The sequence below is a fragment of the Cnephaeus nilssonii genome (assembly GCF_951640355.1).
Source record: "Cnephaeus nilssonii genome assembly, chromosome: 6".
Lineage (NCBI taxonomy): Eukaryota > Metazoa > Chordata > Mammalia > Chiroptera > Vespertilionidae > Cnephaeus > Cnephaeus nilssonii.
In genome coordinates this window covers 809,542-1,358,328 of record NC_137077.1, presented here as the reverse complement: position 1 = coordinate 1,358,328, position 548,787 = coordinate 809,542, and the positions used below count along the sequence as shown (strand labels likewise).

At 64.5% G+C, this 548,787-nt stretch overlaps 10 protein-coding genes across 28 annotated transcripts in view; 6 read left to right on the top strand and 4 right to left on the bottom strand.

The window, feature by feature from the left end:
- The first annotated feature begins 81,183 nt into the window (after nucleotides 1-81,183).
- Nucleotides 81,184-151,083, top strand: PPARA (peroxisome proliferator activated receptor alpha). 8 transcript variants are annotated; one of them, XM_079774517.1, is made up of 8 exons: nucleotides 81,184-81,277; nucleotides 82,174-82,338; nucleotides 106,504-106,761; nucleotides 114,120-114,277; nucleotides 117,805-117,943; nucleotides 119,327-119,529; nucleotides 121,367-121,814; nucleotides 125,627-126,031. In XM_079774517.1, exons 3-8 carry the CDS (start codon nucleotides 106,554-106,556, stop codon nucleotides 125,872-125,874), a joined length of 1,404 nt encoding a protein of 467 aa, XP_079630643.1. In that variant the 5' UTR covers nucleotides 81,184-81,277; nucleotides 82,174-82,338; nucleotides 106,504-106,553; the 3' UTR covers nucleotides 125,875-126,031. The 8 variants fall into 8 exon arrangements, with proteins under 8 accessions (XP_079630643.1, XP_079630645.1, XP_079630644.1 ...); XM_079774519.1 differs by lacking the exon at nucleotides 81,184-81,277 and adding an exon at nucleotides 81,375-81,947; XM_079774518.1 differs by lacking the exon at nucleotides 81,184-81,277 and adding an exon at nucleotides 81,375-81,953.
- On the bottom strand, nucleotides 131,415-136,967 carry CDPF1 (cysteine rich DPF motif domain containing 1). Of its 2 annotated transcripts, none has more exons than XM_079775247.1 (4): nucleotides 136,930-136,967; nucleotides 134,222-134,334; nucleotides 133,520-133,635; nucleotides 131,415-132,318 (listed from the first exon to the last, which is right to left on the bottom strand). In XM_079775247.1, exons 2-4 carry the CDS (start codon nucleotides 134,332-134,334, stop codon nucleotides 132,101-132,103), a joined length of 447 nt encoding a protein of 148 aa, XP_079631373.1. In that variant the 5' UTR covers nucleotides 136,930-136,967; the 3' UTR covers nucleotides 131,415-132,100. The 2 variants fall into 2 exon arrangements, with proteins under 2 accessions (XP_079631373.1, XP_079631374.1); XM_079775248.1 differs by having other exon boundaries at nucleotides 133,524-133,635.
- PKDREJ (polycystin family receptor for egg jelly) lies at nucleotides 137,093-153,322 on the bottom strand. 6 transcript variants are annotated; one of them, XM_079774514.1, is made up of 2 exons: nucleotides 153,196-153,322; nucleotides 137,093-148,016 (listed from the first exon to the last, which is right to left on the bottom strand). In XM_079774514.1, the coding sequence occupies exon 2, from the start codon at nucleotides 146,834-146,836 to the stop codon at nucleotides 140,015-140,017; it is 6,822 nt and encodes a 2,273-aa protein (XP_079630640.1). In that variant the 5' UTR covers nucleotides 146,837-148,016; nucleotides 153,196-153,322; the 3' UTR covers nucleotides 137,093-140,014. The 6 variants fall into 6 exon arrangements, with proteins under 6 accessions (XP_079630640.1, XP_079630636.1, XP_079630635.1 ...); XM_079774510.1 differs by lacking the exon at nucleotides 153,196-153,322 and adding an exon at nucleotides 151,091-151,679; XM_079774509.1 differs by lacking the exon at nucleotides 153,196-153,322 and adding an exon at nucleotides 151,167-151,679.
- Nucleotides 152,614-173,449, top strand: TTC38 (tetratricopeptide repeat domain 38). Its single transcript, XM_079774524.1, has 14 exons — nucleotides 152,614-153,083; nucleotides 154,090-154,167; nucleotides 156,935-157,016; nucleotides 157,990-158,161; nucleotides 159,478-159,651; nucleotides 162,012-162,087; nucleotides 164,210-164,329; nucleotides 167,140-167,199; nucleotides 168,202-168,240; nucleotides 169,343-169,424; nucleotides 171,307-171,472; nucleotides 172,165-172,324; nucleotides 172,475-172,548; nucleotides 173,102-173,449. Exons 1-14 carry the CDS (start codon nucleotides 153,051-153,053, stop codon nucleotides 173,190-173,192), a joined length of 1,407 nt encoding a protein of 468 aa, XP_079630650.1. The 5' UTR covers nucleotides 152,614-153,050; the 3' UTR covers nucleotides 173,193-173,449.
- Nucleotides 173,450-175,359: 1,910 nt separating this feature from the next.
- Nucleotides 175,360-192,948, top strand: GTSE1 (G2 and S-phase expressed 1). Of its 3 annotated transcripts, none has more exons than XM_079774929.1 (12): nucleotides 175,360-175,826; nucleotides 176,863-176,964; nucleotides 180,300-180,357; nucleotides 180,457-181,057; nucleotides 182,088-182,258; nucleotides 183,345-183,459; nucleotides 187,503-187,814; nucleotides 189,149-189,212; nucleotides 190,922-191,137; nucleotides 191,369-191,564; nucleotides 191,863-192,069; nucleotides 192,556-192,948. In XM_079774929.1, exons 2-12 carry the CDS (start codon nucleotides 176,889-176,891, stop codon nucleotides 192,637-192,639), a joined length of 2,100 nt encoding a protein of 699 aa, XP_079631055.1. In that variant the 5' UTR covers nucleotides 175,360-175,826; nucleotides 176,863-176,888; the 3' UTR covers nucleotides 192,640-192,948. The 3 variants fall into 3 exon arrangements, with proteins under 3 accessions (XP_079631055.1, XP_079631054.1, XP_079631056.1); XM_079774928.1 differs by having other exon boundaries at nucleotides 175,422-175,493; XM_079774930.1 differs by lacking the exon at nucleotides 175,360-175,826 and adding an exon at nucleotides 175,888-176,024.
- Nucleotides 192,949-194,297: 1,349 nt separating this feature from the next.
- Nucleotides 194,298-211,268, top strand: TRMU (tRNA mitochondrial 2-thiouridylase). Of its 2 annotated transcripts, XM_079774582.1 has the most exons (11): nucleotides 194,305-195,645; nucleotides 199,654-199,819; nucleotides 202,698-202,804; nucleotides 205,590-205,712; nucleotides 206,846-207,018; nucleotides 208,235-208,288; nucleotides 208,404-208,470; nucleotides 209,214-209,314; nucleotides 209,858-210,002; nucleotides 210,291-210,373; nucleotides 210,763-211,068. In XM_079774582.1, the coding sequence occupies exons 1-11, from the start codon at nucleotides 195,564-195,566 to the stop codon at nucleotides 210,925-210,927; spliced, it is 1,266 nt and encodes a 421-aa protein (XP_079630708.1). In that variant the 5' UTR covers nucleotides 194,305-195,563; the 3' UTR covers nucleotides 210,928-211,068. The 2 variants fall into 2 exon arrangements, with proteins under 2 accessions (XP_079630709.1, XP_079630708.1); XM_079774583.1 differs by lacking the exon at nucleotides 210,291-210,373 and having other exon boundaries at nucleotides 194,298-195,645; nucleotides 210,763-211,268.
- Nucleotides 211,269-214,427: 3,159 nt separating this feature from the next.
- On the bottom strand, nucleotides 214,428-318,028 carry CELSR1 (cadherin EGF LAG seven-pass G-type receptor 1). The gene is given in 36 exon segments (XM_079774575.1): nucleotides 214,428-216,263; nucleotides 216,861-217,122; nucleotides 217,526-217,762; nucleotides 218,032-218,181; nucleotides 218,418-218,521; nucleotides 218,765-218,859; nucleotides 219,290-219,415; nucleotides 220,039-220,165; nucleotides 220,263-220,342; nucleotides 220,635-220,747; nucleotides 221,158-221,332; nucleotides 222,626-222,826; nucleotides 224,951-225,077; nucleotides 226,351-226,518; nucleotides 228,048-228,252; nucleotides 229,087-229,230; nucleotides 230,031-230,214; nucleotides 230,511-230,720; nucleotides 231,329-231,423; nucleotides 232,090-232,191; nucleotides 232,522-232,705; nucleotides 233,517-233,637; nucleotides 234,352-234,493; nucleotides 235,340-235,514; nucleotides 236,593-236,706; nucleotides 237,900-238,085; nucleotides 241,432-241,598; nucleotides 243,549-243,674; nucleotides 244,019-244,182; nucleotides 245,362-245,519; nucleotides 262,895-262,983; nucleotides 263,495-263,567; nucleotides 263,569-263,611; nucleotides 268,920-269,142; nucleotides 280,496-281,140; nucleotides 314,289-318,028. Coding segments are annotated over 36 exon segments (9,150 nt in total). The 5' UTR covers nucleotides 317,899-318,028; the 3' UTR covers nucleotides 214,428-216,238.
- Nucleotides 318,029-353,054: 35,026 nt separating this feature from the next.
- Nucleotides 353,055-400,875, top strand: GRAMD4 (GRAM domain containing 4). Its single transcript, XM_079774576.1, is given in 20 exon segments — nucleotides 353,055-353,237; nucleotides 370,368-370,578; nucleotides 372,611-372,731; nucleotides 383,991-384,111; nucleotides 385,542-385,615; nucleotides 387,512-387,644; nucleotides 388,589-388,614; nucleotides 388,935-389,026; nucleotides 389,526-389,617; nucleotides 390,695-390,743; nucleotides 391,814-391,885; nucleotides 392,245-392,288; nucleotides 392,356-392,465; nucleotides 393,611-393,768; nucleotides 395,059-395,203; nucleotides 396,099-396,192; nucleotides 396,707-396,791; nucleotides 397,400-397,468; nucleotides 397,989-398,066; nucleotides 398,068-400,875. Coding segments are annotated over 20 exon segments (1,842 nt in total). The 5' UTR covers nucleotides 353,055-353,196; the 3' UTR covers nucleotides 398,095-400,875.
- Nucleotides 400,876-400,997: 122 nt separating this feature from the next.
- Nucleotides 400,998-424,437, bottom strand: CERK (ceramide kinase). Of its 2 annotated transcripts, none has more exons than XM_079774577.1 (13): nucleotides 424,152-424,437; nucleotides 419,987-420,100; nucleotides 419,566-419,688; nucleotides 417,522-417,647; nucleotides 416,181-416,244; nucleotides 414,952-415,097; nucleotides 411,578-411,652; nucleotides 409,903-410,055; nucleotides 408,990-409,095; nucleotides 408,305-408,381; nucleotides 407,582-407,787; nucleotides 404,934-405,142; nucleotides 400,998-403,869 (listed from the first exon to the last, which is right to left on the bottom strand). In XM_079774577.1, the coding sequence occupies exons 1-13, from the start codon at nucleotides 424,282-424,284 to the stop codon at nucleotides 403,815-403,817; spliced, it is 1,587 nt and encodes a 528-aa protein (XP_079630703.1). In that variant the 5' UTR covers nucleotides 424,285-424,437; the 3' UTR covers nucleotides 400,998-403,814. The 2 variants fall into 2 exon arrangements, with proteins under 2 accessions (XP_079630703.1, XP_079630704.1); XM_079774578.1 differs by lacking the exon at nucleotides 424,152-424,437 and adding an exon at nucleotides 420,495-422,999 and having other exon boundaries at nucleotides 400,999-403,869.
- Nucleotides 424,438-443,518: 19,081 nt separating this feature from the next.
- Nucleotides 443,519-548,787, top strand: part of TBC1D22A (TBC1 domain family member 22A) — a 127,662-nt gene continuing 22,393 nt past the window's right edge. The window contains exons 1-12 of one of the 2 annotated variants that reach the window (XM_079774580.1): nucleotides 443,519-443,726; nucleotides 459,877-459,933; nucleotides 460,626-460,966; nucleotides 464,580-464,756; nucleotides 506,248-506,318; nucleotides 508,675-508,803; nucleotides 510,395-510,457; nucleotides 513,637-513,751; nucleotides 532,608-532,717; nucleotides 537,346-537,421; nucleotides 541,798-541,925; nucleotides 548,000-548,258. In XM_079774580.1, the coding sequence (XP_079630706.1) occupies nucleotides 443,665-443,726; nucleotides 459,877-459,933; nucleotides 460,626-460,966; nucleotides 464,580-464,756; nucleotides 506,248-506,318; nucleotides 508,675-508,803; nucleotides 510,395-510,457; nucleotides 513,637-513,751; nucleotides 532,608-532,717; nucleotides 537,346-537,421; nucleotides 541,798-541,925; nucleotides 548,000-548,155 (1,485 nt within the window). In that variant the 5' untranslated portion in view covers nucleotides 443,519-443,664 and the 3' untranslated portion in view covers nucleotides 548,156-548,258. Of the gene's footprint in view, nucleotides 443,727-459,876; nucleotides 459,934-460,625; nucleotides 460,967-464,579; nucleotides 464,757-506,247; nucleotides 506,319-508,674; nucleotides 508,804-510,394; nucleotides 510,458-513,636; nucleotides 513,752-532,607; nucleotides 532,718-537,345; nucleotides 537,422-541,797; nucleotides 541,926-547,999; nucleotides 548,259-548,787 lie in introns of those variants that run through there. The other variant, XM_079774581.1, reaches the window with a different exon arrangement.

Here is a 548,787-nt window from a genome sequence, read left to right as displayed (position 1 = left end):
ATTAGAGGAGAAGGCCCCTGCCGGGCTGCCTCCCAAAGGAAGAGAGCACATGTGCAGAGGGAACACGCCTTTTGAGGGGAGGAGAGGGAAGGGATGGGGCTTAGGGGACTCGGCACGCGCTGACTGGTGGTTTCAGATAAGGCACATGACTAGGCACTCAGGTACTTGGGAATCGAGGGCTTAGGGTATTTGGCAGGTGCTGATTGGCGGTTCCATGTACAGTCCATATAAGGTGCCTGGTTAGGTGCTCAGGAATGTCCAGGCTGCAGGTACAGTTTACGTCATACTCCGCCCACCAGTTGGGGGAAGGGAGGACCTATCATTGCTCAGGTGCTCACTCAGTAGCTTTAGCTGCTGCTGTTATAGACAGTAGGAGTAAGAAAGGGGAGGACCTGGCGGGGGGGCATTGTGGGGGAAGAACATCCGTTTCAGAGGGAACGCATGTGCTTGGAGAGATGGGAGGCCGGGGTGGAGGAAGGCTGGGGGGTGGGGCTGCAGAGCCTAGCAGGGGACCCCCCTGGGGTGGTGGGAGCACCAGAGGTTTGAAGCCGGTGGGGCAGGCAGCAGTTAGGGGGTGACTGACCGGAGGAGGGGAGGCTGTGGCCCGGGGCAGGAGGAGAGCTGCTTCTGAGATGGGCCTTGGAGGAAGGTTGCCGGAACTTTGAGTCTCCGTGCCCCTGGAGGCCGTGCCAGAAACCAAGATGGATGAATGTGGAGAGGGTGCCCCAGCCGGCCCCAGGTTTGGGGTTGAGCCCCTGTATGACTGGGCCAAGAGCTGTGGCCACCGAGGGTCATACAAGACACCCTGAGCTGCGGTGGGGGAGGGGGGCTGCATGAGGGAGGCTTGCGGGGTGGGGGTCCTGGGGTGCCTGCTTGATGCAGGATTCCTGCTTCACAGCAACGTGACCCCACCGTGGTGCAACCGCCCGCCCTCCCAGCCGGGTGCAGAGCCGGGGGCGCCTGGTGGGAAGCTGGGGGGCCTTTCCCACCCTGCCCCCGGGAAATGGGCCCAGCAGCCCTGCCAGCGCCAGCTGACAAACAGTGGGAGGTACTCAGGGCCTCCAGGGGCAGGTAGGGGTCAGCCTTCCCCAGGGGCAGGGACCATGGGGCGGGGCCATTGCCCCAGCAGAGCTCAGAGCCGGGCCCTCCCTGCCCGGGCTCCTTGGGGGTGCTGAGCAAAGGTGAAACAGGGGCCCACGGAGGGGCCCCCAGGGACAGGGGGGCCCCCAGGAGCAGCGGGCCCTGCCGGGACAGGCCTCCTGCAGGTGGAGCTCAGACACCTCCGTGTAAGCCACACCACCCCCCCATGCTGCTGGGCTGAAGGGGTGGTGCCCCTCCTGGAGGGCCGGTTGGTCATCGCGTCCCGCGCCGTTAGAAAGCAAATGCTCTGCCTCGCAGCCCTCTCCAGGGGGCTCCCGGGGGAATGACTCGCGGGCGGGGTGCTCACAGCCGCAGGTTGGCGTTCTGGAAGCCAGCGAGGAGCGGCGTCACAGAGGGAGCAGCTGAGCCAGGTCCTCCTGCCGTTATCCGAAAGCAGGCGATGCAGCCGAGCCGGCTGGGCTCACAGCGCCTCGGCCTGTGGGCGGAAGGGTCTCGGGTTCGATTCCGGTCAAGGGCACACGCCTTGGTTGCAGGTCCCCTGGCCCTGGTCAGGGCGTGTGCAGGAGGTAACCAGTGGATGTATCTCTCTCACATCGATGTTCCTCTCCCTCTCCTCCTCCCTCTCCCTTCCACTCTCTAAAAATCAATGGAGCCCTGACCGGTGTGGCTCAGTGGCTGGAGCGTCGGCCTGCGGACTCAGGCGTCCCAGGTTCGATTCCGGTCAAGGGCATGTACCTTGGTTGCGGGCACATCCCCAGTGGGGTGTGCAGGAGGCAGCTGATCGATGTTTCTCTCTCATCTATGTTTCTAGCTCTCTATCCCTCTCCCTTCCTCTCTGTAAAAAATCAATAAAATATATTTTAAAATTAATGGAAAAATATCCCCAGGTGAGGATTAACAAAACAAACACACAAAAAAGTAGGCTATAGAGCCCTGGCCGGTTTTGCTGTACCTCGGTTGCAGGCTCCTCCCTGGCCCCGGGCCCTGGTCGGGGCTCGTGCAGGAGGCAACCAATCGATGTGTTTCTCTCACATCAATATTTCTCTCTGTCTTTCCCTCTCTCTTCTCCTCTCACCAAAAATTAATGGAAAAATCTCCTCGGGTAAGGATTTAAAAAAAAAAAAAAAAGGAGGCTATAGAAACATATTCATTAAGGCAGGGTGAACTGTTCGCTGCCTGTTAGTGAGAATGCAGATTATAGGCGGGAGGGAGGGCCGCAGGATTGAAGGAAGTTTTACATAGAGAAGAAAGGCGGGGCGAATGTATCCCGCGTGGCAACAAAGAGTTGGGATTCTCTGTATTTTCTCCTGGGTGCCTTTCTGTATTTGCAACATTGTTAACAGTGAGCGTGTATTATGTCTGCAATTAAGAAAAAGAGAGTCAAGTGTTTGTGTGTTTCAATGGCCCAGAGAGAAAAGACCAAGTTCAGATAAAAGACCCGTAGTGACTCACTGCTTCCTCCAAGCAGGTTTCTCCCTCGCAGCTTGGGAATTATTAGGGAAAATACTGGATATATAAGACCTAGCCCAGCCTCCGTTTTTTTCCAGAGCAGGCCCCGCCCCCCAAGAGTTGTCCCTGACCGCCTGGGCAGGGTCACCCCCCCCCCCCCCGACCCCACTCCCCAGCTTGCTACATGTGCAGGCCTTGTCCCACCCAGGCATTTTTGGAAAAGGCATCTAAGAGATCTTTTCCCCCCACAGAAATGTCTTTTTGTGAGAGTGGCAAAATGTACATAACATAACATTTACCATTTCAGCAGCATTAAATACATTTAAATACGTTCTCATACTTGCCGTCATCACAAATATCCTCCCCAGCGTTCCCATCATCTCAAACGGAAACTCTGTACCCATTAAACACTAGCTCCCCATCCTCCCCTCCCTCCTGCCCCTGGCAACCACCATTCCACTTTCTGTCTCTATGAATGTGAATTACACTAATCTCGGTACTTCATATAAGTGGGATCATGTGACATTCATCCTTTTGTGCCTGGCTTATTTCACTGAGCATGTTTCCAGGATTCATCCATGTTGTCCCATGTATCAGAATTTCATTCCTTTCAAAAGACTGAATAATACTCCATTTTATGTATAAACCACATTTTGTTGATCTCCTCACCTGTTGATGGACATTTGAGCTGTTCCCACCTTTTGTGAATAATTCTACTATGAACATGGATGCATAAACTATCTGTTAAAGTTCCTGCCTTAGCTGGGTTGGCTCAGTGGATAGAGCGTCGGCTTGGGGACTGAAGGGTCCCGGGTTCGATTCCGCTCAAGGGCACATGCCTGGGTTGCAGGCTCCATCCCCAGTGTGGGGCGTGCAGGAGGCAGACGATCCATGATTCTCTCTCATCACTGATGTTTCTATCTCTCTCTCCCTCTTCCTTCCTCTCTGAAATCAATAACAATGTATTTAAAAGAAAAAGTTCCTGCTTCCATTTCTTTTGGATGCACAGCTGGGAGTGAAATTGTTGAGTCATGTGATAATTCTATGTTTAATTTTCAAGGAACCGCCATGATGTCTCAGTCCACAGCAGCTGCACCATTTCCATGCCCACCAGCAATGCATGCGGGTTCCGATTTCTTTACATACTCACCAGTGCATCTTATTTTGTTTATTGTTAATAGTCTTCTTAATAGGTGTGAGGTGGTATTTCATGTTGGTTTTGATTTGCATTTCCCTAATGATTAATGATGTTGAGCATCTTTTCTTGTGATTATTGGCTAGTTGTATATCATCTTTGGAGCAATGTCTATTGTCCACTTTTTAATTGGGTTTGTTAAGTTGTAGGAATCCTTTATATATTTTGCATCTGAAAGATACTTTTTAAAAAAAATATACAGCCCTAGCCGGTTTGGCTCTGTGGATAGAGCCTCGGACTGCGGACTGAAAGGTCCCAGGTTTGATTCCAGCCAAGGGCACATGCCTGGGTTTTGGGCTTGATCCCAAGTGGGGGACCTGCAGGAGGCAGCCAATCAATGATTCTCTCTCATCATTGATGTTTCTATCTCCCTCTCCCTTCCTCTCTGAAATCAGTAAAAATATATTTAAAAAATATATACAGTATTCTTGGGTGATATCATTTGTTAAAACATTTATTACTTTTTAAATTTGGAAAACATAAAAAAGAGGGGTACAAGAAGCATTCGTGATGATATTGACTCAGCAATTCCACACCTACAGTGTATAAGGAATTTTCGTGAACACGCACAAAGGTTTAGCTATCAGGATATTCGTCATAAAGGAAGGATGGACGAGATGGAAACTGTGAACCTCAATGTCCAATCATAGCAAATATGTTAAATAAAATACGGACCAACCGACACAGCGCTGTGTGATAGCAAATGGCGTTAGGTGAGCACGGGTGACGTGGGAGCATTTAGAATACAGCCACGCGTGGAAGGAGAATGTTGCGTAACAGCAGGCCCAGTACCATACCGGTTTTGTTTCAAAGATCTGCATAATTGCGTGAAAAAGAAGGAAAAATCTACAGAGTTAGAAAGAAAGAAAAATAAAAAAGACTCAAGGCCAGAGCCCATGCTGAGCTGTGGCCTGCACTTGCTCTGTGAGATTCTGAAAGATTTCTCACTTCTATTTGTCCATTCCTAGGTTTTCCAAATTGCCTGCTGTCTGGTTATCTGGTTGGGAAGGAGGAAAAAATGAAATTATCAAACCTTAAAACACGACAGTTTAATGAAGATTTGCACTAGATTAAATTTAGCTCAAATATCTCCGGTTCGCGAGCAAAGGGCGGGAGGCCAGGAGGGCGGGGCACGGAAACTGAAGTCCGCCACGCGGGAGCGGGAGCACCGAGGCCCCGCCCAGGCCCCCGCAAGGCCCGCTCCCTGCACCCGCCGCAGCGGTGCCTTCCAGAGGCTTCGGAGCCACCTGCGCGGAGGCCCCGCCTATGGCCCCCGTCAGGCTCCGCTCAGGCCCCGCCCCCTGCACTGCGCCGCCACGTCAGCACGGCCCGCCGCCCTGGCAATTGGACACGGCCGCCAGAGGTCCCGCCCCCAGCGCGCGGAGACCACGCCCCGATAGAAGCCACGCCCCCTCGGATGCGCCGCCGCGTTCGACCGGCCCACCCACGGCGCCCCCGCGCGGGCTTCCGGAGCGGGCTTCGCAGAGGCCCCGCCCCCGGGCACGTAAGCCCCCGCAGGCTCCGCCCCCCGTCGCCACGCAGCGTCCGCGCCGCCCGGCTTCCGGAGCGGGACGGAAGGGCGGGCGGCCTGCAAGGTCAAGGCTGCCGAGTGCTGCCGCGGAAGGGCGCGGCTCCCCGCGGAGGTCCTGCGCGCACTTCCTCCGGTCCTCCTCGTCCCCGTCCCCGCCCGCCCCCAGGTGCGCGGGCCGCGGAGGCCGCAGCGGAGACCTCACAGCCGGGGGACAGAGATCAAAGAGGGGCGCCCTCCCCTCCCCCCGGACGCGCGCTGCTGGCCCGCTCCGCCCCGCGAGCCCGGGGGCGGATCAAAGCGCGCCTGCGGGGCTGGCCCTCCCCAGGGGCTGCCCGGGACGCAGCGCCCTTGGGAAGGACGCGAGGCTCCCTTTGAGCCCCATGTCTGCTGTCACCCACTCTGCAGGGAGGAAGCGGGCCCAGCGGGCTCCTCTGCCCCAGGCTCTGCCCCCATTCCTGCCGGCTGGGCCTGGGGCCTAAGCCGGAGAACAGGCTGGAGTTAGTCCTGTTTCAAAGAAGTTTGAAGTCCCGGAAATCATAATAGCAGCTGCCGTTTATTGAAAACCAGTGCCAGGCAGGCCCGGGACGTATGCCCTGTGTCATCTCATTGCTCAGAGCAGCTCTGTGAAGGGCTGGTCCTGCCTGTCACCTCATTTCACAGGGGAGCGGCTGAGGTCACAGCCAGCTCGTCCAAGGCCGCCTAGGAGAAGGGGCGCAGCCTGCCCTTGGACCCACATCCCCAGTTCTGCGTCTCAGCCTTTACGCTCAGCGCTAGCCTGGCTCTGTGGTCATAGTTTCCTTTCAGTGGGCGCAGCTGGCCGCCAGCTCGGTTACTGCCCTTCGCTCATGCTGCCTCCTCCGCAGAGCTGACCCCCTCTCCTCACTGAAGGTGCCCAGCGCCATGAGCTCTACCCCCAGAAGCCTGGAGACCTGTGCCAGGTTAGCACCCACCTGCTTGTTGCACAGGGTCCCTTTGCTCCAGCGATGGGAAAAGATGCCCTCTGTGCAGCACCCGACAAGAGGGAATAGCGGGTCATTCCTGGAAGGCGGGGGCGCTGGACCAAGCCGGCCATGCCAGGGACGCCAGGCCAGGAAGTGTGCAAGGGAGCCCCCAGGATACACACACAGGCTCAGTGTTGAGGAACCCGAACCCCAGCCACACCGAGGCTCCCTGCCTCTCACCTCCACCCACTGCCTCCCTGGGAGGCTGCCCACGTGGCTTTCGAGGTTGGCATAGGAAGGTCGGGGGATGCTGGATCTCGGCAGCAGGCAGGGTTGGGGCCCCGGCCCAGGCCAGCTCGAGGCCTAGTGCGGTGTGCCCACAACAGTCCACATTTTTCAGCCTCCAAACGGGCCTCGGAGAGGAAGCTGCGCCTGGCTTTTTTTTCTTGGCTCCGGAGAAGAGAACAAAGCGCGGGGCCGGGTAGGCCCCTCTGTAAACAGAAAGCACATGTTTCTGCGAGGAGGGCTCTTCCTTCCCTGGTTTCTCCTCCCGCGGACAAAGGCCGCCTGGCTTCGAGAGCAGCAGGCCTCCGACCCAGGGCTGAGGGGGGATTCTTCCTAGCTCAGACTCGGGGAGGGGGGCGGGGGGGCACCGCCTTTTTAAATGGAGGAACAAGGGACTGCTAGGTCCGCTCAGCAGTGGGTGGGCCTGGGGATGGTCCCAGGAGGGAGGCCCCCCAGGGACCCGGCAGGATTTGGGCAGGAGGGAGGGAGGGTCGGGACTGCCTTTGTCTTCCAAGCACTTGAGCTCTCGCTGAACTAGCTTCCTCGGGGCCTGCTGGCCACACACGGGGCAGAGACCTCTAACTCGGAAGAGAGGCTGGGCCTGATGTCTGCAAAGAGCAGGCACACTGAGATTGAGCGAGTGCCCACTGCTGTGTGATCTCGGGAAGTTTCTTAACCTCTCTGAGCCTTCGGTGTCTCATCTGTAAAAATGGGAATACCAATGTTTGCTGGTGGAGGATTAATAAGGCGATGGGCGTAGGCCTGTCAGACACACAGGAGCCGATTAATAAGTGAATGCAATCCAGCCTTGGCTCAGCTTCCATGCTGAGCTGTTTCTGCAGCCCAGAGGGGTCTCTGCAAACACCCGGCCTCCCCGGCCTCTGGGCACGGGACCCGCGCCAGGTCAGCCACCCCGGCTGGCTGCGACTCTTCTTTGAGAGCTGCCGTCTCGGGACGGATCCTCTCGTGTGTCACCCAGCAGCCTGATCTTTGTCCTCGGGGGAGATTGGGTTTGGGGAAATAAGATGTCCTTCGGGCCAAGCCTGCTGAGTTGGTGTGTGGAAGCCAAGCCCCCCGTGGCTCCTGGCTCAGCTCCGAGGGGGGTTTGGAGGGAGAATGTGGCCCGGATGGGCTGGACTGGCCTCCGCTGGCGTTGGTGGGTGCGTATGGAAACACAGGTACAGTCACGCACGCCCAGGCGCGGCGGCTGAACCGAAGAAAGCCAGGCTCACGAACACGAGGCTGCTTCCTGCTGGCGCCCACAGTGGGCTTCTTTAAGGAAGTCTGTGGGGACGCCCGAGCGTTTCTGATGCAGATTGGGGGGCAGGAAGCGGACCTGGAAGAGGGACGGAGATGGGGGTTCCTCCTCACGGCCCCTGGCTGGGCCCTTGCGCCTCGGCTTTCCGTCTGAACAGTGGGGGTCGCAATGCCTGTCCTTAACAGGAGAAGCACATACCGGAAAGGGGGTGCGCACGTCCCTAAAAGCCTCGGCCTCGAGTGGAAGCGCCTTACGAACACGGACGCCTCCGCTCTGGGAATCCCTCAGGAAGGCCGCTCGGCCACGCACAACAGTGTAGGCAGCCGAGCGGCGTCATTTTTCACAGCAAAACCTCTGAAGAGACTGCATGTCCGACAAGAGTGACCAGTTTGTGTGTGTGTGTGTTTTTTTAAATATATTTTATTGATTTTTTACAGAGAGGAAGGGAGAGGGATAGAGAGTTAGAAACATCGATGAGAGAGAAACATCCATGAGCCGCCTCCTGCACACCCCCCACTGGGGATCGAGCCCGCAACCAAGGCACATAACCTTGACCGGAATCGAACCCGGGACCCCTCAGTCCGCAGGCCGACGCTCTATCCACTGAGCCACACCGGCTAGGGCAATAGTGACCAGTTTTAACCCGTCCCCAGGATGGCCTGCTCACAGCTCCCGGCTGCTCCGGGCAGGAAACACACAGGCCGTGCCCACGGGCTGGCTGCCCCCAACCTTTGCCAGTGACATTGCTGGTTAAACATTTTTTTTTTTAAATTAGCTTTCACAAACCTCTATTCACAAGAGCCAAACGCCAGAAACCATCCAATTGTCTGCCAACAGACGAGCAGGCAAACTGTGATGGGCACGCGAGGTTCTCTCACCAATCAATGCAAAGGAACCTATTGGTAGGCGCGGCCACGTGGCTGAGTGTCGACGCCGCCGAGCAGGCGTTCATGCTCCGGGACCCCATGTGTAGGGCGTGAAACAAAGGTAGAGCCGTAGAGATAGGCCTCCGATGGCTGAGCCGGGCCTGGGCCTGGGCCTGGGCGGGCGCTGCCTGCTGGGCCCTGGGGGCCGCGAGGGATGCCGGATGTTTCCTTCCTGATTGGAGCGGTTACAGGGAGTATTCATTCCTCAGAACTCACCGAGCAGCAGCACAAGGGAGGGATCTTACTATGTGGAAATTATTCCTCAATAAAGTTGATTATAAAAATTCATTAGTATTTAAATTTTATTTTTCAAACCCTACAGAGAATAATATTTAATGACATAAAATTCTCCCAGCATATTAAACAGAAAGATTCTGAAATAACCTAGAGTGTGATCACACACACACACACACACACACACACACACACACGGTACCTACACCCACGTGATTTGGAAATTATACCAGAAGGACTTTCAACAAAATGGATCCAGTAATTATCTCCCGGGTGACTGTTTTCTGGGGTATGCTTTTCTGCATTTCCCAATGTTTGTAACAAACGCTTTTCTTTTTATAAACAAGGACAAACATCTCTCTTCCTTCCTCCCAGCAGGCCAGAGGCGGGCTGCGCTCCAGGACACCCCGGTCCCACGAGAGCAAGCCGCCTGGCAGGCGGGGCGGCCGAGCAGGCAGTGGGGTGCGAGGGGTGGGCTCCCCTCCCTGGCCCTTGGGCCTGGTCCTGTGGTTTCTGTGCAGAGTGAGCCTCCAGGGCCGCTATGCCCACTGGGCCAAGGAGCCCTGCCCCTGGGCCAGCTCGGGTGGCCCCATTTGGAGTGTTGGGACCTTGTGTGCCAGTCTCCGTGCCGCCCGGGGCCAGGGGCGGGTGGGGCATCTTTCCCTGCCGGAGGAGGCCTCCTCCTGGGCGGGGAGACCAGCAGGCCCTGGCCGGGGGCGGACAGACCTGGGCCACGGCTGAGCTGTCACGCATCTCCCACTCAGCATGGTCCTGGGAGGGGCGGCCACTGTTGCCACCGCCACGCTGTCCACACGGGGGGCGGGGGGGAGCTGAGAGGAGTGCCTTGCTCAGCCACGCAGCTGGGAGCCGGTGAAGCTCAGACTCGACTCCAGGCCTGGATTCTCCTCCTGAGCTGCCGTTCCTGGGCTTCCGGACCCACACAGCGCACGGACGCACGCGGACGGGGCCGGCTGTGCTGCGGGGCTGCCTGCTGCCTGCGTGGGTTCCGGTGCGATTCCCCACCCACTGCACGTGCCGGGGACCCGGCCGCTGGGCTCGGCGGGTAAAGTGAGTGAGCCTCTGAGAACAGGGCTTTGCCTGCGCTTGGGGCTGTGGGCCCCCACCAGCGGCCCCTCCCGTTGGGCGTCCCCTCCCCCCCCCCCCCCCCCCCCCGGCCGGCTGGCCTGGACAGGGTGCCTGGAGGAGACCTGAGGGGTATGGTTGCTTTCTCCTCCCTGACTGAGCAGATTCTACAACAGAATTCGGACATTAAGCATGGGAGCTCCAAACGGTTAGGACCTGTTTTTTAAACAAGACCCAAATGGGAAGGACGGGGCAGCAGCATGTGATGGAGAGCTTGCAGCACCGGCACTTTGTGATGGTCAATGTCATGACCTCATGGTCCTTGCGAACTGGCAGCGAAGGCTGTGGGTGACACCCGCGTGTGACGCTGCAGGCCACGTACGGTCGCTGGGAACCAGCTCACCACCTTGGTCTTTAGGCCTCAGAGGCTCCTGTGGGCCTCACCAGGTTTCCATTTCAAAACAAGTCGATGAGCCCAGCCAGTGTGGCTCCGTGGTTGAGCATCCACCTAGGAACCAGGAGGTCACGGTTCGATTCCCGGTCAGGGCACAGGCCCGGGTTGCGGGCTCCATCCCCAGTGTGGGGCGTGCAGGAGGCAGCCATCCATGATTTTCTCTCATCATTGATGATTCTCCCTCTCTCCCTCTCCTTTCCTCTCTGAAATCAATAAAAATATTAAAAAATAAAATTAAAATAAGTCAATGATGTAAAAGAAAACAGTTTTTAAAATATAATGTATTTGAAGGCCTGTTTCTCTGGCTGTAGAAACAGGAGTGGGACTGGCGGACGGCTTTGGAGTGCAGGGAGAAGAGGGAAACGCTTGCTTCCTCCCTCTGGACGCTCTGACTGTGGCGTGACGGCGCGTAGGACTTCCGTGATGAGGAGAGACACGGTGAACTGACACACAGTGGTCCATCTGCCCTGGAGCCTCCACAGCAAACCGTCACCGTGACCGTCAGGGCACTTTTTATTGAGCCCCTGGGATGAGCCAGACCTGCTAACTGCCTGCCAGCCTGGCTCCTCCGAGGACCCCCAGGTGGGAGCTGTGGCCCCTGCCCCTGGGAGCCCAGGCCCCGAGCCGGCCCGTGGCGCCCACGCGGCGGAGCTGGGGACGGAGCCTGGAGGGTTCCGACTCCGAACTGTGCTATTTCCTAACAACGCCCTGCCTCTTCAAGGTGAACACTTCCTATAAGCAGTGATCTTTGATTAAAACATGTTTATCTTGTTTACATAGAAGCTGGGTTGTGACCCTGTTAACCAATGGCCAAAGTCAGGTTCAGGTTCAGGACCTAACGATTTCCTCGCTCGGGAAGGGAAGGTACACGTTTTAAGACAAGGCCAGCAGGGCACCGGGCAGGAGCGGGGGCGGCTGCCCAGGCCGGACAGGGTCTTGATGATTTTTGATAGAGTGAGGGTGACACCCGCTCTGGGACCGACTGAGCACCGGTGACCAGGGGCCAGAAAGACCCGGGTTCGAGCTGTGGGAGGAGGTGCAGCTCCCGTGTATCTTCCAGCCCCGAAAGTGGTTGCGGCTCAGGAGGGGAGGCCCCGGGAGAATGCGCTGGGGAGCAGGCAGGCCTCCTTCCGGGAAAGGCCAGGCCGCGGTGCCGAGCTCCCCTGCACCCGAGGGATGCTCACCCCTGGCCCCCAGCCCCAGCCCAGGCCCCGGGAGGAAGGAGAGGAGCCGGCACCAGGCCTCCTCCTGCGCAGCCGCAGCCACGCGCTCTGGGAACGCACGGGGACATCGCGGCAGCTGGCTCTCCTGCCAGGTGCGCCCGCTGGGCCCCCGGGCGCTGTCGCCTGTGTGCGCGGTGAGCTGACCAGTGTCTGAGGCTCCACAGACCAGCTCTACAGGACGCTCCAGCCAGCCCGTCTCTATGTCCTCAGCCCCATGTCAAGTTCCAGAAGTTTCCAGGTTGATGAGCGGGACCAACTCGGGAAGGGGGCCCATTCGGGAAGCCATTTGAAGAGAAAATTCATTTCCCCTTCAGCCCTTTGAGGCATCACCCACTTTCTGGGACAAGAAGCGACATGTCCCCCACCCCAGCCCCACCCCGGCCTCCCAGCCCTGCTGCTCATTTTTCTGTCTGAAACAGCCCGAGGCAGGCCTGGCTCCAGTGTTCTCTCGTGAACACATCGTGCCGGGAAGGATGGACAGACAGACACACACACAGGCCAGTGCAGGAGCCGCCCTAGGCCGCGGGGCGCCCTGTGCCCCTCAGCTCCGGGTCTGCAGTTCCCAGGGTCCTCAGAGTCCTGGGCTGGGCTGTCCCCCCAGACGTGTTCCAGGGAACTTGCCCGGGAGGCTGGAACCACAGGGCAGACAGGGAGGAAGCAGCCAGGGAGCTCCCAGGCCCCGCCAGGCCGCCAACCCTCCTGCCTCGGCCATGGACGTCCCTGCCCTGCAGGGGGAGAGCAGGGTCCCACGTGCACCGCCCACGCGGGCTGGAGGCAGGCGGGCCTGGCCCGGGACCCAGGAGGGACCCCGGAGTCCCAGCGGCCCCTCACCCTCGGACAGGAACACTGGGTAGTCCCTCCTCCAGGCGCGACCCGAGCCCCCGGTGTGCGGAGGGGATGGAGGGGGAAGCCCGGGCCTGCTGCGCCCCGAGTGCCAGCCGCCTTTCAGGGCGCACCTTGTGCCCACCTTCCCCCCAAGATTGCCCAGGGCTCTGCGTGGGCGCGGAGGAGCGGCCTCGGGCGGGCAGAGCCGGGACAGTGCGGTCCGGAGTGGGTGGCTGTTTGCTCCTTAAGGAAACACCGGCCCGGCCCGGCTCCGGGTGGAATTTCCAGTTCTGGGGCCACGGGAGCGGCGGCCTGGCCCCCGCTCTCTGCTCCCCGCGCCGGCCGCGCTCTCTCTTTGTTGCCAAAAGCCCAGACGTCGCCGCCGAGACCCAGCCCGGCGCCCGCGAAGCCCGGAAACTTCCCGCTCCGCGGCCGGCGGAAAGTTGGGGTCGCGAGGCCGGGGTGACGGCGGAGCTCGGCCGGGCCGCGCGCGAACCCCGGACGGTCCGCCGGCCGGACGTGACCTTGACCCGCGCGCGCCGGACGCCCCGGGACGACCTGGTAAGCGGCGCGCCTTCCCGCCCGCGCCCCGGGCGCCCGCTGCGGCCGCGGGCCGGGGTCCGGGCGGGGCCGGGGTGCGGGCTGCGGCCGGGAGGGGGCGCCCGGGGCGAGCGCGCAGGCCGCGTGGAGCGCACGGCTGAGCCCGCGCCCCCGCCCTCCAGGCGCCCTCCCGCCTCCTCCGAACAAAGACTCGGGAAGTTGGGGAGGGAGTCCGCCCGCATTCTCCCGCCCCCGCGGCCGGCTGGGCGGCGGCCATCGGGGCCCTTAAAGGGGAAAGAAGCGCGCTTTCTTCTCGCCCCTTGTCTGCGCGCACCCGCTTTGGCTAGAGGGGAGGAGGGCACCGGTGCCGATGGGCTTCAGGCGTGACCCTCGGAGGCCGGGGGTCCTGGCAGGAGAGGGACCCCCCCCCCCCGACACACACCCACAGAGGGGGTCCTGGGGCCTCCATGCACTTTGCTCCTGACCTGCCCACCTGCCTGCGGGGCTCCCCGGGGCCGTCCTGGGTGACCCCCATCACTGCCTGGGGCGGGCGTGCCCACCAGCGGCGGTGCCCAGCCCCTGAGGGTGCTTGGGGCACAGCAGGGCGCTGTGGTCAGGGCCTGGGAGGAGGGGAGCCCAGCCCTGTGGGCCTTGTCCCCGGGAGCAGCCAGGGGGACATGGGTGCCTCCCCTGTCTCCTGAGTGGTCTGTGCCTCCACCCCTCCCTCTGCCCTGTGTGTGGCCTGACCCCTAGGGGACACCCCACCACGATGGGGGCAGAGCCGCGGAGCTCTCAGAAGGCCGCCCTGGGCCGGGGCCGGGGCATTTGGGTTTAACTGGGCGGCCCCCACACAGAGCAGGGACCGCCTGGCTGGCAGGGGCCGGGTCTCCAGCCTCGCCAAGGCCATCCCTAACCCTCGTGCTCAGAGTCCTCCTCAGTCCGGGGCTGCAGGGCAGGGGGTGCAGGCCCACGCGGAGTGGGAAGGCATGGGCCAGGCGGGCCTGCGCAGGGCACCGCCTCTGCCCCTTGGCCACTCCGGCAGGGCCTTGCCGGCAGCCTGGGGGGCCAGCCAGCCCGTGGGCCACGTGGAGAGAGGGCGGACTGCGGGACAGCCAGCCAGTCCCTGCGGGGAGGCCACACGCCAGCTGCTGCCAGCTGCTGCCAGGAGGGTGAAGGCCTAGGGTCCCAGAGCTCGGTTCCAGAAGGAAGTCCGGATTTGTGCCCGGGTGTCCCCAAACCGGAAGCCCCGCAGCCACCCAGGAGACACATCCTGGGGTTGAACCCAGCCCGTGGCCGCCAGGTTACACCCCTGTACACAGGTTAGTGTGGAAAGAGAGGCAGGCTTCGGGGTGACCCTGCTCCAGCTCTGAGGAGGAAGCCCCGTAGATGGGCGGGGGGGGGGGGGGTGGTCACAGGGAGCAGGCAGAGCTTACACCTCTGCTCCCACAATGGCGGGGGGGGGGGGGGTGTTCGCTTCCGCACAGGTCGCTGAAGCCCTAGGTGGCGGGAGCTGGCTGCCTCTTCAGACCAGACCCGCGTGATTAAGCTGATGGGAAGTTAGACTCTCCCTGAAGTGAGGGGTCCAAATCCTCCGGGGAGCCCGCATCGGCGAGTGGACCTGAACTCGGACTTTCTTCCCCTCCCAGGAAGCGGAGGTGCTGCTAGTTATGAATTGTTGCGCCGAAGGCCGCTCGGCAGGGAGCCGGACCCGTGCCCAAACCCTCTCACGGCCTCCTGCCGGCGGGGGCCCTGGGTGAGCGCCCTCACCTGCCGCACTCATCAATGGGCTTAATGATAGTTCTGACTCCGTCAGATGGTGAGATCTGCGTGAACCCTTCGTGTGGCACTAGCTCCCCGTAGGCACTCAGTGTGGCACCAGCACCCCGTAGGCACTCAGTTAGTGTGGCACTAGCACCCAGTAGGCACTCAGTGTGGCACTAGCACCCAGTAGGCACTCAGTGTGGCACTAGCACCCAGTAGGCACTCAGTTAGTGTGGCACTAGCTCCCCGTAGGCACTCAGTCAGTGTGGCACTAGCTCCCCGTAGGCACTCAGTGTGGCACTAGCGCCCAGTAGGCACTCAGTCAGTGTGGCACTAGCACCCAGTAGGCACTCAGTGTGGCACTAGCACCCAGTAGGCACTCAGTGTGGCACTAGCACCCAGTAGGCACTCAGTTAGGTGGCACTAGCACCCCGTAGGCACTCAGTGTGGCACTAGCACCCAGTAGGCACTCAGTGTGGCACTAGCACCCCGTAGGCACTCAGTGTGGCACTAGCACCCAGTAGGCACTCAGTCAGTGTGGCACCAGCACCCAGTAGGCACTCAGTGTGGCACTAGCACCCAGTAGGCACTCAGTGTGGCACTAGCACCCAGTAGGCACTCAGTGTGGCAATAGCACCCAGTAGGCACTCAGTTAGGTGGCACTAGCACCCCGTAGGCACTCAGTGTGGCACTAGCACCCAGTAGGCACTCAGTGTGGCACTAGCACCCCGTAGGCACTCAGTGTGGCACCAGCACCCAGTAGGCACTCAGTCAGTGTGGCACTAGCTCCCAGTAGGCACTCAGTTAGTGTGGCACTAGCGCCCAGTAGGCACTCAGTTAGTGTGGCACTAGCACCCAGTAGGCACTCAGTGTGGCACTAGCGCCCAGTAGGCACTCAGTCACTGTGGCACTAGCACCCAGTAGGCGCTCAATGGATGCTGGCTGCTGCCCGTTTACCGTAATCTGGGTGGCGGAGGCTCCTCTAACACGTCACCTGCTTCTGGGGCGCTCAGGAATTTCTCCCTCTCCCCTCACGCCATTCCAGTTGCTTGCCTCTCCCCACGTTTGTGTCCTTCTCTTCTCCTAAAAGCAACATCCCCCCCCCCCCCCCCGGCCTGCCGCCTGTGCGGAGCGCGGGGCTGGAGCCGCGTCTGCCACGGCCTTCCACGGGAGGCTGCCGCTGCCCGGGCCCTCTCTCGCCGGGACCGGGTTCTCCGAAGGCCCTTTCCACTCAGGGAGGGTGTCTCCTGCCGAGCGCTCCCGGGCGGGCCCTGCCGTCTGCCGAGGGTCCCCGGACAGAGCAGCTCACCCCCTCTCTGGCGGCGGGCTGCGGAAGCTGAAGGAGGAGGCCCCCAGGTGTGCCCGGCCTCACTGGTAGCCCGGATGTGGGCACGCAGGTCCACGCGGGGCCTGAAGCCCCTGGCTTTCCCGGGGACCCCACACGCCGGGTCAGAAGGTCCCGAGAACGGGGCGCGTGCCGGTATCAGACGCCAGGAGAGGTGCTGCGCGTGGCCGAAGCGTGTTCTCCCGGAACAGGCCCCTGCCCCGTGTGTGCCGGCAGCTCACGCAGCAGGAGAAGAGCGGGGATCTGAATGGGAGGTGAAACGCTGGCGTTGCATGCAGGAAGCTGGGAGCCAAGGCATCCAGAGCCGAGGCTCTGGGCTGGACCAGCGACGGGTCTGCAGGGCCCGTGCAATGGAAAAGTACGGAACCTTTCTGATTCTCCGTCAAAAATGATCAAGAATTTCAGGACGGTCACAGCGAAGCGCTGAGCCCAGCTCGGGCGCGCTGAGCGCAGGGACGTGCTGCGGGCAGGCCCGTGGGGCGGGCAGGTCACGGAGCCAGCCCGCGGGCCCTGCCCTCGCACGTGTTCCTGCTGCGTGCGGCCCGAGCACCACAGGCAGCTCCGCGGAGGACGCGTGACTCTGCTTTCTCAGGGATTTTTCTTCCCCGTCGCTGATGTCACATGCTAATTTTAGAACATTCTCAATCCTCCTAAAAGAAGGAAAAAAGTTTCCAATCACCTGTGTAACCTCCCTCGGAAATCGCCGGTGCCAACATTTCCCTCAGCTCCTAGGAAGAGCATGATTTGAAACAAGATGAGCATCTTAGCATCTTATTATAGGCATCATTCTGTCTCCTGCTGGTCCCACTAAATGCTTTCTCACGACTCATTCCCCGAGTCCGAAGATACTGATTTTTAATGACTCTTTAGTATTCCATCGGATGGACTTCCTTAAGTCTCTCCCTACTATGGGACCCCGGTTACTTCCAGTGCCTTCCGGTTCTCCCTGTTGTAAAGAGCGCTTGGAAGGACCTGTGTGTACACGTTTCTGCTTCTTTCCTCCGGAGGGAAGGCTGTCAGGGAGACCTGTGGGTTCCAGAGGCTTCCGGGGTCGGTTCTGAATCCCACCTGGGCCAGCGGCTCAGCCCCAGCCCCCCTGCAGCCACAGTGCTGAACGAATCGCCCCGCCTGGCATCCTCTGTTTTAGAGAGAAAATCCATCCCTCCCCGAGCTGCCTGAGCTGGGACGTAGTGAGTCCTTACCACGTGAACACCTCCCGCTCGCCACGCCACAGCCACCCTGTGTGGGCTGGTCCCCAGCCCCCTTTACACACCAGGGGCAGAGGCCCTGGCCCAAGGACCTCCGGCCGGTCCTACCGTGGGAAGGACACATTCAAGGTGACGAGGCAGACAACGGCCCTGCGTCCCACCAAACTAGAGGCAGGATTTGGGGACCTGGCTGCCTCGACCCGTCAGGCTGGGGATGGGATGAGATCATGCTTAGCTGGCTGCCACTCATGGGGACACGCGGTAGTGGTGGCGAATAGAAGGGGGAGGAGGAGAGAAAAGACGAGGGGCAGCCAGGGGGTGAGATCAGGATTGGTCCCCTTGGGAGAGGAGGGTGAGGCGGGGCATCTGGCCCCCTGGTCGCAGGCTCCCCGATGGCAGGGATGAGGGCTGCTGCCCCCAGCTCAGTGCCACCCACGGCGGACGGACGAGCAGCGTGTGTGGGGCCAAGCGGTCTCAGGCCGCGTCCCACAGCCGCCCTCGGAGGCCTCCGGCACGCTGGGGCTGGGGCTGGGGAGGTGGAGTGCTGGTTTGCAGCTGCTACCTTAACCAAGTCCGCTGATGGAGTGCCTCAAAGGTGCGGGTTTATGAGCCTGCGTTCACGGAGGTTGGGCGTCTGAAGTGTCTTGTGGCTAAAATCAAGGTGTTGGCCGATTCCTCCTGGAGGCTCCAGGGTGGAATCCGCTTTCTGGCCTTTTCCAGTGTCTAGAGGCGCCTGCATTCCTTGGCTCGTGGCCCCTTCCTCCATCCTCAGAGAGGTGTTGCGCCTCTGACCACAGCTGGGGACGGTTCTCCACTTTCAAAGGTTCGTGTGATTAGATGGGACCCACCTGCATAACCCCGGATGCTCTCGCAGCTCCAGGCCCTTAACTTCATCCGCCTGCAAAATCGAGGAGGACCGATCTGAGGAACTTCCTGCCGGAGGCCCCGGGGCCCCGCCCTCTGCTCACCTGAAGGCCAGAGGTTCTGGGAACTCAGGCAGGTTCTCTGCTCAACCAGGAGCTGCTCTTCCTCACCTCAACCCCACGGGGTAGGCACGGTGGGCGCTGTTATCCCCATTTTACAGGTGGGCAAACTGAGGCCCAGAAAGGCCGGGTCATTTGCTCAAGGCCACACAGCTGGCAAGGGGCAGGGCTGAGCCTTGGCGGTAGCTGGACCCTAAATCCAGGGCTCCACGGTGCCACTGACTGCCTCTAGCAATACCAGAGCCCCTGGCTCCCCCTGGGCCCAGGCCTCGCTTCTTTCCGGAAGGCAGGCAGGCCTCCCTGCCCTGTTCCCCGAGCAGCCCGTGAGCTCAGGCAGAGGCCGCAGGCAGCCCGTGGCGGGGACTTGCTTCATGGGGGGGTCTGGGCGCCTCCCCGGGCAGGGCCTCCCTGCAGCCCGCACCCGGGGTGTGTGAAGGGGAGGCTGCAGGGCCAGTCGGTGCCCGCTGGAGGGGCAGTGGCTCTCCTCAGCCCAGCCCCCAGTGGGAACTTTGGGGCGTCTCTCCCGGCACCGGCACGGCGCCCTCGGGCCTCTGAATCAGAAACGAGGATGCGAGCGTCCTTGGGGCAGCGCTGGAAGCTGGGGTGGCACCCGATACACACGAAAGCGGGTGAGGGTGTGCACCCCGAGGCTGGGGCAGGGTGAGTGCTCCCCCCAAGCTGCCCCACGCAGCCCCACTCCCGCCCGGCCTGCGCGCCCGGCAGGGGAGGAGTTAAGCTGTGCGGGCACCTTGGCACATCACGCTGCCCAGCACATCCGGCTCCCGCCCCCACCGCTCCTCTTCCTTTTTGCCTTTTTCCTCCTTAATTAATCATACGCCGCCGCCCGACTGAAATATGGAAATGCGCGGCCGGAGACACGCTCTCCCTGCGCGGGGCGGCCGTCCGGGCTGCGGGGTGGGGGCGTCGTGGCATCGCCCGCCTCCTTTCTGTGTGTGTGAAATTACGTGCACAAAGGCGGCTGCTTATCTGAGTGTGTGAACTAAATAAATAAATACGGGCTTTTGTTGGGGCTCGGGCTCCGGCACATGACTGTTTTCACTAAACCGCCCGTGTTGTCTGTGTCTTTATGGGACTCAGGAGACGGGGGAGGCCCCGTGGGCCGGCCGGGCATCTGGGCCTCTCCCTCCCCTGGCACCGCCGCACCCCTCCCTCCTGCCCGGGCTGGGCTCCCAGGCAGCCTGGCACGGTGCCAGGCTCGCCGCGCGGGCAGCAGGGTGGGGCAAGCGGCGGCAGCGGAGGACGTGGCCGGGCGCCCTGGGCTCAAGCAGCACCCCGGCCGGGAGGCCGGGGCCCAGAAGGTGAGGGCACCCGGGTGGGCACCCGGGTGGGCACAGGGTGGGCGCCGGGCAGGCAGCAGGCGGCGAGGCGGGCCGGGCGGGCCTGCCGGGGGAGAGCGCTGGGAGAGCTGGGCACAAAGCAGGTCAGTGCCAGGCCTGGCTGCTGCCTCCCGGCCGGCCTCCCTCCCGCCCGCCCTCTGGGCCCCCCGGGTCCAAGGGGAGGCCAGCGAGCGTGCATGGGGCCCAGGCAGGAGGGCGCGAGCTGTGGCCGCGGGCAGAGGAAAGCCGGGCGAGGCGGGGCGCGGGGCTGTCAAGGAGAAAAACATCCCAAGGCCTGCAAATTGCTGCTCTCAGCTTTTTTTTTTTTTTTTTTTTTAACTCCTCCTGCTTGGGAGGAAAAAAAAAGCAGCGCTTCCTCTGGGGGCGGATGCAAAGAGGATGCAGAGTTTTAACCATCTCCTGCACGGGGCCTCCCCACGCGGCCCGGGCCTGGCCTGCTGGCACACGGCTCGGCTGGCCTGGGGCCTCTCTCCGGGGCCTGCTGCAAAGCCGAGCCCACCCACTGCCCTGTCCAGAGGCAGGGCGGCTGCAGGGGTGTGAGGGCCGGGGTCGGGGCGCCCAGGCCTGCGCAGAGCTGCCACGTGGTGGGCCCCTGGGCCTGTCACCGTCACCTCTCGTGTCACCTTCAGGCGTGCTTGACCGTTTGGTCTTTTGGTGTTGACTGTGGTGCCGGGGCGTCTGGTGGGGGACCCCAGCGCTGTGCCTGGGGGGGGGGGGGGTCCCGGTGCCGCTGACTCGGAGCCTCGGCCACGCTGGGACCCTGGGCCTTTCTCGTGACCGGTGTTGGTGTTTCAACAATCGTGGGGAAAGTGGTCCGGCGTCCGGCGGAGGCTCCACGCTGTGTATTCAGGGCAGGGCTTACGGATGAGTTCCAGGGGGAGGGAGGCCATCAGGTCACCGGAGAGAAGATGGACGAGCCCCAAATACAGATGGGGGGGTGGGCCGGGCCTCCCTGGGTTAGGGTGCAGAGCAGGCGGGAGTGCGGGCCCTGGCAGGATGGTCCAGGGAGGCACGGCGCCCCGGGGCTCACAAATATGTTTTCATTTTAATGTCTCTTCATGTCAGAAGAAAAAACGGACTGTAATCATAACGAACACATAATGGTGAACTCTGCCTGGATCACACCCATCTGTGGGCCAGGGCAGCCGTAGATGTTGTTAATACAGTGGCGGGCGGGCCCGGGCCGGGTAAATGCTGAGTCTACAAAAGTCCTGATGGGGTCTCGGGCTGGTCCGGTCTGTCCCGGGACCAGGGGTCAGATCTGGGGGCCATCTGGGGGCCCTGTGCATGTGGCTTCTCCGAAGGCCGGCCAGGACAGGCGGACACAGGGCCCTCTCCTGTGTGTTTCTGTGCACACATGTGTTTTCCAAAGCTCCCCAGACACGTGTGTGCGAGACCCAATTCCCGAGAGAAGGCTGTGGGCTGCCTGGCCGCCGCGGCCCTGGACTCCTGGCGCTGGGTGAGGGCCGTCACTGAGCGGGGAGACAGGGTGACAGCTTCCAGCTCCTGTCCCCTGGGAGACAGCAGGCGGCCAGGCCCATCCCCACCCCCGCACCCACGTCCAGCTCAGCTCTAATAGCAGCAACGTGAGCCGCAAGCACAGCCGCGGCCGGATTTCATGTGCCAGATGCTGCCTTTTTAAAAAAGTAAAAATAGGTGAAATTCACGGCCCTCATGCCATTTATTTAGTCTAATACACATCCAAAATAGTATATTTCGGTGTGTAATTAATACCAAATTGTTGATGAGATGGTTGACTTTTTTTCCATGTCACGTCTTTGAAATCCAGGGTGTATTTTACCCCCACATCCCAGGTCCACGCCGACTCCGCATTTCAAAGGCCCAGCCGCCTCGTGCTGTGGAGGGGGCTGCGGACTGGGCCGTGCGGGTTCAGCCGGTCCCCACGGCCCCCTGAGCTGGGAGACTGCTTTTCCTGCTCTTTTTTAAAATTATTTCTTTTGCTGGCGGCCCTTCAGGGTAAAGGATGCTTCCCCGGGCGGGCGTGTGCGCCTGCCCCCCTCAGCCGAATGGGTGGGCGTTGAGGCTGCACGTTTCCAGGGCGAGGGGGGCTGCTGCGGAGGGTGCTTTGCGGGGCTCCCAGACGCCGGGGGGGGGGGGGGGTGACGGGCACAAAGGGCTGGCTCCAGGGTACAATAGTGGGGCGGTTAGTCACAGTGCGGGCAGCGGCCAGGCAGACAGAGCGCCCTGTGTCTGCGCCGGGCCGGCTGGGCCCTGCAGCCCGCTTCCCCAGCGGCTTCTCCTCCCCGGTGCGGCCTTTTGTCTGCACCCCTCCCCACTGGCCCATTAACCCCCTGCTGCCCACTGCCTACCTGGCCCTCCCTCGGGCTGGGGCACCCTTCCCGGGCTGCGGTTGCCCTTGGCCACGCCGGCGAGAGGCGGGCTCCTCGGGCGGGAGAAGCCGGGCTCAGGCCTGCGGGGCGTCCCTGGCGTCCTGGGGAGGGAGGCTTTGGGGCAGGTCGGCCCGGCGCTATTTGTGCGGCTCCGGGGAGGGTTTTCGGGGAGGGTTTTCGGAGGAGCGCGGGCTCCGCACGGTCTCACCGGCGGCGCCTGCGAGCGAGGGTTCGCCATGCGCGGGCCCAGCGCGTCTGGAAACAATGAGAAGCCCAAACTGAGGGCGAAGGAGGGGCCGGCAGGGGTGCCCGCGCTGCGGGTTTTAAAGCGAACAGACTGATATAAATATTTGAATCCTGTGCCTAGATAGACGGGGAAGAGAAAATGAATTAGTCATGTCCCAGGCCCGTCTGGGGACAGGGAAAGCAGGCTTCGGCCGCGTTTGCTAGTTAGCAGTTACAATTAAAACCTCCGCCGGCCTAGAGTCTCAGAGACGGAATTAGCTGTTTGTTGTGATTTGACAGTTAAATTATTAACACGTGGAGAAGGTAACTGCCCTCCGAAAGGTATAAAACACGGCGCACAGTCTCTCTCCTTAATTTAAAAATTATCTGTGCCGAGATTCTGCACTTCGGCTCGCCTCTGCTAAATTAGAGTGACATGTGGTTTTATTTTAGGAGGCAGGGATGGTTTGCTGTGCCCTGTGTGAGGAGGGCAAGTAAAATAGAGGTTGTTTTTTTTTTTTTTTTAATGTGACCATCTACTTAACGACTTAAAAATTCCAGATGCCAGACATTTTTTCTGGGAGGAAATAAATGTCTCCTATTTATCCATCTTACCTGTTGATTACATTTTATCATTCTTTAGTTTATAATCTAATCCTTGTTTAAAACTGGGGATGTCTTTGGAATCTAAAAAGCGTAGGTCTGTTTGCTCCGGGGACCTCGGTGCCTCCCTGCTCAGAATCCCGGCCCCGAGCCCGTCCCGTCCCGGGGCGAGGCGGCGTGGGTCTGTCTGCAGACGCGCGTGATGGGAGACATATGCTGAGCTCACACCGTTTTGCTCTGATTTATTTTAACCAGCCAAGATGGTTTTAGCACAAACAGGGGTGTCTCTATGACTTGCATTCTGCAAGCCCTGGCGTTTTCAAGCCGGGGCAATTCTTTTTTCTTCCCCCAAGCCCAAATTTAGAAATTGCCTTTTAGAGTAGAAGACTGGCCGGCCTGGTAACTCACTTTACAAGGAAGAGGCTTGGGATCAAATGCATTTGATTTGTAGATTTCTCCCCATCTGCTGTTCTCCTGGGGCTGTAAATGGCCCACTTAAAAAAAATAAGATAAGGCAAGCATGTTCGCTCGGGGCCACCCTGTCCTGCTGGGGACGTGAGCCTCAGAGGCCCGCATGAGATGAGTCACCGGCCCCTGCATGCCTGGCATTCGGCTCTCCTGTCTGAAAAAAGACAGACCCTGCCCGGCAGAGGTACCCGCACCCCTCTGCCGGGCCACTCCCCAGGGCCACCAAACGCGGGGGCATACTTCGCTGTATGTGAAACCGGGACCCGGTATAAAGAGCATTATTTTAAAGCAAACCCCACAAAATCCCCACTAATTGCAATTCCACCCTGGCTGCAGGCACCACCTCCAGTAATGGGGGAAAAAACAAACCCTGGAATGCAGGAAGCACACTCGATCCCCCGGGGAAGGTGCCTGGACTGCAGGTCTAGAAGCTGCCACGGGGCCACCCGAGACACAAAGCCTTCGGTCAGGTCCGGGGCTCGGAGCTTAGACTCCCGGATTCCAAACGAGGGGGAAGGGGTGTGTCGGGCCCCACGTCGGGGTCCCTGCAGGAGCACCGGGGCGGCCGGCGGCCAGTGTTTGCTCAGCGGTGCTGCCCAGTTTCATTTTCCGTCCGAAAGTGTTTCTCTAAAAAGGGGAACGCGCTAGAGGCACGCGAACTCCCGTAATCGTCTTTACAACTTTCCTGGCAACACAGGATTGTAATTATTTATGTAAACTCATTAACAGCAATTCACTTTATTCTCAGAACGGATCACATCTATCTGACGGCTAAGAAATACAGTTGTATCAGCCATACGACTGTTTCCCAATTGTAAAAGCAGTGCAGGCTCCTTGTAGAAAATTCGGACGAGGCCGGAGAGGCACGGAAGGGGGGATTGCTCCTCCTCCTCCCGGGAGCGTGCCGGCCACATTTGCACGTCTGGCCTCCCCTCTGCCCTGGAGTCCCTCAGCCTCTGGTTTCGGATGCCTCCACGGTGCTTTCTGCTCGGACCCCCTTCCCTCCTTGTGCTTCTGTTCTTCCGTGCCAGCTGCTCCTCTCGGCCCTCAGCCGCCTCCCTCGGCGGGCAGGCGCAGGCCCCGGTGTTTGTGGGGAGGACCGGACCGGCGGCAGCTTGGCCCTGAGGCGGACCCAGCCCGCGGGCTGAGCAGGGCGCGGACGGGAAGGGCGCGCTGCACATGCCAGGCGCCAAGGCTCCCAGCGTGGAGCGGGAGGAGGGTGCGGCGAGGCCTTCTCCACGCAGGACAGAGCAGGGAAGGGGAGGACAGCGTGGAGGTCGGGCCTGAGGTTTGCAGTGTCAGCAAAGAGAGAGGCTTGGGCCAAATCGAAAGGACCGCTCCGTAGGCGAGCCAAGTCTCCCCCGCACGGCGGAGGGAATGTTCCAGGCGCGGGGCCTTAGGCCCTGACCTAAACCCACCGAGCCCGGCCGGTGCCAAGGGACTCGGAGGCCCGGAACGGCCAGCGCCGAATCCCAAAAGCGCGCTGCAATCAGGCATGTGCCTCCGCTGGTCCCACAAATCTGTCAGGCGGACGTTGCCGGCCTCTGGGGGGGCTGGGAGGGAAGCAAGCTGATTTCCATACCGCTTCCTGGACTGAGTGCGATCCGAAGGGAATTCTAGAATTTCCAAGTTCATTCTTGGTCGGATAAGTGGAGCCTACAGGGATCTGCCTCATCCCCCTTAGAATAACGCAATGGCTCCGACATCCTAGCAACAGATAGCGCCGCAGACACAGTTTACGGGCAAAACCGTGGTTGTCAAGTTAGTTATAGCGGGGGAAAATATTTCCGCGAAATGAAACCTGGAAGAATAGGGAAAGCCCGGTGAATTTCGTGTAACAAAGGAATGGAATATTGTGTCGCTGTTAAAATGCTATTGACAAAGCATTTGTAACAACATGGGGACACAACACTTCGCGGACTGTAAACGCAGGTGTGAATTATGTAATTGAATGCCCAGATCAACTGTGGGGAAGGCGTTACAATGGAATATTATTTCTGGGTAACGGCATGTAGGTGCATTTTTCTTTTTTCATGTATTTTACACTTGAATTATTTATATTTTACACTCACTACTTAAATGGTCTCTATCTTAAATATCTATCTTTATATTTTACCCCTAAATTACTTATACTTTAGACTTAGCTATGCCTCCTCTAAACACATGGTGTTTTTATAAGCGGGCGGGGGGGGGGGGAATCCTCTTTAAAGGCTTGTGAGTAGAAATAGAGACAAATGGCATATTTTCCGTCAGAAGTTGGGGCTAGATGGTGCTGAGCAGAAATATTCATTGGGCCCACCAATAGGTATAGGAAGTAACTATCATACGTTCCCTTAAAAAGATTTGCATATAGGTGGCTTGTTAATCAAACACGACATGGATTCCCTAACCAAACATACCTGTTTGCACAGCCATAGCGTAAAAAAAAAAACTCAAGATATTTTGTGAACGTAGGAGAAATATTTTTGTCCCTGAACAACAGCATCGAGAAAGGAAAAAAGAAAAAAAAGAAAACGCTCTCTGCTTCTTGGCCCCTCGGCGGGACTTTGCTTGAATGTGAGTTTGTACTTTCCGTGCGACTGCTTGGCTTTTAGGGGCAATTTAAAAGTTCCTGCCGGAGAAGTAGATAGAACTTGAACTCATAACGCCAGATGATAAACTGGAGTCTTTGGGTGGACATCGTAGTGGTTTATTTATGTGTTCATCATTTGCTTTCTTAAAAAGAAGGAAGGAAGGAAGGAAGGAAGGAAGGAAGGAAGGAAATGAAAGAAAGAAAGAGAGAGAGAGAAAGAGAGAAAGAAAGAAAAGAAAAGAAAGAAGAAAGCAAACATTTTTTCCCAGCGGCACTTACTTCTGAGGACTTTTGTAACACGAAATGCTATTCCGCACCTTAAGTCCCTCGCGGGCGCACAGGGTGCCTGGCTGTGTGGGGACAGAAGGCGGGCCTTTTCTAACCGTGCCGCCCCAGGACTTTGTGATGGGGAAAATCTGTTTCCGTGCACAGTATCAGCCTGCAAGCCAATGGCCTTTGCTTCCCCGTCAGACGGAGGCCCAGGACCGGCAGTGGGGGGGGGGGGGGGTGCAATCTTTAAAAAACGGGGGTCAGAACCACCACCGCGTCCCCGGCGGCCTCAAAGGCCCGGCGGGGGCTGCTCTGCGCTACCTGCCCGGCCGCCGCGTGGCGCAGGCGAGCGGGGCGGGGGCCCGGGCGGCCCCCCAGTTTCCCCGCGGCCCCGGGGTGCGGGGTCTGCACCGGCAGGCCAGCCCGCCCGGGAGGCGCCAGGCTGGGAGGTCCCTCGGCCTCCGGGGCGCGACCCTCTAATCCGCTTTAGTCACTATATTGTGCGCTCCGCTCGGCAGAGTAAACACCGCGGCGGACAAAGCGGCGGGCGCTGCCCCCGACTCCCTGACCCCGGGTCGTGCCCTTTGTCCGCCCTCAATGGGGCCGCCCGCCCGCAGCTAATTGGGGCGCGTGCTGCCTCCGCGGACGGGGACCGGGACACTGACTGGGTCCGACACGGGCTCGGATTCGGACTCGAAGGCGGACCGCGGCTCGGACCGCGGCGCGGACACGGACACGGACTCGGGCCCCAACCACGGACACGGACACGGACACGGACTCAGACCCCGAGCTCGGCCGGCGGCCAACTGCGGCGCGTGCCGCGGCGGACGGGGCGGCGGAGGCGGAGGCGGAGGCGGAGGCGGACAAGGGCGGCGGCTTCCGCCGAGGCTCTCCGCGGGAAGCGGGCCCGGCCCCGGGTTCGGACGTGGACACCGTCAGACCCGGACCCGAGCTCGGACCCCAAGCGTGGTCGGCGGCCAACGGCGGCGCAGACACGGACTGGGACTCGGATGCCGAGCGCGGCTCCGACCGAGGCTCCGACAAGCACGTGGACTCGGATACAGGCGGACGCGGACCCCAACCCCGGGCTCGGACGCGGACCCCAACTCCAAACTCGGACGCGGACCCCAACTCCAAACTCGGACGCGGACCCCAACTCCGGACTCGGACGCGGACCCCAACCCCGGGCTCGGGCGGGGACTCCGAGCCTGGAATGCGGCTGATCGCAGCGCGCGCCCCCGCCACCGCGGATGCGGACTCGGATACAGACGGCGGCTCCGACCGCAGGTCTGCCTGGACGCAGACGTGGACCCGGACTCAGACGCGGACCCCAACCCCGGAATCGGACTCAGACGCGGACCCCAACCCCGGACTCGGACTCAGATGCGGACCCCAACCCCAGACTCGGACTCGGACCCGGACCCCAACCCCGGACTCGGACTCGGACGCGGACCCCATCCCCGGGCTCAGATGCCAGCCCCGGCCCCGGCCCCGGGCACGGACCCCGAAAGCTCGGATTGCGGCTAATCGCAGCGCGCGCACCCGCCGCTGCAGACGCGGACGCGGACTCGGACTCAGACTGAAGCTCTACCCGGAACACGGACACGGACTCACAGAACCCACACCTGGACTCGGACGCGGGCCCAGGGTCGGACACGGACCGAACCACAGACACGGACTCCAGGCTGGAGCTGTGGCTAACTGTGGTGCGCACGCGCGCGCGCCCCCGCCGCTGCAGACGCGGACGCGGACAGCCGCTCCGACCGAGGCTGAACCCGGGACCGGGACGTGGACTCGGGTACAGACCCCAGATCCGGCCTCGGACGCGGACCCCAGCCACGGACACGCCCTCGGGCCCGGACCCGAAACTCGAACTGCGGGTAATCGCAGCGCGCGCGCCCGCCGCCAACACCGCCTGGGACCCGGGTCCGGGCAGCGGCTCCGACTGAGGCTGAACCCGGGACAGGGACGTGGACTCGGATTCAGACCCCAAATCCGGCCTCGGACGCGGACACAGTGTGTGACAGGGACCGGGACACGGACCCCAGCCGCGTCCACGGACTCGGGCGCGGACCCCAAGCCCGGACTGCGCTCGTGGCGGCACGTGCCGCGGCCGCCGGCGGACTCGGGCGCGGATCAAACGGCGGCTACGACCGCAGCTCTGCCCGGAGCGCGGACACGGACTTGGACGCCGACACGGACCACAGCCTCGGGCGGCGATCCCGGCTTTGGCTCCGGGAGACGTCAGACCCCAAGACCGCGGCTCCGACCGCGGCTGATCCGAGCGCGTGCCGCGGCCGCCGCCACTGCTGCCGCGGACTCCGGCCTCGGGCTCGGCCTCGGGCTCGGCCTCGGGCTCGGCCTCGGGCTCGGACGCGAGCCCCAGCCGCGGACTCGGACACCGACGCGGGCCCGGACCGCAAGCCCCGACCGCGGCCAGGTGGGGGCGCGCGCTGCCGCCGTCCTGACTGCGCGTCCCGGCTCGACCCCGGACACGTTGTCGGACCCCGTGCCCGCGTCAGACCGTGGCTAATTGGGGCGCGTGCCGCGGCCGCCGCTGCCTCCGAGGACTCGGACTCCAACACGGACCGCGGCTTGGACCGGGCTCTGCTCTGCCCGGAACACGGACTCGGACACTGATCCGGACGCCGACTCACCCCGTCCCTGGCCCCGGGCCCGGCTCCGGATTCGGACTCGGGTCCCGGCTGGGAACCGCGATCTCCGCCCGCCGCGCCCCAGCCTCGGACTCCCCCGCGGTGCGCGCTCGGCCCCTCCCGGCTGCGCAGCCGACCCGACTCCCGACGCGGACGAGGACCCGGGCCGCCTCCTACCCCAGAGCCTGGCTCTGCCCGGGGCTCGGGCTCGGACCCGGACCCCCAGCCCGGACCGCGGCTCTCCCTCGGATGCGGACAGCGATGCGGACTGGGACGCGGAGCCGAACCTCCGCCTCGTCCCGCTGCGTAGAGCCTGACGCGGGCGCGGACTCATCCCGACCCGGGCCCGGGCTCGCCTCGCCTCGGGATCGGATTCGGACTCGGCCCCCGCCTGGCCACCGCCGCGGACACGGCACCGACACGGTCCCACGTGGGTCGAGCCACACGCTCGCGCTGCAGGCCACGCCCCCCGCCAGCCCCAGACTCCGGGCCCGACGCCCACCCGGCCCGCCCCGGGCTCCGTGTCCGCCGGCCCCGCGGGCTCAGCCCGCCGCCCTGCACGCGAGCCCGGGGCTGCCTGGAGGAGGCGCGGAGTCCGCCCGCCTGCAGAGCCGGAGCGAACCCGTCCCGCCTGCTGCCCGGCGGCCGCGCAGCCAGAACAGGGCTGCTGTGCCGCGTTTCTTTCTCTGGGAAACAAAGTTCTTTATTTCTGCGGGGAATCCTGCAAACGGCAAAGGAGAGCTGACCCAGCACCGCAGGCCCCATCGACCCTGTGGGGAAACCGGGGCCCCGCAGGCCCTCTGCAGCGGCTCTCGCCCCGCTATCCCAGTCTTCCCAGCATCCCGGGCGTCCTAGGCACCCTGCGAGGCCCAGGGGTGCCCAGGGCAGCGGGCCCTGAATCCAGGCCTGGACCACTCCGTGCCCTGTGTTCTGCGCTTTTGCCTCAGACGCTGGACAAAGTTATGCTTTTTATCCCCAGAAGCTTTTGAGACTTAGCTTGTGTAACTTTTAATTTACTTGAAAGGTTTTGTCTGTTTTTTAGAAAGCTTTTGAGACTTAGCTTTTGTAACTTTTTTTTTTAATTTTTAAAGGTTTTTGTCTTTTTTAGAAAGCTTTTGAGACTTAGCTTTTGTAACTTTTTTTTTTAATTTTAAAGGTTTTTGTCTGTCTTTTTCGAAAGCACTTTCTCATGTAATTAGGCTCAAAAAAGAAGCCAGAGAAAAGAGCCTGGGAGGCCTGGGCCTTGGGCGGCGGAACAGAGCGGCTCCTTCGTCCTTGGCCACGCCAGCCAGGCCTCTGCGCTGCCGCTCGCTTTTTTTCAGAGTTTTGTTCGCCTCGCTTTTCCAGGGAGACTTTTTAAAATGTTAAGTTTGTTTCTGAGCTCGTCCTTTGTGGAGTGGAATGTTCTGACGAGGAGCCCGGCCTGGGGAAGACGGGTGTTGTGTGGGGCCGGGCCCTGCAGTAATGAGGATGGAGCTGGAGTGGGGAGCTGCGTGTAGGGGGCAGGGCTGGTGGGGTGCAGACCTCCGCTGCTGGGGAAGCGGTGGGGCCCTGCTCTGCGGTGGTCACCTGCACAGAACTAGCTCCCTCTCTCCTCACGTCCTTCCTCTCGTCCTTCCTCCAGCGGCTGCCAGCACCCACCTCCCTTCCCCTTTTCTGAGGACCAGTAACTTGATGTGATGGGCACGTGGTTGCCCCTGCAGCATGCTGGTGCCCAGGCCACCCGCCTAGTGAGCCGCTCCCCGTCCCGGCTGGCGGGAGGCTGCGATTTCCCAGGCCATTTTGGTAACCCGCTCGGCCTTTTGTGTTGCGAGCACAGGCGGGGGCTCCCGGGTTCCCTGAGCCGCCCGCCTGCGTGGCCGGGCAGCCCTGCGCAGGGTGCTGGCTCCGGGGAAGGGCGGCGGCCGGGGCTGCTGACCCCTCCGCTCAGGTGAGCGGCTTTGTGGGGAGGCCCCGCCGGCCCCGAGGGAGCTGTGTCTGCGATTTCACACCGGAGGTCCATTCTTCCCCGGGCTGGGGGGGCGATCAGGATGCACCTGGCAGGGAAGGGTGGACGCCTCGGATGACCGAAGCCGGCTGTGGGGGAGGGAGGTCACAGAGCTGGCCGGCTTTCGGCTGTTCTGGGGCCCAGATTTCAATGAGGCTGTTTTTCTTGGGAGCTGCGCTCACCTATAAAATACGCCTATGTGTGAGGGAGTGCGCCGAGGGGGATGGTGATGTTTTTCTTTAAAAAAAAGCAAATATAAAAAATAACAGTGCTGTGTGTGCCTGCGGCGGCTGGAGGCCCAGGTCTGGGCAACCTCGGCCAAGTCCCTGCTCCATCCGTGGGCCTCCTCCCCCCGGTCCTGAGGAAGGCACTTAGGGGTGACAAGGGTGCCCCCTCTTCCTCTCAGGCTGTGGGGATCCCGGAGACGGTGGGGTGGGGGGGGGAGAAGCCCTCACGTGCACACGCAAGGTGCTCTCCTGACCACCTAGACCCCCCCCCTGCCCCCGGGCGGCTGTTTTCTGACTCAAACTCAGCAGCTCCCGGGGTACCTGGCACTTCCTGGCGTGTGGGGTGTTTTTGCTGAGCTGCACTGTTGAACACCCCCCCTGCCCTCCTCCCGCAGTGGCTGTGAGGAGGGCGTGGGCCATGCCTGGTGAGAAACTGCAAGATAGAGAGGCTCTGGGCCTTTGAACGGGACCACAAGATGGACTCTCGTTGGGGGATTGGATTTGAGGCTTTGGAGGCCCTCGCCCTCCTCAGATATGCCGGAGAGCCCCGGGTCCAAGGCCAGACTCCGTGCGCAGCGGGCCCCGCTGGCTTGGGGCAGGATCTGTGGGACCCAAACCCAAGCCCAGTCCACCCGGTTTGCTGTCCCCTCCCGAGGGAGCCCCCGGCCTCACCCCTCCGGCCTGCCTGCTTTTGTCCTAATGATGGGGAATGAGGCCAGCATGCTGGCCACGCAGTAAACACCATTTTTTTTTTTGTCTTGCGGGGAAAGGTTTGCTCTATCTGAGATCGGATCTTGTTATCTCCAGCAGGTTACGTGTTTGCTGGCTTTGGGCGTTTGCATGTGTGGGATGGAAAAGGGGGTGACCCCAAGAGCACAGGTAGGGCCTGCCCTGAACCTGGCTTGGGGCTCCCCAGCACCTCACGTCGGCCCCACACCCAGAAGGGCAGCAAAAACTTTTATTTCTACACACACACAGCCACACGTGTGTGTACACACAGCACATACACACGTGCATGCACATACATGTGCACACACTTACATTTTTGAGTGCGTGTGTGTGCACACACACACACACCCCGGGATGTTTCTCGTGTCGCTAACATTTAATGTTCTAATATTAAAGTTGGAGGCACCAAGGGGCTGTCTTAAAAGGCTCATTCAGCCTGTCTGCCTCCGAGCGGTTTTATTTATGTCTTCTTGTCACGCACGTCAAAGAGCTCTGTGTTCCTCGCAGACTGTTGGGGTGGCTGAGTGTTTTGCTTTTTGGCTACAGCTGGTTAATTTTTCCGAGTCTGTAGATCCAGGTGTGCGCTGCGAAGTTTTTCCCAGCATGAGGAGTTCCCCAGTGAGGCTTAGAGGCCTCCTAGAAATTTCCGGCGTCCTACGTGCAAGAGACGGCTAATTTCAGAGAAGTTATGAGTGTGCGGGACAGAGGCGCCGGTTTCTGTGTCCAGAGCCTCCCCCTGGACGAGGGGGCTGGGCAGGGCCGCCGGGAAGCCGGATATTTAGAAGGCAGAGTTGAAAAACTGGTTACCAGATAAGATATCAGCAAAAGCACAAGCGCTCGGTGATAGTTTAAAAAATTCCTGCCTGTGAGCATCCTCCCAGCGAGCCCGGGAGGGAAAGTGCCCGCCACGTTGCTCTGGGTTTTGAAAGACATTTTAAAAATACATGTTCGTCCTGTATTTTTATTTTCTGCTCATTCGATGACTTCTTACTTTCAAAATTAGTGGCACCCCTTGTCAGATTGTTTGTATTATCATCGTCTTTTGGTTAAAAAAACAAAACAAAGCACAAAACTTCAAGTTTTTTGAAAATTAGGAAATACACCAAAAGTTGCTCTATGCACAGCAAGGAACAAGGCAGAACAAAGCACTGCTTGCTTTTTTAGGATTTTTTTTTTTTTGCAGCCATTAAACAGGATCCTGTCTCGCAGCCATAAATTCAGTTAAGACATTCTTCACTTTTTGTGGAAAGGGAATGTATGAAAAATCTGACCTTAACCTTGCCTTTTTGTTCGGGACCTAAAAGCCGCGCTGTTTAGACCGCGTCTGGAAAATGAAACTCATTATGTAGAAAGCAAAGTACTTACCTGTGCTGTCTGGAAATTGTATTAGATTAGAAAAAATAAAATGGGAGTATTTAAATAAATAAGACCCGTGTGGTCAAATTTCAAACAACTTATCCTCGGCGCCCCCATCCCTCATTCCTCCCGTGTCCCTTCTGCAGGCGGCGGAGGTTTGCTGCAATCATTCTAAAGAAGTGACCTGTGAAGCCTTGGTTTTTTTTAAAAAAGTTCTTGCTGTCCCTTGCAATTTAACAATGCACCGTTTGAGCTCCAACTCTGGGTTTATTTTCTTTCCTGCCCCCCCCCTTTTTTTTCCTACAGGGCTCATACTTTACCTAGATCGCCGAAGAGCCGAGCGGCTAAGAAAGGATCCTAAAATTCTCATTCCATTTGTGGGGAAGAAAAAAAAAAAATGTAACTGACGTTCACGAGCCTTTCAGCATTGTTTAAAAATTTTTAAATAAACATTTGACAGTTTTTAAAGTTTAAAATTGCTTTAAGTTTTTAATAGCTAAATTCTCCTTAGATGTGATTTAAAAAGCATATGTGGTCATTAAAATAACGACTCTTTCAGACCCCTATAAAGGATTAATAAGATCTAAAAATACTTCAAATAAATCACGGCTTTCCACTGCGGGAGAGAGGAAGGCATTCCTGAGACATTCGGGGAGTGAAATTCCTTTCCCGTTTTCTGATGTCCTTTCACTTTTGTGGAAATCCGTACCTTCTCCCCGCAACAAACTCCACACTCTAACTTATTTTTAATTGCTCATAAAAATTGGCTGTAAGTGGCACAATGAATCCTTTAGAAGAATGTTAATTTCCCAACTTGTGATCACTCCATTTTAGAAATTGCAGGACTGAGAGACTAAAATAAATTCAGCCCCCACTTCTCTTTGGAAGGTAACTTGGAGTTTTCAGGCGTGCTTTTTGCTCTTTCCCTGTACAAATCCGAGGCCCTAGCGTGGCCCTTTGTGGTGCGTGCGGTGTTCTCCTGAGGACACCGGCCCGGCACCCTTAACGCCTGTTTTCTGATCTGTGCTGTTACTACTTTGGAATGCAAATATTAATTGCAATCCCTCATCTGTGAGGGAGGATTTTCACACGAGCATCTGTGTTTCATCTACGGCCGGCTCCCACATTTATACATGTGTGTGATTGAACACACATTTATTGAGACTCCTCGTTGTTTTATGTTCTTTTATTTGAAAAATAATAATTAACTTCTTAGGAATGCTCCCAGGGTTGTTAGACTTTTTTATATACACACGTAGGTAACACATCGTGGAAAGTGAGCGCGTGGACTTCCGAGGTGTGTGAACTACGACAAAACAGCTGCTCGAAGAAGGTTCCTAAACAGACACGGGCTGCAGGGCGCCGAGTGGCCGCTGTCCGTCGGGAGAGCGGAGGACGTGCCACTGATCACTGTCAGCTGCGGGCCCCAGAGTCTGTTCTTTATATTTTTTAAAAAATGAAAGGACATCCAGAAACGGCCTGCCAGCGTCTGGGTTTTATTGGGGCGTGGGGGGGGGGGGGCTGCCGAGGCAGAGCCCCGCTCTGTGCTTTATTCCCCAAACATGCTTGCTCCACGGCCAGGGCTTCATTTCTGTTGCTCTAGTTGTCACGCCAAGTTTGACATAAAACTGAGTGAGCGAAAGCAAAAGATTTTGAAAATTGCTTCATTATGCTCAGAAGGAAAGACCCTCTCCTCACGCAGCGCCAGGTCCCGCAAAGGGCTGTGCTCCGTGCGCGGTTTTGCTTCTAGCTAAACTAGCAGGCGCCCCCGCCGCCTCCCGCCGCCGCCTCCACGCGCGGGGAACGCGGGCCCCGGTCGTCGGTGCTGATCGGCTCGCGTGTAAATCACGGGGAGTCGAAATGAAGCTTCCACAAAGCGGGACAAGTTATTACAAAACCGGCCGATGGAGACGGAACCCCAGGCCTGCAAACACAAAGACGGAAGGACAATTCCTCGGCCGGGCTTGCCTCTCTGCCCAGCACCCCAGGCTTCGGAGCCGCCAAAGGACACGAGGGGTCGCGGAGGAAGCTCCCAGCCTGGAGCTGATGGGGCCGGCTGGAAAATCCGCGTTTTTTCCGGGGTGCGCGGGTTGCATGTCCAAAACCCAAGTGAAAAATGTGAGTTTCCACTCACACCCGCCCGACCGCCTGAATTAGATTAAATGCATCTGTTCGCTCGCTCGCCCCGAGAATGCCTGGGACACAGAACACGGTGAACTGGTGCAGGGCCCTGCGCTGGGAAAAGGGAAACTAAACTGAGGCGCCCGGACCCGCTGGGGCTGGCGGGGGCTGAGCCGGGACCCTGGGGCCGCGCGGCCGGCCGAGCAGGAAGTCCGGGCTGCATTCCCAATAGACAGATCTTGGGAGAAATCAGGGAGAAATAGCCGCATGAGGCCGATACTGTAAACATCCTGGTCTAGCGAGAGGCCCCGGTGCCTGAGTTTTCACATGTCTGACCTCCGGTCCGCGTGGGCCACGGGCACGGCCGGCTCCTCGGAAACCGTCCGTCATAACGCAGAACGCTCGTCGGCAAAGCAGGTATGTGCGTTCTCCCCGGGCCGATCCCAGCACACTCTCCCACGCCGTTTACCTAGAATCGTGTGAAATGATAGCGGGTTAGGAAAAGACTTTAAAAACCAGCCCAAATCACCCCCAACAGAATCACCCGAGGGCTGGTATTTGATTTCCGAATTTGCCACCAAGTTCTCTCTCAGTCCATGCCAAGTAAGAGGGGATTTTTAAAAGGAGTGTGTGTTCGCGACTATTGCTCTGACTCACCCAGTTTCTTGTTTTATCAAATAATAATTGGGAGGAGAGAAAGAGCATTAAGTTAACTTACGACTGTGTGAGCGTGAGGGAAAAAAAATGAGCTAATAAAAAGGTTAGCCGGCGGCCCCATTATACCATGATTTCAGGTGGAAATTACCAAGCTGGTGCCCTGGCACCTCGTCACCGCCTTCCGTAATGACACAGTTGTCGGGTGTGTGTGTGTGCCCACGGAGCCAAAGTTGGAAGTGGCATAATGGGAGATAATCTCTTTTTCTTTGTGGCTTTTTAAATTCAATGTTTTAATCCACCCATTTAATCACAAAACATATATCACATTAGTTATAATATTTCGAGTGCTTAGCAAAGTGATTATAAATAGATTGCAGTGTGGTTGTTGGATGCGGAGTGTGTGTGTGAGTGCGCGCGTGCGATGCAGCATTGCTAGGCTCTGCGTTTGGGGACGGCTTGACGGGAGGATAGGAGCCATGGATTTATTTGTAAAATTCCCGTTCGGTTGTTACCCAGCTTGCTCATTATTTCGGGAAAACGAGATTTGGTATTAAAAGGCCTGGCATCTACCATGTCTCCACCTCTGCGTCCAGTCCACTCTTTAAAGCGTTTTTTGGTTTTTTTTTTGGTGGCTCTGCAGCCCCCAAAGTTGCTAAACCACAAAATGTCTTTAATCTGTGTGTGTGTGTGTGTTGTTTTTTTTAAGTAGTTGAACCATCCAGGAGAAAGATGGGGCAGAGGGGGTTATAATGGCCGGGAGGGTTGGGTTCTTCCTGGGTGTGGCTGGAGCAGGAGGGGACACGCACAGGGACCTGTGGCTTTGGAACTGCCCGGGCAGACTTGTCTTAAGGGGACGTGTTTCCTCGCTCCACGCACCCTGTCCAGCGGGGGTTAGGGCAGTGAAGAAAATGATAGAGGTCTGGGCCAGACACGAGAGGTCGTGTGTCCCCACGGTGCTGCTAGAACGGGGGCGGCATTCCGAGTCTCCGAGTCTCGGCTGGGAGAGCCGGCCTTCTGGGAGGAGGGGGCGCAGAATGCCTGCACTTCCAGCTCCCCCGGCCTGGCCCTCGACTGGGCGCGAGAGGCGCCTGCATCGGCTGCAGGAGGAGGGGTGCACACCCCCGGTGAAATCGCCGGGGCTCCGCGGGTTGTCAGCAGCCGTGGAAAGTGAAAGTCGGTCAGGACTGGGATGGAAAGATGAACTGGAAGACATTTCTGCTCCATTTTCCGCAAGCTGCCTTTTCTCTCCGGAAAAAGAGAAAATTCGTCCGTAGGAAGAAGAGGCCACAGCCGGGCCTCACCCCGGGAAAGCCCTCTCAGAGGATTTCTGGAGGTGGCCTAGCGCTTGCCCGCCGCCCTTCCTCCCCCGGCATGTGTGTGTCACAGAGTGGGGGGCAGCACAATTCAAGGCCAAGGTCATGGGGGTCTAGGGCGCCTCAGAGGTGGTCAGTGGGCAGCAGAGGTCCTTGGGGAACTCCTCCAGCGCCCCCCCCCCCGGCCTTGGCCAGGGCGGCCTGTCCCCCTTTCCTGGACAGTCCAACCCAGCCTGGATGGAGTTTCCTGGGAGGGGGGCACGCGAGGAACTTTTGAATTTACCAATAGCATAAAAAGTGTATATATATTTATGACAGCAGGCAAGTTTCCATTGGTTCACAGAAATGGCGAGATGTGACGTCAAGGGACACTAGTGAGAATGCCAAGGCCGGTTGGGGCGGTGGTGGTGGTGGTGGGGGGGGACAGAGCCATTGGGATGGGGCCGAGGAGGCCTCCTTTCTCTGGGGCAGTCGTCATGGGCGCTTGAGGACAGCCAGGCCCATCTGGCTCTGAGCGGGGGCATGCCCTGGCAGGAAGATGGGGTTACGAGCACAGTGACCCCGTGTCGGGGTCTCCTAGTGCCATAAGCTCAAGCTGACCCCTCTGGGGGGGGGTAACACTCAGGCGCCCCCGCAGAGCCGGCAACAAAAGCTGCTGTGGCCTCGCGGGCGTTCTGACCCCGCCTGGACCCTCTGCCTGGACCCTGGAGCCTGGCCAGGGGCGAGCCCCTGCAGGGGCGCGGGAAGGAGCCCCGCAGCAGTGAGGGCCTCCGGCTCCGAGAGCGGAGCGCGGAGCCGCGGCCTGGGACTTCTCCCGCAGCTCTGCGCCCTGGGCCGGAGCAGGAAGTGTTTCTGGGGGGAAGGAAGAGAGTGAGCTCGGAGCCGGGCAGCGGCTCGGGCACGGTGCCCACGCCCATCCCACGCCTCCCCGGGCACGGTGAGGATTCTCTCCCCTCCGCAAGGCGCCTCGGACACCCCCTCCACCTCTGGGCGCAGGGCGCTTCTCCCTGCACTTCACCAGATCCCGTGCGCCCCACCCCCCGCCCCCTGCGCCAGGCGCCGCTCGCTGCGCCGGGCCGCGGGGTCTGGGAAGACCCGCGGAGTCCCCCTGGCACGCGCCTTGCCCTGGCGGGACCCGTTTGCCACCGATGACCCTGAACTCTGTGCCGGAGCCTCGTCTAGAGCTCCAGGGGGCACACTGGCCCCCGCAAGGACCAGCCCGGCGACCCCGGTGGCTGCCCGCGGCGCGCACAGGGCCGCGGTCAGACCGGGGACTGTCGGTCGGCCGGGGGTCCCCAAGCTGGGCCCGAGCGTGCGCGCGCGCCCCACGGCCCGCAATCATGGCAGCCGGGACCTCGAAGCGCAGCCGCTGAACGCGCTCCTGCAGCCGCCTTGGTGCCAGGGCGGCGGGCGGGCTGGGCTGGCCGCCCCTCCCCCACCCCCGCCCCCTGGGTGCGCGGGCTCCAGGGCTCAAAGCAAAAAGCGCCCGGGTTCCCGCAGCGCGGTACCCCCTGCCCAGCGCGCGCAGGCGGGCGGGGCCGCGGGTCGGGGGCGCGCTGGCGGGGAGCGTCCAGGGCGGCGTGCCCGCGGGGGCGCGCACGCGGGGCTGCGGGGCGAGGCGCGGGGCCCGGGCGGCGAATCCGCTGCTCGCGCCGCCGGCCCCGCCCGCGCGCTCGGGCCCTGGGAGGAGGGTGCACGGCGGAGGGGGGAGTCGGGAGGGGCCGCGCCCTGTCCTCGCCTGCAGTGGGCATGGCGGGGGCCCCGGAGGCCTCGTTGGTATTCCGGGCACAGCCGAAGCTCTGACCTCTCTGCGGAACAGGGGCGCCGGGCTCGCGGGCACGGCCGTCGCCCCCAGGCGGTCTCTCGGGGCTGCGGGGCCCTAGGCGCCCTGCTTTTCCCCCATCCTCCTTCCCCTCCTCTCCGGGTCCCCCCCTTCCCCCTCCCCCGCCCCGATCCGGCGGCGAAGGGGTGGGCAGGGAAACGCGCTCTCTGGGACAGGTGCCAACTCCGAGACAAAAGACATAAAATAGGCGGCAACGGGGGAAGCGCGGCTGGCGCGCTCAGGCGGGGACGGAGGAGCCGTGGGGGCCTCGGCCTCGGTGCCGACCGGGCAAAGTTTGGGAAGTCGCCGGGCAGCTTCGCGGCGGCGGGGGAAGCGCGGGCCGGGCCGCCCTCCGCGCCGCGCTCGCCCTCTCCGAGCCGCTGCTGAATAATTCATGGCGCGGCCGCCGGCCATTAGCATGCACCGGGCGCGCGGCGCGTCTGTGCCCGGCCGCCGCCACCGCATTCGGCGCCCGGGCCGCGCCAGGCGAGCGGCCGCGCTGCAGCCAGGCCCGTGCCGTCCCCGCGCCCGCCCGCCGCCCGCCCGCCCGGCGGCGCCCATTGTGCCTCGGGCCCGCGCCGCCGGCCGCCCCCGCCCGCCCGCCCCCGAGAAAGCCGCAGCGCGCCCGGCGGCCCGGCGCTGCAAGTTCGGGCCCTCGGCGCCCGCCCGGCCGCCCGGGGATGCACGTGAACTTGGAGAAAGTCGCGAGGCGTGCGGCCGGCACCTCCGCGGCAGGGCGTGGGCGCCCCTGGCCCGGCGCGCTTTCGTTTTTGGCCAGGACAAAGGTCCCGCGCGGCGCGGGGCGCGGGCGCGAGGAGACCGGGTCCCGCGGACCCCTCTTGGGCGGGGGTCGGGGTCTCCCTGTCGGGAAGCCGAGGCCGGGAGGGAACGCGGCGCGGGGCCGGGAAGTGCGGCCTGGCCGTGCGCTCCGCCCGCGCCGTCCCGGAGCCGACCCGCCGGGGAGAGTTTGGGGAGGGGGCACCGCTTTGCTCCCCGCGGTGAGGGGCGGCGCGGGGGGAAGGGAAGCGTTCGGAGCCCCGAACTCGGGCCGGCGGCCCCGGGCCTTGCAGCCGCGGGCGGGATCGCGCGGCGCGGGCTGCGTCCGGCAAGGGCAAGGCTGCCGACCTGCGCGCCGCGGGGCGCCGAGGGGTTCGGGGCGGCTCCTGAGGACGGTAAGTGCCTTTCTCACTTTGGCTAGTTAGTGACTAATTAAATATTAATGAAGAGATTTCTAGGGAGAGCCCTTCCCCGGGGCAGGCCTTCCGCAGAGGGCGTGGGGGGAGGTCTGCGCTCGCCTCGGCAGCCCGGGCCGCGGGCGGAACTCGGCGCCTTCGCTCACGTTCTGCGCTGGGACTTGGTGAGCCGGGCGCCCGGCCTCAGGTGTGCGGGCCGTTGGCCGGAGAGAAAGGTGCCGGAGGCCCGAAGCAGCCTCCGCAGGGCGGGCGGAGAGAGGAGGCTCTCGGTAGAGGGTAGACGTGCTGGGAGCGGGGAGTCGGGAGCCACCACCCTTTCTCACAGCGTTTTCCCTGCTCCCTGGCCCGGCGGGCGGCCGGCCCTGCGCTGACGGAGAGTCCATGGAGGGGCCCCTGGTCCGGGCCGGCCGCGCGAAAGGCCCTCGTGGGAGCTGTTGTTTATGGTGGCATAAAATGAAAAACAACTCATAACTTTGCGTAATAAATCCCCCTTTATAGGTGGCTCACACGCAGGCCTGAACCCGGCTCTGGCCAGTTTGTGGGGAGCAAGAAAGGGGTGAAGGAATGCACGTTTGCCGTAGTGACGGGGGTTTAAGGTAACGCTGGGATTCGTTTCTTTAAAGTTGGGTTTCCGAAGCCACGGCGGTCTCCGCAGGCCAGCGCTGCCCTGATTGTATTTTAGCTCGCCGGCCCTCGCCGTGGGGGACTTCAAAATGCATGTCGGTACGCGTGCGTGCCTTCCCTGCTAGGATGAAGCCCGTACCTGTGGGGATGGAGCCTGCTTTTTATTACGGTCACATCACAGGTGCGATTTCCCCGCACTCTCCCCCAGCTTGTGATGTGGTTTGGAGAATCTTCCTGGGTGCTCAGACAACAGCATAGGGGGGGGGGGAGGGGCGGCCTGTTGCCGTAACACCCCGGACTTGTGAGCTGGCACTGGGAGGCCCTGTTTCCGGGGAACTTGGACAGAGGCCCGAGTAGCCCCGGCCTGCCCTGTGCCTCCCTCTCTGGGGCTGCCTGGCTCCCCAGCCCCAGGAAGGACCCCGGCGAAGGAGAGCGTGGCCGGAGAGCGTGGCCGTGAGGTCTGGCCCACCTGGCCTCGGAGGCTGTAAGTTTGCAGGCAGACCTGGCCGGCTGTTGGGCTAGGCTGTCACCCCCCCCCCATCCCCCACCTCTCATTTTGAATTTTTATTTATGACTGTATCCGAGGCAGTTAGCAGACACGAAACCTGGGGTGGAACATTTGGGAGTGATCTCAGAATGGGGTGCCGCTGCCGAAAGCGTGTGCTCCGGCTCAGAGCTGTGCCCGGCGTGGCGATGGCGGTGACGAGGTTGGTAATTATAGGAAGCTCAAGTGCTGGGGGTGGGGGGGGCTCCCCTGAAAAATGTGGGAGGCTTTTTCTCTGGGTCCACAGAGGACCTGGAGCAGGGCCTGAGGGGTGGAAATGGGTGGCATTGTGCGGAGGCCGTGGGGCGTCCCCCAGGATGAAAACATCCCCGCACATGGGCACCCTCTGCTCCTCCACGCGCCAGACACAGGGACAGGTCTGAGCACCCCAGGATGCACCCCCCCCCCCAGCCACTTTGTGGGGGGTTGCTATTTGGCAAAGCCCCAGAGGCCCACCTCCTGCCCTAGAGGGTGCCCTGGGCATGTGGGACGTGACAAAGTTGAGTCTCCGGAGACCGCGGGCTGCCTGCAGGCCCTGCCTTTGTCCTGTTCCCTCGGGCAGCTCTGTTCCCGCGGCGGCTCGTCCCGCGGGGCCTGCGGGGCTGGCACATCCCATCCAGGCGCAGTTCTATTTCTGATGGCGCGGCGCGCACACAAAGACCAGGTCCCGAAAACGAAACTACGCCCGTCTTTTTTTTTTTTTTTTTTTTTTAATCACTTCTGGATTCAATAGACGGTGCTAAGCGAGGGGAGAGGTTCCCACAGCCGGCGGGCTGCTGGGAAGAGGGCCCGGGAGTCTTGGGGTGTTTTTTTAAACCAGGGCGGCTCCTTGCCTGCACGGCGGCCCCCGTGCCCAGCCTCTGGCCTCTTGCGGTCCCAGATCCTGGATGAGGGGCCTCCGGGGGTGCGAGGGGGGGGGGGGCGGCTGCTCGCAGGGGCGGGGGGGGGGGGAGGTTATGGGCCTCCACCATGCCCGGCCTTGAGCGTGCCACGTGGACAGGCACACGGCGTTTGCTTTGCTCGGCCGGAGGGGGGAGCTCTGCAGGAGGTCACTTCTGTGTCCGCGGGGTCCACTCCCGCCCCACGGGCTTCCATCCTCAGGCCCGGGGCCTGTTCCGTCCTGCCCTGAGCCAGGTCGGACTCCACGGCAGCCCACGGGGCCCGGCAGGCACCCCGTGTCTGGGGAAACCTCTTGTAAGAGAGCGGTGTGCGCCCCCACTGAGGGCCAGTGTTCTGGAAGCTGGGGAGGCCCTTCAAGGCCAGGCGGGAAACATCCGGGAACCCCCATGCGTGGCCATTGTTGGGCTTGGGGGTAGATCTGCACGTTTAGGGGAAAGGGAGAATTCTCTTGCAGAAGTCCCGTTGAGCCGGGAGGCGGGGGGGGGGGGGGGTTGGGGGGGGCTAGCTCACATTGGGGCAGCTCCAAGCTGACCCCTGGCTCAGCGTGTGACCCTAGACAAGTCCCGTCACCTCCCAGGGCCCGGGCCCTGAGCTTGGGAGCGGGACCAGGAATGCTGACCCCAGAGGGTCGCTCCGAGGGCCGGGCCGGCTCCAGTCGCACAAAGCGCAGGTCCTGGCACGTGGCAGGGCGCCGTAAATGGCTGCCCCTGTTGTAATTGTCATTGTGGTAAATGGCAATCGTCGTTTTATGGCCAGTTATTATATTTTTGAGTTTGTGAGAAACCGGGAGCCCAGTTTTGGTTTCGCTAGAAAGGCCCCTGGAATGCACACCCCCCCCCCCCCCCCCGCCCCACAGGTGGCAGGACGGGGAACCTCAGCCATGTTTTCAAGGGAGCCGTCCGGAGCTCACAAAGCCTGGGCTCTCCTGGTCACGGGGACTTGGCGGGAGGCACCGGGCACGCCAGACGCGGCCACGTCCCCCGGGGGTCCCTGGATGTGCCCACGGAAGCGGGGCCCCTTCCTCTGAGCACCGCGCCCGCCTGTGGTGAGGGCTTCGGGCCGGGGCGAGCGCCGCCTTCCTGGGCCCGGTCCGCAGGACGCTGAGCAGACGCCGCCTCTGCCCGGGGAGGAATTTGCCTCCGACGGTCAGGGCGCCCCGCGAGGTGGCCCCCCTCCGCAGGTCTTGTTGGAACGAGGACGAGCCCTAAAAGGCACCGGCCGTGCTTTCTGATGTTCTGGGGCCAAAGAGGAAGAAAAAGCAACAATTGTCTCCGCGCGAAGACAATGGACCTTTCATGGGAAATATTTATTTTCAGGGCCGACCAGGGCCCGGCTGCTGGGACGCGGCGCTCAAGTGTCTGGGCCGCGCGGGCCCTGGGCGCTCCGTCAGGGATGGAGATTTATAGAAAAGGAAGAAAGACAGGCCCCCAGCCACGGGCCGGGGAAGTTTCGGTGGGAACGCCTGGCTTTCTTTGTTCCGTGGAGTTTAAAACTTTCACGAGTTTATTTTGTTTTCTTCTGTGGCTTTTCTTCAGAAAGGCTGCAGGGGCCCGAGGCACCGGCAAGGTAGCCAGGGTTGGGGTCGTGGCCTGGAGGGGGCCTCCCTCTCGCCAGGCCCTGCTGGCCTTTGTCTGCTGGGGGGGGGGGGTGTTGGGGGGGAGGTGTCGCCGAGTGGACGTGAGGAACAGGGAGTGGAGGAGAAAGGATCTGTCCCTGGGTTGGGGGTGACCGCAGAGAGCGAGTTTCGGACAGCATTTGTGATTCTCTGGTATTCTCTGCTCCTCCCCCAATCCCATTCTCTGATGAACTTGGGAGTGGCCTGCAGGTTACCGGAGAGTCTAGCCTGACCCCGTGAAGCCCCACGCAGCCCCTCAGACCCGCTGCCCTGCTGGAGAGGCTGTGTAACCCCGGAGAAGCCTGGCCAGAGTTAGCGCCGGACGGAAGTTTGCCGCATTCATAGAATGAACAGAATTTCTCTCTGAGGCCTGCTCGCCGGCAGGCCACCTCCCCACTCCTGGCTTGGCCCCTGGGGATGGTGCCGAAGCAGCTCGGCCAGGTTCCTGCTAAATCCACAGCCTCCACGCAGCCGGGAAGGCGCCCTGGGGAGGTGCGGGGAGGGGGGGGGACCCCAGGCTCACGTTAGGGCCTCTGGCAGGAATTCATCCAGATGGGGCTTGTAAGGAGAGCATGGTGGGGTCGGGGGGCGGGGGGGGGGGAAGGCCACAGTGGACAATGGGGCCAGACCCCAGCCAGCTTAGAGGGCCCTCAGTCTGGAGGTCCCTGCAAAGGTGGGTAGAGGGTAGGAGAGGGCGCGTGCCCGATGGGACGGGGGTCAGAGTCACCTCCCTGCAAGGTTCTTTCTCGCCCCAAAAGATTTTGTTGGCAAATGCTAATATTTGTCTTCAAAACGGGGTTGTATTTTTTTAAAAAACCTTCGGTTGCATCGTGTTTTTTTTTTTTAAAAAAATCCTGGAACCTCTAAGCTGCGGTGTGTTCCACCTTCTGCCCTCTCCCCCCCCCCCCCCGCTGCCCCCACATACTATGAAGAGAGCTGTCTTTTGTGGGGGTGGTCACAGCGGCCTCTGAGGCTGGGGCAGGGCCAGTAAGATTGAAATGGAAAGACTGAAATGTCGTGACACGGGACAGAGCAACCCTAAAACATAAGCTTTTATTCACCTTTTCTTTTTTTTTGGGGGGGGGTGTAGTTCAAAAGTAAAATTCAGAATTTTGGTTGGAGACTTGTTTGAGTCGGGGTCCTGGAGCCTGGCCTGTCGGGGCAGCGGCAGACGGGCCTCCGTCTGGTTAATCGGCGGCCGGAGAGGCCTTCGGAGCCGAGCCGGGACCCGCGGGCAGCGGCGGCCACTCTTGTCGTCAGCGAGGCTGGTCGTGTGGTCAGAACACATGTGCCGGAGACGTACCGAGGAAAAAGGCCATTTTTTTCCCCCCCGGAGTAGCAGATTTCCCCCTGAAGATTAATCAGGAATGCGGCCGGGCTCCGTGCGGGGCTGGGTTTCCCGGGTCGGGCCCCGCAGACCTGGGATTCCAGAGGGCGGGAGGGCGTTGGCTGAGATCTCCACCTGCCGCTTTGGGCTCTTACGTCTCCGTTCGCCTTTCACGTGTTTAAGGGCGATCCGTACCTCCAGGCCAGCCGTGTATCATTACGTTTTAAGTGATAACAAAACGACGGTGCAGCTGCGCGTGGTTTGACGGCAAGAGAAGCTGCAGCACGTGGCACGGGGTTGCACATCCGTCACCCAGACGCGCCTGGCTCCGGGCCGGCCCTGGCCATGCAGGTTTGGGCCTGCGGGGACACACGTGTGTCCTGCGTGCATGTCATGTGCGGAGCCCGCCCTGCCCTGCCAGGGGGAGATGGGCTGGTGGATGGGGACTCTGTTCCCAGCACCGCGGAGGTACTGCCCGTGGGAGGGAGAGGGACCCGCTGCGGGCCGGGCTGCTGTGCCGTGTCCTGAACCCCACGCCGGCCTGCAGGGCACCGTGGCGATGTGCGTGTCGGGGTGCGGGTGCCACCTCCTCCTGCAGCGGAAACCCCGGCCCTGAGACGGCCACCTGGAGTGCAGGGGCGCCCCCCGCGGAGCACGGGAGCCCTCTCCTCCCGGGGCCCGGCTGCTGGCAGCCCGGCCAGGCCCTGGCTGGAATGGCATTCCCGGCGTTCCTGGCGGGGTGCGTGGCATCGGAATCCTACCTGCTTTGTCTCTGTCATCAGCTGGCGGGCTGGTCACGTGGCTGTGCGTGAGGGCAGAGTCCTCGCTCACTCCCTCTCCCCACCACCCGCACTCGGCACGACCGGCCCTGCCCGGGCATAAGGCGTATTCAGACCTTCCCCCGGCGGCCTGGCCTGGCCTGGGCTGGCCCTCCGTTTGTCACGGACAGGAAGGCCACGGTCCGGGGAGGCAGGCGCAGCCACGGCCCCTCCACGCCATCCCTCTGCCCCGCACAGAGCCAGCGGTGGCCCCGCCTCGGCTCCTGGCCACAGAAGGGCCAGAGGAGAGATGTGGGCCAACGGGTTGGCCCTGAGGATGCCGATCCGGTGCCCACGGCTGGTAAACCTCCAATAGGAGTGCCCACCTTGAAACCCCAGTTCACGGACCCGGGTCCGAGGGCCGGACGCAGCGGCCACCTTTCCCCGCTGTGGTGGCCGGTGTTGGTCTTGGTGAAACTGAGCGGTGGGTGTCTGTGAGAGGCTGTGGGGACCAGCTAGTGAGCGCCCGGGGGTACCGGCCCCCCGTCCGCACCCTGCGTGCATTGTTCGTCCTGTTAGCACAGCGGCCTGGGGTTGGAGCCAGCCGCCCCGGTCCTTACACAGACGGGAAACGGAGGCGAGGAGAGGCGGGCGGCTCGCCCAGAGTCAGGTGGCTGATGGGACAGAAGGCCAGAACCAAACTCGTGGCCGCAGCCGCCCCGGGCGTTGGTTAGGTGGGCTCCCTTGGAGGGCCGGGGGCTGCTGGGGTGGGCTGGCTGGGGTGCCCAGTCCTGGGAGCACCCCGGCAGTCGGCCCCTGCTGCCCTGCAGGGCCACGCGTGGGAACAATGCGGCCTCTATTCCGAGCAGCCGGCCGCCTGGACTCCCCGGGCAGCCTGGCCCCGAGGCCGCCCTAACATGGCGCGAGCCTGGCCACGGGGAGGGCCCGCCGGGCCGGGCCGGGCTCCCGGCGTCCTCCTCGGTGGCCGCTGAGTGGCCAGACGCTGCAGCTTCCTCCTCCCGCCCCCCCCCAGGCCAGCCCCCCCCCGCCTCGTTTGGGGGTCCGGCCCACCCGCCTCTGCCACGTCTGCCTGACACCCATGAGCATCTTTCAAAAATTCCCGGTGGGCGGGGCCGAGCGCACGCCCCGGCCCCCTCCCCGCAGCCAGTGCCAGACGAGCGAGCGAGCGCAGGAGACAAAAGTAGCATTTTCTCCTCCCGGGCTGCCAGCCGGGCTCCCAGCGCCATCGGCTCCTGGCAGCCCTGCCTCCGGTGGCCGAGGCCCAGGCCACGCCAGCCAGGATCGGGGACGGACGGAAGACGGTGGCCAGAGACCAGGACACCCGAGGGCCCGTCTGACCGGGGCTGGCACCTGGGCACGGCCTGGCCGGCGGGACCCGTGCTCAGCTGCCGCCGCCGTGACCAGCGGGCACGGGCACGGGCACGGCGGTTCACGTCCTCACGTTGGAGAGAGAGCTCATCCCCCCGCGGCTGGGTAAGTCGCCTCTTCCTTCTCTTTTCTGGAGACGAGCCGAGCTCTGCCATCTTGTGTTTGTGCCGTTACGTTCCCTCCCTCTAATTGGTTCTCCGGAATTCAAATTCTATCCCCGAGCCCCCCCCCCCCCCCCCCCAGCTTTAGTGAAGTCAGTCCTTCCAGAAACGGCAGGGAAATGCGGAAGCCAAGCCCGTTTCTCCCCGAGACCCACAGCCACGGGCTCTGAGCTCACAATGAGCGAGAGCTCCTGGCACAGCAGCCGAGCTCAGGCGCGGAGCGGATGTGCCAGGAGGCGTTCCAGGCACGGCCTGCCTCCCGTGCTCGCGGTCCGCGCGCCCCGTTGCCGTGATCACCAGCATTTTAATCTCCGGCAGCGTCAGGCGTGGCCCGGGGACAAACACCCGAGGCGCCCAGGCCCCTCCCGGCGGCTCCGCGGGCCGGCAGGCCCGGCTGGCACTCCGGGGTGGACTCGGCGGGAACAGAGGCCCTTTATGCTGCCCGGCATCCTCAGCGCTGCCGCGGCCGCAGTGCGGGGACCCGGTGCCCTTTCCCTTGCGTTTATTTTATTTTTTGAAAAAAAGAAAGGAAAGAACGCTGTTTGGGGCTCTCAGCTCCGTGTGGGGAAATCTGTTAGGTTTGGGGGGCTTTTATTTCTGAAGCCCTCGTTTAAGCACCAACAGTGCTGGGCCGGCTCACAGCCACCCTGCCCTCCGCCTGCCTGTGGGGTGCACCTGGGCTGGACAGACCCTGGGGGGCCCTTCGCGGTGGCCGGCAGGGGTGGGAGGTCCCTTAAGGACCTGCATGCCCCCGGGGCCCCCCAAGGCTCTGGGAGAGCTGAGGCCGGGGCTGCCTGAGTGTCTCTGTTGGTCCCTGACCCCTCGGAGCGGCTGGACCCTTTCGCTTAAAAGGGGGGCTTTGCAGAGTGCAGCCGCCAGCTCACCTCCGCCCTCGGGCAGGCTGACGGAGCCCGGCTTCCCCGCGCCTCAGGGCAGCCAGGGTCTTGGCTTACGGAAAATGGAAAGCTAGGTCCAGAAAGTTCTAGATCGCAGCTCACGGGCAAATCCTCGTGTGCGTGCGTCTTTGTTTTTCTAATTCGGAGCCGTGGGGGCCTGAGCAGCCACCAGACAGGAGAACGGAGCAGCAGCCCACACGAGGAACACGGGCGGCTGCTTTGTTCTGAGGCCAGACAGCAGCCGATCCTGGAGGACGTGGGCTGCGGGGCCGGGCGCACGCCGCGGGGAAAATTAAAACATCGCCGTGGCTGTGACAGCCACGGCCGCTCACGGCTGCAGCGGCAGGCGCGTGCCACCCAAATATTTAGCAAGCACCCAGTGAAACACCAGCGGGAAAATAGAAGACAGGAAGAAACGGCGTGTAATACATTTCAGAGGCAAGTGAGCGAGAGCAGAGCGAGGCGTTTGGAGGTGGGGGGGGGGTGCTCATCATTTTTAAAAGCACTTATACTTTTAATAGCTGCCCACTGCTCCTCTTTTTTTAATTTTTCTTTTTTGGTGTAATTAACGTAGGTGAAAGAGACTTTTAATCCTAAATCCTGGAAGGATAGGCAGTCACATTTCCTGAGCATTAACTCATCTTCTTTTTGGACAAGGTAGGGCACGTAGTAGCATAAAGTCAATTAATTTCCATAAGTGAGCGCTTTCCTTCTCAATCAGTATTTTCCACCGAGATTAGGTCCACCTAATGGTTTTAACGTACATGGATACCACCTCACCCAGGGTCAGTTATCATCGTGGTTTTTAACTTGGGCAAGATCAGTAAACTAGACCTCGTCCCCAAATCAGTAAAATTCCATAGACTTTTTAAATTTTTTTATTTTTATTTTTGTAAATCAGGCAAAATCTCACCATTCTCCACGGCACCCCGTGCTTCTCAGCAGGGTTTTTTTTTGTGTGTGCGTGTTTTTTTTTTAAGAAAGCAGCATGCATAGCAGCGTTCACAGCGTCGCTTCTATACAAACTCCACTCGAGACTGGAGTTGCCCGTCCTCCCCGCACAGAGGGGCTGGGCTGCCGGGCTCCGGGCCTCGGCCACGCAGCGTGTTTCGACTGCGGAGCCGACGGTTCTGAAGGACGGAGGTCAGAATAAACAAGTGGCCCCTGCGTAGAGAAGCAGCCTGACCCGGTGACCTTCCCCTTCCCGAAAAATTCCGTAGGGGAACACGATCCCCTTCATTAAATTTTAATTTAAATTTTGGTCTTTATCTCTCTGCCTTTTGAGACAGCACATGACCTCGGTCCAAGGACCGTCCATGTTTTAATGAGTTACCAGTTTTTATCTTGTTTTGCAGCACGGGCAGCGTTAGCACTAGACTTACACGCCGCGCTGTGGGGTGGGGGCCATGTTAGATTGTGCTATCTTCCTAATGCTGTAAGATGGACATTGGATGTCTGGGTGTTTCGTATACAGCCTCCCATAAAGTTATTTTGAGACTTTTATGAAAAACCCAGCTGGTTAAATATTTGGCATGGTCTAAAGGTACTTTAAAATCCAAACTAAAAAAAAAAAAAAAAAAAAAAATCAAAAAAATTCAACAGGTAAACTACAAAGAGTAGCCATAAACTTTAAAAAAAATTTATCTTGCCAAGATAAAGTGCGCCATTTAATGGTCCCTATTGCCACCCAGGAGGGCAGAGCCCTTTTACAGCCACAATCATTTGCAAACGATGGGGACTGTTTATTCTGTGAATTTGCTCACATTACGGTGTTGTAATCGGCTCCCCGGGTGCTTCTCCCCCCTCCTCCTCATCTTCAAGTGTTTGCTTCTGCATCTCTAAATTCTGGATTCCTCTCTGTTCCCTGTTCCCAGCCCCCAGCCCCCGAGGCCCCTTCCCGGGGCGGGGGGGGGGGGGCGGGCGGGGGGGGGGGGGGAGGAGGTGCGGGCAGCTGTCCGTGCCTCCAGCAGGCGGGAGGGCTCATCCCGGGCTGCTCCTGCAGAGGAACTCCCAGCTGGGCTGTGGCCTTTTTTAAGGCCTGTTTTGGGGAACCTGCCTGCTGGTGGAGAAGTTGGGAATGGAAGGAAAAGTTGATGGCATTTGCCAGCCCCGCTGGGGAGCCACCTTCCCGGGTTTTTAAAAACCCCTTTGTCCTTTCCGATGGGCGTCCTTCAGCCCGTGGCCGCCCCTGTCTCGGCATCTGAGTTATTTCTTGTCCGTGCCGGGCTCTCAGAGACTCGGGTCAGTCCCGGAGCGATGTCCTCTCCTCCCTGGTCAAGGGCGAGCTTCGCCTCGCTGTGCCTCTGCTTCCTCATCTGTGCAATGGGACCGTACATGTCCCTGCCTCACAGGGACACGTGGACGGCACCTAGCGCATGCTCGGTCCCCACAGAGCCCCTCAGAAACCTGGGCGCCAGGGCGGCCCTCAGGGCCCTTCTCGGGGGGCGGCACCAAGCTCAGGCGAGTGTGTTCCCCAGAATCAGCCCGCCGCCGAGGGCTGGCACGGGGTCCGAACTCGGGCCTGCCGTCCTGCAGAGCCCGTGTTCATTCTGCGTTAACTGAGCGTGCACACGGGTGTCCACGTGGCGGCCGGAGGTGGATGGCTTGCTCTCTCCGCACCGTGGCCTGTGTGTGGAGCACGCGTGCGTGGACACACAGGTGTCCTGTCCTCGGGGCACGTGGGGAAACTTGGGTGCAAGAGACACGGGGTGGGTTTGAGCCGTCACGGCCTCCAGAGGTGGACGGGCGCTTGGAGGCCACGTGTCTGCCTGGGGCTGGCCGTGGGCCACCCGACAGCCAGTGGGTGGACAGCCGCCCCGGTGCCGAGCTGCTGGGGGGGGGGAAGAAGGGCCCGTGCCCGGCCCGCTGCACTCTGGGCTCTGGCAGGCCGGGCCCTGTCCCCTCGGGGCCAGGCGGGGCCGGGCCGGCCATTTGCAGACTGAAGCGAGGCTGGGGCCCGGGAGAGGAAATGGCGGCCGGGCAGGCGGTGGGAGCGGCCAGAGCCTGGGTGGGCAGGCCGTGTGCCTGTGTGCACGTGCGCCTACGTGCTGGGCCCCTGGGGAGGGGGAGGGGGAGCGGGGGAGTGGGACGTGGTGGTGGGGGGAGGGCTGATGAGCCAGCGCGATTGCCCAGCGGCCTTGGACAGGAGGCCTGATAAGAACTACCCGCGTCACGTAGGCCCACGTCTCCAGTTGACATGGGGGCGATGGTATTGGCCTCGGGGAAGGGCCCCGTGCGCCGGGGAGGCCTGCTGGAGCCGCGGTTGGGTTCCCCGCCCTGCGGCCTCCTGGGGAGAGGCCTGGGCTGGCAGTTGACCTACCTGCCCAACCCCACCTGGGCTCCCCATGTGGAGAGGGAGGGAGAGGTTGCAGCCACGGGTTCCGGGGAATTCCATGTGGCCCCGGTTGGACAGTGTGGGTGGGCTGGGGAGAAGGACCTCGACCTCTGGCCTCTGGGATTCTGGCCTCTGAGTGCGGGGGTGGGGGTGGGGGTGGGGGTGGGGGAGAAGGGGATCTGGATGGGAGGTTGGAGGCAGGGCTTGCAAGCCCCCATGAGGGTTGGGGGTGGGGCCACCTCTGGCCCAGTTTCCTGGGAGCCCAGCCCAGCCCCGAGATTCCTGCGATGGGTGTGCCCAACTTCCGGCCGGGGCGTGGACGGGGAGGGCTCCTGGAGCCAAAAGGGAGTTCCCGCCCGCCCGGCCCGCCAGAACCCGCTGGTGTGCGCCACGGTCAACTTGCTGGGACGAGGACTCCCTCCCAGCGCCATGTGCGAGGTCCAGGTGAGCAGCCACTGCCCAGCGGCCGGGCCCCGGGGTGGGGGACGGTCATGGAGAGGTGCCCTCGGCTCGAGCCTTTTTTGTGCACAAACTGAGCCGCCCGACACCAGCCCCTGCGCAGGCTCCCCGCCCGGACGGCTGGGCCCGGGCCTGGGCCGCAGTCCTGGGAGCCCCAGCACCCGAGGCGAGCTCTGCCCTCAGAGGGAGTCGCACTCGGGCGGCCGACCCACCGGGCTCCCCGGCCTTCGGGACCCAGGCTGGCGGGCGGCCGGTGGAAGCAGCCTTCATCCGGGCGCCCCTGGGCCGGGGGCGAGCAGGCCACCACGGCCCACGCCCGGGGAAAGGTGTGCATCCAGCTGCCGGGGAGGGGGAGTGGGACCAGCTGGGGCCGGGCTGAGGGCTGCAGGCCTGTGGCTCCGAGTGCCTGCCTGCGGCGGCGGCGGGACCATGGACAGCGCATAGTGTGGCCGCAGGGCGGGAAGGAGGGAGGGGCTGACCTGTTCTCCTTGCTCGCAGGGCCCCGGCGGGATGTTCGAGGTGGTGCCCCGCTGCTCTCGGAAGCTCCGCAGAGGAAAACCCCAGAGGCCGGAGGACACGGACGCTGGACCCCTCGGCAGGCTGCAGTGTCTCAGAGTGAACGGGAAGGGCAGAGCCTGCGGGGGGGGGGGGGGGTCTTCCAGATTCTTCCTGTGGGTCTCGGGTCTCCTGGCAGAGGTCCACCCCTCCCCTGGAGACGCTTATCTGGGGGGTGGGCGGGGGGGTCATGCCTGGGCCCAAAGCCGGGTCCTTGAGCCTGCAGATATCTGGGGTCTCAGAGTGAGGGGGTTCCTTCAGATGGGGCAGAAGGAGGTGTTGGTGGCCATGGCCGTGGCCAGGCTAAGCTCCTGCGAAACCAGCTCTCCGTGGGCACTCGGGGGCCCTGTCGCTCACTGTGAGACCACTATGGGGCTCACGTCCCTGGTCCCCGAGTTCCCTGTGCCTCAGAGGCGCTCGGCGCTCCCAGGATTCTCTGGGGGGGCTCTCGGGGAGGCTGGGGGCCCCCTCCGGGCAGGCCTGGCTGGGGAGCAGGAGGAGAGCGCAGGGACTCGACAAGCAGACCTGTGGGGCCCGGGCCTGGGCTGGAGCGGCCGAGGCGGGAGGGTTAGGACACTCAGGGGCGAGGGGCCTCCCTCTGCAAACACGGGGTCCTCAAGGAGGCCCGGGCCAAGATGGCGCCGGCAGGGCTGGGCCAGCACGTGGGGAGCAGACATGTAGCCTGGAGCCGTCCGGGGCCCGGGGAACTTCCTGGGGGGGGGGCGCTCCTGCATCCAGCCCCAGGCCTGCCACGTCCCAGCAAGGGCGCGGCACCGCCCCTCCCCCTCCCCCACCCCCACCCCCCACCCCCACCCCCACGCCAGCCCTGCACAGGCCACATCTGCTGGCCTCGCCAGAGCTCTGCCTCCAGCCCCGTCCCCATGGAAACCATGGGGGCCCCCTGCTGCCGCGGCCGGGGACTGGTTTCCATCGGAGCCAGCCTGCTTCCCCCGAGCCCTGCCCCCCAAGTTCGAGGCTCCCCCCAGGTCTGTTCCCGTTGGCAGAGCGGCCGCCTCTGAGCTCACCCAGCCTGGCCCACACCCTCCGTGCCCGTCCCCGGGCCGTGCCCTCCCAGGTCTGGGCTCCGGGCTCAGCCCGGCCCCGCTCGCCCGCCAGCAGCCGCGGAGGCTCCCGCGCTGGACAGAGGCAGGCCGCTCCCGCCCCTGCTGGGCGCAGCCGCTCAGGACGGCCCACAAGCCCCTGCTCTCGGCCTCAGTTTACCATCTGCAAGGCGAGAGGGTGGCGCTTGCCTCCCGCTCCTGGCCGCGGTGCCAGAAAGGAGGGAGCAGGAGGATGAGAGCAAGGCCGGCTCCTCCGTTCGGGGTTTTGTGTTTAGTTTTTTGTTTGGTTTTTTGGAGAGGGAAGGAGTCCTAGAGTTTGACCAGAGATGGTGGTTGGCGAGGCCGAGCCGGTCGGAGTGCGCAGACCCGCGGCTCAGCTGTGGGCAGCGGTACCGCCAGGCCCTGCTGGGCATCTGTGGTGCCCAGTGACCGGCTCTGACTGGTGAGCGGAGGCGTGGAACGTGCCCGTGAGGACCCACAGGGCCCCGAAACTCCCGGAGAGGTCTCCGGAGGTCAGAGGTCGGGAGTGCGGGCAGAACAGGAGGTCCCGCTTTAAGCCCCCCTCCCCGGGGCCTGGGCGGCTGCTGTCCCACGGCGGGTGGCAGCCCACACCCAGCCTGGCCCCTCCCCCTCAGTGCGGAGCCCGGCCTTCGGGACTTAGGTCCCACCTGCCAAGTGGCTCCTCCCCCGGCAAACTCCTCCCGCTCGCCGATTGCGAAACGCCCCAGATGCCGCTGCCTGGCCGCCCGCCCCGGGCTCCAGTTTACAGACAAGGAGCGTCGGAGGCCACAGCCTCGTGGCGCCAGGAGCGAGCCGCACGTGGTCGGGGCGGGCAGCTTTCCTTCTGGGCCTCAGTCTCCTCATCTGTAAAGTGGGGTCGTAACGCCGGGGGGTGTGGGAACTAGAGGGGCGGCGGCATCAGAGCGGTGCCCACCAGCTCCCTCATCACCGAGACCCACCGTGGGGATCGCATCCCCCGGCCCGGCCCCCACTCGGCTCCCGCAGACCCCGGCGGAGCGGCAGGCGAAGGACCCTGGGCACGCGGTTGCCGCAGCCCAAAGGAGAGGTGAGGGGGCGCCCGCAGTTAGTGTTCTGTCCTGGGCCGGAGAGACCTGGTGGGTGTGAGCCATCACCTCCGGGCGCCCACCACCCTGCACCCAGCCCCCCGCCCAGGCTGGCGAGGGAGTCGGCGCGGAGGAGTGGGCAGTGGTCGGGGTTGATGGAGACGTTCGGGGAGAGGGGATAATGTAGGAAATGAAGGAAATTTCCCCAGGGGGAGAGGGAAGAGAGAGGAGCTTAGTGCCCAGATAATTACAGCCTGGCGGTGATTTACGGCGGCGGCGGGCTCCTCCGGCTGCCTCCCCGTGCCCTCCCGGCTCAGCCCCCGCGTGAGACCGGCCGGTGGGGGTGGCCGCGGGCGGGCCACACCCAGACCCCCCACCCCCTGAGTCCTGCCAGCTCTGATGGCATCTCCCCGCCCTTGATCGGCCCCAGGGTGGTGCCCATGTCGCCCACCCTGCAGGGTGCCGGCCAGGTCCCCTTCTTGGGACTCTGGGAGCCTGAGCCCCTCGGGCAGGGCAGGCTCGACTGTGAGATGGGAGACGGGACGGCCTCGCCGTGCTCCGTGCTGTCGCTGAGAGGAGGCTCCGAGGAGCCGGCAGACAATTTCCCACCGAGTACAGTCCCAGGGCCCCGTCCTTCCCGGGTGCCGGGTCTCCGGAGAAGGGGGAGACGTACGCAGAGAGAGAGGGGCGTCCACCAAGTGCCTCCTACAGCGTGAGGACTGGACGCAGCCCGCCTTCTGCGGGTTCAGTGGTCGAGACCAGTCACCCGGTGGGGCGCTCCAGGCCGGGTGGTTACCCTGGTTTGATGAGGATCTGTTTCTTTAGCAATGACAAAAATCCTTTTAATTTACAGAACCAGCCACGTGGCGAGAGAAGCTGACCTGCCCGCCAGACCATCACTGCCTGTTCCCCCAAAGCCAGCCGTCCACCGAGGGGCGACCGTCGCGCTCGATGGCCCGTGGTTTTGCTGGTGCAGATCCTGCCGTTGTTTGTGACCAGACCGACCCGGCGGAGCCCGAGGTGGGTGTGCGGACATGCGGCGGGGGGACGGGGTGGGGGGCTGCTTTTCGGGAGGCAAATCGGTAATGAGCCTGGTGCCCGCCGAGCCGCTGGGGTTCGCATTCGCTCGTCCTCTCTGACTGGGTGTAAGTGGCTCCTTTTTAAGAGACCAGACGGGGGCCACGCGGCCTGGAAGGTTCTGGCAGCTCTGCCCCGTGCCTGTCCTTGGGGACTTAGCTCGCTCTGACCCACCGGCTGCGTGGGAGCCGTCGGCCCCCCAAGTCCCTGCTGGAGCCATTCGGGCCCAGGCCACGCGGCCGAGACAGACTCATGCCTGGTCTGTGTGTCTGGCCAACCCCGGCCACAGGGTGTGGCCGCCCACCAGCTCACAGGCCGGCTCCTGCCCTTGGGTGCCTGAGGCCTTGGGGCCCGCATGGGGCCAGGGGACCCGCATGTGGTCAGGCCTGTCAGCCCCTCCCCTGGCATTCCTCACTGGCCGGCTCCTGCCCTTGGGTGCCTGAGGCCTTAGAGCCCGCATGGAGCCAGGGGACCCGCATGGGGCCAGGCACGTCAGCCCCTCCCCTGACATTCCTCACAGGCCGGCTCCCGCCCTTGGGTGCCTGAGGCCTTAGAGCCCGCATGGAGCCAGGGGACCCGCATGGGGCCAGGCACGTCAGCCCCTCCCCTGACATTCCTCACAGGCCGGCTCCCGCCCTTGGGTGCCTGAGGCCTTAGAGCCCGCATGGAGCCAGGGGACCCACATGGGGCCAGGCACGTCAGCCCCCCCCCCCCCCCCCCCCCCCCCGACATTCCTCACAGGCCGGCTCCCGCCCTTGGGTGCCTGAGGCCTTAGAGCCCGCATGGGGCCAGGCACGTCAGCCCCTCCCCTGGCATTCCTCACTGGCCGGCTCCTGCCCTTAGGTGCCTGAGGCCTTAGAGCCCGCATGGAGCCAGGGAGCCCGCATGGGGTCAGGCCCGTCAGCCCCTCCCCTGGCATTCCTCACCGGTCAGGCCCGCTCTGTGCTGGCTGCGGGCTGCGGGCTGTGGCGGGAAGGGTGTGTCTCATGCCTCGTGACCTTGGAGAGAGGCCACGTGGCATACCAAGGACAAGTGCGGGCAGGTCGGGGCCTGGAGTTCCTGCCCGGGGCTCAGCTCCCGCCCAGCGGCGTCCACTCTGGCCCCGGGCTGGCGGCAGGCTGGAGGCTGGCAAGGAGCCCCATACTCCAGGTGAGGAGACTGAGGCCCCGACAGGAGAAGGGGCTTGTCCAGGGCCACGGGGCGGAGCTGAGAAGGGAACACAGGAATGTTCCGGACGCTCGCGGGCTCGGGAAGTCCGAGGAAGGACTGGGCCGGGCTCCTCACCCCGCCTGCGGGCGGCCTGGCTGGGTTTGTGCGTGTCACCGCTCCGTGGGTCCCGGGGCCCCCGCCCTGGCTCGCTCGGGAAAGACCCCATCCCAGGTCCCGGGCCTTGTTCCGAGGGTGAGTGGGGGTATTTCCTGTCGTCCTGGGTGTGAGGGGTGCGGGCACCTCGAGCCCCGCCAGCCCCCCCGCCGACACTGGAGATGGCGGGCTGGACTGCAGGGAGCGGGCGGGGGTTGGGGTGTTCAAGTGAAGTTCCTGAGCTCAGGCACTTCGGCGCCTCAGCCCAGGGCGGCTGGGCCCCCTGCGGGGGTTCTGGGGTCCCTGGGAGGCTGGGGGCACTCAGCTGACCCCGTGGTCACCTTGTGTCTTGCAGGGTGTGGCTCGTCCCAGAGCCCCCCACGAAGGGGGACCCTGCGGCGCTGCCCGGCCAGGTGAGAAGGTCTTTGGGAGGCGGGTGGCCTGGCCAGGGGGGGCGTGTGGGCTCGTCTGTCAGGGACCCCAACACCAGGCCCCCCGCAGCCGCCAGCCTGCAGCCGAGCCCAGGGTGCCCGAGGGCCCCGCCTGCCCCTCTCTCGCCAGGGTGGACACTGCCCTCTGCAACCGGGACCCCCCCCCTCTTCCCCGCGGCCTTTGTTTCCCGGGGGCGCCGCGAAATGGCCGCCTCAGCCCCGCGCCATTTTGTGTCTGGGCGGCGGCCGGGGAGGAGGGGGCCCCGCTGCCCGCCATCCCGCCCACCGCCTTGGCCTGGCCGCCCTGGGCTTGGCACCAGCCAGCGCCTTGGAGGGCGGCCCGGAGCCGGCCCCTCGCCCAGCCCTGCCCAGCCTCGTGCGCCCCAGGACCCCCGTGCCCGGCACACGGGTGCTGCCACCCGGGTGCTGCCACCCGGGGCCATGGAGCTGGGGTTGAAGCCCTGCTCCCGGGGTCCTCGGCCACCTCGAGCCCACTGGCCCCGCACACCCTTCACCTGCCAGGAGCCCGCGTCCTCAGGGAGCAGGGCGGGGGGCTCCCTGGAGGAGGTGAGTGCCATGTGGACGGCGGTGGGGCCGGGGCGGGAGTGGGCGTGCGAGGAGCAGGCGCGTGTCCAGGGCCCCGGGCAGCGGGGTTCCGCCGGCTCTTTATGATGCGCCCCCCCCCCCCCCCCCCCCGCCTTGTGACCCAGCCCACGGCCGCGTCGGGAGTATTTTCAGACAGAGGCATGCCTCTGGGGTTAAACCATTGCCTCGTGGTCGAATGCCAGCTGGAGACGCCCTCTCCCTTTGGGCTCCTTTGCCCTGAAGGCAGCTGCTCCCTCGCTGCCACCTCTGGGCACGCGGGCGGCTGCGGGCGGCGGAGGCCATGGCGCCGAGTAACCTCCCCGAGGGCCTGGCTGTCCCTGAACCAGCGCCCCCGCCCCCGCCGTGCCCCCCACGGATGCGGGTAGGTGTGTCTGCAGACAGGACCCCCGTTTCTCAGATGCTACTCCTGTTCGCTCCCAAACTCGGCACCCCGCCGGCCCTGCCCTGGCCGAGGGGTGTCGGACCCGGCCCGGGAGCTCGGAGGCTCCTGGAGATGGGGAACGGAGCCAGGGTGGGGCACCCACTCCCACCAAGGGGGACCCGGCTGGAGCACGCGGGCATCCGCTCGGGGACCTGCACAGGGAGGGGCGTCAGGGGGACCCGAGAAGGAAGGGGGCTGGGTCTGTCCCTGAGCCACGGCTGGACTCTGCCCTGTCCCCAGGGCGTGGTCTCGGGGCTTCAAGCCCCTGGGGCCCTGCCGTCACCCAGCGGCTGGAGCCTGAGGCCCAGGAGGAGCCGTGACCGCGTCCACGCTGCCTTGAGGGCTGCCTGAGGGCTGAGTTAGGTAACTTTTAGTTAAATTTCTCCTTAGTTTTGGTACTGACTTGGCTCCGTAAATCCAGTGCCTGGCTGGCCTCCCCCGTCCGGCCCCGCCCGGCCCGTCGGCCACGCGCTGTCCGGCACCGCGTCTCGCTCCTGCGGCGGTGCCGGCGGGGACCTGCCCCCGATGCCGTCCGTGTCTTTTTCCCGACCGACTCCATTGTCGGCCTGACGGCGGGAACACTGGCTGCTTTATGGGAGAAACCTAATCGGGGGACAGTGGTGGGGCCCAGCTCCCGGTGGCCCCGAGCCAAGCCCGAGGTGACTGCGGGGTGACACCGTCTGTCTGCCTCGCTCCCTCCAGACATCCGCCTGCCTCTGAGCGCCACCTGCCCACCGAGCCGCCCACACACCTGTCCCCGCGCCTGGCTCCCCCCGCCGGGCCGCCCAGCCCCCCACCCCTGGCCGCGAGGGCGGGCGGGGCCTCGCGGCAGCTGGCAGGTGACTGTGGACTGCTCAGTCCCCGGCAGCCCGCTCGGGAGTCCCCTTCCCCCGCCCTGCCGGCCCTGCCGAGGCCCCTCCAGGCTGCCTGGGGCGGGCTCCGGGGTCGTCCAGGACCCGCGCTGTCCCCCCCCCCCCAGGCCTGAGGCCGTGGTCGCTGCAGGAGGCAGGCCAGTGACCCCGCCTCTCCCGTGGGTGCCCGGTGACTCGCAGGATGGCCGGACATGGGCACCGCCGCCCGCCCCTCCACCGCCCTTACACGGTTTATTGATTTCCAGAGAGAGGAAAGAAGGAGAAACATGGACCGGCTGCCTCCCGCACGCCCTGCCTGGATGGAGCCCGAAACCTGGCCATTGCCCTGACCCGGAACGGAACCAGCCACCTGCTGCATGGACGCCGCCCCGGCCCAGCCACTCCCGCCTTTGCCACCTGTTGGCCTCCCTGTGCTCAGTCCTGGGGGGCGTTATGGCCGCTCCTGTCCTGATGGGGTGACCCAGTGCCCAGATGAGTCCCCCAAACACCACTCTGCACTCTCCTCTCTCAGTCCAACCCCCTACCCTCCTCTCCCTTCTCCCCTCCCCCTCCTCCTCCCCCCTCATCTCCCCCCTCCCCTTCCACCTCTCTTCCTCCTCTTCTCCCCTCCCTCCCCCCTCTCTCCTTCCCCTCCTCCTCCCTCATCTCCTCCCTCTCCCCTTCCATCTCTCTTCTCCCTCTTCTCCCCTCCCCCCCTCTTCCCCCTCCCCCCTCTCCTTCCACCTCTCTTCTCCCCTCTCCCTCTCCCCTCTCCCACCTTCCCCCTCCCCGCCCCTCCCCCTCTGGCAGGTGGTTTTCTCCTTGGGCTCCTCCCTGTGGAGGTGCTGCTCCCAGGAGCTGACCCACCAGCAGAGTCGGGAGCCCTCCGCCCCAGCCCCGCCCCCATCCTGTCTCCTGCAGCCCCCCCCCCCCCACCCCGCCAGGAAGAAGCTCTGAAGCTCTCGCTGAGACGACAGCCCTTTGGGGTGAGGTAGTAGGTTGTATAGTTTGGGGCGCGGCCCTGCTGTGGGATAACTATACAACCTACTGTCTTTCCTGAAGCGGCTGTAATATCGCCGGTGGACAGCGCCCAGGAGCCGGGCTGGGGTGCGAGGGGGCAGCTCGCAGGGCGGGGGGAGACGGGCGCGGAGAAAGGGGGTCCTCCCCCCACCTCGCGTGGGCTGCACCGCGAGTGGGCCAGTGAGACCCCCACACACTTCTCCTGCCCTGCACCGCCAGCCCTCTGCTCGGCCCGGGCCATGGCCACGGCCACGGGCGGGGCGAGGCTGGCGTGGGGCAGCGGCGGGGCGGGCCCCCAGCACCAGGGTGCCAGCGGGGTGAGGTAGTAGGTTGTGTGGTTTCAGGGCAGTGATGTCGCCCCTGGGAAGATAACTATACAACCTACTGCCTTCCCTGAGGAGCCCAGAGGCACCGGAGGGCCCGCCCCCCCCCAACCGGGACTCAGACGGGTGGGCGGGGGGCCGGGTGGGCGGGCTGGCTGGGTGGGGGGACTGGCCGGGTGGGCGGGCTGGCCGGGTGGGGGGACTGGCCGGGAGGCTGCGTGTGGTGTGTACACTTCTCAATAAAAGCTGTTCTGCTGAGAGTCTGGAATTGGCCCCTTTCATTCTGGGAGCCCAGGCCGGGTGATGGGGGGGCATGGGAGCGAGCTCGGGGCGCGTCTTTGTGGGGGGCGTGTGCGTGGCCGGAGCGGGAGCCGTGCCCAGCTGTGGGGGTCACCAGGTTTGCCCGTCTGAGCCCTGGACCCCAGCCCGTTCTCCCCCGCTTGTGCCGCCTCTGAGCACAGTGTCCCTGAGCCCCCGCCTGGTGGAGGGGCCCCCACAGGCAGGAGCCGAGGCCCGGTGAGCAGCTCCAGGCCTGGCCCTGGCTGCCCAGCTCCCGGGGCTTGACCGTGGGCCGGAAGTCCGTCTTCACCGCGGCCCCCAGGACGGTGCCAGGGCAGCCCTGTTGGGGTCCCGCCTTGGGCTGGCTGCCCCCCACGTGCTCACCATGTTCCCCTGGAGGCCACCACCGTAGCCCCTGTCAGAAGACCCCGGCCTGGCCAGGTGCCCGAGAGCACCCCCAGTGCCCGTGGTGCCTGGCACAGACCCCGTAAGACACCCCCACGAACCAGGAGGTCGCGGTTCCATTCCCGGTCAGGGCACACGCCCAGGTTGCAGGCTCCATCCCCAGGGTCGGGTGTGCAGGAGGCAGCCGATCCGTGATTCTCACCATTGATGTTTCCCTCCCTCTCTGAAAACAATAAAAATATATTTTTTAAAAGACACCCCCTTCCCCAGCCAGGGCCAGCCCCCAGGTTACCCCACTCCCTCCCACGGAAGACACTGGACAATCCGGGCTGCTGCTTGCTGACCTCATGGGCACCGAGCCGGACACACTGCACCCCCCCGGGCTCCGGCCCCACAGGAGGACAGGCGGACACAGTCCTCAGATGTGGCCTGGGGGAGGGACCCTGGGACGGACCAGAGGGGGCTCCTGACCCAGGCAGAGGGACCCCACGAGAGGCACCCCTCAGGCCTTGGCCACCCTCCTCCCAGCTCCCGGCCTCTCCCACCACCATGAGGACTGTCTGTCCCTGAGCCACCGTCTTGGAGCGGCTGCGGGAAGGGCTTCTCAATCGGGCCATACAAGCTGGGTCCTGGCGGTTGTGTAGGAGTTTGCAGCTGGAGAAACAGGAGAGGCCTTCCCAGGGGAGCCCCTCGTCCCCTCACCCCCCTCTGGGCTCAGGCTGGGGCCAGACTTGGGCCCCGTCCACCTCCCCTTCACTCGCCCCGCCCCGCAGTCAGGGGCAGTCTGGCCCCTTCACCCCCCGAACCTCATCTCTGTCCCTCCCCTCGCTCCACCCTGGCCGCCACCAGGCCTCCGACCTCTCCGAGCGGCCCCTCTGCCCTTCCTCTGGGCACAGCCCCTGCCCCGGGCCGGTGCACCCCTCCCCAAAGCCCCCTGTGCCTCCCCCTCATCCGGGCCCTGATGCACAGCCCCACCTTCTTCCTGCTGTGGCTCGGGCGCTGCCTCGGACCAGGGTAGCTCCTATCTGCCTGCGCCGTGCCCGTGTCTGAGCCGGGCCCGTGTCTGAGCCGTGCCCGTGTCTGAGCCGGGCCCGTGTCTGAGCCGGGCCCGTGTCTGAGCCGGGCCCGTGTCTGAGCCGGCCCGTGTCTGAGCCGGCCCGTGCCCGCCTGTGAACTCCCGAGGAGTCAGGCCAGTCTTTCCTCCTGGCACCTCTGCGGTGCCCGCCCTGCGGAGCTCATGGCCTGGCGGGGCAGCAGGGACACAGCAGCCATGTGGTCAGCACCGTGGCGGGGACAGGCAGGGACTCGGCGCCTGGACCGGCCCTGCAGTCAGGGGGGGCTTCCTGGAGGGGGTGGCACCTGGCTCTCTTGTGTCTGTCCCTACTGTCCAGCCACCCAGTCCCAGGCTCTCCACGGCCAACCGTTGGTGCCTAGAGATGGGGATGTGGGAACGCTCCCCAAAGGTGGGCGGGTGACGGGGGGGGGGGGGGCAGGGGCTCCCCACCATCTGGTCATCAGCCATCTGGATGGAGCCGTGTGGTCAAAGCCGCCCGTTTTCGTCCCCTCCCCCGCTCCAGGAGGCCCGTAGGGAGGGCCTAGCTTCTGGGCCAGAGGCCACGGGCAGCTGCTCTACCCCCTGAGCCTCAGTTTCCCCACCCTCCTCCGTGGGTGCTGCGGGGATGCCAGGAGATGCCAGTCAGAGCTTAGTCCGCTGGGGGGTTGGGGGGTGGGAGCGGGAAAAGGCAGGGACCGGGGCGGGACCGAGCTCCCTCCACAGCTGGAGGCCTGGCGCCACCTGCTGCCGGGCTGGGGGAGTGGCTCCCGGGCTCAGGGAGGCTGCGGCCCCTGCTCCTCCTGGGAGACCCAAGAGGCTTCTGGGGTGTCCCGTGGGCCCTACCGTCTACAAGAGCCACCTCTGACCTCTGACCCCTCAAGAGCTGGCCCACAGCCAGTCCTGCCGCCCCCAGCTGAGCCGGGCCGCGCGGCACCACGGCACCCGGCTGCCCCCCAGGGCCAGGACCAGGGTGGGGTGGCCAAGGCCAGCATCTCAGGTGCCCTCACTCTCGGGGACCCACGGCAGGACCAGCCTGTCCATCAGCACGGTGGGCACAGAGCCCAGGGCCACGTCGTGTTTGGGCCCACGACGCGCTTCCGTTTAAATTCCTTTTAAAATCCGGCCGAAACCAGTTTGGCTCAGTGGATAGAGCGTCAGCCTGCGGACTGAAGGGTCCCAGGTTTGATTCCGGTCAAGGGCATGTACCTTGGTTGCGGGCACATCCCCAGTAGGAGGCATGCAAGAGGCAGCTGATCGATGTTTCTCTCTCATCGATGTTTCTAGCTCTCTATCCCTCTCTCTTCCTCTCTGTAAAGAATCAATAAAATATATTTAAATTCCTTTTAAAATCCGTGGGAAGCCCTGGCCAGGGCGGCTCCGCTGGCTGAGCGTCGTCCCCGCCCGGAGATGGGGCCGGTTCGGTTCCGGGTCCGGGCACAGGCCCCGGTTGCAGGTTCCACACCCCGCTGCGATGCCTGCGGGAGGCAACCGGTCATTGTTTCTCTCTCACATCGATGTTCCTCCCGCTCCCCTCCTCGCTCTCTACCATAACACATACATGTAAAACCCCAAAGGCAAACGCACAGCGTGACAGCGAATACACGTCGCCATGGCTCCACGGGGAGTAGACCATAGGCCGTGAGTGCACGCATAACCCAGGCGGGATCGACGCGTCTCAGTAAGAGCGGTTCCGCCTGGATTGTACGCGCCTTTGTCCCACCCAATCGCAAAATCCGTGTGTGATGTTTTATGGAGGAAGGACCCGCTGCCTGCCCCCCGCCCCCCAACCCCAGCGGGTGCACGGCCAGCCCTGCTCTCACCGTGGCCCCCACTCCGCCGGCGGGAGGGAGGCCTGGGCCACAGCCCCCAGGCTTTCGGCCGTTGATGGTGCACTTCCCCACAGCGACACCAGGTGGCGGCACGCGCCTCTCCACGCCCAGGCCAGCAGAGCTGACGGGCATCAGGCCTGTCCCCGGGCCTGCGGCTGCCCGCCTCCCCTGGCTGCCCGGGCGCGGGGAGGGGGCTGCAGAGGAGGGCCAGGTGGAGTCTGGGTCCCTTTCCTGTGGCCAGGGAAGCAGCCAGGCCCAAGGCCCCCTGGGCGCCTGAGCCGCCCGCTCTGCTCCGGAGGGGCCACCTCAGCCAGAGAAACGCAGCCGCCGCACGCCACAGGGCCGGGCCCTCCCCCAGAAGAGCGTGGCCTGGCTGGGCTCAGAGGTGGGGTCTGTCCCCCGTGGCCTGGACCCCAACCCACACCTCCTCCTGGGCATCAGAGCGGTGGGGGAGCAGGCACGGGGAGCGGGGGGCAGTTCCAGGAGTGAGGAAACCCACGTCCACAGAGGTCCCCGTGGGCCCACCATCGTCCTGCAGAGGGAGCTGTGGCTCCGAGCAGCCCCCAGCAGGCCCGTGGGGCTCGGGATGGGGGGAGACATCCTGCAGGCGGCCTGTGGTCACCCCGATGGAGGCCCCGGGGCCTGTGCGGCACAGGAAGGCCGGCAGTCAGGCAGGCCCTCTGGCTCCCGGGTGTTCACCCCCGCGGCTCCTGAAAGGCCATGGAGGGGCCCCGGGGGGCAGCGGGAACACAGGGTCGGGAGGCCGCCCCACAGGAAGGGCTGTGTGGCCTGGGGCACCCCCGGGCCCTCTCTGAGCCCATCCCCTCCCAGGCTGAGCATGAGAAGATGGGCTCCCCGGTGCTGTGGGCCCCTGGATGGCACAGCTGGCAGGGCAGGCAGCGCGGGCCGGGGCCGGGGCCGGGGACAGAGCCCCCCGCAGCCCTTCAGGACACACCACAGCCGCCATGGCCCCGCCCTGGTGGTGCTGCTCAGTGGATAGAGCGTCCGCCTGCGGACTGAAGGGTCCCGGGTTCAATTCTGGTCAGGGCACAGGCCCGGGTTGCAGGCTCGATCCGCAGTGGGGGGCGTGCAGGAGGCAGCCGATCCATGATTCTCTCTCATCACTGATGTTTCTCTCTCTCTCCCTCTCCCTTCCTCTCTGACCTCAATAAAAATATATTAAAAAAGAAGAAGGGAGACAGCCCACGGAGGCGGAGAGCCGGAGGCGATGACCACGGCGTGGGCCAAAGTGGGCGTGCCTGGTCATGGGGGAGCCGGGAGGGCAGTGCAGTGGCCGGGGGAGAATATTGGGAGGTGACACTGGAGGGCCTGGGACTGGCCGGAGCAGAGGGGGCTGGGGGGAGCCCAGGCCTCGGGGGGTGGCTGGTGGACAGCCACGGAAGCAGGGGAGCCGGGGGCTGAACTTGGGGGCTCCAGTGGCCTGGAGTCCGGGCCTTTGTCCCCAGAGGAGCCACTTGGGCCCGCGGTCTAGGAGGCCAGCCCCACACCGTGTCCCCCTTCCTGCAGCCCTGCCCGTGGGACACCCCGGGCTGCCCTGCCCCCTCGGCCTGGCCCTCGGGCCCAGGAGCGCCGTGCCCTGCCCCGTGGCCTGGCGTGGGAGCACTCGCGCACCTCGGTGGGAGGCAGGCGCCGGAGCGAGCTGGGCCTCAGGGGGGCAGAGCGTGGCTCTGGTAGGAGCCTAGTCCCAGGGACTGGGGGTCAGGGAGAGGGGCCATCTCCCCCGGGGGGTCAGCAGCTCCGAGGCAGGTTTGGAGACAGCACGGCTGGGCTGGGTCCCCACGCGCCCTAAGCCGCCTGAGGGACATGGAGCTGCTCACCCCTCTGCGTGCCCCCGTTTCCACAGGGGCGCAACGAGGGGGTCCGAATGTGAGGGGCCACTGCAACTGCCGGCTCAGGGTGCCCCAGCTCGGGTGCAGCCTCTGCGGCGAGGCCGGGAGTGGCCACCAGATGGCGCCTGGCGCTCGCTAAAAGGGCCGCAGCAGGCTGGACCACGGGGCCCCTCCATCCCTCACAGCACCCCCTGGGGGGGGACCGTGCTTTAGTGGCCGGGGGACGGGGGACAGCCACCTTCCAGCCACCCAGGGAGCCTGCCGGCCCTGTCCCCCGACTGGTTATTGGGTCACGTCTGTCCGCACGCGCCCTCACTGCGGCATTTGGCCACGTTGCCCCTCCTTCCTGAGCCTCCGCTCCTCCATCTGTAAGTCAGAAAGCGCCCCAGGGCAGGTGCCACCCTGTGTGTGTTAGGGGGCGCTGACAAGAGCCGGTACACGTAGGTGTGGGAGCCACAGACCTCCCCGGCCTGCTGACCGCGCCCCAGTGAGGGGCAGGCACCCCGGCGGGTGAGAGTGCCCCATTGCGGCGGGTGGGGCGGCTGCCAGCGGCTCCGAGGGAGCCCGTGGGCGTGTGGGGAGCGGTGGGCAGGCCAGGGCCCGGCGGGGCAGCGTGGCTGGGAGGCCTGGGCCTGCAGGATCCCTGGGCTTGAGCGAGGCCGCTGTCCTGCCAGCCCGGGCCCGGCCCCGGCAGGGTCCACCGCCCAGAGCGCCCGGGCCAGGCGCCACCTGGTCCCTACGCCTGTTCACATCCTCGACTTCATCTCCCCAGCTCCAGGCTCACCTGCAGCAGAGTTGACCCTCGTCCCCTCCAGCCACTGGAGGTCACGCCACCCCCCCCCCCCCGAGCACGTGGCACCTGCCTCTGTGGGCCTCCTGCTGCCCCCTCTCCCCGTCCCCTCCACCCAGGCCTGTCACTGGCAGCACCCCGCTCCTATGACCACTGTGTGGGCAGGTCATGCCACGTGACCCTCCTGTGGGGTCACTTCATTGTCCCCATCGCAACGAGGAGAAACCCGCCTGGCCCGCAGCCGGGAAGGGGCCTGTCGGGCGCCCGGGGCCGGGCACTCGCACAAACGCCGCGCCCGGCCTCGCCTCCTCCCCGGCCTCGCCTCCTCCCCGGCCTCACCTCCTCCCCAGCGCGGTCCTTCCTCAGCCCCACACGTGTCCTCCACCTTCCCGAGTCCTGGCCTCGGGCACTATGGCCTCGGGCTGGTGTGGGGGGCAGTGCACAGTCCTGAGCCGCCTCCACTCCGGACCGGCCAGGACAGGATGGCCAGCACCGGGGTCAGAACTCTCCACCCTTCACACGTTCCAGCCGGAGGCCGGGCCGATGGGCGATGGCTGTGCCGACGGGTGTGGGGCTGCTGCCTGGGCCTGGAGGCAGGGGTCAGGAGAGAGGGCCCCCCCCCCCCCCCGCAGCAGGGTGGTGTGAGGAGGAGTTCATGGAGAGCTTCAGAGGACAAGCCCTGAGTTGGGTTTTGTAGGATGAGTAGGAGTTTGCCAGCTACGGAGTGAGAAGAGGAAGGTGGCGCTCCCACACTCGCACTCCATGATGTGTGTGTGTGTTAGGGGGCGCTGGGGGGGGGGCAAGAGGCCCGTGTGGCCACCAGGGACCACCGCACCCACAAGGGCAGGCCGATTCCAGAGTCAGCCTCAGGACGAACGGGAAGCTTGGCTGCAGGTGACAGAAACCTGAGCCAAACCCGCTGAGGCCCGGAGGGTTTATCGGCTTATGCAACAAAAACAAAAAATCAGGACTTGGACCAGTGTCAGGCCTGGCTGGATCAAAGGTGTCCTCTGGACTCTGCCCCCCATTTCTGCTGACTGCTCTCCTCCTGTGACCCCCCTGCCCCCCAACTCAGGCTGGCTCCCCCAGTGCCGCAGAGACGGGCGCATCTCCCTCTCCCGCCCCCCGCTAGTCCTGCAAAGTTGTCAGTTACCTCTGGCCTCCACGCTGAGCCGCTGGCTGGGGGTGCAGTGACCAGCCCAGGGGAGCCTGGGGCGGGAGGGGGGGGGAGCTGGGACTGGCCCGCAGGACTGAGCTGCCCGGTGTGGCCTGGGCCTGGGCCTGCCGGGTTCCTGCCCCACCCCCTCCTTAGCCCCTTCCGGGAAGGGGACACCTTCCCCAGGGCCCATCCCGGGGGCCAAAGGGCGGCGGGATACCAGCTCCTCCACGCGGTCCGTGTGGGGAACGAGGCTCCTCGCCCGCCCCCACCAGGCCGAGTGCCAGGCGGAGGCCGCTGGCCCAACCCGGGGGGAGCCGGAGGCTGTGCACCCTGACTCTCACGCCGGGCCAGGCGGTCCCGCGGCCTCAGCCTGCCCACCTCCCAGCGGGGTGCTCGCTGCTGCCCCGGCAGCCTTCCTGGGGGCCACTCTCCCCCACGGAGCTCTGACCCCCCATCTGGCAGGGGCTGAGTCAGATGTGGGGCCCTGCCCCACCCCACAGGCTAGAGGAAGTGAACGCCCCAGGAGAAAGGTCAGGAGGTGCCCAGAGCCGCCTCGGGCTCCCCTCCCTGCCCAGGAGCCCCGCCCGTGCCCCCACCCCCACGCCTTCGGACGCGGCGTCCCAGCGAGTCCAGGAGAGCCCGTCCAGTGTGAGGCCCGCGCTGTGCAGGGGGCAGTCGCGTGGCAGCTGCTGGGACCCGCGCGGCAGGAGGAGGCGCCACGGGGGGCCCAGGGGAGCCCTGGTGCTTGTGCCTGTGTCCAGCGCAGAGCTGGTGCTTGAGCCTCTGTCAGACAGACAGTGAGGTCACGTTTGAGCTGGGCTTTGAAGGATGAATAGGAGTTCATCCAGGGGACGCAGAGAGGCCCATCCCAAGGGGAGGACACAGTGTGGGCCGTGGCCCGGAGGCGGCGAAGACCCAGTGTTTCCTGCTGCAGACCCCTTAGTCAGAGGGGCAGGTGGGCCCTGGCCCGTGTCCACTGCCCCCTGCCCCCTGCCCCCGGCCTTGCTGGTGCCCCGAGTCTTCCTCAGCCCCCGAGCCTGCCCCCCATGTCCCCTCTCTCCCAGCACGAGCCCCTCCTCCTAGAGCCCCCCCTGACCACCCCGAGCTCTGGCTGTCAGGACTTCCGGCCCCTCCCCCGCCCTGCCAGTCCATGTGACCCCCACAGCAGCCCGGACAGCACCCACTGGGCAGATGGGGACACTGAGGCCAGGGAGGGGGCCAGGGTGACCCAGAGTGACCTTGCAGCTGGGGTGGGTCCAGTCGGGGGCCCCTGCCCCAAACCTGAGACCAATGCTGAGATCAAGGCCCGGGGCCCGGCTGGCGCCTGCATCGCCACCAGAGGAGGCGCCTCCGCTCCAAACGCTGCCGTGCCGGCGCTCCGTGCAGACACGCCTGGCCCAGCGCCGCGTGCAGCGGGCCAGCAGCCGGGCGGCCCAGCCGCCCGCCGGGCCTGTGGCGGGGCCACGGAGGAGCGTCAGCTCAGGAAGCCGGTGACCTGCTCAAGGGCGGACAGGGCGAGGGCCGGAGGCACGTCCACTGTCCCCTGGCGGGGCCTCCCCTCCGTCCCTGGGCTGCACCTCGGACCAGCCTCCCGACGGGGTGCCGGGACCCTCCGGTAGGCAGAGGGTCACAGGCCGTGCCACCCCCTGGAGCCACCAGGCCAGAGGGCCACACTCGGTGGCTGTGTGACGTGGCCCAAGAGTCCGAAGGCCAGGCCAAGGTCACACCGCGGTCAGGACCCGCCGGGGCCGGAGCCAGGTCCCTGCTCCATGCCGAGCCGTCTGCCCGCGGGAGCCACGTGTCCCAGACGGTGGAGCAGGGACCCCAGGCCTGGCCGGGTGTGGAATGGCGGGCTTCACCCCGGCTCCCTGGGTGGGCAGGGTGGGGGTGGCAGGTGACCCGACTGCGGGCCTGCCGGGAGGGGGGGGAGGGTTTGGTGGGAGGCTGGGGTGTCTGAGCCTCCGGCCCCCGGGTGTGACTCCAGGCCACCCTCACAGGCCTCCTGCCCCCACAGCCCACGCGGCACCCCTCCTAGCCTGGCATCTGGGTCATGGGTCTCCCTGGGCCCTGAGGGCTGATGCCAGCCCAGCCCAGGCCCTGTCGCTGTGGGGGGCCCCCGGGCAGCTCACAGAGGGGCCCAGCTCCAGCTCCATTCCTCCTCCCACCGCCCCCCCAGCCATGCCCTCCTCCAACCCCGCCCTGCACCCTGATCAGGGGGGGCTGGTCCCTGATCCCCACCCCTGACGCCCTCCCTCCCGAGGGCACGACGGCAGGGGCCCGGGCGCCTGGCCTCCAGACCTGAGCCCCAGGTTCCACCCCGGCTCCCCCACCCTCGCTGCGCCGCCTCTGCTCAGTGTCCTCGCCTGCGGAGTGGGTCACCGGCAGCGGCAGGCGGGCGAGGGAGGAACCCGCTGCTTCTCCGAGCCTGCCCCGGGCTCCTCCCAGCCGCCGGGGCCTTCGCTGGCGAGACCGGCCTCTGCCACCGTGGCTTTGCGTGTCCCTGCCCCGCCCCTCCCTTCCCCACCCGCCCCGCCCCGCCTTGCCCTGCCCCGCCCCTCCCTTCCCCACCCGCCCCACCCTGCCCCTCCTTTCTCCACTCTGCCCCGCCCCGCCCCACCCCGTCCCACCCCACCCTGGCCTGCCCCACCCCGCCCTGCACCGCCCTGCCCTGCCCCGTCCCACCCCACCCCTCCCTGCCTGGCCCTGCCCCTCCCTTCCCCACCCCACCCTGCCCCTCCCTTCCCCACCCCGCCCTGCCTGGCCCTGCCCCGCCCCACCCCGCCCTGCCTCTCCCTTCCCCGCCCCGCCCCGCCCTGCCAGGCCCAGCTCCCCACGCTGTCCCACCGCCCACAGGACCCCAGCATCTGCTCCTCTTGTCCTCCCCGGCCACCCACACCGCCTGCCCAGCCCCCCGAGGCCGCTTCCGACCCCAGGCAGCTGGGCCTGTGAGAGGGCGGGGGGGGGGGGGGGGGGATAGTTCTCTGTGCCGCGTGCGGTGCCGGGTTCTCAGGGCCGGTACAATCCTGCCTTTGTTCCCCGCGAAGCAAGTGACCGAGGAGCCGACGCCGCTCCCCCCGCAGCCGGGAGAGAAAGGGGTCTGGGGCGGGCAGCAGGGCCAGGCGCAGTGGCCATGGTGGCGGGCAGCAGGACGGGGACAGGGGGCCCGAGGCCGGCCTGGGGCGGACCACAGGGTCACCGTCGGGTGGGGATGAGTCCGTGTGAGACGAGCTCCCGCTGCTGGCGCTGCCTCGGGCTCTCAGGTCAGAGGTCAGGCTCCGCGCCATCACCGGGCAGGACGCCCTGGAGGGAAAAGGTTGGAAACCAGCAGGGGAAAGGGTCAAAGGTGCTGGCAGGCATCCCGGGAAGCCCAGCCTGCTGACCTTGACCTTGTGGAGGGCAGGGTCCCAGGGCCTGAGGCGTCGGAGCAGACCGGGTGGGAGGAGGGCAGGTCCGGGCCGCACTGCCTCCCGCTCTCCTGCTACCTCAGTCCCCGTGGCCTCTGGGCTGCCGAGGACTCAACAAACTCACACGTGTGCGCGCACTCAGAAATGAGCACACGGAGACATGAGGCCATGCTCACACAGGCACACAGACATGCACGCACACACAAACACATGTACGTGTGCACATGCATTTATGAGCATGCATGTTTGCATGCAGCTGTGCACACACATGGGCATGCCTGCACGCAGTCACATGCATGCACACAGACATGCCTGCTCATGCACACGCATGCACAGCATACACACACATGCACAGCATACACACACACACCTGCCCAAGGTGCAGGTGCAGCCCTGAGCTGAAAGCCAGGGACGCGGCCTCCACTCCCCGTGCGCTGGGCTGTTGCGCCCTGGGCGCCCCTCCTGCCTCTGGGTGAGAAGCAGAGCCATGGGGGGGGCCCCCAGCTGCTCTCCTTCGCGCTCGAAGGCCAGACCTGCAGCGGGGGGCTAGCTCTGGGGCAGCGCCCAGGGAGGGACGCAGGCTGAGCCCTGGCAGGGCCGCCCCCCACCCTGGCACTGGCTGTGCCACCCTCACCCGTGGGCGGGACTCGCTCAAGGTCACGGCCTCTGAGACCAGCGTTCTTGCTCTGTTTTGAGATGAATGCCACTCACAGTGTCTGTTGGCAGAGCGATGGAGAAGTTGTGATTCTGTCTCTGCTCCGTGGCGGCCACTGGGGACTCATTGTCCCACTAGCGTGCACTCAGGCCCGCCACGCCCGGTGACATGGGAGGACTCGGCGCTGAAGGAAGCCCTTCCTTGTGAACGATGACATCAGGAGGCGGCCTTGTGTGGCCGAGGGGCCTGGGCCACCTTCTGCCCTCCCACGCCCACTGCCAGGGTGTGCCGGGGGTCTCCGAGTGTGCGGGCACTCAGGGAGGGCGACAGGCAGGTGGCTGGTGTCCGGCCTCTGATCCAAGCGGTCAGTCCCTCCTCAGCTCCGCCGGCCGTGGCCAGAAGGAGCTCCGAGACCGCGGTGAGCCAGGAGGCGGGAGCGGGAGCAGCTGGGCCCCGGGCTGGTCCTCGCGGCCTCCGGCTCCCCCTGCGCCGTGGACCCCTCCCCCGGGGACAGCTGTGGCGGTGCCGCCCCAGGAGCCTCCTGCAGATCGGGGTGGGAGATGGTGGCTGGGCCCACGCCCGCGGGAATGCACCGCTCGGAGCAGCCGGGCTGGCGTGGAGGAGGCCCATGACGGAGAGATGGGCTGAAGAGGGCTGAGGGCCCTATGAGAGGATGACGTTTAGCTCAGTGAGCACCCGCGGTAAAACGTGTGCTCAAGGAGAAAGGAGCGTCCAGCCGCTGGATTCGGGGGCCGTGACCCAAAACCACTCTGAATCACCCCTCCCCCCGCCTCCGCGTGGGAGGCTCCGTCGTCTCCGCGGACGCGGAGGAAAAGGATCGGCCGCTCCAAACCTCCCAGGAAACCTGGCCTCGGAGAGGTCACACACATGTGTTTCAACATCGAGGGGGCCTTTGCACGCTCCGCGCACGTTCATACATGTGATCTGGGTCAGCACCTGCGGACTGGCGGTGGCTGTTTCTGTTAAGAATGGACAAGTGTTGACATCGGCCGAGGGCACTGCGGAGCCGGCATCCGAGCTTCGGGGGCCGGGCGGGGAGCCCACGCGGATCCGGGCTCAGAGCGGATCCCTCGGCCCTGCCCTTCAGGACCCCCGGCCCGGAAAGTTCCAGTGGGACCTCAGGTCCTGCCGGGACCGGAAGCGCCTACGCCAGGAGGCCCCGTTCCGACTGGGAACCTGGGACCCCGCCTTCTGCCCCCCTAACCTCTCGGTGCGCGAGTGGAGGCCGCGTGGGCAGCCAGCCCGGGTTCCGTGAATCTGTCTCCCTCAGAGGGGCGGGCGGATCTGTCGCCTCTGCTGGCTTCCAGCGCGAAGCCCGAGGTATTTTTAGAGCCAAGCCGGGGGTGGGGCCGGGCGCCGCTGGGAGAGCCGGGGAGCGAGGGAAGGCCCGGCTCGCCTCCTCCCCAGATGCCAGCCACCTGCCTGCTGCACGCTCAGCGCCGCGGCGGGTGACCTTCAGCTGACCCGCGCGGCCCAGCGGGAGCTGCTGCCCAGAGGCCTTGAGCTGGGAGGCCATGCCAGCCCGGCCGCACCTCCGGCGCGGAGCACGGGACGCCGAGCGTCATCGCTGGGGAGCTCAGCCGGGAGTCACGTGTCTGCTGCCCCCGCGAGAGCGGCTCCCGGGCCCTGGCAGCGGCTCTGGGGCATGTCACAGCCACACCCGGCACCTCGGAGTCCGAGCTGGCAGGGGGCCGTCTGGGACCGCCAGCCCGCCTCTCAGCTTACAGTCGGAGAGGACACAGGGCGGTCAGGATGGCCCAAGGTCGCAGAGCCCGGGAGGAGCGGGGCACAGTGGAGAAAGGGCGGACGCCTGAGCCAGGCCGTCGGGCACCGGGCCGGGCCTGTGGCTCCCGGTATGCGGCCCGGCGCCACGGCCCAGCCTCCAGCCTCAGTTTCCACAGCCGGGGGCAGGGAGCGGCGCGGCGGCCTGGGGCGGCCCGGGGCGGCCCGGGGCTGAACAGTGCCCACACAGCGCCCCCCACCTCTCCGGCAGCCGCGCCAGCGGGAGCTCCGGGCACCGACCCTCTGCCCAGGAAGCAGGCAGGGACCTCTCCTCTCCTTTAAGGGGGGGGGGGGGTGTTGTGCTCCAGAATCCCTGTGCCAGGCAAGGGGGGCCCTCGGAGTAGGAGGGACGCCCGGTCAAGACTCTGAGCCGCTTAACCTCCGAACCCGGACATCAGCGCGGAGAAGGGCCAGGCCAGTGAGCGGAGGGCAGGCCCACGGCTCCGCCCCGCAGTGCGGGCTGGGTGCTCGGGACCGGCCTCTCCAAACCAGTGCGCTCTGGGGTTTGAAAATCATTCTAACAATCACTTGCAGAGCCCCGAGGAGTCGCCAGGGTCGTGGGGACCTGTGGGCCCGGTTCCCAGGGAGGTGGCGGGAGCCTGTGTTTGCCCGGGGGTCTTTGCCGTATCCAGGCCTCGGCCTGGGGGGTGGGGGGAGGACAGAAGTCAAGGTCTGAGGCGTTTATGGGGGGCTCTGCTTCCTGTCAGGCTGGAGGCCTCGAAGGCCACCCCAGGGAGGTGGGAACAGGGGTGCAGGAGCCGGCGCTGCCCTGCAGTCCTGGGCGAGTCAGCGCTGGGCGGCCGGCTGGGCGGGGCACTGGGGGTCGCGCCTGGGAAACACCAGCTCAGTCCTTGGCACCTACGTAGCCATCACTTGATTGGGGTGGGTTTTTTTTGGGGGGGGTGCTTTAAAGCTAAACTCAGGCCCCGTGGCGTGGCTCAGTGGTTGAGCATTAACCTTGAACCAGGAAGTCACGGTTTAATTCTTGGTCAGGGCACATGCCCGGGTGGCGGGCTCAATCCCCAGTGGGGGTGGGGGGGGCATGCAGGAGGCAGCCAATCAATGATTCTCTCTCATCCTCGATGTCTCTATCTCTCTCTCCCTTTCCCTTCCTCTCTGAAGTCAATAAAAATAAAACATTAAATTAAATTAACCTCGGCACTAACACGTACCTAGATGCATTGACTCAACCTCCTGCCCCACCCGGGGAAGGGAAGTGGCAGGCTCTCAGTCCCCTGTCCGTCTTTCCCACCTGCCACCACCACCCCCACCTTCCATGGAGCAGCCCCGGGTGCTCCTGTCCCAGGTCACCTCCCGAGGGCCCCTGTGTGGGTCGCCTTCCCGCGGAATCAGCGTGGGCCCCGCCCGCTCCCTCCCCTGCCCGCCCCGGGCTCGGGGCCCAGGGAACCTCCTCCCGGGCCAGGCTGTGAGGGGGCTCAGTGGCCCGTGAGCCAGGACCCCGAGTGGGTGTGGCCCCCGTGGCCCCCAGGCGGCGGCCCACACCTGGCTCCCTCGATGGGCAGAGATGACGATCAGGCCCCGGCTGGGCAGGATCTGTGCTCCACGCTGCAGGTCTCAACACGCGAGTGCTGGGAAGTAAACAGCGTGAGCAGGATGGGAGGGCGAGCCGGCCGCCAAGCTGGGGGCCGCCAGGAGGCCCCCGCGGCCGCGCGCTCAGCAGCCGGTCCGGGCCAGCGGGCGCTGGGCTGTGGCTTTAGAAACAGCACTGACAGGGGGTCTCCGAGTCGAAGCCCACCGACCCCCACACCTGTCACCAGCACGTGGGCTGCGGCATTTTTATTCAGAAAAGGCACTTTCAGCAACAAAAGACGCAGCGGGAGAAAGAGGCTGTTTCTTGAAATCGCCTACACGAAGCTTCACCGAAAACTCTCCAAGTTCTCACGTCTGGTCGGCGTGGCTCCGTGGTTGAGCGTCGACCTGTGAACCAGGAAGTCAGGGTCCATTCCTGGTCAGGGCACACGCCCGGGTTGTGGGCTCGATCCCCCGTGTGGGGCGTGCAGGAGGCAGCCGAGCCATGATTCTCTCTCAGCATGGATGTTTCTGCCTCTCTCTCCCTCTCCCTTCCTCTCTGAAATCAATAAAAATACATTTTTTAAAAAAGTTCTCGCTTCTTTCTCCCATTTTGCTGCAAAACAGGACATGTTGTCGAACATGGCCGGTCCCTCCAGGGAACCGGGGACCGCGCTCGCTCCAATTCCTCCTGCGAGCGGACACCGAGGCCTGGAGGTGCTGAGAGCCCCTGCCTGCTCGCCCCCACGATGGGGAGCCCCTGGGGCCCAGGCCCTGTGCCAGCTGCCTCGATGGCTGGCAGGATGCTTCTGAAAAAGGCAGCTACAGGGTCGGTCTGAAGGGAGAAAACTCACCACAGGCACCTCCCTGGCGTCGGAGAGGGTCCAGGGCTCAGGCACCGTCAGCCGTTTTGAGGGGCGAGCTGGGCAGGGGAGCAGCTGCCTGGACAAAGTCCCCCCGGAGGGTGGCCCGCGGGCGCCTTCTTGGGGGGATGCAGGCCAAGCAGGCTTCCTGGAGGGGGTGACCCTGGGCAGAGCCTCAGGCAGGTGGTCGCGGGTCTTGAATGCAGGCCCTATCCCTGCACTGCTCCCCACGCCCTCCTCGTTCTCGCCCAGGACCTGAGCATCGCTGGCCCCTTTCACAGGTGAGGAAGTGCGGGCAGGCGGTCACGTGCTTGTCCGAGGCTACGGTAGGCGTGAAAGCACAGCCGGGGTTCTGACTCCAGATCCCGAACTTCACGAAGGAACTGGGGCGAGTGCCCCGAGCAGAGCCGGGATGTGCACGGGACCTGCGTCTATTGGGCACTTGGGGGTCAATACACCGCATCTTCTCTCCGCACCCCACCCCGACCTCGCCCCCCACAACAGGGCAGCTGACATGAGGACCCCAGCCTGGGTCACGCCATTGCAGACCCCACCTCCACACAGCCGTGTCCCTCACGGACCGAATTCACTCACATGGCCTTTCAGTAACACTGTCCCCTCCCGGGCCACACGGGCCCCGACGCTGCTCCAAGCCCAGGCTCTGAACTGGACAAAAGACGTCACTGACCCAGCCCCTGCCCCCAACTGCGGATGGGACAGTGCGCGCTGACCAGGAGGGTGTCTGACTCCTGGAGGGACGGGGGAGGGGCTGGCGCCCGTCTGTGGCCTGGGCCAGGGCAGGGTGGGTATCAGAGGGGTCCAGTGTCGCCCGACCGGCGTGGCTCGGTGGTTGAGCGTCGACCTATGAACCAGGGGGTCACGGTTCGATTCCCGGTCAGGGCATGTGCCTGGGCTGAGGGCTCGATCCCCAGTGTGGGGCGTGCAGGAGGCAGCCAATCCATGATTCTCTCTCATCATTGATGTTTCTCTCACTCTCTCCCCATCCCTTCCTCTCTGACATCAATAAAAATATTTTTTTTCCCCAGAACTACAGGCTTTATTAGAGAAGGACCCTGCCGGGAATAAAAATATTTTTAAAAAGGGGGGTGGGGGAGTGTGTACGACGGTAGCAGGTGCTGGGCCTGCAGAAGGTTCCAGACCCCGCAGACCTGGAGTGAGCAGGTAGCTTTCCCCACAACCACCCGCTTCGGTCATGACGAGTTAGCGTGAGTCACTTAGGCTTTGCTTAGTGCTTGCTGCGATCTGACGGAGCCACGCCGCCCTCCCCACCAGGCCACCCATTGCTGCCTGGCCGGGGCCCTGCCTGCCGCCGCCCGCTCTGCCCGGGAGCGTGGCCCCTCCCTCAGGCCACAGGCTTCTGCACCTGCTGCCCCCTCCCCCCCGGAGGCAGGGCCAAGACTGACCTCAGCACCGGAGACCTCGGGGCTCAGGGCTCAGGGCTCAGGGCTCAGGCCGGGACAGGCTGAGCCTCTGCACCAGACGGCGACCTCGGGGGTACCCTGTGGCCAGCGGAAATGGGGGTGGGGGGGGTGGACTCCGGAGTCCAGTCCTGATCCCGCTGACACACCTCAGCCCACGACAGGACTTGGTGTCTTCGCCGGTAAAACGGGGATAACAGCTGCCTCGTGGGACTGCTGGGTTCATGGAAAGTGACAAGACCTTGATTCCCGGACCGGGAGGTGTTGCCCTCAGGACCAGGATGGCGCCACACACGTGCCCAGGCTCGGCCCCCGCCGAGGCCCGGCGTGGCCAGGGAGCAGCTCTGGGCCTGCCCACGGTGCACCGGCCCTTTTCAGCCGCGTCCCCTGCCCCCGAGGACTTCCACCCCCGGCCCGAGGGCACACTTCCAGGGAGCAGAGGCCGCCGCCCGGCCGGCGACCCCTGGGGCACACCCTCCATTTCATCAGGCGGCTTTGCAGCTCGGCGGAGGGCAAACACGTGGCCGGCGGGGGCCTTGGGTGTCCCTGGAACGGGCTTACCCAAGCCGGGCACACAGTCGGGCTTCGGGGCTCCCGGACCCCGGGAGACACCTCCCCCGGAGGCTGGGGGTCAGCAGCCGGTTCACACTCCCCGAGCACCGGCGACGGCCACCACCTGCTGCCGGCCGGGGTCTCACCTGCTGCCCAATGGCAAGTGGCAGGCCCCTCCCCCTCCGGGCCCTTCCCCTCCCTGAGTGTCCAGCTTCCTGTTCTTCCTGGGGGGCGGGGGTGCCAGGGGGAGCCTCGGCTGCTCTGGGGGGCCTGGGCAGGTGGGTCCGTACCGGGTGGCTCAGCAGGGCAGGGGCCTCCGCCTCAGCCGCCCCTTGGGAATGTGGGCACGTGACTAACGGTCTGTCCCAGCATCCTCAGGGTTAGAAAACGTGAAACGGGCCCCGCCCCCCCGGCGTGGCTCCGTGGTTGAGCGTCGACCTGTGAACCAGGAGGTCACGGTTCCATTCCCCGTCAGGGCACACGCCCGGGTTGCAGTCTTGACCCCACTGAGGCGGTCTTGCAGGAGGCAGCCGATCCATGATTCTCTCTCATCCTTGATGTTTCTATCTCTCGCTCCCTCCGTCTCTGAAATCGATAAAAATAAATTAAAAGGGAAAAAAGAAAACAGGAAACGGGGCCTGAAGCAGCTCAGACCGAGCGAACGGAAGCCGTGGACCGAGGCCCGTGGGCCCAGCGCTGCCCGGACTCCCGGAGGCTCGAGGAGGAACAGGTGCAGCACAGACATGCCGTCAAGGGCACCGCTTTGTCCCGGAAGTCACGGGGACACTCTGCCCGGCCCTGCTCTGTCGAGCTGCCGCCCCCATCATCGCTCGGGGAGGTCCGCAGGGCGGGGGCCGCCCGGAGCTGGGGGCAGGGCGGGCGTCCTTTGTGCCACTTCCTCCTGGGCAGACTGTGTGAGCGGTCTTGGTGGCCAACAGGACCGCAGCCCCCCGGGGGCAGGGACGGAGCGTTTCTGGCCAGGATTCTCCCACGAGAAAACTCTTGCCCTTCCTTCCACTTTCTACCTGGGGGAGGGGCGGGGGCGGGCTGAGCATTTATTCAAAAGTGACAAAGGTCAACACACACACGGACAACACGTGTCCACTCCCTGACACCCGGGAGCTCCACGCACGCAGGAACATCGTCCCCCTGTCTGCTGGGGGCGCCCCCCACCCTGCCGAGCCCTGGCCCGCGGGTTCCGTCCTCCATCAGCACCATGCCCACCGGGTCTGTCCAGCTGCCGGCTGAGCGGGGCGTACGGCCCTCGTGGTGCATCTGGGAAAAGACGCCCGCACCCCTGCGCTGGGCTCTGGGCCCCGCGGCCGGGTCTGGAGTCTGTCAGGGACTCGGAGCCTGGGTGTCACGCGCAGCTCCTTCGCGGCTCTGTCCACCCGCCCAGCACCCCGAGGCCCCTCCGTGGGTAAATGAGTCACACCGCGGCCCCCCCGCCTGCGCCAGGTCCAGCATGTCACGTCCACGGCTCACTTTGTAAACTCGGAGACTGAATATAAATATTGGCAAGCGCAATAAAATCTGGGCTTGTCAGTGTGGGTGTGGGTAGGTTCTGCGGGTGTCTGGGGGAGGGGGCAAAGTTCACAGGAAGGGTGCTAGTGCCCAAGGGGGAGTTTCAGACACCCGGGGAGGGCGGCGGGCCTGCTGGCCAGGGACCCCGCTAATGCAGGACTCTTAGAGGGGCGTTTCCTGCCGGAGTCCGTCTTCCTGGGAGCTCGCGGCTACAAATAGAACAGCGGGGGGCGGGGGGGTGGGGAGCAGGCTGGCACAGCTCACTGTGCTCCTGGGGCGCGGACAAAGCCCTGTGCATCCCCTCTGCCCCCCAGGGGCGGCCGGCCGCGACCTCCCCCTGCGGGCAAAGCCAGCCCCTCACCGGCCCGGGCGAGGCGGGTGGTCAGAGTTGACAGCGCGTCCCCCGCACCTCGGCCCCTCGCCCGCCGCCCCGGCACCTCCACCACCTCCACCTGTTGACGCGGGTCCCAGCTCGCGTTCCCTTTTCCTACATCTTCATCCTGGGGTCCCGGGGACCAGGTGCTTCCCCGCCCGCCCCGCACCCCGCGAACCCCCGAAGCTCGAGGGCACAGAACCCCGAGGAAGGGGGGGCCTCGCCAGCCGGGACTCCAGCCCCTCCGGGGGCGCGGGGGGGGGGACGCGCGCTCAGGCAGCTGCACGCGATGTCCCCTCGCGGCGCGTACTCGCCGTCCCGGTGACCTGGCCGTCCCTCCCTCGGCCTCCCGCCTCAGTTTCCCCACGCGTGCAGCCACGAGGGGCACGAGGGGAGCGCAGCCGAGAGCGGCCCCGCCCCCGCCTCGTGGGAGCCAATCGGGCGCCGCCATCCGGGGGGTGTGTCCCGCCCGGGGCCGCGGTCGGGGGCCCGGGGCGGGTCCAGAGGTCGGGGGGGGGGGGGGCGGGGGCGCAGTGGGGGCCTCGGGGCGGGGCTTCCGGGCCGGCCACCCGCGCGAGCCGCCGGCGCTGCGGGCCGGGCCCGGAGGCCGAGGGGCGGCGCGTGCCGCGGGGGCGCGGCTGGCACGGGCGCGGGAGGCGGCGCCGGGCATGGGCTGGGGACGCGGCGGCCCCACGGCGGGGGCAGCGGGCGGCGGGGGCGGAGGCGGCCGCTAGCGCCGGGCCCGGTGCCGCCTCCCAGGCGCGCTCGCCCGCAGACCGGCAGGCGGCGGACCCGGCCCCAGGTGCTCGCGGGTGCACGGGCGCGCGCGGGGTTGGCGGGCCGGGCCTCCCCGACCCCGGGACCCCGAGCGGCGGCGACGGGGGAGGGGCCGGGCCGGCGGCGCATGCGCGGGGCCCGGGGGCGCGGGTGTGTGCCGGGGAGCCCCGGGCCCGGGGGCCGCCCCCCGCCCCGCCTCCCTCCGGACCCCGGCGTCCCGGGCTCTCCCGGGGCCGGGGGCGCGCGGAGGTCGAGGCCGGGACCTCAGGGACCCCGTCCTGGGGTTGTTCCCCGTCGGGCGCGCCCTCCGCTGGGCTCGGTGGAGATTGGGCGTCACCGACGGGAGGGGGCGTTTCCCGAGGTCCCGGGGTCCCCGAAGCCAGGCAGCCCGAGGCCTCGACAGTCCGACCCTCAGGGCCGCGCGCAGCCGGGGGCCAGCGGCGCGGGCGGGCAGTGCGTGGCCCGGCGCCTCCCGGAGCGGTGCCCCTTTGCCCGCGGGACACCTCCCGGCCCGGCCCTGCCAGGCGTCCGCGCCCAGGTCTCCCGGCCCCGGCGGGCGGCTCCGGGGCGCCAGGTGGTGCTGGCGAAAGGGGAGGGTCGGGGTGCCCCGCGCCCACCCCACACCGAAGGGGACAGTCGCGCCTCGGCTTTCCTCGCCTCTGAGTTTCGGGGGGGACGGCGGCCCCCGTGCCAAGGTCCTTGTAAGAGAAGTCCGTGGCCGGACAATGTCGTGGGGCTCACGGGGCGCCCGGGGACCTCGGGGCTTCGCGCTCCCCCCAGCCCAGCCCGCTCCCCGAACCGGAGGCCCCTCCAATCCCAGGCTGCTTGGGGAGGGCGGGGGAGGGGCCCAGGGCTCCTGGGAGCGACCCCGCCACCCGCTGCCTTTGAAGAAGCGGGTCAGGGTGACATTCCTCCTCCAAGGTGGCGAGCCGCGCGCCGGGGAGACTGCAGAGGACACCTCGGAACCATTTCCTCCTCCGCCTCCTCGCCGCCCAGGCGCAGCCCAGGGCCCGGCCTCCTCCTCGGCGAAGGGACGGCTGGCGGCCAGACCTGCTGGGACCCAGACGCTGCCCTCCGGGTGACCAGGTTCGCTCCCCTCCTGTTCCCAGACCTGCGGGTTGGCTGTTGCCCGCCGGGCGGGGTTAGTGATCGCCGCCCTGGCTGTGTTGTGCGGGTTTGACAGGCGGGCAGGTGCGGGCACAGCCCCTTTCAGGCCGGAAACTTGCTGGAACTCCACTTCTGAGTGGCGGGCCGGAGGGTGTCCCTGGGAGACGGTGCTCACGGGCGGGCGGGCCGGAGGGTGTCCCTGGGAGACGGTGCTCACGGGCGGGCGGGCCGGAGGGTGTCCCTGGGAGACGGTGCTCACGGGCGGGCGGGCGGGAGGGTGTCCCTGGGAGACGGTGCTCACGGGCGGGCGGGCCGGAGGGTGTCCCTGGGAGACGGTGCTCACGGGCGGGCGGGCCTGCAGGCACGGAGCTGACAGGTGAGGAGCTGTTTGCATTCCCGTTTGCCGGGAGAGGGGACAGGCGGCCACGCTGAGAGCTGCCGGCGCTCGGGCAGCGGTGCCAGGGCCTGCAGGCCACTGCCCATCGGGCCCAGCAGTGAGCCTGGCAGCGCTCATACGTCTCTGAAGCAAAAGCCAATTCACGGGTGGTCTTTGCTCACATCATAGACGCACAGCAAGCTACTCCAGAATGGTAAAGCGTTCTTTTCACGAACTGTCATTTGTCAAGCTTGTAGTCAGACTTTTTAAAAAATATATTTTTATTGATTTCAAGAGAGGAAGGGGGAGGGAGAGAGAAATAGAAACATCAACGATGAGCGAGAATCATGGATAGGCTGCCTCCTGCACACCCCCTACTGGGGATCGCAACCCGGGCACGTGCCCCTGACCGGAATCAAACTCGGGACCCCTTCAGTCTATAGGCCGACGCTCTATCCACTGCGCCACACCAGCCAGGGCTGTAAACGGACCTTTAAACATTGTATGTGTGGAGGAGAGAGGACAGGGGGAAAAAACCACGCGTTTCTTCTATGTCAACTACTTTGTAATCTGCATTAACTATGAAGTTATGAAAAACATTTCCACATGAATACACGTAGTTGAGTTTCACCATTTAAAATGCCTGTATAATTTTCCATTGTGTTTAGATTAAGTATTTAGCCAATCCATATATATGGATATATAAAAATGTATGTTTTTAAGTTCATTTATTCCATGAATATAGGGTGTCCCAAAAAAGTATACACGTGCTTTGAATAATTATAAAGGCAGTGCTTATTAAAATACATTTAATTTTCAAAATGGAGCTATCAGCTGTGAAAGTGTGCATACGATTTCGGGGGACCCCCTGTATTTACTGAGTAGCTGCCATTGAGCAAGGCAGCCGTGGGTCTGCTCATGAAGTCAGTTTTTATTCCGGAATATAAAAAAGAGCGCGGCCCGGCCGCGTGGCTCAGCGGTGGAGCGTCGACCTATGAACCAGGAGGTCAGGGTTCCATCCCGCTCAGGGCACATGTCCGGGTTCTGGGCTCGATCCCCAGTAGCGGGTGTGCAGGAGGCGGCCGATCAGTGATTCTCTCTCGTCACTGATGTTTCTATCTCTCTCTCTCCCCCTCTCCTCTGTGAAATCCATAAAAATATTTAAAATAAGTAAAAAATTAAGAAGAGAGGTAAAGTTCGTCTTCATCATCATCTTGAAAGGTGCAGCTGGGGTGCGGAGGGGAGCTGGTGGCAGGCGCCCCGCGGCGGGTGCTGTTTCTGGCCTGCTGTCCGGGGGCCGCTGTGTTTCCTAATATCGCTTACGTGACCTCTGTATATGAAGGCCTAACCAGCCTTTACGACCCAGTGACCGGGACAATGGGAACGGCTGGTCAGCCAGTCGCTATGATGTGCACTGACCACCAGGGGGCAGACGCTCAACGCAAGAGCTGCCCCCTGGTGGTCAGTGCGCTCCCACAGCCAACTTCCCACGGCCAGCCAACTCCTCCCCCCCCCCCCCCCCCCCCGCGTCCCTCCCTCCGGCCGGCAAACCTCCCGCGGTCCCTTCCCATGTCCAGCAGGCCCCGGAGGGCAGCTGGCAGACCCTGGCTGGCAGCCCCTATAGGCCCTGATTGCCAGCCAGGCCTAGGGACCCCCACCCGTGCACGAATTTCGTGCACCAGGCCTCTAGTCTTTTTTTTTTCAATTTTTTATTAAGGTATTATATGTGTACATATCTTACCATTGCCCCCCCCACACCCCACTCCCATATATGCCCCCACCCCCGCCTCTAGTCTTTTTAATAATTGTGATTAAACCGTCTCTTCGCTTAGTGTCAACTCAGCACGCCCTGTGCTCCTCCCTCTGGCTCCGGTCTCACCGCCTCCGTACGGGAGGGTCTGTCCTTCACGGCAAAGGGGTCGGAGGGTCTTCACTTCCAAGTGGCTGTTGGTTGAGCGCTTGTGTGGGTCGGTTGCGCTGCAGTTCGAGGATCGGCGGTGTGGTGTCGGCTCTTGTGGGAGGTGAGGGCCTCTGTTTTTATTTTCGTTTCTCGGTGGCGCCGTCTAGAGTCCATTTTAAATGTTTCATAGACATTTCCAATAAAGGCGCGGCTTCTGCCTGGAGGGTGGACGCCTGCCCATCTCTTGTTCCTGCCCTATTGATTACACCTGCCCTATTGATTGCACCTGCCCTATTGATTACACCTGCCCTATTGATTACACCTGCCCTATTGATTGCACCTGCCCTATTGATTACACCTGCCCTATTGATTACACCTGCCTTATTGATTACAAGGGCGAGCTGGCCCGCCTCTAGGCCACGCGACTGGGGAAGATGAGGCAACGAATTTCCATTTCCAGCGTGGCGTTAGCTTGTTTGAAGGTAGGAAGCAAGCAGGAGGAGCCGGCGGCCCCTGGGCTGTCTGAACGCACTGGTCTCTTCCTCCTGGGCTGTCTGTCGCTGGCGGGCGGCGAGATTCTTAGGAAGGAAGAGTTTCCCACCTGTGCTGTGGGCCACACGGGCTGTCGATTTGCTCGCGGTCTGGCGGTGTGTGGGCGACGTGCCGCGGGAGTGTTAATGGCCGGCGCCTGTGGCAGGGCTGTGATGACCGGGAGTTTGCGCCCTTGGGGAAAGCGAAGCGTTTCGCAGTTGAGCGGCGCTGGTTGTGAGGTCGGCCTCCAGCACAAGCCAAAGGGGTGGCAAACCCTGGTTTGCGTCAGGGGAGCAGCTGACGCACGGGGAGGCGCCCGGCCACTCGCCAGAGACCAGGGTCCCTGCCCTTCGCTGCTGCCTGCCGGGCCTGGGCCGTCCGGGGCCACCTCTCTGAGCTGCCGTTTTCACATCAGAAAAGGGAGTTCGCCTCCGTTCCCCCGTCAGAAGGGTCTGGAGGCTCAAAGGTTGGGTCTCACAGGAAGATTCTTGTAAACGCGAAAGCCCTCGGGCAAAAGGCCCTGCCCCGCCCGCTGCCCCTCCCCCGTGGCCGCACCTGTCACCGCCTTGTGGTCGCGCTGACCGGTCTGCGGTGTCAGAGGCCCCGGAGAGAAGCACTCCTCCCGTGGACACACAGGACGCGTCCATTGTTGAACAGATAGGCAAACGGGAGCTTACACCTTCAGAACCACACCGTCACGCGTGGTTTGTGGTTTCCCTGAGCGTGGCCATGCCCTTGGGTTTTGGTGGCCAGACGCCTGGCGTGGCTCCTTCCTCGGCATCTCTGGTCCAGCAGACCACGCAGGGGACTGCCCCCGTCCTGGGAGGCCTGGGAATCGGGCTCGGTGCCGTCTCCCCGGGCGGGGGCCGATCCCAGGGAGTCCGGGTCCTGGTCCCTGTTCCTCTAACGGCCCCGCTGACTGGACTCGGCGCGGGCAGGCTCCCTCCGCCCGGCCGGTCCTGTACGCCGCGTAGGTGCTTCTGAACGTTCGTGGAGCAGGTCAGCGAGGAACAGAATTTAATTCAACGAGTATCTGTGGGTGGCCTCTGTTGGGGGCGGGGAGGGGAGGGGGGGCAAGAAGGACAGACAGCGGGCCGGCCCACAGCCAGAGCAGGTGCCCGAGGCATTTCCACTCCCGTCACCCCTCAGAGAGCGCGAGGGAGCGCGTTCTTCCGTCAGGACGGGGTGTCCGGCGCAGCAGGCCGGGCGTCCACACGTGGCCCCGGCGTGTCCATGTCACCCAGGCGGCAGCCGATGAAAGGATTCTATGCATGATCGTCGCCAGTCTGGGGTACGGTGTGCGTTCAGTGGGTTTCTTATGAGATGGCCCGAGGACCGAATAAATGCTCTTCCCGTGAGGTCATGGGTTCCATGTCCAGCAACCGACTCAGCGGGGAAGGGGTGTGTCTTAACCTTTGGGAGTTGGGGAGCACTTGTGTTCCACGGTGCAAGGGTCCTGCGAACACCTCCAAGCCCCCCCCGCCCCCCGCCCCCCGTCCCGGTGGAGATGAGGCCCCGCGCGGGAGAAGTCAGACTCGGGGGTGGCGTCTCCATGTCCGCTCTCCGGCTGCCTTGGTTCCGCCCTGTCTCCCGAGACCTGCAGACCCAGGAGGGCTGGCTTCCTTCCCGCCGACTTGCTTTGTACTTTGACCCTGGAGACCCCGCGTCAGCCCCCCAGCAAGCATCCCCCGGACCCGTAGCGTCGGGCACGCAACCGCAGACGGCCGCCGGCCCCCCGGGCCTGAAGCTGCCTCTGAGCGGCTTGAACTGGGCTGGGGAGGCGTCGGAGTCCCTCGCCCCCATTTCCCAGAGGGAGTGAGGCCCAGGCTTTCTTGCAGCCGCTGGTAACGGAACACGCCGGCGGTTATGCCATAACCACACCCGGCGACGCCGTGGCCACGCTCCAGCGAGGGGACCAGTGACAGAGAGGGACGTGTGGACGGGCCCCTTCCCTGCGTGCGGGGCTAAGCGCATGGACCCCGCGGGGCTGCGGCTGGTCAGGCCCGGGGCTGCGGGCCGGGCGGCTCCGAGGGGCGTGTTCTGTGACCCACGCGGTGGGTGGGATGTTTTCCATCAAAAGAACTTTTGGCAGCACCTCCCGGCAGCGGTCCTCTCGGACACGTTGACATCTGTTCACCGCCAGCTCGCGGCCGGTGTCCCCCTTCGTCCTGGATGTGAGCAAATTCGATAAATTCTCGACGGCCGCCTCGCGTTAGCCCACGCGGCAGCAGCCCGACCCGGCTCCTGTCTCCCTCGCTGTCCTCCCTCCCTGGCTTCCCGCCTGTGTCCGGGGCGGGGTCCAGGGGATGATGTTTCTCAGGGAATTCTCCGGGGAAACGTGCCGCAGAGAGCCAGCTCGGTAGCTCGGTGTGCGGAGCGCTTTGCCGCAGAGACACGTGGCGGGATGGATGTGCTCGCGGCCGCTGGGACGTTAGGGTTGGAGGGGGAGGGCTGCGCTGGATGATGGTGGCCTTTCTTCCCGTTTTGAAACGCGCCGGTCTGTCACCAGCTCTGCTTGGGGGGCTCGGCAGGCGGCAGGGCGCTGGGACCAGCAGGAAGGCCGCCCGCTCGCTCCTTCTCCCTCCCCGGGAACAGCTCGGTGGCGAGCACTTTGCCCAGCGGGAGGCGCTCTGGCTGCGGCCTCAGACCGTGACGGCGATCCGCAGCGGCGTGGTCAGCCAGGGCTCCCAGAGGCAGAAATGGTTGCAAAGTTCAGTTGTGCAAGGCTGTGCACAGACGCGTCCCGGGGCCAGCGCGGAGGAGGCGGGGCCGAGAGGCGAGGACAGGCTCCCTCGGGACTCGGTGCCGGGAAGCTGCGTTCCTTGAGCGGCGAGGCCCGCACCGACAGGTTGAAAGAACCTGTGTGACGAGTGAGAACAGGCGAAGTGGGGGCGGGAAAGCGGGCGCCTAGAGCGCTTGCCCAGTTCAGAGAAGAGGTTCTAGAAGCGGGAGAAGGTGGGGCAGGTGCGTGCTGGCAGCCAGGGTGCAGGCGGGAGTCTGCGAGGGCGAGTGGGGGGCGGGGTGAAGGGCTCCCCGCCCACCGCCCAGCACCCGAGCCCAGAGGTTGTCGCTGTCGCCAGGAGACAGGAAGGACGGACCGGCTGGGGTGCTGAGCGGGAGGCGGGAGAGGGGACGGGGGCCTGTACGTCTGTCCGACCCCCAGCCTGCGCGTGAGACGGAGCGGCAGCGCGCGCGGCCTTTCCTTCCCTCTGGAAATGGACGGTTATCGACCCTTCCCGCCGCCTCTGCCCGGTGAGGGATGAGCCCGGCCGCGCGCCTCGGCGTCCAGGCCCGAGCCCGAGTGGAGGCGGACGTTTAACCGCTTCCAGGCCGGCCTGGGACCTTGGACACCGCAGAGGCACAGACCGAGAGAAAGAAGGATCTGGAAGGGAAAGAGCAGATCCCCGCGCTGACCCGTGGACAGAGGAGAGGGCCCCGCACGGTTGGAATGAGTGAAGGCAGACGTGGGCTTTGTGGGCAGGCGCGCGCCGTCGAGCGGGGTCTGCGGGAGGCACGCGCCCGCTTGGCTGCGGGGCAGTCCCCGAGGACGACACCCTGGCAGGCAGGAGCGAGCAGCGGACCCGGAGCTCGGGGGGGGGGGGGGGGGAAATCAGCTTTAAGACGAAGAGAGGGGAGTCCCGCCTGCGGCCTGCGGCCTGGACACGCACTCCCTTCTCTCCGCTGCCCACCTCGCGTTGGTACACGCCGCGCAGCCTGGGCCAGGAGCGGGCGCCACTTCCGATGCGGGTGCCTCCCCGGCAGCACTGTCCACCGGAGCGGGATGAGGCCCCTTGCCGCCCCCGAGGCCCCCACGCTTGGTCGCGTTGTCCTGACCGCAGGCCCTACCTGCCTGACGTCGCCCTCTGACCTCGGGGGCTCGGATTCGTCACGTGTGGTCTGAGCTGCCCAGGGTTCCCCCCCCATCCCACCCCCCGTCTTCCTCTCTGTCCCGGGAGCGGCTTCTCGTGGGGGCAGAAGAGGTGGGACAAGTGCAGACGGGCGGCTGGTCTGGCCTGCGCCTCAGTTTCCCCATCTACAAGTGGGGTGAAGACCAGGCCCCGCGGTGGTTGTGCCTGGGCAGTAAGAGCCTCTAGCTGTTTCCTTGCTCACTGCTGACTCTCAGCCTGCGGGGCCTCGTCCGCCCTCGCCTCCCCGCGTCCCCGGGGGTGGGCAGGCACGGCCCTGAGCCTCGGGAGCCTCCATTCTTTCTACACCGTTCTTCCTCTCATCATCCAGGACTCTCCGAGCCCTGACCCTCAGCCCCCCTTCGCCCCATGATCTCCACCGCTGACTCTCAGCCTCAAGTGACTTTCTCAGGGAAACCTCCCTGGACTGCGAGGCAAACACCTAACCTCGGCCTCTTCGTCTGAAACCCGGTGCCTTGGGCTCATTTGCGTGGCGGCGGGTGCCAGTCCCTGTCCTGTGAGTCGCAGACCCCGGAGGTCGGAGGTCGGGAGTCGTCGCTGCCTGGCTCGCCCTCATCCCCAAGCGCACTGCCCGCAGGTGCCGCGGGACCGGCTTTGTGAGCTGCCCTCCATCTGAGATTTTTGTTTCTCACCCTCCATTTGAGATTTCTTCGAGGCTTCGTCAACCTCCTGCCCGGCCGGCGTGCTAAATGGTTAGAGCGTCGCCCGTGCACCGAAGGGCCGCGTGTTCACTTCCCGGTCGAGGGCACGTGCCTGGATTGCAGGTTCGATCCAGGCCCTGGCCAGGGCGCATGTGGGAGGCAACCAGCTGATGTGTCTTTCTCACATCAATGTTTCGCTCTCTCTCCCCCCCTGCCTTCCCTCCCTTCCGTTCTCTCTAAAAACCAACGGGGAAAATATCCTCCGATGAGGATTTATAAAAACAAACACAAAAACCCCACCTCCTTCAGGAAGCCTTCCGGGACCCTGCCCTAACCTGGATGGGGAGTGTTGTCCCTGGTTCTCCCGCCTTCGCTGGGCCGCTCTCCGCTGTACTTGGCCATTTATTCTGAGCCCTGCCTATCCCGCAGAGCGTTCCTGAGCACCGGCTGTGCGTGCCGGCGGCGTCTGAGAGCTGGGAGAGCCACGGGAAACGGTGGGCGCAGGCATTCCCGGGGCCGCTGCAGGCCCAGGCGTGGGGGCCCGGGCTGCGAGGCCGGCAGCGCTGTGGCGGGGCGGGCCGGGGCCGCGCGCGGGCGGGCGGCGCTTCCTGCCGCACACGGTGGCCAAGACCCGGACGTGCGGCTCGCTTGGGGTCTGCCTTTGAGTTCAGCACTTCCTCCCACGGAAGGAGCCGGGCCGGAGAGCGAACAGATTACACAAGACGTTTCGGAGCCCGTGTTCCCGCCGGCGCGTCTCGTCGGGGCGCTGAGTGCGCAGGGAGAGCCTCTGACCCACTTCGGGCCGCGGAATCAGGTCTTAGGTGGCGGCTCGCTCCCACATGCAGTGACCTGTTCCAGGACGCCCCGGGGGCCAGCGGCCGCGCCTGCCTTCTCTCTGCCGGGGCGGTCCCAGCCTTAGAGGCGGGGAGGCCGTGCCGCCTGAGTCTGTCCTAATCAGTGTGACGATCGCTCTCCGAAAGGCAAGCTTTGGGGGACCCCAGCTGGCTGGCGTGTCCTCAGCTGGGCTCCGTTTGGGGTGGGAGCGGGGGAGGAGGCAAGTGGACTCTGCAAGCTCCTTCCCTAGGATCGTAGACCGCGCGGGAGGTCGAGGCCGCAGGGGCAGGCAGGCTTTGCTCTGTGGCTGGGGAGGCGGGAGGAGGGCCGGCAGCTCTATGCTGCCCGGGGCGTCCGGGGCCCGGTAGGTCAGGTGGGGGCATGGCTGGCTGCCGAGGCGCCTGCGAAACCCTCCTGCCCTCCTCCGTGGGCAGGGCCGCCTCCCAGCCCCAGGCTCCCTCTCCCATTGGCTCCCTCAAACCAGGCGGGGGAGCGGGGTTGAGGGTTTTTTCAGTCACGTTTATGGAGTATTTTTTTTTCCTAGTTTTGTTTTTTCAGTATGTCTTTATTGAATTTAGAGAGAGGGAGGGAGAGAGGTAGAGAGATGGAAACATCGATGAGAGAGAAACATCGATCATGCCCTTGGCCAGGAATCGAACCCACGACCCTTTGGTACTAAGGCTGATGCTCTAACCACTGAGAACACCGGCCAGGACCGGCGTGTGGATTTTTTGGAAGAGCGCAGAAATGCCCTTTTTAGCTCTTTGTTTGTAGGAAGGAACAAGTACATAGAGAAAGAGCCATTGCCAACTGCAGAGCTGACACATACTCCGCGTGTGAGCAGTTTAGGCACAATGAGGTGGGAGCCCGCTTCTGACAAGGGCTTAGTAACGCGGACGCCGACTCGAAAACGTGGGGGGTCGTCAATGCGCGGAGGCACCGGCGAGCTCACGCGGCGGCGGGCAGGCACCGGGCTGCGGTCCGGAACGCGGAAACATGGCCTTCGGGGCTACGTTGTCCCTGGGATGTGGGCCGAAGCCATGCCCGGGGATGGGGCAGTTACCAGCCTAAGTACCCGTAGCACCTCTGTGGGGCCCGGAGCCAAACTCGGGGACAGGAACCTGTCAGCAGGGGAGGCCCCGGGAAACACCCCAGACTTTGGGTTGGAACCTCAAAACGCTGCCTCGAGGAAGGCAGGTGACCTGGGACTTGATCAGCTGCTCAAGGACCGAAGCCCAGACATCTCAGTCCTCGTGGTTGGATGAAGGTGACCCCAGATGGCTGAGACCTCGGGTGCCAGGCAGAGTCACCGTATCGAGGGACAGCACCACTCTCGGCCTCTGATTCTAAGAACAAACGCTCAAATACAGGCAGCCCTCACTTCGCTCAGTCCTGCGATGCACGAAGTTTCAATGCCGCGGAACGTTAAACTGTGTGAACCATGTCCCGTGTACAAACGCTCAAATACAGGCCGCCCTCACTTCGCTCAGTCCTGTGATGCACGAAGTTTCAATGCCGCGGAACGTTAAACTGTGTGAACCACGTCCCGTGTACAAACGCTCAAATACAGGCCGCCCTCACTTCGCTCAGTCCTGTGATGCACGAAGTTTCAATGCCGCGGAACGTTCAACTGTGTGAACCATGACCCGCGTGGTTCAGGGTCCGGGATCTGGAGAAGGGCCGCGTGCAAATGACAGAGACGAGACAAGAATAATAATTTGGAGATATCGGGGGCCAGGCGAGAGTCCAGCTCAAGGAGAAGGACTGGTGCCTAGGCCTTGCCCACCTTTTATTCAGTTTTGGATACACCTATAACCCTTAGTCAGGCAGGCAGTTCCGGTACCAGACAATCTTAAAGGCCAGTAAATATTAGTAAAGATTTGTTCTGAGACTATTTGGTCAGGAAATTGCTTGAGCCACCATTGTCTCGACTAAACAATCGGTGCATAGCTCTGGCCCTTGCCGGGGCTCAAGGTTCACCAGCGTTCCGGGCTCCTTGTTTACACTTCTCTGATAGTGAAGACAATGGGTGGCTTCCAACATTAAACAACAGCAGCCCCCCACCAACATGGTGGGGGGGGGGGGCTGTGTAAAGTACAGTTACCGTGAGCAGCTGTGTAAAGTACAGCCGGCTGCCCGCTCTCCAGCCCACAGATCACCGCATAGATACCAGTAGCACGTGCACAGGGACCGGTGACCAATCCCATCGCTGCTCTCAGAGTCAGGCTGTGACTGGTCCCGGTGCATCCGTCATTCAGGTCACAGCAACGCGGGTCGTCATCGCCTCCTTGTCTCCCAGTAAAAAACCCACCTGACGTTTTCTAGAAATGGGTGCGCGCAGGAGGAACGGGCCAGCAAAGATGAAAACGCAGAAAATAAGGGAGACGTGATGATGCTGGAAGTAAAATTCTAAACAAACTGAAGTGGAGTCATGGAAAAAATAGCTGCCCCGGGAACGTGGACGCTCCTGCCTGCGGGAGGCGCTGGGCCCAACGTGGAGGAACTTGGTAAAACGAGGGACGCGGAAAAGATGAAGGTGTCCTGGGGGAAGTGACCCCAGCAAAGGAACGCTGAGGTGCTTCACGGTGGGGATCCAGCCCCAACCGGGCATGAGCCCTGACCGGGGTTCCGCCCACCACTCTCGGTGCCAGGGCCAACGCCCAACCAACTGAGCCACAGCGGCCAGGGCCACGTGACACCTTCCATGGCCTGGCACTGCCATTCACATCCAGACTGTGCAGTAGGACACACAACACAACCAGCCAAGCCTATGAGGCGAGAAGACCTCACGAACCAGCAGAAATAACAGACGATAGAAACAGACCCTCATGACTCTCAGGAGGAGACTCACAAAGTGCAAACTTTAAAAGAAACGTGCTTACTATACTCAAGGAGAGGAACGATAAGGTTGGGAATTTGGTAGAGTACGAGAAATTGTATTTTTTTACAGAGGACATTGATTTGAAAAAGCAAGTAGAAATTATAAAACTGAAACAACACAGCTGGGGTCACGTACTCTGTAGAGAGATATAACAGCAGAGTAGACACAACTGGTGAGAGGATTGGTGAGCTATGGCAGGTCAGAAGGTACGATATAAAGTGATGCACAAAGACGAAGGCAGGACTGCGCTGACAGAGCCGCCAGTGAGCGGTTCTAATGTGCGTTGACTGGAGACCTAAAGGCACAAGAGAGCGAGCACGGGGCAGGAGCGGTATTTGAAGAGAAAGTGTTTGAAGGTTTTCCAACGTTGGTGACATCAGATCACAAGTTCAAGAATCCTGAAGAACTCCCAGCAGAATTAGAAAATCCAAACCTAGACACATCACTGTAAAACTGCTGGGGGGGTGGGAGGGGGGAGCAAAGGCAGAGAGAATCTTTAAAGAAGCTAAAGGTGAAAAACAAAACAAAAACACCCAATCCTTTCCAAGGAGCATCAGTTCCGAGAACCTTTCTCAGCCAGAAGAGCAGAAGCCGCAGGGGGAGGAGAGGACATCTCCATGTGCTGAAGGCTGGGTTTCTCCCAGGAATACAGGGTTCGCTCAGCATGTGAAAGTGACGGAGCATCAGTAACCATGACGTGCTTTGGGACAAAAATGCACGAGACCTGTACAGTGACATCTGCAAACATTGCTGAGAGAAATGTTCAAGACCCAAATCAAAGGCCGGCCATATACCACGCTCGCGAATCGGAAGACTCGGTATCATAAGCTGACAGTTCCTCCCAAGACGGTTTACGGATTCCACGCGATCAGGATCGTGCCTCAGTCTGCCTACCTGTAGCATTCTGCAAGCTAATTCTCACGTCACATGGAAACGGGAGGCTCTCGTGTGGCTAAAACAACTCGGAAAAAGAGCCTCGTTGGAGGACTTAGACTTCCTGATTTCAAGAATGACTGTAGAGCCCGCCGGCGTGGCTCAGTGGTTGAGTGTTGACCTAGGAACCAGGAGGTCACAGTTTGATTCCCGGTCAGGGCACAGGCCCGGGTTGCAGGCTCCGATCCCCAGTAGGGGTCGTGCAGGAGGCAGCGGATCGATAATTCTCTCTCATCATTGATGTTTCTTTCCCTCTCTCCCTCTCCCTTTCTCTCTGACATCAATAAAAATATATTTTTTTAAAAATTATTGTAGAGCTGCAATAATTAAGACCATGTGGTATTGGTGTGAAAGTAGTCAAGTAGACGAATGGAACAGAGTAGCACGTCCAGAAGTGGGCCTCGCACATACGGTCAGTTGGTTTTCTACAAAGTGACGAGTCAGAGCAGTGGGAAAAGGTAATCTTTTCAACAATCAGTGCTGGAATGATTGGATGGCAATATGCAAAACGGACCTCAACCCTCATCGCACACCATCCTGAAAAAGAAGAAGAAGGAGACCTTGCAGTGGGTCATACACCTCGTTGTAAGAGTTGAAACTATACCAGAAATCGTAGTGGTTTGAGGTTTGGCAAAGATTACTTCTATATGACCCAGAAAGCATGGACTATAAAAGAAAGTGGGGCTTCATCAAAACTATAAACCTAGCCCTGACCGGTTTGGCTCAGTGGATAGAGCGTTGACCTGCGGACTGGAGGGTCCCGGGTTCGATTCCGGTCAAGGGCATGTACCTTGGTTGCAGGCACATTCCCAGTAGGAGGTGTGCAGGAGGCAGCTGATTGATGTTTCTCTCTCATCAATGTTTCTAACTCTCTATTCCTATCCCTTCCTCTTTGTAAAAAAATCAATAAAATATATTTTTTAAAAAACTATAAACCTACTTACCCAAAGACACGTAAGAAAATAAACAGGCAAGCCGCAGACTTAGAGAAAACATTTGCAAACCGTATCTGACAAAGAACTTGTGGCTGGAACGTATAAAGATCCTCTTGGAATTCAATAAGGAGGAGATGACCCAATGAAGAATGAAAGCAAAGCTAGGGGGAAATGGGGATGGACTGTTTAACAAAGGGCATTGGCTGGCCAGGAAGCCCATGCAAAGATGGCCCACATGCCTGGTCAATGGAAAACGCACATTAATGGTACAGACCCGTGGTCGGCAAACTGCGGCTCGCGAGCCACATGCGGCTCCTTGGCCCCTTGAGTGTGGCTCTTCCACAAAATACCACGGCCTGGGCGAGTCTATTTTGAAGAAGTGGCGTTAGAAGAAGTTTAAGTTTAAAAAGTTTGGCTCTCAAAAGAAATTTCAATCGTTGTCCTGTTGATATTTGGCTCTGTTGACTAATGAGTTTGCCGACCACTGGTATAGACGCCACTGCTGGCCGAGAGAGCCCGCGGCACGCTGACCAGAACGGCTGACATTGAGGCGACCCACCAAGTGTGGCTGAGGAGGTGGGGCAGCAGGAACGCTCATGCGCCGACGGTGGGAATGGGAAAAGTACAGCCACTTGGGAAAACATTTTGGCAAATGGTACCGCTGATATTATGAGAAGTGTAATACCTGAAAGAAGCCATTCGGAAAAGGCTGTGCCGTATGATTCCAACTCTGACTCTCTGGAAAAGGCAGGACGATGGAGACGCAGAAAGATTTGTGGTTGCCAGGGGTTAGGTGGAGGGAGGAACAGGGGGAGCCCAGAGGGTTTTAGGGCAGGGAAGCGACTCGGCGTGACACGGTAGTGATGGGTGTGCGTCATTATACATTTGTCCAAACCCATAGGATATGCAACCCTGAGAGTGACCCTAATCCAAACTCTGGACTTTGGTTAATAACAATATTGACATTGGCTCATCAATAGTAACCAATGCCCCAAACTCTAACGCAAGTTGTTACTAATAGGAAAACTATGGAGCGGATGGAGGAGGGTCACAGCAACTTTTTGTACTTTCTACTCCATTTTTCTGGAAATCTACAAGTTCTCTAAATAACAGCCTCATCATTAAAAGTTAAAGTTAAGGTGTATGTATTACATGCCTCAGAATAAGTCTAAAGACCTCTCTACTCAGAAAACCGATTGCATTATCGAGAGGCGTGAAATAGAGCCCACATGGATGGATGGATGTACCATGTTCATGGAAGAGACAAGTTGGCACTGGAAAGGTACCTGTCCTCTTTAGAAAGGCCTCACGTGCCACACGGGGGATGCTGGCCCCTAACCCGGCGCGTGTCTAAGTGAAAGGTGTGGGCTCTCAGGCCGATGACAGAGGGTGTCGGTGACCCTGCAGCCCCCAAAGCACCCCTCCCAGAAGGCCTTAGGAGGTACTTGCTGAACTTCATAGCAGAAGCGCCCGTGTTTTTTAGATTGTTCCTGTTCCCTTAGCATCCCTGTCGCCGTACGTGGCGCTCATTCTTGCTTCTTTAGAAAGGCCTTTGTCCAGCCTTCGCCCTTCAAACCCTGGGGTCTCCTCCCTCTGGGCTCCTTGCTAAGGTTCGTTAATTAATTTATTTTTATTTTTTTGGTTAATCCTCACCCGAGGATATTTTCCCACTGATTTTAGGGAGAGTGGAAGAGAGAGGGAAAGACAGAGAGAAACATCGATGTGAGAGAAACACATCGATGGGTTGCCTCTTGCACGCGCCCCAACCAGGGTCCTGACCGTGGAGGAGCCTGCAGCCCAGGTACATGCCCTTGACTGGAATCGAACCCGGGACCCTTTGGTCTGCAGGCCCACGCTCTATCCACTGAGTGAAACCGGCTAGGGCTTAGGTCCATTAATTTAAGTATTACGAGTTTTTTTTGTGTGTGAGAAAGGGGATGTAACACGGTGTCAGACTCATTGGGTCGATGCTTACTGCACCCCACCCGTGGGGGAGAGGAGGCTGAGCGGGAATTCTTGCTAAGGGGTGAGAGGTCGTGGGCAGAAAGGCCTGGCGAACCCGGCCGTGAGCTGTGGGGACAGGTGCACAGGGTCCTTCCCGGGGGACCGGGCGGGCTTCTGGGCGGCAGTGTAGCGGAGCTTCCCTGGAACGTGTAGGAATGGAATGGGGTAAAGGGCGGAGGCCGGAGGCACGCGTGCGGTTGGCGGATGCCGAGTCTGTCCTTCTGGCCGGAACACGGGTCTGCCGGGAGGGAGAGACGGTGGGTCCCGCCGCCGTCAGACCCGGCGGGGCATTGATGGAGCCGGGCTCAGTGCCAGGCACTCGGGGCCACGAAGGGGGCACAGCACGGCATCCCTTTCCCACGGCGGGAGGGGCAGACGGGAGCCTGCTGGCCGGTCCGTGCGGGGTGTCACAGATGCGCAGGGTGGGGGTGTCCCGCGGAGGGTGGGGGAGCTCCAGGCTGCCTCCCGAGAAGGTGACACTGGAAGGCGGGAGCGTGGCTGCGACACCAGGTTGGAGCGCGTCCCGGCAGAGCCGGGCAGCCAGCCGCTCGGGGAGGCGGGCACGTGCCGGAGGAATGTCCCGGGAGGAGAGGACAGGAGGTCCCCGGAGAGGCGGCGGTCACGGCGGAGGCCTGGGGGCGTGGCACGGCTCCGGGTGTCCGTCCTCTGTGCGAGCCGCGCTGGGAGGCGGTGCTCCGTGGGGTGTGACACGCACGTGACACGCTGGATTTAGCTGGGAGTCCCCTCTGGCTGTTGTCGGGCCGGACAGAGCGGAGGGCGTCTCCAGGCTGACGGGCTGGTGGGGGGGACAGGAGGACCCCACTGCTCGGGGCAGGGCACCAACCAGGGTCCAGCCTGGCCTTCGTGGAGCCACGTGACCCGGATGGTGTCATCCCCGGTCTGTCTCCTTACCTGCGAGGCCAGGTATTTGGAACTGAGGTGGCTCAGGCCCCTAAGGAGGGTGCAAATGACTGTCCTTCAGGCTGCCCCCGGGGGGAGCTGGGGGGAGAGCAGGTGAGGCTGTGGCAGGGTCCAGGTGGGAGGGGGCAGGGGCCCAGGTGGGAGGGGGCAGGGGCCCAGGTGGGAGGGGCAGGGGTCCAGGGGGCAGGGGGCAGGGGCCCAGGTGGGAGGGGCAGGGGTCCAGGGGGCAGGGGGCAGGGGCCCAGGTGGGAGGGGCAGGGATCCAGGGGGCAGGGGGCAGGGGCCCAGGTGGGAGGGGTCCAGGTGGGAGGGAGAGGGGTCCAGGTGGGAGGGGTCCAGGTGGGAGGGGGAGGGGTCCAGGTGGGAGGGGGAGGGGTCCAGGTGGGAGGGGTCCAGGTGGGAGGGGTCCAGGTGGGAGGGAGAGGGGTCCAGGTGGGAGGGGTCCAGGTGGGAGGGGGCAGGGGCCCAGGTGGGAGGGGCAGGGGTCCAGGGGGCAGGGGGCAGGGGCCCAGGTGGGAGGGGCAGGGGTCCAGGGGGCAGGGGGCAGGGGCCCAGGTGGGAGGGGCAGGGGTCCAGGGGGCAGGGGGCAGGGGCCCAGGTGGGAGGGGTCCAGGTGGGAGGGAGAGGGGTCCAGGTGGGAGGGGTCCAGGTGGGAGGGGGAGGGGTCCAGGTGGGAGGGGGAGGGGTCCAGGTGGGAGGGGTCCAGGTGGGAGGGGTCCAGGTGGGAGGGAGAGGGGTCCAGGTGGGAGGGGTCCAGGTGGGAGGGAGAGGGGTCCAGGTGGGAGGGAGAGGGGTCCAGGTGGGAGGGGTCCAGGTGGGAGGGGGAGGGGTCCAGGTGGGAGGGAGAGGGGTCCAGGTGGGAGGCGGTGATGCCCTGTGCCAGGTGGAGACCGATGGATGCCAGTGACTTAAGAGGGAAACAGATTTTTTTTTTTTAAGAGGGAAACAGATTTATTCAGAACAAACTGACCTCCCGCAGGACCCTACACTGTCCCTCGGCAGCTGAGAGAGGCCAAGGTCACCCCAGGGCGTGCCGGGGACGAGGCGAGTGGACAGCTGCTCCCGCCTCCCGTGCGCTCCCGGCTGGCAGGGTGGCTGGGCGCCTGCTGCCCCGAAGCCCGTGGCGGCCACAGGCCCCTCCACGCTCCGCGCTCGGCCCAGGGGGAGCGCACGTCGGTCCCGGAAACGCGACGTCCTTCACCGCAGCGGCTCGGAGCAGAGCCCCCGGCCCCGCCTGGTCCCTGAGAGCGGGGAGCTCACTCCTTTTGTGACGGACGCTCCTGTGCCCCGTTTCTTTCAGAACGGGCTCGTCCCCCACGCGGAGCGGCTGCCGCAGAAGCCGCCCGGTGTGTTGTTAGCGACGGTCGAGCTGCTTGGCATCAGTGTCCGGGAGGTTTTGTTTCTGTTTGTTTTTTTAAAATATATTTTATTGCCCTGACCGGTGTGGTTCAGTGGATAGAGCGTCGGTCTGCGGACTGAAAGGTCCCGGGTTCGATTCCGGTCAAGGGCATGTACCTTGGTTGCGGGCACATCCCCAGTGGGGAGTGTGCAGGAGGCAGCTGATCGATGTTTCTAACTCTCTATCCCTCTCCCTTCCTCTCTGTAAAAAATCAGTAAAATATATTTTAAAAAATAAAAATAAAATAAAATATATTTTACTGATTACAGAGAGGGCGGGAGAGAGAGAGATAGAAACATCAATGAGAGAGAATCATGGATCGGCTGCCTCCTGCACGCCCCAAACTGGAGATGGAGCCCGCAACCCGGGCCTGTGCCCTGACTGCAAATTGAACTGTGACCTCCTGGTTCATAGGTCAATGCTCAACCACTGAGCCACGCCAGCCAGGCACACCTACTTTATTTTTAATTAAATGGATTGGGGTGACACCGGTCAACATGAACACAGGTTTCAGGGGGATTCTGCGACCAGCTCTGTGCATTGCACCGCGTGCCCACCACCCAGTCAGGTCTCCTCCCGTCACCACATCAGGACCCCTCCCCGCCTCCCCCTGGCAGCCCCCTGCTGTGTGTGCTCATAGGTTTCAGTGTCAGGTCCCACACATGCGTGAACTCCTAGGGTCCTTGGCTTCCTCTGACTGACGTACGTCACTTCGCATACTGTCCTCCAGGTCCGTCCACGTTGCTGCCAAAGGCGCCATTCCATCCTTCCTTGTGGCCGAGGGGCACCCACGGTGGGTTGTCCCCCATCTCCGGCCTCTGGTCCTCTCTCGCGGGCCACTGGCTGTCTCCATGGCGTGGCCGCCGTGAATAACGCCGCCACGCGCCTAGGGGCGCATCTGTGTTTGCGATACGTGACTTCAAGTGTTCCGGGTGTTAGGGTCCTGGGGTAGCCCTGAGGCCTGGCCCACGGCGGGGCTCACCCCTATATCCTGCCTCCCTCTCGGCCCTCTCTCCGTCTCCCACACCCACTGCCCTGGCCTATGGCCCCAAGGCCAAGGTGCCTCGGCAGGTGTGTGCCGGTGGTAGGCGCGGCCAGGGCTCAGGCGCCCACCCGTCTGTGCCCGGCGGAGGCAGGCACGCTGCTTTTGCCGCGAGCACAGGACGGCACCTTCCCGAGGAGACGGGTGCGTTCTGCTGGGCGGGGCTCTCCCTCCTGGACGTCGACGGTCCCGGCGGTGACCATCAGTTTAGCCTGAAACGAAGGCCCCGCCTGTGGCTCGTGTGATCTGTTCCCGCCAGAGTCCGTCGGGCCTTCCTCGTTCCGGGGTGTCTCCCGCCCGCCACGGGCCAGGCCCTGGTCCTCCCTCCGCTGCTTCTCCGCCACGTGCCTGGCAAACGCTCGGCGGCGTCCCCGTCGCTGGGTGCCGTCTATACGGGCCAGGCCCGCGTTAAATGTGAATTTCACTCCCCCCGACTTGACCTGGGACAAGCTTCGCGCACTCGCATTTCATCGGGACGGACGGGGCGGCTCCCTCTGGTTCCCCTGGCGCCGTCCGTCCGTCCGCAGAGCGATCGCGGCAGGATTTAGCGCACTGACCGCTCTCGGGAGGACGGAGGAGCGCGGCGGGGAGGAAGGAGCACACCCCAGGGCGGGGCCCAGGGCGGAGGCGGGGTGTCCCGGGAACTGGCTGGGCCCCACTTTGTGCACGTGTAGATAGAGGGACAGAGGCTGTTCACGCCCTCCTGTGCCATTCCGGCGTGCCACCCACGTCCACATGCCAGGTTCTTCCGACGACAGCATGTCAGCGCCGCGGGTGTTGCTGGGAAGGTTCTAGGTAGCGTGGCCCGGCCCTTGTGCCGGGCGCCGTGTCCACGATGCGCCTGGTGTGAGTCATGCAGTTCGGCGGGCCTGGTCCCGTGCCGTGCCACGCTCCGGTGCTGCCTTCTGTTTTCGGTGTCCCGCCGCCGTCCTCGGTAGCTGGTGAGCCTGTTAATCATTGGGCGGGATAATGATTAATCCGGTTCCGCGAATTCCTGCTGCCCGCGAGGGCACGGGGGCTGTTTGGCATTTTTGTTGTTGATGTTGAAATGTTACTTTAAACCCTGGATCAGCACATTAAGCTAAAAGGCTTCTACGTATCGAGCCTAATGCCTAAACCTACCCGGGGAAGCCTACGGACCGGGACACGGCCGAGGGTGAGAGCGGGCAGGAAGTGCTTCCGGCAGACCGTCCTGCCTGCCGCACACGCGTCCTCCCGCAGTCGCCCCGCCTCGGCCCCCATCAGCCGGCGAGGTCTCCCGGGCCCACGTGGCAAAGAAGAGGCAGCCGGTTCCTAGGAGACGGCACTGCCGAGCCTGCGAGGTGACAATCCGACAGGGTTTACAGGACAGGAAACGAGGGCTGGCGCCTGAGACACGGGAGCAGAGGGAGAGCTCACGACCGTGACCGTTGCCCAGCCTGAGAGCGCAGCGCGGGGTCTGAGCGTAAACCCGGCCCCGTGGCCGCTGTCCTTCCCGGGGTCGGATCGCCGGCGCAGAGCAGGGTTCGGCCGCCGGGACAGTGCCGAGCTGTCACTTAACGTTTCATTTCCGAAAAGCCTTCTGGGTCCCAGGAGCGCCCGTGGGGAGACAGCGCGGGCAGAGGCGGCGCCGCCCTTGGAGCCGGCCCTGGGGGCTCTCTCCGCCTTCTGTCTAGGGGTGGGGGGAGCCTTTTCAGCCAAGGACACGTGGGTATTTATACCATCACCCCGGGCCATACCCCGTTACCACCCTACCCGTGAGCCTGCTCTGTTTGGTCAGACAGCTCATTAACTCGCCCCTAATGCCGTGGCAGGGCCAGCCCCAATGAGGCCTGCGGGCCGCACGCTGCCCACCCTGGTCTGTTCCCATCAGAGGAGGAACCTGCCTTCCTCGCTCCCTTGACCAGCGAGCCGTCCCAACTCCTCCCTCTGCCGCCGCCACGTGGCGAGCCCGCCTGAGGCCCGTGCCCGCCTCTGTGCAGGTCTGTAGGGATGCCCGGGCCTGAGGTCCCGTGCCCCGGCCCTGGAACAGGCCTGTCCCGCGGAGAAAGGTGTTGATCAGCGTCACCTCTGTCCCCTTCCCGGACCTTCCTCACGGTGAGGCTTGGATCCCCGCCCTCCGCCCCCCTGAGCGCTTTGTCTTTAAATCCCTACCACGCTGAAGGGTCGCCCGCCAGTGTCTGAGCCCTTTCCCGAGCGGACGTGGCTTCTGCCCCAGACACCCGCTCGGTCTGCTGTCTTGGGAAGGCTGGCCGGGCCGCTCTGCCCTCAGGTGCCGGGCTGAGCCGGGCGAGTCCGGGGGAGTCACAGGCAGACCTTCGCCTGGTTCTGGTGGCGCAGGCACTGCGGGCGTCTCTGCCAGGCGCGGCCCAGTGCCAGGAGCCCAGCGCTTGCTGCCCCGCGGGGATTGTCCTGGACGTGAGCTGACACAATTCGCAAAACATTCCCGCCCCCGGGAACACGGTGCACGGCCCAGTGGAGACGGACGTGGACACGGGCCAATCAGGGCTCTCCCGGAGTGGAGATGCGTGGGAACCACAGGAGGGTGCCCCCAGCCCTCCTTGGCTGCACCCCATGGGCCTGATCTTCCCAAACAGCAGATGCCTCTGTGTGAAAGGTGACCCGTCGATGTTAACACGTCCGTGAGTTCACCTTCCCTGCGCGTAGGGAGCCGGGATCAGGAACCGAAGTCTGTCCTCTCTCTCTCTCTCTGTCCTTCTCTTTCTCTCTCTGTCTCTGTACTTCTCTCTCTCTCTCCCTTTCTTTTCTATTATTTCCCTTTTTTGCTTTGTTTGGTTAATCCTCACCCGAGGATATGTTTCCATTGAGTTTTAGGGAGAGTGGAAGAAAGGGGGAGAGACAGAGAGGAACATCAGTGAGAGAGAAACACATCGATGGGTTGCCTCCTGCAGGCGCCCTGACCAGGGCCTGGGCTGGGGAGGAGCCTGCAACCCAGGCATGTGCCCTTGACCAGACTCGAACCCAGGACCCTTCAGTCCGCAGCCTGATGCTCTGTCCACTGAGCCACACCGGCCAGGGCTGTTGCCTTTTTTTTTTAATGTCCTGTAGTTTTTGGGTGCCCTGCGTGGTGGTTCCCAAGGGAATGTTTGGTGGGTGAGTGTTGGTTACTGAGACCTACAGCAGCACCTCTGAGGTTCACACTCGCGTTTCTGAGGCGAGGAGGCGGCTCTGACATGGCCGCGGCGGCTCAGGACAGCAGGCGGAGGACCCGGGCCTCGGTTACGGGAGGCGTGCCGGGAGCACTACGCCACACCTTGGCCGGGACCAGGCTGCGGCCAGCTCTCCCGGCGCCCCCTTCTCGGCCCTCGGGCTGGGAAAGCTGCGTGCTGGGACTGAGGCCTGTGTAAGCCCCATTTGCATTCCAGATGCTTCCCCCGCCACTGGGTCTTGATCCGTGGCCAGCCCGGGCGCTGCTGAGAAACGCCGCCCTTTGTCACGCTGCTTTGTCCCTCCAGAGCGCTGGGCAGGGACCCGGGGCCGGGCCGGGGGTGCCCCCACGCACGGGCAGGGCACGCTCTGGATGTTAGACGCAGAGCTGGCGGCCCCTGGGATACTTCCGCGCCCCGAGGAGAAGCGAGAGCCCTCGGAGCGCCTGGGGCCCAGGACATGCCCGGGCCGCGGGGAGGCGGCGGCTGTGAGCCATGCTCTGCTCTCCGCCTGGGCCCCTACCTGCTCCCGCCGGAGCACGGGGACGGAGCAGAGGGCTCAGTGACGTGTGGAAAGCCGGCCGGTGGCCACTCTGCCTGGGTTTCATCCGCCTGCCCTTCTTCCGCAGCGAGGCCCATGCGTCTCTAGCAGAACCTCGGGTGTGCTTTCAAAGCAACGGAGCCCTGGCTGGTGTGGCTCAGTGGATAGAGCATCGGCCTGCAGACAGAAGGGTTCCAGGTTTGATTCTGGTCAAGGCCACATGCCCAGGCTGCGGGCTCGATCCCCAGTTGGTGTGCAGGAGGCAGCCGATCAATGATTCTCTCTCATCATTCACATTTCTCTCTCTCCCTCTCCTTTCCTCTCTGAAATCAATACAAATATATTTGTTAAAAAAGCACTTGGAAATGAAATGATGAGAACTCAGAACACCCGACCTCGCGTGCTGCAGGGCCCGGAGCCTCACGTTGTCCCGTTAGTCGAAGACCAGCTGCTGGTGGTCCTGTGCTCCCGGCTGGACAGCTGTCCGCCCTGGATGCTGCGAGGGCACAGGGGCGGGTGGAGCTGGCGAGGTCTGGGCCGTCCCCGGCCAGTGCGGCGGTGGCCGTGGGCACGGGGCGGGGGCCAGGCCGGAGACAGGTCATGCAGGCCCCAAGGTGCCGAGGTGAAGGGCCGTCGGTCTGGAGGGCACAGGGGGTGTTTGAGCAGAGGGCTGGCCGCCAGCTCGGGAGACACGCTGTTGGACTTTGTACCCGTGTTCCTGTGCTCGGCACCAAAACAGAGGACCACGGGCCGGCGGCTGGGACAGCAGGCAGTGCCTTCTTCACGGCCCGGAGGCCCGACGTCCGAGACCCACGAGTCAGCGGTCTGGTGTCTCCGGAGGCCGCTCCGTGGCCTGCAGGCGGCGACCTCGCTGTCCTCACACATCCCCGGGGTCTGTGAGTCCGAGCCTCTCTTCTCCCAAGGACACCAGTCGGATGGCTCAGGGTCCACCTGAACACCGTTAGTCTCGCCGCCTCCTCCTCCTCTCTGAGTCCGGCCGCGTCCTGGGGCCAGGCGGGACCCCCGCGCGTGGATCGGGGGGACACTGCCCGGCCCTCGCGGTGCTCACGGGAGACCCTTCTTTCGCTTGTGAGTGGAACCTGCCTGGCTTTGCCGGGGACTCGCCGACGTAGATTGTTTTAAACTCCGACGTGTCTGTTGCTGCACAAGCATTTCTTGGGCGTGCCCACGTGAGTGACCGAGGGTGCCGGGGGGCCTGTCCCCCCCGCTGTCCCCGGGCCCAGCCTCCGCCGCACGGGCCTGCCTGTGCCCAGCCGGCCCGACCCGCGCTCCCCTCCCGGGCCTGTGCGCTTGCTGTCGACTTGCTGGGACGCTGCCCCCCCCCCCCCCCCGGCCCCTGTACAGCTCCCCCTCCTTCCTCAGCTCTCACTGTCCCCATCGGGGCCGCCCGTGTGGGCCAGAGTCCATTTCCCGTCCACTCTCCTGCGTCACCGTGTCCCTCCGACCTGCCGAGCGTGGACGTGTTTATTTGCTCGCCGTCTGTTCCCCGAGAGCAGGGACTGTGTGTCGGCCGCGGCCCGGGCCGCCTCCGATCCGTGGCTTGAGCTCAGCACGCAGCGTGACTGGTGATGGATGGCTGATTCCCGGCTCGGTTGGCAAAGGCGCCTTAAACGTTTGGTTTAAAGATTTTCATTTTCTCAGTGAGCTTATCCAGACGCAAGCCCCGACCCAAGTGAGACACAGCCTCCCCCCACCCCACCCCCATAACTCTTTAGAAGGCTGGGAGAGCTTTTCCAGAAGGCGTGCCAAAAAGCCCACTCCCACCTGCCGGCGTGGCTCAGTGGTGGAGCGTCGACCTATGAACCAGGAGGTCACGGTTCGATTCCCGGCCAGGGTTGCGGGCTCGGTCAGGTGTGGGGCGTGCAGGAGGCAGCTGATCCACGAGTCTCTCTCATCATGGATGTTTCTATCTCTCCCTCTCCCTCCCCCTTCTCTCTCTAAAAAAAATCAATGAAAACATTAAAAAAAGAAAAAGACTCGCACAGAGGCAAGGGGGCGCCCCTGTCCGCGCTGGGGCACGGGTCCACGGCGTCTTCCCCGGTAAAGGACGTTTCCGGGAGTGGGGACCGGGTCCCTCCGGGTCGGCTTCACCGGCCGCTTCTCTCTCCTCCAGCTCCCGGCAGCGGGTGGGCGCGGGCCGGGCGGCCGGCGCCGCTGGGCAGGATGGTGGACACCGAGAGCCCGATCTGCTCCCTCTTCCCCCTCGAGGCCGACGACCTGGAGAGCCCGCTGTCCGAGGAGTTTCTCCAGGAAATGGGGAGCATCCAGGACATGTCCCAGCCCGTCGGCGAGGACAGCTCCGGCAGCTTCAGCTTCGCCGACTACCAGTACCTGGGGAGCGGCCCCGGGTCGGAGGGCTCCGCCATCACGGGTGAGTGCGGTCCCGGGGAGCCCGTTTCTCCCCCAGGAGAGGTGCCCTTTGGCGGGGGGGGGGGGGGGGTGGCATCTCCTGCAGCGACAGTGACATCTTTCAGGCGACGACCGTGGCCCTGCTTGCGCCCCTCCTGTACTCCTTGAAAACAGACACCCTGGTGTAATAGAAATGACTCCTTTTCAAAATATATGTATTTTTATCGATGTCAGAGAGGAAGGGGGAGGGAGAGAGAAACATCCATGATGAGGGAGAATCATTGTCTGGCTGCCTCCTGCACGCCCCGCACTGGGGTTCGAGCCCGCAACCCGGGCGTGTGTCCTGACCGGGACCCGACTGCGACCTCCTGGTTCCTCGGTTGACCCTGAGCCACGCCGGCCGGGCTGCTGCGTTTTAACCCTGGAAGGTGTGTGAGCCACCCCCCACTTCCTGCGTGAAGAGGGACGAGGCAGCCCGGCCAGCGGGACTCGGTGGTTAGAGTGTCGCCCAGCGGGCTGAGGAGTCTGGGGTTGACACATGATCTCTCTCTCCCCCCCTTCCCCTTCCCTCCCGCTCCCTTCCACTCTTCCTAAAAGTCAGTGGAAAAAATACCCCCCCCCCAGCACGTGCTGTGAGCGGCACCTGGTTTGAAGGACCGTCTGGACGGGGCGGGGCACGGGACTCCTTGGCGGAAGTGGTCTGGGGCGGGGACGGGAGCCGGTGACCAGATCAGCGAGGAGCGGCAGCTTGTGGCTGGGAACGAGGTCTGGGTGCGGTTTCCGGCTGAGCGGGGGGCACGGGGGCCCTGGGGGAGTCGCGAGAAGGGTCTCCGTGGCCACGTCTGGTGAAGGTCTGGGGCCTTGCCCTCCCCGGCTCCTCTCTGCCGCGTTCTCGCTCATTCCCGCCCCTGGAAGGTGGTCTCCGTGCCCTTACAGGCCGGAAGCTGTTCTCGGGTAAAACCTGCGGACAGACGGCAGTGGGAAGGGCGAGCTCCGAAGCTGGGGGACAGACGCTGCTGACAGGAGGCGCAGGAGGGGCGGTGGGCCAGCCAGGAGCAGGGGGGGGCGGGGGAGGAGGGAGAGCACCTTCTCCTTCACGCATTTGCCTTGATCTTCTTTGGTGAAGCTTCTGTGCAAACCTCCAGCCCGTCTTTGCGCTGAGCTTCTCGCTGCGGCTCAGGAACACCGCGAGCTGTGTGGCTTACGCTGCTCCTCCGGGTCCGGCTGCCCTTCCCTCCTCTGATTGGGGCCCTCCAGGAGCGTGGCGCCCTGGACGTGACGGCGTCCGACGACCAGAGCTGTTTCCTTCATGGACCGTGCCCGGCGTCAGACCCGAGAACCGTCCGTGTCTGACCCGCCGTCGCTTCCGGAAGTGTGCTCTCAGGGTTACCCTGACCTCACTGCTCTCCTGCCTTTTGCATCTGTCATCGCTCGGGCGGCGTCTGTTAAACCGGCGGCTGCCTCCACCCAGCGGCCTCCGCACCTTAGTCCAGAACCGCCGGCCGTGCGTGCGGGCGTCTATTTCTGATCTCCGTGCCGTTCCGTGGGCGCGTGGGTCTCATTTGACACCAAGGCCACAGCCTCCCGAGGTCGGGGGGCGTACGTCCTCAACCTGATGCTCCTTCCCTGAAGACGTTTGAGGGTCCTGGGCCCTTTCTATTCCCACCTTCACTCCGGAGTCAGCGTGTCCGCGTAGCCCCAAGCAGCCTGCCGAGGCTCTGACTGGGGTCGCGTGGAAGCCGTCGATCACTGTGGGGGGAGACGGACACCTTAAGAACGCCGAGTCTCCTGAGCCAAGACCGGGCTTCTCCATTGATGTTAGGCCTTTAACTGCCCTCGGCAATGTTTTGTCGTTTTCCGTGCTCCCGTCTTTCGCGCGTCTCGTCAGACTGATGGCCAGGTGTCTCATGCTTTTTTTGATGCGGTTGTAAATATTTTCCAAATTTCGATTTCTGATCATTCGTTGCTGTTGATAAAAATGCAGTTGATTGACCGTTGATCTTCTGGCCCACACTCTTGTTCAGCTGATTAATCCGTTCCGGGAGTTTTATGTACTTGCTTTAGGATTTCCCACACAGAGAGTTGTGTCACCTGTACTTAAAGACAGTTTCCCTTCTTCCTGTTCTAGCGGGATGCCTTTTATTTTTTTATTTTGTTATTTTTTAATATATTTTATTGATTTCTTACAGAGAGGAAGGGAGAGGGACAAAGAGTTAGAAACATTGATGAGAGAGAAACATTGATCAGCTGCCTCCTGCACACCCCCTACTGGGTATGTGCCTACAACCAAGGTACATGCCCTTGACCGGAATCGAATCTGGGACCCTTGAGTCCGCAGGTCGACCCTCTATCCACTGAGCCAAACCGGTTAGGGCTGGATGCCTTTTATTGATTGTTCTTGTCGGATTACGCTGGTCAGAACCTCCAGTACAATGAGGGGTGACACATTCCCGCCTTGTTCCTGCTCTGGGCGGGGAAGCAAGCATTCCTTCAGTCTCTCGCCGCTAAGTATGATGTTAGCTGTCATGTCTTATAACTGCTCTTCATTCTAATTCTAGCTCTTGGTGAGTTTTTATCAAGAATGGATGTTGGATTTTTTTCCCTGATACTTTTCCTGCATCAAGTAAGAGGATCAAATTGCTTTTCCTTCTTAGTTTGTTCATATAGTGAATCACATTGTTTGATGGTCACAGGTTGAGACAACCTTGCATTTCCGGGATAAATCCTACTTGGTCTTCGTGTATGGTTGGATTTCACTTGCTAACATTTTAGGAATCTTTGCATCCGTGTACATGCAGTGTATTGGTCCTGTTTTCTTTTCTTGTAGTCTTTGTCTGGTGTTGGTATTAGATTAGTGCTGGCCGCATGGGTGAGTTAGGGAGTGTTCCCTCCTCTTCCGTTTTTGTTTTTTTTTTTGGAAGTATTTCTGTAGAATTGATTTTACTTATTTATTTATTTAAATATATTTTATTGATTTTTTACAGAGAGGGAGAGAGAGAGAGTTAGAAACATCGATGAGAGAGAAACATCAATCAGCTGCCTCCTGCACACCCCCCACTGGGGATGTGCCCACAACCAAAGTACATGCCCTTGACCGGAATCGAACCTGGGACCCCTCAGTCCGCAGGCCGACGCTCTATCCACTGAGCCAAACCTGTTAGGGCTGATTTTATTTTTCAGATGCTTGGTAGATTTCACAGATGAAACTATGTTCTTCCTCCTCCTCCTCCTCCTCCTCCTCCTCCCCCTCTTTCCCCCTCCCCCCCGCCCCCCCGTCTTATTTCAGTCTGTGTTTCATTTTGGATAGTTTATTTTGCCATGTCTTTGAGTTTACTGATCTTCCTTCTGGCCTGTCTAATCTTCTCCCAGTCCCATTCAGTATGTTCTTCATACCAGGTATTATGAAATCATGGTTTGTTTTTTACCCCTCTCTCTACCGGACATGTCCGGTCTTTCATCGGCTTCTCGGACATTTAAAAAGGCCTCTTGTCTACAAAACCTCGCACCGGGTGGTTTCTGGGTCCGTTTCAGCACATTGATTTCCCTCCTTATTACGGGTCATATTTTCTGCTTCTTTGTGTGTGTGTGTCATTTTTGATTGGGTGTCATACGTTGTGTTGGTGACGGGCATTCTTGTCTTCCTGTGGACATTCTTGAGCTTTGTTCCAGGACGCAGTTAAATTGCTTGAAAAGTGTTTTACCCTTTTAGGCCTTGCTTTGACGCCAGAGGTGGTTTTGTCCGATACTGAGGCGAAGCCCTTTGCCAGATGGCCGTGAATCCGGGGGCTGCCCGCTGTGCGTGGTGGGACCAGCGCGTGTCCAGCTCCCGGGAGCCCCGGGGTGTCCCCTCGGGTCATTTCCGGTTGCCCCTGCGTCTCTTTTCTTTTCGTCTCTCTCCGCCGACAGAGCAAAGACGCAGTAACTCGCGTCTGCACACATCGCCGTCTGCAGCCGCCATCTCTGCGGGGCCATTCCGGCCTCCTCCTCCTCCTGTCCTACTCGCCAGGCTCCGCTCCGGCAGGAGAGCCCGGCCCGCCCTCCGCACGGCCCGCCCTCCGCACTCGCCCATCAGTTGTTGGTCCCCAGGGGTGTGTGCGGTGGTTTCATGTGGGCCCGGCCCCCGGCTGCTTCATCGGCAGCGTGGCCTTTCGCCTCCGACCCCACCATTCCCGGCTCCAGGTCAGCCTCTGCCCTCAGCGAGCTTCTTCCACACGTGGAGCCCCGTAGGTTCTTCGGGGGGCACCCCGCCTTCCATCCGGGCTCCCAGCCCTCCCGCGTTACGTTTGCTTTATCTGCAGCATTGAGGTCCGCTCGGTGCTGACAGTTCTGTGGGCTTTGACAAGCGCATAGCCTCACGCGTCCACGGTCACGTTTTTATACGAGTAGCTCCCCGACCGCCACGGAACCCCTGTGCCCGGTCCTCAGCCCGGCCTGCCCGGCCCCACCGCGCAACGCTGCTTTCCCCGGCCCCGCAGCCCTGCCTGTCCCCGCAGCCCTGCCTGTCCCCGCAGCCCTGTCTGTCCCTGTCCCCGCAGCCCTGCCTGTTCCCGCAGCCCTGCCTGTCCCCGCAGCCCTGCCTGTCCCCGCAGCCCTGCCTGTCCCCGCGGCCCTGTCTGTCCCCGCAGCCCTGCCTGTCCCTGTCCCCGCAGCCCTGTCTGTTCCCCCGCAGCCCTGCCTGTCCCCGCAGCCCTGTCTGTCCCTGTCCCCGCAGCCCTGCCTGTCCCCGCAGCCCTGTCTGTCCCTGTCCTCGCAGCCCTGCCTGTCCCCGCAGCCCTGCCTGTCCCCGCAGCCCTGTCTGTCCCTGTCCTCGCAGCCCTGCCTGTCCCCGCAGCCCTGCCTGTCCCCGCAGCCCTGCCTGTCCCCGCAGCCCTGCCTGTCCCTGCAGCCCTGTCTGTTCCCGCAGCCCTGCCTGTCCCCGCAGCCCTGCCTGTCCCCGCAGCCCTGTCTGTCCCTGCAGCCCTGCCTGTCCCCGCAGCCCTGCCTGTCCCCGCAGCCCTGCCTGTCCCCGCAGCCCTGCCTGTCCCCGTAGCCCTGTCTGTCCCCGCAGCCCTGCCTGTCCCTGCAGCCCTGCCTGTCCCCGCAGCCCTGCCTGTCCCCGTAGCCCTGTCTGTCCCCGCAGCCCTGCCTGTCCCTGTCCCCGCAGCCCTGCCTGTCCCCGCAGCCCTGTCTGTCCCCGCAGCCCTGCCTGTCCCTGTAGCCCTGTCTGTCCCCGCAGCCCTGCCTGTCCCTGTCCCCGCAGCCCTGCCTGTCCCCGCAGCCCTGTCTGTCCCCGCAGCCCTGCCTGTCCCTGTCCCCGCAGCCCTGCCTGTCCCCGCAGCCCTGCCTGTCCCCGCAGCCCTGTCTGTCCCTGTCCCCGCAGCCCTGTCTGTCCCTGTCCTCGCAGCCCTGCCTGTCCCCGCAGCCCTGCCTGTCCCCGCAGCCCTGCCTGTCCCCGCAGCCCTGCCTGTCCCTGCAGCCCTGTCTGTTCCCGCAGCCCTGCCTGTCCCCGCAGCCCTGCCTGTCCCCGCAGCCCTGTCTGTCCCTGCAGCCCTGCCTGTCCCCGCAGCCCTGCCTGTCCCCGCAGCCCTGCCTGTCCCCGCAGCCCTGCCTGTCCCCGTAGCCCTGTCTGTCCCCGCAGCCCTGCCTGTCCCTGCAGCCCTGCCTGTCCCCGCAGCCCTGCCTGTCCCCGTAGCCCTGTCTGTCCCCGCAGCCCTGCCTGTCCCTGTCCCCGCAGCCCTGCCTGTCCCCGCAGCCCTGTCTGTCCCCGCAGCCCTGCCTGTCCCTGTAGCCCTGTCTGTCCCCGCAGCCCTGCCTGTCCCTGTCCCCGCAGCCCTGCCTGTCCCCGCAGCCCTGTCTGTCCCCGCAGCCCTGCCTGTCCCTGTCCCCGCAGCCCTGCCTGTCCCCGCAGCCCTGCCTGTCCCCGCAGCCCTGTCTGTCCCTGTCCCCGCAGCCCTGCCTGTCCCCGCAGCCCTGCCTGTCCCCGCAGCCCTGCCTGTCCCCGTAGCCCTGTCTGTCCCCGCAGCCCTGCCTGTCCCTGTCCCCGCAGCCCTGCCTGTCCCCGCAGCCCTGCCTGTCCCCGCAGCCCTGCCTGTCCCTGTCCCCGCAGCCCTGCCTGTCCCCGTAGCCCTGTCTGTCCCCGCAGCCCTGCCTGTCCCTGTCCCCCGCAGCCCTGTCTGTCCCCGCAGCCCTGCCTGTCCCCGCAGCCCTGTCTGTCCCTGCAGCCCTGCCTGTCCCTGCAGCCCTGTCTGTCCCTGTAGCCCTGCCTGTCCCCGCAGCCCTGCCTGTCCCTGTAGCCCTGCCTGTCCCTGTCCCCGCAGCCCTGCCTGTCCCCGCAGCCCTGCCTGTCCCCGCGGCCCTGTCTGCCCCCGCGGCCCTGCCTGTCCCTGTAGCCCTGCCTGTCCCCGCAGCCCTGCCTGTCCCTGTAGCCCTGCCTGTCCCTGTCCCCGCAGCCCTGCCTGTCCCCGCAGCCCTGCCTGTCCCCGCGGCCCTGTCTGCCCCCGCGGCCCTGCCTGTCCCTGTAGCCCTGTCTGTCCCCGCAGCCCTGCCTGTCCCTGTAGCCCTGCCTGTCCCCGCAGCCCTGTCTGTCCCTGTAGCCCTGCCTGCCCCAGGGCCTTATGGCTGGAGTGCGGGCCGCTCCCTCTCCTTTGCGCCCCGGAGCTCCGGACCTTGGTCAGATGCATGTCCTGCCAATGTGCTCTGCTCCGTGCTGTCTCACTTTCTGAGCAGTGTGTCCTGCGAGCACACGTTTTCATTTTAAGAGAGTGCGGCTTAGCCCTGTCGGCTCCGGGCTGAGCGTCGACCTGTGAGCCAGGAGGTCACGGTTCGATTCCCGGTCGGGGCACAGGCCCGGGTTGCGGGCTCGATCCCCAGTGGGGGGTGTGCAGGAGGCAGCCGATCCATGATTCTCTCTCACCATTGATGTTTCTCTCTCTCTCTCCCTCTCCCTTCCTCTCTGAAGTCAGTAAAAAAATATTTTTAAAAAAGAGAGAGTCCAACTTGTTCTGTTCTCTCACGGGTCATGCTTTGGCGTTGCCCACGTGGGTTTTCATGCTGCCCCGGTGCCGTGCGCTGAGTTAATTGAGAAGAGCTGGGAGGGAGCAGACAAAGGAACGGGTTCTGTGGGGGAGCCCGTGGGTGGAGGGACCGGCGAGACAGCCGGGTCTGCAGGTCTAGGGCCCGGGCAGCTCGGCAGGCGTGTGGGCGATGCCAGTGGCGGGGGCACAGGAGGGGCTGGGACAGCCCAGGACAGGGGCGACTCGGGCTGGGAGCCCCGCCCACCGCGGACACTCCTCACTCAGCCTCTCCCTGTGAAGCCAGACTCTCACGAAGTTGACTGAGACACAGACGGGTTGGGGGGGGGGGTGCTGTGAAAACTCACCAGCGTCTCCTGTCTGTCCTCAGACACGCTGTCCCCGGCTTCGAGCCCCTCATCCGTCTCTTACCCCGTGGCCCCCGGCGCCGATGAGGCCTCCAGCACAGCGCTCAACATCGAATGCAGAATCTGTGGGGACAAAGCCTCGGGCTACCATTACGGGGTTCACGCGTGTGAAGGCTGCAAGGTACGTGGGCCCCCGAGGAGGAAGCAGGCGGCCTGCTCCAGGGACCACGTGTGGTTCATTTTATTTTATTTTATTATTTTATTTTATTATTTTATTTTATTTTATTTATTTTATTTTATTATTTTTATCCTCACCCAAGGACATTTTCCCATTGGTTTTTAGGGAGAGTGGAAGAGAGAGGGAGAGACAGAGAGAAACATCGATGTGAGAGAAACACATCGATGGGTCGCCTCCTGCACGTGTCCCGACCAGGGCCTGGGACGGGGAGGAGCCCGCAACCGAGGTCCATGCCCTTGACCGGAATCAAACCCGGGACCCTTCGGTCCGCAGGCCGACACTGTCCACGGAGCCGCCCCGGCCAGGGCCCTTCTGTTTCACACACGTGTTTGTCCGCACGGAAACGGATCTGCCCGCGGCAGGGGGGGGAGCTGAGCGAAGCGGCAGGGACGTCTCTCCGCGGAGAGTCTGCAGGCCCCGCTGCCTGTGAACGCCGCTCAGAGGCACGTGCGCCGCGCTCAGGGGCCCTGCCCGTGGATACGGTCCCCAGCTCCTCATCCTCACCCGCACGCCGGGGAGAGCAGTGGTCCCATGGCGACCGGGACGCACAGTCTTTCTCGCTCAGCGGCCCACAGCGCGGCAGCCAGCCTGCTGCTGCCCGGACGCCCCATGAGCACCCGGGGCGGCTCCTCGTCTCGGGCTCGCTCGGCCAGACCACCACACACACGTGACGCAGGGCCAGCGGCTCAGCGGGTCAGGCCGTGTCCCCGGCATTCTGCCCACGGGGTCACTGGCCCGGCGGTGGCTTTCCAGCGTGACAGTAAGGACCACGTGCCGACACCTGCAGCTCCCACGGCATCGCGTCCGCTTCCCATTACATGCACGTCAGGCGGCCTCACGCGTGACGCACGGCAGAGCTGGTCGTCTGAGTGCTGGTTACAGGGGACCACTTCCTTGTGCACGCTGGCGAGCTGACTCGCTTTGGGGGAATCCATGGCCTCCAATGGACGCCGCATGCTGCACGCTCCCAACCCCGGCACCTGCCCGAGCCAGCCTGGGGCGCGGGTAGGACGGCCACGTGAGGCAGCCTGGTGCGCGGGTAGGACGGCCACGTGAGGCAGCCTGGTGCGCAGGTAGGACGGCCACGTGAGGCAGCCTGGTGCGCAGGTAGGACGGCCACGTGAGGCAGCCTGGTGCGCAGGTAGGACGGCCACGTGAGGCAGCCTGGTGCGCAGGTAGGACGGCCACGTGAGGCAGCCTGGTGCGCAGGTAGGACGGCCACGTGAGGCAGCCTGGTGCGCAGGTAGGACGGCCACGTGAGGCAGCCTGGTGCGCAGGTAGGACGGCCACGTGAGGCAGCCTGGTGCGCAGGTAGGATGGCCACGTGAGGCAGCCTGGTGCGCAGGTAGGACGGCCACGTGAGGCAGCCTGGTGTGGAGGTAGGACGGCCACGTGAGGCAGCCTGGTGCGCAGGTAGGATGGCCACGTGAGGCAGCCTGGTGTGGAGGTAGGATGGCCACGTGAGGCACCTGGTGTGGAGGTAGGACGGCCACGTGAGGCAGCCTGGTGCGCAGGTAGGACGGCCACGTGAGGCAGCCTGGTGTGGAGGTAGGACGGCCACGTGAGGCACCTGGTGTGGAGGTAGGACGGCCACGTGAGGCAGCCTGGTGCGCAGGTAGGACGGCCACGTGAGGCAGCCTGGTGTGGAGGTAGGACGGCCACGTGAGGCACCTGGTGTGGAGGTAGGACGGCCACGTGAGGCAGCCTGGTGCGGAGGTAGGACGGCCACGTGAGGCAGCCTGGTGCGCAGGTAGGACGGCCACGTGAGGCAGCCTGGTGTGGAGGTAGGACGGCCACGTGAGGCAGCCTGGTGTGGAGGTAGGACGGCCACGTGAGGCAGCCTGGTGCGGAGGTAGGACGGCCACGTGAGGCACCTGGTGTGGAGGTAGGACGGCCACGTGAGGCAGCCTGGTGCGCAGGTAGGACGGCCACGTGAGGCAGCCTGGTGTGGAGGTAGGATGGCCACGTGAGGCAGCCTGGTGCGGAGGTAGGACGGCCACGTGAGGCAGCCTGGTGTGGAGGTAGGACGGCCACGTGAGGCACCTGGTGTGGAGGTAGGACGGCCACGTGAGGCAGCCTGGTGTGCAGATAGGACGGCCACGTGAGCCAGCCTGGTGCGCGGGTAGGACGGCCACGTGAAGCAGCCTGGTGTGCAGATAGGACGGCCACATGAGCCAGATTGTCTCTGCATCCTGACTTTTAAAAGTCTCTCTTCTCCCTTCCTCATAATCTCAGACGTACTTCGGCCATCCTACCTTACGAGCCTAGATGGCCGGGCAAACAGATATAGGAACCTCCCTCTCAGTCCCCTGTGGTCCTGTCAGGCCTCGGGCACAGCTGTGGGTGGGGGGGGGGGCGGAGAGCAGAGAAAAAGAGCCAAACACAGACATGAACCATGTCACAGCTGTCTGACCACGGGCCTTTGAGAAAGCTACCCGCCAGGGGGTCTTTTCGGCACGATTCGGTTACTTTGCTTAGAGTTTTAAAATGCAATTTTATTGTTAAGTATAAATAATAAAGTTGTTTCTTACTGATACAGTTCAAGCTGCTTTTATAAAGCAAAAATTGTTTGCATAAAGCTGGCTTCCTTTCATATTTTATTATAACTTTTGTCTCTTAGGGAGTTAACAGTCTCTTATAAAAATTCCTGTAGTTTTTAGTCACAAGCATAGATGTCACAAGAGAGGGAAAGCTGAGTTTGTGTGAAATGTGCCCGGCCGGCGTGGCTCAGTGATTGAGCATTAACCTGTGAACCAGGTCACAGTTTGATGCCCGGTCAGGGCACACGCCCAGAGTGCAGGCTCCATCCCCATAGGGGCGTGCAGGAGGCAGCTGATCCATGATTCTCTCTCATCACTGATGTTTCTCTCTCTCTCTCTCTCCCTCTCCCTTCCTCTCTGAAGTCAATAAAAATATATTTTAAAAAAATAATACACTTGCCGAAACCAGTTTGGCTCAGTGGATAGAGCGTCGGCCTGCGGACTGAAAGGTCCCAGGTTCGATTCCGGCCAAGGGCATGTACTTTGGTTGCGGGCACATCCCCAGTAGGGGGTGTGCAGGAGGCAGCTGATCGATGTTTCTCTCTCATCGATGTTTCTAACTCTCTCTCTCTCCCTTCCTCTCTGTAAAAAATCAATAAAATATATTTAAAAAATAAATAAATAAATAAATAAATAAATAAATAGAATACACTAAAAAAACTTGTGTAAATTATAGCAGCGCTGAGCAGCTCTTTGGGGGTTAGGATTGTGTCCCTCCAAGCCAGGTGAGGACACTGGAAACTATTTTGAATTTTGCCTCGTTTTCTTGTTTCTACTTTCCCCTGGAATGAAATTTAAATTTTTTTCAACTCGTCCCAATTGTGTCAGACTTCCCAGCACCATGTCTCTGAGTTCAGCTCATGCCCAGAGAGACACTGCATGAGCCAGGGGGTGGCTGAGGCCTTGCCCTCACGCCCGCGCCTCCCACAGGGGTTCTTCCGGCGAACCATCCGCCTGAAGCTGGCGTACGACAAGTGCGAGCGGAGCTGCAGGATCCAGAAGAAGAACCGCAACAAGTGCCAGTACTGCCGCTTCCACAAGTGCCTGTCGGTCGGGATGTCCCATAACGGTAGGTAAGGCTGCGTCGCCTCTCCCAGCCCGGCCGCGGCCCGTCGGCTCCGTCGGAAGGGCTATTTGGAAAGCACGTGCCGCGGCCGTGAATGCCCGGGTCATGCCGCGGCCGTTAATGCCCGATGCCCGGGTCATGCCGCGGTCGTTAATGCCCGGGTCATGCCATGGCCGTAAATGCCCGGGTCATGCCATGGCCGTTAATGCCCGGGTCATGCCGCAGCCGTAAATGCCCAGGTCATGCCATGGCCGTTAATGCCCAGGTCATGCCACGGCCGTAAGTGCCCGGGACAGGCAGCGCCTCGGGTGGCTGAGGCCAGCCCAGCGCGGAGTCCCTGTTAGAAGCGTCCGACGCTGAGACTCGGTGACTGAGACTGGAAGCCGATTGTAAGTGCCGATGGCAGACAGGGCCGTGGGTTCACACCACACACAGGAAGCACGCGCCGTTGTAAGCATCCTCCCCTGTGGTGAGTGTCATTGCATTAAAGCCTGTTCTCACTGTAGAACATGCCCGTTATTATGTGAAAGTGAATTTGAAATGAGTTCAGCCCTACCAGGGTGCGCAGAGATTGAGCGTCGACCTATGAACCAGGAAGTTACGATTCCATCCCCGGTCAGGGCACAGGCCCAGGTTTCGGGCTCGATCCCCAGTGGGGGGGTGTGCAGGAGGCAGCCGATCCATGATTCTCTCTCATCACTGATGTTTCTCTCTCTCTCTCTCTCTCTCTCTCTCTCTCTCTCTCTCTCCCCCTCCCTTCCTCTCTGAAATCAGTAAAAACGTTAAAAAAATTAAATAACGAGCTCATAAAAGTTGCCGTCTACCTTCTGGCAAAAGAAAAAGGTGCGAAGCTCACCTTCCTGTCCTTCATCACAGACTGATGGCGCGCCGTGGCAGCAGCCGGGAGCCCGTCCTGCCAAAGCAGCGATTCATGCTGCTGCCTTCTATTTTAACCTTAAAACGTTTTTTAAAATAGATATCTTTATTGAGTTCAGAGAGGAAGAGAGTTCAGGGAGAGAGAGAGAGAAACATCAGTGATGAGAGAGAATCATTGATCAGCTGCTTCCTGCACGCCCACAACCCAAGGCATGTGCCCCGACCGGGCATCTAACCGTGACGTCCGGGTTCACAGGTCGACGTTCAACCACTGAGCCACCCTGGCCGGGCTACTGTAACCTTTGAAAAGAGGCAGGATCAGTGGGGCCTGGGTTTCACTTTCGTCTCCAAAGCAGAAAGGGGCGTGGGGCTGAGGCAGCTCTGACCTGACCTGTCAGTTTCCATCCCGAGTTTCATTCCCGCGTGAACGTCGCGTGCCGCGGTCAGCACTCCCCTCGCCACGCTGCTCACTTCTGTGTGTTCCCCGCCATTCCATCCCCCCTCCCCCAGCAATCCGTTTTGGACGAATGCCAAGATCCGAGAAAGCGAAACTGAAAGCAGAAATCCTCACGTGTGACCACGACGTGGACGATTCGGAAACCGCGGACCTCAAGTCGCTGGCCAAGCAGATCTACGAGGCCTACCTGCGGAACTTCAACATGAACAAGGCCAAGGCCAGGGTCATCCTCGCGGGCAAGGCCAGCAACAACCCGGTGGGTGTCTGCCCTGTGGTCTCCGCGTCCGCGGTCCCCTCGGCCGGGGTCGGCCTGAGTTGGCCTGAGCGGGAGGACGGGCTGAGACACAGCCTTAGGTCGTGGGAAACACATTACCCCCGAGGCGGGGCAGGGCACGGGACGTTTCATTGGAGACGCTAATGTGTCGCTACACCCTATCCTCGGCTTTTATCGGCCGCAAAGCTCCAGCGACCACGTTCTTAGAATGACTGTGTAACTGGCACACTCACTCACAGCTCCCAGCGACCACGTTCTTAGAATGACACACTCACAGCTCCCAGTGACCACGTTCTTAGAATGACTGTGTAACTGGCACACTCACACACAGCTCCCAGCGACCACGTTCTTAGAATGACTGTGTAACTGGCACACTCACACACAGCTCCCAGCGACCATGTTCTTAGAATGACTGTGTAACTGGCACACTCACTCACAGCTCCCAGCGACCACGTTCTTAGAATGACTGTGTAATTGGCACACTCACTCACAGCTCCCAGCGGCCACGTTCTTAGAATGATTGTGTAATTGGCACACACACAGCTCCCAGTCTCACCACGAAGGTTGAAGTTGGGCAAATTTCCAGGTGTTTTAGCCCCAGTTTCTCTGTAGCTTTTTTAAAAAAAATCTATACTAATGCAAGTGTAATATGCTAATTAGACCAGGTCGACCGGCCATCTTCCAGACATCCAACTTCCTTCTGGACAAAGCTATGGTGGTGGGGGGCCGAGGCAGTTGGGGGCGAGATAAGGCCAGCCGGGGAGGGCAGTTAGGGGCAATCAGGCCGGCAGGGGAGAGCAGTTGGGGGGCGAGATCAGGCCAGCAGGGGAGGGCAGTTGGGGACGAGGTCAGGCTGGCAGGTGAGGGCAGTTAGGGGCGATCAGGCAGGCAGGCAGGTGAGCGGTTAGGAACCAGCGGTCCCAGATTACGAGAGGGATGTCCGATTGGAGAGGGTGCAGGCTGGGCTGTGGGACCCTCCCCACCCTTGTGCACGAATTTTGTGCACCGGCCACTAGTATAAATATATATATTTCTTGACTTCAGAGAGGAAGGGAGAGGAGAGAGAGAGAGAAACATCAATGATGAGAGAGAATCATGGATCGGCTGCCTCTTGCAAGACCGCCTCAGTGGGGTCAAGACCGCAACTCAGGCTTGCGCCCTGACTGGGAATCAAACTGTGACCTCCTGGTCAACCACGGAGCCAGGCCGGCCGGGCACCTCCACCAGGTCCTTAGAGAGTGCAGGCCCGGGGTTAGGAGGGGATGGCACGGGGACGTGTGGCCTGTGCCACGGGGCTTGTCACCGGCCCAGGATCGGGGCTCTGATGCTTCCCGTGACCCCAGAGCAGGCCCCGCTGGGCTTGTGTGCTTGTTTCCACACGGGCGCCAGCCTCCCGAGTTGTGGGCGCTTTGTGCCCCGTTTGCCCGCCCGCCGTCAGGCAGATGCGCGCTGTCTGTGCAGTGGCGGCACCAACGCTGGCGGGGCGGTGAGAGGCGGCTGCAGGAGCGCTCAGGGGCCTGGAGAACAGGACGCTTTGCCAATACTGTCTCGCTCGCTTCCTTGCCACGATCAGTCCCTCACTTTCTGAGCAGTGTCACCCCCTCCCCCAGGGTCAGGCGGTGACCGCGTGTCCCACTGACCCTGCTGCCGGCCTCCGTTGAGGTCCCCTCGTCCCGCCGATGCTGAGGTTCTTTAAGGACGAGGACCGCGCTCTGCACCCGCCGGGATCTGTCCCGGCCGCGGCCCTCCCGGCGATCAGGGTGCGCTGGCGCCAGGACGGGAGTCGCCGGTCGCTGACGGGGCCCGCTTTCCCTTGCAGCCCTTCGTCATCCACGACATGGAGACGCTGTGCATGGCCGAGAAGACGCTGGTGGCCAAGCTGGTGGCCAACGGCATCCAGAACAAGGAGGCCGAGGTGCGCATCTTCCACTGCTGCCAGTGCACGTCCGTGGAGACCGTCACGGAGCTCACGGAGTTCGCCAAGGCCATCCCCGGCTTCGCGGGCCTGGACCTCAACGACCAGGTCACGCTGCTCAAGTACGGCGTGTACGAGGCCATCTTCGCCATGCTGGCCTCCGTGATGAACAAGGACGGCATGCTGGTGGCCTGCGGCAATGGCTTCATCACCCGCGAGTTCCTCAAGAGCCTGCGGAAGCCCTTCTGCGACATCATGGAGCCCAAGTTCGACTTCGCCATGAAGTTCAACGCCCTGGAGCTGGACGACAGCGACATCGCCCTGTTCGTGGCGGCCATCATCTGCTGCGGAGGTGAGTGGGCGGCGCCATGGCTCCCTGTCACCTGTCACTCACAGACTCCTGTCGGCGGGGCGTGGGGGGTGGGGAGGGTCGGCAGCCGCGGTAGGACAGATGGGGTGGTGCCATCGTGGAGCGGGCACTGGCGGGGGAGGGGAGCGGCGGGGAGGGCTCTGGGCCCCCATATTGCCACCAACCAGAAGCAGGTGAGTTACACCAACACGGCATCACATGCTACTATGCATGAATACATGCTGTCCACTATGCATGTCCTGGTTATAGTTATGACATGTAAATATATGTTGTTTATAATTAGCACATCACACAATCCTGCAGTAGTATGTCAGTAGTATGTCAGGTCTGGTTGAGTCATGATGTCACACAGTGTGTGGTGTGTCACGTTATGACACAGGCACGTGCCGCCGCACATTTTAGCCAACAAGGACCCGCAGCGGGTGGGCCCGCAGGTCACGTGGGCTGGAAGCCTCCTGTCTCGGGGAGGCCCGGGGACTCGGCGCCGCACCCCTCGCGCTGTGGCCGCCGGTGGACACGCCCGCTGGCTGCCGCCGTGGCACGCGCAGGGTGGAGGGCAGAGCGCGTGATGTCACGCGGCGGGTCCCGGCTCCTGCACGTCTCACCGTCCTGTCAGTGAACCCCCGCGGCTTCCAGACTAACGTCTCTGGCAGCGGCCGTGCTCCGGGCAGGCCTCTCGCCTGTGTCTGTCTCCTCCTCCTGCCACTTCCTCCCGTGCGTGATGGAGCCTCTGGCGGTGGTTTTGTTTTTGGTTTTGTTTTATTAATCCTCACCGAGGATATTTTCCCATTGGTTTTAGGGAGAGTGGGAGAGGGGGAGACAGAGAGAAACATTGATGTGAGAGAAACACATTGATTGGTTGCCTCCTACACGCGCCCTGACCAGGGCCCGGGCCGGGGAGGAGCCTGCAACTGAGGTACCTGCCCTTGACTGGAATAGAACCTGGGACCCTTCCGTCTGCAGGCTGACGCTCTATCCCCTGAGCCACACCAGCTAGGGCAAACCTCCAGTTGTTTTGTACAGTAAGGTGCATGCAGGCTGGGAGCCCAGGGGCACTGGCCTGAGCCGTACAGCGAGGTGTGCAGGGGCCCAGGTGTGCAGGGGGCCCGGGTGTGCGGGGGCCCGGGTGTGCGGGGCCCGGGTGTGCGGGGGCCAGGTGTGCGGGGGCCCAGGTGTGCGGGGGCCCAGGTGTGCAGGGGCCCAGGTGTGCGGGGGCCCAGGTGTGCGGGAGACCCAGGTGTGCAGGGGGCCGTACCAACTGAGTGTCTGTATTGTACTCGGTGATGTTCTCATGATGATTAAATCACCTCAGGACTCACTTCTCAGAACGTAGCCGTGGTCAAGCAGTGCTGGACCGTCTATTACATTATAACTAGAGGCCTGGTGCACAAAATTCATGCACGGGAGGGGGGTCCCTCAGCCTGGCCTGCACCCTCTCCAATCCGGGACCCCTCGGGGGATGTCCAACTGCCTCCACAATCCGGGACTGCTGGCTTCTAACTGCTCGCCTGCCTGCCTGCCTGATCACCCCTAACCCGTCTGCCTCTGGCCGGCCGCAGGCACCCAGGACCCAGGCTGGCTTCACCCAGGCTGGCTGCAGTGGCAGGGGACCATGGGCGGGCGGCTTCGCCCGGGCTGCAGCTACAGGCGCCCAGGACCGCGGAGCATGCGGCTTGTCCCTCTCCCAGGCCGCAGCCTGGCTGGTCCCCATTCCTCTCTCCCCAGTGTTGAGTGTCTGAGCCATTATGGTATGACAGCGTGACAACCATTTGCATATTAGCTCTTTATTATATAGGATGTCCCCTCTGTATCACAGACAGCGTTCTGTGCGTGCCACGCACAGCTCAGACAGCTGCGGTCACGACTGGCATGTTCATGCCGTTTCACGCTGAAATGTGCCAGCAGCCAGCCTAGTTCGCTTTGCAGGAGGAAACGGTCCAAGGAGAGACCTAGGCCTCTGCGAAGCCCCAACCTCTGGCTCGGCATCGCGTTCCTTTAAATAGCCCGTCCCGGGTCTAAGGAGGTCAGCGCGCTGCTGTGAGGCCCGCCGATCCCGCCCAGCCTTGGGGGAGATGTGGGGCACCTGGGAGCTGTGTGGTCCCTGGGATGGACTCACTCGCAGAACTGAGGGGGGCCGGGTGGGGGCAGCCCAGCCCCATGAAGCTATGTCTGTACCACCCAGCTGGGCAGTCAGTGGACACGAGTGAAGTGGCCGCAGCTGTGCTGACCTGTCACGCCCTTCAGACGCTCAGGACGCGGGGACAGAGGGTTGGAGAACTGTGTAGAGTGACCACAGATTCATGAAGGAAACTCCAGTCACATATCAACCCGATGTAGGAAGATGGCTGATAGACAGACAGTGAGCCTGCAGGGCGGGGTTAACATGTCGAGGGGGTTCGCCTTATTTTTAAATTTCTGTTTAGTAAGTTACAACCGCGGCGACCCTGGACAGCGTGGCTTTGACTGTGGCGTGCGCTCCGCTCGGATTCCTTTCAGTAAATACACAGCTGGCCTCCCGCGCCCCCAGGCTCTGTATCCGGGGGTTCAACCAACCACGGACCGAGAGCAGCATTTTAAAGCTGTCGAATGCGTTTGTTGGGGTGACACTGGCTAGTGAACCTGTGTGGCTGAAACAGTGTGTCCGGTCTCCGGTCGGAGTCGGGGACGAGGAGGCCGACTTGTGGCACTGACCTGCCATCTGACATAAGGACGTGGGCCTCCGTGGATCCCGGTGTCCACGGGGGTCCCGGGACGGATCTCCCTCGGATACGCTGGGACTAGAGTGACGTTTGGGTGGGAGTCCAAAGTTAGACGTGTATTTCAGGCCACACGGGGGTCAGCACTCCTAACCCCCACATTCTTCAAGGATAAACTGTATATTTTATAACAACAACAAAAACACACAGAAAAAGAAAGAAAAACCATGAGCAACACTTTTGAAGGTCATAGCATTGGGGGGGTGCTTTGAGCTGCCTGTTGGCGATGGGTTGCTGGGCGGGTGTTTTCTGGACCAAGGCCGCCCCCTGGTCTGAGTCGGTGGGAAGTCTGTGCCCTCGGCTGAGCCCCCCGGGAGGTCACCTGGTGGGAACGCTGGCCCGTCCTGCACCGGCCCCCCTGCTCCCCCCCAGCCCCCCATCTCTGCGTCCTCTCCCATGGGCGTCAGCCCTCCATTCACATCTCACGCTGCCTCCTCCCACCGACTCCCGCCAGAAGGTGCTGTCACTGCGAAACCTGGGTCTCGCGCCATCGCTGTCCGAAGCATCCGTGACAAACTTGAGCCTGAGGATCTGCTTTTGGCTCGGGGAAGAATTTCACCTCCCCCATTAGGCCAAGCTGGTGCCGTCACCCCCGTCCGAGCGCGTGCTGGCCCTGACGTCTGGGGTCGTCACCTGACGGTGGTATCAGGCAAACGTGGGATCTGGTTGCTTTGCAGCCGGATGAGTGTTTAGGAGTTAGCCTGTGACTTTGGGAACATCTGGTTTCTTTTGCTGGTGTTACTCCTCACCTGAGGACATGTTCCCACTGATTTTAGGTAGAGTGGGAGAGAGCCGGAAAGACAGAGAGAAGCATCGATGTGAGAGAAACACAGCGATGGGTTGCCTCCTTCATGTGCCCCGACGCTCTATCCACTGAGCCACACAGGCCAGGGCCCACTCTGGTCTCTTGTGATTAGGTCTACAGTATCTGCAGCTCAGCGCTTCAGGGGAGAAAGGCCAGGCAGGATGGGAGCGTGGTGTCTTGGGCGTCGCCATGGTGACCGTCGACTCAGCCGTGTCTCTCTCCTTTGGGGACAGATCGCCCGGGCCTCCTGCACGTGGGACAGATCGAGAAGATGCAGGAGGGCATCGTGCACGTGCTCAGGCTGCACCTGCAGGGCAACCACCCGGACGCCGCCTTCCTCTTCCCCAAACTCCTGCAGAAGATGGCGGACCTGCGGCAGCTGGTCACGGAGCACGCGCAGCTGGTGCAGGTCATCAAGAGGACCGAGGCGGACGCCGCGCTGCACCCGCTGCTGCAGGAGATCTACCGCGACATGTACTGAGGCCCCGGGCGCAGGAGGAGCTGCACCGCGGGGAGCGAGGCCCGGCCGCCTCGCCCCGGGCCCCGGGCCCCGGGCCCCCATCCCTACCGCCTGCCGTCCTCGCCCGCCCGGCCGCAGCCCGGGAGCGTGCAGAGGCGGCTGGGAGAAGCCTGCCTGGCGTGAATCCATCAGATGGCCCCGACGAAAGCGCCTTCGCGGTCCCCACTGAATCCCCCGGACCGCACAGCGGCGCTGCCTTCCGGTCCCACGCGGACGGCTGGCTCCCGTGTGACTGGGGAAGCCGGCCGCACTTTGAGCCTTTGCGATCCTGTGCCTCTGGATGTAGCCAAAGGGCGGGGGTTCACAAGCAGCAATTTGTTCGAAGGCTTCGATTCTGTGTCCTGAATTCGAGGAGAGACGTGCTCCTTTTGGACCGTAGGTGAGCATTCCGGAGAGTTCTGATCAGCTACTGCGGGGCGCCCGCCGCGCTCGGTTCCCTGGTGACGGGCGGTCGCCGGGCCGCGGAGAAGCCCGTGTCCAGGTTTGGGAGGGGGGTCCCGGGAGCCGCGTCTGGGCCACAGGCCTGTGCGCAGCCGGCGGCCGTGGGCCGATTGACGGACTCAGAAGTGCCTCGGGGTCCCAGTAGCGTCTGCGGGGCGGCCTGGCCGGTTACCTGCAGGTGTTCCTCCGGGCCCCGCGCCTCGGGGCAGCTCCGTGGCTGCTCCCCGGAGTGGAGAAGACGAGGCACCGGTGACTCCGGGGGGCGGGTCACAGGAGCACAGCGGGGGAGCGGAGGGCCGCACCGGGAGCCAGGACTCGCCCAGGCGGCGGTTGTTACAGAGGCTGGCAGCCAAGTGTCCTCTCCAAACCCTCCGTCAGGCGGTTCCCCGACGTCTGAAAGGTCCGCCTCGGCCCTAACGGTCCCTTCTCAGCCTCGGTCCCGTGGGAGCGATGCCGACCGTGTCCAGAGCACGTGACCTGAAAGCACTCTCTCCCCGTCACCTTGGCGGACTCAGTGTCCCCTCATTTCAGCAGCCCGCCTGCCAGTGCATCACAGTAGGGTGTCGCCGGACGCCTCGCCCTCCCCATCCCTCCATCCCCCACCCGGGCCTTTGGAAAACCTGGCTCTTCAAGGTCATGACCATTTATGGTTAAAGGAGGATTCGGGTTGGTCCTGGCGAAGTTCCCACGGTCAGCACTGGGAAAACCCACAGTCAAACAGGCCTCCCGCAGAGGAGAGCGAGAGCCGCAGTTCGCCGTCCTGTTAGAGCCGCCGCGCGGGGCTGTGGCTTTTGAAGATCCCATCAGAGGGCCAGCTGGAAGCCAATGACAGCGTCGCCGCGGTGAGCCACCCAGCGAGGGTGGTCCAGGCCCGGTCCGGGTGGGGGCAGGGTCCTGGGCCGGACCTGTGGCCACTGACCTCTGGCCTCGGGGAGTGAGCCCGGAGACCGGCTTTCGGAAAGCCGTGCATTCCACACCGATGGTCAGTAGGCCGGCTGGGAGCACCTAGTAACCGGCCCCGCTTCCTGCAGCGGCCGGCGGAGGGCGCTGGTCCTCCGGGCCGCGTCCCTGGTGCAGCTACAGAGGCGGCTGCCCGTGGCCTCGGCTCGGAGGCACTCGGCGTGGCTCACGTAGCTGACGGAGACAGTGGCGCGTTCCCATCCGTGTTCGTAACAGCCTCACTCCGGCCTCTCAGACCTCACGGGTCCGCGCACCCCGTTCCCGGCGCTGACCAGCTCGGCGTCCTGCGGCATTTCACGCAGCGCTCGTGGAGGCAGCAGGCGTGCTTGCTGTGACTCACCCGCCTGCACAGAGGACAACCCGCGCAGCCTAGAAGGTTCCAGAAGCTGCCAACCAGAGTGTGAAGCCGCCTCCTCTGGGGGATGCCCCCCAGGACCCCGCCAGCAAGTCTGTTCAGCCTGCGCCTTCACGGCCTTGACTTGCCACCGCAGGGTGCCGGCCTCGGCCACAGGGTCACCGGCCGCCTGGGTCCCATGCCGAGGCCACGAAGGGCCGCCGGGCTCCCGAGACCGGCCTCCCCTCCTCCCAACTGTGGCAGCTCCGGCTCGGCCGCCCGGTCCTCTCCGCCCACCCCGCACCCCCTGGCATCTCTGGTTGGGGGTCCCACCCGCGGGTTCTGCACCTTGTGGGTGGGGCCCTGTGGGTGCTGCGACAGTGACTGCCGGGCCGGTCCTTCCTCCCGCCCCGCTCTCCGGATCCCCGAGACCTTCCCCGGCGGGTGTGCGGATGCGCAAGTCATGCCGGGGAGCCCCGAGCGCGCCCCCTATTCGACGGGGCCCTTGCTTTGCACTTCAGGGCCCAGGACGGCTTGGCCGGAGCTGCCGCGCTGCTTACGGGGCGTCGGAGCCCGAGGCACAGGCCCCCGTTGGCTGTGAGACAGAAGTAACCAGAGCCACCGCAACTCAGCTACCTCAACCGAGAGTCTGCAGGCGCTGCTCAGCCACGGTGCTCGAACCCCTGCGGCCCGACCTGCTGATGGGGCACAAGGCTGCAGCCCCCCCCCCCCCCCCCCCGGCACACACAGAGACGGAGGGTTACCTGTGGTTTAAGGAGCTCGTTGGAAGGGAGCATCAAAGACGCGCCCAGAAGCTGCTGTCGCAGTGAGGCTGAGCAGGAGGGGACGGGGCTGGAGAAGCAGGAAGGCCGGCCCGCGACACCCACGGAGGCCACCCGCAGCGCCGCCTGCCGCAGCCACGCAGAAGCCTGGGCGCGGGGCTCCTGCTGGGGCACCGCACAGACGCCTCCACCCCAGCCTCGCTCAGACGGCCTCCCCCGGGTCTGCCCTGTCTCACCTGCGCCTCCCTCTCACTTTGCAAACCAGCGACACTGGGCACACGGGCCCAGCAGCGGCGGAGGCCAGCGGCGTTTTTGGCCTTTGCCCGTGGTCCCCGCCCCTGGAAGGTCCCAGGAGCTCCTGTCTAAATGTGGGTCCATTGTTTCAACCAGCGAGGCCAGCACGCCCGGCTGAAACGGACTTGGCCAGTGGCCGGGCCTTCGGTCGGGGGCTTCCAGGGACCAGGGGAGCCAGCCCCCTTCCAATACCTCTCATCCCGCGTGGCCTTCCCCAGCGCACCCCACCAGGAAGGCGGCAGGCGCCGGCAGCTCCTGGCGTGGGCTGACTCGGGCTCCCCGGGGTGACCCCGTGGCCTTCGGACGGCCCTGCAGCAGGAGGCCCTAAGGACAGGCCGCCGGGGTGCTGGGAGGGGAGCAGGTGCCGGCGGTGACCAGCAGCGGCTCGGGCTGGCCAAGGGCTCTGAGGCTGGAGTCGGCGCTCTCCTCTCTCCAAGTCCAGGGCGTTTCCCAGGGGGGTCCTCGGAGGGACCTGCTCAGAAAGAGCGAAGCTCTGTGTTTCTGCTGAGGTTTATATGTGAATATTTTAAGTGCCATTTTAATCGAATTCAAGAAAATGGTCACCGAGCCCGCCTGTGGAGCGGAGCAGGAGACAAAGGCAGTGCATTTGGCCTGAATCAGGCGCTGTATTTCCCTGGAGCGACAATCTAACAACTAAAACGTGACATTGGAAGTTGTTTTTTTAAGAAAAAAAGACTTCTTGGTCTAGTTTTAATAATTCTGTCATGCTTTCCATTACGCTATTTTGGTGGAATGCAGCCATTTCTTAAACTTTACTTCAGTAGAGTGGGCTGCAGGCATATTAAAAATTAAAAACAAAAACAAAAAAGCCCACCGAGAGCAGGCGTGAGGCCGCCCAGCCCGACGCCGTCTCCCGTCTGGAGGGGGCTAGCCCCTGCCACGTGCTTCTCAAAATTTCAGCACGAGACACAGGAAGTATCACCTCTTACTCCTCCGAGCACCCCGAGCAAGGGGGTGGCACACCACATAGCGCGGCCCAGCTGAGATGCAGCTGCGTCCGTGGGAGTCCGCACCCCGGTCCGGGGCACTCGGTGCCTGCAGCACCTGGTAACACCGGGGACGTCGCTGGCCCTGGTGTGAGATGCATCGCCTGCAGAACACCGAGCAACATCCGTGTCTTACATCAGGGACAGCAAAGTCAGACCTGGGTCTGGTTCTGTCTTTGTTTCTTTCTCTCTCTCTCTCCCTCCCTCCCTCCTTCCTCTCTCTCTAGTTTGAGTCAAATGTGAGAAGGCTCCATGTTTTCCTCCGGCCTCCTCTCTGACCCACCCCCGCCCTACCACCCCTGGTCACCCTGCACTACAGTGTCCGCCTCCCGGGACAGGAGGAGCCGGGGGAGGGGCCTCGACTCGGCCCTGAAGACAGTGACTGACCCACCTTTTCAAGGTAAAACCACTCACTTTGCGGAAATGTCTTCTCTTTGCAAAAGCACAGCTGGTGTACGCCTCTTTCAGGCCTAAACCAGAATGCACCTCAGGACAGACGCCCGCCACGCCGCACTGGGCCCTGCTCGGTCCGACAGCAGTATTGGTGACCACGCGTCCCTGCCTTCCCTACACCGTCCGTGACGAGAACCATGTCCACAGCTGTGTCCTCAATACTGTGATTTGAGTTTTTTAAAAATCCTAATATAAGTATTTTACTAACTTACAATCATGTGTCTAATAAGAAACGTCCGGGCTTTTCGGAATCAGTGTTAATGGACGCATCCTCTTCCTAGCCTGGCTCGGGGCCTCCTGGGAACAGGAGCCGAAGCGTCAGGACCCAGACAGACCCGCACGCACACGCCCCGAGCCACGCACGGCTCAAGTCTGCGTGAGTCTCCCCTGCCGCACGGCACGCCTCGCCCCGGGCGCGACGCCACCCGTTCCCAGCCGGGGCTCGCCGGGCCGGGACTCCGCAGGGAGCTCGGGCTGAGGGTTGTTACCAAAGAACGGCGCCCCCGCCCGTGACCTGGTGGAACCTGCACCGGCTGGTTGCCTGGCAGCCTCAGGTGACCCAGCCCGAAGCAGGAAGCAGGAGCCGCAGGCCAGGAGCCTCCCACCCGTGTGCCCCGGCTCTTGGCAGAGTCCCCCTGGGCGTGCACCTGTCCCGCCCGGGGCCCAGTCAGGACGCAGATTCCCACAGCCGCTCCGGCGCAGACCCCACGTCCACCCACGGGTGCTCGCTCTCTGGCCTGGGTGGGCCCAGGGCCGCGGGCAGCCGGGTGCGGGGAGCAGCCGAGGGCGCAGGGCATCCTGCTCGTCGCGCCACCTGATCGTGGGGCCAGGCAACTAGGAAACGGCTAAAAAATAACTAATTTTTCAAAACCTTGGGTCTTACTCATTTTCCCACTAGGAAATTGAACTGGTCGTATCTATTGATTTAGATCCTGAATTTGTGGTAACTTACGTATTTGGAATGTCCTACTGTAAGACTGATGAATGTAAAGAGTTAATTTCAGGGTACCATTTTGCCTTAATGGTTTTAAAAAATAAACTATTTTTAAAAATTACTTGTTGCGTTGAGTGATGCTGTGAGACGAGGTGTTGGGTTTGAAACCAAACCCCGGCAGTGCAGCCTGCCCCCCGCCGGCCCGGCCCCTCACCGGTGTCACTGGGACAGAGTGCAGGACGCGTCTGGGACGGCGTGGCCCTGAGCAGGGCGTCCATTTGCGTAAAATGGCGTGAAGCAGGGAAAGCTTCTAAAAGCGTGGGCATCGGAGAATAAGACCCGGCGCACGGACCGATGGCAGGGCTCTTTATTCACACTTCTCCCCCGCGGGCTGTGGACGGTGGCCCCGCAGCAGCTGTAAGATGAGGCAGGGAGCAGCAGACAGGAGGTGAGCTCCGCACACAGCACCCGCGGCTGGGGCTCGGCCTCCGCAGGCCCCGAGCCGGAGTTCGCTGGGAGAGAGGCAGTCAGGCAGGCAGGGCGGAGGCGCGGGCCGAGGGAAGGGAGCCGAGGGGCTGGGGCCAGAACCAGAGCCAGAGGGAGCAGACGAGGCTGGGAGCACACACACCCCGCCCCGGAGGACTGCACACCGGGACAGCTGGGCGGCAGCGGCCGTGGCCCCGCACGGCTGTGTTCAGGGCCCAGCAGAGCAGCGTGGCGCGTGGAGACAACCCCCGGAGCCGATCCATCGTGGGAAGGACGCAGGGCCCTCCAGCCCAGCCATGTGGAGCGGGACACAGCCCGGAGGACCCGCAGCGGGTGGGCCCCCAGCCCCTCGAGAGCCTGGGCGCCTCCTGGCTCCTGCCCGCGCCCAGCACTGAGCAAGCCCTGGAGTCCAGGCGGGGTTCCCAGGTGCCTCCTCTGGGCGGCTCCATCCCTGGAGCTCCAGCCGCTGCTTCAGAACAAGGCCACACGGTGGCTCTCAGCTCAGCACCCGACTCAGGCCCCCACGCCGGCTCAGGCCCCCACGCCGGCTCAGGCCCCCACGCCGGCTCAGGCCTGCGAGCTGGGCTGGCCGGCCGGCCTCCTCGATGGGACCTTCCTTTTCTCCAGGTCTTGCCGGATCTCCTGCGGGAAGGCCTGGATGTTCTTCCGGACACAAGGGAGGCAGAACCGCTTGGAGTAGAACAGACTGCATTCCTGGAGGAGGAGGGCGGGCTGAGGGCCAGCGGCACGGGCGCAGGCGGGCAGGGGCTGGGCGGGCCCAGGATGCACCGGCAGCTGAGAGGAGGTGGGGAGGGTGCAGCTGGAGCCAGAACAGCAAGAAGGAGACCCAAGGGGGTGGCCCAGGGAAAAAAGAAATGGGGGGGGGGGCAGGGGTTTTCACACGTGGGAACCCACGAGACTCAGCGGAGGCCCCGTGGCAGTGGCCTTGTGCCTCTGAGGGACCGGGAGGCTGACTTTCAACACAGGTGACCCGCCCCCAGGCAGGACGCTCAGGGCCCCTCGGGCAGGCTCACTCGGATTACAGGGCCACACTCAGCTCCACCCCCACCACGCTGTCTTGGGTTCTCAAACACTAGGCTCAGCCGTGCTGGGCACTGGCCCGCAGCCTCTGGGACCCCGGCTCCCCACCTATAAAATGGGCGCAGTCCTGCTCCTCCGGACTAGGTCTGGGGAGAGGGACTGAGGGAGCCCCGTGGTAAGGCAGCCCCCGAGCACGGGCTGGCACACAGATGCTCGGGAGAGCACGGGCCCTTCGCTGCGGGCCCCCAAGGACCACCAGAAAGAAGGTCCCCGTCCCGCGGAGGGGGCGGGCCTGTTAGGGGCCACGGGGTGGTGCAGGACCTCCCAGAAGCTACTTGTACCCCTCGGACCCCACAGAGACCCGGACTGTGCCCTCTGCGTGTCTTCTGCCCTGTGCTGGCTGAGGGACCACCCACAGTGAGGTAGACCAGCCAAAACCGGTTTGGCTCGGTAGATAGAGCGTCGGCCTGCGGACTGAAAGGTCCCAGGTTCGATTCCGGTCAAGGGCATGTACCTTGGTTGCGGGCACATCCCCAGTAGGAGGTGTGCAGGAGGCAGCTGGTCGATGTTTCTCTCTCATCAATGTTTCTAGCTTTCTATCCCTCTCCCTTCCTCTCTGTAAAAATTCAATAAAATATATTTAAAAAAAAAAAAAAAGAAACAAAGTGAGGTAGACCAGCTGGCCTCTGAGAACCACCCTGGGCCCCTGGTGACTGAGGCTCGGGGACCCTGTGGAGAGGAAAGCTGGTGCGCACACCGCCCTTGGGAAAGGCTCACGGCTGCCTCTCCCAGGCCCGCGTGTGGGGTCCCAGCCCGGGGCGGGGGTGGGGGGTAGGGGTGGGGGGGAGGAGGGGAGGCAGTGGCGCTGGCTTACCCACCGGGCCCACACACACCAGCCGGCCGCAGACACTGCACCTGGAGCCCAGGACCAGGAACCTGTCCTTGTCGGGGGCGAAGGGGTCCTTCATGACGTAGCTCTCCTCCAGGAGGCTGTGGGACAGGGAGGGATGCCGCGTGGGATCTGATGGAAGCTCAGCGGGGGCGGGGCTGGCCCCTGCTCGGGGCTCTGGAACCACTGCGGGGGGGCCTCCACCCTCTCAGCCGACAGAGGGGCCCTGCCTGCCTCACAGGACGGAGCCGGGGCCACGAGGCCTCCCTCCCAGCCCTCTAAGCCCTGCCCTCACCCCAGGGTGATGCCCATCCCCAAACTGCCTGCTTCCACGCAGGGAAAACCAGGTGCATCGCACCTGTGTAGAGTGCGGCCTCACACCGCACACCAGGAGGGAGACCCCAGGGGTTCCGGGACGACACCCCTGCCCCGGCCAGCAGGGGAACCCCGCCCGCAGGAAGGAGCCTCGCCCTGCCCCTTGTCCTGTGGGAGGAACACAGTGGTCCACTCCCCCATGATGTGGCGTTGGATGAAGGACAACTTGAAGGTCAAGAATCAAGCGCTGGGACCCACTGGCTCTCCTCCAGGCCGTCGGGGCCGATGACAGGAAGCTGGTCCTCGGCACTCACTCCCGCCAGCGCGCGAGCTGTGTGTGCGGGACGCCTGGGCCCGGACACGGATACTCACACGACAGACTGGGTGTTGGGGGGCTTCTGCCCCACATAGCCGTATGGAGCTGCCAAGGCGCACAGCTGGCACTCAAACACACCCGGGGGACGGTGCTCGGCCTCGCACGCCATCTGCAAGATCAAGGTGGGGGCCCCCACCTTCAGAACCAAAACTCCCCACACCTCCGAGCCCTGGCCGCATGCCGCTCCCGGAGAAGACGGAGGGTGCCCCTCAGACCAGGAGCCTCAAGTTCAAAGTCCGAGACCTCCTCAAGGTCACACATTGTTTCCAAGTGCAGGTGAGACACTGACCAGGAGAGATTCTGTGCTGAGCCACACATAAGCCTCAGACAATAAAGAACAATTGAAATTGCAGAGTACGTTCTCCAACCCCAATTAAAACCTTAACAAAAAGATACCCTGAAAACCTCCAAATACTGGGAAATTAAACAATATAATTCTAACTGAATCATAGTTCCAAGAGGGAAATTAGAAAATATTTTGACTAAACGAAAACTGAAATACAGCATATCAAGATATGCAGCTTAGACAGTGCTCGCAGGGAAATTCACTGGTTTGAATGTTTAAATTGGGAAAGAAGGTTTAAAATCAACCATCTAAGTTTCTACTTTAAGAAGCTAGAAAAAAACTAAACCCAACGTAAATCAAAGAAGAAAATAATAAAGGACAGAAATCAAACATATAGAAAGTGATAAACAATAGGGGGGAAATCAGTACAACCAAAACTGGTTATTTCAAAACATCAGTAAAGTTGATAAGCTCTAACTAGACTGATCAAGAAAAAATGGGAAGATGCAAATTACCACAATCAGGAATAAGAGAGGGGACATCCCTAAGACTACAGACATTAAAAGGAAAATAAGGGGATATTGTGAACAACTTTTTACCAAATAAATTTGACAATTTAGCTGACATGGACAGATTTCTTGGGGGGAAAAAACACCAAACTACCAATTATCAAAAGTGACTCAAATAGACACAGAAAACCGGAATAGCTCTCTATCTATTCAGAAATTTCATAATTTAAAATTTTCCTAAAAACTGAAATAACCTCCCCCAACCCCAAAAAATATCATGCCAAAATGGCTTAACCTCAAATTGTTAAACATTTAAAGGAGAAATAGTACCAACATATAGAAGCTATTTCAGAATGCAAAGAAAGAAACAGCTTTTCAGTGATTTTATGAGGCCAGTATTACATGGCCACCAAAACTGCCTGGATTACCTTCACACCGTTAACCAGACAAAGCCATTGCACAAAAACTACAGCCCAATAGCCTTCATGAGCCCAGATACAAAAATATTTAGCAAAATATTAGCAAACCGAATTCAATGACAGATAGGAAGCCTAATGCATCATGCCTGAGTGGATTCAATTCCACTAGACTCGAGGAATGCAAGGTTGGTTTAACGTCCGGAAGCCAACGAATGGAGCTTTTGACAGTAACAGAAAAGAAACCAGTTCTCATCATTTCAAAAGATGTACAAAAAAAAACAGGATACATCATTTCAACAGCATGACAAAATTCAACAGGATTTTACAAAATTCAAGACTCAGAGTGGTGCATCCAACCCAAGGGGCTCCCCTCCTGACTACAGAATAAACTCCCTTCATTGACAGTGGAGACCCCTTTAAGACGGGCATTATCTTCTCCCCTCACTGCCCCGCACACACCAGGCTCACTTACTAACCTTCGGCTATCCCTGTGGTTTCTCCCAGCCGTGCCTCTGCTCTTGCTATTCCCTCCACCTACAAGGCTCCCCCACATCTGCCTATGGGGTTTCCCTCTGGCTGCCTTGAAGATATTTTGTCTTTGGCTTTCAGCAGTTTGGAAAAAGAATTAAATATAAATATAAATATAAATATATATATATATATATATATACACACATATATATATAATTTTTTCTTTTAAAGTGTTTCATCCTGCTTGTACTCCTTTAAGCAGTCCTTGGCCTGTGTTTTGATAACTTCCATTATTTTTGGAAATGTCTTAACCATGGTAGCCCCATTCTTTCTCCCTCTTCTTCTGTTGGGATTCCAAGTGCAAATGTAAGGTGTCCCCCCCAAAATGTATACACACACTTTGAAGCATTATCAGGGCGGTGTTTATTAAGATACATTTCCTTTGCAAAAGGGAGCTATCAGCTGTCAGCGTGTGTACATTTGTTGGGTCCCCGTATGTTGGGCTGCTCGCTATGCCCCACGTGCTTGCACCGCTCCTCGGGGCCTGTGCTTTCACTCCCTTCACGGCTTCCGCGTGGGGGTGTCTGTGGGTCTAGAATCGAGTTCACTCATTTTTTATTCCTTGGCCGTGCTGACCTGGGCCACCACCCTTCGGCGTGCCTCTCCAGGCCTTCTTCCTCTCTGCTGCTGCTTATTCCTAACCTTCCCATCGGACTCCTCCTCGTAGTCCCCTAAAGTGCCCCCTCGATGTCCGGGGGCCCCGCACCTCCAGGACCGGCCTCGGGGCTCTGAGCCCCCGGGCTCCGCAGCCCGCCGAGCCCCCGGGCTCCGCAGCCCGCCGTCACCCGGTGGCCTTCCCCTAGTCCTCCGTCCCGTCCCTGGCGCCGCGGGGCAGCGACTCCGACCACTGGCACTCGGAACCCCGCGGACCGCCACCGAGGCGCCGAGATGGGCCGGCGAGCATCCTGCGCTGGGCAGGACCGCACGCCCCCGCCACGCCGCCCGGCTGCTCCACTCACCTCCGCCGCCTCCCGCGGCCCCCGCCCACAGCGCCTGCGCGGCCCCGCCCCTAACTGCCCATAGCGCCTGCGCGGCCCCGCCCCAGCCCCGCCCCCGCTCTATGACCGCCCACAGCGCGTGCGCTGTTCCTCTCCCGGGCGCATGCGCAGCGCGGGAGGGCGCTTGGGTCGGACTTCCGCTCCCGCCCTGTCCTCTCGGTGCCTTGCTTGTGGGGGCTGCCTGGCCTTCCTGCGGCCCGGGGGCGCCTCCCGGGCCTGCTGTCTGGCTGCTCTAAGGTTCTCGGCTTCTTCCTGAGTTTGCACCGGGTTCTGCGGAGCCGAGGCCGCTGGTGCGCGGCTGGCACATAACCTGCCTGCGCGGAGGTCCACCGCCGCTTCCCTCGCGCCCGAGGCTGGAGCGGCCTGGTCTTGGCGCCCCAGCTTCCTGCACCCAGCCCGCCCCGGAGCCCCTGGGCCGCAGGCAGGGCCGCGTGTGCCCCGCAAGGCAGCTGAGAAGATGGGTCCTGCCCGAGCCTGTTGTTACCGGGGACCTTCATGAAGCCGGGTGCGCTTGCGCCCTGTCACCGTGCTCCCCCGAAACCCTCAAGTGGCCTGCGGAGCCCGTGGTGATCTGGGCCCCTCCCTCCTTCAGCTTCCGGGCCAGGCCTGGCCCCGTGCGCCACCAGCTTCCGAAGGTTCTCCTGGCTCCCAGGCCCCGCCTACCCCCAGCCTCAGACAGGCTCCCCTGACCCTGCGGCCGCACCCCCCACCTCACTCCTGGCCTCTAGTCCTGCGAGGCGCCAAGTTAGACCGCCTCTCCTGACTCATTCTAGTTTGTCGCTAGTTCTTATTACTTCACTTGGGAGGAACTTCACTCTGCTGAGTAGCAACTTGAATTGTCCATAAAGTCCTTAAAGCTTTAGGTTTAGAATTGAACCATGACTATTGGGCACGCACACCCACACTCACCCTGACTGGGACAGCGGAGACAGGCCCGGTCACCTACATGCACATTTTAGGCTCAGGGGGACACTGGAGAACCCCACCCAGCCCTGGAGAACACACACTCCGCAGACAGGGGCCCCCGCCGGGATTGACTTTTTTTCTTCTCATCAATGTTACAACAAAATGACGTTGGGCAGCACAATGTTATTTGAGGACCTACTGTGTTGTTGCCAGCGGATAAAGGGCCTTTAGCGTTGCATAGTTTCTAAGTAAGTGTCTAACAGTGTGACATACAGAAGCTGGCCTTAAAGCAAGTCTTCGTCATTAACACAAGATGAAGGGCAGCCTCCACTCCCTGAGCCACAGGGAGCTCTCTGCATAGACTTGTTCAGAGGGGGCTGGACTGAGAGTATTTGTCTTGTTTTCCTGTGCGATGCAGACTTGGGAAGGCGTTGGTTTAGAACTGTGGGCAACTTGTTCTGGAACATACCTACCCTCTTCCCGGAAATATGATGAGAAAAAGGGAGTCCCAAAAGACTCTTAGAAATTGTTGCAAGTCCTGTGAAAATGGCCTTCCAAGTTTTCATTTGTGTCCCTTGTCACCTTGTTTCCCTGATAACGCTGTAATCCCACGTCTGTTTCTCAAGGACAGGAAGTGCTGGTCCGGGCTCTACCCGGTCAGGGCCCCGCTGCTCCGCTCTGCAGGGTGTGGCACAGGCCCCCCACTGCCGGACTTGCCTGGAGACCTCACAGCACCTATGGCCGCCGTCCTGGAACTCACTCAGACCACGTGCTGGGACCGGCCCCGTTCCTGGACCCCAAGGACTCCCCAGCAGGGCTGTCGGCTTGGGCCTGTGTTTGTGACCCCGTAACTCCCTCTCCTCCTGCACAGCTCCGAGTCCCCGAGACACTATGCTGACCTGGGCGGGAGGGCCCTCCCACCCCTGGGGCTGTCTTCCTGGGAAGGGAGGCCAACGAGTGAGCCCCTGAGGCCCCCAGAGCCCGGAGAGAGGCCTTTAGTCTCGGAAGCCTCTCAGAGGGGCTGGCCCTGCGCGGCCCCCTCACCTGGGGCCGAACCCTCATCCTGCAGTTCAGTGGGCAAGTGCATCTCAGAGAGCGAAGCTGGCCCCCATCAGTAGAGTCGTTTGCCCCTCCCCCTTGGTTACTCTGTCTTCAAAGTAAAGGTGGTGAAGAGAGGAGCTGAGAGCTGACTGCAAACATGCCCGGCAGGCAGAAGCAGTGGGCAGTGTGAACCCCGTGGCCTCCCCAAAGGGCACTTAGAAAATCCAGATCTGACCTTCTGACCCTGACCGTGTGAGTGGCTGTGGTGGGGCCACCAAACCTCTCGGTTTCTCACCTGGCGGAGAAGACCGCAGCCGCCTTCCAGGGCAGGAGCCCCCACGCCTCCCGGAAGCCACACCTCATTCTGATGCAGGATCTGCACAAGGAACGCGCTCCTGAGGGAAATGCAGCCGCTGCCAGCCCGTCCTCTGAAACCAACCACATCTTTATTGTTCACTAACCACCCTCCGGGCCGTAGACAGCAGAAGGCCCGGACCTTGGTGTACACACCGCCACGTCCAAGCAGCACAGCGCCGCCGTCAGAGTGAGCCCACACACGCCCCTTGTTGTCTAATGAAAACTCGTCTCCTGGCCCGAAAATACCAGTTTTACATCTTTGGTTTGAAGGAGCCTTAGGGAGTAGGTGGGAAGCTTCAGACTTCTGACCACCCTCATCCCTGCACCCCCAACTCGGCGCCTCCAGAACTCCCCACAGGCCCCTCCGGCCCTGGCCCAGCTGGAAAGTGGGGGCTGCAGGGGACAAGGGTCAGGGGAGCTCTGATCTGTGAAAGAACTCGCAGTGAGGTGTGTGTGTGTGTGGGGGGGGATCTTTAGCTCCCTCCCCAAACTGCTATGGGCTCCAAAGACCCTCAGTGCCCCAAAGGGAGCTCATCCCGGGGTGTCTGGCAGCCCCCCACCCCTCTCCCCTGCCTGCGTGCTATACTCCCTCCTGTCATGTTCCTAAAAGGGGCGGCCGAGAGTGGGAACCCTAGCAAATGTAGGGGTGTGCGTCGTGCAGGACACGGGCCGACAGCGTGACGGAGCCTCTAAACTGAACGTTGGGTGGGAGAGGCCGCCTGCAGCCCTGGCAGCCGTCCGGTCACACCACCAGGTACACCATCTTCCTCTCGTTGATGTTCCTGGTCTTCAGCCCCAGGTAGTGGCGGCTGCGCTTCTCCGGCTTCCCGTACAGCATGTCCACGAAGAGCTCCTGCTCGCCCGGGGCCGCGGGCCGGGAGGGCAGGAAGCCGAACCCCGTCCTGAGCTTGCCGCACAGGTAGGCTATGGCTTCCGCCTCGACCGAGAGCTCCTCGTACACGGGCTGCCTCAGGGCCCTGTAGGCAGACAGGATCACAGCCGTGAACAAGTTGATCAGTACGCAGATCAGCAGCAGCACAAACGCCGCGAGGAGCAGGGCCCCGAGGGCCCTGTTGCTGGAAAATTCCGTGTCCCGGAGAGCTGCGGTGCAGTAGGAGAAGACTGTCTGCGTGGCGTGGACCAAGCTGCTGTAGCCCCATTCATGCTGACCGAACACCAGGTGGCCAAAAGCCACGAACAGAAAGAAATACACGCACACCAGGAGCGCCGCGTGGCAGATGCCGGGCAGGGCCGCCTGGACGACCCTCTCAGCCAGGCGCACGTGGTAGAAGCACCGGAGATACCTGAGGGTCCCCAGAACGGTCAGAAACAGCAGGAGGCCCAACACGACCCCCAGGGCGCGATCCACCTGCGAAACGGCGTGGAAGGGAATGAAGTCCACGGGGTTCGATGCGTAGAACTGAATGATGCCAGCGGCCAGGAAGTATTTCCTGAGAAACAGCACAATCAGCACGGCGAGGGTGCACGTGAGCGCCAAGCTGAACAAGTGGTTCGCACTGGCCAGGTAGGAGGCCCCCTTCTGCGTGATGATGTAGCCCTCGTACACGACGTAGGCCACGAAAAACACGAGAATGGCCACGTACAGGTAGATCTCCGCCGACGTCTCTCTGTTCAGATCAGCCAGGGAGAAGGAGTGCACGGAGACGCTCGTGTTCACGACTCCTAGCGGAGAGACCTCGAACAGGACGGCAGCGCTGCAGAGCAGCCCCGCATCTGGGTTCAGGGTGGTCAGCTCCAGGATCACAGCCCACGTCTTTTCGTCCAGCCAGCGGCCGCTCTGGAGGCCCCTGAGCCTCAGCGTGGAGTTAAACCGCTGCTGGTCTGGGAAAAAATAGAAAACATACCCCCCCGAGCCATAGGTATGCAGAAGTCCGTCAGAGTAGTACACCCAGCGCTTCTCCGGAGGCTTGTAGGTGAACCCGTTGGTGTTCCTGTCTGCCTCCCGCTTGTCCACTTTCCTCCAGAAGCCGGGGTGGTCAGTGGTGTCCTCCGGGTCGGCCCCGAATGTGGGATGGCAGCGAACCTCTCCTTCGATGCTGTTGGGCGGAAAGTGCTGGGCCGGCCGACAGGCCGTGGGGCCAGGCGTGGCCCTCACCTGCCTCATCAGTGGGAGGCCGAGGATCCTGGAGGAGCTGTCGGGAAGAAAGGTTGGGTGGCGGTCGTTGTGGAACAAAGGCAACAGCACGCTGTCGAGCCACGGGTAGAGGTCGTCCAGCTCGGTGACGGCAGCAAGACCCGCAGAGAAGCGGCTGCGGATGAACTGGTTGTAGCGGAAGCTGTCCGGGCGGCGGAGGAGGGCGACGAGGCCCAGCAGGAGGGCCAGCAAGAGGCAGTGAGTGAGAAAGCGGCCCAGGAAGAGCAGGGCTCTCCGCTTGGTCTCCCGCTTCCTTCGGAAGATGCCCACTTCGTCCGGCGTGAGGGGCTGGTACATCCTGCCGCCCCGGAGGCGGGACACGTCCCGGTGCCGCTGGCGCATCTCCTGGGGCCGCAGCCGGAGGTCCTGCAGCTGGATCTCCGTGTAGCGATAGTTGCTGACCCAGGGGAGGTTTTTGCAGTACTTGGGCCTGTTGGTTTGCATGCCTGTCAAGAGGATGATTTTCGCCGGCTGCACCAGGAAAACGGACTGGCAGAAGGAACAGAACGAAGCGAAGAGCCACTCAATCGACTTGTCATAGCCGTAGGTGAGGCCGTAAAACACAATGAAGAACGAGGACACCCCCGACGTGGCGAAAACCAAGAACCACGCGATCCACTTGCACCACTGAGGCAGCGTGGTCCTGGGCTTCGTGGGCGGCGGCGGAGTGGATGGCGCCTGGGGACCATTGTCCACATTTTCAGTGTTGGCGTTGGCGTTGGCGTTGGCCTTTGGGCGCAGGGGGGGTGGGCCCGGTGGGCCCTTGCTTTCTTCTTTCTTGAGTGGGTGCCCTGCCTTGGAGGTCCTCTGGGGAAGAGACTTCGGGCGTCCCTTACGCCTCCTGGAGCGGGACTGCTGGGCCTTGTGGGCGGGGGCCTCCTGGGAGCGCGCCTCTTGGGAGCGCGCCTCGGCGGCCGTCTCCTGGGCGTGCCACCTCTCCAGCCGCTCCTCCCAGTGGCCGCTCGCCTCCACCACCTCGGGGTGCTCTTGAGGTGCCACCTCGTCCAGGGTGGCCTGCGGTCTCCTCTGGGAGTAGACGAACAGCCCCGTGATGATGACCTGCACCGGGAGGGTGATCATGACGCTCTCCAGGCCGATGACCATCGATCTGATGTATCGGCTCCCTTGGGAACCGGGTTTCTCCTCCGTGTCCAGGTTGAAGAACATGATGTTGCACAAGAGGGTGGACAGCAGCATGGCCAGGCAGCAGGACAGCCGCTGCAGCCGATTGAAGCCGCGGGCGATGACGCTGGCAAACATGGAGAACCACATGTGATTCCTCCCCAGCTTGTCCGTCGCATCGATGAGCAGGAAGTCCATTCTCCGCAGGGGCGTATTGGGGTCGGTGACGGGAAACGTTCTGTCCAAAGAGGTCTCGATAGAAAGCCACTCGCGACACATGAACAGCCAGATGTGCCTGCTGAACAGGTTCTCCACTTTGATGCGACTCAAGTACCAGCCGGGGGCGTGGCCCTCGTTGTTGTGCCACACGCGGATGGACTGGATGTCCCCCAAGTCCCTGCTGGTCGTCAGGAGGAAAGTGTGGACGCTGCCCCGGTAGAGAGTTTTAAACTGGGGGTGACTTAAACAATGCACATCGCTGGTGCTCTGTGTCCCCCTAAGTTGGACAAAGACATTGGCCCTGGTCCCGGACCCACAGCGGCTTCCTGTGAAAACAGTGACGAGGTAGCACATGTTGTCGTAAGGGTCGTTGTCGGGGAGGACGATGGCGTGGTCCCGAAGAAACTGGTCCGTTTCGTCTCTGTGCAAGGCCCAGAAAGCGAGGACGATGTACGTGACCAGGATGAAAAGGACGACAAAGAGGGTCACGGGGTTGTGGGTGACATTCTTGATGACCTCCAACCGGAGGTCCACAGGGTTCGGGGGCACGATCACCTTGGCTGTCAGGTAGCGGAAGCGCAGGGGGACGTTGGCCAGCTGCCGCCGGGCCCTCCTGGCCTTCCCGCAGACACAGTGCACTCGGTCCCAGGTGGTCTTCTCCCCGAGGACACAGATGTCTTCTCTCCAGTCGCTCTGGGTCCCGTTCATGTCCAGGCAGCGGGCACTGAAGAGAGAAATCCTCACCAGCTTGTCACTGGGCTGCATGACAAAATGAGGTGCCTTCAAAGCCACGATGATGACACACTCAGGCGACTGGCCCCGCTGAGCTATGACCTGCAGCAGGGACAGCGGGAGACAAACCAGGCGGGCCACGCTCACGGCACAGGCCGGGTCAAACAGGCCACTCTGGTTGGCGATGGGAGGGATATCGTGGGGCACCAGGAAGGTGGCGACCAAGGCGGCGGGGGTGATCTGCCCGCCGGCGTACACCAGCACGGTGAACGGCACGGTCACCTCCGTCACGATGTGAACCAGCAGCTCCCGCACCGCGCGGCTGTCCACCTGGAAGCGGAACGCCCCTGTCGTCTTCCTGGAGGACTCGTCCGCGTTCTCAGGCTCCTGGTCGGGGCCCACCGTGAGGTTGAAGGCCGCAGAGCTCAAGTTCCTCCTACTGATGTACACGTCCACCACGTCGGGGGTGACCTCCAGCTCGTCTCCATTGGCCATGGTTCCCGTCAATCGGAATCCAACCACATCTGCCGAAAGGCTCTCCTGATAATTTAACCAAGGGAAGGGGTCATCTGCAAACTCACAGAACACCATGGAGACCGGAGCATTGGCAGGCAAACGGGGAATGCTGCTCACATTGAGTGTTGGCTGAAGACAATTTCGACAGTCTCTCTCGTCGCCCAGGATGTTGTTGGAAACGGCCCACTTTTCCAGTTTGCCGACGTACATGGTAAAGCTGGCGCTGCTCATCACCGTGGTCCCGTCATCCGGCACTTTGCCGGCCAGCACCGTCTCTGCCAGAGATTGTATGACACGGAAAGGGTTGACAAAAATCACATGAGGATCAGTCATTTTAAGGATATTCGACACGATTGTTAATATCCCGGTGCTCATGATTTCTATTTGTTCAGAGTGCAAGTCTTGACCTCTCTGTTGATGCTGCCGGAAGGCTTGATTTGCCTGCCAAACCCTCTCCGTGGCAGATTTCCGAGCAACTTGAGGAAATTCAGACGTCCTCTGGGTTACTTTGGCAAGAGCCGTGACCACCTGGTTAATGTCCATCAGAGTGTTTGTGGAGAGGAGGGAAGACTGACTGACCAGGTGTTCCCGGAGCACGGCTTTGTCCGCGTGCAGGGCTGGTTCGGGTTTCATGCTGTTCAGAACGGAGGCCACTACGTACATTAAGTAACCTGCGGGCAAAAACTCCTGCTTTTGAAGCAAAGTAGAGATCTCTGAATCTTGCCCCATGCTGAAATTGACTAACTGGTTCAGTATGGCCTGGGGTGAGGCCTGGCCAGTAGGAGCCTGTACGGTGGCGTACAGAGTCACCTGAGAAAAAGCGTCCAGAGCGTCATACACCTGCACAAAGATCTTCATGGCGTACTGACTGTCCTCCCCACCGACAGGGAGGAAGGAAGGGGGGCACGTGGGATCGTTGCCCACATACAGGATGGGCCCCAAGGTGTTCACTTTTAAAGAACTGATTTTGCCAAAACCATCGTACAAATCAGACACTATCATTTTATATACCAGAGGGATGTTCTGGTCCTTAAAATCATTACACTGGACAACAAACTTAGTAAAAAATGCAATCCCACTAGTTGGATTAATTTTGCAATCTCCGATTTGAGGGCCATAGTTAACAATAAAGGAATGCCTGAGGGTCAAGTTCACTCCACCCCAAGTTTCTAGACCTAAAGCAATCCAAAACTGAGCTTCAGAAAAATTCCTAAAAGCAAAAGCTTTTATAGACAAAGAATCGCTGTCCCTCCCCGTTGAAGTTTGGCCCAACCAATCAAATGGGACCTCATCCCCGGCAGCCCGCAGGATGGACCACTTGTACACGTCCCGGCTTCCGGCACAATTGGGACAATTTAGAAACAAAGAGAACCGATCTGACAGAACCAAAATCCTGCCACAGTTTTCAACACACGAAATACTTGCTGTCGGTGCTGGTGCTTGGAGCACGTGGACACTTTTATCAGCATACGCAGTCCTCCTGGTCTTCTGTATCACCATTCTGAAAAAATATGCCTGGCCTCCTCGGAGTGTCTCTGGGGAAATTGTCAGGACGGGGTCCGAGGCCCAGGTCAGCTTGAGATCCACCTGCTTCGGGAGACAGACTTCCTTGCTGATCACGTTTATCTTGTCTCCGTTGTAGTTCTTTGCGTTTGTGGTGCAGTACCAGGAGAACTGGACCCCCTCTAACGGGTCGTCCACATCTGGGTCCGAGGACGTCGATCCATTCAGAACCAGCTGGTCTGTGAACTTCATTGTCATGTTGGCATCCCCAAGAAGAACCGCCCGCAGGAAGTCACCAAGGACAGAGACGTAGACGCTATCTGAGCCTTTGACGGTAGTCACTTGTGGTAAGGAAGCGACCAGGCTCACTGAGAAATTGAACACATACACCCCCAAAGCTAACTTCCTCTTGGGGATGTGCATGAGCGTTGGATCATTCCCTATCTGGAGGTCCGGCACCACCAAAGGTTTCGACCAGTCCGGCTGGTGGCGGAGAGAGGGCACGGAGTAGATCCTCCATAGAAACTGAGGGTTCTGAGCCGACGGGCAGTTGTACTGAGCGGTGGCATTTAAGGAGATGTCCATCCCCCTGGTGAACAGCACGATGGGAAGGCCCGGCTTCCTGTTGATCTGCACCTTCGTGACAACGCAGGTGTCCTGCCTCGACAGCTGACAGGACACCGACAGCTCCCCCGCTTGCCAACTGCTGGAGTTGACTTCTGTTGGGCACCTGGTCTGGGCCACGAAGCCCGCGTAGGGGTGAAGGCCACTGGAGCGGGGGGTGACCCTGGAGGCTGAGGAGGCATCCGTGGGGCTGACCAGCCCGAGGTGCAAGGTCCGTTCCAGAGGCCCGAGCAGGCGGCGAAGGGGGGTGAGCCACTGCAGGGAGAGCTGGCCCCGGGGGGGCGCCAACAGGTGCCGGTCCATGTGGGTGGGCGCTGCGCGGCGGGCACGGAGCGCGCGGAGCAGGGCGCGCACGTGGAGGCAGTGCCAGCGCGGCCACCACGCGGGGCCGCGGGCGAAGCAGGGGCCGCGGCCACTACCACTCAGGACGCCGCCGCCGCGGAGGGCCCGGCGTGGCCGCAGGCTGAGGCGAGCATGGCCGCCAAGGCCCAGGGCGCGGGGGGCGACGGAGCGCAGCGTGGCCGCCTCTCCGGGAGCCGGGAGGCGGGGCCGGGCCGGCGGGGAGTCGCCTGGGGCCGCGGCAGGCGCTCCAGGAACCGGGGTGGGGGCGCCGCGAGTGGCGGGGGGCGGAGGGAGGCAGCCGCAGCGCAGGCCCAGGCCCAGGAGCAGGAGGAGCGCCGGCGCCGGCCGCATGGTCTGCGGGACCTGGAGGCGGCGGAGGCGGAGGCGGAGGCGCAGGCGCAGGCGAGGCCAGGGGTGCGCCAACGGCCAAGCGCGGGCCGCGGGGTCACGGGGCCGCGGGGTCACAGGTGGGGAGGGGGCGGCTGCAGCAGCCAAGGATCAGGGCCTGCTTGTGGGATGAATGTGGCCTCGTGTCTTGACCCCCTGAGATGGCCCCTTGGCGGCACTCCCACTGCCAGGAAAACGGGGGACAGTGGGGACCAGGGACTGTGCGCGCCTGCGCGCCCAAGGAGGGCGGACTTTGGGTTTCTTACTTCGCTTTTCTTTTTCAATGTTTTACTTTTTATTGACTTCAGAGAGGAAGGGAAAGAGAAGAGAGAGACAGAAACATCAGTGATGAGAGAGAATCATTGATCGGCTGCCTCCTGCACGCCCCCCACTGGGGATGAAGCCCACAACCGGGGCCTGTGCCCTTGACCTGAATCGAACCTGGACCCTTTGGTCCACAGGCGGATGCTCTATCCACCGAGCCACACCAGCCGGGCTTTCTTCTACTTTCTTCGTGTGAAAGCCCGAGTCTTTCATTCCAGATCTCTCCTCTTGCGACTACAAGTGTTTGCTGCTCTGAGTTTCTTCCGAACACTGCTCCCCGCCTCCGCAGGTGTTGTCTTTTATCGTTCACTTAAAAGTATCTTTAACGTCCCCTGTTTGGGTCTGACCCGTGAATTAAAAGTGCGCTGTTTAATTTCCACTCATTTGGAGTTTCTGTGAAACGTTTGGTCATTGGTTTCTGTTGTGGTCAGAGAGGATATTCTGTGGAATGTGTCATTCCTTGACGTTCATGGAGGCTTGCTGGAGAGCCCGGGGTGGGGTCTGTCCGGCTCTATGTTCCGTGTGCACGTGAGTGTGTGTGTTCTGCTGTTGCTGGGAGTGGGTGTTCCGGAAACGCCAGGGCGAGCCGAGCGCCTGTATGAGCGCCGTCTTCCTGGGCTTCCATGTCATTCTGTCAGGTGCTGAGGCGATGCTGGTCCCTCCTCTCGGCACTGGGCAATGATCCGTCCCGCGTCACGCACTGGGAGCTGGGTTCGTTAGGGCACACACATTGGCGGTCATGCTTCCTGATGAACCGCCCTCTTATCATTAGGAAACGTCTCTATTGCTGGTAATGATCCTTGTCTGAAGTCCATCTTACCTGATATTAAAGTAGTCACGTAACATGTCAATTATGCTTGAATAAAACGGGGTGGGTGGGGCGGGATGAAATAAAATAGCCACACGGGCTCTCTTACACGTACTGTCTATATGACAAATCTTTTTTTAAAAAATATATTTTATTGATTTTTTACAGAAAGGAAGGGAGAGGGATAGAGAGCTAGAAACATCGATGAGAGAAACATCGACCAGCTGCCTCTTGCACACCCCCTACCGGGGATGTGCCCACAACCAAGGTACATGCCCTTGACTGGTATCGAACCTGGGACCTTTCAGTCTGCAGACCAACGCTCTATCCACTGAGCCAAACCGGTTTCGGCTATATGACAAATCTTTTTAAATTAATTTCGTCTTCATATTTAAAGCGTTTTTTGGTAGGCAATATTTAAGAGGGTTGGTTTTGTTTTATCTGCTCAATCTATCTCTGCCTTTTAATTGAAATATTTAAACCATCAACATTTAATGTAATTATTGAAATGTTTAGATTTAGGCCTACCCCTTTATTATTTGTTTTTTTATTATGCCCTCTTTTTTCTTTCCTTCCTCATTAACTAATTAAGCATCAGTTCCTCCACATATATTTCTCGAGTATCCTATCTAATAAAAGAGTAATATGCAAATTGATGGTGCCTCCCCTGCATCCACAAGCCACGCCCACCAGCCAATTAGGAGCGGGTATGCAAATTAACCCAACCAAGATGGCTGCAGCCACGGAGCTGCAGCAAGCAGGAGGCTTGGGTTTTCCCAGCAATGGAGGAAGCCAAGCTTCTCTGCTGCCCTGGCCAGCCCAGGCCTCTGCTTAAGGCTACAAAAGTTTCAATTATAGAAGATAAATAAATCCCAACAAAAATGGTGGCAGCCACAGAGCTGGAGAGAGCAGGAGGCTTGGGTTGCCCCCAGCGATAGAGGAAGCCATGTTTCTGCAGCCCTGGCTGGCCTGCCTTGGCCTCCACTTAAGGCTACAAAATTTCAATTATAGAAGATAAATAAATCCCAGATACCAGGGCCTCAGCTTGGGTCACCGGGGGGCATAGCCTGCCTGCAAACCACCACAGGCCCCTCACCCAGGCCGCCCCATGCCCCAACCCCCACCCTGATCTGGGAAACCCTTCAGGGACAAACCAGCTGGCCCCCACCCGTGCACCAGGTCTCTATTCTAACTAATAAAAGGGTAATATGTAAATTGACCATCACTCCAACACACAAAGATGGCTACCCCCATGTGGTCAAAGATCCTGCCCCCATGTGGACACAAGATGGCCACCACAAGATGGCCATCAGGGGAGGGCAGTTGGGAGGGACCAGGCCTGCAAGGGAGGGCAGTTGGGGGCGACCAGGCCTGCAGGGAAGGGCAGTTGGGGGGGACCCAGGCCTGCAGGGGAGGGCAGTTAGGGGTGACCAGGCCTGCAGGGGAGGGCAGTAAGGGGCAATCAGGCTGGCAGGGGAGCAGTTAGGCATCAATCAGGCTGGCAGGGGAGTGGTTAGGGGGTGATCAGGCTGGCAGGCAGAAGCGGTTAGGGGCAATCAGGAAGGCAAGCAGGCAAGCAGTTGGGAGCCAGCAGTCCTACCTGGATCGGGCCTAAACGGGCAGTCAGACATCCCTTGAGGGGTCCCAGATTGGAGAGGGTGCAGGCTGGCCTGAGGGACACCCCCCCCCCGCCCCCGTGCACGAATTTTGTGCACCGGGCCTCTAGTCTATTATATGCAGGCATTTTTCTAGGCATCAGCCCTATTCCCAGTTCTCAAGGGGCTTCCATTACGACGGGGGTGAGAGACAACCAAAAATAACCAGGGCTTGTGCGGCTGACTTCAGGTGTGGTCAGCGGTGTGAAGGAAATAAAGCAGTCCAAGGGAGAAGGATTGGGGACAAGACAGGGGAGTCAGGGAAGGCCTCTTGGAGGAGGTGCCCTCGGAGCCAGCAGGTCTGCACGAAACGAGGGGAAAAGCCTCACAAAGAGACACTAGCAGAGGGACCAGTAAGTGCACAGGCAGGGAGGCGAAAGCGAGAAGTTCATGGTACGTTGGCTGTCTCCCCACCCAGCTCTGACCTTTGCCCCTCTCCCCAGGCCACCTCTGAGCCCGCCGGTGGGAGTGAAAGAGGCACCTGTGTGGAGGCTGTGGCCGGGCTGCAGCTGAGCTCACCGAGGGCGAGGGCGCACTGGGCTCCTCGGAGGGCCCTTTACCGCCCCCGCCCCCAACTGCCAGCCTCTCGCCTGGACCCTCCCTTAGGCAGGGTCTCCCCTGACCGACACCCTTCAGCCCAGGTGTGTGGACTTTGTTAACGAGCCCCCCACTCTTCCAGGTGCCGCTCTTGAGTAAAGGCCTGTTCCGGGCCCCCCTTCCCCATCCCCCCACCCTGACAAGCCCGCACCGGGCCGGCGGGAGGGATGCGGACTCCCTGTGCTCTGACCAGCTGGGCGTGGCCTTCCCAGCACTCAGCTCAGAGCTGCCCCAGCCAATGGCACCAGCTTCCGGGCCTCCAGGAAGGTCCCGCCACCTGCAAGGGGTGGGGTTGGGGGAGGGGGACACACCACATCACATTGGGGGTTTCCGAGGACACGCTCCCACCCACCTCCACCCTGGAGAGGGTGCAGGGCAAGGCTCACCCACAGGCCCTTAAGGGTGACCCAGCCGCCGCTGCCCGCCCCCTCAGTGCTGTCCTTGGCCTTGGGGCCTCCTGGTCGTGCCGGGGTGCCTGCCAGAGCCTCGGGGCCTGGTTATTTCACTTGTACCAGCCAGACCTTCTCCAACGTGGGCACCAGGTTCCAGTGGACTTGGGGGGGGGGGGCAGGGAGGCACTCACCTGGGGTGCAAAATTTAAGGGGGGGGGGCAACCAGAACCTCAGCAATCAAAGACAAATCTTAGTTTTCAGTGAGGTGAAGTTCACAGAAAATTAACCATTTTAAAGCGTACAATTCAGGGGCATTTAGCACACCCACAGTTCTGGGCACCTGTCACCACTAGGGGTTCTGAAACCGGTCCCCATGGCTGGCGCCCCCCTCCCCCGCCCCGCTCCTGCCTCCCCCGCCCTCAGCCACCCATCTGCTTTCTACCTGTGGCTGTGCCTGCTCCGGGCAGTCCCTGCGAGTGGACCCCACAGTGTGGCCTTCAGTGCCCGGACTCCCTCACCTTGGCATGCTTTGGGGGTCCATCCAGGTTGTAGCACGCGGCAGTACTTCACCCCTTGTTATGGCTGAGTAACACCCCTCACCTGCTGGCTGCCACACTTGTCTGTCCGTGGACATGGGGTGTCCCCACCTGGTGGGAATGGGGACTCCTGCTGGGGTGCACCGGGGTGGGCACGGGTCTGTCTAAGTTTTCAGCCCCTTTGGGGATGTACCTGCGGGGGGACTTGGGGACCTTCTGGGTCATTCTTTCCTTTTGGAGGAATCACCTGTTTTTCCCAGCAGCTGCTCCCCTCCCGATCCCACCAGCCGGGCATGAAGGTTTCAGTTTCTCCACGTCCTTGCCAACACCTTATTTCCTTTTTCTTTCTAGTCAGCCTACCGGATGTGAAGTGGCATTTCACTGTGGTTTTGATTTGCATTTCCCTGTTGACTAATAATGTTGAGCATTTTTTTAAATCTTCCCCTGAGGATATGTTTCCATTGATTTTACAGAGAGAGGCAGGGAGAGGGAGGGGGATGGAGAGGGGAAGGGGGAGGGAGAAGGAGAGGGAGGGGGAGGGGGAGGGGGAGAGGGAGAGAAACATCAGTGGGTTGCCTGCCGTGCGCACCCTGACCAGGGATGGAACCTGCAACCTGGGTGTGTGCCCTGAGCAGGAAGCAAACCCGAGACCTTTCCATGTCCAGACTCTGCTCCAAGCCACTGGGCCCCGCCGGCCAGGCCGGATGGGCATCTTTTCAGGGTTCATGGGCCATTTCTATGTTTTCTTTGGCGAGTGTCTCCTCACATTCTTTGCTTAATTTCAAGCCGGGAAGTTTGCGTTTGCGGTTGAGCGGTGAGAACTCCCCCGGTGTTGGGGGGGGGGGGGCTCTCGGCCAGGCTGTGATTGGCGGGAATTCTCCGTGTCCCACGGCTGCTTCACTCTCTGGATGCTGTCCCTGATGCAGGAAGGTTTTTCTCATTTTGGTGAAATCCAACTTTTCTGTTTCCTTTTGTTGCTTGTCCTTTGGTGTCGTATCTAAGAAACCATTGTCCCATCCGACGACACGAGGGGTTACCCCTCGGTTTCCTCCTAAGAGTTCTATGATTTCATCTCTTACAGAAGACAAGTAATACTTTATTTAATGCAGTATTTTTTGGAAATCAAAAAGTAAGGCAAAAAAAAGCATAGTGAACAAAAAGATCAACATTTTAACCTGCTCTTGAGCTACTTACTCCTGCCTCCTGCGCCCTGTGGAGAGGTGGGAGGGGTTAGATTACATTGGGAGAGGGGGGGTGGGGGTGGGGCAGTGGCTAGAGGTTTGGGGCTGAGGGCAGAGCTCAGGCTGCAAGTCCTTGAGAGGGAGGGGGAGAGGGAGGGGGAGAGGGAGGGGGAGAGGGAGGGGGAGGGGAAGAGAAGGGGGAGGGGGAGGGGGAGGGGGAGGGGGAGGAGGAGAGGGGGAGGGGGGACGGACCCTGGGGGGATGTTGGCCAAAATGACCTCCGTGGGTGGCTGTGCGCGCCTGGCTTCCCGGTGGAACTACCGCTGCCCAGGGCGCCTCTGCCGCCAGGGACTCCGCAGGCCCTCCGCAAGGGGGTCCCCGGCAGGGAGGGGCCCTTCGGTGGTTGTGGGGAGCGGGAGTTGGGGCGCAAGACCGGCGGCGGCCGGCGAACGCACGCCGCGGCTCACACCAAAGGTGCCCCCTGGGGCCGGCCCGCTCCCTCCAGCGCCCTCCCTGGGCGGACCGGTCCCGGGGCCTCCGATTGCCCCGAGAGGCGGGGCGTTGTCCGGGCGTCGGTCCCACAGCGCCCCGTGAGCCAGCGGGGAGCTCGGCCGCCGCGCCCGCCCCTCCCGCGCCCGGAAGGCCACCCGCAGAGCCGGACCCGCACCCGCCCGGAGCGCGCACCATGGCCGTGTGCCCGCCGCTGCGTGACTGCCAGGTACGGCGGGGCAGGACCCCTGGGCGCACGGCAGGGCCCGGAGGACCGCCCCCCCGCGGGGTCCCCCCCCAGGGAAACCGGGAGACCCCGGGACCTCCCAGAGAGCACCCACCCGCGTGGCACCGCAGGGCGCCCGGCGTCCGCGAGGGTCTCCCGGGCACCAGCCAGGCGGGGAGCCCGCCCCGTGCAGATGGGGAAGGCGGGGTTCGGAGGAGCCGGGACGGGACGCAATGTTCCCCTGGAGGGGCGGCCGGCGCGGGGGGGGGGGGGGCGGGAGGGGGAGGAGAGGACATGCCCCGCCCAGGGGGGGCGGACACCGCGGGGGCGGGTAGGTGAGCAGCGCAGATGGACGGAGTTTCCAGGGACGGAGCTGCGGCGGGCGGTGCCTGGGCGGGAGCGGAGGGCTGTTAGGGGTGAGCAGGCAGGACGCACCCCCCTGCCAGGCGGAGCCCACCCCACCCCGCCGTGCCCTCCCCGGGCACCCAGGCACCGGAGCCCATCCACAGAGGGCCGGCCCTCCCCGGGCACCCAGGCACCGGGAGCCCATCCACAGAGGGCCGGCCCTCCCCGGGCACCCAGGCACCGGGAGCCCATCCACAGAGGGCCGGCCCTCCCCGGGCACCCAGGCACCGGGAGCCCATCCACAGAGGGCCGGCCCTCCCCGGGCACCCAGGCACCGGGCGCCCATCCACAGAGGGCCGGCCCTCCCCGGGCACCCAGGCACCGGGAGCCCATCCACAGAGGGCCGGCCCTCCCCGGGCACCCAGGCACCGGGAGCCCATCCACAGAGGGCCGGCCGGGGTCAGAGGCCGCGGGGCCTGGAGGTCTGCCCCGCGCTCAGCGCTCAGCTCCGCCAGCTGTGAAGTCTGGAGGCCCCGCGGGGCCCTGACGGGGACCCTCCCCGCAGATGCCAGGCTGGGGTCTCCGTGCTGGGCGCTGGGTGGAGGGTTCCTGTTGGGAGGGCCTCGTGGAACAAGGCCTGACTCCATTCCCTCTGGCGGTGCAGGCGTGGAAGGATGCGGGTCTCCCACTCTCGACCCCCAGCAACGAGGCCTGCAAGCTGTTCGATGCCACCCTGACCCAGGTGATGCCCTCTGAGCGAAGCAGCCCCTTCCTAAAGGTCCAGGGCCGGGTTTCTGAAGTTGGTGAAGGCTTTTTAAAAAGATATGTTTTTATTAATTTCAGAGAGGAAGGGAGAGGAGGAGAGGGATAGAAACTTAAATGAGAGAGAATCATGGATCGGCTGCCTCCTGCACACCCATCGCCCTCCCTCCCCCCCACCCCCCCCACTGGGGATCAAGCCCACAACCCGGGCATGGGCCCTTGACCGGAATCGAACCATGACCTCCTGGTTCACATGACCTCCTGGTTCATGGGTCGCAGCTCAACCACGGAGCCACGCCGGCCGGGCTGGTGAATGCTTTTAATTAATTTTTCCCTGTTTACTTGTTGGGCGCGTCTCACAGCTACGTCCATTCCTGCCGCGAGAAGAAGGCTCCTTCCACGGGTCTGTGCTCTGTGCTCCCTTCTAACCGCTCGCTTCCGCGTGCACCCTGAGGGGGGTCCTCCCGGGGCCTCCAGGTGGGGTGGGGGATGGCCGTGGGCAGGCGAGGGACTCGCACTTCCGGAGCCTTCCGCCTTCCTCCGCGCTCCTGGCTTAACAAGTGGAGCCCACGGACCCTTCCTCCCAGGTCTCCTGGGAACTTGGGGAGAGCAGGGCTTCATGGGGACCCAGGCATTCTTCGTAACGCTTTTTAAAAAACTATTCTTGATTTTAGAGGGAGAGAGAGAGACAGCGATGTGAGAGAGAAACATCATTCAGTTGCCTCCCGTATGCACCCCAACCAGGGATCGAACCCACAACCTGGGCATGTGCCCTGACCGGGAATCAAACCAGTGACTTTTTGATGCATGGGACGATACGCAACCACTGAGCCACACTGGCCAGGGCTCGGCCTGACTTTCCACAATGCATGTTTACTACGGTTTTTCTTCTTTTTTTAAGCTATTTTATTTATTTATTTATTTACTAGAAGCCCAGTGCACGAAATTCGTGCACAGCAGGGGGTTGTCCCTCAGCCCAGCCTGTACCCTCTCCAATCTGGGACTCCTGGAGGGATGTCCGACTGCCCGTTTAGGCCCGATCCTGGTGGGATTGGGCCTAAACGGACAGTCGGATATCCCTCTCACAATCCAGGACTGCTGGCTCCCAACTGCTTGCCTGTCTGCCTTCCTGATTGCCCCTAACCACTTCTGCCTGCCAGCCTGATCACCCCCTAACCACTCTGCTGCCAGCCTGATTGATGCTTAACTGCTCCCCTGCCAGCCTGTTTGCCCCCAACTTCCCTTCTCTGCCAGCCTGGTCACCCCTAACTGCCCTCTCCTGCAGGGTTGATCACCTTCAACTGCCCTCCCTTGCAAGCCTGGTCCCTCTCAACTGCCCTCCCTTGCAGGCCTGGTCCCTCACCACTGCCCTCCCTTGCAGGCCGGGTGCCTCCCAACTGCCCTCTCCTGCTGGCCATCTTGTAGTGGCCATCTTGTGTCCACATGGGGGCAGGATCTTTGACCACATGGGGGCAGCTATATTGTGTGTTGCAGTGATGATCAATCTGCATATTACTCTTTTATTAATAGGATAGAGGCCTGGTGCACGGGTGGGGGCCAGCTGGTTTGCCCTGAAGGGTGTCCCAGATCAGGATGGGGTTCCCTTGGGGCGTGGGGCAGCCTGAGCGAGGGGCCTGTGGTGGTTTGCAGGCCGGCCACGCCCCCTGGCAACCCAAGTGGAGGCCTGGTACCTGGAATTTATTTTCCTTCTACAATTGAAACTTTGTAGCCTGGAGCGGAGCCAAGCCTGGGGCTCCCTCGGGGGTGGGGGCGGCAGCCATTTCTGTGGCAGTTAACTCACCTTCTACAATTGAAACTGTAGCCTTAAGCGGGTGAGCCCAGCCAGGGTGTAGGGAAAGCTTTGCTTCCCCTGTTGCCGCCGGCAACCCTGGCCTGCTCTCTCAAGCTCCATTCTGCCGCCATTTGTTTGAATTTGTTTACCTTCTATAATTGAAACTTTGTAGCTTGAGTGGAGGCTTAGGCCTGCAACGGCTATGGAAAGCTTGGCTTGCTCTGTTACCTGGGAAACCTTGCTCTCTGTGGCTGTAGCCATCTTGGATTGGGGTTAATTTGCATACTCGCCCTGATTGGCTGGTGGGCGTGGCTTGGCTGGTGGGTGTGGCTTATGTGGCGGAGTGATAGTTAATTTGCATATTACCATTTTATTAGAGAGGATTTTATTGTATAATCCTCACCCGAGGATATTTTTCCATTGATTTTAGAGAAAGTGGGAGAGAGAGGGAAAGACAGAGAGGAGAGAAACATCGATGTGAGAGAAACACATCGACTGGTTGCCTCCTGCACACGCCCCAACCAGGGCCCGGGCCAGGGAGGAGCCTACAACCAAGGTACGTGCCCTTGACCAGAATCGAACCTGGGACCTTTTGGTCCTCAGGCTGACGCTCTACCCACTGAGCAAACCGACCAGGGCTACGTTCTTCTTAAAGGTGTGAACAAGTCGCAGAAGGCGGCCCCTCGAGGCTGACGCTGAGTGGTGGGCAGGTGCCGCAGGCAGACTCCCTTTAGAGGCTGGGGGGTTGGAAACGGCGGCCTCACCCCCCACAGAACGTGCCTCGAGTGGCGCGTGTTCAGTCTCTTCTCTGAGATCCACCCAGTCCCGCTTTCCTTGAGCCCAGAAAGCACTGCGTGTCCCGGGAAGGAGCCGGTCAGGACCTAGGTCCGCGCCTTTGTCAGCGGGCGCCGGCCTCCCCGGGACGGGACGGCTCGGTGACGCTCTTGTGTTTCAGTACGTGACGTGGACCAACGACAAGGCTCTCGGGGGCATCGAGGGCTGCCTGGCGAAGCTGAAGGCAGCAGACCCGACCTTCGGTGAGTGACGCTCCCTGGGCTGGGCCCCGGGTCACGGCTGGCAGTGCCCGGGCGGGCATCTGCACGGAGGGGGAGGGAGGTGCCAGTCGGTGTTGTGGTTGGAACACCAGCTGCTCCCATAGCGATGCCGGGTTCTGGAGAGGCGTCTTCCCCCCTAATGGGATGCCCATCCTGCAAAAAAGACCCTGATCCCATTTCTCAGGTGAGAACAACGAGGTCTGGAGAAAGAAAGGTTCAGCTGCCCTGGCTGGGAAGCTCAGTGGTTAGAGCGTCGGCCTGCGGACCAAAGGGTTTTGGGTTCCATTCCCGGTCAAGGGCGCATACCTTGGTTGTGGGTTCAGTCCCCAGCCCCAGTCAGGATACATGCAGGAGGCAACCAATCAATGTGTCTCCCTCACCCCGATGTTCCTCTCTCTCTCCCCATCCCCCTCCTCTTACCCCCCCTTCCTCTCTCCCTTCCACTCTGTCTGAAAATCTATGGGAAAAATATCCTCAGCTGAGGATTAAATTTTATTTTATTTTATTATTACTATTTTTAAAAAATATATCTTATTGAGTTTTTACAGAGAGGAAGGGAGAGTGACAGAGAGCCAGAAACATCGATGAGAGAGAAACATCGACCAGCTGCCTCCTGCACACTCCCCACTGGGGATGTGCCCGCAACCAAGGCACATGCCCCCGACCAGAATCGAACCCGGGACCCTTCAGTCCGCAGGCCGACGCTCTATCCACTGAGCCAAACCAGCCAGGACGAGGGTTAAATTTTAGAAAAGGTTCAGCTGGTGATGAGGTGCCCCAGACACGGGCCCTGTGCAGGGTGCTTTCAGGGTGCGGCCTGCAGGTGGGGGCGAGGGCCCAGCTGAGCTCTGCACTCCGGTGGCGGCCCAGCCACAGCCACCTGCCGCCCGGGGGCCCCTCCTGGGACGAGGGGCGGGGGGCGGCATGTGACTCACCAGCTGCCCCCCTTCCCCAGCCATGGGCCACGCCATCTCCAATGGCCTCGTGCTGATTGGCACCGGGAGCTCCGTGCGGCTGGACCGGGAGCTGGCGCTCGCAGTGAAGGACATGGCGGAGATGTCCAGAGCCCAGCCGCTGACGCCGCGGGAGCGGCTGCACGTGTCCGCGGTGGAGGCCTTCGCCAAGGGGTGAGGAGCCCCGAGACCGGGGGGGAGCCACAGGCTGCCCAGTGCCCCGGGGAGGGAGGGGGCCGGGGTGGCTGCCCCCGCCGTCTGATCGGCACTCACGTGCTGCCCGCGGCCCTGCCCGGCTGACCGGGAAGGAGGAGGCGCTGGCCAGGGTCCCGGGGGAGCATTCAGTAAATTGGTTATTATTTTCTTACAAAAATCACAGGACCACGTTACAGAAACAAATAAAAGATGGAGGAGAAAACCCTCCCCTTTCCCCTTGCCCTACCCGCCCTTCGAGCACCTGCCCGTAGCACCCGCTTCCCTCCGCGGCCCTGCCGGTGGCCCGTCGGAGCCGGAGCCCGTGCCGGGCGGCCTGGTCGGCGGCTCAGGCCGGGGGGACGCCCACAGAGCGAGGCGACCTGAGCTGACGGGGAGGCTCTGGAGCAGCGACAGAGGAAGGCTGCGGCCCCCCGGGGGGGGGGCAGTGCCGGGCTTAGCGCTGGCCGGGCGTCTGCCCCAGGCCTCCCGCAGCGGAGCCCGGTCTCCGCGGAGATTCCTGGGGCCGCCTGTTCAGCCAGCGCGCCGTTTGGTTTGAGCTCAGGAGCACAGCTACCCTCTGGGGTATCGATTCTCTGAGCACAGCGGACACAGTACGTCCGCGTACAGCCGAGTCCTCACTAATGTGGCGGAACGTGCCGCGGCTTTACACAGAGCGACTGGTAACCGAGCCGGGTTCACCGCGGGCTTCCCGATAGGCAAGAGCCACCTCCCACAGCATCCCGTCACCGAGAGGAAGGACAGCGGCCCTGCGTGCGGCTCCGGGGCTGAGCGCCGGCCTGGGAACCAGGGGGTCACGGTTCGAAACCGGTCAGGGCACATGCCCGGGTCATGGGCTCGATCCCCAGTGTGGGGCGTGCAGGGGGCAGCTGATCAGTGATTCTCATCATGGATGTTTCTCTCCCTCCCTCCTTCTGAAATAAACAAAAATAATTTTTAAAAAGGACATCGAACAGAACAATGTCGTTGGAAGACCTGCCATGTGGGTGTGCATGTGTGTGTGCGCATGTGTGTGTGCATGCATGTATGCGTGTCTGTGTGTACACGTGTGTGTGTGCGCGTGTGTGTGCATGTGACCAGTGCAGGGCAGACCGTGGAGCTGGCAGGAAGCGCACATGTGTGTGCGTGTGTGCATGTGCGTGTGTGCACATGTGTATGTGCGTGTGCACGTGTGTGTGTGTGACCAGTGCAGGGCGGACCGTGGAGCGGCAGGAAGCGATGCCCTTCCCTCCCGCGGTGGGCCGTGTCCCTGTGGCTGAGAACCGCTCTCTCCTCAGGAACTTCCCCCACGCCTGCGAGCTGTGGGAGCAGGTCCTCCGGGACCACCCCACGGACATGCTGGCCCTCAAGTTCTCCCACGATGCCTACTTCTACCTGGGCTACCAGGAGCAGATGCGAGATTCCGCGGCCCGAGTCTACCCCTTCTGGACGCCGGGCGTCCCTCTGAGCAGGTACATGCCCGTTGGCACCCCCTCGTTCCAGTGCTGAGTCTCCCTCCCCTGCCCTGAAGGGGGCAAGGCTCCTGGGCCCTTCTGGTTTCCTCACGCGCCCGGCTCGCCATCCGGGAGCGAGGTGGCACATTGCGTCCCAGTCGGCTCGGGGGAGCTGGCTGCGGGAGCGAGCCTGCGCCGACTGGTCCTCCAGGGCGACGACAGCCAAGGTCGCTGCTCGTCCTGCCCCCGCCCAGCCCAGGCGGCCGGCGCGGTGCCCTGCGTGGCCTCCCTCCGGACCCCGGCTGGCGGAGCCCCTGCCCTCTGGTCACACCAGTTGCCAAGAGGGGAAAGAGCTCTCCTGAGGGACTCGCGAGGGACGCGCTCAGAGCAGGGGTCCCGCTGGGGCCCACACCCCACGGGCGGCAATGTGATTTTTAGGGGGGCAATTCGAGAATGGGTTATTCACAGTGATGTTTTTGCATTTCTTATGGTTCTAGGGGCCTCGTGTACAGCATATAAATACACACTGAGTGGCCAGATTATGATGATCTCTGAACGCATAATAATCTGGCCACTCAGTGTCTATCCTATAGAATAAAAGGCTAATATGCAAATTGTCCCCTCGACCAGGAGTTCGACCAGCAGGCAGGCCGGCCAACCACCCATGTCCCCTCCCCCTGGCCAGGCTGGCCGGATCCCACCATGCACGAATTCATGCACCGGGCCTCTAATATATATATATATATGTGTGTGTGTGTGTGTATATATATATATATATATATATATATATATATATATATATATATACATACACATACACACACACACACACACTGAGTGGCCAGATTATTATGTGTTCAGAAATCATAATAATCTGGCCACTCAGTGTATATTGTGACGTATTTATGCATTTCACTTCTCTATTATATGTTTTGAAACGTTATTTGCTATTTTTTCACATCACCTCATGTTGTTATAACAATTTCTTAGTGATTTCTTCCTAAGGACTTCAACTGTTCTTTCATTCTTTTATTTTTCTCTTTCATGGAAGCCATGTTCTTTGGAAGCCTGTTTAGACCAAGTTAATGGCCTTTCAGGCTTCCTCCACGTGAGTAGGAGTTCACTCTTTGAATAATAAGAATGTAGGTCATGGGGGCGGTGGGGGGGGGAGCATCAGGACTTAGAGATGCTTAGGTGGGGCACGGCCAAGAAAGGGTGGGGACCGCTGGCTCAGAGTCATTGGCCAGAGCCAGCCACCCCCTCCCAGGAGGCCAGCAAGCCCAGCTCTGCTGTGTGCTCGAGGGGAGGGGTTGGGGGTGGGGCTACGGACCTGTGAACAGCCCGAGGGACAGGGCACAGGGTCACCTCCATTGCAGCTTTTGTTGTTGTGTTTGTTAATCCTCACCCGAGGATATTTCTCCATTGATTTGTAGAGAGAGTGGAAGGGACAGAGGGAAGAAGAGAGAGAGAGAGACATGGATGTGAGAGACATCCATTGGTTGGTTGCCTTCTGCATGTGCCCCAACCAGGGCTGGGGATTGAGCCTGCCAGCCAGGTACATGCCCTCGACTGGGAATTGAACCTGCGGCCCTTCGGTGTGCAGGCCGACCCTCTCACCATGGGCCACACCGGCCAGGGCTCCGTCGCCTCTCAGTCAGAGGATTGGGTGAAGGTCGAACAGGTGAATGGATTGAAGAGCCGTGTGAGTGAGGGCTCTCCGGAGAAGCAGAGCCAGTACCACGCGTGTATCTAGATTCATGTTGTTTACATATACATGCAAACGTCAACCTCTATGTCTGCATACGTCTTAGGCTCTACAGCAGCGGTTCTCAACCTGTGGATCACGACCCACAGGTTGAGAACGCTAGCAGGGTCGCCTAAGACCATCGGAAAACACAGATATTTACATTACAATTCATAACAGTAGCAAAATGACAGTTATGAAGTAGCAACGAAAATAATTTTATGGTTGGGGGTCACCACAACATGAACTGTATTAAAGGGTCGTGGCGTTAGGAAGGTTGAGAACCACTGGTCTAGGGGAGGGTCCCGGCCTCTCCCAGCTCCGGCGGGGCTTCCTCGCGCCCCTGGCTCACGGCTGTGCTCCCCGTCTCTGCCGCGGTCCTCACGCGGCTGTCTGTCCGTGTGTGCCTGTGTCGCTGTGTCTAACCGCACTCTCCTTTCTCCTGCCATCAGAACACCGGCTGTCGGGTTTGGGACCCACCTGCTCTGGTTTGACCACATCCGCACACACCCGGCTCCACGTTAGGACACGTCTTCACACGGGTCGTTTGGGGGCACAGTGGCCCGTGCAGGTCGTGTTGAGGGTTGAGCGATCCCGGCCCCCTCTTTAAAAGAGGCTTTTGCTCTGTCTTTAGCTACGTGAAAGGCATCTACTCGTTCGGATTGATGGAAACCAACTTGTACGACCAGGCGGAGAAGCTTGCCAAAGAGGTGGGTGGCTCCCGAGGTGCCGGCCGCAGGGCTGGCGTCTGTGGGGCAGGGGCACGAGGACCCTGCTTGGGGGTGACCCCGGCCAAGTTCCCCACTCGAGGATGCGGGGAGGAAGGGCTCGTGGTAGCAGCAGCTGCCGCCTGTCACCAGCACCTCCCGGGTCCGGTCCACGGTGCCAAGATGCACAAACTACCTCCATAGGTGAGGAGGGCGAGCGAGGCCCAGGGAGGCCCCGTCCCCTTGCTCCGGTTGCATGGAGGGCGGCCCTGGGCACCCGCTCTGTCTGCCTCCAGAGCCCGCATGACCCTGTGGGAGCCAGAGCTTGGGAGGCAGGGAGCGTGTGAAAATGCAGGTCCTCCCACCTCGAACCTCACTACGTGTCACTAATGTCACTCAGCCTCGGGGAGTTGAGCCACAATTGCAGCAGAGGCTGCTCTGGTGGCCCTGGTTAGGGGGCAGGGTCCCGTGGCCAGCCCTTCCCTTGGCCACGCCCCCTCAGTGAGGAGCCGCTGGGCTTTGCAAGCCCTTCTGCAGGCCCAGACCCTCCGTGCGCCCCCCAGGCAGGCCTGGAGCAGAGGCTGGAGGGAGTCTGGGCTTGGTCCCAGGGAACCCCTTAGAGGGCGGGCCTTCATCTCGGCAGGGCTAGAGAGCGGACAGGCAACCAGCACAGCTAGAGGGTGGACAGGAGTTCTGAGTAGGGGTGACAGGGATTGAGAAAATGAAAGAGACAGACACAACGACAGTAGGGAAAGCTGGGACCGGGTGGGATAGCTGTCCTCTGATGGAGAGACAGTGACCCAGAGCCGATACAGCACGTTTATTTTATACAGTAAGATACCAGGAAGTTTTACTAAAGTTTAAGATAAAGAAAATGTGTGCATTCTTGCGGCTTCTTTGTAATTGTCACTTCTGGGTGGGCCTGGTGCCTGGCTGGATTTAGATAATGAAATCCACCCCTAGCGCCTGAGCTAAAGGTCAGACTGACAACACACCTGCCTCTGGCAAGGTATGTTTCCGGGGCATGGCTCTGCCAAGCGCCACTGGATTCAGATGACAGTCCGCTCAGGGGCCTTTCCCAGGTGCTCTCTACAGTTGACAGCTGCCCCAGAATCTGGAGTGAGAGCAGTGTGCTTAGGGGGTCCCTTAGGGCCCTGGCACCCAGCCTGCCCCACAGTGCCCCACCATCTCCCGAGTGTCCTGGCCCTTCAGGGCTGTGCCCTGGCTGCTACTGTCCCTCCAGACAGGCTCTTTCTTACAGTGCCCCCATGTGGACGGGGCGGGGCCCACACAAGCTGGGGCCGGAGCATGGGGCCAGGGGCAGGGGCATGGGGGCCGGGGCAGGGGCAGGGGTATGGGGGCAGGAGCAGGGCTAGCTGGGGATGACCTGTCAGCATAGACCCCTGCAGCGGGTGCCAGGCCAGGGGCAGAGGTGCCAGGCCTTCCAGACTCTGCCTCTGTGAGAGGCCTGGGGTCCAAGGTGGGGCTGGGGGAGACCGAGACCCGGTGTGGAGTCCTGGGCACTTGTCCACGGGGCGACTGGGAGCTTCAGCCTCCTGCTCCACGTCTGGCGCTTAGTAGGCGCTCAGTCAGCACGCGTGAAAGAACAAGGCCTCCGAGGTTACATCGCAGCCTCGGCACCTGCCTTGCTGTCTGTCGCAGGAGCAGCTGTTGTTATGAACAGTGGTGACGTCAGAACAGCCCAGGACCTTGGGCGTGTGGCCACCGCACGGTGTTGGTGGGAAGGGGCTGTGGGAGCCCTGGGCACGTGCAGTGGCACAGAGTTGGCACAGACTGTGTCCCAGGGTGAAACAGGCCCCCAGAGCCTGGAGGGCAGGGAGCAGGTGACGGCGTACGCAGGAGGCTGCGGGGCAGGGGGCGCCTGGCGTTGGGAAGACGGCTGTGTGGTCCCGGGCCGGCCGCTCAGTCCCATCTGTGAAATGGGTGTGACACCCCCTGGGAGCCTGCAGGTGGTCAGCAGGCTGGCCTTCGGGCCATTATTGTTTGAGGCTGAGCCCAGGCCCACGCTGGCCCCGCCCGATGCCCGGCCTCCAGCTCAGGCCGCGTGTGCGGAACTCAGAGCCGCCGCCTGACTGACCCGTCCCCTCTTTCCCGCCCCCCTCAGGCGTTGTCTGTGACCCCCACGGACGCGTGGTCGGTGCACACCGTGGCCCACATCCACGAGATGAAGGCGGAGGTCAAGGCCGGGCTGGACTTCATGCAGCGCTCGGAAGCCCACTGGAAGGTACGCGTCGCGGCCGTCACCTGCCCGGGCGGCCCGTCCCCCTCGAGCTGGGTCAGGCATCGTGGACAGAGGCTGCGGGTGCAGCGTGGTCGTGGGGAACTCGTGTTTGGGGCGGCGTTTCTGTCCAGCCACAGCGCGCCCCGGGCCAGTGTTTTGCGGGTGCCTCTAGCGTCGGTCCTGGCCCGAGGCATTTGGGGTAAAAGGAACGGACGAGAAAGCACCCCGGAAAGGAGCCTGGCACGGGGGGAACCGTGAGGGCGCGGGCTGCCCTGTGCCCCACTGGCCCGTGGGCTCCGCGTGGCACCCAGGAGTGGGCTCGGAGCGCCGGGCCGCGTGGCCGGGTGATGGCGAGGGAGGGTCTGCAGGGCTGGCCTGCGGGATGGGCGTCCTGGGGGGCAGGGAGCTGGACCTCCTGCCGCCCTCCTGGCGTCCCGGCCGTGGTGGCTCAGAGGTCGCCTTCCCCCTCTGTGTGCACCTGTTGCCCCGGGCTTGCGTCTGGCTCAGCCGGCCACCTGTCCAGGTGTGGGTGCTGCCCTGCCCTTCTCTGCCGTGTGGGTCCCCAGGGCGCCGCTGGCCGGGACAGAGGGTCTGCCCGGGCTGGACCGAGCGGCGGGTGCTCAGTGACCGAGCAAAGCGCGGAAGCACCAGGAACCAGGCAGGTGGCTGTGTCCGTAGCGGCTCCCTGGCCTGGGACATGCCTATGGGAAGTGCAGGTGGCCCTGACTCCTGGGATTAGGGTTAGGATTAGGGTTAGGGGGGGTGTGTTTTATGGGGCCGTGGAGCCTTATTTACTTACTCTTGTTGTTAATCCTCCCCCGAGGATATTTTCCCATCGGTTTTTAAAGCAAGGGGAGGGGAGGGGGAGAGACAGAGAGAGAGAGAGAAACATCGACGTGAGAGAAAGACATCGATTAGTTGCCTTCCGCACGCGCCCGACCAGGGCCGAGAGTCGAGCCTGCGACTGAGGTAGGTGCCCTTGCCCAGCATGGAGGCCGGACGCTGGGTGTGCGGGCTGGCACGCACCCACTGAGCACACATGATAAAGCCCGTGGGACACTGGGCACTTGACTGAGAGCAGGCCTGTGTCAGGCGGTCGCCCGAGCGTGGGCTGAGGCGGGCCCAGAGCGCGTTAAGGGTGGGCCGCGCTGAGCCGGAGGGTCGCGGGTCAGGGCGTGAAATACACGCATCCTGACGGCGGGTGTTTCCGGCGGTTGGTGTTTCCTGGTGTGACCCGCCGTCCGTCCGTCGGGGCCTCGGGAACTACAGGGAGCGGCCTGGCTTCTTGGCAGCGGCGCGGGCGGCAGGCAGACGGTGACCGGGAGCACGGTGACCCCCTGCGGCTCGCACTCAGGTCTTCCTCAGGGTCCCCAAGCTCTGGAGGCCCGTGGGGGACCGGCCTCGGGCTCCCCACACAGATACCGACTGCCGGTTCCTGGGGCACAGGGTCTGCGGGGGAGCAGCGTGCAGCCCCTCCCGGGTGGGGCCAGGGCTTGTCCAGGCAGAACGGAGGGAGGCGGGTGGAGGGCCCGGCCAGGGCGTCCAGCTCATCCGTGCACATCTCTCCCGAGACCCGGCTTTTCCTGGGCCTGGCTCTGTCCCGGGCGTGAATGTGACCACCCCCCCCGAGCCTCGGTGTCCTCCTCCTACGCCTGCTGTGGTGACAGCCCTGAAGCCCTGGGCCCCACACAGGCTCCCTTGGGTGTTGGTTCCAAACACAGAGGGTGAGGCGGCTCAGGCTGGTGGGGGTCGTCTCCCGCGGGCTCTCGCCACCTGCTGTCGGCGTCTGCCCCCTGCCGTGTCTGCTGGCTGCCTCCGGCCTGGCCGGACAGCTCTGGAGGGACCGTGTGGCCTGGGATGCGCTTTCCTCCTCCTCCAGCCACGGTCCCCGCTGTGTGCTCGGCCCTGGGACCCCGCTGAGAGCCCAGCCTGGGCTTCTCTGTCCTCAAAAGACCTGGTCAGGCACAGTGAGCAGGCTCCCGGCCGCCCCCGGGCCACCCCGGCCAGGGCACGCGGGGGCGTGGGCACCCAGAGGAGGCTGGAGGGGAAGTGGTCAGGGAAGGCTTCCTGGCGAAGGCAGCCTTTGAGCTGGGTGAGGAGGGATGTGTAGGAGTTGGCAGGTGACGGAGGGAGAGGTGGGTGGTACCCCAGCCAAGGGCAGCCTGAGCAAAGACACCGGTTGGTAACGGATGGAATTACACGTCTCGGTTGTCTCTGAAATCCCAGGGCCAGAGGGGGGCGGGCAGCTTGCGTGCTCAGCACAGGCGCAGAGCGGCCGGGGCCCTGGGGGGGCTGCCGGGCCCCTTTCCAGGAGACGGAGGTGGTGCCCGGCGAGGAGGTGGCGCCTGCCCAGCAGCCGGTAGAAGGAGGGCTGGCGTCCAGGTGTCCGCCCGGGGCCCCTCCTGCTGGGGCCCTGCCAGGACCTGGAGTGGCCGGCTCCCCGGCCCCGGCGGCTTTGTCAGGTCCCTGCGCGGGGGACACGGGCCCTGCAGGCGGTGATTTCCATTCACTTCACTCCACACTCAAGGCGGCGGGCGAGGAGCTGGGTGACCCTGCGGACCGGGTCCTCCTGCTTCCTGGCTCTGGGGCTGACGTGGCCGCCCGCCCCCGGCCTGTCTCCTCCGCGAGCGAGCGCGGCATCGACCCGCGTCTCTGGCGCTGAAGGAGGCGGCGTGGAAACGCCACTCAGCCCGCCTCGGAGGGCGCCCGGGGAGTGTTCCCACGCTCGAGGGCGTGGGTTCTGCAGAAGCCAGCACCCGGTCCCGTGTCCCCGGAGGCTGTCGGATGCTGCTGATCCTCTCCTCTCTCCCCAGGACTCGGACATGCTCGCCTGTCACAACTACTGGCACTGGGCCTTGTACCTGATTGAGAAGGTGAGGGGACGGGCCGCGTTCCCGTGAAATGTCCGCGGGACGTGCTTTCTACCCTCGGCGGCCCCTCACGTCCGTGGAACAGTAATGTGTGTGCACATGTATTTATCCTCCCCCGAGGATACTTTTCCCATTGATTTTTTTTTTTTTTTGAGAGTGGAAGGGAGGAAGGAGGGGGAGAGAGAGAGACACATCGATTGGTTGCCTCCCGTTTGCACCCTGACCGGGGCTGGGGATCGAGCCTGCAACTGAGGTACATGCTCTGGATGGGAATCGAACCCGCGCCCTGCGGTCGGCCCGGCCGGCTGTGTTTGCGCGTTGGAAGGGTGTCCTGGTGCGGGAGAGGCTGCGCGGTTCCCATGGCTTTTCAGGCCTAACCACCGCCGGCTCTGGCACCCGCACCGGCACCGTCTGCACTTGGAGGCCAGGGGTGTTGTGTGCACCGGCGGCGACACCTCAGACCAGTGTCCCTGTTGCTGGGGTGACCTGCTGAGCCCCAGGGTGCTCCCGATGCGTTGCCCCAGGGGAGCCAGATGGGGGGACACCTGGTCCCCACTACAAGGTGCTTCCCGCAGAGCGGCTCTCAGAGGCACTCCGGACGCTCCCTAATGTCCACGGAGGAATGCTGGGAAGACGGGGACCTGTAGGGACACCAAGGACGCGGTGACACGCTGCCCAGCCGGAAGCGGTGTTCGCAGCCGAGGGTGCAGGGAGGAGAGAGAGGAGGCGAGAGGGGTGCAGGGGGGAGCTCGCGGCAGGTGGACAGGCTCTTGTAGGAAGGATGTGCTTTGACCAGCGTTCCCCTAGCAGCGAGGCCGCGTCCTCCCCCGGGCCGGGCGCGAAGGCCAGGCCAGAAGTGGGCCGCGGCTCCCATCCCTGGATCCGCACTAGGCGCGCCCACCCCTCCGTAGTGCGTGGGGGCCTCGGTGTGGCGGCGTTCCCCGGTCACTTCTCCCATCACACCTCACCCTCTCGACAGTAACCGCGGGAACTTCACTTTTGCAGGGCGAGTATGAGGCCGCGCTGACCATTTACGACGACCACGTAAGTCCACGTTTGCACACGGTTCGGTTTATTGCGGCAATTTGGCTTTTAGTCTCTAGACCTTTGAGCCCATCGCCGCTGCCCGGCCGGAAATAGCCTGGAGCGGAGCACACGCTTGTGTAAGACTCGGTGAATCCCCCTCCACCCGCCCACGTGGTAACCAGCGGGATGAAGACGGTGGGTAGGCAGTGCCCCCTCGTGGGCATTGGTGGAACTACACTTTGGTTGTCTCTGAAATCCCAGCCTTGATCCTCCGATAGGAAATTTTTATTGTGGAAAAACGTACAGAACCCCAAACCCGCCATTTTAACCAGCGTTAGGTGTCCAGGTCTGTGGCATCGAGCCCGTTCGCATTGGTGTGCATCTGGCCCACCATCATCTCCAGAACTTTCTCGTCTTCCCAACTAACACCCTGTGCCCACTGAACACCAACTCCCCACTCCTCTCCCCGGCCCCTAGATGTGCTTTCAAAAAAAATACATCTTTCTATTGACTTCAGAGAGGAAGGGAGAGGGAGAGAGAGAGAAACCTCAATGATGAGAGAGAATCACAGATCGGCTGCCTCCTGCACGCCCCACACTGGGGATGGAGCCCGCAACCCGGCCATGTGCCCCGACCGGGAATTGAACTGTGACCTCCTGGTTCCTAGGTCGATGCTCAACCACTGAGCCACGCCGGCCGGGCTAGACATGCTTTTCAGAGGAAAAAAAAAAGCCTAACTCCCAGCTCCAGGCAGCCCGGGACAGGCCTCAGGACAGAGGCCTGAGGTCAGAGAAAGGCGTGGGGGTCTGAGCTCCAGGGAAGGCACTCAGGGACCTTTTCCCGAAGCGGTCCTTCGAGCTGTCAGGGTTTCGTGGAGGGAGTGGAAGGTGCCGAGCGCCGTGGGCCGTGAGGTGGAGACCAGCCTCCTAGAACCGCGGACGGCAGACGCGTGTCTGGGAGCAGGGTCCACGGCGGGGGTGGGAGGTGGCGGATGCCGGGCCTGCACATGCTCCCCCAGGTCTGCGCCTCGTGTGGATGGAGCCTCGGTGGGAAGCAGGGAGGGGACGGGGTGGGGTGGGGGGGCTTGCGCTGCTGAGGCCCCGCCCACCCTGCCTTCCAGATCCTCCCCAGCCTGCGGGCCAGCGGCGCCATGCTGGACGTGGTGGACAGCTGCTCCATGCTGTACCGGCTGCAGATGGAAGGTGCCAGCTCCCTGCTCTCCCCCTTGGTCCCACCCCCCCCCCCCCCCCCGCCGCATGGTGAGGGTACAGGCCTCGCCACCCTCCGGTCCCGCTGCAGGTCCTGGGACGCGCCCCCAGCCACGGCCTTGGGCCCGAGGGCTGTGCTGCCTCCCAGCCGCCAGAGCCCGGGACCAGGCGCCAGGCCCTTTCTCCCAGTCCCCACCGCCCCCGTGTGCAGGCCCCGGGCCCTGTGCCCAGGGTGGCACCTGCGCTCCCCATAGCCTGCCCACCAGCCTGCGGGCGCAGCTGGCACCTGGCTGCCTTTCAGAACAAGGAAGGGAGAGTTTCTCAACCCCTGGGCTTCAGAGCGGTTTCTCCACAGTCACCCACGCTCTGCAGGCCGCCTGGGCGAGGCTGACCCCAGCTCTGGGGTGACCGAGGCTCCCGGCCAGCTCTGCGCCCGCATGGTTCTCCTACCCCCAGGCCCAGCAGAGCCAGCCTGGACCCCTCCAGACCCCGGGTCAGCAGGACCGTGTGGGTGAGACCAGGCAGGCGGGCAGCCCCAGGGCCGCTCAGGAGGGCTCCCGGGAGGCTGCCCGGTGGAGGGTAACGTGACGGTGGGCGGGTGCGTAGGGCTCGCCAGGCAGAGTCGGGGAACGGTGTTCCACGCAGAGAGCAGCTCTCCAAAGCCCCCGACACGGAAACCACGGCCAAGGGCACGTGAGGAGCCGGCTCTCCTCGGCCTCGGGGGGCTGCGGGAGCAGGGATGGACGGCTCGGGCCCGCCTTTATTTAGTGATTTTTAATATGTTTTCATTGATTTTTAGAGAGAGGGAAGGGGCAAGGCATAGAGGGATAGAAACATGGATGAGAGAGAAACATCCTCCATCCTGCACGCCCCCTGCTGGCGATCCAGCCTGCAACCAGGGCATCTGCCCCGACTGGGAATCGAACATTGACCTCTTGGTTCCTGGGTTGGTGCTCAACCACTGAGCCACGCCAGCCGGGCTCCAGTCCGCCTTTGAGAAAGAACCTCTGAGCAGTGGGGGCTGAGCCAGGGGGAGCCGAGGCCAGAGGCTGAGGGATGGGGAGGAGGCGGAGGGACAGCGAGGTGGTGGGCGGTCCTTGAAGAGGCCTGGGGGTCGGGAGCGAGCCAGCTGTGCGGAGGCTGCCTCCTGGTTGTCCCGGGGCAAGGCTGGGACCCGGAGACCTGGGCTGGGGGAGGCCTGTGTCCCTCGTCACCAAAACCGGCCAGAACTGTCGGGGGCAGGGCGGGTGGCGGGAAGGCACGGCCGCTCGCTCCCTCACGCCGAGTGGAGACTCGGAGCCAGGTCCAGAGTTGCCCAGCCGGGAAACAGGCCGAGGGCAACGTCCTGGGCACGGAGGTGCCGGGGGTGGGGGCGGGGGGAGAAGTGGGAGAAGCCGGAGCGCCCTGGGTCGGAGGACAGGAGGGGCGGGGTGCTGGGAGAGGGTCAGAGCAGGGCCGGCTAGGCTGAGGAATGGGGACACCGAGGCGGAAGGAGGCTCCGGACTCGGCAGGTGTTCAGCGAGCACCTGTGACGTATCAGGCGCCGATGGCAGTGCCGTGGGAGGAGGTTACAAGGTGGTTTGGGGATTCGTTAAAGGGGCTGGAGACGACCCGAAACCCTCCCATCGTTTTTAAAATTAGCTTTCTAACGGAGCACTGACTGGTTTTACGATTGAACGGAGGGAACGTAAACTGCACCCCCCCCTCCCCCCGCAAAGCCTCAGCACGAGGCCGGGCTCTGCTTGCCAGCCCCGCTCGCCTCCAGCCTTCCTCCCTGGAGCAGGGTCCTAGGGCCCCCACGTGCGGGCGCGGGAGGCCCGGGCGCAGGACGAGGTGGGAGCCTCACGCCTGCAGGGGTTCCCTCCCCACGTCCTAGGGGTGCCTGTGGGCGAGCGGTGGCAGGACGTCCTGCCCGTGACCCGGAAGCACAGCCGCGACCACATCCTGCTGTTCAACGACGCCCACTTCCTGATGGCGTCCCTGGGCGCGCGGGACTCCCGGACCACGCAGGAGCTGCTGACCACCCTGCAGGAGGCCAGCGAGTACGCGGGGCCGGGGCCAGGCGCCTCTGTGCCGGGGCGGCTGGGGGGGCCGGTGGTGAGCTCAGCCGTGGGGATGCGTCCAGGGCTGCGCCCAGGTGTGCGCCCTCCGTCCTCCGGGGTGCCCTCCAGGTGGGCAGCCTGGGTGGGTGTGCCTGCAAGGGGGCCGTGCTCTCCCAGGACGCGGTTGCCTCTGCACCCCCAGAGTGGGTGGGAGAGCTCCTGTCCACGGGCAGCCTCCCTCAGGGGATGTGGTGGAGCCCCCGAAGCGCTTCTTTTCCACGAGCCTCAGTTTCCCCACGTGCAAGCCGGGGACAGTGCTGCTGAGGCAGCGGAGGGACAGCGACACGCCGGGGGCGGGTTCCTGGCACTGGTGGGGCCCCTGCCCGTCCCCGTGAGGCCAGAGGGAGCCTGGGAGGCGGGGCCTGGAGGTGCAGCCAGGCCTGGCCTCCACCTGGAGGCTCTAGGCGGGGGGGGGGGGGGGGGGGCGTGCCCCCTGTGGTTTGTCCTGAGGCCTGGTGGAGGGGACCTCTGTCGCAGCTTGAACTGGTCACCGCCACGGCCACTGGCCTGCCCCTCCCCCAGGCGAGGTGCCCAGCGACAGGGAGCTGCCTGGAAGCTCGGGCCGGGCCCCGGGCTGAGAGGGGCGCAGCTGCGCGCGACAGGCAGGCCCTGAGGGCACCTTCCCGCCGCAGGTCCCCCGGGGAGAACTGTCAGCACCGCCTGGCCCGCGACGTGGGGCTGCCCCTGTGCCAGGCCCTGGTGGAGGCCGAGCGCGGGAACCCCGAGCGCGTGCTGGAGCTGCTGCTGCCCATCCGCTACCGCGTGGTCCGGATCGGGGGCAGCAACGCGCAGGTGAGCCGCCCGGCTCTGGGGTGTGGAGCCCGCAGTGCGGGGTGTCCTTACCGCCCCCCCCAGTCCGTCCCTGAGAGCAGGTGGCCTTCCGGAGGCGGGGTGCCCCCCCTCGCCCAGTCCCGGGAGCCTGACCTGCTGGTGACCTTTCAGAGAGACGTCTTCAGCCAGCTGCTGATCCACGCGGCCCTGCAGTGCACCGCCGGCCCCCACAGGAACGTGGCCCGGTGAGTCCTCGCCCGCGCCCCCGGCGGCCGGGCTCTCAGGTCACGGCTCTCACACGGGGTCTCCCGTGGGGTCCAGCACGCTCAGCGGCCCCACCTCCCCGGGCCTGGGCGGTTCCCAGCTTTGAGGTCATGCAGACACGAGGCTCCGCCGCTCGGTCCTCCCTGGTTGCCATGCCAGCTTGTCCGCAGGGCACCGCCCCAGCCCAGCCCAGCCACGCGGAGCGTTACCCGGACGCCTGCCTCTGCGGGCCCTGGGCCTTGGCACGTGTGTGCCCTCCGCCTCGGATACGTCCTCCTTTCCCACCTGATGCACCTCCCAAGCCTCAGGCCTCAGTGCCGTTCCCCGCCCGACCCGGCTGGTGCCAGGAGGCGGTGGGCAGGCAGACCCAGGCCCCGGCTGCCCCTCCCGCAGCCTGGGAAGGGGGGCGTCTTGCTCTCGGACCACCTCAGCCCCAGCCCACGCTGCCTGGGTCCTGCCTCAGGGCTGAGCGACCCATCGGGCCCCCACCTCCTTCTAGAAGGTTCCACCACAGCCCCGTCTCTGTTTCTGCAGAAGCCTTCTGATGGAGCGGGACGCCTTGAAGCCCGGCTCGCCCCTGACGGAGCGGCTCATCCGCAAGGCAGCCGCCGTCCACCTCCTGTAGTGAGCAGGCGGCCCAGCGCAGATCCGCCGCCCAGCGAGCTTCCTAGCTTAGGAGCCACGCTCGACAGGCCTGAGGGGTGGTCTGCAGCTTTAAACCGAGCCCTGTGACCAGCGGCGTCACGGGAAGAGGGATGTGACTGTGTAGACATGATTCAGAATCTTCTAATCCTTGTTCACGGCCAAGGCGCCTGCTGTGTGGCCACTGGCCTTGCAAATTGTATTTCCCCAGGGACCTCGCTCCTCCTGTTGTTCAAGGGTTGGAAGCAGGGGTGGGATGGGGGTGGCTCAGCGGGGAGGAGAGGAGGGGGGAGTCTTCACAGCCCCAGGGGCACCCCACCCCAGGCTGCCCTTGGGGTAACCCTCATTGCCTTTGCAGCCTCCTCCCGGCAGGTTGGGGTGAGGGAACCAGTGGGGCAGTGACTTGCCCAGGCCACAGCGAGTGGAGGCCCTGGCCCTCCTGGGGGAGGGACCTCATCTCAGCCTCCCCCCCTCCGGGGCACAGCCCGCGGGTGCCCTCCTGTCGTGTCCCGGGGTGTTTGGTGACACTGTGAGGGCTTGCCTCTCTTTATTCTAAATTGCACGTTGTGATGGGCCCCCACATGGTTTCTTCCGTGGGCTGTGACCCGTCAGACGAGCGCAGCGCTGAGCTGCCTGCTTTCTGGGGTGTGAGGGCTGAGCTGGGGTTGCCCTGTTGGGGCAAACACCGAAGCACCGTGACGTGGCTTCCATAGCACCGTCGCGGCGTCTCGGCGCCTGCTTCCGGCGTTCACCGGCCCCACGGCCCTGAGCCAGGCTTCAAGTGCGGACAGAGCCGCCTCCTGAGGGGAGCAGGGCCCGAAAGGGGCTGGGAGATGGCGCACCCCTCCCCCCCCTTGGAGCCTCTCTCACCGGCCCCGAAGCAGGGCCATGCCTGGACTTCCCTGTCCCTTCAGCCAACACATCCTCCTCTTTCTAAAGCTGGTATGGCCCAGCAGCCATGGCTCAGTGGTTGAGTGTAGGAACCAGTTCACGGTCCCATTCCCGGTCAGGGGCACACGCCCGGGTTGTGGGCTTGGTCCCCAGTAGGGGGCGTGCAGGAGGCAGCCGATCCCTGATTCTCTCTCATCATGGATGTTTCTACCGCTCCCTCCCTCTCCCTTCCTCTCTGAAGTCAATAAAAACATATTAAAATAATAATAAAGCCCTTGTGACCCTGGTTAGGGTTTCCTACGCCCAAAGGCTCTTGGGTGTGGCTGGGATTTGCACCTGTCTGTCTGGCTCCATCTCTCTTCTCCCGTTAAGCAGGACCCTGAGCCAAAGATGACGGGACTCAGGAACCCAGGATCAGAGACTCGGGTGGGAGAGGCAGGGGCCAGGGGCCCAGCACATCGGAACCCGGTGAGGGTGACGAGAGGCGGCAGGGGAGCCCCTAGAGAGAAAAGAGGTGTCGGGGGCGCAGCGTGCAGGCCGGGTTCCTTCCAAGGTACTAAACTCCCCCTCCCCCATCGTGCCGAGCCCTCGCTCAGCTCCTGCCTGGCGCCCCGCGCTGGGCTGGGTGAGGCTGGAGGAGAGTGATGGCTGAGACCCACCTGCCCTGTAGGAGCTCAGAGTCTCTTGAGGAGCCCGACTTGGAATGAGAAGGGAAGCGGGACCACGGCCACACGGAGTGATGGGTGTGGATGGTGTGAAACCAGGGCCCAGGGGGTCCTGGGAGGCCTCTTAGTGGAAGTCGGGGCACAGGATGGCTTCCCCTGGACAGATCTCACCTGCCCTGCCCAGATCGATGGCTCGTCGTCGTCACCCCTGAAAACGGTGTCTCCCTCGAGAGTCCCATCTTTCCCGGAGCCGAGCCTGTGGGTCCCCCGGGCTCCTTCCTCCTGCCCGCTCCGCCACCCTTCAGTCCCTGTTCGTTAGAGCCAGAGCTTCCAGACACTGCCCTGGGCGGCGCCCCAAGGCTCACGTGTGGTGTCTAAGCTGCCTGGCCTGGCCTCAGTCAGCCCCTCTCTCAGGTCAGGGTCTCCTGCTGGCTCCAACACGTGCACGCCCCAAGCAGACCCTGTCACCTGGCCACCGGACCCTGCCTGGAGGTGCACCCCTCCAACCTGCACCCCCCGCCCCCCACCCCAACCAGTCCAGCTCCAGGAGACTGTAAAGCCCAGGACAGGCTCCTGCCCAGGCTCTGGTCACTGTCTCCTGCTCCAGGGGCACAAACCAGCGTGTCCAGTACCAAGTGACCAGGTCGTCTCGCTGGATTAGGCACCACGTGCAGCTTTACAAAGCAGGTGGATGAGCCGACCTCGTCTGGTCTTTACAACACTCTGCGGTAGGAATTTAACTGCCTCCATTTACAGCTGAAGAGCGGGGATCCGAACCCACATCCCAGGCCCGAGGCTAAACCTGCAGGGAGAAGGGCTCTGAGCAAACCCCGCCCAGGTCTGCACTGACCTCTGGCCTGCGCAGCACATCCGCGCGCTGAGGCAGTGCGCACGCGCGCCACGCGCCTCCTCCCGGGCGTGCGGACTACAACCCCCAGGATGCACCGGGCATGGCGACCGCGCAGAGCCCTTTTCAAACCGGCCAATCGCAGCGCGCGCCGCTCCCGCCGCGCCGTGTTTAAATCCGGGGCGGAGGCGTGTGGTTCGGGGCGTCGCAGCGGGTACGGTTGTGGGGCCCTGGGGGGGTCGGGGCCGGGGGGCGGGGGGGGGGTGGCCAGGTCCCCGCGCATGCTCCGTCGGGACTTTGGCAACCGAAGCCCCCAGCAGCCCTGTCCGACGGCTTCGGGGTTCCGTTGCCGCCGGCTGAGTGTCCGGGCCTGGCTCGGACCCGCGCCACCCCCGCAGCCGCCGGCGTGGAGGTGCGCGGCCCGGGGTGCGGGGTGCGTCGCGGAGGGTCCGGAGCTGCAGCCCAGGCGGCCTGTAGGCCCGCGTCCCTGTCCGCGCTGTGAGGCTCACGCTGCTGGGCGTCCCTGAGCGGAGGACCGGGGCCTGGGCCGGGCCCTGCTCACCTGTCCCCCTCCTCCCTGCTCACCTGTCCCCCTCCTCCTGCTCCCCTGTCCCCCTCCTCCTGCTCACCTGTCCCCCTCCTCCTGCTCCCCTGTCCCCCTCCTCCTGCTCCCCTGTCCCCCTCCTCCTGCTCACCTGTCCCCCTCCTCCCTGCTCACCTGTCCCCCTCCTCCTGCTCCCCTGTCCCCCTCCTCCTGCTCCCCTGTCCCCCTCCCTGCTCACCTGTCCCCCTCCTCCCTGCTCACCTGTCCCCCTCCTCCTGCTCACCTGTCCCCCTCCTCCCTCCTCACCTGTCCCCCTCTTCCTCCTCACCTGTCCCCCTCCTCCTGCTCACCTGCCCCCCTTCCCTCCTCACCTGCCCCCCTACTCCCTGCTCACCTGCCCCCCTTCCCTCCTCACCTGCCCCCCTACTCCCTGCTCACCTGTCCCCCTCCTCCTACTCCCCTGTCCCCCTCCTCCCTCTTCATCTGTCCCCTTCCTCCCTCCTCACCTGCCCCCTCCTCCCTCCTCACCTGCCCCCTCCTCCTGCTCACCTGTTCCCCTCCTCCCTCCTCACCTGTCCCCCTCATCCCTCCTCACCTGTCCCCCTCCTCCTTGCTCACCTGTCCCCCTCCTCCCTCCTCACCTGTCCCCCTCCTCCCTCCTCACCTGCCCCCTCCTCCCTCCTCACCTGCCCCCTCCTCCCTGCAGACACAGACTTGCTGGTAGCTCCGGGCATGGACGGAGGCGGCAGCGGCGGGCCCCCAGCCAGGCAGGCAGGAGGAGCGGAGACGGAGGTTCCCGGGAAGGATGGTACGTCCTGGTCCCTGCAGCGCGTGGCCTGGGGGGCTCAGTGGGAGTCGGTTGAAGAATCCTCCCGTGAGAACTGAATGTGTTCCTGAGGTGCTCACTCTGTGTCATCGAGAGTTCGCCTCTGTCCACCTTCTTCTTCTTTTTTTGAAACCTCCCCCCGAGGACCAGCGCGTGGTGCTGTTCTCTTCTGTGCTCCCTGTGGGGCTGTGCGGCTATGGGTCTCCCCTGCGGCGGGTCTCTGGTCCTGCTGTTGCCAATGCTGCGGCAACAGACACCAGCGGGCGGTCTGCGGGAGACGCTGAGGGAGGAGGCTCCTGGGCCAGAGGGCGAGCGCGTGCATTTTGGTAGGTGCTGCCAGGTGCCCCGGTGGTGCCGCTGGGACAAGTGACAGAACCCCCTTTCCCCACAGCCAGCCTGACGGGGGAAGTGGGATTCACGCTAGGTTTATTTTGCGTTACTTTAATTTTTGGAGGGAGGCTGAACTTCCTGGCATCGGTTTAAGAACACTCCTTTCATTCCCGTACATTTTACCTGTTCATGGTCTTTGTCCGTCCTCCCGCCCGTTGTGGATGTTTTCTTAGCGGGGTGCAGGTGTGCAGGGTGTGCAGGGGGTGCAGGGGGTGCAGGGTGTGCAGGGGTGCAGGGGTGCAGGGGGTGCGGGGGTGCAGGGGGTGCGGGTGCAGGTGTGCAGGGGGTGCAGGGTGTGCAGGCGCCCTTCAGGAGCTGGCCCTTCGTGACCGAGTGACGATGTGCTTGTCCCTGTTTGTTGTTTTCACGTGGCTCATGGCGGCGTGTGCCAGGCAGGGGTTAAGACACCTTTTACATGTTGGACCGGCAGCCTTTCCTGTGTGGCTTCCAGCTGGGTGTCACAGCCCGCCACACTTCGCTTATTAAATTATACCTTTGGCGGACTTGAAATTTATCCTGGTGTGGTGTGAAGTGTGGATCAAATGTTACATATATTTTTCCCCACAACTCAATATTTACCTACTAATTCATTTTCCCCTTTTATTTGATACTAGAGGCCTGGTGCACGAAATTCGTGCACGAGGAGGGGGTGTGTCCCTCAGCCCACCCTGCACCTTCTCCAATCTGGGACCCCTCAAGGGATGCCCGACTGCCCATTTAGGCCCGATCCCCTAAACGGGCAGCCGGACATCCCTCTCACAATCCAGGACTGCTGGCTCCCAGCTGCTTGCCTGCCTGCCTGCCAGCCTGATCACCCCCTAACCACTCCCCTGCAGGCCTGATAGATGCCTAACTGCTCCCCTGCCGGCCTGATTACCCCTAACTGCCTTCCCTTGCCGGGGTCTGGTCACCCCTAACTGCCCTCCCCTGCAGGCCTGGTTGCCCCCAACTGCCTTCCCCTGCTGGCCATCTTGTGGCAACCATGTTTGACCACACAGAGGCAGCCATCTTGTGTTGGAGTGATGGTCAATTTGCATATTACTTCTTTATTATATAGGATTATATAGGATGTTACTTTTATTATATACTAAACGTTTTTTATATTCATCTTGTCTATTTCTTGTTAGGTTTTTTTCATAGGTATTTTGTATTTTTTGCTGCTGCTATAAATGGGGTCTTTTCTCCCATGTATTTTCTTCTAAATATGAAAACTATTGATTGCTGTGTGGCTCAGTTGGTTGGAGCATTGTTCCCATACACCAACAAGGTCGCGGGTTCAATTCCCAGTCAGGGCACATGCCTAGGTTTCGGGTTTGATCCCCAGTCAGGGTGCATATGGGAGGCAACCAATAGATGTTTCTCTCTCACATCAGCAAAACATATCCTCAGGTGACGAGTGAAGAAAAAATGCTAAATAACGAAATACTAGTAAACTCTGTTTTCTAGAAAATTATCCATTTCAGTCAAATCTTTACTTATGTGCATGGAGTTGAGCAAATGAGTCTTTTAATATCCTCTCTCTGGTTCATTTTGTTTTTTTCTTTTGTGCATTTATGCTTTCTACCTTTCCCTTGATTGGGTGATTAGGACTAATTAAATGGACTAATTCGAGTCTAATTAGGATATTAGTATATTTTAGACTAGAGGCCCAGTGCACGGATTCGTGCACAGGTGGGGTCCCTCAGCCTGGCCTGCGCCCTCTTGCAATCTGGGACCCCGTCGGACTGGCCTGTGGGGATCAGGCGAAACCGGCAGTCTGACATCCCCCCGAGGGATGTAGCAGTGCCGAAGCAGCAGGCGGCACGGGAGGAGCCCTAGCCGGGCCGGGCGCCGCTGCCGCTCATCCCAGCCCTGCTGCACCTGCCGCCACCGCTGCCACTTGGTAACGCTGCCGCGGAGACAGGAGAGGCTCCCGCTGAGGGAGTGCACGGACCACCGGGGGCAGCTCCTGCGTTAAGCATCTGCCCCCTGGTCGTCAGTAAACGTCATAGCGACCGGTTGTTCGGTCCTAACGGTCACTTAGGCTTTTATAGAGAGAGGTTTTATGGTTTTGCTAAGCGTGCTGCATTGTTTATCAGGGACCAGTAGGACGTCCGTTGTGAAGTCCTGTGTGAATCTGACGGAAGCATCAGTTCCGTGCACTTGATGAGGGTCTAGCTGTGTGGTCAGGCCCTCGCGGGACAGTGGGGGACGCGGGAGAGTTGGACGTTTGTTGTCTTGGAGGAGCTCACAGTCTCGCTGGGGCCGCAGGAAGGAGGGTCTGGAGACGTTTACAGAACGGGGAGGCGGTGCAGGTGGAGTCAGCGCCTGGTGCTGCGGGAGCCCCGGGGAGAGGCGGGAGGGGAGGAGCAGGAGGTCCCCAGCAGAGGGACCCCGGCCCAGAGCCTGTGCTGTTAGGGGGAGTCGGCCTCAGAGACACAGCGGCTCTGGAGGCACCAGGTGGGAATGTGGGTGGGGCACAGTGCAGTGTGAGCTGGGGGTTCAGAGGGGCTCCGGGAAGAGGTGACAGCCGCAGATCTGTCCACTTTCGGAGTCCCTATGCGCTGGAATAACGCGGAACCTGTTTCCGAGGGGGAACAGCTGTTGGTGTTGGGAAGCGGGGGGTTATGGAAGATGGCCTGTACCTGACGCTGCCTGGCGAGCCAGGAGAGCCGCTGGGTGACGGGCGTGCAGGTCAGACATGCCTGTAAACCAGCCTGGGGCCTTTGGGACCGCTTAGCTAACACGGAAGAGCTGATGCTGTCTTTTAAAAAGAAAAGGGAAAAAAATAAGGTAACCTAGAGCCCCCTATGAGGATGTGACTGTTAAAAAGTGATGGTAAGTGACGCTTTGGGGGTGAAATTTCGTCCTCGTGTTGATAGCCATAGAGACGGGATGTTTTTCGGTTTCCCAGCCCACCCTAAAATAACGGTGACTTCTCCCCCCAGACGTCCTTCTTCTGGCCGACGAGAAGTTTGACTTCGATCTCTCGTTGTCTTCCTTAAGGTAAAGGCCGAGTCTTCCTCCCTTGCTGTGGGCACAGCCACATGCAGTGGAATCTCCCGTTAAAGGCAGCGTCACTAACGGCCTTCTCCTCCAAAACAGTGCAAACGAGGACGACGAGGTCTTCTTTGGGCCCGTCGGCCACAAGGAAAGGTGCGTCGCCGCCAGCCTGGAGCGCGGTGACCCGGGTCCGAGTCCCCCCCGGCCTCCTCTGCCGGCGTCAGAGAGTCTCTTCCGCTGGAGCCCCCTCGCCGGGGAGAAGTTCGTCGAAGTTTACAAGGAAGCGCGCCTGCTGGCCCTGCAGATAGAGAGCAGCAGCCGGAGCGCGCCGGCCCTGGCCGGGCCCGGGGACGCGGGGAGCCAGGGCGTGGAACGGTTCATACAGGAGTCGAGGTTAAAGATGCTCCTGTTCGAGAAAGAAAATGAAACCAAGAAAAGCCCCAACTCACTGAAAAGGGAGACGTACTGCCTGACAGACAGTCCCGCGGGGGGCCCGCAGCTGTCAGGAAGCCAGCCCCCCTCGGGCGTGGGCCCCGCCCGGACTCAGGGCCCCCCGCGCTCTTCGCGGCCTTCTTTGCCCGTGGAGCCCAGCCCCGCTCACCCTCCGCGCCTGGCGGGCCCTCAGAAGAAGGTCGTCAGCAGGTTGCCGCCGCCCCGCGCCGCCTCTGTCCGGGGAAGGAGCCTGCACGCGGCCGCGGAGAAGGTGGGCCCAGCCGCCGCCCGCACTGGTCTGGCGTGGCTTCCCAGCCTGTGCGGTGCAACCCTGGGGGGGGGGGGCGGGGGGGCTGCTCCGGGACGCACGGCAGTGGCTGCAGGGACTGGGCTTGGGGTGCACGTGGGCCCGGCCGCCTGGCTAAGGTGAGGCCCTAACACCTCCGAAGTTCTGGTTGACACCTTTTCTTTGATTTCCTTACAACACTGGACATTCACCCACTGGGGAATTCATTTACGTTAACAAGCAACTTCCAGAAACTTCCTCCTGGGATGGCCACGCGTCCTCCTCCTCATTGTGACTCCGTTTCGATGCGTTCCTCGGGGGAGTCAGCAGTGGGCTGTCGGGGAGGTGGCAGTGGACAGGGGTGCCTGTGGGTGCGGTCGGCCAGCGCCGGAGCTGCGGTCCTGGCGGCTTGAGGGGCGGCAGGGAAGGTGGGGTCAGGTGACACTGCTTCCAGGTCTAGCCTGCGGGGGCTGTGGGCGGGGGGGGGGGGGGGGGGGTTCTCTCTGAGGAGTGGCTGCAGCCGGCGCCTGGCCCTCCGCTCCCGCCCTGGGCAGGCCTCCGCGGGCCAGGCCCGGAGCACTGACGCTGTGGCGTGGTTAGCGGTTCCGGTGAAGCAGGCGCCTCACCAGGGCCTAGAGATCCCTTCTTCCCGCTCCAAGCACACCTCCTGCACCACACGACCCCCTGTCTGCAGCGCCCGCAGAGCCTGGACCGAGGGGCGAAGGGGGTGTCTGCAGCGGCGCTGAGCGAAGCCCTAGGGCAGTGATGGCGAACCTATGACACGCGTGTCAGCACTGACACGCGTAGCCATTTCTGATGCCACGCGGCCGCATGCCGAGGATGAAACGTTTGCGACTAGAGTCTTGGAGTTAGTTTTTTCCTCAAAGTGACACACTACCCGCGTTATGCTCAGTTTTTTGGTGAAGTTTGACACACCGAGCTCAAAAGGTTGCCCATCACTGATATAGGGTGTGCACTTCGTTAACCACCGGCATCTCATCCTGTGACCTTTCAGCCTCCGAAAGGGAAGCCAGCCAGTCCTTCCAGGATGAAAACCCCAGACGAGAAGGAACCCCACGGGGACAGGCCCCCCGACAAGGCCAGGGCTGCCCGGGATGCCACCACCCTGCCAGCCAGCGGAAGCCACTTGGTCCAGGGAAAGCGATCGCTCCCTGCTCCAAACAAGGTGGGTGGCAGGGGCTGCGGTGGCGGGGCCTGAGCGGGGCAGTGAGGGCATGTTGTGTGTGCGGGGCCTGAGCGGGGGGAGTGAGGGCATGTTGTGTATGCGGGCCTGAGCGGGGGCAGTGAGGGCATGTTGTGTGTGCGGGGCCTGAGCGGGGGGAGTGAGGGCATGTTGTGTACACGGGGCCTGAGCGGGGGGAGTGAGGGCATGTTGTGTACACGGGGCCTGAGCGGGGGAGTGAGGGCATGTTGTGTACACGGGGCCTGAGCGGGGGAGTGAGGGCATGTTGTGTATGCGGGGGAGTGAGGGCATGTTGTGTATGCGGGGGAGTGAGGGCATGTTGTGTATGCGGGGCTGAGCGGGGCAGTGAGGGCATGTTGTGTATGCGGGGCTGAGCGGGGCAGTGAGGGCATGTTGTGTATGCGGGGCCTGAGCGGGGGAGTGAGGGCATGTTGTGTATGCGGGGCCTGAGCGGGGCAGTGAGGGCATGTTGTGTATGCGGGGCCTGAGCGGGGGGAGTGAGGGCATGTTGTGTATGCGGGGCATGTCTCTGAATTACAATCAGGGGTAGGAGGTTGAAGGGGTGATGCCCGGGAGGCAGCGTGGTGAAATGCAAAGAGCAGGCCGGCGTGCCGTGGGGCCTGGCCTCTGCCCCCGGAGCTGTGCGGGGCAGGAAGTCACCTCCCTGGCACCGAGGGTCTGACCCGGGGCTGCTCCCGCGGCCCTCACAGGGCCCTGGCGGGATGGCGTGGGCGTCCGTGTCTGCAGCCTCGGCTCCTCGCAGGCCTGGGCCTCGCTGTCCCTCTGCTGTCTGCTGCTCAGCGCGGTGGCCACGCGGCTGTGTGTGCCCGTCAAGCTGCCCCACGCTGGGCCCACGGCAGCTGACCCCTGTGCCTGGGGGCCTCAAGTCCACGTCCCAGCCCGCTCCCCACGGCGGCTCAGGCCGGACCCGTGTGCTGCTGGGCCTTGCTCTTCTCTAATTGAAGATGATAATTATTCAGTGGTTAAAATTTAATTAAAACCCGACTTTCGCAGAAACAAGAACGGGTAGCTAATGAGATTGTTGATGATTTTAATGTTTCGTTCCAGCTGGGGCTGAAGAAGACGCAGCCGAGGCTGCCCGGCTGCGCTGGGGGTCCTGCACGACGGCCCTGCGCCCCGGGCATGAGCACCAGCCTGTGCGCCTCCCCGGCCGCCGGCAGAGGTAAGGCGGCAGGCGCTCTGTGCCGACCCACGGCTGGCCCGGCGAGGCCTTGAGTGCTGGCCATCCCTCTGAGACAGGTTTTCAGACCCGCTTAGGCTCAGCAGAAGGTTCTGGAAGGCTTGTGGTCTGAGGCGGGAGGCGGTCAGGGTCCCTGCCCTTGGGGTGCTTCCCCTGCCCAGGGAGAGGCTCGTGCAGAGGGCATTGCAGTTTGGGGTGCAGCCGTCCCAAAGGGGCAAGTGCCCGGTGCCTGAGAGCAGCCCAGTGGGAGGTCATGGGGCGAGGGTATTAGAATGGGCTGTGCCAGGGAGTTTAGTGCCGAGGACCCTCCCACTCCTGGAGGATGGTGGAGCCCCGGCTGCCAGGCCGGGCTGCCCTCTGGTGGTGAGGGCAGGCACCCTGGGAGGAGGTGGGAAAGGCTGGGTCTGCTTGGAGGACTGCACCCCTTTGGGGTCTGGCTGCTGTGCAGACTGCTGCTCGCCCAGGCACACGGTGGGACTGCGCTGAGTGTGGAAGTGGGAGCTCTGATTTGGAGCTGACCGGGGTGGGGATTTCGGGAACCTAAGTTGTTTCCCTATCTTGAGGGCTAAGGGGAGACCCCCCGCTGTTCTGTGGGCGTCAGCACGGAGGCACGTGGCGCGTGGCAGTTCTGTGACACGGGTTAGGGCGCCCGTCTGCCGAGCAGGGCCAGGTGTCTGCACTCCTCGCTCTGGGAAAGGTCGAGTGACTGCCTGGGGCTCTGTCCACAGCAGAATCCCTGCGGCCCGATCCAGGAGTGTGGGGGCGGCCGGATCTGGGATCCGGGAGTGTGGGGGCAGTTAGATATGGGATCCGGGAGTGTGGGGGCAGTTAGATATGGGATCCGGGAGTGTGGGGGCAGTTAGATATGGGATCCGGGGAGTGTGGGGGCAGTTGGATATGGGATCTGGGAGTGTGGGGGCAGTTGGATCTGGGATCCGGGAGTGTGGGGGCGGCCGGCTATGGGATCCGGGAGTGTGGGGGCGGCCGGCTATGGGATCCGGGAGTGTGGGGGCAGTTAGATATGGGATCCGGGAGTGTGGGGGCAGTTAGATATGGGATCCGGGAGTGTAGGGGCAGTTGGATATGGGATCTGGGAGTGTGGGGGCGGCCGGATATGGGATCCGGGAGTGTGGGGGCAGCCAGATATGGGATCCGGGAGTGTGGGGGCAGTTGGATATGGGATCTGGGAGTGTGGGGGCAGTTAGATATGGGATCCGGGAGTGTAGGGGCAGTTGGATATGGGATCTGGGAGTGTGGGGGCGGCCGGATATGGGATCCGGGAGTGTGGGGGCAGCCAGATATGGGATCCGGGAGTGTGGGGGCAGTTGGATATGGGATCTGGGAGTGTGGGGGCAGCCGGATATGGGATCTGGGAGTGTGGGGGCGGCCAGATGTGTGATCCGGGAGTGTGGAGGCGGCTGGATCTGGGAGTGTGGGAGTAGGAACATGGTATAATGTGAGCTATGGCACTAATCATGCTCTTAAAGGGCTTTTTTGGTTTGTTTTTTGTTAATCCTTACCCAAGGATAGTTTTCCCACTGATTTTTAGAGAGAGTGGAAAGGAGAGAGGGAGAGGGAAGGAGAGAGAGAGCGGAGAGGGAGGGAGAGAAACATCAATGAGAGACACATGAGCTGGTTGCCTGCCGCATGCACTGGGCAGGGGCCAGGGAGTGGACTTGCAACCCAGGTACAAGCCTCTGGACTGGGAATTGGACCTGAGACCCTGGGTCTGCGGGCCGGCGCTCTAACCACTGCACACCTGGCCGGGGCTTAGTTTTCTTTAGGAGCCTGTGCTAGAGCAGCCGAAGCAAGATGGGCCGAAGTCAGAGTGCGGCACGGCCCCAGGGGTGAGGCGGAGGACGCGGACTGGAAATGAGAACCTCCCCCGTGCCCGGGAGGGGAAGAGGAGAACACGGCCGGGCGCTGCCAGGAGCTGCCCCGGACACCGCCCTCCGTGCCGCTGACGAGTGGAGGGAGAGGGTTAGAGACCGTCTCCGGGGAGGGCGAGTGGCTGGAAATCGGGCACGGGAAGCTTCAGAAGAAAAGTGAGGGGCGGTCACGGCTGGGCAGCCGGAGGGCACCGGTGTTGTGGGAACGTGGAGGAGGCCGCTGAGGGCAGCTCTGCCACCGCCACGCCCGCGTCCGTGGCTCAGCACGTGCGGACCGCAGGCTTTCCTTCAGGCCGGGGCTGCGGCGGGCTGTCCGGTCCGGCTCAGCCGAGGTGCATGCCGGGATAGGGGTGCTAACAGCTGGCACTGGTGCCATGGTCTAGGGGTGAGGGTGCCCCCAGGCGTGTGGACAGCCAGGTCCGGGAGTTAAGGAATCGGGGGCTCCTCCCACTCACCCTGAGTGCTATGAGGAGATGGTCCCCCGGGCACAGGTCGAACTTCACTAGCCAGAGCGTGGCATCCAAACCCCAGCGCTGGCTCTGGGCGCACTCGGAAGCCCGGCGGGCCCACTCCTGTGGGATCGCTTCGAGCTGCTGAAGGACATGCCCTGTCCATCGCGTTTGCTGATGCAGCAGATGCCGTGGGGACACAGGACTCAACACTCCAGTGCGAGAGACGCAGCCAGCGAGGCGGACTGGGGAGCCAGGAGGGTGGGTCTGGTTCAAGGGGAGACGAGCGTTATTCTGACCACAAACCAGAGGGAACCTTTGGGTCCAGCACTCATCAGATCCGCTCGGTCCCCACAGAGGAGGCAGCTCACCCTCCAGCTCCCCCCTGGGCAGGCGGCGCCGGCCGCGATGTAACCCTGGACACCGGTCGGGCACGGTGACCTCAAGCCCACAGCAAGGCCACCTGTGCAGCCGCCGCCTCGGAGCGAAAGGAACACGAGAGAATGTTTATCAACAGGCGCCGAGGCCGCCATCGCTCGCACGCCAGCTGCCTTCAAGGATGCGGTTGGGGTGTCCTGACCCCTCGGAGGGATGAGGCTGGGAGGTGGCCCTGAGGCAGCCACGCTCCAGCTGACCTTCGGCAAACACCTGCTGTGGGCCTTTTGCCCGTGACGTGCGGGTGCTGCCTTCCGGCCACACGCAGCGCCCACTTCCCCGTGAAGCGGTGCTGTGTCCGTTAGAATGTCTCTGCCCAGGCTGCCCGGTGTGCTGGCTGTTGGCAGCCGAGGATCCGCACCCTGGTCTCTGCTGCTCGGGGCGAGAGTGCTCATCCTGCGGCGGGGGATGAGCGCAGGGGAGGCTCGGCCCCCACGGCGTTGGCAGGAACCCCCTCCGCAGCTGGGCTGCCACGTTGGGAGTGGGGAACCCAGGGTGTTCTGATGGAGGGCAGTTTCAATACCCTCACACAAAGAAGTCTCCAGATGTATTACTTACAATCCCAGAAATGGGGCAGTGAGCCGGAAAGGCAGCCCACCCCATGCCACGGGGAGCAGGAGACAGAGCGGGGGAGGCGTCTGGGGGAGGCCGCTAGCGTTGTGCAGGCGCAGGTCTACGTGATTATTTTTAAAGGTGACCGGGAAAAGCAAAGCAGGAACCTGGGGTGGCAGTGCTAAGCTCGGGTCCTGTGTAAGGGCCGGGCCCTGGGTGTGAGCGGGCCCTGGGTGTGAGCGTGCCCTGGGTGTGAGCGCGCCCTGGTGTGAGCGGGCCCTGGTGTGAGCGGGCCCTGGTGTGAGCGGGCCCTGGGTGTGAGCAGGGTCGTCATTCCGTAAAATGCCCGGCAGAACTCCCAGCCCTGCATCCTCACTGCTGCTCCCCAGGGCGGAGTCTCTGCCGACATGGCCCTCAGATGGAGTGGGGCCTGGTGAGCCCTGGCTGTCTGGGTGGCTGTGGAATGGCCCTCAGCACACGCGGCTGGGCCACGGGCAGCCTGGGTCGCCCTGCGTTTGAGGATGTTGCCTGAAGGACACAGAGGCTGTTCGCCGTGCCTTGTGTTTCCTTGTATGGAAACCGCCCCGTCGGTCAGTCCTCGCTGAGGACGGCGTGTGTCCCGCGTGTGAGCTGAGTAACTCCACGAATTACAAACAGCAGGAGCCCGAGTGCCATCCAGGCTGTGTGTCTCCTCTTCCAGCCAGATCCAGCGAGCGTCCCAGCGCCTCTGCAGACCGTGCCCGGCCTCCTCCAAACCCCGGCCAGTCGGGCCGCGCGGGAGCCCCTGCCGTCCGGCCGGCCCTGCAAGGCGCTGCTGCCGGGTGCGGGCAAAGCCGCTGCCCTGGGCCCCCGGCACCCACCGCCCGGACGCTCCCCCAGCCGCCGACGCTGGAACAGGGAGGCGGGCTCATGCGCGGCCCTGGGAGCGCCAGGCGGGGCTCTCTCCTGAACTCCCAGACGAAGGCCCCGCCCACCCCGACGAGTCAGTTTAAAGTCCCCACGTTTCCTGCTGGTGAGTAAGAGACATTTTAATGGGCTTTTAAAATCGTGAACAAGTTATATTTAAAGTTTGTAACATTGTATTGGAAGTTTGAAAGCCTTGGCGATGACGGCTTCTGCGGGCCTCCCCCTCCGGGCGCCTGAACGTGGCTCAGGCTCCTCTGGACGAGAAGCTGTGGGTGCGCGTCCTCCGTCCCTCCTCCGCAGCACGTGTTCTCTGCTGCTCTGGAGACGGTCTTTTGCTGTTTCAGCATTTTGGTTATTACAAGCTTTCTTTTTAATATGTTTTTATTGATTTCAGAGATGAAGGGAGAGGGAGATAGAAACATCAATGATGAGCCCTAGCTGGTTTGGCTCAGTGGATAGAGCGTTGGCCTGCGGACTAAAGGGTCCTGGGTTCGATTCCGGTCAAGGGCATGTACTTTGGTTGCAGGCTCCTTCCTGGCCCGGGCCCTGGTAAGGGCTTGGGCAGGAGGCAACCAATCAATGTGTTTCTCTCTGTCTTTCTCTCTCTCTTCCACTCTCTCTAAAAATCAATGGAAAAATATTCTCAGGTGAGGATTAACAAATAAATAAAACTTATTGAAAAAAAAAAGAAACATCAACGATGAGAGAGAATCATTGATTGGCTACCTCCTGCACACCCCACACTGGGGATCGAGCCTGGGCATGTGCCCTGACGGAATCGGACCGTGACCTCCTGGTTCACAGGTTGATGCTCAGCCCCTGAGCCACGCCGGCGGGCACAATAGGAGGGACCCTGCAGGGCACTGCCTCGCCCCCTCTTCCCCCGGGGGCTGGGGCTCTGGGCACAACCTCCTTGCCCGGCTTCTAAGATAGCTGGGGCCTGGCACCCCGGAGAGTGGGAGTCGGCGTTGTTAGGGTGACTCGTGGGGCTGCAGCCTGCGGGTCTCGCCCGGCCCCCCACCCGCCTGTCGTCACCTCGTGATGAGAAGAGCACCCAGAACACTCGTCAGCCGCAGGCCTCGCGGCAGCAGTGGGGCCTCCGAGGATGACTGTGGGGTGGCCTGGGTCAGGGAAATGAGGACGTTGGGCTCGCCTGGAGCCGGACCCCGTGAGCGCTGCTGCCGTGGGCGAGCGCCTGGGGAGCTCGAGCCGGGTCGAGTCGAGTCTGCCTCGTCTGCGTCCCGTTCCCAGGCCCCCCCTGCCTGCGGCGGCAGCCAGGCCGGGCGGGCGGCAGGGCCCCTCTCTGCACCAGCGCTGGGCCCGGAGCCCTGCCCGAGCGGTTCCCCCGGGGCTTGTCTGGGCGTCTTTCCGCGCCCCCGGCACCTTGGGAAAATGGCCGCCTGACGGGTCCGACTGACTGACGCCTCCTCTCTCCCTCAGGCGACATCGCGACGCCCAGGTCCTCTGGGGCACGGAGGCCGCAGTCCTGCACGTCGGCCGGGAGGTAATGACTGATGTGACTATAAGCGCGACCCCCGCTAACTGCTCACAGTGCCCGCCCGCGCTCTGCGCCTTCGCCCAGGCTCCCGGTGCCCTACATCCCAGGGTCATGGGCGCAGACTCGCCTCTGCGGTGGCACTCACCCGGCGCTGGCGGGCGGTCTCAGCCGGGCGCTCAGCGTAGCCACCTTCAGAGCGTTGGGGGTGCCCGTGCAGCCCCAGAAATTCCGACGGGCTCTGGGTGCAGCCCCGCCCTGCAGGGCTTCCCGGGTGACCCGTCTGTCCCGCAGTGGAGACCGCTGGTTGGTCCCCAGACGTGGTTGAGTCCCAGCTCCCCACTTCCTGATTAGAGCTGGTGTCAGTGACCCCCCTCCCGACGCGTTCCCTCAGCCGTCCGGGGTGGGGCTGAGCCCAGCACTGCAGATCCCGCGTAGGAACGTGTGCACAGCCCTGGAGGCCTGGCCCACATGGGAGGCGCTCCGACCGATGTCACCTTGACTGGCACAGCTATCCCCGAGGACATCAGGTTAAGGCCGCCAGAGCCAATGTGAGCACCCATGTGCCAGCAAGCCACCCTCCCGCGCCTTCTGATGACCGGGTCCCCACCGCTCGCCGAGGACGGGGTGACGGGAGGGACACAGCCCCAGCCCTGCTCAGTCCCGTGCCCATCCAGGGGGTGGGTCCTGGCCTGCGCCCGCGTGTGGCCAAGGTGGGAGCGCCGCTGGACCTCGGGGATGGCCGGGCCAGACAAGCCCTGGGCCGGGACACCGGAGAGGCCTGGTCCTGGCTCTGCCGGCCGCCTGGGCCGCCTGCACATTTGCACGGCCTGGCTCCCGCTTCTTGCGTGTGGACTTGGAGGCCCATCGTGGGCCGGTGCTTGCCGTCCCCTCCAGCGCAGCGGGAGCCCACCCAGCAGACGGCCGCCTGCCCGCCCACCGCCGTGCCTCCTTCCCGCGGCGAGGACAGCGCCCGCCTCCTGGGGTGACTGGATTCCCCTCGTTTGTGGCTTTGTTTTTACTTATTTCCCCCGAGTGTGTGGTGGAGCTGCCAGCGTCCAGGACACAGGGCAGGGGCGGGTTCGAGAGCCTCACAGGAGGTGGCAGCTGCGCTGTGGGCCTCCTGCCCGCCGGGAGGGCCCTCGGCCGGGAGGGTCCTTGGCCAGGGAAGTGCAGGTCTGTGTCCGGCTCCGGAAGCAGAGCCTCCTGGACAGATGGTGGGGCCGGGGGTGTCATCCCAGACTCCACGTGTCGGGGGCCCGGACTTTCAAACAACATCGACTTGACTCCACCTCGTCTTTATCCAAAACGACAAACCAGACCGGCAGCGCGGCCGGTTCCCGGGGAGCCACAGGCGCTGCAGGGTGGGGGGGAGGCGTGGGAACAGGTGCCCGGCGACGCCTCTGTTCACGTCGGCTCTGGTGGCCTCAGCCCGCGGTCCTGCGGGAACGTCTGCCAGTCAAGGCGGCGCGGCCTCCGGCACCTCCCGGGCCTTGTCCTCAGGCACCGCCACGTGCAGGCGCCTCTGACGGGCACCTGTGAGGGCAGCGGCGGCCTTGCCCGGGAGGCACCGGAGGCCGCGCCAGGGCACGGGCTGGCGGCCCGCAGGGACGGGTCCACACCGGCTGAGCTGCCGGAAACTGTTCTGTTGAAACAGGACTCCCCCTGCGTTAGCTCATCGGCCCGTGACGAGGTGCGTCCGCGGTCCTGTCTTCCAGGGTGGCCCACAGCACTCCTGCGCGGCAGCCCGCAGCGCCGGCCGCCAGGACCCCCGCCAGCACCACACGCGCGTCCGGCCTGCCCACGCCTGCCCGCCGTCGGCTCTCTAGCCTCCCGTTGGTGACCCCTCACACCGTGCCCAGGACCCTGGCTTCTCCCCTGTGCGTGTCCGCTCGGCGACTGCCGTCTGAGCCCCGGAGGACGTCTGCAGGGAGGTGAGAGGAGGCCGCGGGGAGGAGAGACGAGGCCGCGGGGAGGAGAGACGAGGCCACGGGGAGGAGAGACGAGGCCGCGGGGAGGAGAGACGAGGCTGCGGGGAGGCGAGACGAGGCCGCGGGGAGGAGAGACGAGGCTGCCAGGGGCGACGATGAACTGCCCCAGGGAGGGGCAGCAGGCCCAGCACCTGCCACACGGAGACTCCCACTCATGGGCTTTCCCTCCCGCAGAGCTGCGCCGGGGAGCGGGGGCAGCCAGGCCGCGGCCCCGGGCTCCGACGTGTCCTCGGACGGGAGTCTTTCTCCGGCTGTGCCGCAGGCTCTCAGCTTTTCCCCGGAGAAGAGGGAGGCCCCGGTTTCAGAAAGTGTCGCCACAGAACTAGCGCTGGACGCGGCCCGGCCCCCCGAGGAGGCGGCCCCCCGAGAGGTGAAGGAAACGGACTCCTTGTCGTGGGGCCCCAGAGCCTGCCTGGCCTCTGCAGGGCCCAGCCTCTACGTGTGACCGCGGGGCCGGGTTCAAAGGCCGGAGGGAAGCGGGGTGGGGAGGTCAGTGGGAGCTCCAGGGGTGGCCGCTGGCAGGAGGGAGGTGCACGGGGTGGGCAGCTCTCCCGGGCCCCATCCCGCCCTCCTCCCGGCGTCCCACACCGTGAGCACCTGACAGCCGGCCGGTTCCCAGGTGACAGGCGGGAAGCGCGAGCGCCGCCTCGAACCCTGTGCTCCCGCAGGCTGTCCTCGTGGACATCCCGCTGGACCCGCACGTCACTCCAAGCGCCGGGCGCCCCCTCGGCGACCCCCCTCTCATCGACCTGGGCGCCACCCCAGAGGCACCCGTGGCTTCGGGACCTGGAAGCCGGCCTCTGCTCGACCTCCTGGTGAACACCCCGGACACGGACAGGAAAACCACGGCCAAGCCGCTCCCCGGGGTGGGACAGGTGAGGCGGGTGGGACAGGTGAGGCGGGTGGGGAGGGTGAGGAGGATGGGGCAGCGGAGGGCCCGGCTTCGGCCCCAGGTGGTCTTGGTTCTGGGTTTGCTCCTTGATTTGCGCCTCGATTCCCAGAGATCACGTGACCCTGGAGTGGCCTTGGAGGCCTCGGAGGGCAGCAGGCCTAGGCCCACCTCATCCCTGGGCGCCAGGGCTCCAAGTTCACGCCCACGGAGGAATCCTGCGGAGCCCGGACCCGAGGGGGGCACAGTGTTTCCACTCCGGTCCCCGGGTCCTGGGGGGCGGGGGGCATAGCTGTTTGAGGGACCAGCGTGCTTCGGTGGGTGGCGTTTTCTCCCACTTCCCAGTGCCCCTCGGGAATCCGTGCTGTGGCCCGAGCACCGGACGGCTCCGGCCCAGGCTCCTTGCACAGTCGGGTGCACGGCTGGGGAGGGCTCCGCCGCAGGGATGCCTGCTCACCTCCTCCCTCCGCAGCTCATGGACCTGTGCTCGCCGCTGATCCAGCTGAGCCCCGAGGCCGACAAGGAGAACGTGGACTCGCCGCTCCTCAAGTTCTGAGGGCAGAGCCGCCTTGACCTGGCGTCGCCCTGTTGTGAGCACACACCGTCCTAGAGTGGTTCCAGCCCTCAGACGCCCGTTTTAGGAGAAATTACCGGGGAAAAGTTCCAAAACCTCAGGGAAACCCCCGGGGGGCGGGGCTACGGGATGGGGCATGGCCACCTGCCGTCACTGCTGCCACTCCCCGCGCCGTCCGGTCGGAAGTCCATGTGAACTTTTTGAATCTTTTTTATGTAAAATAGCAAACGACTATCTTAAGAACTAAGTTTGCATAAAAGTTAAGTATTCTAGGTTTAACTTAAATTATAAAATAAGTGAAAATATATTAAAGCATATCTTGGTTTCAAATATACATAACCACTTTTATCATTTTAATCCATATGCGCGATTTACATTGTCCAAACTTCGAAATGTAGTGTGGCTCCCGATGGGGCTGAGGGCGCGATGCTGGGTGAGGTCAGGCTGAGAACCACCGAGTGGTCTCACTGGTAATGGATCTTAAAGGAACCGCAGAGCAGACTGCTGGCTCCAGAGGCGGCGTGCGTGGTGGGATGGGTGAAGGCGGTCAGAGGTACAGACTTCAGTTATTAAGAACAGTCCCGGGGATGGAACCAAAACACAAGTGGATAAAATGGGTGTAAATGTGGCCGGGATCCGGGCAGGCAGAGCCGTCTGCGCTTCCAGTGGGTGCCAGACTCTGCTGAGCTGGCCGCAGACCTGAGGGGGTGGGGGTGCAGCACGGAGGGGGGCATCCTCCGTAATGAGGGAGGGCTGGGGGGGGGCCTGGCTGCGCTGGGGGCGGCAGCGGGAACCCTGGCAGCTAAGGGCCGCTGCTCAGCGTGTTCCCTGTGGAATGTTTCTCTGAAGCAGCTGGCCTGGAAGATGAATCTGTATAGATCTCTCCGTTTGTGAGGAGATTTCGGTCAGAAACGCTGCTAATTGGGAGCCTGGGGCCCCCAGGGCTGAGGGAGGGCGCTGGGATGTGAGTCCCCACCGGGGAGGCGACTGCTGTGGTCCCAGGAGGAGGACCACGAAGGCAGCAGGGTGGCATGGCGGTGCCGGAGGGGAAGCTGTGAAGATGCCCGAGCTGTGCGTTCCTGACTGGACTTGTCCTGCGTCACCAGACGAAGAAGCAGGACTGTGGAGGGGCACGCGGGGCCGCCGAGCCGAGGCCCCTGTGGGACAGCAGCCCTCTTCCCCGCCCTCTACTCTGGGGGTGGCAGAGGCTTCCAGGACAGTTAGTGCCTCGAGGGTCACCAGACGCCTGGCCTCTCTGTTCACAGGAGGAAACCGAGGCCTGGGACTGAATTCACTCGACGACAGTATTTATGGAGACTCGCTATGGGCAGGCTGCCTTTCTGCTGGATACAGTGGGGTGCAAAGCTCATGCCCCCTGTCTCCTGGGGGCCTATGTTTGGTGGGAGAGAGGGGCCATAGGGGGCTCGCGCCATCCTCTGCACCGGGGGCTGAGCTGCTGCTCCCTGCCCGCCCCCCCCCCCCGCCCCCCCGCCCCAGGCTGCCTGGGCGCAGACGTCGTTGGGCTTCATTCCTTCAAGCAGGTGGGAGAGGCCCCCACCCCAGTGTTAGGTAGAGCATCCCGCCCCTTCCCGCCTGCTCCCGCCAGCTGCCCGGCTCCCGGGCCGAACCCGCCGCACACAGGGCAGGAGAGGAGCGCTGAGCTCTGGGCAGCACTTTCCGTCCCGCAGTGGGAGCTCCCCGCTGCCACGGGGCGGCCGCCCTCCTGGGCTCCACAGGCCCCGTGTCACGTGACTATGGCATCTCTGAAATCCACGGAATTACAGCGCTGTGGGCAGGGGCACTGGGCTGGCATTGTCTTTGCCATGGCGGGTCCACCCATGCACCTGGATTTACACGAGGTTAAAGACTTGGCGCTACAAAGTAGCTAAGAGATTTAACAGAAAAGCAGCAGAAAACATGTGGCCAATGCATCCTGTTTCCTCCCCTTGGTGGGCGGGCTGCCGCATACCGAAACCCAGAGCCCCTCGCTTGGGCGGGAACTGGACTGCCGCCCCAGGAAGGACATGGTCCTCCAGGCTGGGCCCCCAAATCCAGCGACATCAGCAGGGCCACGGCCACAGACTCAGCTGAACGTGCCCTCCTGAGCCTGCCGAAGGCAGGGGTCCAGGTGCTGGGTCTACCCATCTCTCCTGGGAGAGGCAAGAAGAAATGGCTTCCCTGTAACTGTCGCCCACAGGGGCCCGGCCGCCCGGCCACCCTCCCGCCCTCCCTGGAGCTCACCCATGCCTGCTCTTGGCGCCAGGGCCATGACTCCTCAGCTGTCAGTTGTTAGGAATGGGGCCCTGGGGCCTTCCTCGTTTCACTCCATTCTCAAAACAATGGCTTGCCTTAGTAATTATCCACGTTTAAACACTACGTCCGCTGGGGACCTTGTAGACGGCCAAGAACTAACGAGATTTGCATGCCAAGCATTGGTGCCCACCTGTTGTACCATTTCCTCCCTGCATTTTTCAAACCATGGTTCAAATCCTACCTGAAATCACTTTAGTGGCCTGCACCCGCAGTTTTACAAAATGAAAAAGCGCCCTGGCTGATGTGGCTCGGTTGGACATCTTCCCACACAGCAAGAGGTTGCTGGTTCAAATCCAGGTCAGAGCACATGCCCAGGTTTCAGCCTAGATCCCAGATAGGGGACCTGCAGGAGGCAGCTGATCACTGTGACACACGCACGCACGCACGCATGCACACTGTCAGTACTGAGAGGGGGGCAGGGGTGCACACATACTCAGCCTGGGGAGAAGGAACTCCAGGAAGGGTCTGCAGGCGGAACGCGACTCTCTGGATCTCACGTTTCCGGCCGGGCCTCACTCGCGGAGCACCGCGTGGGGCGGGACTTCCGGCGCGGCGCGGAAGCGGCGGCGGCAGTGGCGGAGTAGGCGGCGCGGATGCTGGCGGCGCGGCACGTCGTGTGCGCCCTGTCCGGCGGCGTGGACAGCGCCGTGGCCGCGCTGCTGCTGCGGCGCAGAGGTGAGGGCGCCGCGTGGAGAGCCCGCTCGCGCCTGCGTGGCCGCGCTCCTCGCCGTCCGCCGGGCCGGGACCAGTCAGAACCCCCGTCCCCCCCGAGCGCGTCTCGCTGGTCCCAGCCCTGCGCTCGGTGACGGCGGCGCCCGCACCTCAGCCCGAGGCCGCGCGCAGTCGCCCCGAGAGGCGCCAGTCCGTGGGCGGTGGGCGACGGGAACCGACGGCCGTCCGCTTCTTGTCCTGCGGCCGCCGTTCAGCGGACGAACTCCTCCGGGGAAGCACCCGCGTGCAGTGCACAGGGGCCCGGGCTCGGGAGCGGAGGTCCCTCCCGCCCAGCTCTGCGGGGCCCTCCCCGTGGGGCCGGGCTAGGAGCGCAGAGTGAATGCGGGTCCCCGCCGGGGCAGGTTCCCTGAAATGGAGACGACGACCTCACAGGGTCACGGGGAGGACTGGTGACGTCACGCACGCCCGGGGGTCACCCCGCGTGGGGCACGCTTCAGGCTCTTCATTAGCGGCTGTGGGTGCACGTCATCAGTAGCCAGCCAGTGGGAGCGGTATAGGGACTTTTTAAAAAAAATTAAATCTTTATTCAGATTATTACAGTTGTTCCTCTTTTTTCCCCCCATAGCTCCCCTCCACCGGGTTCCCACCCCACCCCATGCCATTACCCCCCCCCCACTGTCCTCATCCATAGGTGTATGATTTTTGTCCAGTCTCTTCCCGCACCCCTCAGACCCCTTTCCCCCCAAGAATTGTCAGTCCACTCCCATTCTATGCCCCTGATTCTATTATATTCACCAGTTCATTCTGTTCATCAGATTTTTTATTCACTTGACTTTTAGATTCACTTGTTGATATGTATTTGTTGTTCATAATTTTTATCTTTACCTTTATCTTCTTCTTCCTCTTCTTGGAGAATACCTTTCAGCATTTCATATAATATTGGTTGGCGGTGATGAACTCCTTTAGCTTTTTCTTGTCTGTGAAGCTCTTTGACCTTCAATTCTGAATGATAGCTTTGCTGGGTAGAGTAATCTTGGTTGTAGGTTCTTGCTATTCATCACTTTGAATATTTCTTGCCACTCCCATCTGGCCTGCATAGTTTCTGTTGAGAAATCAGCTGACAATCTTATGGGTGCTCCCTTGTAGGTAACTGTTTTTCTCTTGCTGCTTTTAATATTCTCTCTCTGTCTTTTGCCCTTGACATTTTAATTATGATGTGTCTTCATGTGGTCCTCTTTGGATTCCTCTTGTTTGGGACTCTCTGTGCTTCCTGGACTTGTAAGTCTATTTCTTTCACCAGGTGGGGGAAGTTTTCAGTCATTATTTCTTCAAATAGGTTTTCAGTATCTTGCTCTCTCTCTTCTTCTGGCACCCCAATAACTGGGATATTGGTACACTTGAAGTTGTCCCAGAGGCTCCTTACACTACCTTCATATTTTGGATTCTTTTTTCTTTTTGCTTTTCCGGTTGGGTGTTTTTTGCTTCTTCGTATTTCAAATCTTTGACTTGATTCTTGCGATCCTCTAGTCTGCTGTTGGATCTCTGTATATATTTTTTTATTTCAGTCAGTGTATGCTTAATTTCTAGTTGGTCCTTTTTCATATCCTCGAGGGTCTCACTAAATTTATCGGCCTTTTCTAGAAAATTCTTGAAAAACCTTATAACCGTGGTTTTGAACTCTATATCCAGTCGTTTGCTTTCCTCCATTTCTTTCATTTGTGAACTGTTTCTTTGTCTCCACATTTGGCTGCTTCCCTGAGTTGATAGAGTGGCTTTGTGTGCTAGGTGTCCTATAGGGCCCAGTGGCTCAGCCTCCCCATTCACCTGGGGTGGACACCCTTGGTGCACCCCTTTGTGGGCTGTGTGCACAGTCTTGTTGTAGTTAAGCCTTGATTGTTGTTGGTATCACTGGGAGGAATTGACCTCCAGGCCTATTGGCTGTGAGGATCAGTTGTGTCTGCGAGGGGAGAACTTCTGTGCTGGAGACACCCTTATGAGGCAAGACTTGCTTCAGTGAGGCTTTGGTGCTCACTGAGTCTGCCCCCTGAGTGTGTCCCTTATGGATCTGAGGAGGTGTAATCTGGATGGTCCCACTCTGACGCCTGGGTACACTGGCTCTTGGATCTCCAAGGGGGTGCTAATTTAGCCTCTGCCTGAGGCCACCCAGCAGGAGCTACGGAGAGATCTGCAGATTCCTCTTCTTTGTTTGGTTTTGGAGGTGCCCAGATGAGGCCCGGCTGTGAAGCAGTGCAAGCTGCTGCGGGGCCTTGGGCCTTCTTTTGGATGTTCTGGGTCTCACTGACTCAGCTGCAGTCTGTTAGGTAAGTTTAGATTTCAAAGGACCAGGCCATTCATATGCAAAAGCCTCTGCGCACAGCTTGGGTGGGGCGGGGTCTGAGGGCGGAGCAAACAGCAATGGCTTCCCGTCAGCCCTGCCCTAAGAGGCCCCCGGGTCTCAGTGTCCCTTGGTAATCGCTGCAGGCACCTCTGCGAGAAAGCCGCCCTTGAGTTCCGCCCGCTGCCAGACAGTCCAGTTTCTCCCCGTATGAGTCTGGTCCCCAGAGTCTTGCCTGGAACTGGAGTTCAGAGCAGTTTGGAGCTTGTGTCTCCCTCCCGCTTGAAAAAGCCAGCCGCGTACTCAGTAGCCAGCCCTCTCCGTGCGCGCTTCCGTGTACCTCTGCCTTCCGCACCTCCTCTGAGTCTCCGTGTGCTCTTCTCTTTCCTTCTAGTTGTAGAATTTCCACTCAGCCAGCCTTCCTGTGGTTCTGGATGCTGTCCGTTTTGTCTTTTAGTTGTAGTTTCGAAGTGGTTGTGAGCGGCAGCAAGTTCAGGTGTTTACCTATGCCGCCATCTTGGTTTCTCTCTGCAAATTTGCTTCTTTGGCATAGGGACTTTAAATGCAAAACAGCGTGACAGCGAACTGGGCACCCACCGCAGCAGGCATGATGGCATCACAGAGGGGGGTGTGGCGAGACTGGAAGGAAGAGGCGGGTTTCACAGCCAGGACCTGCCGGCTGGAGGGGAGCAAAGGCAGGAGCGCATGGCGGGTCTGGCCGGAGCCAGTGGAGGGCGCAGCCTGAGCTCTGATTGGGGAGGCTGTTAGGTTAGCCCAGTGGTCGGCAAACTGCGGCTCGCGAGCCACATGCGGCTCTTTGGCCCCTTGAGTGTGGCTCTTTCACAAAATACCACATGCGGGCGCGCACGTACAGTGCGATTGAAACTTCGTGGCCCATGCGCAGAAGTCGGTTTTCGGCTCTCAAAAGAAATTTCAGTCGTTGTGCTGTTGATATTTGGCTCTGTTGACTAATGAGTTTGCCGACCACTGGTTTAGGCCAAGCTTTGTCCTGGGATCTCTGTCCTCGCAGCACTGCGTGAAACCTTTCACAGTCAGATGCCCGCTCCCGTTCCGTTGAGCCGCCTCCAAGGAAGCGGGGTGGGCGCCTGCGGGGTTCGCGAAGATGGCGTGCGGCTAAGGTTGCTCTTTCCAATGTTTGGTTGGGTGGTTTGTCACAACAGAAAAGGGCAAAAAATGGGTCATAGAATAGCCAAAACTTCAATCGTCTTGATGTCTGAGGACTTAGAATCTAAATCTTAGGTGGTAACTGGGAATAACTTTAGAAATGAGTTCACTCTTCTGTTAAAGGTGGTTTTTACTTGTTTTGAAAAGTTGTGTTGAATTCCTGCTCTCCACTCACTCAGCACACATCTGCTCATGCCATGTGCCAGGCACTGTGCCACCCAGAGTGGGGTCATGACGGTGAAGCAGTTCCATTCTGCTCAGACAGGTTCAGGGCAGCAGCTGCTGTGACCCGGAGGCCTAGGAAGTGCTGAGGCGGTAGGAGGGGGTGTCTGGGAGGGGGTGGCTTGCACTGGGGTGGGGTGTGCATCAGCTCTGAAGGCAAAGCAGGGACTGCCGGGCACAGCAGCGCCCAGGCACGGGGCCCAGGAGCCCTGCCCTTTCCGCGAGGCTCATGCTGTGTGTCCTCCCCGCTGTGACGCCTCCCTCCCCAGGTTACCAGGTGACGGGGGTGTTCATGAAGAACTGGGACTCCCTGGACGAGCATGGCGTCTGCACGGCTGACAAGGACTGCGAAGACGCGTACAGAGTGTGCCAGATCCTGGACATCCCTTTCCACCAGGTGTCCTACGTGAAGGAGTACTGGAACGACGTGTTCAGGTGAGGGGGGCAGGCGGGGACGTCCCGCATCGTGGACCCTTCCCAGGGAGGCGTCGCCGCAGTCAGCCGACAGCCCGCAGCCAGCGCCCTTGGGCAGAGGTGCCGGAGCCCGTGCGGGAGGCCCAGCCCCGGTAGCTGTGGGGAGGCCAGGCTGGCTCCCACGGCACCCGCGCCCGTTCTGTTAACTCCGGCCAGGAGTCTAGTTCCTCCTGAGCCCTGAGGTGTTTCTGCTGCTGACTTAGCACGGGAGTAAGCCCAGGTCTCCCCGGAAGGCGCCTCCTGGCGCGTGCCTGTGCCCCTGCCGTCCCCTCAGCTGCTCTCCCGGCACTCGGCCTACACCTGGCGGCCAGGTGCGTCTTTTCTTTTCTTTTCTTTTTTTAAAAATATATTTCTTTATTGATTTCAGAGAGGAAGGAAGAAGGAGATAGAGATAGAAACATCAGTGATGAGAGAGAATCATTGATTGGCTGCCTCCTGCACGCCCCCAACTGGGGATCGAGCCCGCAACCCAGGCATGTGCCCTTGGCCGGAATCGAGCCTGGGACCCTTCAGTCTGCAGGCTGACTCTCTATCTACTGAGCCAAGCCGGCTAGGGCCAGGTGCGTCTTTTCAGTAATGAAAACAACGAGTGCTATGTGCATTACTGAGTAATGTATAGACACTGTGCTAAGAACTTATCATCTCGATTAAGGCTCACCATAACCTTAAAAGGCGTTATCCCATTTAAAGCATGAGAAAACTGAGGCTTAGAAAAGTCATGTAAATTGCCCAGGCTCAGACAATAAGTGACAGAAGCCTGAACTGAACCTGAGGGTTTCCTGACCCGAGAGCGTAACCCACCCTGTACGTGTCACTGCCCCTTGGACGCCTCCTTCAACCATTCCAGGCCCCAGCCTGTTCGAGGCCACCACGCCAGCCCCGACCTCCTGCCTCTAGCAACAAGGTCCAGCCACTCTTTCAACAGTCCCGAGCTAAACATGGCACTTCTCTTCAACACTGCTCCGTGTCCCAGGGAGGACTCCCTGCCCCCCCGTGACCCGCTGAGGGGGCTTCCTGCCCCTCTGTGTCCCATTGAGGGGCTCCCTGCCCCCCTGTGTTCCTGTGAGGGGCTCCCTGCCCCCCTGTGTCCCAGTGAGGGGCTCCCTGCCCCCCCGTGACCCGCTGAGGGGGCTTCCTGCCCCCCCATATCCCAGTGAGGGGCTCCCTGCCCCCCCGTGACCCGCTGAGGGGGCTTCCTGCCCCCCGTGTCCCTGTGAGGGGCTCCCTGCCCCCCCCGTGACCCACTGAGGGGGCTCCCTGCCCCCCCGTGTCCTAGTGAGGGGCTCCCTGCCCCCCCGTGTCCCATTGAGGGGCTCCCTGCCCCCCTGTGTCCCAGTGAGGGGCTCCCTGCCCCTCTGTGTCCCATTGAGGGGCTCCCTGCCTCCCTGTGTCCCAGTGAGGGGCTCCCTGCCCCCCTGTGTCCCAGTGAGGGGCTCCCTGCCCCCCTGTGTCCCAGTGAGGGGGCTCCCTGTCCCCCCGTGTCCCATTGAGGGGCTCCCTGCCCCCCTGTGTCCCAGTGAGGGGCTCCCTGCCCCTCTGTGTCCCAGTGAGGGGCTCCCTGCCCCCCTGTGTCCCAGTGAGGGGCTCCCTGCCCCCCTGTGTCCCAGTGAGGGGTCCGCCTGCCCCCCCCGTGTCCCATTGAGGGGCTCCCTGCCCCTCTGTGTCCCATTGAGGGGCTCCCTGCCCCTCTTTGTCCCAGTGAGGGGCTCCCTGCTCCTCTGTGTCCCAGTGAGGGGCTCCCTGCCCCCCCCCGTGTCCCAGTGAGGGGCTCCCTGCCCCTCTGTGTCCCAGTGAGGGGCTCCCTGCCCCTCTGTGTCCCATTGAGGGGGCTCCCTGCGCCCGTGTCCTAGTGAGGGGCTCCCTGCCCCCCCATATCCCAGTGAGGGGCTCCCTGCCCCTCTGTGTCCCAGTGAGGGGCTCCCTGCCCCCCTGTGTCCCAGTGAGGGGCTCCCTGCCCCCCTGTGTCCCAGTGAGGGGCTCCCTGCCCCCCCGTGACTCATTGAGGGGGCTCCCTGCCCCTCTGTGTCCCAGTGAGGGGCTCCCTGCCCCCCTGTGTCCCGCTGAGGGGTCTCCCTGCTCCTCTACTGTTTCAAGGGCAAGGGAAGCCTCCGGGCACCCCACGGCAGACACCCCTCCTGGGAAGTGCAGCTTTTCCCCGCTCTGGAACTTCCCACCTGCCACTCGCCACCACTTCCTCTTTTGAAGATAACGCCCTCCTCCCCACTAGACCGTGGATCCCTCCAGGAGGGACCAAGGCTATGCATCTTCTTGTTCCCAAACGTAGCTCTGCCTGGCCGGGCCTCCTGCGGGGTGAGAGGGAGCAGGCCGAGCACCCCCTCCCGCTGCTGTGAGCTGCGGAGTCTTGTCTGGCGTCCGGGTGTGGCAGGTGGTGTAGATCAGGGCAGAGTGCAGCGCCTTATTTATTTATTTATTTATTTTTAAATATATTTTATTGTTTTTTTACAGAGAGGAACGGAGAGGGAAAGAGAGTTAGAAACATCGATGAGAGAGAAACACCAGATTAGCTGCCTCCTGCACACCCCCTCCTGGGGATGTGCCTGCAACTAAGGTACATGCCCTTGACCGGAATCGAACCTGGGACCCCTCAGTCCGCAGGCCGACACTCTATCCACTGAGCCACACCGGTCAGGGCCAGAGTGCAGCGCTTTAAACACGTTTGATGGAAATGCTGGCCACGGCTGTGTGCCGAAGCTCCCCTCTTTAGTGGAAGCTACAGTTTGGGTACGACAAGGAGAAACGCCGAACGACTCGCTGATCAGGTGTGCTTTTGAGGACGCTTTCACACTGAGACGTGAACGTTGTTTTCCTTGAATTCCAGTGACTTTCTAAACGAATACGAGAAAGGAAGGACGCCCAACCCTGACGTCGTCTGCAACAAGCAGATCAAGTTCAAGTGCTTTTTCCGTTACGCTCTGGACAACCTTGGTAAGTGGTTCGGATGGGCTTCTTTTGTTTCCTGAAAAAGGCGTGAGATTTTCAGAGAAAGCCAGAGCCAAACCCTCGGAAGCAGCTTCATCTTTCGGAAGGAAAGGAAGCGGAGATCGGGGATGGCGTGTGTCTCCCGGAGAAGGGTCTCCCTGGTGGTGCCCATGGGCCATGGAGGGGGGCGCGCTGTGGCCACAGGCCGGGGCCAGGCACCTGCCCGCGGAGGCCCCTGGGCCAGCCTTCTCCGCAGCTCCCTCTGAGGCGGTGTGGTTCTCGGAGGTGTCGGGCGCCCTGCCTCGGGCCCAGGAGGTGGCGTGCGGCTCCGTGGCTGCTGTCCTCCCGTGGTCCTACTGAGACCTCTTCTCTTGCTTCCGAAAGTGGTTCCTGCTTTCCCCCGACTCCGGGTCCTGGGTCTCTGTCCTGTTGCTCTGGTTTGAACCGTGTCTCCGTGGCCTGTTCTGAAGCCCTCTGCGGCCAGGGCCCTGCGGCCGCAGTCTGTCCCCGTTTCCCCTTCTTCCCCAGCCTGCCTGCGGGGCTCCCACCCTCACGCCGAGCCTTCCCCTGCCGCCCGCCTGCTCCGCTGCCTCCGCTGCGAGGTCACCACCGAGCGCTCCCCGAGGCCGCTCAGGCCTTCCCCGCTGATCCGGCCCATGGTCTCTCACCCGTCCCGTCTGCCCACGTGCCGGCGACCCAGGGGGGGCCCAGGGCCGCTGCACCTCTGTCCTGTTCGCACTGGTGCCCGCGATGGGGATAGAGTAGCTTGCAGAGCTGAGGTACACGTGATCGCAGCTGAGGGTGATGGGAGTTGCATCATTGAAAAGATGCCCACGAAGCAAAGAATAAAACGGTTGTAAGATCTGGATGTGGGACTCGCTTTAAAAACGTGGAACTGAGTAGAGGCACGTGCTGCCGGCTCAGTCTCCACGTCCAGGGCAGGACGGTGAGGTCGGGCCGTGAGCGCCTCAGCTGACCGTGTCTGCGTCTGTCCACCGAGCCCGCCCTGTGGCCCAGACGTCTGAGGAGGGGAGGGCCCGCTGTGTGCCCGTCCAGTGGGCTCCGTTGAGGCGGCGCAGGCAGGAAGGAGTGACAGGTGCAGGGAGTGTTGACGTCAATGTGAGTGTGTGGCGACGGGCCATCCGATGGGCTGAGGGGCTCTGTGGGTCATCACAGCAATGCGCGGGCAGGCGACTTAGGGTCACGTTCGGGCGGGACACCGGGGCAGACCTGCCACGAGCAGGAGAGGTTTGCCCGGGAGGCACGGCAGCTGTTCAGGAGTGAGCGCTTGCCTGGGAGGCCGAGGTGCCGTCACCTCAGCAGAGCCGGGGCCACTGTTGGGTCCTCGGAAGGAGTCTGAGCTTTCCGTGTGAGCCGAGCCGTCCTGACCAAAAGCACATGCAGGCCGTGCCCACAGCCTCAGCTCCTCAGAGGCGCCCGCGCCGCCCGCAGCACCTGTGCGCTGGGATGGAGGTTCCGGGCTTTTCTGCTCTGCTAGGAAATCAGCCAGGGCGCCCGGCCGGTGTGGCGCAGTGGTTGAGCACCGACCCAGGAACCAGAGGTGCACCAGTTCGATTCCCGGTCAGGGCACACACAGGAGGCAACCCGTGACTGAATGAGTCGAGCAACCGACTGATGTCCCCTCCCTCCCTCCCTCCGTCCCTCCCTCCCTCCCTCTCCTGCATCCTCTCGCTCTGAAATCAATAAATAAAAAGAAAGAAACTCAACCAGGATGTAATAGTGTGTTCTTCCCAAATGTCCCTCTTCAGGTAGTTAATCTGCAAGTGTTCATTCCCGTCTTGTTTCCCACGGAGCTAGTGGGCTGGGTTAGTGCCGAGTCAGTTGCGCTGCGCCTGCCAGGAGAGGCCTCTGAGAACGGAGTGCCGCATCTTCACACAGTGAGGAGCGGTGTGCCGCGGGCTCCGCTTGTGCACTGAGCTGACAGCTGACATCGAACACCTGAGGCCCTTCGCTGGGATGACAGTCACGCAGGGGGGCAAAGCCATGCATGTGGGAAACAGTGTAGAGCTGTATTATTCCTTACTTATTAATCATTGTGTTATTAATTATTATTAACCTACTGTGCCCACCCCTGTACATCTTTATTATTAAAGAAAGACAATTGTTTAAAATATATTTTTATTGATTTCAGAGAGGAAGGGAGAGGGCATAAGAGAGAGAAACATCAGTGATAAGAGAGAACCGTGGATCAACTGCCTCCTGCACGCCCCCCCCCCCCCCCCCACTGGGGATTGAGCCCGCAACCTGGGCATGTGCCCTTGACTGGAATTGAACCCGGGACCCTTTGGTCCACAGGCGGGCACTCTATCCACTGAGCCACACCAGCCGGGGCAAAGAAAATGTAAAACCGCAGAACAGCAGAAGGGGAGTGTCATGCCGTGTCACTCCCAGAATCAAAGGCATGGACATCGGGGTGTTGTTAAAAGTGGGATCACAGTGTTAACACTTCCCCTCCGAGGCATCAGCCTCGTCCCAAGGCATTGACGTTTCCTTGTAAGTGGTCTCATCATCGCGGTGGTATTTCAACGTATACCAAGTTTTTATACTGAATTAAGGACGTATTTCCGTGAGCTGGAATGCATGAGTGGAGAGAGTAACTTTTGAAAGACCCGTAAAGACCCTGAGACCTGTGGCAGCGCTGTGTCACTCAGAGGCCCCTCCCAGGGTCTGGGCTGGGGAGGCGAACCCTCCAGGGTGGAGCCGGGGCTGGTGCCGGCCACGGCCCGAGAGCGCACGTCCAGAACCCGACCCTGTGTGTTTAAACCTCCAGGAGCAGACGCGGTGGCCACGGGTCACTACGCGAGGACATCCTTGGAGGACGAAGAAGTCTTTCAGCAGAAGCACATTAAGAGGCCGGAAGGGCTTTTCAGAAACCGATTTGAAGTTAGAAATGGTGAGTAACGTGCAGTAGAGCTCGATCACCTGGCACAGGCGGACGGCTCTGAAGAGGGACCGGGTCCTTGCTGAGCGTCCCTGCCCCCGCGCGGGGTGCTCCAGGCCGGCTTGTTGGTTTGGGGTTCCTCAGGAGGGTTGCCTCCCGGGCCTGTGGGTGGGCATCCGCCACCAGGAGAGCCCGGGCGGGGGATCCTGATGTGGCCCCTGGACGGGGATTGGCAGGCCCCGTGCTGAGGGGAGATCTGACGGCACAGCTGGGTCGGGCGGCACTGCCATCGGGTTCTCGAGGCTTGAGGTGTGGCGGGCACTGGGTGATCTGAGCTTCAGTGTCCTCGTCTGAGACGGGGTAGGTCTGCCCACACCGCTCACCTGAGGACCAGGCTTGGGCTCGCGGGTGGAAAACAGGAAGTGCACGGGAGCATGTCACACGGGCAGCGTGCTGAAGGCAGCTTGCCGAGGCTGCTCAGCGTGGGCATGAGAAGCGGTGCAGGGCTCTGCACGCTGGCACGGCACCAGTTATTTCATTGGTCAGGGGCCTCAGAGTGGGGCGTCCGGCAGGTGCAACCACAGGACCGAGCTGGCCCAGGGGAGCAGTGGCCCGGTCTGAGCCGGGGCCACGGGGCCAGGATCGCACTCTGCACTGTAGTCGGGTCACTGGCAGCGCCCTCCTCAGGACTAGCGAATAGTCGAGAAACTGCAGAGGAAGCGGACGGGTCTGCTGGGCTCTGACAGACACGAGCACCCAGAGAGTCGTTGCCCAAGGCCTGTCCTCCACCACAGCCAGGACGCCCACAGCCTGGCTCTGTGCGCTGCCCCGCCCCCAGCTCCCCACGGGCTGGTTTATTCTAACCTTGTTTCCCCGTGGGATGTGTCTTCTTTGAAAATACTGCCATCTGCAGTAGGAACTGGGATAGCGTTCCTTCTCTTGTGCACCCGCCCTTCCCTGTACACGTATGTTTTAACAGCGGTGAGCCGGGGAGGAGGCCCGCACTGACTCCGCGGCTGTTCCTCGTCCTCGCGGCGGGGTGTGAGCCGGCTCTGCCAGACGGGGGCGCTGTGTCTGAGGAAGAGGGCGGCGCCGAGAGCCACGATGTTCACTGCTGCCCCGTCTCTTGTTCTTCCTCTTGGCAGCGGTAAAGCTTCTGCAAGCAGCTGACAGCTTTAAAGACCAGACCTTCTTTCTCAGCCAGGTTCCCCAGGAGGCCCTGAGGAGAACCCTCTTCCCCCTGGGGGGGCTCACGAAGGATTTTGTAAAGAAAATAGCGGCTGAGAATGGACTTCATCATGTGCTGCAGAAGAAGGAGGTAGGGCCCGAGTGCCCCTCCGCTCCGCACGGGGAAGCGGCCTGCAGCCACCCCGGGGGAGCTGGTTCCCCCGGCCTTCAGAGCGCACCTTGGCCGGGACTTCTCCCCCTGCCCGTGCTCGGCCCCTCGTGGGCAGCTTTCCCAGCGGCCTTGGCAGCTCCTTGGGGTGCTCTTGGCCCTGCGCCAGGAGGGAGCGGGCAGTGCGGGCTGGGCACGGGGCTCCTGGTGGGGCGCTGTCAGCCTGCACGCGGACCTGCCGTCTCCATCCGTGGCTGGCGCGTGCCTGTCGGTGTCTGAGAGCCAGGCGGTGCTGCTGCTCGGTGCTGCCTTCACGGAGCTCCCAGCAGGCCGGCGCCGCTGTAGGCTGGGGGGGGGGGGGGGGGGAGGGGGCGGGGGCCGGGGGTGCAGCAGTGGGCGCTGACGCAGATGCTGGTGCAGGGGCAGAGCCACCACACAGGCCTCAGGAGACGAGTGACAGGCCTAGGCGATGAGTGGGAGTCAGTGTTAAGTAGACAGTGGGGGGACTGCACAGTGGGACGAGCATGCGCAAAGGCCCCTTGTGAGAAAGAGCCTGGCGTGGGTGGGTCAGGGTGGGCTGGGTGCTCGAGGGCGGGGTGCTCCACGCCAGCTCTGCCGTCGGCGGAGGGAGCTTAGCGAAGCCGCTGTCCACCTTCCTGTGCCTTTGGTCAGCTAGTCACTGCTCCCTCCACCCAGCCCCGCCCCCAGCCCTGCTCCTCCTGCACCTGCTCCGAGTCCGAGTGTGACTGGGAGGAGCCGAGGGGGCCACCCCAGGACCCGCGTTCTAGACACAAACCTCAGGATGAGTGGGGAAGCCGTGTGCTGAGGGGGCGCAGGGGAGAGCTGCTCCAGCGCGGGGTGTGCCAGCTGGGACCCTCGGCCTCTCCTGAGGGGACTCCGCTCCCGCCTGGCCGTCCCACTTCCCGCTCGGCGCTGGGCTCTCCTGCGCATGGGCAGTGGCCTGAGGCCTGAGCAGCTTTAGGGGGGACGCGTGTGCTTGCTTAGCTGGCAGGCCCAGGGTCAGCGACAGGACCCGCCTGGGAGGCTGCCCCCGGCACGCCCACCAGGTGTGTCTGGGCGGGGCCTGGTGCCGGTGCTGGTGGGGAACGGCCAGCCCTGGGCCCGGGGGAGGGAGGCCCGGCCTGGGGAGGGCTGACCCTCCTGCTGCCCTTCACCTCCGCCGCCCTCTTCCTTGCAGAGCATGGGCATCTGCTTCGTGGGCAAAAGGAATTTCGAAAAGTTCATCCTCCAGGTGAGTGCTCGCGCTGCGGGGACAGCGCCTCCCCGCCCTGGGCCCGGGCCCGGACCCGCAGTAACGTGTGTGTGTGTGTGTGTGTGTGTGTGTGTGTGTGTGTGTGTGTGTGCAGTATTTACAGCCGCGGCCTGGGCGGTTCATTTCCATAGAAGATGACACCGTTCTGGGGACACACAAAGGTGAGACCAGCCTCCGCTGCTCTTGGTCCTGAGCTCCTGGAGTGGAGGGCGTGGGGCGGCTCGGGGGGTCAGGCGGGCCTGCTGTCGGTCCCGTTCGCTCGAGAGGCAGAGCTGCGGGCGGTGGGGAGGCGTGGACGGCGGGCAGCAGCAGCGTTGACGTGGGTTCCTGCGTGTGGCGGTGACCACCTGCAGGGACGGAACTGCATGCCCCCACCTGTCCTGGCTCCAGACTCGGTGAGGCAGCTGTCGGCGCTGCTGAATGGGCACGTGGTTCCCGTAGTGATCTGCGCCTGCGTGTGTCGCGGGAGGGCGGGAAGGAGGGAGGAGGGGAGGAGGGAGGAGGGGTGGCCTGGCCTCTGGTCTTGTGATGTTTGTTGTGGGGGTGCCCAGAGGTAGTCAGGAGGGATTGGGCACAGCGGTCAGGGGCAGCCCTGTTGTGGTTCGTGTGGGGGAGGGGACACACCTATGTAACCGCAGCCGCCTGGCAGCTCAGCAAGGGGCTCGCGGCTCCCGCAGGGCCCAGCCCGCCTAAAGGAATCGCCCTGCTGCCGTGGTCAGGTGCCTGCAGGGCCCAATGAGGGGTGGACGCGCTTGGGCTTAGTCAGGGCTGACCTGGTGTTGGAGCCCCGGCCCCTCCAGGTGGCCCCTTGGTGTCCATGGAGCCCTGCCCCCGCCCCCGCCGTCCCCCCTCGGGTGGGGGTGGTTGAGAGGACCGTGCCCGCCTCACTGAAAACGTTCCCTAGGTTGGTTCCTGTACACGTTAGGCCAGAGGGCCAAGATCGGAGGCCTGCGCGAGCCCTGGTACGTGGTGGAGAAGGACAGCGCCAAGGGCGACGTGTTTGTGGTGAGTGGCTGCCCTGCAGATGGTGCCGCGTCTGCTGGCAGAGCCGGGGTGAGGCGGAGGGGCGTCCTGCCTCCCTCACCCCTGGGGCCGGCCCCAGGAGCGCAGGGTGTCGCTTAAGGTGTCCCTGGGCTCTCCCGGACGCTGGACACTCGTTAACCACGTCAGTCCTGTGAGTAGGTGCCATTCCTCTGAGTTTACAAGAGGACACGACTCAGGTGGTCGGGGGGGAAGGCCCATGGAGAGGAGGTGGCATCAGGGCCTGGACGGGCTTGCCCTCGGGGTCCAGCGGTCCCTGCGGAGCGGTGGCAGGTCATGGGGTCGGATCGCAGCACCTCTGCTTGCAAAGGGTGACCGTGACCTGTGCCTTAGTCTCCTCTTCTGCAGAATGGGGTCAGGCTCCTGCGGGAATCACACGCATTTCCACTGTGGACACGCCAGTCAGCGCTGGCTGTTGCATTGTTAATGAGGGGCAGCGAGGTGGCTTTGGGGCGAGGGCCACTCTGCTAAGGCTCCAGGCCGTCAGGTCTCCGGGTTCCCCTGCAGGCCCCCCGGGTGGACCACCCGGCCCTGTACAGGGACCTGCTGCGGACCAACCGCGTGCACTGGATCGCGGAGGAGCCGCCTGCAGCCCTGGTCCGCGACAAGATGATGGAGTGCCACTTCCGCTTCTACCACCAGATGGCGCTAGGTGACCGAGCGGTGGGCTCGCCCAGGGAGGCCGGATGTAGGACGGCCTGAGCGTTGGGCCTGGGCAGCAGAGCCCGTTGTTGGGAATGTGGAGCACATTCAAGCCCCTTTCCGCCAGCCACGTGAGAGCAGGCCTGGGGGCGCGGAGCCAGCTCCGCTTATTTTGGGATAAGGAGGGGAGGGTGCGGAAGGCAGGGCTGGGCTGAGGGTCCGAGTAGTGTGTGCATCCAGGGCCTGAGCCTGACCACACAGGCCAGGCCAGTGCCCCTCAAGGCCCATCTTCCTCCAGTGCCCTGCGTGCTGACCCTCAATCAGGACGGCACCGTGTGGGTGACGGCGGTGAAGGCTGTGCGCGCCCTCGCCCCGGGACAGGTGAGTGGCAGCCGGGCCTGCGCTCTGCTCCAGAGGGAGGCGGGACTCCCGTCGCCTGGCCGGCCCGGCCCTGGTGTGGAGGCGGCTCTAGCCTGCGCTCAGCGGCCTCAGGGCTGGCGGCCAGGCTTCCTGCTGGAAGGGCAGCACGGTTCCTCCCACCCGAGCACCTATCACAGGCCTGGCAGTGAGCCGGCACCCGCCTGCCCCGGCACTCCTCTCCCAGCCACCACGGCCCTCCCGCCGGCTTCACCCGCCCCGGGGGACTGGGCCCGGCAGGACAGTCGGGAGAGGCCGAGCTGTCCCTCCTCCCTGCCCAGCCGCCACCCCCAGCAGCAGCCTCTGGCCGGCTCCTGGCTGCTCAGCGCGGTGACCCGGCCCCTCCTTTGCAGTTCGCCGTGTTCTACAAGGGGGAGGAGTGCCTGGGCAGCGGGAAGATCCTGCGCCTGGGGCCGTCGGCCTACACGCTCCAGAAGGGCAGGAGCAGGTCCGGCGCGGCCACCGAGCACCCCGGCGACAGCCCCAGCGACAGCCCCAGCCCGGGACCCGCGCCCTGAGCGCCGGGAGCGGCTTCGGAGGAGCAGAGCCTGGCTGGCGGCCCGCGGCAGGGCTGCTGCTGGACCCGGGAGCCTGGCCGCCCCTGCTGCCCAGGAGGGGCCGGAAGGACTTGCTGACTGTGGGTCTGTCCACGGGCCCACCCCCAGTGCCTCTTACCCCCCTGGAGGGGCTGCAGGGACAGCGCGGAATAAACGCCTGTCCAGCACATGCATTCTGACCGCAGCCTCTGTGGGCACCGGGCGGAAGGGGGAGGCAGGGGGTCGGGACTGCGCACACCTGGGACTTGCCTGGGGTCTGCTGGGAAGACCACCCTTACGCCTGGCACTAGACCCCTTCCAGCCTGGGCAAGGGCTTCGGGGGGTGCTGGCCTCGTGACCCCACAGCTGGCTTAGTGTGACCCTATGTTGGGGTGACAGGCCACAGTTGGGGGAGCTTTGAGACCAGGCACTGAGTGGGGCCAACAGCTAGGTGCCAGCCCACCCCAGCAGTGCCCATTTCACAGTGGGGCCAGCGAGGGGCCAGGGACTCGCCCCCCTCCCCCCATGAAGGGGCAAGCCCTGCCGGGAGGAGGGCACCTCAGGAGGGTCCGAGAAGGCCCAGCACCAGGAGCCCCCACGTGGGCCGGGGCGTGCAACAGGCACAGCAGTCGGGGCTGCGGCTGGTCGGGCAGGGGCAGCGCCCAGAGAGCAGCTCCCTCCACCACCTGACGATGCAGTGCCACCTGCAGAGCCGCCGCCCTCCCCTCGGGGCACCGCCAGCCCTCCCGTCCCCAAGCCCCAGCTCTCCACGCCCTGTCGCCCTTCCCCCAGCCTCTCCCAGCAGGGTCTCCGGGTGGGGAGGGCCTGGGCGGCCTGCCCTGTGGCTCTGGAGCCCTTGCCCTGCTCCACACGAGCGACAGGCCCTGGGAGGCAGCGAGTGGCCAGGCGGCCGGCAAGGGCAGGGCTCGGCCGCCCCCAGCTGTGACTCCCTCTAGCCAAGCTGGACCGGGGCGGGGGGCCGGCGGGGAGGCCCCAGCTTGCATCACTGCACATGTGCTGGGCAGTGGGTTAGACGGGCCGGCCGTGGCCCCTGGCCCTTGGGGACCGCCCACCCCATGTGGAGGCCCAAGGGCAGCCCAGCCTCCCGCTCCGGTTTCCTGCCTCCCGGCCCTGGGAACAGGCCTGAGCCGGCCGGCCGGGAGCCTCCGCAGCCCACCCCCCTCTGCACGGGGCCCTCGGTGGCTGCCAGGCCGGGCGGCTGGGGTTGTCCCCTCCCCACTGGGCAGCTCTGCCAGCCGCCAGCCCCAGGTTGGTCGTGGAGGAAGCGGGAGGAGGGATCACCCGGGTCACCCAGCCTCCCTGGTGGCTGGTCCCGTGGCAGCCTCCGCCAGCAGTGCCACCTGCTCTCTGCCAGCAGACCTGCCTCCCGTGCCCCCAGGTGGCTGCCAGTGCTGAGAGCTGTAGAGCTGCTGGCTGCCTGTGGGCGAGAGCAGGCTGGGACTCGGGCCTCCCCCCCTGCCCTGCCCAAGCCCCTGGGGCCCTCGACTCCAGGCCTCACCCCGAGGTTCTGGAGACACTGGGCAGGCCAGAGGGCCTCTTGCCCACAGGGCACCCCAGCTGCTGACACAGAAGCGGGGAGAAGGGGAACATTCGGGTGCAGAGCTGATAGGAAAGCGTTGCCTGCCCCCAGGAAATGGAGTCTTCTCGGGGGGACAGACCCTAGCACAGCACCCGCTCCTCACCGGGAGGCCCCAACGCCCGATCCTCCAGGTGTCAGTCACCTGCGGGAGGGGCGCCTGGGGCCCAGCTGTGCCTGGGGAGCCACAGGCAGCCCCGCAGCCGGGACGGAGGTTCGCTTGTGTCTGGCCTGCCCGGCGCTCAGTATGAGTGTTCACACAGCGTTCCCGAGGGGCCTTGTTTGTCCTGGTCCCGCTGGGTCCCAGAGCGGCCCTGTCAGCTGGTGGCGTGTGCGGTCTGTCCCCGGAGGTTCCGGGGGACCGCCCGCTGCCCCACCAGGCCTGCTCCCCTGCCAGGGCTCCGTGCGCCCGCGGTTCCCGGGCAGCATGGCTTCTGAGCTGAGCTCCATTCGCTCGAGGTCGCCGTTGGGACCGGGACAGTGAGCGTTAGCAGGTGGATGGGGGAAGCAAAGCTTCACCTCAGGGCTGGGGTGCTTGTGTGGGGTTCCTTTATTCCTCCCAGGTTTGCCTCAAGGGTGGCCCCGAACTCCGGAGCTGTGCGACCAGCATGGGGCGAGGCCTCCCCGCGAGGCCTGGGGAGGGGGCCCTGTAGGCTGAACAGGGGGATCTGGCTTTTTCCTGTGCGAGTGCCGGCGGCTGGCCCTCTGGGAACAGGGGGCCCCGGGAGTGAGCATGTGCGGCAAATCCCAGAGAGGAGTGAGCTGGAGAGAACCCGTTGTCCACAGGCACCGATGCAGGTGCTGGCTCACCAAGTGGGGCGCACAGAGCAGGCCCCAAGCAGCCTATGGAAGCCCGGAGCCCTGAACACCAGACGGACAGCACCGCTGCTCACCGAGACTGAGAACGTGTCCGAACCTCGCGGTTCTTCCCACGGGAACAAGTGGAAAGGGCCACCGGCCCGAGGATTTTAACAGGAGCCAGAGTCTCGTGACACCCGACATGTCACCACGGCTCCCTCGAGCTGTCAGCCGGAGCACACCCGAGAACGGACCCCGCTTTCAGCCAGGAGGACCCAGACGCCTAGATGCTCAGAGACGGTGCAGCAGCGGTTACAACCACACTCCGCCAAGTACAGGCAAACACTCTAGAAATGCATGGGGAGCCCTGCCGGCGTGGCTCAGTGGCTAGAGGGTCGGCCTGCGGACTGAAGGGTCCCGGGTTCGAGTCCAGTCAAGGGCACATAGCTGGTTGCAGGCTCCTTCCTGGCCTGGGCCCTGGTCAGGGCTCATGCAGGAGGCAACCAATCGGTGTGCTTCTCTCCCATCAATATTTCTCTCTGTCTGTCCCTCTCTCTTCCACTCTCTTTAAAAAGCAATGAAAAGCATCCTCAGGTGAGGATTAATAAAAGTTAATAGAAATGCATGGGGAGCGGGCGTCCTCCGCAGAGAAATGACCTTTATAAAGGGACCGAGTGGAGATACTCTGAAACGGAATCCTCTGGTGGGGACGACAGGACAGAGTGAACTTGTAAGTCAATGACTAGAAACCATCAAGTCTGAAGAACAGAAAGAAGAATGAAGACGAACAGAGTCTCAGGGACCGAGGACAGTGTCAAAGGTCACTGGAGTCCCAGAGGGGGTAGCGAGGAGAAAGACTGGTGCAGAGAAAAACACACCCTGCTGGCTGAAAACTCCCACCCGAGTGGAAGACATCAGTGCAAAGACCGCAGGAGCCCCTGAGGGAGAACACACTCCGGCCGTTCTGTTCCCCAGGATTGCCGTCGGCATCCCACCCACCTGGTCCCTTCCCACTGCCCAGAAGGGGGGGGAGCCAGCACAGCAGTACAAACTCAACCATCTTAATTTATTGTAGACTCTTCTCGTTTGTGTCGGAATTCCAGTGTTCTGAACATTAATAAATATACATTTGTTTTTAAAAAACCCTCCAGTGTCTAATCTTTGCCATAAAGTCTTAAGTCACAAAAATAGGTTTCCATTTTTCCTGTCTTCATAAAACTGACTTTTTTTGTAAGTTCTGATCAGATTAAAAATTACACGTCCCGGGGCCCAGCCAGCTGCCGGAGAGGAGGCGGAAACAGATGGAGGTTCAGAGACGCAAACATGCGCAACCCTCCGTTACCCACGCCCGGCCGCAGGGATGCCCCGGCCGCAGGGACGCAGGCCCCGCCGCTCTGCACCTTCAGGCCGCACGTCAGGCCGGTCACAGTTCGTTCAGCACGGGGCCTCCGGGGCCGCATTTCATGGCCGAAGCCTGTGCCCCAGCCGGCGTCCCACCCGCGCTTGCTCACGCCGCCAGCAGCCACGCTCCATCCTCACCAGGACAACACGGGAACCCCTGCCCTGGCCTTGTTTTCATCACCGTCTGGTTCCTGCTGCTGGGGAGCAGCTGTGCTGAGCACTGGTTTGGGCACTTGGTCTGAAGAACAAAGCGTGTCTGAAGAATTCCGGGCCGCGGTCCACGGCGCCTCGGGCCACGCTGTGCCCACTGCCCACAGCCGGGCCTGTGTGCGTTTCCCAAAAACAGCCTGGCAACCGCTGAGGGGGCTGTGCTTTGTCCACGCACAATTGGCCATTGGAAGCAAAATGAAGTAAGGCATTACACTGGGGGCGAGGCTGGGGGGGGGCGGGGCTAAGAGCTAGACAATTGGCAGGAAGGAATGAGTGACATCCGGGAGGCCGCAGCCCTCCGAGTCTTAGTCTGGACGTGTGAACACCGAAATGCCATGGTGACCAGGAGCAGGCGGGCAACAGAATCCCCCGCCTGCAGAGCCAGGCCCCTGGGAGGCCCTGCAGGGCTTGAGTGGGGCCCCCCGAGGGCGCGGCCAGGGAAGGCCCAGTGTGGCGGCCTGGGCGGGTGACCCCTGCATTCCCCACTGACCTCCGCAGGCTCCTGGGGGCTGCCCAGGCCCAGAGCGCCCGTCTCCGACCCTAACCCTAACCCTAACCCACCACTGCGAGGCAGCGGGGAGCCGAGGGCCCGCATCTCCATGGCAGGCGCAGGCGAGCAGCGGTGGGGCTGCGCGCACACTGCCTGGGCCCTTGTTCAGCTCTGTCTGCGGCTCGGTTCCCACTCCCCAGCACCCTGGCTCCGATGCGCATCACGCACACCAGGTTCAAGTGCAACTGGGCGCTGCTCCTCACACGAACACCAGCGAGATGGTTCCACGGATCCCCCAGGCTCCGTCCGTGCATCAGAGCAGCAGGCCCTGCCCTCGCGGTTCCACGTCCACAGGGAAGCACCTTCTCAGGCAGGGCCTCTGCCAGGGCTGCCCCTGCTGCTGCCAGGGCCCGGGCTGCAGGGAGATGCCCAACGGCGGCCGACCTTGGTCTGGCTCTGTGCCCGGCGCCCTCAAACCCTGGCGAGCCTGGCCTGGCGGCTCCTGCCGGCTCTTGTGCCGGGCCGTCCCGGTGAGGCCAGGCATGGTTTTGGCTCCATCTGCACCTGAGGGAACAGCTGTGCCGGCCGGGAGTCCACGCCTTCTCGTGCCCGTGGCCTTTGGCACTTGTCATGGGGCCGGACGGGCCCCGAGGCTGGACTGCGTCCCGCCAGCTGGGGCTGCCACTCGGGCCAGGGCCCGCTTCACGGTCAGGCCGGCGGCCTGGGGCTCCGAGGTGCGGGCCGTGATGCAGTGCCGTCGCGGTGGAGGGAACAGGGCTCTCACGGTTTCCTGATGGTCAAATTGAAGTTTCGTTACTGCCTCTGCGCGTGGGAAGAAGCCACCAGCAGGCAGCGGGTCAGCAAGGACGGCTCGGCCTCGGTTGGGAGGGGCAGAACCCCCACGTGGGCAGGGGATGCCCTGGGGCCCCAAGGACTGCACGCTCGTGTGAGGACACAGCCGCCCCAGGAGGAGGCAGGAGCGGGACGGGAGCCTCTTCCCTGACAGCCAGGCCCACGGAGTGCCCTCCGCGCACGGCCGGTGAGGTGAGCCCCTGCACCACTCGTTAGGGTCAGGAGGCCATCCCGGAGGCCGCTCCCACTCCACACCTCCCTGGGGAGTCAGCAGCGGCTCCCCTGTCTCTGCAGCTGGGCGCCCCGACCTCGGCCCTCAGCCACGGGCAGGAGGAGTCAGGGCTGGAAGCCTCCCGCCAATGCAGACCCCCTGCCTGGGTGGGCAGCGCCAGGAGGGAAGGCCAAGCTCCGGTCAGTTCCTCCCGACCGCGCCTGCAGCCCCTCCCGCAGAGGCACCCACCCCAGCCCCTGGCCTCTGCCCTCCTCCCCCTCCCCCCGCCCCGCTCGGGGCCGTGACCACGCCCGGGGGCACAGAGGGCAGGCTGGTGGGCGCCGGGCTGTACTCACTCGGAGTCGGAGCCGTGGGCCTGGGCGCTCCCCACGCACACGTTCATGGCCACCCCGTTGAGGTGCTCGCGCGCCGGCTCCCGGCGCGGGGTCTTGACGGTGATGGTGCCGTCGGGGCCGCGGACCCCGTCGCAGGAGCCCAGGGAGGAGGAGCGCGAGGACGAGGGGCTCGGCTGGCACTCGGCCAGCTTCTCCCGCAGCCGGGACCGGAGGGCCTTCTCCGCCAGCGGAGGCGGGTAGGTGGCTTTGTTTTTCAAGATGCCTGGGAGGCGGGCGGGAAGGGGCGGTCAGGCTGACCTCCTGGCTGCCGCGGACCCTGGAGGACGGTCCTGGGGAGCCGAGAAGCCCTGCGGCTGGGCCTCCATCCTTGGGCCTCAGTCCCAGATGGTGGGGCCGGACGCCAACCCTGTGCCCAGGACCTGCCTGTCTCACCCCACCCACCCCCTCCAGCAGGCCCGCCCCCACACAACAGGCCCCGCCCCGCCTAGCACAGCCCCACCCCCATCAGGCAGACACAGCCCAGCCCCATCCAACAGGCTCCACCCACCCCAGCACAGCTCCGCCTCCACCCAGCTGGCCCCGCCCTGGTGAGCACAGCCCCCCCTCAGGCCCCTCCCCCAGGACCAGGGGCTTCCAGGGCAGCAGGGCCTTGCCCCCAGAGGCACCTTTTCTCTGCTCGGGGGGCTGCTGGGTGCAGGGTGCGCCCGCGGGCCTGGGCAGGGCCCCGCTCTCCCCGTCCGGGAGGCGGTCCAGGCAGTGGTTGGTCTGCTGGTCCAGGTGCAGCTCCACGCTGACCTTGGTCTCCACCTTCAGGGGCGGCTTCTCGCCGGGCTCCTCGCTGTCGCTCCCAGCCAGGCTCCCGTCGGGCCAGCCCGCAGGGACGTGGTTGGCTGCAGGGTCTCCTGGGGCACAGGGGCGCCGTCAGCCAGCAAGGAGGCCCCGCCCCTGAGAAGGTCTGGATGGCCCCTCCTCCGGGCCCGGCGTCCCAAGTGGCCCCACCCACCATTCCCAGACCTCCAGGCTCAGATGGGCAAGTCCTGACCCTGGGGCCCGGCTGCAATCCTCCACCGCACCCAACACCTGGCCTCTGCGGCCCCTCCAGCAGGGGGCAGCTTTCCTGGACTGTTCTCTGTGTTCTGGGGGGCAGGCCTGGCTGCTGCTGCTCCCTCACCTTTGGGGGTGCTGTGGACAGGGCCCTGGGCGGGGTCCCATTTGTCCGCGGCCCCCACCCTGTCGTCCTCGCTGTCGGACGAGTGCGAGGAGGCATAAGAGCTGCTCTGCTCATCCAGGGACAGCTCGCTGTCGGAGTCCGAGTCGTGGCCTGTGGCGACAGGAGGGCGGGCTCAGCGGGACGGGCTTCCTGCGAGGCGGAGCGAGCCGCCCGGTCCGCATCTGGAGGCCGTGGGTCCCTTCCACCCTGATTGTGACCCCGCCTCAGCCCCTCAAGGCTGCACGCTCCCCAGACGGAGGGAGGGCCGCGGGGCAGACAGGGGCCAGCGAGCTCCCCAGGGCCCGGGAGGCAGGCCGCAGGCCGACCGGAGGCCGCGGGGCACTCACCTGGCGGCTTCTTGCCGTTCCTCGGGAGGAAGGACGGGTCCGGCTCCCCGAGGCCGCCCCTCGCGGGCCCAGAGCACACGCTGAGCTTCTGGCCCCCCTCGTCCCTAGAGAGGGGGAGGCGGGCTGAGTGCCGCTGCCCAGGGGACGGGGACGTGGCCGCCCATCACCGAGCACCTGCCAGAGGTGCCAGGACGGCCACGGGGCCGAGGAGGGCGCTCTGCCCTGACTCCGAGCGCACGGGGAGACACCCCAACCGGAGCCGCAGGCTCAGGGCACGGCCTCCCAGCAGGCTCGGGCGAGGAGGTGACCCCTGGGCACCCCCGGAGGACAAGGGGCGCTGGGCTGACCTGCCGGTGCTGTCCAGTGAGGCGGTGGACTCGCCCAGGGCCGTGCGCAGCACGTGGGGCTCCTCGCTGTAGGTGGTGTTGCAGTTGAGGGAGCGCTGGGGGCGGGGAGGGTGCTGGTGAGAACAGAAGGGCCAGGGGGTGCAGGGGCGGCCTCCCCACAGCAAGCCCCACGGCGGGCACCCGGCAGCGCCTGGCACCCCGGCAGCGCCTCACCGTGCCAAGAGCATCGCATCCATGGCTCGGTCCCCACTGCGGTCAGAGGACGCCCCCCCTCTGCCCCCGCTCTGGGCGGGGGTGCTGGCCTGCGGGGCCCTGTCCCCCGAGACCTTGAAACGCAGGCTGTGACCAGGACAGCCTCTGTCAGGCCGATGCCAGGCTCCAGGGGCGGCTCGGTGGCGCCCCCTCTGGGAAGGACGCGGAGACCATGGAGCTGCGTCTAATGCTGGAGCCAGACCCCACACGGACCCCTGGTGAGCAGCGCAGGCTGACCCCGGAGGGGGGGGGGGGGTCCCTGGCGCCTCCTACCGTCAGCAGGGTGGCCCTCGTGGTGGCCGAGTCGTCCGGGTGCGGCTTCCGCCCGGCGAGCACCCCCTTCAGGTGCTCCCGCACCTCCCTGTTGAGCACGCAGTGGAGCAGGAGCACGCAGAGGCCCTGGGGGGGGGGGGGGGCGGGTCAGACGCCGGGCACCAGGGTCCCGCCAGCCGAGGGCAGAGCACGGCCCCGAGGTGGGCCGAGCGCCGGAGCCGCCCACAGTGGTGGCCAGAGACGCCCCGAGGCCACGCTCGCCTCCCTGCGGGGCCGCCTCCCTGGGAGCCGGGGCGGGGCAGCCGGCACACGGACTCGGGGCCCACCCTGGGCCTCAGCCCTGGGCACCTGGAGCCCCTCCCTCATGTCATCAGCCCCCTTCCTGGGGAGCCCCTGGTGTGGCCCGTGCACGGCCTACAACGGGGCTCACCCTGGGAGAGGAGGGCCCTGACTGGCTGAGCGGGGCGGCCCCTCACCATCAGGGCCCGAGGGACGGCCCAGGGGGCTCTGGGCGGCGCCGTGTGGGACAACGGGCTCCTTCTGGGGCAGGACGTGCGTGGCGAGGCCTCGCTGGGACCCGAGCACCCAGGCCACCCAGGAGCCACAGCCTCGTGCGGCCCGTCTGTGCCGAGCTCAGGCCCGGCCTGGACGCTGGTCCAGGACCTCCCGGGACCCGCTCGGCCACTCGGGGAGGCATTTCAGATAACGCAGCCCAGGCGGCCATGACCTCGCCAGGGCTGGCGCCTCACCTGCAAGCAGCTGGAGATGGCGAAGAGGTAGTGGAGGGCCAGCGCGTCGCTGTTCACGGCCAGCAGCCCCAGCAGCCAGGTGGCGCCCACGAGCAGCAGCAGCAGGAAGGCCGACCTCAGCAGGGCGCTGGGGGGCGGGCAGGGTGAGCCAGCCTCCTCCCTCCCGGGCCCACCACCCACTCCTCCACCCGCCCGCCCACCGCCGGGGGGGGGGGGCAGCTTACACGATCCCCTTTCTCTCGTAGTAATGGTGCTTCCTCTGGCAGGAGGCTTTTGCGGACAGAACAAAAATCACGGTATTGACCTGGAAAGACAGACCAACGGCCAGGTGGCCGGCTCGTCGGCACGGCAGACAGACCTTCAGAGGCCAGCACTGAGCGCTGCCGCCGTGTCTGGGAGGCGTGGGGGGAGGGGAGGCCTCGGAGTCTGAGTGCCGGGGCAGGACGCGGCGCCTTTCACAGCGGACTTGGGCGCGAGACCAGCCTTCCTGCCCCGGCGCCGCTCAGAGGAGCCCCAACACCCTTTGGCCAAGGGCACCCCAGCTTCCCACGTCCTGGGGAATCGCAGGTTCTGGGGCCTCCCCACCCCGGACTCACAATTATAACCGTTCCGATGGGCCCAACGAAGCTCCAGATGAGGGTGTCTCGCAGGGACAGCCAGCAGAAGTCGGGGTTTCCGTAGCCCTGGGGGTCCAGGCCCACGGCGAGTCCTGGGCATCAGAGAGGGGGTGAGGGCCACACCCCGGGAGGGCCCCTGGAGAGCCACCTGGCAGGTGCACCCATAGGCGGACGTGCCCCGCCCCACCTGCAGCCCCTGGGCCCAGCACGAGGGCCAGGAGCCCGAGAGGAACAGCTGGGGGTGGGGGGGGGGGGCCAAGGCCCAGGCGCCAGAGCCAAGGCCCTCAGGTCAACGCGCCGGCCCCACGTCCACCGCGGAGCCCACCTGGCAGGGCTGCCGAGGGAGGCGAGAGGGCGGGCTTGCAGAACCAGGGGCACCCCGGGTCGGCACAGGCCTCGCTCAGGAGGCGGGAGCCGTGTGGCCTGGCCGGTCCCCCCGCCCCGGGGCCTCCCCTGCGCCTCCGCCAGGCTCCTGGGTCGCAGCCACCTGCTCCGGCCTCACCTGTGACGACGGCCGGGAGGCCCCAGCCCACGACGTAGTAGAAGCGCATGGGCCCCGTGTCGATGTTGCGCACCTCGGTCAGCATGCGGTAGACGTGCAGGCTCTCCACGAAGGTCCAGGCGAAGGCGCTCATGTAGACATAGTGCAGGGCGATGGCGATGAGCGTGCACAGGAACTGCGGGGGGGAAGGGGGCGCTGAGGGACTGAGGGCTGAGGGAGGGGCGGCTCAGCACCCGCCCGCCCCACCTGGGCACCCCAGGCCGAGGGCCGAGGGCCGGAGCGGCACAGGGCGGGGAGGACAGTGACCCATCGGCCACTCTGCAGCCGTGAGGGTCCCCAGGTCTGAACAAGGAAGTCCAGCTCATGGCGTTTGTATTAGATCCACCCAAGAGGGGCTGAGCGCCGGGCTCCGGAGGAGCAGGGACCCTCCCCAGCGGACGGTGGATGGTGCCGTGCGCGGTACAGCCCGGACGGAGGCGGCAGAGCCGGTGCTTCCGGGGGACGAGCATCTGGTCAGACAGCGAGGGCGGGCCCAGGCGGAGGGCGCCAGCATCGCAGGTTGTTGCTGGGACAGGCCCTGCCGCAGGCCAGCCGGTCAGCACGGGAGAGCCGCTGCGGTGGCCGGGCTTGGCGGGCGGCCAGCGGGGAGGGCGCGGGGCTGCCACACCAACACCGGCTCCGGCGCAGCCACGGGCTCAGGGAAGGGGTGGTGCGGAGGCGGTGGCTGGGCCTTCAGCGACGTGAAAAGCAAACCCGTGAAGCCATTTAAAAACGTGCCGGACACAGCAGCGTCACGTTAGTGGCCTCGGCACAGCCCTCCGCCTTCCCCAGAAACAGAGCCCAGGCCGCACGCTAACGCGCCAGAGGCCGCCGAGCCCGCGCCTGCCGGGAACGAGAACGCGAGTTTCCAGAACCCTACAGCCAGGCGGTGGCCCCGTGCAGGCCTCGTGCTCCCGGGGTCGTGGCTGAGAAACCACGGAGGTCATGGGGCGGCAGCCACCCCCTGCCGGGCGGGACCACCCACCTGCCCGCCTGGGGGTCTGGCCGCCCGGGGTCCTGGGGGGCCCTCTGCTTACAATAGGCGAGGGGAAGGGCTCAAGTAGGCAGGTGCCCCCGACCAGCCAGGCAGAGCTCCGGCTTCGCCCCATTCCATGCCCCCTCGGGCCACAGGCACGGCTCCCCTCGACGTGGGGTGCCTCCCAGGCTGGTCTCCCCCGGACACGCGCTGTGAGTCCCCATCCTGCTGCCTGGCGCCCTCCCCTATGCGGCCCCCTGGGACCTGAGCACCCCGCTCCAGCCCGTCTCACCGCGGGCTCAGGCCGACGCCGCAGCTGCCTCTCTGACCTCCGGCCTCTCCCCTCCCTCCCGGGGCCAAGATCATCTTCCTAACGCAGACCCGGCGTGGCTCTCCATGGCGAAACGCTGTCCGCAGAAGGAGACGCGGGGGACGGGGGCAGCGGGGGCTCACCGGGTTTCCCGTCTGGGTGACCCCGATCACGAAGACCAGCTGGGAGAGGAAGAGCGCCCCGACGAGGTTCCGGTGGGCGCTGTGCAGGTTGGAGCGCAGCGTCCGCACCAGCGCCAGCAGCACGAAGGCCACCAGCAGCGCAGCCAGCGACAGGGACACGGCTGCGTAGGTGACGATCTTCAGGGGCAGGACGTCCCCGTGCTGCGGGCGGAGGGGGGGGGGGGGGGAGCGTCAGGGCCGCGGCGCCAGGGAGCCCCACACGGCAGGGGCTCATCCAGCGAGGGTTGGCCGGCAGGACCCGGCAGGACTGCGCGTGGCTTCAGGGCGGGAAACACCAGAACAAAACCCACAGGGACAGTTCGGCTGATAAAAAAGTTCTGGGCCCGGCCGGCGTGGCTCAGTGGTTGAGCGTCAACCTATGAACCAGGAGGTCACGGTTCAATTCCAGTCAAGGGCACACGCCCAGGTTGCGGGCTCGATCCCCAGTGTGGGGCAGCCAATCAGTGATTCTCTCTCGTCTTTGATGCTTCTCTCTCCCTCTCCCCTCCTCTCTGAAGCCTATCAATCGATGTATTTTTTAAAGCTCTGGGGCAGATGGTGGTGATGGTCACATAACGATTCATGAACGCCCTCCTGTCCTGCCCGTGCTTCCTTCAGTGCGACTGGGACGGTGAATTTCACGTTCTGTACTTTTTGCCACAATCTAGACTAATAAGAGGGTAATACGCTAATCAGACCGGACATCTTCTGGATGTCCTTCCGGACAAAGCCATGGTGTCGGGGGCCAAGGCAGAGGCAGTTAGGGGTGATCAGGTTGGCAGGGGAGCAGTTAGGGGCAATCAGATCGGCAGGCAGAGGCGGTTAGGGGTGATCAGTCAGGCAGGCAGGCGAGCATTAGGAGCCAGCAGTCCCGGATTGCAAGAGGGATGTCTGACTGCTGGTGTGAGATCGGGCCTAAACCGGCAGTCAGACATTCCCCGTGGGGGTCCTGGATTGGAGAGGGTGCAGGCCGGGCTGAGGGACCCCAGGGCCTCTACTAAAATAATAACAAGAGAAGGAAAAAGCCACATCCACGGCTGCCCAGGAGGCCCTGGGCCTCCCCCCGAATCCTGACCTGGGCGGGGCCTCCACACAGACCCAGGTTACCCAAGGCCAGGACTGCCACCATCTCCTGGGCTTTGCAGGACGTCACCCCCTCCGGGAGCCGGCACCCGGCGGGGAGCAGGGAGCGCCCGCCCCCATAACCCTGGGAGTGTTCTGCACCCAGACTTCCGAGCAGGGGCCGCCCAGGGCACGCCGGGGCCAGAACGGCCGGGGAGCGGGAGGCCGAGCGCTTAGGGGCTTCTCCTCCTGCATCCAACCCCGGGCCCCCTGGAGGCCGGGGTCCTGGGGCTCCCCTGTGGCTGGGGGGCTAGTGAGACTTCTGTCTTTGGGTCCCCCTGAGGGTGTGGGAGCCTGGGTGCCTGCTCTGCTTTTCTTTCTACCTGGATTTCAGGGCCCTGGGCCTCCCGCCCAGCCCACTGCGGGCACCGCCTGGCCAGGGAGCTCCCCCGGGTCCCGGGACAAAGACCTCGAGTGACTGGCCCTCCAGCCGGGACCTGGGCCACCTGCTCAGGCGCCTGTCGGGGAGGCCCGAGGGCACGTCCCTTCCCGTCACCGGGACGCCCGTCGGCGGCCCGCGGCTGACTCCCGCCCCCAGGGATGTGACAGAGACCCCGGCAGCGGCACCACAGAGCCCTCGGAGGGACGGTGGCCTGGCCTCCCTGACAAAACCCAGGCCCGAACCGGTCTGGCTCCGGGAGTCCAGCGCGGGCCCCAGGCTGACCTCGCTCCGCCCTGCGCAGCCCACTCGTCGCACCCCAGGCCGGAGGATGCGGGTGGGGGGGGGGGGGGGGTACGGGCGGGCGGGGACTTTAGCGCCTGCGGCCAGGGCTGCGGACCGGCCCCTTGTCTTCGGGGCCTCGGGGCCTCGGGGCCAGCGCGTGGCGCTGAAGGCAGACACCCCTTCCTCGGCCAGACGGCTTTTCTTCCCTAAGCTTTAAAGGGGGTGAAGCTGCGCCACCCGACAGGCGGGGGCCCTGCAGGGAAGTGAGGGGGGCAGTCCAGGCGGCTCTCTTCAGCCTGAGGCGAGGGCCCGCCGGGTCTTTAATGCACAGCCAGGCCTCGGGGAAAGCCCGGGGCCGGCCAGCTCAGGGGCTCGGTTTAAAGCCCTCGGAAGGAGACGCAGCCTGTGGGGGCAGGTGGGGGGGCAGGCTCGATGCCCCAAAGGGCAAACGCCCTGGACACGCGTGCCCGGCGGGCAGGGCCGCCCGTGGGTGCGCCCACCTCGCGCCGGGAGACGTCCATGAGCACCGCGAAGCTGGCCGTGTGGCTGCACTGGCAGGTCACGTGGGTCCGGTTCCGCGCCAGCAGCTCGCAGCCCTTGGCCGACCAGCCTCCAGGCCCCCCGGGGCTGCAGAGAAAAGGGGGGGTGGGTCCCTCCGCCGCCGGGCTCCCCGAGGCCTCCTGCCCCCGCTGGAGCCGGTACGCGAGCCCCCGTCACCCTGGGCCCACAGCCCCCCTCCCTCGTACCCTGCGACCACGCCCCGCCCTCCAGTCTGCGAGGCCTGATGAGCGCCCGGGGCTCCCGCTGTGTCACCGCAGTAAAGCTGAAATGGACGGCGCCCCACGCCCCTTGTGTGGGAAACATCAGTGGGTTGTTAAAAGGGCCGCTTTGTTCTCCAGCCTGCTCTTTCTTCTAGGCTCTAGACGATTACCTTCTTTCCAGACTTTCATCTCCCCATTGTGCAACCTTTTACGGCCGCTGCCTGGAGGCAGGGCCCACGACACTCCCGTTTTACTGGTGGGGAGCCCCACACCGCAAGCTGCTACGGGTGCATCTCGGCCTCAGAGGGGGAGCCCTGCCCTCCCGGACTCTGGGAAAATCCACTCACTTCTCTGAGCCTCGGTTTACTCATCTGTAAAATGGGCTGTGAAGGCCAAGGCGTTTGCTAAGAACTAGGATGCGGACGACTGTGCAGCCAGGCCGAGGGAATAACGAGAGCACGGCTACCCGCCAGGGTTTGAAGGCGGGGCCTGCGACGGCCGGGCCTCACACGGTGGGGCCCACCGTGAGCCCGCGCCCGGCACTCGCTCTTTGTTAACCGGGCGTCGGTCCCGGTGCAGACGCGGCTGCCTGTTATCCAGAAGTCGGAAAACCACGAGGGAGAGACGGACAGGGCCTGCCCCCCAGCGCGAGCTGAGCGGGTGCCTGGCTCGCCGTCCCGGCCTCAGCGCCCAGCTCAGCCCCCCTCGCCCGGTGGGACACGACCAGGGGGATGTGGCTGCACAGATTCTGTCCGAGCTTCAGACGTGGGGAGGGGCCTGCGGAGGCGGCTCGGCCTCCGGGGGAAACCAGCCTCGCGGCGGCCAGGTGAGGCCGGCACCCCGACTGATACAGGGACCCCCCCACACACACCTGGTGCCCCAGGTCAGCGAAGGGTCCCTGGGCCCAGTGTCTGAGGGCTGCCTCCCGGGCGTGTTCAGAGCGAGCCCCCGCCTGGTGTGGAGGCAGACGGGGCGCCTGTCGGCTTCTGTGTCCCGGCAGCCCCGTGGGTGTGTGGCCTATCTCCGTGTTGGCCTGTGTGTGCACACGTGTGTGTACATGCATGTGCACATGTGTGTGTGTAACTGTGCGTGTCGGGGACCCTCACACCCCAGGGAGGCCCCGTGGAGGCGTGGCTCACGTGACGGAGTGGTTCCAGAACACGCAGACGGGCTTGGTGCGCTCCCGGGTCTCCAGCAGCGCGAACTGCACGCGGACGGGCCTCGGCAGGGGGCTGGGCAGCGGCGCCCCCTCGCTGTGCACCACGGCGCTCACCACCGGCGTGTTGATGACCGGCCGGCCCGGCAGCCTGCGGGGAGTGACACAGGGACACGCGTGTCAGGAAACACGTCCCACAGCCCAGCCGTGTGCAAGCACAGAGGACACGGGACAGACGCCCTCCGGGAGGGCGCCACCGCGGCAGGCTCTGCTCCTGGGAGGGCCTGGGCCGCGGGGTGCTCCGTGAGGTTCTGCCAGGGACGGGGCGTGCACAGGTCAAAGGTGAACTTTGGAAACTTAAAAATGAGAAGTGCCCGGCTGGCGTGGCTCCATGGCTGACATCGACCCAGGAACCAGGAGGTCAGGGTTCGATTCCGGTCAGGGCACAGGCCCGGGTTGCGGGTTCGATCCCCAGTGTGGGACGTGCGGGAGGCAGCCGATCAGTGATTCTCTCTCATCACTGATGTTTCTATCTCTCCCTCTCCCTTCCTCTGTGAAATCAATAAAAATATATTTAAAAAAAATAAATATAAAAACGAGGAGAAAGTCTGTGCATGGAAGGTGGTGGCCCCACAACATAAACCTCAGGGACAGCAGGGGAGGCTGAGACGTGGCTGAAAGGAAGCGGGCGATTATCACAGCTCCCGGGGTCCCCCACTAATGAGGCCCCCCACTAACGAGGGCCCCCCCACTAACAAGGCCCCCCACTAACGAGGGCCCCCCCACTAACAAGGCCCCCCACTAACGAGGGCCCCCCCACTAACAAGGCCCCCCACTAACGAGGCCCCCCACTAACGAGGGTCCCCCCACTAACGAGGGTCCCCCCCACTAATGAGGCCCCCCCACTAACGAGGGGCCCCCCACTAACGAGGGGCCCCCCACTAATGAGGGGCCCCCCAGTAACAAGGCCCCCCACTAATGAGGGCCCCCCCACTAATGAGGGGCCCCCCACTAACGAGGGGCCCCCCACTAACAAGGCCCCCCACTAACGAGGCCCCCCACTAACGAGGGTCCCCCCACTAACGAGGGTCCCCCCCACTAACGAGGGGCCCCCCACTAACGAGGGGCCCCCCACTAATGAGGCCCCCCACTAGTGAGGGCCCCCCACTAACGAGGGTCCCCCACTAACGAGGGTCCCCCCACTAACGAGGGTTCCCCCACTAACGAGGCCCCCCCACTAACAAGGGTCCCCCCACTAACGAGGGGCCCCCCACTAACGAGGCCCCCCACTAACGAGGGCCCCCCACTAACGAGGGTCCCCCCACTAATGAGGGTTCCCCCACTAACGAAGCCCCCCACTAACGAGGCCCCCCACTAACGAGGGTCCCCCCCACTAACGAGGCCCCCCACTAACGAGGGTCCCCCCACTAACGAGGTGAGGGCCCTGTGCCTGACTCTGTGCACAGTCAGGGAGCCCCTGGGCAGGAGGTGTTTTCCCAGCAGCCCTCGGGGCCGGCCCCGCAGCCTGAGGACAGGTGCTGGGGACGGACGCTCCGAGCGGGAATCACCCTGCTGGGCCGTGTGCCATCAGCAGACCCTCCGGGCACAGCGCCACCCGCAGACCCGGAACCGTTGGGAGCTGCGGGGGGTCGTGCGGGGCGGGGGCCGTCTGCTCCTCACCGGAGGCTGCGGCGGTCGGGGTCGTACCGCTCCGGCAGCAGCTGCCCCAGCGTCCGGTAGACGACGACCAGGGCGACGGCGAACTGGCCGGGCTGGTCGGGGTGCCTCTTCCGCCTCCGGGACGGGGCCTCGCTCTCGGCGCCGGGCCCGGGGCGCGGGGTCTGCGGGGCAGCCTTACCACCGACGGGCCTCCCCGCGGGCCCCTCTGCAAGGTGAGCGAGCGTGTGAGCGAGGAGCCGACCCGGGGTCGGGGCTCCCCAGGGACGCCCCGAGCACAGGCCGGAGAGGCAGGCCGGTCACAGCGGTCGATTTCACGCCCGGGACCAGGAGGCAGCGGGGCCGTGGTCACTGGGGCTGGGGGCGCGGGGAGCTGGTGCCGCCTCCTCCGGGAGCACCGCCCAGAGGCAGGGGCGGCGGGCAGCGTCCCGCACGGCGGCCTCGCGGCGTCTCGGCCCCGCAGCTCGCCTGGAGGGGAGGCCGAGCCGAGCCCGTCCCCCCGTGGGTGCTCCCGGCCTGAATAAACCGCTGGGTCTGACGCCTGTTTCCCCACCGCCGCCCGGCCGGCTCACCGCCTCTGACCAGTCCGCTGGTCAGGGAGCCTCGGCCAGCAGAGCGGCACTGCACCCCGCTGTCTGGACGGAGGGGGGCTGAGGGGGCTGGGCTGGAGCCGCCTCGGGGCCGGGCCGGGCAGTGGGAGGCGGTGTCTGAGGGTGGAGACCGGGTTGGCGACGCCCCAGGGGGCAGGTGGAAGGTGGCAAGGCCGGTGGCCTCAGAGCCAGGCCCTCGTGGTGCTGGGGGGTGGGGGGGGAGAGACCCCACAGTGGCTGTGGGACACGACCCGCCACTGCCTCTCGGTCCGACACCAGCATACGCCCCGGCCGGCCCCTGGCTTCCGGGAGGCCCACGAGGTGCACCCACAGGCTGTGCACCCACGGACGTGCACCCACGGACACACGGTCACGCACCCACAGGGCATGCTCTCCCCGCAGACCCCCGCCCCCAGCAGGCGGCCCCGCGCAGCCCTCGGCTCGGCGCGCACCTCTCCTCTCCGGCGGTCGGAAGAAGTCGGCCGAGAAGAAGACGGAGGACGCCAGCTCCGGCGGGAAGTCCTCCCGGATGTCCTCGAACCGCGGCACCCAGGCTCCCGAGAAGTTGAACTTGTCGAAGACGTCGACAGCGAGGACTGTGGGGACGGGGGTTTCCCTCACACGCGGCTCGAGGCCCCGCCCCGGGAGCCCCAACCCCTGAGCCAGAACCCCGTCCTGCTGGGCGCTTTGCACCCTGAGCGGGAGGGGAACGCGGCAGGTCCAGTTGCTGACAGGGCGGCCGAGCCCCGCCAGGCCCGGGTCGGGACACCTGGGCAGCTTGGGGGCCGGCACAGCCGGTGATCCTGACGTGAGCAGTGCGCCCCCGCCCCGCCCCGCCCCGGTAGGGATGCCGCTGTGGGTCACAGACCCGCCCACTGGGAAGTAACAGGGAAACCAAGGGGCACCCCGGGAAGGGACTTCCTGGCTCTGCTGAGGCGCAGGAGGAAACGGGGAGCCCCACCAGGGCGGCCCCAGGGCTGTGCCCGCGCTGTCCGAGCTGGGGGCTTTCTCCCCAGGAAGGAGCGGCGTGTCCTGGGCCTGGGGCACTGGGTTCGCCGGGCACTGCGGTGTGGGCCACTCCGCCCAGGGCCGGCCCCCCGCCCCTCGTCCCCCCCTGGGCCTGGGGCCCTCGGAGCGAGTGTAGAGGTGGGACCCACACCCGGACGCCAGGCCCACTCCCCAGACAGCCTCCCCAGCTCTGCCCTCCCCCCCCTCTGCGCACGCCATCCCCCGTTTCCTGGGCCGGGGGTGGGTCCCCTCTGAACGGGCTGGACCAAGCGGGTCCTCCCTCCCCGTTTACAGACCAGGAGACGAGGCCAGAGCCGCCGGCCCTTCCCTGAGAGGCGGCCGCGCACCCCGATGGGCCCGGCTGAGCCCGCGACGCCGCGGCCCTTACTCATGTTGGCGGTGACGATGACGAAGGGCCGCAGGTAGGTCCGGCGCAGGTTGCGGGCCACGTTGCTGAAATAGTCCTCGAAGCTGCGCAGCAGCTGGGCCACGCCCTCCTCGCCGCGCTGGATCTGCTCCCACGCGGCCCTGGTGCCCGGGGCCAGCAGGGCGCTGCCCGCGCGGACCACGTCCTGTCAGACACAGACAGACGCTCAGCTCGGTGCAGCCGCCCGAGGCCTGGCCACTGCACGGGGCTCCCAGGTCCCGGAGGCCAGGCCCGAGCGGGGGGGGGGGGGGGGGGGGGGGAGGGGGGGGGGCGGCGGGTGTTTCAATCTCCAAGGCAGAAGGGGGCGCCAGGGAGAAGCCCTGCTGGGGCGTCGCGCGTGCACCCCGGGGCCCACAGGGGAGGCGGCCTGGGCACATCACAGCCCCACCCCCCAGGAGCGTCTGGGTCCTGCCCCCGAGGGCCCCGGCCCGGCCCGCCCACCTGGTGGAAGTCGGCGTCCCGCGTGGCCGCCAGCTCGAAGCCCTGCCGGCCGCTCTCGTGCCGCAGGACCCGGGCCAGCAGCTGGGAGGCCGAGCGCACGTCCTGGCCGAAGAGCGTGGCCGAGTGCCGCGTGGCGTTGCGCAGCGCCTTGGCCAGCCGCAGGGCCCCCGGCCCGTCCATCCGCGTCTCATTGCGGCTCAGCTTCTCGTTCTGAAACGAGGGAGCAAACGCGATGCCCGCCAGCCTACGTGCGGCGGCTCGGCCTTCCCGTTGGACCCCCGCCTCCCGTGGGAAGTGTCTGGGCCGGAGAGAACATGAGGAATTAAAGACAGCCCGGCGGCGCGGCTCAGTGGGTGAGCGGCGACCTACGAACCAGGCCACAGTTCAATTCCTGGTCAGGCACAGCCCGGGTTGTGGACTCGATCCCCTGAAGGGGGCGTGCAGGAGGCAGCCGGTGGGTGATGCTCTCTCATCATGGACGTTTCTCTCTCTCGCCCTCTCCCTTCTCTCTGAAATCAATAAAAACGTATTAAAAAACAAAACGACCCTGATGATAACTGGTACGAAAACGGAGGGTCTGTCAGGCCAACAACTGGCGGAAAAGTCACGCCAAGTGGGAGGGGCTGGAGTGTCTGAGGCGCTGGGAGGAGGGGGAGAGGGGAGGGGGCCTCCACCCCGGAACTGGGCGTCTGCAGAGCCACATGCGCGGATGGGGCCTGAAGGGAACGAGGAGACGTGTCTGGAGCCCGGCTGGTGTCTGACCGCGGCCCGCGGCCTCGACCCCACCCCCCGGGGCCCCGCCGCATGCCCGTCCCTACCGCGGCTTTGAGCTGCACGAAGGCGGCCGCGGTGCAGTTGAAGAGCTCGGGGGGCCGCCAGCCCTTCTCCCCGCTGCAGTGGCGGACGGCGGTGCCTGGGGCAGAGGAGGGACGCGAAGCTGAGTCCTGACGGCGAACCGACACCTGCTCGTCCCGAGGTGCTCGGACCCGGGGTGTTCCCAGGAGGTGTGCGCCGCGTGATGCCCACCCCTCGCTGGCCCAGGACTCACGGATGCCCTGGCCACAAGGCCGGCGGGGAACCAGCCACGAGGCCACCGGGGGCCCAGCCACGAGGCCAGCGGGGGCCACAGCCACGAGGCCAGGGGGGGCCCAGCCACGAGGCCGGCGGGGTGGTCCCATCTCCCGCCCGGGTGATGTCTAAGCTGAGAGCCGCCCACAAGCAGGGGGCCGGAGCTCAGCCATGACAGGCAGACACTGGAGCCAGTCCTCGGAAAGGAAGCAGCTCCCCCCCGGCGGAGCACTCCAACACCACACGCACCCACGCCGCGGCTACGGCTCTCAAGGGCAGGTGCGGCCCCACCCGTTCTACAGGCCGCCCGGGCTGAGCGGGAGGCCGGCCGCTGTGCTGCGTGCGGCCAGCTGCCCCCAGGCTGGCACTCGTTATGAAGGAGAAGTTTTCCGGCTAAACAGAGATTTCCAACACGGAACATCCGCGAGTTTCACTGCCTCGGCCGCTCTCCCGCAACCAGCGCTTCTGCCCGCCCTCCGCCCGGCGTGGGCGCCCCCAGCCCTGCACTTACCCACGGATCCCTTGGGGCACGGCACCGCGGCTGGCTGCCCGAACTTGGTCTGTGGCCACCAGATGCCGGCTTCAAAAGCTCTGGGACACCCGCTGTAGATCACTGGGGGGCAGAGGTGAGACCCCTCAGCCTGGCCCAGCCACCCCAGGGTGCAGGGCTCTGCTCACTCCTCCCTGGGGCCCTGCCCCAAACCAGACCTCCACCGTCCCCCACAGTGACGATGGGAGGGGCGACCTGGCTCTAATGAGGGCCAAGGTCACAGAGGGCCAGGTGGACAGACCCTAAGGCTGAGCATCCCTCAAACGCCAGCGTGTGCGATGCGTGCACACACATGCATACGCACATGCGCACACACGCACGCACGCACGCACGCTGTGCCCAGCAGCCTGCCTCTGAGACACGGCCTCGCAGGGGTCAAGGGGCACCGCCGACCTTCGCAGCCGAGCGGGGTGACCTCGGCGAAGGGGTTGTCGCAGCGGTTGCACTGGCGGCCGATGACGCCGGGCCTGCAGGTGCACTGGCCGGTGTCGGCGTCGCAGGCGCGGCTGTGGGAGCCGTGCGGGAAGCAGTCGCAGGGCAGGCAGGCGTCCTGGCCCGGGGGCTGGTAGTGGTTCTCCTGCAAACGCCAGAAGCCGCGCGTGGGGTCGTGGTCGGTGCCAAAGAGGAGCCGACCCCACGGACGCGGCTCGGGCTCCCGGCCGTGGGCTGAGGACTCCAGTCCCGTGGTCCCAGCAGCTCGCAGGTGAAGCAGCCCCGGGCCCCAGGGCCTCGGAGCAGCCACACACCTCGACCCACCTCCGCAGGCACGTGTGTGCACATGATGCCCTGGGCTGGGGACACGCGTGTGCATGTGTCCAGGTCAGCGTGTGTAGGCGTGTGTAGGTAGGTGTGTGTGTAAGTAGGTGTGTTTAAGTACATGTAGGTGTGTGTGCACGTGATGCCCTGGGCTCGGGATGTGTGTGTGTGCATGTGTCCAGGTAGGTGTGTGTAGGCAGGCGTGTGTGAAGGTAATGCATAGGTAGGTGTGTGTATAGGTGTGTGTGCAGATATGTGCCTATGCATGTGTAGGTGTGTCTATGCACATGTAGGTGTACACAGGTGTGTCTATGCACAGGTAGATGTGTGAGCATGTGCATGCACAGGTAGGTGTGTGCACACGTGTGTGCGCATATGTACATAGGTGTACATGTGTGCGTGTCTATGCACATGTAGGTGTGTGTGCATGTGTGTCTATGCACATGTAGGCGTGCGTCTATGCACATATAGGTGTGTGTGTGTCTATGCATATGTAGGAGTGTGTGTGTGCATGCATCTATGCACATGTAGGGGTGTGTGTGTGCATGCATGCAGGGCCACCTCCCGGGCGTGGCACCCCAGGAGCGGGTGAGGGACACGTGCCTGCAGACCACCCGTGGGCTGGGCCTCACCTTGCACTGGCACTGCCCGTTGGTCTTGTTGCAGTCGGGATCGAAGCCCTTGTCGACGGCACAGTGGCACGGGCCGCACACGGGGTTCCCCCACCAGCCTTTGGGGCACGGGAGGTCGATCCTGTTGGGAAGCAGGGGGAGGGTGCACACGGTCGTCTCAGAGAAAGCCTGCTGGGGCCCGGAGCCTCCCCTCGAGGGGACTCCACGTCCCAGCTAGCTGCCTGCATGGCGTCGCCGGGGCCACTCTGCCCAGCACCCACAGCGGACGTGGGCTCCTGGTGCAGGGACACGGACGCCCTGCACTGGCCTCCCTCGACCCCAGCCCCACGCAGCACAGAGCCGGCTGCCCCGGGACCAGGGGCAAACGCTGGCCATGGCCCCGGGTGCTCAGAGCGGCCTGTCCCCCGTGTGCCCACGCCGCCGTCCGCTCTGAGCAGCCACGCGCTGGACCAGTGGGCTCAGAATCGGCCCCGCCCAGTCCCGCCTGCTGAGCCAGCTGGCGACCTGGCATCGAAGGTGCGGAGGCCGGCCCACCCCCCAGCCGCCTGCCGCCTGCCTGACCTCTGACATCCGACCTCCGACCTCCGCTCCCACCTGCTCCGAGCACAGGGGCTCCAGGTCGGCGAGCGGTGTGTAAGTCTCTGGGGCGGAGACGTGCTCAGCTGAGGTCAGTGCGTGACGCCCAGTTTGGCTCTCACTGATTTCATGCCAAGTTTGAAAACAGGTCCTTGACCCAGAATTACATGTACTTTGGGTTAAGTCACCACGAGGAGAAATGGGCAGGAGCAGTACCTGCGTGGACACGTGTGGCAGCGACACGCGTGGCCTCTCTCACCTGTTCTCGCAGTACGGCCCGTAGCGGCTGGCCCCGCACTCACACACGTAGCCCCGCGGGGTGCCGGGGCTGCGCACGCAGGCCGCCATGTGCTCACAGGGGTTCAGGTGACACACGTCCACGCACTTCCTCCCGAAGTACCCTGTGGGGACAGGCCAGCATGACCGCCCACCCCCGGAGCCAGACCCTCATGTCAGACACCCCGGCCACCTGTCCCCCAGCCGCCTGGTGGAGTCCCGGGAAAGGTGAGCCTTCAGGGCCGAACGTGGGCTCCCAGGTGCCCCTGGGAGGGCGGGAACCACGGGCAGGGGGTCCCAGCCACCCGAGGACACACGGTGGGCGGGTGCCCGCTGTCACGGATACAGCTCCTCCAAACTCAGAGGCAAACGCTGAATTACGCCTTTAGAAATGTGTACTTTTACCTAATCCTCCTCCATCTCAGCGTGAGCCCTGAGCCCCAGGCCTGGGCCCTCTGCCCGAGTGCAAGAAACAGCGGAACGCGTTTAAGAAGAGATGGCCCGGTCTGGCCGGCGAGGCCCATGGGCTGAGTGTCAACCTATGGCCTACGAACCAGGAGGTCACGGTTCCATTCCCAGTTGGGACACACGCCGGGGTTGTGGGCTCGATCCCCAGCAGGGGGCGTGCGGAGGCAGCCGACCCATGGTTCTCATCATTTACGTCTCCCTCCCTCCCTCCCTCCCTCCCTCCCTCCCTCCCTCCCTCCCTCCCTCCCTCCCTCCCTCCCTCCCTCCCTCTCTCTCTCTCCCTCTCTCCCCCTTCCTCTCTGAAGTAAGTTGAAAGTATTTTTTTTAAAGGAAGAGACGGCCGGCCCTCTCCTTGGTCACAAACCGAAGCTCGGGCTCCCGACCATGAAGAGCTGCTGGGAAGCCGGCGCCCAGCTCAGCCTCCTCAGTGCGTTGTGAACACCGCGGGCGGCACCGCCGGGCTGACGGCATTGGGGGTGGGGGGGGGGGCGGCGGACGCTCACCTCTGTCGCAGACGCAGGTGTAGCCGTCCCAGGCGTCGCGACAGTGGCTGTGCTGGGGGCAGGGGCTGGAGGCGCACGCGTCGCCCATGTCGCAGCCGTCCTTCACCCTGACCTTGAGGGCGTCGTCCATGTTGAGCGTGGCGATATTGGTGGACGTCTCCCCCATCCTCACGCCCTGTGCTCAGAGAGGACAGCGGACTCGATCCCGGGGCCTCGGCTGGAGGAACCCCGGAAGGTCGCCGGCGCTTAAGGACCCCCAATGCTGTCTGTCCCTTGTTCCTAAAGTGACACCGTGTTTATCTGGGCACTGGGATGGGGGGGGGGGTGAGGGGAGCAGGGAGGTGACACCTTGTTTATCTGGGCACTGGGATGGGGGGGGCGAGGGGAGCAGGGAGGTGGGTGACGGCAGAACGAGGCCCCCGCCTCCCCAGGTTGCATTCCAGGAGACAGACAGCCCCCCACATCCCAGCGACCCGGGGGAGCTCAGGAGGAAAATGCACGCGGGTGTGACTGCGGAGGGCGGGGGGCTCGGCAGCTCATGGCAGAGGGTGGCTGAGCGAGGGCACCGGCAGGGGCGCCCAGGCAGGCAGCACAGGGGGTGGGTCTGGTGAGTTCTCAGCCAGGAGGCCCCGGGGCCGGAGCACACAGAGAGCTGGGGAGGGGCTCAGAGAGCACGCGGGGCGTGGGGGGCACCAGGGGAAGGATCGGAAGGATCTCATTGCCGTGGGAGCCGGGGCCGAGGGAGCCGGGGCTGTGGGAGCCGGGCCGTGGGCTGGGCCGTGGGAGCCGGGGCCGTGGGAGCCGGGGCCGGGGGAGCCGGGCCGTGAGCTGAGCCGTGGGAGCCGGGTCCGGGGGAGCCGGGGCCATGGGAGCCAGGGCTGGGGGAGCCAGGCCGCGAGCTGGGCTACTCTACAAACAGCTGCAGACAGCACACCTGGATGAGGGACGGGGGGGGGGGGGGGGGGGCCCGTGCGGGTGGGCCCAGGGGACAGCGGGGCAGGTGGAGGCGGCGAGGGGCGGGTTCTGGTCTCGCCAGGAGGGCAGAGCGGCAGGCCCGGATGGCAGATGGAGGGGCTGGGGGAGAGGCCGCGAGGGACGTGGGGAGGACCGGGGAGCTGGGACCCGGGTGTGTGAACGCTGGGTCGGCTCTCAGACGAGCGACTGGTCACTGAGACCAGCAGGTCGCCACGGCTCCAGCCGCGGGGCAGCAGCGGAGCCAGCGTGGTGCCCGCGCCCACGCCCGCCGTGCGTACCTGCATGCAGCCCCGGAAGCCGCGGCGCACCGAGACCTTGTCCTCCGACACGCCGCCCAGCACCACGCTGCGCAGCCTCAGCCCCGGGAGCCGGTTCCCGATCTGCACCGTGTCCTGTGGGGGAGGGGCACGCCCACCGGAAACTGCTTCACCTGCTCGAAGGCACGCACAGCCCCTCGGGCAAACCCCACAGCCTGCGCCCTGGGCCTTCGAACAGCAGGGGGCCCGGCCGCGCGGCTCCGTGGCTGAGCGTCGACCTAGGAACCAGGAGGTCCGGGTCCGATTCCCGGTCAGGGCACAGGCGTGGGGTGTGGGCTCGGTCCCCAGTAGGGGGCGTGCAGGAGGCAGCCGATCCATGATTCTCCCATCATAGGTGTTTCTCTCTCTCTCTCTCTCTCTCTCTCTCTCTCTCTCTCTCTCTCCCTCTCTCTTCCTCTCTGAAATCAATAAAATACATTAAAAAAATAAAAATAAGACAGCGGGCAGGGCTCAGCCTGCTCTTGGAAGACCCGGCTGCTATCTGTGTGTGATGCACAAGGCGTAGGAACCGGGTCAGAGGCCACGTGTCCACGTCCCAGCGCAGCCAAGATGGTAAGCAGGGGACGTGGGCAACCCTCCCCCCCATGACTGGCCACGATGCGGGAAAGGGCTTGGTGAACGGGGAGACGGCAGCGAATGGGAAACACGCCCACGGAGGGGGCATCTAAGGAGGCACCCCCAGAGCCTCCGCCGGAAGGCGTGCCCGTGGGACCCGCAGCCGCTCACCCGCAGAGCCAGCGGGGAGGTGAGCCGGGACTCCCAGAGCGCCGAACAGTCGCCCGGCGTCCCGTACACACGCCTCTCCTCCCCCTCCCCGGCAAACCATGGCGATCGTGTGGCTCCGCCCGCGCTCCGAGTGCGCCCTGCGGCTGCCACGCGCCCACCTGGGACAGGTGCGCCTCGCTGGTGTCCCGCGGCCCCTCTGGTACCCGCACACACCGTCCACTCTGAGGTTTTCAATCTTTGCACCCGAAGGCACAGCGCTGAGCACACACCGTTCCTCGTGCCTCGTCAGGCCCGCTAAGACCCCCGCTGAAGGCAGCAACGGCGCCAGGATGGACACACGGGTGAGGCCCGGGTCCTGACCCCAGGGGCTGGCCATCTGGGCAGGGACCTCGCCATAAGGCAGGACGTGAGACCCAGACTCAGGGGCTCAGAATGGGCACCCCCAAATCTACCAGGCCCTGGGGGGTCCCGGTACGGGGAAGGGTCAGTGGGTACCCGCAGACCCGGTGACGGGTCTGATCCGGAGGGCCGGGCCAGCCCACCTGGTCCACGCCGTAGTCCAGGGTCAGGACCGCCAGGTACTGGATGTCCTTGCCCTCCTTGGCGCTCTTCAGCTCGACCAGCAGGTGGTGCCACTCCCCGTCCGTCACGCGCGACCTGGTCAGCCGCATGGACGCCACGTCCGAGGGGCCGTGGGACACCGCGAACTCCACGTAGCTGTTCAGGATCTGGGGGCGGGAGCCACAGGGGCAGACTTGAGGCGCTGCGTCGAAGACGGACCAGAAGTCGGGCCACGCCTAACTCCGCGTGGCCTGAGACGCTCTTCCGAGCACCACGCCTTTCCTGTGGTCCGAAGTGTCAGACGCTGCCTGGCCGGTGTCCCAGGGTTAGGGCGCCGGCCCACAGGCCAAGGACCCTGGGTTCGATTCCCAGTCAAGGGCACGTACCTCGGTGCAGGCTCGACCCCCGGCCCTGGTCGGGGGCAACCAATCAACGTGTCTCTCTCACATTGATGCTTCTCCCTCTCTCTCTCTCTCTCTCCTCCCTCCCTTTTTAAAAAATCAATGGAAAAACATCCTCGGGTGAAGATTAAAAAAAGTGTCCAATGCGGACGCGGTCAAGCACAACAGCACCCCTGACTCAGCTGGGAACATACGCCGACTCAGGGCCCGTTGGGCTCTGGTTTTGGGTGTAAACGTGACCCTTTATGAGGCAAGATCCAGGTCACGTGTTCCAGGCCACGCTCAGGCCACGGAAATCAGCCTCATGACTGGCCTGAGCCATTCCCACTTACAGGAAACGAAGCCACGGAGCCGGGGGAGGCCGAGGTCACGTCGCCCCGGGGAAGGTCGGGGCGACTGGCGCAACCTCCTGAGAACACCAGGAAAGTGAGACCAACACAGAGCCCCCCCCCCCGCCCCTCCCCCGCGGCTGACCCCAGCAGACGCGCGGCCTGCGACCGACAGCCACAACCGGAACCCGCGGTGCGGCCTCCCCCGGCGGCAGCCGAGCACCGCTGCCTGGGCGCCTGGGGCCGGGGACACAACCCGGCATGCGGGGCGGAGCCCCTCTCAGTGCCTCCTCCGCTCCAGTTTCAGATTCTCCACGTTTCCAACCCGATGCCCAGCACTCAGCCGGGAATAACCACGGCCCCGGGAGACAGGACCGCTGCCGGAAAGCTCGAGGCAGGACTGGAGCCAGAACCCCGGGGAACCCAGAAAGCAGAACCGCCAGACGCCGGCGCGAGAACAGTGCAGGGACCACGGGCGCCCGAGGAACAGGCTCCGGGGGCCGCACCCCCTTCGCTTTGGAGGTGAACGTTGCGTTTGGTGACGTCAGATCCAGGCCCCGTTTAATACACGCGAGGAAGGTCAGCACTGTCGCTGACCTCACGTTTCAATCTACACGGAGCGGCCAGATGATGATGATCTCTGAACGCATAGTAATCTGGCCACTCAGTGTATATCCTATAGAATAAAAGGCTAATGTGCAAATGGTCCCCTCGACCAGGAGTTCGACCAGCAGGCAGGCCGGCCAACCGCCCATGTCCCCTCCCCCTGGCCAGGCTGGCCGGACCCCACCCATGCACGAATTCATGCACCGGGCCTCTAATACACACACACACACACACACACACTGAGTGGCCAGATTATTATGCATTCAGAGATCATAATAATCTGGCCACTCAGTATAACTTCGGGCGAGACCGAGTGAGAAAGCCGGGCCGGCGTGGCTCAGGGGTTGAGCATCGACCCATGAACCAGATCACCATCCGGTTCCCGGTCAGGGCACATGCCCGGCTTGCGGGCTCGATCCCCAGCAGGGGGCGTGCAGGAGGCAGCCGATTGATGTTTCTCCCTCTCCTTCTCCCTTCCTCTCTGAAATCAATACATCTATTTTTTTAAAAAAGGTAGAGTGAAAAAAAACAACAAAAACGACTCCTCAGAGGCGGTGGTTGTCAGTGACGGTGAGCTTCCTTGTTGATAAAAATGGTCCAGCTCAGCATGTGATTCTAGAATCTCAAAGGCGTGTGGTGGGTCGGGAGAGTTTGCTGCCCAGGCCCCGTGTAAAGAGACGTACCCGCCGCTGGCGTGACCCTGTGTCAAGATGATCCCAGAAACTTGCAAAACAGAAAAAAAGCAAACCTCAAGCTATGGATGCACTCCTCACAAGACGCACAGCGGAAACGTGAGGGCGCCGGAACGCTGAGAGGAAAGGGGCAGAAAAAGAAAAAGACGCATCGGGCAAACGCAGGGCCCCGTCCCTGGCCAGAACACGGCGCCGAGGCAGCCCCCGGAGACCAAGTGGCCTGCAAGGCAGGATTAGCTCCCAGAGATGAGGAGGGCTTTCCGAATGCCAAGTCCCTTTCCAGGGAAACCACTACATTTGTACGACCTGGTAACACAGCCCCACATCCACAAAGCAAAATGGTCAGAGCCCACCGTCAAGATGGCAGGTTTTAAAAATATATATATTTTTTATTGATTTCAGAGAGGCAGGGAGGGAGGGGAAGAGAGAGAGGGAAACATCAATGATGAGAGAGAATCACCGATTGACTGCCTCCTGCACCCCCTCCTGGGGATCCAGCCCGCAGCCGGGCACGTGCCCTTGACCAGAATCGACCCTGGGAATTTCCAGTTCACAGGTCAACCACGGAGCCCCACCGGCCGGGCGCTCCTCGCTGTTTCTGCTAACAAAACCCAAAGCCAGCGGAGCGACAATGAAATGACATATGTCTGCACACACAGGCGATTCCGGTGGGACGGATCCGGCCGACGGCGGGGACCGCCTGGCACCTCACACCTGTCGTGGATTCAGCAGGCACTGACAACAGCCCGGGGATCCCGCTGACAATGCAGGCGGGTTCATGGCGCCCGGAAGCAATCACCCAATTGTCTGGGCTGCCCGATGACGGGCTGTGCCGCTCGCCTGGCCTGTGGGAGGCCCCAGAACCCCACGCTGCTGCTCACGGGCTCACGGGCCTGCGGGGGCCTGCCGTCCACACGCCGCTCATGGAAATGAGCCAGGGGTTCCTGGAGGGACCGGCCTTTGGGAACTGCCCTGGGGGCCGTCCGGGTGGCCACGGGCCCCCGTCCCCGGCAGAAGCCTGACCCCCTGGGTGAGCACCCGGAACACGGGTCTGTTCCTGCCGAGAGCGCACTTTTTTCCTAAAGACCCCGTGCCAGCCGGTGCGGCTCCCGTCATCACCCGCCCGGCACAGCCGTGTAATGTGTTCCACCGCGAACCCACCGCAGAGCGGACGCCGCCCCGGCAGCGCCGGGCTTGCCAGCTTCGGCCCAGAGCTCACTCCTGGGCTGCCCGGGGGGCCCCTGGGGTGACAAGGTCATCGGGAGGAACAGCGCCCGACCTGCAGTGCCTGGGAAACGCGCCTGCGCAGGGACCTGGCGAGGGGACCACGGAGGGAGCGTCGGGGCTCTGAGCCCCTGTCCGGCCGGACTGGGCTGGCCACGCCCCGGGGGCTGGCAGGGGTCCCGTGGGTGCAGCTCTGCGGGGCGCCCTGGTTACATCCATCGGCCGCTCGCCGGCCGGGGGCCCAGGCGGCACCGTTCTCACCTGGAGGTGGAGCCGGGAGGACGCGCCCGCCGTGGCCTCCATCAGCACGCCGTCCGCCGTCCGGGTCCGGAACATGAGCCCCAGGTACCAGGGCACGGAGATGGTGACGTCCAGGTCGCTCCAGGACACGACGCTCTCCCCGCTGAAGCGCTGGGGGTACGGCATGACTGCGGACACAGACAGGGACCCCCGAGGTCAGACAGGGTCAGGGATGGGCTCCCGGGGAGGGGGAGCCCTCTGGGCCTTTTCGTGTTCGTGCAACGGCCAGCCTCAGACTCCCGTCTGCACGGCCGCGGCCCCCGAATCCAGGCACCGTGGGCCCTGCAGAAGCCACTGGGACGCAGACCGCCTTCCTGGGGAGTCAGGCTGAGGCCTGGTCCCGCCGTGGCCAGGGCACGGCAAGGCTCTCAGGCTGGACGGCAGGCAGAGGGGTCCCCAGGCTCCGAGGACAGGGTGCTGGGGGCCCTGAGAGTCCGGCCTCCTGTCCCCTCCCACGCCTGCCGGAGTGGGGGCTGCGCACAGGACGGTCTCCGGGCGGGACAGCGAGCCAGCAGGGAGCCCACAGGCGCCGGCACACGCCCGCCCGGTCGCCGGCAGACGTGTGTGTGGGCTCCCAGCCCAGCACACGCCCGGGGATGGTCCCAGACCGGGCAAGGCCACCGGGCAGCTGAGGGCTCCCAGGTGGGGGTGGGGCGAGGGAGGTGACACAGCCCCTCGGCTGTGACCCTGGGAAAACCGTGTGTGCCCCACGGACCGCGAGGCTGAGCCTGCCCTTGGTCACGGGTCCGACTGCGTGTGGCAGGCAGCGCCGTGCCGGGCCTCGCCCTGGTCCCCGGGCGGGACGGCACCGCCAGCCCACGCGGCTCAGGAGGAGAGCACAGCAGGGGCCTCGTGAGCGGCGTGTGTTTCCTGCTCTCGTGACCCCGCCCCGGCCGCTGTTTGCTCTGGCACGGCCGTGGCCACACTCCGGCCTCCATAACAGGAACCCCGGGGCTCGGCGGCCGCCGGCACGGTCCACCCGGCCCGCCGCCCCCTGTGGCCTGAGCTTCCTGCACACCCGGCCGGTCAGGGCGGGGCCCCCTGCCCACAGGCGCCCAGGAGCCCGGCCCACCCTCTGCCCAGATCAGGCCTCGGAAGGTGCCGGCGCTTTGGGACACAAAGGGGCTGACCCGGACCCGGACCCGGACCCGGACCCTGACCCGTGAACCATCCCGGACGAGGACTGCGATGTGACACAGACCCGCGTCGCATGCCCCCGTCCACACGCTGCAGCCGTACGCAGGGTGCTGGGCCGGACGGGCCAGCTGCCGCCGGGCAGGAACTCGGCTCTCCTCACTCGCTGCCCTGTCCCCCCCAGTTCTGGCTCACCGTCTGCTCTGGGAACCGGGGAAGCTGTGGACCCCGTGCCCCCAACCGTCACGCAGAGCCCCACAGCGAGGCAGTGCCCTCCGACCCTGTGCTGGGGAAGGGCAGGTGCCCTCCTGGCCCGGGGGCTTGGGGCCAGCGGGCGTCTCCAGGACAGGACGTCTCAGAGCAATGAGCACGGGGCACCCCCAGAGGCCGACCCGGGGGCACGCCCGAACCAATCCGGCCTCAGCCAGCCCTGTTGGTTTACCCTCGTGATTAAGAAACGACGACACTTGCTCATTGCCGTACCGCTTCTGAACTACGGCATCGCTTAGAGCCGCCGTGCCCACAGCTTGTACCCGGCGCAGGGGCGGGGCGGGGCGGCCACGTGGCCACGGGAGGGCCCCTCTGGCGGCGAGGGCGGCAGGGCACCTGGGCCTGGGCACTGTCCCTTGGTGCCTCAGGGGGAGCCCCGGGAGGCCCCGCCCCGCCCGCCCGCCCTCCTCGCTTGCCTGACCCTCAGGCTCGGACCTCACGCTGGCCCTGCCCAGGCAGGTGCTGTGTCCGGCACTGTCCCAGGCGCCCGTCTCTGTCCCATTCCACCTGCTCGGACGCCCCACAGCCTCAGCCTCTCACCCGCCCGGGGCCTGTGCTGCTCCCGCTTCCCCCAGGACCCTCGCCGGGACCCACGTGCCCCAGCGCCTGCCGGCCCGGGCAGCACACTCGGGAGCGACCCTCGAGCCCCGCGGCGCGGCCCCAGCGCAGCTCACCGTGCTCGCAGTTCTTCCCGCCGAAGCGCAGCGGGCAGCGGCACACGTGCGTGTCCCACCGGCTCACACAGCTGCCCCCGTTCTGGCACCAGGTCCCCTCGCAGAAGTTCCTCTGAGCCGCGCAGCCTGGAGGCAGAGCGGACGTGACGGGGTCCCGGCCGTTCCCAGCACCGGCCCCAGGAGTGCGGCCGAGGGAGGCGGGCGGCGGGGACCCCCCTCCCCAGGGACAGGCCCAAGACTTCCCATGGCAGACTCGGCTGCAGGCCATGCTGCGGGGCGCGGGGTCGTCCGGGACATGGAGTGCCCCAGGGGTCGGTGACAGGCCGGCCCAGCGGGGTCACTGCCCCCCGCAGTGCAGGACCCCAGCCCGGCTCCGCTCCCTCCTGGACACGCCCAGGTCCGGCTCCAGGGGCGCCGCTGCCAGGATGTGGGGGTGGCCCTCCGTGTGGCCCCAGGCGGTCGCGCCCTACCTGCCCTGGTGCCGTTGTTGGCGATGAAGCCGGCCATGTCCACGCTCCTGCCGTCGATGGTCAGGTTCCGCATGCAGCCCACGAACTGGCGGCTGCGCACGGGGAAGTCCTCGGGCAGGTTGGGGACGCCCCCCAGGAGCAGGGGGCCCGTCAGGTCCAGGGACCTGCGGAGGCAAAGCCGAGCTCGGTGACGTCGGGCGGGAGGCGAGAGGGGGCACAGGGGCCCCGGCGCTGCTGTGAGGTCACCCGGCCTCTGCCGCCACCACACGCGTCATCTTGCATGTCAATCACTGAACAGGGGCCTGGGAGGCGGGGCCACCTCCGGTGCGGCGTGGCGTGCGGGCTCCCTGTGCCTCGGCTCCCTCGCCCTTGCATCAGAGCCTGACCCCCGTGACCGCCCCCGAGTCACGTCGAAACAGGACGTACACTGCCAATTAGGGCTGTGACCTTCCTCCGGCCTGATGACCTTGAAGGAAGGTCACAGCCAACCAGACCCTGGTGCTGCCTGAGCAGCCGCGTGGCCTTGGCCAGGGGTCAGATCTCTCTCTCCCCGGGCACAGCCTCCGGGTCGGTCACAGGGGCTCGAGCGCCCCGCCCTCCCGGCTGGGGTGGGTGCGGGCAGGAGAAATAGGCGTGTGACTGTCCCAAGCCCATAGCCGCACTGTCACCCCCTGGGGCTGGGCTGGACACGACTCTGGCAATTGCATCTAAAGGGACAGACTGGCCGGGCCGGCATAGCTCAGTGATTGAGCATCAACCTATGAACCAGGAGGTCAGGGTTCGATTCCCAGTCAGGGCACATGCCCAGGTTGTGGGCTTGATCCCCAGTGGGGGGCATGTAGGAGGCAGCCGATCAATGATTCTCTCATCACTGATGTTTCTCTCTCTCCCTCTCCCTTCCTCTCTGAAATCAATAAAAATATGTTTTAGAGAAGTAATAATAAAAAATAAATAAGTAAAGGGATAGACTATTGGAGGGAAGGCAGGGAGGGTGGGGGGGGGGCGTGGGAAGAGATCAGCCAATGAACTTGTCTGCGTCTGTGCACAAACCGTGGACACAGACCACAGCGGGTGAGGGCCTGGGGCCAGGGTGGAGGCCGGCCAGAAGAGGTCAACGGGGAAGAAAGGGAACGTATGTAATGCTTCAAACAAAGAAGATCTAAAAAATAAATAAATCAAGGGACTTATTCTAGAACGTTCCAGAAGATGCCCCTGCCAAGGGGAGGGAGTCTGCCTGCATCCCGACGGGGGTCCCGGGGCGCCCTGCGCCGGGTCCTGCCGGCGGCACGCTCCGGAGCGGCGGCCATGGGGGTGGAGGCCGGGCCTCTCCCCGGGACACTCACTTCTTGGAGCCGCTCTGCGTGCCCTGGGCCGCGCAGGTGTAGTTCCCGACGACGCCGCCGAAGCGCACGGCCACGGCCGTGTCACAGTCGTCCACGGTCACCACGGCCACCTTCTCTCCGGACGGCCCGTGGGGCAGGCCCAGGCGGCCGATGTGGGGCTGTCGGGAGAGAAAGCAGAGGGGCGTCAGGGTGACCCCATCAGTGTCCTCGGCGGATGTGCCCCGCCCACAGAAGGCGGGCACATGGGGTGGCATGTGGACAGGGGCAAAGGACCCCCAGACTTGTTTTAAATTTGCCCCCCAAATCAGCCATACGGGGCTTGTAGGGTACCCCCAAATCTATGTCCTCCCGGAACCTCCGAATGTGGCCTCATTTTGAATTCAGGGTCTTAAAGATGGAGTTAAGATGCGGTCACACTGCCCGCCCACGTGGCTCAGTAGTTGAGCGTCGACCTATGAACCAGAAGGTCATGGTTCAATTCCCGGTCAGGGCACATGCCAGGTTGCGGGCTCGATCCCCACTCGATCCCCAGTGTGGGCTGTACAGGAGGCAGCCGATCCATGATTCTCTCTCTCTCTTCCTCTCTAAAATCAATAAAAACGTGTGTGTGTGTGTGTGTGTGTGTATACACACATAAAAGATGAGGTCACACTGCAGTATGGGGGACCCTGATCCAATGACCAGAGTCCTTTTAAGAAGACAACCACAGAGCAGAGACACATGGGGAGAAGGTCATGTAACAATGAGCTGAGACAAGTGATGCTGGGACCCCCAAGGGATGCTGGGACCACTGGGGGAGCTGGAACCCCTGGGATTTGCCGGGACCACCGGGGGATGCCGGGACCAGCGGGAGATGCCGGGACCACCGGGGGATGCCGGGTCCACCGGGGGATGCCGGGACCACCGGGGGATGCTGGGACCACTGGGGGAGCTGGAACCCCTGGGGGATGCCGGGACCACCGGGAGATGCTGGGACCAGCGGGGGATGCAGGACCCCGGGAGCTGGAAGAGGCCGGAGGGAGCTGGCCCTGCCGACACCCAGATCCCGACTCGGACGCCGGGCTGTGAGAAGTGGCTGTGCCGTTTCGAGCCCCGCTGGTGGTGTTCCGTACAGCAGCCACTGAGCTCTGGCTCCCTCCTTCGCACGTCCGCTCTGCCCGAGTGCCAGCGGGCTGCCTGTCCACGCACCCGACCAGCCCCTCTCCATGCTCCTGGAGTGCAGACACCAGGACGCCATGCCCAGCCCACAGACGCCCACGCCTCCCCCGGAGGCACGTGCTGTGGTCACATCCTGGCCAGGCCTTCCTTCCCCCTGGAATGACCTCCCGTACCCTTTGCTGACCTGAAGCTGACCCCCCTTTTGTGCCCGAGATCATGCCCCAGCTTCCCCCTGAACTTCGCCCCCTGCACCAGGCCGTCCAGTGTCCCCCCCTGCGCCCCCGCCCCCGCCCCGGCTCGTTGTAAGAATTCCTCTGGAATCAGCGACTGAGGGTGACACCTGCTCCCTCCTGAAGCAGCAGCTCCCTCCCGGAGGAGGCGCCGAGTGTCCGCCCTGCCCCTGGGCAGCCCTCCCCGTCCCGGCTCCCCTCACAGGCACCAAGCCCCCCAGCCACGCCACAGACGGTCTCAGAGTCCCCGAAACGCGGCCGCAGGCAGAGGGTGGGCCGGGCCGGGCCCGACAACTCCACCTCCCTCGGATCTGAACCACCTGTGGCGGCCTGAAGACTCACCCAGGTGGCACGTGTGAAGCGCCACAGGCCTCACCACCGGCCACGACACGCAACGGCCCCTTCCCCGCCACAGAGGCTGGCGCGAGGTCCTCCCCGTCACCACACACCACAGGCCCCGCACCCCCACTCGGCAGCTCTGCGCTCCGTCCGAGTGGACAGCACGATGCAACTTCATGCTGTTTTATGTTAACACTGGAGGCCCAGTGCACGAAACTCATGCATGGGGGAGGGTTCCTCAGCCTGGCCTGCTCCCTCTCACAGTCCAGGACCCCTCGGGGGATGTCTGACTGCCGGCTTAGGCCCAATCCCTCTTGCAGTCCGGGGCCCTCGCTCCTTACCACCCACCTACAGCGGAGGAGGCAGGAGAGGCTCACCAGCTTCTGGCTGAGTGGCACTCCCCCTGTGGGAGTGCACTGATCATCAGGGGGCAGCTCCTGTGTTGAGCGTCTGCCCCCTGGTGGTCAGTGTGCGTGATAGTGACCGGTCGTTCTGCTGTTTGGTCAATTTGCATATTAGGGTTTTATTATATAGGATTGGAAATAGGTGGTTGGAAAAAGAGGGAACATAAACAAACCGCCCTCAATGCCCTTGAGGAGGGAAGGAATGACAGTTCACTCCAGCAGAAAGCAGCGACTACTGGTCTGAGGCCACTGGGCCTGGGGGAGGCCCTGGAGCTGCTGGTCACAGGCGCTCAGCCAGGCGGCCTCCCTCCCTGGAGCAGCCCTGGAGGACCCCTTGGAGGGGGCGCTCCGCTGGGCCTCCTGCCCCCCTGGGGCCGCCATCCACCTGGACAGGGCCCGTGGCTGTGCCTGAGGCTCTCTACCGGATACGGATTTAATACTGGAACCCGCCCTTCCTGTGTTACAGGGACTCGGCGGGTGATGCTGGCACGAGTGTCCCGGGCACCGTCTTCGGTAAATCCACGGGAAGCGTTTTCACAGCCCGTGGCCGCCCAGCCCCCAGGTAACTTCTTCCGTTTTGCTCGTCGCCGGGTGGGGAGATCACCCGGCCTGCGGGGCCGTGTCCTTACAGAGTTCACCGGCTCAGCGGCGGTTAGATGAGCATAAAGTAGCGTGGGCCCCCTCCGTGGGCAGGTGCTTGGGGAGCGCGGAGAGTGCCTATTAGGGCGCCTAAGTGTTAGGTGTGATCGCGGGAAGAGCCGTCCCCAGGCCGCGGGCCCGCACTTTCCCTGCAACTTGTAATTTAGATTTCTGGGCTGGGTGTGCGGCTCCGGGAGGGGCGTAAACAGCAGTTATCCCGGGGAGGTTCTGACACGAAGCTGCTGTTTACAAAACTGCACGGGCTGTAAATGGCTGTTCTCGATCCCTGGCGCAGAGCGGCGGATCGAGAAAAAACCGGAGGCGAAAGGAAAACACACAGACCACTGTATTCGGAGCAGCTCTCGTGGACCCGAGGCGGCCCCCCGTCCGGACGGACGTCAGGATCCCGCATCGCGAGTCGAAACTGCGCGCACGACTTTTAGGAATCCCACGCCTCTGACAACCAGGGCCCGCACCGCCTTCCCGGGCCCTCCTCCAGACGCACCGCCGTGCGGGCTACAGCGCCAGCCCTGGGGCCCAGAGCCGAGCATCTCAGACTAAGCGCAGAGGGCCAGCGGGAAGGCCGCACAGTATCCTGCATCCGAGGGATGCTCCCTGCTCAGCAGGCCTGCCTTAGCCTCCCCTGCTGCTCGGAGCCAGCAGCTCGAGGGGCAGCCGGTGCCACACAGCTGCCACCTGCCACCGAGCGGACACGGAGGAAGCGGAGGCTGGGGGTGGGGCGCAGGAAGACGATGCTGAGCTGAGTCAGATCCGGGGACGGGTGCCTCAAAGCGTTAATACAGAGTTAGCACGCGACCCAGCAATTCCACTCCGGGGTACAGACCCGAGAGGACGGACAACAGGGACTCAAACAAAAACCTGTGCACAGCCCTAGCTGGTGTGGCTCAGTGGATAGAGCATCGGCTGCGGACTGAAGGGTTCTGGGTTTGATTCCAGGTCAGGGCACATGCCTGGGTTACAGGCTTGATCCCCAGTGAGGGGTGTGTAGGAGGCAGCCGATCCATGATTCTCTCTCATCATTGATGTTTCTATCTCTCTCTCCCTCTCTGACATCAACCTACTAAAAGAGAAATATGCAAATTGACCATCCCTCCACTACACCCACCAGCCAATCAGGAGCAAGTATGCAAATTAACCCAACAAAGATGTTGGTTAATTTGCATACTCTGGCACGGAGCGAAGACTGAAGACAGTGTAAAAGGAAGCCAAGCGCTGCAGAAGGGAGCGAAGTGGCGGAGAAGGGAGGGAGAGAGGCAGCGGAGAAGGGAGCAAAGCCCTATTCTTGCAGTAATCTTCCTGCAACGGGCCTCTCGTAAAAATATATCTTTTAAAAAACAAACAAATAAGAAAAACAAACCTCCCAGTAGCTAAATGTTAAAACCGCCCACATGTCCACCAGCGGAGGAGTGAGTGGGCACACAGGCTGTGGGTGTCTATTAGGCGGAATATTACGCAGCCAGGAAAAAGGAACAAGGCGCTGGTCCATGCTGCACTGTGAGTGAACCTCCAAAACATGAGCTCAGTGGAAGAAGCTGCCACAAAAGGCCACGTGCTGTGTATGTGACTCAACTTACAGGAAATGTCCACACGGGCAAGTCCCCGGACAGCAAGCAGCCCAGTGGTTCCCAGGGCTGGGGACCTGGGCGTGGCTGCTGATGGGTAGTTTCAGGCTAGGGCGATGCCGGCACCACGCTGTGCCTGCACCGAGCGACACTCGACAGCTCACCTCCAGTGCGTCATCGTGTCGCGTGAACGTCACGACTAGAAAGCTGTGGGGCGGGCACCGGCCATCACTTCCCCGGTCCCTCTGGGTCACCTCTGGGAGCTCCCCTGGCCACTGCCTACCTGTCACCTTTGGGGACTCGGTCCCCATTCCATCTGCAAAATGAGGAGAAGACACAGCACGGAGCCTTCCTGCCACGAGGGACAGTAACAAGCTGCCGTGAGGGAGAGTCCTCCATGAGGCGAGGAGGTGGGCGTGCTCCCCGGGCACTGCCTGAGCGGGTGACCGGGACGGGGGGGGGGGGGGAGAACCGCGGACGCCGGCACGTGTGTGTGGCCTGGGCTCAGGTCCCCGGACTGTGTCACGGAAGGACAGCCCACCCCGCGCTGCTGGGCCTGCCGGAGCGGGGAGGGTGACGCTCTGGTGGAAAGAAATCGGACAGGGCGACAGCGCCCGCCGACGTCCGTGTGTCCCCCTCCCGGGTCTGAAAGGAGAGCGTGGCCGCCGCTGCCCGGGGAGCACGGAGGACGAGGGGTGACGCCGGCCGAGGGGAAAGCGCGTGGCTGTGCTGGCACGAGGGGGGCGGGGGTGTGTGTGTGTGAGAGAGAGATAAAGGGGAAGACGAATACGCCGCTCCTTGCGTTTCTAAGATGAATCTGTAAAGCTTGCCACCCACTTTCACACAGAAAAAGCCTACGTGGCAATGCCGAGTATCTTCACGATTCTCACATCGGAAGGGTGCCAGGCACACGACGGGCCCTGCCCCTTCCCTCCTGGGGTGTGGCGGGTCTACACGGGGCAGCCGGCCAAGCCGAGGACCCTCCCTGCACCCCGCCCCTGCAGGAGCCAGGCCTGGGCATCTGGGGTCGAGCAGGCACAGATTTGCCAACTGCAGGTGAACGCAGCCAGATGGTGGGCTGCAGCCGCCCGTGCCCGGCAGGTGGCAGTGGGCGGGACCAGTGAGACAGACCCACCATGGCCCCCCCCCCCACCCGCCACCAGCTCAGCGAATGCCTGCAGGCCGCCGCGGCTTCAGGGGGCCACACGCTTTCAAACCTGTGCGGGTTCCCGATTCCCGGCCCGTCAGCCGGCCCCCACCTGGGAGGGTGTCCTCTCCCCGCCCTCAGGCCCGCCCTCCCGGCGAGGGACTGCATTCAGACCCTCTAAAGGCGGCGGGGCTTCAGTGCACAAAGCGCTTGTCCTCAGAGCGCTCACATTTCCACAGCCTTTTACCCGTTACCGACGGGCCCTCCTGGGGCCCTGCCGGGGCTCGGTTTCAAACGCTGGGGGCAGCGGGGAGGCCTGGGCGCTGAAACCAGACACCGGGAGGCCCAGGTCCGGGGGCACAACTGGATCCGTGCTCGTGTCAGGAACGGTTAAAGGACTTCATATCCAATAATCCACGGACGGCTGGGCAGCAGGCATGTCACACCGTCAGGGCAGCCTGCGCAGGTAGCGTGTGGGCGCGTCTCACGGCGCGATCAGGCCCGGCGCCTGGGCGTGCCGAACCAGCCCACGGCGACAGCCGCGCCAAGACACGTGGGCAAGAGCCTGCTGGTCCTGGCACAGAGCTGACAGGCACCCTCAGAGGCAAGCCGGCGTTTCTCTGAGGCTCATCGGTGGACCAGGTCACGTGGAGAAAACACACACACACTCACACACTCACACACACACACACACTCACACACACACACACTCACATACACACTCACACACACTCACACACACACACACTCTCTCACACACACACACTCACACACACACACTCACACACACACACACTCACACACTCACACACACACACACACACTCACACACACACACTCACACACACACTCACATACACACACACTCACACACACACTCACACACACACACACTCACACACACACACACTCACATACACACACTTATACACACACACTCACATACACACATACTCACACACACTCACACACACACTCACACACACACGCACTCACACACACACTCACATACACACACACACTCACATACACACACACACATACTCACACACACACACACACTCTCACACACACACACTTCCAGGAACCAAACCGAATTCCCTAAGAAGCTCCCGACAGGCCTTTGTCGGAACTCAAACTGGAGGCCCGGGCGGCCTGGGTTGGGCTCCCACACCTGCAGGCAGGTGATGGGGCCTGATCTGGGGAGACCACTCCCCGAGCCCCAACTTCCCCACCTGCACCATGCAGGTGTGACTCCTCAGGCAGGCCGAGCCCCGCCAGGACCCCTCCCTGGTCAGGCCCCCACGCAGGTGCCCCCCGCCCAGCACCCACAGGGAAGGGGAGCAGGAATGCAGGAAGACAGGTTGGGGGACAGGCAGCTCACCCGGACGCTCCCACCCTTGCCAACGCCTCCCCCCTCTTGTCAAGGACTTTCTCATCTCTGCTGGTCCGCCCCCCGCCTTCCCAGCTCCTTTCGCGGGGACCTCCCCTGCCCGCTCACAGGAATGCCAGGCCCCGGGCGGCTCGGCCATGCGCGGGCACGCGAACAGACCCCACGCCCGTCCATTTCACCTGCTCCCCACCCGGCCACACGGTAAGGCCTCGCCGACCGGCGGCTCCCCCGAGGCCGGGGACTGGCCCGAAGGCTGCAGAGCCTCTGCAAGGACAATGGCTGCCCCAGGCCCGGCGGTCTCTCACCGGGGCGGTCACCAGCGGCCGGGCGGAGGCTCTGCAGCGCGGCCTGGTTCCCCGGCCCGCCTCACCGCGCCTGCCGTCGGGGCCGGGGCCTTTTCCGCAGCATTAAAAAGTCTTGCCTTCGCTCGGCCAGCGTGGCTCAGCGGTGGAGTGTCGACCCAGAAACCAGGAGGTCATGGTTCGATTCCCGTCAGGGCACAGGCCCAGGCTGTGGGCTCGGTCCCCGGGAGGCAGCTGATCGATGTCTCTATCTCATCAATATTTCTCTCTCTCTCTCTCCCTTCCTCTCTGAAATCAATAAAAAAATATATTTTAAAAAGTTTTGCCTTCTTTAGTCAGTTAAATTGCGGGCAAAAGCTGAGTTCCCCAACATTAAGTTGCAAAAGTACTTCCTTGAGTTTAACGTTAAGGACCAAAAGCAGCCAGCCCTCTCCGGGCAGCATTCTTTAAGACACCGGACCCCGTCCTGGGAAGGACCTGGTCCTCCTCAGAGGGGTCGCTGCTGCTCGGCATGAACTGGGGGGGCCTCGGGCACCCACCGGAGCTCATGTCCCTGCACAGTGGGACCACAGATCTGACTGCTGCCATCCCCCGCCACGAGGGGCTCCTGCCCCCGAGATGGGCCCCGGGCTGAGCCCACATTGTCCCCGGAGAGAAAGGACAGACGGCTTTGTGCAATGACAATGTCCCTCTGGGCCACGAGGATTTCAGGTCACAGGGCATCTGTTCACACACTCACCCACGTGCACACACACTCACCCATGTGCACACATGCACACACACTCACCAGCTCACACTCACGTGCACACACACTCACCAGCTCCCACTCACCGTGCATATGCACACACTCACCGGCCCACACTCACTGTGTGTGCACACACCACACACTCACTAGGCCACACGCACATGTGCACACACACACTCACTTGCACACATGCACACACACTGCTGCAAAGCCCAGCCTGCTCCTGCTGGGACCCTCACAAGCCCGTGTGCCCAGAGTGTGCACAGCAGCAGAGACGCCAGGACCCCCCAGACTCCAGGCCTGCCCTGGCTCCACCTCGCTCTGACCAGCCTCCCCTGCCCCGCTCCCCGCCGGCAGGCCATGAGGGTGCCGGGCTGGGAGTGGAGTGAGATCGGGGCACGCTGAGCTGGGAGGCAGGAAGCTCAGAGGAGACTGAGGGGAAGGGGGTGAGGCGCAGGCTCGGAGGGCCCACAGGGTAGGTGAGCTGCCAGGCCCCTCCCTCTGGGCCTCAGTTTCCCCTCCTCAGTCAGTAACCGTCCTCGTCCCAGGGGTGGGGGTGGAGAGCCGGGAAGGGGGACACGGGGGCTGCATCTCATTCCCAGGCCTCGGAGGGAAGTGAAGGGGGAGCTGGGTACGGGTGGGGTGCCAGGCGGCGGCAGGGGGAGGAGGGGAGGCCGGGACGCCCGGCCTGCGGGACTTTCCATGACGGGCTGGACAGGGCCCGGGCGGGGCTGCGCTGTCGCTGGGAACAGTTTCCACAGCAGGTGGCTCCCGCCCGCCCGCCAGGCTGCTCAGGACAGGAAGCGGGCGACCCTGCCCGGCTCCAGGCCGCCGGGCCCCTCCTCTCCGGGTGCTGTTTCCGGGAGGAGACGCCCCCTCTGACCCACAGATGCGCGGCATCCATCGCCTGTCCAGGGGGCAGCCACGGCCGAGCCATTCCCCCGAGAAACGGCCGCCCAAGCAGGACACGCGGCCGGAGAGCAACAGAAGGGCCGACTGAGATGTGGGGGGGATACAGGGGGGGCTCAGCTGGGCCGGGGGGTTAGGGGGGAGCGGGAGGGGGGGCTGGCTGGGATGGGGGGGAGGGGGAGCGGGGGGCTCGGCTGGGCTGGGGGTTAGGGGGGAGCGGGAGGGGGGCTGGCTGAGACGGGGCTCACGGGAAGGACAGTGCAGCTGTCCCCACACGCTCCTCTGACACAGGTGTCCGCTCGGCAGGGTCCGTGGGAGGAGCAAAGCCAGGGAGCCCGGTGCAGATGGGGAACAAGGTGCCCGTCTGGCCCGCGCTTCACGATAAAGGCTCCCTGTGCTTCACAAAAGCTCACGGAAACTTCTAGAACCTCAGCTTCCGTGTCGTGGACATTGAGTGAGGTGACTTTTCCAACAGAAAGCTTAGAAGAAGAAATCAGCCCTGGCCGGCAGCTCAGTGGTTAGAGCACCCGCCCTCAACCCGAAGCGTCCCAGGTTCGATTCCGGCCAAGGGCACATACCTGGGCTGTGGGGTCCCCGCCCCATTGGGGCTCATGGAGGAGGCAACCCATGGATGTGTCTCCCTCACATCAACGTTTCTCTCTCTCTCTCCTCTCTTCCCTTCAGCCTCACTTCCACTCTCCCTAAAACCAACGGGGAAAATATCCTCCAGTGAGGAGGGTAATAAAAATTATAAATAAAAGAAGAAATGGGAACTGGTTCATAATCCCACCCCCAGCGGCCTCCTGCCGGGCCTTTGAGGAAAGCACCGGGGAATGAGTGATCCCGCGCAGGCAGGTCGAAGCCGGACACAGAAGCCGCCTCCCTGCTCCCCAACCTGATTCCCACACGCACATGGGGGGAGACCCGTTAAGAGAACAGCCTCAATAGCGCCCCCGTCTCAGAACCACGAGGAAGAACAGACGCCTGATGTTCCCACCACACGCTGGGGGGGGGGGGGGGGGGGGTTGTGACCAGGAACGCTGCCGGCCGCGGGCTGCTCGTGGCCTTGCTTCCTGAGGGGCGGGCGGCCTTCGGGAAAGACGGACGCGCACGCCAGCACGACGCGTACCGCTGTGGGAGGCCGGAGCTCTCCATCGAGAGAGCGTTGTAGATGCACATTCGAGCAAACGCACTAGAGACCTGACACCTCACCCGCTCCCACCGACACGAGCCACCCCGCAGGAGGGGGCCCCACACGGCCCAGGCGCGGCCGCTGATCATCAGGAGGTGGGGCGTTTCCACCTCCACGGGGACCCCGCCGCCGCCCGCGCAGCCACGCCGTGTCCCTCCCGTTGGCGGCTGTTGTGAAGAGAGCGGCTGTGGGCACCCGTGGGCAGGTTTCCGCGTGGGCAGGGGGTGTCTGCCTCCACGAGGGGCGTGGCCGTGGCTTTCCCGTCGGGGCTGTCTTCATCTGCTCGGGGTCTCAGGGCACAACTCCCCTCACCAAGGGAGCGGCAGGTGCTCCCCGCTTTTCTCCTTTCTGATGCAACTCCTGACATCTGACAGGGGTCCCAGCGAGACCACCTGGGCCTGCAGAGTTCATTTGGGGAGGTGTTTGGTTTTTTTAAAATATATATTTTTACTTATTTCAGAGAGGAATGGAGAGGGAGAGAGAGAGATAGAAACATCCATGATGAGAGAGAATCATGGATCGGCTGCCTCCTGCACGCCCCCTACTGGGGATCGAGCCCGAAACCCAGGCCTGTGCCCTGACCAGGAATGGAACCCGGGACCCTTTAGTAGGCAGGCTGACGCTCTATCCACGGAGCCACACCGGCTAGGGCTCGCTTGGGGGAGTTTTTAAATTACAAATTCCACTTCCTGAAGGGTAACATGGTCATTCAAATTACTTTTTATATTGGGTGAGTTGTGGTAGTTCATGTTTTTTGAGGAACTGGGGATTTATTCTCGATGTTAGTAATCCACGTCTTCTCTCTTTCCTTGTTAGTCTCGCCAGAATATTTGTCAAGGTTTTTTACCTTTCCAAAGCTCTTTGTTTCGTTGATTTTTCTCTGTTTTTCTGTTTTCAACGTCACTGGTTTCTGCTGTTATTTTATTGTTTCTTTCCCCCTACATGCTCTGGGCTTATTTTGCTCTTCTTTTTCCAAGTTCTTGAGGTGGGAGCTTAGATTATTGACTTGAGACTTTTCCTCTTTTCTCATGTAAGTATTGTAGTGCTACGAATTTACCTCTCAGCACTGCTCTAACTGCACCCCACATCTTTTGCTATTTTGTATTTCATTTTTTAAAATTCTAAACAAACTTGCTTCCTTCTTTTCTGAGTAACTGAATGCTGCAGTCAAGTCTCCGTTAGGCCTTCTCTTTGCCACACCATTGGAGTCAGTCGGCACAGTCAGGACAAACGAGGCAGCAGCTTACACACCCGGGGCTGCATGACAAGGGTGGTGGGGGTAGCTGGTGGGGGCTGAGGGCAAGTGAGGGTGGTAGCTGAGTGAGGCAGTCACCTGGAGGGGTTAGGAGGTGGTTTAAATCATGATGATTGAGAAAAGAAATAACTATATTGAGAGGTAGAAATATGAATGATGAGAGAGAATCATTGATCGGCTGCCTCGTGCACAACCCTTACTGGGGATTGCATCCACAACCTGGGCACCTGCCCTGACCGGGAATTGAACCGTGACCTCCTGGTTCAAAGGTCAACGTTCCACCACTGAGCCACACCGGCTAGGCGGTAACATGCTTTGTTATCTATCGACAACATCCTCAGACATCTCTCCGCCTGGGTGCGCAGAGCTGTCACGGCTGCAGGACACTCCACTTCAAGGACGACCCTGTCCTCTGTTCAGTACGTCTGAACTGGTTCTGTGAGTTGGATTCTAGGAGAGAACCGGGCACCCACTTTTATTTAAAAACAACAAAGACAGACCCAGCTGGGGAGCTCGGCTGGTTGGAGGGTCGTCCCCACACGCCAAGGTTGCGGGTTCCGTCCCCAGTAGGGCACATACAAGAAACCACCAGCGATGCATAAATAAGTGAGGCAACACATCGACGTCTCTTCCTCAGACAAAGACAGTAACAAATGCCTCGTTCTCACCGTTTGGGGAAAGATACAATCCTGCCTGTCGCTAACAGCCACTTCCCACCTTTCTGGACACAGGCCACAGGCCAGGCTTTGGGGGGCGGGGAGCGCTCTATGACAAACAGAACAATGCCACCCAGACATCCCTGTACCTGCCGTGGGGGGAGGGGAGGGACCGGCGAGGTGGCGCCATAGGACAGTCACTTAAAAGAGCCCTGGCTCGGCCACACCCGAGTTCCAGGCGTAAGAAGTCTCTCCGGATCCCGACAGACTTCCGCCGGCGCATTCACCCTCCGGCAGGCGGGTGGGGGGTGCTCACCCGTCTTCTACAAAAGCCTCGGAAAACGACCTCTGTGACGTGGGGATGGTCCCAAATCCTCCCGGCGAGCCCCAACCTCCGAGGCGGGTGTGGGCGGGGCTCTGCTGCTCCCTCCAGGCCAGACGGAGCTCAACGTGTTTGTGCAAAGCGCCTGCCTCTGAAAATGCCTCCCCAGAAACACGCGACTCCTGCGTGCCCTCAGCACCTCGGAAGGCCATGCCCACGACAGACCTTCCCTCTAAAACGCCACCAGCGGAGGGAGCCAGCGACTGCCCTGCTCCCGTGGGCACGGCCCTGACCGGGGGTCCCCGTGCTCGGGCTGCAGGCTGGCTTTGGCCACGGGAGACCAGAGGGAGACCAGAGGGAGGGTGGGCGGAGCAGCCGGGAGGGGCCAGGCTGCCGTGTCCCTCCGCGGAGGCCGGGACTGGGTTCCACTCGGCCCTCTCCCTAGGCCTCGGGACTACGGGCGGTCCCAGGCCAGGTCCCGAGATCCCCCTGGTAATCAGCCTCCCGGGCACCACCTGTTTAGGGTTCCCTCTGTTTCCTGTGGGGACCCTGATTGAGAAAAGAGCCCAGGCGGGCTCCCAGGGCAAACTGCGGGTCCCAGGGCCCCCAGAGAATTCCCACCCAGGATGCACTTAAATGAACCCCATCTCGGAGAAGCAGGGTTCAGGGAGGGCGCCTGAAGCAGCGCTGGTCGGTGGGCGCTGAGGGGTGTCGGGGCTGCTGGCCGCCGGCATCTGCTGTGGCCAATTATTCAGACGCGTTGTCTGGCACGGCTCAGGGGTTGTGCGTCGACCTCTGAACCTGGAGGTCACAGTTCGATTCCAAGTCAGGGCACGTGCCCAGGTTGTGGGCTGGATCCCCAGTGGGGGGCATGCAGGAGGCAGCCGATCGATGATGCTTTCTCATCGTTGATGTTTCTATCTCAGTCTCCCTCTCCCTTCCTCTCTGACATCAATAAAAAAAAGCAACCAGCTAGGGTTGGCATGGAGGGCACCGCTGCTGCCCGGGGAGGGGTCACCCACCACAACCTGCCCAGCCAGCCCGGGGAGGGGTCACCCACCATGACCTGCCACAGCCAACCCGGGGAGGGGTCACCCACCACGACCTGCCCAGCCAGCCCGGGGAGGGGTCACCCACCACAACCTGCCCAGCCAGCCCGGGGAGGGGTCACCCACCATGACCTGCCACAGCCAACCCGGGGAGGGGTCACCCACCACGACCTGCCCAGCTAGCCCGGGGAGGGGTCACCCACCACGACCTGCCCAGCCAGCCCGGGCTGGGCTGCTGGTGGACCCGAGCCGGGAGCATGCCCCGAGTGCAGGGCGGCTGCCCCTTACGCACCATTCCCAGCCGCCTTCCCTGCTCATCCCAGCGGCCTCCTGGCTTCGGCCAGCAGTGCCTCTGCCCCCCAAGTGCGCCCCCAAGCCCGCCCAGCCCCACCAGTCACACGGACCCTCAACACAGGCTCATCTGCTGTCTGGGGGTGGCAGGGGGTGACCTTGGTAGTGCCTGGACACACCTGGGAGAGCAGGGACAGGAGTCCCAAGAGCCACGGCCCAGAGGCAGAGGCCCAGATCTGAGCATTGCGTGTGGGGTTGCATGTGGGGCTGCATGTAGGGTTGCATGTGGGGCTTGGCGTGCCAGAGGCAGCAGCACACGGAGCAATTGGCCTGGTTTCCTCCATGAAACAGCCTCAGGCGACAGGAAATGGCTGGGCTGGGGTGGGGGGGGGGGAGGGCTCAGCTCTGCGCTGACAGGCAGCGGGACGGGGCGGGGTGGGGCCGGCGGGATCAGGGATCCGCCACCTGCCTGTCCTCACGGGCGGGCGGGGCCCCTCCTTCCTCCGGACGTTCCGGGGCTCCTTGGTGCTCCTGGGGGTCCCGGCAACGGGCCAGGTGCAGAGCGATGGGCAATGGGCGAAGGCCTCGCGTGGCGAGCCAGCCAGCGCTGCTGTCCCCGCTCAGCTGTGACGCTGTGGCTGCAGCCATCGCAGAGGCTTCCGGGACGTGCCCGTGCGGGCTCTCCGTAGCCAAAGCCGCCGCCGCCCCGGAGACGGGCTCCCACACGGGCGGGAGGGCGAATGGCCACGTGCTTCCTGTTTCCCTGACGCGGGGCAAGGGCCCGAGGGTCACCCGGCTGCCCCCACTGGCCTGCCCCCGCCGGGCACGCCACCCCCACCCCCACTGGCCTGCCCCTGCCGGGCACGCCGCCCCACCCCTCCCCCGCCGCCCCACCCCTCCCCCGCCGCCCCACCCCTCCCCCCGAAGCACACACCTCGGGGACCGCTGACCCCCATGCCCAGCTCCTGCCAACCGGAGGGGCCGGAGGCCGGGGCGGCCCAGAGGCGAGCACAGCCCACAGGAGGGGGGGGCGTTCTCGCGAGGTGGCGACGCCGGCCCCGGAGCAGTGAGCGGGCAGTGAGGGCGCCCCCTCTCTACTCAAGGGCGTGCGCGGTGTCGCGACAAAAGCCTGGACGTGTTTGGGCCAGAAAACCCGACTGCCTCCACCCGGGAGCCCGGAGGGCCAGACGGGGTGGGGGCTCTGTGCCGCCCCCGCACCAGGTGCTTCCCGAGAGCGGCAGGTGAGAGCACCTCACACCGGCCAAGGACTGTCCCAACGGCCAGGGCCACCGGGTCAGGCGGAGACGCGGGGACGCCAGCCCGAGACGGGAGTCGCGCCCGGTCATCTCCGTCTGTGAGGTCCGCTGTTCCATCGACTCAGCCACTGCGCCCCTCGCACTTCCTCTCCTCGCTCCCACATCCCTCCGCAGGCCATCCAGGCACGGCCAAGGCCACCCCCAGACAGCAGTAACGGGCAGCGGGCCCACGGGGCTGCGGGAGTCAGACCCTCCCAGGCGCCGGGAACCTCCTCCCCTTCGTCCTCAGGTTCCACCCGGAGTCACTTCAGACGGGCACCCCCCCAACTTCTCCTCCACCCCACGGCGGGTAAGGCCCAGAGATCCACATGCGGGTCAGAACCGGCCGGCCCCCGCCCTGTGCGGTGACGCGGGCAGCTCCTGCCCACGGGCTGGGGACATCGGACGAAAACTGGTCACCATGGGGGTGCCTGGGAAGGGACCCCAGCAGGACGGGGGTGAAGGGCAGCCCCGGGGGGCAGAGGGCAGCGGTGGCAGGCTGGGGCGAGGACAGCGAGGACCTCAGGCCCGTGGGGGGAGGGGGGGTCAGTCACTGGTGTGGCCGTGAAGGAACAAACAACCCCCCCCCCCCACCACTGTCCACGTCTGCTTCTCAGAGGGAGGCCCCTCGCCGCCAGCCAGGCTCAGCCCGGCCCGGGAACGCCTGGGCGGGGGACAGGCCAGCGCAGACCCGGGCGGGGGGGGCCACGTCCACCGGGAGGGAGGGCACTGGGGGGCAGAGCCACAGCCGTGGAGACCAGCTGCGCATTTCAATGCGAAAACCCACAACACCTTTCCTTACCAGCCAGGAACCCGCGAGATAAAATGAAACCAGAAATGCCTGCCCCATCCCTGCATCTCCTCTGAGGCCCTCGGACGCTCCGGTGCCACCTGGCCAACGGGGCATCGGTGCCAGCTCTGAACGGCCGGCACGTTCACCTCCAGGAACGGCGCGGCCGAGGCGGCGGCAGGGAATGAAGCCTTTCTAAGCCCTTCCCGGTGGGGTGATCGCTGCTCCCCGTGTCCCCGCCCTCCCCACTCCCCGCCCGGAGCTCCCTGGGGGGGTATCTTGCCCAGCACCGGCTTGGTGCAGTCACACGGACCCTCAACACAGGCTCATCTCCTAAGGAACGTCTCAACCAGCACATGTTTTTACAATCTCAGAGCAGACGTGTCGTGGACGGGCAAGCTGCTGGGCCCGGCGGGAACGGCGTGGGGCCCGGCGGGAACGGCGTGGGGCCCGGCGGGAAGGGCGTGGGGCCCGGCGGGAAGGGCGTGGGGCCTGGCGGGAACAGTGTGGGGCCCGGCGGGAAGGGCGTGGGGCCTGGCGGGAACGGCGTGGGGCCCGGCGGGGAACGGCGTGGGGCCTGGCGGGAACGGCGTGGGGCCCGGCGGGAACGGCGTGGGGCCCGGCGGGAAGGGCGTGGGGCCTGGCGGGAACGGCGTGGGGCCCGGCGGGAACGGCGTGGGGCCCGGCGGGAAGGGCGTGGGGCCCGGCGGGAAGGGCGTGGGGCCCGGCGGGAACGGCGTGGGGCCCGGCGGGAACGGCGTGGGGCCCGGCGGGAAGGGCGTGGGGCCCGGCGGGAACGGCGTGGGGCCCGGCGGGAACGGCGTGGGGCCCGGCGGGAAGGGCGTGGGGCCCGGCGGGAAGGGCGTGGGGCCCGGCGGGAACGGCGTGGGGCCCGGCGGGAACGGCGTGGGGCCCGGCGGGAAGGGCGTGGGGCCCGGCGGGAACGGCGTGGGGCCCGGCGGGAACGGCGTGGGGCCCGGCGGGGAACGGCGTGGGGCCCGGCGGGAAGGGCGTGGGGCCCGGCGGGAACGGCGTGGGGCCCGGCGGGGAACGGCGTGGGGCCCGGCGGGAACAGCGTGGGGCCCGGCGGGAAGGGCGTGGGGCCCGGCGGGAAGGGCGTGGGGCCCGGCGGGAAGGGCGTGGGGCCCGGCGGGAAGGGCGTGGGGCCCGGCGGGAACGGCGTGGGGCCCGGCGGGAAGGGCGTGGGGCCCGGCGGGAAGGGCGTGGGGCCCGGCGGGAAGTGGTGTGGGGCCCGGCGGGAAGGGCGTGGGGCCCGGCGGGAAGGGCGTGGGGCCCGGCGGGAAGCGGCGTGGGGCCCGGCGGGAAGCGGCGTGGGGCCCGGCGGGAAGGGCGTGGGGCCCGGCGGGAAGCGGCGTGGGGCCCGGCGGGGAACGGCGTGGGGCCCGGCGGGAAGGGCGTGGGGCCCGGCGGGAATGGCGTGGGGCCCGGCGGGGAACGGTGTGGGGCCCGGCGGGAATGGCGTGGGGCCCGGCGGGAAGGGCGTGGGGCCCGGCGGGAATGGCGTGGGGCCCGGCGGGAAGGGCGTGGGGCCCGGCGGGAAGTGGTGTGGGGCCCGGCGGGAAGGGCGTGGGGCCCGGCGGGAATGGCGTGGGGCCCGGCGGGAAGCGGTGTGGGGCCCGGCGGGAACGGCGTGGGGCCCGGCGGGAACGGCGTGGGGCCCGGCGGGAATGGCGTGGGGCCCGGCGGGAAGCGGTGTGGGGCCCGGCGGGAACGGCGTGGGGCCCGGCGGGAACGGCGTGGGGCCCGGCGGGAAGCGGCGTGGGGCCTGGCGGGAATGGCGTGGGGCCCGGCGGGAACGGCGTGGCCAGCCTACCTTGTTGTAATACTGCACCTGCACCACGTGCCACTGCCCGTCACTCACGCCCCCAGGCACCTGCGGGGCCACCGTGGTCGTGGTCTCACCTGGGGGGCAGGAGGGGAGAAAAAACAGGTCAGCGGCCACGGAGGCTGGAGTCCTCCCGAGCGTCCGGATCCAGGATCTCTCCTAACGACCAGGACACCGTGTCTCCAGCTTGTGAATGTCTTCCGTCCACACGTCACCCCCTCAGGGAGCCCCCGGGTTTGGGAAACGGCGCTGCGTCTTCGGAGCCCCCACATAAATAACGCCGCCGCGGCCCGGCCGGCCTGGCTCAGCGGTTGAGTGTCGGCCTATGGACCAGGAGGTCACGGTCCCATTCCCCGTCAGGGCACAGGCCCGGGTTGTGGGCTGGATCCCCAGGGTGAGGCGTGCAGGAGGCAGCCGATCGACGATGTTTCTCTCTCATCATCGATGTCTCTATCTCCCTCTCCCTTCCTCTCTGACATCAATAAAGATACATTTAATAAATAATAACGCTGCAGGGCGGACCGAACCCGGAACCAGGGCGGGAGCACCCGGGAGGTGGCGAGGCGAGGGGCTCCCCGCGGGGCCTACCTGCCGAGAAGGTGAGCTGCACCTGCTCGCCCACCACCTCCAGGGCGATGAAGTCGTGCTTCTCGTTGAAGCGGGCCGTTGTAGAGCAGCAGGCCATTCCTCTCCCGGGTGGCGAACCTGCGGGCCAAGCGGGGCAGGTCACGCGGGGGCTGAGCCCTGGAGAAGGGGGCCGGCCAGGGAGGGCACGGCCGGGCCGCCCGCAGGAACCAGGCCGCCCGGGCATTGTGCTCATCACGAGCTGCCGGCCCACAGAACCCACGAGCGCGATGCTCTCTCCGGAAGAAGGAGCGACACCAGGGGCCTGGCCAGCAGCCGGCGGACGGACGAGAGGCCGCACCTGCACAGCGTCCCACAGGATCCGCCCCGCTGTGCCCACCGGCGACGTGGGGACAGAGACCAGGCAGGGCACCGTCTGCCACGCAAGTGGGTCTCCCCCAAGCACGCCAGGCACGGGCTCCCCCCACCCCGAATCCACTGCCATCCAATGCGATGTCCCGACTTGTCTTAGCTAACTGCGCTCCCCACCCATCCGCCTATCACGTCCCTCGGGGTCTTTCTAAAATGTTCCTTTTCGGTTTGTTCCTAAGAACGCAGGGTCCCGAGGGGAGGGAGTGCGATTGGCTCACTGCGCACCCCGGAGCGCACTCAGGATCTGGTCCCAGAGGGCTGCTAGTGGGAGCTGGACAAACGGGGGGAAAGGCGCGAGTGACTCTGGAGAACGCGCAGACCTGCCAGACCCGCCGCTTCAGGAGAAAACCCCTCACTCGGACAAGAGAGCCGTTCAGGAGCCCCCTCCCACCCCGGGTGCGGAGGGAGCCCCCCATCAGACCCGTGGGTCCCCGACAGAGGGGGGTGGGGGGCTCAGGCCCAGGGAGTCGCCACACCCTCCCTTCACCCAGGTTCAGGGCCCCTGTGGAGCCTCCTGAACACGGGGGCTGTTTCCTGAAGGAGCTGCGTCCCCGAGGGCGGCTGTGTGGTGAAGGCCCTGCTCCCACCAGGCCGGCCGCCCTCTGCCCGCAGGGCCCCGCCTCCCGGTACGGGGAAGCCACAGCTCCCGCCGCCTGGGAGCCCATTTAGAATGCCGAGCTGATGGCCAACGAGAGGGAACACGCCCGCTCAGCGAAGTGGGGGCTCTGGGTGCGGGGTGAGCCGGCAGAAAAGGGGGTGATTTAAGACTGGGACCGACTGGACGCCAGGCTTGCTTCCCAGAACCTGCGCCGTGCGGGCCCAGCTCTCTGGGGGTCTCACGGAGCAGGTTTCTCCACGGGCCCCTGGGAGCCGCTCTGGGGAGGGCCCCACGCGGAGGGCACCTCCGGGCAGCTGTCCTGTCCACGCTGGAGACGAGGGCTCATGAAGAGCCCGGGGCCCAGGGGAGGGTCTCGGGGCGCGAGCAAGAGGGAAGGCGAGAAACCGAGAGGAGGCCTGGGAGGGGAGGGGAGGGGCAGGAGAGAACAAAGCGGGGCGGGGGGCGGGGGGCGGGGGGCGGGGGGCGGGGGGAGGCAGCCGGAGCCGCTCAGCGAGGAGGCACTTGGCAAACAGGACGTGGAAAGAGGAGAAGCAGCAGGAGAGTAACCGCCGCCCCGAAACCGAAGCCGCCGTGCCCCAGCCCACCTTTCCCACGGGCCCGCAGCCCGCCGTGCCCCAGCCCACCTTTCCCACGGCGCCCGCGGCCCGCCCCCCCAGCCCACCTTTCCCACGGGCCCGCAGCCCGCCGTGCCCCAGCCCACCTTTCCCACGGCGCCCGCGGCCCGCGTGCCCCAGCCCACCTTTCCCACGGGCCCGCAGCCCGCCCCCGCAGCCCACCTTTCCCACGGGCCCGCAGCCCGCCGCGCCCCAGCCCACCTTTCCCACGGGCCCGCAGCCCGCCGTGCCCCAGCCCACCTTTCCCACGGGCCCGCAGCCCGCCCCCCCAGCCCACCTTTCCCACGGGCCCGCAGCCCGCCGTGCCCCAGCCCACCTTTCCCACGGGCCCGCGGCCCGCCCCCGCAGCCCACCTTTCCCACGGGCCCGCAGCCCGCCGTGCCCCAGCCCACCTTTCCCACGGGCCCGCGGCCCGCCGTGCCCCAGCCCACCTTTCCCACGGGCCCGCAGCCCGCCGTGCCCCAGCCCACCTTTCCCACGGGCCCGCAGCCCGCCGCGCCCCAGCCCACCTTTCCCACGGGCCCGCAGCCCGCCGTGCCCCAGCCCACCTTTCCCACGGGCCCGCAGCCCGCCGTGCCCCAGCCCACCTTTCCCACGGGCCCGCAGCCCGCCGTGTCCCAGCCCACCTTTCCCACGGGCCCGCAGCCCGCCCCCGCAGCCCACCTTTCCCACGGGCCCGCAGCCCGCCGCGCCCCAGCCCACCTTTCCCACGGGCCCGCCGCCGGCCCCCCGCAGCCACAGCCCACAGCATTCCGTTCTGTCCAAACACGGTCATTCTGCTTTTGAGGTCATTCCCTACAAAATGCTGATGGGCCCGGCCGGCGAGGCTCCGTGGTTGAGCGCTGACCTATGAACCAGGAGGTCAGGGTTCAATTCCCGGTCGGGGCACAGGCCCGGGTTGCGGGCTCGATCTCCAGTGTGGGGCGTGCCGGAGGCAGCTGATCCATGGTTCTCTCTCATCATGGATATTTCTATCTCTTTCTCCCTCTCCCATCCTCTCTGACATCAGTAAAAATACTTTTTTAAAAAAAAAAAAACTGATTTTACCATGGCCCTGGCGTCCTAGCCATCATCACGTGTCCTGGAAATTGTCCATAAATTGCCGTCCAGTGGACGGAACGTGTCACGTGGACGTGTGGGTCACATTCTTTCTGGTCGCTCTGAACCTGGAGCTAGCCGACTTCCTTGTCCGTTCCCGGCAGGCTCGCCCTCGGCCTGCCCGCCTCCGGCCCCGGGGCTTCTGGCCGGCACCTTTTCGGTGGGACGGCCGAGCCTGGGTGCCTGGGGTGTTGGGAACAGGACGGTGCGCCCCTGAGGAGCTGCAGGCCAGCCGAAGGACAGCACGGACAGACGGACAGATGGCCGGACCTCGGCTGGTGACAGGACAGGCAGGGCTCTCCCTCTGGCGCCCACAGCGGAACCCCAGCCAGGGACCCATGCGGTCACTTCACTAAAGGTCCCAGAAGGACAGGCCTCGGCCTCCCACAATCAGCGCAGTCCAATAACAGCCCAGGAGGCCTGGCGGGACTCCCGCGCTGGGCAACGCACGAGAGGACAGGCCTAGAGAGGAGGTTCGAGCCACAGGAAACCTGCCCACGAGCCAAGCCCCCGTGGCACCCGTGTGCCCGCCAGGACCTTGCAGGCGGGCAGGGAGGAGGGTGGCCTGGCCCGCAAGCCAGGACGTCAGAGGCAGGAGGCGGCAGGCAAGGGGGCAGTCACCAGGCCTCTGCAGGGCTGGAATGCAGCGTGGCCTGGCCGGGGTCGGGGGGGCTTCCTGGAGGAAGCAGCACAGGGGGAGGGGCGGGGGAGGGGAAGGAAATAGCCTTGTGAGGCTGGACAGGTCCAGAGAACACAGGAGCTGAGGCGGCTCTGTCCCGGGACGCAGGGTGCCAGGGTCAGGGGTCAGGGGTCAGACCACAGAGGGCCTCATGCACCTTAAAAGGTTGGGCTTTGCCCCGCTGGTGTGGCTCAGTGGTTGAGCATCGACCTATGAACCAGGAGGTCAGGGTTCCATTCCTGGTCAGGGCACCTGCCCGGGGTTGCGGGCTCCATTCCCAGTGAGGGGTGTGCAGGAGGCAGCCAATCCATGGTTCTCTCTCATCACTGATGTTTCTATCACTCTCTCTCTCCCTTCCTCTCTAAAATAAATTTAATAAAATAAAATTTTTTAAAGAAGCTTGGGCTGTACCCCAGGCCCGGCAGGAGTGTGGACAGGGACCGACGTAACCGGCTGAGAGCAAATCCTGACACACAGGGGTCACCAGGGAGCGAGGACGGCGGGAGGGCCCAGGTGCCGGGCGTGGGAAGGAGTGAGGGGCTGGATGTGGGAGACATGAGGTCGAGGGGCTCGCGGGAGGGGCAGGGGCGGGACAAAGGTGGCACTGCCACCCCGGCTCATCTGCAGATGGGGTTCGAGTGGCAGAGACAGACACGGGGTCCCTCCAGGGTCTGCGGAGTGTGGGGCGCATGGGGATGTCCACAGGGAGACACCCACGGGCCAGAGCAGGGCGTTTTGGCGCCCCAGCCCTGCAGACACGGGCCCACCCTGTCTCCTCGGCTGCCTCTGAGCTCCGTCTGCGTCATCGGGAGCAGCGCCTCCCGGCACGGACGTCGAGGGTCTCTCCTGCTCGAGGTTAGCACCCCCAGGGGCATTTCTGACTCACCCTGTGGCCCGGACACCCCTCACGGGGCAGGCACCCTCTAACCAGGTGCTGTGCGGACTGACCGCACAAGCCGTGGCCCTCAGTAGCTCTGCCCCGTCCCCCAGGAGGCCACCCGTATGCCCCGAGTCAGCGCACACGCCTGGCTTCGTTGGGTTTCGGGGTGATGGTGGCGCACCCGCCTCGCACCCAGAGGCCCAGGCCCTGCTTGCAGACTATTCGCACCGGCATTCTACGGGGCCTGCTGGACTCCCAGGAGCGGAGCCTGCTCCATCCAGCCCGGGATGCCCAGAGGGCAGCAGGAGGGAGAGCCGGGTTCCAGGTGCACACCCAGAGGACACAGGACACAGCATTGCTACCCCAAGGCCGTGTCCCCCGGGGGCCCGGCCAACAGTGGCACAAACAACCGAGTATAAACCCACCTGCTCGCTGCGTTAAACCTGACGGGAATCTTTAAAACGGGAACGAGATTCGTACACATCACATCAAATCTAAACCCTCTGGGGGACACACTACGGAGCACAGCGCACAGTGGGCCTGCATCCTCATGTGGCCGTTAGGGGGCCAGTGAAGGGGCGGGCAGCCCCCGTTCCCCAGCCCGTGGGCGGCAAAGTGAGAAGCCGTGCTGAGTCCCCCGATGCCGAGCCCGCGGGTCCCTGCTCCCTCCGCCCTGGGCCACCGGGATGTCAGGGGCCCGAGCGCGGCCAGCGAGCAGGACCAGAACCGCCAGGACCACTGCCCGAGGGTGACCAGGCAGCCTCCCGGGGCACTGCTAACGTCTGAACCGGGAGCCCCGCGTTCTCATGAAGCAGCCGGCCCTCCAGCCAGCGCTGGGCCCGCGACCATCACAGGCCACGGCTGATGATGTGTTCTCTAGAGGGATGCCGAGCGGGAACACGTCCCATGGGGGGGGGTCATCCTGTGGGGGTCACGTCCTGGGGGGGGACACGTCCTGGGGGGGACACGTCCTGGGGGGGGGACACATCCTGGGGGGGACACGTCCTGCAGGGGACACATCCTGCGAGGCCACGTCCTGCGGGGGGAGTGGAGGGGGACACATCCTGTGGGGACACACGTCCTGCGGGGGGGGAGGAGGGGGACACATCCTGCGGGGACACACTCACGTGAGCGAGACGCTGAAGTGGAAGCGCTGCCGGAGGCCCCGGAAGGTGACGAAGGAGTGGGGCGGGAAGCTGCGGGTGGTCACCTCGCAGTAGGGCCTCTCGAAGCCGCCGGGCGGGCACACGCAGTGGAAGCCGCCGATGAGCAGGTTCACGCAGGTGCCCCCGTTCTTGCACACGCCGTGGGCGCAGCGGCCCGAGCGGACGTTCACCTCGCAGTGGTCACCTGCGGGGCGGGACGGGGGCGGGGGTCACACGGCCGCCAGAGGAGGGAGCGCCCCTCCCACCAGGCCCCGGAGACACGGCCACGCGTCCCGCAGCCGGGAGAGCCCGGCGGCCGCGGCTCGGGGGCGGGGCAGGATCGGCGGCCGTCCGGTGCCCTTCTCGTCGGAAGCTCGGCCCAGCTCCGGGGGCGACGTGAGGACGGGGCCAGCGGGTTCCCACAAGCACCCGGGGGGTGAGGGAGCTGAGTCCCACGGGCCTGGCAGGGAAATGAGCATTAACCCTGCTCAGCGTCGACCCGCTCTGAACACCCGCTGGCTGAGCCGCTCTCTCACCAGAGAACTGCCTAGAAACAACGAGGGTCAGGAGGGCCCGTGCCCCGCCCCACAGCGTGCCCGCGGCAACAGGAGCACGTGAGAACCTCGGCCGAGACGGGAGCCGGCATCACACTGTGCCCGAGCCCTCCCACGGCCCATCGGGCCGCCCCTGGCCCTCCAACTGAATTCCAACTTTTTTCAATATATTTGTATTGATTTCAGATGGGGGGGGGGGAGAGAGAAACATCAATGATGAAAGAAAACCATTGATTAGCTGCCTCCTGCACGCCCACACTGGGGATCGAGCCCACAACCCGGACATGTGCCCTGACGGGGAATTGAACTGTGACCTCCTTGTTCATAGGTTAATGCTCAACCATTGAGCCACACTGGCTGGGCCCAATTTGTTTTCATCACATCACCAGCCGGTGAGCTCACCCAGGGCAGGCACCACTGGAGCCTAGTCCTCCCTGGAGCCTAGTCCCTCAGTGACAGGAGGGTTCCGGAAGCTTCCCCAAGTTGACCGCCTCAGCCCCCAGGCCTGTTGGACCCAGAGCGTCCAGGACCTGGTCAGCTGTGAGGGTCCAAGTGCTTGCCAACGGGGGGTGACAGCCGGCACCCACTGGCTCTGAGCTGGCCGCCGTGGCCGCTGGCAGCCGTCTGGCCGGGCGGCCCCGCTCTCCGGACGGGAGGACGGCCCCACCCCACACAGCGTGGGCATCGCCAGCCCCTGGCCAACCTGCCCACTGTCAGAAGCTCCCGACAACCGGAAACTCACCAGCTCTCTAACACCCCTGGCCAGTTAGTGATTTTTAAATGAATGCCTTTCAAAACAAAAGCATTCCACCCACATGTTAAAAAACAAACAAAACCACTGTGCAAACGCAGGGCCTGAGAGAGGGCGTCTGCCCGTCCCGCAGGGAGCGTCATGCGTGCTGGGTGCCCCGGTGCGCGGCCAGCATCTGCCCGCCTGGCTCACGCTGGGGCTCAGAGGGCCTTCCTGTGAGCACACGCCATCCTCTCTCTCATCAATGACCGCGTAGTATTCCCCGAGAGCCCCGTCAAACTGAAGTCAGCGATGCTTCCCGTGCGGGACACATGGGCGTGCACACTGCTGACAGTTCTCTTTTATTGCAAACTAGTGGCCAGTGGCCCGGTGCATGAAATTCGTGCGGGGGGGTGGGGGTAGGGGGGAGTCCCTCAGCCCGGCCTGCACCCTCTCCAATCTGGGACCCCTCGGAGGATGTCCGACTGCCAGTTTAGGCCTGATCCCTGTGGGCCTAAACCGGCAGTTAGACATCCCTTTCACAATCCGGGACCGCTGGCTCCTAACTGCTTACCTGCCTGCCTGCCTGATTGCCCCTAACCACTCTGCCTGCCAGCCTGATCACCCCCAACTGTGCCGCCCTTCTGGCCTGATCACCCCAACTGCCCACCCCACCAGCCTGATCACCCCCAACTGCCCTCCCCTGCCAGCCTGATCACCCCCAACTGTGCCGCCCTTCTGGCCTGATCACCCCAACTGCCCACCCCACCAGCCTGATCACCCCCAACTGCCCTCCCCTGCCAGCCTGATCACCCCCAACTGTCCCCGCCCTGGCTTGATCGCCCCTAACCACCTCTGCCTCGGCCCCACCACCGTGGCTTTGTCCAGAAGGTCTCCCGGTCTAATTAGCATATTACCCTTTTATTAGTATAGATAACTGTTCACCATCGCCCTGGTGAGCTCCAAGAAAACCTCCCCGAGAACACTCCTAAAGGGCTGAGCCAAAGGACACACGGTTTCGTTTGGTATTCCGAGCTGCTGCCCCCGAGATGCCCAAACTCACACGCCTCACCAACACCGTGGTCAACCCGTGAACACTCTGCACGGATGACCACTGTGTCCCACAGGTGTGTGCGCGCATGCATTCCCACGAGGCTCAGCATCTCCCTGGCAGCCCATGTCCGCCTCTGTGAACTGCCCCCTAGCTCCTGTGCTCATTGTCCGTCTGCCACACGTGTTCCATCTCCACCTGCACTCACCCTTCCACACGCTCCCGGTCACACACGTGTACTAGTACACACTTCGCAAACACTCCCCACACACGTCCACCCCCTCACACCTTCGTACACACACCGGCCGGTGCTCCTGGCCTCTCCCCGGGGAGCCTGCGGCCTTACGTGCTCGGTGTCAACTCCAAACGCTCAGCTTAAGGCGCCGACTGTCCTTCAGACACTTCAAGTTCTCTAATCCCGGCCGTAAAACATCTGTGACGTCCGGAGTGTTTGCTCGCACGTCGGGGCCAAGTGCAGCGTTCTGGAATAATCTAGCCACCGTGAAAGGACAGGGTGGGGCGCGCTCCCCAACCGTGACGGCAAACAAAGGAGGGAGCACAGCCCTTCCCGCGCCCCGCCCTGAGCCCCTCCCCCGGGCTCTGGTCCAGAGGGGCCCCGTTTACCCGGGTGACCGAGCAGCCCACGCTGGCGGGGCGCTCCCAGCTCTGCCTCGGCCGTGGCCCGGGAGGCCCGGACTCACTCCCCTCTCACCCACCCTCGGAGCCCGGCTCACGTGGCCTCCACCACGTCCTTTCTCTAAAGGGTCACCCGCACCCCGGCCCAGAGCAAGGACCCCGTGAGCCAGCTCTTCGCGTGAGAAGACCCGAATTCGCCTTTGCCGCCGTGTCCCTGCTTCCAAACGCAGTTTTCCAGGGCCGCGGGGAGACCTCGCTCCCGAGGCCGCCCCTGTGACCAGAGGGGGCTGACGGGGGCAGGGGGCCCATCCTGCCACAGCCACGCAGGTCCTCCAGCTGCCTCTACACCCCACTGCCCGGTGCAAAGGGCTGAGCGCCCGCAGACCCTGCCGCCTCAGGTCAGCGGCACGAGCACCACGTCCCCTGAGCTGCGCCCGTTTTAGCTACAAAGGTATTTAGCTGCATCTCCAGTCGCAGGGTAGTGTGTCCTGGGCCACTGTTCCAAGTACAACAAGCTGGTGGCTTAAAGCCACAGAAGCGAATTCTCTCAGTCTGCAGCCAGAAGCCAGCATCCAGGAGTGGGCGGGGCCAGGCTCCAGGGCGGGTCCTTCTTGCCCCTCCCAGCCCCTGGGGGCACCAGCACTCCTTGGCTTGTGGCTGCTTCACCCTGCTGGGTCCTCACACTGAATCTGGACCCGCCCTCTCCTGTCTCTCAGGAGGTCACCAATCGCTGGATTGCAGGATGATTTCATCCTGAGAGGCTGAATGAGTCACGTCTGGAAAGACCCTACTCAGAAGAGGTCACATTCTGAGGTTCTGCACACAAATTTGGGGAGACATCGCTCAACCCACTACTGCAGCCTCTGTGTTTGTCCTGAAAGTAAATCATGGTCTGCAAACTCTGTGACCTGAGGCTACGCAGCACCTGAGCCTGTGGGGCTGCGCACCGGATCTGGGGTCCCCAACAGGCTCTGGGCTCTCTTTCCGCTGGGCCAGGCCTGGGCCCCACATCCCATCACCCATCCACTTCTCCCCTCGTTTCCTCCTCTGCAGCCCAGGCCTCAAACCTGATCTTCCCGTCACCAAGCCTGCTCCCCGGGGGGACCCCACCTGGGGGAAGGCCCGCCCCCTGTCCAGGGTGGAAGCCAGGAGAGCCCAGGGCCCAGCCCACTGCCCTTCCCCCTTCACCCACCAATGCCATCCCAGAGCCCCAGGTCACCCCCCTGCACCTGGGTTACCCACTCCGTCAGCACAACCACAGCACCACCTCCTCAGGGGCCCTGCACCCCCGCCAGCTGCCCCCCACCTTCCCCACCCACTGGCTGGCCGGGACCCTGGGGGAGAGCTGGACAGGATGCTGCCCCGGCCACGCCCTGGCTCAGGACCCAGCCCTCCGCTCCCTGCCCAGCCGTCCACACGCGCCCACCTTGCACGCGGGCCACAAGGTCAGCCGGGCAGTTGGGGACCCCCCAGGCGCATGAGGGAGGCCGTGCCCATGCTCAGTAGGTCATCACCACCACCAATGACAGCCAGTGGGACCACCTCTCGGGCCGGCCTCCGGGCACCCGGGGTGGCTTCCCGGCCCTGGTGCTTCAGGAGGCTTCGCCCACCAGCCTCACGGGTCCAGGTGCCCAGGACAGACTCCGATGAGCCCGGAATCGCCCCCTCTACAGAGTGCCAGTCCCCACGCAGGGGCGCAACTGTCCCGGGCAGTGTCTCCCAGGCTCTGGGGCGGGGCACGGTCTGGCCTGGGCCAAGCCCAGGACGACGGAGCACACAGTGAGTGCCTAATGAACGCCCGTCGGGCCTGGAGGGGCGCCGGGGAGCGCCCAGCACCCGCAGGCCTTCGCCAGCGCCTGGGAGATGAGGTCACGCAGGCCAGGATTCCCCCAATTCCAAGCCAGTGACGAACGCGGGCAGAATCCTAGCAGCGACACAATGCGTGCGCTTGATGCCGAGGGTGGGAATGTGCTGATGCAACAGATGAAGAATTCTGCAGCCCAACACGCCCTTTTCAGAAAAAGGGGTGAGAACTCAGCATTCGGGTTCCAGGTGAGCGGCGTCGGCCCAGCGCAGTCCTCCCCCTGGTTCCAGAACCTTCCTTCAGGCCCGGGTGCCCCCGGCGGGGCCTGAGCAGGGTCTCCTGCAGAGTCCACGCTGGGGGCTCCCCACGGTGCCCACCCCACTTTGTATAAGCCGTACACTAACCCAACCATGTTGTCCTTCAGTGGAATATTCTATGCGGCGCTAGCAAGTCCTACCAGCCAGCACTGGAGGAGGGAGGCGCTGATTCGTAGCGGGCGCCCGTTCCCATGGCGGGCACTACCCCCCTCCTCCTCCACCCCCACCCCCCTATCCCACCCCCCCATCGCCGCCCTCACTCCCACCACCATCTCAGCACGGCCAGGTCCAAGCTGCTGCTGGCGTCACTGAGCAGGAAGTTGGAAAGAGATGGGATACGAGCGTTTTTTATTCTTTTTTCTTTTTTTAATGACTTCAGAGAGGAAAGGAGAGGGAGAGAGAGAAACATCAAGGATGAGAGAGGATCATGGATCGGCTGCCTCCTGCACGTCCCACACTGGGGATCGAGCCTGCAACCCGGGCATGTGCCCTGACTGGGAATCGAACCCTGACCTCCTGGTTCCTAGGTCGACGCTCAGCCACTGAGCCACGCGGGCCGGGCTAGTTTGTCAGTCTTAGCGTCATCTGGCCTTAGGTGAATCGGGTCACGTCCGGGCACCCGTGGCCAAAGCTGTAGTGTGGCTCTCAGAAGACACTAGTTCAAGGAAATACGTGTCCTCAGAGGTGCGTGCGGTCAGGGTTTAACGCGATCTTTTCTAGGGAACACACGTGGGCTTCTCCTCACGTCCCAGAATTCTGCTTGGAGGCAAAAGCTTGCCCGGAGTCATGCTCAACCTGGAGGAAAACCCCCTGCAGCTCCCCACCGCACCCCATTACGGCAGCCCCCGCCCCCCCCACGCCGGATCGGGTTCCCTCGGGCAAGCCGATAGCCTCGCTGAATAATGCAGCCGCCCCACCCCTGGGGATGACAGACAGGCCTGCAAACACAGACCCCCACAGAAAATGGGCCCCCCGCCCGCCCAAGAAAATACCACTCTCAACTACAAAACTGAAGCTCCCAGGAGCCAGGGCCCCAAGGCCTCCCCGTCCCCCTCGCTGGCTGCCTGTCCAGCACCCGGCTTGGCACTGGGGGCGAGGGGCCCTGCCCGACTGCCCAGGGACCCCAGGCCACAGTGTCAGGGCCGCAGACCCTCCGTTTTAGGAGCTGAGTCCCCCGGAGAGGACCCCGCCCAAGGCTAAGCCAGGCTCACGTGCGGGGCTCACCGAGGCAGCTGCTGAGAGGCGGGGGCGCTATGGAGCACAGGCCGATCCTCCCAGGGCCCCGCGGGAACTCTCACACCCCCCACCTTAGAGACCAGGAAGCAGGCGGGCACAGCGTGTAAACCCCCATGTTTGTGTGTGACAAAAGGAGTCTTTAAAGATCAAGGAAGCGGGATGGAAGCGCCGTGCTGGGAGCCTCGGAGCTGGGCTTGCAGGAACGTGTGTGGGAGGTGGAGACGGGAGAAGAGAGATGAGGGGTGCGGGGGGGGGGGGGCACAGCCAGGCTGAGATCCCCGGGCCAAGCCCCCGGACTAATAGAGCTGGACGGCCAAGGAGGGAGAGCCGGGCAGGGGAGGGCGTGCAGGTGTGACAGCTCATGTTTTCCAGTAAAGACATCGCCTCCCAGTCCTAGGAGACAGCTGAGCGCTTCGAACCAGAAACGCTCCCCTCTCCGAGGGCGGCGAGCAGCCTGAAGTGCGGGTGGAGACAAAGCTCAGGACACGCAGAGCTCAGAGGGCCTGGCTCCACCGGACCCTCCCCGCGGTGCCCGGCCTCTCCCCGCGGTGCCCGGCCTCTCCCCCCGCTGCCCGGCCTCTCCCCCCGCTGCCCGGCCTCTCCCCCCGCTGCCCGGCCTCTCCCCCGAGGCGAAGCCTGGACGGGGTGTCCACCCAACACAGACCCAGTCCACAGAGCACAGCGGCTCCTGGCAGGCTCCCCAGCCAGGCCCCGGAGGGGCTGAAACGCCTGAACTCTGACAACGTGCCGTCCACCGGTCCCCCAGGCCTCAGCACCCCTTCCACCCCCCACCCCCGGCCACGCACACAGCACCGCAGCCCGGGACAGAGCAAGCTCCGGGCCCGGGCCTCAGTTTCCCCAGCTGGACGCCCCTCCCTGACGCAGGAGTTCTGTTCCCGCCCTGGAAAAGGAGCTCCCGGAGAGGAGCTGCCTCGGCCAGGCTCTCAGCGGAGCACCCGGCTCTGGGCCTTCACTGTGACCCCGGTTATCCCCCGACTTCCGAGCCTGGCGGCCCCCAGTCCAGGGGTGCTCCCCATCCCCCCCTCCCCCAGGCCCTCACACCTCTCCTCGCCCTTTGTTTGACTTTCTCGCCTCCTGGTGAGGGCTCTGCCCTGAGCCTCCTCCACCGCCCAGGCCCCCGCTGAGCCCCCACCTGCACCGCCCCCAGCCCCTCCCTGCACCGCCCCACCCCCCACCCCGCGGGCTTGTCCTGGGCTGGGCCTTCTCACGGTGACTTCATTCTTGTCTTTGGAGCAAATTCCCAGAACCCCAGACACACCCATTTTTAAAAATAAAACTAAAAAATGCACCCCAGCAGGGAAGAAAGAGAAGGTCCCGTGGATCTGTGGTGCGGCTGTTTGGACAGGAGCCAGCCTCCCCGAGGCTGAACCCGCACCTGGGGAAGCCGTGCACGCGGCCTCCGGTGAGTAAAGCCCGGCCCCGCCCAAGCCCACCGGCCCCTGCCTCCCCAGAAAGCCGCCCCCACCCTCCCGCCCCTCCCGTGCACTGGGCTGGGGGGGGCAGGAAATAGCCCTAAAACACCGTCCCATCTTCCGACCCAGGAAGACTTGGGGGGTGAGGCTCTGGGTTCAGCTGGCGGAAAGACAGCCGGGGGCGGAAGGAGAGCTGCCAGGAGTGCCCCGAGGCTCGCGGCCCCCCCCCCCCCCCCCCCCGCGTTATCGGTCGGGGAACCGTGCCAACCCACACGGCAACGTGTCCAGACGCAGCCGGAATGCGCGCTAGCACCCCCATCATCTCCGGGTTCAAACCCCCTTCCTGCCGCGGGAGGCCAGCTCCTGGGAAGGAGCATGCAGGCCGCTTACTCACTCACACCGCCCGCCAGCCCCTCCCTCCGCTCAACCGCAGCTCCAGCACAGGCCTGGCCCCCGGCCCCAGGCCCCCGGGAACCCCGGCACCAGGCCCCAGGCCCCCCCCCGGGAACCCCGGCCCCCCTGGCCCCAGGCCCCAGGCCCCCCGGCCCCCCGGCCCCCCCGGCCCTAGAGAGCAACCAGGAGACACCCGTCCACCCACACCAGGGACGGGGCTCAGTGGGCGCTGACCGGACGTCTAGGGATGCCCCTCGGAGGTCCCCACTGCGCCTCCAGAGAAACATCGGGGACAGCCAGCCCCCTGGGTGCCAAGGGCCCCAGCCTCACACCTCATTCCGCCCATGGACGTGTCCGCAGTGCCAAGTGGGTGCCAGGCCCGGAGGGAGCCAGGGGTGTGGTCGGCAGGATGACGGAGCCCCCAGATGCCCAGCCCCTCCTCCCTGGGGCCTGGGGACAAGTGACCTCACGCTGTCGGGGTGCTCCCCAGGCCTGCTCACTAGGGACCCTGACCTGGGCGTGTGCTGGGTGGCTGAGGCCCGAGGTAGTGACCAGGATCCGCGGGAGAGGGAGGGGGCGAGTGGCGCAGGCGCTGGGACCGTGGAAGCCGAGGATGAGAGCGGTGAGGATGGGGCTGCGAGCTAAGGCGTGCAGGCGGGTGCCTCCGAAGCTGGGAGGAGAGAGCCTCCCCCAGCGCCTCCGGGAGGGACGGCAAGATCGAAACTGCTGTTCAGCCCCGGCCGGGGGCTTTGTCCCAGCAGCCGCGGGACAGGGAGGAGGGGCGAACAGGCGGGCCCAGCCCTGCTCTCCTGGGCCCGGGGTCTGGCTCCGGCTGCAGAACCAGCCGCCTTCCACAGTGGACGCCGAGAGCCTGGCCGGCCACGGGGCCCGTCTCCCCTCCCACACGCAGGGGGACGTCACCAGGAGGTTTTGACGGCGTGAGGCATGTCTTTGGGCCCGGCCGGTGTGGCTCAGTGGTTGAGCACTGACCCATGAACCAGGAAGTCACGGTTCCATTCCCGGTCGGGGCACATGCCCGGGTTGTGGGCTCCATCCCCAGTGTGAGGCGTGCAGGAGGCAGCCGGTCCATGATTCTCCCTCATCATGGATGCTTCTCTCTCTCCCTCTCCCTTCCCCTTGCTCTCTGAAACCAGTGAGAATATTGTTTTAAATAATAATAAACGGGACCCTAGGCCGGGAGGCCTCAGGGCCTCTGTGCGGCCGAGCGACTAGGACAGGAGCGCTCCCCGGAGGCGGCCCTCCCGCCCCGCCCGCCGGCTATGTCAGCAGCACAGGAAGCCGCCGAGCGCCAGGCCGGCTCGCTTACCGGGAGCGCGTAACGAGAGCCTGGCGATGACAGCGCCGCTTTCACCGGGAAGAAATGAGCTCAGTTATCTCCACGCAGGAGCGCGGGCTTCAAAGGGGAAGGAAGCGAGAGGGAGGGGACGGGGTGCCGGCCGCCAGCCCCCGCCGGCCTGTCTGCAGGGAAACGCGCGGGGTCACCTGAGTGTCCGAGACGTTCAGAGGGCCCGGCCCGGCCTGGCCTGGCCCGCCGTTTCCGGCGATCCTGGCGATGACACGTGGGCCGGTCCCTGCCATTATTTCCCTAGAAATGACTCTCGTGATGAAAACAAAATTTGAGAACTTGGGGCGTTTTCAACAGGTCAACCCTCCTGGGCAGGGATCCGGGGGCCCACAGGTCCCTCGTGGTCTCCGCTTACCCTGGGCCTCTCGAACCCCGGCCTGCTGCTGCGGCCCATGAGGCAGGGCTGGGCTCCTCGACCGCATCAGACCCCAGCCTCAGCTTCTGCTCGAGTGTAGGGTGCTGGAGGGGTCCCCCTACCAGGTCCCCGCTGACACGTCTCGACCAGGGAAAGGGCCGATTGCACAGCAACCGTGGGCGGCCCCCCGACGGGGCAGGGGCAGGTCTGCGTGTCGCCGGCCAGGCACACAGCAGGTAGCCGATGAAGACTCACGGAGTGCGTGAGCGGCCGCACGTGGGCTGACTCCGGGAGGGCGGCGGGCCTTTTCTGGGGGGCGTGGGGCTACAGCACCGGGACAGAGGCCGAGGCCAGCCCCACGCCATGAGGCGGGAAGGAGAGGGAGGGGCAGACACCTACCACCTGGGGACCTCCTCGGAGCACGGTGCCACTAAGACTTGGGGGGCAGGGGATCCAGGTCACCTGGGCAGAACCGGAGCCCCCCACCCGACAACTCAGGAGGGAGGAAGGGGCCGGGGTCTCCTCTGCCTCCCTTCCCCCCACCAGGAGCCCCCGCGCAGCCAGTTCAGGATCAGCACCCGGTGAGTGAGACGGGGCAGAGCCTTCCGGGCCTGGGAGGACAGGACAGGACAGCTGGCCACCGCCGGGCGGGGAGGGGACACGGGGCAGGCAATCCAGTGCCTCTCCGCCGCTCGGCCGTTCCCACCGGCAGGTGACCCGGCTGGCGCAGAGGCGGGAAGCCGGGGCGCACACCCCTCCGGAGGCCGCACACGCCCTCTTCCCGGCGGCGGCGGCGTCTCCTCCCACCGGGCTGCAGCGCCAGGCACGCCACCCACCAGCGTCACCCTCTTCCTGCTCAGAAATGCCTGCTAATCCCCTGAGCCCCGTCTGAGCTCGGCAAACCCGGCTGTGTCTGCCCCGCAGACCGAGTCCACAGCTGTTTATACGGAACACGAGCCTCGGACGGCAGGCGCTCTGGCGTCCGGGGTGAACGCAGCCCCGCCCGGTCCCGAGACCGCTCCCCACAGACAGGCGGGGGGGTGGGGGGGGGCGGCCCGCAACGTGTTGTGCCAGCGGCCGTCACTGCGAGCCGGCGTCCCAGCCCAGAGCAGGAGCCGCCTTTCCCCGGGGCTTTCGGCGGGCTCTGCGGTTTCAGACGCGCGTGGCTGCCGCAGGAGCGCTCCCCGTGCCCGAGTCAGGGCGCCCGGAGCGGAGGGCGCGCTCCCAGCAGAGCGCGTGAGTCATCGCTACGGGGACAACCAGGCGTGAACGCAGCGATCTCCTTCCAGGCCCCGTGACTGACGGCTCCCGCTTTCCACCCAGTCACACCCCACGGCAACCCACCCACCGGGAGGGGACGGGGTGCGGCCCCCAGCCCGGCCAGCCTGCCTGCAGGGAGACGAAGCCCCTTCCCAGGAGCGCCGAGGCCTGCGGGGTCTCCCAGGGGGACTCGTGCTCACAGGAGGGTGACCGACGTCACGGGCCAACGGGGACCTCAGAGCTGGCGTCAGGAAGTCACCTGACGGGCCGACCCCCGGCCCAGCGTCGGTCCGCCTCCACGGGAGGAAGGCGGGCAGAGGGAACCCCCAGAAACCCCGGCACGTGGGGGCTGGGAGCCTTGGGCCAAGCACAGGTGCCGGCCCCCCACGGCCCGCCCCCCGCGCCCCCGGGACGCACACCTACCCGTGAAGCCCTCCTGGCACGCGCAGGTGTAGCCGCCCTCGCGGCTGCGGCAGCGGCCGTGGGCGCCGCAGGGGCTGGAGAAGCAGAGGTCCACCTCGGTCTCGCAGTAGTCGCCGGTGAAGCCGGGCGGGCAGCGGCAGCGCAGCCCGTTGACGGGGTGGATGGGCCGGAAGAGCACGGAGGCGGACGCGATGAAGGGCGCCGAGGAGTCGAAGCGCAGCACCGACACGCACTTCATGTAGTTCTCGCACGGCTCGCGCAGGCAGATGTTGTCGTCGAAGGGCAGCACGCGCTGCGTGGACACGGCGGTGAGCAGCGTGCGGTTCAGGTAGATCTGCTCCTGCAGGTCCTCCGAGGGGAAGAAGCGGCCGCGGCCGCCGCCGCCGCCGGGCAGCAGGGCGGAGAAGGTCACGTTCAGGATGCGGGCGCGGACGTCCGTGTCGTTCTGGACGTTGAAGACGAAGACGTCGTCCTTGCTGGTGGACAGCACGGCGGCCACGCCCTCCACGAAGCGCGACAGCAGCGGCGACAGGAACTGCTCCTGCGACATGTCCTCCAGGCGGACGGTGATGCTGTTGGTCAGCATGTCGTCCGTGATGATGGTCACCCGCAGGGTGCAGAGCGCCGTGACGCTGTGGACGCCGTCTGCGGACACAAGGGGCAGGTCACTCCATGCCTGCCCATGCTGCCCGGCCCCACCCGTGACCCCTCCTCCCTCCACCCCGGCGTCCGAACGCTCGGCCCACCACGTCTGTGTGGCTCAGAAGCCCCCAGGGGACCCCCCCCCACCGCTCAGCAGGATATCCACGACCACGGGGATCCGGCCCCTCGCTACCCCTGAGACCCCCCAGCCCCCATGCCCTGCTCCAGACACAGGGGACCCTGAGTCGCAGTTTTGTGCCTCTGCACCTGTTCCAACCACCAGGAGACCCCTCCGATCCCACCCGGGCCTGGGTGAAGGCCGCTCCCCCTGCACCTCTGGGTCCCGCACACGACACGCTCAGCGATGCTGCTCTAAACATGCGTGCATGGGGACACCGCACCTCAGCCACACAGAGAACACCTCGCAGAGCACGGTTCTGAGGTTCTGAGACAGAAAAGGGCAGGACTTTGGGGGTACAGAGCTGAGCAACCATCGGTCTGAGCCCAGACTCAGAGGACCCGTCCAAGGGCTGGTCCCAGGGGCTCCCCGTGATGGTGATGGGTCCCCAAGGCACAGCCACCCCCCCCCAGCGGGCCTCCCCGCCTCCCAGGCCCGCCTTGACTGTGCCGAGGACCCCGAAAAAGCCGGGCAAAGCCACGTCCTCTGACTCTCACACTCAGTGTCCCTGCAGCCTGATGTGCCCCCTTCCCCTCCCTCAACGTGGCTCCCTGCCCAGCCCCCCCCCCGTTTCCATGGTGAAAAGCCCCCCCCCCCTTGCAGCACAAAACTTGTGCGAACAATGGGAAATGGAACCGCTCCAAAGTCACAGCACCCTCGGTGCTCCACACCGCTCCCACCAACACCGCTCCCCACCAACACCACTCCCACCAACACCGCTCCCACCAACACCGCTCCCACCAACACCGCTCCCACCAACACCACTCCCACCAACACCGCTCCCACCAACACCCCTCCCCCCAACACCGCTCCCCACCAACACCACTCCCACCAACACCGCTCCCACCAACACTGCTCCCACCAACACCGCTCCCCACCAACACCGCTCCCACCAACACCCCTCCCCCCAACACCGCTCCCCACCAACACCACTCCCACCAACACCCCTCCCCCCCAACACCCCTCCCCCTAACACTGCTCCCCACCAACACCGCTCCCACCAACACCCCTCCCCACCAACACCGCTCCCCACCAACACCACTCCCACCAACACCGCTCCCACCAACACCGCTCCCACCAACACCGCTCCCCACCAACACCGCTCCCACCAACACCCCTCCCCCCAACACCGCTCCCCACCAACACCACTCCCACCAACACCCCTCCCCCCCAACACCCCTCCCCCTAACACTGCTCCCCACCAACACCGCTCCCACCAACACCCCTCCCCCCCAACACCGCTGCCACCAACACCGCTCCCACCAACACCGCTCCCCACCAACACCGCTCCCACCAACACCGCTCCCCACCAACACCACTCCCACCAACACCGCTCCCCCCCAACACCCCTCCCCCCCAACACCGCTCCCCACCAACACCACTCCCACCAACACCCCTCCCCCCCAACACCCCTCCCCCCCAACACCGCTCCCCACCAACACCGCTCCCACCAACACCCCTCCCCCCCAACACCGCTCCCACCAACACCGCTCCCCCCCCAACACCGCTCCCCACCAACACTGCTCCCACCAACACCGCTCCCCACCAACACCGCTCCCACCAACACCGCTCCCCCCCAACACCCCTCCCCCCCAACACCGCTCCCCACCAACACCGCTCCCACCAACACCGCTCCCACCAACACCCCTCCCCACCAACACCGCTCCCCCCAACACCGCTCCCACCAACACCGCTCCCCACCAACACCGCTCCCACCAACACCCCTCCCACCAACACCCCTCCCCCCCAACACCCCTCCCCCTAACACTGCTCCCCACCAACACCGCTCCCACCAACACCCCTCCCCCCCAACACCGCTCCCACCAACACCGCTCCCACCAACACCGCTCCCCACCAACACCGCTCCCACCAACACCGCTCCCCACCAACACTACTCCCACCAACACCGCTCCCCCCCAACACCCCTCCCCCCCAACACCGCTCCCCACCAACACCACTCCCACCAACACCCCTCCCCCCAACACCCCTCCCCCCCAACACCGCTCCCCACCAACACCGCTCCCACCAACACCCCTCCCCCCCAACACCGCTCCCACCAACACCGCTCCCACCAACACCCCTCCCCCCCAACACCGCTCCCCACCAACACCGCTCCCACCAACACCGCTCCCCACCAACACCGCTCCCCCCCAACACCCCTCCCCCCCAACACCGCTCCCCACCAACACCGCTCCCACCAACACCCCTCCCCCCCAACACCGCTCCCCACCAACACCGCTCCCACCAACACTGCTCCCCACCAACACCGCTCCCACCAACACCGCTCCCCCCAACACCCCTCCCCACCAACACCGCTCCCCACCAACACCACTCCCACCAACACCCCTCCCCCCCAACACCCCTCCCCCCCAAAACCGCTCCCACCAACACCGCTCCCACCAACACCGCTCCCACCAACACCCCTCCCCACCAACACCGCTCCCACCAACACCGCTCCCACCAACACCACTCCCACCAACACCCCTCCCCACCAACACCGCTCCCACCAACACCACTCCCACCAACACCGCTCCCCACCAACACCGCTCCCACCAACACCGCTCCCCACCAACACTGCTCCCCCCCAACACCCCTCCCCCCCAACACCGCTCCCCACCAACACCACTCCCACCAACACCCCTCCCCCCCAACACCCCTCCCCCCCAACACCGCTCCCCCCAACACCGCTCCCACCAACACCCCTCCCCCCCAACACCACTCCCACCAACACCACTCCCACCAACACCGCTCCCCACCAACACCGCTCCCACCAACACCGCTCCCCCCCCAACACCCATCCCCCCCAACACCCCTCCCCCCCCCACTGCTCCCACCCAACACGGGGCTCCTGGGGCGGGGCCGGCGCTCTACCACCAGCTCATCTGTCCCCCGAGGGCCCGGCGGTCTGCGTGACGTCGGCGGGGAGGGGGCTGGAGGACGCTGTCACAGCCAGGGGCCCACACAGCCAGGGCGGGACGTGGACAGCCCAGAGCCCGTCTGCAGCTCACAGCAAAGGGCCCGTGGTGACCGGTAAGCGACGAGGAAAAGTGAATGATGGCAAAGAAAACGGCAAGGCACACGGGGTGGACAGACCTCCTTCCTCCCACACGAGGGCCACGCCCCCCACAAGGGGCTCCTGGGATGTGGGCTGGACGGCAACTGCGGTCCTCACACGGCAACCCCAGCCGTCGTCCCGCGTGGCCCCGATGGCACCCGGAACCGGACCCACGCTGCCTGCCCCTCCTCAGGGTCCTACAGGGTCTGCCCTGTCAGCTCCCCGCCACCCGCCCCCTCCTCCTGCCCCAGGGCCTTTGCACGCCTGTCCCGTGCTAGGAGCTCTGCCCTCCACGGCCATCCAGGTCTCAGCTGACTGCCCCTCAGCACCGGGGCCTTCTTGCACACCCCCTCACACTCTGCCGCACCCCTACTTTAATCCCCCAACAGGCACGGCTGCAGCCTGATTTTATTGTCATATCTGTCACCCCCCTCCCCCCGCGGGCCCACGAGGACTGGGAACCTGCAGGTCTTGTTCCTGCCCAACGCGTCTCGTCCAGAACAGTTCCTGGCACCGGAGCTGCTGGATAAACATTCGGGAAGGGGGAGGCGGGAAGGCGGCGGGGAGGGCGGTAAGAATGAGGTTCCAGTGGCTTCTCTTTAACCCCGAGACTGACATTTGCACAAACAGCATCAGAGACTCCATTTTCCAGGTGAGCTGTTTTTCCTGGGTGTTTTTCTTCTTCTTTTCTGTGGTAAGGCCCATCCCACCACCCAGGACAGAGGTTCCTGTTTGCTTCCTGGTGGCAGCTGTTATGAAACACGTCTTTAACCTCAAACCACACGAGGACGTGATCTGGCCCAAGACGAGGTTTTTTAAAAGGTGCTGATTTTTAGCTCAAAGCCCAGCGGGTCCTGGGTGCTCCGGGCTACGCCGCCCACCGGGGCGGGTGGGGGCTCCGGTGCTCAGGCCCTCCCGCAGGCAGCCCAGGAGGGCACCGTGCATGGGACGCCCAGGAAGACACGCCGCGTGGCAGGGACACCTCTTCACTCAGGGACAGAGCGACTGAGCAGGGAAGAACACTGACAACTCCCGGTGGAGGCGCTGGGAAACACAGCGGGCACCTGTCAGTCACCACCGACTCCTCCCCACACCGTGGACCGTTCCGGGCACCCAGCTCCTGGGAGACGATGGATCCGCTACGTATGTGTCGCCCAGGCTGGGTTTCTGAGCCCCTCACCTGAGTCACAGTGGGGGAGACAGAATGGATGGCAGGGGGCGTGGCTGTGTGTGCCAGGCCAGCTCAGCCAAGGGTCCGGCGAGCCCGAGGGAGGGCTGGCGAAGGATGTAGAAAAGACAGACAAAGAGAATATAGCTGGGTCTAGGTGGATCTCCTGTGCCTGGCTGAGGCCACAGAGAAAGATCCAGACGGCAAGCTGAGCCCTTATTTTATAGCCAGAGGTAAACAAGGTAGTGGTCACCATAGTTACAATGCTCTTGTGAGTTCCACTTGTTTTGGCAGCACTTGCTGCACCTCCCACAGCCCATCAGCTACCCAGGAAGGATCTAGGGAGTGTCATAAGGTCAAGCTTAATTATGCTAAGAGGGCTGTGCCCTCCAAGCTGGGACTTGTTTGTGGCTTTGCCAACAGGTCAGTCCGAGGCTTGACCCTACAGCCGCTCCCTACAGCCGCGTGCACTGACAGCGAACCCAGACGGTGCACCTGCGGGAGGGATGCATCTGCAGAAGGCCGTGCCTCCACGGGAGGCCATGCACCTGCGGGAGGCCGTGCACCAGCGGGAGGCCGAGCACCTGTGGGAGGCCGTGCGCCCGTGGGAGGCCGTGCGCCTGTGGGAGGCCGTGCGCCTGTGGGAGGCCGTGCGCCTGTGGGAGGCCGTGCATCAGCGGGAGGCCGCGCGCCTGTGGGAGGCCGCGCGCCTGTGGGAGGCCGCGCGCCTGTGGGAGGCCGCGCGTCAGCGGGAGGCCGTGCGCCTGTGGGAGGCCGTGCGCCTGTGGGAGGCCGTGCGCCTGTGGGAGGCCGTGCGTCAGCGGGAGGCCGTGTGCCTGTGGGAGGCCGTGTGCCCGTGGGAGGCCGTGCGCCTGTGGGAGGCCGTGCGTCAGCGGGAGGCCGTGTGCCTGTGGGAGGCCGTGCGCCTGTGGGAGGCCGTGCACCTGTGGAAGGCCGTGCTCCTGTGGGAGGCCGTGCGTCAGCGGGAGGCCGTGTGCCTGTGGGAGGCCGTGCTCCTGTGGGAGGCCGTGCGTCAGCGGGAGGCCGTGTGCCTGTGGGAGGCCGTGCTCCTGTGGGAGGCCGTGCGTCAGCGGGAGGCCGTGTGCCTGTGGGAGGCCGTGCGCCTGTGGGAGGCCGTGCGCCTGTGGAAGGCCGTGTGCCTGTGGGAGGCCGTGCTCCTGTGGGAGGCCGTGCGTCAGCGGGAGGCCGTGTGCCTGTGGGAGGCCGTGCGCCTGTGGGAGGCCGTGCTCCTGTGGGAGGCCGTGCGTCAGCGGGAGGCCGTGTGCCTGTGGGAGGCCGTGCGCCTGTGGGAGGCCGTGCACCTGTGGAAGGCCGTGTGCCTGTGGGAGGCCGTGCTCCTGTGGGAGGCCGTGCGTCAGCGGGAGGCCGTGTGCCTGTGGGAGGCCGTGCGCCTGTGGGAGGCCGTGCTCCTGTGGGAGGCCGTGCGTCAGCGGGAGGCCGTGTGCCTGTGGGAGGCCGTGTGCCTGTGGGAGGCCGTGCGCCTGTGGGAGGCCGTGCGCCTGTGGGAGGCCGTGCGCCTGCAGAAGGCACAGGTGGTCACGCAGGGCAGTGCCTGCCTGGCCTCTGACTCTGGTGACAGGATACCCGTTGTCCACTACCACGTCCCCCGTGGAGGGCCCAGCCCTGGGGGCCGGGGGCAGGGCCACCTGGGGTCTTCAGGGAGCCAGGGGCCCGCAGGACAGGGGATGGAGCTGCATCTGCGAGATGGGGTGCCAGGATGCCCCGAGGAGGCCGCGGGAGGGTCTCCCAGGAGGAAGCGCCTTGCTGCAGGCCTGGCGGGTCAGGGGTCAACAGGAGGCTGTGGCAGTGCCCGGGGCTCCGTGACAAAGCACCACAGTCTGGGCGTAGACAATCCCGTCGGACAGGGGGCCGGGGGGCCGGGAGCCCGAGATCCGGGTGTCGGCAGGGCTGGCTCCACCGGGCGCTCCGGTCCCGCCTCGCCCAGCGTCCGATGTCACCACGACCCTCGTGTCCTGGGCTTGTCCACACGTCCCTCCAATCGCTGCCTCGTCGTCACATGGCCGCCCCCATGTGTCTGTGTCCAAACTCCCTCCCTTCAAGGACACCAGGTTGTTGGGCCAGGGCCCACCTGGGCCAGCTGACTTCGTCTCCAAGCTGCGGTCACAGCTGCTGTCGCTAAACACCACCCCCAGTTCCAGGTGGACGCGAGCTGGGCAGATGGGAGCGTGGGGGCCGGTGGGGGCCCTCGATGCTGCCCGCCTGCCAGGCTTAGGCGGGTGGACGCGGGAGAAGCACCCTCACGGTGACGCGGGCCTGTGCACCCGGCTGCCAGCACTGCCCGCGGCTCCGCGCTAACGTCCTCTCTGATGCTGCCCCCCAGGCCTCGCACAGCCCGCCCGGGCACCACTGCGGGCCCTGCACCGACGGACACTGAGGCGCAAAGAGGCTGACCCAGCCCTGGCCGGTGCGGCTCAGTGGATAGAGCGTCGGCCTGTGGACTGAAGGGTCCCACGTTCGATTCCGGTCAAGGGCACGTGCCTCGGTTGCAGGCTCCTCCCCGGCCCGGGCCCTGGTTGGGGCTTGTGCGGGAGGCAACCCATCGACATGTCTCTCTCATCGGTGTTTCTCTCTGTTTTTCCCTTTCTCCCACTCTCCCTAAAAATCAGTGGAGAAATATACTCGGGTGAGGATTTAAAAAAATAAATTAAAATAAAATAAAAATACGTAAAAAAGAAGCTGACCCAAGAGCCCGGCCGTGGTCACAGGGGCAGCAAGTGGCGGGCGCAGACCGATGGGCTCCACCCACCGACCGCGCCGAGGGCGCCGAGGGCGCCGAGGGCCATGGCCGGGGCCTGGGAGGCGCATCCAGAACACGGAGGAGGAGAGGCGGCTTCTGAACGGCCAGGCCCAGGGATGACAGTGAGCCGGGCCGCCGACGGCTGGGGACGCAGCGGTGCCAGGGGGGAGGCCAGCCCCGTGGCCTGTCACCCACTTTGCACCTTGCGGTCTCGGCTGCCCCTCGGCTTCTGTAGCTCACGCCCTGCCAGGCCTGGTTGGCACAGCCACGATGCCGGGCCACGTGGCCGCATCCACAGGGCGACGTTGGCTGTCCGGCCGGTTTGGGACAAAGGCTGCACTCCGGCCCCGCGTCCTGCCCCTCCCGAGGCCTCACCTGGGACGGCCCAGAGCAGGGCCTCGGCGTGGATTTACGTGGGGTGGGCTGTTTTCGAGGCCAGACTGAGGGCAGACAGACACCAGGGCAGCCTGGCCTCTCCTCCACGGACAACAAGAGCTGAGCCTAGAGCCCACGTTTCGGGATATGATACAAGCTCACTTCCCAGCGGGCACCTGGCCAGTGCGGTGCCGCGTGCGCCCCGTCGCGGAGGAGGGGCGTGCAGGTGCGGCAGACCCCCGCCCCCCCCCCCGACCCGCCGCGCACACTGGCTCTCGGCGCTGCTCCCCTGGCCCGCAGCTTCCGACTCGGGCCACGTTCCCGGAGGCAGAGAGCAAACGCCACGTGGACTTAAAGGAGCAGTGAGCGAGCGAACCCTGCCTTCCGCTCGGCAAAGGACACCCCCCGCACGCCCGTGGGGTCCCCAGCCCGGACGCCTCCTGCCCAGCCGCCTGCTGGCCGCCAGGCCTCTGAGGTCGTCGCCACCCGGACAGCGTGAGCAGCGGCGACCCTGCCCCACCCAGGGAGGGGCCACGTGTCCGTGGGCGCACACGCGTGTCATCTCCTCCCCGAGCTGGAGCTCGGCACGGGTCGCCTGGGCGCGGGGCTCCGCCTCACCCTGGAAGCTTCCGTTTCTCCGACATCACGGGCAAGTCCAGTTTGACCCTCGACCCCCACGCTCGCCAGCGGGTCCTCGGAAGCGTCTCCGGGAGCCACTGGAGACAAGGTCCCGAGCCTCTGTGCCTCGGTTTCCTCACCAGCTGACCCGGGACGCCAGGACGCCAGCCCGGCAGCCTCCGTCCACCCTGCGCTTCACACAGGCTCCCAGGGAGACAGAACGATGAACTGCGGAGGCTGAACGCGGAGAGGGAGCCGCAGGGCGTCTCACACCAACCACTGGCCGCTGCTCAAGAGCAAATCTAACCACCGAGGCGCTGGGCCCGCCCCAGGGGAGTAAACACAACTGCGCACCCACCGAGCACCCACCCACCCAGCACCCAGCCATCACCCACCGAGCACCCACCCACCCAGCACCCAGCCATCACCCACCGAGCACCCACCCACTCAGCACCAGCCATCACCCGCCACCCACCCACCCACCACCCACCCACTCAGCACCCATCCAGTCAGCACCCAGCCATCACCCACCACCCACCCACTCAGCACCGAGCACCCACTGAGCACCCACCCACTCAGCACCCAGCACCCACCCACCACCCACCCACTCAGTACCCAGCACCCACCGAGCACCCACCCACTCAGTACCCAGCACCCAGCCATCACCCAGCCATCACCCACCCAGCACCCAGCACCCAGCCACCGGCTGCAGGGGAAACCTGGCCGTTCAGGCTGCCAAACCCTGACACCTGAAGGGAGGCCCGAGGCCTGAATAGCCGAGGGGACAGCAAGGAGGGGCTGCAGTGGGACCAGCTGCAGGGGTGGGACCTGGCCCCACACACCCGCCTGCCCGGGTGCCCGCCTGCCCGGGAGCCCGCCTGCCCGGGTGCCCGCCTGCCCGGGTGCCCGCCTGCCCGGGTGCCCGCCTGCCTGGATGCCCGCCTGCCCGGGTGCCCGCCTGCCCGGGTGCCCGCCTGCCCGGGTGCCCGCCTGCCTGGGTGTGCGGCCCCTCCCAGGGGGCAGGCTGTCCCTCCAGCCCAGCTGAGCCCCCAGCAGCCACCACGGCAGCCTTCGCCTTCCTCAAGGGACAGAGGGCACAGCACCTCTCGGGGACGAGGAGACACCCTCCTGACCCCCCGCGTCTCCCACTCGGGGCCTGAGCTCCCTTCCAGAGTAACTGCAGCGGCACCTCTTTCCAGACACACATGCCGCTGGGAGGCTGGTGAGGCCCGATTGTGGGGGGCTTGGCCGGAGGGGCGGGGGGGGGGGGGAAGAGACTGACGTCACAGCGCGAGGCCCTGGGCACTGCCCGCAGCGTCCCTGTGGCCCTCGGAGACCCTGGGCGGAGCCCTCAGTGACCTCACCCACTCGCTGCCCTCAGCATCCGAGGGGACAGCCACCCACCGTCACCTCCGCCTCCGCACTTCCAGGGACCCCCCCCCCCCAATGGTGTGAAGCATTCTCTTTCGGGGAAAAGATCAAATATTGGCCCAGACGTCTATTAATCTGCAACTTACGTGGCGAGAACAGAGAAGTGGGGGTGTTCTTTCTTCCTGGTTAAATATTTGCTAAGAAATTCCAATCCCACATCTCAAGAGCCCGAGCCAGCGGGGCAGGCACTGGAGGGGGAGGGGGAGGGGGAGGGGGAGCTTCCGATGGTTCACCAGGCCTCCCTCCCGCGGCCCCAGCAGAAACCTCCCCTCGGAGAACGGAGAACCAGGCTCCCCGCCCTCTTCTGCACCTGCAACGTGCTCGTCCGAGGCCGAGTCTCATTCCCTCCTTCCACCTCGGGGTCCCCCCTCCAGATGGCGGGCAGCCCCGCATTCAGACCAGCTCTCCTTCTGCCTGTTTGCCCTGCGGCCCCCTCCCCCTAACTCCCTCCTCAGTCCCCCAAATCAATGAGCTGCAGGCCTATTCAGAGGAGGGCGCGGGAAGATTCCAGAAGGCTCAGAGCTGCACTGGGACGGACGAGGCCGAGTGGCAGCGTCGCCTGGTTCCGTCCCGGGGCTGGACGGGAGGGGCATCTCCAGGGAGGCTAAAGTCCCCCCTCCCCCGGCGCCGACACCTTCCCTTTCACAGCACCCGGGGCTGAGCGGCTCCAAACTGCCGAGGGCGGGGGCTTTGCCTCCCACACGGGCGGTCCTGCCGCCCAGGTCTGCCATGCGCACGCCGGGCCGGGCAGTGCCGCGGTCTGCGGAACGGGCTGGACCGGGGCGGTCAGCGGCCGCCATGGGCAGATGGAGAAACAGAACCCGTGCCCCTTGGGAGGCAGGGTGGGCTTCCTCACGTGACACTTCGGGGCCACCTGCTCCGGCTCTTAGTCCCTCTGTCTCAGGTCCTGTCCCCATCCCACCGGACACAGTCCGGGAGTGTTCGCCGGGATGCGTCCTGGCCTGATGCCCGCCCCCCCCCCCCCGACCCCGTCAGCCCTGGTCCTGAAGGCAGCTGGGTCTCCCCTCTGCTCCCCTGCTCCCCACCACGCAGGCCACCCGGCTCCCAGGAGGGAGTCTCCGCTGAGCACCGACTGTGTGCACAGCCAGGACCTCCTGCCCGCCCTTCCTCCACTTAATGCTCCCTCACCCCACAGACACGCACACTCCCACATTCACACACACACACTCACACACATACACACTCGCATACACGGGCATATACTTACATTCACACACATACACACACACTCCCACACATACACACTCACATGTGCATATACTTACATTCACACACACACACTCTCATACACACACACTCATACTCACACACACACATATACGTGCATATACTTACATTCACACACATACACACTCATACTTACACACTCATACTCACACACACACTCACACCTCCGAGCTTCGGAAGGAGACTCCCAGCGCCCCCGTGGCGCCCCTGGCCTGGGCCTGCGCAGATGGAAGAGATTAATCTAATATCAGATACCGTGCTATTAAGTGATTAAGAGACGACTTAAAAGTAACAAATTGGAGCTCCCTCTGACGTGCCCCAGGGGCACAAGTTCCCGGGATTCCGCCGCTGAAGGCTATACCGCTCATCGCCCGCTCATCGCCGGAAGATGGTTTGTGCCAGGGATCCTTTAAAGATCCGAATCTGCAACTAAACCCCAGCGGCTCATTAGCATTGTCACCACTCACTCACTCAGCACCTATGCCCAGCCCAGACCTGGAGACCCAGGACCCACAGTCCTGCCCTCCTGGGACCTAAGCGGGTGGGCAACAGCCACGGTGTGAAGTGTCCTGGGGGATGTCCAGGTGAGAGTGGGAGGTGTGGGGGAGGGGCACCCAGGGGGCTGATGGGAGGGAGGTGTGGGGGAGGGGTGCCCAGGGGGCTGATGGGAGGGAGGTGTGGGGGAGGGGTGCCCAGGGGGCTGATGGGAGGTGTGGGGGAGGGGTGCCCAGGGGGGCTGATGGCGGTGGGAGGCCCTGCCCGGAGCCTGAGCTGCAGGAGGAGGGCACTGCAGGCGGGAGAGCAGCTGGTGGTTTGTGGTCAGCAGTGCTCAGGCTGTACCCGGCCCTGTCCCCGCACGGCCCCGGGGGCAACCGTCACTGTGGTGCCCTCCCTCCCGCTCCAAGCAGAGCTACCCCAGGCCCCGTCCTCCCTACGTGGACACGGGGACGTCCTGGGAGGTGTGGCTGCCGAGCCTGGTGGGCAGCAGGGAGGAAACCGGTGCGTGGGGCACCCTGGAGGCACCAGCGAATCGGGAGTGCGCATGTGTGTGTACACCTGTGCCTGCGTGTGTGCGCACACGTGTGTGGATCCAGTGGGCCTGTTGGGGGGTGTGGCTTTATCACCTCCGTCCCCCACCACAGGCCAGCACCGAGGAAGGCAGGGGTGCGGAGGCCCGCCTGGCACCAGGGAGGGGCCCGGGCGCCCCACACGCCTCGCTGAGGCTCGAGGGCACACGCCTCCCCTGCCCACAGGGACGTTTCCAGGAGCTGGGCCCCTCCCTGCACTCACCCCTCAGCGGTGGGCGGGCGGGCGGGTCACGGTGGCGGGAGGGACGGATCAGCTCCGGTCACCAGGTGTGCCCAGCGCCGCCGGGGCGGGCACCTGCTGTTCTGCACGCGGGACTGTGCTGCGGGCGGGACCTCTCCCTTTGCGGCCAGTCCTGAGGCCTCCGGGCTTTTTCTCAGCTTGGAGTTGTCAGCCAACAGACGGCGGCGGGCCCAGCCCTCCAGCTGTCACCACCAGTGCCAGCCGGCCACTATCTGGGGTCACTGCTCCCGGCCCCGTGTGTGTGTGGGGGGGCGCTGTAAGAAGGCACGTGTAGCTAGTGACCGGGGCCAGCTTTGCTATGGCTCCTGCTCGGGGCAGAGCCGACCTCGCTCACCCATCCCCTTCCCACCCCCCGAGGGTTAATGAGGCGGAGGAAGGAGGCCAAGTCCGGGGCCCCGACCTCTGCAGACTCCCCGACCGCAGCCACGTCCCCGGCCAGGCCGCTGCGGGCCACGGAGCCAGCGCCGGGGCAGGCCACGGTTCTCTCTCCCAGCCCCGCAGCAGCTGCAGGCGGCCCGGAAAACCCGTGTCCGCCCTCTGTGGCCGCCGGGTTCCGGGGACAGCAGTTCCCATGCCCAGCTGCCGGCCTGGCCGGGGAAAGCCATGGGGAGCCGCCGAGGGAGCCGCCCCGAGGACGGGCGCTCCCGGAGCCCATGGGGTGCGTGCAGGGACCTAGGAGCCGAGAGGACCCAGCCTCACGGCCCCGCACCCTCCTTTACGGCGGATGAGACAGGAGCCGGGGAGAGGTTTCCCAAGCTCCCAGGAGCTGGGCCCTGAAACCCGACCTCCGCCCCGCCCCCGCGCTGTTCTCGTCTAAACGTTTCATGTCACAGTGAGAGACAAGCCACAGGCACGCGTGCCCCTGGGCACGCCACGCCGCAGCCATGCCTTCCCCCAGAAAACCCCTCCGAAGCGGGGGATGGCCGAGCAGAGGGGACCCTGGCCCTGCAGCTGTGTGTGCAGGTGGGAGGGGGAAGGGGGCTCACTTTTAAAACAACAGAAAAATCTACACTAAACGCCTGCAGACGCTGCCCCGCCCATGCTTGGCACAGACAGGTCCCCAGTGTCCCCCTTCTCAGCACCTGCGGCCTCCCCTCGTCCTCCACTAGGTCCCGGCCCGTGGTTTCACTTCCCTTGTTTTATGGGCCAGGCCTCAGGGTCAGAGGCTCCGCAACCCGCCCACCGCCACTCGGCCGGTTAATGACGCGGGGAAATGCAAACCCACGTCTGTGCAGGCGCACGGCGCCCGCGGCCCACGGCGCCCGCTGCCTCTCACCCAGGGGCTTGCTCTCTGCCCCCCCTCCACCCCCCCTCCGCCCCCCTCCCCCCAGTCAGGACACACAGCAGCAGCACCTTCCCAAGCAGGTCGCTCCGCCCAGCACCGGGGACGGGTCACCTGCACTGAAGGACGCAGAACCACCCACTCCTCGCTGCGCCAGCCACCCGGTCCCCCGACAGCGCCTAATGTCTCCTCCGGGGTGGCGGCGGGGGTGGGGGGGGGGCGGGCATGAAATCACCTCATGTGAGAACCACTGTATCACACAAACCTGGATGTCGTTTTGTCTTCCATTCTGTTTTTTAATTTATATTTTTATTGATGTCAGAGAGGAAGGCCTCCTGCACGCCCCTCACGGGGGATGGAGCCCACAACCCGGGCCTGGGCCCCGACCGGGAATGGAACCGTGACCTCCTGGTGCATAGGGCGACGCTCAATCAGGAGCCACGCCGGCCGCGATGGAAGGTTTGTTTTGTTTTTAAAGTTCTTATAAACTAGCAAACGGGAGAAAAACTAAGTCGTTTATTCTCTTTAACACCTGCAGGCATTGAGGCGGGCTGAGTTCAAGCTCCCACAGGGACCCCCTCGAGTCCATGGGAAAGGTCCTCGGTGAGGACAGACAGCAGCGGGAAGCACACGCAGGGAAGAGGCCGGCCCGCACCCTCCCCGGTGCGTCCTGCAGCTCTGAGTCCTTCAGCCCTCCTGGCTAAGGGCATCCTTTCCAACACGCGGGGTCTGTTTTCGGGGCTCCCCGTGTTTCCCGTCGCCTATCTGGGGGTCCCTGGCTGCCGGCGGGCCTGGTCATCGCAAAGGCCTTCCAACAGCCGTGCCGCCCAGCGGACCGGGCCCCCACCTTGCTCTTCTTCAAGACGGCCTGGGCTCTTCTCGGCCAACTTTATTTACATACAATGTAGTTTACGTATGAAACTTACGTGTAGGTTAGCATGTATTCATACATGTAAACATGTCTTATATATAAATTTTACATGTTTTTACATATACGTTTTAGAGTCAGCTTGTCGATTTTCTCCATTTCCCCTAAAAAACCCCGTGGGTTTTGGGTGATATCACACTGAATCTACCCAGCCATCTGGAGAGAAATGACCGAGTCCCCGTGGGCTTCTCACCGTGACCTGCACAGGTGTCTGCCCGATTTTATTACGTTTACTCCTGGTTATGTGACCTTCGCCTGTATGCCGTCAGAATGAACACGCCCCGTTTCTCCCCCGGGTCCTGCTGGCGCACAGACACACTTGATTTCGTGTTTTACCCACGTAGCCAACACCCGTGCTGACTCACGGTCCCTTCGATCCTTTCCCTGAACGCTCCGGGATTTTCCTTGTACGTACCGCTGCATGGGTGAATAAGAGCGGCCGTGTTCTTACCTACATAGCATCTTATTTACAGCAGCAGCAGCCTCCCACCATCACCCCCAAGTTAATAACATCAAGAGCCATGCGCGGTGAGGAGGTGAGACTGTAAGACATGGGGCACCTGTACAGTCCGGGGGGGGGGGGGGGGGAGGAACACTACACCCCAAACCAGAGGCCGCACGAGAAAGACAAGGACCGGGCAGGTCTCGGCAGACATGCAAATGGCCCAACGCCTGAATAGAAGCCCCGCCCCGAGGAACGGGAGCGCGGAGGGCGGCGAACTAGACAATGGACTATTTTTACCCCTCGGGCTGGCACACGTTCTGGGCAGCACTAACGGCCAGCGTGGGGCAGACAGAGGAACCGGCGTCTGGGCTGGTGGCAAGTGTGCCAACAGGCGATGTGTTCTCAGAAGGCAACGTGGTGATCTCATCAGTGTGACGCCCACACCTTCTGCCGCGTCCTCCACGCCGCCCACCCGATCCAGGAAGCCCTGGCACACGTGCCCGCCGCGTCCAGGGAGAGTCACCGCTTGGTTGTAACAGCGAGACGGGACCCACCCAGGCCTCCACCAACCCGGCAGGGCTGCCCTGCAGGAACAGTAAAACCGAATCGAGCCCGGCCGGCGTGCCTCAGCAGCCGAGTGTCAACCCAGGAGCCAAAAGGTCACCGGTTCGACCCCCAGGCCCGGGCTGAGGGCTCGATGCCCAGGAGGGGGCGTGCAGGAGGCCGTTAATTGACCATGTTCCTCGCTTAGCGATGTTTCTAGCTCTCTATCCTCCTCCCTTCCTCTCTGAAACCAATAAAAAAAGAAAAGAAAAATATGAAAAAAACCAAAACTGAATCGAGTGCCCCTGATCCATCCACCCTTAACCCCACAATCTCCCAGCATTCTCTGCATTCGCCCCGCAGAACCCCAAACTGCCCTTTGAACCCCTCCACTGCACATCCCCTCCCCAAAGCCAAGCCCCGCCCCCTTCAGAACACACCAGCCCCCAGAAGGGCCCTAGTCCCTGGGAATCTCCTCTCCTGCGGGACCCCACCCCCTTCCCGCGCCCGCAGCCAGCTCGGCGGCTCCACGGAAAGCCGGGCTCCGGGCCCCGAGGGACCGGCCACACAAGGAAGCTCTCCAACGTGGCAGCGAGACCGGTGCCGGGTTTCACCTGCCGCTGGAGGTGCCCTTTCCAGGGAGCCCTGCGGCCCCTCCCCCAGGGCCCGGGGATCACATTTACAGGGATGGCGGTAACCATGGAAACGGGGAGTCCCGCGCAGGCTGGCGGCCGGCGGTTGATGAGTAACCTTGGGGACAATGACAGCAGCGGCTCTGTGCTCTTTCAGGGGCCGGGGCGGCTGAATGGGAGCCCAGCACAAAGGCCGTGGCGAAATGACAGGGGCCCAGTGCCCGAGGGGGCGTCAATGACACCCATCGCCGGTCACAGAAGAGTAGGGGTCGGGGGCCACCCCTGCGCTGCGGGACCTCTGGGGGGCGGTACAAGGGACGTGGGCTGTCCTCCTTCCTGAAACGCACTTTAGAGCCGTGTCCCCTCTTCTCTGGGCGGCTGGGGGCCTGCGAGAGCAGAAGGAAGCCCACCCACGGCCCGGCCTGGGGTCTGACACGACGGGACTGGCTCCGACGGGGCCGCGTCTCCTCACGGCCGTCCGTCTGGGTGGGGAGGCGGCCTGCGGCCCCTTTCCCCCCATCACCCCGGCACCGGCGATCCGTGATCTGTGCCACACGGCGGCCCACAGCAGGCAGCACCTCGGAGCCCGGTGCTCTGGGCAGGCCTTGCCCCCCGGCACCTGGTCCCCTCGGCCCCCGGCCCCACCCAAGTCCCCGCACGTCCATGGCGGCGGCTCACCTCCTGGAACCCTCACGCGTTTCCGAGACATCTCCTTCGGAGGGGCCTCCAGAGCATCCGGGATCTGAGATCCGGAATAAAGAGGGGCCGGCTTCCCGTGAAGACACGGGCACGTCCACCCCGCACGCCTCCTGCCACGTTCACTGCTGTCCAGTGCGTGTCCGTCGGCTGCCGGCCTGGCTGTGGGCTCCGTGATGGGGGCACTGGCTGGCAGTGCCCACGCCGGTGTGTCGCCCTGGCTGCTGTCACTGGCTGGCCTGGGTCCTGGCCCACCCGCCTACCGCAGCCACCACCAGCCAGGGCCCCTGTGAGACCCAGTCCTTGGGCGTGGCGCCCCTTAGGGGCTGGGACGGCCCGGAGACCTCCGCGCTTGGTTTCCATCAGCCCGGCCGGCGTGGCTCCGCGGTTGAGCATCGACCTAGGAACCAGGAGGTCACGGTTCCATTCCCCGTCAGGGCACAGGCCCGGGTTGCAGGCTCGACCCCCAGTGTGGGGCGTGCAGGAGGCAGCCGATGGATGATTCTCTATCTCATCAATGTTTCTACCTGCTCCCTCTCCCTTCCTCTCTGAAATCAATACAAATATATTTTCTAAAAATAATAAATAAATCGTGGCTGACAGCCAGCAGCCGTTCTGGCCAGAGCGGCCCCCGAGAGTGCCCGCCTGGTGCTGGGGACACAGGGGTGTGTATGCCCAGGCCCCTGCCCAGGTGGGCACGCAGCGGCCGCCTCCCAGGACCAGGGGGGCCTCTGGGGGGGCCTCGGCCCAGCAGCCCCTCCTGACGCCTGGGCCCACGGCCCACCTGCCGCCCACGCTCCGCCATGCCCTCTTCTGGGAATTGGGGCTCCACGTGCACTCCCCCCATCCCCCCACCCCCCCAGGAAGGGGAGCTCGAGCGGCCCCTCCCACAGGCATCTGTGCAGGTGACAGTCGGACCCAGAAAGCCTTCCTTCCCCACCAGACGCCCTTGCACCCCACTCCCGCCCTCCGTCACCTCCACAGCTGTGACCACAGCAGCGAGCCGACCTCGGGCGCTGACCGGCCCCTGGACGGAGCGTGGGGAGGGCAGTAGGTGCGCTTTTAGGGACTCCTGCGGCCACACTGTGCGCCCAGCAGGTGCTGCTCACAATGTCTGTGCTGGGGACCAGGGCGGATGGTGGGGGAGGGGTGCCTGTCGGGAGCAGGGGACTCAGAACCGCAGGGAGCTCTGCCTTCTCTCCTGTCAGCTTGTCATCAGCTCGGTCACTGGGTCACCCAGCCCCCGCCCCGGCCCTGCGGCCCCTCCGCGCCTCCCGGAAGAGTCTGCTGGGTGGCATCTGTCACACGTGCGCGCCCCGCCCCTCCCTAAAGGACCGCGCTCACTTGCCAAATTCCAGGCATCCCGCTGCCCTCGCGGTGGCCCCCCACCCCCTCTGCTTTGGACAATGACGCTGCTGAGCCCACGCCGCAGCTCTGCTCGAGGTCAGCCTGCCGCCCCCATTCCGTGGGCCGTCTCCCCTCCAACACGGGAGCCCGGGTCTGGCTGGGCGGGGAATGCCGGTTCCGAGGGGGATGTGTTAGGCGTTTATAAATAGCGCATCCCCCCGGGCACGGCTGAGGAGACCCGCAGCGTGGCGACCGGACATCGCGATGACCGCAGGGCCGGCCGCAACCCGTGTCCCGGAAGGTTCTGGAAGGCCGCGGGCCTTCTGGTTTGGTTTCCTGTCCCAGGCAGGACAACAGAGCCCAGTGACTTCTCCACCCTGTTTTAAAGGTGGCATAACGCAGGCCCAGCCGGTGTGGCTCAGGGGCTGAGCGTCGACCTATGAACCAGGAGGTCACGGTTCAATTCCCGGTCAGGGCACAGGCCCGGGCTCCATCCCCAGGAGGAGGCAGCCGATCCATGATTCTCTCTCATCACGGGTGTTTCTCTCTCTCCCTTCCTCTCTGACGTCGGTAAAAATGTATTTATTAAAGAGAAATAAAGGTGTCACAGTGCCCACCGCCTCCTGGGTCCCTGCGCCGGCGCCGCCCTCCAGTCCCGGTCAGTCAGCAGCGTCCCCAGGGCCTGCTCTGGCGACAGAGGCTGCAGGTGGCCTCTGGGGGGACCAGGCACAGCCAGGCTCCCAGACGTCACAGGGAGAGGACAAGGGGTGCAGGAGGGGGACCTGCAGGGGGTTCTCATGCCCGGCCTCCTCGTGACACCGGCACAGGGGGCTCGTCACTCCTTTACCGAGGACGAGGACGCTGGCTCGGAGGGTGGCGGGCGCCCCGCCTCGCACGCGGGAGGCGCCGGGTGGAGGCAGCCTCCTCTCCCGGGCCTCGGGCTGCACCTCAGGGTCGTGCCCAGCGCCCTGCACTCACGTTACCGGTCCCGGCCAACCCCCTGGACCACTCACACCGCGCTCCCGAAGGTGCCCACAGTTCTGAGTGCCAGGGGCCGTGCGGGCACGGGGAGTCCCAGGTTCGCCCGGCAGGGCCCGCTGGCCGCCTTTAGGGCGAGCATCTCAGCGCAGGCCCCAGGGAGCAGGTGCGATGTCTGTTGTCATGACTCAGGGGTGGCGTGTCGCGGGGGGCCTTCACGTCCTACAGGGCACAGGCACGGAGGGTGACTCGCGGAGGTCAGCGGTGCTGGGGGGGGGACGCCCGCTCTGGGGCTGGCACGCGGCAGGTGTGGGAGGCGACCAAGGAGGGTCTGTGGGGTCCTAGGGAGGGGCTGGCCTCTCCCTGAGGAAGGGATGCCACCCTGCTGGGCAAGGGGGGCTGGCAAGACTCAGTGTCCCCGGGGCAGGGCTGCCCCATGAGCGGCACAGGCTGCTGGTTGAGGAAATGGTCCAGCCAACGGGCAGGAAGGACCAGTGCGCCCTCCCCGCCCCCATCCAGCTCGTCGCCCCCCTCGTGGGCACAGAGGCCCGAGCCGGTCACCCTCCTCCAGCCGCGATGCCCCCCTCATGGGCACAGAGGCCTGAGCCGGTCACCCTCCTCCAGCCGCGATGCCCCCCTCGTGGGCACAGAGGCCCGAGTCGGTCACGCCTCCCCCGGCCAGGCCTCTCTCCGAGGCTGCTCACCCGTGAGCCGGCCGCTCTGAACCCTCACCCTCCCCCTGCTCCCCCCCGCCCCAGTGCGACCCGCCCCGTCCACCTCTGGCCGTGAAGCCGGAGCCATAAAAGCTCCAGCCGGTCACCTGGGGGGAGGTACACAGGCGCCTTTACAAGCCGGGGACCCGAGCGTAAACGCCAGGAAATGAGGCTCACTCCTCGCGCTGCGGCTCCCCCGGGCCTCCCCGGAGGTGATTAACGCGAGCGGACACACAGCCCGGGACCCCACTGTCCCTGGACAAAGGGACGGCTCTTCAATGCAGGTCCCAGAGGCGCCTCCCGAAAGCTGCGGGCGCACCCATCGCCATGGCAACCCTGCCAGGCGGGGAGGAAGGTGATGAGCCCACGGCCGCCCTCTGACTCAAACCCTGCGGTGACCAGGGACTGGCTCCGGGCCTGGGGCGCGGGGTGATGTCCTCCCTGCTTCCCCCTACGGCCAGAATGTTCTAGAGTGAGCACAATGGGCACGGGGGGGAGGGGGGCAGACAGAGGAGAGGGCGGGGCCAGCAGACTGGCAGGCCAGGGCCAGGGGCCTCGAAGGCACCGCCCAGGTGGGGGGCAGCAGCGGGACCAGCCGCCTCTCCCCGACCCAGGGCGCCCCGCAGCCCCGGCGCTGCCAGCTCCGCCCGCCTCTCCTGCTGGGGAGACACGAGCGCCTTCCGCCCCTCAGCCTCAGCCGGGCTGCGGTGAGAGACCCCGTGCCCTTGTCCCGGCCACACAACCGGGGAGGGACGGTTCCCCTCACTTTCCTCCCGGCCTCAGCCACTTCGGGTCCCCTGGGTCACACCTGGGGTCCCGCTGCCCCCGGGGAGCACAAGTCGCTCTGTCCCCAGGTCCCTGGCAGCCCAGAGCCGGGAGCCCCACGCCACCTGGGGCCCAGGCCACGTCCTCATCACGGGACCAGGACATGCCCGGCTGTAACAGACCCAATGGTCCCCCCAGCGTCTAGCACAGCCAACATCCAGGCCAGCGCCTCCCCCTCACAGCGAGGAGCTCGGCCCCGGCGCGGCGGTGACCTAAACGCCACAGCCCGGGCGCGCCTGAGCCATCCCGCGCTCAGCAAGTGTCGCTGCAGGAGAAGCCCTGGGCCCCCGCCCCACCCGGACTCCTGCCTGCGCCGCCCCAGCCTGGCGGGGAGCACCCCTGACCGCGCTGGGCCACCCGGCGCCACTGAACACTCCACAGCCACGTCTCGGACTCAGGATGCTTCACTCACACCCCAAACCGACGAGGGGGGCCTGTGGCCTTGGCTGTGCCCGTCCTCAAAGGCCACGGCTTTCCACCCCACGGTGCCCAGCAGGACCCTGCCCCCCGCCCCCCAGGGCACCCCGTGGCAATGGTTTCTTTTTTAAACCCTCGATGTCCTGGGAGGAGAGTTCTGTGCTACGGGACGGTCCTAAGCCGCGGACGGGGCCCACCCCCGGGGGCACGACGGCCCGGAGAAGGCGACAGCCCTGTCCCCAGGTGCAGGGGCAGCGCCGAGCCCTCCGCGCCTCCCTCGCGGCCTGAGACGGTGTCCGGGACGGCTCGGCTGGCTCGCCCGGGTAACAAAGCTGTTTAGCGCGGGGCGTGGAGAGGACGCCTGGGAGAGCGGGACTTGCCTGCGTGAAGCCCTGGGCCCGCCCCTCTCTGGACTCACCGGCCAGGCGGGCCTCTCCCTGCCCCTCCCGGGCACCGCGGGCCGCGGGGTCAGCCGGGCACCAAGCTCGCGAGCTGCCGGGCGCCAGAGCTCCCAGAACGGGCCCGCGCTCGGCCTGGAGAGGCACATGCACCGCCTGCCCCGGTGCCACCGGACGGCGGCCGCCCTCTGCTCACAGCAGCCACTCTGACCCACGGCCAGGGAAGTCCTCATCTCGTTAGATGTCCACAGAATGAACCCCAAGCAGCAGGAATGTTCGGCCTGGAGAATCCATCCGATTTTAAAACATGAAAAAAACGTGTACAATTTTGAGGTGATAAAAATATTCCGGGCCCTGGCCGGTTTGGCTCAGTGGATAGAGCTTTGGCCTGCAGACTGAAGGGTCCCGGGTTCGATTCAGTCAAGGGCACATGCCCGGGTTGCAGGCTCCTCCCCAGTGGGGGGCGTGCAGGAGGCAGCCGATCCATGATTCTCTCTCATCATGGATGTTTCTATCCCTCTCTCCCTCTCCCTTCCTCTCTGAAATCGATACAAATATTTTAAATATACTAGAGGCCCGGTGCACGAAATGTGTGCAAGGGGCTCAGCCCTCGCAGCCCCTCCCAGCCCCAGCTTCGTCCGGCAGGTCTTCGTGAAGGTCATTTTGCTGTTCGGTCTAATTAGCACGTTAGCTCTTTATTATCCTAATAAGAGTAATATGCAAATTGACCATCACTCCAACACACAAAATGGCCGCCCCCATGTGGACACAAGATGGCCGGCAGGGGAGGGCAGTTGTGGGCGATCAGGCCTGCAGGAGAGGGCAGCTAGGGGCGACCAGGCCAGCAGGGGAGGGCAGTTGGGGGCGACCAGGCCAGCAGGGGAGGGCAGTTGGGGGTGACCAGGCCAGCAGGGGAGGGCAGTTAGAGGTGAACAGGCCAGCAAAGGAGGGAAGTTGGGGGCAAACAGGCTGGCAGGGGAGCAGTTAGGCATCAATCAGGCTGGCAGAGGAGTGGTTAGGGGGTGAACAGGCTGGCAGGCAGAAGTGGTTAGGGGCAATCAGGCAGGCAGGCAGGCGAGCGGTTGGGTGCCAGCAGTCCTGGATTGTGAGAGGGATGTCCCAGATTGGAGAGGGTGCAGGCTGGGCTGAGGGACACCCCCCCCCATGCACGAATTTCGTGCACCGGGCCTCTAGTATAGAATATTAAAAAGAAATGTCCCAGAACTTGACAGTCGCGATGGCCGACTGTCCACTTTAATGTGGCTCTGACATCCTGTGAACCATAACACACACACACACACACACACACACACACACACACACACGGCGGCCATGACTGCCTCGGGAATCAGACATCCCGGCGGCTAAGTGCTTGAACCCTGTCACTGGCCGGCCCCCTCCCTGAAAGAGTCAGCCCGGGGACACAGCACCTCTCGGCACAGACCCCGGGGAAGCTCGCGCTTCCGGAGCGCCTCCTCGGCAGCGTGGCTCCGTGGACCCGGAACCGAGAGCCTCCTGGCCCAGGCGGGCCGGCGCACAGAGGGACACCTGCCTCAGTTTCCCCGAAGCCGCCAGATACCAGTCTGGCCCCTGAAGGGGCTCAGTCCAGGGTTCACACGGCTGCAAGCGGGCTCTGGGTCCAAAAGAGGCCGGGCCCGGGGGCGGGAGAGCAAGGGAGGGAAACGCCGAGTCCCGATGCAAACACAGCGGCGGCCCCTGCCAGCCCGGCCCGGCGCTGTCCCCGCCGCCCGCTCCTGCCTCCGGCCCTGCAGCCCGGTCTGCCCTGAAAGCAGGCCCCAGCCAGCGCCCGTCCTTTGTTTTTTTGTTGTTGTTACTCCTCACCCGAGGATATTTTCCATGGACTTTTAGAGAGAGAGGGAGGGAGAGGGGAGACAGAGAGAAACATCTATCGATGTGAGAGAAACGAACCCATTGGCTGCCTCCTGCACGCGCCCCGCCAGGGCCTGGGCCAGGGAGGAGCCTGAAACCGAGGTACGTGTCCTTGACCGGAATCAAGCCTGGGACCCGTTGGTCCACAGGCCGGTGCTCTATCCACTGAGCCACACCGGCCTGGGTGCCCTATTGCACATCAAGAGGTGCTGGCCGGGCAGCAGAACCAGCCTCTGTGTCCCCCCGGCCCCCAGTCCTGCTTTCCCGGGCATCGCTGTCCCACAGTGAGGCGCCCACACCAACACGCAGAGCTCACGCCCTGGGCTTCCTGTCACACACACGCACACACACACCCCTGACCTCTGACGGCCGCCTGCGGGATGCACAGGAAATCTCTCAGCACAACACACCTTAATATTTCCACCCGCTCTTCTTGGGAGACGGGGGGGGGGGGGGGGGGACTCTCCACGACACATCAGAGAATTTCCCATGCTCACGAGAGACAGATGGCGAGTGGGACCGGCGACGCCCACGGCGGTGTCACCTGGCATCAGGCACCAGACAGCACAGGCGGGGGGTGTGGCCATCTCAGCACAGGCCCATGCCCCGCACCTGCCTTTCTGCGGGCCACACACTCTGCGCCCCTCCCTCCTTAGCCCCTCGAGGCAGGAGCACACCCCCTAAACCCAACGCCACTGTGACTTCCTCGGTGCCCCAGGGCGTGAGGAGGCTGTGTCAACACCACCGGGGCCCTGCCCGGGGCCTCGCTCACTGGATTCAGGGCACAGAGGGCAGAGGAGCAGGGTCCCCGTGGGCACCGGGCATTCAAAGGGGCCGAAGGGAGCTGCTGGCCGCTCAGCCTCGGGGGGACACGTCCCCTCCGGCCCCCCGCAGAGGCGCTCCCCACACGCCCAGCCCCTGCGTGGCCGGAACCGCTTCGTTCTGTTAGCCGTTTTTATTGTGGGAAACGTGTAAAATGTCACCTTTTTACCGTTTTTAAGTTTGCAGCTGAGTGGCATCAAGGACGTCCACACTGTCGGGCCCCCCTCCACCCCCCATCCCCATAGCTCTTCTCATCTCGCACAACGGAGATTCCCCCTCCCCGGCCCCTGGGTCCCCCCCCACCCCCCACCCCGTGTCTGGATGAAGGTGACGGCTCCAGGGCCTCCCCCCATCACACAGCGCTCGTTCTCTGTGACGGCGCACGTCACCGCGCGGGAGGCCCTCCGGGGTCGGCCGTGTGGTAGCAGGTGTCGGGGTTTCCTTTCCGGCCCAGGCTGACGGACAGCCGGTGCACAAACATGCTTACCGCTCCCCCGTCGGCGAGCACCGGGCCGCCTCCGCCCGCTGGCTGGCGGGCGTCCTGCAGCGAGGAGCACGGTGTGCAGCCGACCCTGCTGGTGACCCTGCCTTCCCTCCTTCGGGCCGTGGACACGGACACCCGGGACGGAATCCTGGGTCCTGTGCTCATTCGCTGTTTACCTTTCGGAGAACGGCCGTCCTGCCCTCCGCCGGGGCCGCGCCACCTCCCAGCGCACCACCCGCGCACGAGGCCTCCCTTCTCCACCCCCGCGCCTACGCTCGCTGCCTCCTGTTCCGTTTTGTTTTGGGAACAGACCCCCCCCCCCCCGTGGGAGGCGGTGCCCCTCTGTGGCTCCGACCTGCGTTTCCCCCTCGATGAGGAGTGTGGAGCCTCTCTTCCCGACCTGCTGGCCACCGGCACGTCCTCCGGGCCCCTCGCCGCCTTCGGACCGAGGCGCCTGGTTCCGTGGCTGAGCCGCAGGGTCCCCCACACGTTCTGGAGAGGAACCCCCGTCAGACCCACACGCGAGCATTTTGTAACAGCTCTGAAAGGAACCCCTTCTCGGCACCCGAGATGTCGACGGCGAGAGAAAGGTTCCCCAAGTCACAGCCACAGCCCTCGGCCGGGGTTCCGATTTCCTGCTCCTTAACCAACAGAACGTCCCGGGGGCCTCGCCTCACGGGGACCTGGGCCACGACCGCCCCGCCCTTGCCTCACTGGGGACGCCGAGGCCAGAGGGGCAGCGTGACGGCGCCAGCAGTCAGAGCGAGGCCGGCCAGGCCTGGTCGCCGCGCAAACTCGGGCTCCCCGACGCCAGGGACGGACGCCCGCCCGGCGCCAGGGACGGCTGCTGGGACCGAGGTCGTGGGTGGCGGTCTCCGCCGACGACACGGCTGCCTCTGTGCAGACAGCCTTCCCAGCAGCTCCCGGGCGGGCGTTTACTGCCTGAGACGGGCTCATTTCCGATGCTAACACGGCACCCCCTTTATCTGGGCCAGGGGGCCAGTTTACCTTAACCAAGTATCACTTAGATCAGACACTTTAAATCCTGGAAAGATAAAAAAGACACAGAACTGGCAGTGAGAACAGACCGTTAGGAAAGAAACATCCTGCCCTAGCAGTGTGGCTCAGTGGATAGAGCGTCGGCCTGCGGACTGAAGGGTCCCGGGTTCGATTCCGCTCAAGGGCACATGCCCGGGTTGCAGGCTCGATCCCCGGTAGGGGGCGTGCAGGAGGCAGCCGATCCATGATTCTCTCTCAGCATTGATGTTTCTATCTCTCTCTTCCTCTCCCTTCCTCGCTGAAGTCAATGCAAATATTTTTTTTTTTTTTAAATCTTGAGGAAGGGAGGAGGGAAGGCCGGTGGCTCCTGCCCAGCAGAACCTGTGCCCTGGGAGCTGGAAAGCCCCCAGGCCTGTCACCCAGCGGCCCCTGTGGGCTCCTCCTCGGTGTCTGCCTCCCTGGCCTCTAGCTCTGCGCACCGATCGCCCCCCTGCACCTGGTGCGCGCCGCTCCTGCACTCCCGTTTCCCGGAACAGCTCCCCCACGGAGACCCTGCAGAGCTCCCCGTCACAGGGCCTCCAGTGCGGCCCCTCAACACCCTGCAAATGGCGTCCGTTAGCCCACGCCGGTGGGGAAACTGAGGCACGGAGACAGCTATGCCAGGTGGGGGCCGGACTCAGCCCCACACGCCTGCCCGACCCTCACAGGGTGGGGGCTAAGAGCAGAAAGGAGGGGCACCCACCACGCCCCGAGGGGCCCAGGTCGGGGGCCCTCCCAGGCCTGTGCTGTGGGCGGAGGTGACGAACGCCATGCTGCCCGCTCCCCGGGCAGGCCCACCACGCCGGCCAGCGCCCGGAGCGCCCCTGAGGCGGGCGGACAGGGCAGTGAGGCCTGGGAAACCCGCAGGGCCCCCCTGGGCCAGGCGTGCCGGGTCCTTGGACAGCAGCCCTGCAGGGCAGGGGGAGGTCCCAAACCAGGAGCCCTCGGCACAGCGCAGCCTCCGTGTGTGTGTGTGTGTGTGTGTGTGTGGAGGGGGGGGGGCAGCGACAATCCAAACACCCAACAGAGCGAACCGGCCCCGTCGACAGGGCCGTCACGAGCCAGGCCTGGAACCGAGCCGGCGGCGGCCGTGCGGACGGAGGGCTCGGCCTGCGAGGTCCAGGCGCCCGTCTCTCCTCCGGCGCGCTGCCCACCGGTGGCAGGGCGGGCAGGGTCCTCTCTCATCTCAGCTTCCTGAGGCGCCCGCAGGTCCGTGGGAAAAGGATGCCATCGGGGGCTCCCCTGCTCACCCGCCATCCACCCTCACGGACGTGCCCCCCGGAAAAGGACTCAGAAAGCAGCCCCAAGCCTGTCCTGGCCTCTCCTGCTGAGACTGGCAGACACGTGGCCTGCTGACACCTCGCTGGCCCCTGGCCGGCCCCGAGCTCAGGGCTGCAGCCTCCCTCCCCGGGGCGCCGGGCCGCGCTCACGCCCTCCGCAGCGGGAGGTGGCGGGCGGGGAAGGCTGTGCTGAAGAACGGGCCCTCAAAGTCGCGGCTTAAATCATGTCTGTGCACCTATGCGTGTGAGCATGCGTGTTGGTGTGTACATTCATGTTTGTATGCATGTGCACGTATGTTTACATGTGCATTTGTGTGCATGTGTCTGCTCTTGTGTACTGAGTGTACGTCCGTGTGCACATGTGTGTGTGCCTGTGAGCACGTGTGTCTGTCTGCAGCCCATGTGTGTCTATGTGTTTAGGGACGAGCCAGGGCGTCGGGAGAACAGGCCCCACGGTGGTTAAAACGCAGAGCTGGGCGGGCTGCCCGGTGGGAACGTTCACTCCCAGGAGGGGAGCCGACTGCCCAGGGTCCACGTCCTCACCTGACGCCAAAGCCCCTTCCTTTCACCAGGCCACGCCCCCCGCGCCACCCGGGACTGACGGGGCGGGGCCTGTCTCCCGCCCCAGCCTCCCTCTGGGCCCCAGCGAAGGTGGTAGCGCCGCTGTGGCCTCGGCAGGTAGAACCCAGGACCCCTCAGCTGGTCCCATAAACAATCCACAGGTATCGCCAAGCACCTCCTGTGTGCGCACGCGTTCCCCCACAAACACATGGTGGCCCCTGAGGCCCTGACCCCCCTGCATCTCCTCGGGGGCCCCCGTTCCCCTCCCCAAACCAGCACACAGAGAGCAGAGGCTGTGTACACCCCACAGTCGGGAATCTAACTCTACGGCTCCCACGTGACCTGCGTGTTCGGGTTACAAGACAAGGAGGAACGCCAGAGAGCCATTGCCCGCGGGCGGTGAGAGGGAAGAGCCTCGCCCATCGAGGAAGGCCTCCCGCCCGCTCTGCCCCGCGCGATAAGATCGACCGTGAGCATCGGGTGCTGGCAAGGGCGTGGCCGTGGCCCCGCGCCACCCGCCCCGGGCTCGCAGGGTGCTGCCAGCGCCTGGCACCCACCACCCACCTCCCTGGTTCCTGCTCTCCGGCATCGACGTGGGCAGGTGTGCGCGGCCCAGATCAGATGGGCTTCCCACCGAGGCACCGGGTCCCGCACCGAGTCCTGGCGTCACCACCACGTTCCCAGATGTGAGAGGGCTCAGTGCCCGCCGCCTTTCCTGCCACCCTCACGGGTGGGCGGGGCCGGATGGAGACCTCAGGTCACCAGGCAGCGTGCCGAGATGGGGCACCGGTGGCCTCGGCCCTGCCCAGGGTCCCTGGCCCTCCGCTCCTCCATCGCAGGCCGTGACTCCACGGGAAGCGTAGCTACCGTCCCCGCCCCACCCCGCAGCCCTGTCCACACTCAGCGTGGCCACACGGCCTCACAGTTACCACTGAGACTTGTCCCCCACACCCAGTGACCCCGAAAGGTGCCAGTGCCTGCTGGGTGCACGCCTGCCCGGGCAGGTGGACTCGAGGACGGGCTGGGTGTGCAGATTAACAGGTGAACTCGTCTTCGCTCTCAACTCAGCCAGGTCCCTCCCGGCCCCACGGCCCCACAGCCACCCCGCCTCTCCTCTGAGCCTCACTCACCTCCAGGGACCTGTCCTCTGCTCCCCCCGGGGGCTCCCAGCCCCCCATGAAGTCCATGCCACCGACCGGACACTGGGCCACAGCTCCCGGCTGTGCCTGAGCCCCGTCCTCATCTCTCGCCGGCAGACGGGTCGCTGGCCATCCCCAGCCCTCACCGTCCTCGTGTCAGCCACGCTGACCGCCTCTAGCCATGACCCCCGCTGGTCTCTCCCAGCCAGACCTGCACGTCTGACCTCTAACCTCACGACCCACTCTGTCACCCGTGCTCCTCAGCCTCAAGCTGGGCCCTCCCCTCCATGCTCACTGCCTGTCAGCTGCTCAGACACCGCCCCAACCTCGGCCCCAAGCTCCCCGCACCCCCTCCTAGGCCCTCCAGCCAGCCTCCCCATTTCCCCCTGCCAGGCACCCACTTATCCACTGTTGGTCTCCACCACCTTCTGAGACCGGGCCACAGGGCTCTCCAGGGCCTCACACACAGTAGGCCTGGCACACAGTAGGTGCTTAACAGAAACGGCTTTGCTCCTGAGCCAGTGTTTCTGAGAGTCTGTGAGCAGTCGACTGTCTCCAGAGCCACTGCAGCCCTCCCACGGCTAACGAGCTGCCCACAGCCCCCGACTCGATGCCCCGGGAGCACCCGGCTCGCCGCCTGTGGTGGTTCCAGCCGAGATCCAGAAACAAACAACGCGCCTGCACCCGGTCGGTGCCCGGTACAGGGGCCGCCTCCCACTTCCTTGTTTGCCATTGTCTATGTACAAGTCCCCACGACGTCCTGTGTTTAACCGGCAAATCCTTTCTAAAGCGTTATCGAGCCTGGGCGCCCTGTACCACATCCCCTCCACCCGCGTCAACGCAGGAAGGCCGCTCGCGCCCACGGCGCCGACCAGCTTTTTCTGACACGTCGGCCAACCATCTCTACTCCATAAGGCAAGTGCCGCCTCCCCATGCCCGCGGGTCCACCCTCCCGCCCCCAGAAGCAGGGCCACTTCCCACCGAATGTCGTGTCCTGCAAGGCTCAACTAAGGCGCTACACCCGCAGCACACACCTGTCCACGCTGGATGAAAATGGCAATGTTACCAAAACACCGCACCGGGGAGAGACGGCAGGCAGCTCTCAACGCTCCAGAGTCCCACCGGTTCCCAGCCAGGTGCTTTCAAGACGCAGGCCCGTTTCTCAACACCCATAAGGAAGTCCCCACCGCAAAACCAAGTTTTAACGTTCTCTCTGATTTGAGAGGGGGGGGAGGGCATGTGCCCTGCACCCTGGGCATGTGCCTTGACCCGGAAGCAAACCAGTGGCCTTTCAGTGCACAGGGTGACGCTGAGCCACACCAGCCAGGGCTCTACCACAACATCTTAAATATCATTAAAAAACCATCTCATGGGAGAGAAACATCTTGTGTGGCTGGATGTTACCCCAAAATGACAGCTATTTGAATTCGACTATATTCAGAATTCAAAAATTTTTCCAATACCTGTAGTGTTTTGTCCTTAGGATAAGGTGACCAGATCGTCCTGCTTTTGGCGGGACAGTCCTGATTTTTAATAATTTGTCCCGCGTCCCACTGCGTTTTAAAAAAGTCCCTATTTTTAAAACGCCATGGGACGCGGGACAAATTGTTAAAAATCGGTTTTGTCCCGCCAAAAGCGGGACGATCTGGTCACCTTACCTTAGGAGGCTACACAAAACCATGAGCACCATCTACTCACAGTGGGAATGGCTGCTGGGCCCCCAGCCCCCAGGCGGAAAGGAACGGCCTCCTCCCAACAGTCCACCCAGAGGCCCCGCCTCCAGAGGCCCCGCCTCCAGAGGCCCCGCCTCCAGAGGCCCCGCCTCCAGAGGCCCCGCCTCCAGAGGCCCCGCCTCCAGAGGCCCCGCCTCCAGAGGCCCCGCCTCCAGAGGCCCCGCCTCCAGAGGCCCCGCCTCCAGAGGCCCCGCCTCCAGAGGCCCCGCCTCCAGAGGCCCCGCCTCCAGAGGCCCCGCCTCCAGAGGCCCCGCCTCCAGAGGCCCCGCCTCCAGAGGCCCCGCCTCCAGAGGCCCCGCCTCCAGAGGCCCCGCCTCCAGAGGCCCCGCCTCCAGAGGCCCCGCCTCCAGAGGCCCCGCCTCCAGAGGCCCCGCCTCCAGAGGCCCCTTCCCAGCAGCGCTGGAAGCTCTCAGCCCTTCCTGGCAAGGAGCCCACAAAACCTCATCCGGGCTGTTCCTGGGCAGCCCTGCAGGGCGGTAACCCTGCATTCGAGGCTCCAGGGCATGACTGCACACGGGGAAGCCAGTTACACTTCATTGAAAACAGCGTATGAGTTTGAAACAACAGCTCTCTCCACGGTTCCCCAATAAAACCTAAGAATGGCCTCTGTTAATTGAAGGGCAGATCTCTTTGCTTTGTTTTCTTTCTCCACAGCGCTCTGCTGTTGGGAATTACAGAGTTTTATGGTTTGCAGTGTCTTGCTTCTTTGGAGCATGACCTCGGAGCCGAGTGGCCTGGGGGCGACACAGCACCGGAGGGGCCTATTTTACCCCAGGGCAGGGATTCACCATGGACACAATTCGCTTAGCCACTAATTCCTCAAAAAACGCTGTCCCAGGTAAGCGAGGGTGCTGGGAGGGCGGGGGGTGGGCATGTGTTTTCTGGATCAGGGGGTACACCGGGACTCCTGCTCCCTGTGTAACCCTGAGCCTCAGTTTCTTCATCTGTAAAAGGGCAGCAGCCAAACACCACTCACCCCCCAGTAACCAGAGGAGTGAGTGACAGTGTAAATAAAGACGATAGAAACCTGCTTGGTACCCAGTAAAAGGTCCTCATCATTCCCTGGGGAGTCGACACAGGAGCCCCAGAGCCTGATGAAACGAGGCTGTGTCACCCAGGGTTGGGTGCCCAGCACCGGTTCACTGGGACAATCACCCCAATCCACCTCCGACTGTGGTCCAGGCTGTGGGCCCGCCAGGTGGGCCCGGCGGCCCTGAGTAACTAACCTCTTTTGAATGAAATCCACCCTAAACCCTGTTATCCGGCCAACACAGGGGGCCCGCATTCCTGACGGCCCAGACGCAAAACATCGCCGATGCCAGCACGCACCGTTCCCAAAGAGCACCGCCTCCCTGTAAAGCCGGCACCCGGGGACACTGCCAAGTCGTGTTTATATGGGCTGAGTGCCCACTCTGCTCTGCCCAGCAGATAAAGAAATAAGAAAATGCAAATGGAATTTAGAAAAGAGACTTTTTAAAAAATTGTGTCGCTGCGCAGAATAGCCAACACCCTGGTCACCAGTTCTCGCTAAGGGGCTATTCCGTATTCTCTACACATGTTCACAGCCTCGCAAAACCTAAAATATCACCCGCCGACAGACGCCACGGCCCAAGTCTGCGCTGAAGTATCGCATCACTTCAAACCGGTGCGTAAGTTCCAGGTCTTACGAGCAAGCAACCAGGAGCTGTTGGCTGCCCGCCCTGCGTCTATAAAGAATTACAGCCCACTGCGGGATCACACGCAGTCAGAAAATAAACCTCTGCATTCTCCCCGGGCTCCCACGGTGAGAGCGCAGCCTAATAATGTATTGTTTAAATGACGAATCTGAAACACTGACTCAACCCGCCCGCCCGAGCCTTTCTGGGTGATGATTAAGGTCACAGCCCACACCAGCTGACCACGTCCACAGGTGGGCCCCGGAGGAGCTGCTGGGGGTCCCTTTATCGTTCCCAACCCCCGCCCCACCAAATCCTTCTTTCTGTCCCACACACCCACTCTGGGTCTCCCTCTCCCCAGCCGCACAGGCCCCGCCTGGCACACGGGGCCAGCTCATTGCTGCCAAGCATGTAGCTGGCTGAGCCAAAACAGTATCCTTCCAGTCCCCCTCCAGCCCCGAGCAAGCAGGCCAGCTGGTTCCCACACGGGCTCCCCCAGCGACCGAGGGGGCAGGCCTCTAAGGAACACCCGATGTGAAGTCCCAGGCTAGTGCAGGAGCCAAGATCAAACGCGGCCCCGCTTTGCAGAGCGCTCCCACACGGAGCACACACGGCCCACTGTTATTATCTGGAGGAGACGGCGAGGAGACGGAGAAGAGACACAGGGCCCCGGCTCCAGCCGCATTACGGGGTGACTCAGGGCCCATCCAGCAATTTCCAACAGTCCCGCCCGGGGACTAATTGGCACATGAGATGGGCAGTGACCTTTGATCTTTCCAGACAGCTGTGTGGCTGACGGCAAAGCCTCACCACCAAACCAGATGACGCAGATAACCCGGGACACCGGGCTGTCACAGCACACCTCGGGAGCCGCGGCCAGCCGAGGGAAGCGCCAGGAAGCCCTGGTCTTGAACTTGAAGCAGCCCAGGCCTGTTCCCAGCAAGAATGCTGAGGGAAGCAGTGCCGTGTCCCTCCCACTCGCCTGGCGGGGTGGGGAGCACCACCCCCTTCCCGCTAGCAGCACCCAACCATCCAACCGGAGGCCACACATCCCCCCCCCGTGTCGCCCGGGCCCTGCCCGAATGCGCCCCAGCTCGTCGGGCAGGCCCCTGGCAGGTCCCGGCAGCACCCGGGGAGCCCCGCAGGCGCCCAGGGGCCACTCACCGGAAACAGACACCTCCATGAGCGCCTCCAGCGGCCGGTTGTTGTCCAGGTCCCGGCTGAGCTGCAGCTCGCCCGTGGCCGCGTCCAGGAGCAGCAGCCGCAGCTCGTTGCCCTGCAGGAAGGTGTAGTTGAGGCTGTCGGAGAGGTCGGGGTCGTGGGCCGGGATGCGGCCGATCACGCCGGTGGGGAAGCTGTTGGACTTGTTGGTGACGTAGTTGTTGAAGAGGATCTGGAAGTCGGGCAGCACCGGCGGGTTGTCGTTCTGGTCCAGGAGGCGGACGCGCACCGTGGCCCGGCTCACCAGCGGGGCGGAGGTGGCCTGCACCACCAGCACGTACTCCCGCCGCACCTCGAAGTCCAGCTCGGCCAGGGCTCGCAGGTCCCCGCTGAGCAGGTCCAGCTGGAAGACCTCGGGCACGTTGCCCTCCACGATCTGGTACATGATCTGGGCGTTGGGGCCCTCGTCGGGGTCATGGGCGCGAATCCTGGCCACCACGGACCCCACAGGGCTGTTCTCCTCCACCAGCAGCTCCAGTTCGTCCCTCTCAAACACGGGGGGGTTGTCGTTAATGTCCAAGACGGTCACCTGGATGTCCACGGAGGCACTCAGGGGCGTAGGGCTCCCCCGGTCCACAGCCAGGACCCGAAGGGAGTACACGGCCACGTTCTCCCGGTCCAGCCGGCGCTGGGTGCGGATCACGCCGGACGTGGGCTCGATGTAGAAGTCCCCGTCGCCGTCGTCGCCGCCCTGGAACGTGTAGAGCAGGCGGCCGTTGGGGCCCGAGTCCCGATCGGTGGCCGAGACCTGGAGGACGCTGGTGGACGGGGGCGCATCCTCGAAGACAGAGCCCTGGTAGAAGTCCCGCAGGAACCGGGGCGCGTTGTCGTTGGCATCGAGGATGAGGATCTCCAGGGAGGTGGTGTCCGACTTCTGGGGGATGCCGTTGTCCCGGGCCGTGATGGCCAGCGTGTAGGCCGCCTGGTCCTCGTAGTCGAGCTCCGTCAGCGTGTAGACGGTGCCGCTGTCGGGGTCGATGCGGAACTGCGGCACGGGGTCCTCCAGCACGTAGGTGATGCGCGCGTTCTCGCCGGTGTCCTCGTCCGTGGCGCCGATGGTGGCGATGGAGGTGCCCACGGGCCGGTCCTCGCGGACACTCACGGTGTAGTGGGAGCTCTGGAACACCGGCCGGTGCGTGTTGGCGTCCGTGACGTTGATGAAGACCTGCGCGGTGTGCGAGCGCGTGCCATCCGACGCCGTCACGGCCAGCACGTACTGCCGCTCCTGCTTGTAGTCCAGCGGCAGCGCCAGGGTGATGAGGCCGCCGCCGCTCTGGCTGCTGAGCGCGAAGCGGTTCCGGGTGTTGCCGCCCGTGAGCTGGTAGGTGATCACGCTGTTGGCGTCGCGGTCCAGGGCGCGCAGGGTCAGCACGCTGCTCCCCACGGCCGCGTCCTCGTTCAGGCGCAGCTCGTACGCCGGCTGCGTGAACACGGGGTCGTTGTCGTTCACGTCCAGGACGGTGATGGACACGCTGGCCGAGGAGCTCATGGGCGGCGAGCCGTGGTCCACAGCCTCCACGGCGAAGCTGTAGCGCTCCACCGCCTCCCGGTCCAGCTCGGCGCGCACGGTGATCCAGCCCGAGCTGTTGTGGATCTGGAAAGGGAAGTCCGCGGCCGAGGCGGGGCCCTGGGCGCCGGCGCCCCCCGCGGGGGCGGCGGAGGCCGTGTCCACCAGGCGGTAGCGCAGGCGCGCGTTCTCCCCCGCGTCCGCGTCCACGGCCTGGATGTGCAGCACCGAGTGGCCCAGCGGCACGTTCTCCAGCACGGCCGCCTGGAACGGGCTGCTCACGAAGATGGGCGCGTTGTCGTTCACGTCCAGCACCTGCACCGAGACCAGCCCCGAGGAGTTGATGAGCGGCGGCCGGCCCCCGTCCTGCGCCTTGACGCGCAGCGTGTACTCGCGGATGGCCTCGAAGTCCAGCGGGTTGATCACGTCCAGGCTGCCGCTCAGCGAGTGCAGGTGGAACTGCCCCTTCAGGTTCCCGCTGACGATGCTGTAGTGGAGGGCCGCGTTCTGGCCCTGGTCCCGGTCCGTGGCCCACACGCGCAGCACCGGCGTGTTCACGGCCACGTCCTCGGGCACCCGGACCACGTAGCGCGTCTCGCTGAACTGCGGGTAGTTGTCATTCTCGTCCTCCACCGTGATGTGCACCGTGGCCGTGGCGCTGAGCGGGCCGGGGCTGCGGCCCTGGTCGTTGGCCTCCACCAGCAGCTGGTACTCGGCCTCCTCCTCGCGGTCCACCGCCGCCCGCGTGCGCACCACGCCCGAGCGCGCATCGATCTCGAAGACGCCGCGCGCGCCCTCCAGCAGGCGGTAGCGCATGTCGGCGTTGGAGGGCGCGTCGCCGTCGGTGGCGCGGATGGTCAGCACCTCGTAGCCCACCTCCAGGTTCTCGCGCACGCGCTCGCGGTACTCGGACTGCTCGAAGGCCGGGCTGTGGTCGTTGGTGTCGCTGACCGTGACGGTGAGGTAGGTGGCGGCCGAGCGCCGCGGCTGGCCGTGGTCCGCGGCGCTCACCTTGAGCACGTGCGTGTCCTTGGTCTCGCGGTCCAGCGGGCGGGCCGTGCTCACCGCGCCCGTGTCGGGGTCGATGAGGAAGAAGCCGTTGGAGCGCTCGTCGAACAGCGCCTCCATCTGGTAGCTCAGGCGGCCCGCCTCGCCCTCGTCGGGGTCGTGCGCGCGCAGCTCAATGACCGCGGTGCCCGCCGGCTCGTTCTCGGGCACCGACACCTGGTAGCTGGGCAGCGGGAACTGAGGGCTCGTGCCGCCGCCGGCACCCCGCCGGGCCCGCCTCGCCGTCCCCGCCGCCCTGGCCCCGACCTGAAGCGGTCTCGGCGGCGACGGCGACGGCGACAGCGACGGGGAGGGCGTCCCCGCGGCCGCCTCCAACCGCAGCTCCACCCGGATGGCGCCGGCCGCGCGCCTCAGGGCACACAGCAGGCGCAGGCGGGTCGAGCCGCCCGGCGGCAGGCAGACGCGGCCGCGTGGGCAGAGGCGGCCGGGGTGCGGCGGGCAGCTGCAGGCCGGGAACGTGGTCAGGGCCGCCAGCGCCGAGTGCAGAACGGCCCCGCCGCCGCCGGGGGCCGGGAAGCACAGCCCCGCGCCGGGCCCGGGCACTGTCAGCACGGCCCTCGCGCGAAGCTCCGCGCGGATGGCCCGTCGCGGCCGGAGCCGGGCGCCGCAACCGGAGCCGTACGCGCGCGCCCGCAGGCGGAGGCTCAGCACGGTCGGGGCGCCGCGGGCTGCGAGGCGAACGTGCAGCGGCAGCGGGCGACCCCCGAGGCGCGCGCAGCTGCGGGGCCCCGGGCCCGGCCCGCGCCGCCGTCCGCCCAGCCGCCCGTCGCGGCTCACGTCCAGCGCCTCTCGGAGCGCCCGGTGGGTGCGCACGGCGTCCAGCGCGTAGGTCCAGCCGGGGCCGAGGGTGAAGGCGCGGGCCCCGCCGGGCACGCGCAGCTCCCAGGCGGCCGCTCGAAGCCCCAACGCCGGGAGGGCGGCGGCCGCGGCCAGGAGCAGCAGCGAGGGCAGCACGGGCGGCGGCGGCCGCGGCGCCATGGCCCCGAGCCCGAGCCGGGCGCCGGAGCACAACCCATGCACCCGGCGCGGCTCCGCACCCACCCGGCGGGGCCGGGGGGCGGCTCCCGTGCGCCCGGCGCCCGGCCCTCGAGGCAGCCCGCGCCCCGCCTCTCCGGGGGCCCGGGCGGGGACACCGGGGGCCGCGCTCCCTGCCTCCCCCGCAGCTTCCACGTCGAGAGCACTTTGCGAAAGTTTGCCAAGTTGGTTTCAAGATGGCTCCTCCTCGCGGCCCGGGAGGTGCCGCGCATCAACCTGCGGTGGCGGCGGCTCCAGGTGGCTCCCGCGCGGGCTCGGCCGGCGGCGTGGGAAGCGAGGCGGGCCCGGAGCGGGGCGGGGGCTGCGCTCCCGGAGCGGCCTGGAGAGCTCCGCGCCGCTCGGACCCCAGCGGCCGGCTGCTGCCTGGGCGGTGCGCTCGCCCGCGCCCCCTCTGCCCGCGCTCTCCCCGCCCCGGCCGGCCCCGCCCCGCCCCTGGCCCAGCCGCGTATTGTTCGGCCCGGGAGGGAGCCGGCCCGGAGGTGCGCGCCGGGGAGATCGCTATGGAGACGCGGGGGCGCAGCGGGGGCGGGGGTGGGGCCGGGCCCACTCCCCTGCGGCCTCCCCACCCGCCTCCCTGGGGGGCGGGGCCGAGGGGGCCGGGCCGGGAAAGGCGGGGCTGGGGCCCCGGGGCGGCCGCCACCAGTGGGGCGGTGGCTCTGCCTGTCCCGGCCCGGCGAGGCCCAAAGCCCCCGCATCCCACCCCGTAGAACGGGCCCGCGGAGACCGCTGTGCCCGCCGCCGCGCGCCTCGGACCCGGGAGCGGGGAGAGGGTGCGAGGTGCGTTACTGACGGGAAGGCTGCGGGGCGGTTACACCTTCCCAGCAAAATGCCGGGCTAAAGCGCGCCCCTCCCCGCGGAGCGTAGAAACCCAACCGGCCACGAAGTGGATCCAGACGCCACCCGGTCGGGAGCACTTCTAAACGGAGAGCAAACCGCCCGGTTGACACTTGGTGTTTGGAGCGGGCACAGCGGAGGCGAGCTCACGTCCCGCGCGGGCGTGCGAGGGGCCGGGTGTTCGCGAAGCAAACCCACCGCCCGGCCCCAGGGGCTCCGGCTACTTCCCAATGAATCACGGCCGTCCGCAGGGCGCGGGGGCGGGGCGGTGGCGTGGGGTGGGGACGGCCTGGGGGTATTTAGATCCTTATGACAGCACCCCGTCCCCCCACTGCCTCCTGCAGGCACTGCCTGGGGGTGAGGAATGTGGGGAGCTCCCCTCGCCTGCGCCGCCCCTGGTGGGGGTGCCCTCGCCTGCCTGGCCTGGGGCTTTGCGGTGGTCAGGGAAGTGGGGCGGCGGGGACAGGGGGAAGCGGTGGGGTGGGGGTCTTTTTGGAGACGGAGGGTCCCATGGGCCGCTGCATTTCCCAGCTGAGAGGAGGCAGGTGTGGAGCCGGCATGGAAACAGATAAATGGATAAATAGCCTGACCCAGTATCGCCCAAAGTTGCTAAAAACAATGTCTTTGGGCTGAAGCCAAATATGAGCTTTGCTTCCCATTAGCCACACTTTGAGGACATTATTGACTAAAAGACAGCTTTGCTTTCACTCTGGGACTTTCCACTGAGTCCTGAGGAGAGGAGTGGCGGGAGGAAGGGGAGGAAGGAGAGTCCCGCCCTTCAGTGCGACCCTCAGGACCTCCTCCGGCCCTGCCACTTCCTGGGGGAGGGGCAGGGAGGCCAGCCCAGAGGACCCCCGGAGCCCAGTGGAAAGCTCCGGTGGGGTGAAGGGCAGCAGGCCCACCTGGGCCCGGCGTGGTGTGCGATGGGACCTGACATGGTAGGCTGGGCTTGAATAAACAAAAGCTCCTGTTGCAGGCAGGGCTGCTGTGTGAAAACCATGCAGGAGGGAGCTGGGTGTGGGCAGCTTTCACTTTCCGGAATCAGACACCTGCGGCTGGACGATAACCACAGGAAATGCCCCGCGGCTTCCTGGTCCCAGGCCCGGGGGGGGGGGGGGGGGGGACGGGGCAGCTGTCCCTGCAGGATGGCCAGCAGCAGGCCGGCAGGCAAAGGACGGTGCCATTCCCGCGGTCAGAGCAGGCCCGGCCGAGGCTCTGGGAGGAGCCCGGAGGGGAAAGACAGGCCAGCAGGCGTGTGAGGGCCGGCGGGAGGGTGCGGGAGCAGGGACTGTCCACTCTTTTTTTTTTTTTTAAGGAAATCCAAGTTTATTTGCTTTGTTTTAAAATATATTTTTATTGATTCCAGAGAGGAAGGGAGAGGGAGAGAGAAACATCAAGGATGAGAGAGAATCATGGATCGGCTGTCTCCTGCACACCCCACACTGGGGATCGAGCCCGCAACCGGGGCAGGTGCCTTGACCAGGGATCGAACCATGACCTTCTGGTTCCTATGTCGACGCTCAACCACTGAGCCACGCCGGCCAAGCTGGACTGTCCATCCTTGACCCGAGGGAGTGTGGCCTTTGTGACCTTACAATGACCTCTGCCTAGTGCTCTGTGCACTTCCCTGCAGGCACGCACCATGGGAAGGGGGCGCCATGGGAAGGGGGCGCCATGGGAAGGGGGCACCATGGGAAGGGGGCACCATGGGAAGGGGGCACCATGGGAAGGGGGCACGATGGGAAGGGGGCGCGGGGTTGAAAGGCGGCTGCAGGCCGCCCACCTGCTTCAGGGAACAGTAATCGGACTCTGTGGCGGCTGGTGCCTCACAGGCAAGTTCCATCTGCCACTCACTGGTCATGTGACCTTCGCCAGGCCCTACCTCCCTCCTTATCCCCGCTGGGGTAGCGGTGGGTAGTCTAGCGTCCCAGTGTCCTGGGGGGATGCGTGACGTCACCTGCATCCTGAGGCCGGCACAGGCCTGGCTGGTGCAGACTCACGGAGGGCTAAGCCCTATGTCGTGTCATTGTCACCGAGCGGGACGATCACTGTCTCCGGCCGGTGAGCTCAGTGGTTGGCGCTTTGGGTTAAACGGCGCGCGCGCGCACGTGTCCCTGCTCACGGAGAGGCAGGGACCCTTCATCCCACTTCCCAGGGGCATCTGGGCTCCCCCCCCCCCCCCGGATCCAGCCCACAGAGGTGTCCGCGGAAGGGCTGAGGCCCCGGTGAGGAGGCTGTGGGCGGCCTGGCCAGCACCCCTGCCCTCCCCCCCAGGGTGGCTGGAAGCAACCGAGTGGCCTCTCCTGCCACTCGCTGCTCTCCGGGGTTACACTGGGGGTGAGGGGCTCAGCGTGTAGCAGGGCACCGGCCCCAGAGCTGCTGGCGGAGGTCCCGGCGCCCCCCTCCACCCCCCCCCCCCCCCCCCCCCCCCCGTGCCGCCGCCACCACTCCTGGGCCCTCAGAGCTGCTGCTGTACTGCACACGCCCTGGGCGTCCACACGAAGCGAGCACTTTAGAAGGCAGGACGCGGAAAGGAGGGAGCCGGGGGTTCTAGGGGTGTGCACCTTCCAAACAGCAGCCCAGCACCTGCTGCCAGGGGCGCGGACCGGAGCCCACGGGGGTCCTGGCCTCTGTTCCTCCCGGGCACCTCCCAGCCCGTCCTGACATCGCGAGCCGGGAAGCAAGTCCGGCCCGGCCTCCCTTCGCCCTGGTTTTGGAATTCAGAGGGAGACAGCTCGGGGGGGCCACCTCCCCGCCCCAGGGCCCCCGCTCCGTGGAGTGTGACTCGGAAAATTGGGGAAGTTCAAGCCTGGAACCAGAGCGGGGCCTTGACTTCACCGGCACGCCCACAGAGGCAGGCACGCGGGGATGCGCCCGTCACGCGCCTCCTGTCCCCACCTCCCAGGAAGACCCAGGTGACGTCCTGGCCCCACGGAGAGTTGTTTTCCGCTGGGAGGTTAGCAGAGCCTTCAAACTGCGAAAGCTGGGGTGTCTCGGGCTGAGGTGTGGCCGCGGGGCCCCTGGTGAGGGCCTCCGGGGGCTCCCCGCCTTCAGGTGCTCCCAAGGGGCCAGGCCCTGAGCAACCTGCACCGCTGCCCCTGGACCCTGGACGGCCTCAGCTCCAGGAAGGTTCTGGAAGCTGGTGTGTGCCAGGCCTGGATCCCCAATCTCCTGACGGACGGAGAACTGTGGACACAGGGTGATGGGCACAGGTCCCGTGCCTGGTGCTGCCATTTCGTTTCTGGGGAGCCGTGGGGGGGGGGGGGGGCGGGGTTGGGACAAAGCACCAAAAATGCTTCCCCCCACCCAGAAGCACCCAGCCCGTCCCAGACAGGCCTCCGGGTTCCAACCGGGGCTGCAGTGGCCTCTAGTGGCCGAGCACAGTCCCTGCCCCGCCGGAGCCAGGACGCCCCCTCCCTGCCCCTGAGCAGGTGGCAGACAGCAGCAGAGCCCAGCCCTGGGGTGTGTGAGCTCAGGCCGAGGCCCTGCGACCGCTCTGCCACCCCGGGCCCTGCCACCCTGTGCTCTGCCACCCCGGGCCCTGCAGGGTGAGGGCCCGGTGCCCCTGCACGCGTGGCCGACAGGAACTGGGCCCTCACCCCTGGAGAATGGCCTGACGGGCGGACAAGGAGGGGCCAGCTCCAGTCCCCCGGCTCCTGGAGGCCACAGGGGCTGCTCTTGGGGGGTGGGCAGCTGGGCCAGGGGGCTCCCAAGGACCAGGGAAGGTCACCCATGGCAGGACGGAGCCAAGCGGGAGATGGCGTCTGAGCTGGGACAGGAAGGGGGACCAGGTGCCACCAGGCAGACTCAGCTCTCCGCCGAGTCCACAGTGGAAGATACCGGGTTCTGTTATTACAGGCACTGCCGCTGTGGTTGACATTATTCCCTACACACGTGCACACACACACACACAGACACACACACACACTTACACAGGCACACACACATATGCACACACAGGCACACGCATACATACATGCACACACAGAGACACACACATACAGGTGCACATACAGGCGTACACACACACAGAGGCACACAAACAGGCGTGCGCGCACACACACACACCCACACAGGCACACACATTATCATGAAGCCAGTGTGGGGGGCACTGCTGTCTCATGGCCTCATTTCTCCCCCGATCTCCCTTCTTCCTCTTTAGAGATACATTTCACAAGCGGTAACATCCACCCTTTTAATTTACTTTTTATTTTTAATATATTTTATTGGTTTCATAGAGGAGAAAGGGAGAGGGAGAGAGATAGAAACATCAATGATGAGAGAGAATCGTCGGTCGCCTGCCACCTACATGCCCCACACTGGGGCTGGAGCCCAAAACCCGGGCATGTGTCCTGACCAGGAATCGAACCGTGACCTCCTGGTTCATAGGTCGACGCTCAGCCCCTGAGCCCCGCCGGCCGGGCAGATTCACCCTTTTTAAACTGTACACTCCCATGTTTCTTAGTCTGTTCGCAAGGCGTACAACCGCCACCACTTTGTAGTTCCAGAACATTTCCATCACCTGGAAAACCCTGTACCATCAGCAGGCAACTCCGCCCCCTGGTCCCTAACCCCACCCCCGCCCCCCACCTGCTCAATGGCGGTGCCTGTTCAGATTCGTCCTCTCCGGGAATCACACTGCGTGGCCTTTGCGTCCCCGCCCTTCACTCAGCACAGCACCCAAGACCCACCAGGTTGTAGTGTGTGTGGGGCTGCACTCCCGTCCGCAGCTGCTTCACGTGCCCCACGTGGACCTGCCGTGTGTCCCGTCATGTGCCCCCACGTGGACCTGCCGTGTGTCCCGTCATGTGCCCCCACGTGGACCTGCCGTGTGTCCCGTCATGTGCCCCCACGTGGACCTGCCGTGTGTCCCGTCATGTGCCCCCACGTGGATCTGCCGTGTGTCCCGTCATGTGCCCCCACGTGGATCTGCCGTGTGTCCCGTCATGTGCCCCCACGTGGATCTGCCGTGTGTCCCGTCATGTGCCAATGGATATTTGGATTGTTTCCACTTTTTAAAAATTTTAATATTTTTATTGGTTTTTTTAGAGAGAAGGGAAGGGAGAGGAGGGAGAGAGAGAGAGAGAGAGAAACATCATTGATGAGAGAAACATCATCGGTCTGCTGCTTCCTGCATGCCCCACACTGGGCACCAAGCCTGCAACCCGGGCCTGTGCCCTGACCAGGAATCGAACCAGTGACCTCTAGATTCATACGTCAGCACTCAACCAAATGAGCTACACTGGCCGGGCTGTTTCCACGTTTTGACTGTTTTGAATAACCTTTACTTTTGAGGGGAGAAAAAAAGGCGAAGCACTTCTCTCTTCAAAACTGCACACAAAATGGTTTTGAAATTATTCTTTATTTCTATACTTGAGGCCCAGTGCACGAAATTTGTGCACGGAAGGGGGGTCCCTCAGCCCGGCCTGCACCCTCTCGCAATCCGGGACCGCTGGCTCCTAACCGCTCGCCTGCCTGCCTGCCTGATCACCCTTAACCATTCTGCCTGCCTGCCTCATCACCCCTAACCAAACTGCCTGCCTGCCTGATTGCCCCTAACCACTTGCCTGCCTGCCTGATCACCCCTAACCACTTGCCTGCCTGCCTGCCTGCCTGATCACCCTTAACCACTCTGCCTGCCTGCCTCATCGCCCCTAACCAAACTGCCTGCCTGCCTGATTTCCCCTAACCACTTGCCTGCCTGCCTGATCCCCCTAACTGCTTCGGCCCCCACTGCCACAGCTTCATCCAGAAGGACATCCGGAATGACATCCAGAAGGTCGTTTGGCTGTCCGGTCTAATTAGCATATTACACTTTTATTATTATAGACTAGAGGCCCAATGCATGAAATTTGGGCAAGGGGCTCAGCCCTCGCAGCCCCGGCTGCCTCGCAGCCCCACAGCCCGTGGCCCTGCCCACTGGTCGTTCAGGAAGGTCGTTCCAGAAGGTCATTTCGCTGTCCAGTCTAATTAGCATATTAGCTCTTTATTATATGGGATTTTGACATTGTGACCACAACCGCGCTGTCATCAGTAGCTCACAGGGGACTTTCCTTGGTCCCTACAGGGTACAGAGAGGGGCCCTGAACCTGCTGGGGGCGGGAGTGGCAGAATGAGGAGGATCTGAGGCCTCCGCTCTCCTGCCTCCACCCAGACACAACCCCCGGCCCTCTGACCCCCAGCCCCCTGACCCCTGGTCCCCTGACCTCCAGCCTCTTGACCCCCAGTCCCCTGAGCCCCCTGACCCATGGCTCCCTGACCCCCAGCTCCCTGATTCCCAACCCCCTGACCCCCAGCTCTCTGATTCCCAGTCCCCTGACCCCCAGCTCCCTGACCCCCAGCTCCCTGACCCCTAGCTCCCTGACCCCGAGTCCCCTGACCTCCAGCCCCCTGATGCTGTGGCTGGACCGCAGGGCCGCTGCCTCCGGAAGCCATTCGGCAGGGACACACCAGCTGCTTGGCACCTGCCCTTGGCTTTCTCCTTGCATTCATTCATTCATTCACTCATTCATTCATTCACTCATTCACTCATTCACTCACTCACTCATTCACTATCCATCCGATACCCTGTGAACACAACAGCCAATGCCCTTCCACACCGAGGGATGATTCTCGGGGGAGAACAGACCGTAAACCTGGGAAATATTGCGTAAAGGAGAATGCTGGGCAGAGAGTGGTGGGCGGCCAGCGGGGGGAGGTGTCTGGTGACGGGCAGGATGGGAGGGTGAGGAGCGGCCCCAGGAACACCTTGGGGAGCAGGAAGAGCCGGCGCGGAAGCCCCGAGGCAGGAGTGGGGGCAGGGAGTGGGGAGGTCACGGGGACCGTGCCGGGACGTGGGTTTCTCTTGGGCACCTGAGGGCGAGGTGCAGGGAGGTGACTTACGCGTCCAAACCATCGCGCCTGCTGGTGGAGGAGCTGCAGAGGGTCTGGATGCCACACGTCTGGGCACCTGACGGGGACTTACCCGCTGCGGAGGGGGAATGTGTCCGTGGACGGGAGGCGTGGTGGAGCGGGGGCAGGGCTCAGCTGGTGTGGCTCAGTGGTCAACTCATGAACCAGGAGGTCAGGGTTCGATTCCCGGTCGGAGCACATGCCTGGGTTGCAGGCTCGATCCCCGGTGAGGGGCGTGCAGGAGGCAGTCGATCCATGATTCCCTCTCATCGTTGATGTTTCTATCTTCCTCTCCCTTCCTCTCTGACATCAATAAAAATATATTTAGCCCTGACCGGTGTGGCTCAGTGGATAGAGCATCGGCCTGCGGAGTGAAGGGTCCCAGGTTTGATCCCGGTTAAGGGCATGTACCTTGGTTGCAGGCACATCCTCAGTGGGGGGTGTGCAGGAGGCAGCTGATGGATGTTCCTCTCTCATCGATGTTTCTAGCTCTCTATCCCTCTCCCTTCCTCTCTGTAAAAAAAATAATCAATAAAATATATTTTAAAAAAAGAAATAGACCACGGTTCCCAAGGTCAGAGCTCAGGGATGGGTGATGGTGACCCGGGTGCCCCCGCCCCAGGCCTCCTCCTCTGACAGCTGTGGGGACCTCCCACGGTGCCCCCTCCAGAGGCCTGTCCATCTCTACCGCTGGGCCACCGCCTGCGGCCGCCCTGGGAGACAGGCAGTGAGAGCCAGATGCTGGGAGGGCGCCCCCTCTGGGGGACAGAGTGTGCTGCAGGAGGGGTGATGCCGCTGAAGGCCCAGCTCGGTGAGCAGAGGCTGAAGGATCGGCGCTATTTTTGCTGGCGCGATGGAATGTCCTGCCCCGGCCCCTTAGCAACACTCAACACCCGGCCTGCCACGCGGGTGTGTTGGAGACAGCGCAGGCCTGGGCCGGGTGCCGGGCAGGGGGAGGTGGCTGGCCAGGCTGCCGGGCCAGGACAGGGCGCGGAGGGTGCCCGTCCCCAGGGGACGCCTGACGCTGAGCCCAAGGGCCTGGGGCCGGCCAGCTAGCCTCGAAGGGAGCCCCAAATTCTGGGAGCGTGGGAGCTTTGGCCCTCGGGTGCCTGACACGGGGCAGGTCTGCGACCGTGCGGCTTCCGGACAAGAGGTTCCGGCCTGAGGCGCCCCAGGGCCGGGCTGGTGGCCAGCCCTCCCGGGAGGGAGGCGAGCGAAGGGAACCTGCTCTTCAGAGAGGCCTCTTTCTTGGGGGGTCAGCGGAGACCCCGGGGGGACAGCTGGCCTGAGGTTGGGGGGGCTCTTGGAGTCATCTAGGGGTGCAGGCCAGCACTGGCTCCGCCCCCACCCTGCGGGGCGGAGGGCTCTGGGCTGGGCGCTGAGCCACGCCTGTGGAACCCGGAGCTGCTGAGCGGTGCGCTCCCTCCCTCGGGGGCAGAGACCCTGCCCGATCAAAAGGAAGAAGATGGAGGAGGCGGGACCCGGCTGTGCCACCTGCTGCCCTCGGGCGCAGGAGCGGGGCCGCGGGGCCGAGAAGCCCCCGGTGCCGTGGCCCACGTGGCACGCTGCCACCGCGTCAGGGGACGGAGGACAAGGAGGGGCAGTTGGCAGAGCGTTCGGTTCCTGCAAGTTCCAACTCCTGTCCACTGGTTCTCTGGATGCGGCGTGACTCAGGCCCGCGTGCTCCCCGTCCTCCAGGCCGGCTCACTGGCTGGCACCGGGAGGCTGGGTCTGGCTGGTTCACCACCCTCCCGCTGTGTGCCCGGGACGCTGACCTCCCATCTTCCTCCGTGGGGGCCCGAGAGGCGTCTGGCTTGGCGTTGGCTGACCTCCTGCGAACTGGCCTCGGCCCGCTGTTACCGCGAAGGTGACTGCCTGGCGCGGAGCTTCGCCGTGAGGAACCGGGGCTCAGAGCGGCGTGGGGCAGGCCGAGGTCACAGCGGGGGCGGGGGGGGGAGGGGGCGGCGTGCCGAGGTGTCACAGCAGGGGGGGCAGCGTGCCTTCCCTCTCCACCCTGCACCCTAGCTCAGGAGCATCCAGGAAGTGCTGTGGCCACCTCTCTGGTCCCAGCTGTTCACTCGTTTGTTCCTTGTGTGGGGTGGGATGGGGTGGGGTGGGGTGGGGTGGGGTGGGGTGGGGTGGGGTGGGGTGGGATGGAGTGGGGTGGGGTGGGGTGGGGTGGGGTGGGGTGGGATGGGGTGGGGTGGGGTGGGGTGGGGTGGGATGGAGTGGGGTGGGGTGGGGTGGGGTGGGGTGGGATGGGGTGAGGTGGGGTGGGGTGGGGTGGGGTGGGATGGGGTGAGGTGGGATGGGGTGGGGTGGGGTGGGATGGAGTGGGGTGGGGAGGGACCCAGGACTCCCACCTCAGGCCGAGGTCCTCAGGGGAGGGCACCCTCTTGAGAGCGTGGTCCCAACTCCAGCGGCCTGCCAGCCAAGGGAGGGCGGGAACGTGGGGTCTGCCTCAGGGCTCCAGGTGGGAGACACACAACACTCGTTCCCGGAGCATTTCCAGCCGCGCCGCGCTGGAGTGAGATGGCTGCGTGGACGGGACTCCAAGCCGAGGAGGCGAGTGCGCAGTCCCGGGCTGGGAGCCCCGTCAGGACTGTCCGGCGCAAACACCTCCTTCCCGGAGGAAAGCACCCCATGGAGGTTTCCCGGGTTCCTGGGGTGGCGCTCGGCCAAGGCCAAACTCAGGAAAAAATGACGAGGCACAGGACACAGTGATGACTCAGCTGTTCCCAAACTTCAGATACTTAAACAGTTGGAATAGAAGGAGCGATAAAAGATGGAATAGGGAGAACATTTTTAAAAAGGAAAAAGATTGTTAGGGAAAAAGATCAGACCGCTTTGGAAAACAACCAAGTGGCACTTTTACAAATGAAACTGTAAATGTCGAAACTCCATGAATTAAACCGCTGAAGAGAGAACCGGTGAATGGGAGGCTGGAGCTGGAGTTTTCCGGATGCAGAGTCGCCCCCGCCCGCCCGGTCAGAAGACAGAAAGTGGGGTGCGGGCACATCCCCAGTGGGAGGTGTGCAGGAGGCCGCTGATCGATGTTTCTCTCCCATCGATGTTTCTAGCTTTCTGTCCCTCTCCCTTCCTCTGTAAAAAGTCAATAAAATATATTAAAAAAAAAAAAAAAAAGACAGAAAGTGTGGCGAGAGGGAAGGAGGCCGGGAGGACAGTGAGCGCTCGCGGGCAGCTGATGGGCAGTGAAGGCCGCAGGCGAGGCGGTATCACGGGAGGCGGGAGCGCCCCGGCTGTCCAGGCAGAGGGAACAGCACGTGCAAGGCCCGGAGGAGCCCCCCAAAGCCAGCGGGCGAGGGCCCTGGCTCCGTTGCCGGCCGGTGCAGGGCAAGGCTGGGCCCGGATGCTTCAGACACCGTTCCTGCCTGAGCAGCAGGTGGTGGGTGGGGAGCCAGCTCACCTCTCCTTTGGCTGCTACCTGCACCCCCTGCTCCGCTCCCACTCCCAGGCCACGCGGTCCAGGTAGCGCCCACCCCAGGGCTCTGTGTTCTGGGTGTTGGGGGATGACTTCAGCCAGGGCGGCCCCCTTCAGACACCGTGTCCAGAGCAGCCGGGCAGCGGGAAGCCCCGGCTCTGCCAGGGCGGCCGCCAAAGAAGAGGCCGAGCCCTTTGGCCCTGGATCCGCCGTGCCTGAGGCTGCCCTGGGCTGGGCGCTGGCACGTGTTAATACGTTTCCTCTGAGCGGGCGCTCCTGTCACATGGAACTTCGTACTCCACGCGTGTCACATAGGAAGCCCCAAGGCCAGAGACCCCAGGGAGACCCCTGGCCCGGCCTGGGGTCAGGGATGCTTCCCCGAGGCGGTGACAGCGGGGCGAGGCCTGCACGGCTGCGTGGTGGTTAGCCGGGGGAGAGGGTGTGCCCGGGCAGGCTGGGGCGGGCACTGGCTGTCTTCCCGGGAGTCAGTGCAGCTCACTGGGCGCGGGCTCTGCCCAGGCAGGCCCGGGCTCCTCGGCTGGCTCTCCGCAGCACCTGTGAGGGCCTGGGGGCCTGAAGGGGGGACACCCCACAAGAACTGCATGGGGGGGGCGGGTCATGCTGGTGTTAGGGCCCCAAGCTCAGGATTCAGCTGAAGGACGTGCGGGGAGCGTGCCAGCCCACACATTCCTCCAGCCTCCAGCCTGTCGCTGCCAGCCCACGCCTCCAGGCCCAGCCCACACGCGCCTCCCCCGGGAAGCCCTCCCTGACCACCCAGGCAGAATGCTCCTTCCTGCCTCTTGGGTCCTTGGAACCAGGACCCCGCACAGATCACAAGTCCCCGGCTGTCCTGGGACGCGGTTACTTGCGTGCACGTGGTATGTTCCCCTGTTCGCCTGTCAGCCAGGGCGCAGCCGGGACGTGGCCAGAGCGCTCGGCGTAAATGAATAATGAGGTTGGATGCAGTGTCCCGGCTCCAGTTACACCCCACTCGCCACGGTCCCGGCCCCGGCTCCGATGCTGTGAACACTCCCTCACCGGCTCCTCCTCACGACCCGGGGTGGCATTGTCTGCTGATCCCTGCTTCCCAGGCGAGGACTCGGGCACAGAGAGGCTCAGTAACCTGGCCAGAGTCACACAGCCCGTGTGCAGCAGAGCCGGGGGCAAGCCCAGGCAGTCGCCGAGCCGCCACACATCACCCCCCAGGCGGGCAGGGCGGGCACCAAGCCGCCAGGGGCCAAGCCCTCCTCCCTCCTTGTCTGTCTCTCCCCCTTAAACCAGGAGCCGGGGCCTTGGGTCTCAAAGAGGCTCATCGTTCCCCAGGCTCCTGGAGCCTCAGGCTCCTCCTTCCTGGGAGGCAGCGGCCCGGCCTCCGCCCTCCTGGAGGGGAGGCTGAGCTGTGGGCTGTGGGCTGTGGCTGCGTCAGGCTGTCGGCTCCAGGGCCCAGCCTTGCTGGGGGAGGCCGGCTGGGCAGTGCCTGGGCCTCCAGCTTCCCCACTGAGGGCGGGCGCTGGGGGGCCCAGGACCTGCTCAGGGATCCAGTCCCGTCCCCCGCCCTTGAATGTGGCTCTGGCCGGGGTGCCCGGGGCAGCAGGCGGCTCCCTGACTGCCAGGCCTCCTCGGGGTCCCGCGGGAGAGCTGACTCCGGGCCTCACTGGTGGTGGCGCTGGGGACAGCCACGTCTGACCGGCATGACCGTGCCTGGGCGGTCTGTCACATGACCCACGGCGGCACTACACGGATCAGCCAGGACGGTAGCTGCCGCGGGAAGTGAGACCCGGAGCAACTGGATTTGCAGCCCAGGAGGAGAGGCGGGTGGAGGGGGGTGAGGATGCAGAGGGGGGCTGGGGCCTGGAGTCTTGGGGACCTGGGAAGGCTTAGGGGCCTTTGGGGGACATTATGGGGGTCTAGGAAACCTTGGGGAGTCTGGGATTTTGGGAGACTTTGAGGAATCTTGGGGGGCCTTTAGAGGCCTTGAGGGGGTCACGGGGCCCTTGGGGGATGAGGGACCTTGAGGGGCTTGGGAGGCCTGGGGAAGTTGGGGGCCTACATGGTCTCCTAGCACTTCCATCTCTACCCTGCTTTCTAGCCTGTTTGTTTGTTTTTCAGAAACGGGGGGCCCCAGGTCCCGACAGGTCCCCGCTGTCTGCTTCTGCCCCCAGGCCCCGGGCAGTGAAGGCTCGGGGTGCGGTGAGCGGTGGCTCTGCCTGAGGTGGCGGTGCCCAGCGGACCTGAGCGGTGGCTGGGGCCAATCCCACGGGCCCGGGCCACGTGGCCAGAGTCCTGGAACGGGGCCAGGTCGGCGGCGGGACTGGATTCTTCCTTTCGTTTAGTTTAAATTAATTCCAACGTAAATGTGTGGCGGGGGCGGGGCAGCGGCCACCGTACGGGGCAGAGGGGGCGGCTCGGTCAGTCACCGTGCTGGGCAGACGGCTCCCGGGCTCCCCTCGGATTCCCCGACGCCGCGTCGTCTCAGGCCGCTGGTGGCCACTGCCCGCCCTCGCCCTGGAGCCCTGGATGCCACGCAGACCCCATCGTTGCTTCCGCCTCCATCGGCTGGAGTTCCCTGGAGGGGAGCTGCCCCCACCAGCTGGGCGCCCCCCTCCAGCAGAATGCAGGGAGAGAGGGTGCTGGCCGCTCTGTCGTGTCTGAGCTGAGTGACGGGCTGCTTCCCGGGACCTGTGACTGCGAACTGCGGGCATCGTTCAGGGCTCCGACCCCAGCGCATCGACGTGTCTCCCGCCCCCGCCGTGACCGCCCTGCTCCGGGCGCCGTGGCCCCTTCCCTGCTCGCCCGGAGGCTGCTCCGTGGCCTCGGGGTCATTTTGACCCCACCCCAGGGGTCTGTGACAGCTTCTTGCGTGTTTGGTGTGGTAAGATGTTCCAGGCTTATCTTGCTTTAAAGATTTTAAAAAAATATTTATATATTAAAAAAAAAAAAAGGGAGAGGCAGGGAGAGAGAGAAACATTGATGAGAGAGGAACATGGATTGGCTGCCTCCTGCACGCCCCTTACAGGGGATGGAGCCCACCACCCAGGCATGTGCCCTGAGCCGGAATCAACCAGGGACACACCCCATCGACTGAGCCACCCCCGCCCCGCCAGGGCCCAGCTTCTGATGGGAAATCCTGTTTCTGTGTCCAGGGAACCCCCGTAGGGTGAACGGCAAGCTGATCCCGCTTCTCACACGCTCCACGTTCTTTTTAAAATATATTTTATTGATTTTTTACAGAGAGGAAGGGAGAGGGATAGAGAGTTAGAAACATCGATGGGAGAGAAACATCGATCAGCTGCCTCCCGCACACCCCCCACTGGGGATGTGCCCGCAACCAAGGTACATGCCCTTGACCGGAACCGAACCTGGGACCCTTGAGTCCGCAGGCCGACGCTCTATCCACTGAGCCACACCGGTCAGGGCCACACGCTCCACGCTCTTCCCGAGTCTACGCCATCCGTGATGCTCACGTCCAAGGGTGAAATGCAGCCGCTGCTCGTCCCTCGGCTCGGCTGTCTCATTTCCATCCCGGGGGCTCGTTCTCTGGTAGGTTTCCTTCAGGAAAGGCTTCGGGAAGCAGTAACCCTGGGCAGGAACCGCTTCTCCGCAGCCTTCAGGGGGAGAGGGAGGGGGCCGGGGGGAGTGGGAGGGGAAGGGAGAAGGGAATGGGGTGAGGGGGAATGGGGTCGGTTTTTGTAGGCCCCCTGGACTCACATGTTCTTCCCTTGGCCGTTGGAGTCTGTCTTCTGGTGCCCAGCACAGCGGCTGACCCTCAGTGCGGTCTGGTGATTTCCTTGTAAGTGACATGACTTTTGTAGCCGGGGCGCACACCGGACATTCATTTCTTTTCCTTTAGAGTTCCGGAGTTTCCCCCTCTCTCTGGGCGCGTGCCATCCCGGGCCAGTTTCCCTCCTGCGGGGCGAGCTCTTTCATGAAGTGACGTCCAGGTCGTTCTGAAATTCTGTTTTAATGCCCAGGAGCAGGCCTCGAACGGCAGACAGCCCGGCGTGGGCCCCGTGGTGCAGGCTCTGCCGCGTCTCCCGCAGCTCCGTGCCACGCAGGCCCTTTGATCGCGGTCCTGTGTGAGGAACGAACCTCCAGTCCCCTCTCCCACGCGGCTCGCTCACTCCTGGCATCATCGGTGTGTCTCTTCCTCCTGTGCCCTCAGGTCTGTCTTCGCCCCGGGGATGGCTTTTGCTTTCATCTCTGGCTCTTCCCCATCCCTCCACGCTCACGTGATCTTTCCCTCCCAGCATCTGTGCTCTGCGGAGTTCTAATTCTGAATGATGTTGCTCTTTCATGATCCGCATCACTGTCCTAATGCTTTGGCCTCTGGTGTTCATGTGGTTGGCGTGCAAGTCTGTCTGACGCACTGTCGCATCCCGTGGCGGGCTGTCCACCGCCTCGGGCCAGCGCCGCATGTGGCTACTTAGGTCTGAATTAATTAAAGTGGAACAATCAGCCCGGCCGGTGTGGCTCAGTGGATAGAGCGTCGGCTGCGGAATGAAGGGTCCCGGGTTTGATTCCCAGTCCGGGCACATGCCCAGGCTGTGGGCTTGATCCCCAGTAGGAGGCGTGCAGGAGACAGCTGATCGATGATTCTCTCTCATCATTGATGTTTCTATTTCTCCCTCTCCCTTCCTCTCTGAAATCAATAAAAATATATTTTAAATAAATAAAATAGAAGGGAATGATCGCACGCTCAGGGTCTCATTCCCACCAACCACATTTCAAGGGCTCAGCAACCATGTGTGGCTACTGCATTGGGATGTGCAGATAGAGGGTATGTCCATCATTCTAGACCAGCGGTTCTCAACCTTCCTAATGCCGCGGCCCTCTAATACAGCTCCTCATGTTGTGGTGACCCCCGACCATAACATTATTTTCGTTGCTACTTCATAACTAATTTTGCTACTGTTCTGAGTCCTAATGTAAATATCTGTGTTTTCCGATGGTCTTAGGCTCTACAGCAGCGGTTCTCAACCTGTGGGTCGTGACCCCTTTCACAGGGGTCGCCTAAGACCATCGGAAAACACAGATATTTACATTACAATTCATAACAGTAGCAAAATTACAGTTTGAAGTAGCAACGAAAATAATTTTATGGTTGGGGGTGACCACAACATGAGGAACTGTATTAAAGGGCCGCGGCATTAAAAAGGTTGAGAACCACTGTTCTAGAACGTTCTATGGGACAGAGCTGGGGTCACAATTCTCTCTTTTTAAAAAAAATATTTTTTGATTGATTTCAGAGAGGAAGGGAGAGGGAGAGAGAAATAGAAACATCAATGATGAGAGAGAATCATGGATCGGCTGCCTCCTGCACACCCCCTACTGGGGATGGAGCCTGCAACCCAGGCATGTACCCTTGACCGGGAATCAAACCCGGGACCCTTCAGTCTGCAGGCCGACGCTCTATCCACTGAGCCACACCGGCCAGGGCTTACTCTCTTTTTCTATAATAACTTGTGTATAGAGTCCTCCAGCCTGCTCTGCTACATCCCTCTGCCCCCCCCCAACACACACACACACACTGGCCACCTCTGCTCACCCCCCCCCCCCATCCCTAACCTCCCTCGCGGACCCAGTCTCAGGGGCCCAAGAACACAGAGGGCTGTTCCCACCACCAGCACCTCCTCCCTCTGGCCTGGGCCAGGCCCGCTCTCCTCCCACAAGCCCCGCCCCAGACTGGGGCACACACTCCCCGGCTCCCCCAGGCCCACCGACCACTTGGGCAGGCGAATCACACGCAGCTTCTGGCCCACGATGAGGCCAATGAGGGCCAGGTCTGACTGCGGCCGCCTCTGCGTGGCTGTGGCCCGAATGAGGGGCGAGAAGGAAGGAGGTCCCCGACCACCGCCCTGCAAAGGAGGGAAACTGAGGCTCAGAGAGGTGGAAGGGCTCAGCAAGGTCACACAGCAGGTAAGACCCAGAGCCCGGATCCAGGCCAGCGGAGGCCAGGTCACTGTGCCCTCCCCAGGGCAGCAGAGGCAGGACGTCCAAAGAGGACGTGGTGCCCGCACCTGGCCAGCGGCGGCAGGAGGAGTGGGCAGGAGCGAGGCTGGCAAAGTCTCCAAGGGGCTGGCCCAGGGAGCATGGCGCCGGCCCCTGCACTTCAGCCTGTGGCCACCAGGTGGCGCACTGCGTTAGGCTCAGAGGCCAGAACAGAGAGTTGGGGCAAGCCCCTGCCCCCCCCCCCCCCCCCCCCCGCCGGCCTGCAGGCTGGGGGGCGCTCTGCCGCCGCCGCCTCCCCGGGGCCCGGAGCCCAGCTGAGGAGCCCCCACTCCGCAGGGAGCACCGCCCCCCTCCGGCCACAGCGGGGAAGCCCTGCACGCCATGCTTCCTCCACCGGGCGGCGCTCGCTGTTCCACCGCAGCCTTTCTGAGAAGCGGAACCTGGAGAGGTGGGTGAGGTTGGGGAACTTGCCGATGGGATGGCATTTTATGAATTTATTTTTAAAACATGTGTGTTGATTTCAGAGAGGAAGGGAGAGAGAGAGAAACACCAGTGATGAGAGAGAATCATGGATCGGCTGCTTCCCGCACACCCCCCACTGGGGGCCTGTGCCCCGATGGGAAAAGAATCCATTTCCTCCTGGTTCATAGGTCCACGCTCAACCCCTGAGCCACGCCGGCCGGGCCTGGGGGCATGTTAAAGTCAAGGAAACACGGGAACGATGTTTCTGGGCTCGTCCGGCCACTCAGTAGAAGCGTGCTGAGTGCCTACTGTGTGCAAGCCACTCCCAGGTGCTGGAGTACAAACGCCGATGTACACAGACTAGAGGGCCAGCAGCCTCCAGCCCCCTGGCCGCAGGCAGCCCTGACCCTGAGCCTGTGCCCTCGGCCTCCCCTACCAGCTGTGCCCACCTCCCGGGTGGGAACCACGCGGGCCTTGGGAGAGACCACAGCCCCTGCCCAGCGGTGGGCACCTCCCTTCTTCACTTTACAGACCGGGAAACCGAGGCCCAGAGGGTCAGGTGGGGTGGCCACAGGTGGGAGGAGCCTGGGCCAGCGGCTGGTGGGGAGGGAGCAGGTCCCTGAGGTGGCTGAGGGCTGTGGCTGGTGCAGGATCCAAGGTGGGGCCCCTGCTCTGAGGCCAGTGTCCAAGTCCAAAGGGTGGGATGGCTGCGGGGGGGGGGGGGGGGCAGTGACAAGAGGAGGAGCAGAGAGAGGCTGTGGCTCAGGGCCGGGCTGAACGGGGACGCCCCATTGGCAGCGGGGCCTGGCTGGGAGGGCCTGGGGCAGGCTGGCTCCTCTGAAACAGTCCAGGGTGGACAGAATGGCCCGTGGGAGCTCAGAGGAAAGGGGCAGTCTGGGCAGGCTCCCTGGAGGAGGTGTGCCTGAAAAGAGCAGGAAGTGGTGAGATGGACCTGGCTGGTGTGGCTCAGTGGATAGAGCGTCGGCCTGTGGACTGAAGGGTCCCGGGTTCTATTCCAGTCAGGGCATATGCCTGGGTTGTGGGCTTGATCCCTGGTGGGGGGCGTGCAGGAGGCAGCCAATCAATTATTCTCTCTCATCATTGATGTTTCTATTTCTCTCTCTCCCTTTCTCTCTGAAATCAGTAAACATATATTAAAAAGGAAGAAGAAGAAGAAGGAAGTGGTCAGACGGCCAGAGGAGAAGCACCGTCCCTGGGGTTACAGACGGGACCGTACACTGAGCACCTGCCAGGGCCCTGGGCTTGGGGGCTGAGTGCAATGGGGGCCGGGCCCAAGGTCACCTGCCCTCAGGCCGAGCACGGCTGGGGGGAGAGACAGGCTCACAGACAAAGCCACCCGCGGGCCTTGGTGCTGGGCTGGGAGGAGCGGGGAGCCCAAGCCCGGCTGGCTGGTCAGAAGGTGCCCAGCTGGAGCCAGGGGGGAGGGGGCACTCCAGGCAGGGCCCACGCCGGTGCGAGGCCCTGAGGTTGGAGACGGACTTCGGACACGTCCAGACGCAGCCCGGCCGGCCGGCCCGCGCTGGGTGCTGAGGAGCCAGCAGGAGGGAAGCGGGAGGCGTCCTGCCCCTGGAGCGGACTTGCCAGTTGGGATTCAGAAAATGCACAGAGCCGAAACTGGTGTGGCTCAGTGGATAGAGCGTCGGCCTGCGGACTGAAAGGTCCCAGGATCGATTCCGGTCAAGGGCATGTACCTTGGTTGCGGGCACATCCCCAGTAGGGGGTGTGCAGGAGGCAGCTGATCGATGTTTCTCTCTCATCGATGTTTCTAGCTCTCTATCCCTCTCCCTTCCTCTCTGTAAAAAATCAATAAAGTATATTAAAAAAAAAGAAAGAAAAGGCACAGAATGCATTTGGTCATTAAGTAGGGGGTGTGAAGTTTCTTGCCGCCGCCATCACATACTGCCGCACCCTTCGTGGCGTGAAATAACGCACACGTCTTCTCTTCCTGCTCCGGAGGTCAGAAGTCCTGACGTCGGGTCAACAGGGCTAGTGCCTTCCTGACACTCTCGGGGGTACAGGGGGGACCCCTTTCCCATCTCTCCCAGCTCCTAGAGGCGGGGGCATTCCTTGGCTGGTGCCCCCTCCTCCACCTCACAGTCATCTCCTCAAATTCTGGCCCTCCCGCCTCCCTCTTGTAATTCCACGGGGATCTAGACGAGGACAATGACGTCGGACCCCCCTGGGAACCCAGGGTCACCTCTCCATCTCTAGGTCCTTAACATAATCCCATCTGCAGAGTCAGGTCAGGTAGCACAGCCACAGGGTCTGGTGAGCTGGGCATGGCATCTGGGGGACTTGCCTCCACCTACCACCGTGTATTAGGAAGAAAGAGGGAGAAGGCCAGAGAGGAGAGGGGGCGGCGGGCGGGGGGGGGGGGGGACGCAGCAGTTTTTAAGGGGATGGTCAGGGTGGACCTCAAGGGAAGGCAGCCCCTGAGCAAAGCCCTGAGGAGGAGGAGGGCGGGCTGTGCAGACCCTGGAGCTGGACAGCAGGCCGCTCAGGGCCCAGCACAGCCTGAGGCAGGCGCAGGCCAGGGGTGCCTGGGGGCGGCCCAGCAGAAGGAGGGCAGCGGGACCTGCAGTCAGAGAAGCTGGGCGGGTGGGCGGGGCGAGGACGGTGCAGGTCCCACCGGCCTCCCCGCGGAGGAGGGGTGGGGCGAGGCCTTTCTGTGAGAACCCTGCTCACTTGCAGGCTGAGGGGTGAGCGGGGCTTGGGGACCAGCAAGTCCCCCTGGAGATCTTGCTCGGGGTTCAGTCGGAGCAAGGACCTCAGGCTGTCTGCAGGTCTCCACCCCGGCCCCCAGAGGTGCGATGGGGGCGCGGGGCATAGCAGGCCTGGGCAGGGGCTTTCTCTATGCAGTGACCCCTGAGCTCACTGACCCCCACTGGTGAGCGCTGAGCTCATCCCTGAATCCGCCAAACAGATGCGGTCCCTGGCGGGGTGTTCAGGGGGCGGGCCTCGGGCAAGGTGACAGCCGCGGGAGCGCTTGTGCGTGGCTGTGCCCGAGGCCACCCGCTGCCGAGCCAGACGCGCGAGATCGCCTGGCGGAGACCGCGAATGGCGGGCGGACGGGCTGGAGCCGCCGCGCGTGCACGTGGGTGCGACTGGCCCGGACGCACGTGGGCCACCCAAACAAAGGCTGCCCCGCGTGACCGATCTCACGCGCGCGCGCACGGAACCGCTAGGAGCGGGGAGGAGCGGGTGGGGCGGCGCGCGTGGTGGGGCGGCCCCTTTAAGGCGCGGGGCGGAGCCGGGCTGTGCGCGCTTGAGGGCAGGTGGCGGCGCGCGGGGTGGGGCGGCCCCTTTAAGACGCGGCGCGGGGCGGGGCTGTGCGGCGCGGGGCGGGGCTGTGCGGCGCGGGGCGGGGCTGCGCGGCGCTCATGGGCAGGTGGCGCGCGGGGCGGGGCGGCGGCTGCGCAGGCCGGGCCGGGGGCGCGCAGACTCGGCGCAGCGGGACGCGAGCGCGCGACCTGGCGCCGCCGCCGCCGCCGCCTCCGCGCTCGTGGCCGGGACCCGCGGGGCCGCCTCCTCCGCGCTCCCCGGCGCCGCTGGGCTCCTGGGCGGGCGGCAGGTGCAGCGCGGCCGGGCGGCCGGCGAGGAGGTCGCCGCGACGGCAGGTGGATGAGAGTTGGCCCCGACCTCCGCTCAGGGTAAGCGGCGCGCGCGGACGCCCACACAGACCCGGACAGACCCACGGACACGCTCCCGGCGCTGCCGGCGGGGCCGCGACCCGACGCGCTCGGCCACGTTCTCCGCGCGCCCGGAGCCCGCGGCCCTCGGAGCAGGCAGGGCCCTGCGCGGCGCGCCCCGCACACACGCCCCCGGGTCCCGCGGGTGCCGCACCCGGTGCCTCCGGTCCGCGCCCCGCCAGGCCCACCAGGGAAAGAAGGGCGTTGCGGGCGCGGGGTCCGGGCTGGCGTGGTGCTCGAGGGGCCGAGGCCAGACGGGGGCGTGGGCGCGGCGCAGGTCGTCTTCCGGACCCTCTCCACCCTTTGGGGGCGCAGGAAAGAGGAGGGAGCCCCGGGCCCTGCGACCTCTGAGACGACCCCGCCAAAAGTTTGGGGCCCTCGCCCACTCCCCGCACCCCTCTTCCTGCCCCCTCCCCGCCCTTTGTTTGGGCTGTTTTGTTAGTGGGCTCTGCTGGGCCCAGTCCATGTGCGGGAGAGGAGGTGGGGTGTGGGGGGCCGCCCCCATCCTGGGCCCTCCCCTGCCCAGAGCCGGCCCTGCACCCCCATCAGGGGAGAGATGGGTGGGCTGGCGCCTGCCCCCCTGCAGGCTCTGTGGCGGAGGAACAGCACCCCCGCCCCCCAGAGCTAGAGACCTGGTGGGGGACCCTTCTGGAAGCTGGATCCGGCAGCAGCCCTACATTCCCAGAGGTGGGGGCGATGGCATTTGGGGGACACCCTTTGCAGAATGGGGTTCCCTCCTGGCCTTCCTCGTGTGGGTTGGAGAGGAAACCCAGAGTCTGAGCCTCTTCCGCAGCCCCTCCGCCGAGCCCTGGGGCCGTGGTCCCACCGGGCCTGGCAGGGCGGCAGGGGCAGGGCGGCAGGGCCGGGGCAGGGCAGGGGCAGGGCCGGGGCAGGGGCAGGGCCCGGGGCAGGGGCAGGGCCGGCCGCAGCTAAGGGAGGAACCTAGAGGCTGCCTCCATCACGCACCTGCTCTGACCTTGGGCACGAAGGCATTGAATCTCCCGTGCCTCAGTTTCCCCCAGTAAACGGGAAGCGGGCTGATGAGAGGATGAGATTAGGCGATGCCGGCCCCCGTGGACCGGGCACACCCGGGGCAGAGGTCAGACCGCCTGGCCAGGCTAGCCGTGCCCTTTGCCCCGCAGCCATTCTCTCCCTGGCTCTGCTCCTGTGTCCCAGGCCCGTCTGGGGACTCGCAGCCCGTGGGGTGAGTGTCCCAGTTATGCCCCTGCTCGTGCCCCACGGTTGATAGCGGGGACGCCTCGGATCGGGGCCCATTAAACCTGCCCCCTTCCTGCCGCAGCCCCCTGAACGCCCTTTGGCCAGCTGAGGGCTCCCTGCCTCTGAAGCTGATCCTCACGCAGCAGGTGTGAGCTGGGGCCAGGGCCGCGCCCCCCCCGCCTCCCCGCCCCCCCAGTGTGGACAGTGCTGGACTCAGGGTGGGGGGTTGCCAGCTTGGACCTGGAGCCGGGGAGGTAGGGGTCCCCGGGACCTCTCGCTGAGTGCCGCCCCTTCTCTGCCGTCTTTCCTCCGAGCTGCCCTGGCTGATGGGCGGAGGGAGGGGGAGACCCGGCCTGGGCACGGGCAGGGCCTGGCCCCGCTCTGCCTGCTCACACGCAGGAAAGCGGGTCCTGGGAACGGGAGCTCTCTGGGTTGTGGTGGGCCCGGCCCGGCCCCGCAGTGGTGGAGTGTGTCTCACCAGCGCCGGCAGGCCCGTCTCCCCACGGCCGGCCTGCCTGCCAGGCCCCCGCCACGCCCTCCGCTTACCTGCGAGCCAGTCCCCAAGTGGGTGTCAGGAGATGAATCGGGGACCCGCTCCTGTAGCCCCCACCTTCCTCCCTCTCCCTGGGCCTCAGTTCACCAGCCGGACGCCAGGAGGAGGTGGGAGGGTTCCCCGAATCAGGGGGGGAGGGGGGCTGTGGCCAGAAGCCCCTTCTCCCTTCTCGCTGTAACGGAGCTTCTGAGCGAGGCCGCCGTGTGACAGACGGCCGCTCCCGACCCAGAGCGCGCCTGGATGGGACCCTGTCATCGGAGAAAGCAGGGGCTCCCTGGTGTTTCCGTGGTGCCACCCTGTTGTTGGCTGTGCCATGGGCGCCTGGCATCTCATGGGCCCCGTGAGCCCCTCCCAGCTCCCCACGCTCCGTGTTTGGGAGTTCCCTGTGGACGCCCATCCACCCGAGCTCTGAGGGAAGGGGGTTCCTGTCCTGGAGGGGCTGACTCCAGCCAGCTGCTGTTTTGCAGGGGGACGGGGTCGGGGGCAGCTACCATCCTTGGGGAGCTAGGCCAGTTTCCCCTGCTGTGGCCTCTGGCCCCCCATCCTGGTGCTTGGCTCTCTGCGTGTCAGCGGGGGGCTCCTGTCCAGTGGCTGCTGTGGGACCTGCATGATCCTGGAGCGCCCGTCAGCGCTGGGGGGGGAGGGGGGAGGGGACAGGAAGACGTGGTGGCGGCCCAGGCCCAGGTGACCCCGCTCAGTGTCGGCTCCTCCCCTCAAGGCGGGCCCAGGCTGCCCCCTCTGTCCAGTGCAGGAGGCCACTGTGCCAGGAGCCGGCCGTGTGCCCCCCGCCCTGCTGGGCTGCGGCGTTGGGGTGGCAGAGCCCCCTGCACGGAGAGAAGTGAAAGCGGGTCGGGGAGAAAGGCGTTGGCCGGAGGAGTGAGGGGGCGACAGGTCCTTGCCGGGGAAGCCACGCCCGCCAGCTGGACACGGTGTCTTTGGGAGCCGCCAGGCGAGTGTGGCCTCGGGTGGCGCTCGGAAGGCCTCTGCGTTGGGGCTGCTGAGAGCTGGCTGGGGCCTTGGTGCTGCGGGGGTAGGCCTGTCGGTGGCATGGCCGTGGGACGTGTCCCGGGCAGAGTCCAGGGAACAGCCTTGCAGAGGAGCTGAGTTCAAGGCCTCGCCGTCCGGCCTGTGCGCCTGGGCGGAGGCCTGGGTCCCTGGAGGTGAACGGAGCGGCTGGTGTGGGCAGCCCGGTGTCTGCTCCGAGCCAGTGAACTTGAGAACGTCCAGGCAGGCCCCCCAGGCTGGCCGCTCTGACCGTGGGCTCCTGCAGACGGCGGGGGAGGGGGGGGTGGCCGGGGGGGGGGGCAGGGGAGCGAGGTTCCCTAATCAGAGACCTTCGGTGTCTGCACGTGGCCCTGGCCGGTGAGCAGGGGCGGGGCGGAGACGCGGGGCCGTAACTCACCCCGATGACAGTCACCCCCTGAGGGCTGTTGGTGGCATTTGAGGAATAACCAGGATGGGACTCTGCTTAGCCGTGTGATTACAGTCCTGGGGTTCCAGCAGAAGGCAGGGGTGTTGGCCTCGTGAGGAAACTAGGAACAGTCCCAGAAACCGTGCCGCGGCCTCGGGCACCTGCCGCGGTCCCCACACTGTCCTCTGTGGTCCTGACACGCACCTCCACCCCATCCAGTTGGAGGAACCGAGGCGCAGGGGGCCGGGCGGCCTGCCTGAGGCCGGTTGGGTGAGCGGCAGAGCCGGATTGGAACGTGGGTGGTTTGGCTCCGAAGGCTGGGCCACCTCCCAGGAATGCCCAGCAGAGTTCAGTTTCTGGGGTTCGTGAAGGAAGTCTAAGTGAATCGAAAGTCACCACAAGAAGTGTCTCTGCTTTGACACACGCACGGCCTGGCTCGGGGCTGAGCATCACCTGTGAACCAGGAGGTCAGGGTTCGATTCCCGGTCAGGGCACTGGCCCAGGTTTCGGGCTCGATCCCCAGTTGGGGGCGTGCAGGAGGCAGCCGACCCATGATTCTCCCTCACATCGATGTTTCTCTCTCCCTCTCCCTTCCTCTCTCTGAAATCAGTAAAAACGTATTTAAAACAAACAAACAAACGAACCACACGCAGCGATAGCCAGAGGGCCAGCAGGGCTGCGGTCCACCCCCTGGTGTGACTGCGTCGGTAGCAGCCGGAGGTGGGGCTGTTTCAGTTTCGCCCCCAGAGGGGGAAGCCCGGCCCAGAGACGGGAGTAACGAGCTGGCGAGAGGCAGGGCCAGGCTTGAACCTCGTAGTCTCTGTCTGAATGCGGCGCCAAGTGCAGGGGTGTGTGTGTGCAGGGTGTGTGTGCAGGGTGTGTGTGCAGGGGTGTGTGTGCAGGGTGTGTGTGCAGGGGGTGTGTGCAGGGTGTGTGTGCAGGGTGTGTGTGCAGGGTGTGTGTGTGCAGGGGTGTGTGTGTGCAGGGTGTGTGTGTGCAGGGGTGTGTGCAGGGGTGTGTGTGTGCAGGGTGTGTGTGTGCAGGGGTGTGTGTGCAGGGTGTGTGTGTGCAGGGGTGTGTGCAGGGGTGTGTGTGTGCAGGGTGTGTGTGTGCAGGGGTGTGTGTGTGCAGGGGTGTGTGTGTGCAGGGTGTGTGTGTGCAGGGTGTGTGTGTGCAGGGGTGTGTGTGCAGGGTGTGTGTGTGCAGGGGTGTGTGTGTGCAGGGTGTGTGTGTGCAGGGGTGTGTGTGTGCAGGGGTGTGTGCAGGGTGTGTGTGCAGGGTGTGTGTGTGCAGGGGTGTGTGTGCAGGGTGTGTGTGTGCAGGGGTGTGTGTGTGCAGGGGTGTGTGCAGGGTGTGTGTGTGCAGGGGTGTGTGTGTGCAGGGTGTGTGTGTGCAGGGGTGTGTGCAGGGTGTGTGTGTGCAGGGGTGTGTGTGTGCAGGGGTGTGTGCAGGGGTGTGTGTGTGCAGGGGTGTGTGCAGGGTGTGTGTGTGCAGGGGTGTGTGCGTGCAGGGGTGTGTGCAGGGGGTGTGTGTGCAGGGGTGTGTGTGTGCAGGGGTGTGTGTGTGCAGGGTGTGTGTGTGTGCAGGGTGTGTGTGTGTGCAGGGGTGTGTGTGTGCAGGGTGTGTGTGTGTGCAGGGTGTGTGTGTGTAGGGGTGTGTGCAGGGTGTGTGTGTGCAGGGGTGTGTGTGTGCAGGGTGTGTGTGTGCAGGGGTGTGTGTGTGCAGGGGTGTGTGTGTGCAGGGTGTGCGTGTGCAAGGTGTGTGCAGGGTGTGTGTGTGCAGGGTGTGTGTGCAGGTGTGTGTGCAGGGTGTGTGTGTGCAGGGGTGTGTGCAGGGTGTGTGTGTGTGCAGTGTGTGTGTGTGCAGGGGTGTGTGCAGGGGGTGTGTGTGCAGGGGGTGTGTGTGCAGGGGTGTGTGTGTGCAGGGGGTGTATGTGCAGGGGTGTGTGTGTGCAGGGGTGTGTGCAGGGTGTGTGTGTGCAGGGGTGTGTGCAGGGTGTGTGTGTGCAGGGGTGTGTGTGTGCAGGGGGTGTGTGTGCAGGGGGTGTGTGTGCAGGGGTGTGTGTGTGCAGGGGGTGTATGTGCAGGGGTGTGTGTGTGCAGGGGTGTGTGCAGGGTGTGTGTGTGCAGGGGTGTGTGCAGGGTGTGTGTGTGCAGGGGTGTGTGTGTGCAGGGTGTGTGTGTGCAGGGTGTGTGTGTGTGCAGGGGTGTGTGTGTGCAGAATGTGTGTGTGCAGGGTGTGTGTGTGTGCAGGGGTGGGTGCCGGGGGTGTGTGCAGGGTGTGTGTGTGTAGGGGTGTGTGCAGGGTGTGTGTGTGCAGGGTGTGTGTGTGCAGGGGTGTGTGCAGGGTGTGTGTGTGTAGGGGGTGTGTGCAGGGTGTGTATGCAGGGGGTGTGTGTGCAGGGGTGGGTGCCGGGGGTGTGTGCAGGGGGTGTGTGTGCAGGGTGTGTGTGTGCAGGGGTGTGTGCAGGGGTGGGTGCCGGGGGTGTGTGTGCAGGGTGTGTGTGTGCAGGGGTGTGTGCAGGGGGTGTGTGTGTGCAGGGGTGTGTGCAGGGGGGTCGGGAGGAAAGGTGTGGTGCTGCCGCTGTCCCTGGGCGCGATGCCTCACTGAGGCTGGGAGGGGTGCCCCCTCACCGCTGGTCCCTCCTGCAGCTCAGCGCCCTGTAAACAAGGTCCTGGTCTGGAATCCGGGGGGGTGGGGGCTGGACGGTGGCCCTGCGCTTCCCCAGGAGGGAGGCGGGTGAAGGAGTGGGGGGGTCCCCCATTCCCGGCACTGGCTGGTGTTGGGTGGAGGCCGGTTGTCGAGGGGTGAGGGCTTCTGGGAAGATCCATGGCACTGGGCCCTGCCACGTTGCTCTCCTCTGTGGGGGGGGGGGGGGGGGGACACCTGTCCCTCCGAAATGGGGGGAAGGGCAGCTCTACCCCGAGCCCCTTGAGGCCACCAAACTCAAGTGAAGTTGTGGGTGGGAGAGACCAAACGCCAGGGCGCCTTGGGGGGTCGCCGGGGTGGGGGGCCCGGGGAGACGCTCGCCCCTCTGGCAGGTTCCCGTGTGCGGTGGAGAGGGTCCGAGCTGTCTGAGCACGTGGGACGTGGAACGTGACCAGCCTGTGCCAGACCCGCCCAGGACAGAGTGCGGCTTCCTTTCCCAGCCCCGCCCGCCCTGCCCTCCGCCCCTGTGGGTGCCTGCACCCCTGTGTCTGCCACGTCTCTGCTCCCGCCCGTGGCAGGGCGGCCTCCTGGGAGCACCGCTTAGAGAGGTGCCTCCTCGCTGCTGTTCCCTCCGCTTTGCTCCCAGCCCCCCTTACTGTGTCCTGCCCGGCACAGACCCCTCCTGTCCCATAGGGCACAGGCCCTCCTGTCCTATAGGGCACAGGCCCTCCTGTCCTATAGGGCACTCTCCCCGGCACAGGCCCTCCTGTCCTATAGGGCACAGCCCCTCCTGTCCTATAGGGCACAGGCCCTCCTGTCCCATAGGGCACAGCCCCTCCTGTCCTATAGGGCACAGGCCCTCCTGTCCTATAGGGCACGGGCCCTCCTGTCCTACAGGGCACAGGCCCTCCTGTCCTATAGGGCACTCTCCCCGGCACGGGCCCTCCTGTCCTATAGGGCACAGGGCCTCCTGTCCTATAGGGCACAGGCCCTCCTGTCCCATAGGGCACAGCCCCTCCTGTCCTATAGGGCACAGGCCCTCCTGTCCTATAGGGCACAGGCCCTCCTGTCCTATAGGGCACAGGCCCTCCTGTCCCATAGGGCACAGCCCCTCCTGTCCTATAGGGCACAGGCCCTCCTGTCCTATAGGGCACGGGCCCTCCTGTCCTACAGGGCACAGGCCCTCCTGTCCTATAGGGCACTCTCCCCGGCACGGGCCCTCCTGTCCTATAGGGCACAGGGCCTCCTGTCCTATAGGGCACAGGCTCTCCTGTCCTATAGGGCACAGGCCCTCCTGTCCTATAGGGCACAGGGCCTCCTGTCCCATAGGGCACAGGCCCTCCTGTCCTATAGGGCACAGGCCCTCCTGTCCCATAGGGCACAGGCCCCTCCTGTCCTATAGGGCACAGGCCCTCCTGTCCTATAGGGCACAGGCCCTCCTGTCCTATAGGGCACAGCCCCTCCTGTCCCATAGGGCACAGGCCCCTCCTGTCCTATAGGGCACAGGCCCTCCTGTCCTATAGGGCACAGCCCCTCCTGTCCTATAGGGCACAGGCCCCTCCTGTCCTATAGGGCACAGGCCCTCCTGTCCTATAGGGCACAGCCCCTCCTGTCCCATAGGGCACAGGCCCCTCCTGTCCTATAGGGCACAGGCCCTCCTGTCCTATAGGGCACAGGCCCTCCTGTCCTATAGGGCACAGCCCCTCCTGTCCCATAGGGCACAGGCCCCTCCTGTCCCATAGGGCACAGGCCCTCCTGTCCTATAGGGCACAGCCCCTCCTGTCCTATAGGGCACAGGCCCTCCTGTCCCATAGGGCACTCTCCCCGTGTGTCCAGAGCAGGAGCCCCGTGAACACGGGAGTGAGTGGACACGCTCCTGCAGGGACTGGCCTGGAGCTCAGCCACAGCGGCAGCCACGGCAGCAGGCACCTCGCTCTGCCCTGGGGTCCCTCTGCAGCCGGCCAGGCCCTGGGAGCCCGGCTGGGGGAGCCCATGCAGCTGAGCTGGGCTGTGGGTGGGGAGGGGCCGAGGCTGGGCCGGGAGAAGTGTGTGTGTGTGTGTGTGTGTGTGTGTGTTCCAACGTCTTTATTGAGGTGTAATTCACCCACCACGCAGTCTACTCCCGAATTTGTGCCACTCACTGACTTGTACTCTCAAACTGTGCAGGCATCGCCACCGTCTAACTTTAGAACATTTCCGTCACCCCCAAAAGACACCATGCCCTTTAGCCGTCACCCCTCATTCTCCCCCCCCGCCACCCCCCCCCCCCCCGGCCCCTGGCAGCCACTGACCCACTTCCCCTCTGTGGATCCGCGCTTCTGGGCATTTCACGTGAATGAATCGCACACGACGAGGCTTCCGGGTCTGTGTCCGCCATTCGGCGTGCACGCTGTCCTCGCGGCCGTGTGCAGTGGCAGAGTTGTGCTTTGTGCCTCTTCGGAAGTCTGGCCCCTCCCCCGGGACCCGGTGGCCTGGACCACCCTCTGTATGTCCGGGGGGGGGGGGGGGAGTTGCTTGGCCTCACCTGCACCGGAGGTCAGAGTTCACAAGCCCCTTCTGTTGCTACATGCCGTCCAAGGACTCTGGGGGTTTACCCGCTGTGTGCAGGGACCCCCGAGCCACGGCACGGGTCCCCTCTCACTCTCAGTGGCTGTTTGTGTGAGCTGTGTTCAGCCACCTCCTCCAGGGAGCCTTCCTGGCCTTCCCCTCCCACAGGGTCGGGCGCCTGTGCGCTGAGCTCCTGGGGGTGAGGCCCTGCTTTCCCCTGACCCTGGCTGAGGACAGTGCAAGTGTGTGGGAATGAATTGAGGGAGGGGGGGCGGGGGTGGAGCCCCTCCCTCACCGATGGCACACCCACTATTCCTTTTTTTAAAAAAAAATATATTTTATTGACTTTTTACAGAGAGGAAGGGAGAGGGGTAGAGAGTTAGAAACATCGATGAGAGAGAAACATCGATCAGCTGCCTCTTGCACACCCCCTACTGGGGATGTGCCCGCAACCAAGGTACATGCCCTTGACCGGAATCGAACCCGGGACCCTTCAGTCCGCAGGCCGACGCTCTATCCACTGAGCCAAACTGGTCAAGGCTGCCCCACTATTCCTGCTTCCCTATGTCCTCTGAGCGCCTCCAGGCCAGGCCCGGGTGTGGCTGTGGGTGCCCGATGCTCAGAGAGCTGCTGAGGGCGCCTGAGCCCCTCCTGCCGGCCCCGCCCCCCACCTTGCTGGGTAGCTTGCTGGTTTTTTTACTTGTTTATGTAAGTGTATTTTTATTGATGTCAGAGGAAGAGGGAAGGAGAGAGAGATGGAAATATCAATGAAGCCCTGGTTGGTGTGGCTCAGTGGGTAGAGCATCGGCCTGCGGACAGAAGGGTCCCAGGTTCGATTCCCGGTCAAGGGCACATGCCTGGGTTGCAGGCTTGATCCCCAGTGTGGGGTGTGCAGGAGGCAGCCAATCAGTGATTCTCTCTCATCACTGATGTTTCTATCTCCCCCTCTCCCTTCCTCTCTGAAATCAATAAACTATATTAAAAAAAAAAAAAAAGAAACATCAATGATGAGAGAGAATCATTGATCGGCTGCTTCCCGTTGGCTGGGCAATGCTGTTTGTTTGTTTGTTTAATAGACGATTAGACTACTTTTTAGAACAATATTACTCGACTTACAGAAAAGTTACAAATATAATATAGTTTCCATACACCCCCCCCCCCCCCCCCGTTCTCCTGTTACTAACATTTTACCTTCGTGTGGAACGTGGTCCCAGTGAGCGAACCAATAGGACATTTCTCAGATTTCCTTACTTCCACCCGGTGCGCCCTTTTCTCTCCCAGGAGCGTGGGTCTCCGGGCGCCTCTGGGCCGGGCGGTTTCCGGGCTTTTCTGTTTGATGACCTTGGCACCTGAGCAGCCCTGGGTGCATCGCGGCCCCTCTCCGGGGCGTGGATTTGGGCAATCGGAATTCATCTGTTGGAATTGGGATGTTTTCCTCAGGGTTGGACTGGGGTCGTGGGTTTGGGAGGACACAGAGGTGAAGTCCCTCCTCATCACATCCTGTCACCATGACTGACCATGTGACCTTGACCTTGCCTCCTGGCTGAGGCCTGTCCGGCAGGCTTCTCCACTGAGGGCCTCCCCCCGTCCACAGTGTCCTCTTTGGAAGAAGGTCAGCATGCACGGCCCAAATTAAAGGGGGGTGCGGGGAGCCCCGATCAGTGTGCTCAGGGGTGGAGCATCGACCTAGGAACCAGGAGGTCACCGTTCACTTCCCGGTCAGGGCACGTGCCCAGGTTTCAGGCTCCATCCCCAGTGTGGGGCGTGCAGGAGGCAGCCTATCCGTGATTCTCTCTCATCATGGATGTTTCTACATCTCTCTGCCTCGCCCTTCCTCTCTGGAAAAAAAAACAAAACACCATAAAAAGGGCCGAATTAAAGGGGCGGGAGCTGCATTCCGCCTCCTGAGGGTGGAGCATCCATCAAAATAACGTGGAATTCTTCTTCGTGGAGACTTGTCTCTTCCCCTTCCCTAGCTCAGGCGCCGCGTACATCCGTGTGGACGCGGATGCTTCCGGCTGGGACGCGGCCCCACGGTGTTTGTGGTCACCTTGTCCCAGCGCTGGCCGTCGGCCCTCCAGTTGCCACAGCCCCCGTCACGGTGGGGTGACAGGAGCCGTCCTCCCTGTCCGGCCTGCAGGCGCCCTGGCTCACCTGTGTGTCTCCTGCCCGCCCACAATCAGCCCGGTGTCCCGGGGGGCGGCTCCTTCGCGGGGAGAGCGGGTTCAGGAGCCAAGCTCCGGTGCGGGCGCGCTCTTGCTGCGGGCAGCTCAGGGACAGGACAGGGACACGTCTGTAGCGGCTTCCGTGGGAGTGTGCTCGCCCTAGGGATGTGGTCACAGCCGAATCTTTACCTCGGGGGTCCTCTGCCCCCCTGTCCTCTTTTCCACGTCCAGCACGGGAAGAGAGATGAACCGGTTCTGAATAGAGGCCCTGGGGATTGAGAAATAAAAGAAAGAAAGAAACAAGACACAAAATGGAAGGAAAAAGGCTGGGAACCGGGTGGGACTGCCGTCCTCTCTGATGGAGGGACAGGGACCCGGAGCCGATACAGCGAGTTTATTTTATACCCCCCAATACCAGGGGGTTTCACCAAAAGTTAGGATCAAAGGAGATCATTTGCATTCTTGAGTAGGCCCGAGCATTCCTGGTGCTTGACTGGATTTACATATCAAACACACACTCCCGACACCTGGGCCAAGGTAAGAGTCAGTGCTGAGAACACCCTTGCCTTTTTGGCAAAGCGTGTTCCCAGGGCGTGGCTTTGCCTGTCGCCACTGGGTTCAGCTGACAATAATGACAGAATGCCCATGTGCCTTCCCAGGGGGCCCTCTACACCTCCTTCCTCATCAGTCACGGCCCCTGACTGCGGGGAGACCGGCTCCCCCATTTGCATCCACTCCATTGCTCAGTTCCAGTGTGGCCACTGCCCGGGGTCAGGGTAGGCGTCCCGGCAAGGGAAGTGGCTGCGTGGGCCAGAGTGCGGCGCCCACGGGCAGTCCCTTCTGCCCCTGCGGGAGCACAGGGGAGGGGAGGGGAGGGGAGGGGAGGGGAGGGGAGGAGAGGAGAGGGAGGGGTCCCCTGCTCGGCCCTGCAGAGGCTGGGCCGCCACCTCCCTGAGCAGCCTGACCTCCAGGGAGAGGCAAAGAGGATAACGGGTCCTGCTGAGCCTGGCAGCCAGGTCTGCGGGGGACGGGCACACACTGACGTCCTTTGAAATCTGAAGGGGCGCTGACTGTGAGCACCCTGGAGGCCTGGCCCGTGAGGGAAGGCTGGGGGCCCTCGGGAGCTGACACTCCTCAGACTCGGGTCCAGGCGGGGCCTCCCCGCTCCGCCTCGAATTTGCGCCGTTGGGTGGGGCGGCCTTTGAAGGAAGAGCGTCCACCTGTGCGTGGCCGTGCAGAGCGCGTGGCCGTGGCCGTGCAGAGCGCGTGGCTGTGGCCGTGGCCGTGCAGAGCACAGCAGGGCACCGAGCCCGCCTTGCGTCCTGGGGCAGGGAGAGCCGGGAGAGTCCCATATTCTCTTCACGCCTCCGCGTGGGCTCCCGCTTCCTGCGGGGTCTGCCTGCCCCGCGGTCCTGTTGGCAGGGAGAGGCCGCAGTAGGAACTGCACAGACTCTGAGCAGGGGCGAGGGGAGAGCAGGGGGGAGGGGAGGCAGGGGGGAGGGGGGCAGGGGGGAGGGGTGGGCACCAGGCCCAGAGAGGCCTCAGCCCCCCCCCCCCCCCCGCCACACACACACTCTGGGACCAGTGCTGGCTGGTGGGGTCTGCTCCTCTCCAGCGCCCCTGGAGGCCCAGCCAGCGTGCGCCCACACCTCTGCTGCGGCCTGGCCAGGCTCCGGCCATGTCGGGGTCCCTGGGGCGTGTGGGGTCCTTTCTCCCTGCTGTGGGGCTGGGGCCTGAGGCGGGGTCTGAGGGAGCGGGCGGAGCCGGTGAGTGGGCTGTGCGAGGCCCCGGCCGATGCGGGCCAGCCTGCTGTGGTCCCCCTCCCCCTCCCCCTCCCCCGCTGGGTGCGCCCCCCGACCTTGCCGGGCCACGCCACCATCCTGCTGCCATCTGGGGTGGGTGTGTGCGTCCGGTAAGCCCCACGTGATGGGCACAGGCAGCCGCTGGCCTGAGACACGTCCCTTCTCGGGGTCACACCCCGAGGGGCCTGGAATCGTTTCTGGGGTCCCAGCCACCCGGGCAGCTGCTTGTTGCCCGCTGCACCTCTCGGTGAGGCTGGCCTGAGGGAGGGCCACACGGCTCGGGGGCGCTCGGGGTGGCAGAGACGGGCAGTGACTGTCTGAAGCAACCCGAGTCGTTCCGAGGACACTCGAACCCTCGGTGTCACAAGCCCGGTCTCACTCGGGAAGCGCAGATGGGCTGACTGGCCGTGGGGCCGCCACGCACGCAGCCCGTGGTCCGAGGGCTGTCCCTGTGCCCGGGCGCTGCCGAGAAGGCAGTGGGGAGCTGCGTCCTGGCCGTGGGACGGGGGTTCACGGGTGTGGGTGGGGCGGGCGGGAGGAGGGGGACCCTGCCCGTGGCCCCGGCGCTCGGCGTGCTGCCCCTGCAGGACCTCCGGGCATGCCTCGGCCGTGCTGGCTCCGGTGCCCAGGGCCGCCTTCTGTGCCACCAGAGAGGGTCAGAGACAGACGGGGGCCGGGCAGGCGGCCACTCGGAGCGGCTGCGGGCTGTGCTGCCTGCCGGCGGGGAGCGTCCGTGGTGGCCGCCTGCCCGGCCCTGTCCTGTCAGGCAGGCATGCCGAGCCCCTCGGGACCAGGAGGAAAAGCCGTATTTTGTTCGCCAGCCGCTGCTTAAGGAGGCAGGGAGAGCCCTGGCCGGCGCTCAGTGGTTAGCGCGGCGGCCCTGGCACCAATGGTCACAGGTTCGATTCCCGGTCAAGGCCATGTAACCTGGGTTGTGTGGGAGGCATCCAATTGATGTGTCTCTCTCTCATTGATGTTTCTCTCTCCCCTTCCCCCTCCCTCCCTCCCTTCCAGTCTTTAAAAATATCAATTGAAAAAGTATCCTGGGGTGAGGATTAAAAAAAATTAAAGAATGCAGAGAGATATGTGGAGCACGCCCGAGGGAGGTCATCCATTGCTGGGTGTGAGCATCTAAGGGTGTGGGTGGGTGTGGGTGGGTGGGGACCCGAAGGAGCTGGACCTGGAGGCGGGACTTCAGGGAGTGAGGTGCCCGTGGCCGTGGCCGTGGCCATCCCGGTGCTCGGAGCCGGCTTGCGTGCCGCAGGTGGGCCTGGCCGCGGCGAGAGGAAGTGAACTATGAGTCAGCTGCCAGAGAGCCCAGGCACGCCCGGCGGGCGGAGCTGCGGGCAGGATGGGAGTGCGGACAGCGAGGGACCCAGGGGGCCGGCCCCCTGCCCCTGCCGCCCCCTGCCCGGCACCCCGTGTCCGGGAGCCGCGCCCTGCTGGGAGGGCCCGTCCGGAGGGGCCTGGTGCCTGGCAGGGCCGAGGGCGGCCGCGCGGCTCTCCCGGGGCTGCCCGAGCGCCGCCTTCTGAGCTGTGACCGCAGAGGGGCCAGGCCCTGGCGATGAGCCTGCAGCCCCATCTGCTGCCAGGCCAGGGTGCCCAGTGATGGGGCAGGGAGCAGGCCTGGGAGCCGCCCTCACTGGCAGGTGAGCAGCACGAGGGAGGGCGGGCGGCTGGGAAGTCACCGGACGGGGCAGCGTCCAGGGGAGGTGCCGGGCGCCTACAGGTTGGTCTGCTCACCTCCTGGCGCGGCAGGCCTGGCTGGCTCTCAGCGGAGGGTCTGGGCCGAAGGGAGGCAGGAAGAGGGGGACACGGGCCTGGCCAGAGCCACACGCTCAGCCGTGCGCAGCCCCCTGCTCCCCTGCAGCCCCGTGGCCCTGCACGGGGAGAACGGACCGTCTGAAGATGAGCCCTGGGTGTTGGGGGGAGGCGAGCCCTGGGTGTCGGGGACCCCGTCTTACGGAGTCCAAGGGTGGACAGCACGGTGGGGGCCGAGGCTGGTGAGGGCTGCCGAGGCTGCCCCGGGAGAGGGTGATGGCGCATTGTGGGTGTCTGAACACCTACCGAGTGCCAGGGGACGGATGAGGGGGGCTGCCCCCCCCCCCCCGCCCCCAGGAAGGGGCCACATTGTCCCACTTTGCAGATGAGTGTGTGGTGCCTCGGGGCGTGCTCAGTGCTGAACAGCTCTGTTTTCTGGAAGGCCCGGCCCTCGGCCCTGTCCCACCGCCCCCTCCTTGGGGTTTAACCGATGGGCCCTGTCCTCTGCCCATGTGTGGACACCTCTCTCCTGGCCCACAGTCTGCACGGGTCACAGGCCTCCCCACCCCCTGCCTCTCGGAGAGGCCAGCCTGCACCACACCCGTCCTGCACCTGACCCCTTTGCCATCCCCCAGGGCCCTCCCACCACCTGGCACGGGACGTGTGGGACGGTCTCCCCCCTACACTGAGCTCCCTGAGGGCAGGCCTGGGCCTGCGAGCCTGGGTGATTCCACAGGCCACCCCCAGCCCCCACTGTCGGCCGGGGTGGCTGAGCCATGGCCGTCAGCAAGGCCACGCCACTGTGGTGGCCCGGACAGGCCTCCGGCCTCGGTTCTCCCCGAGGCAGGGGGGTCAGGCTGGACCGGCCCACACCGCTCTGGGGCACACAGTCGCCCCTGCCCTGAGCCCGCGGGACCTGTCCCAGGTCTTGCTCGCCGCTGTCTCTGTGTCCCCAGGATCTGCAGCACCTCGTCTCTGACAGAGAGCTGAGAAGGGGGTGGGGTGGCAGGGAGAGGACCCCTTAACCCCGGGCTGGGGTTGCCACCGCGTGTGCTGGGTCAGTGGGTGTCTGGTTGCTGGTGACTGGCCTGGCTTGGGTGGCTTTTGAGGCGGGGGGGGACCCAGGGCTCAGAACCACGTGCCGTGTCCTAGGTGGGAGAGCAGGCAGGAAAGATGGGGAGGGAGAGCCCGGCGTCTGAGGACAGCTGAGGGGGACGAGGTTTCTGGTGGGAAAGAGCAGCTGAGGAGGCTGGGGCGGGAGCCAGGGGCCCGAGCCGACGGCCGAGGCAGGTGACAGGCTCACTGTCCATCTCGGGGGGCCAGTGAGGCAGGTAACTGCTCCCCCAGCTTGCTGCCCATCTCACATCCTCTCCTCCGGCCTCACAGAACAAACTTTGCTGCCGCACCCGAAAACGGACTGTGGTTTGGGCCCCGTGTTTCCTGGAGCTGAACAAGGCCGACTCTCCTGCCCGGGTCCCGGGAAGGCCTGCCCCCCCACCTACCCCCCCCCCGCCCCCCCGCTGCTCTCCCGCCAGCCACGGCAGGAGGGGCGGAAGCGTTCGGTGCATGGATGGGACGCTGGGCGTTCCCGCACCTGCAGGATGGCCGGGCCGGGACCTCCCTCGTCCGGTCCCGCGCTGGGCCCAGGCACCGCGGCTCCCGGAGGCGAGGGCGTTGATGCCTGTCCCCCACCGGCCCCCCAGGGTGCCCGGCACGTGAGGCCCCACCCGGCCGACGTGGTTCACAGATCAGCCTCTGAAGTTAGGCAAGTGTGTTTCGCAATTGGCTGCTTAATTGTGTGATTAGAACTAGCTGAGTGAGTTGTTTGCCTGAGTCACGGTGAGAGAGCTGAGCGCGGCCTTGCCAACCCGGTCACACGCCGGGCCGGGCCGGGCTCGGTGTCTCCGGAATGTTCTCTCTGCTCCCATCAGATCTGGGAGCAGCCACGTCTCCCCCGCAGGAGACTGGAGTTCAGAGCAGGGTGTCCGTCCGGAACGGAGTTCCGTGGCTCCGTCCGCGGGACCAGCCATGGGCTTTGCAGGCTCGCCGCGTCACGAAGGCGTCTCAGCCGTGCCCACCCCGCGCTTCCAGCTTCCAGGACGTGGGGCGTCGCGGGGGTCACACGGGGCGGGGGGTGAGGTCACACCGGCTCCTGCCTGTTGTGGCGCTTTCGCACACGGAGCCTGGCTCCGCCACGCGGCGTTTTCAAAAGAGCCTTTTATGACCTATTTACAAGGTATTCCAGAATCTCATGGATGTTGTCCTAAATTCTGTAATTAGAGGAGATGAGACCTATTCCGGGATTATTTCTGTGCACAACATAACCTAAATCAGAACTCTCTCCTTGTACGATTTTTTAAATGTTTTTATTGTTTTTTAGGTAGAGAGGAAGGGAGAGGGAGAGAGAAACATCAATGATGAGAGAGAATCATGGGTCGGCTGCCTCCTGCATGCGCCACACCGGGGATCGAGCCTGCAACCCGGGCAGGTGCCCTGACCGGGAATCGAGCTGGTGACCTCTTGGTTCCTGGGTCTGTCTCAACCGCTGAGCCACGCCGGCCTGGCTCCCCTTGTACGTGTTTTAAAAAGAAACCATTTTAACGAAAAGATGAAAGGAGTTGGCTTACCTGCAGTGTCCTCACACGCCTGGCGGGGATGTGTCTGCACCACATGGGACCTTGCTGGCCACGTGACCTGCTGACCTCTCTCGGATTCTTCCCGGGAGGCGATGGCACCCCGCCCAGGGCTTTCTCCCTAACCCTGGCTCAGCGGGGAGGTGGCCTGGGTCTTGCTTGGAGGCACGCGCAGGGGTGCCTCCGGGTGGGGAGGGCGGACGCGTTGCCCTTGTCCACTTCGCACATGTTCTGCGAGCCCCCGGTAGCCGGGCCGCCGCCCCGCAGGGCAGACGTGCGTGGCGAGCAGGTGTGGTGCCCGCGTTGCCTGAGTGCTGAGTTTCCGTAGCAGCGGGAGTGGGTTGGGGGAACTTTAAGGGAGGGGAATTGTGGGCCGAATCTTTCTCTTTTTCTTAAATCCTCACCCGAGGTGATGTTTAGAGACAGAGAAACATCCGTCAGCTGCCTCCCGTACGCGCCCTGAGCGGGGATCGAACCCCAGCCTTTCGGTGTGTGGGGCGCCGCTCCAGCCAGCTGACCCCTCCAGCCAGGGCCTGAGTCTTTTTCTTTTTTAAGAAATAGGTTCTTATTGACTTCAGAGAGGAAAGGAGAGGGAGGGGGAGAGAACCATCAGTGATGAGAGAGAATCATGGATCGGCTGCCTCCTGCACGCTCCCCACTGGGGATTGAGCCCACAACCCGGCCATGTGCCCTGACCGGGCATCAAACTGTGACCTCCAGGTTCATAGGTCGACGCTCAACCGTGAGCCACGCGGCCGGGCTGTCTCTTTCTTTCTCTTTGTCGTTTGGACCTCGGCGCTTTGAGCTGGCCGAGTCTGGCGTGCGCCGCACTGCTGGTCCCAGGCCCCGTGGTCCATGCGCCGAGTGATTCTTAACGGAACAGCCCCGGAGCGCCCACCTCCCGCGGCCTGTGGCGTGTCCTGGCCCGCGTCTCCTCCTGCGCGCCGTTCTGGAGCCCACGCCGCCCTGTGGTGCTTCACGCATCAACTTGGGGGCGGGTCCCCCTCCCTGACCCCTCCGTGGGATTGAATCTTTTTTTTTTTTTTTAATATATTTTATTGATTTTTTACAGAGAGGAAGAGAGAGGGATAGAGAGTTAGAAACATCGATGAGAGAGAAACATCGATCAGCTGCCTCTTAAACACCCCCTACTGGGGATGTGCCCGCAACCAAGGTACATGCCCTTGACCGGAATCGAACCTGGGACCCTTGAGTCCGAAGGCCGACGCTCTATCCACTGAGCCAAACCGGTTTCAGCTGAATCTTGAAGGACTGGTCGAAGTGGGCAGGCTCGGGGGCCAGAGGTGATAAGGAACATTCTAGGCCAGGGCAGGTCGGAACGCAGGCAGGCGAGGGGCCAGGTGTGTCCTGGGATGGGAGGGTGTTCCGGAGAGGCCAGGAGTGGCCAAGGAGCCCTGGGCAGAGGCTCCCGTGGGTGCTGAGGAAACGGGTTTGGGGGGGGGGGGCGGGGAGGCGGGGCTCAGGTCTTTCCAGAAGTTTCAGGTGTGGAAATGGCCTGGCGGGAGGTGCTGGGACGAGGTCGGTGCTGGAGGTGGGGGCTGGGCCGACCTGGCCGTGAGTGAGGCGTCTCCCGGGGCCGGAGCGGGAGGAGAGGGGCCGCCTGGAGCGCCCAGGAGGCTGGGAGGGGCCGCGGGAGGCAAACAGCGCGGGCAGCAGGTTCCACGCCCTTCCGTGCGGGGCCCACAGACCAGGCCCCGGGAAAGCCGCCCTTCGGCCCGGAGCCGTGGCGTTGGCCGGGCACCTGGAGGTGAGGAGACGGCAGGTGCCCAGGGAGCACGTTCGGAGACCAGCCGGAGGCGGAGTGCGGCACCCACCGGGCGCCGGGCTCGGGTTTCCAGGGTGACCTGGGAGGTGAGGTGGGGAAACTGGCCGTGGGGACAGGTTTTCACGTGGCCGCCTGGAGGGGTGTCCTGGGCGCCGATCGGCTCTGCTGCCCCCTCCAGGCGGGATGGGGAACCTCCCTCCTCAGCGTGCCAACCTGCCTGGCTGGTTAAGCCGGCCCTGCCCTCCCCTCCCGGGAAGCCAGGGCCAGACCTCAGCCCGGGCCGCAGGGGAAGCACCAGACCTTGGGGCCTGGCCGGGTGCGGGTCCAGGCAGCCTCGAGGCCGGCCTCCCTGCGCTCTGCGTGGGGTCCTGGCAGGAGGCCCGCGCCCCGAAAGGCCACGTTGGAGAGCCGCTTCGCTCAGGGCTGGGGTTCCTCGGGAGGAGGACCTGAGGCCCCGAGGGCGGCGGGCCTGCGATGGTGCGGAGTCGGGCTCGGATCCCGAGGACCCCCTGAGCCATGTCTCTCCCCGACGGCAGGTGACTGCGGGCGGGTGTCGTCCCACCGGATGGAACAAGGGCCACTTTGTTCGCTGGTGGCTGTTCCGGGGCCAAGTTTGCATGCGATGCCGGTTTCTGCCCTCCGCCTGGGCGCACACCTGGCCTGTCGGGGGCGGGGAGGCGGCCGTGCTGGGTGGTGGGGCCTTAGGTCAGGAGGGCTTGGTGGGGGTGGCAGTCGGAGGGAGGGAGGGCTGCCCCCTGACCCCTGGGGTCGGAGCCTGAGCATCTTGACATGCACGCTCTCCACCCATCCTGACAGCGTCTCCGTGGCTCCCCCACTTCTCAAGGGGGGCATGCCTGGTATTGCTCTGATTTGCTGTGATGCGTGGAGGCTGGGTCTGGCCCCTGGGGGTCCTGGGGGCAGCCTGGGGCAGGGTGTGCTGGGAAGGCTGTGCCCTCAGCTGCTGGGTGGGAGCCGGTCCCCTGGGGCAGGTGGACCCCATTCCAGAACCAGGAGCTGTTCAGAGCCAGGTCCTGGCCCACCCGAGCCGGCACAGGAGGTGAGGAGGGGTGGGCCTGCTGGGGACCCGCACCTTCGTCAGCGCACCCGCCATTCCGGGCCCCAAGGGAAGAGGAGCGACCGGGGCGAGAGCCGGGTGCAGGGCGTGTGCACCCGCGCGGTGACGGCCACACGCAGCAGGCTGGGCCTCCCTGGACGGCCCGGTGAGGAGGGCCAGGGCCGGCGGGGGTCCCGGGGGACGGTCACAGGACGCGTGGGAACAAGCCGGCTGAGATGTGGGGTCAGTCGGGTGTAGTGGTATTTTTCTCTTTTCCGTGGCATCACGGAAAAGGTTCTGGTCTGGTTGCTGAGTGGAGGAGCTGGGGACTAAGAAATTAAAGAAAGAAAGAGACCAAGAGGCAGAAATAGATTCATGAAGCTGGGAGCTGGGTGGGCCGCCATCCTCTCTGATGGAGAGGCAGCATGTCGCGCCCAAGCCACGCAGCGCGTTTATTTTAAAGGCCCAGATTTACATATCTAGTCCCACCCCTGCCTACACCTGGGCTGCTATGATTGGGGAAGCATGTTCCCAGGGTGTGACTCAACCTACGCCCTGAGTTCAGCTGATGATAATTAAGGAAATGCCCAGGTGCCTCCCAGGCGGCCCTCTACAGTCGGGATGTCACGAGACTCGGGGAGGATCCCTGGGACACAGCAAGCGGGTTCTGGGGACCTGGGACCGGGGTCTGGACAGTGTGCGCAGCTGCCCGGCGCCCGGGGCCTTGCGTGTCAGCAGCGCGTTGTTTTCACGCCGTGCTTCGGGGATTCGCTTTGGGGGAGAGTCGATGCCCCGGAGCCGCAGCCTGCGCTTCGCCGTCCGCGCAGTTCTCTGTGGAAGGTGGAGCCGAAGCGTTTCCACGCCAGCCCCCGAGGGGCACACTCCCCGGGGGCTCCGCCCTCGAGCTCTGGCGGCAGCAAAGCCTGTGTCGTCCTTCATGACCCGTGCGGGAGGGTGACCTCGCAGGCCCTGGGACCGCCCCTGGGGACGCATGAGGAGACTCCGGGCGCGGCTGGCCTTGTCCCTCGGAACGGCGCCCCTGCTCCCGTGCCTCCCTGCTCCCGTGCCTCCCTGCTCCCGTGCCTGGTCACAGGCCTGCGTGAGGGCTCCGCCAGCTGTCAGCTCCTCTTCCCAGAGCACCTGCTTCGGAAATGGACTGCTCCACCGATTACGGAAGGCCGACGGTGCCCGGGCTCTCCTGAATGCCGCCGGCTCGTCACCGCCTCCCCTGCCTCCTGCAGTGGGGGGTGTGGGTCACTGACCAGCGTCTCCCCACGGCGCAGGCTCACGTCCACCCAGCGCCCACGGGGACTGCAGGCTTACCCAGGCAGAGAGGGCTGTGTGGGCTCAGGTCCTGGACGTGGGGGCGTGGCGTGTGGGGGCGTGGCGTGTGGGGCGTGGCGTGTGGGGCTGCCTGCAGGCGCCCAGGCTGCTGTCTCTGGCTCCCCCGTGCCCGATTGCTTCTCTTCGGCTTTCCCTGTGTCCGTTCATTCTCGGCACCGTGGGCTCCAGGCTCTGTGGTCCCTTTTCCAAAAGGGCTTAGATTGGCTGCGCCTCCCGTGAGGCAGGGTGTGTGACCGACAGCCCTCGCCGTGGGCTGCTGGACGACAGACCACGGTCCTCGTGCACATAGAGGCAGTGGAACACGGTGTCACGGGTGTCCACGCACACACGCGTGTGAGCCCAGGTGCCCTGGTGCAGGGATGCTCGTGGGTGGAGGGGTGTCTGGGAGGGCCTCCTGGAGGAGGAGGCGGCTGCGGGAAGGAGCCTAGGATCCGGAGGCAGGGAGGTGAACAGACTGGGCGGGGGGATGGGGGCGTGCCTGGGAGAGGGCCGTGGGACGGACTGTGAGGACTGTGAGGAGGAGGCGTGGGCTCTCGGGCTCCTCCTCCAGCCTGAACGAACCCCCGGGGTGAGGTGGAGGAGGAGGGAGGATGCACTTCCGCTGCAGGGTGTGGCTGTGAGGCCGACGGGAGGGTGCCAGGGAGCCTGTGGAGCCTGGTGGGTCCGGGGACGGGGAGGGCGGCTGCCGGGGCCTGGTCCCTCCCCCCAGGTTGGCCCCCCCCCTCCAGCCCCATAGCCCCCGGGCCCTGGGCTGCTCCTCCACCTGCCGCCTCCATCCCCACCCGCCAGAGGGTGTGCCGCGTGCACGAGGGCCTGGGTGCTCCCCACGTGCCGGTGCCGGTGCCGTGCCAGCGTGTGCGCCAGGAGGTGACGGGGTGGGTGGAGGCCGGCCTTCGGCCCTGCTGCAGGCCCACGACCCCCACCGGGCCTCGCAGGTGTGTCTGTGGACACAGCTCGGCTGCAGGTGCTGAGGCCTGGGTCAGGGTCGGGGGGCCTGCCCCTGCACCCCTTCCCGGGGCCCCCTGTGGGGCTGTCGCCCTCGGGTGGACACGAAGGGGCATTCAGCCGGTTTTTTTCTGTCATAAAACCAGCGCCGGGGTGAACGACCTCGCCCCCGCCATTGCAGGTGGGAGTGGGCGAGGTTCCTGGAAGGAATCGTCACTCCACCGACATTGCCAAATCGCCCTCCGCTCCGCTCCGCTCCGCGCTGCGCCCCGTCCGGCACCCACACCCCGTGTCTGCCACCCGCCGGGAGCGGGTTCTGGGTGCAGCTTCCACTGTTTCTCTCCAGGGGCGGGTCCTGTCGTCCCGAGAACTGCCTGTTCTCCTGAGCGTCCGGCCCTCCTCCGGCTGTGACCGGTGCAGACACATGAGTCACCGGCCGCGGGCTGCCGATGTTTACCTTCGACCCCTGCGGGAGGCGGGAGGCGCCTGCCTCGCAGCAGCAGATCCTGTCTCCTCCTTCATTTACTGTGCGTCCCTCCTGCTTGGAGAGGCCCTGCCAGCCCCAGGGCTCTGCGTCCCCCCACAGCCCCCAGGCCCCAGCTCCCCCCACGGCTCCCCCCACAGCCCCCAGGCCCGAGCTCCCCCCACGGCCCCCAGGCCCCAGCTCCCCCCACGGCTCCCCCCACAGCCCCCAGGCCCGAGCTCCCCCCACAGCCCCCAGGCCCGAGCTCCCCCCACGGCCCCCAGGCCCCAGCTCCCCCCCAACTCCCCCCACGGCCCCCAGGCCCCAGCTCCCCCGCAGCTCCCCCTACGGCCCCCAGGCCCGAGCTCCTCCCCAACTCCCCCATAGCCCCCAGGCCCCAGCTCCCTCCATAGCCCCCAGGCCTGAGCTCCCCCCATGGCCCCCAGGCCCAAGCTCCCCCGCTGCTCCCCCCATGGCCCCAGGCCCGAGCTCCCCCCCCAGCTCTCCCCACGGCCCCCAGGCCCGAGCACTCGGTTTGCTTCCACTCCTGGCTGCTGTAGGAAGGGACGTGTGTACAGTCTGTGGGAGACGCTCAGTTCCTTGGGGCGCGCACCGAGGTGGGTTGCTGGTCACGTGGGACCCTGTCTCTTTGCTGAGGGAGCTGTGCTGCTGTCCAGGGCCCGTGGCTGCGGTTTCCACTCTGGCTGTGGCACTGGAAGGCAGGCCCGAGGGTGTGCCTGAGAACCCGGGCCTCCCTGCTTCGCTGCGGCCACGCTGGGCCTCTGAGAGCCGGCCCCTGGGCAGCAGGCCTGTGAGCAGTCCCGGTGGGCGGGAGGGGTGCCCTCCGAGAGCCGGCCCCTGGGCAGCAGGCCTGTGAGCGGTCCCGGTGGGCGGGAGGGGTGCCCTCCGAGAGCCGGCCCCTGGGCAGCAGGCCTGTGAGCGGTCCCGGTGGGCGGGAGGGGTGCCCTCCGAGAGCCGGCCCCTGGGCAGCAGGCCTGTGAGCGGTCCCGGTGGGCGGGAGCGGTGCCCTCTGAGAGACCCCTGGGCCGGAGTGACAGGGCCCTGGACCCCATCTTCCAATGGTGGTGGCTGTGACTTCCCCTCTGAACCGGTTTCCTTATCTTTAAGAGGGAGGGGCATCATAAGCATCCTAATCCTACCTAATAATAGACAAATATGCAAATTGACCATACCTCCGACACACCCACAAGCCACACCCACCATCCAATCAGAGCGAGTATGCAAATTAACCCATCAAGATGGCTACAGCCACAGAGAGCAAGGTTTCTCAGGCAACAGAGGGAAACAAGCTTTCCATAGCCGTTGCAGGCCTAAGCCTCCACTCAAGCTACAAAGTTTCAATTATAGAAGGTAAACAAATTCAAACAAATGGCGGCAGAATGGAGGTTGAGAGAGCAGGCCAGGGTTGCCACCAGCAACAGGGGAAGCAAAGCTTTCCGCACACCCTGGCCAGGCCCACCCGCTTAAGGCAACAAAGTTTCAGTTTTAACCCCAACACAAATGGCTGCTGACGCGGAGGGAGCCCCAGGCTTGGCTCAGCTCCAGGCTACAAAGTTTCATTTGTAGAAGGAAAATAAATTCCAGATACCAGGGCCTCCGATTGGGTTGCCAGGGGGCGTGGCCAGCCTGCAAACCACCACAGGCCCCTCACTCAGGCCGCTCTATGCCCCAAGGGAACCCCCACCCTGATCAGGGACACCCTTCAGGGCAAACCAGCTGGCCCCCACCCCTGTACCAGGCCTCTATCCTATCTAATAAAAGAGTAATATGCAGATTGATCATCACTGCAACACACAATATAGCTGCCCCCATGTGGTCAAAGATCCTGCCCCCATGTGGACACAATATGGCCAGCAGGAGAGGGCAGTTGGGAGGCAGCCGGCCTACAAGGGAGGGCAGTTGGAGGTGATCAACCCTGCAGGAGAGGGCAGTTAGGGGTGACCAGGCCGGCAGAGGAGGGAAGTTGGGGGCAAACAGGCTGACAGCAGAGTGGTTAGGGGGTGATCAGGCTGGCAGGCAGAAGCGGTTAGGGGCAACCAGGAAGGCAGGCAGGCAAGCAGTTTGGAGCCAGCAGTCCTGGATTGTGAGATGGATGTCCGACTGCCCACCGGGCCTAAACAGGCAGTCGGACATCCCTCCAGGGGTCCCAGATTGGAGAGGGTACAGGCTGGGCTGAGGGACAACCCCCCTCCGTGCACGAATTTCGTGCACTGGGCTTCTAGTATTTATTAAGTTCTTAAAAGCCAGGCCTGGGGTGAGGGGGGGGCCTGGGACCCAGCCTCCCTGGGCAGGTGTGTGAGGACCGAGAGAGGCTGGAGTCTCGGCCCGCTGGTTAGTGAACTCCCTGCGGGTGCGGACGCCGCCTCACCCGGCTGCTCCCCACCCTCGCTCCTCCCGTCACCCTGCCAGCGATCCTGGTGGGCCCCGACCTCCTTCCCCTCCGCAGGCACCCGCGCCCCACACTGGGACCCGGAACGGACCCGCACCTCGCGGGGTCTCGTCCGCTCCCACCCGGCTCCACCCTCTCCTTCTGGCAGGTTCGGGGGTGCCCGGCTGGATGCCCTCCTCTGCGGCCCACAGGCCGGCTCCGCGGTGCGTCAGCTGCCGTGCCATCGCCCCCTCGGGCCCTTCCCGCCCTCCGCTGTCGGGGGGGCCAGGGCAGCGCCTCCTGCCGCCCAGCAGGAGGCGGCGTCTGGACCGTAGTCGGCCTCATTAAATACTCCTGTTCCTCCTGCAGGTCTAGGACGTTCACGGCCCCCAGGTTGTTCTGTGACAGTCCCGGCCGGACCTGAGCCGTGCGGGCACGGGGCAGTCTGAGCGCCAGGGCACAGGGCCACGTGCCACGTACGGGGCTCGGGCGCGGCCTGGCTCCTTCTGCCTGCAGAGCCCGCCATGCTGTCGCCCAGTCAGACTGTGTGGGACTCACCGGTCACCACCCGGGGCCTGGCAGGGGCCTGGGCAGCAGGTGCAAAGAGGACTTTGAGGCTTTGGGTCATTTTAATGTTTCATGTCCCTGGACGGGAGTTGGTCGCAGAGGATGAAATCGAGGCTGGGCCCCTGCGCTGTCAGGCCTGCCCTGGGCCTGTTCTTTTCCTGACCGGTTGGCAGGAGATGGGGTGTGGGCTCCCCCTCTGACACGGAGAGCTGTGGGTGGAGTGTGGGCATCGGGGCTGCCCCGCAGGGTCCTGGGCTCGCTGGGCAGGTGAAGAAAGAAAGGGGCTGGGAGGACAGGACCCTCACCTGAGGCTCTCACAGGCTGGAGGGCTTAAATGCACACCTGGCTCACCTGCTCATCCCCGGGCAGGGGGCAGGGGGCAGGGGCAGGGGCAGGGCGCTGGGCACTGGGCCGGGACTGCACGGAGGGCTCAGGAGGGGGTTGGCGGGCTGAGTGGGGGTGCTCTGGGGACGTGGCCGCGGTGGGGCAGCCTTCACGGGAGGGCGGGGCGGCCCTGGCAGAGGGTGGGCACCGTGGTGGATGGCACCGGAGAAGGTGGTCTCTTCACTCCCCTGGTGGTTTGGCACTGGCCGGGCCCTGAGGCCAAGGGGCGGCCCTGCTGCAGTCAGTGTGGACGGGCTGCCGGTGGGCAGTGCTGTTTAGAGCTGGCCCCTCTGCTTCAGGCGGGACGCGGGGGGCAGGGCTCAGTGGGGCAGCCCCCGGCACACGCCCTGGTGGATCCTCACCCAGATCCTTCTGACCTGGAGCCCGGAGGGTGACCGGCTGCCCCGGCCTCACCTCGACGGCACCTTGCCCCTCCCCTTTTCCTTAAGAGGATGGGTGGTGGCGAGGCCCGGGCTCGAGTGTGCACGGTCAGGCCACGGGAAGTGGGACCTGCATGCTCCCAGGAGCACAGGTCCCTGCCACCTGCCCGGCTCCCCGAGTGGGCCACGTCGTCCTGCCCCCGGGAATCCGTGTTCTGTTAGGTGCGTATAGCCAGCCTTACAACAGGGACGGTGACCGAGGTGGCCTCGGCCACTTGCTTTGTGAGTAGCGTCTTGTTGGCACAGCCACACGGGGTCCACGGCTCCAGCAGAGCCGAGACGTTATGACAGACTGGCCACCGGGGTCGAGACGTTCCTGCCTGGCCCTTGACGGGACCCGCCCTCCAGCCCTCGGCCCGTCCCGGAGGCCAGGGCGCTCCTGGGGCCTCACAGGGGTCCCACAGGGCCCGAAGGTGACGAGCAGGGTGTAAGGGTGGCTGTCGGGTCCGACCTCCTTGCTGCTGGCCTCGGGATCAGGAGGCTGGGGCCTCAGGGTCAGGAGGGGTGGCCCAGCCCCGGGGCATAGGGATGGCCGTTCTTCCGTGCGCCCCGTCCTCCGGGCCGGGCCCCATGAGCGTGGTTATCTGGGTCCCGCCTCCCAGGGCTGGCGTGGCCCCTGTGGTCCTCTCAGGGACTCGCATTCTGCCCTTTGACCTCTGCCCCTGAGCACAGGGCCCTCGTGCCGGTCGAGCTGTGTGCTGGGTCAGGGGAGACGCTGCTGGGGGGAGGAGCTGGGGTGCTGAGCAGGATGGCCTCAGCGCCTCTTCCCCGGCCCTCCTGTTCCCCCAAAAGCCTGGGAACGCAGCCGCCGTCCCACCCCGCTCGGACCTCAGGGTTCGGGGCGCCTCCCTGAAGACAGGCCTGGCAGCCGGCCACGTGGTCAGCTGGGACCAGCTTGGAGGGGGGGCGGGGGGAGGCGCTCGGTTCTCCCCCAACATCCGTGACTCCGGGGACGTGGTCTGTGACGAGGGTGCTTCCTGTGGGAGGACAGACACTGCTGATCCGGGTCCGCGGGGGAGACCGGCCCGGAGGGGAAGCCGGGCCGGAGCAGCCGGAGAGCGTGCGCGCTTCCAGAGGCCGCGGGACGCGGGGGACCAGACCGCTCTCCCTGAGCCCGGGCTGGGAGGGGAAGCCGGGCCGGAGAGCGTGCGCGCTTCCAGAGGCCGCCGGACGCGGGGGACCAGACCGCTCTCCCTGAGCCCGGGCTGGGAGGGCAGCAGCCGCTGTGGTTTCCAGTCCAGCCCCAGACGCGCCGCCTTTGTGTCCGCGCCATTCAGCGGGGCCCCAGGCAGCGCTGGTGTCGCCCGCCTGCTGGACTCGGTCCCGCTGCGCAGGGCCCTGCGGCCGCCGCCGGGAGCCAGGAGCCCGCTGACCCGGGCGCAGCCCCAGGCGCCTCCCTGGGCACGGGCCTGTCTCGCCCACTCTGGCCATGGTCTCGGGTCCCTGCCGATGGCCTGGCTCTGAGCAGGAGCCGGGGTCTGGCGTGGCCTCAGCCAAGGAGCATTGACCAGCGCGTCTGCTTCCCCCTGGAGGTAGGGGTGGGGGCTGCGGGCCCTGGGCAGCTGTCGCACGCTGAGGGCTGCTCACCCTGACGGTGGGCATGCAGCGAGCTGCCCAGGCGGACGTGGGGGGGAGCTGGGTGGGTGGAAGGACCGCGTTTGGGGGAGGGGGTGTCTGAGGAGGGGGCTTCCTCCCGTGGCCTCGGGGAGTGGGGGGTGTGCAGGGTGGGCTGATTGGATAGGGGAGGGCTCGATGGGGGACAGGCGGCAGCCGCAGCCGGAGGGCAGGTGCAGTGAGCTGTGGAGGCCGCGCCCGCTCCACACTGGCCCTGGGCTTCTCTCTGGCTCTCGGTCGGTGTCTGCGACCCGGCCCTCCGTTCCCTCCCTCCATCTTCATCTGAAAGTTGGGGGGTGTCCTGTGTTGGATGGGGTCCCCCACATTCACGTGTAGCTGGAACCTGTGACACTGACCTTCTGTGGAAACGGGTTTTGCAGGCGTCATCCTGACGGGTCATCCTGGGGGCGGGCCTGCGGGCTTCCGGGCAGCCGGGGCCGTCCCAGGGGGTGGTGGGTGCTGGGGTGCTGTGGGGTCTGGTCCCGCTCTGGCAGCAGCACGCGCTGTTCATGAGTGTGAGGTGCCTAGGAGTCAGGGAGGGGCAGGGCGGCGGGGATGAGCCTGGACCCCCGGGAGCCCCTGGCTCGGGCAGGCTGTGTCTGGACCCCCGGGAGCCCCTGGCTCGGGCAGGCTGTGTCTGCACCCCCGGATGTGGGCTGATGCAAGTGGCCAGCAGGAGGAGCCGAGGCTGGGGTGGCTGGAAGGACGCGCCCCGTTGGGTAGCCAGCGCACACGGCCCCCGGCTGGGCCCGAGGCTGGGCGCGCGCTGCATGCTGATGGCGCGGGGCAGACACTCGGGCTTTGTCCCGCTCTGCGGGGCCTCATTTGCTTGCAGGAGCGGAACTGGGCAGGAAGGCGGCCCCGCTCGGGGCGTGTGAGAACCCGGCCGTGGGAACCCCTCGCCGAGCCTGCGGGAGGGGAGCCATGGGGGCCAGACGGGCGCTGACCGCTCCTCTGGGGCGTCAGCTCCGGGTCCGAGCCTCAGGGCCGGCCTGTCTGACGCTGGGTGATGGGGAAGCTCCCGTCTTGGTGAAATGACAGGAAGTGGGTCTCACAGCTGCGTCTACCCATCCGGCGCATCCTGGCTGCTTTTCATTCACAAAGCAACCGGAAGGCCTGGCGGGACGCTGGAGAGAAAGGTTGCAAACGCCCGTGAGCCCGCACCTCCCACGGTCCGGGCCGCCTTTGGTCTCTGTAGACGCGTTTGCCGGCACAGTGGTTGGGGGACAGCGAGGTTTTATAATGGCCTTGGTCACTCCCTGGGCCGGGTCCCACGTGGTCCCGGGGCTCCCTCCCCGCCCTGTGGAGACGGGGACCCGCTGGCAGCTCGGTGGTGCCGCGCGCGGTGGGCGCCGGGCCTCTCCACGGGGGACGTGCTCCGGGGCTGCCTCCCACGGCGCGCTCTGGCTCGCGGCCCCGTAACTGGCCCGGCGCGGTCCGTCTGTTTTAGAACCGAGGTGCGAATCGCTCGCTGGCCGTGGCGCTGCGTGTGGAACCGGTCCCGTCGCATTTTTTAAACACGCGGACGTTTGCTCTTGTCCAGTGACCGTTACACGCTTTTCACTTCGTGCTGACGTCTTCCGTCTCTTAAACAGACCGTTACCCTCTCTGGGGACTTGATAGCACTGAGTTCTCTTTTCTTTTGGTTTTTGTGGTTTTTTGTGTGTTTTTTTCAAGTTTATGTAACCTTTCAGCCCATCGGGAGTTCTCTGCTCTTCACACACGTTGTCCAGAGGGCTGCCCCCGCCCGCCCCCGCCCCTCCCGCAGGCACCCTGCTCTCCCTGAGTCCCGTGGTGTTCGCACCGGGGCCACTTCCGGCCCCTGCATGTCCCCAGAGCTCCGAGAGGCGCTGTCCCAGAAGCCCCGCGGCCCCTCCCCGGCCCTCACAGAGCAGAGCGAGTCCTGGTGCCTCTGAGCGGGGGCCTGACCCGAGCAATGATGCCAAGGGGGGCGAGGCCCCTGGAGGGCGGGGCAGGCACGTTGGCTGCGGACGACACCCCGGGTGTCATGACGGTCCTCAGAGCCTCCTGGCATCAGCGGTCGGAAACAGGAAGCGCATCTGCCCCCCTTCCTGTTCTCCGTGAAGTCCCCAGCGGGGCGGGAGGCCCGCTCACGGTCCCATCCTGCTCCCCCCTTCCTGCCGCCTCGCGTGGAGACCGTCATCCCGTGCGTTGGGTGCTGGCCCGGGGCGGCCTCGTGTGCGTCATGGGAGCTCCGGGCGCCTGTGTCTCTGTTCTTCCCACTGAGGGGCGGGGGTGGGGCTGGGCTCGGGGTCGGCGCAGCGCAGGCTCTGAGCCTCGGGGTGTGCGGGGGCCCCCACTGCTGCGAGCACCCAGGGCTCCTGGGGAAGTCGGGGGCTGGCCCGTAGCCAAGCGGGGAGCTGTGTGCCGGCACGGGGGTCGGGCTTGAGTGAGGCGGCTGGCCGTGCAGGGGAGGCCCACGCACACCCTGGCCCCTGGAACTCGGGGTCACCTGGGTGTTCCGGGCGCAGTTCGGGCGGAGAGGAGGGGGCTGGGCACTCCATGGTGTGTCTGTCCCTGGGTGTGCACGTGTGTTTAAACGTGTGTGTTCATGTGGCAGCCCATGACACTGCAGTCTCGGGCCCCGTGGAGGCAGGCGGCTGCCGGCCCGCCAGGCGAGGGGAGAGCTCAGAGCGGGAGGCTCGGCCGTCTCGCAGCCTGGCCGCTGAGACGCCCCGTGCCTGGCGTCTGGGCGGTTTCTGGGGTTTGTGGCTGCCCCAGGCAGTGCACGGAGCCACAGCTCTGGCCTCGTTCATTTTTCTAAAACGTACACTTATTGATGTCAGAGAGGAAGGGAGAGGGAGAGAGAGAGAGACATCAGTGATGAGAATCATGGGGCGGCTGCCTCCTGCACGCCCCCCACTGGGGATCGAGACCGCAACCCGGGCGTGTGCCCTTGGCTGGAATCGAACTCATGACCCTTCAGTCCGCAGGCCGATGCTCTATCCACTGAGCCACACCGGCCAGGGCTGGCCTCATTCTTCACGCTCAGAGAACTGTTGAGGAGTGTCAGGCCGGCCCTGTCCTCCCCACCCTCAGCTGCCCCCCCTCCCCCCACCAGCTGCCCTGTGCACGGGTCTGGCCCGTCTTTCGGGTGGAAGGTCCCCTGAGACCCTTGCCCCGTCCTGCCCCGCGGGGCTCGGTGGACCCACTTTTGCACGCAGCCTGGCAGGGAGCCGCCGCCGCCCAGCGGGTGGGTGCATGGTGGGAGCCACGCCTGGTCTGGCTGCTCCCTGCGGGCAGGGCTGGGTCGCAGCCTGGGTTCTGGGCGCGGGGCCGTGTGTGCGGGAGGACGCGTCCTCCAGGCAGGCGGTGCGCCATGCCGGGCAGGCGGCCCGCGGCGAGTGACCCACGGCCACGCCCCCTCTGCTCCCGCAGGGACCCCGAGCGCCATGTCAGGGTGAAGCAGCGGGGCCCAGTGCTGAACATGCTGAGGAGGCTGGACAAGATCAGGTTCAGAGGTCACAAGCGAGACGACTTCCTCGACCTGGCGGAGTCTCCCAACGCCTCGGACACCGAATGCGGCGACGACGTGCCCCTGAAAGTGCCTCGGACCTCGCCCCGGGACAGCGAGGAGCTGCGGGACCCTGTGAGTACCCCGGCTCCGGGCCCGGACGTCCCCCTCCACCCGCTGCAGACCCGGGCGGGTGTGGGGTGCCCACCCTCAGGTCACCAGGCTGAGTGTGGACTGGGGCAGGAGCGACCTGCCTGGTCCTCGCCCGCCCACCCGCCCGGCACTGGCCTGGCCCCTCACCCCGCGTGTCACTGGCGGGGGGTCCTTGGTCCCACGCCGGGCAGCACCCTTTCCTCTGCCAAGCGCTGGCGCAGCAGCTGGTCCTCCCTCCGAGTGGGGGGTGGCTGGCAGACTCCTCAGCGGAGGTGGTGCTGAGGCCCAGGCTGACTCCTGGGAGAGGTAACGCCGAAGGGCCACAGACAGGGCACTCTGGAAGCTTCCGCCCCCCGGCCTGCTGCGGGGGGCTCTCTCACGCCGCCCTGGGTGACCTCCCGGCGTGGACACCGCGTTCGGGGCCCGTGGGTTTCCTCCCCGAGCACCTGAGCCAGGCGTTCTGTGCGGACGCGGCCTGTGCCCGCCTCCCGCTCCGTGTGTTCTGGATGCTCCGTCAGGGAGCCGCCTGTGTGCCTGGCGGGATGAATAATTTACTGGCACTGCCTCCTGAGAGCCGCCGCTCCCGCCAGGCGCTCCCGGCCAGGCCAGGCCAGGCGGCTCGCCGTGCCCCTGGCGCACCCCGTCACAGAGCACGCGGCTTGTCTGCAGGGGCCGCGGGGGGTGCTGTTTGGCCGGCATCAGCCTGGAGCTGGGGCTGTGGTTCCGGAAGTTGTCGGGGCCGAGGGTGGGCCTCTCGGGAGCAAGAATCCCACATGTGGCTCCAGGCTGTGTGTGTACATGTGTGTGTGTATCCATGTGTGTGTGCGTGTGAGGCGGGATCCCGCAGAGTCCACAGTCTGACTGTTCTCCACGCTCTGTCCATCTGTCCCGCCAGGCCAGTGGCAGCTGCCTGCGCCCAGGAGCTGTCTTGATGGAGACCCTGACTCTACCCGGAGCCCGGCCCTCCCATGTGCATGTGCGTGTGCGTGCACGTGTGTGTGTGTGTGTGTACGCGTGCACATGCATGTCTGAGTGCGTGTGGCAGTGACAGCACAGAGGGTCAGCAGGCGGGGGCAGGTCCGTCACGGCCACGAGGCTGGGGCTGGTGCCCGTGCTCCCGTCCGGGCACCATGGCGGCCACGGCACTGTCCTAAGAGTGCGGGCCCAGCGCGGCTGCGGGACGGGGCGGGGGTGGGGGTGGGCGCCCAGGGCCGTGTGAGCCAGGCCCCATCCATTTCCTCCATGTGTTTCTCGGGGCCCTTGCTGCAGGTGGGGGGTGGCTGGTCGCAGGATCCCACGGGAGGGGGTGCCCTCGCTGCAGCAGCCTCTCCCCCAGGACACTCGGCGCCTCGGGCCTCGGCCGCTCCCGCGAGCTCCGTGCCCCCAGGTGGCTGGTGTGTGCCATCCGGTGGCCGTTACCAGGCCGCCCCCCGCGGTGTGTGTGCCCCACGCCCTCCTCCGCTCGCCCAGCTGTCCTCTGGCTCTGCTGCCGCCCGCCCGGCGGAGGCGGGGACAGGAGCCCTGAGTGGCTGCTTGTGAGGCCTTATTATGGGGGAGTTGGCCACCTGTGTGTGTTTAGGTTCCTTTCTCTTCGTTGTGTGTGTTTATTGTGGTGAAATACACATCACATGACACCTGCCACTTGAGCCATTGTTAAGTGTGCAGCTCAGTGGTATTTGCGTACAATCACGTGGTTGTGTGGCCGCCAAGGGAGGATGGGCGGGGGGACAGGTGGGTTTGCTGGTGGGCATGCGCGTCTCCCTGGGGTGGGGCGGGGGAGCCACTGTGCCTTCCACCACCCCGGCCGGCCCGGGGTGAGGCCGAGGCGACCCGATGCGGGCCTTAAGGCCGAACCCGTGCCTGCCTTGTCTGTAGGGTCCGGCAGGGGCTCCGGGACGCGGGGTGGACACAGGAGGCTTCGAGACGGCTCCCTGAGCGCGTTCTCTCTCTCTCTCTCTCTCTCTCTCTCTCTCTCTCTCTCTCTCTCTCTCTCTCTCTCGGTGTTTCCCTCCAGGCCGGTCCGGGGGCCCTCATCATGGCCGCGGGAGTCCAGGACTTTAACCGGACGGAGTCTGATCGGCTGAACGAGATCAAAGGTCACCTGGAAATCGCCTTGCTGGAGAAGCACTTCCTGCGTGAGTACTGCGGGAGGGCAGGCTGGGGAGGGAGGCCAGGACGCCAGCCTCCGTCCAGCCGGGCAGGACAGCTCCCCTGGACTCCTGTGGACAGGTGTGGCTCGTGTGGATGCCCCACACGCCTCTCACCTCCCGAGTCCGCGTGTCCCTCTGCTGCCCGCCAAGCCCAGCTCTGGCGGTGACGTCTGCTCCCGGGGCAGAGGAGAGTGTCTCCCCGGAAATCGGATCATCCCAGCGGACGCGGGCCTGTGTCTCCGGCCCTTGACGCGGGCCTGGCGCGCCGTGTGTTCTCTCTGGTTTCCGCAGCGAACCGCGAGGCACAGCAGGGGCGTGTGTGTGTGTGTGTGTGTGTGTGTGTGTGTGTGTGCGCGCGCCCACAGACCCTGTCTCGTTCCACGTGCTGCCTTGGATCCGCTCGCTGCCCCTGTGTCACTCCCTTACTTATTTATTTTTATTTATGTTTTTATTGATTTCAGAGAGGAAGGGAGAGGGAGGGAGAGAGAGAGAGAAACATCCATGATGAGAGAGAATCATGGATCGGCTGCCTCCGGCACGCCCCCCACTGGGGATCCAGCCTGCAATCCGGACCTGTGCCCCGACCGGGAAGCGAACCATGACCTCCTGGTTCATAGGTCGACGCTCCATCATGGAGCCACGCCGGCCGGCCCCCCAGCTTTATAGGTGAGGAGACCCAGGCCCGGAGGGCTAAGAAAAGAGTGGCCCTAGGTGATGCCCTCAACCAGGCACGCACGTGGCCCCTGCGCAACACGGCTGAGTCGGGGTGTGAGCGACCCTGTCAGGGAAATGCGGGGGGACAGGCAGCTCCGCCCTGAGCACCCTGAACTAGTCACGTCCAAGCCACGCAGGGCTGCCCAGGCCCCGGGGAAGGGCCACAGGCGGCCACCTCCTGCCTGACCCCCTGGGATAGTCTCCCCTTCTGTCCTGTGTGTCCCTGGTTGTTCGCGCACTGAGCGTGGTCTGAGCCGTACCCGTGGGCACTCTGCTCCCAGCCACACGGGCCTCACCCGCAGGTGAAGGCGGGAAGCCGCGGGGTGCGCGGCCTTCTTCTCCCGGGAAGCGGGTGACGTGTGTCTGCATTTCTGCACATGTCCCGCCGCAGGTCTGCAGTCCTGTCTTCCCCCCAAACCCCTTTCCTGGTCAGCTCTCCCCTCTGCAGGTGTGTGTGCACGTGTGTGCAATTAGCTCTCTGTGTGCACACGTGTGTATGCATCGTTAAATCTGCATGTGTGCACTATTAACTCCATGTGTGTGCATATGTGTGCTAACTGTGCGTGCGCACATGCATGTGCTGTTAACTCCGCATGTGTGCACGTGTGTTAACTCCACGTGTGTGCACGTGTGTGCAGTTAACTCCGTGTGCATGCATGAGTGTGTGCTCCATTAACTCCACATGTGTGTACATGTGTGTGCAGTTAACTCCGCATGTGTGCATGTGTATGTGCTGTTAACTTTGCGTGTGTGTGCACTTAACTCTGCGTGTGTGCACGTGTGTGTGCGCTGTTAGCTGAACATGGGTGTACGTGTGTGTGCTATTAACTCTGCATGTGTGCCGCTAACTCCACATGTGTGCCTGTGTGCAGGTGTGTCCCACACAGCCTCGATCTCCCTCGCGCCTGAGGTTGGCAAGCTGCTGGGGGAGCGGGCGCAGCAGGTCTGCCTGGGGCTGCGGTCGGTGATGGGCCTGCCTGACCAGGTCCTCTGACCGGTCCTGTGACCGTGGCTTGTGCTGGGTCCGCAGGGGGACGGTGTGCACGGCAGGACAGGCCGCTCGGCCAGTGCGGGTGGGAGCCCGTGTGCGGCTGCTCTGGCGGCCGAGCCGCAGAGCCGGAGGAGTCTGCCCGCGCTCGGCGGGGATGCTGCCGCATCAGCAGACGAGCCTCGTGAACGTGGCTGTTGCGGGTCAAGCGGCCAGATTTGGCCGTGACACACGTGTCCGTGAGCCAGCTGAGCCAGATGCCGTCAGCGAGTGGGGCAGGGTCTGCGAGAGCCTCTAACTCGGGGCTCCAGGGAGGGGCAGGGGGTCTCTGGGGGGTCACCAGGCAGGGCAGTGGGGAGCGAGTGTCCACCAGGTGGGCAGGACCGCCGGGACCCACGGGGACACCGTTTGGGGCCGCCCGGATCCGCGTGGACAGGAGAAGAGGCTCCTGGCCTCGCCGGCCTGTGGTCTGTCCTGTTCGGTCGACTCCGTCCCCGCGGCCCCGGCAGCTCGCGTGGCCGAAGTGGGAGCTCCGTGTGCACAGCCTGGGCGGCGCTGACGGGCTGCTGGCTTCTCCTCCTCACTGAGGGTGCCTTCCCTGATGTCAGCGAGAGGAGGAGCGGGACAGCCAGTGTCAGAGAGGTGTCATTCGATTGCCTCCGTATACGCCCCGCCCGGGGGTCGAACCCACATCTGGGTGTGTGCCCTGACCGGGGACCGAGCCTGCAAACTTTCGGCTCCAGCCCACTGGCCGGGCCGGGCATTCTTTCTTAATGATGGAAATTTCAGAGAGAGACACCAAGAGCGAGTCACGTTCTCCCCCACACGCCACCCCCAGCTTCCGCCGGAGTGTGAGCCAGGCCAGGCCCCTCTGTCCCCTGCGCCCCCACGGCCCCGCCCCAGGAGTCCCTGCCCACCCTATCGTGTCATCTGTAAATGTTTCGTTAGGCAGCTCGCTTTGTTTTAAGAACGAAAGCCGCGGGTCTGACATCACCACGGAAAAAAACACAAGTTTTTCTTATATCGTCAGCTTTCCCACGTAAGCTCACGTCTCCCCGCTGCCTCCACATCCTCCCTCAGCAGCCTGCGTGCGCCGGGCAGCTGCGTCCCCTCAGTGCTCACCGCTGGTTCTCTTTCGGCCCTTTGTGGGGGGCCAGGCCCTCTGTGGGGGCCAGGCCCTCTGTGACGGAGTCTCCACTTTGGACTTTGCTCAGGGCGTCCCATGGATTCCACACGTGACCTGTCATGTTCCTGTCCCTCTGGGCTGATGGGAGGGGTGACCTTGGGGGGCCCTCCCTCGGGGTCCCCACCTCCGTCATTATGGCTCTGTGCCGTCATTTCATGAGAGTTTGCGAAACAGTGATTTCCGCCTCCGCCTCCTCTCTCCCTCCTCCCTCCGGTCCGTGTACTTTATTTCCTGTACCTTTGGGTGGCCCTGCGCAGACACACGTCTCGAGTTCTAACTCACATGTGTTTCCTAAACGCAAGCGCATCCTCTTGTCTAAACACGGCGCGGTAACCAGCCTCAGGAAGCTAAGGTTAGCGGGTGCTGCTATCTAACCTGAGGTCTCTCTCTACCTTCCCTTGTTCCCATGCGTCCTTATGGCGAGAGAGAGCCCGGATCCCGCGGCACACTCGGCCCGCCTCCTCTCTCCCGTAGCCTGGAACGGATGTTTCCCATTGGATTCGTTAGAGCGAATGGAAGGGAGGGAGGGAGAGAGAAGCATCGATGTGAGAGACGTGGTCGCCTCCCGAATGCACCCGGACTGGGGCTGGGGATTGAGCCTGTAATTCACTTATGTGCCCTGGACCGTGAGTCGAACCCGAGACCCTTCGGTCCGTGGGGCCACGCTCTAACCACGGAGCCACGGCCGGGGCTGTCTGTGTGTCGCTGACTGAGGCCACTTGTTCTGTAGCGTGTCTGTCCCTCGGGTTGGTGTCTGCTGGCCCCTCATGACGAGGTTCAGGGTCCGAGCGTCGCGGGGGAGGCTGTGTCCTTAGGAGGTGTGGGTGCCGTGCTGTCGCGTTGTAGAGGCCTCTTCAACATGAGACGCATCCCGACGCCGTCTGAGGTCTCGGGTCCCGTGCAGAGTCGGGTTTCTCTCTGCGCCCCATTCCCTCTCTTTCCCGAGATACCAGTTGTCTTTCACGGTTGGTCCTTCCGGGTGAAATCCGTGTGACACGGGCACCCAGGCTCATGTTTCCCGGTCTGTGCATCGCTGAGGCCAAGGTGTGTGTGTGTTCTTCCTCCCCGCAAGGAATGGTGGCCCGTCCTCGCCTCCTTCCCCTCGCCGGGCCCTCGAGCTCCCTCCACCGTGGGCCTCGGGGTGTCCCCTCCCGCGCTCCCCCAGTCCGCGCTCCCCCAGTCCGCGCTCCCCCAGTCCGCGCTCCCTCCCTCACTGCTGTGCGGACGTGGCCTGCTTTGAGCCACGGCCCGGTCCATGGAGACCTGTCCGTTCCCCGTCCACGGCGACCACCCCGCCTCTGGCCTGTAACGTAGCTGCTGGTTCTTGCCAGGCCTGCCACACGGTTGCCTGTTCTTACCAGGCCTGCCACACGGTTGCCTGTTCTTACCAGGCCTGCCACACGGTTGCCTGTTCTTGCCAGGCCTGCCACACGGTTGCCTGTTCTTACCAGGCCTGCCACACGGTTGCCTGTTCTTACCAGGCCTGCCACACGGTTGCCTGTTCTTACCAGGCCTGCCACACGGTTGCCTGTTCTTACCAGGCCTGCCACACGGTTGCCTGTTCTTACCAGGCCTGCCACACGGTTGCCTGTTCTTACCAGGCCTGCCACACGGTTGCCTGTTCTTGCCAGGCCTGCCACACGGTTGCCTGTTCTTACCAGGCCTGCCACACGGTTGCCTGTTCTTACCAGGCCTGCCACACGGTTGCCTGTTCTTACCAGGCCTGCCACACGGTTGCCTGTTCTTGCCAGGCCTGCCACACGGTTGCCTGTTCTTACCAGGCCTGCCACACGGTTGCCTGTTCTTACCAGGCCTGCCACACGGTTGCCTGTTCTTGCCGGGCTGCCTGTGCCTGGTCCTCCACCGGAGCACCCAGCATGGTGCCTGGGACCCGTACGTAGCCGCTCAGTGAGCGAGGAATGAGTCGCCGAAGCCCGTCCGAGCTGGGATGGCTCAGGAGAGCTGCCTCCCCCCACCCCCCGCCCCCCACTGTCGGCATTGTGAACACTGACACACTGTTCCCCGGGACCCACAGAGGCGTTTTAGTTGCCACTAACCCTGCGTGGTGTGTGGGCGGGGCCGCCCCGCGCCTCCTGGCCTGCAGGGGGACGGTTGACGCTGGTGAGGAAGGCGCCTTGGTCCGGAGTTGGGACCCAGGCTTCTCGGGCTCGACAGCCCCCAGCGAGCGGCTGGGGTGAACCCCCGGCGGTCAGTGTTAACGTCCGTTCAGTCACCGCAGCGCTTTCTCGGACAGACCAGGCTCTGCTCCGGGAGAGGGAGCAGCCGGCGTGCGCCGTCCTCGGTTATTGAACACGAAGAGAGCGATGTTCCCCGGAGAAAGGCCGGGATGAAGGATGGAGGCGGGACGCTCCGCTCACCGCGCTCGGCCTGGAGGCGGCCCCCGTCCGTTACAGGAGCGCGTAACCAAACCGCCAGCACCGGGCGTTTCTGCAGCCGACGGTTCCTGCCTTTTAGCACCAACACGCGCCTGCCGTCCTGGCAGGAGCCCGCGCTTATCGGGCGGCCGCCTGCGGGGTGCGGGCTCGGGAGGGCTCCCCAGGATTGGGTGTCAGTGGTTTGGCGTGGAGTTCGGACCTGGGAGGCGATGCTCAGGGGGCGGCAGGGCTGTGACTCCCTGGCTGCCCCGAGGCCTGAGGCTTCCTCGCCCACGTGGGTCCGTGTTGCCAAGCTGTTTCCTGTGCTGACCCCGGGCCGGCTGGAGGGCCCCCAGGTTCCACGGCCCGGGGTCTGCAGCCCTCGGGGCAGGACTCCACCATCTCTGGGCCGATGAGATCCGCCCGTGGGCTCCCGATGGACGCAGCCGGTGGAGAGCGAGGCTGGGAGAGGGCGCCCTCTGCTCCCAGCCCCCGGGGCTCCTGGACGCCCCTGCCTGCGCTGACCCCCGTGTCGGGGCGGCTGGCTGTGACCCTGCGGAGGGGCTTCTCTGGGAAGCTGGTCAGGGAGGCAAATGGCAGCCGGCGGCCTCCTGCGGCCGGAGGGGCCCCCTGGACGCCCAGGATCACCGAGGGCCCTGAGGGAAGGGAGGTTCGGGCCGGTGTGCGAGGAGAGCGAGCAGGACCTTTCTCACAGCAACGTCTTCTGGGAGCTGCGGCTGCTCGGCGTCAGGAGGGGCGAGGCGGCCTGGCCTGCGGGACGGGTCAGGTGTGGTGGGTCAGACCCTCCGGCCACGCCCGCAGCCGCCCCTCTGCTCTGGTTGCGTCGGTGACGTCGAGCTGAGAGCATAACTCCCCGCGCCCGGGACGGGTCGGACAGCCCTGCCCCAGCGAGGTGCTCATCGCTGAGCGGCTTCTGCCCCGCACGGGGGACGGCGGTGGATGACCAGCAGACAGGGAGGGTTCGCAAGCGGTCGGAGAGCCGAGGTGAAGACACACGCCAGGGTGAGCCCGCGTCCTGTCCCGTGGAATCCGTCCGGGAGCAGCGTGAAGGGGCCCCTAGGAAAGTCGCCGCCGGACCCCGGGGCCTGCTAGCGTTGCGTCTTTCTAGAGCGGTGCCCACCGGTCCTTCACAATTCATGGCGCATGTTCCACCCTGACTCCTCGTCCAGGCCGGCCCTGAGGACAGGGGCCTCCCGTTTCTCCAGCTCACCGTTCGAGGGGAGACCTGGGCTCCCCCTGCTGCCCCGGGGCCTGGGCTCGGGATTGGGCTGAGGGGGAAGCCAGCGAGGAGGCTGAACACACCCGGCTCCGCCCAGGCCCGGCCTGGGAAGATGACGGGGCCGGGGGAGCGTTACGTCAGCTCTGCGCCCTCATCGTCTCCGCTCTGGGTCCCACCCCACCGAACACCCCACCAGCTCCCTGGGCTGCGGAAGGGTGGGTGTGGTCCCCACTCCCTGGTCCTCCCCTGAGCTCCCGTGCGGGCAGCGGGCAGAGGAGCTGCCAGGCCAGCATGCCTTTCCCATCCTCTGCCACCGCCTGGGCGTCCCCTCCTGCGGAACCCTCACCTGCGTGACCAGGGACGGGCGCTGCGCGGGCAGGTGGCGGGAGGGGTTCTTAGGAACGTCCATCCCTTGGCGTTGTTCTTGGCGGCGCTGGGCCTGTCGGGTTGTGTGCCAGGCGGGCTCCTGCTGGCGGCTCTCCTTCCCCAGGTTCAGAAAGCCTGGGGGCCCGTTCCTTCCTCCCGGGGCTGGCGGGGGCTGGCGGGGGGCCGGCCGGCCGCCATCGCGTGAGCTGAGGCCCGGCTCCCTCCGAGTCCGGGTGCTGTGGGCTGGGGGGGCTGGAGGCCCCGGCCAGCTTGCTGACCCGCCCTCCTCCCCCACCCGAGGCTGGAGCAGGTGGGTGGGCCCCTCGTGGGGAGCGCCCTCGACGTCCGGAGCTGGGTTCCTGCTTTGGGGGCTCCACGTCTGGGGCTCACTGTGCCCCGTCCTTTGAGAGCCGTGGCCGGCACCTCCACAGAGCGTGGGGCTGAGGCAGGACTCAACCTCCCCTCGTCAGGGCCCCTGAGGCTCCTGCCAGGGGGGCGGCTGCTGGGACGGGGCTGCAGGGGCTTCCGGGTGAGGAAACGAAGCTGTAGGAAGGCGGGCGGACGTCTCTGTGGGTTCTCCGGGTCCCCATCCCCACCACGTGCTGCTGCCCGCTGCTCTCCTGGGAGGAGGGCGGTGGGGGGTGGACAGGCGCGGCCGGTGCCCCGGGGGCCATCCTGGCTTCCCTTGGATGCCGCAAAGCTGGCGGCTCGCTCTGCTCCCGTGGGGGCCCCGTCGAGGGGAGCGCAGCGAGGGACTCACCTCTTACGGTACCAGCTTCTCTCTCCGGGGACACCCTCTGGTCCTGGAGGGTGTTGGGGTCCTGACTCATTCCGGGACCGGCATTGTGGCTCTCCTGGCCTCCCCCAGGCTCCCCGCCCCCCTCCCCGCCGGCTGGCCCCGTTGTCTGCCAGGTCAGCAGCTGCTGCGGAGCCCTGAGCCCCTGTTCCATGCTGCGGCCACAGGGCCCGCGCTCTGCAGAAGGAGGCATGTGGCACCGGGAAGGCCTGCGCGGGGCCTGGAGGCAGAGGCAGCGGCCAGGGCCCTGGTCCCCCCGGGAGGCGGGGAGGGGAGGCTGCCTCTGAACCCCCAGCTCAGCGCCGTGAGGCGGGAAATTGGCTCCTGTCTCTTTTCTCGCTCATGGAGGAGAGGAAGCCGACGGCAGGCGTTTGTAGTGCCTCTGTCCTGTGCGAAGAGCCGCTGTGGTCTGTGCGGTCGACCTCAGTGTGTCACCGCGGGGAGGGAGCACGCCGCTACGTCCACGTCCTTGTCGAAGCCAGCGTTCCAGGCGCAGGGAGCGCGCTCCGAGGAGCAGGAGCGGCCTCAGAGGAGCTGTGGGGGCGGCGCTGGGTGCTGATTTAGCTGCTTGTGCCACCGGGGAGCGGGCGCTGGGCGGAGGCACTTCTCACAGCTTTGCCGGAACTGGGACGAGCAGGTCCTCAGGCTGTGTCTGGGGGCTGCTGTCCCTGCAGCGCCGGCCTGGGGTGCCCACTGCTTCCTCCCTGGCTGGGGAGACCCCTGAGGCGGGGGCCTCGGGACCTGGGTGGGGAGCGTGTTTGTTCAGCTCTGCAGACCCAGGGCAGGGGCAGGGCCAGGGCAGGGGCAGGGCAGCTCGGGGGCTGAGGAGTGGAGGACCCGAGGCCCTGTCTGCAACCCCGCGGTGTGGGCCCGTCTGCCCCTCAGAGGCAGGCGCAGCGCCTCCCACGGGTCGGGCAGGGATCGCTGTCCCGTGTTCACACCCTGCCCTCGGCCAGCCTGGCTGCCGCTGCCACGTGGTGAACTTGGCTTCGCGTTGACCTTTCTGATGAGGGACCTGGAGAGGGAGTTCGGGGGCAGCCGTGTTCAGGAAAACGTGGCTCCCCGTCAGGGATGCTGGTGGGGCCGAGGGCCATGTCTGGAAGGAGGAGGTGTGGGGCTGCGTGACCTTCAGATGGGACGGCTTCCCGTGGGAGCGGGCGGCATCCCCAGCGCCTGTTGGGGGGGGGGGGACCTTCTCCTCGGGGCAGGGTGCGGGGGGCTGAGGTCAGGTGCCTGGAGCAGCCGAGCCCAGCAGGCGGGACAGGAGGACCGGCCTCCAAATATTTACCGAGCGACATCCGGCACCCCGCAAACCTAAACATTTTTCCTTGGGCAGTGACGAAACCCAGCCAGTCACGGACTCCCAGATGGGGGTGGGGGGTGGGGGGTGGGGATGTCCAGGCGCCTCCCTTCTCCTGGGCACCCACCCAGGGGGTGTCTCCTGACCGCAGGCCTCTCCTCTCTGGTCTGGCCCCACTCTGTGCCGTCAGACAGGGTCCTGCGTTCAGGCACAGCAGCTTCTGTAAACTGGCCGGTGCCGGGGCCTGGGCTGTAGGTCAGGGCCTGGGGCTGTAGGTCAGGGCCTGGGCTGTAGGTCAGGGCCTGGGATGTAGGTCAGGGCCTGGGGCTGTAGGTCAGGGCCTGGGGCTGTAGGTCAGGGCCTGGGGCTGTCGGTCAGGGCCTGGGGCTGTCGGTCAGGGCCTGGGCTGTCGGTCAGGGCCTGGGGCTATAGGTCAGGGCCTGGGGCTGTCGGTCAGGGCCTGGGCTGTCGGTCAGGGCCTGGGCTGTCGGTCAGGGCCTGGGCTGTAGGTCAGGGCCTGGGCTATAGGTCAGGGCCTGGGGCTGTAGGTCAGGGCCTGGGATGTAGGTCAGGGCCTGGGGCTGTAGGTCAGGGCCTGGGCTGTAGGTCAGGGCCTGGGCTGTAGGTCAGGGCCGGGGACTGTAGGTCAGGACCTGGGCTGTAGGTCAGGGCCTGGGGCTGTAGGTCAGGGCCTGGGCTGTCGGTCAGGGCCTGGGGCTGTCGGTCAGGGCCTGGGGCTGTAGGTCAGGGCCTGGGGCTGTCGGTCAGGGCCTGGGGCTGTCGGTCAGGGCCTGGGCTGTCGGTCAGGGCCTGGGCTGTCGGTCAGGGCCTGGGGCTATAGGTCAGGGCCTGGGGCTGTCGGTCAGGACCTGGGCTGTCGGTCAGGACCTGGGGCTGTCGGTCAGGGCCTGGGCTGTCGGTCAGGGCCTGGGGCTGTAGGTCAGGGCCTGGGCTGTAGGTCAGGGCTGGGGACTGTAGGTCAGGACCTGGGCTGTAGGTCAGGGCCTGGGGCTGTAGGTCAGGGCCTGGGGCTGTCGGTCAGGGCCTGGGCTGTCGGTCAGGGCCTGGGGCTGTCGGTCAGGGCCTGGGCTGTCGGTCAGGGCCTGGGGCTGTAGGTCAGGACCTGGGGCTGTAGGTCAGGGCCTGGGGCTGTCGGTCAGGGCCTGGGGCTGTCGGTCAGGGCCTGGGCTGTAGGTCAGGGCCTGGGGCTGTCGGTCAGGGCCTGGGGCTGTCGGTCAGGGCCTGGGCTGTAGGTCAGGGCCTGGGGCTGTCGGTCAGGGCCTGGGCTGTCGGTCAGGGCCTGGGGCTGTCGGTCAGGGCCTGGGGCTGTCGGTCAGGACCTGGGCTGTAGGTGGCCAGGCCAGGAAGAGAAGCTACTACATCACCCTGAGCATCTGGCCGTCCTGCCCAGGCCAGCGAGGGTGTCACTGGCCGCAGTGAGGGGCGGTGGAGGCCAGCCTGCAGCCCTGGTCACTGGTCAGACCTCGAGGAGAAGTCCTGGCTCTCACCGAGGGCCCTCGTCACCCAAATGCGGTGGAACTGGTTACGTTTCTGGGTCTCGGGAATGCCTTCGGGACAAGAGCAAATGTGCCTTTTCCTGTGGGATTTCCATTTGCAAGGCCTCAGCCTGCCAACCCGGCTACCCAGGTGACTATGATCGTCACCTGCGCTCCATCCGGGTGGTCTGTGGTCTGACCGTCACCTGCGCGCCATCCGGGTGGTCTGTGGTCTGACCGTCACCTGTGCTCCATCCGGGTGGTCTGTGGTCTGTGACCGTCACCTGGACCGTGGCCACCACAGGCCACACAGCTGATGGCGGGTAGGAACAGGACCTAGCTGGCCCTCGGCCTCATTGGACCCCCTGCTGTGCAGTGACCCCCCCACCCCCGCGGTGAGTTGGCCCCACCCTCACTGTCGCTGCGTGACTCAGATGCTCGTGGGAGAGTTCATTCCTGACTTTTCCAGCTTCCAGAGGAGCTGCATTCCTTGGCTCCTGCCTCCTCCTTCCGACTTCAGAGTCCGCAGGGGGCATCTTCCGGGCTCTCTCTGACCTCTGACCTCTGACCCTCCTCCCTCTCAGGATTTACGTGATCCAGAGAATCCAGGACACTCTCCTGTCTCGAGATCCTTAACGTCATCACGTTTGCCAAGTCCCTTTGTCCACGTGAGGTCACGCTGTGTCCCCGTCAGGCAGCGAGGGCTGCACGTGCCCGCAGACCGGCCGCCCGGGCCCTGCAGTGGGAGCGGGAGCGGGCGGCTCACCGGCCTTCCCTCCGCAGAGGAGGAGCTCCGGAAGCTGCGCGAGGAGACCAACGCCGAGGCGCTGCGGCAGGAGCTGGACCGCGAGCGGCAGCGGCGGATCGAGCTGGAGCAGAGGGTGCAGGAGGTGCTGAAAACCAGGTGAGGGGGGCGGGGGCAGGGGCGGGTGAGAGGGGCAGGTGAGGGGTGTGGGGGCTGGGTGAGCAGGTGCCCAAGGCCAGGTGAGGGGTTCAGGGGCCGGGTGAGGGGGTGCAGGGGCTGGGTGAGGGGATGCAGGGGCCGGGTGAGGGGTGCAGGGGCGGGTGAGGGGGTGCAGGGGCCGGGTGAGGGGTGCAGGGGCGGGTGAGGGGGTGCAGGGGCCGGGTGAGGGGTGCAGGGGCCGGGTGAGGGGTACAGGGGCGGGTGAGGGGGTGCAGGGGCCGGGTGAGGGGTGCGGGGCGGGTGAGGGGTACAGGGGCCGGGTGAGGGGTACAGGGGCGGGTGAGGGGGTGCAGGGGCCAGGTGAGGGGTGCGGGGCGGGTGAGGGGGTGCAGGGGCCGGGTGAGGGATGCAGGGTGGGTGAGGGGGTGCAGGGCTCCTCTGGACCCCCAGGCCCCGCTGAGGTTTGCCTGGAGCTACACCTTTCCCACGTCCCGGGGTCCCTGCTGGACTGGGGTTGCTGGGAACCGAGGGTCAGTAGCCCAGGCCAGCGCAGAGCGGGGTGGCGTGGTTGGGGCTGCGGCATGGAGGAGGGCGTGGCCAGAGCCCCGGGGCAGACCCCGCCCGGGGGCCGGAGCCCAGCGCTGTCAGGGCCGTCGCCGAAAGGCAGGCGGACAGTCAGGATCCAGCTGCTCCGGGAGAGGGTTCGGGCCGGGGGGCCGCTGAGATGGGTGTGGCTGGGCCGCGGGGACAGGAAGCCAGGCAGGTGGCTGGCACAGGGCGAGCGGCCTCGCGTGGTGCCGGGTCATCGGTGTCGGGTGTCTGTGCCAGCGGCCAGGGAACCAGCGGTGAGAGCTGCCGGTTCCGAGCTCCACGGCGAACGCGGAAGCAAACGTGGGAGAGCGAACAGGAAAGAAAAGACTTGCGCGCCTGCGAGGCACGTGCTTATTTGGGCCTTAACGCTACCAGACCGCTGTACCGACTTTTCGGTAATTTCCGAGTCTCTGGTGACTCCTAATTTTCGGTACTTTGCCTAGACCTATTTTCTACAATGTCTCCAAGTTCCATCTCATTCTAACCACTTGTTTGCATGTAACTAACATTTTTCTGTATCATGTTGACTTTTCCTCTTTAATGCTCAGGAGCCCAGGCATAGGGGACAGTTAGGTTCAGGGCCTCAGGTCTGGTGGGTTAACGAAGAAAAGGCACCTGCTGGGCAGCTCCGCTGGGCCGCGAGGGTCCCGGAGGATGAGGGCTCTCTGTGAGGGCCCCGGAGGGCGCTGGGCCGTGAGGGCCCCGGAGGGCGCTGGGCCGTGAGGGCCCCGGAGGGCGCTGGGCCGTGCCGCGCGTCCCCTCTGAGCGGAACGCAGCTCAGGCTCGGGCGCCCACCGTGGTCTGCACTGATGGAGGCCTCACCCCTCTTGCTCTTCAAGGTCCGAGGAGCAGGCGGCTCAGCAGCCTCCGAGGAGCCAGGCCCCGGTCGCTAACGGAGCAGGAGCAGGAGCAGGTGGGTCCCGCGGGCTCCCGGCTGGGGTGGCGCTGGCTGGGCCCCCTCATCGGAACGGGGTTAGTGTCTCACTGTGAACCGGCGAGTGGTTGCAGCGAAGGCAAGTCGTCCCATCAGAATGTGGTAGCACTTCTCACAGCCGCGCAGTGGGGTGCTCTTCAGCCTCCCCCCGCCCCCAGCAGCAGTGTCGTCGTCACACTGGCTCCGTGGCCACCAGCATGGCTGGTCCTCCCGTGTAGGGGATGCGTGAGCAGGGGTGGGGGGGGGGCGGCCGTGGGGGGCGGCCGACACACTCCCCGCGTCGGGACTCAGACCCGCTCTCACGCTTCTCTTCCCACCACAGCGCACGTCTGTCCCCCACACGCTTCACTTTCTAACCCCGCGGAGGGTGGCGTGGGAGGACACCGGGTTCCCCTCTGGCTGCTGGAGGGCCTCCGTGGTGGGCCCTGGCCCCTGGAGCTCGGACCCGGGACCCAAGACCAGAGCCGCTCCCACAGGCTGGCCATTCGCAGGAAGCCCGGCCTGTCCTGGTGGAGCGCAGAGCGTCACGGGAGGTTCGGGTGACGCACCACCCACTGCACAGATGAGGAAACTGAGGCCCGGCGGGGGCGGGGGAGAGGCGGCCTCTCAGGGCAGGCGCCTGGCCGAGCTGAGCTGAGTCCGCAGCGGGGTCCCGCCCCTCCCCCGCCCGGTCTGCTGGGGTGTCCTCTCCTGGTCCCCGTGCAGGATTGGCTGCTGTGTCCTTAGGGCCCTGGTCCCCCGTGTTCTCGGGCTCCGAGGCCGGCGACCCAGGTTCCAGGCCAGGAGCACAGGGGACCCCAGGGACCCCTCCTCTGGGCGAGGGCCGTGCCAGAGAAGTGTAAGGTGCAAGACCCCAATCCGCGGCCCCCTTCCCCCCGGCTCCGGCCTCCCGTCCAGGCCCGGCCGCAAGCCGAGTCCATTGTGATAGTTTGGCCACTGGAGCCGGGGGGGGGGGGGGGGTGGCCTCTGTGTGGGAGCAGGAGGGAGGGACCCCACCAAGTGCAGCCGCAGCATGAGGTGGGCGGGGACAGGTGCTGTGTGTGGGGGGGGTTGGGGGGCTGACCTGTATCTGGGGGCAGGGACTCCAGGACTCCAGCCCGTCTGCTTTACATGTTAACGTTTCTGCGTTTTTAACGGTTGGGAAAACTCTAAAGAGCATCCCACGCTTGTGAACGTCCCTGCGTTTCAAACATCCCGTCCCTGGTGTGAGGGGTCCGCAGCTGCTTTGGCAACAAGGCTGACCCTGCCTCTCACCCGGTCCCGGGAGCACAGGCCCGCACCGCCCTCTGTGCCGGGGTGGCCTCTGCAGCAACCTCCCACCCTGGTCCCTGGAGCCGCGGGAAGTGACCGCCCCCTCCCTCCTCCCTCTAACGGTGGCGGACACTGCCCCCTGCAGGCGGCGCCGAGACCTGCCTCCGGAAGGAACAGCCGGTGCAGAGCTCGCGTTCTGCGGTCGGGCCGGGTTCTGAGGCTGTGCTGGGCTGGCTTCCCAGTCCTTGCCCGCCTCCCAGGCCGGTCCCCGACACACGCCCCCTGGCTGGGGCGCAGGGTCCCGGGGAGGGAGCCCACCCAGCCACCTCCCAGGCAGCCCCCGTGCCCAGTAAGAGGGAGGCAGGCTGGATGCAGACCCACGTGGGCTGCGAGCTGCCAGGACCGCGCCTGGGCCGGGGCAGCCTCCACGAGCCGGGCCAGGCGTGAGCAAGAGGCCCGTGTGGGCTGGCCTGCACCTTGGGGCGGAAGCAGGTCTGGCTCTGTTTTGGGGGGCTGAGCCCTTCACAGCCTGGCGTGGACCTGCATCCCCCCCGGGGCTTCCTCGAGCCCCCGCCCCGCAGGCCCCTGGCCCCAGCCTCACGGGATGCCCGCCTGTGCCCGCAGACCGGTGGGGCCAGGGGCTGTGCCCCCGCCTGCAGAAGTGGTTCTACGGGAAGTTCGGGGAGTACGTGGAGGACTTCCGGTTCCAGCCCGAGGAGAGCGCGGTGGAGACGGAGGAGCCCCTCAGCGCCCGCAGGTGGGCCTCGGAGGCGGGCAGCCGGGGGGGGGGGTTGCCCACAGCTGCGGGTTCCCAGCCGCGGTGCCACCCGAGGGCGCCCATAATTTCAGGATGGCTGTGGCATCGCCCTGTCCTCCCTCGGCCTCACTGGTGCCTGTGGCAGGCACGGGGGCAGTGGGCGCAGGGAGGTGGTGCCTGTGGCAGGCACGGGGGCAGTGGGCGCAGGGAGGTGGTGCCTGTGGCAGGCACGGGGGCAGTGGGCGCAGGGAGGTGGTGCCTGTGGCAGGCACGGGGGCAGTGGGCGCAGGGAGGTGTGCCTGTGGCAGGCACGGGGGCAGTGGGCGCAGGGAGGTGTGCCTGTGGCAGCACGGGGGCAGTGGGCGCAGGGAGGTGTGCCTGTGGCGGCACAGGGGCAGTGGGCGCAGGGAGGTGTGCCTGTGGCAGGCACGGGGGCAGTGGGCGCAGGGAGGTGTGCCTGTGGCAGGCACGGGGGCAGTGGGCGCAGGGAGGTGTGCCTGTGGCAGGCACGGGGGCAGTGGGCGCAGGGAGGTGTGCCTGTGGCAGGCACGGGGGCAGTGGGCGCAGGGAGGTGTGCCTGTGGCAGGCACGGGGGCAGTGGGCGCAGGGAGGTGTGCCTGTGGCAGCACGGGGGCAGTGGGCGCAGGGAGGTGTGCCTGTGGCAGGCACGGGGGCAGTGGGCGCAGGGAGGTGTGCCTGTGGCAGGCACGGGGGCAGTGGGCGCAGGGAGGTGTGCCTGTGGCAGCACGGGGGCAGTGGGCGCAGGGAGGTGTGCCCGCTGCCGGGCCTTCCTTGTGGGGCCAGGCCCCCGCTCGGTGAACACGCCCCCCACATGCGGGGAAGGGGGTCCACAGCCAGCACGGAGCTCAGGCGTGGGGGTGGGGGTGGGGGCGCAGCCGCAGGGGAGTCTCGCTGGCCCTCACCTCGCCCTCCCTGTCTTGCAGGCTGACCGAGAACATGCGGCGACTAAGTGAGTGCCCGCCATCAGGGGGGGGTGGCGGGGGGGCTCTGCCCTCTCGCCCTGAACTGGACGTCTTTCTAGAAGGCGTGCCTCAGGCGTGCGCTCCCAGCCTCTCCCACAGCTGCTGGGAGTGTGTCCGGGCCCCCCTCTGTCCCCCGGGCGTGGAGGCCCCTGGAAGAGGGCGCGTTCCCAGAACGAGCCCCAGCCCCTCTCCTGCCCGGGCACAGGCGTGGGGTGGCGGGCAGACGGCCGGTGCTTCCCCACGGGACACCAGGCAGCACCGCGAGGCCGGCCAGCACTGGCCTGACCGTCCGTCGCTCCGTCCCCAGAGCGCGGCGCCAAGCCGGTCACCAGCTTCGTGAAGAACCTTTCCGCCTTATCCGACTGGCACTCCGTCTACACGTCCGCCATCGCCTTCACCGTGAGTGCTCCTCGCGGGCGGGGCGTGGGGGGGATGGGGGAACCCTCCCCGGGTCTTCCAGGGGACCCCGGTGTGCGGGACAGCTCAGCCTCAGTTTGTCCACCTGTGAAGTGGGCACGGTGGTGCCGCCCGGGGGGTGGTTGAGAGGACCAGGGAAGGGTGCACCATGGCCGCCTGCGGGGCTCTCTGCACAGAGGGGCCCGCGGAGCCTCCTGCTTTGCTCTGCTTCCCGATGGGCAGAGGAGACAGCAGGGGCCTTGTCCGCCTGTGGAGCCTGGGGTCCCTCCCACGGGGTACCAGGGCCTGGAGCACCGGTCCTGGGGGAGCGGAGGGGTCCCCCAGTGCTGAGGGGCTGCCTCTCTGACGGGCCGTGTCTCTGGTGGCTGCCCCTCCTGCAGGCCCGCATCCCCCGGGGCCCCAGGGCCGTCCGCCGGCAGGGGGAGGGGAGGGGAGGGATGAGGCCCCTGACCAACCTCTCCACCCGCCCTCCTGCCCGCAGGTCTACATGAACGCCGTGTGGCACGGCTGGGCCATCCCCATGTTCTTGTTCCTGGCAATTCTGCGGCTGTCCCTCAATTACCTCATAGCCAGGTGGGTGAGCGGGTTTGTGTGCACGTGGCTGGGCTGTCCCCCGAGTCACACACCTGACACGCCGCCGGCTCTGCCCCGTGCACGGGCGTGTGGGTCATCTGTGGCTCTGAGCCTCCTGTGTCCTGGGGCGGCCGTGGCTGATTCCGAAAGTCCCCAGCAGCCAGCGGCGCCGGCTGCAGGCGGCTCTAGCCCCTCCTCCGATGGGCTCTGTTTTGGCAAGAAAAGCTCCCCCAAACCTCAGGGACAAAGCTGCGAAGGCCCCGTGCCCGGGCGGGCCCGCCGCGTGTGAGACGGGCGTGTGAGACGGGCGTGTGAGACGGGCGTGTGAGACGGGCGTGTGAGACGGGCGTGTGAGACGGGCGTGTGAGACGGGCGGGCCCCCAGCGGGCGCCTGGTCTGCATGTTTCCCCTTGCTGTTCTCTGAGCCCCGAGCGAGGCCGTGGGGGGCTCTCTGGGGGGCTTTGTGGGGAGCCAGTCCCAAGCTACCGGGTCTCTCTGAACTCACGGTTGCCCCGGCACAGTGAACCCCACTTCCCCGGGCCTGAGAGCCCCGCTCCGCACTGGGCCTGGGCTCAGCATGCTCACCCCACACTCTCCGGGCGCCGCACAGGCCGGCGTGGGAGTGTCTCTGGTAGAGAAGCAGTCAGTGCTGGTGGGGCCGCCCTCGCGGCCAGACACCCTCAGCCCCAGGCCTCCCAGCGGCCTCACCCGCGTTTCCTTTTTTTTTTTCTTTTTTTAATGTTTTTTAATGATTTCAGAGAGGAAGGGAGAGGGGGAGAGAGAGAAGCATGGATCGGCTGCCTCCTGCACGCCCCACACTGGTGCTCGAGCCCACAACCTGGGCAGGTGCCCTGACCCGGAATCGAACCCTGACCTCCTGGTTCGTAGGTCATGCGGGCGGGGCCTCACCCACTTGTTTTGAAAGGTTTCTTGTCCCATCACCTCTGGGGCTTTTACATGTGTCGCCCAGGCGGGCCCCCAGGGGAGCGGCCGGGAGGCCACCTGAATGGTCTGCACAGGGTGGGGGTGGGGGGTGCGTGACGCCCTGTGACCGTGTGCGCTGTCCCCATCCGCCAGGGGCTGGAGGATACAGTGGAGCATCGTGCCCGAGGTGTCCGAAGTGGTGGTAAGTCCCGGGGTGAGGGTCTCGCCCTGGGTCCCCTGCAAGGCCCCCGAGGCCAGGTGCAGCTGTGTGGGTGCCCGCCCGGAGCCCCGCCTGCCCAGCAGAGGCTGGAGGCGCCCAGTCCCTGGGCAGCTGCACCCTGACCGCGTGACGGCTGGTGCCCTGCAGGCCCAGGCTCGGCTGCTCCGGAAGAGGTTGCCCTGCCCGGCCTGTTCTACTGACCCTTCCCCTGGGATGGAACATGGCGGGGGGGACAGTGAAGGGGGGCCGCTGTAGCCCCCACAGCCTCCTGTGCAGGGAGGGGACAGCGGGCCGGGCCAGCAATGTGTAGAGCAGGGTCAGCTCCGTAGGCAAAAGCTCCGTAGGCATCTCACCTCCCACCTGCCTTGTGAGTTCAGTTCTGTTGGTGCAGCCAGGCCACTCACTTCCCTGCGCTGTGACGGGGACCGAGTGGCCCGCAGAGCCACACGTTTGCGGTGTGGCCCAGGCAGGAAAGACATGTTGAGCTCGCTCTAGAGGGGCCTCTGGCCCCTGGGGCAGAACCGCTGGTGTGGGCAGGAGGGAGCCCTCAGTGCTTCCATGCGCCTCAGCAGATGTTGGAGCACCTACTGTGTGCATGGAGCACGCAGTAGGGGTGCTGAGTGTGGTGGTGCCTGCAGGGTTCCCTTAGGTCAGAGAGGATGTCTGGGGCAGGCCTGGGCCCAGGGTCCCTCTGGAGGGTTTTGTTGAAAGAACTTAGACAAGCAGGGTGAGTCCGGTCCTCCTCTGCCTCAGTTTCCCTGCCTGTAAAGTGAGTTGGGGGCACTGCATGGTTTCAGATGCACCTTCGAATGGAGCCATTAGTGGGAGCCTCAGCCCCGCTGGCTATGGGGGTGTCCACTGCCTGTCCTCCTGCCCTCTCAGGCGCCAAGAGGGGGTGCCCCGAGCTGACCCCTGAGGCCGGTCCCCCGGGACGGCGTCCCTGGGCTGAGTGGGGGTGGCAGAGGGCCTGGCCCGGGCGGAAGGCCTCGTGCGGTTTGTAAGTGAGGTCTCTGGGCGTTAATCTCGGCGGCCGTTCTCGCCCTGTGACCCAGGAGCCGCCGAAGGAGGACCTGACCGTGTCCGAGAAGTTCCAGCTGGTGCTGGACGTCGCCCAGAAGGCCCAGGTACCGCTCCTGCCGGCCCGGGGCCAGCGCCCGGTCTCCCCTGGCTCGTCCGGTTCAGCTGACCTGCCGTCGGCCTGACGGGTCCCTCCCCACCCCCGAGGCAGCCCCCCCTCCCCCGGTGGGGAGCGTCACCCATTTGGGACTGCGGGTGCACCTGGTGGTGGGAGCCCCTCCCGGCCAGGGACTTCCGGGAGGGCCGCAGGACTGGGTCTGACACCCCGTTAACCCACCAGTCGGCCGGCCTGGATGGCGGGTGGGACCGCGGGCTGTGGCCCTGGCCGTGGTCTCGGGGGGCTCCCGGGAACCTGCTGTGGGACCCACGCCCCGAGTCTGTCCCAACCCGTCGCTTCCTCACGCAGAACCTGTTTGGGAAGATGGCCGACATCCTGGAGAAGATCAAGAAGTAAGTCACCGCCCCGCCCGCGCGTCCCGGCGCCACCCCGCGCCCGCTGACCCCGTCTCCCTTCCAGCCTGTTCATGTGGGTGCAGCCCGAGATCACGCAGAAGCTGTACGTGGCGCTGTGGGCCGCCTTCCTGGCCTCCTGCTTCTTCCCCTACCGCCTGGTGGGGCTCGCCGTGGGTGAGCAGGCGCGGGCAGGGGTGGCTGGGACGGGGGGGGGGGGGGGGGGTAGCCAGGGGTGGGGATGGCCAGGCCTTGGGGAGGCAGCCGGGCCTCGGGGGCTGTGCAGTCTCATTGCTGCCCCTTGGCACCTGGGCAGCGCCTGAGCCCTCTCACCTGGGGGAGCCCCGGCCATGAGGACTGCCCCCATCAGAGGGCCGGCTGGGGACATCCCCCAAAGTTTCCCTTCACGTCACCCGGGGATGGGGACGGTGACGTCTGGTACGGGGGCGGTTTTATTGTTTGTCCTGAGCCACCTCTGGGTTCGCAGAAACGTAAAAGCGGCCGCTCCCTTAGCCGGGCCCACCGTGCCTTTTCCTCCCCTTCCCTGCCCCCCCATCACCGTGCCTTCCCCCCTGCCCCCCCATCACCGTGCCTTTTCCTCCCCTTCCCTGCCCCCCCATCACCGTGCCTTCCCCCCTGCCCCCCCATCACCGTGCCTTTTCCTCCCCTTCCCTGCCACCCCATCACCATGTCTTCCCCCCTGCCCCCCCCATCACCGTGCCTTCCCCCCTGCCCCCCCATCACCGTGCCTTCCCCCCTGCCCCCCCATCACCGTGCCTTCCCCCCTGCCCCCCCATCACCGTGCCTTTTCCTCCCCTTCCCTGCCCCCCCCATCACCGTGCCTTTTCCTCCCCTTCCCTGCCCCCCCATCACCGTGCCTTCCCCCCTGCCCCCCCATCACCGTGCCTTTTCCTCCCCTTCCCTGCCCCCCCATCACCGTGCCTTCCCCCCTGCCCCCCCATCACCGTGCCTTTTCCTCCCCTTCCCTGCCCCCCCATCACCATGTCTTCCCCCCTGCCCCCCCATCACCGTGCCTTCCCCCCTGCCCCCCCCATCACCGTGCCTTCCCCCCTGCCCCCCCATCACCGTGCCTTCCCCCCTTCCCCCCCCATCACCGTGCCTTTTCCTCCCCTTCCCTGCCCCCCCATCACCGTGCCTTCCCCCCTGCCCCCCCATCACCATGCCTTCCCCCCTGCCCCCCCATCACCGTGCCTTTTCCTCCCCGCCCCCTCCTGGGCGCACGGTGCCAGGCCCCACGGGTGCGGGCGGCCGGCCGAGCAGGCGGCGGTGGCCGGCCCGGTGAAGGGCTCTTCTCCTCCCAGGCCTCTATGCCGGGATCAAGTTTTTCCTCATCGATTTCGTCTTCAAACGCTGCCCGCGGCTGCGAGCCAAGTACGACACCCCCTACATCATCTGGAAGAGCCTGCCCACCGACCCCCAGCTCAAGGAGCGCTCCAGCGCCGCCGCCGTGTCCCGCAGGGTGAGCGCCGGCCGGGCCCCGAGCCCGCCGTTGTGCGGTCACGCGTGGTCGCTGGGGCCGATGTCCTCGCGCTCCCCGGGCCCTGAACAGCTTAGGCGTCCTTCCCGCTCCAGGCCCTGCTGTGTTGAAGGCGGGACCTACCGAGCCAGGCGGCCCCCCAGGCCCAGGGCCGGCTGTTGTCATGGCTACAGAGCCTGGGGCCTGGGAGGAGGGGCCCGGGCAGTGCCGCTCTGGGCGGGTGGCAGGTTCCGCTGTCCCCAGCTCTGAGGCTCGGGCAGCCAGGCCCGCAGCACCTGGTGGGCCCTCCTCGGTGCCGGTTTCGTTCACAGTGAGAGCCACGTGGGCACCGACACTGTGTCCCGGGCCAGCCTAGCGCTGCCTCGGGGTCTCCGACAGGGGGAGGTTCCGGGCCTAGCGGAACTCCAGGCCGGTCCGGGAGGCCTTCCTGGAGGAGGTGACCCTGGCTGGCAGAGTCGTGTCTGTGCGTGGGCTCTGAGGAGAGGGTGTGCCGTGACCTGTTGATGCTTCTGTGGGTGGGAGGGAAGCTCTGGGTCGAGGGGGGCCCGTGCTCCCCAGTTCTGGGACAGGAAGGCTTGTGGGGAGCCTGAACTCAGCAGCGGGGTGTGCCGCCGGCAGGCGGGAGGCAGCGGCTGGGCTCTGGGCAGACGGAGGTGGACTGGGAGAGGCACAGAGGCAGGCAGCCCGGCCCCCTGACAGCATGGGGGGCCCGGGGGGGGCCTGCGGGGCCCTGTGGGGGGTCAGGACCCCTCCTCGCACTGGCCACTCTCGGGGACAGTCCGGGAGCAGGTGTGGCCTCGGGGTGGAAGGCGGCGCCGCGGGCCCACGGCCGGTCTGCGCTTGCAGCTTGCTGAGCCGTGTGTGTGGCCCGTGTCATGTGGCCCCGTTTTTCTCTCGTCGCGGTCACACGCGTCTTGTCTCCTCCCGGCCAGCTGTCAGGGCACGACAAGGCAGGGTCCGCGGGGAGCCCCGCTGTGGCTGGTGCTGTGCGCTGCTGTGTCGTGACTGACGTTGAACGTGGCTTCGCTGGCCTGTCCGCCACCGGCTCTGGGTCTGAACCGCCACCTGAGCTGCCCGGCGCCCAGCTCCCCCCTCCCCCCTCCCACAGCCCCGCGTGGCTCGGGGGCCCTGTGCGGGGTGCCGGCTCCCGGGGCGTCCGGGGTGTGGACGTCGCCAGGGGAAGTGGGACTGTGTGTGCAGCTGCGTCGGGGAGGCCGCGCGCGTCCCTGTCACCCTCCCCGCGGGCACGCTGACGGGCCGTGCCGTTGGCAGCTGCAGACGGCGTCCGCGCGGAGCTACGTGGCCAGTGCGCCCGCAGGCCTGGGCCGCGACGAGGACGCCGGCCGCCTCCACAGCACCAAGAAGGGCAACTTCCACGAGATCTTCAACCTGACGGAGAACGAGCGGCCGCTGGCGGGTGTGTGCGCCGTGAGCCGGGACCAGCTGGCCGGGTGGGGGCCCGCCCCGGGTGGGGGCGATGGAGGGCTGCCCCCTCGTATGCAGACTTCCTGGGCCGCAGCGGGAGGAGCAGGGGGCCCGGCCCAGGCCCGTGCAGGGGGTCCCTGTGCGGTAAACGGTTCATTTCCCAGCGGGAACCCAGCAGGGCCGGCCGTGAGCCACGTCCCACAGGGTTGGCACTGCTGGCAGCTCCTTGGCACAGGCAGGCAATGCCCTGAGGTCCAGCACGGGCACCACGGGCCATGGCCATCTGACACGGAGGCCCAGATCCCTGTCCGCCCCCCAGAACAGTCTCCCATAAACCCCTAAACTGCTGGGCGCTCGGTGGGCTGGGCTCCTCGCATGTCTGGCATCAGTGGGGCGAGCCCCCCAGGGAAGGGAGCCTGGGAGGGTGTCCGTGTTGACCCTCTGAGCCCTCGTCCTGCTGACCTTGACCATGAACCTGGGCCTTTGAGCCTCTGTTTCATTTTAACTTGACGGTTTGACCAGGGCCTGTTTCTTTTTTTTTTTTCTTTTAAATATATGTTTATTGATTTCAGAGAGGAAGGGAGAGGGAGAGAGAGAGCCATTTACAATAAGAGACCCCCTGATGGGCTGCCTCCTGCGTGCCCCGCACTGGGGATGCAGCCCGCACCGGGCACGTGCCCCGACTGTGACCTCCTGGTTCCTGGGTCGATGCTCAACCGCCGAGCCACGCCAGCTCCTTTTCCTTTAAAAAGCAACCCCCTGCGTACTCACGTGGAGAAGGACTCCCAGTGCCACATCCCCCGTGGGTGGGGTGGAGGCGGGGACACGCATTGCTGTGGGCCCACGGGGGCGTTTCCGGTGAGAACCGCGGTCCGTTTGCCCCTCAGTGTGTGAGAACGGCTGGCGCTGCTGCCTGATCAACAGAGACCGGAAGATGCCCACGGACTACATCCGGAACGGGGTGCTGTACGTGACGGAGAAGTGAGTGGGCCGGGCCCGTGGTGGGCGGGTCACTGGCCCCCCTCCCCGTCACTCCCCTGGCGCAGCACCCAGGACGGCCTGGCCGCCCCCCGGACGAGACTGCAGGGAGCTGACCCCCGAGGCCGCCCTCGCACTGTGTGGAAGGCGGGGAGCCAGGCCGCGGGCGGGGCTGTTCTCAGCCTGGGCCCTGGCCAGCCGTCCCCCTCTCAGCTGCGGCCGGCCCGGCTCCCCTCTGCCCCTCGCTGAGGGAGCTGTCAGGGGACCCCAGGCCCCGGGCGCTCCCGGGCGGGGCAGGTTGGAGGCCCAGGATTTTAACTTGAGGACAAATCTCGGGTTCGGTGCCGAGCACGGCCTTTAGTCGAACGCCGTGAGGTGCTTTCTAAACGTAAAACCTGTCAGAGGCCAGGCACCTGGCTGGTGAGAGGGCCCGGTTCGGGTCGCCCTCCGTGCCCCTGGGGGTGGCGATGGCCGGCGGCCCCGGCTCAGCGGCCGGCTTCGCCCTCTGTCCCCGTAGCTACTTGTGCTTCGAGAGCTCCAAGTCCGGCTCCTCCAAGAGGAACAAGGTCATCCGGCTGGTGGACATCACCGACATCCAGAAGGTGGGTGCCCCCCGCTGCGCCGTCCGCCCCGCCCCCTTCGCGGGGAAGCCGCCAGGGCGCCGGGCAGGCGGGTGTTCTTGGAACCCGTGTCCAAGGAGGCGGGTGCCGCCTGGAGACGCAGCGGGCGCAGCTCCTGCCCCGTCAGGGCCCGCGAGGCGTCCGTGCAGAGCCCTCCGCTCCGTCTGTCCCGGCGCCCGGCCTCGCCCTCTCCCCCTGGGGTTGCGCCTGGCGTCCTCACAGATGGGGAGACAGCACCGCGAGGTGGGCCAGGCGGGCAGGGCCTGAGCCCTCGTCCCTGAGCCCCCCCCACACACACCCCTCAGGGCAGGTTTAGGTGAGAGCAGACCGCTGCCCCTGCTCTGGCATTTTCTAGCCCGTTTCCCCCAGTGTGGTCACACGGAGTGGGCGCAGGCGTGTGCCGTGCTGGGGGCGGGGGGCGCACACACGTCGGGGGCAGGGCCCACCGACTCCCCCGTCACAGACTCAGTCTTTGTCCCCGTGGCTGGGAAGCCAGGCCTGTGGCCCCACGGAGCTGCCCTGGGTGTGGGGAGGCGGCTCGGCCCCATCCCCCCGGAGAGGCCCGTGGTGACCACCTGCTCCTCTTCCAGTACAAGGTCCTCTCTGTCCTCCCGGGGTCGGGCATGGGGATCGCCGTGACGACGCCATCAACCCAGAAGGTAAGAGCTGGGCAGGCGGGGGCCCCGGGGCCAGTGCAGAGCCACTGACCTGCTAGGCTCCAGCTGGGCAGGGGGCCTGTGAAGCCTGCCCCCTCCCTCCTCCCCCTCTCTCCTCCTCCTCCTCCCCTCCCTCTCCCCCCTCCCCTCCTCCCTCCCCTCCCCTCCTCCTCCCTCCCCTCTTCCCTCTCCTCCTTCCTTCCCCCTCCCCTCCTCCCTCTCCCCCCTCCTCCCTCCTCATGCCCACAGGAACCTCTGCTGCATTGAGTTTGTGGCCAGGAGGCTGAGGCCCGCAGGGATGACCCAGCACAGTTCCGGGGAGGGAGGGGGGCGCTGGGGCCCACCCCCTGCCTCTTGCTCTGTTTCTCTGAAGTCTGGCCTCTGGTTGGGCAGGGGGTCTGCCCTTGAGCCCCAGACCCCACGTGGTTCCCCGTGCCCAGCCCCTGGGGCTCAGTGCCCAGCTGCCCCCCCCCCGGCTCAGTGCCAGCCGGACCCCCCGGCTCAGTGCCAGCTTCCCCCGCAGCCGCTGGTGTTCGGCGCCATGGTGCACAGGGACGAGGCCTTCGAGACCATCTTCAGCCAGTACCTGAAGATCACGGCGGGGCGCGGCCTCGGGCAGCGACAGCTAGCGCTCCCGGGCCTGGGGGCGTGATTGACAGCGGGGTAGCAGGGAAACAATCGGACGTCCTCGAGATCTTTTGCAATAACCCCCTGGACCTGTGGCTCCTGTCGTGCGGACCTGCGTTCACAGACCCTGCACGGGGGCGGGGTCGCTCGGACGGTGCCAGCGCCTGCGGGCCAGGCCGGTCCCCGACTGGGCACAGGGCAGGGCCCTCGGAGGCCGCGGGAGGAAGACACAGAGGACGCGGCGTCCGTCCGCCAAGCACATGGCTCCTCTCCCCGTGGGACGGCCCGGCCCGCAGCGGCTCTTCCACCAAAGCCATAGCTGCGGACGTCGATGACACGACGGAGGCCCCTCACCGGCCTCTGCACCCGCTGGGACCGGCTCTTCCTTCGGCGGGACCCCTGCCGCGTGGCCCCCGAGCGCCATGGGCTTGTGTGGGGGCCGTGAGCCTCAGGCCGGGAGTGGCCACGGTCTGTCCGGCCTCCGGCCACTGGGCCTGACCAGCCAGCCAGCGGCCTGTGTCCGCCTGACGGGGGGTGGAGGGGGTGTGGCCGGAAGCACATTTTTTAACACTTCGCTCTTGGAAGGCCCGGGGGGCTGAGGTGAAAGTGAGCGCCTGCGTGGCCGGCGTGGGCCTCCGTGAGCCGCCCGGCCGGTGAGGAGGGGCTCGGGGCTGGGGGCCCAGCTGTGCGGACGCTCTGGGACGTGACCGTGAGCAGAGCCTAGAGGTTGGGCCGGGCAGTTGTTCCCCTGGCATCCGAGTGTCCCTGTCTGCGTGCCCGCGCCCACACGCACACGTACACGCACACGGATGGGAGCGAGCCCCGCCCTCCCAGCTGGTCTGGGCCCACCCTGCCGAGGAAGCCACAGCCCTGGTGGAGGTGGCCAGGCTCAGTGCATTCTGGGACAGCCCTGGACGCCAGCCCGGTGTCCCCACAGGCCTGTGGCTGCTGCAAAAACCACGCTTGTGGGAGTGGGACGGTCACGTGACCCCCGCAGGTCAGCGCACTTCCCACACGGGTTACTCCAGCTCCACCCGTCCCGAGTCCTTGGGGTGTTGGTGAGATTGTCGTTTTTTGAAGAAACAGATTCTATTTTTTACAGAGAGCAAGCTGCTTTTCTTATTTTTGTATCATTTTTCAGATGTGATTTCTACCTTGGCTCCGATCCTCTTCGCCGGTTTTGGGGGGGAGGTTGGTAGCCTCATTCCTGTCACCCCTTCAGGGCGGGCCGCAAGGCCAGGCCACATGCTGGGCCGGGAGCCTGGGTGCCCAGCCCGCCCCGCGGCGAGGCCCGGGCCGCAGCGCCCACCGGCTCGGGCACGGGCACTGGGAAGGGAAGCAGGACCGGCTGGACCTTGGCTTTGCTCCCACGGGGATCGCAGGTGGACGCTCTCGTGGGCTGAGGCCCCGGGGACGCCCAGGGGCGCACCGCAGAGGGGCTCCCGCGTGGCGTCCACAGCGAGGCGGCGTGGGCCTGAGCGGCCCCAGGCCGGGCCGTGGGTGAGCCCCCGGGTGCCGCGGGTCAGCGCGTGCCTCTTGGCCAGCCGGGGGGACTGTCCGCGGGTGGGGGGAGGCTGCCGCGGGCGAGGGCTCGGCGCTCCTGCAGGGGTGGTGTTGGAGTCCCTTCTGAGAAGAAGGGAGATGAAAACTCACCACGTGATAGGGTGTGGTGCTGGGGTACGGGGTGGGGTCCCCAAGTTGCACTGCGGCCGGCGGCGGGCAGAGCGCAGACCTGTGCAGGCCCCGGGCTCGCTCCCGTCGGGGACCTGTGGCTTCACTGAATGTAAACCTGGGAGATGTTTAATTTCCACGACTCGTCCCTGGACGAGAGGGACACGGACGTTGCTGCTCCTCTCGTTGTAAATACCGCGACGTGTGACTTTGTTCGCGAAAGGGTTGTACTGTACGAGGGACGGATGACACGCTGTAATGTTTTTTAAGAGACCTTGTTTAAAGAAGTCTTGTATAAATTATAATTTTATTTAAATAAACCTGAAATGCTTTGTGCTAAGGCGGGACCCGTGCACTGTGGGCCGGCGGCGGCCACCATTCCCGGTGGACTGGGGGGCGGTGGGGGGTTTCGGCACGAGGCCCCTGGGGGAAGGCCGAGCGGGGGAGGACGGAGAGGAGGAGGTGGTGGGTGGGGGGGTGATGAGGGGGCGGTGGGCGGGCCGTGTGCAGCAGGAGGCTGGGACCGGGCTCGGGCCGCCAGCAGGCCGATGGCGGTGGCTCGCAGGGAGGGGCATGCACAGCCTGGCGCTGGTGGCAGGGGTGCCATCACCCAAGGGTGTGTGCGGAGACCAAGCACCTTGGGGTGCAGGTCCTGGTCCCACCCAGCGATGCCTTCCGGGGGGCCACGGGCATCTCTGGGACCAGGTGCTACTTCAGGCCTCCCGCAAGGTCTGGCCTGCGGCGGGAGAGACGGGGATTCGGTGTTGCTGGCTTCCTTTGCGGCCCCGCATTTTCATTTGTGCCTTTGACCGCGGTACGGACCAGCCCGACTTACGCTGGTTCAACTAAGGCCCGGTCCCCGGAGCCCGCCAGCCCCGAGGCAGCTGTGCTGGGCGTACCCAGGGGCGCCAGCCTCCTGCACCCCGAGCCCGATGCCTGCCCGGCTCGCTCAGGAGTGGCCAGCGCTGGGAACAGGCCGTGGGCTGGCTCTGCTCGGCGGGCGGCCTGCATCCTTGCACATCTGTCCCGGGGCTGGGACGCCGCGGCCCCCAGACCGCCGTCCCTGGGGAACCGGCCCCTCCCGGCGCCTTCCGACCAGACACCAGACTGGTTTTCTTGCAAAATTAAACCTCCTGACCCCCAACCCCGCAGCTCCCGCTCACCCCCACCCCCGCCCCCCTCGGCAGCACACCCACCGCTCCTCCCGACCCCGTCCCTCCACTTGGCCTTCGTGGGGAGCGGACAGACCCCTCACACGGGTCACCCACTCCCTGGAGGCAAGCAGGGCTCCGGCCCCACAGCGTGAGCCGAGCTTAACCCATCCACAGAGAGGCACGTGTGTGCCTGGTCACTACCTAAAATGACCGACATGAGAATAAACACATAAATGGGTAGAAATACAGCGAGCTGGCGGCCCGGCCTGTGCGCCCGCGGAGTTCAATCTGTGCCCTGACCGACGGTGGCTCAACCTGGGGCTTGTGCCTCTCCGGTGGCGTGAAAGCCACACGGGTTCCGTGGGAACCGCCGCTCAGAACTTGAGCTTCGACCTCCCGCAGGCGGGTGAGGTGTGAGGCGGGCTCTGCTACTGTCCGTGTCTGCGCACGCGTCGGGGCGGCCGTGGGGTCGGGGTCGGGGTCGGGGTGGGATGCGCTGGCGGCCGCGGGGCTGCCGGCTGTGCCCCCAGGAGCCGAGCGCTGCCTTCCGGGCGCCGGGGCTTTTCCCAGCCGAGGGCCCGGGGACAAGAGGCACCTCGCCGTCCTCCTGGGTCTTTGTTCCTGGGGACGGAGGCCTGCGGGCGCCCCCAGGGGCCAGGGCCCTGGCTGCAGCTCAGAAGGGCCCCCCGGGAGGGGAGAGGGGGCACGTGAGGACAGACAGGAACACGGGACGTGCAATCTGAAACTCGGGCCCCTTCACGCGCCTTTGCCGTGTCGCTCACTCACAACAGCCACCTTCTGGCCAAAGTCACTTTATTACCGTCGTCTCAGACCCATCGGAGCCGCGGCCACGTTCTAATCTTGGAACCAGCGAGACCGGAGCGGGCGCTGAGCCCCCTCCCTCCCGGCACGAGGACTGGAGGACTGTGTCGCGCAGTCGGGCCGGCGCTCCAGCGGTGAGTGATGAGTCAGCTGATGAGTCAGCCGGGGCACAGGCCGTCTCCAGTCTCCGCGCTGCCGGGTCCCGCGCCGGAGCCACGGGGGCGGGCGGCCAGCCCTGCAGCGCCTGTGGCCGCGTCCGCCAGCAGCTCTGCTTTCCTCCGAGTCCCCACGAGCCGGCTGTCGCTCCATCGGGAGCCTTCACGGAGGCAGGCCCGGCGTGGGGGGTCTGAGAGGTACTCCGTCCTGTGAGACGATGGGGGCGCCTCGGGGTTCAGTCCCGCCATCCCCCCAGGAGCCCCCAGGTCCGCAGTGAGTGTCAGCGTGCCGTCGGGAGCCACCGCCGGCCATCTGGGGCAGGCTGGTGTCGCCTTGGACATAGGGCGCCCTCTGTGGGCGCGGACGCCGGCCGCCTGGGCCGGAGCACTGGCCAGGGCCGCGAGGGCTGTGAGCAGCGGAGTCCACGGGGCGTCGAGGCGGGGCGGCCCAGCAGGGGTCCCGCGGGGGGACCCTCAGGAGCGCTTCCCCGTAGACACCGGGCCCTGCGGGTGCGGCCACCGCTCCACACGGAGCCGCCAGTCCCGCATCTCCGGCTTCTTCGCAGGACAGAAACGCCAGCGTGCTGTCAGCTCTTTATACCCAAACCTCCACCCACCAACCATCAATCCAATTGCCTTTAAACACGGTCTATTTGAAAAAAAAGAAAAGGAAAACACTGTTACAGCCGCTCTTGCCTGCCGGGGGGGGGGGGGGGGGATGAAGCGGGAGATTCACATGCAGTTCACACGCCCCGGCACGTGGACTCAGGACGCCGCTGTCTGCCACGCGCTGAGCCACTGGGCCCGCGTGAGCCCACGCCGGGGCAGCAGCCAGCCGTCCGGACGCCCAGCCTTCCCCGTCGCAGGCCAGAGCTCCGTCACACCTTCCTGTCTGTCGACAGGGCCGGGTACAGGCACCTTCGCTAGCCCCGAGCCCGGCACAGACCACAAGGCCGCGGCACGGACCGGGCCCGGGCGTCAGTCCGGGGCTGTGGCCGCAGCAAACTCAAGCACCAACCATGGAGACACGTAATGACGCCCCTGGCTTAAAAGGACAAAGCTGTCAATAAATACGCGGAGACGAAAGGGAAGGTCAGCGAAGGGCAGATCCGGCCTGCGGCGGCACCAAGCGGCCTGGAATGTGGACCCCTCACCCGCCCACAGGGGTCTGAAGCCGACACGCCACCAAGGGCGCCTCCGGCGGCAAAGCATCGGTGTTTCTAACCAGACAGCACGCACTGCCGGCCAGCGCGGCCAGGGCTGCCGGCGGGATTGTCCGGGACCGAGGACGGCGGGCGCAGGACGGCGGGCGCAGGCTGAGGCTGCAGAGAGAGCGGCGACTCCACATGCCTCTCATTAGCGTGGTCCCCGGGCGGGTGCAGCTGCAGCGGGCTCCGTGCCTGGGGCACGGCCGGAAGGACCAGGAATGTGCCCGATGGTGAGCTCCAGTGAGGGACGTGAGGGAGGGAGCCCACGGCGTTCAGAATGCGACCAGGAACAGCTCCAGGCTGGTCGGCGTGACGGGCAGGCACCTCCTGTCCAGACGGGGACATGGACGGAGGCCTCTCCTGCGACGCGGTCTGTACAGCGGCTGTACTAGAGCCGCGAACGGGCCGTCTTTAAATCGGCCGTCGGCACGGATCGGGTCTAAGAAGCCAGCGCCCCGTCCACGGCGACCGCTGGCGGAGGGTAGTTATGTGAGACGCGACCCAGAGCCACGTGGAACGGAAAATGCCCAGGGCGTCCACAGAACCGTTGACAGAAGGTGTTTTTCCTAAAACCAAGATTTAACTATAAAAATAAACTTCTACGTTTGAATGTGTGCGTCCACGTAACTGGTCTGTTGTGTTCCCTCCATTTCCACGCTTCCACGCGCAGCGAGGCGGCGGCGGCGAGCTGGGGTCGGGCCGCAGGCTCCGCCTAGGGGCTCTCCTCGATGCCGCGGGCGAAGAGCTGGACCAGCTGGCAGTGCACCCTGCGGGGACAGACGCGCTGACACAGCCCGGCTCCTGCCGAGGGGCCGCGCTCCCTGTGGACAGCGGACCCGCCCTGGCTGACCCGCGCCCCGGGGTAAAGCAGGCAGCTGCCGCCTCGGGGAGACTGCAGACACCCGCCTGCCCGGCTCTCCTCAGCTCAGGGCCGCCTGAGCCGGAGCGACGCCGGGTAGCTGCCGTGAGCCCAGGGCTTGGGAAGCGCCCAGGACGGCCATTCGCAGAGAGAGAAGCAAGAGCACCGGGCAGAGGCGTGCAGGTGCGGGAGAGAGAAAGGGTAACATCGAGGGGCTTCGCCCTGCCGGTATGGCTCATGGTTGAGCATCGACCTATGAACCAGGAGGTCACAGCTCGATTCCCGGTCAGGGCACATGCCCGCCTGGGCTGTCACTCAATTCCCAGTGTGGGGCGTGCAGGAGGCAGCCGATCCATGGTTCTCTCTCATCATGGACTAGAGGTCTGGTGCATGAAATTCGTGCACAGAGGGGGTTCCTCAGCCCAGCCTGCACTCTCTCCAAACTGGGACCCCTCAGGGGGACATCCCTCTTGCAATCCGGGACTACTGGCTCCTAACCACTCGCCTGCCTGCCTGCCTGATCGCCCCTACCTTGCCCTCCTGACAGCCTGATCGCCCCAACCTTTCCCCCCTGCTGGCCTGATCACCTCTACCTTTCCCCCCTGCTGGCCTAATCGCCCCTACCTTGCCCCCCTGGCTGCCTGATCGCCCCTAACTGCCTCTGCCTGTCTTCCTGACCGCCCCTAACTGCCCTCCCCTGCAGGCCTGATCACCCCTAACTGCCCTCCCCTGCAGGCCTGATCTCACCCCCACTCAAAGGCCTGTGACAGTGATGGACACCTGGCGTGTCCCAGGGTCAGACCACGGCACCCAGGGCGTGTGCCACCTGGAAGCACAGGTGCCTTGGCCACACGCGCTCCTCGCTGGGGCTCCGAGCGGCAGGATGCCCAGCTCAGGGCCGCGAGCCCCAGCGGCGTGGCGCCCCGGCCCCCGCGGTGACGGTGATGGTGACGGGGACAGCCGCTCACCCACCTGACCTCCACGGCGGAGCCGCTCAGCACCTCCCCGTCACAGTTCCAGGAGCTGCTGGACACGCCGCAGCAGCAGGAGGGGTGCTGGCTGCAGATCTGGCGCAGCCCCTGCTTCCCCCGCTCGCCCAGCTCGCCGTCCTCGTCCTCCACCTGCTTCGACACAAACTGGAACTTCTTGATGCGATAAACTTCCACGAAAGTGAAGTCGAACTGGCAAGAGAGGGCGCTCCTGAGTCGCGGCGCGGGGAGGAGCGGGACAGCCCTGGCCAGCGGGCTCCTGCCCTCCGCGTGCGCTCGCCCTCGGGGACGCGGCCCCGGCCGTGCTCCGGCCGTGCTGCCCAGTGAGTGGACGGCTTGAGGGGGGCAGGAGTCCGGGACCTGCCTTCCCAGGCACCTGGCTAACACTGAACCCCTGGGAGCCGCCGTGCCCGCCACAATGGCCGCTTGTAGGAACCCTGGGAGCTCCGAGCAGGGCCTGGGGGAATCCTTCATCTTTTCCACCAGAACGAGTTAGAGAGCCACGGAAAAGTGCTTCCGGAGGAGTGTTTTCACTGGTACAACTGAAATCTAAAAAAAAAGCAAATTGCGCCCTGGCCTGTGTGGCTCAATGGATAGAGCGTCGGCCTGCGGACTGAAGTATCCTGGGTTCGACTCTGATCAAGGGCATGTACATCTGTTGCAGGCTTCTCCCCGGCCCAGTCCCTGTTTGGGGCTCGTGCAGGAGGCAACCAATTGATGTGTTTCTCTCACATCGATGTTTCTCTCTGTCTCTCCCTCTCTCTTCCACTCTCTCTAAAATCAATGGGAAAATATCCTCAGGTGAGGATTTCAAATAAAAAAAGCAAACGCCTGGCCCCGCTCTGCATGTTCCAGGCTCGGGGTCTCCCTGTCCTAACTGCGAGGACGCAGTGGCCAGGCAGGGCCCCGGGGGGTGGGGGGTCCCCGGCTCAGGAGCCGATGGTGCCTGAGCCACCACAGGGCAACAGCGGTGTCACCGGGCCGCTCTGTTCTGTGTAAACAGGAAGAGGAGACGGGATGACAGACATTCTGTCTCTGAGCTGCTGGGCTCAGAGGTGATGCTTTTCAGTGAGATTTTACCAGGAGCCACGGTGACTGAGTGAAAGGGGTGAAACACAGACAAACCTGCCTGCTTTCCGGCGAGCTCAGGGACGGGGTCCCACGGAACCCAACTAGGACCTGCCCAGCGGCCTGCGGAGCCAGCTCTGCACTGAGTAGGACCCGCCCAGCAGCCCACAGAGCCAGCTCTGCACCGAGTAGGACCTGCTCAGTGGCCCACGGAGCCAGCTCTGCACTGAGTAGGACCCGCCCAGCAGCCCACAGAGCCAGCTCTGCACCGAGTAGGACCTGCTCAGTGGCCCACGGAGCCAGCTCTGCACCGAGTAGGACCCGCCCAGCAGCCCACAGAGCCAGCTCTGCACCGAGTAGGACCTGCTCAGTGGCCCACGGAGCCAGCTCTGCACCGAGTAGGACCCGCCCAGGGGTCTGGGAGCCAGCCCTGCACCGAGTAGGACCCGCTCAGTGGCCCATGGAGCCAGCTCTGCACCGAGTAGGACCCGCCCAGCGGCCCATGGAGCTCAGCTCTGCACCGAGTAGGACCCGCCCAGTGGTCTGGGAGCCAGCCCTGCACCGAGTAGGACCCGCTCAGTGGCCCATGGAGCCAGCTCTGCACCGAGTAGGACCCGCCCAGTGGCCCATGGAGCCAGCGCTGCACCGAGTAGGACCCGCCCAGTGGCCCATGGAGCCAGCGCTGCACCGAGTAGGACCCGCCCAGCGGCCCATGGAGCCAGCTCTGCACCGAGTAGGACCCACCCAGCGGCCCATGGAGCCAGCTCTGCACCAAGTAGGACCCGCCCAGTGGCCCATGGAGCCAGCGCTGCACCGAGTAGGACCCGCCCAGTGGCCCATGGAGCCAGCGCTGCACCGAGTAGGACCCGCCCAGCGGCCCATGGAGCCAGCTCTGCACCGAGTAGGACCCGCCCAGCGGCCCATGGAGCCAGCTCTGCACCGAGTAGGACCCGCCCAGCGGCCCATGGAGCCAGCTCTGCACCGAGTAGGACCTGCTCAGTGGCCCATGGAGCCAGCGCTGCACCGAGTAGGACCCGCCCAGCGGCCCATGGAGCCAGCGCTGCACCGAGTAGGACCTGCTCAGCGGCCCATGGAGCCAGCTCTGCACCGAGTAGGACCCGCCCAGCGGCCCATGGAGCCAGCTCTGCACCGAGTAGGACCTGCTCAGTGGCCCATGGAGCCAGCGCTGCACCGAGTAGGACCCGCCCAGCGGCCCATGGAGCCAGCGCTGCACCGAGTAGGACCTGCTCAGCGGCCCATGGAGCCAGCTCTGCACCGAGTAGGACCTGCTCAGCGGCCCATGGAGCCAGCTCTGCACCGAGTAGGACCCGCCCAGCGGCCCACGGAGCCAGCTCTGCACCGAGTAGGACCCGCCCAGTGGCCCATGGAGCCAGCGCTGCACCGAGTAGGACCCGCCCAGCGGCCCATGGAGCCAGCCCTGCACCAAGTAGGACCTGCTCAGTGGCCCACGGAGCCAGCTCTGCACTGAGTAGGACCAGCCCAGCGGCCCACGGAGCCAGCTCTGCACCGAGTAGGACCCGCCGGCGGGACGCTCGCACTCACCTGGTCGCCCTGGTTGGTGTGCCGGACGAGGAACCTCAGGAAGTTGAACCGGGAGCACTTGCGGATGAGGATCAGGTCGGAAGACCCGTCTCCCAGGTGGGCGGCCGGGGACAGGCCCCGGGGACTCCGGGGACAAGCGCAGGACATGTTGGCGGCGTTGATGGCCAGGAACTTCCCACAGATGACCTTCCACTCCTCCACGTCCTCTGCAGCGGAGGGAGCAGCGGCACGCTCAGGGTCCGCCCGGCCACGCCCAGGACAGGCCACGCACACCCACGTCTGGCGTGGACACTAAGGAAACCGCACGGAGGCCACGTGCTCGCCGGGACACTCCCTGCCCCCCCCCCCCGGGGCCCCGGACCTGGCCGCCCTCGGACTCTGAGGCCTGGGAGCCGAGAACGAGCCACCTTCCCTCACGACTGAGATGGAGGGCAACATCCGGTGACCGTGCAGCCCACACACGACAGCGCTCCCGCCAGAGCCGTGCCCACTCCTGTCCGAGACGCCCCCACGAGCCCTCAGACCAACACCGCGGCCCCCGCCCCCCCCCCGGGGCCTAGACCAGGCGCGCCAGCCACGCGGTGCCGACAGCGGCGCCCTACCTCTCCCCGGGGCCTGGCCCGCAGCCCCGCGGCCGCCAGAGAGAAAGCGAGGGGAGGGGCGGGGGGGCTCCCGCCTGACCTTCACGGCTCGGGGACAGAGAGGACAGAGCCGCCCACGTACCCGAGCCCTCCAGGCCGTACAGTGAGCGCTTCTGCTCCTCCTCCAGCTGCTGCTTGCTCTGCCGGCAGACGAAGCACCTGGAATACAGGGGCCACTCGCCTTCCGCCCGGCAGCGGGCAACCTGCCGGCGCCCACACAGCCCTGTCCCTCCCCGGGCGGCGGTGCCGGGTCCAGGGCTCAGTTAAAACGGCGGCTTCGGCCCCAGCCAGTTTGGCTCAGTGGATAGAGCGTCAGCCAAAGGGCCCTGGGTTCGATTCCGGTCAAGGGCAGGTACCCCGGTTGCAGGCTCCTCCCTGGCCTGGGCCCTGGCCGGGCGCGTGCAGGAGGCAGCCAGTCGATGTGTTTCCCTCACATCGATGTTTCCCTCCGTCTTGCCCCCTCTCCCACTCTCTCTAAAATCAATGGGAAAATGTCCTCAGATGAGGATTTAAAAACGACACTTCTTTGCCGTATTAACTCGAATTCTCAAAACCAGACTTACTTTGAAAGACCCGGGCATAGCGGCCTGACGGGAGGGCTAACGAGATACGCCCTCGTCGGCGCGTGAACCAACAGCGCTACCCTGACCCGCGCTCGCCGCCACAGGACCCAGCGTCTGGCCCCCATCGGGAACCCGCTGTGCCCTCCCGGCAGGAGCAGACGTCCTGCCTTCTCCCGCCTGAGCCCGGCCCCGCAGCGCGCTCACCCGGCCCGGCAGGGCTTCCCGTCCCGCGGAGACCCCACCGTGTGCTGGGCCGGGAGGAAGGACACGGTGCCCTCGTAGCAGTGATGGGACAGGAAGGTCTTCAGGCCTGGGGGGCGCGAGGGGAAAGCAGCCAGGTCACCCCCGACACCTCCCCACAGAGTGATCGTCAGGGGGAGCCTCGGGGGCAGGTCCCTGGGGGCCTTCTGGGGGGGGAGGGGGGCCCGCAGGGGCAGGCTCGGCCAGCACCGGGGACCGAGGGCCGCCGCCTGCCCGCCCGCGCTGGGCGGCACGTCTAGGGTGCAGGGCCCACGTGGTTCAGTGTGACAGCTGCCACCAGGGCCGCGTGCTCCGATGGTGCGGCCCGGGGCTCGCGGGGGCGCGGGCGCCTCTGGAGCCGGATGTGTGCGTGGCGCTGAGCCACGTTCAGGGCAGCCCACCAGGGCCCTCTCTGCCCCTCCAAGGCTGTCAGTGGTGCCCGCAGCCCCAGCCCTGGCCCCCAACTCATCCCGGCGATTCTGGCACCTTGTCAGCACTCGGGACGAAGACCAGGGCAACGGTGCCACCCAGAGCCGCTCTGGCAAAGTGTGCCCGCAGCACGCCGAGGCCGGGCGCAGCCGCCGAGCTGGCTGGGCCCCCACGCGCCCCCCCGAGCGCACGGCAGGACTCTGACCAGCGTCTGGAGGAGGCCGCCCTGCAGGGCACGAGCAGCTGGCCTGAGGGCCGCAGTGAGTCCGTGCAGTGCCCGAGCCACGCACCGTCACCCCGTGTAGCCTGGGAGGAACCGCGGTCCCCATGGCCCCAGCTCCGTGACCAGATAAGAGGAGGGCGGCTCCAGGGCACCTGGGTCCGTCTGTTACTGGGGCGCCCGCCTCCCGGGGCGCCGTGCCGACAAGGTCGCCGACGCGCCAGTTACCTGAGAAGTCGTATCTGATGAGCCCCATCCAGCGCTTCTTCTCGCTGTCCTTGACGATGTCCCCGTAGAAGCCATAGCCCAGCAGCGACACCGAGTAGCGCAGCAGCGCGCCGTGGTGGTGCACCGAGGACACGTCCATGGGCAGCGAGTCCCCTGCGAGAGAAGCCGCGGGTGGGGCCGCGCCCTCCATCGGCTACAGGCCTCCCCACGCCCCCCACCCCCGGCAAGCACTCAGGTCATGTGACTGAGATGCAGACGACGCGCAGGGAGTCGCTGCGACCTCTGTCCTCTGGGTGCCCTGCTCCTGGGTCACATGGTAACGGAGAGCTGCAGCGTGGGGACGAGCAAGGACACCCCAGCAGCAGCCCGGGGTCCCCGGCGGACGGGGTGGGTTTGCGGGCGAAGGGGCACGTCTTAGAAAAGGAGCGGGTCGCAGCCACTCCGGCCTCTCGGCCCCTGACCGCAGCACAGGGCTCCTTCCGGAGGGGCCGCGCGGCAGGCACACAGGACAGGACAGTGGCGGCAGCCAGGGACCTTCCTGGGCAGGCCCGCCCGCCCGCCCGCCCGTGACGAGGGGCTGGGCCCAGAGTGGATGGCAAGCCGAGTGCAGGGCCCAGCCGAGCCTGGGACAGAGCCTGGGACAGAGGGCAGCCCGGCCGGCGCATGGACGCCGAGGAGGAGAGCCGGCCAGGCCACGGGGTGCTGGCCCCCCCAGGCTCTAGAAGGGTTCCGAGCGGGGTCTGTGCTTTGCAGGACCCCCTGGCATTGTGGGAAGATGGGCCAGATGGCAGTGGAGGGGAGCCTCAGGGACAGAGCCCTGCTGGCCGACGGGCCGGGCACGGAGGGCAGGGAGGGTCGCACCGCCCCCCCACCTTCCCCTCCCGCCCGCCCCCCACCAGCTGTGGGCTGCTCACAGTCCATGGGCTGGGCGGGACCTAACCACAGATGGGTGGATGGGCGGGACCTACCCACAGCGATGGGCGGGACCTACCCACAGCGATGGGCGGGACCTACCCACAATATGATAGGCGGGACCTACCCACAGCGATGGGCGGGACCTACCCACAATATGATGGGCGGGACCTACCCACAGCGATGGGCGGGACCTACCCACAGCGATGGGCGGGACCTACCCACAGCGATGGGCGGGACCTACCCACAGCGATGGGCGGGACCTACCCACAGCGATGGGCGGGACCTACCCACAATATGATGGGCGGGACCTACCCACAGCGATGGGCGGGACCTACCCACAGCGATGGGCGGGACCTACCCACAGATGGGCGGGACCTACCCACAGATGGGCGGGACCTACCCACAGATGGGTGGATGGGCGGGACCTACCCACAGATGGGCGGGACCTACCCACAGATGGGTGGATGGGCGGGACCTACCCACAGATGGGCGGGACCTACCCACAGATGGGTGGATGGGCGGGACCTACCCACAGATGGGCGGGACCTACCCACAGATGGGCGGGACCTACCCACAGATGGGTGGATGGGCGGGACCTACCCACAGATGGGCGGGACCTACCCACAGATGGGTGGATGGGCGGGACCTACCCACAGCGATGGGCGGGACCTACCCACAGATGGGTGGATGGGCGGGACCTACCCACAGATGGGTGGATGGGCGGGACCTACCCACAGATGGGTGGATGGGCGGGACCTACCCACGATGATGTGCAGGGCCGAGGTCTTTGCGTCGTTGATGCCCACGGTGGAGTAACACACACAGTCTGTGGACCCTGAGAAGGAGAGGAGGCCCTGAGCACGTTACGGTGATTTTAGAAAACTACGTCTCCAGTAAAGGGCGTGGCTCCTCCTCTTCCTCCAGCCCCGAGTAAGGAAGGAAAAATACACTTTATCTACAAAATGAACGTGGAAACGGTGCGAGGAACTCGTCACAAAGGCCGAGCGAGACTTTGCAGCGCCGCCAACGAGCTCCTCACTCGGAAGTGAAGCCCCGAGAAACGCCTGCGGCGGCCGCGGTCAGACAGTCGGCGCCCTGCCCACCGGTCCCCTCCCCGGGGCAAGTGCACGGAGAGCCGGGCGGTGGCTGGTGAGGGTCACAGGGAATCCACGGAGGTGGGCACCCCGAGGCCGGCGCCGCGTCACAGAAGCGAGGGCCGTGGTCTGCCGTGGGGTGACCTCAGAGCACCAGCTCCGCCGGGCCCGAGGGCGTGGCCGGGAAGCCGCCGATCCTCCCAGGTCCGTCCTGCTCCTTAACTGGGTCAGAATCCAGGTCACTCTCTCGGCTGCGTGGGCAGGGACCCCAGGCACCATTCATGCCCGAGTCCTGAACCCCACGCCCGGCTGACTCAGCAGGCTTGGGACGGGCTGGGCAGCGGGATCTGAGGAGACGTGCTGAGGAGCTGGAAATCCCTGGTCGGGGCTTCCCACGAATAAGCCACGTGGCGGATCCTGCCGTCGCACAGGGCGGCCAGGGTGGCCAGGGCGGCCAGGGTCGCAGGCACAGACGCTCTGGCTGCAGGCCCCGAGCCACCGACACGTCTCTCACCGTCAGTGACGCGGAGGAGGCCTGCAGCCCCGTCCCAGCAGCGGATTCGGCTGCGGCCCCCGTGGTCCCCGGTGGGCGTGGGCACTGAGCACAGGCACTGGGCACGGGCACTGGGGTGGGCACTGGGGGTGGGCACAGGGCACAGGCACTGAGCACAGGCACTGGGGTGGGCACTGGGGGTGGGCACTGGGCACGGGCACTGGGCATGGGCACTGGGCACGGGCACTGGGGTGGGCACTGGGGTGGGCACTGGGCATGGGCACTGGGGGTGGGCACTGGGGGTGGGCACTGGGGGTGGGCACTGGGCACGGGCACTGGGGGTGGGCACTGGGCACGGGCACTGGGGTGGGCACTGGGGTGGGCACTGGGCATGGGCACTGGGGTGGGCACTGGGGGTGGGCACTGGGGGTGGGCACTGGGGTGGGCACTGGGGGTGGGCACTGGGCACGGGCACTGGGCATGGGCACTGGGGTAGGCACTGGGTGGGCACTGGGCACGGGCACTGGGTGGGCACTGGGCACGGGCACTGGGGTGGGCACTGGGGTGGGCACTGGGCATGGGCACTGGGGTGGGCACTGGGGGTGGGCACTGGGGGTGGGCACTGGGGGTGGGCACTGGGCACGGGCACTGGGGTGGGCACTGGGGGTGGGCACTGGGCACGGGCACTGGGCATGGGCACTGGGGTGGGCACTGGGGGTGGGCACTGGGCACGGGCACTGGGCATGGGCACTGGGGTGGGCACTGGGTGGGCACTGGGCACGGGCACTGGGTGGGCACTGGGCACGGGCACTGGGGTGGGCACTGGGGTGGGCACTGGGCATGGGCACTGGGGTGGGCACTGGGGGTGGGCACTGGGGGTGGGCACTGGCGGTGGGCACTGGGCACGGGCACTGGGGTGGGCACTGGGGGTGGGCACTGGGCACGGGCACTGGGCATGGGCACTGGGGTGGGCACTGGGGGTGGGCACTGGGCACGGGCACTGGGTGGGCACTGGGCACGGGCACTGGGGTGGGCACTGGGGGTGGGCACTGGGGGTGGGCACTGGGGGTGGGCACTGGGCACGGGCACTGGGGTGGGCACTGGGGGTGGGCACTGGGCACGGGCACTGGGCATGGGCACTGGGCACGGGCACTGGGGTGGGCACTGGGCACGGGCACTGGGGTGGGCACTGGGGGTGGGCACTGGGCACGGGCACTGGGGTGGGCACTGGGGGTGGGCACTGGGCACGGGCACTGGGCATGGGCACTGGGGTGGGCACTGGGTGGGCACTGGGCACGGGCACTGGGCATGGGCACTGGGCACGGGCACTGGGGTGGGCACTGGGGGTGGGCACTGGGCACGGGCACTGGGCATGGGCACTGGGGTGGGCACTGGGGGTGGGCACTGGGCACGGGCATTGGGCATGGGCACTGGGGTGGGCACTGGGGGTGGGCACTGGGCATGGGCACTGGGGTGGGCACTGGGGGTGGGCACTGGGCACAGGCACTGGGCATGGGCACTGGGGTGGGCACTGGGTGGGCACTGGGCACGGGCACTGGGCATGGGCACTGGGGTGGGCACTGGGTGGGCACTGGGCACGGGCACTGGGCACGGGCACTGGGCATGGGCACTGGGGGTGGGCACTGGGCACGGGCACTGGGGTGGGCACTGGGGGTGGGCACTGGGCACGGGCACTGGGCATGGGCACTGGGGTGGGCACTGGGTGGGCACTGGGCACGGGCACTGGGGTGGGCACTGGGTGGGCACTGGGCACGGGCACTGGGCATGGGCACTGGGGTGGGCACTGGGTGGGCACTGGGCACGGGCACTGGGCACGGGCACTGGGCATGGGCACTGGGGGTGGGCACTGGGCACGGGCACTGGGGTGGGCACTGGGGGTGGGCACTGGGCACGGGCACTGGGCATGGGCACTGGGGTGGGCACTGGGTGGGCACTGGGCACGGGCACTGGGGTGGGCACTGGGTGGGCACTGGGCACGGGCACTGGGCATGGGCACTGGGGTGGGCACTGGGCACGGGCACTGGGCACGGGCACTGGGGTGGGCACTGGGTGGGCACTGGGCACGGGCACTGGGCATGGGCACTGGGGTGGGCACTGGGTGGGCACTGGGCATGGGCACTGGGGTGGGCACTGGGTGGGCACTGGGCACGGGCACTGGGCATGGGCACTGGGGTGGGCACTGGGTGGGCACTGGGCATGGGCACTGGGGTGGGCACTGGGTGGGCACTGGGCATGGGCACTTGGGTGGGCACTGGGTGGGCACTGGGCACGGGCACTGGGTGGGCACTGGGCACGGGCACTGGACGCGGGCACTGGGTGAGCACAGGCACTGGGCGCGGGCACTGGGTGAGCACAGGCACTGGGCGCGGGCACTGGGTGGGCACTGGGGGCAGGCACTGGGCGTGGGCACTGGGCATGGGCACTGGGCATGGGCACTGGGGTGGGCACTGGGGTGGGCACTGGGGTGGGCACTGAGCACAGGCACTGGGGTGGGCACTGGGAGCGGGAGGGCGGCCGCGTCGCTACCTGCAGGAATGATGCCAATGCGCAGTGGGCAGGGCACCAGCGCCGCCCGGGGCTCGTTCTGGTCCACGCCGGCCATCCTCTGTGTCCTGCCGATCAGCCCGTGCAGGACCTCGCTGAACATGCCATCCCCGCCAACGCAGACGACCCTGCGGGGGCAACATGGGCTCATGAGGGCCCCGCACGGCCACCCCCCCCCTCTCTCCACGGCTCCTCATGGCACTCCTGCGTGGGGCAGCATGTCCCTGAGCAGGACAGGCCCGGCTCCTGGGGACCATCAGGTGGCCCGCCACACTCACATAAGCCTATGTAGGCAGTGTGCTCATGTCTGTAACATGCATTCACATCACCCTATGTACCTAGTATGGTCATGTCTGTAATGTGTGTTCACATAATCCTATGTAGGCAGTATGCTCATGCCTGTAACATGCACTCACATTATGTATTATGATCATATCTGTAATGTATATTCACATGTAGGTAGTATGGTCATGTCTATAACACACATTCACATCATGTAGGCAGCATGGTCATGCCTATAACATACATTCACAAAAGCCTATGTAGGTAGTGTGGTCATGTCTGTAACACACATTCACACCATCTAGGCAGTATGGCCATGCCTGTAACATGCATTCACATCATGTAGGTAGTATAATCATGCCTGTAACATGCATTCACATCATGTAGGTAGTATAATCATGCCTGTGACATGCATTCACATCATGTAGGCAGTATGATCATGCCTGTAACATGCATTCACACCATGTAGGCAGTATGATCATGTCTGTAACACACATTCACACCATGTAGGCAGTATGGCCATGCCTGTAACATGCATTCACATCATGTAGGTAGTATAATCATGCCTGTGACATGCATTCACATCATGTAGGTAGTATAATCATGCCTGTGACATGCATTCACATCATGTAGGCAGTATGATCATGTCTGTAACACGCATTCACACCATGTAGGCAGTACGGTCATGCCTGTAACATGCGTTCCCACAGCCTACGTAGGTAGGAAGACCACAGGGAAGTACAGATCTAGCCGGCGGTCTCTCCGGGTCCCAGAACGCGGGACTGAAGGGTCCCTCCTCTCCCTTCCCACGAGGAGCGCGCTCGCTCTCAGCCAGGAAAGGGGGAGGAAAGGGTGTGAACCACCGAGGCAGCCGGTGGGGCCGGGCGCACGCGCTCCTCGCGGCGGCCGGAAGCGGGCGGCGCGCTCACCCGTCGTAGCCGTCCACGTTCATCTCATACAGGGCCTCCTTGGCGTGGTTGGCGCGCTCCGTGACTGTGGAGAAAGGCGTGGCGTCGGATCGGTGGGCTCCCTGCAGCCAAGGCCGGGGCCCGTCCTGCCAGAACGAGGACTGGGATGCTGCCCGGAGGGTTCCTGCCAGCCATGCTCCTCCCACGGAACCTCGGGCCTCAGAGAAGGAGCCTGCCCGCCGGGCGCACGGCCCTCAGGAGACGCCACCACGGGGGGGGGGGGGTGGCACCACTTTCGGGCATGGAGCTGCCAGCGAGGCCTGGGTGTTGGTAAGAACCTCCTCTCCCGCGTTTACCGTTTTTGCTATTGCCACGGTACCCTGAAAGTCTTAGAAAACACCCAAACGCTGAGGACACAGCCGCCCAGAGCCGGCACAGCCACGTGAGAAACGGCAAGTCGGTGAGATCTCTGGTGCGCACAGCCCCATCCCTCCCTCCTGCCATCAGACATCGCCTTCCCGCTAAGAACCCTGCGCCGAGACCACGTGTGAGGACCACGTGCCATTCCTCCCGATTCACCACGTCCCATCTTCCTGCCGCCAGTTTGGGGACATCCCAGTGTTTCTGTGTTTTGCTGCTACACAATGTGGCAACGCATCTGCCTTCCCAGGAAAGGTCCGGGGACCAGGAGCGCTGGCAAACCCCTCGGTACCTAAGGCCGTGCCCGCAGCAGCCCCGTGCCAAGAGCTCGGGAACGGGTTTACACAGGCGCTCCCGGCGCCCGCCCCCCGGCCCCCGGCACGCAGAGCTGGCGCCGAAACCCGGTCACAACGAGGCCTTGCATTCGTTTCTCAAAACGGCACGCGTTGGTCACATTGTTTCTAAAACGTCATCGCTGTCTCTCGCAGGAATCTCCTGTCCGTGGTCTTCACCGTCTACCTCCGGGTGCCATCTCCCGAGCGCTTGCATTGCGCGGGCCTGGCTACACCCGTCCCGTTCCTGACCCGTCTTCTGCTCCTTCTGATGTGGGGGGAGAACAACCCACAGTCTATTTTGTTTAAAATCTCAGAGGAGCCCTGGCCGGTGTGGCTCAGTGGATAGAGCGTCGGCCTGCGGGCTGAAGGATCCGGGTTCGATTCCCGGTCAGGGCACAGGCCCGGGTTGCAGGCTCCATCCCCCGTGTGGGGCGTGCAGGAGGCGGCCGGTCCATGATTCCCTCTCATCACTGATGTCTCTCTCTCTCGCCCTCTCCCTTCCTCTCTGACATCAATTTTTAAAAAAATCTCAGAGGCTACAATCCCGAGCGCCCACATCCGAAGGGGTGTCCTGCGTCCCCGCCCGCCCGCGGCGCAGCCCCCTTACCGATGACCTCGGTGGAGATGGCGGCCAGCGCGAACAGCGGCGCCACCTTCCGCTCGTAGATCCGCAGGCCCTGGCCCTTCCCTCCAAACGGGTTGATGAACACCAGCAGGCGCTTCGGTCTACAGGCTGCAAAACATCGGCGTGGGGTCAGGGTGCGTGGGTCAGGGTGCGTGGGGTCAGGGTGCGTGGGATCAGGGTGCGTGGGATCAGGGTGCGTGGGTCAGGGTGCGTGGGTCAGGGTGCGTGGGATCAGGGTGCGTGGGTCAGGGTGCGTGGGGTCAGGGTGCGTGGGTCAGGGTGCGTGGGTCAGGGTGTGTGGGGCAGGGTGCGTGGGCTCAGGATGGTGTAACGAGCGAGCAACCCGCACGCCGTGCGCTGAGGACATGGCAGCGCAGGGGCCGGGTTCTGCGTGGAGCCGGACACAGTGTTACGGGCTCGGGGCCAGCGCGGGGAGCGTCCTGTCTGAGGAGAGGACAGAGACAGCCGACGGGGGGCGGCGCCGGGCCCCGAGGGGAGACTCGCAGGACCAGGGGGCCGACCCCCGGGAGGAGGCTCTTCTACAAAGGAGAGGCCCGTCCCCCCGCCGCCCGCCGGCTCAGCAGGAAGAACACGCTCCGGCCGCGGCAGCACCGACAAGGCAGCGCCCTCGGGACGAAGAAAGCAGCGCCCCGCGGACGGGCCCAGGAGGAAGCCGCCTCGGCCCGGTTTGTGGAAACCTGGGGAACCTCAGGGCCTCCTTCGGGGTCTCCCCCGACCAGCACCGAGGCCGCGCCCCCAGCGGCGTCCTGCCGAGGCCCACGCGGAGGGCGGAGGTGGGAGACTGAGCCTTCACAGCGACGGGACGTCATCAAACTTCCTAACAAGTGAGCTCCGCCACGCCCCGGGACGGGAGGCGGAATCAAAATCCACTCAACGTCGACACACACGCTACACACACGCCACACACAGGCCACACACACGCCACACACAGGCCACACACACACCACACACAGGCCACACACAGGCCACACACACGCCACACACACGCCACACACACGCCACACACAGGCCACACACACACCACACACACGCCACACACACGCCACACACAGGCCACACACACGCCACACACACGCCACACACAGGCCACACACACGCCACAGCTCAGAGCCGGGGAGGGGTCTTTCCCGGCGACGGCTGGGGGTCAGGCCGATGTCTACACCTAAAGGAGGGAACCTCGCACCACGGGGCAGTCGGCTCCCGGGGCCGTGGGTCTCACGCTCAGGGCCCGGCGCGGACAGAGGCGCCCGAACAGGACACAGCCCGGCCACAGGTGAGAAAAGATCAACGTAACCAGGTCACAAGGAAGACTCTGTTCACCATCAAGAGAACAGAGAGAAGCCCCAGCCAGTGTGGCTCAGTGGATAGAGTGTCAGCCTGCAGACTGAAGGGTCCCGGGTTCGATTCTGCTCAAGGGCTCTGAGCTGCCCCGATGACCGTCACCGCCAAGTGGATGAAGAAACACATTCACACCACGGGGTCCCGAGGGCCGCCAGAGCGACCTCCGGCACACGCCAGAGCCGGGGTGCACTTCTCCACAGCACGGAGCCGACACGCAGGCAGAGCCATGCTGCGGCACCACACCCAGCTGGGCCTCCACCAGCAAGTGCGTCAGAGCCACAGCGATGCCGCACCGCCAGCTCGGCGACCGGGCTGAGAGAGGAGGAGGGAAGCAGAGGTCATGGCAGCACACACATGCATGCACATGCACACACACGCACACATGTAGGCACGCCTCCGCATGCACACACACATGATCTCACACGTGTGTACACACGTTTACGCACGCAGGTACACAGCCACATGGTCTTCTCTAAACACAAAGGCTGCATCCCCTAGCTAGCAGGTTCGAGCCCTGGCCCTGGTCAGGGTGCAGGCAGGAGGCAGCCAGCCCACGTGTCTCCCTGCCCCTCGCTCCCTCCCGCCGCGCTAACATCAACGGAACCAACGCCCCGGGTGGAGACAAACAGAAGCAACAAGGAGACCCACGCACGGCCGCACGTACTCAGCTGGTCCAGCTGCTCCCGCAGGGCCTGCAGCCACCGGTGGCACAGCTGCTCGTCCGCGCCGCAGAACGTCACCTGCTCGCACTTCCAGCGGCGGCGCCGGGCCCTCTTCACGCAGTGCACTGCGGGGACAGAGCACCGGTTCCCGCCCGCCCCGCGCCCCGCAGGCCACGGACCCCGTCCCCGCGGCCTCGGGGGACTCCCACGAAGCCCTCCTCCGGTTCCCTGACCGGCGACCCCGGGGGACAGTAACGGGAAGGGAAGGGGCCGACGCCGAAGCCTGAGCTGGAATCGGCCGCGGGAAGGACTGGGGAGCCCGCGGCAGACGCACCAGGCAGCCCGCGCTGGGTCACCGTGACCGAGGCCCCTTCCCGCGGCCCGGGGGGGCGGGGCACCGTGGGCGGCACGCGGCTCCGGTACCTGTGAACGCGAAGGGCGGCTCCATCTTCTGCCATTTCCCGCTGCCCTGCGGCTTCCCATGGCTGTCGGTCTCCTCCACGGCGATGATCTCCGACACGGGCACCGAGCAGGCGCCTGCAACGACACCGCGGCCGCGTGAACACCGGAGGCCCGCCTCCCGGTGCCGGGACCGGTGCCGGGACCGTCTGCTTCCCTAGTCTTTTTTTTTTTAATATATTTTTTTATTGGTTTCAGAGAGGAAGGGAGAGGGAGAGAGATAGAAACATCAGTGATGAGAGAGAATCATGATCAGCTGCCTCCTGCACGCCCCCCACTGGGGATCGAGCCCACAACCCGGGCCTGTGCCCTGACTGGGAATTGAACCGTGACCTCCTGGTTCATAGGTCAATGCTCAACCACTGAGCCACACCAGCCAGCTGCTTTCACGTCCTTCAGAAACCCAAAGCCAAAGGGAAAGTGACATGTAATTTTTAAACTCAGAGCTAGGAGTTTGGGGACTCAGTGTTACCAGGAGATGGAGTGTTTCATCCAACAGAGTCACCGAGAGCAGGAGGACTTCCGGGCCCGCTCAGCCCCCAAGCTGCAGGGGCTGAGTCTGGGCCGCCACTGCCCTCGCTCTGGGGAGAGACGGTGGAGAACCGGGGGGGGGGGGGGGGGGTCCATCCTCCGGAGGCACACAGCACGCCCCGGCCAGGGCAGCCGGACCCGGGGCGACAGGAGACGGAGGCCCCGACTGAGCAGGGGTTTGGTCCCATCAGCGTTGGCGGGAGCGGGGAGACTTGGCTGGAAGGTGCGGGTATTTTTAGCCATGTGCATCCGCCGCTTTTACATCACACGGCCGTTCCTTCGCAGCAACGATGATTTAGCGGAGGGTCAGCCAGCTGCCTGCTCTGATCAATAAAGCTTTATTGGTACACAGCCACACACCTTATTTGCACGCTGCCTGCAGCTGCTTTTCCTGCTAAAACAGCAGAGCTGAAAAACGGTGACCCACAAACCCTGAACTATTTGCTGTCTGGCCCTTTAAGAAAATGCCGCTGACCTATTTCAGAGTAACAAATGGCAGTTCACCTTGGAGGAATCTCAGGACAATGGCAGTTTCCCCCCCACCCCCTCTCCCCCGCTGCTGCTCAGTCACGTGACCTGAGAGAACCGAGGCCGGAGCCTGAAGAGACAGTGCGGGGAGGACACCCGCTCGCAACCCCACAGCCTGGCGCCTGTCCCTGCAGCGGCTCTGTGGCTGCCCACGTTTGGGGACACACTTGATAAACACAGCCACCACCTGCCCGAGGAGCTGGCCACCTGCTGGGGCGTCCCAGGGGGAGCCAGGGCAGAGCCCACTCCCCCCCCCTGCCCCCCCCACACACACACGGCTCCCAGCCCCAACCCTAAAAGACCCCACTCGGAGTCTGAGTGAGGTTACTGCCGCCAGGGGTGTAACCCAGACACCGTTTCAGTCTCTTTCAAGTTCAACCACTCTGCCAGGCTTCCTGTTTGCAGTCACCCCACTTCCGCCAGGGAGCACACGCTGGCTCCCAGCTTCCTCGGAGCAGCCTCACGGGGTGCAGAAGAGCCGCCCCCAGTTCCTTTTGCTCCTGGACTCTCGCTCCCAGCGCGGCGGCCAAGCGCGCCTGGATTCAGAGCCAGCTCCCTCTGCACGCCCTGCGCCCTGCGGGCAACCAGGCCGGCTTCCAGCTTTGTCCTCTGAGAACAGGAGAATGGGGGGGGGGGACCTCAATTCACCCCTCCCCGGCCCGTGCCCGGAGCTGTATGGCGGCCCCCAGCCCGGCCTCCGGGGCCCTCCTAGGACCTGTTTTTGCACAGCCTCCATCCCTGCGTCCCCACCAGGCCACCGTCCGTCCAGCTGGGCCCTGCACTCCGCTCACTGCACCCAGTGTCCAGTGTGTGTCTCCCTCCCGCGGGGGGCCTGGTGCCGTTTGGGGTGCCGTTATGAGGAACCCCCAGAGCTGGCGCAGCTGTGTTCCCCATCGCGGGGGAGAGCAGAGCGATACGCACAGGCCGATCCCGGGAGGAAGTCAGAGGCCCAGCTCCCAGGGAGGGGGTCCCGTCAGGCAGCTCGGATGCACCCGCACAAAAGTGCCCATAAGGGGGGCAGCCGGTCCCTCCGGGGGTTCTGCGCCCGCTGGGGAGGGAGTGGGCAGCCTGCAGATGCGGACCAAGAGGGGACGCTGCGGCCGGACCCGGGCATCACAGCAGCCTGCGGAGGACGCCAACGCGGCAGGCAGGCAGTGAGCATCCCACACAGGAGGGTGGCCCCTCAGGCCTGGGGGTGGCCACGCTGCTAGCTGCTCACAAGCACGGCAGCCGGCCTGGGACCCACCAAGCCTCCGGCTCCAGCCACTGGCCGGGCCAGCTACTTAAACTCCCCACGGCTCAGTCCCTTCGTTGGCAAAGCAGAGGCGGGCTGTGTGCAGGGGCCCCGCATGGCGGGCACAGGAGGGACCCCTCCCACAGGACGATGCAGGCGGTGCCTGGTCACCCTCAGCCCAGAGCCACGGGGCGGGCCGGGCTCGCTCGCCTGGGCGTCACAGAGAAGAATCAGACGGAGCGCCCTGGTGGGGGCTGCCAGGAGGCAGAGGGCGGTTCTCGGCGTGGCATCGCTCCCCGAGGGGACATCGGAGAGACCCCGCCGGAGCAGACTCCCAGACACCCCGCCGCAGGCTTCTGGTGACGCCAAGGCCACACACCGCACGGTGGTCATGGGCTTAAGCCCACGCTTGACCTTGGTCGGAGCAACATTCCAACTCTGCCCCGCCTGCAGACCCCACAGCCTCCGTGCCAGAAAGCGCCCGCAGCACCCGCCACGGCGCCCCCCACTGCCCCAAGACCAGCCCTGCTCACCATCGCTCGGGCAGACCAGGCCAGCAGCCGCCTGTCCCTGCTCTGTCCACCCTCCCCACGGGGCCACAGGGGGCCTTGAAGAATGTGAGGGGAAGCGGCCAGGGACTTCCATGGCACAAACCAAGTCCCCACCTCAGCCCCCGCCAGTACCAGGCCCGTGCCCCTCCCCAGCCCCTTCCCCCGCCCCCCAGCACATCCATGCCGGCCTCCTGGCTGGCCTCGGGGCCTTTGCACTCGCTGTTCCTCCTGCCTGGACCATCTCTCCCCAAAGCGCTCTGGTCTCTCCAGGTCTCTGGTCAATGCCGGAGGGAAGTGAGGGCTGCTGGGACGCCCTGGCCCACGGTGACCTGCCCCCTGCGGGGCTCTCCTCACACACACATCCTGTGCGCCCCTTCGTCGGCCCCTCAGTGGAAAACGCTCCTCGGGCTGGGCCTGGGTCACAGGCCCTGAGCGGGGTCCTGCCCCGGCCTCCAACAGCAGCCTGGGAAGAGGAATGATGGAGCGGGCACGCTCACGCCTGCTCACACCTGCTCACACCTGCCGCCCGGGCTGTCCTGTGCGTGGCCGCCCCCTTCCCACTGTCCACACCTGGAAGCCCCGCCTCCCCAGGATCAAATGACATCTCAGGGCCCAGCCCAGGAGCGGCCCTTGTCCTTGTCCACCGTGTCCTCCGGCACCGCATCCTTTTTTATCTCAATTACAGCAGAACGGGGAGGCCTGCGGAGGCCACGTGTGCGCCGGACCCCGGGAGCCCCACCCCCGGCGCATCCGGCAGCAGGGCCTGCGCCCTCCGCTTTTCCCCAGAAAAGCCCCTTCCCGCCCCGAGGCCGCCTCCCCTTAAAGGTTTGGGGTCCCTGTAAGAGGAGCATCTGTCCCGGGGTCAACGCACACACCTAGGGCGGGCGGGCGCCCCCTCGGGACCGCTCCTCTCACTCGTCCCCACGGTGCCCTTCAGAGCCCCGGGGGCTGCCCACGGAGGCGGCGCCGGGGACCCCCTGGCCGAGGCCCTGCGGCGCCACGACCCCTCCCCCGCCCTCCAGGGTCACATCCTGCGGGCCGCCCTCCGCCCTCCGGCTCCGGCTCCGGATCGCCTTGTCACTGCCCGGAGGGGATGCGGCCCCCGCGCCCCGCCAGCGGCCTCCCCGCCCCGCATCCCCCCACCCCAGCGGACCCCCCGCCCCAGCGGACCCCCCGCGCGCTCCTCCCAGACCCCCCGCGCCCCCGCCCCCACTTTCCCTTCCCCCGCGGCCTCCCCGGCGCCCCGTCCCCGCACCCCTGCCGCCCTGGAGCCGCGGCCACTCACCCGCGCCGGGCGCGCCGGCCCCGGGCCCCGGGCTGGGCCACCAGCGCAGCAGCGCCCGCGCGGGGTCCAGGCTGACGGCGCAGCGCTGCCGCTTCACCCACAGCACCGAGCGCAGCGGCTCGGCCGCCCCCATCGCCGGCCCCGCGGGCGCCGCCTCGGCCGGGCGGGGGGCGGGGGGCGAGGGCGGGCGCGGACGCCGAGGGGCGCGGGACCGTTAGCGGCCCCTGGAGCCCGGCCGGTGGCGGCGGCGGCGGCGGCGCGGAGCGGGCGGGCGGGGCGCGGGGCCGGCGTTGCGTCACCCCGTACGCAGGCCCGCGGGGCCGAGGAGGGGCCGCGGGGACCGGGCGGGGCGAGGGGGAGGCCGCGGGGCCGGCCGTGGGGATGCGGGGCTCGGGTGGGGGCCGAGGAGGGAGCGGGGTCTGGCGGGTTCGCGCGGGGCGGGCCGGGCGCGTCCGGAGAGCCGAGCCGGGAGCGGGCGCTCCCCGGGGCCGGTGGCTGGGTCCCGCCTGCAGCCGCGCGGCCGGAGCTCAGCAGCGCCGCCCCGGCGGGTCCTGAGGACGGACGGGCCCCCGGCGCGGACCTGCTGCCCGGGCACCGCGCGGGGGCGGGGGGAGGCCCGGCCCTGGAGTGGGCGGCGGGGACCCACGGCGTCCGGGTGCGGCCACCCCAGGCGGCACGTGACTTGGGCCCCAGTCCCTTCTGGGTCCCCTTCTGGGGTCCCCTTCCCTTCCCGGGCTGGGCGGCCGGCCGGCCCCTCGGAACTCAGCCGGAAGGCCGGGCGGGCGCCCCGGAGGTGCGGGCCCTGGAGCGCCGGGAAGTGGCCACCTCTCCCGCCTGCAGGCCCACCCTGAGGCCACCGGGGAGGTGGGTGCTGCGGGTCTCCCTCCTCACCGGGCGGCTGGGTCCGGGGGTCCCATGTGCGTGCGCACCCAGGCTGCGGGGAGAGCCCCCCGAGGAGGCGTGGCTCAGCGGCCTTCAGGCTGCGGCTGCACAGAGCAGCTGGGGTCCCGGGGTCCCAGGGCCCCTGCGCCAGCTGGGTGCTCATGGGCGCTCCTGGCCAGCCTGCTAGGGGGGATGCTGGCCGGTGAGCGCCGGGAGCCACCAGAGCCAAGGGGGCCTGCAGGCTGCAGGCTGGGAGGGCTGGCTGGAGGAGGAGGCCTTCCTCCTGTGGGGGAGGGCAGGTAAGGCAGCCGAGCCCTCCCCTCCTGACCCTGACCCTGACCCGGCCCAGGACAGGGAGCTGTTGTTCTGAGCCCAGATTCCACCCTCCCCTCTTCGCGGGGGTCTTCCCTGACCAGCCAACTAAGCCATCGCCGCCCCGCACCCCAGGGAAGACCCTGCCCTCCTCGGCTCCAGGAGGGCATGACCCGTCTGGTGCCAAGAACAGTCCGGGCACAGCCGCCCGGGCACCTGCCCCAGGTTGATCAATGAAGAAGCTGTGCTGAGAGAAGGCAACGTGTCTTAAAGGCACAGGGCGCAGAAATGGCCGAGGTCTGGCTCCAAGAGCCCCAGCCACCTGCCTCCGGTCAGCTCTCAGCCCAGCGCCCCCGGGTGCCTCCCACAGGAGCCTGCCCAGCAGAGGGCGAGCCCACATCCTGGCCGCCTGTGCCTGGCACCGCGTAGGCACATGCACGGCTCTTACCCTGCCAGCACCCAGTGATTCACGCTCCCTGGGAGCCCAGCCCAGCTCCAGGCGGGTGCTGGGAGCACAGAGCCGGGTGGCCATAGGGCAGAAGTGGGATATGCGTCCCAGCCCCGCCCCTGGGCAAGGCGTGCCTGCGTTCCCCCCAGCCTCCGCCCTCCCACGCCGCTGCTCTGCGGCTCCGGGAATGTGTATGTGAAACTTCTCTGGAAACCAGGACTGCGTGGGAAGGAGGATGGCAGGGAAGGGCGATGGGCAGGGGCCTGTGCAGCCGCCCTGGGCCGGGCTCCTTGCCCCGCTGGGTTATTCAAGTGGTGGCCCTTTAATGCCGCACATCAGCCCCTGACGTCCTGGAGTCTGAGTCGGGGGCCCAGAGAGATAAGACACCTGGCCCCCGGGAGGCCTGCGGCGGACCCTCACCCTTCCTCACTCCAAGCTCAGAGGCCAGGCCCGGGTTCTCAGTGGCTGTTCTGGGCTGACCTGCTTCCCCCTAAAATTCACCTGTTGAAACCCTAACCCCCGGCCCTCAGAATGTGACTGTGTTTGGAGACGAGGCCTGCAGAGAGGCGGTTACGATAAAGGGAGGTGGTCGGGGGGTAGGGGGGTCCCAATCCAATGGGGTCCTTACAAGAGGAAGCCAGCATGCAGGGGCCAGGGCGCTCCCGCTCAGAGCGAGCCGTGCGAAGACAGAGGCCTCCGCGGAAACGCAGCCTGCCCACACTTGGGAGCTGGAACCGGGAGGAAACCATCTCGGAGCGTCGAGCCACGCGGGCTGTGGTATTTTGCAACCCCAGCAAAGCGACACGGTGGCCGTCCACCCTGGGGGGCGGTCATTCTGGGCTCAGTTGGGAGGGGCCTGGCCAACGCAAGACAAGACCCCAGGGGAGAAGGCCAGGAAGAAGGCCGCGCTTTTGGGAGACCCAATTCCCGCAGCTGAGCCGACGGGGAGAGGCTGGGCCGGGGTCAGGCCGGGACCCAGCACAGCCCTGGGCCGTGGGAGGGAAGAGGCAGGTTTGCCCAAGGCGCTGCCGGGCCTGCCGCGTGCCCGGAGCTGGCTGCGAAGGCCCCAGCGACCCAGTTCCCCTGACAGCGTCCCCACCCCCTCGCCCACCGCTGCCTGGCACGCACACCCTCCCATGCTGGGCCTGGCACAGTGCCCTTCCCGCATGCCTGTCCGGGAAAGCCCCCTCAGCCTCCCTCACCCACCTCCCCTCCCTTCATGCCACCGAGTGTCCGGCAGCCCACAGTGTGGGCGTCACCCCGTGGGGCTCCCCACCCGCCCGGCTGCCGCGTGCGGGGCCACAGCCTGTGTGATGCCCCACCTGTCACGGTGGAGGTGGCCTGGCTGCCATCTGGGCCAGAGAGCCTGGGCTCAGCCCGCAGCTGGGAGCCGCCATCCATCAGGCCTGCCACCTGTCCCTGTCCGGTCTGCAGGCCTGGGCTGCGGTCCACGTCTGGGCAGCGGGTCGAAGCCAGACATCCTGCCCCGCCAGGCAGCACCCACCGCCTCGCCAGGTTCCCGCGCACACTGGCCGCCTGGGCCCTGAGGGCCTGCCTAGGCGCACGGCGTTGCCACCCAACACCCCCGGGGTCGCCCATGCCAGACCCACTGGCCCCGCTGCCCAGAGCCCTGGCCACCATCGGGGCCGGGCGCCAGCCGCACCTGCCAGCACCATCCCCTCCACGGCCTCTGACCCACTTGCCCTCTGTCCCAGGAGGCCCTGGCCTGGTTTATGGTGACCGCTGTCTGCATGTGCCCGGCTTCCTCCCCATCAGGCAGCCTGAACATCTGGGTGGGGCAGGAGGACACTGCACCGGCCGCCCGCGTAGGCTGCCAGGAATGCCCCCCTGCCCTCCACCCCCTGCCCTCCACCTGGAGGAGGAGCCGTCCAGCTGCGGCGCATCGAGGCCGCCTGCCTGGAAGAAGCATCCGGGCCCAAAGAGGCCCAAACGTGGAGAGTGCGCTGCTGGTTGACAAAACACTCATCCCTCCGTGGCACACGGGACCCCGACGGTCATCGCTGGTCCCGGGGGCATCTGCCCATTTACAGACGGGAAGACTGAGGCCAGGGAAGGAACCTGACCCACAGAATTCGCACAGAGAGGTCACTAGGTGGGAGGCTGCTCCCAGGCCACACGGGTGGGCGAGTCTGAAGTGTGAGAACAGAAACCACATGAGCTGTGGCCTGCGCCCTCAGCAGCTACTGCCCTGGGCACCGTGGCAGGGCCAGGCGCTTCCACCCTCCAGGACACGCAGGACTGTCCTGCCTGACCTGCTCTTGCCCCTCAGACTCAACTCCCGGAGCTCAGAGGCCGCACCTGCCACCTGGGGACGCCCAGGCCCAGCCGGAGTGGAGGCGGCCCGCAGGGCGCAGTCCGTGAGGCGGGGCGGCCGAAAATAATCCCTAAGGCACCAGGGACCTGGGCTGCGCGCACACCCGGGGGCACCACGCCAAGGGGGACCCCAAAGGCCATGTTGGGGTTGGGTCTGGCCCCCGTGGGCTCCCAGGCCGCCGGGCCCCTGCAGGATGCCCGTCCCTGTTCGGCACCAGCCCTCCTCCGTCCCCAAGGGGATGCTCTGAGGTGCGGGCAGTCCTGGGGGGCCTGGGGACCGGGGTCAGGGTGACCTGGGGGTGAGCACAGGCTGTGGACTCGAGGTCCCTCCCACCACCTGGCCACCGTGGGCAGCATTCCGGGCTTCCTCTCCTGCGGGGCGGGCTCAGCAGCAGGCGCTCCGGGAAAAGGCCGGCTCCTGTGGGGTGAACTCCGGGGCGGCTCCGGTGGGAGGGAGACCCCTCGGCCCCCCGTGCACCTGGAGGAAGCTGGGCAGTGTGGGGGGTGGGAGACCAGGCGCGGGCCTCCTTAGGGGCAGCAAGAGCTCAGGCGGGTGGGCGGGCTGTGGGCGCCTCCCCGGGTCTCAGCACAGGGTCCACTGGGGTGCAGTGTGGTCTGACTCCTGTTAGGGGCTGGGAGCTGCTGCAAGGTCCAGCCTCGGGGTCGGGGCAGGGGTCCCGGGGAGGCCCCCATCCTGGCGACACCTGTGCCCAGCCCCAGCTGGGAGCGGCCGCCGTGCCCCCCGCTGGGTGCGAGGCCGCTGTCAGGAGCTAATTATTAATCACAGGACAGGAGCGAGGGGCCCGGCATGTTCCCTGCAGAACGCTGGGGGAGGGAGCAGAGCCAAGACCGACACGCCCAGTGAAGCTGGGGAGACGGAGGTGCCTGCTGTCAGCAACACCTGGGGACAGAGGTCACTGGCCGGCGTGGGCGTGGCCACTGCAGGGGCGGAATTGGGGTAGTTAATCCTCTGAGCAAAGCAGTTGGTTCCTCTTGGCACGCTGGGCTCATGGCGCACGCTTGGCTTCCTGGCATTCTCCGTGTGGCCCATGCCGTGGACCCCCCTCCCCCCCACGGACCCGACCCGGCTCCAACATGGAGAGGAAACTGCACGCCGGCTCGGCGTCTAGCTCTGCCGCACCCCCAGCCTCACCCCAGCCGCACCCCAGCCGCACCCCCAGCCTCACCCCCAGCCGCACCCCCAGCCGCACATCTATGAGCCAAGCAAGGGAATGAATGGGGCTTGAGCAGAGCCGTAAACTGCGATGCTCAGGCCGATAAGGCCGCTCGCCCGGCGTGTTTATTTGCCTTTTTATGTGGAAAGTCCATAAAAACACGGAGAGGACATGGCAAAGGCCCGGGAGCCAGGCGGCCGACTCGGCGGGGGAGAGGGAGGGGCACGGTGACTCTGTTAGGGGGTCAGGTGTGCGTGGGGATGCGGGAGCAAGGGATGGGCTGCTGGGGCGCCTGGAGCACCTGAACGAAGGGAGAAACCCTGCTTCAATCAGGCCCCGGGCGAGCAGCACACCCCCCCTCCCCGCTCCCCCCCGGAGGAGACACCCCGACGAGGAAGGACAGTGTGTGTGCAGTTCACGGGTTTTGCAACATAAACAAGGGGCGTCGTGCTGAGTCCGAAAGGAGAGGAGAATGCAGAAAGGAGGGCAGAAGATCCGCGGGAACAGGCTGAGCTGAGAGACCCATGACGTCCACTCCTGGGGCAGAGGCAAGCACGCTGAGCAGGCGGCTGGGCGCGATGGTGGCCGCGGACCCTGCGCGGGGGGCAGGCGGGGAGACTGCAGGGCAATGGAGACGTGTGGACAGAGCATGAGAGCCAGCGGAGGAGACAGTGAGGGGACTTGGACTTGGGACAGGAGCTCTGCCCTGAAAATAGTGCTGACAGGGAGGTCCCAGAACCTGGAGCAGCTCGCTCCACCCCCTGCACAGATGGGGAAACTGAGGCCAGAGAGTGGCAGCGGCCTCTGAGAAGTACAGGAATGCAGCCAGTCCTGCAACTTGTCCACGGAGCCCTCCCGTGTGCCAGGCCCAGGCAGGGAGGGCCCCCTACCCCCCCGACCCCCCGCCACCCGCCCACAGAGGCAGACAGACGAGGGCCCTGCAGAGCTCACGGGGGCACAGGGAGTCCCAGGCCGGGCCTTGGCTCTGAGAGCTCCTCGCAGAGGGTCCGGCCAGGACTAGGGTCGGGAGGCCTCCTAGGAAAAGGGGGTTAGGTTTCCCTCTGGAAGAACTGGGGTGCACTGTGGGCGGGGTGAGCGGGTGCCCCGAGGCAGAAGTTACCGTCCTAAAGGCATTTCACAGTTTGCAGAACTGGAATTAGGGAATTGGGAGCACCCTGCCGCGGCCCCCACGCCCTCCGCGGCCCCCACGCCCTCCGCGGCCCCCACGCCCTTTGTGGCCCCCACGCCCTCCGCGACCCCCACGCCCTCCACGGCCCCCACGCCCTCTGTAACCCACGCCCTCCGCGGGCCCCACGCCCTCCACGGCCCCCACGCCCTCTGTAACCCACGCCCTCCGTGGCCCCCACGCCCTCCGTGGCCCATGCCTTGCTCTGTGTCGGTCGGGGCCGCTCACAGCCTTCCCTGGGGACACGCTGGCTGTGCCCATTTTACAGAAGACGGGCTAGAGGCTCCGAGGCCCGGTCTGCTGCGAGGGGGAGGGGGGCGAGCCAGACACTGTGCTCACAGGCAGACTCCCTCATCCACAGCGGAGGGGACAATAAGACCTCCAACAGCCAAACACCAGGAAAAGCAGGAGCCTGGGAGCCCTTTCTCAGAGGCCCTGGCCCCAGGGCTTTGTAGACACGGGGGGTTGGGAGGAAGCTGTCCCATGTAACCGGGCAAACAGTGGGTCCGTGCTGCCTGTCGCTCCCTGAGCCAATTAAGCAGACAGGGGTGAATCACACCTGAGCGTTTACTCTAATGTTGCTGGCAGCATGGGGGAGCAGCAGCTCATCCACAAAGTCTGCTCTGCCGCCCATCATAAGCCGGCGGCTTATCTATCTGTATAAAAGGCTAATATGCAAAGTGGCCCCTTGGGCGTTTGACCGGGAGACCAGGAGTTCGATTGCTCACTATGACGTGCGCTGACCACCAGGGGGCTGGCACAGAACAAAGGAAGGTCCTGGCCAGCAGCCAGAAGGCCCCCGATTGGCTCTGATCGCCAGCCAGGCCTAGGGACCGGAAGTTCGTGCACCGGGCCACTAGTCCTATCTAATAAAAGAGTAATATGCAAATTGACCATCACTCCAACACACAAGATGGCCGCCCCTATGTGGTCAAAGATGGCTGCCCCCATGAGGACACAAGATGGCCACCACAAGATGGCTGGCAGGGGAGGGCAGTTGTGGGTGATCAGGCCTGCAGGGGAGGGCAGTTAGGGGTGACCGGGCTGCAGGGGAGAGTAGTTGAGGGGGACCAGGCCGACAGAGGAGGGCAGTTGGGAGGGACAAGGCCTGCAGGGGAGGGCAGTTAGGGGTGACCAAGCCTGCAGGAGAGGGCAGTTGGGGGTGACCAGGACAGTAGGGGAGGGCAGTTAGGGTTGACCAGGCCTGCAGGGGAGGGCAGTTGGGGGCAACCAGGCCAGCAAGGAAGGGCAGTTAGGGGCGACCAGGCCGGCAGGGGAGGGCAGTTAGGCATCAATCAGGCTGGCAGGGGAGTGGTTAGGGGGTGATCAGTCTGGCAGGGAGAAGCGGTTAGGGGCAATCAGGCAGGCAAGCAGTTGGGAGCCAGCAGTCCTGGATTGTGAGAGGGATGTCTGACTGCCCATTTAGGCCCGATCCCGGTGGGACTGGGCCTAAACAGGCAGTCGCACATCCCTCGATGGGTCCTAGATTGGAGAGGGTGCAGGCTGGGCTGAGGGACACACACCCCCTTCTCCCCCCCCACCCCCTGCACGAAGTTCGTGCACCAGGCCTCTAGTATATATATAAAAGCCTAAGCGACCGAAGGACTGGTTGGTTGCTATGATGCATACTGACCACCAGGGGGCAGACGGTCAATGCAAGAGCTGTCTCCTGGTGGTCAGTGCGCTTTCATAGCAGGAGCGCTGCTCAGCTGACTGATGGGCACCAGACACCGGGCTCATGGCTGGCAAGCACAGCTGCAGCGGCACGAGCCTCTGCCGCCTCCACGGCAGAGCTACCAAGTGGCGGTGGCAGCGGCAAGTGCAGCAGGGCCAGGATGAGCGGGAGCTGCACGGTGCCAAGCCCAGGCTCCTCCCCCGCTGACTGATGCTTCATGCATTACTACATCCCCCGAAGGGTCTCAGATTGCGAGAGGGTGCAGGCCAGGCTGAGGGCCTCATCGGTGCACGAACCCGTGCACCAGGTCTCTAGTATAGGTACAAGTACAAAGCAAAGTAGGCAAAAGGGCAGGTTACAGATATGCAAAGGGACTAGGGGTCCTCAAAGGGCTGAGTGACATGCAAGGGCCGGGGCTTCATGGGAAATGGCCACAGGGAATGTCATTACCAGGTGAGCAGGCTGGAGGTCTGCAAAGGCCTGCCGGTAGCGAAAAGGGCTGGGGGCTCTGGTTTCTGTAACAAATCTGCGTTCATCTTTCCCTGATGACAGGCAGCTCCTGATGGGGAGGAAGGGCCGCGTCTCCGGGTGAGCTCCAGCCGGGGTGGCATGTGCCTTCTTTCATCTGGATAAAACCACCGCGGTTCACAGAGCGTGATTCACGCTTCATACAACACTAGCTGGTTCCCCACATCCTGTTCCTACCTCCTCCCCCTCCCCCCCCCCCACCCGTGCACGTCATTTGCTCGCCAACGTCAACATGAGAAGCGTCCAAATCCCTAGAGAACTGTTTTGCATTTATTTGAGCCAAACTGTCGACAATTGCCGGGAAGCAAAATCTCACGGGATTGGGATAGTGCTCCAGAGAATGGCAGCTTTGTACCTTATTTTACACATGACAGTCCAGGGGTCCCAGGGAATCCACTGGTGGTGGATGAGGGGGGCGGGAGAAAGCCAAGCCGGGAACCCTCTGGGATTGGGTGAAAAGTTAAAGGATGGACACAGACTTCTTGCACACGCGTGGGGAGAGGGTCGTTTGCGGTTAACCATGAACAGGGTAACAAGAACCATGAGGGGCTTGTGGTCTCCGTCCGGGGCGTGAGGAAGAAGGGAAATGACCCGGCGTTCCAAAGGCATGTTGTCCCAGATGCAGCAAGACAACAGACGGGCCCCGAGGAGGTAAAGATTGGCCTTTCCCAGGGAAGAGACGGGGCCAGGACGTGACCGCCCGCCCGACACGGTTTTAGCGAGAAAGCTTTCGTTTCAGGCCGTCCTGGGCGGTGGCTCCGGTCTGAGGGTGCATGGCCGCCGCCGAGCGTGTCAGCCGTGGTGTGCGGCCCCTTTCGCCCACTCCGGGCTGCCGAGCCCCGGTGAAGGTGGCCAGCGCTGTCTCAGGCGACCCAGGCTTAGGAAAGTGTACATCTGGCGTTTTGTCTCCAGCCTGATTGCGCCTGGGCCTGTTAGGAGGGTAATTAAACACCCCAGGAAGGAAGGGAGAGGCGTTCCAACCAAACGCCCAAACAAGCGGACCTTCCTGCTTCCCTGGGCCCCTGGGGGATTCTTTTAAAGTGGAAAACCAGGTTCCATTCCTACCCCCCCTACCCCCCCCCCCCGCCCCAGGGCCCTTCCCGTCAGCCTCCCCCCTCCTGCTCCCGGCTCTGGAGCAGCCAAGACTCATCTCACCTCAGGGCCTTTGCACGTTCCCAAAAGTTCTTTCCACCCTGGACTCCTATTGGCCGGCTCTCCTGTCACTCCAGTCTCTGCTCCCGCCCCTGATCACTCTCCACCCCTCCCCTCTTTGTTTTTATAAAGTGTTTATCACCGCCTGCTGTCTGGGGTGTTGCTGTGCTTCTCCATGGAAGGCTCCCTGATGGCGAGGGCGGGGCTTCACACAGGATTCCCACTGTTCATACATGCGCATGCACTCCTGGTTCCTGTGGGCTGGGTTGTAGGGTGATGCCGCAGAATGAAGTGACTCCATCTCGTCCAACCGGCTGCGCTCCCTGCAGGCTGACCCCTTCTCACACATGGGCATCTAACCCCTTGAGTTCCCTCCTTGCCCCTTGAGTTTTACAAAAACAGCCCCTTCCCAGGAAGTGCCTCTCCCAGCAGATGAGGGAACGTAGGTATTATTTATCAAAGATTTGCAGGAACCTTGTGCCAGACGCACATCAACTAGACTCAACAGACTGAGCACGATCTTCCCCGAACCCCTGCTGGCGCCCAGATGTCTGGGGTCAATCACCTCTTGCCCCTCCCACTTCCCCTTCCCTTCACGTAAAAGCAGCCTGAATTCTGTACTTTCCTAAAATGTCTAGGTCTCCCATCTTCTCAGTTGGTGCCTTCCTGATCAATACCCCTTCTGTGGACGAAAGGGGCCACGTGCTGACCTGACAGCTCAGGGAGGCCTGCACGGCGGTCTTGCAAACTCAGAGACCTAAAGTCACCACAAAGGATGGTCTGAAATGGAACTTTAACTGAAAGCAGTGATGGTGGGCAGTTACGTCCTAGGCCGGTATCTTCACTGAGGAGGTCAAACTTTACCTTAAATGAGCCCGTCTGTCTTTTTGCATCTCTGATAACACACCCCTGACATGTCTGGGTAACCTGTAACTTCCCTTTTTCTGGAGCCCCTGGGGCACAACCTAATGTGCTGGGTGCCAGGACAGAGACCACAAATGCCTTCATTGTTACTGTTATCATGTTATTGCTGACTGTTAACTCTCCTGCACCCACCTAAGTAAAAGAGGCACGTGTCTACCATTTTACTCTTTATCCAATCCCAGGGGTCTCCCCGCTTTGCTTTCTCCCGCCTCTCTAGTCTCTCCCCAGTGGATTTCCTGTAACCCGCCTGCGTCCCCTCCTCTGACTGCAGTGTGTAAATACAGATGTACCCGCCATTCTCCGGAGCATCATCCCAGTCCGCTGAGGTTCTGCTTCCGGCAATTGTGGGCAGTTTGGCTCCAATACACTCACAACAGTCCCTTACAGGTTGAGTGTTTTTACGTTGACACAGGTGCCCGCCTGCCCTGCAGCCTAAGACCCGGCAGGAGGGGATCCTTCCTGGGACTGGTGCTCCACCTGCGGGACCCCAGGGGCTCTGTGGGTTGAGCCTCAGGGTTGGCCACCCCAGGTTCATCCTCAGCTCACCCCCCCAAGGGTGATAATTTCAATCTTGCAGATGTCAGGTGCCTGGTGTTAGAGCAGCCAGGCAGAGAGACTGCTGAGCTCCCTGGGGCAGGTAGCCTTGAGGCAGCGGGTCAGCAGCTGCTGGAGGGAAAGGTAGGCGCTGAGGCTGTGAATTGGCGCTGAGAGGCCTTGGAGGCCTTGTTCCCCCCCCCCCCCCCCGCTTTTTTTTTTTCATTTTTGTGTCTCTGGAGCCAATATAGAGCCTGGCAAAGTGTAGGTATTCTGTAAATATTTGCTGAATGAGTGAATGAATGAATGAATGAAAATGCAAGCATAGGAAAGTCCATGGAACAATATTAATTGGAGGCAAAGTTGAGTTTAAATCAAGGGGTGTATACAGAGACACTGACTGGGATGATAGTAGGGCATGGTGGGGTCTGGGGCAGACCAGCCAGCACCTGCTTGTCAACAGATGACGGCCCCTCAGCTCCACGCAGAATCTTGGACCCTTGTCAGGTTGTTGGAGGTTCTAACAGAAGCCAGAAACCCACATCTGGTCCTGGCTGGTGTGCTCAGTGGTTAGAGCGCTGGCCTGTGCGCTGAAGGGTCTCAGGTTCAATTCCTGGTCAAGGGCACGTAGCTGGGTTGCAGGTTTGATCCCTGGCCCCTGTCGGGAGCATGTGGGAGGCGACCAATTGATGTGTCTCTCTCACATCAGTGTTTCTCTCTCTCCCTCTCTCTTCTCTCTCTCTCTCCCCCTCTTTCTCCCCGCTCCCTCGGTTTTCCCCCCTCCCTTCCACTCTCTCTCTAAAAAAAAAGAAATCAATGGAAAAAATATCCTCGGTTGAGAATTAACCAAGAACAAAAATCAAAACAAAAAAGAAACCCACATTTGCGTGGGGGGGGGGGGGACCCTTGTGATTTTTAAATATCGGCACCTCATTGAAATCTAAAATGGAACCCCCTGGCAGGAACACAGCCTGATGCAGTTCAGCTGGACTCCCAAGGTCATTCTTCAATGTCAGAGATGGGAAAACACACAGCAGCCGTGTGTGTGTGTGTGTGTGTGTGTGTGTGTGTGTGTGTGTGTGCGTCAATCTGACAGCACCGGCACGGAACCACAAAGGACAACTTTCTAGAACTTCAAGGAGAAGATAGTGAACGTGAACATGCTACAGACACGGGGACTCGGCTGGGCCCCCAGCCAGGCGTGGAGCCGTGGGGTCAGCCCAGAGCCACGCTCCAAGCCCAGAGGCCGAGCGCCTGGGGAACGGCCGCGGTCACCAGGCGGGACAGTCCTCGGCAGGGGCCCGGGGCCCAGGAGAGTCTGACTGAGCCACGGGACAGGGCAGCCAGGCCCGGAGGAGGTCGCTGGGCAGTGGTGGCCGGCCGCACCCTGAGGCCCGGCTTTGCTTCCAGACGACGCTTTCCTGAGGTGTCACCACGCGCCATGCACTCCCCTCGCCCAGAGCGCTCCGTGCCGCGGTCAGTGTACGTTTGCCACAATCCGCTCTGGAACATTCCCATCACCGTGAGGAGACCTCTCACCCGCAGCAGCCACCGCCATCCCCTCAGCCCCAGGCGACTCCTAACCTGCCCCTGTCTGTGGATGTGCCTGTGGAGGATGTTTCGTGGAGATGGAACCATACAACACGTGACTTTCCTTTGAGCGTCACGTGTTCAAGATTCACCCGTGTTGTAGCATGAAGCAGGACTTCAACCTAACCACTGAGCCACACCAGCCGGCTCCCCGCTTCCTGATCACAGCCACCCGGCGCACAAGGCTCACTCCCTCGCGGCCACCCTCGTGTCGTGACAACTTGACGTCTGTCCTTTGTGTCTGAACGTGGGAGGGGTGCTATTCTGAGTCCCCCAAATCCCGATCACCACCTCTGTGTCCCCCTTGGGTACAACAAACCCACCCTCTCTGGGGCCACTGCCCCCAGGGCAGACGCCCACTCAGCCCCGGAAACCAGGTCCGTCTTTCCCTTCCCTTCTCCTCATGAGTGAGCTCCTGGGGCAGACACCCCACCCAACTGCCCAGGGGCCCAATGGCTACATCGCTGGGTCTCCCAGCTCCGTGGTTGATTGGTGACGTCTGCCCTGGTCAGGAGGGGCAGCAGCACCGGGCCGCTCCGGAGTCTGCGGAGGCTGCCTGTGAGCTCACCGAGCAGGCCTGAGACCTGACAGCAGGAGGGCCCCCAGGGCAGTGTGTATGACAGTTTTATGCTTCCAGCCTGTGTGACATTTCCCCAAGGTTTACAAGCGCATGAAAAGGCACTCAGCACCACAGTCCTTAGGAGACGCAGGTCAAATCCACAATGAAATGCCACCTCACTCCCAGTCGGACGCCACCATAAAACCCTGGGAGAAGCGGTGGTGTGGGTGTGGGCAATCTGAGCCCGGCACTGCTGGTGGGCGTGGAGGTGGGGCCGCCGCTGTGCACTGCAGCCTGGCACCACGGCATGAACAGGCCACGGCACGGACAGGCCATGGCATGGACACAGCATGGAGAGGCCATGGAATGGTTAGGGCACAGCATGGACAGGTCACGGCACGGAGAGGCCACGGCATGGTTAGGCCACGGCTCAGAGAGGCCACGTCTTTCTCCCAACAACCAGCTCAGCCAGGAGCTGGCCCCCCAGAGCAGGTCCCCCAGGATGGCCTTGTCTGACCGGTGACCAGCCCTCCTGGCCCGCCTGGGCCCCAGCTTTGGCATCTGAAGTCCCTGCCCTGGCAGGTCTTTCCCTTTCGAGCGGTGGTGCCCTCGGGGTCCCGCTCCAGGCCTCGCAGCCTCTCTGGGGCTTGGTGCTGGGCAGCTGGGCTCACCTCAGGTGACCCCCGGTGGGTGCCCTCATTTAGGCCTGGAGCAGAAACAGAACGGGCAGTGCCAATGAGTCGCTGCCGGTGTCCGGGGCCAGCGCGCTGCCAGCCTCCCGCAGGCTGACCTGGAGGGCCGTGGAAAATTCCACAGCCGCGTGCGTCCCCGGTGGGAGGCGCCGAGAGGGTGCCCTGCCCCCGCTCCCTCCTGCTTGTCCGTAGGCCGAGGGCGAGAACAAGGAAGGCGGGGAGGCACAGACCGCAGAGACCCTGATTCAGGGACTGGGGCGGGCGGGCCTGAGCCGCAGCTCCCAGCTCCCCAGGTGGTCTGGGCACGGGTGGTCCTTGTGGTGCCACAGCCACGTGGTGGGCCCGCTCTGTGCTGTCCCGCCTGGAGTCCGGGTCCAGGCCTGCACCTCACTGCACCTGGGCCTGGGCCCCCTGCTCACGGCGCCTCCCTGGAGGCCGGCTCACCAGTGGATGCCTGGGGAGGCCTGGCACAGCTGGGCACCACGCCCCTGCTCTGAGCCCGAGCTTGGAGGAGGCTTGTGGGGCACACGGGACGGGGACGGGGAGGCCCCGGGAGGGGCTGTGCAGAGCCCGGGTGACACAGTGGGACCCCCTGACCCCAGCCAACTGGCTGCACCGGCATTGCCCCGGGCCTACAGGGCGAGGCGATGCCGTGACTCAGGGGGGTGCGGGGGGGAGGGGAGAGAGGCTGTGGGAGCCCCCGCGGTGGGTCCTGGGCACCCAGCTAGGGGGGTGCTAGGGCCGTGGCACCGGGCTCTGGGGAAACAGCGCCCCCTTCCTTTTTCTGGTTTCTCTGAACCCTTCAGTCCTAGGCGCTCCCTGAGCCCCAGCCTCGTGCCCGGGGGCCTGTGGGTGATGACTCAGCGCCTCTTGGAGCCCGAGGCCCACGCTGCCCCCCCCCCAACCCACAGGCTGCTGCTGGTCGGACGCCGGGTGTGGCCGAGGCAGGCAGCCGTGAAGGGGCGTCTGGGGTCAGCGGCTGACAGGAGTGACCGAGGAAAGAGGAGGCGGTGGGGCGGGGAGGGGAGGGCGGGCAGCAGGTGCACAGCGCCCCTGGCCTTGGCGGGAGCCCAGGACCCTCCCAGACAGGGCCCCGGGCCCAGGGCCAAGGCCGCCCACAGCTCCAGGAATGAGCCGGCCTGAAGGCGGGCTGTCAGCAGCTCATCGGGGCTTGAGAGAAGAGAAGACCTCTTCCGCCCGCTTCCTCCTCCTCATTCCTCTCTCCCCTCACCCCCTCCCTCCCTCCTGCCCCTCCTTTCTCCCTTGACCCTGAGACCCCGGTGGGAGGTGAGACACAGCGATGGGATGACACTACCCGCCTCCAGGCGGCTCCCTGGGACGCCCCAGGCCCAGCCTGACTGGCCCCCGGGGTGGAGGCAGGGGCCAGCCTGGCCCAGGCGCATCCTAAGTGCCCTCCTCCTGTCTGTTCCCGCTGGGTCTCAGGTCCGGCTGCTCCGGCTGTGTCCTCACTGGGAGAGGAGGAGGGCGTGAGGGGTTTTGTCTGCAGCGTTCACGCAGGACGAAAGCCCGCTCTGCGCACCTGAGCCCTGGCCCTCCCTCCACGGCTCCCAGAAGGCCCCGGGGTATAGAACACGCTGGGCCGGGCCAGGGCCTGGATGGTGTTACAGGTGGAAGGCGCGGCCCTGAGGGGCCGGATGCTCAGGCTGCTCCCCTCCCTCCAGGTCCCTTCTCTGTGGGACGCGCCTGGACTGCACACGGGTCTGATGCCCGCGGGCCTGTGGGCGGGAGCCCTCCCTCTGACAGCAGCTCCTGACGCAGCCGCTTGTCCTCCGGGCCGTGAGCTGGGCCGAGGCCAGGACAGGTGCCGGGGTTCCAGGCCTCGGGGCCGGGCCGGGGGGCCCTAGCTCTCTCGTCTCCACTTCTTTCCGGTCCCTTCCGTCCAGCCCAGCTGCAGAGCGCGCCCAGCCTGCTCTGACCCAGGAGCCCAGGGACGGGGGCGGGTGGGTGGGAGGTGGTCGCCTACCGGAAGCCCCTGCAGCCAGAGGGAGGGGGCACGAGTGGGGAGCTGGTGTGCGCACAGCCTGCTGCCGGGACTCGCAGATCCCAGCCCAGAGTGATGCGGGGAGGGGGGGGGGGGCCTGAAGGCAGCATCGGAGCCCCGTGGGCGCTGCCCGCCGCGGTCAGCCGGGCCTGGCATTGACGCCGTGGACCCTGGCAGAGACCCCTCGCTGCCCGCCTTGGCTGCCTGGGCTCCGCCACGCTCCACAGGCTGCTTGACCCTCAAGGCCGGGGGTCCGGGCTGGGCTCCGGCTGCCCATGCCAGGGCGCAGGGCGGGCTGCTGGGCCTGGCAGACCTGGCCACTCGGCGCAGCGCCGCTGCCTGGCTCCCACAGGCTGCTAGGCTTCTGCCCGGGCGCCTCACGCAAACACGGTGCCTGCCATGGAGCACACACCCAGGCAGCCGCCTGCGTCCCCGGCTCCCCGGTGGCTGACCTGGTGGCCGCATCCCCGCTGCCCCGCGCCCCCTGGCGGTGGCTGTGAGCACCGCAGGGAGGGAGTTCGCTCTGAGCAGAGCTCCTCCAGCCCGGCTCTGGGAAGGGTCCAGTCACTAGGGTGGACGTGGGCTGAGGGACAGGAGACGTGGCGCCCATGGTGAAGGAGAGGGACGTGGGAGGCAAGGTCAGAGCTGGGAGAGGCTGAGCCTGCTCTAGGAGGCGACAGGGGCAGTCCCAACGGAGACCAGGGGGGTGCTGTCCAGGTCCAGCCCAGGTCCAGCCCGCACCCGGCCATCCCCGCCCGGGGGCGCGCTGACGGAGGGCCGGAGGCATTGCAGATGGGCCCTCGGGTCACGTCACAGCGGCTGTGCCGGGGCTCGGTCCCTGGGATGGGGCCGGCCTTCAGGTCCGAGACCCCACCAGGGCCTGCGATGTCCCGGGAGAGGTGTGGGCAGCCACCGTCCTCCCAGATGACCCGCCCCTGAGGTCACCCAGGAGCTGGACGAGGACAGGCCACGCCTGGGGCTCGTCGTGTGCTCCCCGCGCTGGTGGTCAAGGCTGGAGTCCGCTGGGGCACCCCGCGGGCAGGTGTGTCCACGCCTGTCCTGCGGCCACGGCCCCTCCCCCGCCCACCGCCTTCCCCCGGCACCTGCTCCCGTGGATGTTTCTGAAGTGTCTGCGGGCCCGAGGCTGTGGGGGGCGGCCCGCTGAGGAGGGTTTGTTGGGGCCTCCCTGAGCTCCACGGGAGGGGACCCAGCAGACTTCCCCGGCCGCTCAGGAAGGGCCCTAAGATCCTCCCTAAGGACCCACCGGGGCTCGGTCAGGAGCTTCCCTGAGGTCACGTGAGGACAGGGTCCCGGCAAAGTCCGAGAGGCAGAGCCGCACAGGAGCCGGGGCCTACTGGGGGGTCGGCAGGGTCACGGGGGACCTACTGAGGGGTCGGCAGGGGTCACGGGGGACCTACTGGGGGGTCGGCAGGGGTCATGAGGTACCTACTGGGGGGTCGGCAGGGGTCACGGGGGACCTACTGAGGGGTCGGCAGGGGTCACGGGGGACCTACTGGGGGGTCGGCAGGGTCATGGGGGACCTACTGAGGGGTCGGCAGGGGTCACAGAGCATCTGCTGAGGTTACTCCTGGGAGGGGGTCCCTGTAGAGTTTCTACAGCTGAGACTGGAGGGGATTTCTGGAGAGTTCCCAGGGTGCCATCCATTTAACACGCATAGAGCGCCCCGGGGACAGGCTGGATGGGGCCATCGTTGGTCATGGTGACTCATGGAGGGGGGTCCTGGGCTCTCCTGAGGGGCCGGGGCCAGGGCAGGAAGTAGCTGATCGCTGGTTCCGGTTCTGACATCCGCGTGTGCCAGTCTGAGTGGCTGCGGGGTGTGGAGGTGGGTCGTCTGCTTTCACGGGCCTTGGGCTGAGACGCGGAGGCCCGATGTTGTATTTAGTTTATCCGAAGCTGTTTCTGTGGTCAGCAGGTCCAAGGCTTTGTCCTGAGCCTCTTTGAGGCCGACCAGACCGTGATGGTGCGTTTAATGGGCTTCATGCTTAAGGGCGTGGTCGTGGGAGGGAGAGGGAGGCGGGGAGTCCGGTGCTGGACGGGCCTGTTGGCATCAACAGGACAGAAAGGAGAAGGTCTCGATGAAGACACAGGTTCTGCGAGGTTGCACAGGGTGCGTCCGGGGGCTGCGGGAGGCTTGCTAACACGAGACGGGGTAAAGAACAGGGTTGTGCCCCGCCAGCGTGGCTCCGTGGCTGAACATTGACCTATGAACCAGGAGATCAGGGTTCGATTCCTGGTCAGGGCACTTGCACAGGTTGCAGGCTTGATTCCCAGTGTGGGGGTGCAGGAGGCAGCCAATCAGTGATTCTCTCTCAGCACTGATGTTTCTATCTCTCTCTCCCTCTCCCTTCCTCTCTGAGATCAATAAAAATATTTAAAAAAAAAAAAAAAGAGCTCAGGGTCGTGAGAGCCAAGGGAGCCACATTCTGTTGAGACAAGGGGTGATCTCTCCTGGGGTGAGGGTTGGCCTATGACGGAGATGATGCGTACCCCGTACCTGGTGCAATACAGAGCAGCTCTAAATCAATGCCGCGTCCCATCGGCGAGGGGGCGGCACGGGGAACTTTAATCAGAGCACGTAGCCACACAGCTCTTTGCAAAGAGCACCCCTGGAAGTTCTACTGCAGATCCAGCCCGAGTGCCGGTCCCTGTGCTGGTCCCTGACGCCCGGTCTCTGCCACAGGGCCGAGAGGAATTCAACGCAAACCACATCCCTACGTCAACATGTTCTGGTGGCCACGTTAAAAAAAAAAGGAAAATATTTGACTTTGGGCGGTGGGCCCATGGTGCAACATATAGATCTTGTAACACAGAAACCCACACCTGAAACCTATGTGTTCAGGTTGACCAAGGCACACCATTAAGTGCAATGAAAAAAAACGTAAAATAAAAAGTGAAAATAATTCTGGCAATCTGGTTCAGTGAACCCAATATACCAGCAATATTTATTTCAACCTGTGATCAATGTAAAAATTAATACTTTCAGCTTCACTTCGCAGTAAGTCTTGGACATCCTGCAGCCACGTGCACGGGCCTGACGGACGCGCAGGGCACTGCTGGGGCCGCGGGATTGTTCGCGTCTCCGGGCGCAGCTGGTGTTCAGCTGGGGCCTGGCCTGACCCCTCGCTCCCTTCCCTCCAACAGGCGGGCGCAGGGCCTGGACCGCGGCCCGCAGCGGGGTGCCGCCTGCCATTGGGCCAGGACCTCTGTCCCAGGGGGACCCGGAGCCCAGGCCGTCAGCCGGCCCGGGGCAGGCTCCGCCGCTGCACTTCCACCGCCGCGCCGCCGGGCGTCGCTCTTTCACGCGCACCTGGGACGTGGGCGGGACTTCCGGGTGCGCGGAGGCACAACTTCCGGAGGGAGGCGGAAGAGTCCCTGGATCTGCGCCGGGGTGTCCCGGGACGGCTGAGGGGCCCCCCCCGGGGTGCAGGAGAGAACCGCCGGGGCGGGCCGGCCGCGCTCGGGGTGTCGGGGCCGCAGGCCTGAGGGATGAGGAGGCGCCATGGCCAGCGACGGGGCCAGGAAGCAGTTCTGGAAGCGCAGCAACAGCAAGGTCCCGGGCAGGTGGGTGTGCCGGAGCGCGCTGGGCTGGGGTCAGGGGTCAGAGGTCGGCTTGCTGGGCTGTGCGTGGCGTCGGGGTCCCGGGGCGGGGTAGCCTGGGCTCGGAGGGGCCTGCGCGGGGTGAGGGGCCTGGGCCGAGGCGCGGGGTCTGGGGGGCGAGGCCGGGAGGGGGCGAGGCCGGGAGGGGGCGAAGCCGGGAGGCGGGGCAGCGGCCGGCGAGCGTGTCCTGGACCGCGGGCCCTTCCGCGCCGACCTGGGCGCCGGGGCGGGGCTGGGGGCCGGGCCGCGGGGCCGCGGGGCCTGGCGGGGTCCGGAGCCGGCCGGCCGGGGAGGGCTGCTCGGGGCGTGGCGGCTCTGACCCGCCGTGGCCGCCGCTCTGCCTGGAGCGCGGAGGTCGCTGGGAGGCGCCCCGTGAAGCTCCGTGGCCCCCCTCCGGCCTCAAAACCTACTGCCCGCCTGACTCAGCAGCAGGAAGCAACAACAACAACAGCAACAAAAACCGAGCCCCGGCACTGACCTGGCCGCTCCCTGGACTCCGAAGCCCTCCTCTGAGCGGCTGTCACCGCCCAGCCTGGCCTGAGGGACGCGGAGAAGAACAGAGAAGACTCTGTCCAGGCGGGCGGCGCTGCCGGAGGGCGGAGGGTAAACAAACGCCGGGATTTCTAAGCCCAGTTTTGTCTGGAAGCTGAAGGCTGAGATACTGGACATCAAGAATCGCGGTGTGATCGTAACTCCCAGCGGACTGACCCCAGGCACAGCTTCGGCAGCAGGTTCCTGAGAAACACCAGGGTGTGAGTGCGGATGGTCAGCTTTGGAGACCTCTGTGTCTAGGCAGGAACTGTGACTCTTCAGATGTGGGGTCCGCAGGGTGAGCCACTGCCTGGGAGGGGGCCACCAAGACCCTCTTTTACTCTTAGGGCCGTGCTTGATTGAGGAACAGGAAGAGCTTTCATTAAGACCAGTGTCGGGCCCCAGATGATGTGAACGTTCTGGAACGGCAGCAAATAGGAAGCCCCAGGAGTGACAGGATGAGCGCTCTGGAACGTGGACTCGGAAAAGGCACCGCGTGGCATCAGAACACACATGTTGCCTGGCCGGCGTGGCTCAGTGGTTGAGCATCGACCTATGAACCAGGAGGTCACGGTTCAATTCCTGGTTAGGGCACATGCCTGGGTTGTGGGCTCCATCCCCAGGAGGGGGCGTGCAGGAGGCAGCTGATCCGTGATTGTCTCTCATCATTGATGTTTCCATCTCTCTCTCCCTCTCCCTCTCTCTCTCTCAAATCAATAAAAACATACAAAAAAAAAAAAAAAAAAACCACCAAAAAACAACGCACATGTGGGTTTTAGGTTTTCAGTCCGAATGAAATGAACCACTTAACCAATCAAGATGGAGGAACAGTGGAGCTCCCGGGTGTGGTTCTGACGTGAAGAAACCTTCGGATGGATGCCTGTCTCTTGGTGATTCGTCCTCGGATTGGGTTCAGTGGTGCCCCCCCAAATCCATGAGCCTGCGACTGGGACCTGGTGCGGCGTAATCAGGTCAAGGGTCATGCTGGGGTAGGGTGGGCCCTAGGCCCGTGCCTGGTGTCCTGCTAAGAAGAGAGAAGTCTGGACATTGACGCAGACCTTGGGGAGACGGCATTTGAAGCGGAGGCCACGCTTACGAGCCAGGGAGCGCCGAGGGGCCTGGGAGCCAGGGGAGTGACAGGCAAGGAGGGCCCTCCCAGAGCCTTCCGCGAGGGTGGCCCCCGACACCTCGCCTTTGCTTCCCAGCCTCCAGGACCAGGAGAGGACAAGCGTCTGGTTGGAAGCCACTGAGGTGTGGCCGTGGGTTAGGACGGCCGCAGGAGACAAGGCAGCCTCGTCTGCTCTGCGCTCCCGTATTCCCAAAGAGCCATTTTCCTCCGCCCGTGTCCGTGCCGTGCCGGTGGGGCTGTGTCCAGGCGTTTCTGAGAGCAGCTCCCGTGTTAGTGACAGTGTGGGGCCTTGGGGGACTGTTGGGGCTGTCACTGCCAGTGCAGGACCCAGCGAGGGTGGCCCCCCGAGGCCTGTGCCGCTGCCCTGTCCCCGTGCCCCTGCCCTGCCCTGCTGGTGGCCTTGCCCCTGGCAGTGCCGCTGCTTCGCGGACAGGAGCCGCAAAGGTTTGTCCTTTTCCTGTCGGTCGGTCAGTGGTGACCGCTGGCCACAGGCACAGTCTCTGCCCCGCCAGGTTCCGTGGCTTTGCCGGCCCTGCCAGGTGCTTCCGTGATTGTTCAGCTCTTTGTTCTGAGTGTGGACCCGAACCCAGAGAAACTCGGAGGAAGGAGACACCCACCACGCCGTGCAGGGCCGTGAGGGGCTTTTATAGGGCACAGCCCCGACCGACGAGAGGTTCCTTAGTGATCATCCCCTCGCTCCTTCCCGGACCCTGAGGGTGGGCCCTGGGCGTGCTTGCGGCCGTGTCCGTGTGCTTGGCAGGCGTAGTCTCCGGGGGTTCGGCGTTTACGAGACGCGCTCTGCTTCCATGCGGTGCTCCAGCGACCGGCTGGGCTTGGAGCCCCTGAAAGGCGTGCTGAGAAGCAGGAGTGTTTCCCATCATGCCTCAGGCCCTTCGCGACCCGACCTGCTTAGTCCGCGCCGCATCTCCAGCCTCCTTGCTTGAACTGTGCTGAGCGGTGCTGACCCGCAGGCAGGCACCGTGATGCTCGTCAATTTCATTCTCATCAGACCAGCAATCCTAGCCCGCCCGTTCCTCCCTTTTTAAATTCGTAAACATCCCCTCCAGTGAGCCTCCTCGTATCCATGCGCAGTCCAGGGCGCATGCCGCCCTCGCCGCCCGGTCAGTGCTGGTGAAGGGTGGTGATCCCCGCTGTCTTCCGGGGAACCCAGAGGGAGGGCGAGGCTTGGTCAGGGTCTCACCCCGTGGGAGGCGGCCTGGCTGGTGCCCCGCCCCCTGCACACCTAGTTCTTCCCTGCACGTTGGGCTGAGGCCTTCTTAGGAGTTCCTTCTGCGTGAGGCGGGTGAGTGGCTGGTGGAAAGGCCGCTGACAGGGAGTCCGAGGTCCGGGTTTTGGCCTCCTTTCCTGTTAGTCCCGTGGGGCCTGCGGGCATGTCGCTCCTGCTCTGTCAGCGTCTGCACGGGAGGCCTGGGCGTGGGTCAGTCTCCGCTTGGCCTCATGGATGGAATGAGAGGAGGCCTTTTCACCATTGGGAGAGTTTGGTAATTCATTCGCGCATGCAATGTTTACTTCACCCACACTGGGCGCCAGCCGCAGTTCCAGGCGCTGGACACAGAGGAGACAGACCGGAGCCGTGCTGTCCCAGCGTGCAGTGAGCCGGAGCGGCCCCGAGCCAGCTCCGTCCCAGGGGTGTGAAGCAGGGTCGTGGGGTGGGGAGTCCGGAGGGGGGTGCGGTGGGCGCGCCACTCCCTCAGGCCCCCCGGGACAAGGTGTGCAGGAGGGGAGGCACACGTCCCGGGGAGGCGGAGGAGGGGTCCAGGCCGAGGGCCGGCAAGTGCAAAGGCCCTGTTGGGGGTCAGTGCTGGTGTGTCTGAGGGCAAAGGGCATGAAGACAGTGCAGGAGGGAGGGAGGGAGGGAGGGGGAGTCCTGGGCGCAGGGGGAGGGGCTCGTGGTCACAGAGGACGTGGGCTTTCAGGCTTTTCTGCGAGACAGAGGGCCTTTGTGGGCTCCTTGGGGCGGAGTGGCGGGACCCGCGGTGAGTGTGGTGGGGTTCCTCGGGCTGCCGGGCTGAGGCGGGGTGGGGGCTGAGGGGGCTGAGGCGGGGTGGGGGCTGAGGGGGCTGAGGCGGGGTGGGGGCTGAGGCGGGGTGGGGGCTGAGGGGGCTGAGGCGGGGTGGGGGCTGAGGGGGCTGAGGCGGGGTGGGGGCTGAGGCGGGGTGGGGGCTGGGGGGGGGTGGGGGCTGAGGGGGCTGAGGGGGAGACCAGTTGGCGGCTGCTGCGAGCATCGGGGAGGGGGAGGTGGTGGCTGGATGCGCACCAGCAGGGGAGGCTCAGACGCGGGAGAGGTCCGTCTCCGACTCCCTGGGCCTGTTCTTTCTCGGGCCGTTGACCCGCTCGGCTCCGGAGGGGCCGTGATTTCTGCAGCTGCAGTCGGCACGCTTGCCACCGGAGCGTCAGATGCCAGGACAAAGCCCTCGCAGGTGGGCAACCGGCCGCCTTTCCGCGGGCCCTGCTTGCTGTGCTGGCGGCTGCGGGCGTGTGCGCGCTGACAGAGGCCGGGCTGGCGGCGGGAGGCCGGATGGAGTGCGGCAGGGCTGTGGTGCTGGTGGACCCGGGGGAGAGGGCTCCCAGGGTCGCGACCCTGACGGCTCAGCCACGGCACAGCCACGAGGGGCCTGAGCAGGTGAGACGTCAGCTCCGCAGTCGCCTCGCAGGCCCCGGTGCTCAGCAGCGCGGAGGGAAGCTCACTCACTCAGACACTGAGGAGCCTCCCATGGCGGCGGGTAAGGGGGTGTGGCCTCCAGTGGCCATGGGGGAAGGAGACAGTAAACCGTAGACACGCCAACGTCGGAAGTGCTCCGACGGCCGCGCTCTGGGAACGCACGTGGGCAGCGTAGCTGGGCACTCGCCGTGGAGGCCGCACCAGCCGAGACCTGGCGTTGGACGTGGATGGCCGTCCGCACCGCTGGCAGGGCCTCGCCGCAGGGAGACCAGCGGCCCCGGAGGAGGAAGCAGGAGGGGGCGAGCCAGAGCAGCCGGCTCTGAGGTCCGTGGAGGAGCTTCGGGTCTGGGTCCTGAGAGCCAGGAGCCGGGACCGAGGGTGGTCCTGGAAGCGGGGGAGGAAGCGGGCAGTGGCTGGGTCACAGGGGCGTGGACAGACAGGCTCAGGCCCACACTGCAGGTGGGACCTCGGGGTTCACTGGCGGCTGGCGCTGGGCGCTCGGGGGATCACCGGGTCTGGCCGGAGGATGGGTGTGGTCGGCAGAACAACGGTCCCCAAAGATGCCCACGTCCTCGTCCCTGGAACCTGCGGAGCGTCACGTTACGTGGCAAAGGGGAGTCGGTGGTGAGAGGTTGGTGTGGGCGGAGCCCCTGCTCTGTGGGTGCTGGCTCTGAGGAGGAAGGGGCCAGAGCAGAGGGTGCCGGTGGCCCCCGGAAGCGGGGCAGCCTTCTGCTTCCAGCCAGCAGGGTCTCCGCCCCTCAGCCACAGGCAAGTGCGTCCCCCCAGCAGCCTGAGAGCAGGAATGGTGCTCGGGCAGCGGCTGACGCCTGGATCCGGCGGGTGGGGCTCGGGTTCCGACCTCAGGACGTGAATACACGTGCCGCCGAGTTGGGGGTATTTCTAGCAGCAGCCGCAGAAGCCCAGGTGGGGAGGGGGCGGGTCAGGGCGTGTGCCAGGGGCAGGGGGCGGGTCAGGGCGTGTGCCAGGGGCAGGGGGCGGGTCAGGGCGTGTGCCAGGGGTAGGGGGCGGGTCAGGGCGTGTGCCAGGGGCAGGGGGAGGGTCAGGGCGTGTGCCAGGGGCAGGGGGAGGGTCAGGGCGTGTGCCAGGGGCAGGGGGAGGGTCAGGGCGTGTGCCAGGGGCAGGGGGCGGGTCAGGGCGTGTGCCAGGGTCAGGGGGAGGGTCAGGGCGTGAGCCAGGGGCAGGGGGAGGGTCAGGGCGTGTGCCAGGGGCAGGGGGAGGGTCAGGGCGTGTGCCAGGGGCAGGGGGAGGGTCAGGGCGTGTGCCAGGGGCAGGGGGAGGGTCAGGGCGTGTGCCAGGGGCAGGGGGAGGGTCAGGGCGTGTGCCAGGGGCAGGGGGAGGGTCAGGGCGTGTGCCAGGGGCAGGGGGAGGGTCAGGGCGTGTGCCAGGGGCAGGGGGCGGGTCAGGGCGTGAGCCAGGGGCAGGGGGAGGGTCAGGGCGTGAGCCAGGGGCAGGGGGAGGGTCAGGGCGTGAGCCAGGGGCAGGGGGAGGAAGGGTTGCAGGTAGCCTCTGCCCTGCCCTGCAGAGCCCCGCACTCGGACGGGGTGGGTGCCCGGGTCCGACTTCTCGGTGGCTGGTCCCTCGCTGGCAGCCTCTGCGGCCCGACCGGCGCCTCGCGTGTGGTTAAGACCCGTTGGCCGGCTTGTGTTTGCTGAGCAGCGGGGGGCTGTGTTCACCCGTGTTCTGTGTGCAGGGACCCAGGAGCCCGTGCCCCGGCGGGTGGCGTGTTTGGTGGGGGCCCGTGGGAGCACCAGTGGGGGCTTTGCCGTGCTCGCAGCGCCTTCGCTGGCTGGCTTTTCCGCGCTCACGCTCCATGCCATCGAGGCCTCGGGCGCTGGAGGGGCGAGACGCGCAGCTTGCTGTCGGCTCCCCCTGGCGTTCCCTTTGGCGGCCCCGAGGGAGTGGGGCAGCCGGCCCTTCCCTTGATGGGGCCCACGCCCCGCGCCACGCGGCACCCTCAGTTTGAGTCTCCCGTCTTCGTTCCCCCGTTCTGTAACAGTGTTCCCTCTTCTCTGAGATTCAGTGGAGATGCCGGCCGGGTCCCAGGTGGAAGGCGCGGAGCCTCAGTGGCCCAGAGTGACGGAGGCTCCTCGTGCACTGTGAGGGCGAGGGCTGGACACACGTGACTGACTGACTGATCGGGCCACGCAGGGAGCACACGGCGCCTGCCAGGCACCGGCTAGCCGCACGTGTGCTCTGCACGGGCAGCAGTTGGAGGCTCCCGGGGCCGCGGCTCCTGAGCGTTGGCTGGCGGTGAGCTCGGGCTGCCCTGCCGGCCCGGTCCGGGTTCTGACCTGGGGGCTCTTCTGTGCGTCCTGCTCATCCTGCCACCCTCCCAGGCCGCCTGGTGCGTGCCTGCCGGCGGGCGCGGCCTCTGCTCTCGCTCTCGCACAGGCTGCGCACTGAGCGGGCCCTCTGCGGGGCCAGACCGCCTGGCACGGCGCCTGCGTGTGCGGGGAGCTGCTCTCCACGTGCTCTCTCCGCACGTTTCAAAACGAGCTTCCTTTATTTATTTATTTAACTTTATTTTTTCATTTTATTTTATTTTTTTATTGTTTAAAGTATTACAAATAGTAGTACATTGTCTCCTTTTTCTTCCAATTGACTTTCCCCAGCCTCCCTTACCCAGCGAGCTTCCCCTTTTTTAAAAAATATATTTGTATTGATTTCAGAGAGGAAGAGAGAGAGAGAAACATCAATGATGAGAGAGAATCATTGATCAGCTTTCTCCTGCACACCCCACACTGGGGATCGAGCCCACAACCTGGGCATGTGCCCTTGACCGGAATCGAACCCGGGACCCTTCACTCTGCAGGCCAACACCCTGTCCACTGAGCCACACCAGCCAGGACAAGATGAGCTTCCTTTCAATAAGCATTCCTACTAAACTCACAAATGGCATGACCCGCCGGCTCTGAGGCTCACACCACAGAGAGCTGCGCTTGTCCCGCCCTCTGGGTGAGCTCCGGACCCTCCCGAAAGCCCTCGCGGTGAACGGGGCAGCGGGGGTGGGCGCCTTCCGGGCGGCTCCGTTCTCACGTGGGCGCACCTGCAGGTGGCGAGGCCAGGGCGGTGGGAGTGCGCGCTGTGCAGTTGGGGTGGGAACCCGGGTGGGGGGGCTGGCCACGCTTCTCAGAGTGCGGGGAGACGCTGACCCCCGCTCTCCGTGTGTACAGCACAGGACGGGGCACCGGACGCCACCTCTCCTGCGTGGAGGGTCCCGCTGCCTCTGCGTGACAGCTGCGGGCTGCCCGGGAGTCGAGGACGGCTGTGCAGGCACGTCGCGGTGGGCCCGTTTTGTTCTCTTTAGGCTCGTTGGTAATCGGGGGCTCATTTTCTGTTCCAGAGCAGTCACCAGAGCCGCTGCGGCATTCGTGTCCCAGCCATGGTTTGGTAAAGTGCCTGATGGAAGGAGCTCCGGCGGGAGGGGCCGGCGGGCGCGCAGGGCCTGCAGGGGGCGCTGGCCCTCCTGTGAGCTGCCTCCCCGCACTGCTGCCTGTGGGGCTCAGCCCTCCGCGCCTGGCGGGCAGGAGGAAGAGAGCGCAGAGGGAGCGGCGGCCTGGGGGCCTCCCGTGCACCGCAGCCCGGTGTGCGAGGAGCCGAGCCATCCTGCAGCGGGGGCCCTTCCTCCGGAGGAGGCACCACCCCGGAACGCCGCGTGTCGCATGTGACACGCTCTGCGGGGGAGGTGTGAGGACAGTCCCAGCAGCGTGGGCGGGCGGGAATTCTGACGCAGCGTGGGTGACATCACACTGGGCTGAGGACCGTCTGTTCCTGGAGACGCTTCCCTGGATATGCGGGCGTCTTGTAGTCAGGGGCCGGGCGGGCCTTCTTGGCAGTGAGAGTGGCTGAGGGCCAGGTGTGGGGGGAGCGTGCTCAGGGCCAGGTGTGTGGGGTGTGTGTGCCGAGGGCCAGGTGTGGGGGGAGCGTGGTGAGGGCCAGGTGTGGGGGGGGTGTGCTCAGGGCCAGGTGTCGGGGGGGTGTGCTCAGGGCCAGGTGTGGGGGGGTGTGCTCAGGGCCAGGTGTGGGGGGAGCGTGCTGAGGGCCAGGTGTGGGGGGAGCGTGCCGAGGGCAAGGTGTGGGGGGGAGCGTGCTCAGGGCCAGGTGTGGGGGGAGCGTGCCGAGGGCCAGGTGTGGGGGGAGCGTGCTGAGGGCCAGGTGTGGGGGGAGCGTGCTCAGGGCCAGGTGTGTGGGGGGGTGTGCTCAGGGCCAGGTGTGGGGGTGTGTGCTCAGGGCCAGGTGTGGGGGGAGCGTGCCGAGGGCCAGGTGTGGGGGGAGCGTGCCGAGGGCCAGGTGTGGGGGGAGCGTGCTGAGGGCCAGGTGTGGGGGGAGCGTGCTGAGGGCCAGGAGTGGGGGGAGCGTGCTGAGGTTCAGGTGTGGGGGGAGTGTGCTGAGGTTCAGGTGTGGGGGGGAGTGGCTCTCTGCAGCGGGAGTGGGGCCCCAGAGCTTGGCTGTGCACCAGTAGGCCCAGGCAGTCTTCATCTTGAGGTTTTATATCTGTTGTGTAAAGACAGCCGGACAGGGTCCTGGGAGATGCTGTCATACTGTGCGCATCTGGCTTGCTTTTCAATGTCATGTCATGAAGGTGGCCTATCTTAATTCTTGTAGCTGTGGCTCAATCATGTTTTTTTGGTTCATGTTCCATTACATGTATATATTCCAGTTTGTGTACTCATGTTTCAGATAATTCTTAAAAATTAAAAAAAAAAGAAAAGGTGACAAACATCCCTGGCCCTGCCCCTTGGTGTGCAGGGCGTGCGCGCACAGTGGAGCTGTGTCCCGTGTGCCTCCTTCCGTAAGGGACCACGAGGTTTCTCTGTAAAACTGTGAGTTACTGTGGTGCTTTTAAGCAGCACAATTTATTAAGAAGCTTATTGGGCCGTGTGTTTGTAAAAGAAAGATTTCATGATCTGAAATGAGGTAGTTGCCACTTATTTTTCTAAAATGGCTTCAGTTGAAACTTGTTTTTCTTTTCAGCTATGCAAGGCCCAATAGAAATGAAATTTTAATAAGATGAAATGAGGTTCCTTTTAGTCTGAGGTTGAACTTTGTTGGAACATTTTCTGCTCAATAAACACAAGTGGTTGCCCATGAAGAATTAATGAGCTCGCTGCTGTGCGGGAGGGAGAGGCCTGCAGCCCGTGATAACGCTGCGAGGCTTTCCTGAACGCACGCGGATCCAGCAGGCAGCGGCGCGGCCTCCTGCTTTGAACCGTGTAAACGTGTTGAGACATCCCGGGAGAACGCGAATGTTCAGCACAGATAGGGCGGGCGTGTTGGTGAGTGCTGTTTGTACATCACTTTGCAGTACTCACACCGCTATCATACATGGTTATCTCATTTCATACTCATTCTTTAAAAAAATATTTTTATTGATTCCAGAGAGGAAGGGAGAGGGAGAGAGAGAGAGAGACATCAATGATGAGAGAGAACCATGGATCGGCTGCCTCCTGTACGGCCCACACTGGGGATCGAGCCCGCAACCCGGGCATGTGCCATGACTGGGACTCGAACTGTGACCTCCTGGTTCATAGGTTGATGCTCAACCACTGAGCTGTACCGGCCGGGCTTCATACACATTCTTATTCCCGTTTCTGGGACGAGGACGCTGAAGCTCAGAGCATTTAGTTGGCTAACAATGTGCCAGCTCTAGCTGTTGGAGGTGGGACTCGAACCCAGGCCTTTTTAAACAAAATGTATTTTTATTGATTTCAGAGAGGAAGGAAGAGGGAGAGAGAGAAACATCCATGATGAGAGAGACTCATGGATCGGCTGCCTCCTGCAAGTCCCCCTACTGGGGATCGAGCCCACAACCCGGGCCTGTGCTCTTGACCGGAATCGAACCTGGGACCTTTCAGTTCACAGGCCGACGTTCTATCCACCGAGCCGCACCGGCCAGGGCAGACCCAGGCCTTTTGATTCCTACAACTGGAAACCGCCTGCCCAGGTCAGGAGGCCCCCAGGACGCTCCGGGAGGGCCATCCTGGTGGGTTGTGCGTGGTCTAGGCAGGCGGGTGCTTTTCTTTCCCAAGAGGAAATGCTCATGGATCCTAAGGGCCAGGAGCTCAGACCTGACTCAGGGAGCGGCTGGTCTGCTCCACCGTGTCTGGGTGTCACTGGGCAGCCAGACGGCTGGGGCCCAGCGAGGAGGCTGGCTCCCTCACGTGTCTGGCGGATGCGGGCTGTGAGCAGGGACCGCGCGCGCTGTGAGTGGCGAGGCTTGCAGGGGGCTCCGTGTGGCTGGCATGGTGGCTGCGCTCCAGGAGAGCCCAGGCGGACCAGGTGGCAGCTGGATTGCCTTTAAAAAATCACATCTTTATTGAGAGTCACATAACACAGTTCACCCCTTTAGATTCACACACAACACATTCACTCAGTTACAGGTTTACATTCCGTGACCCATGTTCGTGTATTACAAGAGCTGTGTATTCACCCTCACAGTTCATTTCAGACAGTGCTTACCACCTGGGAAAGAAGCCCTGTCCCCTTTAGCTGTCCCCCAGCTTCCCGCTCCCCACCCCTAGCAGCCACTCATCTATCTTCTGTCTCCAGATTTGTCCACTCTAGACATTTTATACAGAGGAAACGTGACTGGCTTCTTGCACTTAGCATGTTTTCAAGGTTCTTCCATGTGGTGGCGTGTCGGCACTTCATTTTATAGCTGAATAGTATTCCATTGCGTGGGATACCGTGATTGTTCATCCATGTCTCTGCGGACGGACATTGGGCGGTTTCTGCCTTTGGCTTTTATGACTATGCTGCTGCAAACCGCCCCGTGGGAGTTTCGGTGTGGGATGTCTTCACGTCTCTCGGGTGTTCATAGGGAGTGGAGTGACTGGGTCATACGGTCACTCTTTCTAAAAATATTTGGGAAACGGTCAGTCTGTTTCCCAGAAGTGGCCACACCGTGTTTCACTGCCAGCAGCAGGCACGAGGGTTCCATCCCCGTTTCTCATTCACTCTCGGTGCTATCTGCCCACTGCAGCCAGCCAGTGTGTGCGAAGGGCCGCTTACTGTGGCTTCCATTTCCTGAAGGACCAGATGTTGAGCTCCTTTCATTTGCTTCTTGACCTATCGTGTATCTTCGTTGAAGTCGCTGTTCAAATCCCTTTTCCTTTTTAAATTAATTGTCCTTTTATTTTTGAGTTTGGAGAGTCCTTCACATATCCCAGATGCAGTCTTTTATCAGATATGTGATCGCAGCCCCCTCCCCCCGTTCTGTGGGTTGTCTATTTTCTTTCTTTTTGGGGCAGAATTTTACGGTTTTGTTAACACACATGCCACGTGCGCACAGTCTATCGCTTTCCCGCTGCGCAGCCTGGCCCTGGGGTCGGTGACCAATGGCAGCCGGTCGCTCTTCCCACAGTGGCTTTGCGGGTCTTGGAGGAGACGCGGGAGCGGCCTCGCACAGGGAGACCTGCTGCCCCTCGGCAGCCGCACGCTCCTCGCCGTTACGGACCAGACACTTGCGAAGCCGCCGGGCAGCGTGTGCTGTTTCCTTGTTGCATAACCAGCCTGGGCATCGGCCCGGCCCGGCCTCTTCTGCCCCCTACTGGCAGTGCCTCGGGGTCCGCCCGTCCGCTCCATCCTGACATCGCGGTCTGACTGTGCCGGGTGAACTTCTTGGTCCTCTTTTTGACAGTCTTCGGGTTCACGAGGGTCTGAGGGCAGCCACGGTGCCTTCCAGGGAGACAGGTCCCTGGAAACAGAGAGCAGCCCGACAGAGGCCTTCCTGCCGGGGCTTCACACTGCTCAGTGTCCTCGGTCGCCAGCCGCCCAGCAAGCAGGCCGTGGGTCGGGGCCTCTGCCGCCTGCTTTCCCTCCGTCTCCGAGGCTGGCCGGGTACTAGCCGCTCGCAGGCGTGGCCTGGGAGGGTCTCTGTTGCCTTGCTGGTGTTCTTCGAGCACAAAGGTTTTCCTTTCGACAACATCCAGCTTAGCTTGTTGTTGTTACTGCTCTTGGTGTCATCCTAAGAAGCCATTGCCTAACGCTTAGGTCTCTAATTTCTTTCAACACTGTGTTTAAGTTTCACATACCTTTATTAAATACATTCTTAAGTGTTTCATTCTTTTTGATGCCATTATAAGTGGGATTGTTTCTTTAATTTCATTTTTGGGTTGTTTCTTGCAAGTGTATAGAAATGTAATTAATTTTTGTACATTTATCTTGTATCTTGAAACCTTGCTGAATTTGATTTTTTTTAGTGGATTTCTTAAGATTTACCTTACCCAGTAAATATGTCATCTTGTTCGAAAGTCTTCCTTCTTCCTTTCTCATCTGGATGCCCTTTATTTCTCCTTCCTGATTGCTCTGGACGGGTCTCCAGGACAATGTGGAGGGAAGGTGGCGTCTCGTTGCCTCTTCCAGCCCAGGTCTGACGTGAGCTGTGGGCTTTGCAGATGTTCTTGCTCAGAGGGAGGGCACTTCCTTCGAATTCTAGTTTGTGGAACCTTTTTCCATGAAGGGGTGTTGACATTTTTACAATGTCTGTTCTGCTGAGATGATCATGTGGTTTTTGTCCTTGAATTAATATGGTATTTTGTAGTAATTGATTTTTGGTTGTTAAACTGATACCGGACACAATGGATCTGAGGCCACCTGTCACTGCTTGAGCCAAATAAATCAGAGGCAGGGTTGAATCACGTGTGAGTGTTTGTCCCAATAATGCCGGCAGCGTGGGGAGAGCAGTCGGTCACCCTGGAAATCCTGCTCTGACCCCTCGCCGGTTGGCTGAGTGCACACAGGGTGGTGGGTGGGAAGGGTCTGTAGTTAGTGAGCTCCGGGGTCAGCCTTCGTCATGGTCCTCGCGGAGATCCGCCCGGAACACGCTCCCTCAGGTGGCTGTCCGTGGTCTGGGCTCCGGCTGCCTTCTCTCCAGGGCCTGTCCTTGTGACGCAGCCTTCCCTTTCCCAGGCTCCGCAAGGAAATCCCTTTCCCGCGGTTAGTAAGGTGGCTGCCTCCAGACAGCTGTGGTCCGCTGCTGATTGCATGCCCTCCCCCATCAAAGCGAGCCTTGCACGGGGAAAAGGAGACTTAGGTCCTACTTTACACAATAAAGAATTAAAAAAAACTAGCCTTGCATTCCTTGGATAAATCCCACTTTGTCACGTCCTATAATTATTTTTTTAATCCTCACTGAGGGTATGTTTCCATTGATTCTAGAAAAAGGAAGGGAGAGGGAGAGAGAGGAACGTTGATGTGAAAGAGAAACATTGATTGGCAGCCTCATGTGTATGCCCGGACTGGGGACGGGTGGATCCTGCAACCTGAGTCTGTGCCCGACGGAGAATTGAACTCGCAGCCCTTTGGTGCACAGAACAGTGCTCCGCCCGAGTCCCGCTGGCCCGGGCACATACACACTTAAAAAATGATCTTGCCTGGCCGGCGCTGCTCAGTGCTCCCGGCCTCCCCGGACGGCTCTGCCTTTGTCTGCATTGTTTCCATGGAAAGTTATTTGGAAAAGTTGGGTTATGGCTAAAACGCTCTCCTCACATCCATGAAACGAAACCCCACAGGACAGCAAAGCGGCTGCACCATTAGCGCTGGCTCAGAAAGCAGTCTTGGCCAAACGTTGCAAAAAGAGGTGAACATTAACATGAACTTCACACGCGTGCAGGATGAGGGGATACGGTGCCTGGAGACCCAGAGTCTTGGGCGGAAACGCAAACCCCTGCAGGGAGTTGCAGCGTCAGGTTCAGGTGTGGCCCCGAGGAGGCGGCCGGGAAGGGGACGGGCGGTTTCAGCCCTCCGTGGGCCGCAACGCCAGGCCCCCGAAGGTCTCACTGCGAGGCGCCTGCTCGCTCCCTGGCTTTGCCCCCTGCTGGCTGGGCTGGCCTGGCAGGCTCCCGTTTCCTTACCTCCCCAGCTTCTGGAGGCCTCCGCGCATCGCTCCATGGCGCTGCTTCTGACGGGCCGGGAAAGGGGCCCCTGGAGGGATGTGGGATTAGATTGGGCCACCCGGGTACTCCAGGGCAAGCCCCAGGGGTTCGTCCTCATGCACACCCACGAGGCGACACAGCACAGGTTCCGGGGTCAGGATGTGACATCCGTCAGGGCCCTTACTCTGCCGGCCACACGGCCTGAATGACAGAGGAGTCCTCTGATTCGGGAAGTTTGAACACCAGTGAGAAGAGGGTGACGCCCGCAGGGAAATGGACAGAGGGCCTGGCGGGAGGGGACGGAGCACAGACGACAAGGCGCAGGAGCTGCTCCCTCACCCTGACGGCGGAGACGCACCGCAGAGCCCACTGGCTCCGTCAGGTCAGTGGCGACCCGCAGCGGCGCGTGGCTGCGGGAGCGGCCGTTCCGCCCTGGCCGTGCGCCCGCGGCCCTCTGCAGCCGTGCATTCCCGTGTCCCCGGCGCCCTGTCTGGGCGCGCGTCCTCGTGGCGCAGAGTCCGGCGCTGGCATTTGTCCCCAGAGGTGCTGGCTGCCGCTTTGCAATCACAAACCCTCGATGGCAGCTGCGTGCCTGGCAGTCAGCACTGGTCGCATGCGCCCTGGCGTAGCCATATGGGGGGACCGTGGGAGGGGAGAGGGGTACTGTCCAGGGGGCTGGCCAGGCAGTGATGAGTCCGCGGGCGCTCATTCCATTAGCACAGATTTTAAAGACTTAATTCAGAAATACTGATGGAGTTCCAAGGAACCGCAGAGGGATGTGGAGGAATCCTGTGTGCCCTGCTCATGATTGTGCTTTTACGTTTACATATGCTGCTGGGATTTTTATAGCTACCAAGCAGTCCATGCAAAGTAGGTCAATGCATTTAAGTAAATGGAAGAACAGTACCGACGTGGGGAGCTAGGCGTGCTCTATTGCTAAGTAAGAAGGGGATTTCATTCTGTTTGGACAAATGAAAACATCCATCTGTGTGCCCAACAGCCTCGGTCTGCGTCTGTCCTCACGCCCAGCCCCGCTGCGTCAGCACGTGCCGCGGTCTCTTCCGTGTGGACCGTGTCGGGAGCAGGTCTGCCCGCCGGGGCCTCAGGCCGGGTGCTCCCCGTGTGGAAGCTGAGGGGTGGCCCAGACACCGCACTCCCCCTACTGCCCGCCGTCCGTCGTGGGGCATCGTTTCCTGCGTGTTTCTCAGGGTGGCTGGGTGGCGGGGCAGTCCCAGGCCTCACATCCGTGTGCCGAGCAGGAGGAAGGGAAAGCCGGGGCTCGGGGTGCGCACCCCGCTGTCTCCGTCTGTTAGGAGGGAGGCCTGCCATGTTTTGCTGACCGGCCCGCACGGTCACGTGGCCACCCCGGCTGGCCGTCCCCAGGAGGCGGGGCTGCGCAGCTGACCCACCTGGTTGTCTGCCACGCGGGTCACGTTGCCATCTTAGTCTAAGCTTATCCCTCAGGCTGTTCAATAAAACCACTGAGTCTTTGAACACTGTATGTGCCTCTTCTGTGCTGGTGCATTGGCTTTAGACAGACGGTGCCAGCTGGGCGTTTCCTGATGCATTTCATGGCGCCTGTCATGTCCTGCCTGTGACATCGGCCGAGCGCAGAGGCTCCAGCAGCTCTGTCCCCGTGGCGGTGCCTGAGGCTGTGCTGACGCAGCGAGGGCTGCGGCCTTCGCGGGGGGGCTGAACGCCTGCTTGTCTGTGGGCGAGGGCCTGGATGGCGCCAGCCGTCCCTCAGACGGGCCGGAGGGTGGCCGGGCGGCGCTGGCCGGGTTCTTGCCTCAGGCCGGGTGCCCGGGCTGGTCCCGCGGCCGCGGTGTTCAGGGAGCGACAGAAGCTAACGTGCTTTCCTTCCTTTTGAACCAGCATCCAGCACGTGTACGGCGCCCAGCACCCCCCTTTTGACCCACTGCTACATGGCACGTAAGTGACGCCCGCTCTCCCGGGTGCTTCGGGGTCCTGGGGCTGGGTGGCCCTCCAGCTCCCTGGAGTTCCGGGGGGAGGGCACGGGCTTCCGTCCACAAACACGCGTGAGACACGGCTGGCCTGTCACGCTCACCCTCCTGGGGCGGGCGGGGGAGACGTGGAAGCACAGCCCGAAGCGGGCCGCCTGTGCAGGGGACACGGAGCTGGCTCCCCCAGCCGGCGGGTGGTGGTGGCGTCCCTCGCTCTCCACGCACCCTGCCCAGCTGCCCAAGGCTCCCTCCGCCCTGTGTGTCCGTTCCTGGCCACAGGTGAGCGAGAGGAAGGTGTGGCCCAGATGTTGTCTGCAGTCACACTGTGGGGGTCTCGTATCCCCATCCGTGTCCCAAAGGCCTGTCTGTGCCCTGTGAGCGGTCCCTTCACCCCCAGCCCCCCGCGCAGCCTCGGGAGGGGGCAGGGACCCCGGGTGGAGAGAATGTGTGGGCCCTGCCCGGCGAGGCTCGGGGGCCTGTGCTCCGCAGACCGCGTCTCCCTGCCTGAGCCCGCAGCTCCGCCCCCCTCTGGCTGGCTCTGGGTCCGGCTCCCCCCTCCGCCAGCTCCACTGCAGTGAAAGCGGTGTGTGCTGTTCACCGGGGGCTCCCTCTGACTGGGGGCTCCAGGGCTCCGAGGGCCAGACTGCCTTTGCCTTGCAGCTTGCTCAAGGCCACGCCCAAGGTGCCCACCACGCCCGTGAAGGCCAAGAGAGTCAGCACCTTCCAGGAGTTTGAGAGCAACACCAGCGACGCCTGGGATGCGGGCGAAGACGACGACGAGCTCCTGGCCATGGCGGCCGAGAGCCTGAACTCGGAGGTGGTCATGGAGACGGCCCACCGCGTCCTGCGCGACCACAGCCAGCGGCAGGAGCAGCACAAGCGGCAGGAGCCCCCGGGGCCCGGGCAGGAGCCCACGCCCGCGGCAGAGCCGCCTCCCGTCGCCAGCGGGGACCTGCGGCTGGTGAAGTCTGTCAGCGAGAGCCACACGCCCGGTCCTGCAGGTGGGCTGGGCGCGAGAGCTGGGGTGCACTCCTGCGGCAGGGGGAGCCCTTCCCTTGGCAGCAGGAGCCCTGCCCTGAAGGCCCCGAAGGGCGTCATCTGGGCGCTGCAGGCTCCCCGGCGGGAGAAGCAGCGCTCAGCTCTGTGCCCGCTCTCAGCCTCTCTCCTGCCGGTGGAGGGCCGGCCCCGGGCTCTGTGGGCCGGCGGGGAGGGCGCAGTGAGCGCAGGGCTCGGGCCCTCCTAGGTGTGCGCTGGTCGCTCTCGCGTGGCATTCCCGGCAGGGCCAGTCCAGCTGCACGGGCAGAGGACGCCCTCCTTTGGCAGCGGCCGGTGCTGCCTCCAGGGACACGCGCGTGGGCGCAGGGTGTGTGGTGTGTGTGCCTATGAGAAACTCCGGGGGAGTCTGTCTCCTCGGCCCCCTGCCTGCCGGCACTCAGCGGCCGTCCTGGCGACTGCTCACTTCCTGCCCTTGCTGTGTGGGAGGGTCTGGGATGTCGGACCCCAGTGACTGAGCATCCGCCACGGGCCAGCGCTGTGGGTGGGCCTGACCCAGGGGGTGGGGGTCTTGTGTTGGCTCTGGCCTCGCCTGGAGGGCAGTTCTGCCCCCGGGGTTACGGGGCAGTGTCTCGGGACGTTTTTGGTTGTCACATCGGGGCCGGGTGTTGCCGCTGCTGTCGTGGGCGGAGGCCGGGGTGCTGTGCCACATCCCTCGTGCCCAGCATGGGCCGCCCAGGGGAGCTCCCCCCGCAGGTGCACAGCAGGGGCGAGCGGCCTGCTGGGCCTGCTCTGCAGCCGGGGTGCTCCTGGTCCTGTGGGGACTGACCCCGCTGTGCCAGGACACCGGGCGTGTCTTCAGGTTCAGCTTCCTCGGCGGCGGCATGAAGGAGAACATGCAGGCCTGGTTCTCAGGGACCCGGTCCTGGCACGGGGAGGCTGTCCGTGTGTGCCAGCTGGCACTCCGAGCTCTCATTTCCGTGAGACAGATGGGACACGCTGGCGGACAGGATCCAGGAGTACCCAGCGTGGGAGCCTGGCGTGGTCTCGTGGAAGGCCGGGGGCATGGGCGAAGGCTTCGGGGGGAGGGGACGCCTGCGGGGTTCCAGGGGTGAGCCCTTCCGGCGGGGAGTCCCAGCCAGCAGGTCAGGCCTCCTGCCCGAGGAGGTCATGTTGGTCTGCAGCTTCGTCTGCAAATTCCCAGAAGACGGGCCTCGTTCCAGGTCCGTTCCTGTTGGTGTCCGCTGTCGTTCCCTAAGCGCTGTTGAAGGAAACTCGCTTGTCCTCAGGGCCTGGCGACCACGGCCTCCCGCTGTGTCCTGTCCTCCCCCCCCCCCCCTGTGCTCCCTCCCTCATCCCTGCACAGGGACATCCCAGGCCAGGCCTCTGCTCAGATGAGGACCTGTGACTATTTTTTTAATTTTTAAAATATTTTTATTGATTTCAGAGAGGAAGGGAGAGGGAGAGAGATAGAAACATCAGTGATGAGAGAGAATCATGGATCGGCTGCCTCCTGCATGCCACCTACTGGGAATGGAGCCCACAACCCGAGCTTGTGCCCTTGACCGGAATCGAACCCGGGACCCTTCAGTCCGCAGGCCGACGCTCTATCCACTGAGCCACACCGGCCAGGGCTGTGATTTCCATTTTACTTGGTTGCTCACATGACGGCATTGTGTAATTCATGTCCTGGGGTGTTCCACTTCCCGGGTCGGTCCAGTCAGCACTGCCTCTCCTGCTTCGTGACGTGCCCCGCCAGCATTTATGTCGGATGCCTGTCTGTCACGGGTGCGGCCATGGGGAGCAGGTGTCCCCCGTGCAGTGCCCACGGGGCCTGCCTGCTGCGTCCGCTGCGGCCCTCGGCCTGGGCGGACGGCGGCCTGGGGCCAGACGGTGCCGCCTGGGCTCATAGCTGCCTCCGCGCCCGCCCCGCTCGCTGCCCTGACTTTCCCAGTGACCGTCTGAGGAGGCTCCGTGCCTGAGTCAGATGCCCTTGCTTGTTTTAGGGAGCCGTTGGGTTCATGGCAAAGCGCGTCTGTGGCTGGGAAGGCTCAGTGGGCACGGCCAGGTGACAGCTGTCCCCGTCGCTGACCATGGCGGAGCTGCGCACGGGGTCTGGTGTGGCTGCCCACAGGTGGCGGTTAGACCCCGCCCTCAGGGACCCTCAGGGGGACTTGCCGTGTTTCCCACGCGCCGTAGCAGGGAGACCTGGTGCCGGTCTTCCTGTTTCCTCGGGCGTCAGTCACCTTGCCTTCCACGCCCCACCTGCCCTGTCTGAGAGGGGGGCCCGCGGTGCGCTCTGCCAGGAGCGCGCGGTCCTCCCTGTCTCAGCGCGGCCCCGGCTCGTCTCTGAGCGCAGGTGCGGCCGTCCAGCACCTTCACCGCCACCCTGTGGCCTGAGCCTCCTGCTGACGCTGACCTGTGGCTCCTGAGATGTGGCTGAGGAGTGGGTTCTGGGGAGAGAGCCTGAGGCCGCCCAGTCCTGCCCCCGCTCCCCAGGGGAGTAGGGGTGCTCCCTGCTCTGCCCACTTCGCTCCCCAGGGGAGTGGGGGTGCTCCCTGCTCTGCCCACTTCGCAGGCTTTTCTGGAAGCTTATCTGGGCCAGACTCTGCCCGAGGCCGCGGATGCCGCTCCGTGCCTGAGGGCTCCTGTGCGAAGCCTTCCCCTCCCCTTCTGCTGTAATGAGCTCACTCCGGGCCCAGGAGCCGTGGGGTGCCGCCTCCCCCGGCCTGGCAGCAGGTACCACTCGCAGGCGTCAGCACCTTCCTCCGCGGGGTTCCTCGCCCGTTTCCAGGGGACTGTTTTCACTCCACTTTCACTTTCGGTTGGAAGATGTGACAGCTTGCAGGGCTCAGCTGCGGGGCTCAGAGCCTGGCTGCGGGTCCCTGTTGGTCTCGGTGGCTTTGTCGAGTGACCCGAAGGCCTGTGGCTCTTCCCTTTGGCCGTCCCTGGTCCTGGCTGCTGATGCGGCATGCTCTCACCTCCCCCCTGCGGGGCCGTGTCTCCGTGGGCACAGGCCCTGCCACCTGGGGAGGGCGGGGCCGGCTTGTGCTCCACGCCCTCCCGTCTGCAGCAGGTGGGCTCTCTTTGCTCCTCGTGGCGCGGGGAGACCTGGGAGGCCAGGCAGGGGCAGGAGCCTGCGCGCAGTGGTGTTGCGCGCACAGTGTCCTGGTCGCCGGCGCACCCTAGCCTTTGCCTGCTGTCCTCAGTGCTCCTCGCGCTGCGTCCCCTTCATGGGGGGCTTTCCCCCGGCTCAGGCCCCGGCAGCTCCGCAGGCCCTTCCTCCCTGGCTGCACCCACAGATCCTCGGGTCACGCCACCCGCAGGTCCAATCGGGGGCGTTCTGGCCGCTGTCCGGCCTGGGGGTCGGAGTGCTCTGGTTGTCTTGTCTTGCTGTTCTGCGGGGCGTGTCTGTTTCACTGGTGGTGCCACTGCGCCAGCAGAGCGAGGGGTGACCTCACAGGTTAGCGAGGTCAGTTCCTGCTCCAGAGACCACGGTCTGCCCCACGCAGCGCTGTGGGCGGGACACTGACCCGCAGCGTTCATGGGAAGGTGGCTCGTGGCCACTCGGGGAACGTGGCCGCCCTCCCCTCCCCTCACCCTCTTCTCTCTCCCCCGCAGAGAGCGCCAGCGGCCCTGCCCCTCTGCACAGGTCCCAGTCGCTCCCGCACGCGGCCACCGTGGCCCTGGGCGGCACGTCCGACCCCGGGACCCTCAGCAGCTCGGCGCTGAGTGAGAGAGAGGCCTTCCGGCTCGACAAGTTCAAGCAGCTCCTGGCCGGCCCCAACACGGACCTGGGTAAGTCTCGCCCTGCGGGAGGCCGTTCTCGGAGAAGCCGGTCCGGCCGTGGCATGCGCTGCCCTTGCTTCCCCGTCACTCACCTCGCTGCACGTGGTGGCTCATGTGCTTCCAGTGCGAGTCCATCAAGTACTTCCTGTTCTCTTTCCTCGAGCCCCAGGGGCCTCCCCTGGCCTCTGAGAGCCGCTGTGGTTAGCTCTGCCTGGCTGAGCAGATGGACCTGGCTGGTCACTGTGTGCCTGGGCGCGGCGACTGGCGTCATGACCATTGCAGTCTGCGCCTCCCTGCTCGGCCTCCCTGTCGGGGCAGAGCGTGACGGCTAGGGCACTGCAGGGGGCCAAGGCCAGCAGCGGCCAGTGCGGCCAGTGGGGGCGGCGCGGCCAGTAGGGATGGTGCGGCCAGCAGGGGGCGGTGCCACGCGGCCAGCAGGGGCGGTGCGGCCAGCAGTGTGTGCTTGTGGGTCATGGTGTCGTGTGGACGCTCCGAGGCTCGGTTCTCTTTCGTTGGCTGGAATCCCCTCGGGTCGCACCCCTCACTACGTCTCCCTCGTGGAGAGCCACTCCCCAGGCCGGGGCGGGAGTGTCCTGGTTGCCTGTCCTGCTGTTCTGCGGGGCTGGCCTCTTGCTGGACGCTGGAGCGTTCAGGATGGGCACCAGGCCTCCTGGCGGGCAGAGGCCAGGGTGGAGCTCTGAGGGCTGAGCCCCGAGGCCGGCAGTGCCCTGTGCGACCACCAGGTGGCGCGTGAGGCCCGTGGACGGGCAGCACGGAGCTGCTGGGGGCTCAGGCAGCCGCCGGCCCGGAGGCCTGTAGATGTGAGATGCTGCTGCCCTGGTGCCATTCTCGTGGGCTTGCCTCTCCTCTGCTTTGGCACATGTGCGCGTGGGACACAGCAGTGCAGTGCGGGCTGTAGGTGCCTGGGTCCCTCCCCGTGCTGGCCCCAGTGTCTTCCTGCAGAGGCGGCCGTGCACGCGCCACGCTGACCTTCAGGGGCCCGCGTCACGCTTACAGACGCGTTGCAGGAACAGTGCTGTGCCAGGCGCACCCGCGGTTCCCGGTTCGCCCGTTTCCGTGGTCTCTGTGTGCTGTGTGCACACGTTTCCGTGACCCATTGGGTCAGAGGGATCGTGACCCCTGACCCCTGAGAACGTCGCTGTGTGTCTCCTCAGGACCAAGGCTTTCTCTCGGTTCCAGCGACGTCCGTCAGGACACGTGGCATCGATGGGCACTGTCATCTGTCCACGGCCATGTCACCGGACCTTTGTCCCCATGATGGCCTTTCCTCTCTTCTGGTCTGGAGTCTGGGGCTGGGCGTGGCGTCTGCCGTCACGTCGCTCGCCTCTGTGACCCTGGAGCAGCGCCCGGCTTGCGGTGTGGTCTCGGCCTGACATTCTGAGGCGCGCAGGCCCCTCGGCGTTGGGGGTCTTGCGTCCTCCGGTGACACGCGGGCCAGTCACTTGTGTCCTCGGTGGTTGTAGCACCGTGTGCTGGGGTGTCCAGTGGGGACAGGCCCGTGGGGTCACGTGGCTAAGGCGGTGTCCCCAGGCTCCAGAGGCCAGCTGTCCTTGTCCTTGGGGATCAGCAGGGTCTTAGGGACACGGTGGGCGCGCTGACACGCTGTATTTCCTTTCCCCCCGAGCAGTGTGTTTCCCTGCGGTCCTGGAGGTGCCTGCTCTGCGCGTGCCCTGCGGGCCCGGCATGACCGCTCCTCCCGGTGGGCACGCGGGTTCCATGGACTTCTGTTGTTGCAGACGCTCGAGGACTCCCCCTCACGTGCCGTCTTATCCTGTGCTGGGGACGTCCTAGGTGTCCCCGTGTGGCGGGGAGGGGCAGCTTGAGAACTGGGCGGGCGTCTTACCACCAGCACAGGGCTGGGTACTCCCGCCTCCCAGTCACGTGTGGTTTGAGCATGTGCGGTAGCCGCCAGCATGCGCTGCCTCCCAGGTGGTGCGGGGCCGGTCAGAGGCAGTGAGCGCAGGTTCTGGGGACGGGCTGCCTGCGGGGGTGGGGGTGGGGGTGGGGGCTCCCTCTGCTGCTTCCTCTCCGTGACCCTGACCTTGAGCCTCTGTGGGCACGCTAGTAGCTCTGGGTGCCGAGTACCGCGCACGGTGCCCGGGGGTGCCAGCTCACAGAGACACTCGGCACAGTTGGGCGGTTTTTCTTGTTCCGTTGGCATTGGCCTGTGGCCCTCCAGCTTGACTTCACGGCGTGGACACACCGGCCGCTGTGTGACGCCGGCACGTCGGCGTCTGCAGGGACTTCCTGGGCGTGCGCGGTGGTTTCTGCCGGGCGAGGAGCGGGGCGGTGGCAGCGGGCTGCCGGATGGGCGTCTCCGTGCCGGGCCAGGCTCTGCGTCCTGCGCGCATCTCCTCGCGGGTGTGGCCGTCGGGTCGCTTTTGGAAACGGAAGTCATTCCTGAAGTGAAGCTACAGCCCCTCGGAGGACGTGGGTGTGCCTGGGGAGGAGAAGGTAACGTTAACCTCAGGCTCTTGCTCAGGTGGCGGGATTATGGGTTTTTCTTCAGAATCCTGTTTAGCCATCCTGTCTAACAACAAGAAGCGAAACCCGGTCTTCCTGAGTTCAGTGGTTACTGGACTGTGTTTAGCGGCAGGGAAGGTCGCAGGCAGACATGGCCGCCTTTGTGAGGCGCGTACAGTAGCTTCGAGGGCGGCGGAAGCATCGTCCTCACGTTACGTGAGAGAGGTGAGGGCAGGTGTCTGCGGTGGGGAAACACGTCGCCGGTGAGAATGCCCAGACACGCTCTTCCCGCCGAGCGCGTCCTGCCCAGCAGGCGCTGTGTCTGTGGCCTGTGCGCTGGGAGCCGGGGCTGGAATGGCGAACGCTGGGCAGCTCCTCCTGCCCTTAGCAGACTCACGGCTCACTCGTCACATGCTGCTGCTCAGCCCTGGCCAGTTTGCTCAGTGGTTAGAGCATTGGCCTGTGGACTGAAGGGTCCTGGGTTTGATTCTGGTCAAGGGCACGTGCCTGGGTTGCGGGCTTGATCCCCACCCTGGTGGCAGTGCCAGGCCTCTGGGAGGCTTTGGACCCGAGGAGCGGAGCCTGGCAGCCCTTCCGTGGGGGAAGAGCCCAGAGCACTGTTGAGCGGGGCTATTCCAAGGGCCTTGGGCTGAGACACGCTCCTCAGGCTCCTGCTGCCCGTGAGTGGGGACGAGGAGGGACGGCAGGGACAGAGGAAGTTAGGGGGGCGCCGGGAACTGGGTGAGGTGCGGTGGTCAGTTCCCCAGGCTCTGCAGGGCAGGCGGTGGGGCAGGCACCTGCTGGACGTGAAGCTGGGGAGACGGGAGACGGAGCAAGCCAAGACCGTCACCCCGGAGCCCAGGGGCTGGGAGGACGGGACAGCTGCTGGGCACAGCGACGGAGCATGCCCGAGAAACGCGCCGTGTCGGGGAGGCGGCAGCGCTGCGAGAGGCCAGGGACGCAGGCGGCCCCTCCTCTGCGGGGCGCTCTCCGTGGGTTCAGCACCCGCTGTCAGTGGGTCCGAGAGTATTACATGGACGCTCCCAGGAGAAGCAGTTGGAGAGTTTAAGGGGCGCGCTGTCTGCGTAGTGCGATGGACTCTCCCTGCCCCGCTCTATCCTGGCGCACGGAACCGTCCCTGACGCCGCCCCGCCCTTCGTCACTCAGTGCCCTCTGGTTACCAGATGGGCTGCCCTGGTCGCAGCTTGTGTTCAAGTCCCCTGCTCTCCTTCAGAATGCCCCCTCCCCGCCCCCCTCCCACTGTGCAGGCTGGTGATGCTGGCAGTTCCGATGCCAGAAAGAGGCAGGAGGAGCTTCCTCTCGGTGGAAAGGTGCGTGCACAGGAAACGCCTGGGCACGGGGCTCGGTCCTCTCCCAGGTCTCAGACGTCCGCGGGGGCCGTGGATAACGGGGAACCGCCGGAGATCCAAGTAATTGCACCATTGCTACCATGCTGGGTTCTTATACATACAAACATATGCATGCACACATGTATGTACATGTAAACACATACATGCCCCCCCCCACTCCCGCAAATCCACGCCTGTCAGCTGCCTGATCCAGATTGTACCTGCTCCCAGTGCACAGGTGACCAGGCTGAGTCTGAGACAGCGAGGGCGGAGGGGCCGTGAGCTGGTCACAGCCATTCCTGGCTGCGCTCACAGCCCCTGGGGCCTGGCGGAGAACTTGGAGCAGAGGCTTGCCTGGCATTGTGGGATGGCTCCGTGCTGTGGCCAGGACACTCCTGCTCCTGCAGGTCTAGGCCCCAGGCCAGCAGCACGCAGCGTGTGGCCAGGTGCCCGCCTTGCAGCCTTGCTGGAGGTGTGTGCTGAGCAGGTGCCCTGAGGGCAAGGTGGGGGCCTCAGAAGGGACTGGAACCTGAGTGGGACCAGAGCAGAGCTCCAGCAGCTCAGTCGGTCCCCCCTCCCCCCATCTCCTCGGGAGGGTTTCACCAGGACGGCCAGCCCCGAGCGCAAAGGGCCCCCGGAGGGCAAACCCCTGACCTCTTGGTCCTGGTGGCTTCTGCGTAGCCTTCTGTGTGTCAGTGCCCTGGCCACGTGAGCACACAGGGCTGCCTCCTCCCCAGTCCTCTCCTGCCCCTGCCCCTCCTCCCCACCCTCCCCTCTCCTGCTCTTCGCCACCTGCCCCTCCTCCTGGCTGAGTGCACCTCCCGCCTCCCAGTCACTGGGGTCCTGTCCCGTTTGCATCCAGTTTCTAATCGGGTGTAGCCGCGGCTGGCGTTCAGCTACCGACGGGCTTCCTGGGCTGGGCGCGAGGACCCTGCAGGCCCGCGGGGCCGCCGGGAAGCTGTGAGTGGAAGAGAGGCAGGAGGGACGGCCACGCAGGCTCCCAGGAGGCTGGGCAGGGCCCCTGGGGCCTGCTTTCATCTCGGCTCCGGTTTGAGGAAGAAGTGCTCTGAGCGAGACCGGCGGGGCGCTTTAAAAAGGGGGCCGGTGAGCTTCTGAGGCAGCCTGAGCGCTGGTCCTGAGCGGCCGGTGGCTGTGGCCCTGTGCGTTGGACGGGGTCTGGCATGTTGTGGGCACACGGCGTTGGGGGAGCGGGCAGCACATCCCAGTGTGTGGGTGTTGGGACCGCAGGGCTCGGTTGGGACCTTGTTCGTGATTGCTGCTCTCATTTCTCTTGGGCTGTGGATGGGCCCGGCCCAGCCTTGCATGGGATGGTGGTGGTTTTGGTGTTGGTGATGTGATAATGGTGGTGGTGGGATGATGGTGGTGGGGATGGTGTTGGTGAGGGGGATGGTGTTGGTGATCGTGTTGATGATGTGATGGTGATGGGGATGGTGGTGGGGATGGTGATGGGGATGATGATGGGGATGGGGGTGGGGGTGGGGATGGAGATGGAGATGGAGATGGGGGTGGGGATGGAGATGGAGATGGAGATGGGAATGGGGATGGGGATGGGAATGGGGATGGTGGTGGGGATGGTGATGGGGATGGGAATGGGGATGGTGGGGATGGGGATGGGGATGGTGATGGTGATGGTGATGGTGGTGGGAATGGGGATGGGGATGGTGATGGTGATGGGGATGGGGGTGGGAATGGGGATGGGAATGGTGGTGGGGATGGTGGTGGGGATGGGAATGGGGATGGTGGGGATGGGGATGGGGATGGTGATGGTGATGGTGGTGGGAATGGGGATGGGGATGGTGTTGGTGATGGGGATGGGGATGGGGATGATGATGGGGATGGGGGTGGGGGTGGGGGTGGGGATGGAGATGGAGATGGGGTGGGGGTGGGGTAGGGTGGGGATGGGGTTGGGGATGGGGATGGTGGTGGTGGTGGTGGTGATGGTGGTGTGATGGTAGTGGTGGTGAACTTACAATTGAGTGCTTGCTCTGTGTCAGATACATGGAAGGGCATGGCATCCGGGGAAGGAGCCCAGAGAGGGCCGAGCACAGGCTGTCTGCTTCCCTGGGGCCCTCCTTGCCCACAGTGTGCTGTGCCTTCCAGGACCCAGAGGCCCTGCCCACCGTGCCACCCGTCCCTGGAGGCTCGTCTGGTCACTCGCCTCTCCTGGGAACATGCACGGGAGCCGAGCCCCCCAAGCCCCCTGCTCCAGGGACCTTCTGGGACGTCAGTCTGCTGAGCCCAGGGCCCCGAGAACTTACAAGAGGAAGGGCCGTAGAGGGTGTTAAAGACGAAAGGCAGGAGTGTGGAGAAGAAAAGGGGGTTGGGTGCCATTTTAGACTCTGTCACTCCCAGGCCCTCCTTTCCCGGGAGGTCACATGTGCAGGGGTCATGGGGCAGGAGAGGTCCAGAGGGGGTGGACCTCCCTCTTGAACTGCCCTGATGGTGGTGGAGGGTCGTGCCCTGCCACAAACACGGCAGCAGGACCAGGTGTGTGAGCGGCCTCTCTGTGTCCCACCTGCTTCCTGGGCACGGCAGGCCGCCCTTAGACAGCGGGTGCAGGGTGACGTCACGCTTGGCTGGAGTAAGAAAGCGGGAAGGGTTTCTGAGGAGTAGAAAGGCAGGGATGGCAGCGGAAAGGAATTCCGTTTGCATTGCAACTGGAGGTAACACAGGCGGGAAGTCCCTCACGTCGGAGGAAACTGGTCGGGCTGAGAATAAACACGGGCTTTGCAGGGCGCGCGGGTCACCACCTTTATCCGCGTTCACTGCGGGGAGCGGACGGTGCCTGGCGAGGCTTTGGTCTTGGTTTTGGGCCAACTCCTGCGACGTTAACACCGGGTGCGAGCTTTCCGCAGGCCTCCTAGACGGGGTTTCAGTTGGTCCTAAAGGGAAAGTTCACGTTTGCTTCGAGTGCTTAAAAACGGAGCCGTTTTCTTACCAGGCGACATTCTAAAAAAGCAAGGTGCGGCTCTCTTTGTAACCCCGTTCCCCAGGGTGCGGTATAGCCCATGCCCGGTGTGAGGGCCTAGAAGTAAGAAGAGCCACGTGACAGCAAAGCCCACACCACAGATGCCTGCCACCCTGCCACCCTGCCACCGAGGGTCTCAGCTTCGTGGGGGACAGTGTGGACAGAGTGGGCGTAGGGGCACAGCAGGCCTCGGCTGCTTCGCCATTTACTAACCGAGGGCCTGGGGCTCCGTTTGGTTTTCCCGTCTCTGCACGGTGGGATGGGGTGATGGTGCTGGGTGGTGTGGGAGCTGAGGAGATAGCCTGGCGGTGCGCCCAGCACAGGGCTCTGCGCGGCCATCCTGTCTTTTCTCTGTAGCCCCCCTTCTTTCCGTGGAGGCAGCGAGAACGTAGAGGTGATTTGTTACCCGTTTTTTCCAGGTAATATTATGTCGTAAGACTTTCCCCTGTTGCTAGTCTTCATAACCATCACTTTTAATGGCTGTATAATGTTTTCAAAATGATCTTTACTTAAAATGGTTGTTAAAATTGTATTTCTGTCTAAGTCAACATTTAATTTATATGCTTAATCAAAACCTAGACATACTTAATAGTATTCAAAAAATGTAACATAGCCCTAGCCAGTGTGGCTCAGTGGATAGAGCGTCGTCCTGTGGACCGAAGGGTTCGGGTTCGATCCCCATCAAGGGCACGTAACTGGTGCAGGCTCCTCCCCGGCCCGGGCTCTGGTCGGGGTGTGCGCAAGAGGCAACAAATCGGTGTGTCTCTCTCACATCGGTGTTTCTCTCTGTCTTTCCCTCTCTCTTCCACTCTCTTTAAAATCAATGGAAATATATCCTCCGGTGAGGATTAACAAAGAAAGAAAGAACTAACCAGAAAAAAAAAGGTAATATAAACCACACTGAGAGCAGGTGCCCTGTGCCCTGGGGGCATGGGGGGGGATAGTACACAGGCCGGCACTGCCAGTTTGGGAGCTGGTAATACTCATTCTTACTCTTTGTCTACTCGTGCTGTTTTCACTTGAGAAAGCTACACTCTGCAATGATTACACACTCACATGACCGCGGAGGCCCACATATGACGCCGACACCTCCAGCAGCCCCCCTCCCCCCTTCCGGAAGTGCCCGGTGTGCGCAGGTGGCTCCGGGCGCCTGTGTGTGCCACTGCCCCCTGGGAAACGTCCTTCTCACTGCGGCGCACACGCTGGAGCGCAGGGAGCAGGTGGCACCAGCCCAGGTGCAGCCATTCCACCCACACGTGTGCACCTGGGCGCGTGTGCACATGGCAGGAGAGGCACCACCTTTTCAAGTAAAAAACAGGTTTTAAGTTGAGGTGAAACTCGCATGACATTAACTAAGCATTTTAAAGTGCACAACTCAGCAGTGCTTAGCACCAGAGCACATTCACAGTGTCGAGAGCCGCCTCAAGTGCCCTCAATGCAAATGGAGCTGCCGTGCGAATTAGCAGTTTTGCTTCTTGGCATTTATGCAGAGAAAATGGAAGCACCAACTTGGAAAGGTCTCTGCACCCCACGTCCATCAAAGGGTTATTTGCCGTCGGCAAGACATGGCAACAGCCCCAGCCCATCAGTGGGTGAGCGGAGAGAGAAAATGGCACACACGTGCACGCGCGCACACACACGCACACACACATGTGCACGTACACACACGCACAAGAACATCACTCAGCCGTAGAAGCGAGGACATCCTGCCATTTGCGACAAGGTTGGACCTTGAGGGCCTCATGTGGAGTGAAAGATCCAGGCAGAGAAAGAGAGCAGGACGCTCCCTCCCGTGTGGAATCGAGAACCAGACCAGACCCAGAGTGAGCACCCAGCTCGCAGACACAGAGCAGAGAGGGGGTGCCAGAGGGGGCTCGCTGAGCGAAATGGGCGCGGGGCTCACAGGTGCGAGCGCCAGGTACGGTGCCTAAGTCCGGGGGCGGCGTGCAGCGTGGGGCGGCGGCGGCCACACCACAGCTTGGGTGACGTCGCTGAGAGTCCGTCTTGAAGCCCTCGTCGCAGGAAAGAGAAAGGGGACCTGTGGTGGGCCTTTCCAGCCACACACGTGTTGGACCCTGTGCCGTGTACCTGACACATGTCGGTGATTCCTCAGTGAGAACGTTCTTCACGCAGAAGGATTGTCAGGCGGGGCGTCGCTGGCAGCAGCTACTTTTTGTGTGACGGCAGTTACACAGTTGGGGGTTTATTCCCGTCAGCAGGTGACGAGAGCCGCCTTCCCGCGACCCGGGCTGCCCGCCCGCCGCCCTGTGATGAGACATTGCCAGTGAGGGTTACATTAGCCCCTGGACGGCGCGACGCCGCAGGTCCGTGACCTTTGCCCACACGGGAGTGCTGTGGGGCAGCCTCGCCGCTCGGCGCTCCCCCTGCCGCCAGGATGGTAGCAGCGGCTCGATGAGTGTGCGGCCGCGTGCGGTTCCCCGGACGCCGTGCGTGGCTGGCGCGTGGGCTATCCCTTCCTGGTGAGCGGGTGGCCGGGTACACACTCGCGGGCCTGGCCGCGCACCGGACCGACGTGGCCCGGGCAGAAATGACTGCGCCCGATGGACCCCGTCGCGGACCCCAGTGTCCGTGCGCCCACAGCACGGAGCTGCCTCGGGGACGGGAGAGTTCCAAAAATAGCGTTTGCTTGTTTTCACACGACCCAGGTCATTGTCGGGGATTTAGCAAACAGCAGAGCACCCTGGGCCCAGGTGACATGGGAAGTCAGGGAAGATGAAGCCGGCGCCCTCACAGGGCTTGCGGGAGCTTCCCGGGGGCCCTCTGCCCCGCACCCCACTCGGAGTGCGGGGAATAGTTAGCCCGAGAGCTGAGTGGTTTCTGGAGGAAAGGACCTGCCCCGCCCCCGGCGTTGCTCCCCTCCGACCCCGTGAATGCCGGGCGCAGTTCAAGTGTGACTGTCCGTCTTTCCCTGCGGCTCACACCGTGTCCTTGTGCTTGTCCAGCGGCATTGTGCGGGAGCTGGCGGAGTGTGTGCGATTGTGGGCGAAGGCCATCGCGCCGGCCGGTGTGCTGCTCTGCGGTGTGTCCCGGGGCCGGCGCACCTCCCTCCGTGGCTGCTCAGCCCGCGTGTCCCCCGCTGTAGCTGGTCCCCCTGGGCTCCTTGGTGGTTCCGTTGGGGCGAGGGTTGTTAAAAGGAGGGGAGGCTTTGCCCTGGCTGGTGTGCTCAGTGGATAGAGCGTCAGCCTAAGGACCAAAGCGTCCCGGGTTTGATTCCGGTCAAGGGCAATCACCAATAGCTTGGTTGCAGGCTCCTCCCTGGCCCAGGCCCTGGTCGGGGCTCGTGCAGGAGGGAACCAGTCGGTGTGTTTCTCTCACGTCGGTGTTTCTCTCTGTCTTTCCCTCTCTCTCCCACTCTCCCTAAAAACCAATGGGGAAATACCCTCGGTGAGGATAAAAAAAAGAAAATGGAAGGAGGGAGGCTTTATCCCCCGTCTGCCACCAAGGGTTGGGCTGGGCTGTGGGCCCCAGGTGGTGGGGCCACCTGCAACCAGCCTTGTGACTTTCCGCCTCGGGGCAGCGTGGCCATATGAGGCCGTGTGTCAGGGTCCGGTCACTTGGCTGTGACCCAGGACGGGACTCGTTACCAAGTACCCTGACCAAGGCAGCAAGCTGGCCTCACACTCCCCGCGATGGTGGACAGTGACCTTCTGGTATTCGACGAGCTTGTTCTGGCCTGGCACAGGCTGGGAGGTGACCGAGGCCACGGCGGAGAGGCCCCGGGCCCGTGGCTGGGCTGGCCAGGGGGGTCTGTGGGATGGGGTGGAGCGGCGACTTCGGGCAGCACGGGCTGCAGGTGAACGTGTACCTCGTATTTGGCACATGTTTGCCAATACCAGGCCCCGTGCAGGCAGCTGACGTGTGCTCGACCTGTGCTGTGTAGGGCTGTCATGTGTGGGGGTAATGTCCATGGGGGTGGGGCTGGGCAGGAGAGCACCGGGGAGGAAGTGGGGGGAGCCGGGCCGGGCCGTGAGCTCCCAGCAGCCGCACAGCCGCGCCCCAGGCGAGCGCTGAGTGTGTGCAGCGGCCGCGGAGCTGTGCTGGGAGCGTGGAGAGGCGACGTCACCTCTCAGGTCACCCTCCTGGAGAGCCGCACCGGAAGGAAGCAGGTGGGCCGCGGAGCGTCCCCGCCGCACTGCGGGCTCTCTGAAGAGGTGCCATGCGGAGCAGGTGGCCGAGAGGAGCCTGGTGCAGCGGATCACCCGGCCACGGAGGGGCGGTGCCGAGGCCTCCGCCACCCCCGTGCCTCTGCTGCCCCCGTGCCCCCGCCGCCCCCGTGCCCGCCCCCGTGCCCCCGCCGCCCCCGTGCCCCGGCCGCCCCCGTGCCTCCGCCGCCCCCGTGCCCCCGCCGCCCCCGTGCCCCGGCCGCCCCCGTGCCCCCGCCGCCCCCGTGCCCCCGCCGTGAGTCCGTCCCAGGTCTCGGTTTCCTCAGCGGCACAATCGCGGGGTCGGTGCAGGTGGGAGTCTCGACCCGACCTTGCTCTGTGGGTCGTTGGGAGCCGAGGTGGTCAGAACCGCCCGGCGAGGTCGGCTGGCCTCTGTCCCTGTGAGCTGAGCCCCCGCGGCGGCAGGTGACAGGGTGACGCCGAGGTTCCCGCAGTGGAGTGGCTGCGCTTGGAGCTGTGGCAGCCGGAGCGCCCTGGCGCCGCCTCCTCCTCCCGCTTGGCGGGCACCAGCCTTTCTTCTCTGCAGGCCCCGCGCTCACAGCGGCTCCGGCACAAAGAGGCTGTTTGGAGCCGCTGGAGAGGGGGCGTTCCTGAGTCCTGAGGATCACGGGCCCGTGACGCTGGCTCTGCGCTCCAGGGGTCTATGTCGGAGGCTCTTCAGCTCCTCCTCGACCATCCTCCGCCCTGCTGGGCAGCCTGCTCAGGGTCCCGGCCCCTGCCTGCCCCCCTGTGGCTGCTGAGGCCTGCTGAGGTGGGCTTCCAGGGCGGGGAGGTGGGGCGCAGGGTGAGTGCTGAAGGCCTGCGTTGTTATTGTGCTGCTGTCACAGGTGGGGGCGTGTTCACGTGATAGTTTCCTAGCCCTTGCGCCTGTTTCCATAAACTGGTCAGCAATGATCTTTCCTGCATTCTTGGCCCTCAGCACTCTGCATATATTAATATTAAAACGTAAAATTATAATAATAAAAGCATAATACGCTAATTAGACCAGACAGCCGAACGACCTTCCAGACGTCCTTTTGGATGAAGCCGTGGTGGCGGGGGCCGAGGCAGAGATGGCTAGGGGTGATCAGGTAGGCAGGTGAGGGGTTAGGGATGATCAGGCTGGCAGGTGAGCAGTTATGGGCAATCAGGAGCCAGTGGTCCCGGATTGTGAGAGGGATGTCCGAGTGCCGAGTTAGGCCTGATCCTGCAGGGATCCCTGTGGGATTGGGCCTAAACAGGCAGTCGGACATTCCCTGAGGGGTCCCGGATTGCGAGAGGGTGCAGGCCGGGCTAAGGGACACCCCCCTTCCCTTCACGATTTTCGTGCACCGGGCCTCTAGTTAAAGTATAAAATCTATTTCACAAAGTCACTTTCTGGCCATTAGTACTAAGTATAATTCGCAGTTAATTTCAGTGAGGTTTCAGCTTTGCTTTGGCCAGTGTGGCTGCTTTTTCTTGACAGAGAGAGAAAAAAATCTTATTTTCATCTTAGCTTTTTATTGTCTCCTCCATTTTCCTTTTATTAATAGTGACAATTATTTCTGGTGATTTCATTCAGTTACAGTTCGTCGTGGGCTCCTAGCGGGCCAGGTGCAGGGTCCTGGGGCTCCCCTTCCACGGAGAGACAGAGCAGGATACTGATAGGCCAGCAGGGAGGGGCTGGGGCTCCTGTGTAAATCCTGACGTTCTGTGAGCGCAGGTGAGCAAATGTGAGCCCACCTGGGGGTGCAGTGTGGGGGGGCCCTCATGGCGGTCATGCAGAGCAGGTGTGCTCCAGGTGAGCAATCGTGAGCCCAGTGCATGGTGGGGGGCACGCACGGCAGTCACGCAGAGCAGGTGTGCCCCTGGGCTACCACCTGGCCCGGGTGGGGCAGGGTATCCAAGGAGGAGATCTGACCATGACTCAGAGTGAGTGCTGGGGACGGTGGCAAGGGTGGACTTTTTAAAAAATTTATTTAAAAAATCTTTATTGTTGAGATTATTACTGATCTCCCTTTCCCCCAGTTGCCCCCCTTCACCCGGTTCCTGCCCCGCCCCAGGCCTTCCCCCTGTTGTCTGTGTCCATAGGTAATGCATACATGCATACAAGATCTTTAATCTCTTCCCGTCCCCACCCCCTTCCCTCTGACAATCATCAGCCTTCCATTTCCCTGCCTCTGATTCTATTTTATTCACCAGTTTATCCTGTTCATTAGATTTCTTATTAGTTTATTTTGACTTTTAGATTCACTTGTTGGTAGGTATGTATTCGTTGCCATTTTGTTCATATTCTTGATCTTTTTCTTTTTCTTCCTCTTCTTAAAGAATACCTTTCAGCATTTCAAGTAATATTGGTTTGGTGGTGATGAACTCCTTTATCCTTTTCTTGTCTGTGAAGCTCTTCATCTGCCCTTCAATTCTAAATGATAGCTTTGCTGGGTAGGGTAACCTTGGTTGTAGGTCCTTGCTATTCATCACTTTGAATATTTCTTGCCACTCCCATCTGGCCTGCAAAGTTTCTGTTGAGAAATCAGCTGACAGTCATATGGGTACTCCCTTGTAGGTAACTAACTGCTTTTCTCTTGCTGCTTTTAAGATTCTCTCTTTGTCTTTAGCTCTTGGCATTTTAATTATGATGAGTCTTGGTATGATCCTCTTTGGGTTCCTTTTGTGTAAGACTCTCTGTGCTTCCTGGACTTGTAAGTCTATTTCTTTCACCAGTCTATTTCTGTTGTTATTTCTTCAAATAGGTTTTCAGTATCTTGCTCTTTCTCTTCTCCTGGCACCCCCATGATGCAGATGTTGGTGCGCTTGAAGTTGTCCCAAAGGCTCCATACACTATCTTCATATTTTCGGATTCTTTATTCTTTTTGCTTTTCTGGTTGGGTGTTTTTTGCTTCCTTATATTTCAAATCGTTGATTTGATTCTCAGAATCCTCTACTGTACTGTTGAATCCCTGTATATTATTCTTTATTTCAGTCAGTGCTTAATTTCTGAGTGGTCCTTTTCCATCTTTTTGGAGGTTTCCAGAAGATTCTTGAGTAGCCTTATAACCACGGATTTGAACTCTATATCCAGTAGTTTGCTTCCTTCCATTTCTTTCGTTTGTGACATGTTTCTTTGTCTCTGCATTTTGGATGCTTCCCTGTGTGTGTTTCTATGTATTGGGTAGAGCTGCTATGTCTCCTGAGTTTGGTAGAGTGGCCTTGTGTAGTAGGTGTCCTATAGGACCCAGTGGGTCAGCTGGGAGCTCTAGGTGCACCTGTTTGTGGGCCGTGAGCACAGTCTTGTTGTACTTGAGACTTGATTGCTGTTAGTGTCACTGGGAGGAATTGACCTCCAGGCCAGTTGGCTATGCAGACTAGCTGTGACTACAGTGGGAGAGCTGTTGTGGAGGAGACATCCTTATGGAGCAGGACTTGCTTCAGGGGGGCTTTGGTGCTCACTGAGTCTGCCCCTTGAGTGTGTCGCTTATGGATGCGAAGGGTTGTAATCTGGATGGTCTCACACTGACCACTGGGTACACTGGCTCTTGGATCTCCAGGGTGGTGCAAAGTCAGCCACTGCCTGGGGCCACCCAGCAGGAGCTACAGAGAGATCTGCAGATTCCTCCTCTTTGTATCGGGTTTGGAAGTGCTCAGATGAGGCCCAGCTATGAAGCAAGGCAGGCTGGTTCTGGTGCCGGGTCCTGGGCCTTTTATTGATATGTTTGGGGCTCCCTGATGCAACTGCAGCTTGTTTGAGAGATTTTAGCCTGAGCAAGGACCGGCCATTCATATGCAAAAGCTGCTGCCCACAGTTTGGCTGAGGTGTAAATTGGTTGAGGCGGGGTCTCGGGGACTCACCAGGGTGGAGCAAACAGAAATGGCTGCCAGTCATCCCTGTGACTGGGGAGGTCCCAGCACAGGAACAGTGATCCCTGCAAGCACCTCCATCTGGGGGAAAGCCACTCCCAAGTTCCTGCCCGGATGCCAGACAATCCAGTTTCTCCTCGTATGTGTCTGTGTCCCCCTAAGCCTTGCCCTGGGGCTGGCGCTCAGAGGAAGCGGGACCTTGTAAGTTCAGTTCGTGGTGCCGGCCTTTTAAGCAGAGCAGCTGGGTCTCCAGCAGCCTCTGGGTCAGTCACTGAGCCCCAATCCACACTGGTTTTCACAGCCAGTAGTTCTTACTGCCCGTAGGGACTTCTTTTCCCAGCTCTGGGACCCTGGGCTGGGCTTCTGGTGTGTGGTGCTGGGACCCTTTGCTCCTCACAGAGACGATCTCCCTCCCGATTAAAAAAGCAGCCCACGTGGGTGCCGGGCCAGCACGCTCCGCGCCCCCGCACCTCCTACCCGTCTCAGTGTGCTTTCTTCTCTACTTCCCTCGTTGTGGGACTTCCATTCAGCCAGCTTTCCCGCGGTTCTGGATGATGGTGGTTCTGTAATTTAGTTGTGATTTTGATGTGGTTGTGGGAGGTGGCGAGTACAGCGTTTACCTATGCCGCCATCTTCCCTCGCTCTCACGGCGGACCTGTGAGTCTCCCTGCGGGGGCAGGGGTGAGGCTGGAGGCGGACCGGGCCGCAGGAGAGGAGGGGTGCGGTCGGCAGGCGGCGGGCCGGGCTGCTGCTCCCGGGCTCGGATGAGGAGCTCTGCCTTTCCGTGGGGAGCGTTTAGCTTGTTCTCTGTGACGTTAAGTACGATTTACAGTCACCGCTGTTCAGTGGGTAAGGTCCGGCCTGTGAATTAGAACGAGGGAAGTTCTGGTGTCGCCTCTTCCCCACGCTCGCGTGTGCCAGGTGTGGGGTGTGCCAGGCGTGGGGTGTAGGGTGTGCCAGGTGTGGGGTGTGCCAGGCGTGGGGTGTGGGGTGTGCCAGGTGTGGGGTGTGGGGTGTGCCAGGTGTGGGGTGTGCCAGGTGTGGGGTGTGGGGTGTGCCAGGCGTGGGGTGTGGGGTGTGCCAGGTGTGGGGTGTGGGGTGTGCCAGGCGTGGGGTGTGGGGTGTGCCAGGCGTGGGGTGTGGGGTGTGCCAGGCGTGGGGTGTGGGGTGTGCCAGGTGTGGGGTGTGGAGTGTGCCAGGTGTGGGGTGTGGGGTGTGCCAGGCGTGGGGCCGAGTTCTCCCCCCAGCGGCCCTGGGGTGGGCGCTGTGGCCAGCCCGGCTCTGTAGACGAGGAAACAGCTCACGTGCCCGAGGTGTGACTGAGGACGCCCCAGAGCCTGGGCTCAGGCGGAGGTGCAGGCCTCGAGGAGGGCCCGCCCGCCCAGAGCGGATGCAGGTGTCACCATCGTCGTCGGTGAGGTTTCTGTGGACCTGTGCGGGCAGGCGCTGTGCGGGCCGCCCAGTGAGGTGCGGGCAGGCGAGTCAGCGGTGTGCGGGCGACAGGGTGAGGCCACCATTCCCGAGTGTCCCCAGAAGAGCTGAGGCAGAGGAGCTGGTCTGGGCGGCAGAGGGAGCAGGCCTGGCCGGGAGGGCCCAGCGCCGTGTCAGCCGGGCACACGCTCCGCCCACCTGATCCTGGGGACCTGGAGAGAGACAGCAAGCGGGCCTCTGGCCTCCCCCGTTGTTCTGGGAGCGGCAACAGGATGAGCAGAGCCCGCGTGTCCACACTGTGTCCGGAGCCGCACGGACCGGCTGCCTGAGGCTGTGGGAGGTGACAGGGCCGCGCGGACCTCGGTAGCTGGCTGTGACGCCCAGCGTCCCCAGCGGGAGCCGTGACGGGGGTGGTCCCAGCGGGAGCAGTGACAGGTGGTCCCAGCGGGAGCAGTGACGGGGGTGGTCCCAGCGGGAGCAGTGGGGGGTGGTCCCAGCGGGAGCAGTGACGGGTGGTCCCAGCGGGAGCCGTGACGGGGGTGGTCCCAGCGGGAGCCGTGATGGGGGTGGTCCCAGCGGGAGCCGTGACGGGGGTGGTCCCAGCGGGAGCAGTGACGGGTGTCCCAGCGGGAGCAGTGACGGGTGGTCCCAGCGGGAGCAGTGACGGGTGTCCCAGCGGGAGCAGTGAGGGGTGGTCCCAGCGGGAGCAGTGACGGGTGGTCCCAGCGGGAGCAGTGACGGGTGTCCCAGCGGGAGCAGTGACGGGGGTCCCAGCGGGAGCAGTGACGGGTGGTCCCGGCGGGAGCTGTGACGGGGGTGGTCCGGGGCAGCAGGCCTTTGCTTAGGTAGTGACGTGCCTGTCAGGTCTGGAAGCGGCCAGGACTGCCGCTGAGAGGCCTCCCTTGGGCTCTCTGACCCCTGGGACGTGTCTCTGCTCTTCCTGCAGTCAGTGTCACTGTACCCCGGGGCCACCTCTCGGAGGGCCAGGGCCTATGGGGGGCAGCCCCACCCATGGCGGTGCCTGGGTGAAAGGGAGGCCTCGGGGAGACCCGGCTCGAGGGCACAGCGCCCCTTTCTCCTGTGCCAGCCTCCTGGGGGAGCACACTTCTTTCGCCTTAAAATACGGCGTTTGAGTGCGTGGCAGGCAGGCCTCATGCAGATGTGGAGTCTCAGAAGGGGTTAGCGGAATAGCTGTGTAAACAGCTTAAAGCTGATTGCTAAGTATCATGATCCCCCCAAAATCCCTTTGCCATCCGGAGTTCCTTACCGGCGCCTTTTCTCCTGGGGTCCCCTCTCTGTTCCCTGCCCAGTGGTGGTGGGCGTGGAGCTTCGCCCACTGGGAGCCTCCCCTCTCACTGCTCAGAGCAGCGCCCTTCCTCCCCCAGCGCAGCACTGGCGGCCCGGCCCTGCCGTCCAGCTCCTCCCTCTCCCGCAGGCGGCGGGACGGGCACACGCAGAGGCGCTGCTGTCTCCCTCGCCACGCGGCGTGCACTCCTCCCGCCAGAAACGACGCGGCCGGTAGCTTTAGGAGAGATTGTCTCACGTGCTAGACACGCCCTGTGCAAAGCCCTTTCCACAGAAACGTCTGGGCCGGGAGACTCCGTGTTCGGTCTCGTTGTGCAGTGAGTCCGGGCCTCTCCCTCGGTGGCGCTCCCGCAGGCAGGCGTGGGACAGGCACGCGTGCCCAGCGTGGGGCCCACGGCTCCCGTTTGTGTCTGCAGGTCCCCCGCTCCGCGCTGCCCAGCGCCTGCCGCTCTGGTGGTTTCTGGGCTCATTGCTGGATGTCGGGTTACGGCTTCAGAGGCTGTGCTGTTTGCAAGACTTGATGGGCTTCATGAGGGACCGCCCGTGTTTCTCTGTGGAGCCTGGGCCTGCTTCTCTGTGATGGTGTGTGCGTGTGGGCGCGGTTTCCATGTTGGGAACCTTCGCCCTTTGTGCTGCTGGAAGGTGGATGGGGGCAGGTGGGTGTCGGCACCTGGCGGGAGGCCCCTCCGAGAGCAGGTGCCTCCTCACCGGGACTCCCGAGCCCACGGTCCGAGGCATCGTGCCTGAGTTACACCGAGAAAGTGGGCTTCAGAGTTACTGGTCAAAGGTCACACAGCCACGAAGGGGTGGGGCAGGGTTTGAACCCGTTGGGCATTCTGGCTCCGCCTCGGAGTGAACACCGCGTCAGGGAAGAGGGAGCCCGCTCCATGGCAGCCCCTGGAGAGCCGCACCCCCTGGCGCTCTGAGTGCAGCGCTTCTCCGTGTCCCACGACGTGCGGGAGGAGGAGCGGGCACGCTCTGTGGCCGTGCTCTGTCTGTGTGGACAGAGTCGTGCTCTTGCCGAGGGTTCCAGGCTCCACGGTCTTGCTCTTAAAGAGACAGTTGGCGCGACACCTGTCAGTGCGGGCTGGTTCCTGTCTCCCGCCAGCCTTGCCCACAGTGGGAGGCGCAGGGCCAGACCTTGGCTCCCGGCTCTGCCTGCCCTGCTGTGTGACCTTCGTCAGTTTCCCCCTCCGGCTTCCGTCCTGCCCACGAGGTGGGTGACAGGCTGCGGGTTGCTGGGGTGCTGACCCGGAGAAAGGCTGCTTTCTTGGTGACCGGGTGCAGGAGACACCTGGCCCTGGCCACTCATTCCCTGGGAAGCGCACGCAGTTTTGAAAAATGAAAGTGGTGATCAGTGTCACTTCAGAACGCAAGGAACACGATAATCACGCCTGTGCGGTGATGGAGTTCCTGGGAGTGCTCAGCCGGGCTCCTGGCTCGCGGATGTGGCGTGGAGGACTGAGAGACAGCGGAGCCCCTGACAGGCAGCCGGCCGGTGCCCGGGAGGCTCGGTGCCCGGGAGGCTCGGTGCCCGGGAGGCTTGGTGCGAGGCGGCCCCTCCCGTCGTGGCGGAGCCTGCGCAGCGGCCTGCTTCGCTCGCGCCTCTCTCTGCGAGGGGCCAGCAGCTTCCACGTCAGGAGGCCTCTGTCCAAAGGGCTGTCCCCTCCCCCCACTCAGTGCCACACGGCTTTCCCAGGTGATTGACCGTGGCTTTTTTTTGGTTAATCCTCACCCCAGGATGTTTTTCCATTGGTTTTTTGAGAGAGTGGAAAGGGAGAGAGAGAGAGATCCATGTGATTGAACCTGCGACCTGCGGGGTGCGGGCCTGCGCCCCACCACTGAGCACGCGGCCTGGGCTGCCGCTGGCAGTTTTGCACGGAGAGTGCAGGGGAAGGGGCTGCAGCTGCTGGTCTCGGGCCACCTGATCTTGCCTAGGCGCACCCTCAGGACGGCCCTTCCTGGTCGCAGGGGGCGGCTGCGAACCCGGGGGCTGGCCTCCGTCTGACTCCCCCGTGCAGGTCAGGCCAGCGTGTCCAGGCCGGCCCTGACGGCGGACGGCACCCGGGTGGTTGCTGAGTGAATAAGAGAGAACAGGTAGTGCAGTGGCTGCTTCCCCTCTGTGTGTGGAGGCAGGTCAGCTCCCTGTAAACCTGTTTCCTTCCTTCGCCAGAAAGCCTCACAGAGGGCTGCCCGCGCTGCAGGGCTGGCGGCTGCTGTGCCTGCGAGTGCGCTATGCTCAGCGCTCCTCGGGATCTATTTATAAGCCGCGGGCAGCACCCTCCGCTGCTAATCCGGTCCTGCTTCGCTCTGAGGAGCCTCGGCCGCCGCTCAGGTGAGTGCGGCTGCCGGCGCCGGTGACCTCTCCTCCCGCCGGGCTCCTGCCCTCCGGGAGGCAGGTGGGGTCCGGTCCTCACCCTCCTGGGCGTCTTCCCCGTCAGCACACGGCCTGTGTCAGGGCTGGCAGGTCAGTGCTGGGCCCGCGTGCGGCCTGGGTGGGCTCGGGGATGCCGCAGTGTCCGTGCCGCGGACTGTCCTCGTGCCCGGGGGGGAGGCCAGGGGCTGGCCGGGTTGCTGGTGTCTCTGAAGGCTTCTGCCAGGATGCCGTGTGCCACACCCACTCCCGTCGCAGTGGCCAGAGGGGCACACGGCCAGGGCCCGCCTCAGGGACAGGGACATGGAATGGTTCACAGGGGAGCGAGTCCCACCAGCTGGGCTGCGCCGTCCCGTTTGTCCCTTCAGGGCCCGCATCCCGGCGGCCGTGCGCAAGGCGGAGTGCGGAGGCGCGTCGATGCGGGCTGCCCAGGCAGGAAGGGGTGGCACCAGGCTGGTGCACGTGGGTGCCAAGGGAAGAAGACCTGAGAGGTGTCAGAGGGAGATGGCGGCCCCAGGGTTGGGGACCCGTGGAGTGCGGGGCGCAGGGGCAGCAGGCGGCTGGGTGTTGGCACTGGGTAGGTGGCCCGACCTCCGTGGAGAGGAGGCCCTGGGGCAGGAGAGGTGGGCAGGCCAGGGCAGTGGGTGTGGGACTTGGGGCTGTGGCTCCCTGAGGACAGATGGTGGCAGGGGGGCCACTGCAGCCGCTCGTGGGGCGAGGCACAGGACGGACGGAGCCACCCGAGGTTTCCAGGGAGGCCGGACCTTGGGGTTGAGGGCGCCTGTGCGAGACAGGGTTCCAGGAGTCTCCGTGGAGCCTCTCGTTTGACTTCCAGCAGATTCTCAGAGCGGATTCTCGTGGCCACATTTGTTTTTAAAAAATATGTTTTTATTGATGTCAGAGAGGAAGGGAGAGGGAGAGCGAGACATCCATGATGAGAGAGAATCATGGCTCAGCTGCCTCCTGCACGTCCCTCACTGGGGATCGAGCCCGCAACCAGGACATGTGCTCCGATCGGGAATTGAACGGTGACCTTCTGGTTCATAGGTCAATACCCAACCACTGAGTCATGCCGGCCGGGTTTGGCCACGGTTTTGTTTAAGAGTGAGGGAACCGAGGCTCACAGAGGTCGAGAACGTGCCCCAAGGTCGTGCAGCCATCGAGGCCGAGCCGCGGTGAGCCCAGTGCCGGGACACGGGGCACGTGACTGCTCCTTCTCATGGAGGCCGCTCCCGGGCCTCCGCTCCAGATCCCGTCTAGGAGAGACTGAAATTTTCTTGTAAGCAGTTTTTCAAGAGTGCTCACCCCGTGGCTGATTGGCAAGGTAATGAGGATTCCCGTTAGGGCTCACCCAGCAAGCCCTGGGTCTGAGCCTCCGCAGGGGAGCACGCAGCGGGTTCAGGGTCTGATTTATAGCTGCCTGTGCCCACGGCTCCGGCAGAAGCTATAAATAAAATTAAAATAAATGGAAACAATGCACCTATAAATCGTGTTGCAGGAACCTCCGATTGCCTTTTAGAGGAACCCCCAATAAAATGCTGTCTGGCTATCCATCTGCGGGAGAAGGGCAGTCCATCACCGTGGCAGAGCCAGGAGCGCGGGGACAGGCTGGGGCTGGCTCGTTGGTGTGGCGATCAGCTGACCCGCTGGCCGGCTCTCAGGTGTCCACAGTGGGAAGCCCTGGGTCAGTGCTCCCCGGTGAAGGTTGTCAGGTGGCGGTGGGAGTATCGGGAGGCCAGCCAGTATGGCCGTTGTTCCTTCTCTCTTCCAAGTCCACGCGGATGTGTCCTGGGAGCGGTGGAGGCCCAGCGGGGAGTCTGATTGGGATGCCGTGTCACTGTGGGGAGGGGGGAGGCTGGGCTGGGCGGGGCTGGAGGAGGGTGGGGTCCGGCGGCAGAAGCCACTCTCAGAGCCCTGGCTGTGCTCCAGTGCGTGGTTCTCAGGAAGCTGTAATCTGTGAAAAAGGGTCCTTCCTAGAGATGGGCCGCTCACTTTGCCCACTTACCTTTTAACGAATGTGTTGTTACTGATTTAGGGAGGAAGGGGGCTGAGCGGTGCTTGGGCACCATGGATGGGCAGGGAGCTGGGTGTGTGCAGGGCGCATGCTCGCGAGGATGGACGCGGGCAGAGTGGCGGGGCTGGGTGTGCGTAGCCACGGGCCCAGTTCTTCTTGGGCGTGGGGCCTGGTGGACACTGTGCGTGCCGGGCCACTGGTGGGACATGCACATGGTCCCACCTGCTTCGTGGGGCGACCATGGCCTTGGGGACATCCTTCTCCTCGTCCTGAGCCTGCCATTTGGAGCACGTTCTCACCTCCAAACTGTGCTGGCCGTGCCTGTGAGGGGGTCTGCGGGCGGTGCCTCAGGCGCCTCTGCTGCTCGCCGGCAGGTGTCCCCGCCTCCCGTCCAGTGGTGCCGCTGCGGCCCGGCTGGCGGCGAGCTGTACGTGTGCAGCCAGCACCCGGGCTCCGTGAACAGCCCTGCGCGGAGCGGGGCCGGGAAACGTTGGCGGGCATTTTACAACCGTCATGACAACTACCTCGCAGAGAGCGGCGACAGGGTGCGAGGAGCCAGATGGTGCTCTGTGGCGGCTCACCCGATGCCCGGGACCCAGCGGCTCTGGCTGCCGTGGGAAACTGCCCTGCGTGCTCCCCGTGCCCCGTGGGCACGCTCCTGGGAGGCCCCCTGCTTATCTGTGCACACAGTGTGGCTGCAGCACCTGCTGGGGAGGCCCCGCAGCCTTCGGGAGTGAGTTGCAGCCCGAGGGGTCACTCATTCTCTGGTTGACTGGCCCCTACTGGAGACTTCTGGCAAGTTCTCTGTAGAGGGGCCGTAGCGTGTATTTTCTGTTTGGAGGGTGATGACTGGTAACAGGTTCTCTGGGTGAAGGAGGTCGGCCCCCTTTGTATTAGGGGTGTAAGTGACGTCTCGTTCCCGGACGATTCCGTGAGGAGAGCGCACTGCGGACGGTGCCCGCTGCCGGCCTTAGGAGCCAGCGACCGGGGGGTGCTGTGCTTGTCCGGCCCTGATGGCTGCGGGCCCCGTCGTGTTGGCTGCCATGTGCAGAGTGCGGGCCCGGCCGCCTGGCAGCCGCACTGCGGTGAGCGCGTGTGAGTCTGTGGAGACAGCCGGGCCGCTTTTCCTCGGAGCCACTCGCGGTGCGGGGAGGAGGGGAGTGACGGGGAAGCGCCTGCCGGTCCCGCCTGCCGCGGTCAGTGTCGGTGAGTCCCGTGCCCGCTGCCGAGAGTGGGAAGCTTTGGGGGCATGTGCCTCCCCCCTCCCCTCAGCCCAGCTGTGACAGCAAACTGTGTCCCCATAATGCACCCGCGGTCATCTCCCTCCCAGGCGCCTCCAAGCATTCCCACGCGGCCCGTGCAGCGGCGGCCACGGCGTGCCCCGGAGAACGCGCCTCGGTGCACAGCCGTGGGGTGTCATCAGCGAGGACCAGCCCCGGTAGCCGGGCGGCGGTGGGACCGGGCAGGGCTGGAATGGGCAGTGCGGGGGGACAGTCTGGGAGAGCAGCACAGCCCGGGGGGGGGGGTCCCAGACGGTGGGGGCGCTGAGGGGTCCTGGGGAGGCTGGGCGGGTGCTTCCGCCTGGGTCCCTGGGGCGTCCTACCCAGCCTCAGGCCGACGAGGCGTGGCCCTGGTTGGTGCCGGATGGCCGCCTGAGCGTGGTAGCAGGCTCGTGGCCTCGCGTGACTCCTGCAGGGAGAGCCCTGCTTGTGGGGGGCAGGCTGGCTGCCTCGGAGGCCCAGCGTCCTGGGTGGTGAAGGAAGTGCCGTGTGTCGGTCTCGAATCTCGGTTCCCGGCGCTGCGGCTCTGAGCCTCTGCAGAGCAGCGCAGTGTGCCCGCAGCGCCGCCTTCCTGCCCTCGGGCCCGCGGGTCTGCGGGCAGCTTCCCAGTGTCAGCGGCCGTGTCGTCTTCGGTTGTCGTGGGGAGAAGAGCAGGAGCAGAAGGCTGGGCTGTGGAGGTTTCCGTGGAATCCCTTTAGGAGAAGGGCCCAGCTCCCCTCATCACCAGTTATCACCCTCCAAACAGAGGAGGTGCCATCCTCCCCCATCAGCATGCCGGTGCTGGGCACGGCGGCCCCGGGGCACGCTCCGTCCTCCGCACGGGTTCTGAGTAAGTCTTTTGTTCCATTGAGAAGATTAAGGGCAGTATGTGGCTGAAAAAATTTTAATGAAGCACCTAACAGAGCTATTATTCATTTTTGAAACAAGTTGCTGCGGTTACCATAGCAATGATAAGCCTCCGCTGCACGTTCTGGCTGCGGCGTCGTCGTTTCTGTGCGAGGCTGCTGGGGGAGCTGCGGGTCCACGGGCCTGCCTCTGGAAGGATCTCCAGCTCCGCGGAGTTCAATCATTCAGGAGTTTATGTTGTAGGGACATAAAGCTTATAAGTCTAGTTTATCGCATCTATCATTTAATTGTTCATGCAAGCCAGCTCTTCATGTAGCGATTTACAGTAATCTCAGAGAAATAACAGTTTTGTGTCACAAAGTGAGTAATGCATGCACAGAAAGTGTTGAGCTCCTCAGAGTCCTCACGCTCACGCCTCCGCTCCTCCTGGGAGAGGGATAGCGATGCTCGTGCCCGCGCTGCCGCCTGGGGCTGGCCCTCAGGACGGAAACGCTGTGGCGACGTCGCCGGGGGACCGTGCACCTGGCTGCAGTGACGCTGCAGGCGGCAGCCCGCCCGGGAGCGGGCAGCATGTCGCCGAGGCCGGAGGGCTGGTGCGGGGAGAGCTGTGATGCAGCGGGGCCGAGGCTCCGACTCGCATCAGGGACACGCTTCGCTGTTTGCCGTTGGGCGTTGTGAGGCCCAGCCATGGGCGGCGCCCCCGAGAGCTTGGCGGGCAGAGTGCGCCCAGGGCTCCCTTCCTTCCTGTCCACCGCCCGGCAGCACACGGGGCGCGATCTGGCGTGTGAGCAGGGAGGCTGACACGCGGCGCCGGCGGCGGTTTTCAGGAGGACTCAGCGGGCATGTCGCTCCTCGGCGTTGGTCCCGGGCCTGTGACAGCCTCCGGCCAGGGCTTTGGGCCTGTGAGTCCATGCTCTGCTCACCGTTCAGGTGGGAGGAGGCAGTTCCCCGGGCACGTGCCTGGGGCCAGCGTGTGCGTGTGCGTGTGCGTGTGTGTGTGTGGGGGGGCATCTCCTTGGCCAAGGATGAGGGCTCTCTCCTGGGGAAGCGGACGGAGCTTTCCTGACGGGAGGGCGAGCCCTCACGGCCGCAGGCCTGAAGGCTCTAAGCCAGTTGTTAGGAGAAATTCCAAGCTCAGGCCGGGGCGGAGGCACGGCCAGGCCCGCCCTCCCGGACTCACACGATGGTCGCGTGGCCTGGCTCTTCCGTTCCTTTGCTGAGGCGTTTCAGAGCCGGCCCGGCAGCATGGCCCTCCGCGTCCTGTCCTCCGTGCACAGCCCCAAACCCTGCTGGTTTCAGCACGGAGCTGCTGGGGGCCTCCAGGCAGCGTCTCCCTTCCCAGAGTCGCCCATGGGTCCCCCAGGCGGGCTGGACGCGGGGCCCGCCTTCCTCGGGTCAGGGAGCCAGTGGTCTGGCCGATGGGGCGAAGGCGGTGCGGTCTGGGAACCCATCCGTGGGGAGCCCCCTCGTGTTTGGAGAGCTGGGGGTCGGGTGGCCCCCCTATATCCCTCAGCAGGCATCTGTTCTGTTTCAGGCTCTGGTCTGATGTTTAGGTTTCCATGTGTGAGGCCTGTCGTCGAGGCGTCGCCACCCAGGGGGACGGGGGGAGGGGGGCGGGGGGCAGAGGGACTGGGGGGCCGGCAAGTTCTGAAAGTCAGGGGAGCACCCGCCCTTCTGCTGGGGGTCACGGACGCGCCTCTGGGCTTGGCTGATGTTGTGGCCGTCTCCCCCTTCCTGCCGCGCAGAGGTGGTCGCCCACGGGGACGTCGTGGTGCTAGGCCTGTGCAGTCCTTGCCTTTGTGGAGCCCTCTTCTCCTCACAGCACACCCCCCCCCCCCATGTTTACATGACGTGGCGTGGGCAGGTGTGAGAGGTGCCTCTTTTCTCTTGGTCTTAAATCACGCTGCAAGGTTGCTGATGGCGTCCAGCCTCGTGTCCTCCCAAGCAGGACTTCTGAGACCTCTATCACAAGGTGCATGAGAGGCTACCACGCTGCGGGGAGCCCTGGATCTGCAGAGGGGTGCCCCGCTCATCCCAGGGAGGGGACAGGTTAGAATGAAAGAAGTCTCAGTTCCAAATGGACTTTTATATACAAACATTAAAGCACTAGGGGCCCAGTGCATGAATTCGTGCACCTTGAAAGAAACTGTGGGCTGCGAGGCTGCAGTGGGCACAGGGGTGGGTCTTGGCCCATCCTCCGTGCTCCCGCCTGGACCCTCCCACCGCAACCCCTGGTCCCCTGTCTGCTGGCAGCCCCACTCCCACTGCCGCTGCTCACACACGCTGACGGCGCCGGCCCTGCTCGCATCCACTGATGGTGCGGAGTGATTGGGGCTGACGCCAGCAGCAGGTGTGAGCGGGGCTGGTGCCATCAGCAGGTGCAAGTGGCGGCTGCTGCCCCAATTGCCCCTCAGGAGCAGGGGGAGGTGGAGAAGCCCTCAGGGGCGATCGGGGCCAGCAGCCACTGCTCGCACCTGCTGATGGCGCTGAGTGATCAGGACTGGCACCGGCCGCTGGCAGCAGGTGTGAGTGGCAGCTCCAGCTTTGGCAGCGGGTGCGAGTGGGGCCGTCGCCAGCAGCAGGTGTGAGAGGTGGCTGCCAGCCCTGATCACCCGACAGGATCAGGGGGAGGTGGAGAAGCCCTGAGGGGCGATCGGGGCCAGCAGCTGCCCCTTGCACCCGCTGATGGCACTGAGCGATTGGGGCCGTCGCTGGGTGCCGGCAGCAGGTGCAAGCGGTGACTTCGGCGCCAGCAGCAGGTGTGAGTGCTGGGCGGGACCGTGGCACACGGGAGCAAAGAATTTTCAGTAACCACCAGAGGCTCGCCCCGATGATAGCAACTGGCACCTCGCCTTGGTCTGGTGCCCCCACTCACCTAGTCCACCATCTCGCTGTAGCCGATGCCCATGTTCCGTGCTCTGCCGCCTGCTGCCGACGCCCGCCATGTTCCACGCACGCCCCCTGGTAGTCAGCGCACATCATAGCAACCAGTTGTTTGTTTGTTCTGCCGTTTTGTCCATTTGCATATTAGCCTTTTATTATATAGGATGTGAAGGGCCTGCTGTGCTGTGGCGCCTGGGGAAGTAGGTGGAGAGTGTGTGTGCGCCCTGGCAGGTGGCACCATTGGTTGGCGCATTATCCCGCACACCGAAGGGCTGCAGGTTTGTTCCCGGTCAGGGCACCTACCTGGGTTGTGGTTTGAACCCCTGTCAGTGCACACAGGGGTTCATGTTTCCCTATGTTTCCCTCCCTCCCTCCCTCCCTTCTCTCTAAAATCAATAAAAACATGTCCTCGGGTAAAAATAAACACAGGATGAAAATAAACGCAGTGAGTGGTCGGAGGCTCTGCCGTGAGCCGGGCGGGCCCTGCGCGCTGTCCTGCCTGGACATTCTTCTGGGTGACAGCTGCTCTTGGAAAGAGGAGCCGGGAACGAGTGGGAGAGTGAACTTGACGGTGGGAAGTGTTTGCTTGTTCAGAGCGGCTGTGAACGCTTCATTTGTGTTCCCGCCCCCGAGCCACCCAGCCGCGGAGGCTCAGGAGGCTCAGGAGTGCTCTCTGCGTCTGGAGTGGCTCTCCGGCCGCCTCTGCCCCGCAGTGTGAATCCCTGGGTGGACGGAGGCTCTCCTGGGCCGGAGAGCGGGAGGGGGCTGCTGGGGAAGGCCGTGAGCAGAGAGCTGGCGGGAGGGGTCTGTGCCCACAAACAGGCCTGAGCCTCGCTGCAGGGAGCGTCACGCAGGCCGCGTGTGCCTGTCAGCGCTGCTCCTCAAGGCTCCGATGCGGGCGGTGGGTGCTCAGCCCATGGACGGGGTGTCAGCGCCCAGACCGGCCCCGCCCCGGCACAGAGGCTGTTCGCCCCTGCCTCGGTGACAGGCTTTCGGGCCTGGCTCCAGCTGCACGATGACGCCTGTGCTGGTGCCGTGTGCTACCTGTTTGCTGCAAATCGCCATAAATCCTGTCCCGTCCTGACCGCATTCCGACGTGCTTCTCGGAGAAAGGGCTGCGGGCGGAGCAGCGGGCTTCCTCTGTGTTCCCGGTGTCTCCGCCAGCAGTGGGGCTTCGCCACCCCCTCTAGGCTGCAGACCTTCCCGTGTACTCCTGAGCTCTGACAGCTTTTCGTTATTGGGGGACCTCGTGGGGACCCTTAGCGAGCACCCCAGCCCCCCAGCTGGACAGCTTGCTTACCCTGACCTGGGCGGGCGGGCTGCTCCCGCGCACAGTGGGCTCGGGACGAACTGTGTAATCCCCCCGACACTCTAGGCAGGGGCCGTCTTCTCTCGGGACACAGACATCTGTCTGGCTCTGCCCACCCTGGGTCTCTGTCCACGTGGCAGGTGGTCTCCAGGTGGCACTGCCACTCTGCTGCCCCTTCCGGGCAGCTCCCGGGCCACGGCCTCAAGACCTTTGCCAGCCCGAGCTCTCCCACCGCGGCTGTGATCAGTGTCCTCGGGCATTCCGAGCCGGCGCGTGGGGGCCAGGGCGTCTGTTTCCTCCTACGTGACCCGGGGCGTGGCTCCCGCCTCCTCCCAGGACAGCTGCCACGCCCAGTGCCTTCCCGGGCCTGCTGCTGGCGGGCCACTTCTTCCTTAGCGAACCGCTCAGTCAGGTCCCCGGCCCTGGGCTGGACGGCCCAGACTCAGCCAGGGGACCCTGCCTCATCCCGGCCTGGACGTGCTGTCGGAGGGGCTGGGCCTCGTGGCCCGCGGGCGGCAGTGGCGTGTGGGCCCCCCCGTGGCTGCCTGTGGCGTGCACTGTCGAGTGCCTTGCCCACGGGCAGTATTGTAGGCTTGATGTGTCGGGATTAGGGCTGATGGCAGTGTGTGACTGCGTGTGTGTGAGCGTGTGCGTGGGAAGTTCACACGCATGTGTTGCAGAGTTCTCTCGGGAAGGGATAAAACGGGACCCTGCGTGACCTTACCCATTAAAAACGTACCCATTGCACCCATAGGATGCTGAGCTCAGACAGACGGCCACTCACAAGTGCAGGCGGAGGTGTGGGAAGTTGGACGCTCATGCCCTGCTGGTGGGGCGTCACACGGTGCAGCCGCGTGCACAGCCTGACTTAGGGCCCGAGTTGGAGCCTCAGCATTTAACTCAGGGCCCCTGCTAGGTGCGTGCCCAGGGGACTTGAACACATGTCCACGTGAAACACGCACGAGGGTGTTCAGAGCCGCGCTCGTCACGTCGCCCAGGTGCCCACAGGGGGCAAGTGGACAGAATGAGGTCTCTGCAGGCTGTGGGCTGGGATCAGCCGTAACACTGATGAAGCACGCGCCTGCCACGCACGGCGGCCCTTGCAAACGCTGTTCAGTGTAAGGAGCCCACACGCCAGGCCACACAGCGAGGGAGCCCATTGGTTCAAGTCCAGAGCAGGGAGCCCGAGGAGACCACAGTGGCCAGGGCGCCAGGGCTGGGCGGGAGAGGGCCTCGGGGGGCAGGGCCGAGAGCTTTGGGGTTTAGGTGGAGAGGGCCGCACACTCTGAGTAGACTGACTGTGTTCAGTGTACCTGTTGGCGTTGGCTGTGGGCTCTGCCGCGCGGGAGCCGAAGAGTCGGGTCAGGTCAGGTCAGCAGGAAGCAGCGCCTGCTGCGCAGGTGACACTTGCTCCACGTTCCCCCCTGAGGTCACAGTGCAGGTCCCAGCTCCTCGCTGCCTCGGGTCTGCAGAGACCTCCCAGGGTGGAGGCTGCTGGGGCGGCAGCAGGGTCCGGGGTTTAGGGCGGCGCCGCCCCGGGCTGTTGGGAATCCGCTGTGTTCCTGCTTGGCCTTCCGCTGTGTTCCTGCTTGCCGGTCCGTCCCGGCTGTCCTGGCCGATGAGGAAACGGTGGGCAGTCTCCCCAGCGCCCTCTGCCCGCGCGGGACTCAGCGCGCTGGCTAGAACTGCACGGCTCATCTGCAGGGGGAAGAGACGCCCCTGGGGAGGGTTAGGGACGGATTCAGAGGCACTTGGGGCGCAGCCGCTGTTGCCGGCGCTGACCAGGCAGCGCCCTCTGCGTCCCGCTGCCCTCGGTGTCCAGTGGAGGACATGGCGGCCCTGAGGGCTCGGACGCAAGCTGGGGAGGCTGGGCAGAGCCCACGCTCTGTCGGTTCTTTCTCAGGCCACGTGGGAATGGCGGGCCTGGCGTGGCTGACCCGGTGCGGCTGCTGCTGGCTTGTGCTGCTCCGATGCCGAGAGGAAGGCGGGAAAGGCACCTGGAGGTCCGCGCAGTCCTCCTGGCGTCCCAGCAGCCAGAGCCACCCCGCAGGCCCTCCCCCGGGCCTCCGCTGCCTGTGCTCCGCCCTCTGCTCCGCCCACACGGTTCCCATGCCCACGCTCCACGGGGTCTCCTGTGGCGCAGAAGCTGGGAGGTGCTGGATGGCTGTCAGGGCGGGGCCCTTCCTGACGCCGATCCGAACCTGGTGGTGTGAGGGCCCGCGGTCTCAGGTGCGGCCTCGCCATGCTGGGGGAGGTGTGGGGGCTCGTCCTGGCCCTGCTGCCCAGGCCTCGCGTGTGCCCGGCCGCCTCCTGCAGCGCCAGTGTCCGGCAGGGCCCTCCCGGCGGGCTCCCGCCCAGTCTCTGCTCGCCGGCCTCTGCTCTCCTCGCGCTCTGTCCCTGGGCCTTCCCTCGGCCTCACCGCAGGCTCCTGGGCGCCCGCTCTGCCCTCTCCGTGCTCCGGCCCGGAGGTCCTGGGCCAGTGCTGCTGCCTCTGCCGACGCGAGCTCCGTCCCGTGTCCCCCGGGAGGAGCCTGGTTCTGGGCCCAGAGGCCCCGGGCTCCCCTGATGCAAGACTGTCCACTGCCAGGCCTCGGGGCCTGTGCTGCTCCTCAGGGACCCCGCGCCTCGGCAGCCCTGCCCGCTGTGGGCAGCACTCGGCCTAGGGACAAGAGCTCATCGGGCAGAGGTGTGGCGCGAGCTGGGGTTCGAGAGGGCTGTGTGCCCTGGGTGGTGTCAGACCCCTGTCCCTCCTCCTGCACCTGGCTCTGTGCCCGTGGTTGGTGCCTTTCCGCTCCATCTGTGCCTGCCCTGCCCGGTCACACTGCTGACCTGCTCCTGGTGGCAGGGATGCCACAGGCCTGCTACTGCCTGCCCGTCTGTGCCCCCCAAGACCACAGGCTGAAACCTCATCGCCGGCGTTATGGTGCCGGGGGGCAGGTGCTTTGGGGGCTGACCAGGTTCCGAGAGGGGAGCCCTCCCTGACGTGAGCTCACAGGACAGAGATGACTGTCTGGACCAGGAGGCGGGCCTGCACCAGGGACTCCGCCTGCCGGTGCCCTGACCTTGGACGTGCAGCCTGCACACTCGGAGAAGGAACTTCGGTGTGAGCCCGTCTCTGCCGTGTGCTGTGGCAGCCGAGCAGGCGGACACGGCCCCACGGAGCTTGGAGCAGGACCCCAGGGACCGAGAGCCAGCGAGGGCTGCACCCCTCCTGTGGGATGCGCTCATCGCCTCGGCCCTGAGCCTTTGAACGTGCCCTCATGTCCACGGGGTCTGCGGGCCCTGGTCGGTGATGGGGCCGGCGTGTCCCCGGCGCTGGCCTCCACCGGCGTCTCTTCCGGCTGCAGTGCCCGTGTGCTGCACCTCACGGGCGGTTTGGGGTTCACGTGCCTCTGCTTTGAGGGGTGGTTTGACACAGAAGTGTTCTGGAAGGCCCTCGCCTGCATCTGGGGTTTGCTCCCGCCTTTCTGAAGCTGCCCTTGGGGAGGCGCTGCTGGCAGCTGGCGGGAGCCGAGCAGGCGATCAGTTCCTGGCTGTGCCTCACGGCGGGAGCGGGAGCCCAGGGGCCGTGTCCGCAGGTGCTCGCCGAGCACCCACCATGGACGGGGCTTGTTCTCCGGGCCCCGAGGTCCCCGGGAGCGGATAGTCCGCTCAGGCTGTGGGCCCGCGCTGGCCCTCTGCGGGAATCCAGCTTTGCTGGGGTTCCTGTGCCCCCGCCATCTCCGAATATTCCCGAGGAGTCCCCCTCTGCACCCTCACCCCCTGTGTGCTTCGCAGCCTCCCTTCCTCCCTTCATGGAGTCCTCCCAGCCTCGCCCTCCTCGGCTCCAGCCCCACCCCCGGCGTCTGGAGATGCCGCTGAGTCCTTGGACCTGCACCGGAACCGCGCGCGCGGGAGGGAGAGCCCGGGCTTGGTCAGAGCCGGCGCTGTCTCATCCCTCACCTGGAAAGGGGGTGAGGATGCCTCTCGGGCGGGAAACTCCCCTGGAGATAAATGCCCGCACAGGCCTGGGCCTGGCGCCCGTGGTGCCACAAATACGGCTTCTGGTCCCTCATTCACCTCCTCCTCCTCCACTGATCAGCTGCCCTCCGCTTGCGCAGTCCTCCGCGCGGCTCTCTGCCCGGAGTGCCGTCTGGGGCCTGCCAGGTCTGTAGCGCTGGGTCTGCCTGGTCATTGCTGAAGCCGTCGTCCCCGCTCTCCCGTGTCCCCCCTCTGATGGGCCTGCCCAGGTCAGCCTCGATCCTCTGCCGTCCATGGAAGTGGCTCTGACTAGTCCCCGCCTCCCTCGTGCGCTAACGCGTGGACTGGCAGGAGGAACCGGGGGAGACGCGGCTCTCACCCACCTGATCAGCTGCCCGTGGCTTCCAGGCAGAGGTCAGACTCGGCATGTCAGGGCCTTCGTCAGGGGCTCCTAACGACTCGTCCACCCTCCGTGCCATCAGACACAGGCCCCGCCCGGGCTGAGGGACGCCGACCGTACTGAGACACGCCCTGCAGTGGAAGACACGCGCGGGCCGACAGCAGGACACCGTGCTGCCCCCGTTAGAACGCACGCCACCGCGTTCCCGCTTCCTCCTCCCCGCCATCCCCTTTGGTCTCGGACCCAGGACGCTGCTCGCCCTGTGCTACCCCAGCACCTGCGACGGCGCCCTGGCACAGGCTGGTCACGGGCCTGCGTGCAGGAGGCGCTGGTTCCCTCGTCGCCCTGGGTGATGATTAGTCACGTTCCCTGTGTCTGCTGTAGGGTCAGCCTACCTGCTCGTAAGGAGACTGGGCTCACGTGTCCACGTGACCTGCTGTGGCAGCGCCGTGGACCTCCCTGGGCCCGGCTTTCCAGCGCATCACTTCCCAGGTGCAGGCTTCCGTGTGATTACCTTCCCTCACCTTGTCTGTGCAGCCGTGCTGCGGGGGAGGGGCACAGCCCCTGTGCGTGGGGCCCTGTCGGGGTGCAGACGGACCTGACACCAGGCACAACGTGTGCACCCAGAGGAGGAGGGGTGAGCGCCTTGGGGCGGTGAAGTGGCGGGGGTGGGGGGGCAGGCGGGGCCCGAGTCAGTCGTGATTGGCGGTGGACTGTGAGCGGACGCCCAGGTGGAGTGGAGGCTCGGGCACGGGAGCCAGCCTGACGGCCGTGCGGAGTGGGCCCGGGGCTCACGGCCAGTCCTTGACCGTCCGCCCTTTCTCCGGGCCTCCTTTGTATGCTCACCGTGACCTCCGTGGGGCTGGGCACTCTGGCTCTGCCTTGTGCTTCCCTCGCAGCTCACCCCGCGCTCACTGCTCCTCGCCCACGAGGCTCTTCCGGCTTCCCGTCTGCGGTTCCTTAGCCACGGGCGCCGTCCAGGGGGCCCGCACGCTCCCTGTGCCAGAGGGCGCCCCTTGGAGAGCTGGGAGACGGCGCCTCCCTTCCTCCTTCCAGGGGCTCCTCCGGGTGACGGGTGCGGGCGGCGTGAGCAGGGGGGAGCGAGCCGAAGCCTCGTGTGCACTCGGGTCCTCTCCTGGGCGCTGAGTCCTGGTGACAGGGAAGCCTCGCGGCGTCAGGGCTGCCCTTGCTGACCGTCCCGTCGCTGGCTTGGTTAGGAGACGGAGTGGCCGGCTGCAGGCACTTCACCGCACGCGCGGCCGTGCGCACTCTACCGCGGACGCAGGCTGCGGCCTGTCCTCAGGCCGGCTAACCGCCGGGCAGTAAAGCCCCTCGAGCTTCTGAAGCTAAAGGACTCGGTTTGTAGCGTGCGGCAGCCGCGCCTGCTCTCTGCTAAGTGCGTGGTCAGCGCTGGAGCGGCGGGATTGAGCGAGCGCGGAATGGGACTGGGAAGGACCGTCGGTGACTCGCGCTCGGCTGGTGGCTGCGCAGGACGGCGCGTTGGTGCGCTTTGCTTTCCTGGCTGCACACGTTGAACCAGTTTCCCCTTAGACATTTGGGTGTTGCTTGGCTTCCTGTTGGTAAACAACGGGCATAACTAACTTAGTTCCTCATCGTTAGACGTTCAGGCTGTCCCTCTTCTAAGTGTGTGAACAACGCTGTGGGGACGTCTTTGTGTGTAAACATCGTGTGTGGACGGCTCCTTTGAGGGTGTGAGCGCTTCTCACTGAGGCTTGGATAGGAGCGGGAGGCGGCTCCCAGACTCGAGTCGCAGAATTGCCCTCAGCCTGCCTGCGTGGTGGAGGCTGGCGCATTGCCTGCGTTCCCATGGCCGCAGGGCCACCCTGGCGGGTGCGTGGGCATCACCAGGGCATGGCCTCCTCGGAGCAGGTGCGGCGTGCCGTCCGTCAATCCACAGCCTCCCCAGGAGAAACCAAGGCCCCCCCCCCCCCCCCGCCCCAGCAGGCCTGGGCCAGGCCTGTGTCCGTCTCGTGAAGGCGGGGTCCCGGGGCTCTCCTCCCTCTCCGCCTCCTGCCACCGTGGGGGTGCGGGCCCTCAGGTTCCAGGCTGCCCCTCCCCGTGCGGAGCCATCCACGGTCCTCAGTCCTGATCTAATACCGTGCGCCCCATCCGTGCTCCCCACAACCGGGGCCCCTGGCCCAGACCCACTCTCTGGGGCAGCTGGGCTGGAGGTGGTCTTTAGAAATGCCTTGTCCCGGGCGCTGCTGTCTTCATGGAGACAGAATTCACACTCCAGTGTCCAGCTCCGTGGCTCTGAGCGAGTGTAGATTGTGTAATCGTCACTCCCTGAATTTTAGATCCCCGAACCCTGGGCCCATGAGCAGCCACCCCCGGCCCGGCCCCAGGCAGCGCACACCTACTCTCTGCCCCGCACACCGGCCTCTCTGGACATCGCGCGTCCCCGGCATCGCACCACACGCGCCGCCTGCGCCTGGCCGCTCACCTAGCGCCACGTTGTCGAGGTTCATCGTGTCGTAGCGTGCGTCCTCCAGTCCTTGACTTTTTGTCTGAATAACATCCCGTCGTTCGGGTAGGCCGCGTTCTACTCATCCGCTTGCCGGCTGTGGGCCCTGGAGCGCTGCCTCCCGCCTCCTGGCCGCATACGAAGGCCGCGAGCTCCGTGCAGGCCTCGGCGCGGCTTCCCTTCCTCTCGGGCAGCCCGGGGCGGGATTGCTGGGTCACGGTAACTCCGTGGCTGCTGTGTGAGGACCTGCCCGCTGTGTATGTCCCTCCCCTCGAGCCCCGGGTGAGGGAGGGCCCAGTGTTTCCCCTTCCTGGGGGCGGCCTCGGAGTGGGTGCGCAGTGGCATCTCGTGCCTGGGTTTCCCTGCTGGTGATGAACTTGAGCGTCTCTTCAGCGACTGGCTGTTTGTGTGTCTGCTTTGAAGACATGTCTGTCAAGATCCTTGGGCCCGTTTTTAATTGAGTTTCTGTCTTTCTCTCAGGGATACCTCAGGTTCCTGACACTTCACGCGGTCTGCTGTGTTCTCGGTGGCGCCACGGGGCCAGGCTGGAGGGAGGGGACAGCAGGGACGCCGGCTGCGGGCCGGCCTGGTGGCCGTGTCCTGTGCATCCCAGGTCTCGGCAGCGGGCTGAGGCCGGGCAAGCGCATCCCGTCTTCTTCCGGCCTTGAGCGTGCAGACGCTCCCCTCCTGGTTGGCGGTGGGAGGTGGGTGGGCCTCAAGGCTGGCCTGGGCCAGGAGGGCTTCTCGGAAGAGGTGGCCTGGGACTTTCCACAGAGGAGGCTGTGGAGCAGCAGGACACCCCCCCCCCCCCCCCCCCGCAGAGAGGGCGTGCTTTTTCTGGCCTTGCTGACGAAGCAGCTAATACCTTAATAGGATGTGTCCCCCACTCTGAGGGCACGTGTATGCCACTGCAGTAGGTTCCAGAGAAAGAGAAAGGGAAAGGAGCGAAGAAAACGGATTCCCCTGCGGTCCCAGCAGGTCCCGTGTTAAACCAGCAAAACCAGACAAGCCGCAGGGCGAGAGGGAAGGGAGGTGACCGGCGTGGTTTGGGTCGGTCCCGGCACTGCTCTGCTTCGGGCAGCAGCTTCCTGTGGGGAGGGAACGCTTCCCGGGGATCCTTCTAGAACTTCTCGAGGGAGGACCTGCTCTGCCCGCGGCCTCCAGGCCTCCGCGAGCTCAGGGCGTGTCGTGCGGGGCGTGAGGGGCCGTGGGCGCTGCTCACCGAGGGGCTGCCGGGCGCATCCTCCTTCCTTTCGGGGGGGCCCTGTGCCAAGCTCTGCTGAAGGGACGTTTGAGAGCCCACAACACACACTTCCTTTTAGACACGTGTTTGATCTCAGGTGAACGACCTAGCAGTCCGTCACAGCCGTTTCCAGGATAAGATGCCCGTCTTCATGGTTCTGACCATTTCTCCTCCGGGCTGTAAACTGCGGAGGCAGCGCCCTGCCTGCGGCTTCTCGCCGGCTCGCGGGTTTCCTGTCTGAGCGACTGAGGGGGCGGCTGCAGGCCCCTCCCCGTCCGCGTCCTCGCAGAACGCAGGGTTGTGGGGGCCAGTGTCCCGCGGCCTTTCCTGGGGGGCTGGTCCTCGGCCGCTCCCTGCTGGGGGGCCTGTGGTCAGGAGAAGGTGGGAGGGACTGCGCCCCCACCCCCAGACCTTCCTGCTGTGCCTCCCGCCCCTGCTTCCTGTCCAGAGCCCCGTCGCTCACTGCGCCCTGAGTCAGGCATTGCTGTCACTCAGGAGCCGCCAGCCCCTGCCTGGTCTTCCCGGCCTTTCTCCCCAGCCTCCGGGCTGGGCTCAGAGCCCTCGGGACGGCCTGCCGTCTGCTGTCCTTGGTGCCCTCACCCCTTCCAGTGTCCCTGCTGCAGCCTCTGCCTCTCTCACCCCCGCCCTGCTCCCCTCTTCACCTCGTCCTGCTCCCCTCTCACCCGCCCTGCTCCCCTCACCCCGCCCTGCTCCCCTCACCCCGCCCTGCTCCCCTCACCCCGCCCTGCTCCCCTCTCATCCGCCCTGCTCCCCTCACCCCGCCCTGCTCCCGTCTCATCCGCCCTGCTCCCCTCACCCCTGCCCTGCTCCCCTCACCCCGCCCTGCTCCCCTCACCCCGTCCTGCTCCCCTCACCCCGCCCTGCTCCCCTCACCCCCGCCCTGCACCCCCTTCCCACTGAGCACTGCCCACAGGGCAGCCATCTTCACCCTCGATCACTGCCGGGCACACAGCTCCTTATTAACGTTCTGGGGCCGCTGAAACAGATGTGGTATTTTTTGCCGACCTGACAAACCAAATAGCATAATTTTGGTTCATTCACACCGGACGGCTCTTGCTGTGTTGGCTTCATTTCTTTATTTGACCATCTCAGGGCGAGAGGCCAGTGCCCCGACTAAACGGTCAGGCGTGGCATGTTCTAGACCTGGGCTCGCTGGCGGGAGGCTGGCTGGCGGGGAGGCTGGCTGGCGGGGAGGCTGGCTGGCGGGAGGCTGGCTGGCGGGGAGGCTGGCTGGCGGGGAGGCTGGCTGGCGGGAGGCTGCCGGGAGCACGCCTGTCGGTCCCGCAGTTCGGACGCCTCCGCAGCACGCGCCCTGCTGCGCGGGAAGAGCCTCCGCTCCCAGGCCGTCCGCTCAGCGTGGGCGGCGCAGCTTCGCTCCGTGAGTTCCAGCCGCTCGGGCGCTCAGAGCTCCGGAACCAGGGCGGTGGCGGGCGCTCGGGGCCTTGCTGGCCCGTCCTCCTGGAGCCTGAGACGGGCCCGTCCAGGCACGCAGACTGTGGTCGGCCGTGCTGGGCCTCGGACCCCGCAGCGCCTGCTCCTCTGCCGTGTGCGGCCCTCTGCCCCCTCGGCCACGTGTGCCTGCCGGGCCGTTTCCCGGTGGGACCGAACTGGCGCGCAGCCGTCACAGTACGGAGCACAGGAATTGTGGTCCTGGCATGGTTTTCATGAGAATAGTTCAAAACGTTACTTTTCAGGACGCAAACCCACTGTTGTAGAAGGAAGACGTGTCGTTCCTCGCTTATTTTCAGCGTGTCCGAACTTCCTCACGCCTCAGCTCGCTCTCTGGGCAGACGGGGCTTTGCAGCCTGATTCCGGGGAGACAGGGCAGGAGGCTGACGGAAAGCCAGACACAGCGCTCAGCAGACTCGGGCAGCTGTAATACAGGCTGGGAAAGGCCGTGCAAACATCCATCACGAGAAAACTCATTTGCTTATAATAATGTCAGAGAAGGTAAACATCAAGACAAAGGGTTTTATTAGAGACCGAGGGATGTTTCATAATGATAAAAGGTTCAACTCATTAAGTAGATAACATCTTTCCGAATGTGTGTGCACCTAATAATCCAGGTGCACAATGCGTGAAGCCAACATCGACGGGGAGAGAGAGGGATGGACACATTCCCCATCAGAGGCCGACATGTACCTGCCTCCCCGAGTGATGGATCGACGTGCGCACTTGGGAATCGGTGAGATGAGAGAGAGGCGAGCTGCCCCGCCAGCCCCCGGGACCCGCCGAGCGAGAAGGCACACGCGCCGCTGGGGGATGCCGTCCCGCCACCGGGCACACAGTGAGCACCACAGCACTGAGGGCCCCAGGTCGTCTCCCCAAAGGCTTCCTTCCGTTAGCGCTCAGGCCGACGGCGAGATTCCAGGAGACCCTCCGGTATCTGGACCTTTGTCAACACGCTTCTGGCTTCTGTAATGACTCACGGTTCACAGAGCCACAGGGAACACTTGAGAGCACTTTGAATGGAGTGATGACCGCACGTGTCAGAACGTGTCTGCTGCAGCTGAAACACGCGTGGAGGGACGTCTGCATGAGAAGAGGATCGAGGCTTCTGATCCGTCATCAAAGCCACCACCTCAAGAAGCAGGACAAGAGGAGGAACTCAGCAAACCAAGTGGAAGGAGGGAAGGGAGAGGATGGGCGTGAATCAGTCAACTGGAAAGTGGAGGATGAAGGCGACTCAGCAAAGCCTCAAGTTGTTCCTGGGAAGATCAATAAAACTTGTAGTCAGCCTTATTAAAAAAAAAAAAAAAAAAGTCAAGCGACCAGTATCAGGCGTGGGTGAGGAGACAGCACCACAGACCCACAGACGTGAAGCTAACAAGGGGATCTACAAATCTGCGCCAAAGGACTCGGGAACACACGCAACGGACATGCTCCGGGCAAGACAGGGCCTCCGGTAGAAGGGACACAAGAAACAAAGCTTTACCACCCGTCAGTTTGAAAGGTCGTGGCATCAACACCTTACAGGGCGAGCGTCAGGGCAGATGGCGTCACCCGTGAGCTGTGAACGTTGAAAGCAGGAGCGACGCCAGGCCCCCAGAGGCCTTCTGAGGAGGGGGGGCCAGACCTCTCCTCGCCGGTTACTCAGGCCACAGAGCCCGATACCAGGCCTCCCAGAGAAGGAATATAGACACGCAGTCCGTGTAGTGGGCCTGGCCGTGCCCCCGGGGGGGTGGGGGTTGGGCTCTGGGCCTGGCCGTGCCCCCTCCCTCCGCGGCCTGTGCGCCCAGGGACGTGCTCTGAAGTAGCGCTCGCTCAGCCGGCCTGGGGTTCCCTGCCGCTGTAAGTCTAAGTAGAACCCGTCACTTCTCTGTGGGCTGGTGTCCATTTCTCGTTAAGCTTACGCCTGGAACCTCTTCATTTTATTTGACTGTGTTTGCTGGTGGTTCTTGGGTCTGGCCGTCGTGCTGAGCTCGGAGCCCGGTCCCCTGTCTCCTGGTGCTGCTGGCCTCTCCCTCGGCTTCCCCCTGAGGAGGGTCTGGTTCCTGGGGGAGCAGGTCCCTCACCTCCGACCCAGCACCTCAGAGGTTTCCCAGCCGCGAGGAGGCCTCTCAGGCGCCCAGCAACGTGCTCTCTTCTCTGACTGCCTCCTTCCAGGGGTACTGGGAGGTGTGCACCCCGAGTTCTGGTGGACAGGTGGACGGGCGAGTGGCCTCGGGCGGAGTGCAGCTGACCTCTGTGAGGTGGCTTTCCCCAGCGGCCCAGGCCAGCACGCAGGAGAGCCACGCTCTCCGGGGTGACCCCACGCGTGTGCCCTTCCTGGAACATCTGCTTCTGCCTTGGTCGCTTGGTCTGTCCTGGACCCTGGTCCGTATCCACACGTGAGCTGGTCTGTGGTACAAAACCCCCTTCCGTACCGGCGGGCCATAGAGCGGACAGACCTGGGAGAGGGCCCCCTAGCCCCGGGCCACCTGGCCGGCCGCTGCCTCGTCTCCCGCAGGGGCTCGCCCGATGAACCAGCTGCCTGTGACAGCTCCCTGGCGCCGCCGCTGTGGTCAGACGCCCCTCTTACCGACGGCGGGTCCCCAGTCTGTGGTCTCGTCCCTGAGGAGCCGGCTGCAGCGACCTGGGACCTGGTGTCTGGGCTCCCTTCCCCGGCGGCGTCGGAACGGCCACCTCCCCAGGGCCGGCCTGCGAGCTCCGTGGTGCCCTCAGGGGACGGGAGCACCGGGTCTTTGGAGACGGCTGTGACGGGACTTACTGCTGGGACTGCTGCCCGTCTTCTCTGACTTGGCTTGTCAGGCCGCAGAACTGGGGCCCGGAGCGGGGCTGGCACTGGTTTTGTTGATTGTGTGACCCAGGTTGCCCCTAACCTCTATTCCGGGTGTGAACCGCCCGCTCCGAGCGTCAGGTGGTTCTGGACGCAAAGGGAAGACGTGCCTGCTTCAGGTTCGGGGGGCCGAGTGGCGACACACCGGCACTTTGAAATGCGTTTCTAGCCACGCAGGGCATGTGCGTGGGACTCGGGGAGACACGAGGGTCAGGCGGGGTTCAGGGCCGTCCCCTGCCCCGGCGGCCAGCCCTCCCTCCGCCACCTCCGCACGGTGTGTGTTTGTAGGCAGCAGGGACGTATCCACCACCCGTGCGTGCAGCACGGCCTCCCCCTGAATCAGGCCACGGCCCCTCCAGGGCAGTTCCCCCAGCTGGTCCCGAAAGCGCCTGCACAGCCTTCTCCCGCAGGAGAGGGGGAGCGGCGGGCTAGAGGAGGCGCCAGACTGACTGGGCGTGAAGTTGGGGAAAAGGCAGTGGGGGGAGGGGAGAGGCAGAGAAGGCAGTGGGGGGAGCCAGAGGCAGAGAAGGCAGTGGGGGGAGCGAGAGGCAGAGAAGGCAGTGGGGGGAGCAAGAGGCAGAGAAGGCAGTGGGCAGTGGCGGGGGGGGGGGGGGAGGCACTGGCACCTCCGGTCCTCCCTGTCCGGGGGGGGGGGGGGGGGAGGGGCGGGGACCTGGGTGCATTGACCAGCTCGTCCCCTGAGCGGCCCGTGCGCCCGGGTGGCGCTGACGGTTCGGTGCTGAGGGCCACACGGGAGATGCCCGTCATGGAGGTGCCTCTGCTTCCCGTGGGGGCTCCGGCCCAGCGTCCTGACTGATTAACCCCGTTCCCCTCTCTTCTGCCCACAGAGGAGCTGCGGAGGCTCAGCTGGTCCGGGGTCCCGAAGCCCGTGCGTCCCATCACCTGGAAGCTCCTCTCGGTGAGTGTCTCATCGCGTGGGCCCGCTCCGCCGCCTTCCCCCATGAGGGCGGCCCCTCGTCCGACCCCCCGTCCGACCCCCGTGAGGGCGGCCCCTCGTCCGGCGGCCCCTCTGTCCCCCGTGAGGGCGGCCCCTGTCTGTTCTCCGTGAGGGTGGCCCCCGTCCGTCTGTCCCCCGTGAGGGTGCCCCTCGTCTGCCAGAAGTGTGGCTGGTCACCTCAGATGCCCGTCGGTGGCGATGCAGGCCCGGGGCTGAGGACATGTCCCGTGTTTGAGGACATGTCCCGTGTTTGCCTCATGCCGGGCTGGGTGTGACGAGGCTGCAGGAAGCGGAAAGGGCCATCAGGGCGCTGCGTCTCCTCCGTCTCCTTGTGTCTAACTCATCTCCGAGGCGTGCGCCTGGCGAGAGGCTCCCGCGTGGAGAGGCGGTGGGAGAGCGGGGGCCGGGGGGCGGGCTTGCTTTTGCTCTCGGTCAGGACGCGGGGGGACAGGCTGATGAGAACAGGTGCCTCTGCGATGGCGGAGTCCAGCGTCCTCACCTCGCACAGCTCTGGTCCGGGGGCGTGGGGAGGGTGGCGGTCACGGTCCTGCGCCTGCTCGGGGCTGGGGGGGGGGGCAGCTGCTCTCCCTTCGTTGTTTCGGAGCCAAGTCGGTAGGGGACTCTGTTTGCTCTAAATGGGCCCGACTGTCACCGTTTAGAGGCGCTTTCTTGCTAATGAGTCTTAATCAGTCTGCAGCTCAGGCTGTGATCCTCACCGCCATGCCGCCCGAGCGGAGGCTGCGCGTTGGTGAAGACTCTGCTGTCACATTAGGCCTGCGGCGGCGGCTGTGTTCCTGCTTAAGTGTTTCTCTCCAGCCTCCCTCTCCCTCCAGGTGGGGTTCCAGCTCCTCGGGGAATTGTGGGGTGTTCGGGGGAACACGCCGCTAGGCCCCTTCCGGCAGTTTGTGTGGTGGAGGGCGTGCGGCGTCCCGGGCAGGTGTCACGCCGTGACAGCGTCCTGTTCCTTTTCCTTCGGCGCCCGGCCCTGCGGGTCATGGTAGATCCTCTGCCTGCTGCCCAGGGATGGCCACAGGCGCCCGGGTGGGGGGGCCAGGGCGCCGCGGAGATGAGGCAGCCCCGCCCCCCGGGCCTGGCTTTCCATCCTGGTGCCTGGTCTGCCGCCTGGGGGCTTGGGAAATAGTGACACCGAGGCTCCGCAGATCCCAGGTGTGCCCAGGGCTGGACTGCTGCTCCGGGACCCTGGGCTCCTGCGACAGGGCCGGCCGGGCCGGGCCGAGCAGCCGCGCCAGGGGCTGAGGTGCCTGCTGGGCGTGGGCGTGGCGGGGAGCCTGTGGTCCTGGGGCTCCGCGGAGGGCTGGGGGGGGGGTGCTCTGTCCTGTCTACTCTGCCTCCAGGACAAGGGCTCAGCACTGAACCCGGATGGAGAAGTTACCATTTATCCAGGTCACTAGGACAACAGCCAGTGTCCTTGAACGCGACCCTGTGTCAAGGCCCATGACCTGAGGACTGCTTCCCACCGTGTCCACGACCCGTCAGGGACGGTGGCCCTGGGCCTTAGTGAGGGACACGAGAGACCCTCCTGCTGCTGGGGAGCCGGCTGCCCTCAGCCCGGAGCCCCTGTCGTACCCCCGGCTGAGGCTCACGCTCGCGCAGGTGCTATGCACAGCGCGCTCTGTGGGATGCATAGATGGGGTCCTTTTAAATAACGTTTCAGAAACCTCGACCGCAACTAGTGAAACGTGCCCCGCCTGCGCTGGTGGTAGAATGGTTAGAGGGCGGGACACGGGGTCCTGGGTCCCCGCCTCTGGGCGGTTCGCACGTGGCCGCCGGGGGCCTGGTGTTTGTGTCGCCGGGTGGCTTGGACCCGAGTCCCTGCGTGTGTTGGCTGACATTTGTGATTAGTGTTTTTACAGCATGCTAATACAGCAATTAAGTTTCCTGTCATTCTGTCGTTTAGGATTCATCACATGCTTGCATATACCTCATTTGCATAATTTCTAGTTTTGCTTAATTATCTAAAGGCCTCAACTTGCACATGTGTGTTTTCCTTCAGGAATGGGAGCGGCAGGAGGATGGGGGGCTCTGATTGCCCGTTGTGGCATACGTGCCTTTGAGAACTTCTGTTTCAATAAGTGAAGTTAAAATCTGGGGGACAGGGAGGAGCCCGCATGCTCGCCCTGCTCACGCAGAGCCCTGGCGTCCCTGCCTGTGGGCAGTGGGAGGCTTCCCCATCCGGGCCTCCCCTGGTGGCCCCATCCCTGGTGGCCCCCGCCCTGGTGGGAGGCCCTCGGGACTCGCGCCGTCTCGGAGACGCGGGGTCGGCGTGGACCACACTCACCTTCGTCTGCCTCCGCAGGGCTACCTTCCTGCCAACGCGGAGCGCAGAGCCGCCACGCTGCAGAGGAAGCGGGAGGAGTACTTCGCCTTCGTGGAGCACTACTACGACTCGCGCAACGACGAGGGCCACCAGGACACCTACAGGCAGGTGGGCCTGTCCTCCGTCCTCGCGCTCCGCCGGGCGGGCTGCAGGTGGACGCATTCCCGCGTGTCCCCGAGGCCAGCGCTGCTCCCCAGTGGCCAGTGCGCGGGGACAGACGATGGCTCTGTGGTTCCCAGTGGCAGAGGGCGCTGCTCGCCCGGCTCGGAGACCTGGGTTCTCACCGTCTCCAAGATGCCAGAGTCCCATGGCTGTGCCGCCAACCAGCTCCCCGGGGCTCTTAGCGGCTCCCGCGGCCGGCTTCTCCCCACACGTGTCCCTGTCGAGCCCTTCCTCGTGGAGCCCCGCCTCCAGGGGCAGGAAGGAGCCTTGCCAGTCCCCCGTGGGCCGGCCACCCCGGCCGTCAGCGCTGTCTGGGTGTGTTGGAGAGCCAGGCCCGGCTCGCTCTGCTGGCTCCGAGCTCCGTCAGTTACGGGGACTCGTGGACGTGTCTGCCCCACGGGCGGGCGCAGGGAGGCTCCGGGGAAGATCCGCTCCCTCGGGGCGGGGGGAGGAGGAGGAGGAGGAGGAGGAGGAGGAGGAGGGGGAGTGGGAGGAGGAGGAGGAGGAGGAGAAGGAGGGGGAGGGGGAGGGGGAGGGGGAGAACTCGGGGCAGGAACGCCTCTACCGCCCTCCAGGCGCCCTGTGCCCTGGCCCAGCTGCTGCCCGGAGCCTGCCCTGGCACGCGGGCACACGGGCGGCTCCCAGCCTGGCACTGCACTCCCCACGCAGGAAGCCGGTCTGGGACAGAAGGCGCTTGCTCGGGGCGGATAGCGTGCCTGTCTCCCCCCCCCCCCCCCCTCCGCCCCCGCTGGTCCAAGAGAATAGTTGGCGTTGATAGTGTTTGATCACGTTCTGATGTATTTTTATTTAAGAAAAAGCCCGGCGGTGACGCTGGCATCTCCCCGGAGGGTGCACAAGCTCCTTCTGTTGGGAGTCCGTCAGGGTCGGCGGCTGGGGCGGCGGGGAGGGGGCAGTCAGTTGCCACGAGAGGAGCAGAGGCAGCGGGAGACGTCCCAGGTCACCTGCAAGGACGGGGCGGGGCCCTGAGTTCCCCGTGCAGGTGGTGGGTGTCCCTGGTGGTGGGCGGGGACAGCTGGGCCCGTGGGGGATGTTCGTGGGTGTTGGGTGCTGGAGGCAGCGTGCCGCCAGCTCAGCCCTGACGCCGTTTTGGCTGCTTCCTGAGCCGCGCGTGTCCCTCTGCGAGTGGGACTTTCCCGCGACTCTCCCGTGGGGCTGGAGCCTTCGGTGCTGCCTGTGGCAGTGGCTGGGTCCGCAGGCCCCGCGGCGTGGAGCGGAGCGTGGCCTGTTCCGGAAGGACTGTCGCGCTGAGCTGCGGCTGGTGCACGTGCGCGTCCCTGAGCAGCCGGAGTCGCCGCTCGCTGATGGCTGTGGGTCGTGTTGTCAGGTGGCTGAGGCCTGCGCTGGCCTCTCACGCGGCAGCCGCTGCTCGGGCGGCCAGGTCAGCCAGCCGTCATGCCAGGACTCGGAGCCCATCCGAGGCCAGCGTCTCGGAGCAGACAGCCGGGCGGCGCGCCAGCGTCCCCGCTCCCGGTAACACCCGGGGCTGGTTGCCATCCTGTCTCTTCTCCGTCTCCAGATCCACATCGACATCCCGCGGATGAGTCCCGAGGCGCTGACGCTGCAGCCCGCGGTGACGGAGGTAAGAGCGGCACCGGGCCCCCTCCGCTCAGGGCCCCCTTCGCTGGGCTCGGCGCCCACTCTCCCGCGTGGGCAGGGCGGGCGCTTTACCCCGGGCCGCGCGCACGCACGGCTGACGGGTCGCTCACTGCTCTGAAAGGAGCCTCACTGTGGCCCATGCACGCGGCAGAACAGGTGCCGGGGGGGGGGCGGGGGGGACCCCACACTCACCGACCCGCCCGGCAGGACCGAGCCCCGCTCCAGCGTGACGCCCGTGCTGCGCTGCCTCTGAGCTCAGCCTCCTTGGAGCCCCTCCCCCACTTTGTTAGTGATTCCTCCGAGGCCAGTGATGTCATGTGACACAGATGGGGGAGGAGGCGATGTGGGCTGTGGGCTGTCTCTGCGTCCCTTTCTGAGCTCAGCGGGTCTGCCTCGTGGCAGTCGGCCCTCGACTGCCCCACACGGTCTGTGGCCTTTGTCCTGTGGCTGGCATTTGGGTGGTTTCCCACGTTTTGTGTGGACCTTCGTGTCCATTTATGAGGCCCCACAGGCCAGCCTCCTCCAGGGCGCTGACGAGGAAGTGAGGTTGTTGCCTTGGTGGGTGTGAGATGCTAATTCCCCACTCTGGGGCCACTTTTAATGCCTTTCAATGAAGTTTTAGAATTTGCCCCATAAAAGGCCTGGTATGTGTTATTAGGTTTATTCTTACCACGTTTTGTTGCTATTATAAACGGTGTCTCTTTAAAATGGAGCCTTCCTTGTCGAAATACTTGCTAAAGGTCACTGGCTCCCGTAGCTGCACTTCAGACCGAGGCATCTGGCACAGTAACGAGTTCAAGAACCCAGAGTTGTTGGGACTATAATTTTTAAAATCTGTTTTTACTGATTTCAGAGAGGAAGGGAGAGGGGGAGAGAGAGGCTCAGTGAGGAGAGAGAATCATCATTGCTCAGCTGCCTCCTGCGCACCCTGTACTGGGGATCCAGCCTGCAGCCCAGGCACCCTGTCCTGGGGATCCAGCCTGCAGCCCAGGCACCTGTCCTGGGGATCCAGCCTGCAGCCCAGGCACCCTGTCCTGGGGATCCAGCCTGCAGCCCAGGCACCCTGTCCTGGGGATCCAGCCTGCAGCCCAGGCACCTGTCCTGGGGATCCAGCCTGCAGCCCTGGCACCTGTACTGGGGATCCAGCCTGCAGCCCAGGCACCCTGTACTGGGGATCCAGCCTGCAGCCCAGTTACCCTGTACTGGGGATCCAGCCTGCAGCCCAGGCACCCTGTACTGGGGATCCAGCCTGCAGCCCAGGCACCCTGTCCTGGGGATCCAGCCTGCAGCCCAGGCACCTGTCCTGGGGATCCAGCCTGCAGCCCAGGCACCTGTACTGGGGATCCAGCCTGCAGCCCAGGCACCCTGTACTGGGGATCCAGCCTGCAGCCCAGGCACCCTGTACTGGGGATCCAGCCTGCAGCCCAGGCACCTGTACTGGGGATCCAGCCTGCAGCCCTGGTACCCTGTACTGGGGATCCAGCCTGCAGCCCAGGCACCTGTACTGGGGATCCAGCCTGCAGCCCAGGCACCCTGTACTGGGGATCCAGCCTGTAGCCCAGGCATGTTCACAGGTCGACGTTCAACCACTGAGCCTCCCGGCCGGCTCGCGCCTGGCATGGTGAAGGCCAAGGACGTGCAGCCGCAGGCACAGGGACCCAAGAAGAGCCGTCGGGGAGGACGCGGTGGTCCCCCCACAGCTGTGCTTGCTGTGCTGCAGGAAGGCGGCCTCTGCCGCTCGCTTTTTAAGTGGGAAGTGGCGTCCGCCTCGGTCCTGGGGCTCCTTCTGTGGTTTTCCTGCCGCTTGGCGCACCTTGGAGGCCGGCGTTTGGGTCAGAGAGGGGAGCCCGTCACCACCGTCGGTGTCTGTCGTTCTGCTTGTCTGGGGCGTCGGGGCTCGAGGCGCCGTGCCCTGGGGTGGTCCTTCCCCTCCTGTCTGCTGGGCTCCTGTGGCTGCTCCGGGGGCTGCAGGCCTGTCCAGCCCCGGGAGGCAGGGCCCTGCAGCTGCCCGAGCGGGGCCGGGGCCGCGGGCACAGCTCCGTGGGGGGGATGATGTCGTGAGCAGGGGCTGGAGGAAAAGTGGGAACCTAGTCACACCGCTGACACCCCCACCTCCCAGGTCTTGTGTTAGTCGAGGCAGAACCCAGGTGTGGTTTCTGCAAGCGGAGGCTGGGCCTGGACATGGGACGCCTGCGGCAGGCCCACGAGGGGCTTCACAGGCTTCATGAGCATCACTGCTCTGTGCTCGGCGTCCCGCCCCCCGTCCCCCCCCCCCCCCCCCCGCCCCGTGGTCCACGCTGGCTGCTCTGGCTCCCGGCATCGTGTGTGCATTCCACCAGCAGCACTGAGAGGGCGGGGAGAGGGTGGGGGGGGTGGGGGGGTGGAGAGGGCGGGAGGGGTGGGGTGGAGAGGGCGGGGGGGGGGATGGAGAGGCGGGGGGGCGGTGGAGAGGGCTGGTGGGTGGAGAGGGCGGGTGGGTGGGGAGGGTTGGGTGGTGGAGAGGGCTGGGGGTGGAGAGGGCTGGTGGGGAGGGTTGGGTGGTGGAGAGGGTGGGGTGGTGGGGAGGGCCGGGGGGTGGAGAGGGCGAGGGGGAGTGGAGAGGGCGGGGGGGAGTGGAGAGGGCGGTGTGGTGGGGAGGGCAGGGGGGTGGAGAGGGCGGGGGTGGGGTGGAGAGGGCGAGGGCGGGAGAGGGCGGGCCTTCCCTTTAGCAATGTCTCTTACCGAGTGGCTCTTGCCCTTCTCCTCCTGTCCCTCTGGCTGGGCCTCCCCCCGTGGTTGCTCTGTCTGGTACAGACCAGACACCCGTGGCTCTGATTGCCATGGCCATGTGCCCTCTCAAGGCTGGGTCCCTGGTAGGCCGGTACTGCTGCCCTCTGACCCTGGCTGGGCGGCCGTACACAGATGGTAGGTACCGAGGACCTGGAGGAGCCAAGAGCAGCATCCTCGGTGCCAGTTGCGGTCGGACGTGCGGGGTGGGGAGCAGGCATCGTGCCTGTAAGTCAGGGAAGTGATTGGAATTCTGGGAGGGGTTCAGCACCAGCGGACGTTTGTATTTAGCAGCAGTCACTGGGGAAGTGGGTGGTTTACATTTTAAGTAAAAGCGCATCCTAACGCAGCTGCGGTGTGCGCTGTTTGCTTCACCACGTGCTCCATTTCTTCCAGATTTTCGAGAGGATCCTGTTCATATGGGCCATTCGGCACCCCGCCAGCGGCTACGTCCAGGGCATCAACGACCTGGTCACCCCCTTCTTCGTGGTCTTCATCTGCGAGCACGTGGGTAAGAGCACGGCCTGGCCTCTTCCTCGTGGCCGGGAACCCCAGACTCCTGGCCTTTCTGGGGGTGATCCACCACATTGAGAATCGCCGCTAAGCGTCACGTCACGAAGGCGAGCTGCAACAGGAAGCCGTGGTTTCTCACCACTGAGGCCAGGGCGCCGCTGCCACTGTCGGCCCCTTGTTTCTGGTGACGTGCGAGGGGAGCGCAGTCCCCCCGGAGGGCCTGGCTCTCGGTGTCAGCACCGGCTCAGTGTGCGACTGCGTGCTGTGGGAGGGGGGTATTAGTGGTGTGACTGTGCTGTGGGAGGGGGTATTAGTGGTGTGACTGTGCTGTGGGAGGGGGTATTAGTGGTGTGACTGTGCTGTGGAAGGGGGTATTAGTGGTGTGACTGTGCTGTGGGAGGGGGTATTAGTGGTGTGACTGTGCTGTGGAAGGGGGTATTAGTGGTGTGACTGTGCTGTGGGAGGGGGTATTAGTGGTGTGACTGTGCTGTGGGAGGGGTATTAGTGGTGTGACTGTGCTGTGGGAGGGGGTATTAGTGGTGTGACTGTGCTGTGGGAGGGGGTATTAGTGGTGTGACTGTGCTGTGGGAGGGGGTATTAGTGGTGTGACTGCTGTGGAAGGGGGTATTAGTGGTGTGACTGTGCTGTGGGAGAGGGGGTATTAGTGGTGTGACTGTGCTGTGGGAGGGGGGTATTAGTGGTGTGACTGTGCTGTGGGAGAGGGGGTATTAGTGGTGTGACTGTGCTATGGGAGGGGGTATTAGTGGTGTGACTGTGCTGTGGGAGGGGGTATTAGTGGTGTGACTGTGCTGTGGGAGGGGGTATTAGTGGTGTGACTGTGCTGTGGGAGGGGGTATTAGTGGTGTGACTGTGCTGTGGGAGAGGGGGTATTAGTGGTGTGACTGCTATGGGCGGGGGTATTAGTGGTGTGACTGTGCTGTGGGAGGGGGTATTAGTGGTGTGACTGTGCTATGGGAGGGGGTATTAGTGGTGTGACTGTGCTATGGAAGGGGGGGTATTAGTGGTGTGACTGTGCTGTGGGAGGGGGGTATTAGTGGTGTGACTGTCCTGTGGGGGGGTGTACTAGAGCAGTGGTCAGCAAACTCATTAGTCAACAGAGCCAAATATCAACAGGACAACGATGGAAATTTCTTTTGAGAGCCAAACTTTTTATTTTTTATTTTATTTTATTTTTTTTATTGATTTTTTACAGAGAGGAAGGGAGAAGGATAGAGAGTTCAGAAACATCGATGAGAGAGAAACATCGATCAGCTGCCTCCTGTACACCCCCTACTGGGGATGTGCCCGCAACCAAGGTACATGCCCCTGACTGGAATCGAACCTGGGACCCTTCAGTCCACAGGCCGACGCTCTATCCACTGAGCAAACCGGCTAGGGCCAAATTTTTTAAACTTAAACTTCTTCTAACGCCACTTCTTCAAAATAGACTCGCCCAGGCCATGGCATTTTGTGGAAGAGCCACACTCAAGGGGCCAAAGAGCCGCATGTGGCTCGTGAGCCGCGGTTGCTGACCATGGGGCTAGTGGGATGCTTTGCTTACAAGGTGAAGACGGATCGTCTTGGATTGCATCTGCACATCCCACCACCTCTGCCTCCGAGGCCCCAGCCGTGTTCCATTCCGGGGCCTGTTACGTGAATTACGTGCACGATGACTGGGCGGATGGAGGTTCGGGTGTGCCGTGGCTGCTGTTGAACCCGCGTGCGTCTCCTTCCACCTGTGTCCTCGGGCGAGTGCGATGCAGCTTTGCCGGGTGAACACGTTTCATGTTTAAACGCTCCGATGCTCCGTGTGAGGCGGTGCTGTTAACCCCCCTGCGGGCAGAGGGAGCAGCAGGCAGGCTGGCTCTCTGCTGCGGCCTTTCTAGTGGCAGCGGCTGTCCCTGTCTCCGTGGGACCCTCCGTCCTGGTATTCGCTTGCTATCGTTGCATGTGTCCGGCCGATTCCGTCCCCGCAGCCGGAGCCGCCGGCTTCCTGGAGGGCGGCTGTCCGAGGAGGACGGGCCTCGGTTAGCGCACGTCATGGAGCCCCTGGCACCTCGTCCCCTTGGGAGGGCAGAGGAGTCTTCTCATCGCTCACTCCCTCGTCGCCCCCTCGGGAGAGGCCACAGGAGGCCGGGCCTGCCCTCCACTCGGCCGCGAACGGCAGCTCGAGATGCGCCCGAGCAGGAGGCCCCGTCAGCAGACGTCAGGGCTGCTAATGAGGAAGGTCAGCTGAGGTGTGATTGGAGGACTGACGTTCCGTGTTGACTAGACCATTTAATTAACGCGGTAAATAAGTTCGTCCTCACGGCTTGGCCCCTATCGTGCGCGAGGCCCCGGCGGTCCTGAGCGCGCTTGCTGGCTTAGCAGCGGGACGGGACGGAGGGGCGGGGACGAGGTGCTGATGCTGCAGGAGAGCAGCTGGGGAGGGGGGAGCGCGGGAGCATCTGCCGCGGGGACGGGGCTTGCGATGGAAGCTGCTGTGGGATGGATGCCCGGGAGCCGCGGGGACGGGGCTTGCGATGGAAGCTGCTGTGGGGTGGATGCCCGGGAGCCGCGGGGACGGGGCTTGCGATGGAGGCCGCTGCGGGGTGGATGCCCGGGAGCCGCGGGGACGGGGCTTGCGATGGAGGCCGCTGTGGGCTGGATGCCCGGGAGCCGCTGGGACGGGGCAGGTGGGCTCGTCCTGGCCCCAGTGTTCCGGCCACGAGGCTGGGTTGAGTTTGGCTCCGGGACCTGACGTGGCTGCCCGCTCCAGGTGGAGGCTCTCTGTGCGGGGGAGCCTGGACCTCGGCAGGCCCGCTGCTGCCACTGTGAGGACCCCGTGCTGGGACGCGGCTCCGCAGCTGCCAGGTCAGGCCACTCTGCCCAGCTGCGGGGCCTGCGGGGCAGGGACCAGAGCAGCGGCCCTGCCTCCTTGGCTGCTGTTCGGCCTGAGTGAGTGCGAACACGAGGCGCGCAGAGCCAGGAGCCGGGTGTGCGGAGTGAGCAGGAGGCGCTGCCGTGTCCCCGGCGTCTCGGCCGTGGCGTTCCTGCCCAGAAAATGCAGCCCGGGCCTCCGGGTGTGAAGGGCACAGGGCCGGAGGCCACAGGGCACGTCAGCTGAGAGCTTCCCGGCCTGCCCTCATGGGCCCCTGCCCCCAGCGGGTCTGCGGTCGCCTCCTGGCGCAGAGGCCGGGGCGGGGCGTTGTGCCGGGGGAGGGGGGCTTTAGAGGCAGGACGGGGGGTCTCAGGAGTCCAGTGTGCAGACGGTTTCAAGCGGGGAGTGGTAGGCGGCGTGCGGTGCCACAGGCGTGCGGCTAGCACTTGCCCGAGTGCCCGCCGCTGGGACCTGCCAGGCATGGGCAAAGGGTGTGGCAGGTCCCGGGGGACGTGCGGGAGCCCCTCCTGGGGCAGCAGCGGGGCACGGACGGTGGGTGGAGTGGCCGCAGGCCCTCACACGGAGCGTCTGTGTGCCTGACCGACGGCGGTGCATCACTTTCCCGCGAACAGCATCGAGGCTGGAGGCTTGTGCTCCCGTGAGATGGTCTCCACGCGCGTCCAGTTCACCTCTGTCTCCAGAGAGGGGCGCTCTTTCCCCTTCTCCTGGTGGGAACTCTCCAGAGCGCCTCTCGGCAACTGTCAGAGATGCGCCCGAGCTCACATTGCCCGCGATGCCCGCGGCGGCCCGTGTCTGTGCCCGTGACCCCCCCCCCCCCCCAGCTCCTGTGAAGAACTTTTGTTCGGGAAGGCAGCGGGTGGTAGGAGCAGTGCCCTTCCCCCGGTGGCAAGGTCGTCGTGGCCTGCCCTCGGGTCCCTCTGCGCCCCGCCCTGAGCCGCGGCTGCGGGGACTTCTAGGGTGAGACGGTTTGCGTTGGTGAGGGTTTGCGTCCGGGAAGCTCACCGTGGCGTGAAGAGCGCGGTGGGTTTGGGAACGTTCACAGCCATTGCAGCCATCACCGCCCGTTAACGTGAGAGTGTTTTCATGGTCCGGAAGAGAAATTGCAAACCCAGGAGCGGTCACTGCCCACCCGCCCCGGCAGCCACCGCCCCGGCAGCCACCCCCCCCCCCCCCCCCGCCCCTGGCTCCTTTCTGCCCGCAGCTCACGTGAGTGACTCCTGCGCTGTGGGGCCGTGTCTTCGCCCATCCATGTCATAGCATGTACCCATCTGTGTCAGAGCGTGTCAGTGCCTCAGCCCCTTTTACGGCCAGCTAGCACCTCATTGTGTGCACAGACCACGTTCCCATGATCCGTTCGTGCGTGGAAGGAGCCCTGGCTCTCTGGGCTTGTGGTTGCTGTGGATGACGCTGCTGCGGACGTGGGCACAGGTCTCATGAGGACATGGTGTCATTTCTCGGGCACGCACCCGGCAGGGGGATTGCTGCCACTCGGCAACTCCACGTGTCCCCATTTGGTGGACTGCAGACTGCTGCCAGCGTGGCCGCCCCGTGGACATCCCCAGCCACGCAGGAGGGTCCAGTCTGTGCCCCTCCTCCCACCCTCGCTGCCGCTTTCACTTTAAAACGAGGGAAGTACACGCGTCCCTCACAGCTTCGGAGACCGCGACTGGGGTTTGCCTGGTCACTGGTGCGCTGTTTCTCTCCTCCCCTCGCTCCCGCGGTGTCAGCCCCTCGCACGGGGATGTGTGCCGGTGCATCGCTCTGCGCGGAGGGCGGCCAGCCTGCTCCTGAGCCGTCGGATCCCTGGGGAGGGCGCTGGTTTGTCGCACAGCAGGCCACACAGCTCTTCAGCACTCCATGGGGTGCTTGCTGAGCACAGGCACGGGGGGCGGGGGGGCTGTGGACGGCCGTGTGGAGGCGAGGGGCAAGCTCCCGACAGACCGCCCGCTGTTGAGGACGGCACTTCTGGTCTCTTGTCTTTGCAGCCGTCACTTGCGCTGAGCACCCCTCCCTGCAGCACGCACGGCTGGGCGGGTCTGCGTGCTCCATCCTGGACCCGCTTCCCCGAGGAGGCACTGGTGGGCTTGGGGGGCGTCTTCCCTCCGCCAGCTCCATTTGGCCCTCCGTCCCCGTGTCCGTGTGGGAGCCTTCTCCGTGTGTCCCGCCCGAGCTCGGCCTCGGAGCCCGCAGAGCCTGCTCGGGGCCGCAGGGTGGAAGCAGATGGGCTCCATTTCTGCGCCTGCAGGCTCAGCTGGGCCCGTGGTCCCAGCATCCAGGTCCGGGCCGGGCGGAAGGAGGACGCCCCGCCCCGCCCCGCCCCGCCCGGAGCCTGCGCTGCTCCCGGACCTGCCCTCTGCTCTGGGCCGGGGCGCCTGGGCCTGTGCGTGGCTCCATCGGGCCCTGTGAGCGGGGCGCGGCCACCCCACTCCTGGGTAACGCTGCTACGCCGTGTTCCCGCTAAGTCTCTTTCCGTGCGTGGCATTTGTGTATTCCAGAGCACATCGTGTATAAAATTCTGCTTTGTGCCCGGTTAACCTCGTAGCATAGGCTTGCCCTGCGTTGTTAAGGTCTCTTCTGCTCCTGCACTCAGCGTTCTGTGGAGGTGATGCAGCCTAATTCGTGAAGCCAGCCCACTGTTGTGCAATTTTGAGGTCCCCCCACCCCCAGGGCGTGATGTAATTTTTAAGTAAAGCCAGTATTTTTCAAACAGTGACTGTCATATTCCTCTTAACAATGTTAAACTCGATTTAAAAATAAGAAACATTGTTCCGTCACCCTGAATTGCACAGTTTAAGCAGAGCATTACGTTTCAGTTTTCCTAAATATTCCACCACGCTAAAAACAGAGAAGCACCCCTATCCTCCATTTAAATTCAGACTCAGTTCTGAGGGCACTTTGGACCCACACCTGCGGAGACGACGTGGGCGGGGCCCCGTGGGAGGCGGGGTGACACGTGGGAAGGTGAGAGGTGTTTTATAATCGATGCTCATTGTCTGCATGTGTGCGGTCAGATTTGCTTTTCTATGTCATTTTCTCTTAAAATTATTCCTTTGGAAATCAGCTGGAACGGGGCTGGAATAAACAACGCGTGTGCTTACGAACATGAATATTTATTTGTATTTTCCTATTTGTAAGTCAGAATCTCAGAAGTAGGGGTTGTTTTTAAATGTGTTCATTTTGCCCGGAGAAGACCTTTCCGGTGCCGCCGCGGAGCCTGGAGCGCACTGGCGTCGTCCTTAGCGCACGTGGCGAGGGAGGGAGGTGACACGGGACCAAGCAGGGAGCCCTGTCAGCCCCGTGCCGGCCCCGCCGCCGCTCTCTGACCGTGTCCGTGATCGGAGGAGAAAGTGGGCTGAGTGACAGGGAGGGAGAGCTGTTGCCAGTTTCTCAGGATAAATCACAGAGGAATTGTTTTAACTGTCCTTGTTTGCATGTACGTTTTACCTCATTGCAAAGGCATTCAACATTTTCGCAAATGTCTTTTTAAGAAGGAGTGACACCCCACTTCCATCGGAGGTAGGAAAACTAGGCAGAAGCTCACCAAGGAGCCAGAAGGAAGACTGAGCCGAGCAGAAAGCAGCTGGACCCGGGCCACAGGTCCGGCCCCGCACAGCAGCTCCTCTCAGCGCCGGCGCCGGCCCGGCAGACCAGCACTGCACGCGGGTGGAAGGCATGCGCAGTGTGCCCTCTGACCACAGGGACTTTAAGTCAGACCCCAGTGAATGAAGGAAAGTCAGAGAACTTGACAAATATTGAAAATTGTAGAACACACCCATAATAAGCATTACGTTAGAGAAGAAAGTAGAAGGGAAACTAGAAATTACTTTGAAATGAGTGAAAATAAAAACACAACGTACCACAACTTACGGGCTGCAGCTGAAGCAGTGCTCCGAGGGAAGTTTATAGTTGTCAGCGACTGTGCTCAAAAGAACATCTCAAATCATTGACTCTTCAGTTTCAGGAACTAGAAAAAGGAAAACAGACTAAAGCTCAGACAGCCAGCAGGAAGGAGATAAAGATGGTTCTTCAGAAGTCTCAGGAAAGTGGACAAGCCCTGACCTAGACTGACCCCGGAGGAAGGAGCACTCAGGTCCCTGACATCAGCGGGCGAGAAGGAGCAGCGTGAGGGGGTGCAGGAGCAGCTCTCCGGGGGAGGTAGCGTGGGGGAAGGCGTCGCTCACACCGGAAGACGCAGTCGCCCAGTCGCCAGGCTGAGGCGCCCACGGGTGTGTCAGGCACCAGGCCGACCCCTCTGAAGGTGTGCCTTAGAGGTGACAGGCGCTGGAAGGACTGCCTGTGCGAGAAGCAAGCTGCCTGCCCGGGGTGCCCCCTCGAGGAGTTGGCGGCCCTGAGAGCAGAGACTGCGAGTCCCTGAGGAAGGAGAAAAATTCCCCTCCGACAGAAACCCAGCCGGGGTCCCCCGCTTGCTGGCCTGTCCTCAGATCTCAGCCTTGCCAGTCCCCTAACTGGGAGCCTGTCCCTCACAATCAGTCTCTCTCTCAGCATATGTGTGCACATGCCTGTCAGGATCAACGCCGGTGTGGGCATATACGAGAGCAGCGCAGGTAAGAGGCCGAATTCGTAGTTTAAAGAGAAGAAAGTAGAAGGGAAACTAGAAAAGCTCAGGCCCACAGAGAAAAGCTCAGGCCCAGACGACCTCACTGGTGAGTCCTGCCAAGCACTTAACAGAACCAGCAGCACCCCCTCACACATTCCTCCAAAAACAGAGGAGGTGGGATACTTTCAGTTTATTCTCCGAGGCCAGAGCTACCCGGTGCCACGGTGAGAAAAGACATCCCCAGGAAGGAAGACGCAGAGTAACGTGCCTTAGGATGATGACTTAACAGTCCACCTGAAGTAGCAGCACAGCAAGGGTGAGGCATCACGACGGACGGGATGCATGCCAGGAATGCAAGGTTGGTTTAACATATGAAAACCCATGAACGCAGGACACTACGTCATTAACAGAGTAAGGGAAAAAACACCACAAGATCATCTCAGTTGATGAGTATTTGACAAAACCTAACACGCTTTCATGAAAAAGCAAACATTCAACAAACCAGGACTAGAAGAGCTTCCTCCTATAAAGAGTATCCGTGGAAAACATAATTAACATCGTACTGAATGGGAAGGACGGAAAGCTCTCCCCCAAGATGTCGGTCCTCGCCACCTCTGTTCAACGTGGCACTGGTTCCGGCCGGGGCGCCAAGCAGAGAGGAAGCGCAGGTGCCCAGTAGGGGAGCGAGGCGGGGATCCTGTATATAGGGAACCCAGAGGAACCGGGAGAACCATGAAGGCTAATACGCAACTGCAAGGTGGGAGGGTTCAAGACGCAGGCACTAAACCGGTTGTATTTTTCTGCACTTGCAATGTACAGTCTGAAAACGACTCCATTTATAATAGCATCAAATGAATAAAACAGGTACACATTTAGCCAGAAAAGTGTAAGATTTGTACTTGCAAAACCAGAAAACGTGGTTGCACGGTTAAGGAAGCTCTAAATAAGGGAGGACATCCGTGCCTGCGGACTGGGAGAGCTGGAAGTGTGTGGATGGCATTCCCCGGAGTGACCTAAAGACTCGCTACCGTCCGGTCAGACCCGTCTCTGGCTTCGTCGCAGGAATGGGCAGGTTTGTCTGTAAATTCATATGGAAACACAAGGAATCCGAGCAGCCAGAACAACCTACAAAACTGCAAGCACCGAGCAAGTGCACTCTGGCACGTGGACAGGCACGTGGCTCGGTGGAGCAGCAGGATGTGTGGCACGGACCTTCATCTCATGGTGATTGCTTTGACTCGGGGAGAGGTGGTCTTTTTCCACAAGTGGTGCTGGGACATCTGACGTTCCATCCCTGCCGTTGGCCGCAGACAGAGTCGGGTGGACCAGACGGGATGTCAGAGCTGACTGTGGCCTCCTGTAAGATGCACGGGCCAAGTCTGCAGCCTGGGCGAGGCGGCTGCGGAGTGTGGCACCGAAGGCAAAGTGACGGAAGAACAGGCCCACCGCGCCGAGATGCGCGCTCTCTCCGCGACGCACCCGCAGAGCGGGGAGGCCAGCACCGCACCGGCTGCTAAGAAACGCGCACCTGCCACACGGGACGCGCTCTGACCTCTCAGGCCCCGCGTTAGAAGCGGGCGGAGCTCTTGGATAGGCGTCTCTTTAAAGAACATACACACACCGCCCATAAGCACAGAGAAGACGCTGCCATTAACCAGTAGGGTGCGACCCCACGCCTCGCCGAGAGACCCCTTGCGCCCACGGGGACGGCTGCGCCCACAGAGGAGGCACAGACGCGGGGAACTGGCACCTGGCGCGTTGGTGGGCTGTAAACTGGCGCAGCGACGTCGGCTCCAGCCCGCGCGGGACCTGGTTGTGTGGGACCGGCAGCTGGCACGGCACTGTGCGTCACCGCAGCACAGAGCAGCCCACGGGCTCCCGGGTGGATGGGGTGAGTAAAGGGTGCTGGCCCCACAGCAGGGCACCCGTCAGCGGCAGGGAGGGACAGCGGGCGGCGCGCCACACGCTCTGAAGCGATGAGCCTTGGCCCGCCGTGCTGGGGACAGCCGGCCACAGAGGGCCACACGGTCCGTCCCGGCCACGGGACGTGCGGAAAGTCACAGAGCACAGCGTGGGTGCTGAGCGTGGTTGCTCGTGTGAAGGAGAGTCCAGAAACCGTGGCGCTGCAGCCAGGCCTTCGAAGAGAGGGCCTCTTCCCACGAGGTGGAGCCCACGAGGAGGTGCCGGTGAGGGCGGAGCTGGACCTGTCCCTCCCCAGGACGCCTGGCCGCACTTGGCAGGTCTCAGGAATTCCACGGACCCCCTTTCCCATGTGAGGGCGACAGCCCAGGGGTGTGGGCTCAACCGAAGGCTTTGGAGACCCTCGTCCTTCCTCCCCCACCCCGCAGGCTCGCTTTGGATTTATTTTATTTTATTTTATTTTTTTATTTTTAAAAGATATATTTTATTGATTTTTTACAGAGAGGAAGGGAGAGGAATAGAGAGTTAGAAACATCGATGGGAGAGAAACATCGATCAGCTGCCTCCTGCACACCTCCTACTGGGGATGTGCCCACGACCAAGGTACATGCCCTTGACCGAAATCGAACCTGGGACCCTTCAGTCCTCAGGCCGATGCTCTATCCACTGAGCCAAACCAGTCAGGTCGCTTTGGATTTTTGTCTCACAGTGTCCAGTGGTGAATGTTTCCTTTATTCTTAAATATGTTTTTATTGATTTCAGAGAGGAAAGGAGAGGGAGAGAGGTAGAAACATCAGTCATTGGTCGGCTGCCTCCTGCATGCCCCCCACTGGGGATTGAGCCCACAACCCGGGAGGGGCTGAGGATGGCCTAAGGGTTGCCCTCACCGCAGGGGCATGGAGTGGCCACTCCCGAGAAGCCGGGCGGTGGGAGGCTCGGCTCTGCAGGGCGGCAGGAGCTGGGCCTGGATGTGGACCGGCCGGTGGCTGTCAGCCACCCCGGCACCCAGCGGCCTCCATCCCTGCCGTCTCCTCGCAGGGAGCGCGCCTCGCATTCACCGTGAAATGCAGGGCCGTCCCCAGGGCAGGTGGGGAGGCGTGGCCTGCTGACTCCCACCCTCTGCTGAGGTCTGAGCTCCTGTTCTCCGTGTCCCGTGTGGGCTCAGTGACGTGGCAGCAGGAAGTTCCTCGACCAAGGAGATGAGAGGGGTGGCAGCTCTCACTCGCTGGGAGGGCCCTGCAGACATGCGCAGACGGTGGCTGCCAGCGTGGATGCTGAGAGGGAGCCCCTGTCGGTGCGTGCATCTTCTGGGTGCGGTGACACACAAGCCCACAGCAGGCCCTGCTCCAGGAGGGGCGGTACCCCGTCCTTCTCCTGCTCTCCCCGGGGTTACGGAGTTCTCTCTCTAACGGTCCATCCAGGGGTGGGTTTGCCGTGAGATGTGTGAGCCGCGTGCACGTTCGTGGGTACAAACAGGCTTCCGTTCCCCGCTTTCCTCTCCGCCTGCACACGCCGGACACTGCCGTAGCTCGGCCTCGGCCTCCCGTCGGCAGACAGGCAGTGCTTTCAGCCGCCGCCTCGAGGGGAGTCTGAGGGCTGCGTGCGCGCACGGTGCTGGGAGCCGGGGATAGAGCCACAGGGCGCACTCGCTCTGTTTTACATCTGATGGCATTTGTACTTAAACCATTGCTGTTGCAGTAACAACATCGTTTTGCTAATAAAACACGAAGCCGCTTCAGAAGCACATACTAAAACGATAGCCTCGCCCTCGCTGGTTTGGCTCAGTGGATAGAGCGTCGGCCTGTGGACTCAAGGGTCCCGGATTCGATTCCCAGTCAAGGGCACATGCCCGGGTTGCGGGCTCGATCCCGAGTAGGGGCGTGCAGGAGGCAGCCAATCAATGATTCCCTCTCATCATTGATGTTTCTCTCCCTTCCTCTCTGAAATCAATAAAAATACATTTAAAACAAAAATAAAACGACAGCCTCTTGGGGGCGAGGTAGCCGTGTCTGATGCGGGGCCTTCACGGGAGGTTCTTGGGTCCTGAATTCTGTTTCTAAAGAGTCATCAAGAGCGCAGCGTTGCCAGGGCCTCGGGCGTGGAGGACACGGGGAGCGGCCGGACTCAGTGACTGGCCGGCTGGATCGCCAGGGCGGTGTGTGCTCGGGTGGGGCTCTCGCCAGCGTCATGCTGGGTCTGTGCCGGGGAGCGTGGCTTTGTGACGATGTGCCATCGGGGCCCAGCGCCTCTGTCAGCCGTCCAGTCCCGCAGAGCTGCGCGTGGGCGAGCGTCGTGGGCGACTGATGGCTTCTCGTTCAGAGCCTCCCAGGCTGCACAAACCTGACTGGTAACCGGCAGGATCGGTGCCGCTGCGAGCGGAACGCCCAGTGCCGCCTCTGTGTGCTGGTGCCTGTCCGTCAGGCAGCCTGCCTCGGCCTGGCAGTGACCACAGGCGCCTTGCTGGTGAGTGCCAGGGGTCGGATGGACGGCCCAGGGCGTGGTGTCAGGGGGACCGCTGGGTGGCTGGCCCTTTACCAGGTGTACCAGTTAATAATGCGGATTTTTTCAATAGATGGAGTTACACATGTGTATGTGATTTGATATGTGTGCTGTTTTGTTGTGTTGACAGCAAGCTTCAAAACTTCATATGTCAAATTTGCTGAAGGTGTTAACATCATAGATATTTTTACTCTTAAAAATGTCGAATTTCGTGCCAAAAAAAGAGCATTTGCTGGAAGTTTTAATTCATTACTTTATTTTGAAGAAAAGTGCTGCTGAAAGTTATCGTATACTTCGGGAAGCTTATGGTGAACATGCTCCATCTCAAGATACTTGTGAACGCTGGTTTAAACGCTTTAAAAGTGATGATTTCGACGTGAAAGACAAAGAACGTCCAGGTCAACTGAAAAAGTTTGAAGACCAACAATTACAAGCATTATTGGATGAAGATGCGTGTCAAACTCAAAAACAACTTGCAGAAAGATTAAACGTTGCTCAGCAAATAATTTCTGATCATTTACAAGCAATGGGAAGGATTTTAAAGGAAGGAAAATGGGTGCCATATCAACTGAACGAAAGACAATTGGAAAACCGAAAAGTCATCAGTAAAGTGTTGCTTCAACGGCATGAAAGAAAGTCTTTTTTTGCATCGAATTGTGACTGGCGATGAAAAGTGTATTTATTTTGAGAATCCCAAATGCACAAAATCATGGGTTGATCCAGGTCAACCATCAACATCGACTGCAAGGCCAAGTCGCTTTGGAAAGAAGACAATGCTCTGCGTTTGGCGGGATCAGGAAGGTGTGGTGTATGATGAGCTTCTAAAACCAGGTGAAATGGTTAATGCTCATCGCTACCGACCACAAATAATCAATTTGAACCGCGCTTTGGTCGTGAAACCACCAGAATGAGCCAGAAGACACGGCAAAGTAATTGTGCTTCATGATGACGCACCATCACACACTTCAAAACCAGTTAAAGACACGTTAAAAGATCTTGCCTGGGAAGTATGAACCCACCCGCCGTGTTCACCAGACTTGCTCCTTCAGATGACCACGTGTTCTGATCGATGGCACCCGCACTTTCTGAGCAGCACTTCAAAACGTACAAAGAAGTGGAAAATAGGGTCAGTTCCATTGGGACGGTATCCACAAGTTACCTGAAAGATGGGGAAATGTGTAGCTAGCGATGGACATTACTTTGAATTCAGCACTTTTGATGTTTCTCTTGAAATGACCGTGCTTTCTTTGATTACAAATCCGCATTATTAACTGGTTAATAGTTAATCTGCATTATTAACCAGTTAATAGTTAATCCGCATTATTAACCGGTTAATAGTTAATCCGCATTATTAACCGGTTAATAGTTAATCCGCATTATTAACCGGTGCGCCTGGTACAGCTCTGCCCGTGCCTGGTTCCAGGCCGGACTCATCGGTTCTCTCCTCCTGGAACCTCCCCCCCTCAGGCAGCCTGGGCCTTCCCCGGGGGAGGCCAGCGCTGTGGCCTCCATCCAGCGCGGCCAGCGTGTCGTGGCACCGCTTGGGGCTGTTGGGCGCCACTCCAGGCCTTTCTAGCCCGCACTGTCAGGAAAGGCCGTCAGTGCTGGCGACTGGATCGTAACAGTGACGCAGTGTGACCAGGAGAGAGGCTGTGAGAGGTTCCTTCTGGGCAGCGGCCCCCCAGCGTTCAGTGACCCCAGGCTGGCGAGGCCCCGCCCTCACCCCTGGAATGCACTAGCACGTGCCGCCGGGGCGTGGCAGGAGGCCTTGAGGGATGGAGGGAAGGTGCCACAGTCCGCCCCCGAGTCCTGCCTGTCCCTGTTGTCAGTTCTCGAATGTGAGTGCCTGCGGTCAGCATCCTCTCCTCTCGGCTCTGCTGCAGCCCCGCCCAGGCGGGGGCAGGGCTCGGGACACTGAGCCCTGGAGGGGAGGAGGCGGCATCCCAGCAGCCCCCACGGGTCGGCGTCAGTGCCTTCATCCTCATTCACCTGGGCCCCCGTGACACGGCCCCTGCCCGTGAGGGTCTGATGGAGACACACTGAGTGGAATAAGCAGTGTCTTCACATTTTTTTGGCATAAATGATAAAAATGCTTCCGAATGTGACAGCCGATTGAGATGGAAATGCCTGGCCCGGGAAGGTGGAGGGACCCCTCCCGGGGTCCAGGGAGCTTTCGGACCGGGGTTGGCAGCGAAGGGGTTAGCCTGCAGTATTTTATTGAACCACAAAAGCCTATTTATAACCCATGTCAGGAGCAATTAAACTGATTGATGATTAAGAAAGTTTAACAGTTGACTAATAAGATGCGGTCTTGACAGCCATTTCTCCTCATTTGGAAGCAGTTTATGCGTTAATAACAGGGTGAAGGGTGGGCCGCGGGACCTGCTGTGGGTGATGGCGCGCCGCGACACGCGCTCCGTCTAGTGTTACGCCGTGTGTTCCTTATGAAAAATTAAAATGCCAATTATGGCTTTTTGATTTATTATCGAAGTGGCTTGTTAATGTTGACTTACTGCAAGCAGGGTTAATTAGTACCTATCGATGTATCTGATTAAAGCACACTGAGTGGGTCGCGTGAGAAAGGTCAGGCAGCACGAGCTGCTTCCCAGCCGCGCCCGCCGGCGGCAGAACCCTCCTTGCCCCCGCGTCCGCGAGGAGGCGGCCCCGCGCTGACCGGCCGTGCGTGCTCTGGGCGGCGCTGCCCGCAGCAGCCCCTGCCCGCCCTGCCACGGGGCGGTAGGCGGCGGCAGTTGTCATCTCTAAGAGCCGTTCCTTATCTCTGTGAAGAGCGAATGGATGGTTAAAACCTTCCTTTTGGAAACAAGCAGAGATGTTACAAAGTAGGAAACACGAATGAATAATAAACTTAAAAAGAAAAACCCCAGCTAGGTCACTAATAATGGAAATGCAAATTGAGCCAATAACGCAGTTCTGTTTTTATCTATTAAATCAGGGGAGATGAAAAAGGACGACCCTCAGTGCCTGCCAGGTGAGGAGATTGGCACCCCACAATGGAAGGGGCTCGTGCTGCTCGGGAGGCCAGCGCCTTCTCCGTGCTCCTGGGGCGGGCGGCCCTCAGAGGCGGCTCTGGTGCGAGCCCGCACCGGCCTGGGCCGGCACAGGGGAGCTCCAGCCCGTGGGGGCGCTGGTTTCCAGGCAGCCGTACACGGGATTCCGTAAACATACTTCCGAGGTGTGACAGCGACCGGGGCGTAAATGAAAGCAGTAGGACCTCTCGCCTACACCTCAGTGCTGGCTGATCAAACAGTGTCTGTGGCCCGGCCGGTGGCTCAGTGGCTGAGTGTGACCTGTGAACCAGGTCTCTGTTCGATTCCCTGTCAGGGCACAGGCCCGGGTTGTGGGCTCGATCCCCAGTGTGGGGTGTGCAGGAGGCAGCCGATCCATGATTCTCTCTCATCATTGGTGTTTCTCTCTCTCCCGCTCCCTTCCTCTCTGACATCAATAAGAAGGAAAAAAAAGTGTGTGTGCGCATGAATGTCACCCGCTGAATTCTCTCCCCCCCCAGCTCAGTGCTGGAGTGCCCCCTGCGCCTCAGAACGTGGCTGTATTTGGGTAATTACAGGGTGACTGAGGCACCTGAGGTCACGAGGGTGGGCCCTGGTCCAGCGGGACTGTTGTCCACTTGAGAGGAGATCAGCACAGACACACACGGCTTGTGAGAAATCCCTGGGAAAGGCATGCTTCACGCCGTGGCCCACGCAGGACCCGGGGCCGGGCTTGCACTTTGCAGCCCACACAGTGGGACCACACAGCACAGGGCCCTGGCACTCTGAGGGGTGAGGAGGGTGCACTCTGCCCACAGGAGGGGACGGCGGGAGCGGCGGGTGTGCCGCTGGCGGGTGCTGCGAGGTCACGGTCTTGGTGCCGGGTGGCGCTCTCGCAGGTGGTGCAGACACGCAGCCCTTCCGGGCCGGGGGACGGGGTGACTGCGGGCAGCCTGCTGGGCCACCTCTGCTGGCCTCCGCAGGCCTGCCTCAGCCTCCATCTCCAGCCCAGCGCTCTTCTGCACACAGAGGTCTCCCTGCACGCTCATGGCGGCATCAGTATTTCAACAGAGCATTTCTGTGAACCAACACGCCCATCACTGCCCGTCAGAACCAAAGATCCAGGCACGAGGGCCATCGCAGGGGCACAAGCGTCCGTCCCTCGCTGTGCCCGCTGCTGTCCTGCCCCAGGGGCCTCGAGCGCCTGTCCGGGCGGACAGCACGGAGTCGGCACGGCCTCCTGTCCAGTCAGCGCCCACTGCCCTGCCGCGCTGTATCGCTCGCGAACTCCGCCGTCCGCGCCTGCCTGCGTCAGGCGGGGTTTGGTCCTTCATTGGGGTCTCTTGCGGGGTCGGGAAGCTGCAGTCGGGGCAGCCGCATGGTGCCATGCTGCCTGGCAGGCAGAGCGCAGCCCTGGCTTGGTCCTCCCACCCGCGGATTGCACGCCCGCGCCGGTGGCGGCCGGATTCCAGCCCCGTGCCGCACCCGGGAGCTGTGCGGTGGCCAGTCTGTGACCTGGGGTTGGACGTCATTTACATCAGAATTAAACATTTCGCGCACATCCAGTTTCATCACAACGCAGTTGTTTTGCTGAGCCAGAGTTTTATGAATTGACAGCCTTGGATGGTGGCCGCTCTCCCCCAGGACTGTCTGCCGACCTGAAGTCCGTGTGATGAAGGGCTCAACGCTCCGTCAGGAACTGCCAGGTGCCCACCTTCTACCCGCCGAGGGGGCGGGCGGGAGCCGAGGCTGCAGCGCGGTTCCGGCTGCTCGTGAGGACGGGACGCTGGTGAGCACCATGACGCTGCCGATGCCGCGGGGCGACTGGCGTGGCCCGCACAGCTGCCTCCCCTCCTTCACCTCCTGCTCCTCCGGGGCGGGCACTCACGAGGGCTGTGCCCGAGGCGTGTCCCGGAAGCCCTCGAGGTCCTGGGCATGGCTTACCCTGGTGTTCGCGCGCCCGGTCCCAGGCTGCCGTCTGGCTCACCACGAGGGGACGTCGCTGTGCCAGGCCTTGTCCCCGCCAGCACCCTGCTCCCAGTGAGGTGCTGTCTGCCGGCTGCTGGGGCCTGGGCAGCGAGCCCCCTCGGGCGGCCCGGCGCTCGGGGCTGCTGTGCTCACAGGCGCTATTGCCACGTGACGGGGGAAGGAGGGGTTGGTCTTTCATCAGTGAAGTCACACTTTCCACACTGGTGTCTGCCCAGGGAGATGAGTGGGCGCTGGCTCAGGCCGCCCTGTCTCAGGCGCAGTGAGACCCAGGCAGAGGGCGTGGCTCTGATTTCAGGGGGACGTTGGCACCTGGCAGTGCCCTCCCTGGCCAGTGCCCAGCTGCAGGCCTGGCCTGCCGGGGGCTTCTCAGCAGGGTTCAGATGAGTGGGCCCCGCAGGAGGCGGCACCCAGAACGCCAAGCTGCGCTCTGCCCATGGGTGGTGGCCGCTGTGCCCCTGCCTGGGCCTCTCTTGGGTCCCTGCCCTTCACCACAGCGGCCTTGGTGCTGCCTGCCAGCTGCCTGCTCCTGTGCCCACTGACCGCTCCTGCCTTCCTGCTGCTTCCCTGGGCGTGGCAGGCCTCCGAGTTAACCGCCTTCACTGCATCACGTCGAGAGTAGCAAGTGGCCGCGTGAGAAATGACTCGAACAGACCGCCCACATTCCCGTGGGTAAAATAATGAGCCAGCTGCGCAGGCGGAGGAATCATCGAGGCTCCCCGCCGCCTGGGAGCAGCCTCGTCCCGCGGACCTGGCCGCGTGGCCCCGCCCCTGTGCACCGGGCTGCTCCGTCCTGGACGGCTTTTCTCCACGGTGACCTTTTACCTCGGGAGGAAGCATCTGAGAGCCTGGAAGGGCCTCTGACGGAGGCTTCTGTGACTGCTGCTGACCCAGCCCTGGAGTTGGGCGCCACCCAGCTGCTCCCGCTGGTGGGGTGCGGAGTGAGTCCGCAGGAACGCCTCCCAGCGAGGCCGTCGCCTGAGGAGGCCGCCTCTATGTCTGTGAACCGGACCTGGCCCAGAAAAGCCTTACGCTGGGTGGGTGGGTCTGGTGGGTGGGGGAGGCCCAGGTGCCTCTGGGAGACTCCAGCCCACAGCTGTGACCAGGGAGCTAACACCGCCCACCGAGGCTGCCCGCGGGCCTCCAGGCAGGGCCTTGGCGCGGGCGGCGGAGCGCACGGCCTGGGTCCGAGGAGTAACCCCTCTGCCCTCCCCTCCCTCACGTCCCCGCTGACACCTCACATTTACGTTTTCAATTTTAAAGTTGTTTTCCTTGCAAAGACGCCTTGCACAATTGCAAAGTAAAACAGAAGCAAATTAAATTAAAAAACAGGATATACCATTTTTTAGATCCTTTGAGTATCATGCTGGATGGTAGCATTTTTTATAAGGATCTGAAATTCGTTTGTCCAAACGTCGGCCATCTCAGTGAGGCATCTGTTTTGCGTCTTTTGACTTTTAAATGGTGTTTCCTCGTCAGGTTTCATACTCGAGGGACATCCGTGGGGTCTCGTAGCCTCTCGCAGACGCCTGCCTTCTTGGGTCTTTGCTTGTCAATCCGGGGATTTACCTGCCGTGGCTTTGAAACCTCTCACCTTGGAAATGGGCTTTAGAGGATTATCACTGAGCGCGTGTGGAATATCTTAGCATCGGGACTTTCAAGTGTTACGGAGAACTTCCGGACCTCAGTTAGGAATAAGTAATCCGTGTAGGTTTTCTCATTAGAACGTGCATTGCCTGAGAAGCAACCATTTGTAATATATTAATTATGTTAATTAATTGGAGAGGATTCAGAATATTAATTATCTGCGACTGATTAGGTATTAAAATTGAGAAGCGCTAAGCGATGAGGGGGAAGAGACGTGACTCACCTCCTTAGATCAAGAGAAATGGGCCTGGCGAGGTGACAGCAGGGCAGCCGCCTCCGCTCCCGCGTGTCCTTATCCCGTGTCCGTGTCCTGTGTCGTGGTCCCCGGCTAACTCCGTGTCTTTCCCACTCTCTGCAGAGGAGGAGGACGTGGACATCGCCGACGTGTCCCGCGTGCCCACGGACGTGCTGCGCAACGTGGAGGCCGACACGTACTGGTGCATGAGCCGGCTGCTGGACGGCATCCAGGTGAGCCAGGCTGCGGGCGCCCTCCCCCAGGCTCACGTGGCCCCACGTGCGGTCCGCAGGGAGGGGCCGAGAGTGGTGCACAGGGAGGGCTCGGTGGGGGAAGGCCGGACGGCAGGCCTGGGACTGGGGCGGGTGTGGACGCTGCAGAGCGTCCCTCAGGTACAGCGTGTGCATCACCGCTGCAGAGGGTGCCCCGGGGAGAGGTTCATGCTCCACAGGCCAGCTCCCTGGGCGCTCGGGACCCTCCAAAACCAGCTGAGACGTGGGAGCCTGGGCCCGCCCGGACCTCACCTCCATCTCGGCTGGAAAGGGGTCCAGGGGCTGCTCTGGTGCTGGGGAAGGTGCCGCCAGGCGGCCCCGGGCCCTGACTGGGCCTGTTGGTGCAGCCAGCGTGGCGGGAGCAGCGTGCCTGGCGCCCAGCGTGGGCGGAGAGGGTGAACGAGCAGGCCTGCCCCGCCTCGCGTGCGCCGAGTCCTGCTCGGCGGGGAGAGTCTGGGAGCTGGGACCGGAGCCCCAGTCGATGCATTGACCGCTCCTGAAGCCTCGCACAAGGTTATTAAACAGAATGTCAGGTGCCGGCGGCTGCAGCAGAGGGTTCATTAAGAATGAGTCATTGAGCAGCAGCTTAAAAATGAAAATGGAAAAAGACTCAATTTACAGCAGCGTCGAGAAACGTAAAATCCATGCTGTTGCCCCGATGAATAGTTCATTTCTCTTAATTACCAAGCTGCCTCCTCGACGGGCCACTGCCCCCTGGCCCGGCCTGGCCGTCCGTCCCGGCTCTGGCATGGCGTTTCTGTGTCGTCCCTGTGCCTGTCCTCTTGGCACGAGTCATCTTTCCTGGGTCAGTCCCTGAGGGCCTGGCTGGGTCGTGCTGTCGGAGCACAGTCCGTTTTCACACAAAAAACAGGCCCCTGCCCTGCCCTCCCCGCCCCATCGGTGGTGCTGTCTGCACAGCCGGCAGCAGTGTGCGTGGTCTGGCGTGGTGCTTTCTGCGGCCGGCCCTGTCACAGCCTGGTTTTGAGAATGTCTCCCCCAGGTTGTGGCGTGTCAGCTCATGCTTAACCAGTGCTGCCCGCTGAGCAGAGCCTTCTGTTGATGACGTGAACTCGCCGTTCCTCGTCTCCTGTGTCCTGCCAACAGGCCCCCTCCCCAGGCGCTCCTGCTCTCTTCCAGGGGCTGAGTCGTGGCCGCTTTCCTGTCGCTGTCACTCAGGTCGGCCTGACAGGTCCTGCCCGTGTGACAGCAGGTGGGAGGTGCCGCCCTCCGGGGCCCTTAGAGACTCAGTGCCAGGCTGGTACCGAGGCCGGTCACAGGCACCCGTGCCGGGCCCAGCCCAGACCGCGGCTCCAGGGGAAGGCCGGTGTTCAGGACCCACCGCGCTGTTGCGCTGCGCCCAGCGAGCCGATCCTACCCGTCAGGGACGGTGGCGCCTCCCCACGGCCAAGCGCCCGAGCCGGCCTCACCCGGCCTCGCCCGGCTGCCTGTCGCTGAGCCCACGCTGTCAGGGAGGGAGTGAAGGCTGACTCCCCGGCCCGGCCCCCACCCCGAGCCCCAAGGCCACCGCGCCGGCCCGGGCTCTTCCGGACACTGGCCTGCCTTCCTCTCACTCACTGCAGGCTCTCGGGCGCCTTTCTCCCCTCATGGTTTGGGTTCTACGACAGCCGCCTTCCCTCCCTGGGTTTCCAGCAAATTGAGAAACAGAACAGTGGCAGATGGAGACCAAGGAGTAGCTTGTTCTCCTCAGTGAGAAGGTTGAATGCTGTCTTCGTGTGAGAGCAGGAAACGGGCCAGCTGAGCCCCAGGATTGTGCTCACCCGCTTCAGAGCCAGCGCGGGCGGGCGGGCCGTCCCTGGGCAGCAGAGCCTTTGGGGAGCAGTGCCCCAGGGCACAGCCTTCCTGGGGAACAGCCCTCTCAGGTGGAAGGAGGGTGACCCTCCCGGGGTCAGCAATGCACGAGGTACCTTTCGGGTGGACATTCTGGGGATGGAGGTGCGGGAGTGGCGCCAACTGCGTCCCCCCCATTTAGAAGCAGCCCCCACGTTTGGAGGTGCTGCCCCCCACCTACTCCAGCTGGTTGTGGTTCCCGCGAGGCCCCTGGTCAGCCAGGGGCGTGGCCTCCTTGGAGCCGCGAGGAGGGCCTCGGCCTCGGGGTGGCGGCCTCAGTGCCCCTGCCCTTGAGCACTCGCCTGGGGCCGCGGGCGGGTGTGCCTCTGAGTGCGTCAGCCATCGAACCGCTCCCGCCTCGGCCCAGGCTGCCAGGCCGCTCTGTCCCTTCCTCCTCCTCCGTGACTGTGCCCGTGTCCACCAGCTCCCAGCAGCCCCACCACCGGCTCCCAGCAGCCCCACCACCCGGCTCCCAGCAACCCCACCACCCAGCTCCCAGCAGCCCCACCACCCGGCTCCCAGCAGCCCCACCACCCGGCTCCCAGCAGCCCCACCACCCGGCTCCCAGCAGCCCCACCACCGGCTCCCAGCAGCCCCACCACCCGGCTCCCAGCAGCCCCACCACCCGGCTCCCAGCAGCCCCACCACCCGGTCCGGGGGCCGCGCAGGAGCTTCCAGCGCAGACGCCACCTGTGGGTCCCTCTCCCGCTCCCTGCTCTCCAGCCGGAAAGGAGCCTTCACGGCCAGCCCCTGCGCTCAGACCCAAACCCAGCGTGCCTCCCAGTGAGAGGCCACGGACACCCAGCCCCGTCCTCACGGGCTGTCTCAGTGAGGGCCTTCAAGGTCTCCCCGGACGCACACAGTTCCTCAGCCCCGAGTCCTGTCAGCACCGAGCCTCTGGCCGCCCTCACTTCTCAGGAGGTCAGTGTGTCGCAGCCACCCCGGCCAGGCCCCGTGGCCACCCCCCGGAGAGCCCGCCCTGCACGCCCAGGGTCACGAGGGCTGTGCAGAGACGGGGCGATGGAGCCCCGAGCCGTCCCCGGGATCCGCTGGGGGAAATCTCCCGGAGAGCAGTGGCGCCTGAGCTCGGACACTTCGTTTCTGGAGGAACGGTCCAGATGCCTCGCAGGCGTTCCTGGTTCTGCGGCGGCGGCGCCCGCTCTGGCTAGGAAGCGTGCGTGTGCCCGTGTCCGTGCCCGAGTGGAGTGGCCGTGTTAGACGCAGAGCGTGTGCCCCGGGAAACCTGCAGACCAGCCGGTGGCGCTGTGAGTGACCCCCGGGCCTCACGCTCCCTCGTCCCGCCTCCAGGTTTGGGATCTCCTGGTCCCTGGGCACGTCCCTCAGAGCAGCGGCCTGCGTGGTCGGTCACCACGTGAGGTCCAGGTGGCCCCCACTTCCCTCCTGGGCCCTGATGCTGTGAGAAGGGGCGGCCGCCCAAGCGCTGCGCGCACCCCTGCCCGTCACGGGAGGCCGGCAGCCCTCGTGCCCGTCGGCGTGCGGGCGCCCCCCTGTCTGCAGCGGGGGTGGGGACGTCCGCCCGTGGGCTGAGGAAGGCCCGCGCCATCGTGGGCCTGGCCCTGCCAAGGCAGTGGGGGCGAGCTAGTGAAACGTTGGGCCAAAGCAGAGGGTAGGTGTGAGTTGACGCCTGTGTGCGGCCTCTGAGGGAGGTTGTAAGTCCCCCCATGGCCCTGGGCGGTGAGAATCGGCACCTTCTCTGTCAGAGATGCACCTAGGCTCGCTGGCCCGGTCGTGGAGGAAGCCGTCTGTGACTGAGCGAGGCCTCGGCTCAGTTTCTCGTCAGCTTGTTCCCGGAAAACCCCAGAGTCAGCCCCGCCCCGGGCGCCGCCCGGTGTGAACGAGCCACTCACGTCCGATTGTGGCCCAGATTGAGTGGGCACGGGCAGCCACGCGCCGGGCAGAGGGAGAGCGGCTTCCGTGGGCACTGGCCCATCAGGCTCTGGCTGGCCGTGCCCCTTCTGCGAAGCACCAGGGCCTGCCGGCCATGGCGAGCGTCGGTCCCAGCCCGCGCTGAGCATGCCCAAGCGCTGGCTGAGCCGTGGCCATGGCCGTGGCCGTGGCGTGGGGCAGCTGGGGGACGGGGTGCCGCTGCCCTCGAGCCGAGCTGGGCTCTGGGTGGTGGCAGTGCTGGGCGTGGGACCCCTGTTTCCCAGGCCTCGGAGGGGACTTGGCGGGCAGCCCCGTTCTCCCAGGCACAGACGAGGTGGGAGCCGAGGAGGTCACAGCTCCCGGCCAGCTCCGTCTGACCTGAGGCCCCGGTGCCTAAACTGGTGCTCCTGTCCCCGTCTGTGTCGTCACCCGCGTTCATGGGGAGTGGCCACACGCTCACTCTCCCCGGGCAGGGACCGTGCCGTTGGCCCTCGGGTTGTTGGCGTGACGAGGCACTGCCAGCGCCGGGCCGGTCGCCATCCCCCGTGGCCGCGCCGAGTGCCGCCTGCTTCCAGTGGCACTTCCGGAAGCGAGCCGCCCGCCCTCCCCCCCCCCCCCCCCCCGCCCGAGTGCTCCCTGTGGGCGCCTCTCCCCCTCGAGGGGCACTGCGCTCACCGCCCCTGGCATGGTGCTGCCTCCGATGTCAGCGGGCGGACTGGACCTCCTGGGAGTCGCCCTCGCCGGCACTGCCAGGGTGTGTGCAATCTGGCACGTGGCACGCGTGTGTCCCCCTGCGCCCCCCTCTGGACCGCTGCGTGGCTGTGTGTGTGACGGTCGCTGTTATCTTCCCTCAGGACAACTACACCTTCGCCCAGCCCGGGATCCAGATGAAAGTGAGGATGCTGGAGGAGCTCGTGGGCCGCATCGATGGTGAGCCAGCCCCCGGGCCTCTGCGGGTGGGCGGGAGGTGGCTGTGGGGCCTGGGACTCTGCCCCTCACGGGGGGCAGGAGGCTCCTCACCCAGCCCGGGCTCCACTGGGGCCTGGCAGCATGCGTCCCGGAGGCCCCCCTGGGGCGGGGCAGCGTGTGTCCCCGAGGCCCCCCTGGGGCGGGGCAGCATGTGTCCCCGAGGCCCCCCTGGGGCGGGGCAGCGTGTGTCCCCGAGGCCCCCCTGGGGCCTGGCAGCATGCGTCCCGGAGGCCCCCCTGGGGCGGGGCAGCGTGCGTCCCCGAGGCCCCCCCTGGGGCAGCAGCACCCCCCCCCTTGAGGGACAGAACCAGAAGGCGGTCCTGTGAGAGAGTCGGGAGTCGCGAGTGGGCAGCCCTCCCTGGATTCGGGGTGCCTCCGCCTGGCGAGGTGCGTGCTCCCGGTTCCTGGGCCTCCGCTCCCTCCCGGGCGCTCGCTGCCGTCAGGGATGCTGGCGAGGTTTCTCACGGGCCCAGTCAGTTACCGGGCCTGGAAATGATACCTCCCACGCCACGGAGAAGATAGCGTGTGCTCAGGCCGTCTTAGGCTGAGCTCGCTGTAAGCGGGGGCTGCGCAAGGCTGTCCCCTGCACCCCTGGAATAACCCTGCTCTGCTGGCCGTCGTCGTGCGGGAGCGGGGTTTGGTGAAGTGGCGTGGAGAGAGGATGCGGCCCGCCGAGCGCTCTCCTGCTAGTTGGTTGACTTGGTGCACAGAGTGACGTGTGACAGCAGCGGCCAGCGAGGCCCGGAGGAGGGGTGGTCGTCCATGAAGAGCCCGCGTGAGCGTGACCACAGGCTCCCTGAACGCACGGGAAGTGTGCTCTGCTGACCCGGGGCCGTGGGCCTGCACCCAGCCTGCCTCCGTGCTCGCCGTCCCCCGCAGACAGCCGCAGTGCGAGTCGGCACAGGCCCGGCTCTGGGCCCGGAGCTTTGGTTGGCGTAGCCGATGGAGCCGCACAGGGAGACGCCTTTCCTCCTCGGCGGAGCCCGGTGTCACCGGGGTGACGGCTGCGCTGGCCCCGTTGCGTTCCCTGCGCCCCGGAAGCTGCCGCCCATTCGGCGCTCGCGCTGCTGCTCGGCCTCTTCCCGCCGCCGTTCCCCGCGCAGCGCAGCCGTGGCGTTCCTGTTCATTTCGTGTTGGTTGCGCAGAGAGCTCGTCTCTGATTGGTTGTGTGCCCCCCCCCCCCCCCCCCCCCGCAGTTTCTGACTGTTCCAGCTCTTCCCGTTCTTCGCTTTGCGAGGCGGGTGGTGATGGCACCTCCTCAGCGGGGTCCTCCTGCCTCGTGTCCCGGAGGCAGCGTCCGTGTGCGCGGAGCGCGGAGCCGGGGTTGTGCCGCGTGCTGGGCTGCCGTTGGGAATCCTCGGCCGGCTCTGCCCAGCGCGATGGCCGACGGCCGTGCCTGGCGCCCGTGGCGGGGGTGCTGCTCGGCCGTGTGGCCTGGCCGGGCAGCGAAGGGCCCTGTGTGGCATCGGCTCCCTGGCAGGCTGCTCTGTCAGTCTGGCCCCCAGGGATGCCCGTCAGCGTGGAGGCCGTGACCGCGCCCAGGGAGGCCGAGGGTGGCGGCGATGTCACTAATAAACTTCCGCCTTCCCCCTGATGGGAACACCGCGTGCTGGTGGGGAGCAGCCCCGTGCTCGGGGGCCCTGCGGCCCGCACCCCGTTCCTGGTTGGGGCGACCTTAACGAGGTCTCGCTGGGAGCTGCCCTGACGATGGCCTGAGGTCACAGGGGCTCAGTCTCTCAAGACGGAGCTCACTGCGGGAGGCCGGTGACCAGACGCGCTCTTTCGCCAGCGGGAGGTCTGTCGGACCGAGGAGGGGCGCGGCGGGCATGGAGAACGCGCCACACGCCACGTGAGAATCACAGCTCCCCTCCCGTGCCCCCCAGACCCCGCTGCTGCGTGAACACTGGTGGGAGCCATCTCACGTGAGACTCACGCGCCTCCCTCCTCCGGGACCGTGGCCTCTGGGGCTTCCCGGGGTCTCCCACTCACAGGCCGGCGTGCAGGGCGCGGTGACGCTCTCTCTGCGGCAAGGCCACGTGCAGGGCTGGCCTCAGGCAGGTTCCCCCCCAGCTGCCGGCCTTGGGCTCACAGGCCTGGGGTGCGGCTCGGAGCCTCAGGACCCACGGCTTACCTGCCCCCCCCCCCCACAGAGCCCAGTCCCAGGGGCTCCCACTGTCACCTGGGGGCCTCGGTCAGGCCTGTGGCCCCCCCATCAGCAAGGCCAGCGTGTGCTGGAAGAGCGGCTGTGACCTGTGGCCCTCCCTGCGTCCCTGCTCCCTCCCAGGCCCTGCGCCCACCCCGTGATGGGATGCAGAACCTTCCTGCCCCGTCTGAGCTGGTTTCCAGGTTCCCTCCCCCAAGCGGGTGGACAGGGGCTTGTTTTCCAACAACTGAGGGGTCATTCCCCACCCTCGCCAGGACTGGCCTTCGGGGAGGACGAGGGCGCAGGTTGGGCGTCAGCGGGTGTGCCGGCTGGAGTGGAGCTGCGAGGACATTGTGTCTGTTAGACACGGCGCGGAGCGGTGGCCGTGGGCACTGCACTCCAGGCCTGCCCGGCCCCGTCGTAAAGCCCCTGCTCAGGGCAGTGGCCTCTGAGGTGGCCCGGCCTCCCTCCTCCCCGCTGTCCTCCTCCCCGCCATCCTCCTTCCCACCCCCCTCTTCCCAGCCTCCCTCCTCCCCCCTCCGTCCTCCTTCCCCCTCCCTCCTCCCTCCTCCTTCTTCCCCGCTGTCCTCCTCCCAGCCATCCTCCTTCCCACCTCCCTCTTACCAGCCTCCCTCCTCCCCGCCGTCCTCCTCCTCCCCGACCCCTCCTCCCAGCCTTCCCCCTCACTGCCCCCCTCCCCCTTAACCCCTTCCCCTGGTTCCCTCCCCATCTCCCTCCTCCCAGCCCGCTATGGCCTGGGACGCCTCATGCTCAGCGAGGGCCCAGCGAGGGCCCAGCCCGGCGGTGCGGGAGGCTCTGTCTCTGCACCCGTGGCCTGTCCTTCCGGGGCCCTCAGCACACGGCAGGGCCTGCTCTGGGCGCCTGCGCAGCGGGAGGCGAGGGCTGTCCCCAGCTCCAGACAGAGCGGCTTCTCCTTCAGACGACCTTCGCCCAGGCCGTGCTCAGGTCTTATTGCCGCCGAGACTCCTTCGCTGACCAGGGAGACTGCCAAGTGCAGCCATTCCCCTCGACCTTCGGGGAAGGCAGCCGCCCTCGGCTGTGAGATGGCTCCCGGCGGTGGTGCCGTCAGACAGCCGTCAGTGCTCTGGCTGGTCGGGCTCCTCCGGCCCCACCTCGTGGGGAGGCCGAGGGCTGGCCCTGCCCTGTGCCCGCTGCAGGGCCGCAGGCGGAGCTCATCCAGGAGAGGAGGGTGGGTCTGGGCTCGGGCAGGTTCCGGAAACGTTCCGTGTTCCCGGGCCGTGGGTGTGCCAGTGGACGTTGGGCGGTGTCGCGAGCCTCGTGGGCACGTAGCGAGCTGCTTCCCAGTCTCCTCGCTTCTCCTCGGGGGGCAGAGCTGGCCCTGCCGGCCACGCCTTCTGCTGTCCCTCGCCCGGGAGCCCCACTGCGGTCGCCTGCCCGCGCCTCCTACCGCTCTAACCGTGTTTGCTTGCCACGTGTGGGACTTCCTTTGGGGGGGAACTTTCCTCAGGGCGGCCCCCGGGGCCCAGTGAGGAGGACGGGTCTGTGCCTCGGAGGTGAGGAGGGCGGTGCCGGGCGGCCTTAGCCCCTCCCTCCGGTCAGTGGGCAGCACGCACCTGCTTCGCGGGGCAGCCCCCTTCTCAGGTCACCGTGATCACGGGGCCACTGCTCCTGGAACGGCCCCCCAGGGTTCCATAGGGTCCCCGCAGCCTCTCAGCTGGTTGCTGACCGCTCCCGGCAGGGGCCTGGGCGGGGCGCGGAGACTCAGGCTGTGAGTCCCACTGCAGCCGCGAGGACGAGCGCTTGTCCCCGATGGGAGGCTGTGCGCCAGGGACATGCGGCTGGTAAACCTGGCCCTCCTCAGAGGCCCAGCCGTCCTCCCGGGCCCCAAACCTGGAGGGCAGAGGCACCTGCTAGGGCCCGAGGCCATGCCCGCTTGGCACTCAGCGGCTGGGTCTGGAGCACTTCCGGGTGAGGTGGAAGTCGTCCTTGCGAGCTGGCGAGCTCCCCTCTCCCTCTCAGTCCCTCCACCTCCAGCCTGGTCTGCGAGGAGAGGGCCTCTACCAGTGCGCAGCTATCCCGTGTCCTGCTGGGGTGAGGTGTGGGCTTCCCCCAGCTCCTGGTGGCGTTTGAGTGGGTGGTTCAGAGGGGGGTGCAGACGCGGGCACGGTGGGCGCAGGCGAGGGCTCCTGACAGCGGCCTGTCTATCCCGCAGAGCAAGTGCACCGGCACCTGGAGCAGCACGAGGTGCGGTACCTGCAGTTCGCCTTCCGCTGGATGAACAACCTGCTGATGAGGGAGGTGCCCCTGCGCTGCACCATCCGCCTGTGGGACACCTACCAGGTGAGCTCTGCGCCCGCTCGGCTGCGCGCCGCCCTGTGGGCCCATTTCTAAGGCCTTGTCGTCTGAGTCACGTGAAGCAGGAGACGCTTCTGAGGTCGGGTCTGCAGCTGAGTTTCCCTCCAGCCGGCGAGCACCCTGGGGATGGCGGGAAAGTCGTGATGCGGCTGGTCTGAGCCACGTCTGCCAGGGCACACGCTCACGCCGTCTGCGCTCCCAGTTGCTTATGTTAGATTTTAAAAACGTGCTGACGGTCAGTGCAGCGTGACGTTCCCCTTCTCCACCGATCCTGATGGAGCCCATTGCTCAGGAGGCTGCGTTTTTGGAACAAACCACCTCTGTTCCCAGGGTCTCATCGCTAACCTAGCCCTTTCCATTTCGGTGGCGATGATTGCTGAAGGCCAGGCTGCGGTGACTCGCGGACAGCAGGTGCCATCGGCGGCGGGAATGCCTCCCAGGAGGCTGTGCCCGCTCCTAACACGAGAGCAGCATCCTGCCTCGGTGACGGGTGGGGCCGGGGGGCTGCCTGCAAAGACAGAGCCGGAGCTGCTTTGTGCGGCCCCTGAGTCGCAGGCCCTGGGTGGGCGCTGGCCCCGCAGCCTGCGTGGATGGCGTGGAGAGGGTGGGAGGCCGGGCCTGAGGCGGCCGGAAGGGTCTCAGCCCTCCCTCGCTCCTCGTGGAGGCGGCCTTGGCCTGGACGACGGTTCTTCCCGGGGGACCGGGCACGCTGGCTGCTGGCCTGCAGGGCCCCCTCGCCACCTGTTTCCACGGGTCTCCTTCCGCCGCCTGTGCCCGGCCCTGCCTGCTCCCCGCGGCTTTCCTCCGCGCTGTTTGGTCCTGAGGATGCTCGCTGCGGACATCTGCCGAGTCAGGAGGTTGCACCAACCCGACTTGGCTTGGAGCTTCTGGGTTCTCGGCAGCCGCAGCTTTTCTGGGCGCGGGCATTGCTGGGACAGACAGCCTTTGCTCAGCCTGAAGCCGCGCACAGCCTGTGCTGCTGGCCGGGCCTCGGGAACAACTTAATCTCCCGTAACCGCGGCCTGTCTGCCACGGCCGCTCCCGCCCTGCCCTCGCGCAGCGCCGAGCGCGTGGAGCGCTGTCCATTACGGCCAATGGGGTGTGAAGTGCACCGCGCTTGGAGGAGCCAGAGAATGGACTGTGCGTCCAGGCCCCTCCCCGCGCGCTGAGACACCTCGTGGGTGTTCACGTTGACGTGCTGGCGGGGCTTCTTCACGGAGTTAATCTTCCTGGAATTAACTGTTGTCGTGAGCGGACTCATTCCTGAACGGATGTCCCTGGTCATAAACCCTCTCGTATCTTAAAAATCGGGGTATTTTACTTTACAGGCCGCGAACCATGAAATTAATTGTATCGCGTCATTTGGCAATGAAAGGACATAGCAGTCAGAGGATGGGGCTCGGTGGTCACTCTGCCCTAACCCAGGCTTTCTTAGCTGGGCCCCTGCAGGCCCCTGGGGGCGTGCCCACGGGTCCTGGATAAGCCCCAGACGAGGTAGCGCATGGAAGTGAGCAAGGTGCGTCATCACAGCATGAAAATGGCATGAAAGCGCACGAACAACCAGAAATGGCCCAGCAGCAGGGTGGTGGCCCTGTTCCCCGGGCCGTGCGTGACCTGCCCCGGAAGTGGTCCTGGTGTGGCTGCGGGGGGGGGGGGGGGGGGGCGGGCCACAGAGTGGGCCGTCCAGCCCCAGGGCCTCAGCTACGGGAGATGGTTTCCAGGCCTCCACACGGCCCGGCCGCCCTGTGGTGGCTGAGGATGCATCCTGGTCTCCCTGCTCCTGCCCCAGCTGCTCACTCCTCGTCTCCCTGCTCCTGCCCCAGCTGCTCCCTCCTGGTCTCCCTGCTCCTGCCCCAGCTGCTCCCTCCTGGTCTCCCTGCTCCTGCCCCAGCTGCTCCCTCCTGGTCTCCCTGCTCCTGCCCCAGCTGCTCCCTCCTGGTCTCCCTGCTCCGGTTCCATGTTCTTCCTCCCTGACGCTTGCTTCTCTTCCTTGTCTGCTGTTCCCTGAGGTGCTTGGTCTCTTTGTAAACTCGTCCCGAGCAGTTCACTGTTGGTGATGCATTTGTAAGTGGGGTCGTGTTCTCGGGTCCTCTTCTGTGGTCCGTTAGTGCAGAGGAGCTGGTTTGGACGTTTTTTTACTCTGCACCTTCGCTGACTTTGCTCATCCAAAGGAGAGGAAATGATCTGATAGCTCACTGCACCGCTTGTTCACGGCAGCATTATTCATAGAGGCCGCGATGTGGGGGCCACTGAGTGTCCGCCAGTGACGGCTGGGTGAATACACACACACACACACACACACACGAGTGTCATCATTCAGGTAAAGAAGGAAACCTGTGCATGTGGCCGGGGCCTTGGGAGGGAGAGAGAGGAGAGGGGAGGCAGCCTGGTCCGGTGGGGAAGGAGGAGGGAACTGGCTGAACTGGAAGTGCGTCAGGGAAGTCTGGGAGAGTCCAGAGCAGCTGTTTGGTGGAAGGTTCTGGAAGATGGAAAGGCCCGTAGGGTAGCCTCCAGGCACAGGGGGGCTCTTCAGCACTTGAAAAATGTGACCGAGGAAATGGTTTTTTAATTTACTTCCTTTTAACTCATTGAAACTTAAATGGCCCAGGCCCCAGGGCCAGGGTGGGAGGGGCGTGCCCTGCTGGGAGGAGGTGGCCCCCCCCTCCAGGGAAGGAGCTTTCCTCCAGCAGGGAGCCCTGCAGGGTGGCTTCATTCGGCTCCTTCCCGTGGGGTCCAGAGGCCTTGCGCCAGATTTAGACACGGCCACTGCCCCGTCTCAGGCACACTCTGCGGGCCGCTGTCAGTCACCGACAGGAAGCGGGGAGCTCATCGGCCTCGGCTTCGATCTGGTCACTCACCGTCCTCTGGGGCGCCCCCACCCGAGGCAGGGCCCCGCACACGAGGCTCCGAGCACCCAGGCCCCGGCACCCACCACGTGAGAGAGGTGGCACCGGCCATCGGTCTGTAGGGCGTTTCCCCCAGTGACGCTCCGAACTGCCCGCCTGTGCCCAGCGCTGGGTGCTGCCTGTCAGGAAAGGATGCGCCTGGACACTTCCCGGAAGCGTGGGCGCTGGTCTGCTTGGGCTCCGGCAGCGCCGAATCTGCCGCTAGCTGGGCACCGCCCGCACGGCTGTGGGCAGGCCGCTCTGGAGCGCACCGTGGGGTCTGCTGGGCGTCAGCAAGGCGTCTCTGGTGCACGGCTGGCAGGAGGCTCCCGCGGGGGCAGGCAGGGTGTGAGGCCGTGTGCCTGGCTGGCGCTGCTGCCCTGCCCGGTGGCCTGGGAGCCCGTGTACCTGGCTGTGGGCCAGCACGTGGCCCATCAGTGTCTCGCTCAGGGCCCACAGGCTCCCCAGGGTGGCGGGCCCCAGGAGGGCGGGTGGACCCCTGTGGGGCGTGGCTTGGCTCTGCCCTCTGTTAGTTCACAGCCCCCAGGACTCCCTCAGAGGCTGCCCCCGCCCCCCGGCTGGTGGTCCAAGTGGGGCTCACCTGGCGTGGCCGTGCTTGCCCCATCCCAGGCCCCTCGGGCTGGACTTGCCCTTGGGACGTGGGCGGAAGGACTCAGCCCCGTCCCTCACGTGAGAGGATAGACCATGGTCGGCCCAGAGGACAGAGGGACGAGAACACAGCCAGGGACGGCCTGGCGGAGCCGCCCAGCCGCCCCGGTTCGGCCACTGCTCTGGCAGGAGGGGTGTCTGGGGCCCGCTCCACCGAGGATCCCGGCTGGGCCTGCTGCTCAGATGGCGGGCGGGCCTGTTGAACCACCGAGGACTTCCAGGCCCCCCAGGCCCGAGCAGGCTGTCCTGGACGAGGACAGGTTTCACGTTGTCGGGAGGACGGTGGCCTCAGTCACAGCACAACTGTGGGTGTGGCCTGTGCCGCCGAGGGGCGTGCCGCCGTGGGGCTGGTGTGTCCTCTGCACACCGGGTTACTCCGGTGCCGAGACAGCGCCCTCATTGTCTTTAAAAAGCATACGTAGCCCTAACCGGTTTGGCTCAGTGGATAGAGCGTATGTCTGCGGACTGAAAGGTCCCAGGTTCGATTCCGGTCAAGGGCATGTACCTTGCTTGCGGGCACATCCCCGGTAGGGGGTGTGCAGGAGGCAGCTGGTTGATGTTTCTAGCTCTCTATTCCTCTTCCTTCCTCTCTGTAAAAAATCAATAAAATATATTTTTAAAAAAAAGAAAAGACTTCCCTAGTGTCAAAATAAGACATTTGGAGATTCAAAATAAGAAATACCCCAAACCATTAGATAATTAAAAAAATAAATAAATAAAATAAAATAAAAAGCATACGTATTTTTATTGATTTCAGAGAGCGGGAGGGAGAGAGAGAAGGAGACATCAGTGAGGAGAGAGAACATGGATCGGCGGCCTCCTGCACGCCCCCCGCTGGGGATGGAGGCAGCACCTGGGGCATGTGCCCTGACCGGGAATCGAACACTGACCTCCTGGTTCATGGGACGACACAGCCACGGAACCACGCCGGCCTGGCAGTGCCCCAGTTGTCTTGACTTGTGTTCCTGGTTACAGAGGCCCCCTTACCAGGCAGAGGTCAAAGAGCAGAGGGCAAAGGGCAGGGCAGGCATTCATGATGGCAACTGCCAGGCCTAAGGAGGGATGGGGTCACAGTAGGCACTGGGACCCCTTTCTCCCCTGCTGCCCCGCCCACCCTGTGCACCTGCGGCACCCCTGAGCACAGGGATGTTGACTGAAATAGCGGCCTCACCTGTCTCCTCCGCCTAGAAGGCCCTGAGTGGGGGAGGGGGGGGTGCGGGGGACCAGCCTCGTGAGGCGCCTGGGGTTTACAGACTCCTCGGAGGCCACCTGATTGCCTTCCGTGAAGTTAACCTGAGAGTTGCCCGGCGTGTCCCCAGCGCCAGGGTTTGCAGCCCAGTTTCCCGTGACCTTTAGTGAACCGCCAGGAGAAGCCTCCCGGCGCCCTGGCGGCCTCCCGGCACTTCACTGTGGAGCACAGGAGCGGGCGGAGGGCGCGCCCGCCGTGGGGAGCCGGGCGGAGGCAGGTGATGGTTTCTGGGAACGGATTTCAGACGGGAGTTTCTGCCCCGCGGTGGACGACGTGCCCCAGTGCCCAGGCCCTGTCTGCTTCCACGCGGAGCCCCCCTGCAGCCGCCTGGCCCTGTGAGCGGCAGCGCAGTCCCGGGCCGGCACCGGCAGGCCCCGCGTGCCATCAGGAGCCCTTCCGGAGGCCTCTGTCTGGTCCGCTGGCTCTCAAAGCCGGCCGCTCCGCACCGAGGGCTGTCTAACTGTGTGAGTCCGTGTTAAGAGCACCGCAGGTTCTTACTGAGCAGTCAGAGCTGGGAACACACGCAGATGCAGCTTCGTCAGCCTGTCCGAGCATTGCCGCGTTCAGGGCTGAGGGCTTTGTGGGGGAGCTGTCTTCTGGGGGGACACAGGCCCAGCCCCTCCCCACCGCCGCGTGACCTCAGAGCCAGGGATGCGTTTCTTTGTTCCATCTGTGCGTCTGTGCCTTTCACGTGTAAGCCCCAATGCCAGCTGTCAGTCGTTTGCTGGAGGCCTGGGCTCGGACCTGACTCCCCGGCCTGCGTGGGGTGGCCCTGGGCGAGTGCGTGGGCCTGGCTGGGCCTCAGGCCTCGGCTGCTGTAGGCTGTGCCCGTGCCCAGTGCCGCCCCCCAGGTGAGGGGCCTTGGTGTGAGTCTGATCCTCACTGCCCAGTGATAACCGAGTGCTCATGCGGCGCCTGCACGGGGCTGGCCAGGCCCTGGCATGTTTCTCGCTGGGGTCTGCCTCTGTCCCTGGCATCCTGGGAGTCCGGCTTCAGAGACCTCTTCCCCGGGCCCACCTGGAGCCGGCCCTGGGCCGGGCTGGCCCGAGTCCTGCAGCCCCCCCACGTGCCCGCCGCCCCGACATGCCTGCTGACCCCCCACACGCCTGCCGCCCTGACATGCCTGCTGACCCCCCACATGCCCGCCGCCCCCACATGCCCGCCACCCCGACATGCTCCTGGGAGGCGTGGGGGCAGGTAGCACAGCCAGGTGGGTCCTGGAGCCCCAGGAGTGAGAGAGACCTCGTCCCCGACAGAGACGCCAGGAACACGTTCCTGCAGACGGAGCGGACAAGAGCAGGGAGCTCCGAAGGGCTTTCACCGCCCGCTGCTGCCGCGGTGCCTGGAGGCGCGTCGCGCACTTGAATGTCGCCATCAGGAAGCGCTCCTGGGGGCAGGTGGTGGTTTCCTGAGTGAGCGCGTTCTCAGGGTCAATTAAGGTTCATTTCGAGTCTGGTTTCAGCCGCTCGCTAAGGTCAGTGAAAACTTAGTGTTCCCACCCCGTCGTCAAAGTTGTGCCGCTCACGGGGGGGGGGGGGGGGGGGGGGGGGGGGGGGGTCGCCCACTCGGTTGCTGGCCCTTCTCCCAGCAGCCTCCTCCCCAGTGGGGCCCCTGCACGGGGAGGCGGGGCCCCTGCACGGGGAGGCGGGGCCGGGGGAAACACTGTCCGGTGCGCCCTTCCTGTGCTGTGGCCCTCGGGGGACTGGGCAGGGTCTCAGTGTGAAGGGCGGAGCCCCTCGAAGGCTATGGGGTGGGGCCCAGCTGCGCCTGCCTGATGCGCTAAGGAGGGAGGCGAGCTGCTGCCAGGAGCAGCCGCTGTGCTCTGCCCGGCCTCAGTCACTGTCTTGGTGGAGGTCGGGACCCTCAGCCTGAATCCTGCCCGCAGATCCTCGGCCGGACCGCTCAGCTGGCCGTGGCCGTGGCTGTGGGTGGTGGGTGGGGAGCCTGGGGAAATGCTGAGCCGATTTTGGACCCACGGACGTGGAGGACCTTGGACACATCCTGGGGACAGGCCCCGTGGACACAGCGTTCGGGAAGTGGCCAC

Excerpts from the sequence above, each read along its gene's own strand:
- CERK (XM_079774577.1), bottom strand. The coding sequence starts at position 424,284 with ATGGGGGCGGCCGAGCCGCTGCGCTCGGTGCTGTGGGTGAAGCGGCAG. Across the intron at positions 409,096-409,902 it reads CATCAGATACGACTTCTCAG|GCCTGAAGACCTTCCTGTCC; the intron begins GTAACTGGCGCG and ends CGCGCCCCCCAG. Across the intron at positions 403,870-404,933 it reads GGCTCCGCCGTGGAGGTCAG|GGTGCACTGCCAGCTGGTCC; the intron begins GTGGGTGAGCGG and ends CTGTCCCCGCAG.
- GTSE1 (XM_079774928.1), top strand. The coding sequence starts at position 175,457 with ATGAGCCGACCTCGTCTGGTCTTTACAACACTCTGCG. Across the intron at positions 176,965-180,299 it reads GGAGGTTCCCGGGAAGGATG|ACGTCCTTCTTCTGGCCGAC; the intron begins GTACGTCCTGGT and ends TTCTCCCCCCAG. Across the intron at positions 181,058-182,087 it reads TGCACGCGGCCGCGGAGAAG|CCTCCGAAAGGGAAGCCAGC; the intron begins GTGGGCCCAGCC and ends GTGACCTTTCAG.
- PKDREJ (XM_079774514.1), bottom strand. The coding sequence starts at position 146,836 with ATGCGGCCGGCGCCGGCGCTCCTCCTGCTCCTGGGCCTGGGCCTGCGC.
- PPARA (XM_079774515.1), top strand. The coding sequence starts at position 101,536 with ATGCAGTTCGGCGGGCCTGGTCCCGTGCCGTGCCACGCTCCGGTGCTG. Across the intron at positions 114,278-117,804 it reads ACGCGTGTGAAGGCTGCAAG|GGGTTCTTCCGGCGAACCAT; the intron begins GTACGTGGGCCC and ends CGCCTCCCACAG. Across the intron at positions 121,815-125,626 it reads GGCCATCATCTGCTGCGGAG|ATCGCCCGGGCCTCCTGCAC; the intron begins GTGAGTGGGCGG and ends CTTTGGGGACAG.
- TRMU (XM_079774583.1), top strand. The coding sequence starts at position 195,564 with ATGCTGGCGGCGCGGCACGTCGTGTGCGCCCTGTCCGGCGGCGTGGAC. Across the intron at positions 205,713-206,845 it reads CCGATTTGAAGTTAGAAATG|CGGTAAAGCTTCTGCAAGCA; the intron begins GTGAGTAACGTG and ends TCCTCTTGGCAG. Across the intron at positions 209,315-209,857 it reads CCAAGGGCGACGTGTTTGTG|GCCCCCCGGGTGGACCACCC; the intron begins GTGAGTGGCTGC and ends GTTCCCCTGCAG.
- CDPF1 (XM_079775247.1), bottom strand. The coding sequence starts at position 134,334 with ATGGCGTGCGAGGCCGAGCACCGTCCCCCGGGTGTGTTTGAGTGCCAG. Across the intron at positions 133,636-134,221 it reads CCCAACACCCAGTCTGTCGT|CCTCCTGGAGGAGAGCTACG; the intron begins GTGAGTATCCGT and ends CCTGTCCCACAG. Across the intron at positions 132,319-133,519 it reads GGTGTGTGTGGGCCCGGTGG|GAATGCAGTCTGTTCTACTC; the intron begins GTAAGCCAGCGC and ends CTCCTCCTCCAG.
- TTC38 (XM_079774524.1), top strand. The coding sequence starts at position 153,051 with ATGGCCGTGTGCCCGCCGCTGCGTGACTGCCAG. Across the intron at positions 158,162-159,477 it reads GTGGAGGCCTTCGCCAAGGG|GAACTTCCCCCACGCCTGCG; the intron begins GTGAGGAGCCCC and ends CTCTCTCCTCAG. Across the intron at positions 162,088-164,209 it reads CGGAGAAGCTTGCCAAAGAG|GCGTTGTCTGTGACCCCCAC; the intron begins GTGGGTGGCTCC and ends CGCCCCCCTCAG.